Source organism: Mirounga angustirostris, unplaced genomic scaffold (genome assembly GCF_029215605.1).
Source record: "Mirounga angustirostris isolate CCGP_5_RB_7025 unplaced genomic scaffold, mMirAng1.0.hap1 SCAF_10, whole genome shotgun sequence".
NCBI lineage: Eukaryota > Metazoa > Chordata > Mammalia > Carnivora > Phocidae > Mirounga > Mirounga angustirostris.
Window position 1 is genome coordinate 50,510,960 of NW_026991718.1, and position 547,780 is coordinate 51,058,739.

At 45.9% G+C, this 547,780-nt stretch overlaps 6 protein-coding genes, 2 long non-coding RNA genes, 1 other non-coding gene and 2 pseudogenes across 44 annotated transcripts; 2 read left to right on the forward strand and 9 right to left on the reverse strand.

Moving 5' to 3' along the window:
* Positions 1-22,724: 22,724 nt before the first annotated feature.
* Positions 22,725-79,136, reverse strand: LOC123851183 (uncharacterized). The gene is made up of 4 exons (XR_008506879.2): positions 78,817-79,136; positions 77,804-77,888; positions 71,419-71,498; positions 22,725-22,900 (listed from the first exon to the last, which is right to left on the reverse strand). It is a non-coding gene; the product is annotated as an uncharacterized LOC123851183 (long non-coding RNA).
* Positions 79,137-89,989: 10,853 nt separating this feature from the next.
* On the reverse strand, positions 89,990-93,671 carry LOC123851184 (uncharacterized). Its single transcript, XR_006792496.3, has 3 exons — positions 93,524-93,671; positions 93,261-93,437; positions 89,990-90,683 (listed from the first exon to the last, which is right to left on the reverse strand). It is a non-coding gene; the product is annotated as an uncharacterized LOC123851184 (long non-coding RNA).
* A 4,421-nt stretch (positions 93,672-98,092) lies between these two features.
* On the reverse strand, positions 98,093-303,108 carry DYSF (dysferlin). Of its 23 annotated transcripts, none has more exons than XM_064572333.1 (58): positions 302,591-303,108; positions 280,578-280,633; positions 279,557-279,648; positions 265,492-265,597; positions 257,080-257,194; positions 255,766-255,858; positions 255,202-255,413; positions 253,241-253,369; positions 252,758-252,820; positions 251,925-251,975; positions 250,097-250,127; positions 249,403-249,518; positions 244,677-244,803; positions 242,098-242,201; positions 234,943-235,011; positions 234,769-234,812; positions 231,228-231,310; positions 223,861-223,902; positions 222,061-222,176; positions 221,421-221,534; positions 219,966-220,143; positions 219,249-219,373; positions 217,167-217,273; positions 211,888-212,080; positions 209,650-209,805; positions 206,044-206,175; positions 205,788-205,954; positions 204,842-204,956; positions 204,447-204,552; positions 204,037-204,179; positions 202,038-202,211; positions 187,374-187,467; positions 186,762-186,839; positions 178,467-178,648; positions 175,655-175,795; positions 174,774-174,803; positions 173,320-173,349; positions 164,514-164,615; positions 164,227-164,388; positions 163,010-163,175; positions 162,443-162,519; positions 156,155-156,217; positions 134,678-134,695; positions 133,998-134,096; positions 126,562-126,690; positions 126,108-126,263; positions 124,222-124,313; positions 121,546-121,716; positions 120,748-120,890; positions 118,860-118,999; positions 117,542-117,630; positions 117,181-117,276; positions 116,548-116,689; positions 112,338-112,437; positions 107,569-107,747; positions 106,048-106,157; positions 104,576-104,723; positions 98,093-100,931 (listed from the first exon to the last, which is right to left on the reverse strand). In XM_064572333.1, the coding sequence occupies exons 1-58, from the start codon at positions 302,676-302,678 to the stop codon at positions 100,893-100,895; spliced, it is 6,423 nt and encodes a 2,140-aa protein (XP_064428403.1). In that variant the 5' UTR covers positions 302,679-303,108; the 3' UTR covers positions 98,093-100,892. The 23 variants fall into 23 exon arrangements, 22 of the variants coding, with proteins under 22 accessions (XP_064428403.1, XP_064428402.1, XP_064428423.1 ...); XM_064572332.1 differs by lacking the exon at positions 302,591-303,108 and adding an exon at positions 294,127-294,358; XM_064572353.1 differs by lacking the exon at positions 302,591-303,108 and adding an exon at positions 293,884-294,050.
* Positions 303,109-316,834: 13,726 nt separating this feature from the next.
* Positions 316,835-317,368, forward strand: LOC123850487 (large ribosomal subunit protein uL18m-like). Its single transcript, XM_045883762.2, has one exon. The coding sequence runs from the start codon at positions 316,835-316,837 to the stop codon at positions 317,366-317,368; it is 534 nt and encodes a 177-aa protein (XP_045739718.1).
* Positions 317,369-325,866: 8,498 nt separating this feature from the next.
* On the reverse strand, positions 325,867-454,819 carry ZNF638 (zinc finger protein 638). Of its 9 annotated transcripts, XM_054509774.2 has the most exons (29): positions 402,747-402,857; positions 394,131-394,296; positions 386,601-388,116; positions 381,679-381,740; positions 375,028-375,066; positions 373,750-374,042; positions 372,381-372,658; positions 370,667-370,813; positions 369,674-369,796; positions 363,738-363,796; positions 363,385-363,437; positions 358,258-358,308; positions 356,309-356,380; positions 355,269-355,355; positions 354,930-354,998; positions 354,512-354,552; positions 352,663-352,794; positions 350,710-350,838; positions 349,191-349,232; positions 348,438-348,572; positions 346,306-346,431; positions 340,810-340,847; positions 335,186-336,407; positions 334,507-334,572; positions 332,219-333,170; positions 331,599-331,718; positions 328,522-328,623; positions 327,756-327,874; positions 325,867-326,186 (listed from the first exon to the last, which is right to left on the reverse strand). In XM_054509774.2, the coding sequence occupies exons 3-29, from the start codon at positions 387,912-387,914 to the stop codon at positions 326,121-326,123; spliced, it is 5,937 nt and encodes a 1,978-aa protein (XP_054365749.1). In that variant the 5' UTR covers positions 387,915-388,116; positions 394,131-394,296; positions 402,747-402,857; the 3' UTR covers positions 325,867-326,120. The 9 variants fall into 9 exon arrangements, with proteins under 9 accessions (XP_054365749.1, XP_054365742.1, XP_054365744.1 ...); XM_054509767.2 differs by lacking the exons at positions 394,131-394,296; positions 402,747-402,857 and adding an exon at positions 454,668-454,819 and having other exon boundaries at positions 354,512-354,549; XM_054509769.2 differs by lacking the exons at positions 394,131-394,296; positions 402,747-402,857 and adding an exon at positions 454,668-454,819 and having other exon boundaries at positions 335,186-336,332.
* On the reverse strand, positions 337,601-337,745 carry LOC123852252 (U2 spliceosomal RNA; annotated as a pseudogene).
* LOC123852152 (U6 spliceosomal RNA) lies at positions 384,561-384,667 on the reverse strand. Its single transcript, XR_006792775.1, has one exon. It is a non-coding gene; the product is annotated as a U6 spliceosomal RNA (small nuclear RNA).
* On the reverse strand, positions 410,189-411,029 carry LOC123851186 (ATP synthase F(0) complex subunit C3, mitochondrial-like; annotated as a pseudogene).
* On the reverse strand, positions 426,945-427,822 carry LOC123841384 (transcription factor BTF3-like). Its single transcript, XM_045870990.3, has one exon. It carries the CDS (start codon positions 427,811-427,813, stop codon positions 427,208-427,210), a length of 606 nt encoding a protein of 201 aa, XP_045726946.2. The 5' UTR covers positions 427,814-427,822; the 3' UTR covers positions 426,945-427,207.
* A 32,111-nt stretch (positions 454,820-486,930) lies between the features above and the next one.
* PAIP2B (poly(A) binding protein interacting protein 2B) lies at positions 486,931-521,394 on the forward strand. Its single transcript, XM_045884796.3, has 4 exons — positions 486,931-487,114; positions 513,238-513,386; positions 515,350-515,526; positions 516,430-521,394. Exons 2-4 carry the CDS (start codon positions 513,249-513,251, stop codon positions 516,484-516,486), a joined length of 372 nt encoding a protein of 123 aa, XP_045740752.1. The 5' UTR covers positions 486,931-487,114; positions 513,238-513,248; the 3' UTR covers positions 516,487-521,394.
* Positions 521,395-524,872: 3,478 nt separating this feature from the next.
* Positions 524,873-534,169, reverse strand: NAGK (N-acetylglucosamine kinase). 6 transcript variants are annotated; one of them, XM_064572355.1, is made up of 11 exons: positions 533,832-534,163; positions 533,475-533,528; positions 532,185-532,269; positions 531,932-532,030; positions 530,997-531,138; positions 530,114-530,224; positions 529,342-529,454; positions 527,393-527,480; positions 526,374-526,471; positions 525,833-525,911; positions 524,873-525,210 (listed from the first exon to the last, which is right to left on the reverse strand). In XM_064572355.1, exons 1-11 carry the CDS (start codon positions 533,858-533,860, stop codon positions 525,020-525,022), a joined length of 1,089 nt encoding a protein of 362 aa, XP_064428425.1. In that variant the 5' UTR covers positions 533,861-534,163; the 3' UTR covers positions 524,873-525,019. The 6 variants fall into 6 exon arrangements, with proteins under 6 accessions (XP_064428425.1, XP_045740753.1, XP_054365752.1 ...); XM_045884797.3 differs by lacking the exon at positions 533,475-533,528 and having other exon boundaries at positions 533,832-534,162; XM_054509777.2 differs by lacking the exons at positions 533,475-533,528; positions 533,832-534,163 and adding an exon at positions 532,485-533,459.
* Between the last annotated feature and the right edge of the window lie 13,611 nt (positions 534,170-547,780).

Genomic DNA, 547,780 nt, shown 5'->3' on the forward strand with positions numbered 1-547,780 from the left:
CAAGCCCACGCTGCCCGCTGTCTATGGTGGGACGGAACGCTGGGCAGTCTCGACACATTCCTGGGCTCCGGGGCCCGAGGGTGCTAGGACAGCTCCAGATGCCGGGCTGCAGTGCCCTAGTCGCATGGGGTTGGCCCAAAGGCTGACTGGAGCTCCGCTGGCCCCTCGCTTCCCTTCCATTCTCCCCATCTGTTCAGTGATTCTGATACAAAGTCTCAGCCTAGCCTCTACCATAGGGTAGAGTGTCCTCCTGTTCTCATACCAAGGCATGGCTTTGAAAGGCTTCAGTTGGAGAGAATGTGGATGTGGCTACGGTGGGGTGGCTGGTGGTGGGGAAGATGGATGGTCCTCCTTCAGAGACCCCATCCCTGGGGCTGCAGGCAGGTAGCCAAGTTCCAAGCCAGGACACTATGGGGGTTGTACCTCTTCTGGTCTCTCGGGCCTGATAAAGCCCTCCTCTCCTTTAGACCGATAATGACCAGGACATTTCAGTCCACGGCAGGCTGGCTCCGAGGCCGAGCTGTCTGGCTGGATGGTGCCAGGGGACCTGGCCCCCATGGCAAGCAAGGATGACATGGCCTTGCTTCCTGGCTTTTCCTGTCCACAGTCCCTTCCCCTTCCTCGCGATGAGTGCTCGCCCTCTGTGAAAAGGTGGGGGCCTTTCAGCACAGAGATCTCAGGTTCACCCTGAGGACGTGGTAGGGTAGGGTGAGAATGTTCACGAAGAGGTGCCCAAAGTGGGTCACTGCAGGGAGAGGGGATGGGCCTTGACCTAGACCTTGTGCCTCGTGCCACCTTATGCCTGGTGGGCCGCAAGGAAACTCTTAACTTAAGGGCCTCTGCCAGCCACAGGGCGAGCACAAGGAAGCCCCTGCAAAGGGAAGAAGCTCCCTTTGTGCACTTGAGGGCTGCCAGAGAACCCGGGGAAAAGCGGCACACCTGCACAGTGACCACCAGGGGGCTCCAGGGGACCCTGTGGGAGCTGCTTCTGGAGGAGAGCCTTCTGTGACCCCCTGGCCTGGCCTGCAGCCCTAGAACACAGGACAGAACTTAAAACCGACCAGCAGATGGTGAGCTCCCTGTCTCCACAGGTACGTGATGGAGGCTGAAGGAGTTATCTGCCAACAGGGGAATTTCTTTCTCATGCAAAAGGTCCACCCGGCGGGCCAACCCGCTCCAAGATCCTGTTGATATGGCCCGGACAAACCAACACAGTGTTCCCATTAGCTGATCTGTACACACAGCACTCTGTCACCAGCCATCCAGGGGACGGCGAAGGCTAAAACCAACCAAGACCGTGAGAGACAAACACAAGTTTCATTCATAGTCTCAATCTAACCAAATGGGAGTTGTTGGCAATTCCTTGCAGATAATTAAAGAGACAGCTCACATTTTGCCTAAAATAACGAAAGAATTGAAGGAATAAAACCATTAGTTCCAGGATCATGGAGAATTGCAGGTTATGATGTGTTAACCCGTCATTAGCTGCAGAAGGGCCTGATGGCAGGGGAAGCATGTCTCCCCCTTGGGAGGGAGGCTTTCCCAGGGCAGGGTCTCTGGCCCCTGCTGGGCCCCACCTACCCGCAGTGGGCCAGGAGATGCTCTGGCACCGTTTGAGAGGCCTGCTGGCTGGGGCTCCTGCAGTGGCCCAGGTGAAGGACAGCCCGCAGCAGGCCCCAGCTCTCAGCAGCAGCATCTGGTCCTCTCTGGGCAGCCCTGACCCTAAGGCCACAACAGAACGGTATCCCACCCAGAATGTCTGGCACCTAGTGCTACTACCAGCTTTCCTCTGGTCAGCATTTCCAAGAGCCAGATGCTTCCAGGACACAAGCCTCCTCTCCCTTGGGAGAGCTCACATCACCCGCCTCCAGTCTCTGCTTCCTTCCCAGAGCCAGCAGCTCTCCGCAACTCCCTAGGGTCCCCAATGCCACCTGTGGCCGTTTCTCCATGCTACTCTCTGCTTGACTCCTTCCAGCTGCTTGGACCACTCTTCAGCCTGGGTTACACCGTGTGCCAGGCCTGCCCTGGGCATGGGGGACACAAGCAGGCTGCTTCCTATTCGGGACTTCCCATTCAGGCTGATGACAGCCTCAAGAACCCTCTTGGGGCTTTGCTTTCCAGGGACCTGTCTTAGGTCACAGACCCTGGCAGAGCCCAAAGACTATGGCTGAGGGCAGGCTGTTAGGGCAAGAAGGGACAGTGAGAATCAAGCTCGTCTGGAATAGGGCTGTCAGGCTGTTTGCAGTGTGGGCCAGGAAGCTGGGAATCGGGGTGAGAAGAAAGAGGTTGCACCAGCTGCTAGGCTGGGCTCTGGGCTGGCTCTCAAAGTCTGGTTGGGTCCAGAGAGGAAGCACATTGATCAAATTCACACTGAACTGAGCGGGCCTCACATGTGGGTTCTAGCCCACAATCCAGCACTCACTCACTCACTCACTCACGTACTCACTCCCCATCCTCAGCTTCCTCCTCTGAAAGGGATGCCTCCTGTGCCTGTCCTCTTAGAGGAATATAGTGAGGATCACAGGAAATCTAAGAGATTTTATTCTCTGGCTCACACTTCCATACTTGCAGGACAGGGAGCTCACCACCTCTCAGGTGAAAGCTGAGTGCGTTGGGCTGGTGTCTTTGCTGAGCAGCTCACCTGAAGTGCACTGGGGAAGCCAGAGAAAGAAGCACTGATACAGCTCGGGGCTGCACTTGGAGACTGTGACTCCATTAAAATCAAGACCATGACTGGACAAAGGACAGACCCCAGAAATCCAGAAGGTGATGCCCTCTGCCTTTGGAGACCTCCCTGAACAACTTCCTCAGACCTACCCGAACACCCCTGGCCTTGACCTGCTTTCCCCTGGCCCTGTGGCATCTGCACGGATGCTCAGGCCTGGGGCCCCATCAATCACTCTGAAGCCACACATCTGAAAAGCGGAATGGATTCTGCTTGGTGAGCAATGGCTGTGCCGTGAGCTGCCCCAAGCAGGCTGAGGGACACGTCCCCCAGCCCCAGGAGACAAACCCCTGAGCATCTGAGGAGGAGCCCCCTAGGAGTGTGGGCATTTGGGGCAGCCCAGGGGCCTGGGATGGGAAGCAGGCGGCAAAGGCAGGCAGCTGGTTCAGACCCGTGGCAGGAAGTCCCAACCAAGATTCATCCTGGAAAAATGCAACTAATGCTGCACAGCTGGGGCCACTAATCAGAAACACAGGCCCAGAGGTGGCAGCAGGGACAGGCCCAGAGGGCAGGGCCGACAGCGAGGTGATAATTGGCAGCAAACTCTAGGTCCGTCTCCCCACCCTCTCCGGCTGGCTGCCGTTTGGAGACTGCAGTCTGAGGGGGCAGCTTCTCCCCTGCCCTGTCTGCCTGGGGCGGGGAGTGGGGGACGCATGGCTCGTTCAAAGCCCTCACATAGCTAAAACAATAGCTGAAGCCTTGGCCTAGTCTCCAGAGCTGGAGCCGGGAGTGGTCACCCTTACCTCTGGAATCCCCATGCCAGGGGACAGCCCTTCTCAAACCCTTGGGGCCCAAGTTCCTTCTCCCAGCACAGCCTGGCCTCAGGAGACGTTCTGAGACGAGCCTTTCAGCCCTCAGTGGGCTCCCTCTCAAACTGGGCACAGGCTCTGTCCCCTGGGAAAGGCATGAAAAGGGAGGGTTCTGGGGGTGAGGTTATGGGCAGAGAGGTGAAGGACTGGGCTGGCCCAGAAGCCCTGAGAGTGCCATTTGCTTGAGCTCAGGAAACACTTACTAAGCTCCTGCTGTTACCTGCCTCCCAGGCCCTGGGTTATAAGGTAATGTTTGCATTCTCTGTCCTCAGGGGGTCACAGTCTCATCGGAGAGAAACAAGGGAAGTGGAGATGATGTCAGTAGAGGTCAGGGCAGTGACAGGACAGTCTCTGAGAGCAGAGGGCTAGGGAGGGGCACTGCCCAGGAACAGGACACAGGGGCTGCCCGCTGGGCTTCTCTAGGACCCCACGGTGCTCTGTTGGATCTCATCCTCCCCACCCTTTCCCTAAGCTTTCCTTCTGCCCTCAGCTGGGTGAGCTGGGTGAGCCCCCAGGGCTACAGAGACGGAGGGCCATGCCTGGGAAGATGGAGAGTCCTCTGCAGGGGCAAGAAGCCAGGCCCTCACACTTCACAATTCCCTCACTCTGGCCCAGACAAATCCTCCGCCCGCAGCCCCAGGTCATGGAGCCCCCGTGTGTTGGCCCAGGTAACAGCAGAGTCTCCCCACCCCACCCCCCCGCCCCCATCCTCAGACTGAGCCTCAGGTCCTTCAGCTTGCCTCAGGCTATCACTGGCTTGAATTCGTGGGCAGTTCCTCCTGTGGGTAGGAGCCTTTCTTTCGCTACTCACACTGTCTAAAGAGGCATCCTGGGGAAGCGTAAGTCCTCTGAACCCCCTGAGGAAATCACCGGACCAGGAACCACCTGCCCCTCCCCAACCTTCCCACAAGCCCTACTTTCCTCCCATATCGCCCCACACTATACCTACAGATCTGACTCAGTCCTGGTGACCGGCCGCCCCTCCCAACTTGAAGAAAGCCTTGGGGGCGGGTAGTGAGGCAGGGGGTCTTTGGTGGAGGTTTGAGAAGTGGAAGTAGAAGGGATGGGAGGAAAGGAGGGTGATCCTGAGGCCATGCCCTGGGGAAGGGGGGTTGGGCATGGCCTCCGGAAGCTGAATGGAAGAAGCAGGGGTCAGAGGTGTGGGAGCAGGAGAGGAGAGGAAGAACCCAATGCAATGGCTGGAGCTGGGAGCTGCGGTGTTGGAGGGTTCCTTACAGCCTGAGTGTTTGCCATGGAATTTCCCGGCCTAATAAAGAAGAATTTAAATAGACCACAAGTTGCTTAATGTTGACTGTATAAATAATCCAAATCCCCAGCTCCCTTTGTTCCACAGGCTATTTGTGTCAAGAAAGAAAGGGGGGGGAGGGAATCCAACAGAAGCCACCGCCCCAGATCACAGGGTTTAGGGACTCTCTGTTCTCCTCCATCGGGGCCCCAGGGAACAGGGGCTGAGGCCTGGGAGGGGGAGATTTGGGTTTCCCAGCCAAGCCTTCCGTTCATGAGTGTGCACACACAGACACGTAAGCCCCACACAGACTCACACGCATCCATGTACGTACGTGCACGTGCCCCCACACGGCACATTACCCCCACACTCACTCAAGGGTATGCGTGCACACAGAGACACCCGCTCGCCCACTTGGGGAGGAACACATGCCCATGGGTGCACACCCAGACACACAAAGTGAGGTTCAGCCAAAAGCGCCGGGTCCTGTCACGGGTCGGGTCCCAGCCACTTCCCCACCCATTCTGTGGCTCAGCAACCCTAGGGCACATGGCTCGGGAACTGGGATCCTTGGAAGTCCCGTTGGGTGTGTAGCAGAGTAGCTTTGGTCATACTGAGTCACTTCCAAAGAAGATTCCTGTTGAAAATCAAGCATGAACACCAAGTTCAGAGTCCTCCAGACCCCACTGCTAGCCAGTGACTAAGGACTCCAGCCCCTCTGCCCACACGTGCCGAGTCCTACCAAGTCCACCTATACTGAGGCCTCAGAGGAGGAGGGAGACATAGCCGTTCCTCAAAGTCAGGTCCTGGACCAGCCTGGAAATTTCTAGCCCCTTAGCCATGGACATGGCAGTTGGAGGGCAATTGTAATCAAGCGCTGCTACCAATCAATCTGCAGTGCCCAAGAGAAAGAAGGAGGAGGAGGGAGAAAGAGCGGCAGGGGTTAGAGCAGGGGAGAAGCAAAAGGGCAACACAGCTGCTTCTGCCTGGTGTCCATTCTGACTGCTCCATCCCTATGCAGGCCAAAGTTCAATATTTCACATCTCATTCTTGTCTGTGCTCTTGAGCACACGTGCATGCACATCACACAGAGCAGGGGGGGAGTGGGGTCTTAGGGGGTATGGGGGCGGTGCCTGGCCTCACATGTATTTCCAGGTTAGCAGTCCCTGTCTCGGTCCTACTTCTACCTGCTCCTTAAGCCCTGGATCTATCCTAGCCAACTAAAGCATGCACCCCACCCACCTGACTGCTCACAGGGGCACAGCTCAGCCTGGAACAGTAACTGCCACTCTGTGTCTAACCCTGAACTCTGCAAGGCCTAACACATGTCCCAAGAAACCAATGGCAGGGACTGGCTGAAGCCCAAGACCGGCATGTAGGAACTTTATGGGGGTGAGATCAGGGATCTTACCCCAGGAACCACAATTTTCTTCCATGTTGAGAATTAGAGAGAGGCGTAAGCCCCCCAGACAACCCAGTATATATCACCAGGCAGGAATAAAGAATAAGGAATAAAGCCTCAAAAAATAAGGCTCTGAGTACAGAGGAAGAAAAGCCCCTGGGACTAGAACTATCAGGGATGTTCATCCACTAATTCATCCATCCATTTATCAAATACATATTGAGTACCTACTGTATTTGAGCAGTATGCTGGGCACTGTGGGTGTGTGTGTGTGTGTGTGTGTGTGTGCGCATGGATCTGGGTTTAGGAATTACCCCCCACACACACACCCACCACACACCCACACACACAGACAAGAGCAGGATCCCAGGGCCACTCTCGGTCTCAGCCCCAATCCTAACCCCACCTTCCAGGGCCAACAGGTCCTCTCACTCCTTCCCCTGAACCAGCGTTGGCCCCTGGCTTCACAGGGAAGTCAGGGTGGGGAGAGCTGCCTACAACTTTGCAGCTCCTGACCCACTATTCTTAGGTGCATTAAGCCTACTAACCGTCTTGCATAATGTCCGCTGTCTTATTCCTATGAAGCTCCCCCAGCCCAGGCCCCCCCTGCCCCAGCTCAGGGCTCCAGGAATGGCCCAGCAGATCCTGCCAGGGGCTCCTTTTCTGGGCTGGCTGGGAACCCGAGGTCTGGGGCTGCCAGCAGATGGTGTGCATCTCCCAGGCTGCCTGGGAGATGGACGAGAAGGGGAAGCGGGGCTGTCCGAATCTCTGGGCTGTCACCAGGTCCCCTTGATCCTCCTTCCAAGAAAGAAGGGGGGAAACATGTCTTTCCGGGCCCTAATCCTCTCCACATGGGCGGGCACCATGGAGAGCCAGGGCTCCCGAGGCAGGCGCGCAGGCGGGCAAGAGCACTGCTGTCACTCCACCCAAGGACCTGTCCCCCTGTCCTGCAGGCTTGTGACTGCAGAAGCTTCTGCCTGCCTGCCTTTCAGAGCCTCCACACTGCCTACCTCCAACCCTCTGCCCACCCTGTGCCTGGTATCCCCTCGCAGACTTCGGCTGAAGGGAAACCGAGGCAGCACCAGCTGACAGACATCTGGGTGGAAGGAGCCAGGCAAGAAGTGGTTTGCCCTGAGCTGAGCTAACTTCCGGAACCCGAAGCCTCCAAGAGCATCCCAGGCCACAGCGCCCAGGAACGCTTCCCTGGGGAGTGCGGGACCCTTACACATCTGCGTAGTGCATCACCAGGGGCTAATCTGCACCCTGGACACTCAGAGCAGAGCCCCAGGTGGCCCTCCTCTCAGCAGTGAATGACCCCTGGGGCTAGTTCCCTGAGGAGGCTCGGGACTGGTGGGAACAAGAGCAGAAAAACGGAAGACCTCCCAGAATGGAGACTTGGAGGTCAGTGGGGGAGTTAAGGGGTCCCCCTGAGGAAGGTCTGTGTAGGGGACTCTCCTCTAAACCAGCTCTGAATCCCTCCCAGCTGGGAGCCCGTGAAAGACCAGTTTGCGTGGCCAATGTTATAGCTCTTTCTTGCTCTAGCAAGATAGACCTTCTGTCTTCTCGGCAGGCTGGCTGCAGGCTCTGAGCCTTGGCTCTTGTCATCGATCTGGGCCATATGGGCCCCAACCCCCAGCCCCCCATGGCCTGGGGTTAGTGACCTCTGTGTCCAACCCTGGGTGTCTAAGACATGGAGCCAGGGTGATAAGCACAGGCATGCACCAGCAGATGTGAACCACACCCAGTTGCAGCTCTTGGCAGCCCCAGAGTGGGAAAAGGCCCACATCCCTGCCGCTCTAGCTCACTTGGGGCCTACCATGGATGCCAGGCTGGCCTGACCTGTCCATTCAGCCAGCACTACCACCTGGCCTGGACCCTGAGGGCAGGGAGGGGCTGCGGGGAGCCCAGTGGCCCGGAGGGCCTGGCCCTGCCTTAATGCTGGGCATCAAAGGCCAAGAAATGCAAGGACAAGTACTTGCTATCTGATGTCCCCAGGGGGCACAGGCCCAGACCACTCCTGTTCTCCTCAGACCAACCTGGGCCCTAGCTTCCAGGCCCAGGACCCTGGGCAGGGAACTGGAAAGGCCATCCCCATTTCCCAACCAAATCAATGGCAACTCTTTGAATAAGAGCTAATTCTGCTGACATGGCGTCTTCCTTTTATACCTCCCACCCTGTTTGTGTCTAGTTCCCCTCCAACCCCACCCCCACCCCCCACCCCAGCTGCCCTCCTGACTTTTATTGTCCCAGACATTTTCGCGAAAACAGGAACTTTGTGCTCTGGGCTCCATCTGCTCCTGCTTATTTCTCACTTGGAGCTGCAATCCTTGGTCACATATGCCCCCTCCCCACAAACTCACCCACTTCTAATTCAGCCTGCCCCTGGTGTCAGGGATAGTGGGGTCTCTGGTCCCTGGTGCAGGCCAGTGTAGCCTGAGAGAGTGGCCTCCTATTCAGACCCCTGTTCCCATCTCAGGGTCATGGACACAGTGGAACTGGAAAGTTCTGGAGCCTTGAGACTAGCCCTCACCCCTAGATAGTCCCTACCCCCACCTCATTCCACCTCCCTTTTGGCCCCAGAGCCCAGAGGAACTCCCCCACAACACTTGGAAGAATTCAGGGAGTCCGGAGGACCTTCCAGACACCAGCAGCATCTTGAGTGAGGAAGACGGAGTAAACACAACCCAGGCTGTCTCTCCAAGAGGCCCTGGCCCTCAGGCGCAGTATCCAGGAGTCACAAGCTTGAGTAAACGCCATCTTGTGTTGCTTATAGGAATTAAAATGAATAGTACAAAGAAAACCATATTGTTAAATATATGAATAAATACACAAGTGTCTCATGGGGCATTTAACTATGTGTCAGGCATGACTGTAAGAATTTTACCAATATTACCACACTTTTTACCGATATGGCCTTACCTATCTCAGATACATGCTATTATAATCCTCTTTATACAAATGAGGAATTGAGGCTCAGACAAGTTAAAGAATTTGTCCCGGGTCACACAGCTGGTAAGAGAGACAGAGCCTGGCCTCCTCTGTACTCAAAAACAGTCACTGCCCAATCAGCCCTCTGAATCTTTGCCCATGCTTTGCTCTAGAAGGTTCTCCTTGCTCCTGCCTATCCTTCAAAACCCATTTCCATCTTCCTCATGAAGCCTATGTGCTCTTATCCCCATTTTAAAGATGAGGAAACTGAGACCCAGCAGTCACTAACCTGATGGTGAGATCTTACAGGGACTGCGATGCCATCAAAAACTGAACTCTGGTTACCTAAAAGTTTAAAAACCTTTTCCTGTTGGAGATTTTTCTTTCCCAGTTGCCCTGAATCAAAAGCCCTCAGATGCCAAGTGAGCAGGTCAGGAGCTCCATCAACCAGTCAGTGTGCAGGCTAGGCCTTCAGAGTAGGGGTCAGCACTCATGGGCCCTAATTCCTTCCTCTGAAGACTACACCTCCCCCAACCAGCAGCCAGTCCTGCCCATGTCCCCGGGGTTCCTACCTTTCGGCTTCTGGCAGCACATTGGCTGTGCCAAAGCCCACATCAAGCCAGCACACCAGAACTTGGGGGCTCTCTCTGGCCTGTGCTGTCAGTCTGGGAAGAGAGGCACAACCCTGTGGACATGGTGGGAGGGGAGCTGATCCCTGGACTGGACAGGAGGGAAGCTAGAGTCCACTTCCTGCTCTGTCTGTATTGGTGCAAGTCCCTTGGCCTCTCTGAGCCTCAATTTTCCATTATGTAAAATAAAAGGAGGGCTCCCCAACCCCTACTCTTCCAACCCAGACCGGGGGAAGAGAGAAAACACCTGCACATAGACCACCAGACCTGGAACGGAATTGAGAGGACACATACAGGCTAGGTATGTGCGTTCACCAAGGAGGTAGAGGAGTTTCCGGAATGAAGAGAGGTGGCTCTGGAGGGCTTCCTGGGGGAGGCGAGCTGTGCACCCATATCTTGTTCCAGGGGACAGAAACCACCTCCACAGTACGTAACTAGCCTGGCTGAGCAGAGCCCAGGGAGCAGGTGAGGGCCTGATGTGCTGGGAGAGGCAGGGGAGGGGGCCGCCAGCCCCACAGGAAGCCCCAGCTTGTTGTTGGGTAACTTCTCCTCCTGTTTTCTGGGAACAAGCTATTTGGAGAAGAGGGGGAGGGAGACCTTAAAGGCTTCCAGATGGGGGGCCCTTCTGCTCAGGCCTGCTGCTGTGCCGCCACAAAGTCTGTGTAGTGCTTTCTAAGAACCCCAGCAACTGTGAGCTGGGGTGGCTCTGGGATGGCCTTCTGAGCCATCCCCCTGCCTCTGTGATTCCCACCCTCCCAGAGCTAATAGGGGGCCTTATCCCATCCTTTACAATTACTCTTTCTTATTAAAAGGCTACAGAGACAGAGTTGTGTATCATCTTTGCTGCTCTTTTCCACCCCCACTCCAAGGTGCTCTCTTGGTGTCCTGGCCTCCTGGCAGCCCCTCTATCCACTTCGTGGGGGCCCTTTGCCCTGAAGGCACAGGGCCGGAGAAAAGAGGCATCTCCCCAAGCTAGGGGAGGCCACTGGAAGCTCAAGAGAGAAGAGAAAACAGAACAGCCCCAAGATGGCCGTGGAGAGGTGGGGCAGGGGCTGGGGCGGGGTGAGGGGGAGCAGGGGAGCAGAAAGGAGCTGGGACTAGGGTCACTGAGGGCAGCTGCCCAACTGCCACTCCTGGCCCATCCCCGCTGTCAACCACTTCCTGAGCTGGGGTGTTGGGGACATGCAGCCCCATCTTGGGGCAGCTGGCCTCATCTGGGCTGCTCAGAACAGAGCCCTGGAGGGATCAGGGAAGGCTCGGCGCAGAGACATTGGTGTCAGGGCTCAGCCCCACAGAGTCTCTAACCCTTTCTGTGCTGTTTGGGATTTGTTCACCAGTCTTCTGATGGTGGGATGCGGTGAGGTGGCCTAGAGTGGAGAGGGGGACTGAGGCAGTGAAAGGAGACTTTGAGAGGAGGGCTCCACACCCGGGCCTCCAGGTGTGGGGGAGAGAAGAAGGGAGCCCCCAGGCCCGGCTATGGCAATAGATTGGAAGAACCCATCCCAATCCTGTCAGAATTCTGGATTTCAGAAGGAGCAGCAGGTTTCCCCCAAAGCCTGCTGTTCCCCACACTGTTGCAACATAAGCCTGTGATGAGAAGGCATTTTTTATGAGTCAGTCAGAAACATATGAAGCACACACCACAAGGGTGAAGGACAGAAGAGCAGGGATAAGAGCAGGGGCAGACATGTGGAGCCAGAGGCATCCTACCTGGGCAGAGCACCTCCCTGACTTGGTCTTCAGCTAGCTCTGGACCCGGCTGGGGACACTGGGTCCCCACCATGAGGCTTCTCCTTGGAAGACTGAGTGGGGCCTAGGGTCAAGGAGGGCAAGACTGCTGGCCTTGCCATGGCCCCACCTCGCCCTGAGAGCCTACAAAGATCTGAGCCTTAGCTCTAGGGCCCTACCCTGAGTGGAAAAGAGCATGAGGGAGGGGCTCAGTGAGCACTCAAAAGTTGCCCAGAGAAGCCATCCCAGAACAAATGAATGATGCTCTCAGGCACAGTAGGGGCTGGATTGATGTTGGAGGTGTGGGGCACAGGCTTCCACCAGGCCTGACCCTTCCCAACAGATGATTCATGTTCAGATAGGGGCCTGGTGGTGGCTGGCACCACCTTGAGGCAGAAGGAGCCGGGCGGGGGGGGGGGGCGGCCTGGTGTGTGTACATTCCTAGCCCCGGCCCTCAGTCTGCCTTGAGAGGCCTCCTGCCCTCAGTCTGCCTTGTGAGGCCTGCCTGGGCCACCACCACAGGCAGCACCTGCTCCCTCAACCATCCCCCTTCTGTAAAGAGGCCTCCCGGTGAGCCCACACCTGATGGTCCTTCCCTCAAGGGCCAGCCTTCGCGCCCTCTGCTGCCCCCACCACTGTGGAACCTTCCTGAGAGGCGTCTTCTGGCCTCCCTGGGGCTGGCCCTTCCACTGCCCTCACCCCTGCAGCTTCTGGCCTCTCAGCCTAGCCAGAGCCCGAACCTTGAATCTGCTCACTGTCCCTCACTCAGCTTCTGACTCCTATACCTACTTCTGGTTAAATCCCTCCTGCGCCAAGCCCCACTCTGCCCCTGCCTTCTACTGTGCCAGAGACAGGTCCCTGTCCCTCCACTGCCTCCGTTTCCCCTTCTCCAACCAGAGTTGGAGAAACTCCCAGTCCCAGCAGCCTCCACGATTCTGTGAGTTCCAACACAGGCAATTTGAGGGGCAAATGTATGCAGATGGATATGCAAATGGACACCTCCAGGATTTATGGGTGGCCTTAATTCCAAGGGGAGGAGGTGGGACGGGTGGAGGGGGCATTTCAATGAGGCGGCCTCAGTCTGGCTGGGCCCACTAAATCCTAGTCGGTGTCAGCGCCGTAAAGCACTGTGATGAAGGGCAGGCGGCCCGCGGGAGGGGACAAGTGATTTACAGCCACCAGAGCCTTCTCCCTGCAGCCTCGCAGGCAAGCGCCACGGGACAGGGACAGGGAAGGATTTATGGCACCCGCTTCCCCACCCCAGCGGCGGCGGGCGGTCGGGAGCGCGGGAGTGCCAAGGAAGGTGACTTTCACTTTCAGAGGAGGCACTGCACCCCCGAGAAGGGAGAGGAGCCAGAGAAGGGATGGCGGGAGGGGGTGGGAGCCGGGAGCACGGAGGCGCCCTTCCAGCCTGAGCCCTGCCCCGCCCTTAGCCACCAGGGTCCCTTCCAGGTGGCCTTTCTGCACTAAGGCGGCCAGCCTGCACCCCAGCCCACTGCCCGGGACAGTCACTTCTGCCCTGGGGCCCTAGCTGTATCTGGCCGACTCTCCTGGGCCTGGCAAGGTTGGGCCCTGAAAGACTGGAGGGAAGGATGGGGGTTCTAGTGAGTTTCCTTGGCTGAACAGAGCTCTCCTGAAGTCTAACTTCATTCTCTTATGCTGGAAAGAGAAAGAACAGTACACTTTGATCTATTTTCAGTGGCCAAAAAAAAAAGGAGGTTGATCTCCCCCAACTTCACCCGGCTGAAAGGTGCTCATTTGCTGTATTCTCTCCCTTCCAATCCCTCTTGTCTCCAGCAGGTGAATGCCCCAGGGTGGGGCACCCCTCACTACACACACAGTTCAAATCCTGAGGTCGCTGGTAAATTGAATTTTGGAAAAAATAACACTGTTTCTCCAGTGACTCACAAGAGTCTCAGAAGTGACTGATGCGCCACTCAACCAGGAAGTCCTACTGTGTGCTGGAGCTGAGGCATGGAAGACAGAAGGCTCAGAAGCAAACTTCTGGTTCTCAGGGCTGCCCCACCCCCAGCTCTGAGGGCCTCTGCCTCCTGGCCCACCCCAGCCTCTCCATAAACAAAGTTTACATGTCCTGTTCTCATAATTAAAGGAACTGGGCCAAAAGTCCCTCAGGTAAAGAAAGGCTCCTTTTGAGGATGTAAACACATAAATCAAAAGGCCTGGTTCCATTGAGTTGTTCATCTCCCAAGCTGCATGTTTTGAGCTAAGGCTGTCTCCCTTGAGTTCATTTTAGGGAAATATGTCCTGGCCTATTCCGTCTGTTTAGAGCAAAGCAGAGATGCTTCCCTGACCAAAGGCTTCACCTCAGAAACCCAGCGACATTTCAGACTCTGCTGGAGTCCTACGATTTTGTCTCTAGCTCCTCAGGACCTCTCTGCTCTGGCCATATTTCCTGAAGCCCCCAACTATTTTGTGCCTCTATCTGTCCCTCCCTAAACAAAGACCAAATCCAGTGACCATAAATGTTATTGTCTCAAGCACATCTCTGTGACACTGAAGTATTTCCAAGAACCAGACTATGAAAGTAAGCCGGGTTCTCTATGACTCCATACAGGTACCAAACTCCAAAGACATTTCCCCAAGTGGAATTTGACCTGGAGATTGGTGCTTAAAGTCTCAGAGATGCAAAGTTCAGGTGGTAGAAGGTAGGGAAGTCACCAGAACAAGTGAGAGGGCAGTGGGAGAGAGGTGAACATATACACAAGGCCCCACTGACAAATACGTTCACCTCTTACTTTCAATTTCATTCGTTCAGTGTTCTTTTGTTGAGAATTTATGGGACAAAGAGAATCACTGTGAATAACTGTGCAGTTTGCGTGCTGCCAAAGCCCCCCCATCTGGGGAACAATAGCATCAAAATGCAGTTCCCAGCACCCTGGCCCAGGGCCGAATCAACCCAGATAAAGGGGCACCTTTACCTAATTCTCACAAAGACGCTGTATAGACCAACAGCAGCTCTGGTGCCAGGCACTGTGAAAATATGTTTCCATATATTACCTCATTTAATCTCAACAAAGGTAGATGTGATACCCCTGTTTTTCAGGTGAAATACTGGAAGCGCAACAAGGTTCAAGTACTTTCCCAAGCTCACAGGGCTGATAAGCAATGGCAAGAGATGCAAACAGCACAGTGCATTTCCAAACCCAATCTCTTTCTTCTTGGTTTACTCTGTGCCTGTCCTCTCAACTCCAGCTCTGTCCCTTATCTCTTTTTTTTTTTTAAAGATTTTATTTATTCATTTGAGAGAGAATGAGATAGAGAGAGCATGAGAGGGAGGAGGGTCAGAGGGAGAAGCAGACTCCCCGCTGAGCAGGGAGCCCGATGCGGGACTCGATCCCGGGACTCCAGGATCATGACCTGAGCCGAAGGCAGTCGCTCAACCAACTGAGCCACCCAGGCGCCCCTCTGTCCCTTATCTCTTGCTGCTACAACCCACCTGCCCTCAGCCCTAATGGAAGATGATTAACAAGACCGAGTGTTGGCCAGTAGGTGGGACAGCTGGTGCTCTCACACACTGCTGGAGGGAACAGAAGATGGGACAAGTACTTCAGAAAACTGTATGTGAGTTTGTTCCAAAATTAAACATACACTGACTATATGATTCAGCCATTCCACTCCTAGATATATACCTAAGAGGAATGAAATATGTCTATATAAAGACTTGTGCCTGAGTGTGGCTGGACAGAAAGTTAGGGAAAGGCAAGCAGGAGCAGGAGGGGGCTGGTGAGATAGGCCTACCCCTGGGCTGCCTTACTTCACTCCGTTCCTCCTCAGTCCAAGTCAGAAGCTACTGGGGGCTCCAGACCAACACTGTGCGGGCCAGCTCGGGGGAAGCGGGAAGCCACCAAGGGTCTGCAAAGTGCTCAGGAGACCTGCTGGTGACTGTGCCCCAGCTCAGGCCTTTGCATCAGGAGGGAAGCAGGGTCCCTGCCAGCGGGAAGGGCTGGGCTGGCATGGGGCAGAAGGATGGGAGAGAGGGTGCAGTGGCCCAGGCCTAAGGGAAGAGGAGCAAAGCCAAGAATTGGGCAGACAGTGGAACTAAAGCCAACTGAGAGCAGAGCTTAGGAGCCCAAGTGCCTCTTAGCCAGAGGGCTGCAGTATGGCAGCTCTGCGGGAGCCCAGAGTTCACGCATGCACCTGAGATGAGATGCTTATTAAGGGCTCCAGGTGGGCAGAAGACCCATTTGCCCCTTGGCTTGGGTGGCACCAGCTCCTAGGCTGAAATTTTCAGGGAGTTGCTGCTGGGTGGGGACAGGCTAGAGTCTGACTCCCTTCCTAGCTAGGCTATACCCAACCACCCCAACTTCTGCCCCTGCACTGGCTCTGAGCCAGAAGACTGGCCGAGGAGAACACTGGAAGGCCTTTCCCCTGCTGGCAATGAAGGTCTGGAGGTCCTGCTCTGGTGGCCGGGAGTGGGCAGACCTGACATGCCCTCGAGCACCTCTGGAAGCAGCCCCTCTACACTCCTCCTTCTTTTGCCCATGCCCCTGGTTCCCCACTTTTAGGTCTGCTCCCTGCTGGGATGGAAGCCTCAAGTCTTCTGTACCCCCCTCCAGGACTCCACCCTGATTGCCCTTTAGCCCCCCCTTGACAGCAGCCAGGGTGGAAGTCCAGGCCATCCAGAGCCCAAAGAGAAAAGATGGTGCCACCAGGGCTAGTTCCATGCATCCTCAAAATGCTATTAGCTCAGTTGTGGGAGATTAGAAGCAGGGAGGGCACGCTGATTCCCCACTCCTAGGCCAATGCTCATGATCAGTTTGGAGTTACATCCAGGACCTTAGGCACCCCTCTGTCTGTCACTTAAGTATGAAAGTGCCCTCCAAAGTCAATCAGGATCGCTTACTTTTCCCACCCACCATTTTGGATGACTCAGGTCAGCACAGGGTGTCAAATACCTGCGGGCTTGGCTGTCCCACCAGGGGAGCACAGAGGAGTAGGACGCCTTGCTGTGGCCAGAGACTGCCCCACACCCACTCCACCCCACCCCAACTTGAAGCTATTCTCTTGTCATTCTGCCCTCGGACCTCCACGCCACTCATCACACTTCCCATGTGAAAGTGTAAAGTTCTCAGCTCCAGCTTACACACAGGACTTCCCCCTTGTTTTAAAAAGCAATTTCTCTCCTTGTCCCAAATCTCACTTCCACTGCCCAGTTCAGGCCTTCACAACTTCTGATCTGGACTCTTCCGGTCCTTCCCCCTGAGGTCTGCCAGCCTTCCCCTATACCCCACTCGTCCCTCTCACCAGTATAGCTGCTCAACAGAACAGTCCAGCTACCGTGTGCCAGTGGCCACCAGAAGTGGAAGCAAGGACAGGTCTGTCTTCCGGTGCAAAAGATGGATGGGAGCCAATCAGCGCATCGGCGTTATCCTGTAGCCCAGAGCATGCCCCAGGTGCAGTCTGGATCCCAGAGTCGGGGAGCACTTCTAAGGGGGGAGATTCCATTACACGGTACTGGAAGAGGACTAGAGAACACCACAACGGTGTTCTCAGTAGTGGAACACTCTGTGCAAAGGCTCAGAGGCTGGATTTCAAGGTCTTCTGTGCCCTGATCACACTTACTTATTGTACTGGTCAGGCTCTTATGTCTGTATGTGACACAAAGTCCACCTCAGACTGACTTAAACAACAAAGGGAATGTGTTGACTTTCAACTCAAACTCAACAGGTTGAGCCAGAGATGCTTGACCCAGAGGCTTAAAGGACATCACCAGAGATACCGTTTCTGTGTCTTTGCTCTAACCTCACCTTCACAAGGTATTACTCCAGCACCTTCCAGCTCTCCCCTCCATGCAGCAGTGCCCGACCTCCCGATACCACACTGCCCAAGAGAAGAAATTCTATGCCAGAAACATGCATACCTTCACTCCTCCTCCTTTTCTTGCTGGCGCTCTACTCTCTCAGAAATACAACAAATGTTTCCTTGAAGCTCATTGGCTCTGTCTGGGTCAAATCTCCATCTCTGAACCAATCACCGAGACTAGGAGAATATGATTCTCTCATTGGCTTAGGCCAAGTCATGCACTCCACTTTTGACTCTCCAGGTGGACTGTGGGTGTGAAGAACCTGGTAGCCAGGAGCACCGAGTATGAACCCAGGGCTGGAGAAGGCACCTGTCCTATGCGTGACTGTGGATGAGGAGGGTCACCTGGGATTTGCTTCAAACCAAATCATAAGTCTTGTAAAGGAAGATTGGGAGAAAATGCTGGGCCTCCAAGTCCTCCCAAGTTTCCTTTCTCCTGATTTATCAATTCCATATTACTTAAGCTAGGAAGAGAGCATCAGCTCTCAGCAGTGCAATTTTCATCCCTGTGTGTGTGTCTGTGTGTGTGTGTGTGTGTGGTAGGGGGAGGAAGGGAGGAAGGTAGAAGGAGAGAGAGAGAGAGGAGAGGGAGGGAGAGCAAGAGGGAGAGGGAGGGACTGTATATGTATGTTGGTGTCATCTTCCTTTGGAATACAGGGAAGTGTGGGGTTTGAAAGCCCTTCCTTCCAAATACTAAACAATCATAGCCAAGAAAAAAAGAACACACATAAAATATGATGCTGACCTTGAACCCAGTGAGTGTGGCCTTGGGAGGCTGAGCCATGTCCTGTGGTCCCACAGCCAATGTGCACCTGGAAGGGAATGGGGCTGCGACCTTGGGCACCTGTTTTGCCCAGGCCAAGGCTGCCCTTCTCTACCAGTCTTTGGCACTTCCCGGGACAGACTGAGGTGAGTGTGTAGTGTGCAAGGGTCTTGAGCCTCCAACTCCACAAATCATCCTGTTTTAATGTAAATGGCAATTGCCAAGAGTACAGCATGTTTTCCTGTGTCAGCAGCTCAGTGACTAATGTCCCAAGATAAATGGCTTTGCTTTGCCTTGTTTAGAGTGATTCTGTAATCTTTCCCTCCTTTCTGCAGAGGGGACTCCCCAGAACCTTCCCAAGTGCGCTCCAGGGCTGAGGAAGCCTGGGGGTCAGGCTGTGCCGGGGTTGCTCCTTGTGCAGTGAGAGGCAGGGGCAGGTGAGAACCTGGGCTGAACAAGTCTGAAGCAGACTGGCCCTCAGTCCACAGCAAATGACTAGAGAGAAGCTGAGAACAAGCCCTACCTTCCAGCCAGTCTGGAGCTGCGGCTGGAGGGAGGATCCAGAGTGCCCACGACTACTGGGGAGAAACATGGGACCTGGGATAGAAGGCAAAGAAGAATGGGCAGAGGGGTGGGAGAGAATCTCAGGCAGACTCCCTGCCCAGCGCAAAGCCTGACATGGGGCTTGGTCCCACAACCAGGAGATCAGGACCTGAGCTGAAACCAAGAGTCGGACACTTAACCGACTGAGCTGCCCAGGCGCCCCCCACTGCTGGCGGGGGGACATTTTTATTTATTTACTTTTTAACAATTGAAGACTTAGGGTTTGGAAAGAAGAACCGGCTGTGGACCCAGACCCGGATGGCTGGGAATCTCGGTCCTAGCACTTACTGGCTGTGGCATCTTGGATGGTAGTGCTCCCATTTTACAGATGAGAAAACTGAGGCTGAGAGTAGCTAAGCAATTTGCCCAAAGTCCCACGTCTAGCTCATGGCAGCATTCAGACTTAAACCAGGACAGTCTAGCTTCAAAATCAATAGTGTTGAATGAAGGGGCAATTGGGAGAATAGATCTCCCCGGGGCCCTGGTGACTTCTGACCACCCACCTGAAATCCCAGCTCTTCACCCTTCCAGAAATGTGTCCTTGCTTAACCACACTGCAAATGCTGTGATTTATATTTCCACCCTTCTACCTTCTGAACACATTTCCCCGTCCCTTGTGGTTGGTGGACCATGTGATGTGTGTCACTTCCAGGCTGGACTAGTTCACTGTCAGTGTCAAGCCCTCCAGGGCCCTCCCTTTGTCACAGCAGTGGGCGCTAGTCCAAAGAACTACTCCATCAGCCTGGGTCCCACATACGGATGTCATGGACAGGACCCCAACCAACCCACAGTGGACAATGGAGCATGAGTGAGAAATAAGTCTCCAAACTGCGGGAATTTGAGGTTTGTTACTGTGGTATAACTCAGCCCATCCTGACCGGCAGTCTTCTCTTTCTAGGAGGAGGAAGCCGGTGAATTCCTCTAGATGTACTCAGCAGTGTTTAGCGGCAGCAAAGGACAGGGAGCCCCTTTCTATCAGCCACACCATCCTGTTTCAGAGAAGCCAAATGGGGTAAGGAGAAATTAGCCTTAGGGGAGACAAGGATTCCAAAAGCCCTGAGCCAGAGAGCTGTCAGACGGCAGGGTCATCCGGCCCCTCTGAGGTCAGGACGGCTGGGTCAGGGAGGTCTAATTTCACACAACCCAGATCCAGGTGGCTGGAGCCTAGAGCTGTCCAGGCCTCATGCAAGAGAAGGAGCTGACTCACCCCTGGGTCAAGCATCAGCAGGGTCTCTCGAGTGGCAGATGGGCCCAGGGCACCTGTGCCCCATTTACCTGAGCACAGACTCCGTTGTCCAGGCGAGCCCCGTGGACAGTGCACAGGGCCCTCCGTGGGCTTGAGCCCTGGGACGCACACTGGAGCGGCAGGGACTGGGCTGCAGGACACAGGAAGGAGTCTCCTGGAAGTCTGAGCCCTGTGGAGAGCGTGGGCACTAACCCTTCCCTTGGGGTGTCTTCCCCCTCCTCCCACATAAGGCCCCCACCCCCTCTCCATCTCACATTTCTGAGAGACAGCTAGAGGGAAAGCAGTTGGACTATAAATTAGCCCCTCTCGATAACGTGGTTCTGAAGCTGGATTTAAACTGGGAGAGATGCTGGAACCTGGTGCTCAGAGGGGATCCCTGTAGAAGGCGGAGGGGTGGGGGTAGAGAGACTTTCCCCTAAGTAGCAGCTGCCTGACTGGTGTGAGTAGAAGACTGCTTCAGGGCTTAAGTGACCCCCAAACACCCTTCCACTACCTCCCCCTTTCCCTGTGGTCAGGGCTAGCCTTTACTCACTCTGCACCTGACACCTCCTGCCTCCCGGTTCCTCGAAACCACGTCCCTGCCTCCCAAAGCTGCCTGAAAGATCTCATCAGCCTTCTTTCACAATGTACAGAGTTCCTTCCAGAAGATCTCGGAAGTGCTGTGCTGCTTTCTGGAGAAGTGGTGAACAGTGGAGCCCCTTTCTCCCAGCCAAGATTGGCAATTTGGAAGCTGCCTTAGAAGCAAACATTGGTATTACAACCGTCTCTTATTGTATCCTCAGCAGAAATGCAGAGAGGAAACAGCCCAGCATTTGAGATGAGACAAATCTGGGTTTCATTCCCAACTGCCATGGGCCAGGTGTGTGAACGTGGGCCAGGGCCTTCAGTTCTGTAAGCCTCAGCGTCCTCATCTGTAAAATGGTGATAACATCAGCCCCCACACCATGATAGCGCTCATACAAGGGCCCAGCTGGGTGAGAAGACACCGCCCTTAGCACAGGGTCCATCTGCCCTGAAGCACATATAAGTGCTTAATAAGTGATATTTAGGATTTGCGTGCTCTCCTGAGTAGGCCAGAAGCAGAGAGGCTCTAAGAGCATCAGCAAGCAGGCAGCGAATTTGCTTGACTCAAGAGGGCAAGAAGAGGGTTGGGGAAAGGTGCAAGGGGCCTGGGCTACACCCTAGAGCCCTGGTCAGCTGCAGTGCCAAGCACTGAGCACCCTGAGGCCAGAGCCCACAGACAGAAAGGAGGCTCCAGAGCTTGGGTGTCCTCCCAGTCAGCAGCTCTAGAGCCAACCCAGTGCTACCTCGGGCAAGTGTCTGAACGCATTTGTTCAGTGTCCAGAACAGTCCAGAAACCACCCCTGGGAAAAGCTATTCCTTAGCCTTACCCCTAGCCCTCTGCATCAGCACTCTTCTGTTTCTGCTATTACATTTCTGGGTTGCTGTTTTTGACCTTCAAACTGCTTGTGGTTATTTGCAGAGAAGTTGTTGGGCTTCCCCGTCCAGGCCAGTTAGGTTGGTAGCAGGGGCAGTAAGGGTGGCTGGGTCCCATTTAAGAGCGCAGAGCCAACTGGGAAGACACAGGAGAAATGAAGAAGATGGAGCCTTAGGGCTGCTTGAGGAGGATAGGGCCTCTCTTTCCTGAATCTTCCCAAAGGGGAATTTTACCCAGAAGTGTTCCAACACGAACTGTCATTCAGCTTCAGTCTATTTATATATTAATAATTAATATGGGACTCTGGGGTCAAGAGGCCAGCCTCCCAGCTCCATCTCCACATAGAGGAATGACAGATATGTTTGTTTATTTAGTATATATGTATATAACCATGTTAAAGAGAATAAAGAAAGGAAGATATCCACAGGCAAATAATGGAGAAGGAAACCAAAGTGATAAGCAGAAACTGAAGTGCAGTGAAGAACTGGAACAGAGATGAGTAGCTGGTGACAGGCCTGCTGTGCCCAGATGGGGCTCCTGTGTGAGGAGGAGGCTCACCCCGGAGGCTGGATTGACTGCCCACATCGGATTGACTGCCCACAGGATAAACACACACTGTTTATCCCAGACCAGAAATTGAGATGTAGCCCAAGAAAGAAACTGAGCCCTGGTCATGTTCCCTATGTAGGTAGAAAGTTCAGAACTCTTCCATCCACATGGAGACGACACGCAGACAAAGTTGCTCCCAGGAATACCTTGTCCACAACTCCAAAGCACATGGGGCTGGAGCTGAGGCAACCACAAAACCACCCTGTAGGGAAGGGCATGTGACAGAACACCCCCAGGAGAGATGAACCCTCAAACGAGATTATCTACCCAAAGGAGAGAAGTGGGATGTGTCATTGCAAAACATGTAGAGAAAAAAATGAACAAAAAAATGAATTCAACAGAAAGTAGGAATGGAAGGGAAATAAGGAAGCAAAGTAAAACATGGTAAATAGAAACAAAAATGATATTGCAGAAGTAATTTCAAATATATTGATACTCGAAATAAATGAATTTGAGTGGGTGAAACCCTTATTAAAAGACAAATTTTTATGGGGATTCCCCAAGGGGCACATTCAGTTGGGTGTCCAACTCTTGGTTTTGGCTCAGGTTGTGATCTCAGGGTCATGAGGTCAAACCCTGCATCAGGCTCCACGCTCTGCAGAGTCCACTTGAGACTCTCTCTCTCCCCCCCGCACGTGCACACACACACTCTCTTTCTCTCTCAAATAAATGAATGAATCTTTTAAAAAAAGACAAAATTTTTTGTTTTTACCTTTAATTCATATATATGCTATTTATGAAAGAAATATCTAAAATTAAGACAGAAGTGGGCGCCTGGGTGGCTCAGTTGGTTGAGTGACTGCCTTCGGCTCAGGTCATGATCCTGGAGTCCCGGGATCGAGTCCCGTATCGGGCTCCCCCTGCTCGGCAGGGAGTCTGCTTCTCCCTCTGACCCTCTTCCCTCTCGTGCTCTCTCTCTCATTCACTCTCTCTCAAATAGATAAATAAAATCTAAAAAAATAAATAAAATAAAATTAAGACAGAAGTGTGAGCAGTAAGATTATGCAACACACACACCCAATGCTAATCGAAGGGGACTGATGAAATATTAATTAGTAGAAGAAAACCTTAATTTTATGGAAATGACATACGCTTCCCAGTCTTAAAAAGAAGTATCCATTAAAATGGCATAATGGTAATACCTTGTATACAACTAACAGTACAAACTCAAAGCATGTAAGTTGGCAGTACTGAAAGGAGACGTTGACAAATGCACAGAGTGGGCCACTCTCTCGGAAATGAATAGATCACGCAGTCAACAATTGCGCAGAATATAAAATATCTGAATACAAGTATTCGAACAATGAAATTATACATTTGATTAATAGAGCCATATAGTACTTGGCATCCAATAAACAGAAAACACGTATCATTCAAGCATGCATGGGTCATTTGTAATATTCGATCTGAACTGTATGGTAAAACTAGTCTCATCAAATCCCAAAGACTCAATATGAAAAAACCACGTGTCCTGACTGCCACACCATAAAACCCAAAAGAAATCATCAAAAGAGGGCACTCCCAAAAAACCCATATATTTGGAAATAAACAAGCAAAACAATTCCACTGCCAGATAATTTGTAAGTTAAAGGGAAATCATTTAAAAACTTATGAACATTTTAGAACCAAACAAGAATGAGAGCATGGCATATCAAAATTTCTGAAGCTGTCCCTTGAGAGAAATGTCTAAGTCTAAATACGTTTGTTAAAAACCAAGAAACATAAAATAAATAGACTGAGGATTCACTTCAAGAACTTGAAAATAGGATAATGGAGCAAACCAAAAGAGAAGAAAAAAAAAAGGAAATAATAAAGATGAAAGCCAAAAATAATAAAATAAAAATAAAAAAACAAAAATAGAAAGGAACCATGAAATAAATAGTGGTTGTTTGGGGAAAAAAAACCCTCTTATGTGACTGGGAAAAACATAATATGTTATGCTAATATTATTATATTATTATAAAACAATCAAGCAAACATAACTATAGATACAGTTATTTGGGGGTTTCTGGGAGCTACTTCTCTATTCTGATAGCTGGGGCCCTTTTATTGGGGGTTTCTGGGAGCTACTTCTCTATTCTGATAGCTGGGGCCCTGCCATCCCCAGAGACACTGCCTCTCCCCAGAGACACTCCCAGGGCTGGTCAGTGTCTGGAGACAGGAAAGGACTCACCTGCAAGCACCCTTCCTCAGCAAACCAACCAGTCCTGAGCCCATGCCCAACCACCTCCTTTATCCACCTGCCCTAACCACCCCAGGGCCAACTACAAGACAATCAATCAGAGACAGCCCTTTGGCCCCCGGAGTCTGCTGAAATTATCCAAACTAGGCAATCCTAAGCCTGCTTACTCTGCCCATTCCTTTTTACAGAAACCACAATGAAGCCTCTTGCCCATGCTTTCCTCTCACGCCCTCCGCCTCCTGACTGACCCTGGTGCTTCCCCACATGGCCCTGTGCGGTGTGGCAGGCCCCTTCCTCTTGGGAACTGTGAGTCACAAACTATCCTTTCAAAGCAAGTCATCTCCTGATCTGTGGCCTCCCCATACGGGAATAATAACAAAGCCTACATTTCTTTTTTTAAAATTTAAATTAAATTAATTAACATATAATGTATTGTTTGTTTCAGAGGTAGAGGTCAGCGATTCATCAGTCTTATATAATACCCAGTGCTCATTACATCACATGCCCTCCTTAATGTGCATCACCCCATCCCTCCACACCCCCTCCCCTCCAGCAACCCTCAGTTTGTTTCCTATGATTAAGAGTCTCTTATGGCTTGTCTCCCTCTCTGGTTTTGTCTTATTTTATTTTTTCCTCTCTTCCCCGATGATCCTCTGTTTTGTTTCTTAAATTCCATGTATGAGTGAGATCATATGATAATTGTCTTTCTCTGATTGATTTAGCTTAGCATAAATACCCTCTAGTTCCATCCATGTCATTGCAAATGGCAAGATAGTATTTTTTGATGACTCTGTAATATTCCATTGTATATATATATACACCACATCTTCTTTATCCATTCATTTGTCGATGGACATCTAGGCTCTTTCCATAGTTTGGCTATTGTGGACATTGCTGCTATAAACATTGGGGTGCACGTGCCCCTTTGGATCACTACATTTGTATCTTTGGGGTAAATACCCAGCAGTGAAATTGTGGGTTATAGGGTAGCTCTATTTTCATCTTTTTGAGGAACCTCCATACTGTTTTCCAGAGTGGCTGCACCAAAAGCCTACATTTCAAAACAACCTCCCCAGTGCTATTCCAGAAGGAGAAAGAGGAGAAGATGAATCACGTGGGAAATGTGAGAGATGAACAGTATCTTTAATCTTAGGGGTAGAAGGTCCCATGGAGGACCAAGCACTACAGATGTTAAGAGGAACCATGTATAAATCTCCCCTGGTAAAATTTCAGGATGTCAGGGATAAAGTTTCAAATCCTTTAAGTATCTGAGGGGAAAAAATTTACATGTCAGGGTAAAGAGGATTGAACTGGAATCAGTCTTCTCCTTGACAAACCTAAATACAAATGAAATAATGGTAAGTATAATAATATCAACAAAGTTCCAAGAGGAAAAGACTGCATTCAAGACAAGAAAGCTGTGATTTATTTGTGGGGTTAATTAAAAGATATTTTTCAAACATTTAAGCATTCAAATGTTAAATGTAAATGTAAACAAACAATACATTATATGTTAAGCATTCAAACATGCAGAAAAATTTGCTCAAAGTAATATTCCAGCTGAGCAAGAAATGAATAGGAAAATTGTTAGAACTCAAGGTTACTTTATAAAAAATCAATATTAGCACTACTGATGTCCAAATATAATGTCCAAAATATCCAAAATAATTACTGAAAGAGAAGGTACATAAATGTCCAAAGTAATTACTACAAGAGAAAGTATACATACATGTAAGAAATAAATTCATAATACTAATCTTAATGTTTTATGTCAAGAAAAATGGGAGATAAGTAGGGAGGAAATTTTACAAGCATGAAATCATCAGATACAGGGGAAATAAATACATACTATGTTCTTTTTGAGGTTGGTAGGGCGATAGTATATATATGGGATGTATGTGTGTGTGATTGAAGGAACCAGGAGTAGGCTAGAAATGGGGAGTGTGACTTTCTAAGTTCTAAATATAAAGAAACTTGCAAAGCAAACCTGAGCAAATGGCAAAATGAAAAAGGAAAACATAAGGAAGCAAAAAGAGGAGAAAATATTATCATCATATGAGACAAATGATTAAATATCCTGACTCCAGCCTCAGGACTAAAATAACACTGAGACCACCATGCTGGGGACTCCCCCATCTCTTATGGCTGGGTCCACTTTCTTTTCACCATTTGCAGTAATCCACTCCCTCTGTTTTCTAGTTTACCTATAGGAAGATGGCAGTTTACTTATAGGAAGATGGCAATCAAGTGTGTGTCCCCTTAGATCCAGAGAGTGACAAAACTGAGTGAAAATCCTTATCCCAGGTCCCAACATGCAGGGAGGGTTCTGCTTGGCCCCGCCTGCATCAGCTGCCCATCTCTGGAGCAAACACATGTGGTTGGGGACCAGATCTTCAGAACTCCCCACAAAGTGGACTACCTTCCAAGAGAAGGACAGACAATCTATTTGGTGTCCATTACCCAAGGACAAACAAAAAGAAAGCAATATTCGTATCAGACAATGCAGAAATCACAGCAAAAAAGCACTGAACGACCTTAAGGGGTGGGGGGAGTGTATCCTATATTGGCAAATTGTAGAAACTAATGAGAATATAAGAACCATGAATCTGTGCCCTGAATATTGCATTAAATATACAAGGCCAAAAGGGCTAGAAATTAAGGAGTAACTGAACAAAACCACAGTGATAACAGAAGGATTAATATGCCTTACCATTTCTGAGAGACCAAATAGAAATTTCGTGAGAATACAGAAGAGTTCAAACCTATTATTAAAATTTTGATTTAACAGATCTATATCAGAATGTGTTCTCTAGAAACAGAAAATACATATTCATTTCAAATGGCCAAAGAAGAGTTACAAATTTGATCATATCTTAGGCCGCAAAGAAGATCTCATTAAAACCTCAAAAGCAGAAATAGTACTATGCACAAATTCAAACCACAATGCAACAAAAGTAGAAGTTAATAGCAAAAGAGAAACAAAGAAACAAAATGAAGCCACTCTGGAGAGCTGGGAAACTTGTCTTAATAGCCAGAGAGTCAAAGAGAACATTCAAACCGTAATTAATGATTGTTTAAGAAACAATGAGGAGCTATACCAAAGAGAAAACACAAAGCTCTAAAGAACAGAATACACATAGTTTTGTTTTTCTCATTAAACAGAAGAAATTAAATGAAACAAGTATTCAAGACAAAAGCAAGTAAAAGAGCAAAAAAAGTGAAGCTATGAAAAGCTAGAGGAAGAATTTGAAGATAGTAAATAAGAAGGTGATAAATTAAAAATAATTTAAAAAACTATAGATCTGAGAAATTTAAGAGCTGGATCTTTGAAAAGACCATAATTAGGATAATAATAGTGACTAGTGATTGGGCATTCAGCTAATGGCTAAGGATCATGCTAAACACTTTAATATTCACACATTCATCTCAGGATGGCGCCATGTGGTAGGAAGTACAGATATCCCCATTTCATAGACAGGAAAACTGAGGTGTTGGGAGTTAAGTGTTGGGTCCCAGATTGGTCCATGCCCAGAACTCATGCTTTTAGTCATTACACATTTCCTCTAGCAGGACAAATCAAGGAGAAAAGACCTCATGGTCACAGACACACAATACAGTGGAGGAGAAAGGCATACAACCAGTACAGAGGAAAATTTCAAATTAGGAAAAAATACTACACACAAACGGATAGTAAGATAACTGATTTTTTTTCTCCCTCCTCTTTTTTCTATTGGTAAGTTTGTTTATTTGACATAGTTGGGATCATATGCTTTATCCAGTCAGGGCTCCTTTCTTTTTCTCTTTTTATGTAGAAATAATTTCAGACTTAAAGAAAGGCTGCTAGAACAACACCAAGAACTTTTTTTTGAGAATAATTTGCTCATCGGATGCTCCTGTACCCCCCAGTACTTGAGCGTACATTTCCTTAAAGTAAGGACATCTCCCACATAATCTCAGTACAACCATCCGAACCAGGACAACATCGTTACACTTCTACCGTCCAATCCACAGACCACGTTCAAGTTTTGCCAACTATCTCCACAATCTCCATAAACAAGCAGCTTCAATCTGGAATCACATGTTGCATTTAGTTATCACTTCCCTTCAATCTGGAACCATACCTTAGTCTTTTCTCTACTCTTGTTAAAAAGGAAACAACAAGCTCAATATGGAGTCATTTGCCCTCTATGACAGCAAACTGAGACTTACAGTTTCAACTTACCCTGGGAAATGTGACATTTTAACAGTCGTTCTGAAATTTCCTGTCCAACTAGTGAGGCCATCTGCAGGATAAAGACCCTATCATCCCCCTACCACCTCCCCCCCCACCACCTCCAAAAAAACATATGCTGGCTTGGAACAAATCTTTCTTCTCTTTTGCCAGTAACTTCTTTGCCCCACCCTCTTGACTCTAAAAACCTTCCATTTTGTACATCTCCTCAGATCATCTTTCTATTTGGTAAATGAGATGCTGCCCAATTCACGAATCACTTAATAAAACCAATTAGATCTTCAAATGTACTCATTGAATTTTTGTTCTGTAACACTCTCTTGACCTTGATACATTTGAGGATACAAGCCAGCTATTTTGTTGAATGGCCCTCAGTTTGGGTTTGTCTGGTATTTCCCCATGTTACCTTTTTTTTAAAGATTTTATTTATTTGAGAGAGAGAGAGAGAGCACAAGTGGGAGGAGAGGCAGAGGGAGAGGAAGAAGCAGGCTCCCCACTGAGCAGGGAGCCCAATGCTGGGCTCCATCCCAGGACCGCGGAATCATGACCTGAACCAAAGGCAGATGTTTAACTGACTGAGCCACCCAGGAGCCCCTCATGTTACATATTTTGAACGAGAACATTACACACCGTAGTTCTTCAATGCATCCTATCATGGGTCACATGATTTCATTTTGACTTTGGTTATTGAATTAAGGGAGTGTCTTCTATTAAGTGACTCTTCTTCCAAAGCCCTTTGTAATCAAGAATTATTTTATGGGAAAGTATTTGAGACTATGTAACTAGTTTCTCATCTACCCTTATAATATCCACTGATGGTTCTTGGCTGAATCACTTATTACTACGATGGTTGCCAAAGGGTGATTTTCAAATTCCATCATCCCTTCTACATTGGTTGACATTCTACTTTTAAGGAAAGGTTTTTCTCTCCTCTCCACTTATATATTCACTTATTTATTTTATCGCTGTGGACTCCCGATTCCTATTTCATTCCATGGTAAAAATCTGTTATTCTTCTCTTGTCTTTTGTCAGATTATCCCAGATTGGCTAGTATTACCTCTTCAATCTGGTCTCTATGTCCCTCTTGACCTGTACTCATTATTCCTTGAGCACTTCTTTACTTTCTTGAACAACAGAATGTTCCAGGCTCATCTTGTCCTTTTTCTACCCCTGTCCTGGAACCCACCATTTCTTCAAGTCCTTTTAGTGGAGAAAGGTACTTAAAAAACAAAGATCTGGACAGGAGATGAGTCCATTGCTATTAAGGTTTCCCAGGGCACAGAGGTGAAAAATGTCTATCCCTATCTATCTGTCAATCATCTATCTATCTATCTATCATCTATCTATCTATCTATCTATCTATCTATCTTCATCTATCTGTGGTAGGCAGCTCCAGGATTGCCCCCCAAATGATCCCCACCTCTGGTATTCAAATACTTATATAATCCTCTCCTCTCAAAAGTGAAGTGGACATTGGTGACTCACTTCTAACAACAATCTGACAGAAGTTCAAATTCGAGTTTAGATTTATGTCACATTGAAGTTGAGGTTACAAGAAGACTGTGACTTCTATCTTAGATATTCTCTCTTACTCACTGTGAAAGAAGCCAGCTACATGCTGTGAGATACCCTGCGGAGAGGTCCACCTAGCAAGGGACTGAGGGTGCCTCCAGCCAACAGCCAGTGAGGAAGTGAGCCCTGCAAACAACCACATGAGTGAGATTGGAAATGGGTCTTTCTCTAATAGAGCCTTCAAATGAGGCTACAACCCCAGCTGACAGTTTGATGGCAGCCTTGTGAGACCTTGAGGCAGAGGCCCTCAGCTAAGTCCCTCCTAGATTCCTGATATACAGAAATTATGAAATAATAAATATGTCCTGTTGTTTTAAGGCACTAAGTTTGAGGGTCCTTTATTACATAACAGTAGAAAACCAAACCACACACAGACACACAAAATACATGCATTTATTGCTATATCAGTGCTCTATATCGGAAACCATGAGTTCACCCATACCTCCAATTCCAATTCAATACCACAGGATTCACTCTAGTTTTCTTCTTTTCCCTAATTGTAACACCCTTTGCCAACAGTGAGGACCTGACTCTCATTATTCTTAATATACTTACTTATTGGATCACCCCCCACTCCCATAACCAGCCTCCTCTCCATGCAGGCTTCCTCCTCAACCTGCTCAAACCCTGACACCCCAAGTTACAGCCACGGGTACTGTCTACCCTATGTGAACCCCTGCCTTGTCCAGATCTACCCACTGGCTCCTGGTATTTAAGAAGGGAGGAAGGAAAAGTAGAAAGGAGGCTGGGAAGAAGGCAATATAGAATACCAAAACTGATTCCAAAAAGAGAGAAAAAGGATAGAAAAATAAGCTTGAAATAAATTGAGAAACCCTTAGAGATTTACCTGCCAAAAGCTGATGGGCCCAGAAGTATTTCAAACTCTCAGGGAATAGATCATTACTGCACTATATAAACTGTTCTAAGACCAGAAAAAATATAGGTAATATTTCAAATCGTTTTATAAATCTAGCAAAACTCTGATATCAAACCTAAAGAAATCAAAACTTCACGTAAGTAAATAAACTGAATTCAGCAATACATTTCAAGAGTAATGCATGATCAAGAAGATTATGATGTAATGTATGGTGATTAACATAATAAAATTAAAAAAAAAAAGAAGATTTAACTGCAGGAATGCAGGGGTGGGTCAACATTAGGAAATCTCTTCACTTTAAATGAGTAGATAAGGAGATAAATAAATACGTGGAGATCGCAGTTGGCATCAAATGGACTTTTTTTTAAAATTTAGTCTTTTCCAAGACATATTAGTCAGCACTCTTTTGGTTGCAAGTAACAGAATCCAAGTCAAGCTTATGCACATAGGGCTATTTCATGGACGTCAATAAACCACGACTAAAAAAAATAAATGCTGGAAAGGAAAAAGCAAAAATTTTCGTACCTGTCCATCGAGAATAAATACTCCAAAATCAATAACTTTCCCATAAATCAACAATATCCTGCTTGAAAAGCCAACGGGACAAAATTCCATTTACAATATCAATAAAAGACTACAAAGTACCTAGAGATTTGATGCTAGTGGTGCGCATCTATTGAGGAAATACAGAATATTTTCATAGGAGGACACAGAAGGAGACTTGAGTAAGACGAGAGACAGGGACTGTTCCTGGGTAAGAAGATACATATTGTAAAGATGTTCCTTTGCCTTGAATAAATCTATAAAGTCAATGCAATCTCAATGGGACTGTCTTTAAGATTTGACAATACAATTCTAAAATGGAGGTGAAAGACTTAACAGAAGCCAGGAAAGACTTCAGATGTCGCCTCCTAGACACTAAAAACTTAGCATCTATCAAGTGCTTATACTGTACTTAGCACTGAGCTAAGTGTTTCACATGCACTGTGGATTCTATTCACTCCTTCCAAAAATTCAGGGAAGTACAATTACCTACCCTGAGAGACATTAACAAAGTTTGCCATTATTACAGAAGTACTAAATATCAGGAGTCTGTATTTGAACCCTGGACTCATCACTTCAGAACTTAAAGTGTAACTACTATGCTAATTAAATATATTACAAAGCTAGAGAAATTAAAACAACCTGCTAGTGAGAGAGAACTCAACTGAACAAATTAATTTAAAAATATATATATACATATATTATTCCCAACATAAGAATAGAATTACAGAGGCGCCTGCATGGCTCAGTCAGTTAAGCATCTGCCTTCAGCTCAGGTCATGATCCCAGGGTTCTGGGATGGAGCCCAGCATCAGGCTCCCTGCTCAGCGGGGAGCCTGCTTCTCCCTCTCCCTCTTACTCTCCCCTGCTTGTGCTCTCTCTCTCTCTAATAAATAAATAAAATTAAAAAAAAAAAGAATAGAACTACAGATTTATTTTTTCTTACACTTTATTTCTTCCAGGATTTATTATGAGGAGCAGTATCGGGGAGAATATGTTTATTTTATTACTTTTTTCAAAGAAAGAGCTGTTGATTGTATTTATCGATTCTACTATTTTTCTTTGTGTAATTCATTGCTTTATTACTCTTTCCTTATTTCCTTTGTTTTTTTTTTTCTTTTTTTTTTTTACTTTCTTGCATTGAGTGTTTAATGTTTAGTGTAATAATGAAACATTTCTTCCCCATTTATTTTTCCAAATGAACTTTGTGTTCTCTTTAAGTTCTGAAAAACTTACACAGAGATGTTTATCAGAGTTTTATTAAAGGTATAAATTAAATTGTGGTGAAATGACATTTTTACATATTGAATCTTCCCAACAAGGAGCATGTCCTCCCATTTATTCAAGACCTCTTTTATGCCTTTCAGTAATGTTTTATGGTTTTATTCCTATGGGTCCTGCACAGTTTTCAATAGTTCATGCAAAGGAAATCTTCTTTTTGTTTGTTTTCTTAACTAGCTACTGCTAATTTATAAGACTTTGTTAACTGAGTCCAATTTGTGACTAGTTCCCTTATGAACTCTCTTCTATTGTTCCTAGGGTTTTCAAGGTAGAAAAAATTTGTTATATGCAAATTATGATAATTTCATTTCCTATTTCTTAGTTTCTTCTTTCAGTTTCCTAAATAACTGTATTAGCTAAAACTTCTAAAACAGTATCAACAAATAATGGTTACGGTAGGCATCTTTGTCTGGTTTCTGACTAATGTAAATGCCTATTTCATTTCTTTAATTACACTTTTTGAGATAATTATAGATTCACATGTAGTTGGAAGCCACAAAGAGACCTTATGTATTCTTTACCAAGTTTCCTGCAAAGTTAGGTTTTGCATAACTGTAGTTACAACCAGAATATTAACATTGATTCAACTCATCCATCTTATTCAGATTTCCCCAGTTCTACTTGTATTTGTGTGTGCGCCTGTGTGTGTTTTAATTCTGTAGAATTTTGGGCGCCTGGGTGGCTCAGATGGTTAAGCGTCTGCCTTCGGCTCAGGTCATGATCCCGGGGTCCTGGGATCGAGTCCCGCATCGGGCTCCCTGTTAGGCGGGGAGCCTGCTTCTCCTTCTGCCTCTCTCTCTCTGACTCTCATGAATAAATAAATAAAACATTTAAAAAAAATTTTTTTTAAAAATTCTGTAGAATTTTATCATACATGTGAGTCCTTGTATCCACATCCACAGTAAATAAAGAACAGTTCCTCCATCACAAGGATCCCTTGTGTTGCTCTTTTATAGCCACTCCTACTTCCACTCCCTCACCCCCACACCCCATCTCTGGCTCCTGGCAACCATTAATCTGCTCTCCATTCCTATAATTTTGTCATATCAAGAAAGTTAAATAAATGGACTCATATAATATGTACCCTTTTGAGGCTGGCTTTTTTCACCTTAATTTCCCCATAATTCTCTGGCAATTCATACAAGTTATTACATGTGTCAATAGCTGGTTCCTTTTTATTGCTGAGTATTCCATGGTATGGATATACCACAGTTGGTTTAACCAGTCACCTGCTGAAGAACATCTGGATTGTTTCCAATTTGGGGCTAGCTATGATGAATAAAGAAGCTAATAATGTTGAACATCTTTTCAGGTGCTTATTTGCCATCTGTCTATTCTCTTTATGTGAAATATCTGTTTATGTCTTTTCCCCATTTTCCAGTGGGACTTTTTTTTTTAACTATTGAGTTTTGAGAGTACTTTACATATTCTAGATACCAGTCATTGTTGAATATGTGACTTGCAAATATTATGGCTTATCTTAAACCCTTCATATGAACCCTCACAGGGAAAAAGCTTTCAATTTTGATAAGGTCCAATTTATCTTTATTTTATTTTATTTTATTTGGTATGGATCATAGTTTGATGTTGAATTTAAGAACTCGTTGCTTACATCTAGATCCCAAGATCTATTTTTTCTAAAAGTTTTATAGTTTTATGTCTTATATTTAAGTCCATGAAAAAGCATTTGACAAAATCCAATACCTACTCATAATAAAAACTCTTAGCAAATTAGGAATAGAGGAGAATTACCTCAACTTGAAAAAGAGCATCTATTTAAAAACCTATAGCTAACATCAGACTTAGTGGTAAAAGACTGGATGTTTTTTCTTAGGATCAGGAATAGTCAAGAATGTCTGCCCTCACTGCTTTTATTCACCATAGTACTAGAAGTCCTAGCCTCTGTAATAAGGCAAGAAAAAGGAATAAAAGGCATATAGTTTAAAAATAAAACTGTCTTTATTTTCAGATGACATGACTGTCTATATAGAAAATCACATGGAATCTATAAAAAAACTACAATATGTGAGTTTAGTAAGGGTATAGGACACAGGGTCAACACACACAAATCAATTGCATGTCAATACACTAACAATGAACATATGGAAACTGAAATGTAAAACATGATGCCACTTACAATAACTCCAAAGAAAATTAAATGCTTAGGTATACATATACCAAAACACATGTGTACAGGATCTATATGCTAAAATTTACAAAATGCTGATGAAATAAATCAAGGAAAATCTAAATAAAGGTAAAGACATACTGTGTTTATGGATTTGATGACTCAACATAATAAAGATTTCAGTCCTATTCAAACTGATTTATAGATTTAATGCAATTCTTATCAAAATCCCAGCAAGATTTTTTTGTATACATAGACAAGCTTATTCTGAAGTTTGTGTGGAAGGCAAAGGGCCTAGAATAGCTAAAACAATCTTGAGAAAGAAAAATGAAGTGTGAGAATCACTCACTCAGTTTCAGGCTAAACATCTTCAAGTAATTCTTTTTAAAGAAAAATGTGGATCACAGACTCTTACCCACAAAACTAAAAAAATGGAAACATTGCTATCTTTTCTTTTGGCAGTTAGCATTGCAGATGAAATGTTTGAAGTCATCCTAACTTGCAGATAATCTATTTTTTTTCACTTCTTGATTCCTATATATTTTTTCTTATTAAATATAATTATTTCCATGATATGTCCAGATGAGATCTCTTTTTATTATCTTGCCTAAAATACAGAAAAACACTTCTGGACACATACTTGGATTCCCTTTTGACTTCTACGAAGAAAAAGAAAATTTGTTTTGACTGATCATTGCCTCCTAGTTATCCTGGTTTTCCTCCCACAGCAACACCTGTTAGTCTTTGTTCATATCCTTATACAAGTCAGGGATCTTAATTTCAAGCAACCCAAATTAACTCTGGCTACTTTAGTAGTGAAAGAATTTATTAAACAGATACTGGGAATCTTACAAAAATATATCTTTATTAAAAAAAAAAAGACTCAGGCGCCTGGGTGGCTCAGTTGGTTAAGCAACTGCCTTCGGCTCAGGTCATGATCCTGGAGTCCCGGGATCGAGTCCCGCATCGGGCTCCCTGCTCAGCAGGGAGTCTGCTTCTCCCTTTGACCCTCCCCCCTCTCATGTGCTCTCTCTCTCTCTCTCTCTCATTCTCTCTCTCAAATAAATAAAATCTTAAAAAAAAAAAAAAAAGACTCAAGCTCAGAAACAGGGCAGTATAGAATGAGGCTCAGCAGCAACCAGAATGACAACCAAGTTGCACCACAGAACACATCCAACGAGGACTCCAGGATGCTACCACTAAACCCTGAGGGCTCCTCACAGCATTACCACTCTAGCCCTGGACCCTGGACACTGCAGCTTGTGCTGTCCTGAAGCCAGTGCTGCCACCCTCCAAGTAAATTCTCCTTAGTCCTTTCATCTGTGTGCTACAAGCTTCCTTTTCAAAGTCCCAGATGCATGTGCCTGACTGACTGGCACAAGTCACATGCTGGTACCTTAGCAATCAGCCTGAGAAAATGGAATTCTGGCCTTTTCAGATTCTATCTGTGGGACAGTTCTGCCACCAAGACACCTCACATGGGAAATTCCACAAACATAGAAAGGAGCTTTCATTAGGACCTTGCTTCTTTGCCCTGTGTCTCTCATTCGTTATTTTCATCTCTATATCCACTCATACCTTCTGGGACAACTACTCAAATTTGTGTTCCACATCACTATTCCAATTTTCCGTAGTGTCAATTCTGCTCCTCACCTCCTTTAGTGTGGATGTTAAATTTTTTTTTTAAGTTTCTTTTCCATCCTTCCTTTGAAACTACAATTCCTGGGCAGACTGACAGCGAAAATGACTGTCAATTATTCCTCCTAAAACTGTGCACACCCATCCCCTCCCATCAAGAGGTGGAGACTACTTCCCTCTCCTTTAATCTGGGCTGATCTTGTGACCTGATTTAACCAATAGAATGCATCAGAAGGGATATTCTTATGAGGATTGGCAGCTTCCACTTTCTCACTTTGGGGATCTAGCTGCCATATAAAGAAACTCAAGCCACATGAGAGAGAGAGGGTCCCACAATTCTCTAGCCACCACGTGCCAGATGTGAGAAGTGAAGTTATCTTGAACATTCCAGCTCTAGCCACTTCCCAACTAAATGCTACCATCTCATGGGGCAGACCCTACACCAGATGGAGCAGAAGAATTGATCAATTCGTTCTGCTCTAATTCCTTCCCATAGAATTGTGAAAAACAAAATGGTGTGATTTAGGTCACTAGGTTTTAGCATAGTTCATTTCTTAGCAGTAGGTAACTTGACACACTCCAACATCTTACCTAGTTCCCTTTTCGCCTCACTTTGGCATCTTTTCATTTCATCTTATTTCATCATGGTCCTCTCTCCCCTCATGATTTTCTTCAGCTGTTCAGAGGCCACATTTTTTTTTCAACTTAGTGAGGGCTCCAAACAATTTTCTAAAATTGAATTCTTGTTACTCTCTGCACATCTGAGTCATCAAGATAAAGTTTCCTTTCTCATGTTCCACAGTTCATCTTTTTTTAATAGATCAAGTTGAGTGTTTTCCCTTCTTGTTCATTTTCAAAATAAAAGAGACATATCAAGATTCCATTTAGCATCAAACAAAATGTGTAGATTTCCCTTGGTGCCCCCACTGTTTATTGGGAATCAGTTGAATCCCCTTCTCAAAACTATAGCATCAGGGCTTTTGAGGGCTCTCTGTTTATAGAGACCTCAGCCCAATATCCAAGGTCTGGTTCCCAGGTTTTCTTTTTTTTTTTTTTTTTTAAGATTTTATTTATTTATTCATAAGAGACAGAGACAGAGAGAGAGGCAGAGGGAGAAGCAGGCTTCCTGCCGAGCAGGGAGCCCGATGCGGGACTCGATCCCAGGACCCTGGGATCATGACCCGAGCCGAAGGCAGACGCTGAACCATCTGAGCCACCCAGGCGCCCCCAGGTTTTCTTTTAATATGGTACTGCCATGCTGTGGTAGAGTCTTGTCTTACCCCTACTTCGTGGCTTCCTGGAACTTTGAAACTATGATTCCCAGCATGCTTTGCTACCAGGTCTATTAAGGCTCTGTCCACCCACAGGTGTGGGGCGATGCATGAGGGCAGCGCACCTCCGTGAATGCAAAGCACTACCATCAAGATCACCTATATTGCCCTGCTGTTCTGCAGTAGTTTCAGTCTCCGAATGAATGTAGAAATGTTAGCGGGAAGGCAAAATAAGCTGCACTCACACAGCGCTGGGACAGTTTCATAGTTTTTTAATTCATTTGGTATCAGAGTGTCTTAGGGCAACCAGAGGAGGAGAAAAGAAATGTTCTGCTTTATATCAAAAGGGACACGGGTGTGCCATTTGTTTCTGTTTTTGTGATACAGCTTTATCAGTATTGTGTTAATAAGAATTCCTCTTATCTGATAATATGTTGTTCATCAGCCTTGGTTGTCAGTGATGTTACATATTTTCATCTCTTTCTAAGTTTTTCTTAAACTTCTAGAGGGAAAAGCATACAGGCCACATCAGGGCCTTCAAGCCCTGTCTCCATTAAAATCATTAGCAGTCAAGAACTAGTGTTGGATAGAGGTCTGTATTACATCTGCTGGAGGAACTGCACGAGTGGAAGTAATTCTAGGAAGACACCGTGCAGAAGGAATTTTAATTCCATTTTCTCAAAAGATGCAGGTGGATTATGAAGAAAAAGATTAGAAAGGAAATGTCCTAGATTAGGGAGAGGAGAGAGCTTGATGAAAAAGGTTTTTTAGCTACAGTCAGGATATTGGATCAAAAAATTATGAATCATCATAGTGCCAAATTTTAGGCTTGACCTAATATCAGAGTAGAGATCTTGAATGCTACAATTTGAATGTTGGAGCCAATATCAGTAGTTAAATTGGGGCCAATAAATGTCCAAACCATAGAAGCTCTTGAATCTAAGTGCAGAGAGAGTAGAGGTAAGGAGCCAGCTAGTATAGGGCATTGAATAAAAAATACGCAGATTGAATCATGCAGTATAGCCCTAAGCTCTCTCCTCCCACTATTCTGGTTATCTATTGCTACATAACAACCACTCCAAAATTTAGTGGCTTAAGCCTATGAGCATCTTATTGCTTACAATTCTCTAGGTTGACTGTCCCCAGCTAGATAGTTCTTCCATACCAGAATTAAAGATCATGTGTCTCCAGATTGAAATGCAATTTTTAAAAAAATCCACACCAATACCCAATGTCATGAAACTTTAGCATACCAGGGGTAAATACCTAAAAGCTTTTAAAGAAAAAAGATAGCCCAAACAAATGGCTGAGAATAAGAATGGCGTGGGCTCTTCAACAGCAACATTAGAAGATAGAAATTATGAGGGGAAATTATTTTCATCCAACAATTCTCCTCCTGTATTCAGTCTAGTTTGTGGGTGGAATAAAGGCATTTCAGACATTCAGAATCTCCTAACATTTATTTCTGTTGCACTGTTTCTTGGGAAGCTATTGGAGGATATGTACCCCCAAAGCCAAGGAAGTAAATCAAGAAACAGGCAGACATGACATGGAGTCAAAGCAACCAAGAATAAACGTAAGAGCAGGGCAAAGGCAATGCCAGGATGTTAGAGAGAGGAAGGGGCAGGATGAAGCTTTGCAGCAGCCAGAGAGAGAAGTGAGTCCAGATAGAGCCACAGATCTCAGAGTGCAAAACAGGACTCTGGAGGAGAGAAAATGAAAGCGGTAAATTATCTGGTAGGCTTGACCAATCAGAAAATTGCCCTGAGAGGTATTTTGCAGAGCTATGAAGGAGTGTGAAATTACTTAGCTGTTCAAAGAAAATAAAACAAATGAAAATCGGATGCAATTATTAACTCCAAGAAAAGCTAAAAGCTGTACAACAAATGAGATGTAATTAGACTATACCATTTATGTCAACAGTGAGCAAAATTTATAGCCATAATGATGAAAACTCTGAAAATGATTTTAACTAAGAATCTAGATATAATGATATTAGGAGAATAGGGGGTGTAGGAGAGTGTGTATACGGGAGTTTATATTTTCATCTATCATAATAGAAAGTCAATAATGCCTGAAGTTAATGGATAAAGAGAAAGCAATGCATTCATTTTAGTTAGAAATACAGATAGAAATACTAAAAGAAACACTAAAATAGTTTAAAATGCTCCCTTGTGAACAGTAGGATGGGAGTGGGGGTGCAATCTCGAGAGGTCTTAACAGGACTTCCTGCTATAGCATCTAAATAACCCACTCCTTACCTCATGCCCTCTTCCCTTTCCCAACCAGGCACTCCCTATTATAGTTCCTTGCAACCCATTTCTGCTCTGTCACAAAACCTCTTCCTTACTATCCTCTCTCCCAACCCAGGCTCAGACACTGCCCAGACTACCTGTACTCTTTACTCTGCACTTACAAGTCTTTGAGACAAGCGTATTTGTTGTCTGTAAGTTCCAGGAGAAAATGCAGATGAGAAACTATGAGAAACTGAAGACCTGGGACCAGTACGGTCAGAGGAAAGGTTTTTCAGCCTAAGGCTCAGAAAGCAAGTGGACAGTCACATTTGTGAAGTTGAAGAGATTGTTCTAGCATGGATAGCCATATTTACCAGTTTCCCCTCCTTCCTAAATTCATCCCTCAAGTCTCACCTCCTCCATAAGACTCCATCATCTCCTAATCTGCAAGGACATCACCTTTTTAGGACAGAAGTACCTTCAGACTTGACCAACTCCCAGCCCATGCAATCTCTAGGTGGTTCTCTAGCCAGTCTTGGAAGAGAAAGCACCATGCTACTATGGCTTCTCTATTTATTTATATCACAGCAGTGGGCAGTGAAGGCATTTATAAGCCTTCAACAGAGGCTGAATATATTGAATTCCTTGATTCAACTTAGCAAATGCCCAGAGTCTGCTCACATGTCCTTCTCTTCCCCGCTGAACTGGCTTTTCATATCTGTGTTTTTAATAGGTGTCAGTCAGTGTTTATTAAATGAATTAATTAATGAGTTTAATGACTGCATATTTTACTGATGGTTCCTGCCCTTATTAGTTGATGTTAGCATAACAAAGCTGGGTTAAATTACACTAAGGTAGTAGTTCTCAAGGTGTGATCCCTGGGTCAGCAGCATCAGCAACACTTGTTAGAAATGCCTCACTCGGGACCTCCTGATTTAGAAACACTGGGGGCAGGGCCCAGAAATCAGTGTTTTGATAACCCCTACAGGTGATTCTGATGCAAGCTCAAGTTCAAGAAGCTAACTGCACTAATGGTTCCTCTCATGCCCAAGGCTATGTCTTGCCCTGCATTTTCTCACACAGAGATATTACCGAGTGAGATAAAAGTAACCACAGCCAGAAGTAAGGCTAGCAGAGGCTCAGTCTGGATCTTGCTAACGGAGAACCCCGCTGCCTGATAGCAGGGCTTTCGGCAGATCATTTGTTCTAAAGAAATGTGATCTGATATTTTAAAGTCCTGTTAAGAACTGCCTCAGGCAGGAACCCTGGGCTTCAGCTACAGCAAAAAGTATCCAGGTTAGACAAGAGGAGGACTGTTGGACCAGCTTCACCAAAGGAAGACATAGAGTATCACCAATGAAATGCAAGGAAATGGACAAGATGACTGCCAGGGGTCATTACGTGCCAAACCAACAAGCAGGGGTCAGATGCCTGTTCAGAACTCTGAACCCCGCACTCTGATTACCTTGCTCCTCCTCCCCCACCCCTTCCCTCCTTCCTCATCTTCCAGGGCAGAGCTGGAGCCAGCTGCAGGGGCAGATTTACAGCTCTCCTCCATGAATAATGCAGCAGCCCAGCTCTCCAGGCAGAAGCTTCTGGGTAGCCCGTAAATCATTGCAGACATTGTGCCAACCTGCTTAATCAGCTGTCTCCAGGGCACCTCAGCAGAGGGAAGGAGGGCACCCTGGCCGCACTCAGTACTCCATTAATAAGGCCCCAGGCCACAGCTGCCAACCCCTCCATGCTAGCCCCACAGCCCCCACACTGTGGCCCCAGAGAGAGACTCCCCTAAAAGGGACAGCAGAAGGACATAGAGGGGAGAGGAAACACAGTCCTTGATCCAGAAAGCCCCGGCTTACACACACACAAGCACTTCTGTTCCTGGGCTCTGGGCCATAGCACAAAGGTTGTGCGGGTCATGCTTTCACTGCATAAGGGCCCGGCAGGAGGGGCATGAGGAAGGCTGAAATCCGGCCCAGCCACTGCCCACCAAGCCTGCACTCTGGCTCAGGGCTGTGCTCTGGCACCTTTTTCTGATTGTTCAAAGACGTGGTCTTGGCTCACAGCTGTAGTGCTGGGCATTTATCTGGGTCCCCTCTTCCTTCCGAGCCCCACCTCCTCTAGTTCACGGCATTGGCGCTGCCTCCTCCTAGAACCCCAGTCTCCCCAGGTACACTCCCTACTCCCTGTCCGTAGCCTGAAGCCCTGTCCCCCATGGCGAGCCATTTCTTGGTGCCTATTTTTCAGGGCTATCTAGCCCACATTCCCCACCTCTAAGTGACTAAGAATGGAAAGCCCAGAGCTGGCATGTGCCCACACATTACTGTGGTCCACAGATACACAGAGCTTTAACATGACTTTCCCTGAGACAGCCTAAGGCAAGGTTATTCCCAAGTTCCCTGATGGACAGGCCAGGGCAGCCCCTTGCTGTAAGTAAACAAACAATACATGATCCCCAACCCATAGCAGAGTGCTTGAGTTTCCTCCAGTGTCTCCGTATTCCAAAAACTGCATATTTCCCACCAGGACCCCTCAGGCAAGGCTTAACCATAGTCTAGCAGAAAGACCTTCTCAAATTAAGAGATGATTCTCAACCCACTGGAACTCTGATTCATGCATCTACAAATGTTTCTTATTCTCCACTGGAAAGGAGGATATTGCTCATAATAAAAGGGTATGCTTGGGGAGGGGTATGCACAGGGGAGCAGGCATCTGAAAATAGGGTCAGGAATTTTAGAAATGTACGAAGTTCCCAAACCATGTCTCCTATCACATGACCCATTTGGTGTCTCCGGAAATCCCACATGGAAAATTGGACCAAAGCAGGGAGACACAGCTTCCCCAGGGAGGCGGGAAGGCTGGAAGTCGGCGAGCCGAGCCTCCCTGGGAATGGTGGTGCCCTTGGACTTGCGGTTTAATGAATGAGCCAGGTCACTAACTCTGGGAAGAGCCCCGGAGGCCCAGGAGGTCGTCGGGGCAGCCCGCCTGGACACAGCAGCCCACTTCCTGCCTTGGCCATCCTCCCTTCCCCAGCCACCGCTAACTCCAAGAGTTACATGACTCAGCACCCAGAGCCACCAACCACTGAGTTCATCAGCACCCCTGGAGAGGCCTAGGCAGTTCATCAAAACCCACAGGCTCCACGTGAAATGATCTCCCTGTCCTGGTGGAAAAAAAATGCAGCTCCTGCCCTCAGGGGGGTGACTGTCCTATGGCCGCACCACTGGCCACCACAGCCAGGCATTCAGCAGACACTCATTGCATAATAACAGCAGACCAGGACTGGATGGAGGTCTATGGTCCTTTCTATAGCCATGAGTCAGATAGTCACGTAGTCATCCGACACATGCGACTGAGCCCTACCGTGTGCCAAGCGCTGGTAGTGCATGCTGTGCCAACCTAAATAATAAGACCTTCCTTGGAGGGCCCTGCTGGGCCTCAGCCTCTTCTAAGGGCTCCAGATGTGTCGGCCCATGTAAGCCCAACAGCAACCTCTCATGCCATCCTTATCTTACTGGAAACTGAGGAACAGAGCGGTTAAGTGACTTGCCTCAGGCCACATGGCAAAGTGATGCCTGGCTCCTGGTGATGTCCCTCTAGAACCCAAGGCAGGTGACGCTGAGGGCTCCAGGTGGCAGCCGGCCTTACTCCTCCACAAACAGGGCTCCTCTCTCAGTAGCTCACAGTCTATGAGAGAGCTGGGCAATGAACCAAATAATTAGAATATGGAGCCCCTCTAGGTAAAAACACTAACTCTAAACCCATGCCTAAATGGAGTGTCAAAGTAGGATTTTGCCAGGGCCTTCCCCAAAAGGGAGTAGTCTGTGAGAGAGCTCAGAGGGAGTAGTCTGTGAGAGAGCTCAGAGGAATAAGAGCTTGGCATTTCTGGAAAATGGCAAGATGCACTCCGAGGCTGTGGTCCATGACCAGGTGAGCCATCTGAGGGCCCTTCAGTGCCAGGCTGGGGCATGTAGGCTGTGTCCCATGGGCAGTGAGGAGCCGCTGCAGGTTTAGGCGGGGTGGTGACATAGCCCCCATCCAGCAAGAGGCCCTGGCACAGGGGTCAGGGGGCCATCTGTGGCCAGCCTGTGGCTAAGGACCCAGTGGCTGGCTCCCCCAGGGACTGGCCTGGCCTTTGCCTGCCCTGGGCCTGGGGCGGGGCTGGGGGAGCCGGCCGGCTGTCTCCAGATGATTAAGGAGCTGGCAGCTGCTCCTTGGTCCAGGGAGGCTCCAGCCAGCACAGCACAGTCTTCCCTCTTTCCCTTTTGGCACCGGGTGGGCCTATTGATGTTTATCAGCCCGTGTTTATTATTCTTAACGCTGTTCAGGATGTTCCTCCCAGCTGGGGAGGGTGAGGCAGGCCAGCGGGGAGAGCACGGGGCCGGGACCTTGGCCTCGCTGCCACCCAGTGTGTGTGTCAGGGCTGGAAGACTCACAGCTCAGCCAACTTAGCTGCCTCATTGACAGATAAAGAAGTTGAGGCCAGAGACCAGGAGAGATTTGCCCAAGCTCACAAGCAAATTAGATGCAGATTATCTGCAAAGAGAACCGAGCCTGAATTCAGATCTCTTGGTCCCTGCAGCCCCTGGAACAGGGCTTGGGGTTTTGTTTAACAAATGCTAATCACGTGTCTGGTATCTGAAGGGGCTCTGCAAGATGGAGTATGAATTATCCAGGGCAGGAAGGCTGAGACGGGGTTAGGAAGTTGGTAGGAAGAGTGCTCTGAGTAGAGAAAACAACTTGGGCAAGCACCTGGAATACGCAGATGATTCCAGAGCTGGGGAGGCAAAGGGTGGGGGCCAAGGGTGCGGGTGGGCAATGAAAGAGACCAATAGTACTGACTTCTCTCCAAGCTGGAGAGCTCCCCACGATGCCTTCTGCACACCAGCAGTGTGGCCAGCTGCCTTCATCTGTCCAGATAAAGCTCGAGCACACCCCTGCTGCCTCCAGGCCCTTTTGAAGCCCGTCTCTCTGTTATCATTCCCCCACACATGTAGTTGACTCTGACCGGGGTCAAGAGGGACTCCCGGAATTCAGCTCTCCCTGGTCATTGGGAGACTGTGTCTCTACAGAGATGTGGTTTGATGGGGCAAGGGCCTCCAGGTGGAAGGAGAGCTGGCTCGGAAGGGCACGGGAAAGCCTGTTGGCAGGGAGGTAACGTCTCCCCAGGGCCGAAGGCAGGCGAGGCTGAGGGCTCCAGCCCAGGGCACCAGCCTCAATGGCCCCTTTAGGCTCAATCGAACTCCGCCTCCCTTCCCATCCACCTGCCACAGGGCTGTGAGACATGGTGCTACTCCAGCCCCAGCGCTAACCAGGGTCCCCAGAGAAGAGGGCATCCTTCTGGCCCCTGTCCTTCCTCTTTTCCCAGGATGTCTCTGCCCTGAAACTTCCCAGAGTTTATCCCCCTCCAGAGAGCCCTCCCCAAGTGTCCCCTGACTCTGAGAACTCTTGGGTGGTAAGGACACGAGACTCAAGCCCAGGGGTTGCCGTGTGTTTATTCACACTTGTTTTTCTTGTCTGTGGCCTGTGGCTGGGCGTGTTCTCCCAATTAGCAAGTGCCCAGTGGCCCCACTGAGATGGATGGGCCTGTAGTAACTCCACAGCAGGCTCTTCTCAGCCCTGGCTGAGCCTGCCAGGCACTGGGACAGGATCAGGAAGGTGCTTTGATGGCCTTCTACCTTAAATCTATCCCCAGAACTTGATTCTAAGACCTGAGACCCAAATCCATCATCTGCAAGGCTGAAGTCTTCTCATGCCCCCAATAGAGCCTGAGCACCAGGTGCTTGATGGGAGGCAGAGGAGAAACAAGCAAACCTGGAAACCAGCAGGGCAGCCAAGAAATGCAGCAAGGGCCTGGGAGGCTGTGGAGGCATCGGCCAGCCCAAGGGTCTCAGGACCTGAGGAAGAGGGCAGTGGCAAGATGAGGGCTCCGAGTCAACTGCCCAGGGCAGTGGGCTCACCAACAACCCCTAGGGTTCCAGAGTCAATCCTTCCACCAGCGCTGAAGACTGTGGACCAAAGCCTTGTCTCCAAGGGCTTCACCTGCTTGGTGAAGGCATTGGTTGGTCCAGAAGATTCCTACAAGGCTTCTTAGATCCGACCGTTGAGATTCAGTTTGTTTTAATGCTCATGCTCTGATTGCAGTGCGCACAGAAATACAATAGGGGAATGCATTTCCAACTACAATAACCCAAAACCAGGGCCCTGGAAACCCACATTAAAAAAGCCTCATGGCCCTGATGCGCTGCCTGAAATGCCCAGCGTTGCTCAGAGTAGAAGAGTGCAGTCTCCCTAATAGCAGAGATCAAACAGCTAACCCACGCATGGAGCTTCTGTTAGTCATCTGTGCTCAAGGCCAGTTGTTAGTTAAGGCTCTTGGCTTTGGAGGCCAGAAGGCGGCAATGAAAATAGGGCACAGTTCAGAGAGGGGAAGCAGACTCAGCACACATTCCTGTGTGTGCCAAGGGCTGTCATAAAGGCAGGGTTGATTCACCACTCCATTCACCTCTTTGGCCATTCATCGTTCACTCCTTGAGTTCTCCCTGGTTGCAGTTGCACGGCAGGGGCTGTGCAGACAGGGAGGATTAGGTAAGACGGTCTCTGCCCAGAGGCGTGCATGGCCAGGCTGGTGACACGGATGGGTAGTGGCAGTTAAGGGCCACCAAGGCTTCAGGAGGCTGAGGTTGGTGTGTACCTGGCCAAGGTGGCCCTAAGGAAGCAGCATGTGGAAGGAGGTGCTGGCCCTGGGCTGTGGGGAGGGAGCAAGTAGTGGGCAGGTGAACAAGACCGAGGTCAGACAGCCTCAATGGCGCGGCAGCCCCAGGCCTGAGATCAACGCCGAAGGGAGTGGACGTTAGCCAGAAGATAGGAGGAGGCCATCAGGTGAGGGGTGGTGGTGCCCTTAGCAGGTGCAGGAAGGTGAAGGAAGTGGGCTATCATCCCAGACACCCAGTCTTCTGGTCTGCGCAGCTGGGGAGGTATGTCGAACACACAGGAGAGGGTTTGGGGGAAGACGACAAGTTCAGCTTTCCCGGAATCACACACGCCTGTATTTCCTTCAAGCATTAAAGGTTTCATCAACAGTCTGCAAATGATTTACTGTTCCTCCCCGTCTGCATCCATTACCCTTTGGGTTTTTAGTCCTATATACCCACAGACAGAGAGAAGCACAGAGACAGGAAGAGAGCCCCAGAGAGTGCATACCAGAGAGAAGCAAACCTTTCCTTCTCTTTCCCTTTGCCCCTAGACCATGCCCATCACACGTGTGAGCCAGTCCCGCAGCCCACACAGCACCTGCAACCCCCCCCACACACACATCATTCTGAGAGTGGTCCAGGAAGCCTTTGGAAATGGAGGCCCCAGGAGGAGCCGTACTTGCCAGAGGTCACACTTGAGGCAGTAAATGTTTCCTGATGCTCACGGTGTGATGGTCACCGGGGCATGTGGCTCTCCCTCCCCTCGTGGCTGTCAGGAGGCACCCAGCAGGGCCTGGGACATGGCAAAGCCTCGCCTTCATCCATGGGACTGGCGTGGCCAAGGGATGTCTCTGGTGTACGCACCACGCGTCTCCAGCCCAGAAGAAAGGTTGAGATTATGAAGAAAAAAAAAGGTCTGAATTCCTGTGGAAGTGCCTCCTGACCTTCTCTAACATGGTGCGGTTTGAATTTTCCGGAAACCAAGCCCCCCGACTAATGGTTCTACTCTCTTTTCTAATAAATACGTGGCCCTGGGCCTGGCTCCCTTCTCTGCTTTGTCATAAGGGACCCGTTATTTATGACTTAGGGATGAGTCACAGGCCTGGCAAGGAGCTCACGGCTCTAGGCCCAATGTATTTTTCCACTCAGTAGCAAGTGAAGGAGGACGGATGCTTGTAAATTCTTTGTTGAAACGACTGTGTAGGTATCTTCACAGGGATGCTCTTCCTCGCTCAGCTATCAATCCTGTTGGACATTTCTGGTGGTCTTTGGCTGCTGCCCAGGAGTACGGGTTCTATGGACTCTGGACTCAGCCCCCACCCCGGCTCCCAGGCCACACAAACAACCACGTGCCTCACAAAAGTGCCACGTATTCTGTGGGGATTTTTCCAAGGCACCTTGGACACAGTGAGCCGATTGGAAATGAAGGTGTCAGAACTATGAGTCCCAGAGAAGATAAGGGTGGCACATGGGAGACACAGACAGCAGGATATAAGGGCTTCCAGGGCTCCCCATTACCCTCAGAACTCAGTGTGCCTTCCTTAGCTGGACACTCCTGATTCTCTGTGCTGGGGCTGACCCTCACCTACACCAGGTGTACACTGTCCTGGCCTGCACTCCCAGCCTCCCTGCTTGGCTCTAGTGCTTCTCTCTCCCTCCAAACCCCCATCTACAAAGCCCCTACTCAGGCACTATGCTATTAGTGGTCAGACTATGTTGCAGATGATTTTTTACTTCCTATTCATTTGTCTTATTTGCCCAAAGAGATTTTGAGCTCCTGAGCAGGAGGTCTCATGTCTCTTTACAACACTTACATGATGAGATGACCAAGCACTTGATTTGGGGGACGTGTAGGAGAGGTGTTAAGAACTGCAGAAGGAGCTGAGATTTGTACCCTTCTTGCAAGCTAGAAAGCTTGCCTGCCACTATTCCATGGATGCTGGCAGAAGACATGAGACTCCTGGGTCAGAGACAAAGGACTCTATTACTCACAGTGATAACAGTATCTGGAGCATTAGAATTTGTGCCAGTCCCGGGAACCTTAATTTCTCCAGAGTTAGGCAAAGAGGCCAGGTGATACCTGCACTGTGGGTTGCATTACAGAAGATCTCTGAGCTTAGGGAGCCTGAATCTTTTATAATAGGCAGTAAGCATGCCTAAATTTTGACCCAGAAGTAGACATTCTCTTTACTGTTCTGGACAGCAGACAAAGCTGCTCTCTGCTCCACAGGGAGACACTTCCGTCTTCCTAGACTGTTAACTACACAAACAACCTTGAAGAGGCAGTCAAGAACAAAGGGAGCCCATGTTTGTGCTGGCAAGATGTGCAGAAAAATGACATACATGGAGCATTGTCTTCCAACAGGGGCTCAATAGATTTTTTTATTCATCTCATAATGACCAGCCATGGCATTGTCCCAAACTGTGTCATAGTGCACCAGCCTAGAGATCCCAAACTCTGAATTGCACATCAGAGTCTTGGTGAGGTTGAGGGCAAGAGTGAGGGATATACCTCATTTGTAAATGCATATTGCAGCAGGCTCTCTTGGTTTTCTGCCATAGTCTTCAGTTTCACCTCCAGACTGAAGACTATCTGCAATGTACCTGTCTCTGCCTGTGCATAGGACAGCCAGAGCTGATGGAAGTTTAGAACTCCTGCAGGCAGTCCTCAGCCAAAGATAGGGAGATGGTGCTTAGATACCTCAGCTTCCTTCCCCTCGCCTGGGACAACCCAGTGAGATTGTGCCCCAGTTTTCCACACCAATAGATACTCAATGGCACTCCCTTTATTGACTCCTTCCCTTCTCTTTCTCATTTCTGCACTCTCTCAGTGCTTTCTGAGATCACTTCCTTACTTGTATTCAAATCCTTTTCTTAGTACTACTTCTAGGGGATCCCAACCTCAGACACTGAATTGGCATCATAATACTCTATGTTTGAAAAATGAAATGTATATCGGGGTGCCTGGGTGGTTCAGTCGTTAAGCATCTGCCTTCGGCTCGGGTCATGATCCCAGGGTCCTGGGATCGAGCCCCGCATCGGGCTCCCTGCTCTGCCAGGAGCCTGCTTCTCCCTCTCCCACTCCCCCTGCTTGTGTTCCCTCTTTAGCTGTCTATCTCTCTGTCAAGTAAATAAAATGAAATCTTTAAAAAAAAAAAAAAGAAAGAAAAGAAAAATGAAATGTATATCATCCTCACAATACAAGGTATAGAAAATAAAGTTTAGCATACTATACTTGAGTCATGGAGATATGCAAAAAATATAACGATTCCTTCTAAGAGAGGGGCAGATCAATGGAGGGCAGGGAGGGAAATATGGGATTAAAGAGGCCAAGATACCCTAATCTAGACCCTGTGCTGGCTCTTGAGAACACAGCAGCTGAACGATCTCTGCCAGTACAAAAGGGAGACATGTAAGGTAAGAACCATTGGCCAAGGGAGCACTGGCATGCAGTCTTCCCTTCTGTGGAGCTCTCCCCTTATATTCCAACTCCAAGTCTACTGCCTTCTCAGCCCAGACTCTTCCCTTACAGGAAGAGATTGGGATCACACACAGGCATGAGTATCTGAGAATAGCTATGAATGGGATCCTTGGGGCACTGAATTTAAATAAGCCTCAAAGCCTTGAGCTAAAGTAAGGAATACCCAAGAAGGGGAACAGGGTGGGAGTCAAGAGCTTCAGAACCACTTGGAGAGCTTATCCAAACCACACACCTAATGGGCTGGAGATACCCCAGGATGGGCTGAATGTCTCCAATTCAGCCACATCCCTACATAATTTACATTCTGCCCAGAACCACTCTGCCAGGCTTCCTCCCCAGCACATACACTGGAATTTCTCCCCTCCAACCCTTTAGCAAGCAAATAAAAGTATATTAGGAAACTACTAGCATTAATTAGCACTTATCATTATTGCTCATTATCATTATTGTCTCTTGAATTAGAACAGTTCTTTATATTTCTCAAAGCTTTATCACATTGACTATATGTCATCTGAGCCTCTTTCTTTCCATCCCCCCCATTAGATAAATAAGAAAATATTATCCTCATATTTCACAGAGAGTGAAACTTTGGATTAGAAAAGGAAGGTTGATGGAAATACTTTCACTTTACAGATAAAGAAACTGAGACTCAGAAAAAGTGGCTTGTCTAAGATCACGCAGCACGTTAGTGTCACAGAGAGTAAGAGGAGCACCTTGTTATATAATACTGTAGTGGCTATCACTAGTTGGATGTTTACAATCTGCCAGGTCCTGTATGTGGATTACATTCAGCTCATCATCTTCATTAATGCTCATGACAAGCCTTCCAGGTAGATGTTATCATGATCCCCATTCCACATATGAGGACATCAAGGCTCCATGTGGTTAGTGCTCTGCCCCAAGAGGAAGGCAGATCCTGGTTGGGTGGGCATGGATATGTGTGGAGTTAGGCTTCCTGGCCCGCCAGCTCTCTCCAAGCATGAGCTCAATCAGATCTGACAGCCAGATGGCTGGGCTGTGACGTCAGGGCTTAAGGCAAGGGGCTGGGGGACAGCCAAGCTCTGGTTGGTAGCCCCCACCCAGACAGCTCCCCATGTGCTGGGCCACATGAGAGCCAGAGTGAAAGAGTATGTCTGTTCCTCCCAGCTGAAAACACCCCGCTGATGGGCCTGGGGCTGGCCTTTGTACCAAAACCAGACCAATATTTATGGGTTGCTGGTTGGAGTGGGCCCTTGAAGAGTCCTGGACTCCATTCCTACAGCTCCAGGTCCCCTGCAGGCAGATGCGCCAGGAGGGGCCAGTGACTGCTCATCCCAGGAACACCCAGCTGAGCAGAGGACTGTCCTCACCTCCCCCATCAAAGCCTCCTCTGTTCATCCACAACCATTTGGCCATTGGTTCTCCCACAGATCTGCTCCATGGTCTCTTCCCAGGGAGACATCTTGTTCCCCTCCCAGATGTGACCCACAGCTCAGAATGTACATCCAGGCTGACCTCACTACTTCGCTTCAGGAATGGTCTGGTGTGAGTGCCAGGCCAAGCCTCAGGTCACTGGCAATGAAAGTCTGCTGTCACGTCCCTTTCCCCCGGCCCTGACAATGTCCTTCAGCAGCAGCCCTTGAAGCCTTCTCAGTATCCAGATGTTTGGTGTCCTACAGCCTGGCTGATGTCCAGCCACACCACAGTGGCATTAATGGACCGTGCAGGCATGGAGCCTTCTGCTGGAGAAGATGGAGGTCAGTTTACTTAACTCAATTATAAACAAAAGCAATAATTAGCCTGGGTGAGGGAGGGAAGGAAAAAGGAATAAATTAAGCCCAGGCTGAAGAAACACCTGTGGAAAGGACTCCTCAGCCCAAGGGAAAGCGGCTGCAGTAAACAAACCACGAGTGACCTTGGCTCACAGACTATTAATTTGTTGATTGTTGATGGGTTTACACAGCCTAAAATGGGAAGAAAGCCATGGTCAGGCAGCAACCCAGTCACCCTGCGTGGGAGCATTTTGTCACGAATTAGCAATTCATTAGTCATGAGTTAGCAAAGATGGACCAGCCCTGATCTAGGGCCATAGGCCTGAGGGGACTCTGCCATCTTGCGGGGTGGGGGGCACCCAATGGGGTAGCTGCGCCCTCTACAAACTCAGAGACGGACTGGGGGAGGGGTCCCATTTGCACTCAGATAGCTGCAATACTACACAGAACCAAATAGGTATATGCATTAGGACTCTTGGCTGCAACTTGAACCAGATTAAGAAAAAAGATGGATATTATTTACTCAGAGAATCCAACCAAGTCATGGCAAAAGCAAGGATGCAAATGGGCTTCAGGAATCATTCAAGCTCCTCTAGGCCAGCTTCTATCTGCTTCTCTCTCCCTCTCTCTCTCTCTCTCTCCCCCCCCCCTCTGCCTCTCTCTTGCCATATATACAGATGTACACCATATATATATAGATCCTCTCTGTGTGTTAGTTTCCTTCTCTTACTGCACAATGGCTTCCATCATACAAAGACATGGCCTCTAACAACTTCTAAGTTTTACATCATACTACTTCTGCCTCATTCTCTTTCTCAGTTTTTATTTTTTAAAAGATTTATTTATTTATTTGGGAGAACAAGCGAGAGAGAGAGAGAGAGCATGAGATGGGGGGGGGGCAGAAGGAGAAGAAGAGGTAGAAGCTGACTCCCCGCTGAGCAGGGAGCCCGATACAGGGCTTAATCCCAGCACCCCAGGATCATGACCTGAGCCAAAGGCAGACACCTAACCAACTGGGCCACCCAGGTGTCCCATCTCAGTTTTTGTTTTAAAAAAAAACATATCAGGGAATGACTCTGAGTCGCCTGGATTGAGTGAGGGGGTTGGTCTTAAACCAATGAACTAGAACCAGAAAGGTAAGGAGTTACGATTGATCCAGCTTGGCAAAGACCCAACAGTGAACATAAAGGCAGGGCTGCCAAACACCAGGGCAGTCCCCTCCTTTCAACCATGTGGTTATGGGGACAGCAGAGAGAGGAGGAAACTCCAGATGGAAGGAGGGGTGCGGGATGTTAATAGCACAGCTGGACACAGCACTCTATTGACAGTAACAATACAAAAGCATCAGGCAGCATGTGCAGCAGAGTATGTGACTGAGTTGGGCAGACCAAAGAAGGTACCATGCAAGTGAGTTTTGAAGGATGGGTAGGTGTTCAACAGGTAAAGAGAGGAGAAAGGGCCCTCCAGGTTAGGAGAAGCAAGGGACAAAAGATATAGGAGCCTAAGGGTAAGTAGGTATGACAAGAAATGGTGTGTCTGGGTGATGGACTGGACGGTGAGCCTGAAAACCCTGACAGTCCCATCATGCAAGGCCTTGAATGTCTTGGAAAAGAGCTTAGACTTTATTATATAGTCAACGAGGAGCCACTGATGTTTTTTGAGCCAGGGTGACATGATCGATTATTTATTCAACAAACACTTTCTAAATGCTTGTTATTTTCTAGGCCTTGTCTGATGCTGGGACCGGGGAAAAGGAAAATGCATGCCCTCAGAGGGCCCTCAGGCAGGTGAGAGGGATGCAGAAATGGAGCATTACAGTTCTGTTCTGACCCAGACAGAGGCTGTGTCACAGAGGCCAAGGGCTAGAATTAGATCTCACAGCTCCCAAAGGGCATGGGAGTGGGTGAGAAGGGGCTTCCCAGAGGGATAAACACTTAGGCCAAGTTCTGAGGGCTGAGCAGGTATCTGCCACGTTGGGCAGATGGAGAGAAAGGGATGGGTGAGAAACACAGACCAAGAAACAGGACGTGCAGTTTTCAGAGCTCATGAAACCACTTGGAATGGGAAAGCAGGAATAGGAAGAAGCAGGGCACGGGCTGGAAAAAGGAGCAGGGCCAGCTGGGGTGCACTCTGTGGGCAGTGGGGAGCCATGGAAGGTGGATAAGCAGGGGGTACACATTTTAGACAGTCTGGCTGCTCCGTATACCTGGGGAGGCAGATGCAAACAGGAGGCACGGGGACAGGTAGCAGGCAGCTGCAAGGCCAGGAGGAAAGGGAAGACATCTGGGCCGAGGCGGGGGGTGGGGGGTAGGGATGAGGGTAAGGAAGGGATGGCTATGAGGGGGCTTGAGGGGTGGATTGCATGGGAACTGATGGAGAGAACCTGGAGCTGGAGGGGTGGTGTCACACACAGGAGCAACAGCCCCATGGGGAGAAGGAGATTTGGGAAGAAAATAATGAGTTAGGTTTGGGGGCCTATTGATTTTGAGGTATTAGTGGGACCTCCAAAAGGAATTACCCAGTTGTGGAGTGGAAGTGTGGGTGTAGGGTCAGGAGGTACTTCTATGCAAAGATACAGACTGCAGAACACTTTACTTCGGGAAGGTGGGGCTTGACTCTATAGGTGCTTTAAGTCCCCAATAGAGAACACATAGAGAGAGATGAGAGCAGGCCGTAAAAGGGAGTACCAACATTTCAGGGGCAGATAGAGGAAAACTGCCCCGGGGAAAATATTAACAAGGAACAATCAGAGATAGTTGTCCACCAATATCTGTTCTCTCCTCCTTACATGGCAACAGAATTTCTGCCTGGCTCAACATCACAGTCCCCAGCGAGGTGTGGCCATATGCTGCTTTCTGACCAGTGGGACATGAGTTGAAGGGACACTGCAGCTTCGGAGTCCTGCCTTTGAAGGGAAGCTGCGTGGCTTCCCCTCCCCATCACCCCTTTCCCACGGAAGACAGGATCAAGAGCAGCCAGCCAGGGCCAAGAAACCGAAGTGGCACACAGAAGATGGCAGAGCAAGAAGGAGCCAGACCCTGACGCCATTGAGCCACCACACCAGCCATGCCCCCAGCCTTCTTGAGAGAGAAGTGAATTTCCATCTTGCTTCAGCCACTGTGTCTTGGGGTGATTTGACTCAGAGGGTAGCAGAAAAGCCAGGGAGGATGGTCAGGATAATGGGCTACCATAGAGGTCAAAGGAGTGAGGTCAGAGAACAACTTGACAATGAGGTCACTGGTGACCCCGGTGAGCACAGACTCTGTGCAGCGGAAGGGTCTGAGTGGAGCAGGCTGAAGCTGCCAATGGAAGTGGAGCAGAGAAGCAAGTGTAACAGCTTCAGGAGGCAGGCTAAGGGTGGGAGCCAAGAGACGGGCTGTGGGCTGGATTACCAACAGCGTGTAGACAATGATAAAGGGCGTGCTGTGCTAGTAGGCGAGAGGGAGTGAGGGAAAGGGTATAGGGAAGCCCAATAGTTGTGGGAATGTTCTTGAATCCCAGGCTGGAGCACAGTGGCTGGGATGGACATGGGAGGTGTCATTTCTGGGTAGGGACACCCCAATCCACAGGCTCCCCCAAACACCCCAAGATCATGAAGGAGACCAGGAGAATGGAAAGAATTGCAAAGGCAATGTGGGGTGGGGTGGGGTGGGAGAATCAATGACTTCTTGGGGCTAGTCAGGAGATAGGTTTGGACAAGGGTTGGGTAGTGTTTCATGACAGGTTTGGGAAGGAGAAGGATAAGCCTTTGCTTATCCCACAAAGTACCATCAGCAGCAGGCATGGGCAGATCCAGAGACTGCCCACACCTGCTTCTTTGAGGTAGCTTTCATGGGGCCATCAATGTCCGGTGTTGGGGTCACTGGCTCTGTCGAAGCTGATGTCTGCTGGGCAAGCAGAACCAAGGGCTCAGGGGCAAACTGGGGACCTGCTGGAGAAAGGAGGAAGGCAGAAGGGAAAGCGTGGCCAGGGGGAAGAAGAAGGAGGGACCCATCTCTTGGTCCCGGGCTTTCCATCCCTGGAACAGGAAGAGTGGGGACTGGAAAGGTCTGGGTCAGGAGGAGGTGCCGAGTAGACGGCTGGGGACATGCTGGGCCTGAGACTCCCCTGGAGAGTAGCGGGGAGACAGAGGGTCGAGGGTTCTGGTTCTCACATCGCTGGGGCTGAGGGGAGCATGGCTGGAATGCACTACAAGCCAGCGTCCATCCCCCGGGGCAGCCAGCAGGGAATCTCCAGCCCTGAAGTCATCGCCACCCGAGGAGCCTGGACCCCGCCATGGAAAAAGGGTCCCGCAGGGGCACCCGGCGCCGGCCAGTGAGGATGAGCTCATCACCGCTTGCCGCCTCTTCCCCTCTTTTCCAGGCCTCTCAGATTTCTGGCTGTCAGGAGCATCTGACAGACAGGAGCGGAGGACGAGAATGGGGCTGGGACCCAAGGCGGGAGGTAGGGGGCCAGCAGTATTCCCCTCCACCCCAGCACTGCTCCTGCCTCCCCTGCTTCATCCTAGGCCAGATGCAGGGGTGTTCCCAGCCCTCCCATCAGAGGCCCTAATGACAAGGCACCTAAAAAAATGCATGTGTTACGCAGAGGGATGTCACTGCTGTCCTTTCCCATCAGCCCACGCTATTCACCATGCACTTGCTATGGAAATGAGGGTCCTGGACCCAAAAGAAATAGGAAACAGAGCAGAGGAGGTAGTCAGGGTGGCAGGAGTCTGATGAGGCTGGGGACATCGGGCAGGAGGCAAGGAGCTGCCACACGATGCTGCAGTCAGAGCACTGTGCTAAGAGTCTGAGCATAGGGCCGGGCCCAGGTTCCCGCTCCACCACTGCATAACTGTGTGAGCCTGGGGGAGCCACTGTCTGTCTTCCTCAGTTTGCCCTATGTGAAATGGAAAGGCCACCTGACCTTGAGGATCAACTGAAAGCACAGAATTGGGCTTTGGAAGCTTATAGCTCTTTACACTCAAGGAGAGCACATTACTGATGCAAATGCCGTGTGATTTACTTCGTGGCTGCTACACCTACAACCGCAGGCACCAGCGCTCACCCCGCAGCCTGTAAGGATGAGCGCTCCCGTGATGCGAGTGATGCTCTCGGCGGTGGTGCTCACCTGCGGACCTGACCCTATAGCTGGGAAAATGGCTGCCCAGAATTTTCCCTGCACAGGGAGTGCGGCTACCCTAGTCATCTGACCATTGGGTGGCTCTCTGGGAGCCAGGCTCCTGCAGAATAGTCCAGCGTGGGAGATTCTAATCTAACTGAGATCACGCTGCTTCCCTAGGGGAGGCAACAGGAGGAAGCCCGCCCATTGCACCTCACGAAGTCAGGATACGGTCAGACACACTACAGTTAATGAGACCATCAATGAGACACCCTGGCCAGGTCTGGCACCTGCGAGACTGGATCAGACATCCCTGGAGGACTACCCAGAACCCCTGTGAGGTTATCAACTGTAAAGACAGGTGACATCAGACTGTTAGGGCTATTGCCATTGTCAATCACAGATGCTATAGGCCAGAAGTGGCCTTGGAGGTTGAACACTCAGGTGTGACCCCTCTTTAGGTCACTGTCTCCACAGTGGGATCCTGAGGGACAGGGGGCCCTGCACTCAGGGGAAGCCAATCCCACAGCCATACAGCTCTCCCCAGCATCTAGAACTAGAGGCCTCTTGGCGGTGTCATTTCACCTGCAGGGAGAATTTTCTAAGGGGAGGGAGGAAATGAGCTACCAGTTATTGAGTCCTTGATCTGTGGTAGGCACTTTACCTATGTGCCCAGCACACAGTAGGTGATAAATAAATAAGGTGCTGAATGAATGGATGGATGGATGGTTGAACAGTGGGAGAAAAGAACCAAAGTCTTCTAACACCTGACTAACTTCAGTGATCCTGCCTCCTACGGGAATGATATAATGCCTCTTCTAAGTAGACACCTTCGTGCAAAGCGAAGTGCCCTGAAGAGGCATGGGGTTTTTAAAGCTGGCCTCAGGGAGGAGAGATGGGACACCAAGGGAAATCATTTTCTCAGCACAGGAAAACAATAATTTGACAGCTTCTGGAGAGAACGCAAGGGTACAGGAAATGGTGCCTGGGAATGGGGAGAGGGTTGGAACTTGGCAATATACGATAGCCAGGCTGGGCCCGCAGAGAAATACAGCCAATAGGATGAGCAGCAGAGGTGAGGGTGGACTTTTCAGAACAGCAAGGGCTAGAGGTCACTCTTTAAGCTCCCACCTGGGCTGCACTTGCAGAGATCCAACCTCTAAAATATTACCCCCAGAATATAAGTAAAAGCTGCCACATATGTGGCCCTGTACTTAGGAATATGAAGAAATTTGTGGGGGTAAGGTGTCCATCAAATAAAACTAAGGGCCAGCCAGGTGTTGAGAAAGGTACAGAGGTGGGGATTGACACAAGAAGTAAAAATACATGCCTTTGCTCATATGCTCCTGTTCACAGTTCTGTGTGAGTACAGTGGCCAACACTTGTAGCCATCAGAACTCTGGAAATGAAAGAGGCAACCTCAAATGTGGAGAGGGCTCCAACCCTAGGTTTCTAAACAAAGTTCTCCGAAGTGGGTCTTAAGCCCTGGAGTGGGGATTGGACCACACCAGGTCCCTCCCAATCCCAACAGTCCATGATTATGTTAAAATAGTCAAAGAAGTCCTTCATCTGCCTCCCTATCTCTTCCTCCCCACTGAAGCAATACTGAAAAGTTCTGGCCTTCATTCACTTTCAAGTCCTTTAAAGATTTGAGGAGAGCTGTTGTGAAGAGAACATTCACTGCCCTCCAAAACGTCATCTCTCCTGTTTGAGCAAACTTCTGGACTACACTTCCCAGCCTCCCTTGCAGTTATGTGCAACCACATGACTAAGTTATATCCAATGATACTTTAGCAGAAGCAATGTGTTCCATCTCCTGGCCTGGCCCATAAAATTCTCCCATGCCCCTACTCTCTGTTCTTTCCCCTCCTGCTGACCAGGATGTTAACACCCAGAGTACTGGAAGCCACGTGTTGAAGATGGCAGAGTTATCACCAGTGGGTTTCCCAGTGTGAAGAGAGTTAATGTACAAGAGCGTATTTGGCTATGTAGCATTTTACCTGTGGCTTATGTTGTAAAATATCTCAGCATGGCATTCAAAGCCCTCTATCCTATGGCTCTAGCTGACCTTTCCATCCTTGTCTTCTGCTGCTTCTGCCTATGAATCTTGTGCTCTGAACAAACTTTCCTAGAATCTGTTGGATTTCTGGGAAGCTAGAAATACCAAGGGAACTGAGGAGCAATGGCGAGCACATTTATGAACTTTGCCATAACTAGTCCTGCCTCTAGCTCCTGGTGTCTCCTCCCTCTAAATTGTTTTCCCCTTTCCACAAGCCCCTCCACATTGACCAAGTCTTTCTTCTATGACCATAGCAGCCTTCCATGATAGCTACATTGTCCCCACTCCCTCCTGTACCCAACAAGCAAACAGTGCCTGTCACTAAAGAGGACACAAACATTCCAGTTCTTCTCTTTCTAGGCACCTGAGAAGATTGCACTTCCTTGCTTCTTCTGAAATTAGTCTCACTTCAGCCAATAAAATGTAGACAGAAACGATATGTGTCACTTCTGAGCAATGTACATAGAATGTGAATGAGAAATTCTGTTGTTGAAAGCTACAGAAATTTGGGGGTTTTGCACTACCATCCCATACCCTAGCCCAAGCTGACCAATACAGAAATAATGCATGACTCATCACATTTTCTTCTTACTGCCACAGTGATCCTAAAAGCACACAGAATTGGATCCTCCATCAGCACAGCCCACAGGTGACTATGAGAGCAACATACAGCATGAGAATTAAACTTTGCCATATAAACTCCCAAAGGAGATGTTTGTTGCTACAGTATAACCCCGACTATTCAGACTGTTATCTTTAGATGCCCTACATATGTATCTGTCTTATGATTTTGATCAATATTCTCATATTTATAATATTGTGTTTGTCATTGCTAAGTCCAGTATCATTGCTTCCATTGCCAATACCACCATCCTCACCGTCATGAAAGCCACCATCTTGGCCATAATGAATACAGCATCCACACCACTATGAAATCCATCATCACTGCCCACATTCCCACAACTACCACTTCCAGCATCAAGGCCACAATCATTCCCATCATTCCCACCATTACCACCACCAAGCACTAGCACTATCACTTCCACCTTCATGGCTATAATTATCAATGCAATCCACATCACTATTACTTCCCCTTGTTGCCTCCCATTATTGCCATCAACTCCACTAATACCATGTCTCTCATCATGCCACTGTCACCACATCACCTCCACTACCATTGTTAATATCCCCTCCTCTAACATCTCATCTTCACAGCCACAATCACCTCTATCATCATGAAGACAATCACTTTCATCATCCCACTAGAATGTTTTGCACCATTACTTCCACTACCATTGTCCATATCACTTCCACTATCACTAGCACCATCTCTGCATCTATCACTTCTCCAGCCACTCTCTCTATTATGCTCATTATAAATTCCCATTATCATTGCCACTTCCTCACCTCTATCAGCTCTATCATCACACTATCACCCCCAGCTTCACTGCTACCATCACTGTTGGATTCTAGGAGTTATTCACAGCTTTCCCCCTCCCTCTTTGCTCTACCCTCGAGGAGCGTTGCAATAGTTACTCAGGTCTAAGAATATCCTATGGTGCACTGTGCTAGTTAGGGAGATAGAGTGCCAGACTGAATGTCTAGCCCACATGGGTGCAGTATGAGGGCTAGGGCCTGCTCCCCCAGGGAGAAGGCCCAATCATCTCTCCTCATTTTTGGCTTGAACCTTTTCTCCCCATTCCTCTCTCTTTCTTCCATGTGGCAGCCACATGGTCCTGGAAAGGCTTGAGAAATGGAGCAAATGCAAGATGTTTCTGTGTTTCTTGTGCTCCCTTTTGTGGCTTTCTGGTGAATGTGGACATATCCAAGACTTGGGTTTGGACCTAGAGGCAGTAGATGGAGCAGGTCTTTCAGCTGATTTTGGTTCTGAGCCATTTGGACTGACTTATTTGGTCAAGAAGTTCTCCACATAATCTAGCATGGCTCACTAGAGTTCTCATTTTTATATTCTATTTAAATCTTTATTTTTTTAATCAAAGTAATACATGTACATATTTTTGAAAGTCAAATGTTCTACAAGGTTTATAATGAAAACCATAAGACTTCTGCTCCAATCCTGCTCACTTTTGAGTCCTCCTTTCTTGAAGCAAGCACTCTGAATTATTTTAACTCTTTCCTCTAGTATTTATTTCTTTCTAATTGACATGGTAATACTGATATTTCTTATATTTTTCAGTATTAGGTTTTATCTATTGACCTTCTACTATGGAAGATGAGGATTCAGCTCTCTTACACCATATCTTTCTCTTTCTCTCTCTCTCTCTCTCTCACACACACACACACACACACAACATTGATACTGAATAGTCATATTCAGGTTTTGCATTACTATCATTCACAATTAAACCACTTTTCCTTTCTTGTACAACTGTTTGGTTTCCCTTGGAAATAATAATTACCTTGCTTTGCCATTTGCTTAATTTTCCATGATCATTTACTAATTCATCTCTGAACTTTTCAATGGAACTAAAAATTTCCTTTGAATGTACATTACCATCAGTTTCATTTTCTTCTTGGAGACCTCCCTCCTGGAGTCCTGCATCCTCATGGCTAATGTAGACTGGCTTTTCTCTACATATTTTACTTGACTGTCATCCTAACACTTTTCTTCACCATCATTCTCGAACTTTCCTTTGTCTCTATCCTGATCACAGTATCCTTTGTCTATTTCCTCTTCCTTGGTTTATTTCCTAAGTAAGGTGGATAATACTCCCCAAGATCCTCCTGGAAAATACCGCTTAGGAGGTAAATTTGTAAGACCATTCATGTCCAAACGTATCCTTATTTTTAGTGCCATACTCAATTGCTAGTTTGCCTGGGAATAGAACTCTGTGAAAATCATTTCCCTCAGGATTAGAAGCATTGTTCATTTTCTTCTACTTACATGGTAGTTGTAGAGATCTGTGATATAATTCAAATTCAAAATAATTTGTAAATAAACTTCTTTCCCCATGCTGGAACTTTTAAAGTTTTCATTTCAATGTTCTGAGATTTCACTGCAATGTGCCTTAGGGTGAGTTGTTTTTGTTTTTAAATTCAGTTTGCCATATATTCATAGAAAAATTTTGACCTGTAAATTGGTGTTTTGCAGTTCTAGGAAATTTTCCTCCTTTTTAAATTTTGTTTCTCGTAGGACTTACATTTTTATATGCTGCTCTGAGACTGATCATCTAACTGTTTCTGTCAATTTACATTTCTTTGTTATACTTTTTGGGACTTTGTCTCGACTTTATAGTCCAACTCTTCCTTTGACTTTTAATCAGATATGGATGTTATATTTGCATGTTCAAGAATTTTCTTTCTTCTGCTCCTTAAAAAAAAAAAAAGCACCCCCAGTTCTCACTTAAAGAAGGCATAACCTCTTTTATCATTCTAAAAATGTTAATTATAGTTTCTGGGCTTTTCTTCCTCACTGTTTTTTTCCATATTCCTTTTTCCTCTTAGTTTGGATGTCTGCCTTTATGTTGAAGGCCTTCTTGAAATATCAAGCAATTCTTAGCTGTCCATTCACATTGATGTATGAGGCACTGCAGTTCTGATTGGAAGCAGTGGAAGAAGAGAGAAAGTTGTTGACATGTGGGCTTCACCGAAGGGTAATTGATTGGGACTAGCAGTTTCATGAGGAGACCAAATACCAAACCTATAGGAGAAAACTTGGAAAAATAAGTTTCCCAGGAAACTTTCCTCCAATAGCTTGCCTATGTTGTATTACCCTGGCTTCCAGTGTTCTGGGGATTGATGAGGAAGAGAGCTGAGAGCTTCACCTTTCAGAAAACAGACTTATTTTTAATCCCTATTTTCAGAATGACTCTTCTCTCCCTCCTAGTTGTGCCTGGTGCTCCTACGTCCAGAACCTTTTAGATTCAACATCTCAGAGCATAAATCTTCTGTCTTCTGCCAGCATGGAAGGGGATGGTTACCTGGATGCATAGAGTAGAGGAGTAAATCTGGGATGGGGAGGTTTTTACTGCTTTTTAAAAAAAACTTATAACCAATCTTCCTATTTTCCACCCTCATTCTGAACCCTTGCCTTCGGAAGTTTAACTGGTGCCTCCAATTCCCAGGCTTTTCTGGGAATCTGTGGCTAAAAATATTTTACTACCTATCGGTTCCTGCCATCTACCCCCACAACCTTGTGGGCTTGAGTTTCAGCTTTCTGTGGTCTGCTAAGTCAGGTACCACTCATCCATACACCTTCTAATTTCCAAATTCTCAATTCTCTTGTCTGCGCCTGTTCCCTCTCCCATTCTCTTTTTCCCTGTGGGTTTATGATTTTAAAAAAATCTATTAATGACATGTTAGTGGGGTTTCCGGAAGTAGCCAAGATAAACGTGTGTTCAATCAGCAATGATTAAGAAGTCTAATGTTTTCTATTGGAGTTTAGGGCCAATGTAACAGTTAATCATAAAGCATTCTTCTACCTTGCTTTGCCTGCCCCCTCTGGGCCTTTCTTCTGGAGGAGACAACTGTTGAAGGTAGTCCTGATCACATATCTCACCATGACTCTAAATCAAGTGGAACAATCATCCCAAACAACACACACATCATCACCTCTAACATAGCCTTTATGACCACCGTCACTATCACTGTTAGTCTCATCCCTGTCACTTCCCTCACCCTACTTCAGTGCAGCCTGTACTACCATCTCCACCACTGCCCCCGCCATCACCTTAACCACCTTCTCCATCATCTACTCCTGGCGTCCATCAGTACCATCATTTTTGACATCACCACCCTTCCACCATCATCTCATCACCATGACTACCATCAGCTTCACTGTCACCACTTCCATAATCTTCACCAAGACTTCCACCATCTCCTCCAGCATTATCACCTCTAGAATGTTTTCTTAACTATATATTAAATATATTCTTCCATAAGAGTTGCACTAGTGATTTTCAGTTGTGTGGGGAAGGAGTGATTTCTATCTTTGAACACACATAATCCTTCTTTGGACAAAGAGAGGGGTAGCTGGTTTCTCCAGCTTAAGCCACCTACATGGGACGAGGGAGGGGGAAGGGAACATTCACTGAGCCCTTTCTAGGCAACAGGCATCCTACTAGGCACATTAGTTAGAGTATTTTCTCTGGTAAGAATCATTGCCCCAGTTTTACAAGGAGGAAACTGAGATTCCCAGATGCTAAATAACATACTCAAGGCCACACAATTAATAAGTGGTGGAGCCAAGATTCCAACCCTGTGTGACTTCAAAGTCCATATTCTTTCCATTACACTATGCTGGCAAGAAATCTCAGGAGCTTGGTTTAAGCACAATGGGTTATGACTCTGAGCAAAGAGAGCCATAGTCATGGTCCCTGATCCCAGGGTGACCTGATCTGATGAGGCAGAAAGAAGTTCCTCTCTCAAAAAGACTATTATCTAATGAAGAAGATTCTATTCCAGGCTCACAGAGCCTATGCCCTGCCTGAAGGCCTCACTCAAGCAACTCTTCACAGTGCCCAAGCCTGCCACCTCTCCCTGACCTTGAGTTCCCAGAGGGAGGGGGAGGGAGTGTGGACATCCAGTCCTGGGAATGCCTGGGGTTGAGAGAGCTGAGTTATTTTGGGATTGTTTACATTTGGAATCTTCCTGATCTTTGGTCCCAGAAAAACACCCACATGTTGGAAACTCTTCCGAGTTATTCACTGTTGGGGTTTTTCTTCATCTCCTTCAGCTTTTTCTTCTTCTTGGATGGAAAAAAAAATCTGCTAGTGATTAGTCACAACCTGTGAGGCTCAGCTTTTGACAGCCCCACTGAGAAGAGAGAGACAAAGAGGCTCAGAGAGGGGCCCATGGGCAGATGCTGCTGGGAAGGAAACGTGGTTCACAGCATTGACCTCCCGGGATGAGGGATGGTCCACTCGCCTCTCTCTGCCAAGGGACAATCACTCCCCAGACCATGGTTGTTCTACTCCAAGCCCTCATCCCAATTTCACTGGGAGCACAGGCCAGAGCATAACATTAGAAGAAGATGCAGGGGGTCAGGACCCGGAGAAGAAGGCTGAAAAGAGAGGAAAGAGGAGCAGGTGCCAGGCACAAATGATGCCTTTCCCTTAGGCTCTCTGGCCATGTTCTCCACTGACAACCCAGAGTGCCCCATTTCAGGATGGAAGTATAAACTGACAATCCCATACCTCTTTGGACAGCCATATGATCTCTGACAGGTTTTATTACATCTTCGGTCTCCTGCAAATCCCAGGGTGTTGAGAGGGCCTCCTGCTTTTTTGCAAGAAGGCTAAGGGTCGGGTGGGGCTGAGCACTGTCCACAGAGGCCAGGACAAAGGGAGATTGTTTGAGCTGAAGAATTAAGGCCTGGAAGTCAGATCTGGATCCAATTTTAAAATCTAAGGATTGTGAAACATGGTGGGGAGGGGGTAATAAAGGGAATTTGGGAAATCTCCCTTGGTGTACATCTTTTTAAAGAGGTTTCAAGGCAACAAAGGGAAAATCAATTAATACAATAAGCAATAATACAGCAGGATGGCTTAATGTCAGGGGAATGGCAGAGCCATCCCTAAGGTGTATGGGACCCCAGGAAAAAAATTTTTTTGCCAGGTTCCTGTCTATGTAAACAATTTGAGTCAGTCAAAATCAGTGTGTCAGCACCATTCTGAAAGCCCAGTCTTGTGTGATCCCACATAAAAAATACTTCACCAGCCAGGGGAACAATCCACTTGCCAGACTGCCTGCCTAGAACTGAGTATGTCCATGAGGCCTCAGGATGACTGCATAGGCATGAGTCTCATTGCTTCTGGAAGCATCTGGCTGACCCCACATATGGGATAGAGGGTTGGAAGGTACTTGAAGGAGGAGAAGGAGGGGCTGGGGATCATCTAAGGCTCAGTCCAAGCACAGGGTGCCCCAGTCAGAGAGCACTGCCAGCCCTGGTCAGTTCTAATCACAGAAGAGGACCTCAAAAATCTCAAGGAAAGAACTCCAAGGCACAGGGCCATTTGTGCCCAAGCCTCAGGATGGTACTGGGACTAGAGGCAATAATCTTTCAGCAGGCTACCTCATACCACTGCAATAAGAAGTGCTGAGGGGCAGGCGGCAACACCTGGTTTTTAGTCCTAGCTCTGTCTTTTACTGGCTGTGTGACGTCAGGTAACCCTCCTTTCTTCTCTGGGCCTCTGGTTCCTCATCCATACACCAGTGATACAATGTCCACCTCAGATTGCTGCTGTGAAGATTAATAGCCCAGTGCCCTGGTCCTGCCTCTGCCTGAAAGGGGTGGACTTGCCCACAGGCAATATGGTCCAGGTCTAGAATCATGGCCCTGCCTTCCAGAGTCTCCAGGCTGGCAATGTGCTGGCCACCACCACTTCTCCTTGCCCCCAGTGCTGGCCCTGGGGTCAGAGTCCTGCTTCTCTTGAGAAGATGGGCCTCTAGGCCAGGCCCCCTGGGGGAGGACAGAAGGCCTATTATCCAAAACAGGCCGTTGAAGCCAGCAGGGTTCCAGATGCAAGCCTGACAGGAAGGTCCAGTCTGGGTCACCTAAGTGAGGCTCTAGAGGATGTCATACCAACAGAAACACGGCCAGCTTGGACTGAAGGGGACAGAGAGAAGATGAAATGAGACAAGGGGTTATGACAATGAAAGCAAAGACTGAAGTGACGAAGCCATGAGCCAAGGAGCAAGGGCAGCATTCATCTTGGAAGAGGGAAGGAAATGGGTTCTTGCCTGTGGGGGCTACAGGGCCAGAGGCTGAGGAAGTTGCTGGTCTGGGAGTCATCCCGGCCTTGTCATAGAAAAACGAGGTGGCAGCTATGCCCTCAGATAAAACTATTCAAGCCTCCCTCTTGATTCAGTCCTAGGTGTGACTGGATCTTGGTGGTGGCCTAGTACAAGTCCATATTCCCATCCCCAAAGCTGTCACATGAGCCAGCTGAGGAGCAGCCAGGGGCTGGGGGCCAGCTGGGGCATGGGGACCAGGACTTGAATAAGCCAATCATGCCCCCTCTCCCTGACTCCCTCTTTATCTCCTGATTACCAGCCTCAATATACATGGGGGCCTCTTGGAAAATTCCTTCAGATGTCACCTACTCTTGCCTGTGGAGCTGGACTGAGGTCCCCTAGGACCCTCAGCATGGTCAAACCAAGCTAGAACAGTCCCCAGAAGTAAAGGCAAAGGAAGTCCTTGGCAACAACCCAGCAGGGGCTCCATAAGAGCCTGTCATGAAGAACCTCCATGTGATTGCCATCCAGAGCTCTATCCTGGCAGGTGGCTGGCCTGGCCGTTCGCCCACCCTCCTCACACTGCAGAGCCCTCTGAATCAGCCTGGGAGGCAGTCCCCTGCCCAAGCCCCACCTCCATTTGGAAACACCTCATTCCTCACCTATGGCTACTTTCTTTAAAAAACCAAAATGTAGTCTGCCAAAGGATTTTGTTTTCTCATTTGTGAACTTAAATGAAAGTCTTATCAAGATATAAAAAAATCAATTGCATTTATAGTGGATATTCAATGCACCAACATGATCAGAAAGAAGAGACTTTTGTGTATATCAATGACCTTAGAATGAGGGCTAAAGCTGCAGTTGCCATGCCATACCCACCAATGCAGCCCCAACCTGCTAACAAAATACGGGACAGGTACCGGCCCCACCCAAAGAGGAGAAAGAGCTAAGGGCCTGCTGGGTCCAGAAAGCTGAATGAGGGGGAGAAGGGGTCTCCAGGCCCCAGTGGGGAGAAGGGTGGGAAAGAGCACTGAGAAAGCAGGACAGATGAAAGAACTACACCCGAGGGGAAGATTGAGGCCCAAAGCATGGGGACCAGGAGGGTCGCCCCCTCAGGCCAGCCAGTGCACTTCTGCTCAGGATGTCATTACTGTCACAATATCCTTTTCGGTCTTTCTCATAACTAACGACTCCAAGGAGGGAGGTTGTGCATTATTTCTGTCATTTTACAGACGGAAAAGCTGAGATAAAGTGATGACATTTGTGTCCTTCCCTTGCTGACACCCTTCTTCACAGGCAGGAGCCTGATGAGGAACCCAGGGGAGCAGCATGGAGCCACTGGTCCTAGCCCCACATTTTGGTGGAGCCCTGTCTTTGTCCCTCATCTCTCTGGGTGGGGTGAAGTGGAGCCAAAGCTTCCTGAACCAGGTCATAGAGGATGGCTCTCCACAGGACAGGAGGGGCCACTGATCACCAGGAAGTAGCCCAGCCTTCTTGACCAGGTGCCTTCACCCACACACACCAGCCAAACTGCCTGGACCGTGGCCTCTGGCCTGGACCTGTTGTCTAAGAAAACTGGCATCTCAAGAATCAGCCCTCATTCTGTCAAAGACTTAGCCTCATCTCAAGTACCTGTGCTCAAATGTACCCACTCCGTTCTGCTTAGGCCACTCTGCTGGAACTGAGATCGGGCCCAGCCTCCACCATTAGACTGGGGGCTCCCTAACAGCAATTCTGGATCTCTCTCCCTTCCACTTTTACATGTTTACTCCCAAGACTATTTCTTGCTTATTCTTTTCTTTTTAATACCCTGTTATCTCCCCTGCCAAAAAAAAAAAAAAAAAAAACACTGGCATTAAAAGATTGATACTTTCCCCTCCCAGATACCCATCTGTCTAACTTGGATTTCCCTCCATAGACTGACAGAGATCCACTATGTATTTGCCATTCGACAAATGGGTCTGAGTCTCCTCATTTCTCAGATGGAGAAAGCAAGTCTCAAGAGGTTGGGTGACTTGCCTGTCAGGATGCAATCAGTCTTGGACCTCTGGCCTTCCAGCCTATCGTCCTTTCCCTAGACAACCTCACCACGGCCTCCTGGTGTTCACCCCAAGTAAAATCCAGGAGCCAGGACAGGAACTGGGACAAAGAGGAGGAGGACACAGGGGCCCAGGCCTTGACCCCAAGTTCCTATTTATAATCCTCGTTCCGGAGACGGCCACTTAAACACACATTCCTGATAACTGAATAATCTTTGGCACCAAGCAAAAAATAGCCTGTGGCCCAGACCACAATTGCACAGCTGGAGCAGGGTGAGCAGGGGCAACACAGGGCCCCAATGGTGCAGGACAGGCTTCTGGGGGGGGGGGGGGGGAGCGGCAGGCAGGGCTTGGGGTTGGGACAAGTGAGTGGAACTGCAAATATAGCAGTTAAATATAGCCTTGCCGACCTGGACATGGTGCCAGCCTCCTCTGCAGGGATCGTTTCCCAAATAGGCTTGGATCTCCTTTTACCAAAGGAAATGAGAGCCAGAGTCTTGAAGGGAGGAACTGGAGGGATCTTGATGGCAATGGAGCCCAAGGCTCTGAGAAGTCTGCAAACAAACTGGGGACCAAGAAAAATGGCTCTGATGACATCTTCTGGAATTGCCAGTCTGATCAGGGAGGCATGGCTGTTCCCTGAGGCAAATAACAGAGGATACCTCATTTCCCAATCAGCTGGTCAAGACCCCATGCATCTTCCAATTCCAGGAGAACTGATGCTGAGGCCTCTTCTCTAAGAAGGCTCAGACCAGGGTAGAGATGGAAGTGAGAGACATGGAAAATTCTGGAATCCAGAACCCTAAGGGATCTCTGAGGCAAGCAGTAGGCACCTGACCCCCTCCCCCAAGGCAGGGGCCCCAGAGAAAGCAGCCATGGGCCCTCCCTCCCTCAGGACCAGCTGGCCCCAAGATGAACCAAGGTGCTGCTTGAGCCAACACCCTTGACAAACTTTTCTGCTCTTAATGTTTCCTCTCAGGACCCTTCAGTTGCTCCTCTGGGGCACAAGCTTGGTTCTGAGTTCTAAATTTTGGAGAGTCTATGTGGCCCTTCTTCAGGATTTATAGACAGTAATAAATAAGGTGCATGACTCCAGGTCTCAGGTCCTCCTGCCTACACGGAGGCATCCCCTGCATTCCCAGGACATCTCAGGCAGGGGCTCACTCACAGCAGGGGATAGGTCTCCTCACCTGTCTGCTTACCATAAGCCATCTGAAGAAGTTTCACCCCACATCTGATGCCACTATCCCTTGAGAACCCCCTCCATGCCCAGGTGTCCCCAAGCTCCCAAGGTCACCAAGTCTGCAGAATATCAAAGTACTGCTTTCCTTCTGACCCTCCCTGGGCAAGGGTCTGATCCATCAAGGTCTCATGGAGAAATGAAGAGAACATCCCCATCTCCATTACTGTGCTACAGGTACTGAAGCGTCACTGCCTGGGCCCCAAAACCCACAATGTCCAGCAGCTTCTCTCTATCAAGAGTACGATCCACACTTAACACACTGTGTTTGCCCTCCCTTCAACAGCCTTCCAATTTGGAGGAATCCCTCTTGGGTGAGGTCTTGTGAGAAGCAATGCCCCACTCCCCACCTCAGAAGGTGAGAAAGCCCAGGCCTCCCCTCACTGTCCCTGACAGCCAGGGCCAGGTACTCAGCACAGCTCAGCAAAGAGTGTGCCAAGAGCCACCCCTCAGCCTCCCCAGGCTGTGGCTGTCAGGGGTTCTGCGATGTTGTGGGGGAAGGGGCTGGGCCACGCAGGTCCCAGTGTGGGGCCCTGGCCCCTCACTCCACGAAGATGCCCCAAGTGCCAACATGTGCCAGGTGGTAAGCTAGTTACTGAGGGCAGCAGAGGGAACGAGAGCCAGGAGGCCCCTGGCGGCTGCTCAAAACCAGGAACGCTGAGAGCATTGAGGGAGGGCAGTGGGAAGCCCAGCTGGTGGCAGACAGGGATTGGGAAGGCCTCTGGAGGCCAGGAAGGCAGAGGGGACAAGGGATTCTAGGCAGCGAGCCTACATGTAAAAGGCCTGAGTGAGGGGAAGGGAGGCCATCTGAAGATGTGGAAGAAGGGCAGCATAGCTGGTGCTCAAAAGGAGAGGGGGAGAGACAGGAGGTACAGGACAAGGTTAGAAGAGGGAGTGGGGGCCAGATCATGCCCTGGACTCCTCCTGAGGGCAACAGGGGGCCCTGAAGGGTTTTAAGCAGGGGTTGACCTGATTGATTTATATGTGAGAAGGGTCCTTTGATCACGGAAAGTAGATGGGAGGGGGCCCGGACAGGATGTGGGCAGACCAGTTAGGAGGCACTTGCTAATGTCCAGATGAGCAGTGATGGTAGCCTGAACTCAGGCACTAGAAGGAGGTAGAGAGAGGTGAGCAGTCCCAAGACATATTTAGGACAAACCATAAGACATGGTAAATACTTGATGTGAGAAGGAGAGACAGAGAGAAGTAAAACATTCACTCATTCATTCACTCAACAGTGATGCAGAGTTTCTAACACACGTGAAGTTCTTTGCTGGCCACTGGGGATACAACAAGCTCTCTGCTCGTGGAGGTTTACCTTCCAGTGGCATGGGGGCAATGTAAAATCAACATGAAATCAAACACAAGATTGTTTTAGGTAGTGATAAGTGTTATGAAGATAATAAAAAAGGATAAATAATAAAGAGTGATTTGGGAAAAGGGCCTACCTTAGGTTGGGTATTCTCTGAAGCCATTTCCAGAGGAGAGGATTGAACGCTAAGGCTCCAAGTGGGGAAGAACTTGCAGCCTGTAAGGAACAGAAGGAAAATCAGTGTGAGCAGGGTGTAGTGTGAGAAGCTTGGAAAGTATGAGGTCCAAGGATTAGGCATGTGCACATGCTCAACATGCACGCACGCACACACGCACACATGCACACGCACGTACACACACATGCCCCTTAGGATTGTGCGGAGTTGACTTGACACAGAACAGATTTGGGGAGAAGAGAAAGAAAGGAAGAAAAGAAGGAAAAAAAAGAGAAGACAAGAAAAGCCATCACTGAGAGGTCATAAAATAAACAGGCTCTCCACTGGAGCCACCAACCAAATTTGCATCACTAGGTCAGTTCAAGGCACCTTACACTGTGAAATTTTATGTAATTGAGATCATACTTTTAGTCTGGTTTTTTTTTCACTATTATACTATGTAAAAAGATAACTTTGTAATCCAATTAAATGTGTTTACATAAGATATCAAAAACCTAAGGCTATATGCCATGGAAGTCCTTACCAAAGAACAGCTAAAGTAGCTGTGTAATTTCAGATAAGAGATTTTAAGGAAAAAGCATTACTAAAGATAAGGTGATTCCTTCACAATCGTAACAGATTTAGTTCATCAGAAATGTGTAACTAATTTAAATTCTATGCACCCAATAACAGAGCCTCAAAAGTGCAAAACATAAAAATTAACAGAACTTCAAAAAAAAGCTCACAAATCCACAATCACAGTAGGAGATTTTAAGACATTCTGTTAGTAATTGATATAATAAAAAGAAAAAATATCGGTAAGGGCATAGAAATTTTGAAAAACAGGATTAACAAACTTTACCTAATGCACCTATGTAGGAAACAGGACTCAACAAGTGCAGAAGATACATTTTTTGTTCAAACACACTTAGAAGATTTCTATAAATAGATCATATACTTGGTTCCAAGGCCAATCTCAAAAAATGTGAAAGAATGAAATCATAGAGCATGCTCCCTAATCCCAGTGCAATCAAACAAGAAAAGTGTAACAAAAAAAGATAACAGAAAAATCCCCCTATGTTTGGAAACTAAGAAACACCCAAGTGTCAAAAATAAATCATACGGAAACTAGGAAATATTTTCAACTGTATAATAATGAAAATATTACATATGAAAGTTCGTGATGCAACCAAAGCAGGAGGGAAATTTACTGCCTTATAGTAGATGTATTTCAAAAGGCTGAAAAATAATGAGCTAAGCATCAATAAGCTAAGTTAGAACACCACCAAAATAAACCTGAATAAAAGGAAATATTAAAAATAAAGGCAGAGAATGATGAAATAGAAAACAAACATACAATAAAGAGGTTCAACAAAAAGAAAAATAGAGTCCTTGAAAGAACTAATACAATTAACAAACCACTAATGAGAATGATCGAGAGAAAGAGAGAGAGAGAGATGGAATGAGAGAAGACAATAACCAACATCAGGAGGAGAAAGTGGACATCTCTGCAGATGCTCTAAAGATTTAGAAGGTTAAGGGAATGCGATTTTTAAAAAAATGATGAGAATAAAGTTGTACGCTGCTGATATATCACGGAAAATAAGAACCAGGGTGACCTGTGGGGGCAGCAACCACCGAGGCAGCCGCTGCCCATCTGCCCTCCCCGCCAGATGCCCTCGTGGCCCAGGCTGCAGGGCGTCCCATTCCAGGTGGAAGCCTTTTGCCTCTCTAGTCCTCAGGGGCTGAAGGGTCTCGGTGAACTTGACACAGACTCGAATTAACGCAATTTACCCAAGCCAGAGTGTAAACCAGATGCCAATTTGTTCTTCTGCAGCAGGGACTATCCCTTTCTATCGCCTAGAACACACCCTCCACTCCAGGATACCCTTTCCCAAGGTCAGAGTGGAGAACAGAACAGCAGAGTATAGTTAAGTACATGAGGTCGGGAGCCAGGCTGAGTTCAAATCCTAGCCCTCTCGTTTCACTTAAGCTCTCTGAGCTTACGTTTTCTCACTACAAATTTGGGATAACAACAGATTATTGTGAAGATTTCATGAGTTAATACCTGCAAAGCAGTTAAAACAGTGTCTGGCATACACTAAGCACTCAATAAACGTTAATCATAACAACTGCTACTACCTGAGAAGGCAAAGTCTTACCCAGAACATGGCCTGGTCAATGTGGAACTCGAAAAGAGTTGTGGATTGGTTTAGAGGGAAATTTTACTTTGCTCTAGGGAAGCCCAATAAAATATCTCAACTCTGCAAGTGGACCCCCGCCCCACTTCCTGAGCCTCTCTTCCCTGAACATGGCTGGCAAGCAGCAAGCAACTCTGGGTTCTCTGATCCTTTTCATTCTAATCTCACCATTCCAACCCACCCGACCTCTTGTAAATGAGCTAAGCATCAATGAGCTAAGTTCACAGTTACTGTAGCTGTGAACCCAAAGGAGTTTCTTAATGCCCTGTACCTTGATTTCACATAAATTTCACAAAATCATCAACATGGCTGGGTTGTTGTTCCAGTTATCTATGGGTGCGTCACACACTACCTTGACCCTAACGACTTAAAACAGGGGTCAGCAAACTCCGGGCCACTTTGTGGTTTTATACAGACCACAGGCTTAGAATGGTTTCTTAGGTTTTTAAAGAGTTGCAAAAAAATATATCAAAAGAATACTATTTTGTGACACGTTTAAATTATACAAAATTCTAACTTCAGTGTATATAAAGTTTTATTGGAACACAGCCACACCCATTCATTTATGTGCTCCCTGGGGCTGCTTTTGCAGGACGACAGACGTGAGTCATTGCAACAGAGACCTAAGGGCCCACAGAGCCCAAAATGTTTACTATCTCATCCTTTACAGAGGAAGTTTTCTAGGCCCTGGCTTAACACATCAACTGTCATTTATTTTGCTCATAAATCAGCACTCAGAGGGGACGGGTTATCTCTGCTCCTTCCAGGGTCATGTGAGGTGGCTCGAGGCCGGGAGTGAGTCACGCAGGGGAAAAAACTGTCTGAAGCCCAGCTCAGTCACCTCTCTGGCAGTGGGCGGCAGCTGTCAGCCGGGACCCCCTCCACTGGAACAGCTGGTCAGGTCACCTATGTGTGACCTCTCCATGTGGCTGTCTGGCTCCCTCACTGCAGGCCTTCAAAAGCAAATGTCCCAAAGGTTAGGAAGTGAAAGCCACCAGTTCCCTAAGCCCTGGTCCCAGAAACTCACACAGCATTACTTCTACCACGTTCTGTTGGCCAAGCTGTCCTAGAGCCCGGGTGCAAGGGGAGCAGACAGAGACTCCACTTCTCATTGGAAAGGGTGTCAAAGAATGTGGTGGCCATGTTTTAAACCCAACACAGTTGTTGTGAGCATTTGGGGGCACGAGGCAGGGACCCAAAGAATAGCTGTTATTATTACTGCTCTTGCTTCTGCTGTTCATCCGCATCAGAGTCACCACCATTCCAATTCTCTTTAAGGAAGCCTCTGCTCATGGGGCCTAGGAGATACCCAGGCTCCTCCCTAGCTGTTGACTTACCTACATTCAGGCTACAACTCATCTACAGGAAAGTGCACACATCCCTCTATTTTAGAAGCTCCTCACATGATTCTAGTGTGCAGCCTGGGTTGAGGACCACTGAGCAGGGGAGCAAGTCTAGCATTTGCTGTCAGTCCACATACAGTAAATGAACCCATTTCTCTAGCCCTTTATGTGAAGACTTGAACAAGAGAATCTGGCTCACCTCTTAATTCCCTGCAGAGTCCAGGCCAGGGCCTAGAGCACAGCAGGGTCTCAAGTGATGTCACTGGGGTGACCTGCATCTGAGGGTCCCAGGATTCCAGCCCTCCCATCAGGCCACCCCATTCCCTGCAAGCTTGTTCTAACACTGAGCTGACCCAGAGCTGACCGAGAGAGAGCAGAGGTGCCTGTACTTTTCCCAGCCTTCCAAGCCCCTTCCTTTCCCTGCTTCTCCTTCTAGAACGAGCAGTTTCTGGGACAACACATTGAAAGAGGCATGAGCTCAGGGCAAAGGAACCATTCAATTGCCCTTTCTCTAGGGCAGAGGAGCAGTACACTGGTTGTTTTAGGGGATGAAGAATGGACCTGGATGGGATGAGGATTGTCACCCAGCCATGCTGAAGGCCCACACACAGCCATGCACATCTGAAGAGCCCTTGCCATGGGCCACATTCCATGCCAAAGCCTGGCCTCCAGATGCCAAGCTCCAGTCAGGGCCACCATCTGCCATGGTTCCCATAGGACCCCCCAGACTGAAGCGATGTGCAAGAGTCCCTTCAGTTGTGAGCTGGGGCCTTCCAGCTGTAGGAACACATGGCCTGGTAGATCCACTGCTCCCCCAACCCCAAGCCTCAGCAAGGACTTCAGAACTCAGAGCTGCAAATGTCAAGACATTGGAGGGGGGACTTTCATCATCTGGGGCTTTGTGAGGTCAGTCTCATCCACATCAGTTACATTGAAGATAAACTGCTTCCCAGTCACACTCAGCCCTAATTCTGGTCACATCAACGTAACCTCAGACTGACCACAACCGTGGCCACAGATCAACCCTGACACTGACTCAGACTGATTTCAACCCTAGCCAAGACCAACCTCTGACACTGGCCACAAAACTGACCCTATCCAAAGACTAATTCCGACCCTAGCTACAAAATTGACCCTGACCCTGACCACAGACTGACCTTGAAATAGGATTAGTGGAATGCACCAAACCATAGCATAGTCTCATGGGCCCAAAGGTGCACCAGTCTAGCTACACTTGAGTGACAGCCATGTGGGCCAGGAGCAGGAAGATCCGTCCTGTGCAAACCCAGGGCCACCTGCAGCAGGCAGGTCCTGAGTGACTGCTCCCAGACAGGATGACTCAGAAGCACCTTCCGGAATGTTTGAAAGGGCCAAACAGTTGCCAAACATACCAGCTTGCTTGGCCTCTGGACCTTTGCCCTGGAGTTCCCCACCAAGCCATCCTTCGTCTCTTCTGCTAACTCTAATCCTGCTACATCCAGTTCCACCTGCCGGAGGAGGCTGGTCTGAATGCTCCACTTAGGTTTTCACCCACATGATCCTGATGGGAAGTGTCCTCTAAGAGGATCACTGAAGAAATTTTCTCTCCAACCTTCCAACTCAACACTAGACACAGCACCTTCCCCTGTTTCCCCAAACACAATTCAATAAGAGACCAGTCTGGAATTATTTAAATAAGATTTTGTTGCTTTCTTGTGTACATCGTTGCCAGGGAGAAGTCTGGTGCCAATTTGATTTGGGTTTCTTTTTGTAAGTAATCTGTTCTCTTTCCTCCAATGAGTCAGGAGGAGAGGGCTAGGGGGCAGAAGGGGCAAGGAAAAGTTCATCCCTTGGGACACGGGGACTGTGGACAATGGGGTGGGAGCCTCCTTGAGGGTGCCTTGGTCATGCTATCCTCCCACGACAACTACTGCACCTAAGCTCCAACTGCCACCCACTCTTTCCCCCTGTATTCCTGAGCCTTGCTCCTTAAGAACCAGGGCAATCTCTAGTCACAGCCTCTGTTCTCAGAGCTCTGCACTTCCCCTCTCTCATGGCAGGAGGCCAGTCCCCATTCCTGCACACACATGTGAGTATCTGCTTTGCATATTTATCTTTATCTGCTATGCATATTTATCTGCATGCATGTGTGCATGAATGCGTGTGTGACTGTGTGTGTTTGCACCTGTGCACATGTATGTGTATACATGTACATAGATATGGATGAGTGAGCATGTGTGAGATATCTAGATGTGAGCGTGCCTGTGTTCGGTATGAATGTGGGTGTGCATGGGTTATGTGGGTATTGTGAATGTGGTACATAAGAGATGTGTCTACGTGTGTGTGTGCTTGAGAATATGTTGCTCTTCCATCCCTGACCAGCAGTTTGCTTCTTGGGAGAGGTACCCTGCAGTGTCCCCTCACCTGTGTTTCCTGCACAGCCCTTGGACTGGATATGGCAAATTCCCAGCAAAGCCTCAGGGCTTGGGTCCAGTGGGACAAATCCCAGGCCTCCTGAGTCCGTGGCCCGTAGCCTTGATAGAGCCAGAAACCTGTCAGCAGTTCAGTGCCTATAGGTGGCCTGGAGAAACAAGGATACCAGGAGACTTTGGGGGTGGCCTTTTGCCTCCAAGTTGTTATCCCAACACCAAGCGCAACTTCATGGGGCAGTTACTGCCAGCACACAGCACCTGCAGCTAATGCTGTCCTTCTCTCCCAAAATCCTGCCCCCAGGCCCCAGGCCCCAAGGCCCAAGCCCACCAGCATGCGAAGCACTAGCTCCTGCTTTCCCACTCCACCACTAACTCCCAGATCCACCTGCTTAGCTCCACATGCCATACGTACCCTTCCAGAGAACGGGAAGAGGGAGTCTGTGTGTCCTCCACTCCCAGGAAGTTCACATTTTCCACAGCCAGGATTCTGAGCAAGCCTGAGGGGGAAAACCAAAGAACACCCTGAGAAAAGATCCCACGGCCCTGGGTAAAACTTCAACCTCCGTCTCAGCCCTGCCACCCATGAACCAAAATCTGAGGCTTCAGAAACCTCTCCAGGTTCTGCTGCACCCTATAGTTGGGAAAGATTATTAGAGAGTGAAGTGACTTCACCTGTCTCTCAAGGCCTGTCAGGAGTTTAGGTGCCCAGCACACAGGTTCTCACTCTGACATGCGCTACCCACCCGCCCAGGTAGAGAGAGAAGCAGAAAGTGAGGCCCTCTGAGAGGGCCGTGAGGCATCCTGGGAGGGGGCATCGTAGAAGGCGCATGCGTCATCCTGGGAGGGGCGTGAGGCATCGTAGAAGGCGCATGCGTCATCCTGGGAGGGGCGTGAGGCATCGTGGGAGGCGCATGAGGCATCGTGGGAGGGGCGTGAGGCATCGTGGGAGGCGCATGCGGCATCGTGGGAGGGGCGTGAGGCATCGTGGGAGGGGCGTGAGGCATCGTGGGAGGGGATTATGATTTGGGTCAAGTCCTGGCTGAAGCGCTTATTAGCTTTATGACCTTTGGCAAGGTTTTCTTTAGTTTAGCTTCTTTATATATGGTGACGATTTAAAAGCCAAACTGAAACGCTCTTAAGAGTGAAAGGGGACACTATGAATAATTATACCCAGACAACAGGTATGAATCTCAACCATTGCAGGCCAATGGGGACATGGGATCACCCTATGTCATCTACAGTAGTGATACTGAGGAGCAGGAGGGAGGAATTCCAAAGGGAAGAGCCCCTGCTAGATGTTCCCGCGTTCCACTTGGCCACGGGCCAGGGGCTGAAGGCGAGGGGAGGAAGAAAGGGCCGCAGGCGGTCCCTCTGCCTCGCAGCCGCTCTGCTCGGGGCCTCTTGCCCTCTCCCCGCCCTGCTCACCTCCGCATGCCCCGGCTCTCCGACTGTAAGGCCGCGCTGATGCCTTTAGCAGCCGCCCAGGTTTATCTCCAGGGGAGTGCTAGGTTCAAAGATCAGATAAATTTTCTGGCAGACGTGGGGCTGGTGGCCGACTGCCAGAGGTAGGAATGGCCCTGCCGGGGCGGGGTCAGCCGGGTTATTTTGACTCCTCGGCATGGGGTGAGGAGCCTTGGGAAGGAGAAATCTACAGTGTAGACGCAGAGAGACTCCCGTCTCTGATGAGCTGGACTTGGCTTTGTCTTCCAGCTTGGAACAGGAGAGGGAGAAGGAGGAACCGGGGCAAGGAGCTGGAAAAGGAAGGGGGAGAAGGAGCTGAGGAAAAAGAAACCTGGAGAAGGACCTATTTTAAAAGTCACTCGTTTTTGGTTCCAGCTCTCCCCCACCACACCCCAAAGCCCAGGCATTGGGCCACAGGGTGTGGTGACAAGGTGTGTGTGGTTGGTGACGGGAAACCCTTAGGCATCCAGGACAGCTGGGTAGAGGCCAGGTAGGGGGTGGGCAGGGCCAGCCATAGGTCACCTCAGCCAGTCCCCTGTCTCATCACCTCGAGTGCCCCTAGACCAATGCCTTCAAACTTTTGATAGTGACACACTTTTATGCTACAACCCAGAACCCATAAAGGTTCTCCCAAAATACTTGCCCCTATTAAGTCAATGCATGCTGTATTTTCAATTCTAGTCTTATTTTTAAAATGCTGATTGCAACCCAGAGCATTGTTTTCACAATCTACTATGGGTCATATCCTGTGGTTCTGAACACCACTGCTCCAGACTAGCACTTCCCAAACTTTAATGAGCCTGCCTATACAGCACCTGGGAGCATGCTAAATGCAGATTCTGGTTCAATCGGTCTGCACTGGAACCTGAGACTCTGCATTTCTAATAAGCGCCCGAGGGATATAATGCTGCTGGTCCTCAGACCCTGGAGAAAAAGTCCCCGGATCACAACTTCCTGGTCAGCACCAATTTCAACGAAGGGGCTTAGGGGTCACGCATGCAAGGTGAACGGAAGATGAAGGGTAACTGCACTGAGGGCTGTCCGTCGCTCAGCCTCTAGGCAAAGCCGCAACTGAAATGTAGCAAAGATATGATGGCATAGGATGGCAAAGAGCTGCCCCCCAGGGCCCCTGGCTGAACCGCTGTGATCGGGGAGCCAAGTGAGGGCACAGCTGCCAGTCGGCATTCGCTAGGCCTCACACACACAAAAAGGAAGGAGGGAGGGAAAAGGAAAAAAGAAAAGAAATTGTAGATTTGGGGACCTCACTCAGCACACTAGCAGGCAAGGCTGACATGTCAAACCGGGATTACTCCTCAGAAATCTAGCATTAACCAGCAAGAGCTGCCTTGTTACTGTTCCATTCTGGAACAGTAATGCTGACCTTGCCTGTAGGCAATTGATTAGGGCAGTGGGTCCCAAATAGAGCTCTACCAAACACTAGCTCAAGAAGATCAACCAGAAATGAGCGTCAAGGTCAACCGTGTTTGGGAAACAGCATGTTATCTCCTCCAGCCTCAATTGGAGCATTTTTGCTCACATTGGAAGATGACAAGAAGACCAGCAGTCAAGAACCCTATTTAATTTGCTTGAACGCATCCTTTTTCACACTTACACAACCATGGAACTCTTTTTCTCTTTAACCTACTGGTATGGACTGAACTGTGTCCCTTCAAAATTCGCATGTTGAAGGCTCTGATATGACTGTATTAGGAGATAAGGTTATATGAGGTCCTCGGAGTGGAGCCTTAATCCGGTAGGACTGATATTTTTATAAGCGAAGGAAGAGACGCCAGAGCGCTCGCTCTCTCTCTCTCTCTCCCTCTCTCTCCCCCCATGCGCTTCCCCAGAGGAAAGGCCATTTGAGGTCACAGGGAGAAGGCAGCCATTTGCAAGCTGGGAAGAGAGGTCTCACCAAAAACCAACCGTGATAGCAACTTGATCTTCGACTTCTAGCCTCCAGAACCGGGAGAAAATCAATTTGTGTTGTTGTTGGTATTCTGTACCGGAGCCCAAACAGACTAATATTATCCACAAGCATGCTGTGGAACTCGCTTTAGGGAAGCAGGATTAAACCTGTGCTTTTCATACCCTTGATCTTCTAGGAGACTTAGAAGTTCCTGTAGACAGGAGAGGGACTATGATCCCTGTTTGGAGGTTAGGAAATGGAAGTCCACAAGCATGAAATGAGTGGCCACAGAGCTGGGCAGGACTGGGCACATGGAATTCAATCTCACTGTGACTGACTCAGAAGACAGGTCCCCTGCCATCCAGCAGCTGTAGTCGACTGAGCATGGCATGATACTCCCACTCACAATAAATACGGGGCTATCTCCCTAAGCACGGACTGTGTAGTAAGGAAAAGTGGTGTCAATCAAAGGTTTCCTGGAAAAGGTGATTCTAGAAGGGGGCACAGAGTAGCCATGTTGCAAGTAACCAGGATCAAAACTGGTGAGACCCTTTGATGGCAGGAACTCTAGTACTAGGCTGAGGACCAGATATCTTCCTGGCTGGGCAACAGGGAGCCGGTGTAGTTCTTGAGCAGCAGGGCATGACATGGTCTGAGTTGGTCTAGGTGTGTGGGATAACTGGGAAGGAACCTGGATGTGGGAGGCCCGGAGGCCAGACCAGCAGTGACCCTGCAGAGATGGAACATGGAAGGATGGCGGCGGGGGGGTGGTTCACTTTCTCATTCGCCTCCCATGCTTGCCCCCATGATCTTGCTGCCCTGGGGGATGGTTGGACTTTTCCAGGTCTTGGCATTTAGAGCTGGTCCTGGCAGCCAGGTCCTCCCAGGCTCCTGGGAAACTGACAATGAGGGGTAAAGGGTGGATGGAAAAACTATTTAAGGTACTAAACACACACACACACACACAGCATGGATGGCTGTTGGGCAGGGAGGCTCTCTCTCTGCTCCCCTTTTCTGTTTCCCACATGTAAGTGAACCCTAGCTCACTGCTCTGATTTCCATGTATCCTCCCAGACCAACTCATTCAGTCATTCAGCCTGGTTTTGTCACCACATGAGGGAGGGAGAGTCCTGCGGCGGATTCTAGAGGAACTGGCCAGGGACCGAACCAGGGCACCAGCTGGCTCCCCAAAACATGGACAGTTCACCCTTCAGGACAATGACTCTGAGGTCTGAGGAGGCCTAGGGCTCTTCAGTGTGCCTTGGAAGACAGAGGAGTGCTGGCGGTGGCCACCCCCCATCCGCCCATCATTCCCATCCAAACGGGACTTGAACCAGCTCAGCTCAGCTTTCACTGACTTTCACAAATTGGGGCCCTCATACATCCATTCAGAAAGGGATCTACGTCTTTAAAAAACCATTATCGTAGGGTTGAGGTGGGGGAGCAGAGATGCTGAGCTGCAGCTGACGCTCCTGGCAGCCGGGCAGGGATCACAGTGGTGACAGAGAAGCGTGGGAAAGCTCTGCAACCCCCTACTTAATACACAAGGCAGTTCTAAGAGCTAAGGATGCTTCTCCCAGTTTACACTATGGAAACTGAGTCTGGAAGACATAAACTAACTTGCCTGCCCCTGACCACACAGCCAGGATCTCCCATCTTCCGTGGGGTGGCAGCAATTCCAGCAGCTATGGGTTACTGGGAGGAAGTCTGAAACACGCCACCGCTGCCCCAGTCCAGGAAACATCCCTCATGGTACATTCTAGAGAGGCAGCAGGACATGAAGACTTAGAACAGAAGTAGGGATCAGAATCCTGTCGCCACCAGCCTCTTAGAGCCCGTGTGAGCTTGAGCAAGCTGTTTGACGGCTCTGGCTCTCATCTGTTAAGTGGGGACAGACAGGACCTCACCCCCAGGGTTCTGGTGAGACGCAGTGAGTGCATATCCACGGTGCCCGACTCCTCACAAGTATACGTGAACTCACTCATTTGATTCTGTGTGGTTGCCCCCCCGAGGTAGTACAAATCAGCGGACTGGGAAGGGGGATTGCTGCCAGAGCCAATCTAAGTTCAAGCCTGCGTCATTTTCCACGACCTTGGATGTGACCCTCTTTCTGCCACTCATTGAGTGATTATTTGGGCTGGCAAATCCCACAGGAAAGCCTGCTGAGATCAAAGCCCAGCTTCCCACAGCCCCCTTTCTGAGCTCTCTGCCTCCTTCATGCACCCTGTTTGGCCAGGACACACACCCAGAAGGCGAACTCTCTGGGACCCGAGCACTTAGGGTCTCAGCATGGTGAGGCAGAAGAGGATTGGCGACCTGGCTCCCCTTGGCCATGACAGACAAGAGGCAACATCCCCCACTTCCTCCTCTACTTCCCTGTCTCCTGTGCTGTGGCCACAACTCACTTCCCAGGCTTCCCTGCAGGAGCCCCTCCTGTGGCCGCCCCCATCCTCCCTCAGATGAACAGGCGGCTTCTCCTCTCCTGGTCCTGGCTGTTCAAGGCCACAAGGAGGGCCTGGAATTGGGGCCCTGGCTGGAGGCCTCAATGTCTTCCAGGTGTGGGGGAGGCCCAGCTGGACGGGCAGGTGTGGGGAGGGCCTGAGCAGCTGTGGGGTGTCTGGAAGGCATTTGGGCAGCTAATGAGCTCAGGATCTAATTAAAACATTGGAGGAAGAATCTGGGCCCAAGCCATGCGGCACAGGAAGTACAGTCCAGGGGCCTGCCTGGGCCTGGGTTAAGTGGGAGGAGTGCCTGGCTGAAGAGCGGGGTCCAAGCGGGGACTCAACTCTGGCCCTGACCCCACCCTTCCCGGCCCCACCTCTTCCCCCAGAACCCGAGTTGCTTGGATTCTGAAGTGACCGGGGACTTGGACACCACACCACTGCTCTCTGCAGAGAGAATCGGTCAGTCGGCAACCGGCTGAGGGTTGAGGACTGGGGGCGGGGGGCTCAGGGGCGAAGACCGGGACTCTGCCCAGCTAAGTCCAAGGTGTTTCTGCGGACCGGACGTGAGGAGCAGGATCCAGGTGAAGAGAAAGCCGGGGAAGATTCACCAACCTGATAGCCCACTGCACCCCAAAGACGTGGGCATCCCAGTGGAGCGAAGCTGAGGCCATCAGTCACCGCCATTGTAACGGCATCGCCACCCTCACACTGTCTCCGTCAGCCACAGCCACTGTCACTGTCGCCATCAACCCTATGGATGCCACTTATCGATCCGCACGTCCTTGACAGCCTCCCACCCCCAGGTTGAACACCCACCCCTCATTTCTGGTCTAGCAGATCCCAGCTCCCTTGTACCTCACCCACCCCTCGACACATGCCCGCACCCTTCACCCCACCCCTGCTAGTGCCCTGAGGGGCTCAAGAGAGGAGCAAGGTGGTGTGGGTCCCCAAGGTCCACATGCTGAGACTTCTGCTGGGACACTCCCTAGGTAGACATGGTTCTTGCCTCTGTTCTTCCTGAAGGCCTCTGTGTACCTTAAATCTGGAATTCCCCACGGTCTAGACCAAAGGACTTCCCATGGAGGAGATATTTCTAAAGAATTGGCTCAGGACCCCAGTAGTCTGGGTGAGGGTCTGCCCAGTCCTTTCCCACGAATAATCCCATCAACCCTCACGCCTAGGCTGACCCTCTTCCTCCTTCACGTCCCTGCCCCTCCCGCCATCCCTTCCCATCTGCTCCCAATAAGTTTGGCTAACATCTCCCAGCATGCCTTTCACCTCCTGGTCCCTGTGGGAGGACTGAGGAGGCAGGACACCCCCCATTCTGGTCCCAACTCAGGGTGTTAACAAGGAGCAGGTTTTCACCCCAGCTGTGGGCTCAGACGGGAGTTTCCTCCCTCCTGCCTTCTCCTTTATTCTTCAAATGGCCCAATTTCCCCAACAGATGCTGGAGGTTGAGAGGAGAGGGGCAGGTGGGGAAAGTGAAGGTTTCCTTCTGGAGTGGAGGTGATAGGGAGGGGAGGAGAAGGTGGGAGTCTGGGGAAATAAGGGGGACACTTCCTCTGGAGGCACCCGAGGAAGCAGCCGTCCAGAGGTGAGAGGGGAGGTCAAGCAGAGGTCAGGCCCACAGTCCTGGGCGCAGTCCTAGGGGAGAGCTGGATGCTGAGGTCCCCCTACCAACCCTAGTCTCCTCAGCCCTCAGCCTCAACTCCTGCCTCCCCCGTCCTCCCATCTCACAAGCCCTGGGGAGAAGCCTTGCCCCCTAAAGCCTTCCGAAAGAGTCCCCACCTTCCACAACACCTTGGCCCCCACTGGCCCAAAGCAGCCTTCTGGGGCACAGGGGCACCTGCCTGAGCAGATCTATCTGCTTCCCTGAAGGCCAAGGCAGAATCTGCCTCGCTTGTCTGCCCTCCTTACGCAAGCTTCTGAGCTCAGCACACCCTCTGGGGGCGCTTGCTAACCGAATGACCGAATGACGACAAGAATGCGGTGGTGGCGCTCAGACCAACCGGCAGCTGGGGGCCCGACGCATGAAGTCCTGTGTTCTCTCTCCCCCGCTTGGCTGTGCAGGTTTAGGCCACTTCCTTGCTGCCTCTGGCCTCGGGGGGTTGGCCTAGATGCACTGGGAGCGGGGTGCTGCTCTCTCCCCAGAAGGGTAGGGTCTGACGGGCTATGGCTGAGAAGCTTTGTAGCCCCAGTGGCCGCCCACGTGCCTTCCCCAGGAGGGCCTCTCACAGACTTCCCTGGGGAGCCGGCCGGCCGGTGGGCTGTCCAGGGGCAGAACAGCTCTACGGACACAGCCCCGGGTGGGATTCCATGTGCTCCCAGGATCCCGGGATCCTGCCTGGTGGGAACACCATGAGAAGCATCCCCCAGGTCTGGCTGCCCTGGCCAGGCCAAAGAAGCTGCGAGAGACAAGCCAGCACTCTCCAGCCAGGCTCTCAGTGAGGAGGGGTGCTCTCCAAGGCAAAGCACTGACCTCACACAGATACCACGGCTCACCCTCTCTGCCATCGGTCTCTGCCCATGAGCACGTCAGCAACTCAGGAGGTGAGGGGGACCGGAAAGACCTCTCCTCATGTGGGCTTCCCATGGGGGTCATGGTAAACCAGGAGCCTGGAGAGGGCAATGCACACCCACCCCTAAAGAAACAGAGCTCTGGGGGCAGGCAGAGGCATTCTCAGAGCTCCAAAAGTCCAACCCCCTGGGCCACCTCTGCCAGGAAGCCTCCCCCCTCCTAGGGATGCCTTCTTGTGTTCTGTGGTCATCACTTGGCCCTCAAGGGCCAGGGTAGAGCTCCTGCCATTTACTTGCTTTCCCTGGGACCTGCGAGGCAGGTAGCCCTGCTCCCAGTCACTAATTAGCATTCCTCCTCCTACAGTACCCCAGTGAGCCCCCTCACCCCTATGTGCCCCCAGGAAATTCAGTGGGTCCCAGGGCCTCTATGGTTCTAGCCCCCTGGGGCTTGCCATGCTCCCGGCCTCTGCTGACTTCTTCACCCCATCCCCAGCATGGAGAACACTGCTGTTCATGCTGTTCTGGGACTGCCATCCTCAGGAGCATCCAAGCTCTGCTGTTCTGCCGGAAGCCCTCAGAAAAATCCCTCCAACCCCTCCTGGGACGGCCCTGCTGCCCACCAGGCAGCTTGCACCATGCCCAGCATCAGCACCACTGCCTTCCTCTCCATCAGCTCCCCTCCTGTCCTGCCAGGACCCAAGCTCTCCCCCTCCCCAGCTCCCATAGGAATCAGCACCTGCCCCGGGGTCCCCTGCCCTGTTCTTGGTCGGATCCCGCATGCCCACCTGAATGCCCTTGAGTCTCAGCTGGGGCCGACCCTGCTGCTCACGTCTCTGTGATCTTTGCCAGAGGTTCTGAGGGTCTCCATGGAGGGGCTGTGCCTCCACCATTTGACTATGGAGTCTTCACCTCCCCCCTCGGAATACGTGTCCTCCAAAGGCACTGCCTTCTCCATTAATCTTAGGTCTCTTCAAGCTCAGGGGCTAGTGGCCTGAGGCTCCCTGAGAGCAAGTATTATGTCTCCCACATTGGCCTGGTCTGCCCTTTGGACAGTATATGCCTCTTCCTCCAATCTATTGGCTCCCTAAGGGAGAGGATGTGCCTCTCCCATTTGACCTGGGTCTCCCCCATCAGACTAGTGGCTCCTAAGGGAGCAGACCTGGCTACATAACTCACAGGACCTGGTACAAAATAAAAATGCAGGGCCCCTTATTCACAAAGTATTCAGAATTTCAGGCAGTGACAGGAGAGCATTAAGTCAAAGGCAGGGAGGGCCCTTCTCAGCACAGGGCCCTATGCACAGGTCACACGTCCATAGAGGAGGGGACCATGCCTTCTCATCGAGGTGGAGGGCAAGGAGCTGAGAGGCCGGACTGGCACAAAGCCAAAGGGAATGGGAAGCGACGGGGAGGTGAGTGGTGCAGGCCCCAGGCTTGGAGGAGGGACACACAGGGTCACCTCCAGGAACAATGGGGCATTCAGGAGCAGCTAGGCTTCTCAGCGGGGCCCTGACGCCAGGCTCAGCCCTGCAATTCATGCTCCACTCACTGAGCAAGCACTGGCAGGAGCTCAAGTAGGAGAAAGTTGAGGCTGCGGAGGTGGCCGTGGTAGAAACATCTATTTTTACACAGGCGGGGTGGGGAGGCAGGTCAGCAGTGGCTTTGAGTGAGTCCCAGAGCAGCCACCACAGGGGCCAGTGAGGGCCTGGGCTGGGACAGTCAGGAGGGAAGGGGGGAGGGCAGGCCATGGCAGCTGAGGGCCACCCAGGCAGCCCACCCGAGCAGCACTGGGTCAGGCCTGTGCTGGGCCAAGGAGCAAGATAGCCTCCCTAAGAGAGGCCCAGGGGGGCACCATATCTATCTCCAGTTCTGCTCTCCCAACACTAACTCAGGTCCTTGCGGTGTGACACGGTTGGGCTGGAACAGAGCCAGAGACTCGTGGAGCCCAGCCCCCACCCCCACACCGACTCCTAATTAAGGACCACCACCCACCTTCCCCCAGGTCCCTGGGGATGCTCTGGCCCATCGAAGCTCGTAAGGGTAGAGGAGGAAGAGAGAGCCTTGGCTAAGTTACCCTGCTGGGGACACCTGCTCAGTTACCCTCAGTTGGAAGTGGAGTGTGGGTTAACCTTTAAATAAGGAGCCAAGAGATGTGGTTGCTAAAGCCAGGGAGTGAAGCACTGCTGGGGGGATTTCAGACTCTGCACCAGCCTGGCACCCCACTTGGGTGGCCCCTACCCAGCCTCAAAGTGAGGCCAGCTCGTCCCCACCCCGTGCCTCCAGCAGCCAGCATACGACGCCCCCACCTGTCCTCCCCGCAAGGGAGATGCTGTGTGCTGGGGTGTTTACGTTACATAAACCTAACCACGCTCGTCAAGACAATTTGTGGCTCCCCCTGAGTAATGAAAACTCAAACTCCTTCTAGTGCAGGGCCAGGCTGGGCTCCCAGCCACAAGCCCTGGATCCACTTCTAACTCCTGGATTCCTCTGGGCCCCTGCCAGCATGGGAGAGGAGGACAGACACCCCCCAGCCCTACTCGGCTCACCTCTGCCTACCCTGCTGGGCTACCCTAAGGAAGGCAGGAACCGGCCCCTTGGGCAGCCTGCTGAGACTGCCGGGGGCGGGGGGGAGACCCCACAGCGCCCAGGAGCCCTGTACTGCACTCTGGGCAGGCTCCCTCTTCGTTTAAGGATAGTCTGCCACCACAGGCCGCCGGCCTCACTCCTCAGCCTCTCTTCCTGATCCATCCCCTCTTGGACATGGTAGCAAACACTTCTGTAGAGTTCCCTTCCTCCCTGTCAGCCCCTCCAGGTGAGAGGGCTGGGGGCAGAGGTCCCGAGGCAGGGACTACCCTGGAGGCTAGGGCAGGGGTGGGAAGGAGAGAAGTGAACAGAATGTGCACACATGACTGCACTGCTTATGTCCCACACAGCCCGGGGGGGGGGGGGGGGAGGGCGGGGGGCGCCATCTATGGCGTTGTCCTTAAGGATGGAGCCCTTGGAGGTGTGCAGCCTCCTCAGGCGTCCCTGTCAGCTTCTAAGGAATGAACGGCAGATCAGGGCTCCCCCGGGGGCACCGCTCACTCTTTATAGGTCTTCTGAGCAGACCCCAGCTTGTCCCCTAACAAGTCCTGCCTGTTCCAGGGGGCCCAGCAGATTCGAATCTAGCTCATAAACCACAGAGGTCTGAGTGCAGACAGCCGATGGGAGGAAAGAAGGCGCTGGCCCCAGCCACCAGCTGGGGGAGGAGGGGGAGCGGGGGCTGTAGACAAATGGTTTTTACACTTTGAGTTAATGAGGGTCAGGCAGGGGCACCCACTGGCAGGAGAGGATAAATGAGAGGAAAAGTTGGGGGAAGGGGCAGGAGGAGGAGGGGAGAGTACTCCAAATATGGGAGGTGAGCGGAACACTTACGCCGTCATAAAAACCTCTTAGAGACACACACACATGCACAAAGAACAGGTCAGCCCCACACAAGCTTCCAGAGCCCTGCTGCGTGCCAGGCCTGGTGCTGGAGGCTGTTGGGACAGCTGTCTCCGGGCCCTTTACTAGCAAAACCCTATCAGTGGAGAGCCTGCACTCCCAACAGATTTCTCTCTCCATGAATTACATCCAGTACGACTGCCATGAGTTCGTTTCTCAGGGCACATTCTGTGCTTACTTAGAACGGCTTTGGTACAGGTAGTAGGTGTAAATCCTAATTTCAATGTGTGCCATCTCCTAGTCCTTGTGACATCTCAGTTCGGATCCCTGACTTCTTGTCAGATCTAAGGAAGTGCTTGTTTTTCTACTTGTCCGAGGAGCCCTTGTGGGGCGGGGGTAGGAGATGCGTGTCAGCTCTGCCCGGCATTCCTGCTTTGCCTTGTTAGCTTACCCTCACTCTGCTGTCCTCTTCTGTTCGCATTGTTCGTTTATCTCCCATCAGTGTTTCAGGGCAGGAGTCTTTCCAAGCCCCGTGTCCATCTCTGTGAGGGCTGGTTTAGTGAAATCGCCATCATGTGATTGTAAATCCTCTTAACCAGGCTCACTCGGAAAGCTAATACACAGGAAGCTGATAAGCAAGGGTTATGCTCCTAAGACCCCTGCCCTCAGGACGCCTATTTACTTGGCATAAAACCTGTACCCATCTGTCACGTGGCCTAAGAAGAGTCCAGGATGGATCTGAACATGACATACTGGGAAATTTTTGTAAATTTTGTAAATATTCTCTCCTCATACACCGGTGAAGGGTTGTGCACCTCCTGAGGTCTCTGGAGACCCCCGTTGGTTCCAGCCCTCCCCACCCAACCCCACCCCAGGCCTTTGTGGGCAGCCTGGCAGCCCAGAAATTGCCTTCCTCCACGAGCAGCACTGTTTGTGGACAGCTGCCGGGAAAACCTAGTTCTCCTAGTGAGTCCTCTCTCCTCCGTGTTCCCAGTGATTCAGCCTTTGCCTGGGGGTCGCTGAGAGACCGAAGGGGCCCCTGCCCTAAACAAGGAAACAGGGACCCGGTCATTCAGCCCAGACCCCCGTCCTGATCTCTGACAACCAGAGGAGACTTCTCCCACCTCGTATGTCAAGGACTGCTTAGACACTTCAAAATAGCCTCCCAGAATGGCCAGTGAAAAGCCCTGTGGACAAGATGTTCCAAAAGAAAAGAGAAAAAAAAGAAAGGAAGGAGACTACCTTAAAGTCCATCGATACGGGCCTGGCTACATAAAGTGTGGCTTATCCACATGATAGACTGTCTTGGAACCATAAAACCATGTTGTAGCAGCACGCTCAGCGAGGTGGATGGAGAGTCACAGGATGGTGGCTGTAAGCCCCAGTGTGCAGTGAGATCATGTTCTTTAAAAATCCCAACATACATTGCGTACTCAGATGGAAAATTCTAGAGACACCTATGTGCCAACAGTGGTTCTTTCTGGGTGATGGGATTAGTGGCTCTTTTATTCTCTTCTTGCTGCTGGTCGTTCTCTCAAATTTCTGTAATGAACATAATACTTTTGTAATAAGACAAAAACCAATAAAAGCTATTTTTAAAAATAAAATAAATAGTCACCCTTGCCGATCTGGAAATAGCGTGTTGCCCGAATCCCCCCAGGGGTTAGAGTGGGCAGTGAGGAGTGTGAACACTGGAAGCATTCCCCCAAGTGGCCAATCATGGGAAAGAAGACAGCCAAGGAGGCTCTGTGCCACACTTAGCCTAGCCTAGAGTGGGTGAGGGCACCCACTTCATTCCTGGCAAGGGCAACACAGGGAGGGATAGGAATGAACTGGATGACACTTGCTGAGACACTGCTTTCCCTGGTCCGGAAGAGTTGAAAATGAGCTGTGTAAGAGATGATAGGCAACTCCCAGGCAGTGAACAGTATGACCAGACCGGAAAGCCAAACTCCTTCCTGCCTCAGGGCCTTTGCACTTGCTGTACCCTCTGCTTGGAACGCTCTCACTCGGGTTTTTCATGGCTCACTCACTTCGGCCAGGTTTTACTCTGATGTCATATTTTCAGAGGGTTTCTCCCCAGACCCTATGGAAAAAGGCCACTCCACACCCCACCCAACCCCCGCCACCCATAGACAGGTTTATCTCCTCCCCCTGCTTTATTTTTCCTCCTCACATTCCCTTCTTACTACCTGTAATTGTTTATTGTCTGGCCCCCTGACTGGGCACTTTTACAAGGGCAAGAGTTCTGAGCTTAGAGCAGAGCCTGCGCACACTTCAGAGTGCCCACGCTACCTCCACGCACAATCACACAACTGTCCCTCCTTGATTCATTCCCATGCCAACCACACCCAGCCGGGGCTCTGGGTCCAGCTGAAAGTCACCAGCTGTGAGACTGGGGTTTGGCAGGGGAGGGTCTGGGCCTGTGGCGGGGCAGGAAGGGAGCGCGGAAAGAGCAAGCACTCTGAGTCAACATGGCCAGACTTGCCTTTCTTTCATCAGCAGCCCTGTGGCCTGAGTCTTGGTTTTCTGGTCTCTAAAATGGGGCTCAAAATAGCTACTTCTCACAGGTGAGGATTAAAGGTGACAATGTGCCTTGTATCGCACCTGACTTGCAGTTGGCAATCAGTGGTCAAGGGCTCCCCCTCTGACCAGCCTCCAGCTTCATCCTCACCCCTGAACTGAGCCAACTCCAGAGGCCAAGGAAGAGCTGGGGCTCCCCCTCCCCCCTCCCCAAGCTTCCCTACCCCATTGGGAACAGGAGAGGAGAGCTGCTGGTAGGGATGGGCTCGTCCTGGGGGCGGCAGGCCTGAGAGCCTGGCCCGGTGGGAGGTGAGTCCCACGCATCTGAGACAGCCTGACTAATACAGAGTGCAGCATCCCCCACCCAGCAGTCCTCAGGGCAGGGACCCCGGCTCCCAAGGCTGGCACTGACCGACCAGGGGCTGACACAGACAGCCTCCCCTCTTCCTCTGTCTTTCTCTCTCTCTGTCTCTGTCTCACACACACACACACACACACACACACACACACATCACACATGCATACACACCATACACACACACCCACACACACACATCCCTGGCTGCCTGGCCTCCCTCCCTGGCCTCCTCCTCCTATTCTCTGTGGTGGAGGTGTCCCCTCAGGCCCATTTTTCTCATTCTTCTGGCAGCCTGAGCCGAACTGTGAAAATCCAGCTCTCCCTGGGCCAGGACTGGGTTATGTAAGAGGCCCCAGAAGCCCCGGGGGAGGGGCAGGAAGAGCCCCCACCTCCAGTCGGGGGGTGGAGGCAGCTCTCAGCTCAGGGTCCCAGGGCCATTCCTACCTACCTGCTCCCACCCAGCCTCAAACCCCCTAACTACCCCCTCACACACAACTCCCTCATGTAAAATCCGGTCTCCGCCAATTCACCCATCCTCTTTCAAAACCAGCCTCACCGGACCTTCAGGAATTCTCGCGGAATTGAACACACCCCACTCCCCCCCACGCCCGCAAGCCCCCTGAAAGTAGCTCAATTCCCCCACCTGCTGCTTGCCTCTAGAAGACTAAAAGGAGAGGACCAGCCCTCAGTCTGAGAGGGGATGCACTTCCTTCCTGGTGTGGGGCAGACAGGAAGAACCCAGGCTCCCACAACCCGCAAGAAGGGTATCACCAAGGAGAGGCTGTTCGCATTCCCCAGCCCCAGCGGACTGCTCCAGGGACAGTCTTGGGCCCCCACCTCCAGGTGCGCTCGCTAGCTAAGCCCCGCCTGGCGGTGTGGGCCTGAGGGGGGCCGGTGCAGCTCCAAGGAGCAGAGCCTGGTTAACGGAGCTCCGAAAGCGGCGTGGAAACCCACACGGCCGCGTGGAAGTGTTCCGTGCGGGGCGCAGCCAGCGCCGTCTCCGCACGCACTCCGGGCACGCAGGCCTGTGCTGGAAGCCGCGACAGCAGCAGAGGTTTGCCCACGGAGGGCAAGGGAGAGGGACAAGGTCAATGCTCCATAGCGCTGGCCTCGGGGCCCCCTCGCCAAGTCTCTCTCCCCCGGACGCAGTCGAGGCGTGCGTCTGGGACTCGCACTGTTCTCCCTAGATGGGCGAACCTGCGCTCCATGAGGGCTTGCCAGGCCCCAGGGCCGCTCACCTCATCGGGGAGCCTTTGCCCGCCTATGCTCTGGTCCCGCACGCAGTCACCTCCTCGTTCAGCTCTGAGCGCAGCCCGATTTCCGCCGGTTCTCCGTCCTCGGATGGCACCTGGCTGCTGCCCCAAGGTTCGATCCATGGGGGGGATCCAGGAATGACTGCAACTCTTTCCTGGATCCTGGACAGCAGGGAAGGGAAATGAGGGTGTGGATCAAGAAGGGTCGCCTGCCCTGCCCCATTTTCCAGGCTCAGCCACGTACTTACTTGTCCCCTCATTTCAGTAGCTGGCAGAGAGTCATAATTGAATTTGCAGTAGGGCTGAGAATGAAAAAAGAAAACCCTTTACATGTCTGGGATTAATTTATCCCTGATGATGGCCACATTCACACGCTCCTTTCTGCTTAGGTTTCCAGAGCATTCTGGCTGACAATGTGAAACACACACACACGGAGAGAAAGCATGTGTGCCCTGAGTGCACGCTGGGAGCGTGCGTGCGCCCGCATGCATGACTGTGTGTGAGAGCGCGGGGCTTCCTGGGAGGGTCTGAGCATGACGGACGCAGCCGTCTGCCAGAGGGGGTCTGTGTGGGGCAGAGGGAGTCCTCCTGCACGTGCATCTGTAGGCATGCCCAGGCTGGTCATTCGTGGGCAACTCTCCGCCGGCTCACCCAACGCCCCAGGGGAGTAACTGAGACCGTGCTGCTCTGCTACAAAAGGAAAGCCTGGACATGGTGGCCAAGACAGGCTGGTGTGATGGGCGCCACACGTCTTCTCCCACTCCCTGCCCTCATTCCAATAGCAGCAAGCCCAGTCCCCCCACCCTCCCGCCCCAGGCAAAGAAATGGGTTCACCATCACCCCCAGCCTGGAGGAGCCCCCCGGAGAGGGGAGCCATCTCTCACCTGCCCTGTCTTCTTCTTCAGTGCTCTCCCTCCTCCCCAACACCCAGGTCAGCCCAGAGCTCCTTTTCAAAATAAAGGGAGCACTCCCTCTGTGTCAGGTACTGTGCATCATCTCGGGTGGTCCCTGCCACACCCAGTGAGGGAAAGGCCACCATCATTCCATGTTTCAGATGAGAAAATAGAGGCCTAGGGGTAAAGCGATGTGTCCAAGGTCACAGAGCTAAGTGGGAGAGGCAGGGCTTGAACCGCTGGGCGCCTGATTCTAAAAGCCACGCTCTGGTGATGGGGATGAAGGAGTGCACTTGTGATGAGCACCAGGTGTTGTATGGAAGTGTTGAGTCACTATATTGTACACCTGAAACTAATATTACACTGTATGGTAACTAACTGGAAATTTAAATAAAAACTTAAAAAAATTTTTTAAATAATAAAAGCCACACTCTAGTAAAATCTCTTTTGACCAGGAATCTGTCAGGCTGGGAATCCTTTTACAGACGGAAGAAGCCTTTTGGTCCTCGAAGCTCTGCTCCCAGACATATGTCTTCCAGGTGAGTTTGGGTCTCCTCAGTGGGAGTGTTCACAGGACAGGCCTCTCTGCATTCCCACCCCCAGGGAGACCCAAGAGGGGTGCCCTCCTGGGGTTTCACACAGTATTATCCTTCTGCCTTCCCTGTCCTGAAGGGTCTCTTGACACCTTCTTCCTGGTCTCTGGATAGTTAGCCTGAGTAGTAAGAGTGCCCCAGGAAAAGGAGAGGAAAATGTAGATTACAAAGAAGTAAAGGTACCAGCATTACCCATTATAAGTGTGAGTGATTTCTTTGTGGATTTGGGTCTTTTGTCTCACCCTTGGTTCTTGGTCAAGTTCCTTTTGAAAAGATCCCAGAACATCTCTGCTGAAGCCAGAAGTAAAGGAGTTTCCTGCATAGGCCTGAGCCAGCAGAGGGATGGAGTGGGCCCAGGAGGCTGGGGGTAGGGGCACAGGTGAGCTCTCGGGGGGCCCCATGGTGATCCCCAGTGTCTGCCTGAGGAAGGGGCAGCCAGGCTCCAGCCCCAGGCTGATCGTGGAAATGTGGAAGACCAGCCACTGCCCCCAACTCCAACCCCCCAAACACACATAAGCCAGCCCTGCAGAGTGAAGGGACATGGAGCCGGGGTCATCGATGGAACCCACAATGAACTATTGGATTATGAGGGAAATGCGACGTGGGGCTTCCCCAACTTGATTGGGCAGGACCAGTGCAGGGGGTTTGTCTCTCTCTTCCTCCCTTCCTCTGTTTCCAGTTGAATAAGCCTGAGAGCCAGTGGGGAGGGCAGAAGGGAGCCGGCTCTGGCCCCTGGAGGAATGACGAGCCAGAGCCAGCGGAGGACATGCTCCAGCAGTTGGGTGAGGTGCTGGTCTCTTTCCTGTCCCCACTGCCACAGTCTTCCAGCTCGCCTGTCTCTGCCTCTGGCCCTCACCATGAATCTGTCTCTCCCTACATCTGTCTCATCTGTTGTCTCTCTTTTACACACACACATACATTATACACACACACACACACACACACCATGGAAAACCAAGACCAAAACGAAGGCAGAGAAACGGGATGAAACCCCCACCGGGCCAAGCCACAGGGAATAGGAGCTGCAGCCGGATGGCCCCGAGGAAGGCACAGCAGCGAATGGGAAAAGGGGGAGAGGGAAGCTCCGGATTGTCACGTCAGTAGCTCAGCCGCCATTTAAGGACAAGCACATCAGGCCGAACCCGGCCCTCCCCCGGTTCTCTTCGGCAAGCAGGAAACGTTTCCTGGGCTGTCCCTGTGTCCGTCAGGGGATGCCCACCTGGCTCCTCTGGAAATCCCATAATCCCACATTTATGAAACACGTGGAGAGAGGATTGAGACACATTTGAGTTCCCTGGAGGTGGAGGCCAATTGCGGAGGGGGGTGTGGGCCCAGGGGCAGGCCAGGGCTGTGCTTACAGCTCTTTCTGTCTGTCCACCCTCCCTGTCACCCTTCTGCCCTCCCCACTGGCTCTCAGGCTTATTCAACTGGAAACAGAGGAAGGGAGGAAGAGAGAGACAAACCCCCTGCACTGGTCCTGCCCAATCAAGTTGGGGAAGCCCCACGTCGCATTTCCCTCATAATCCAATAGTTCATTGTGGGTTCCATCGATGACCCCGGCTCCATGTCCCTTCACTCTGCAGGGCTGGCTTATGTGTGTTTGGGGGGTTGGAGTTGGGGGCAGTGGTTGGTCTTCCACATTTCCACGATCAGCCTGGGGCTGGAGCCTGGCTGCCCCTTCCTCAGGCAGACACTGGGGATCACTATGTGGAGAAATGGTGTGTCCATGTATGCGTGTGTGAGCACATGCGTGCACGCATGTACACAGAGCGCCTCTCTCAAAAACACCATCAGAGAAAAATAAAGGCAGGGAGCTGAGTATTCTGGATACAGAAGGCTTATCAAGTTTTACTGAACCATTTTTAACAGATGAGAGTTATTCTCCACCTTGCAGCAAGAAGGGATCTCAAACGTTGAGAACTATCTGAATGTCAGAACATAAAAACCCATTTTGAAATGACTCTAAGGCCCTGGCTATTTAAAGAGAACTTTCCATGAAATGCTCAGTAAAGTCCCTTCTGGGAAGGAAGCAGACATCTCATTAAGAACTGTGATGCGATTTCAGCCCTGGAGGCGCAGACTGAGGGTGGGGGGAGGCCGAGAGAATCAAGTCCCCCAGTTTTCTGCAGTGGCTGCTCGCACCAGCGCCCATCAGGGGAAACACCCCAGAAGAAGGGCCGGCGGTGACCTGAGTGATGGGCAGAGGCCGGGTCTGCCCAGGGTTCAGCTCCGCAGAGCACAGGGAGAGACCGCAAATGGCAAGAGAAAGGCAAGCAAGGCATGGCCTCTGGAGGAGCCCCGTGCCAGGATGGTTGACCTCCCACCTGAGGACGGTGGAGACGCAGGCCGGGTTCAGTTCCACTGCTTGTGGACAACGGGTCAGGGAGCGGAGAGGAGGAGGACTGAAAGAACGATACTTGGGTTTCCACGAGGCCGGTGCTGGTGGTCTGACTGCAAGGGCAAGTGATGGGAATGGGACGAGAAGGAGATGGGTTCAGGGAGATTCGAGAGCCAGAATCTGGCATCTGGTCGTGTCTTGGATAAGGGGGAAGAGGAAGTAAGGTTCATGGATGCCTCCCACACATCCAGTGCCAGGGACCGAGGGTACGGAGGGAAGAGCGGAGCAGGAGCTGTTTCCATGGGGTGGAGGACGGAGATGATGAGTGGGAGGGCCGTGTCGAGCTGGCGGCGCCTGTGAATTACCCCCGGGAGAGACCGCGGGGGGCAGACGGTGGATGACGTGGCTACAGCGCGGAGCGGAAAGGGGGCGAGATGTAATCGAGATGTGGCAATCGAAGCCACAGGGACACATGAGGTTGCCCAGGAGGCGTGCCGTGGAAGAAGAAGGGGGGCCCGGGGCGAGAGCTTGGGGAACACTGTAGACCGACAGAGGATGGCTGGAAAGAGAGGAGGAAAGGCGGACCGCTGCGAGCTCATGGAAGCCGACGACTGAAAGCGTATCACGAAGCAGAGGAACATCCGGTGCCACCGGCTGCTGCTGAGAGGCTGGAAGGGCAAGTGGTGAGAGCTTTAACAACCGGGGCAAGACGGGGCGCCGGTGTGAATGAGAAAAAGGAGCCCCTCCCTCAAGGTAGTTTACGTCTATGAGAAAACTATCGTAACACACTGATTTTATTGGAACAAAACACTTTACTGCCATCTGTAGGAAAATTGTTACAATAAATAATAAACGCATGACGTCTTAGATGTGGTGCTTGTACAGGGGAGCCCTGGCTATTGGCAGCGCAGTAGAAGAGTGCTCAGCAGAGCACAGAATTTACCAGTGAGCACAGTGCGAGCTGTGGGTAGCATACTAAACAATCAAAGATGGCTTAAACAGTAAGGACTTTATTTAAAAAATAATAATAATACTAAGGAATTTATGACCCCGTGTAACAAGACAACCAGAAGTTGGGACAGCTCCAGAGTGGGTTCTTTCTCGACAGCTTCATGGAGAACCAGGTCCTTGCCATCCTCTCTGTGTGCTGGCTTTCTTCCTCAGGCTTGTCCCCTCATGATCACAAGATGCCTGCCATAGCTCCGGTCATTACATGTTTCCACAAACAAGATTCAAAGGCAGAAGATGACGATGTGCTTCCTTGCGTGTCCTTTGTTATTGGACATAAAGTTTCCTAGCAACTTTCCCAGCTGCTTCCCAACCCCCTACCCCCCCACCCCCCGCCCATAACCACCACCACCACCTCCCCCTCAGGTCTCACTGATCATAAACGAGTCACCTGCGTCTCCCTAAACCAAATCACGGGCATCACCGTGATTGGTTTGATCTAAAAAGACATCCCCCCCGGGAGCGGGGGCGGGGCTTCTCTCTGGGCACTTGGCCGTCGTGAAAGCTGAACAGCCCCAGGATCCTTTCAGCAAGGAGGAAGAGAGAAGAGTCTGCCGCAGGCATAGAATCAGACCACAGTGGGTGGAGGAGTGAGGGTGAGGTAAAGACCAGATCTTTAAGCAGGGTAAGGAAGCAGAGTGACAGTGTGACGGAGTCACAAGAAATCCCAAAATTGTGGGGTGGGGGATAAGGTCACAGCCAAAGGTCCAGCAGCACAGGGAGACACAAATGCAGACGATGCTTTCTAGAACTTTGTGAAGGGAGGAGAGACACCATCACCAGGGAGCCATGGAGGACAGGAAGGGTATTGTGACTGTGCACTAAATCTGTCTGGACTCTCTTGTCTGAAACTGACTTCATGCATGGTACCAGCAGTCATAAAGCCAGACAACTGAGATTTATCCCAGTTGGAAGTATCTCCTATCGCACCCCACCCCATTCCCAGCCCTAGCCAATCGCTCCCCCGGGGCCCATCAAGTCTAATTTTCAGTATCTCTAGAATCCACTATCTCTACGCCAGAGTTTCTCAATAGCAACAGGAACAGTGTTTTGGACTAGATAGTTAATTGGGGAAGGCGGGGGCTGTTCTATGCCTTGAAGGATGTTTAGCAGCTGCTGGATGCCAGGAGCACCCTCACCAGCCGCCCCCCTCCAGCCAGGACAATCAACGACATCTCCGGGCACTGCCAAATAGGCCTTGAGGGGTACAGCTGCCCCTGGTTGAGAACCACTGCCCGGGGCCCACACAGAAATTCTTATAGATATTTGAACTCATTTCTGGCTTTGGCCAGTCTTCACATACTCTGTTCCATTTTCTTTCCCACTCTCTGCCCTTGACCCTGTAATCCCTGCTCATCCATCACTGCATTGTAATTGCCTATCTATCTATCTTCCTCTCCCACTCAGTGGTGAGATGTGGGAGGGCAGGAACCATCTTTAAAAACCAATGTTTATCTTGATCGACATTGTATCTCTAGAGCCTAGCACTTTGCCTGGTACACACACATACACACATTTCTTTAATGAATGAAGGAATGAAAAGCATGAATGAATTAATGAAGGAATGACTCCTGCCCTGCCTTTCAGATCTTCCCCAGCTGGATATTGAGGGCCACTTCCATCTTGAACCTCTCCCGAAGAGAAAATCACTCTGTGAAGCATAGTTCACCCGAAAGGGTCCAGGCCATCAGCCCTGTGCCATTCACCCCAGTCTGCCAATCAGGTGAGACAAGGCAAGGCCGTAGTCTGGGTCTCAGAGTGCAGGGAAGAGCCAAGTGCCCTGGAAGGATCACGCTGAGGCCTTGGGGCCTGGGCCAGGGGAGCAGGCTCACAGCGGGAAATAGGAGAAGCCCTCCTGGGGAACAGGAGAAGAGGCGGCCAGTGCTGCGCTCCAGAGTTCCAGCCCCTCAGGCGAGAGAAGCAGAGGCCTCTGTTTTGGAAACACGATGTTTTCACGCTCTTTGCTTTTTCTCTAAGTACGTTCCTGCTGCCCCCATAGATTAAGCCTGATTCCTGCAGGAGAAGACAGACCCGCAGCTAATGCTAAGCTTCAGACCACAAGAAAATGGTGTGTTTGTGCAGACCAGATCTTTAAGCAGGGTAAGGAAGCAGAGTGACAGAGTGACGGAGTCACAAGAAATCCCAAAATTGTGGGGTGGGGGATAAGGTCACAGCCAAAGGCCCAGCAGCCCTCCCTGCCTGGAGAGTTCCTGGCCCAATCCTTTCCATGGTGCTCCACTTGGATAAAGTGGACCGTCTTCCTGGGCGTGGTCAAAGAAAGCAGAAGGTACAGTAACCGCCCGCCTAATCAAAGCGCAGCCTGGGAAAGGAAGAGGAGAAGCCTCAGTGAGGAGGGAGAGGGAGGAGGGGAATGTTCTCCAGGACCAGACACCAAACCTCAAAGCCCACGCACACCGACCAGTCTTGTCAAAGGATAAAGTTCCACTCAGAATGCCGAGCCAGAGATGGCCCCCGCCCGACTCACAGCCCAGCGAGCCAGACACAGCTGTCCTCTACACAACCCCACCTCACTCAGGCACTACGGGGACACACACACCAACATGGCCCTGTGGTTCAAACTGTTTTATACTGAAATACATATGGGCTGATCCAAAAAGGGTTGGGTCGGGGGCAAAAGAAATGATGAAACGAGGGTGATCCCAGGACTCAATGTCACCAGCTCTTGGAGTGTGTACCAGTCTGTCTGCTGGCTGGTGAGGCCTGGAGGTCTGGAGGAGCTCGGCTAAGCTGGGTGGAGAAGGCAGCCAGTCATGGGCCAGAGTCCTCAGCTGAAGGGCTTCACCAGCTTCATGGCCGCATAGTTCTGGAGGGAGGGAAGAGGCAGGGACACATGATGACAGCTGCCAGGGGGCGAGAGCTAGGAAAGGAGGCTCACCTACTCAACCACCTGCCTCCACCTTACCCACACCACCCCCCACACCACACTCAGCTCAACACCCCACTTCCCGGGGCTCTCGCCAACCACACAAGCCCACACCCTCCTGAAACTCTGCTTGCACCCTCCAACCTGGGGCCACGGTGCTGAGTGGCTCAGTCTCCTCCCCTACCAACCCAAGGCCCACTTCCGTGCTCCAGCCACCTGCCAAGAGGACTCTGATCATCCAGGGCCTGGTCAGGGGCAGGCCTGTCCTGTCCTCTTCCATCAGACAGGTGGCCTGAAGGCATGGCCATGATTCTCCCCAGCCCCTCCCATATACCCCCACATGGGAACCCACATGGGTTCATTGGCCACCACACTCCCATCCAGCCAACAGACAGAGAAGGCTGAGGGGAGGGATGTATGGGGATGACCTACCATGCAGGTCAGCCCTGGAGATGGGTCACCCCTGATTAAGCCCTGCCTGCTGCAGGACTGACAGGAATCTCCCCTCCCCATTCCTCCCCCCCCCCAAAAAAAACCATGAAAACACATACAACACAACACAAGGCTCCTAATTGGGACAGTATGTTCCCCAGCGCCGGCCCGGGAAAGCCAACTCTGGAAACAAAGCCGCCGCTCCTTCCCCGCCAGATCGCCTCCTGCCTCCCCACGCTGGCCCTGCTCCCGGCTGGCTCTCGGGGGGAGCTGGGAGGAATCAGACAGGCTGCCCTCCATGTCCCCCTCCCAGGGCAATTTCCAAGAGGGTGGGAAGTTAGGCCAACTGGAGGGAAGCAGCCCTGGCTTTGGGCCCCTCTCTTTCAGACCCTCGGCCCCCAAGGCCTAAAAGCCAGGTGAGGGTCTAGGACCCACCAGGTGATCGGGCGACTTGGCTGGAGGGGAGCAGGATTTGCCTAGGTAGTAGCAAAGACCTATAAATAAACAAGGTCTGCAGCCTCAGGCCTGTGCTGCCCCTCTAGCCCTGGCCCCCCTCACCTAGGATCTGGCTCTCACAGCACCTCTGGGAGAGGGAAGGCAGAGTTGGTAGTTTAAAGAGGACAATTTCCAGCAGGACTCAAGGAGAGTAATGCCGCAGCTGGGGGACAAGAGAGGGGAGGGGCTCTGAGCAGGGCTATTGGTCTAAGTGCTCCTCTGTTCCTGCCCACAGGGCCTGGGGCTAAGGCTGCCCAGAGGGGAGGAAGGACAGCCAGCTGGCAGTGACTGGAAATCTTCCCCTCTCTCTCCTGGCCAGGGAGCAGGCCCTCCTTCCCCGGGCCCCTGAAGGCCTGGCCTGCTACCCCAGTGCCTGGCAGGGCAGGGCCCAGCTGGCCAGGAGCTGGAGCTAGTCACAGAATGGGCAGTGGTGACACTTGGGACCCGCCCCTGCCCTCTCCTTAGCTCTTCAGGAGAAGGCTGGTTTGATGTCCGGCACCTGCAGGGAAGGCAAAAGAGCTCCCCTAACCACAGTGCTAGTCCCAGCGGGTCCCAAACCCCTTCTCATGTGGGCGGGAGAGCCTCGCCAAGGTCACAGGGGAAGTCACTGGCAGAGCCCGAGCCTGGCCGACACCTGACTCCAAGCACAGAGCTCCGTCCTGCACAGCGGCGATTCGCAAACCTCAATGTGCCCAGTGCAGATTCTCCTCCACAGACCTAGGGCCAGACCAGGACTCTGCATTTCTTACCAGCCCCCTGCTGCTGCCCCGCAGACCACCTCCCTGAGGAGCAAGGGTCTGTGCCAGCTCTCCTCTCCCTAAACTCCCCCGGCCCGGGCCTCGGGATGGAGCACTGAGCAGTACCCTGGCCCTCGTTCACCCGCTTCGCTGTGTCTCCCGGGAACCACGCTCCCCAGTGGCACAGAGCTCATCACCCTCATCCCCGCCACACTGCCTCACCTCCCAGACACACACCCTGTGCTTAATGAAGCCCTCGCCTGAACTGAGTGGCAGCCAGATATACCCAAAATGAGAGGACGAGAGCCGGAGGACAGGCCGGCGAGGGGAACCATGCCTCCCCGACCAGGCAACCCAGGCCTGCCCCGGTGCGGGGAGACACGGAGCCCGAGTCTGGATGCCAGGGTGCCACATGGCACGTGCGCTCCGTGGGCCCGTATCGGTGATTTTGTGATTTTGTCTTGCTTTGCTTCAAGAGAGCCCCCAAGCTGCACATGTTGCAGGTAGGTCCCTACCACCTGGACCCTCCTTAGTCGGCAACCAGTTAGCCAATTAGCCGTGACTCCTCCCGGAACACGTTTCAGCATGGCGCTCCAAGTGACCACAGCCGGCTTAGAGGGCCTGGCTGCAGCCGGACACGTCAGCCATCCTGGCTCTAGACCCTCCTTTGTCACTTATGGTCCAGAGAGTAGCTGGGGCCTGGACGGCCCGGCCAGACAGTCTCCCTGCTATTCCTCACAGTCCATGATGTGAGGGACTGAAGGGGAGGGCTTTGGGGTTTTAACTGCAGGAGACGCGCGCTGCTCGTATAAGTCCTCGCCGGCCACAGTGGGAGAGAGCTCTCCATCCTCCTTCTCCTCCTCGAGGATTCACAAAGCAAGGAGCACACGGACCCGTAAAGGTAATTCCCAGAGCAGACTGCCTGCTGTGGGGACCGTGCTCTTGGCCGGCAGCCTGGTGCTGAGCAGGACTGAGGCCCACAGAGGCCAGAACCCAGGACCAGGAGCTGTGCAACCCTGAGCCAGCCCCTTCCCTTCACTGAGTGTCCGTTTCCTTGCCATTAGAAACCAGGTGACATGGGGTTGATCATGCCGTTCTCTCTACTTTTATATCAATTTGAAATTCGCATACGAGAAAGTTTTTTAAAAATTTAAAGAACGTTAAAAATCAGGAATCAGCCTGGGAACACCTCAAGGTCTGAAGTTCCAGAGACACGGTGGGGTGGGGGCTGGAGCATCGTTGGGGCTCCCTGATGAGCTGTGAGGGCCGGGGAAGCACAGACAGGGAACAGAGGCCCTGTTACTCCTCCTGGGAGGGGCCCAGTGGAGCGGGGAGGGGGGGGGTTGAAGCAACCCTCGATAGAGTGGCCCCCCGAGGCTCCTTCCCCGGGCATCAGCTGGCTTCCTACCAGCACCGCCAATGTGCCCTGGTGAGAGGCTCCCGGGCCCACCTCCTGCCCACCCACACCGTCCCCCATACCCACCCCACTGCAGGAGGCAGGACACACCCCATCAAGGTCCTCAGGCGATCACTGAGAGACCCTCTCCCAGCACCAGGACATCCCTTCCTCTGGACCTCAGCAGGTGCCATTCTTATAAACAGGGGGCCTTCCCCTCTGCTCTGCCATCCACACCTACCTTTCCCTTCCAGACCGACTTCCACATGCTCCTTCAAGAAGGTTCCCCTGCCCACCCCTGCCCAAGGGGCCTCACCTTCTGCCAATGTGGATTACAGAGTCTAGGGGCTTGCTGAGGACAGCTACGTCTCTCTGTTGAAGGCAAAAACTCAGCCGCCCCCCACCCCCTGGACGAGGAGTAGGACTTTGTCCCAAGGCCAGGGCTTTGTCTCTACCACACTGGGGACTCTCCAGAGTAGGGGCTCCATCTCCCTCATCAGACCAGGGGCTCCTCCAAGACTCACCGGGAAGGAATAGAGGAAGATGCCCAAGAACAGCAGTAGGATGAAGAGAATGATGAAGAGGATGATGACGCACCGGAACCGCCGCCACAGGATGAACTTCACAGTCTTGTACGGAGAGGTGAACCAGAGGAAGGAGGTGTCAGGGCGCCTGGAAGTGAGACCCCAGAGCTCAGCAGGGCACCCCCTACCCGCGCTGCCTTCTCCAAACCCTGCTCCCAAACCGCCCTGGCCCTCCACAGTTGGCCCCAGGAGCCCCAGCCCTTGTCCTCTGCGTTCCCTTGTTCTCTGAGCCTCTGCCGCAGCGAGAGCCTTGCCTGGGCTGCCCTCCTCCTCTCGGTGCCGCCAAGCCCTAGGCACCCTCCGAGACCTGGTTCTCAGCCACCAGCTCCCCTTCCTGACCCAGAACTTAATCACAGACTAGCGATGTGGGAGCGGGGCAGAGGCTCGAGAGGCTGCCATATGAGGTGAGCTACGGCCCCCTGAGCCCCAGCTAAGCCAAACCATCTGCCTAGATGCACAGGGCTGCTCCATGGTCAGGGAAGGATGGTGGGAAGTGAACCCGGCAAGCTGACTGTCTCTCACTCACAGCTGAGAACCTCAAAACCTTCCCCTAGCTCATCTGCCAACTCAAAGAGCGTGCAGGGCGTCGTGTCTCAATAATGGCTGTTTTAACACTGGAGTGCACGTCACTGGGTGTACTGGGTCTCTCTTGTCTTTGCACCCAGATCCCAACATCCTTGGGCAGGGACACCTCTCAGAGCCCCAGGCACTGGGGATCTCGCCGAGATAAACGGCCCGTCTGCGCCAAGTGTGACCCGAGCCGGGCTGTGGGGAGGGACCCAGCAAACGCAGCTCTCACTGCTGCCCCCACAGCCATCCTCCTGCCCCCAGTAACTGCCCTCAAGGCCTCAACATCCACTGGATTGGTCTATATCTTTTAGGGGCCTAGGACGTAGGGAAGACAGGGATTCATGGATGGCCAAATTACGGCTGGAAGGCCATTTGAAAGCCATATGGACACCACAGGTGAGCCACAGAAGGCAGCTTGGTCAAGGTAAAAACCTTCATTGGGCTCCAGAGCCAATCAGAACAGGTGTGAGAATTCCAGCTTCACTTTCCCAGTGGAATGACCTTATTTAACTTTGCTGACATTGTTTCCTCATCTGTAAAATGGGGATAATAACAACCCAGCGGGGAAGGATCCATACCATGACGTATATATGGCATGTGACCATGTGCTCAGCACACAACCAACACCAACCCAACAGCCCCTGCTTCTCAAATTTAGCTGAGGAGTGCTCCCCATCGTGATGCTTGTCATCTGACCCGAACTTACCATGTGGCTTTGGACAAGTCACGTCCCCCTCTGAGTCATGTGGGCCTTGTGACCTCTGCATGGCTATGCAATGGGTGCCTCCTGGACCACCCCTCCCAGCCCCCTGGGCATCAGGGGTCAAGGGCTGGGCACTAACCTTGGGTCCTCAAGCTTGGGGTTCATGTTGGGTTCATCCCGGCCCTGGCCAGCAGGCCGCTCCTCATGCTCACTCTCTGCTACGATCTCCAAGGTCATTTCCAGCTTGCCCTGAGGGGACAGAGGGGACCTGATCAGGTGCACAAAGGCTCTGCCCCGTGGCTTGGAGAGGAATCTGGCCAGAACAGACATGAGAGCCACTTTATTATTTTTTTTAAAGATATAGGGTTGTTCAATCACAAAAGCACTACTGCTCCTTGTAGACCATTTAGAAGCTACAGAAATGTCTAAGGGAGAACATCAGCCATACTTCTACTATGTAGAGATGAGCACCATTCATATTTTTATGTACTAGAGCTATTTTCCTCTGCAAGTATATGCAATATGTCACTGTGTCTGTATCATTCTAGAGCTTCCTTCTTTCACTTAGAAGTATTTTGTTTCACTATACAATTATATATTCTTTAAAGTTTGCTTTTTAATGGCTGTAAAATGTTCTATGGGATGGTTGACCATAATTTATTTAGTAAAACACTTATTTTGGTTCATTTAGATTGTTTCCAACTCTTTGATGTTATAAACAATGCTGCAAAAAAAACACCCCAGAGACTACATTTTTAATTGCGTCTGTTTATTTCTTTAGGAGAGATTTTTAAAAGTGGGATGACAGAGTCCAAGGGCAAAAATACTGTTAAATCCCTGGCTATATATTACCAAATTGCTTCCCTAAATGGTAAAACCATTAGCCCTCCCAGCAGAAGTAAACGAGGGGTCTGCCTCTGAGTCTTCACCAGCAATGAGCATTTAGGGTTTTTTTTTTTAATGTCTAATTTAATAGGCAAAAATGTTTCCACATTTAAAATGATTCCTTTAATTACTAGGGGGAATGAACCTTTTTAAATGTTTAACGGCCATTTGTACTTCTTTTGTGTATTATCTATGCATGTCCTTTGCTGGTTTTTCTTTTGAGGTGCTAGTATTTCTTAATAAGTGTTAAAATTCCTTCTACAACAAGGGTATTTTATTTCAAGGTCCACTTTAGGGGCTGGCCGGCCACCTGCGCGTTCTCAGTAAACTGTACAGGATTCACTTCCTCTCCAGAGGAAGGAAGGACAGTTCTCCACGGTGTCATGGTACCCCTGAGCAGACCTCTGGGCCAGGACAGCAGTAAAAGGATGGTCCCTGAAAAGATCCTGCTCCAATGGGAAAGGCACTCCCCGGTCCTCCATTGGAAGCCCTGCCCAGAGGGGAGCTCAGGACACAGATCTCTGGAGGTCAAGTAGGAGAGCATAAATTACACAGGGCCTGAGGGAGGTAAGGCTATCTTTCCATTTAAATAGGCTTCCTGGGATGCAAGCCTCAAGGAGCCAGAAGGCTGGGAACTGGAAGAGAACCATGACAGTACCTTGGAAGACAGGGAGAGGCAGGGCAGGAGAGAAGGAGGGCGCCAGATTTGTGCCCAGTGATTTCTAAGGAGGAAGCTAGTCTGGCGCCTGCACCAGGCTGGAGGGAGCCCACTTACCGCCAGGATCTTCTTCTCACCCTCTTCTGCCATGCAGGGCCACCAGCCTTTCATTGTTTTCTGTTCAAAAAGGGACACGAACCACTCCGGGTGGAGAGTGTCATCCAGCTGGTCCAAGGAGCACTTCTCGGCTGTCTTGGCAGGCTTGGGCATGCGGTTGAGATCCAACTGCAAGGAGCCTGCAGCAGAGAGGGGTTCTTTGGCTGAGGGTTTCTCGATTCCTGCCAGCCTGGGGCTACCCTGGGGCTGGACAGTTTCAAGAAAAACTGTCACCTCCTCCTCTTGGATCTATGCGCTTAGCCACGGGTCAAATTCCACAAACTCTTCATTTCCCCCACCCATCGCCTCTCGTTCCACACAGCTGCCCATCCAACTCCTCACGCATCCATATGCTCAATAATCTACTCTTACTCGTTCACCCTTCACAGAGCTTCCCACGTACTCAACTTCAGTTTACGTTGTACAAATCCATTCATTCACCCATTGTCTACATCCATCCTTCCATCCATCCATTTTTTAAATTGCTTTTATTGTGGTAAAATATATATAACATAAAATTTGTCACTTTAACCATTTTTAAATGCATAATCGAATGGCGTTAATTACATTCACAACATCATACAACCAATCACCACTACCTATTTCCAAAACTTTTCATCCCCCCAAACAGAAACTCTGTACCCATTAAGCAATAACTCCCCTTTCCCCCCTCCTCTCAGTCCCTGAGATACTCTAATCTCCTTTCTGTCTCTACAAATTTGCCTATTCTAGATATTCCATAGAGGTGGCATCATAAAATATTTGTCCTTTTGTGTCTGGCTTATTTCACGTAGCACGCTTCCCAGGTTCATCCATGTTGAAGTACATATTAGTGCTTCATTCCTTTTTATAGCTGAATGCTATTCCATGGGATGGATAGACCACATTTTGTTTATCCATTCGTCTGTCGATGGGACACTTGAGTTGTGTCCACCTTTTGACTAATGTGAATCATGCTGCAGTGAACACTGGTGTGCAAGTGTCTCAGTCTCAGTTTTCAATTCTTTTGGGTACAGGATTAGAATTGCTAGGTCATCTGGTAATTTCTGTATTGGTTTTTTTTTGAGGACCTGCCAAACTGTTTTCCACAGCAGCTGCACCATTTTACATTCACACCAGCATGTCTGAGGCTTCCAATTTCTCCACATCCTCTCTAACACTTGTTGTTTTCTGTTTTCTGCTTTTGTTTTTTTAGAGCCATCCTAATACATGTGAAGTTGTATCTCACTGTGATTCATCCGGCCATTTTTCCATCTGCCCGCCTAGTTCTCCAAGCAGCCATCTTTCTATACTATTTATCTACTCATCCATTTAATCCATCATATCCCTGTAATAGAGCTCCATCTACATGGTTGGACCATATGAAAATGGTATTCAACTGTCTTTGACCTATAAAAACAGCAATTTCATGTGGTTTCACCTAATCCAATCACAACAACATGATGAAATCAATGCGATTGGAGCATAACTTGCTGAAGGGATTACATGAGAGAGATAAATCTAAAAAATGTTTTCTGAGGCCAAATTAAAGAAATTCTTGAATACCATGAAAAAGAGATTAGATTTTTTTCAGTGTGGAATGCTCAGTTACTGTAAGTATCCACCAATGGGATCTATTTTTCTAGTTTTCTTTCTTTCCACTCATCCATTTATTCCTCTACTTACCCATCTGCTGTGATCTATCTCCGTCCCTCCATAGCTGCCATTTGTTGAGAACTACACCTATCCATTAATCAGGCTATTATTCTATCCATCCACTTGTTCAATTCTGTATGAGCGTTCATCTATCTATCCACCCGCCCACATGTCTCTCCATCCCTCAAGTGTAGATGAGTGTTTGTTTCCCATTTTAAATATGGTCCTAATATAACATTAAGAAAAATCAGGATATTAAACCATATATGTGTGTGTGTGGGTGTGTGTGTGTATACACAAAATTATCCCAGTATGATCTACATAAAAGACTGTAAGGAAACATTGTATAATCTCTGGATTGGCAAGATGATAGATCTTATTTATTACTTTTTTTTTAAAGTAATAAATATTTTAAAAAAGCAAAATATGTCATTAAAAACACATTATGAAGAAGAAAAAAGAAACCTTATGAAGTTAAAAGTAGTTTTAATGGTTTTATTTTTATTTTTAAAAACAAAAGATGAGCCCATTTTGCTGTTTTTTTGAACAGTTTTCTCATTCAGTAAAAATGCAGCTTTCTTCGTTTTTCTTTTTAAAATTAATTTTCTGAAGTCTCACCTCATAAAGAAAAGGTTGATAGAATGATGCCAAAAAAAAAAACCCGTTAAGTCTGTAAGCAAAAAAAGACTCCATAAAAAAATTAAAAAGCAGTTGAAAAAATTGGAGGAATTATTTGTAATGTGTCCTTACTAGGCAAAGCGCTCTGAAAATCAAAAATCAAAGACGAACAAGATGAACAAAACCATGAAAATAAAATCCCACCAATAATACGGAAATAAGTATATTTTCAAAGTTCCACCTCACAAGTAATGAAGAGATGCAAACAAAAATTAAAATGAGGGGCGCCTGGGTGGCTCAGTTGGTTAAGCGACTGCCTTCGGCTCAGGTCGTGATCCTGGAGTCCCGGGATCGAGTCCCGCATGGGGCTCCCTGCTCGGCGGGGAGTCTGCTTCTCCCTCTGACCCTCCTCCCTCTCGTGCTCTCTGTCTCTCATTCTCTCTCACAAATAAATAAATAAAATCTTAAAAAAAAAAAAATTAAAATGAGGTGTCAGATAGGCAATTAAAAAAAAAAAAAGTAACACTGGTAGCAAAAGTGATACAAAAAGGGCACAGGTGGGAATAAAATGTAAATGTAAAAATGCAAAACCTTTCTAGAGAGCAACTGAACAAAATATTTCCAAAACCACGAAAATGTACAAAGACTCTAAAAATCTACCTACAGTTCAGGAAAGATATACACAAAGGATTCAGAGATGTGTGCCTAAGGGTATCACTCACATTGGAAGATCCAAAGGTGAGCTGAGGACCCACCAAGAGAAGATTAGTTAGGCAGAATAGGGCCCAGCGACAGGCAGGAGTTAAGTATTATGATGCAGATATAAACATGGGCAGGTAACTAGCAACAGAAAGGATATGCTTGAAATATTAAGTTTTCCCCAAAAATCAGGATATAAAACATATGTGTGATAAAGTTCATTTTGCTATATACATGCCATATATGTAGGTATGATTATATATGTGTGTAAATACACATATAACATACATGTGTTTGCTTATATATGAAATTATACGTGTGAACATAGGAGTGGAGGTTATCTCTGAGTAGTGAAATTTTAACACATAAGCAAAGCGAGGCACTGTTGATCTGTATTTTCCAATTTTCTACAGGAATTATGTATTGCAGGAGAATCAGTAAAATAACAAAAGTCCAATTGGATGCCATGATTTTGACAGCCTGCATCTTTTCCAGTGCCGTCCTCTGAATGTGGGTGACCAGGCAGGGAGCTGCAGGGGCGGGCTGACCTCCTCCTCATCCCTGCTGGAGCGGCTCCTCTGAACGCCCCCTGCAGGGGCCCAAGGGCTCAGCAAAGACCAGCTCACCTTTCTGCAATCCAGGGCCAGCCAAGAAGGGCTCCAGTGTTCCATCCAGAGCCACCCTGCTCCCAAGTAGCAGAGTGGGCCAAGAATCAGGACTCCTGACGCCCCAGGCTGCCTTTCTCACGAGGTCCACTTTTTTTTTTAATTGAATTAAAACTCTCATCGCATAAAATGTACCAATTTAACCATTTCAAAGTGTAAAACTCAGTGGCTTTTAGTATATTGAGAGTTGTGCCAGCACCAGTTCTATCTAATTCCAGAACATTGTCATCACTCCCAAAAGAAGCCCCGTACCCATTAGCAGTCATTCTCACTCCCCTCCTCCCAACGCCTGGCAACCACCAGGCCACTTTCTGTCTCTGGATTTGCCTGCTGTGGACGATTCATGTAATGGAAGCATACAATCTTAGTCCTTTTGTGACTGGCTTCTTTCACTTAGCATGTTTCCAAGGTTCATCCACATTGTAGCATGGATCCGTATTTCCTTTCTTTCTGTGGCTGAATAATATCTAATCGTACAGCTAGACCACACTTTCTGGGGAACTCTCAGAGTTGTGACAGGGCTATTACTCACAGTCCCACCTGCTGGCCCCGTACAACCATCCTCCTCGCCCCACATCTCACCCTGTCTTTACCACATCCTCCAGCCCAGCACTCCCTGCTCCCAGCTCGGGTTTCTGCACACTTCTCCCCCACCAGAATCCTGCCTGGGGGCCTGGAGGATGGAGCCACAGTGGCTCGTTCACTCATCACTCAGACACAAGCATGAGGACTGACGAGAGCCCCTCACTTACTGGGCCCGGCTGCCAGTCTAGACAGGGGTGCAGGTGGGGGCATCCGGTCAAGGGTGAGGCCAGGCAGTCAGTGACATTGAGCTCATGCTTGCCCCGCCTTTGACCTGTGCCTTCCTTTCTTCTTGACCTGACTGCTACCATCCACGTAGCCTGGCGTTCCATACCACCTCCACTGACAGGCCCTCAGGCACCCCTCTGTGTCCCAGACCATACTCAGCACCAGGGAGCAGTGACCCTGAGCTCCCTGAGGACGGAGAGTAGGACCACTCCTCCTGCCAGCTTTCCTAAGAACGGCACATGCACACACGCACACAAGCGGGGGCTCTGGGTCAACCCCCAGTGCGCCGGAAACAGTGCTCACCCAGAAAGTCATCAAAGGAGAACTTGTCGTTGTCCCAGATCTGAAATACCACTCGGGCTGGGATTTTGCTCTCAGTCTTGTCCAGCCTCCAGAAAGCGTCCTGGCCCAGAGGAGGAAGCAGGGAAGCAAGATTAGAGAGGCTGGAGGGCTGCCCGGAGGAGGCAATGAATGGGACATCTCTTAGGGACTTGGCAGCACCAGGTCTTGGCAGGAAGATTGCTAAGATACCAGCAGACGGCGTTCGAGGACCCAGGAAGGAACCATGCAGGCTGACTTCACGTGGCATAGCTCCTTGAAGCCTCCAGTGCCATGGGCGGAGGTTTCATTCCCATTGTACAGATGATGAAGCAGAGACTTGGAGAAGTTAAGAATTTGCCCAAGATCTGGCAGCTAATAGTAATAATATTAATCTGCACTTCCTCTGTTCTAGCCCTTTGCCACTCCGAGCTCATTTATGCTTCCAACAACCTATAAGGGAGATGTTGTCCTTAGAGCTGAGGAAGCCAGAGCAAGGAACCTGTCTGAGTCAGGCTGCTGAGAAGTGGTGAGCTGGGGTTCAAACCCAGGCAGGCCGTCAGGTTCCCGAGTCCCGCTCTCACCTCTAAATCCTGCTTTGCCCCTGTGCTCTTGAGGAATGGGTAGGCTGGCTGGGAACCTGGGGGCCCCCACCCCACCCTAGCTGTCACCGGAAGGATCCCCCTGACACACTGCCGTAAGGGGCGACAGTGACCCCAGCTCCTTCCTTGCCACGGCCACCCACCCCATCTTTATCTCCAAGAGCTTGCCCTGGGGCAAATCAAAAGCCCCCAGTGCTGGGAAGTTCTCCACCCTCCTGCTCTCCCTACCCCGCCTCCCTGAGACCACTCAGCCTAGACCAGCATTATCATGGACCTCTTCCCACAGAAGCCTCCTAGAGCAGCTGAGGGATAAGGACAGGCATGCTGCGGCCTGGGTTCACCCCTGAATCCAGCCACGCTCAACTCAAAGGACTGTCTGTGAGGCTTTTCCGCTCATGCTTGTTCTCTGCCCTCAGCTGTAGCTTTTCCTGAGTGAGTAGTAAGGACAGGAACCATTATGACGATCCTGCAGACACTGAGGACCAGATCCTGAGTGTGCCAGGTCACAGCAGGGCCCAGAACCAGTCTCAGGGGACAGACTCTACCGGGAGTCTGGGAGAACTGCTGATCACAGAGGGTTTGCCTGCCCCTGGGTGTCCCGTACCCGCAGTCTTGCTGCCCAGCCAGGGCTGTGCCTCTTGTCTGGCCACCCCCGGTCACGCAGACCCACAGAGCTCCTGGACCAAAAACCATGCCCTGTGAGGAACGGTCACCTTGCAAAGCACACACCACTGCAGCCTGGACCGCTGCCTGATTTGGCGAGGGGCTCGGGCCCCCAGCTGGCCCCCATCTGGTGCCTCCCCTCTTCCGGGCCCCAGCCCTCCTGCAGGTGCCTCCCTTCTCTGGCGGGGCTTTTATGGCCAGCTCCGCAGGCCCGCCTGCACAGGCCGCCAGCATCCTCCATTCCTCTGGCCGGCCCGGTTTATGGGCTCAGTAATGAGCCAGAGGTTCAAACGGCCCCTGGTGGGAGCAGCTGCGCTGGGGCTCCAGCCTGGGGAATGGCCCCCCAGGTCCCAGGCGCTCATTACGCTCCCGGTCTGGGCCCTTTTACTAGCTGTTTATTTGCAGGGTGGGTGCCTGACGCGCAGGCAGGCCCCAGTGGGTGTGCTGGGCTCCAGGTGGGGAGCCAGGCCGGGGCAACCAGCGGTGGTTCAAAGCAGCTGGATGAAAGGAGACCCTTGTGCTTTATGACAGTCTCGTCTGGTTAATGGGGTCCCCGGAGGGCCTGCCTGCCAGAGGCCCCGAACCCCTCGGCAGAAGGCTGGCTCTGCGGGCAGGACTGGGGAGCCCAGAGGCTGTGCGGTACCCCCGCACCATCTCACTCCCAGACTCAGTCCTTTGGCCCAGACCAGCTCATTGGTGCCCCACTGTGGGCACAGCTTCACCTGCCTCCTAGGCTCCTTCTCCCACAGAGGGACCCACTGGCTCTTCCTGGCTCAAGCCAGATCCTCCCTCACTCCCCTGGTTGACTTCAGAGCCTCCTCTTCCTCTTCTGACCTCCTCCACCCCTCCCTTCAGCTACCTTCTCCTGGAGCATGGCACCCCACCGTATTCCACTGCCCCTGCCCCTCCCACGGGGCGCGGGGGGCCTTTCCTGGACTCCCTGACTCCTCTTCCTTCTCTCCCCTCCCCGCCCACCCCCCCCCCCCCAAGCCCTGCTGGGCTTCTCATTCTTCCCAGGCTAGTCCCAGCCTAGGGGCTATTCCACAGTGGGCCAGCCTGATTCTCTTCTTCCTTGCCAGTGCTTATGATGGAGAGAAGGAACTCCTCCATTGCTAGAATGGAACCACCTCAAATTGTTAACCAGCAGCTCCAGCTGGGTCCTCAGCACTTCCAGCATCTCAGCTGACCTCAGCATCACGATTGGCTCTCTCTCCCTCCCCCTGTGCCTTTTTCTCCCACTCTCTCCCCCTTCGCTCCCTCACTCAGCATAATGGCTTCTTCCAGCCTTTTCCATTTGTCTCAATTCACCTGCCACAGTGCCAGGAGATTCTCTCTTCCTACTTTGTAGAAAAAACAGAGCCTCTGCTTCCTGTGCCTCCTCGCCCACATCCCCACGTGTCACAGTGAAGGGGGTAGTCCCGCCTCCCATTTAAGCAGCCCCTCGGCACCTCTCAGTCTCGGTTTCCCATCCTTGTCCGGCACGCCAAGCACAGAAGACAGGATGCCTGAGCCCTCCCGGCCCCATTCCCGGCCCCTACTCCCCCTCTGCCCACAGCAAAGAGATGCAGTGTGTGTTTGATTTGGAGCTCTTCCCCAACAAATGCAACATTTGCTTTGTTATGGAAACAACTCGTGATAGACAAATGCACTGGGCAAATGCAAACAAGATTAAACCTACAAAGAGGCTAGGCTTTCCTTGACTGCACGGAACCCAAGGCTATTGCTAAATTCTGCCTTCTGGCAGGCACTATGCGGCAATGGGTGAGAGCATGCCTTTAACCCTGTTTAACCCTATTTTCTTTCATGTGATGGTTTCAGACTGTTCCCTGGAACATTCTGGTTTCTCTAAAATGCAGAGGATCCTGTGTGTTGGGCTGGGCAAGGGTCGCAAGGGAAGGATGAAATGAAGAGAGCCAAGAGGACGTCAGCAGCGCCCAGGAAGTACGTTCTGTATTTGCCTTCTTGAAGCTGCTCAACCATTCAAAAAAGAAGGCGTCGCAGAAGCTTGGCGGCTTTAAGCCTTGCGCCACCTCAGGAAGGAAATCGGAGCAGCGGAACCGAAATGCCAGAGAGGCGTCCACTTTGTCTGGGTGGGATGCAGGTGGACAGAAGCTCCAACAGAGGCGCACTCTGCCTCCAGCCAGCCCAGCTCTGAGGCCTCCCTGTGCTCTGGGGGCTCTCCCCAAGGGCAGGTGCAGCGCCACCAGGAAGGAGGCTGCCTGCCTCAGGCTCTGCCTACTGCAGGAGAAAAGAGTTTACCATCCAGATGAGACCTCAATGAGGAGCTGCTGAGACACAGAGAGCTGAGGTCCTGGGACCCGCCTCCAACCCCTGGCTGTTGCACCAGGTCCCTCAGGGGGGTCAGGGAGGGAGGAGGACAACGGCTTCCAGCCTGGAAGGCCTGAGCTGCGCCCAGTAAGTGTCCAGCTTGGACAGTGACCACAGGCACCAGACACAGAAATGTGGGGAATGATGTCACACGAGGGACTTAGCTAAGCAACCCCAATCCTGTGGACAACCCATCCACAGGTGAGGCCAGCCCTCTGGAGAAGCTCTCCCTATGGGGTGTGGCCCCACTGCCCCTTCCATAGCCACGCTGGGTGTCCCTACGAATGTTCTTCCCACTCTGACCCTGCGACCCTTCCTGCCGCTTGGTTTGTCTGGGGTTGGGAGGAAGGCACTAATTAGAATCTGGACCGAGCTACAGATGGGGGCTGTGGCACTGGTGGGGGGTGGTTGGGGGGGTAGCAATGCTAATGATGGCAGTAATGGGAGAGGTGGCAGACGTGGAGGCGGGGAGACAGGTCACAGGGCTATGGCCATGGGGATTCCAACATCCGGGGGCACTGGTGAGGTGTGACAATGGCAGGGCAGTGATACCCACAACAGAAAGCCCTGGGACTAGGCCACTGGGGATGGCCCGCGCTCACCTTTTTAGAGACAGTGCAGACTTGCTCAGCAGGCAGGTAGTCAAAGGGGAAAATGAACCTCCAATTAAAGTTGCCTTCGCCTCCCAGGGACCGATAATGCACATCCGTCTTTTGCTTGTGCTCTTCAAAGCCAACCATCCAACTAGACAACATTTTAGAGAACATGTCTAATTAAGGCTTCCACCACAATATGCACCCCCAACTTAGGCAAATGAGGAATTAAGAAGGTAAATGCACTTGGTAAAGGATAAAGCAAAAACAATCCCCGAGAAATCTCTGCAAAGTACCAATGTTTTAATTTTAAAACAATCTAACTTCTCTCTTGAGGGACATCCTCAAACCTTCTAAGTTCAACCCAAAGATTTGTGTAGAAGAAATTGGTGGGAGAAGGACTCACCAAAGGCAGGGACCAGCCCCATAAGGCCCTCCTTCCTTTCTCCCTCCCTCCCTTCCCTACGCTGGAGCTCCCCCATTCCACCACCCCAGAGGCGCTCTCTGCCTCCAGCCAGCCCAGCTCTGGGGCCTCCCTGTGCTCTGGGGGCTCTCCCCAAGGGCAGGTGTAGCGCCACCAGAAGGAGGGAGCAGGCCAACACCATGGGGCTGGAATAGGTGAGAAGGCAGATGCCTCCCTACCCTTTCACGTAAATATCACTCATCTTCTCCCCCGTGATGCTGAGGTCATCCAGGATCACGTCCTTTGTGTTCCAGATAATACCCCGCAGGAAAAACCTGTGGAGAAGAAGGGCTCAAGTCTACGTGGATTTCCCAGCAAAGGGTGGGCCATCTTTGACTGAGAAGCCAACAGGCTGGCTCACCCAACAAGACCCCGATGCTTGCCTGGCTGGGCACTTAGCCAGGCCCACACAAGAGCGATGCCCTCTGGCCCAAGTGGCCCAACAAGTGGCCCAAGAGTGACCTCCAGGTCCCACCCACAGCGAACTGCAACCATCCCGCCACTCTGCTCAGCTCCAAGCCTCTGACTGGGGTAAGTCACCTTCTGGCTCTCCGTGGGGTGATGTTGAAGGGAGGTCCAGGCCGCCCCAGGGCCTTGGGAAATAGGTCGATCCACATCTGCAGCTTCCCCTGGGGAGACATAACCCCGTTCTCTCCCCACCTTTTTCATTCCACCAACACCTATCAACTACCTGCTCTGTGCCACACAGGTGGGGCCCAGGAAGAAGAACACCCAGGCCCTGCCCCAGAGAGCGCCCCCCGCCCGCCACCGCCCCGAGAGCAGATGCCCTACAGGGGACTCCAGGGCCAACTGCAGCAGTGAGCCTGCTACCCCACAGGCTGATGACTTGAGCCCAGGCCTGGGGGGCGGGGGTCAGGGCAGGCTTCTCAGAGATGATGGTATTTGAGCTGAGTCTCAGTGTGCCAGATGGACAAGGGGAGAAGGGCTTTTCCAACTGAGGGAATGGCATGTACAAGATTTTGGAGGGTCGGAGAACACGGTTTATTCAGAGGAGCTTCAGAGGATTTCCACGAGGAAGCACTCCACCTGCTACCCCTCAGCTCCCTCCCTCTCCGTAAGCTCCATACTATTTCTGTCCCCATCTCACAGAGAAAGCAGGGACTGAAGTCACTTCTCCAGGGCACATAGCTGGAGACTGAAAGCTCACATCAACACCTGCTGTGCCACTTTGGGGTGCTGGCAGCCACCCACCAAGGGCAAGAGAGTTCAGTCCAAACAGCAGAGACCATGTCTCCTGCATGTCTATAAAGGCACCTTCATTGCTGCCTCAGCCCTTCTCTGCCTGTCGCCTTTTCTCTCCTCCTCCTCTAAAACCCAGTCCTGAGCTCATCTCCTCCAGGAAGCCTCCCGGTCTCAGTCCTGGGCCACCTGTCCCTCTGCTCACCCTCCCTCTGCATGGGGGATGCCCTTGGCCCTCCTGATGACCACTCTCAGTGATAGCTCTGCCATTCTGTCATAGGGTGCCAGTTGCCCTGTCTGGATTCCCCACAGCAGCCCAGCCCCACGCCAGCCACCTGGATGTCACTGGCTGGTAGTAGGGGAGGACATCCTGAGGCCAAGCTGAAACAGTGAGGCTTCTGAATGACTCATGGGAAGCCAGAGGTCTATCCATGGCTCAGGCTCATTCCCCAGGTCCCGAGGGCTGCAGGAAGCCAGGGGAGGCCAGGCCCAAGGGGTCCTCTTGTAGGCCAACAGTGGTCACCACTCAGACTGTGGGAAAACATGTCAAGGAGGGATTGGCTAAATCCTGAGCTCCCCACAGATGCCTCTGGGATATCCATGCCGTCCTTGGGGGGCGGGGCTGGCTGGGGATCAGGGCTCAGGGGCCCTGTCCTACCTGCTCAATGTCTGGCTGCAGGGGGCTGTAGAGGGGCCGGGACTCCACATGCTCGGGGACCAGGCCCAGCTGCCGGAGGACATGCAAGGCCAGGCGCTCTTCCACGGGGCCCAGGTGTGGGTTCAAGACACTGGCAGCTTCTGCTCCAGAGAAAAGACAAAAAAGTTGCCGGGGTTGAGTGAGCAAGGGATAGTGGGGCTGCCTGGAGGCCTCGGGAAGCCCCTCACCCCCACACCCTCACCCCCAGCCAAGACACACTTCTGACCCTCAGGTCTCACTTTGCAAGGGAAGCCTCACCATCCACTGGCTCCAGCTTTAAAATCCAGATTCCTCATCGCCATCATTGCTACCAAGCCTCTTCTATAAAGCTCTTTTTTTCCACCAAAAGCTCACCCCTTCCAGGAAGCCCTCCCTGACTGCTCCAAACTCTGAGCCTCAGCAACCTCTATTTCCAGATCAGGCATCTAAATGCTTTCAGTACTACTGTTCTCCTGTTCACACAATCTGCTCTACTAGGAGCAATAGCTAAAATAATAGCAATCACAGCAAACACTTATAAAGCAGAAACCAGGCACTGGTCTTCATAAATCTTAACAGGTTCTAGCCTCATAATAACCCTGGAAGGTAAGTGCTGTTATCATGCCTGTTTCACAGATGATAGAAGTGAAGCACAGAGCAGTGACACCGTTGGTCAGCAGGGCAGCTGAGATGACACCCTCATTTAGGAAAGGCACGGGACTGGCCGTGAGCACCCTTCCCTTCCACCTTGTGTTTTCCAGGGACAGCTCCTACGTGCTAGGGAGTAGGTCAAGGATTGGTGCTGTGGACGGGATGAGGACACAAGGGTGGTTCTGATCCAGACAAGCCTGGCCAACCAGCCGGCCACAGGAACCTGGAGCCTCCACTAAAAAAACTTTGACTGGGGGGGAGGAGAGTCCACGTGTGTCCAAACACACAAGGACATACGCAGGTATGTGCACTCAGGTGTATCTGTGTTCAAGAGCACAGATTTTCGTGCACACACACATGCACACACACACACAAGTTCATCTAACAAACCTGCTCTGCCCACTCTAACGGGTGCCACAAAGGAAGCGGCACAGCATTGCGGCAGGACCCCCGGGCCAGGGGTCTGGTTCTGCTCCTAACTGGCTGCGTGACTTTGGGCAGGTCGTTAGCTACTCTTGGCCTCCATGGCCTCATCTGCAAAAATAGGCCGATGTGGGACCTCACCATCAATAGCTTCTGGCTTTCCTTTCTCATGAATGTATGACCGTGAGCCCTGGTCCCCGTGCTACAGGGGCTCACAGACCAGCGGAAGGAGGAGGAGGAGGCGTTGGGGATGGGGAATCAGAGCCACCCTTCCCTTGTATAACCTCAGCACCAGCTCTGACATCAAACAGCTCTGAAACGACCAGGAAGTGAGACCCGCCCCCCGGGCCTATAAACAACTCCAGGGAGTCTGAGCAGCTCCTGGGGGGCAATGTAGGCCTGTGGACATCTCAGACACACAGGGGGGCATGCGGCAGAACTCTCAGGCGGGAGCACTGGGCAGATCCAGGGGCAAGGGTGGAGGCCGCAGGGCTTCCTGCCTGCCCTGTGGATGCTTTAGGTACAGGAGCTGGGAGTCAGGGGTGTGGGGAGGTGGGGCCGAGGGGGGGATGGCGGCTCAGAAGATACCCAGAAGGCCAAGCTGGCAAGTTAGTGCAATTCAAGTAGAGAATGGTCTCAGAGGTCATCTGGACCCCAAATTCCAATTAAAGTCTGAGCACCCAAAGCCAGAAGCAAACTGATCCTAACTGTGACCCAGACCCTGGCTTCACGCTCACCCCTGACCCCTGAGGTGACGGAGAGCCCGCCATGGTTCTGGGGTCACGTGGCAGCTCACCTATTTCTTCAATGGTATATTCTTTATCCTGAAAGAGCACACGGCCTGTGAGGTACACGGGAGCCTTGAGTCTGCGTTGCTGGCAGAAGAGGTGGAGAAGCTGGGAGGGACGGAGCTGGTCTCTCCACTGGTTGGGTCCAGAGCTGAGGCCCAAACACAAGGCAAAGAAGAGACCCTTCAGGGTGCTGCCGAGGGGTGCGCGGGAGCCTGTGCACCCACCTGCACAGCTCCCCACCCTTCACTTTTACAGTGGGCACCCTCACCCGCCATGACAGGGTGGGGGGCCACCTGACACACAGGGAAACTGAGGCCCAGAGACAACAGGACGTGTTTAAATGCATACTGAGATGGAACCTAGATATTTTCAATTTCCAGATTGAGAGAATCAGACCCAAATGAGACCCAAATTGGCAAGAACGGAGCAGGGGATGTCCACACATGAGTTCATCTGACACAGATCCCCAGACGCTCCACTGGGGCCCATGTGACCCATGGTTTGTCTCCCTTCTCCTTTCCCTCCTTCCTCATTCTTCCCTCTACAGGGGCTCGGTAGTATCTTAAGGAGAGCTGGGTTACAACCACATGATGACAAGCCAGTTTCTTAGAGTCAGACAAACAGGTTCAAATCTGAATCCCACCACTTACAAACCATAACATTTCTGGGCCTCAGGCTCCGTATAAGTACAGTGGGGACAAGATTGAGCGAGAGAGCACCTATCCAGTGCTAAACCCGGGGCTGGCACACAGTAAGTGCTCAGGATTCGGGGGGCAGAAGAGCAACCAGCCCCTTGCACCTACACACAGTAGGTCTGTGGGAGTCCACAGCGAGCCCCAAACTTGGACAGCAGCCTATTCTCCAGGTCGATGACTGTCTCCCCGATCTTTTCATCTTTGGAGAGGAGGTCATAGTCGTAGAGTGTGATCTTCAGGTCCTTCTCCAGAGGCAGAGTACAGGTCAGCTCGAACATCCTGCAGGGGGCCCAGGGCAGACGTCAGGGTGCTGCAGACTCCCTGATGTTGTTGGACACAGTGGGTGCTCAAGGGAGGGACAGCAGGACAAGAGCAGGGGTCTGAAAGCCTTCCCTGGCCCCCTCCTCCCCTTCCAAGAGTGGCCCTGGAGTCCACTTCCTCGGGCCTCTGTACATCTTAAAGTATTAATCCCAGCACTCTACTGGTACTGGACTTTTCTCTGTGTGTGTGTATGTGTGTGCACATACACACGTGTATGTCACATGTCCCCAAATAATCTGCGCTGAGCAGAGAGTAGCTACCTGCCTGTTGAACCACAGAATGAACAGATGAACTGGAACAGAAAGTCACAACTGAAGCTTCTACCAGGACACCAGGAGGCAAGAGATGTGAAGGTGCCAGAGCACTGGAATTGACCAAGGGGGTGACCTGGGACCCACTTTGGGGACACTTAGGGCTTTACACCTACTTGCAGAGTGGGAAAGAGGATTTGGGAAGAGATTTCTTTGGAGGGAGCTCCTGCTGTGCTCTGAGACCCCCCATCCCCCCTCTGAGGTCAAGTGTGGAGGGATAGCCCCCTTTCCCCTGAAAGAGTTCCCTGCAGGTGGGAGGCACAAGCCTGGCACCTGACTCGTACTCAAGGAAAAGAAAGCAGCTGGCCGCAGAGAGGCGGAGAGAGAGACGACACCGCTCCTATCCTGGCTGGGCCACCGTGAGGCCGAACGGGAGCCACTTGGAATCCGACCCCATGGGACCTGGGGCTCCAGCCGTGAGACTATGGAGAGGCCCATCTGAAAAGGGCCATCAGTAAAGGGCCGCGGCATCCACCACTTCCCTGGAGCTTCAGTGGGTGGGCTCAAAGGGGCTTTCTGGAAAGCACTCACAAGACAATAAATCAGCTTTCAACATTTGCCACCCAGAGAGTGCCCAGAAAACACAGAGGCAGTGAGCACATGGGGCTCTCCTCTCCTAGTCCCCTAGTCCTGGCCATGCACGACCCAGAACCTTCATGGCTAGTCGAGGGTTGGTGGGAGACATTAGACAGGAAAGGGAGAGAGGCAAAGCTCCCTCCTTCCCTGCACACACATCCACATGCCGCGCACAGCTACACCCAAAGTGGACCCAGCTGGGAAAGGGGGTGACTATCCTAGATGGAGCCTGTCAGGTTCATGAGTACACATGAACGGGCATTCTGGTTAGCACCTTGAGACTGGGTTTAGGATAAAGCAGACTGTCTAAAAGTAAGCAGAAAAGTCACCTGCCTGCCACAGTTTCCACCCAAGAAATGAGGGAGGTAACCCCCACGGAAGAAATGTCTACAGGATATAGGCAGACAAAAACAAAACAAAAACAAACTTGTGTTCTCATTACATTCCCTGAGCTGGGCTTGTTCAGCACACGAGTTCTACAAAGAAAGAGGTTCTGACCTCACTCCCCGCACCTTGCCCTGGGGCCGGACACACACACCCACTCCAAACAGGCCCAATCTACTGCCGGGTCACCATGAGCCTGGGGCCTCAGGCCGGCCACCGGCCACTGGAACTCACCAAAGGGAGCCCCTCCCCACCTACTTCCCTCCCATTCCAGCTTGCCGCGGGCTCATCACTGGCAGGACGGCAGGCAACTCTCCAGGCTGACCGGCTCCCTGACGCAGGCCTGAGTGCCCACAACCAACTCTACAGACACTGGTTTAAGAATTCAAGGGGTCACCTGACAGTATCGAAACAATACACCTTCTCCCACCGGTGCTAGAGAAAGAGCTACCAACTTCCCTCTGTGATTCTCCCTTCTCCAGCCTAAATAAGCTCACATCCAGACAGCAAGCAATTCAGGATGCCTGGGGGCTATGCCCATGCAAGGGGCCTGGATTCTTCCTCCCCTTGTTCTTAGATTTCAAGAAGCATTTTACTCTCTTCCTCTGTCTACCTGCGAAAGATGAACACGCAACAATGACAGACGACAATGACTAAACGCAACATGGTATCCTGGATGAGATTCTGGAACAGTAAAAAGACATCAGTGGGAAAAGTAGCCAAATCCTAATAAAGTCTAGAGTGTAAGAAATAGTAACGCACCACTATTGATGTTTTAGTTTTGACAAAATGAACCATGGGTAGGTAAGAGGGAAATGGAGTGTGAAGGATATACAAAAATTGCGCTTTCTCTGCAGCTGTTCTGTAAATCTAAAACTATTCTAAAGTAAAAGTTAATCTTAAAAAAAAAAAAAGAATAATTAGCAAATGCAGGCTCTGAGTTTCCATTTAGATTTCCACTCTTTGAGGTAACTGTTTATGAGATTAAGTAGGAGCTTCGGCCAGGACTCCAGCCTTCAGCACATGATGAAGAGCGAGCCGAGGTTACACCCCTACAGACGTGCAAGAGTAGGGACTACAGTTTTGCCTCAGGAACTGGGCACTTCCCAGTGGCAGCCACATCTCCCTGCCCAGGGCTGGGGGTTATCCAGATTGGTACCTCCCCGCCAGACCCAAGCTGTCACCAACTTACTTTCCAAACACAGGCTCCAGAGTACAGGGAATGTAGTTATCCTGGTCACTCACGGATTTCTTCCCTATGGAGATCTTGATGTAAGGATCACACTGAGGGAAGAGACAGGAAGACTTAAATGAATTCACTTTCCCAACACATCTCCGAGGCTTCTTCAGTCCTCTGCCTCCCCATGAGGCTAGGAGGCCAGCCATCAAGAAGCTGCCATCCTGCCCTGGTGCCAGGCCAAGGGCCCCATCTTGCACACCACCACACCAGTTGGCCCTGACACGGACTTCTGGTCATGATCCAGCAGTGGAAATGGGGAACCTGAGTCCTCCATACTCCCAAAGCACTGCCCCACTGGGGGAAGGTGGGTGAGGGCAAGGCTCATATCCTCAGAAACACTACAGCCTGTATTATATATGTGACTGAGCCAGCTAGGGTCCTCTCTGTGACCTCTGCTTCAACAGATCAAAGGGAGAGAGATGGCCAGACTTCATCAGCCTAACCCAGCCCAGGCTGGCCTTCCCCAGATGCCTCCAGGAACAGCTGGGATCAGAGAGTGCTCAGGGTCAGTCACGGCATAAAGAAATCCTGAAGTGCTTTAAAAAAAAAAAAAGAAAAAAAGAAATCCTGAAGTGCATGAACAGACCATTGGCCACACCACATCTTGGAGGCCATCATGGTGCCTGGGCTGGGGATGGCTCTTTTCTGCCCTTTGACTTCCCAGCAGGGCAAGGTCAGCTATGACTTCTCATGCTGAAAAGCAGGCTCCAGGGATAGGACAGTAGACCTTCACCCACAGCCTCAAGGACACATGCTAGGCCTGTACCCATCTCAGGGGATGAGAGAGGACCCAGCCCCGTACCTCTGAACTCCAGTCAACCCCGCCTGTCCCTCTTCTTTCCTCTTTCTCTCTTTCCAAGTTTTCTCTGCCCCTCCCCAGCCATCTCCCCAGAGCTCCAGACTCCGGCCCTCCAGCAAGTTCTTTCTTTGCCTCAGAGCCAGGACCAGAGTGAGGCAATGAGGTAGTTGCCTCAGGCACAAAATTTGAGGGAGTGCCCCCAAAACTCAGTAATGAAGATAAACAAATTTTAGGGGCGCCTGGGTGGCTCAGTTGGTTAAGCGACTGCCTTCGGCTCAGGTCATGATCCTGGAGTCCCGGGATCGAGTCCCGCATCGGGCTCCCTGCTCGGCAGGGAGTCTGCTTCTCCCTCTGACCCTCCCCCCTCTCATGTGCTTGCTCTCTCTCATTCTCTCTTTCTCAAATAAAATAAATAAAATCTTTAAAAAAAAAAAAAGATAAATTCTAATGTAATATTTAAAAAATTAAAGTCAATGCCAACAGGCCCTGATGAACAAAATGCTAAATTTTAAACAAGGACAGGATCAGAATTACTGCTTTTCCCTTCTGCCTCGGGCTCCAGCACGGCTAGGTACAGCACCATTACCGAGCCCCTTCTCTCCTGCCCGCACCCCCACCAGCTGAAGCCCAACGACGTCCAACCCTGGCCCACACCTTCCATGTCGCTTCCTCTTGTGTCTCATCCTCGTGCCTAACAGTCTTCTCACAAACTCTTGCCAAGTTTTTTGGCCCATCCTAAAATACTACTTTCTTCTCCCTCCTAGCCTACCAGAACTCCATCGATCCTTAAGAATCCTATTCCTTCTGCGAAGCCTTCCTCATGGTTGCCAAGTCTTGCACTGCCTGGCCTTCTCTGACCTCCTAGAGCACTTGGCCCCTGACCGAACTGCATCCAGTCTCCTCTCTCAGTGCTGGGTGTGTTTGGCTGGTTTCCGAGGCTTACTGTGAACTCCCTGGGGGAGAGCTGTGTCCAGATTCTGCAGCCCGTTTGTGCCCCAGCCTGCCATTCTGGGAGAGCTGAGAGCTCCAGGAATGTTACCTTCCCATTGGGGTCCTTGGGCTGCAGGCCAAATGCTCGGATGATGTAGATGCGGACCAGGCACTCCTGAGGCCCCTGGGCGGCCAGCTGGTGGAACTGTCTTGGGGGCATGGGGACGGCCGGGTCTTCTGGGAGGGGGTAGATTTTGAAGAGGCCCTGAAAAGAATGAGGGGCCAACACATTCACCATCATCATCACCAACACCACCACCATCATGACCATTACCGTCATCTCTGTCAGTCATCACACCTGAGACCACCAAGCCCACTGCCATCTCTTCACCACCATCAGATTCTGCATTGGCGGCATCACCCACACAGTCACCATGTGCCAACATCAACACCATGCTCATTACTATAGTTACTACAGGAGCCCTGCTCCCGCCCCCTTCACTTATGGCTGCCACTTCATAGTCTCAGGCCTCCCAGGTAGGGACACGTCCTCAAGGACGTACCTTAAACTCCCCAATAACAGATGGGTCCTCCGTTTCCTCCTGAGTCTTGCCCCGGTAGAGCTTGAAGGTGTTACAAAAGTCAGACAGACCCTCAAAGGCCTCCACGTTCTCCAGTTGCGTGTCGTAGACCTGCCACACGTGGGGACAAGAAAAGGGGAGGAGGGAAAGAGAGAAAGGAGAGGGCCAGCCAAGGAAGAGGAAACAAGACAGTATTCAAGTGAGGATGGACGAGGCACAGAGAAGAAAAGGAGGGGAAAGGCCGCATGCAAATTAGAGAGGCAAAGGCAGGTAGCAGAGGGGAAGGGGAGAGTGGCCAAGAACAGAGAGGACAGAGGGGGACAGGACCCAGGTGGAGATTAAAAGGACGCAAAGAGTGGAGAGGAAAGGGAGAGGAAGGTAGGGGACAGGAGGGGCAGGAGAGGGGGGAAGTGGGGAAGACATGTTTCAGCACCATTAGGGAACAGTTTTCTGGTGAATCCAACATTCTAGGTATCTAGGAGTCATCACGTACCCGGCTGGTGTATTTTTTTAAGAGAATAAAACCAAACAAACAAATGAAAAGTTAATTGACATTTTATTTGAAGATTGAGACAGAACTCTGGAAAATTTATAGGTCTGTGTTTCAAGCCACAAATGCTCCCTGTCCAGGACAGCCAGGCGACCCGTGGTACCAAACACCGGGCTGTGGCTGCCTTCTGAGCACTACTTTAAATTTGCGAACTCAATGTATCTATCCCATTCCTCTCAAAAACCCACTGACTTCTCTTTGTTAGAGGCATGCTTTGGAATTGCTTAGGCTTAACTAAAGCAGCAGTTTTCTATTATAGGTAATAAAATGTACCTAACAGTGATATTAAAAACTTAATATACATGCTAAGTTAGTTACACCTGAAACTGACAGCCAAGACGCTCCAGGTCAGTTCCCTTGTCGTACTGCTAAGTGTTATTCCTCATTTAGGCCTAGCCCCAGTTCTGTCCCTTCCAAGAAACAATTAATGATGCAAGTGAGGCAGGTTCATTATTAAAAATTAGAAAATATGAGTAAATATAAAGAAAATGTTATTATTGCCTTGCATTTTGAGTCTCAAAATAACAACTAGTTATTTGGTTTATATTTGATAGGTACCATTTTGAGTACGTTCTGTTTTGTTTTGTTTTGTTTTTTTGAGTATGTTCTTGATCTGTTTATATAGTTTAATCATTTCAAAGGACAGTTCCCTCATTTGTCAATTTGGCCATTTCCTCTGTTCCAGGTTCTTATTTCTGCTTTTATTTTTATTATTTTGTTCTTCCCACTGCGTCAAAGGGTTTTTTTTTTATTCTTTATAACTTCTTCAGTTGAAGCTTTATTTACTTTGCTCCCTCTATTCTGATAAGGAAAACGCTTATTGCTATGAAATTGTCCCGCTTACTACTGCCTTGGCACACGGTCCCATTTGTTTTGATTGTAATGTTATCATATTCATTCTCTTGGCATGCCACAATTACAGTTTTATTTTTATTCTTTGATCCAAGAGCTAGATGCTTGTTTTTCATTCTTTTGTTTTAATTAAGGTAAGCTTTTAAGGCTATAAACTTCCTCTGAATGCTGCTTTAGCTATAACTAGCGAGTTCTAATATGTAGCATTTTATCCTTGTTTCCCAGATATTCTGCAATTTGAGTTTGCGTTTTTTCTTTTGCCAAGAACTGTGAAAAGAGAGGTTTGTTGTCTTTTGTGGGTTTTTTTTTTTTTAATTTTCTAGATAGGAGAGAACTTTCGGGCTTTTGATTTTGTTATTAGGTTCTCACTTTATGGCATTATAATCAAAAAACATTGTCAGTAGTTGGCCACTTTTTGAATTGTATTAAAGTTCTCTACAGGGCCTGTTACATGGTCCATCTCTGGAACTGTGCCTCTGTTTTCAGGCTACAGGGTTCAGCCAGGTGAACAACTATGCTGCTTTTCTCTATCTTCTTAATGTTTGTGTTCCCTCGACCCTGACATGAACCAAGAGGACAGAAAAATAATCTCCCCCTACCTACTATTTCTTTCCTGTATCTCCTATAATTTCTGTTTTGTAAATATTGATGTTGTATTATTCAGCACATAGGTATTCTCATAACATAGGTATTCTCCTAACATATGTATTATCTTGTGGAATTGCACGGTTTAATGTGGTAAGCATCATTCTTTGTCTCATTTAAATAATTTGGGGGACCTGAATCCAGTCTCATCTAAAAAAAAAGACGGTGACTTCTACTTTCTTTTCATTTGCATTTGCCGGGCACACATTTTCACAATCTTTCATTTTCAACCTTCATGAATCTCTTTATTTTGGAGTTAGATTTTGCTTTGAGATCTGATTTAAGTTTTGTAATTAATGAGTGATTGATATGACATGCATTGATATGACAGATATGTTTGATCTGGGTTTATATTTATGTTATATTTACATAGTCATATAATATGTTTATGTTACATTTTCTAATTTTGATTTTTTTTTTTACATCTTTGCCTGCATGGTCTGTTTTCTGTGTGTGTGTGTTTCTGATAAGCTGAGTTCATATTCTAATGTTATTATAAATTTATATATACAAATAATTCTCTAAGTCCTGTATGTATCTAGGGACAGTATTTAAGAGTTCCCTACTATAGCAATGATAAAATGATGGAATTTTATCTCCCTCCCACTCCCTCTCCCTCACTCAGTTTTAGACAGCATTGTCTTCCTTAATATTTAATCTGTACTATTTACTTATAATTTGCTTATACTCCTCTTATTTGATTTGCCAATTTTAAATACTGTCAACTCTATCTATTCCATAATATGGCAATCCATGTTCTTACTCTGTATCCTATCATCTTTCCTCCTTCTGTGCCTAATTTTTTTAAAGATTTTATTTATTTATTTGAGAGAGAGAGAGAGAGAGAGAGAGAGAACAGGTGGGGGAAAGGGCAGAGGGAGAAGCAGCCTCCCAGTCCAGAAGGGAGCACGATGCAGGGCTCAATCCTAGGACCCTGGGATCATGACCTGAGCTGAAGGCAGCCGCTTAACCGACTGAGCCACCCAGGCACCCCTGTGCCTAATTTTTGCCAGTTTTGTCACTTCCATATTTTCACTGTATATATTTACATTCTGTCATGTTACCCTAATCCTTCCATTTATTTTCATTGGGAGTCTAAGGTAAAATATGATCACAATCAGTCCCTTCATTCTGGCCTTCCCAGTTACCTCCTAATTGACTAAGTTCATTCCCTCGGAGCTCCTCAAGATGGGGGCATGGGACCCGTATCCCCAGTTCCTGAATATGCACCCTGTGTGTTTATAGCTGTCGTGCCCGAGGGGCAGCTGGGCTGAACACAAATCCTGGGCCCCCTTTTCTCTCCTTGATGATCTTACACATGGTGCTTTACTGTCTTCAGGTATGAAATGTTGTTGTGGAGAAACTGAAGCCACCTTGTCTTATTTCCTACTTTAAAGGACTTAACGTTTTGGAGGAGAAGAAAGTATGACTACCACAAAAATTCTTTAGCTCTAAAGTCCAATAACATATACTAGGGTATGTCTCAGGGTTGACGAATCTGGGTCAATTTTCCCTGACACCCAGTGGACCTTGTAGTATGTATATTCAGGTATTTTTCTGACAATGCTGGTGACATTCCATTAAACTCTTCAATGTCTATTTGTTGTATTTCATCGTTTTGGTTGTCTTTCTCAGAGACTCCAATTATGCGAGTGTTGGATCTCCTTTCCCTGACTCCTAGGTCTGTCATTTTCTCTTTACTGTTTTATACCTCTGGTTTTTTATTTCCATAGCATTTTGCTGACTTTCATCATTTCTGTCCTCTGTCCCCTTTCTGTGTTTTCCAAAGTGGCCATTCTGCCCTGCGCTTCTTCCATTTCCATGTGATCCTCTTTTCCTGAATCCTACGAGTTCACAGTTCATCTCTTCTCATCTCATCATCCCTTGAGTTCTTTCATTTCTGCCTTGATTCTGACTGTTCCACCTCTGTAAAGCTCACAGCAAAGTATTTCATCTCATCTGCTCCTTGGCAAAATTTTTCTGGTGGGTATATATATCCTCTTCTTTTGGCTAAGTTTTGATTTACATTTTCTTTTTTTCATGGTATTTTTGAATTAATGCCCTGATAGTTCTTTTATGATTACTTGTCGCTAAATGGGCTGGATTATCCTAGCCCCATTACTTCCTTTGTTCTGACCACAGAGGCAGACTGCTTCCTGCAAATATGGCTCATCTATGTGATTCTTATGTGGCTTTACCTTCTCCGCTTCTCTGAACCAGACCAAGTCTGAGAAGCATTTGTCGCCAGCCTGAACCTGACTCCAAAGTTCCCATATCCACTGTTGTGAATGAGGCAGATCACTTCTATATTTTATGGTGAAACTCAACTTCAGGACTATTTTTTAACTACTTATTATGAAAGTTTCCAAGCACACACAAAGGAAAGGTAATAGATAATAAGCACCCATGTGCCTATAACCTGTTTTCAATAATTCTCAACATTCTTCTATTAGGAAGGATGGGGTTTTCTGAGATCAGCTACCACTATGACCTTTCATCATTTTCTCTTCATTTACTGCCGAGTGGCTTCTACCCAATCTTGGTTGCCTTTGGACAGCCCTTACATGTATTTTGGAGTCTGCGGGTTTTATTTGTTTCCAACTTTTACTGAAAATGGAGTTTGTGGGTTTGAATGATTTCCAGAAGAAAAGGGGAAATATGCTGACTTATGCAGCCATGTTCATACTGGAAGTCTCAATAAAATACTTTTTAAATTTCCAAGTGGTTGGTCTTTTTGTTTAAACTTTTGTTATTAATTTCTCATTTTATTGCATTTTAATCTGTCTTGTATGATTTCTGCTTTTTGTAATTTACTGCTAAACTAATATGTGATCAAATTTGGTAAATATTCTCTGAGTATTAGGAAAAAACATATTCTCTATTTTTTTTAATTATTTTTATTCTCTATTTTAAAGCTACTTTTGATGTAACTTAAAAAATATTTTACCTTTTTATTCAGACCTTTTCTTTCCTTATTTATTTACTTTCTGATTCATCGGCCTAGGAGAGAGGTAAATTAAAATCCCTACTGCAACTTTAATTTCTCTCATTTCTTGCTTTTATTTGGGTGAGGTATGAGTTTACATCTTCCTCCCATTTTTGCTTTAAATATTTCTAAGCTTTATTGTCCTGTACAGGAATATTTGGGCATTTTCTCATTGAGACATGGATCTTTTATTTATATAAAACATGCCATTTTGTTTCCTTTGCTTTTTAAATTATCTGTTTCTCTTTTATTGGCACTCACCTTATTTTGTGTGCCAAAATATTTATTTTTTAGATATTCTACGCTGTACTGTTTTAGACCTACCTCTTAAGGACAGTCTAATGAATTTTGAATTTTATATAGTCTAAGGGTCCTTATCACTCAATAGAGAAGCTTAATACATTTTCATTTTTTAGGAAAACAAATATATATATTCTCTTTCTGTTGTATTTTACTATGATTTCTGTTTTTTATGCTTTCTTGTTTGTATCTTTTGCTTTTCTATCTTTTGCTACTGACACTGTGAATTGTATATTTCCCCCAGGCTAGTAATTTCCAAATATGTTTTTTTCCTCTACCCATCATGTTCTCCGTGTTCTCCGTTCTCTCCATAATGCTACAGGCTATTTTTCAAAAACTCATGGTAGTGGTGGTGGTTTTCTTCTATTTACTTATCCTTAAAGGACTAGTGTTCCTTCCAGGTCTGGTTTTTTCCCCCAGAAACAGGTTGAATGCATCTTGTTTGGGATGGTCCATGTTCACTTGGACACTGTCAGAGATCTCCTCGGAGAGGTCAGGCTGGAGGGCAGGATGCCAGTTCCATGTCCGGCATCTGAGGGAGCAGCAAGGAGGGGGGCCAGGGCCATGGGCCTCACTGGCAGGAGTCCTCATTCTTGGTTTCTCTCATTTTCTGGCATAGCCACAGTACCACATGCCAGACCTAATGTGTCGGACCTTCTTCCTGGCACACAGATAGTTCAGTCTCTTTGCCCAGCCTCACACACCCAACTGCAAGTCAGCGAAGAACTTGCTGCCTAAGGAGGCCTGTGTCTTTGGGGCCATGGCTCCCCTTGTCTCTGCACATCCAGGCCTCCAGACACAACTCACCCAGAGGCCCCCAGTGCATCAGAGACAACTCTTAGCCACCTGGTAGAATCACCCTCCAGAGTGGCCAGCCAGGGCTTTCAGCCAGCAGAATGACCTGAAAGCCCAGACCACCCACCACTCCCACTGGCCTCAAATCCCACTCAGCCAGTCCCATTTGGGATGCTCCTTGGGCCCCTCCCCTGCATCCAACAGCCTTTGCATACTTTCTCTAAGCAGGCTTGCCAGATAAAGCAAGGCAAAATACAGGACACCCACTCAAATTTGAATTTCAAATAAGTAACAAACAATTTCATTAGGTAAGTCTCATGCAATATCTGAGGCCTAAGACATACTTATCTAACAATTATATAAGATCCTTCTACTAAAATATTATTCCTTGTTTATCTGCAATTCGATACATCCTGAATGTATTTGGCAACCTCTCCAGGACCTCTACAACTCCTTTGGGGTGTAACTTTGAGTCACCTCTGGTTATCTTTTTAAAAAGCAGTCTACTTTTAAAAAGCATAATTGTATTTGTGGAATTTCCTCAAAATACCAGAATTTGGCTGACTCATCCCTGGCTTTGTTTTTGTTTGTTTGGTTGGCCTTGGGGGGTTGGGGGGTTTCTTTTCTTTTCTTTTTTCACAGAAACAAAGCTTGCCATATTTTTATATTTGCTAGGCAATTTCTGTCCCAATTGTAGGGGTGAAGGAATCAGAGCTACATTCTCAAACTGACTTTCCTTTTTATTTTAACACAAATTTTTTATTATAGAAAAGTTCAAATAACTTTAAAAGAAACAGAATAATATAACAAATCCCTAAGTACCACCTCCAAGCTTTAACAATTTTCAATATTTTGCAATTCTCATAATTTTTAATATTTTGAAAATCTATCAGAGGGTCACTCACATCATCTATATTCCTGTTTATTTTTCTTTCCTTTCCTTCTTTTCTTTTTCTTTTTCTTTCTTTTTTTTTTAGCATTTTAAAACAACTCCCAGGCCAGGCATGATTTCACCCATAAATACTTCAGTATTTTTCAACATTCTTCCCAAAATACTTTCTTGGTTACCCCAGCCCACACTGACTTCTTGCTCTAAATCGGTGGGTAACCTTTCTCGCCTCAATTAGCTCATCAGGACTCATCAGCCCTCAGGCACCGAATGAGGAGATACACACATATATTCAAAGGTGACATATGTGTACACGTTTTGTCTTCCTGTGGCACCCCCGCTATCCTTCGTGCGTGCCCAGGGGCTGTTAGACTGAAGAGCACACTGTGAAAAGGCCTCACCTTTAGAGTGTCAAAGCCCTTCTCCAAGTATGAGCCGCACTTCTCCCTCTCCCCTGTGGAGGCGAAGAATTTGCTCCACCAGTCGATGAACTCCTCCTCCTGAGTGGGTAGAAAGAAATAGATCACCTCAGAAACAGAACTTACCAAGCAAGACCCTTCTGGATCAGGCACCTAGCAAGGCCAATGGGCCGGCCTGGACTTCAGAGCTCTCCTGTCGGGTGAGTTCAAGGGAGCAGACAGCTGGAACTCCCCACCGCTCAGGGGCAGGCTGCGCAGACCAGACCAGAAGAAAGGTTTGAACACCTGCTCGACGCTGCGAGGCAGAGGCTCCTCTGTATGAGAGGGTGTGCTAGGAGATCTCCCAAAATCTGCTCTGATACTATAAAGTCAACTGAATGTCTATCACTGAGTTTCTGGAAATGCTGGCGGCTCCTTTTAAACTAATGCTCAGTCCTTTGAGTTCGGGCTTATTAAGGGTGAGGAGCAGCTGGAACCAGGCCAAGGGTGCCTGAACAAACACAATGGGGAAAACATAGGATGAGGCTCTCAGAGTCTCCACCCATCCTGGTAGTGCAGCCCTAACACCCATTGTGTGGCCAGAATGTGATCCCCAGACACACAGCACAGAGCGTGGGTCCCAGAGTAAGGCTGAGTCTACAGTCATTGTCGGACCAACTTACCAGGAGGTTCTTCAGCAGCTAGAGGAGAGGAAAAGCCATTCAGATGGGTTAATAAACAGTGTAGCAGAGCTTCCTGGCTTGTAACCACTCTAGAAAAAGCCAGCATAGAGCAAGGCTGACCCTAGCCCTAATATTTTAAGATCAATTTAAAGAAAAAGATGCCATGGGTGAATAAACATATGCAGGCATATATATTAAACACATAACACAGAAAAATATATTTACACAGACATGCCCAAGAGAGATGTTTATACTGCAATGCACATATACCCCACAAAAGCACACACACTAACACGCAGGCACATATGTGCACACAGGTTGAAATGGTTAGACTGGAAACCAATTTAGCTAATCCCTCCTAAGTCTTTCTTCTCTTCCCCAGCCCAGATACTTAGAGATTTGAGTTTATGATTCAGGCTCAGAGTCAGGCACAAATAGGCAACCAACCAGTGTGTTCTGTCCAAAGAAATAACAGAAGCACACTGTTGTGGGACACTTGTTACACTTCCCACAATCTTGAAAAACCAAGTAAATTTAAAAAAAAATAAAAGGAGTATGAAGACAGAGAATCTGAATAGTACCACTAACAATGTCAGTTAAGTGGACAAACATGCTCTAACAACAGAAAATACACCTTCTTTTCCAGCACCATTGGAACACTTAGAAAAAATTAAAAGCCACAAGCAAATCTCAATAAATCCAAGATAAACCCATATCAGTCACATTCTCTGACCATAATGCAGTAAACTAGAAACTAATGAGAAATTTAAGAATTAAAAAATCTCAACCTTTTAGAAATTTAAACGCCCACTTTTTAAACCCTCCTGGGTCAAAGAGAAAACCAAACTAAAATCATAGATACTGAGCTAATACCAACAGTGAGAGGGTTCTGCCCCCAAATTTGTGGGTTAGAGCAAATCTGTCCTCAAGGAAAAAATCAGTCTTAAGTGCTCTTGCTTTTATACAAGAAGAATGAAAATATATCATCTGGTAGCTCAAGAAATTACAAAATGAAAAACAGGAAGACCAAAATTTGACAATGATAAGTAGAAATTAATATATTAGAAAGGAGAAGAGTATTCTAAATGATAATTAAATCTCAGAGCAAACTTTCAAAAGACCAATAAAATAAACATTTATCAAATCTAATGTCTAGAAGCAGATACACCATTAGGAATGAGAAAGATCAAATAGAAAGATATTACGGGGAGAATGAAAATATTAAGAGATTGGGGCTCCTGGATAGCTCAGTCGTTAAGCGTCTGCCTTTGGCTCAGGTCATGATCCCAGGGTCCTGGGATCGAGGCCAGCATCGGGCTCCCTACTCTGTGGGAAGCCTGCTTCTCCTTCTCCCACTCCCCCTGCTGGTATTCCCTCTCTCGCTATCTCTCTCTCTGTCAAATAAATAAATAAAATTAAAAAAAAAAAAAAGAAAATATTAAGAGATTTACTACCACCAAATCAGTGACAAAACAGAAAATGTAGATGAAGCGGGATATCTTCTAGAAGAGTACAAATTCCCAAAATCGATTCCAAAGTAATAGAAAACATGAAGAGATCAGTAACCCTGAAAGTGAAAGAGCGCTCGAAGAAAGTACCTCCAAAACAGACATCAGTCAAGATGGTTCCTTTGGAACAAAGTTCTATCAGTCTTTCAAAGAATAAATCATTCTTTATTACACACACACACACATACACACACATTAATCCCATTCCTGAATAGAGACATCAAGATACTAATAGATTACAGCAGTAGATGTGCCATGGTCAAGCTGGATTATTCCAGAATGCAGGAGTGGCTCAACATACTGATTAAGGAGAGAAAACCCACATGATCATCTATAACAGAAATCTGCAAACTATTGCTCACTGGCCGGCCACCTGCTTTTGTAATTTAAATACAGTGTGTGGTGTCTTCTCAGCTACAACAGCAGAGTTGAGTAATTGAGGCAGAGACCTTAGGTCCCCCAAACCTAATATATTTACTCTCTGGCCCTTTTTTAAAAAGATTCATTCATTCATTCATTCATTCATTCATTCATTCATTTATTTAAGGGTTGGGGAGACACCAGGACTCTATCTCATGACCCTGAGACCACAACCTGAGCCAAAACCAAGAGTCCGATGCTTTTGTACATAGGGCTGCCTCTGCCAATAATTTTCATGTGATGTGGATATAAAAAGGCAATAAATCAGGGTGGTTGGGAGCTACGACTTGGGAGCCAGACTAGCAGAGTTCAAATCCTGCCCCTCCTAGCTGTGTGACCTTGGATAACTACTTAACCTCACTGTGCCTTAGTAATCTATAAAATGAACAAATAATAGTACCAATTTGATAGAATTATGGTGAGAAATAAATGAGTCAATAGGAATAAAGAGCTTAGAACAGTGCCTAGCACATAAGTGCAATGTCAGTATTTACTGATATCAGTGATCATGATATTGTTGTTTCTTTGATACGGACCAGGTTAGCTTCTTGGCCAAGGGCTGGCTCTCTCACAAACTGCCAGTGGTTGCATAGCTGGCCATAGTCTTTTCCAGAAGGCCATTTGGCTGCATGTTTCCTCAGCCTTAAAAGTGTACACATACTTTGACCCATCAACCTGTCCTAGAAATCTATCTGAAGACAGTAATCGTAGATATGCATAGAGATTTAACTTCATTTATAATAGTAAAAAATTGGAAACAATTTAAGTATCCAACAATAATGAACTGTTTGGGTAAACTGAACATCCACGTGATTAAGTGTTATGCAACATAAAAAATGATGCAATTGAAATAGATTTATTGACACAGAAAGCTATTCACAACTGATGAGATTAATAAAAGGTTAATAAATGAATAGTGTGATTTCATTTTAAGTAAAAGGACCAAACCCCAAATATTCATAGCAATTACCTCTGAATGACAGCATTATAAATGTTTTGTTTATTCCTTTTATTTTTGAGCATCACTCAAAATTTTCTAATTTTTCTTGATGTGCATGTATTCCTTACATAATTTTAAAAATTAAAGATTTTTAAAATAAAGGACAATTGCAGGATGCTTTGAAGAAAAACATCACCAAGAAAATGAAAAGATAATTCACAGAATGGGAGAAAATATTTACAAATGATATATCTGAAAAGGGATTTGTAACCAGAATATATGGAGAATTCACACAACTCAATAATAAAAAGACAAATAACCCAACTAAAAAGGAGCAGTGCATTTAAATAGACATTCCTCTAAAGAAGATCAACAAATGGATAATAAGTACAGGAAAAGGTGCTCGTCGTTAGCCAACAGGGAAACGTAAATCAAAACCACTGTGAGAAAACACTGCATATCCACCGGGATGGCTATCATGAAAAGTCCGATAATAACAAGTGTTGGTGAAGACGTGGAGAAACTGGAACATTACTGATGAGAACGTAAAAGTATAGAGTCACTTTGGAAAACAATCTGGCAGTTCTTCAAAAGGTTCAACAGAGAGTTATCATGTGACCCAGCAATTCTACTCCTAGTTATATAACCAAGAGAAATGAAAACTTCCATCTACACCGAAACTTGTGCAGGAATGTTCAGGGCAGCATCATTCATAACAGCCAAGGCATAGAATCCAAATGTCCATCAATTGATGAATGGATAAAGAAAATGTGATATATCTATACATTTGGCAATAAAAGTGAAGAATTGATGCACATTACAACATGGATGAACCTTGAAAAACAGTAGCTGAGTGAAAGAAGTCAATCACAAAAGACCACATATTTTATGATTCCATTTACATGAAATGTCCAGAATAGGCAGCTCTGAGACCAAAAGTAAATGAATGGTTGCCTAGGAACTGGCAGGTGACTGCTCTTAGGTACAGAGTCTCTTTGGAGTGATAAAAACATTCTAAAATTGATTATGGTGATGGCTGCACAACTCTGTTAACATACTAAAGAACACTGAATTGTACACGAAATAGGTACTTGTATTATGTGGATTATCTCAATAGAGCTGTTAAAATAAAAAAGAACAAATGATCAAATACAAGCTTATGACCTCTAAAAGCAGGAATCTCAAGTATGTATTCTAAGGAAATAAGAGTTAAATTTTTTTTCATAAGAATAATCGAATGGTCACCAAAAAAGACCTAAATCTTAGCATATCCAATTTTCCTCGAGAACCTCTCTCAGCTGTAATTTCCTCATCCCTCAAAGTTCCAGGCAGGGTCCAGTGGCTGGTGAGGAGCACAGGCGGTGGGTGGCCTTCCTAACTCCAGGTTACACCAGATGGCCTGCCGCTCAGTGGTTCCTGTCCCTCTCTTCTTCCTGCATCCCTCAGGCTAACGTCTTCTAATTCCACCCCCTTGGCAGACATGATACATGTAGCAGAATCATAATTTGTATATTAACTAGTTTATTTTTTGCCTCTACACTCCTCTGCTTACCCCTTTGATCTTCCCTGCTTCTACTCCCTTGCTCCTCTCTGGAAACTGTCATACTTCTGGCCAAACCAACCTGGTTTTAACTCTACTGCACATGCTCCCCACACAACCAAATGTGGCCAGAGGGGACGAGCAAAGGAGTTGCTGTTCTCACTCCAAGTTCACATCACAGCCTCAAGTGGCTCCCAGTGCTGTCCACCCCCCCCCATCTCAATTTTCCAGTCCTCCCATCTCTTAACACCACCATCCCGTACCTTCTGCTTTCTCCCCAGACCTCCACCACCTCCTCCCTCTGCTCACTCTTGGCCAGTGACCCTGCTTCTTCCTTCTCTTGGAAAGCAGAAGCAATCAGAAGAGACCTTCCGCAAGCCCTCACCAGCATCTGCACCACATCCTGCCTTCCCTCCTGTCACCAGGTGTGCTCGGCTTGCACCCGACCCAAGGCCAACCCCTGCACTTCTGCCCTAGGTCCCGTGTCCCTGGATTACTCAAGGACACCACTCCATGATCCTTCTCACCCTCGCCCAGGCCATCCGACGTGCATCTTTACTGGGTCACTCCACCGGCATTCAAACAGGTGACACTAGTACTCTGTCACTTAAAGAAAACTCTCTTTCTCCTTTGGCTCCCAGCTAATTCCTTTCTCCCCTTTACAGAAAAACTTCTAGAAAGAGTTAGCTACACTTGCATCTAATTCTTGTTTTTCCATTGTCTCTGTTCAACCAAAGCTTGCCAAGATCACCAGTGACTTCAACGATCAATCTAGCAGCAGTATTTGATATGGGCAGTCGCTCCTCTCTCCTTCAAACATCCCCCTTGCCTTACAGAGGACCAGGGTGATGTCCTCCCCCATCACTGGCCAAGGCTTCTCCATCTCTGCTGATTCCTCCTGGTCACTCACCCTTTGGTCATCTGAGTGCCCCAGGGCTCTGGGCTCAGACCTCTTCTCCTCTTCATCCACTCTCACTCCCTGGGGTTCTCCTTGAGACTTACATCTTTAAATGGCACCAATGCTGATGAATCCCATGCTGAGCTCTCTCCAGCCTGGATGACTCCTCTGAACTCCAGCCCCCCATTTCACATCTCCCACTGGACATTTAGTAAGCATCCCAAATGTACTATGTCCAGAATCCAACTCCTGACCATCCTCCACCCACCTGCTCCTTCCAGGCTCCCTCGTGTAAATAAATGGTAATGCTTTCTTCCAGATGCTCAAGCCCAAAACCCTGCAGTCACCTTTGAGTCCTTTCCTCATGCCCCACGTTCAGCCCATCAGCAAATCCTGTTGGTGCCACCTTCAGTACATATTCAGAACCAGACCACTTCTCCCAAATCACTACCCCCTTGTTCCCCAACATCTGGAATATTGCACCAGTCTCCCAACTGGCCTCCCTGCTTTCAGCCTTGCCCCCAAATCTATCCTCAACACAACGGCCCCACAGGAGCACGTCAGCCCTTGGTGCAATCCCTCCAGTGATTTGCCAACTCAACTCAGGATAAAGCTAAAGCCTCTAGTGATGTGGTCCCCTCACCTCCCTGATCTCATGCCCTTTTTCTTTCCTCCTCATTCATGCTCATCAGCCACAATGGCCTGCATGGTCCTTGAGTACTTCCAGTACCCCCATGCTCTTGCCAGGAGCTCTATTCCTCCCATAGACCCATAGGTCACTTCTTCACCTCCTTCTAGTCTTGACTCAAATGCAATCTGCTTTACCCCCTTCTTTGCCAGATTTTAAATCATGACTCCTCCCCCCAGCAAATCCTATCCCCTCTTCCTTGCTTTTTCTCCCTAGCAATTATCACCATCTGACATGCCATGTATTTTATTTAGGTATTTGTTTGTTGTGTCTCCTTCCCCATGAGGGCAGAGAGCTCTATCTTTTTTAACAGTCTATCCCTAGTACTTTGAACACTGCCTGGCATGTATTTGGAGTTCAGTAAGTATTTGATGAATATATAAATGCCTAAACAGCGGGGATGAAGGGGGATATTTGGCTTTTAAATTTCCAAAGGCAGATAACATTGCTATTTTAAAAAATAGGTTTAAGAGGATGTTTTGTCCAGCCAGTTTTCCCACCCTTCCAGAGGAGGTGAAAGTGTAGAGGGGGAGAGGAAGAAAGAACTAGAGCTTTGTGATGGTTTTGATGAGGCACACCCACACCCTGGCCCCCAGGTTAGCTCCAAAGTTTATATGGAAAACACCCCTCCATAGCTCTGGGGATCTAGTAAACAATGGCCCAGAAGTTGCCAGAGGAATGGGGACATGGGGCACTTGGCAGAGATGGCTGCATGGGTATCATGGGAGAGAGAGCCATGGAGACTTCTGCATTTCCTATAGACCCCAGAGTGTCATGAAAGAGTGGCCAAATTGTACCATGTTTCCCAGAAGGGCTTGAAAATTAGTCGAGAGAGAGAGCCAGGGAACCTGAAAGGGTCTTGTGGCCGAGATAATAAGCTATTGTCTATGTGGTCCATGGGCCCAGAAATCAGCAGGCCAGACACATACTGGTGACCAGGGGTCTCTGCCTATGGAGGTCATGACATTCTGGAAGCCCAGCCCAGAATTTAGCTAGCCTTCCAGGGGTAAGGACAAGGAGGAAAAGCCCCAAAGTGACTCAGCTTAAACCTGAACTACTGAAGGATACCAGGGCTTCTCTGCCATCAGGAAAAATGTGAGCTCGAAAAGGAGATTAAGTTGAATTACAGGAAAATAAAGTTATGTTTTTAACACACTCACAGATGTGACTTGAAAATACCATTCCTGCTAGTTTACTAATTTGGCTTCTGATAGAGTTATTTCAAGCCCACTTCTTCCTTCTCTTCCTCAGGAAGTCCAAGAATAAGTTAGCACACCCAGAAGAATGAGCCCCACAGAAACAGGACAGCCCTTCCAGTCTTAACCCTGGTGTGTCAAAGCCAGCACCACCACTTGCCCCCCCTCAATGTCAGTGGAATCCCATCATCCAAAACTCTAGAAGAGTTATGGTCATATGTTCTCAAATTCCAAGTGTGCTCTTGACCTCATTTTGCAATAGCCAAGCATCTAGTCTTGGAACATAGCAAAGAGGAGAAACAAGCAAAAGGCTTGTTTGCTAAGTGTCATCTCAGGCTTTAGCAAGAATTCTGGCCATTAAAACTTTATATCCCCCTGCCCAAAGTTCAAGGCCCCTCATCGTTCAGCCAGCCAAGCAAGTAAGTCTGATCAAGGCACGGACTGGCAGCCTCTCCAATTTCAGCTAATAGCCAGCATTCAGTTCCTGAGCAACCAGAGCCATGTAACAAAGACAGGCTTCTCTGGGCTTGATCCAGTGTAATGGGCACCCTAATCCTTCTGAAGACCCAAATCAGCACAGCACACACTGAACAGTTAATCTCCCATTTTCATTCAATGGGCCTAACACATTTCATGAATATAGACAGAAAAACTGACAACAATAAATCTAAGCCTGACTTTCTGTGCAGTGAGGAAAGTTGAGAGTGGGGAGGAGGTCTCACTTGTGTTTTCTCCCAGGATGACCACTTGAATCAAAGAGAGAAGTTCCCAGTCAAATTCATTTGTCACCGAAGTTACAATGTTAAACTTTGCTTGGGTCACTTAGTAGTTCTTGGGAACTACTTAGTAGTTCCATATAAAAAGTCTATTTTTAAAAAATAATTTTAAGCAGGCCTTCATTACCTATGTCAACCCAGAGGTAGATATCCTAGACTGTGTTGAGAGTGATTTCTCTCATAGCACAAATCATTATCATCAGGATGGTAATAATATAACCCAACATTGGGTTTATGGTGAGGCTATGGGCTGATGTCTATAAAGAGACTTTATGACCTGTAAAGTTTACTGTGATAAATATCCTTGTTGATCTGCCAACATCATCAGTTTGATCCCTAGTACCAATGCCCTAAAACTCAATAGCTGTGTAACTAGAATAATGATACGATGCCTCTCATTCTTTAATTAATGCCCTCAGTTTTAAGCAATGGAGACTATTTGCTCATGCACGCACAAATACAAATGCAGACGTAACATACGAGTACTTATGCCTACATGTAGACCAGACAAACCCCCAAACACACAAGCACCCCAATTTCCAACCTGCCCCACCCCACTCATACAAAACCTCTCCTGCCCCCCAAATCCACACAAACATGTGCCCACAGCCAGCTACCATGTTGATTCAGCAGAACTCTACATACTCATAACAAAAATCACTTAATTATTTTCACAAGTGGAACACTGGGCTTTCATCCTTTTGTTGACACTCCCTATCGTCCTGCCTCTGTGTCTGCTGTAGAGATCATGACTCCACTTACTCTGACTTCAGCTGGACCAGCAGAGGTGGGAGGGAAGGCAAGACCTTTAACCAAAATGCTGAATTGCTTCCAAAAGGCCCAGTGAGTAAGTCTGCCTGAAATCTAGCAAAGTCAAGCAGATGGTGAGCAGAAAAAGGTCAAGACCTGATAATTTGACTACTGGCCTGTTCCAGACGGGAGACCCAAGTGGGGTGGGGAACATCTGGGGAATGCCAGCTTACTAGCCCTCTCCCAGCTCTGGAGCCTAAGGTAGGTAAGATGCATGAGCTCATGACTTGGTCCTCTGAGGACAGCATGACCACATACACCCATGCAGAAAGCCCAGAGGAATGGGATCTATCCAGTAGGGTGAATGAAAGAAGAGCCCATCAGAGTCTTCTCACTTATGAAGAAAGCAATGAGACATCACAAATTCAGAATTTGTGATGGTTCCAACAGGGCCTAGGCAAAAGCTTTCCTTACCTTCTTCATTCTGCTTATGTAGACAGTTTTGCTTAGCAAGAGTTCCAACAATCTACTTAAGAGAAAAACTATTTTTGAAGGCTTTCCCGGGACTGCTGAAGCATTCATCAAACTAGAGACACTCATCTTAGCTATCTTAAATTCAATTTAAAAAGTATTTTGGGGGAGCCTACTATGTGCCAAAGTCGACCTACTTTCTAGTTACTGCGTGCATTTTCATACATAAAATCACATTACTTTTCAAATATTTTCTATTTTGAATTTGCTGCTACTTCTGTCTGGCTTCCCCACCCTTCAGTTAATGTCAGAGAGGTGTTAAAGATACTGGTTTGGTTAATAAGCTTCAATGAGCATCCTCGGTGAGGGGAGGGGAAGGTGGTTACTCAGCCATGAGCACTGCACCAAGTTCCAAGCACTGTCCTGACCCAGACTAGAGGGAAGGGGCGACAGGGACAGGACAGTTAGGGGTAGGAAGGCACGCAATAAGACCTCAGAGAGAACTTCTTGTTCTGCAGATTTCCACAAAAAGCTGAGCATTTTTTCACTGAGAAGAGATGAACCTTTTCTCTCTGGATGGGAAAACAGGTCCCTCGCAGACCAGGGAAAGATCTTTTGGGAAGAGGGGAGTATATGGCGGGTGGAGGCAGACACAAGGAGGGCTGGTTGAAGGGGGCTGGGGCCTCCTCCTGCCTGATGAGGCCCTGGAGTTTGCCAGACAAGTTTCACCCCAGGCTGTCCCCCCTGCAGTGTGCATCGAGGGAGGAGGGGTGCACCCCCGAGGAGACCACAGGAATGCCAAGCAGGGGAAAGGAGCCCGGAGCCAAGGGCTCCGGCAACGAGGATCCAATATCGGCGGGTGACTCCAGCCCCCGTAACAGGAGAGACCGTAAAGTATGTGCTCTGCTTCCCAACCAGCAAACACAGCAAATAACCAATTACTCCAAATAGCTAACAGATTTCGGCTCTGATTTCCCTCCCCTTGCCTCCCCTGTGCCTTCACTTGTCATTTGATGGGCGATTTGTATTTGCTCGGAGAAAATGAGAGAAGGAATGACTCACAAAGGAAGGTCCAGATTACATGCAGTGACAGGCATCAAACCTCCCTCATCAGAACTAATGGGAGTGGGGGGAGGCCAGGCTGCATTGGCAACACATCTGAACCAGAGATATTTTTAAAGAAGTACAGTTTTGTACTTTCGAGCACATACAGTAATTCTTGCTAAACCAATATTGCCAAATATATGTCCTTAGGAAACCTACTTCAGGGAGAAGATAGGTATCTTCTTAATTAGCACATCTGCTAGATACCAAAGTACAAGTAAAACCCTTCGTGTTATTAAAGTTAAAATACTCCCCCTCAAACGCTCAAGTTCAGAGGTGCAACGGTGAAGTTCTGAGACAAACTACCTTGGATGCCTTCTGGAAATGCTTCCTCACTTGGGAGCCACACCCTGTAATTGATTCCTTTGCTCAAAAAACCTTTGCTTCAAAGTCTTGGGATAAACTGTTGTCAGTATTCATGAGCTGCATGAGGCATTCCCCCAAAACTTGGAATTAAGGGAAATAGGGCTGCCCTTGGAGAATTAGACCATGAAATCAATGCAGAGTGGTTCAGAGCAAGGACAGGCAAAATCACCTCAAACCAGAAGAGTGGCTCTTACACTAAGCCTTAACCCTAAATGGGTAGGTTGTATTAATACATCTAGAGAAAGAATATGTCAGTGAAAAAAGGAATTGACCAGTCCCACAAATACAAGAGAAGGGAGGGTTGGCTGTTGACAGTTGCGCACATCAGTACCCTCACGATGGTCCAGACCTTTGGAGTTGGATGGATCTGTCCATCTCAGTCAGCTGCCACTAAATTTCAAGTAACAGAACTATCTCTCCTAATTCCGATTTTTTACTCGTATACGATCACAACTGGGCTTCCCAATTGCTGAATCTGTAAGATACCATGGGCTGAGCCATAACCCAAGGTCATGTCCCCCGGGCAGAAGTATTTCTCACTGTAAACTCATGAACTGTCAACCTCAGTTTGACACTTGAATAATGAGTATCTAGCCCTAAACTCATCAGGTGTCTGAACCCACAAGGATGAGGATCCACCCACAATACTGTAGAAACTTCCCCCAAAGAACACCCCTGCCTGGTGGGCCTGGTGGGAGAGAGTCAGCTTTCCTTTACTTCAGAAACTCCTTACATAGGAGTCAATAGGCAAGGACCTTGGCCCTGACCTAGTTAGCTAACACCTAGCTGCCACAATAAACATAGAAAACAAGCCCTTCAGTCCCATGGAAAAGAACTCTGATCCTGCTTTCCTTCTTACTTCTCCTACCCTGCTGGATTCCTAACTGAGCAAGGTAAAGATATAGCAATCTCAGACTGTTTTCTTCTTCCTTTTATAAAAGTTTGAGATTAGAAGTGGTCCCCTGCACTAAATGGACAGAGCCCTCTGAGCTCTCAGTACTTGACAAGCAAGGACTTCCCTCTGTAAGGACAGATAGAAAGAAGAGAATAAGGTCTAAAAGAAGGGGAGCAATATGAGGACTAAGACAAGTGTTATGTTAAAGAATTGAGTAAAAGACAGAAGAAAACAAATGACTACTTTATGTTTGTAGAAAGTCTTAAGAGGATACAAGAAGTTAGCGTATGCAGTCCTGAAGGACATATAACCAGCATGAAGACAAATATGACTGTCAAATGAAAAACTATAATAAAGACATCGATTTCTAGCAAAATGACAAACAAGAGGGCCAGAGAAAGTCTCCAAGAACACCTAAATTAACAGATAAGATGTCTTTAAAATTCTTTCTAAATGCATGCTTGAGCTGATGGGAATGTAAAGAAAATCCTTGGGGGCAAATGAGAAAGCAAAAATCCAGAGAAATAAGGAGCCAAAATGCAAACTAACTGTGGGGCCCAAAAAGCCCAACCTGAACATTTAATTTTAGTGAATCTGGGTTTGTAGCATTTCCAGGCATCTGGTCAAGTAAACACATACCCTCTATGAAAGAATGTAACTTTCATCCGGGCCTCAAAGAACTCTCAGATAAATTTCCAAGGAACATGAGTTCACAATCAAAAATAGTATAAGACATAAGGAACAAGGCACCATGAGCAAGAGTCAGCTAGAAACACCAACTACATATCAGACTGTTAAGACAACAGGAAACAGAATTGTCAGAAATAGGACTTTTTAAAAAAACTGTTTAAAAATATAAAAGACATTAAAAATTACGGCAAAGGAGCAAGAGACTTTCAAAAATAAATAAGCTAATTGCAGGGGGTGGGGAGGGAAGAACTTTTCAAGATAAAAATATAATACTTAAGACAAAACTCAATAGATGGGGTCAAATAGCCTTTAGAAACAACGAAAGACTTAATGAACTAGGAGATCTATCTTCAGAAATTAGCCAGAGTGCAACACAAAGAAACAATAATATTAACAATAATATGAAAGAAAGTTGAACTAACATGGAGAACAGAGAAGGTCCATGATAGATCTAATCAGAGTTCCAGAAGGAAATGATAGAGAGAATGGGGAATATGTAATGCTTAAAGAGATAGTGGTTGAGAACTACCCAGAACTAATTAAAAGAAGAAAAAAGCCCAAAAAACAGTTCTCAGATTTAGGAAGACAACAGCACAATGGAAGCCAGAAGATAGTAAAATAGTCCCTTCAAAGTGCTGATAGAAAATAAGTACCAGCAAAACTAGTATTTCCAAAATAAGGGTGAAATAAAAATATTTTCAAGAAATAATTAAAAAGTGAGAAAGTTTACAATGAATTGATTCTAATCATAGGAATTTCTATAAGCTCTATTTCAGGAAGCAAGAAGATAACCCAGGAGGAAGAAGACTGGCATATAAAACAAAATAGTAAATGTTGGCATAGCTAAGGGAAAATGGATTACTTTAAAAAATGATATTGCTTTTTAAATGTCACTTATTTATAAAGGTACAACTAAAATATTGAACAGAAGTTTATAAATTGGTATGTGATTGGAATTGAAGTATTCTAATTTCCTTCTGGAACTTATTCTGGAGGAGGCTATAAATATTAATTAGACTTAGACTTTGCTAAGTTGAATATGCATGATAAAGTTTCTATACTAATCACTAAAGGAATAGAAACAATGTATAATTTTGAAACTGAAAAGGGAAGAAGGAATGAGGAGGGGGAGGTAATCTTTCAATCCGAAAAAAAAAAATAAGGGGAAAAAAGGGCAGGATGAATAAAGACAAAAAATAAGATAGAAGAAATAAATCCAAATATATCAGTAAACACAATTAATAACTGGACTCTTCAACTCTCTAGTTAAGAAAATAATATTGCCAGAACACATAAAAGAAAAAACAGAATCCATCTATTTGCTGTTCACCAAAGAGACACCTGAAACAAAGTCACAAAAAAGTTGAAAGTAAAACAATAGAAAAAGGTATACTAGGAAAATACTGGCCAAAGGAAGCTGGTGTAGCTATATTAACATGAGATAAAACAGTCTCATTAGATATTTTAAATTTAAAAGCAGATATTTTAAAAGGCAAAGGGGCAGAGGTTCACTACATATCATTAAAGGATTCAATTTTCTAGGAAGATAGGAGAATTCTAAAAGTGTTCGTGGCTAATAACACAGCATCAAATATGTAAAGGAAAAGTATCATAAGGAGAAAAATGACAAATATCAAATCAAAGCAGGATGTTCTAATACACCCTCTAGAAATTAATGAATGACACATATAAAAATCAGAATAAAAATAGATTTAAATAACACAATTAACAAGTCTGATCTAAATGGATATGTTATATGTAAAACCCATTTGGAGACTAGACATTCTTTCCAAGCAAACACAGGACAGTTGCAAAAATTCATCATATAATAGGTCATAAAGCAAGTGTCAAGAACCATAACATATAGACCACATTTTCTGAACCATAGCACAGTTAAGCTGAAACCAGTAGCAAAAAGATAACTTAAAACATAAGCTAGGAACTTCTAAAACCTATTTTTAAGCAATTCAGGTATAAAAAAAGAAATATAGCAAAAATCAGTAAGTACTTATAGAACTGGAAAATAACAACAACAACAACAACAAAACAGTCATCAAAACCTGTGGGATGAATAAAGCAGTACTTAGAGGGAATTTTATAGCCTTAAATGTTTATATGAGAAAAGAAGAAAGTTTGAAAATTAATGAACTAAGCATAGCCCTTAAAAGGTTAAAAATATAATAATCCTCCCCAAAAACAGAAGGAAGGAAATGATAAAGAAATTAATAAACTAGAAAACAAGGAAACAATAAAATATCAACAGAGCTAAAAACTGGTTCTTTGAAAAGACAAAAAAATCTGACAAATTCTGGCAAAAATAATAAAACATAATACCAGGAATTAAAAGGAACATAAATGAAAGAAGAAAAAATTGAAAAAGTAAGAGGTTATTGTGAGAAATGCTACATCCATAGTTTTTAGGAAGAAATTAAAATATAAATCACCAAAAGTGACTCACATAGAAAAAGAAAACCTCAAAGGTCCTATAGACATTTTTTCAAATTGTATCAGCAGTTTAAAATATCCCCAAGAAAAATACTAAGTCTAGATGGTTTTAGAAATGAATCTACCAAACATACAGGCAAGAGATAATGTAAAGCTTTTTTCATTCATTCAGAGATTAGAAAGAGTATATATGCCCCAAGTCATTTTATAAGATTAGTATTATCTAAATACCAAAACCTGAAGAAAACAGTATCAGAAAAAGAAACTTCAAGCGATCACCACTCACAGTAATTGATGCAAAAAAAAATTCCTAAACTGAATATTTGCAAACTGAATCTAGCAATGCAGAAAGAAAATAATAATAATAATATATCATGACCAGGATAGAGTGTTTCAGAAATGCAAAGTTGCTTTAGCATTTAAAAAAAAAAATCTCTTAATGTAATTCACCACATTAACAGATTAAACAAATTATATGATCACCTCAACAGATACATTAAAAACATTCAATAAAATTTCATATTATTCATGATAAAAACTCTTTGCTAACTAGTAATCATTCGCCCAATGCACCAGTGGTGTAACATAAAAATATTCACTTTTAAATTAGAGCAGATAAGAATACTCTTATCAGTTACATAGAACATTAAACTGAAGGTCCTAGGCAATGCAATAAGATAGGAAAAGGAAATAACAAAAAAGAAAAAGAAATTAGAAGTACACAGAAGAATCAAAACTGTGATTAATCACAAATTATATGATAGACTACACAGAAAAAAACCAGAAAAATCATCAAATCAGTGGAATTAATAAGAGTTTAGCAAATCTTCTGAGTATAATATCAGTATATGAGAATAAATTTCATTTACATACAAGCAAAAAATAATTAGAAAATGTACCTTTAAAAATCCAAGTAAAAATAACAATGAAGTACAAAATAGCTAGAACTAAATCTAATAAAAGTTGTACCAGACTTTTTTGGAGAAAATTATAAGTGTCTATTGAAAAACATTAAAGAATACCTAAATAAAAGGAGATATTTATCATGCCCATGTTTAAAAGGCAATATTATAAAAATGTTCTCCCCAGATTGATCCGGAAATTCAATCACAAATCACAACAGTTTTTCTAAAGAAGTTGACAAGCTAATTCTAAAATTGAGATGGAAAAGCAAAAGACAAGAATAGCAATGACACTTCTAAAGATGAACAAGGTAGGATATTTCCTTTATGAGATATGAAGGTTTATTATAAAGCTATAGTAAACTAGACAGTAGAGTATTAGTACAGGAAAGACCAATGGAACAGAAAAGAGAGCCACAAACCAACCCACACTTATATGGAAACCTAATATACGACACAACTGTCCTTATAGATCAAGAAAGGATAGGTCATTCTATGATGATAAGAATTCACTGGTTATCTACATGGGAAAAAATAAAAAGAAATCTAATCTCTATCTCACATTTTGCACACAACACAAATCAATTCCAGATGGAATAAGGATTTAAATATGAAAAAAGCAAGATTTTAGAATTTTAGAATTTTGAGGAAAAAATATAGATTAATATCCCCTTTAAAAAATTTTTTAATAGACACTGGGGAGGGTATGTGCTATGGTGAGTGCTGTGAATTGTGCAAGATTGTTGAATCACAGACCTGTACCTCTGAAACAAATAATACATTATATGTTAAGAAAAAAAAAAAAAAAAGAAGAAGAAGATAACAGGAGGGGAAGAATGAAGGGGGGGAAATCGGAGGGGGAGACGAACCATGAGAGACTATGGACTCTGAGAAACAAACTGAGGGTTCTAGAGGGGAGGGGGGGTGGGAGGATGGGTTAGCCTGATGATGGGTATTAAAGAGGGCACGTTCTGCATGGAGCACTGGGTGTTATGCACAAACAATGAATCATGGAACACTACATCAAAAACTAATAATGTAACGTATGGTGATTAACATAACAAAAATTTTTTAAAAAAATTTTTAAACAATGCAAAGATGGGGGGACAGAGAGAGAGAGATACAGCCTAAGAAATCCAAAATATATGTAACAGGAATTTCAAAGGAAAAGGGCTTAAAAATGACTAGAAATTAAGGAAACTAACCTAATAACAGAATTTTCGAAGAGTTGATTCCTTGGATGAAAAACCACCATAAAAGTAAAAATGATAACATAAATCACAAAATTAGGAATGAGGATAAAAACAGAACAGATACGGAAATGTTTTCTTTTATTGTAGTAATATATACAAATTCATACTAATGTAATAAGCAATATCTGGGAATATCTAAGCTACCAAATTGACAGAAGTAGAGAGTGAACAAAAAATCCCCTTCCAAAATAGATCCTGGGCCCACTTTTCACCAAAAAAAAGGACAGGGTAGATGTATCTTATACAATTATACAAGATATGCCTTCCTGAAAATCTAAAATTCAAAATTCATGTAACATAGCACCATTTTCTTTTGTTTTTAAGATTTATTTATTTGAGAGAGAGCGCGCGCGCGTGCGCTCAAGTGGGAAGAGGGAGAGAGAATTTCAAGCAGACTCCTGCTGAGCATGGAGCCTGATGGAGGGCTTGATCTCATGACCCTGAGATCATGACCTGAGTCTAAATCAAGAGTCTGACCCTTAACAGACCGACCCACCCAGGCACCCCACATAGCACCATTTTCAAAAATAATTGTAAGTATCCTATTTATCAGCTAAACCATAAATACAATTCACTTGGCCACCACCTTTTAAGTTACATGATTGTTAATCATTTTTCAAATTTAGGTTGATTCATATTACTATACATTTTATACATAAAGCAAGACTATTGATTTTTTTTTCTATAAACTGTTTATTTAGTGCAATTTCCAATGTGTGTAATTCAGATTCAGAATGGCTTTCGTGTATTTTCGAACGTCTAAGAAACAATCTCCGTAGAGATTGTTCAAGAGCACAGAAAAAGAGAGAATACCTCAAAAAAATATTTTATGAAACTATTATAATTCTGGTATCAAAACCTAACAGAGACAACTTAAAAGTGATACTTATTAATAGAGATACAAAAATCCTAGGTAAGTAAGAGCAACTCTAACTCATGATCTAGACTAGAAGTTCTCACAAACTTGCCGCCCACCAGAGTCAACAAATACTATTCATTTTCTCCACTCACAGTCTAAGGCACGGAGCCAGCTAAAAGCTGGTTTGCCACTAGAGCTCCCATGGAGGACCTGCCAGCTCACAAGAGTCACTGTGCTGGTTTCCAAACCCATTTATGCCAGCTGTACGAACACGGTAATTAGATCAATAAGCCAATATCACGAAAATATATACAAATTGAATTTAAAAAGGGCATCTAGAAAATGGATTCAATGATTTTTTTAACCGATGAAAATTAAGAAGGAGATTTTTAAGTTTTTATTCAAATTCCAGTTAGTGAACATACAGCATAATATTAGTTTCAGGTGAATCACAATACAGTGATTCAATAGGTGAATTCAAATAGATGATGGGGATTAAGGAGCGCACTTGTTTTGGGGCGCCTGGGTGGCTCAGTCGGTTAAGCGACTGCCTTTGGCTCAGGTCATGATCCTGGAGTCCCGGGATCGAGTCCCGCATCGGGCTCCCTGCTCGGCGGGGAGTCTGCTTCTCCCTCTGACCCTCCCCCCTCTCATGCTCTCTATCTCATTCTCTCTCTCTCAAATAAATAAATAAAATCTTAAAAAAAAAAAATCGGAACACGCTATTTCAAAACAAGCTAAAAGACATTTGAAGACGCCGTGCAAGAGATGAAAGAAGAGGGATGAGGGAGGGGAGGGGAGGTTAATATCTAACGGCTCCACAGTTTCTCTTTGGGGTGATGAAAAAGCTCTGGAGGGCGCCTGAGTTGAGTGGCTCAGTTGGTTGAGCGACTGCCTTCGGCTCAGGTCATGATCCTGGAGTCCCTGGATCGAGTCCTGCATCGGGCTCCCTGCTCAGCGGGGAGTCTGCTTCTCCCTCTGACCCTCCCCCCTCTCATGTACTCCCTCTCTCTCATTCTCTTTCTCTCAAATAAAAATAAATAAAATCTTAAAAAAAAAAAAAAAAGGAGCGCACTTGTTTTGAAGAGCACCGAGTGTTGTATGGAAATGTTGAATCATGAGTGAGATTTTTTTTTTTAAAGATTTTATTTATTTATTTGACAGAGAGAGACAGCGAGAGAGAGAACACCAGCAGGGGGAGGGGGAGAGGGAGAAGGCTTCCCACCGAGCAGGGAGCCCGAGGTGGGGCTCGATCCCAGGACCCTGGGATCATGACCTGAGCCGAAGGCAGTCGCTTAACCGACTGAGCCACCCAGGCACCCTGAGTGAGATTTTTTAAAGAAAGGGTATGGGAGGGAGGAATCGTAAATTTTTAAAAGGACTCCACAGTCTGATTTTTCTGCAGGTATCATTAAGATCTCATCAAACTTTAATAAACCTAAAGGAAAAATCATAGATAATTTTGGATGTGGCTTATACCAGAAGGATGACATGACACTCTAATAGCAGATCCAAATTTAAAGAGGCCTTGGCAACATCAAATAATTGGCAGAGGAAGATACATAGACAGGGTTAGAAATAAAATGTTTACAGTGTGTATGCATGGCTTTTAATCAGTCCCCATTCAATCAACGTTTTCAATTAGCCAACCAACTACCTGTCTGATTGCATTGGATAAGAGGACTTCAATTATAGTAAATTATAATACCATGACCAATTGACCAATTTGGATTTACCCCAGGAATGCAAGACAATTGTACATTGTATAAATAGAACAATAGAAAACAAAATAATCATCTTGAGAAATGCCAAATGGCAGTAGATAAAATTAAATTCCTATACCTTATTTTTAAGCTACTAATAAACTAATAATAAAGGACACAACCTTGACAAAATCAAGAATATCTATCTGAAACTACCAATAATTATCACAATTAATGGGAAAATGGTAGAAGCTTTTCATTAGAATCAGTAACTAAACATGTTTGCTCACTAGCAGCTCAATTATCAAATGTTATTCTGGAAAAAGGAATAAGGTATAATTATTAGAAAGATAGTGACATATATATTACTGTTTGAAGGAAACCATCTTACCTACCTGGAAAACCCAACAGAATCAATGAACAATTCTCAGAACTAATAAAGGAGCTTACTAAAGAGTCTGTTTCAAAGTAAATATACAAAATATTGTTTCCCTATATTCTAACAATAAACAATTAGACCAAATCACTAAAAAAAAAAAAAGATATTCCATGTAGATAGCAACAAAGGCTATAAAATGCCTAGGACTAAACATTAAATGGGCTGGACCTATTTAAGGTAAACAAAAATAACTCCTCTAAGAAACAAAATAAAAGACACTAGTGGAAATTAGTATCATTAATGTCCAATGATAGGGGAGTAGTTAAAACTTTATGGATGTTCATATAATGGAATGACATGCAACCATGTTTTTAAAGACTATAAAGATATGGAAAAACATCCACAATATACATTTAAATAAAGGAAAATACAGATTATAAAAAAGTACAATATGATTCCAATTTTGTTTTTAAACAAAAGGATGCACACAGCATAAAACATATCTAAAAATGTAAAGCACATCAAAATCTTAACAGTGTTTATCTCCAACTGGTAGGAATACAGGTGGGTTTTCACTTTCCGCTTTACCCTGTGTTGTGTTTTCTATATTTTCTACAATGGGTAAATCAGAAAAAATTAAAAATATACATTGCCTCTTCCTAGAAACCCATAAGACAGCAATGCCTCCCCCTGCACCATGAACAGAATGTAACTATTGGCAGGTGCTATCTCTTAGGGCTCCCCCAGCAGCTCAAGGGCTCTCAGCGTGGGACTTCACGAGGACGTGGTGAAGGCTAAACACCAAGTCATCTTCCCTGAGGGGCCCACTAAAGATAACACCAAGAAAATCAGCCCAGTTGCAGCCTGTGGGCCCCGGCAAACCTCTCAGAATCTGCTCAAGACTACCAAGGTTCCTCAGTCAACACACTTTTCATGCCTCTGGGAGGGACAGAGAAAATCAACCTGCCATTGCCCACAGAAGCTTCTTGGGTCCCACGTCCCAGCGGTCCAGATCTAATCTAGAGACTTCCCTGTTTCCACTGGCCCATGCAACCCCACCAACCCTCTTGGTCCTCATGCTGGTAAACAGGATTAAGGTAAATCCCAGGATTAGGTAAAACCCGCAAGATGCACTAAGAGGTAACTCAGTGTTGTCTATTTCTGAGAATCTTCCCCTAGCTGGCTCCCCACCCCTCCTCCAAGACACAGGACAGGTCACTGTTTTCTGCTGGATCTCAGGAAATACAGTTGATCCCAAACAACATGGGTTTGAGCAGCATGGGTCCACTAAGACACAGATTTTTCCAATAAATACAATAGTGTTGTAAATGTATTTTCTCTTCCTGATCATTTTCCTAACAGCATTTTCTTTTCTCTAGCTTATTTTATTGTAAGAATACAGTATGTAATACACAAAACATACAAAATATGTGTTTATTGACTATTTATGTTATCAGTAAGGCTTCCTGTCAACAGTAGGCTATTAGTAGTCAAGGTTTTAAGGAGTCATAAGTTATCTGTGAATTTACTATCGTGCGGGGGCTGGTGCCCCTAACCCCCATGTTCTAGGGTCAAATGTACTTCCTTTCTTCCCCTCCCACTCCCCTTCCTCCGTTCCCTTCCTTAACTCCCTACCCCCACCCCCAACCCCCCAGGGAAATCAAAGAGCCCACAAATAGGTAAACAATACATACATGAAGACTGGATGGAGAAGATGCCATGTTAGTGGGGGCAGGGCCCAACAGACCGTCTGCAAGCTACAAATTAAACACGCTGGTTAGCAACAGGACTAGAGAAACCACTTTAGGGAAGACTGGACAGCCCCGAGGAAGGAGAGCTCCAACCAGGGAGGCTGTAGAAGCTGTGGGAGGAACATGTGTTTTGGAGTTAGGTAAGACTGGTCTAAATCCTGGCCCCACTGCTTTATCAGCTGGCTGTGTGACCTTGGTCAAGCCCCCTGACCTCTCGGAGTCAGCATCCCCATCCAGGGAACAGGTACAAAGCCCGGTTCCCAGGGCAACAGTGAGTGTGGAGGAGATGAAGGCCATGCACAGCTAGCACGGCTGAGGCACGTGCAAGGGGCTCGGCCAGTGCTCCCTCTCGCCCGCTTTCTCACTGCCCTTGGCACCATTCACTCAATGCCATTCTCACATGCCCTCCCTACTCAGACCTCCCTGTCTCAGATGTACTCCAAGCTCCCCATCGTCCCTGGTGGTTTCTTCTAACAGCTGGGCCACACCAACCCCTGCTTGGGCATGGTTCCGAAGTCTGGTTTCTGAGCCTTTTCTCTTCAAAGACAAGAACCAGGGCATCCTACGGCTTCCCCCAAGCCTGTAAAAGGGGGGACTCTGAGAGTGCTATAGCCCAACACGCCTTTGCTATCCTAGAGAAAACTTCCTGCATCCTTCTCTGGCATCAGATCCTTGCCTGCCGTCTTCTGGTCCTGTGACTCAGTACTTTATAGGGTGAATCCCTGGGCTGCAGGGTCCAGAGAGCCTCAGGAGTCAGGACTGGAGACAGGTGACTTTTTCAGAGACCACTATAATGGTCCCAGAGAAGGTGACAGCGCTCTGGGTGGATGAGTACCTGTCTAGGCAGACAAAGCCAGGAGATGCATTCCAGGCAGAGGAGATAACAAGTGCAAAGGAGTAGAGGAATAAACTATGGCACAGCCGAGAAAGCAAATGGCTCGGGAAGGCAGGCACTGGGCAGCAAGCAAATAAGGCTGGAGGGCTGAGGACACTTGCCAGGACACAGACTCCCAGGGTTAGACCCTGTCTGCCTTTGAACCCCGAGCAGGGGGCTCTGAAAGACTCCACAGGTGGCTGTCCTCTCCTTGACAGGAAGAACCTGGGAGACACACTCACCCGGGGGTCAGAAAGGGCTCAGGAAGGGCAGGAGGCAGTCTGCTGGGACCCAGAGGGGAGTCTTGGAACCCACAGACCCATCCCTGCCCTGTGAAGGGGGAGTCACTGAGGAGATCCCAACCTCCCCCAGACCAGCCTTACGGCTGCTCAGAGCCAGAAGCGCAGGCAGTGGCCAGTGGGCAGCAGGCCAGGCCACTGGATGGTGCCGGGGGGGCTGTGGTGTGACCCCTGGCAGAGACTGGATGAACTCCACACAACCCCCGCGCCGGCCGCCTCTGCCCCTCCCACTCCCGTCCTGAACCTCACAGAAGCCTTCTTGTTATTTTGAATACAGTTTGTTTTTAGAAAGGTGAGAGGGAAACCGGCAGTTCACCAGAGCAAAAGGGAGAAAAAACAAAGCTAAACACAGCGCTCCAAAGATCTGGTCCGGCTTCAGAAATTACACGTTCCCCTTTGGGACTCGGGCATAATTTGCTGCTCCAGTTCTGGGAGCACGTTGCCACCTTCACGGCGTCCCAGAGACTAGAAGTGGGGCAGCGAGCTCCAAATGAGCCCCAGCCGGGGAGCCGGGGGGGCGGCCAGCCTCAGCACCCCACCCCACAGTGTAGGGAGCAGGCTTCACGCCCCCTGATGTCTTCTCCATGCCAGCCTGCATGTCCCCCAGTACCTGCCTACCTCATACACATGCACACATGCACACACACATACACACGCGCATGCACACCCCCTCACACACGCAGTCCCACTGCTAAGCCCATGCTCCCACTCCTTTGCCCACCAGGAAAACCCTCCTCTCCCCTCTGCTGTTCTGACCCCACCGGCCTTTGAGGCCAGCCAGCCTCTCCCCCGAAGCCTTCCTGATCACTTAGCCCATTCTGACCCACATGGGCCAACAGAGTCCATGATCTTTGTCCCTGGCAGATAAAGCATCTCATGTAAGATCAGCAACATCTCATGTAAGATCAGCAACATCTCTCCCAACCAGGGTGAAAATTTCCAGGTGTTCTCCTCTTTATCTCTCTTCACCATGCATATGGTCCCCAGCCCCAGCCCCAGAAATTCTCCTTCTCTGGAGACTTACAGGGGAGCCCCCCCCACTACCCAGGGTGGGCTCGCAGAATGATAGGCAAGAGTCACTCGTGACCGGGTGACTCCAGGGGCATCTCAGTGCCTGCACAGTGGGAGACGGGCGGGGTGGGCAGAGGCACTGCCTCTACTCTGAGCTTCTGGACCCTCAGTAGGAGATGAGGGGGAGTATGCTCTGTGTGTGTCCTGCACACTCTTTCTCTCCACCGCTTCATAATCAGAACATGAAGAACCAGCTCAATGAAGACGCAGATTAGTAAACAGAGACCCCCAACTGTATTTTAAAGAGAGAAATGGAGTCTGATTAGGGGTCAGAGACAGAAAGAGAAGCCCAGGAGGGGGGTGGAGGAAAAGATGGAGAAGGATATGTTGGCAGCCGTTCATTCCGACTGTGTCCTTGGTTGGAGGTGATGCCTATTTGTCATAATTATCCTACATCTTCCAAATTTTATATAATTAACATGTATTTAGAGCCAGAGAAAAATTAATATATCCTTTTTTAAAGCAGAGCATTAAATGGAATGAAATAAGCTCTGTGCCCCCTCTTTGAGGACATACCCAGGCCTGCCCTCAGAATGTTAAAAGTCAAGGCCATGATTCCTACAACACCACCTACTGAGTCTAGACACACCCTTGGGAGCTTGCCCACACACCTGCCCCCCAGCTCCCCCACCTCTCACACACACTCTGTACACGCATACACACCACCCCACCCCCAGGCTACGGGTCTAAAATCTACACAAAGGAGAGCCGCACAGACCAAGAATAAACTGTGGAGTTAATTCATGTCAGCCTATCTCCTCTAGGCCCTGATCACCAGAAAAGAGTTCAAGAAGCCAGGCACCCACCCCCATGGGGTCTCCTCACCCCAACATGGCTGCCTACCTAGAAGCTCAACAAGGCCGAGTGGACAGATCTGCTTATACATGCATTTTGGACCATCTCTAGAATTGGCTGCTCCTGAGAGAAACCAAACATTTCTAGAAACCTGAAAAACTCTCTGCCGTGTCAGCCCAATGACAACATCGGCAAAGAGTCTGAGATGACATTTCTAATGTGTGGCAGACTCCTCCCAGGAACTGAGCCAGTGATGGTAAGGAGGTTCATCAGCAGAGAGGAAGTACCACTGAGGAAGGAGACAGGAGGGACTAAGACCAAAGCCAGATCTGGCAAGAGCATGTTTGAGGCTAGGGAGGAGTCCTCAGCTGGGTCTGCAGCCAGGACCTAGTGAGCTCAGCAGGGGGGACCACATCACCATGAGCATGAAACAGGCTGCTGAGAAACACGGGGTGGACAAACAGGAGGCAGGCAAAATCCAGATTCTGCTAGACTTCCCGTCCCTCCAGTCCCCAGAGGGCAGGGACTTCTACTTTAACTGGGGGAGGGGAGAAGGGCTATGAGCCCAGCCAGAATTATCTGGCAAACCATTTGGAACTGGTGCCCATTGCCTCTGGGATCTGCCTCAGAATGCCTGGTCCTCCCAAGTGCCGAGTGGTGTGCAGGAGAGACGGAGGGAGCAAAAGATTTCCTGACCAACCAAATATGATCGCTGGATCTCAGAGGAAAACACAATACAAAATTGGTTTTCCCCAAGTCCCCCATCAGACACCATCAGGCCAGGGCTTCCCGGAGACCGGCCCAGGGCTCCCTCCTGGCCTCGGGGTTCCTTGGGAGAAGGGCTCTGCCTCCTCAATCAGACAGGGAGCTCCATGAGGGCAGGGTCCAAGCCTCCTCCACCAGAGCAGGCAGATCTCACTTCCTCCTTCTCCTGGCCCACCTCTGAGGCCCTGTGAGCCCAGCCCCTCCACATGTGGCCACACCGCCAGGAGCCCAGATCCCAGCTCCTCACCCTCTGGCTGGCCAGCAGCTCTAGCCAGAGTGGCCATGTGCTCCCACAAAGAGCTCAGAGCCCAGCCCCGGTTCACTCATGTCAGTGCCGGGAGGGTGTCCAGGCCGGGCCTCCTCACCGTCCGCCCCTGGCTGGGCTTGTAGCCGGCAGGATTCAAAATAGTCTCCCCCTCCAATCTGAGTCTGTAGACAGTTTGAGGGCGGCACACACAGAGAACAGAAATCCTGCTGGGCAAGCCCTGCACTTCCCTGCACAGACTCAGATAGCCCACTGAGGGGGTGGGAAACAGGAGCCAGGACTGGGCAGACTGGAGCTTGGGGCTAATTATCTGCCTAATTCAGTTACAAACAGCCACCAGGCCAGAAGGCACTAGTATTGAACATGGCTGAAGCCTGGGTAGGACCATCCAGAATTTCCACTTGGATTTTCCCAGTCTAGAGAAGCTCCTTCTTAGACCCATACAGAGAGTAGGCAGGTCATCCATCCATCCATCCATCCATCATCCATCCATCTGTCCACCCACCCACACATCCACCCATCCAGATAGACTTCACTGAACACCTCCTTAAACCAGTCCTGTGCTGGGCGTTGAAGACACAGAAGGAGTGTACCCAGTGACTGTCCTGAGCCTGGTCTGGGGAAGGTGGCTGACATTTGCAGACATTCAGGACCTAAAGCAAGGGCAGTGACCAAGATATAGACAGGGCTTGCAGGAGAAGGGAGGGAGCCAGGGACGAATCCCGGGAGGAGGTGACCACAGCTAAGTTGAGTCTTAAAGAATGACCAGGAATAGACCAGAAGGTGTCCCCAGCAGAAAGGATGGTGGACAGAACCCCAGAGAGTCACGGAGGTGGGAGAGATGGAGAGCGTGGGGCTTCTGAGGACTCTTAGCATCAGAGAAACTACAGAGCAAGCCTCTTGTCTCAGCAGCAGCTAGGCCCACACCAGAGATGTTCCCTTGGAAGTGGCACAAAGGTGAAAGATGCACAAGCAAAAAAAAACCAGAAATCAGTCTTAAATGTTAGAAGGAAGCCCTGTAAACACATCTCCAGGACAGCTTTGAGGATCCTGAGCCCGACTTAGCACCCCAGTGCGTTCTCTTGCTCCTGAGGCCGATATTTGTTTGGTGGTTTAAAGAAAACAGAACCTCCTGAAGTGGGACACCATCCCTGGGTCAATAAAGAGACCAAGAGCCTAAGGACACACGCATGGTCTACACTGGCTGGAGGCTCTGCCTCTGGGCAGCAGGGAAGGTCTGGGAGCCCCAGGTGCCAGGGGTGTGACCAGTGACCAGCATCATGCAAAGCCAAGAGGAGGGTGACAACTTAGAAGAGATAGCAGGTCAAGTCTGGTGCTCACTGTGAGGCCATCTCCACCGAGGGAAGGACTGGGTGATCTTGGCCCTACAGGAACTAGAGCAGCCCAGGACCCAAGGCGCGGAGAGTGCTCCCTGCTCACTAAGAGATGTCACAGACCCCCTGCCATGCTGTTCGGCATTGGAGTCTGGGTCAGCAGCTGGCCCTCGGTTGCCAAGTACATAGCAAAGGGATGCCTCTTACCTGTCTGCAGGGTTGGATTCCCTTGGAATAAGATCCCCCTCCTGCCCCTCACCCTTTCTTTTCCTGGAGGCGGAGGGAATGGGACAAGAGGGACTATTGGCTTGGACACAGCTCTCTCCTTTTCAGCTGCTTCCAAGGTGCCCCCACACATGAGCCTATAGATGAATCTACCCCTAAGCAGGGTTCTGGCTGGGGTAAGGCAACGGGACTAGAGCACCCCCAAGACTGCCTGCTCACTCTCTCCCCTGTCTTCCTTCTCTCTCATTTGCGGCCCCCACCATGATTTCCTGAGTAATTGTCAGGGGGAGCCTTCAACACGGCCCCCTAAGCAGAGGGCCCATTTTTTTTTCACATGCTTTGGGGAAAATGATTGGGTCTTGCCCAGGCACCACACACAGCCTTCCCCCAACCCCTCCACTCCACTCCTGACCAGACTGAAAGTTCCCATCTGGGTCCCTCCACCTATACGGTATCCAGCCCCCAGGGTACGAGGGAGATGTCTTATAGAGGCCCTGTGGTAAGAAAGGGAAGGGAGGAGGAGTGGGAGAGATGAGGAAGGGGGAGGGGCAGCCAAGGCCAGCAGAGCCCGAGTCTCTTTTGGGGACCCAGTGCTCGTCTTACCTGCACAGGGATGAGGGGTTCCTTGTCATCAATGTCAATGAGCACATCTTCCCCAGGACTGAGTAAACTCACATCATCTGTAGGGAAGAGCGGAATCCAGGCCCGAGAGGGGCTCCCTCAGGGGCCCTCGCCCCTCTCCAGCCACAAGACTCAGCAGGGATACTGAGACAAGAGGCCCTCAGCCTTCTACACTTCTCAATCTGTGTCCTTCTCTTCCCACCTAGTTCTTCCCTCTCCCGCCTCTGTCTCTCCCATCTTTTTCTCACATTCTCTATCTCCCCAGTTCTCTCTCTCCCTCCTCATCCCATGGAATCCCTGCCTTTCTCTCTCCCTCAAGTCTTCCCCCACATCCTCCCACAGCAGCCCTGGCCTCTCAGTAGCCCCAAGCGAGGTGATGCCCTGAGAAAGGCAAGATTCCCACCCTCCTGGTCCTGGTCAGTTGAGCAGAAACCACTTCTCGCTCAGGTTCTGGTAAGAGGAGGGCTTCCGGGCACATCTCACCTGGGAAGCCCCACCTGCCTCAGCCCCTCTGCCCTGGCCCTCTCCCTCAACAGCCCCACCCCCTACCTGGGCCGCCCTGTGGGGACGGACTCTCCTCGGAGTACAGGTCACACATGAATCTCTCCAGGGAGCGGATGGTACACTGGCCCACCATAGGCCGACGGCCAAACTGGCGGTTATCAATGACCTTGATCACGATGGGGGGACAGTAGAGGTCCTCCCTGGGCAGCATCTGGGCAGAGTGGGAGGGAAGCTCTGGGCGGTGGCCTGAACCCATCTCTGGGAGGCTTCAGGGTGGGGGGGGTGCTCTCCTTCACAGAACAAGTTCAAGAAGCGAAGAGTGACAATAAACCTGCACATAACCCTCAAGAGCCATAAATCCAAAGTGGTGGTTGGCTGAACCCAGGCACTGGCCAGGGGAGGAGAAGACACACACCTTTTCAGTCTGCCTCTTGAATGCTGTATGCAGAGGCTGACTTTTCCCCCACAGCTTTACCTTCCAAACATATCCAGCTCAGCCTGAAGCTAAAACAAGTCTACTTTCCCTGAACCCTCACTGGCTGGGGAGGGGAAGAAGGGAGAAGTTGGCCCAGGTCTCAACATTTCTTGCAGACAGTCCCCCCCAAGTGGATACTCAAGAGTTGGCTTACAGACCCAGATTCTTCTCCTCCCAACCCCAGCCCCAAAAGCACTTTGAACACAACTTGAAATAATTTATATGCTCTCCTTCGGTGGCGGCTTTGGCTCAGCCAAGAGGAGGCTCCTGTTGACAGCCACTGGGCCTGGAATTTCTATAGTGCTTTCATCTTGCAAACCATTTTCCTTTCCTCAGACTTGCCTTACTCCGGCCACTAGGCCCAGGCAGCCCAGGGAGCTGCAGAGGGCTGGGGGCCTGTGGGCCTTGGGGGTGAGCCCACAGCGAGGCTGGAGGAGGATCCAGTCAGGGAAGGTTTGGAGGAACTGCAGAAGGTCAGAGCCCTGGTGGGCCCCTGGGGAGAGCTCCAGGGGGCTGAGAACTGCCCTGGTAGGGAAGGGTGGGTCCTTGGGACTTCTGTGCACTCGGTATCTGGGTAGGAAGGAGCAAGCTGACCCCATTTGTGCTACTCACAGGCTTCCACTCTTCCAGCGAGGAGAAGGTGAGCACTGCTTCCCCACTTTCACAGACAAATGAGGTGGGAAAGATGCCGTGACCTAGCCAGGATCCCACAGGAAGCTGCCTGGAGCCCTGAGGACATTCTAGGCACCAGGAGCCTGGAAGGGGACAGCAGGGAGGTCAGGCTTACCACTTCCATGAAGAGGGTGCAGATGTCAAAGTTGGGGTTCTTCCGGAGGTTCTTGATGACACAGGACTGCACTGTCTGGCCCCCGCACTCCACCACGAGGCTGGGGGAGGAGATGCTGGCCAGCTGGTAACTCTTCATGTTCCGCAGGCCCCACGCCAGGATCTAGGGACACAGAGTGAGGCAAGCGGCTGGGAAAGCCCCAGGCCCCAGGAAAAGCCAGGGCCAGGAACGGGAAGGGCCAGGCCGCCTCCCTACCACCCCCCACCCCACCCCAGAGCCAGGCTCACCTCTATGGCAGTACGCTGGAGAACCGGCTTGATGTTCTGGGGAACCATGTAGATGTTGGCCTCCCTCTGAGGCGGTGGGTAGGGCAGGTCTGTGTCCTCCGACTGCAGGGGCATGACAGGCAGGACAGAGACAACGGTGGCAGGAAGACCAAGGCAGAGAGATGAAAAAAGGGCAAGACAGTTGGGGCAGAAAGAAGGACATGTGTGGAGAGAAGGAAACAGAGAGGCAAAGGCACAGGAGTGGGCAGGCAGGCAGGCAAAAATAAGAAAATGAAGTCAGTTTCTGCCAGGCACCATCTTGTCCGGCATCACCATCCGAGCACCTTGGCCTGGGACTCAGGTCACCTTGTTTCACATGAACCCCTCCTCCAAATACAGGCTCTGAGGCACCAGTGAGCTGCTCAGGGTCTCCCCGTCCCCCTCCCCACACAGACACATACACACACTGCCCACTTGCATCCTAGCACGCCCACTCCAGCCCCGCTTGGTCCCAGAGAAGACCTCATACCCTCCCCCTAGCCTGGTTCTCCTGCCTCCAGGCTCAGACCCTCCTGACCTACCATCCACTCTGGTGCCCCATTTCCATCCCCCACACCACGCCCAGGCACCTGCCAGCCCCAAACCCTCACCTCTCACATCTGTCCACCATGAAGACAGAACACCTGCTGTTAGCCAGAAAGAAAATGTACAAATAGGAGAAGAGGATGTAAGTGCCCATCGTCCGTAGGCACTAAAGGGAGCCACTGGGGAGGTTCCTTCACCACCACACACCGAAGATGAGAGCAGCGTGTATCAATTCTGCCTACTGAGGGTCTGCCAGAAAGACCAGGGCAAGAACCCCCAACGATCACAAGGAAACACGCAGGGAAGCAGCTGGGGCAAGGCAGGCAGGTGCCGCTGTGGCTTGAGCAACTACCAAGTCTCACAGTGGTTAGGAGCACAGGCTCTACTCCGCCAGCTGCTGAGTTAGATACGTTATTTCATCTCCCGGTGGCTCAGTTTTTTCACGTATAAAATGGTTATTCAAAGTTGCCAAGCTCTCAAGATTAGTGTGAGGCTGGAAGAAGTTGATACTAACACTCAGAAGAATGCCTGGTTCACGTGAAACCACAACAGCTCTACTAGCCCATGTGGCACCTTTGTGGCAATTAAAGAAAGACGTCCCTTCCTGAAGACTCTTTACTTCCACGTCAGAAAATCGTCATATTTTACTAGTTTATTAGAACAAGACACTTTACTGCCACCTACTGGAAAATTGTTATAATAAAAACAAATATATGATGTCTGCGCTGGTAATTGCCTCCCCTTAGACACAGAGCCCTTGTGCAGTGCACAACCCACACGTCCATACAAGCAGGCCCTGACACTCGGGAAATGTTGACTGTAAATAAAAGGGCTATGCTGGATACTTTACAGAGCTTGCCTTGTGTAATCTCATTTAATAAACACTGGAACATTTAATAATCCACTGGAATCAGTGGATTAATTCTCCAAGTGATTTGCTTTGGGCTCCTTCTCAAAGGATGGTGCATCCATGTACAAATGCTCTGACGTAGATGGCGGGAGCAGCTGGAGCACTGACACACATTGGCTTCCTCCTGCCTCCACGAATCACTTCACAACCAACCCCAGCTGTCACTCCTGCCCAGCGACACACTGATGACACTACACTTGCCTGACCTGCAGCGGTAAAAAGCTCATTTCTAGAATCAGACAGACCTCAGTTCTAGTTCCAGCCCTGCTGCTTTCTAGCTGTTTGACCTTGGGCAAATTATTCAACGTCTGTGACTCATTACCCTCATATGAAGATCCAGGATAACAATACCCTCACGAGCCCGCTCCAACAGTCAGTGAGAGAACAAACAGAAAGTGTCTGGCACCCAGGAGCTGCTTTAGGAAACTGTAGTGATGGCAGGGATGACCTGATTGTTGTCGGTCCCACTGCTTTTACCATTAGCGTTGTCGTTCTCCCAGAGTGACTTGAGGGGTACCCAGCCACCAGAAGCATCTCTCAGAACAACACTGGCTTTGTAATTAACTATCCCCATGTCCCGCGGGCACAAAGCAAAGGAATTCCTAATCTACCTCCACACCTTCAATGCAGGTGATGTGGGATAGGAAGCAGCTACATTTTCAGACTGGCTGGGAGACAGGTGCTGTCAGGAGGAGGGGCCATGTGCTGAGCTGCCCTAGGGCACAACTCCAGGGGGCGCTGTGTACATCACAGTTCCCATAAGCAGTGGCCTAGAGGGTGGAGACAGGGCTCTTTAAAAGAAGGGTTTTGCCTGAAGTTCATGGTCTGTTTGTGGCCTGCTTAAGGCTGATGCCCAGCCCAATGTGGGGGGGTGGGGCAGGGCCAAACATCCAGGACCAAAAGGAGCACAAAGAAGGGATCAGAGAGGCAGAAAGATCAAACCTTTCTCACATGCTTATACCGTTCTTCTGAACCACCAGGAAAACTCATTACTATAGCTCCCCCACCCAGAACATTTCTCTCCAGGCCCCCAAACTCTGGGCGGTATCCCTCTGATTCCTGTTTCTCCCTCATTTCCACGTTCCGTCTTTCCTCCCAGCTCTGTTGAGCTCCATGGTGATGACGTTCCTCTCTACAGGCTGAGGACCAGGCTCCCCATTTTCAGAAACCTGTTTATGAGGAGGACAGAAACAAGAACCTCGAGAAGGCTAGGCTCCAGTACCGTTTGGAGGAGGCCCTGGAGGAATAAGGCAGGTGCACACAGCTGTGGAACGCCAGGCCCAGCGGAAGCAGGAGGAAGAAACAAGCAGAGACAGTGGTTAGAGGTATGTCCGCCGGCAGCTTCCTTGGCACGGCGTGAGGCCACCATTCTCCATCCCAAAGCCATCTCTGTCCACCTCACTGTCCCCAGGGGTCCAGGCACACCTTTGCTCCCTGCTATTTGTCACCAGGATCCCTGCCTCTGCAGCCCACCCCCACCCCCCCCACCTGGCCCGTGGGCTGCCACCACAGTCCTCTGCCCCCCTCCCCACTGTGCACACCGCACTGCCCATCCAGCCCCGCGGAGTTATCGCTGCCTCTCTTGTTCCCCAACCCTGTCCCGTCCCGTCCTCCCCAATTCTTCACACTATCTGCTGGATCATTTCCTTCCCTATTTAAAGATGGTCTCTTGGATCCATCCCTGCCCTGCTCTCCCTGTCTTCCAGCAGTCTCCCTCCCCCTTCCCTCTCTCCCTAAAAAGGTCTGCCTCTATCCACTACCTCTCTTTCACTTCCGCGAGGCCCTCTGCCCAATGCACTCAGCTCTGCCCCCAGCACCCCTGCCCTGAAAACTCTGTCCAAAGTCAACAACTTGCTTGTAGCTCAGCCCAAAGGCCACTGGCAGGCTCGCATCTCTCCCACTCCCTCAGCAGCCTCCTGCCAACTAACCTCAGCCTCCTTCCTAAAACCATCCCTCTGGTTCCTCTCTGCTGCCCTTTCCCCCTCTCCACCCTCTGCTGGCTGAGTCTCCTCCTCTGCCCAGCCCTCTCCTGGGATTTCTGCCTCCAGGCATCTGCCCTAAGCCCCAGACCCACATTGCCAACCTCTTACTGCTCAGTTCACCCATGTGCCCTACTGGCCTCTAACACTGAACTGGTCCCAAACTGGATTCTCTAAGTTTCCCCTAAAAACCTGCTCTCTCCCAATGTCATCTCAGAAACCAGCCCCATCATCTACCTTGACGATCAAGCTAAAAAGCCCCATGCCACACTTGGCTCTCCTCCCCCTCATCACCGTGTCTGATGGACCACCTGGCCTTCATGATTCTGTCTCCTAAACTTCTCGCATGCCCATCCACCTGTCTCCTTCCCTCGGTTCGCGCTCTCACCCTCTCTCACCTGGATTCACCAGCATCCCCCTAAGTGTTCTCCTTGCATGTGGTTTTGCAAATCCCTTCCCAAGAGCCAATGCATGCTGTATTCTGCAGCCAAGGGGGAACCTTCTAGAATGTCATTCTGTTTAAAACCCATCAAACATTCCCCAGCCACTCAGGATGAAGTCCAAACTCCTTAACATGGCCTCCAAGGCCCCTCATCTTCCAGTTCCTTCCCTTGGGGAAAGGAAAGGGGGATGGGAGACCACTGGGTTTATTTTCCCTCAGCGTCCCCAGGTCCTCCCTTGCTCGCCCTCCCCACCCACCCTGAGTGCAGGGCAGACGCAGGGCTGCTCCATTGATGGGTCCTACATCCCAGATAAGTGATGAGCCACCTCCCCGCACACGCTGAACACTGGCCCTTCTGAACACTAGCAGGTTGCAAGAGGCAACACACTCTCTTTACCTTTGAGGCTTGGAGTGGCTGGTCCCTCTGTCTGAAATCCTCTTCTGCCCACTTCATCTGGCTACCTCCCACTCAGACTTCAGATCTCCATTGAAATCTTCCCTGGGGTCTTGAGCTTAAGCTAAGCACCCCCTGGCTTCTACAGCAAGTGGACTCACTCCCACTGAAGGACACGCCACCCCGTACCATCTGTGTGTGTTAAACCAGCAACTCTGCAGGCAGGGACCACAGCTGAAATCTCTGTCCGATAACTACAGGATGATGAATGGGTAATTGAGGGGAGGGAGAGATGGCGACGGGATGAATGAGTGGGTGGATGGTTGAATGAAGAACTGACTCCAGCATCCCCTCCCCTCCTTCCCAGCACTCCTGTCTGTGCCAGCCTGCTCCGTGCCTGCTCATCACTCCCTCGGTCTGAACGGTCTTCCCGTACACCTTCCGGAATCTAACACATCTCTCAGTGCCTCCTTCAAGCTCTCCATCTTCCAGAAAATCTCCCAACCACCCCCAGAAACTTCTTTTTGCCCTATTCTCTGGCTTCTTTGACCTCTAAGTGACCCTGTGGCCCCGTTTCCCAAGGTCCTGACTGGTCTCGGACACCTCACTGGGAGAGTCCTATGGCCCTGGCCAGATGGCTGGCTCCTGAGCCTGAGCTGTTCAACTTCTGGTCCAGTCAACCTGAGGGGCTCAACACCTCCTTCCAGGCCAGTGATTCTTGGTGGGGGTGGGCTGCAGCCTACCAGCATTGCCAGCCAGGGGGGAGGTATAGACTTGAAGTGTCACCAGGACATCCTAATTCACTGTCCTATGTGAGACGGGGACTCTGAGGACCACAGACCTCAAAGGCAGCCATACAATACAAGTCTAATTAGATGAAGCCACACTTGACCAATGCCTCCCTTGCTCGCCCTTCCCACCCACCCTGAGCACAGGGCAGATGCAGGGCTGCTCCATTGATGGGTCCTACAGGTGGGCAGGGCGTTTACCGAACTGCCTCCTCCGATCAAGAGGACAAGGACCGAAGGATAGATGAGGCTCTCTCCCCCAGCAGAGAGAAATCTACCCTTATGCCCCCTTCAGTCTATCTGTCCAGCAGGCCAGCTCAGTACAGAGAGCCGAGGACAAGCCATGAGGGAGACTTCCTCCCCTAGGTCCAGGGGCCACCACACCAGACAGATGTTCGTTCCCAGGGCAGAGCTGGGGGAAGGGTTGAGCTCCCCCGGCCACCTCAGTAGTCCTGTTACCAGTAGCCCCACGGACCCCCACCTCCCCCAGCAGGGTACAGTCGGAGGACCTCTGGACCTTCAGATCCTGGCTCCTCAAGGAGCTGCAGGCAGGGGCAGCCAGGCGTGCTGGGAGGGCTCCATTGTCTGCCTGCCCCACCCAGCTCGTTAGGAACAACATGTTGCTCTAATTACACTTCCCAGGAAAAACAGTGTTTTAAATTAAGGCCTTGGGGGAGGGAAAGGGGGATGGGGGACCACTGGGTTTATTTTCCTGATTGCAAAACACCAAAATTTTCCTTCTAGTGGATCTGGGGGTGCGGGAGAGTACCTTGTGTACATCTCAGACTAAAAGCCATACCCTGGAGATGGAAGGGGATAGAGTGACATCTGGTTGGCCCCCTGAGCCCTCCGCGAAAACAGCCACGGAGCCTGCAGTCCCTTCCACTAGGGCATCCCCTGCCTGCCCTGCAGCAAGACAGAAGCGGCAGAACCAAGGGTAATGCCCCGAACCACGCCCCCTTCAATGGTCAGGTCTGCAAGCCCCAGCTCCCGCCTACAGCGTCCCCAGGTCCCCAGGTGGGATCTCCTTCTGCACATGCTCCATATCCTCGGGGGCCCCCGGCTGTTAAGGAAACAGCCATCACCTCTTCTGCTGCCCTTGTGGGTGTGGGTGTGTGTTTGTGTGTGCGCGCACACGCGTGTGTGTGTGTTCTTGCGCGTGTGCACACTCGCACACACTCACACGTGCATGTGCACAATGTCCAATTCTCAGGAAATCTAAAATTGCAGTTTCTTTGAATTCATTCCCCTTGGCAGCATGGACCGCCTTTGTTCTCCAGACAAAAAGGAAAAGAAACGAGACAGAGGGCTCAGAAGAGGCGGGGAGAAGGAGGGAGAGAAGGAGCTGGAGGCCAAGGAGCAAACCGAGGAAGAGGGAAACAGGAAGGGAGAGCGGAAGAGGAGAAGGCGAACAAGGCTCAGGAAGGGGGGAGATTCTTACTCTACCCTGACAGAAAGACAGACTGGGCAGCTGGGGAAGGAAGTCCTCCCCTCATGCATGCTCTCTGCAAGGACCCAGGTCTCCCAGACGTCACCAAAGCCTCAAAGACACAGGGCAAGAGTCCCGATTCCCCCCACTGGAGCTCCCAGAGAGGACTGCTCCAGACGGGCATAAAGCCTGGGGGGAGGAGAAATCATGTCACCCAACAAAGTGGTCCCAGCCCAAGGCACTGCCACCTAGGCCCCCCCACTGCAGCCCCTTCTGCCAATCCCGCCTTCAGATGCTAGCTCAGTGTCACCTCTTCCAGGAAGCCATCCCCACAGTCCTCCATCCGCTCTGGGAGCCATCAGCACAGCATGGGCAGATGTCATTCCCGGACACTCTGTCTCCCACACAGGCATGGGATACACTGGCCAGAGGCACTCCCCACCAGAAAGGCCATCCCTAAACCATCCTTCAGAGTCACAGAAGCCTCTTACCTGGTCCTGCCCCTGGCTCCCCAACGCACACCCGCCGGTGGCCACACAGTTTCCTAACAAAGCCATCTGCCCTGTCTGCTCCCAGACTTTTGAAGGCTCCCGTGGCCAGCGGCCCAGAATCGAAGCTGCCAGCGTGCCTTCTCACAGCCCTCAGGGAGAGCTTGTGCACTCTTCACGGGGACCAGGCTGGGAGCCTGGAGGGGGCCTAGCGGGGGCATACAAGGCAGGAGCTTGGCCACAGCAAAGACGGGAGACTCTGCTAAGGCCTCGGGCTTCCTGCAGGCCCCGCAGCTGCAGCTGGACTGACCTGTCCCTGGGGATTCTGGAAACCACATAGGACCCAGGACCTCGGCATGAGGCTTAGCCTTCAAGTGCACGGAAAGTGGCCCAGCCATGGAGCCCCAGGTCTGGGGTCGGGGCCCCTGAGAATAAGGGGGTCCACAAGATCATCTTCTGGGGTCATTCCCTAGACCGGCTGTTACTCCATTCATCCTGCTGGGCCTCGGACGCTTTGAACCTGCTGACTCAGCCCCGCCCCGCCCCATGCCCAGCAGACCCCCAAGATGAGCTCTGCTCTGGCCCTGCAGACCCATACCCCACCTCAGTCTGTGGCTTGGCTGGCTCTGCAGCAGGACACTTGGCCCTCTCTGGGGTCTGCCCCAAAGCGGCAAATTTTGATTTGCTTCCTGACAATGAGACCACAGCCAGATCCCTGCTCTCGGAATCTGAGCCTTCACTGTTACATATTACAAATCCAGTTATTAAGGACTTTAGCTTTTTTTAATAACTCATCCCTGGGCTGGGTCTTCTTCAGAGCAGGCTGTGGGTTTTGGCCACAAAGTGCTCTCAATCAAGAGAAAGGGCTCCGTGCTGCTTCCCTGGACAGGACTCTGCTCCCCTTTCCAAATCAGCAGTCTTTCACAACTGTGGCCAGAAGCAGGAGGCTGCCTGTCAGGCACAATTATGGCCAGCTCACTTGGCAGACCCCACCTCGGTCTCGGAGCAAAAGGAAGTGAGGTAAGGGGCGCGGGGCCTGCGGATCCCACATCCTGACCCTGCACTTCAAGTCCAAATTGCACTGAAAATGTCAAATGGTGTCCGCTCCCAGCCTGGGGATTCCCTGATGGCAGGAAGTGGCTGCCCTTTTCCCAACCCATCTGACCAGGGTTCTCCTTCCTGTCTCCCTGCCCAGGCCTCAGCCCCTGCTCCCTCCTGAGGACCTGCTCACAGATGTGCAGGAGGCCATAGGGGAACGTGCTCCTCATCCCTCATGGCAAAGGATATAGCCTTACTTCCTCTGGAAGCAAACCCTAATCTTCTTCCAGAACCTAGGAATCCCCAACCCCACCGGCCCCTAAAGCAGCCAGGCCCTAAACTGGTGCTTGGCCCCCTCAGCCAAAGGCACGTTCCCCATTTTCCTGCAACAGTGTCTGGCTAATGCTACCTTCACCAGAAAGGCTTCCTTGACTACTCTGGCCCCTTATGAACATTTTATTCTTGAAAACACGCCACCTGGTACTCAGCCAGACGAGGCTCTATTTCTGCCAGGAGCTCTGGGTGAATCCGGCCTCCAACAGGGCAGCAAGCCGTCTGGGGCCAGAATCACGCCAGGATATACCCCAGGCAGCCCTGGGTCTGCACAGAGTGTGGGGAATGAAATCTAGTCAGGTCCCTAAATGGCAGATGCCCACTGGGGCACCAGGAACCCAGATGGCTCTGGGGCACTTGCCCAGAGGCGGGCCTTCTCCTTCCCTCTGTCCCTGCCCACGCACCCCAGCCACAGGTCACAGCTACAAGGGTCCAGCTCACCTCATCCAGGATTCCTGATGTATCCTGCACCTAGGGCGCACCATGGGATGTTCCATGTCCAGGAGATCGGCAGAAGGAAGAGAGGAGGGGGGGTGGGTAAAAGTTTAGCATTAGTGACAAGGAGCACTAGGCTGGGGCAGAGATCAGCACACCAGAGTGTCACCCTCAGAGAAGCCAACAGAAACCGCCTCCCATCAAGGGTCAGGGCGAGGTGTTCCAGCCAGGCCTTCCACGTGGCTCCTGAGAAGGAAGGTGTGATGGGGTGTCGATGCAGAGACTGGTGGGAGAGGCCAAAGCATAAACCTAGAGCCCAGGCGTCTCTGGAGGGGACGGGAGAAAGGGAAGTGACAGGTGGTGGGAAGGGTCCTAGACCCTGCGCAGCAGCCCCAGGAAGCAGCCAGGCCTGAACCCCCGCCCCCGCCCAAGCTGCTGTTTCTGCTGGAGCACGTGGACCTGGGAGAGGCAAGGAGAAACAACCCGGATCCCCAGAGGCTGGCAGGCCCGAGAGCAGGAGTTAGGACTGGACAGGAGAGAGAGGGGAAGACAAGCCAGGGCGGGGAGCGCGGGAGAAGCAGAGGGTGGAGTGGGGGGCCGGGGGCAAAGGAGGGCCTGCAGGGTAAGAACTGTCTGGAAATTGTGCAGGCTGCCTCGTAAGGGGGGAGGCATCCAAACACAGCCTGAATGACTGCTTCAAGCTGCAGCTGAGCCTGGCGGAGAAGAGTACTTCCCAAATCGAATTAGCAGGGGTGCCAGTAAAGGGTCTGTATTTTCTACCATGACCCCCACATGAGAAGAAAGGGGAGCAGGGAGCAGGGAATGGAGTCCCCACCACTAGCAGAGGGAGGAAAACCAGGTCATGGTGGAAACCAGGAGCTGGGGAAGAGCTTGGGGACTGAACATGCCTCGGAGCCCCTGGAGGGCTCGTGCATACCTGGGGGAGGGAGGGCTGCCCGGTGCCCTCAGGGTGCACTTCAGTCGGTTTGAAGTGGGGCCCAAGACTCAGCATTTCCTACCACACGCCAACGGTTTTCAGTCCCAGCTGCACCTTAAAATCCCCGGGGCAGCACCAAAGGCCACCAGGGCCTGGGTCACTCCCCCAAGAGGTGGCGTTTTGTTTGGTCTGTGGTGCAGCCTGAGCACTGGTGATTTCTCAAGCTGCCCAAGGGAGTCTAATAGGCCACCCTGCTGAGGGACACTGGTCTGGGTGGCCATGAGGTCATTTCATTCTGGGAGTCTGTGATTCTCGGACTTCTCAGGGAAGAAGGGCAGGAAAGGCCAGAGCTGTGCAGGGACCCCAGCCCCTATTCACTCTGCCCCATGGTCCTTCCTCTGCTTGAAGGCAGGATAGTGATGGTGAATGCCTGATCGCCCTTCCCAGCCCGGGGTGGGGTGGGGTGCTGCAAGCCAGAAGGATGGCAATCAGTTAAAGATTTAAAGGCAAGAGAAAGACTTACCTCAAAACCAGGAATATGGTGAATGGCCGGCTAGGGTGCAAAAAAAAGAGAGCTTCAGTCAGGTGCCTGTCACCCAAGGCCCCAGCATCCTGCTTTCTGCCCTGGCCAGGCAAACACATTTCCCACCATAAAATGACACTCATGGAATGTATCAGTGATCAGACAGTGCAGGGGTTTGCAGATTCTATTTCCTGGAGGCCTAGGGACTCTTCAGAGGAGGGTGGAGGTGGTGGGCGACTGCAAAGGGAAGCTGGGTTGGTGGTATGTGGTGCCCCCCTCCAGACACCTCACCCGGAGTAGCCCCATTTCTATCTGGCCTACCTATGGAGGTTCACACCACAGTAAGAGCAAGTTTGGAGAGATGGCTGTAAACCCAAATGCCCTATTTCAGAGCAGGGAAGTGGCTGGCCCTGGGTCACACAGCTAGGCCATGGCAGAGGCAGGACTAGAACAGAGGTCCTGCCTGTACCTGTCCGTGGAGATGCCCCCATCACACTTAAGCCCCCCCAAACCAGATCACAGAGGTCTAACTCCCAGAAACCACTTCAAGTTATGACCCAGGGAAAAATATAGCCAATGACCAATGACCAGAAGGATTCAGGCATTCTAGCACAGTCCAGATTCCAACACTCTCCTTAATAGTGAGAGCACATTGTGCTGGGGTTCAGAAAAGATGGGCAAAGCCAACCCTCAGCAGGAGGCCTGACAGCGGGTGGCTGTTCAGTGTTCCCCACTGACTGCAGGCCCACAGTCAGGGAAGAAGGATATATTGCAGTCCCCTCTCCTCCACTGGGGATCCCCTCCCTGTGCCCCCCATTTTCCCCCACTATGGATGTACTCCCTGCCTAGGCCTCCTGGATCTGGATATGAACCAGCCTCACCTTCTCTCTCTGGATGAGCTCAAAAGAGGCCAGCAGCTCGCCTGCCGGCTGGCTGCCCCTAATCAGCGGGAACCAGGCCAGCCGGGGCATCCGTTCCAGACTGGGCTGACACATGCAGCGTCCCATAAACTCATCTGCACCCTAGACCGGGCATGGAGAAAGAAGAGTCAGCATTTCCCAGTCCAGGGCTCCAAGTGGCCTCAGAGCAATCACCAGAACTATATCTGGCCTCCTGAACTAGAAAGGGACTCAGGAGTCAGGGCAGCCCCCTGGGGCAGAATGCTGCACTCTGCCCCCTGCTTAGAAGAATGTAGGGACAACATGCAAGTAACCTCCGACCACCATTGCTAGATTTGAATTCCCATCGTGGTCAAAAATCCCTCTGTATGTCTAACTAGCCTTCACCTTGATTGAATTTAATCAGGCTCTGAGCTTCTTTGAGACCACAGTAATAGCCCCCTAGCATTTCCCTAAACCCCCTCAGCACAGGAGGTGTTTGACATTTCCAAGGGTTTTGCGTCTCCTTTAAATCCCCCCACTTTCTAGCTGGGGAAACTGATCAAATTCAATGAGTCTTGTTAAAATGATGTTTGATCTTATCAATCATGCTCAGGCACCTTCCATGGCTCCCACTCCCTGGAGGATAGAGCCCACATCTCCTCTGGCATGGAAGGCCCCCCACTGGAGCCCGCTGGCCTCTCCTGCCCTGCCTCATTCTCTCCGCACAACCCCTACTCCAGTCGGCTGGCCTCTGCTGCCCTCTCAGCCCCTGGCCCTCACATGGGCCACTTCCCCCAGCCGCCCTGCCCTCTGCCCATCTCCGCCATCCCCCACAGCCCTGCCCAAGTGTGGCCCCCTGGCGTGGCCCCCATGACCTCACTGGCCTGTGACTCCAGCCTTGGGATTAGCTTCCCCAAGGGGGCAGCAGCAGGACCGGGGTCTCAGCCAGATGGTGCTGCAGGCCTTCCAAGCCCCGGTGCGTCGCCCAAGGCCCTCATCTGGAGAGATCCGAGCAGAACTGGGAGGGACCAGTGTCTGCAGTCATGCCACTGCTGGGGACGTCCCCAAGGGCCACTCCAGAGTGGCCAGCACCTCCTGCATGAATGCCTACGCGGCAGGTAATAGTCCAGCATCAACCACTCAGTGTGGACAGCAGCATGGTGGGGGGAGAGGTCCCGGATGCCCCTCTGGCCCGGTGTTGCCCCATTAGTTGCAGGTCATGGAGAGGTGGTGGGGAGGGGAGCCTGGGCAGCCAGGCCAGCAGGAGGAGCTCGAGACAATGGGTGTTTGCCAACAGGTACAGAGTCATCTGACTATGTTAACAATGCACACAGCCTCTGCTCTCCCCCAGGACCCTAGAGCTCAACCACCCAGAAGAAGCCATGGCTCTTCTCCCCCTGGGATCCTCTTAGACCCTGGCCTGCTGGAGAGAGACAGGGTCAGAGCAACACTTGCAAAAGAGGAGGTGGGATGCTACTGGAAGAAAGACGGTGTGCTTGCCAGCCTCCTGCCCCCTCCCCCCAGTATTAGCACTTACACCTGCTCCCCTGCCCAGTCCCCTGGCCCAGCACATCCTGGTCCTCCTGCCTCTCTCTTCTTCCTGCCCCAAAGGTGCCAGGCCCTGTGCTCTTCCCCAGACAGTCCCAAATAGACTCTTGCTCCAGGTGCTCATTCCCCTCCCAGAGCCAAGGGAAGAGCTCTTAGGTGGGCCTCCCCAGCTCAGGCCTGCCATTGCCTACCGCCAGCTGGCCCCCTCCACCCAGTGGGACACCCTAAATAGCATCACCTTGCCCCACCCCCTGGTTGCCACACCTTCCCAGGGCACCTGACATCCAGCCATGGCAACTCTTTCTGGAAACATCTTCCAAACCCTGTTCCTCCCCTTTTATCCACTGCCACCCTACCCAAACCAGGCCGGGCCCCTCTGCCAAACATCTGTCAGCCAACCCAGTCTCTGCCTTCTCTCTTCTTTTCAAAATGTTGCTCAACCCCCTCACTCCCTTCTCCCCTGGCCTTGTACTCCTTTCTCCTCCTTCCCAGCCTGCCCTCTGCTCTCCTCAGTCTCCCCTTGCCCCATGCTGTGCTGGAACGCCCCTCTGCCTGGCCCTAACACCCCAATCGTGTTTCCTTCAGGGCCTGGGTCTTCCCCACAGCCTTCCCTCAAGTGCCAGCCCCGGGCTATCTCTCCCTCCTGGCCATCTAGAGCTGCGCTGTCCAGTACCTGAGGCAATTCACATATAAAGTTTAATTAATCAAGACTAAAAATGAAAAGGGAGTTTCTCGGTTGCGCTAGCCACTTTTTAGCTGCTCAACGGCCACCTGTGGTGAGTGGCTCCCATTCTGAACAGCACAGCCACAGAGCTTGGCCGGCACGACCGGAGGTTCTGCTGGACAGCTCTGGACGAGGGCCCTGCCTGTGCCGCCGCAGGGGTCTCTGCTCGGCGGGGCCTTCTCGGCTCCCACCTGCACAGGGAACACCAAGTGCCGGCCACTCCGCCCAGCACAGGAGCGCTCCATAACTGTGGAGTCAACGCAGCTCTCAGATGGGGAGAGAGGGCTCCTGGCCTAGGGCCTCAGAAGCAAGTTAGAGGCAGAGAAACCCTCTCCCTGCCGTAAGCACAGCACACGTGTGAGCAATCCCTTTTTAATTGCTCTAGGATAGTTTTAAGGGCTCCGTAGCCTGTGGGGCCAGGGGAGAGGCCAGGCCCTCCTGTGGGGTCTCCTCCCCGTGGGGTCCTCCCCATCCCCCACGCCCCGGCTCCTGGAGGGCGTGGGCAGCGAGGGGCCGAGGGAGGAAGGCAGGCTGACTCACGTAGGTGTCATGGTCATACAGCTCCACCACAATACTAGGCGGACGCTCGGCGACGCTGGCCGGCTCCCCGAAGATCTCAATCTCATAGAAGATGAGCGTCTGGTCCCAGGTGGGGTTCAGAGTGTTCTTCACCACTGCCGTCTTCTGGCTCTGGTGCAGGAAGGACACTATGGCGTAGGGGTCTGGGGGGGCCAGGCACAGGGAAGGGGCGGGCAGGACACAGCACAGACCGTGAGAGTTGTCTGCTCAAGAGTCCTGTGGGCCACAGAGCTGGAGCAGAGCCGTGGCTCCTGCCCTGGAGCAACAATCTACAGGTCAGAGCCCATTTCCCCAGTGCCCCCCACCCCCACACCCAGCCCCAGCCCTCTCTAAGGCCAGCTGGTGGGCCACAGTGGAGAAATGGAGCCGAGGCCCAGGAGAGCGGGCTCTGGGCTACTTCCTGGGCTGGCCACCGGGGGCCAGGTCCTGCTAGACGAAGTGGATGCCCAGATGGTGCATTCCTTTATTCACCCAGCGAGCATTAATTGAGTGCCTTCTGCATGCCAGGCCAAGAGCTAGGTGCTAGGGGCTGAGAATATAATTGGAGCAACACCCTAGTCCACACAAGCAACCATCAAACTACAATTGGGATCAGCGCTTTGAAGAGTGACTCTAAGTCGCAGTGGCGTATGAGAGAGGGGGGTCTATCTTCCTAGAGGAAGGGTGAGTACAGCAGCTGTGCGCTCAGACCGGGGTGCCTAGGCCTGCCTTTCAGCAAGCCCACGCCGGCAGCCACATGGACAACAAACAGCCTGGAGGGGGCAGGACCAGTTCCGAGGCCTCTCCAGGGATTCAGGTGGAGATGGTGGTGCTCAGATGGGCGAGCGCACCAGAGGGAAGCCCATGGACTCCAGAGCTGTTCAGCAGTGGGTCATGTGACAGGATCCCTAAGGTCCCTACAGCTCCCTGCTGCCCCAAACCGTTGTGCAGCCTGTCTGCCCCAGCCACGCCTGGAGGGGGGGAGAAGCCCACCCACTAGTCATTCCCCCCGCCTGCTCCCAAAGGGAAGTTAGTGTCACTAGAGGAGATTCGATGGCCATGGCTCTCAAATGTGAGCATGCAGCCGAATCACCTAGAAGGCTTTACCCAGACTGCTGGGCCCCACCCCCAGAGACGTGTTCATCAGGTCTGGGATGGGGCCTGAGAATTTGCATTTCTAACAAGTTCCCAGACGGCACAGGTGCTGTCCTCCAGGGCCACACTTGGGGAACCAGTGCAGGAGAAAGGCCTATGGAACTGAGTGCACGTAATCTGGGACAGGGGCAAAGGGCTTGGAGGAGGGGCTCCTCCAACTTCTCCCACGAGGATATCAGAGCCGAGCAGGGTCCAGTTTGCTGCCATTTTGTAAGACTCAGAGTGCCAGATGCTGAAGGACAAGCAAGTCCAGAGACGCAGGAACCTGGCAGCTGGATGCTAGATGTCTGGGAGGGCTGAGCCCAACTGCCCTCACATGTACTCTCCACCCTTGGCCCCCGCTCCAGCCTGCAGCACCCTGCCTCCTCGAGCCTCCCAGTTTAGCCCCAGCTGTGTGACCCTAGACCCTAGACCCTCAGTGCTAGAGGTCCGGTGCTGGGATGTCCAACTGTAATCCTGGGACTGGGATGGGGAGACAGCAGTTCCTCAGAAAGGGAGGGCAGCAGGATGGTTCCTTGGCCTAAAGGAGACCAAATGGCACACTATGGCCATTGTACAGGAGGTGGCAGAGAGTGACCCTAGAAGAGGCGGGAAGGTTGGGGAGGACTCCCAGCAAGAGATGGGGGGAGTAGGGTCCAAGATTCTGATTGTTGGCCATTGGCTAATTTTAAGGGTGGGGGAGATCTAAGCTAGGAGGCAGATGCCATGGGCACTCAATGGCTGAATAATGTTGGGTTTGGCTAACAGGAGGTAGCCGCCAGCATGGAACCAGGCTTCAGGCACAAAAGCCACAGTAGAGTCAATCCTGGAGGGCTTCCTGAAGGAATCTGGTTTTGAACCTGATTCGGGGGGTAGAAGAGGGCAGTGCAAGGCCCTTGACAGGGAAAGGGGCAGAGGAGACATGCCCACCCGTCTTGCCACCCCCATCTGGTGGAAACCTCCCTGACACGGGGCTCCCCCTTCCATGCACCAGCCCTGCTAGGGCTGGCCCCAAGCACTTCCCCTCCTGCCCCTGGCAGGGCCCAACGGCGTCTGTGCATTTAATGAAACCGTCTGGCTGTGATACCATCAGCTCCAAGCTCGGCAGAGAACCTCTCCCTGGTTCCAGTAAGGGAAAGAGGGCGCGTTCCGATAAATAAAACCATATTAGAGAGCCGGCGAAAAAGCCCCTTTTGTTCCAACCCCCCATGCTTCCCAACGCTTTGTTTTTATAAGCGCCAGGGCCCCAGACCGAGCGCGTTTACACAAAGATCACAATTGCACATTGTAGCGGCTGTGAACGCTGTATTGGTGTTGGCAGCACCCCCCACGCTGCCCCCACCCCAAGCCGACTCCTTCCAGCAGCCCCAGCAGCCCAAGCAATGAGCTCAGCGCTGGGGGAACGGGGAGGGGGTGGCTTTCAAACAAAAATCACCCAGACCCACACACGCGCCCCGCCCGCCCAGGGGAGGAAAAAACACACAACAAAGGCATTGTAAAGAGCAGGCCTGGAGGCCTGGGGCCTCAGACACTGGGCTACTGTGTGCTGGGGCCCGGCTTCTCCCCCCACAGGGCCCAGCCCCTCCAAAAAAAAGAAACAAGGGGGGCGGTGGTGTTGCTGAAGCAAGGTGGTCAGATGAGGGAAAGCCAGACAGACGCACAGACACATCCCTCTTCCTGGAAAGCCCAGAGGAGGCGGCAGCCGATCCCAAGGAGAGGTGGAGGGGAAGGTAAGGGGCTGGTTCTTCTCTGTCCACTCCAGCCTAGCACTCTTCCCAGGGCCACTCCCATAGAAGAGGGGCAGCATTGGCCTTTGAGCCTCACCCACCAAGCCACACAGAGCTGAAGGGGAAAGTGGCTGGACTGGAGCTCTCTGGGGACCATTAGCGCCCTAGGCAGCTCCAGCGGTGAACACACATGGTTCTATGGGATGCCATCACCTCGAGAGGCCCCAGGCAGGTGGTTCTTTTGCTGGACCTGAGCTCTGCTGCTCAGACCTTCCTAGAGTTTTCCTAGACCTTAACAATACACTAAGCCCTCCTCCTAGGCCCTCCCACCTTCCCAGCTCAGACCACCGGGATAGGAGACAGGGCAGGCAGCATCATCCCACTCATCAGAAGAAAGAGCTGTGCCCCATGAAGACAAAGTTACTAGCCCATGCTCACATGTGACCAGGGCTAGACCCCCTGACTCCCAGTCTAGTGCTCTGTCCACCATGCCATGCTCTTTGGGAAAGAACCCTTAAGAGAGAGGGGAGTAGTGCAAATGAAAACTACAATATAGCAATTTTTCCTATTAAATTAAGAAAAATTGTTTGGAATTATAAAACCCAGTGTTGGCAAATATTTGATGAAATAGGTACTCTCCTTTATTGCTGGAAGCAATTCAGGAAAGCAACTGGGCAGTATGCCCTAAAAAAACATAAAAATGTTTATACCTTGCTTCCTATATTCCTGGGAATCATCCAAATTAGCCAAAAAGCTGTATGTACAGAGATGTTCACTCCAGCATTATTTGTAATCCAGCATTCATTCACTCTGTAATTATTGACTGACCAGCACGTGATGGGTAAGCACAGTACTAGGGATATGAAAATGAAGAAGACACAATCTAGGCTCTCAAGATCATGACCACTGGTTGGAAATGGTAACTATAGGGCAGTTATAATCCAAGGTGATGTGCAACTTACTCAGGGAATGAATACGGTGCTGGGGGCGGGGGATACCCCACAGAGCCTGGCAGTATCAAGTCAGTCATCCCAAAGGGGGTCTCCTACCCTGAGTCTCCAGAATAAGGAGTAACCAAGGCACACCAAGGGAAAGGGGGCATGCTAGACATCTAGCATGGCATGCACGAAGACACCAAAGAGCATGGGCTTTTGGGAAACAGCAAGTAGTTGGTCTGGCTGAGGGGAAGAAGGGAGCACCCAGGGCAGTGGGGATGAAAGAGGGAGGAGGACATAGGGCAGCTCACAAAGGTCCCAGATCCGAGCTGAGCAATCTGGACTGAATCCTACAGATCAGTGTTTCCCAAAATGTGTGCTTCATAAACGTGAGTTCTCTGGGGAGCTAGTGAGTGCTTAAACACGTCAAAGAGGCTCCTTTCCTGCAGCCATCCCAAAGCCTCTCAATGCCACTGTGCATTGTAAATCTGGAAGCATGCAGTGTTCCCCAGTCTCCCTTGCCCAGGAACCCTGTTTAAGTGGAGCATTTCACAAGCCTCCAATGCACTTTGGAAAACAGCTCCATGAGCTCAACAGGAGAATTCCCCCAGCCAGAGCCAACCTTAACAGAAAGCCATGCTTCAAGAGGGAGTGGGCCACAACTGGAGTCCAGACATAGTAAGCCCCAAAGCAAGAGGTCCCCAGCTCCACCCAAGACAGAGTCTGGATCGGGGTGAAAACTAAAGCACTCTCCCCACCGAGGTGACCTCACTGTGGCCTGCCCTGGAGTAACACCTCTCAGGACCACCTTCCTGGCACACATCTTTGATCTCCCAGGAACCATGAAGCCAACGAAGAGGGCACAGGACCTTCTGCTGTCTTTTTTTTTTTTTTTTTTTTTATTTGAGACAGAGAGAATGAGAGACAGAGAGCATGAGAGGGAGGAGGGTCAGAGGGAGAAGCAGACTCCCTGCCGAGCAGGGAGCCCGATGCGGAACTCGATCCTGGGACTCCAGGATCATGACCTGAGCCGAAGGCAGTCGCTTAACCAACTGAGCCACCCAGGCGCCCCGACCTTCTGCTGTCTTAACAGATACCCCACTCTGGTAAATTAGTAACTTGGCATCTAGTCTACTTACCACCTCTCATTTACTCGGTTAACCAAGGCAGGCCCCCTGAGCCCACTGACCTGTGAGACCCTCCAAGAGGAGTTTCTGACTCCCCCAGGCTAAGGGCCGTCTTCTGATACGTAGCAACCTCACAACAGAGCTGCCCATGGGTTGTCCGTCTTAATGGGAGCTCTGTAAGCAGAGCCTATGTTTCCCTCAAACCACAGCTCTGGCTCCCAGCTAGAGGAGGGAGCAAAGCAGAATGCCCTGGGGAACAGCTTGGCAAAGCAGACAGGTTCCTTCCTGATTTCCTTTAAGAAATATCAGTCTCCAATAAAGAGCAGCTCAGCTCAGACTGTGGTTTGAGGAATCGATGCTGCCCATTAGATACAATGTGGAGGACATACAGTGATTTCTAAGTCCTCCAGCATCATATCTTTTCCATTCAAATGGAATTCAGTGCATACTATGGATGCTCACCGAGTAGGGGCAACCCCAACCCAGTATCAAAGAGAAGTCATTTGAATTAAGCATCAATTTACATTTCTTAATGCCTAATTGCTACCCAGGCCACGCAGCCTCACAACCACAAGCCACACACATCCTTCCAGTGTCTGGAGAATTGAGGCTGGCTATATATTCAAACCCCACCTGAGGCAGAGCCCTCAGGCAGCCTGGACAGAACATCTCCACAAGCCTCCCTTTCCTGCCTGAGTTTAATATTATTCAACAAGTGTTTCCTAGGCAGGTCTTGTGTGTCCCATCCCCCCCCCCCAAACCCTTGGCCAGAGAGAAGGAAGCAGACATGGCCCCAGCCTTTGGGCAGCCCCAAGACCCACCCCTCAGGGGACAAGTGAGGAGCGCAGCTCGGGGCCATGGGAGCCCACTGCTGCAGGAAAGGCCCAGAGCACCACAGGTCAGAGTCAAAGGAGCACCTTCTGGAAGAAAGCCCTCCTCCCTGCCCCAGACACTCAGCAGGCAGGCTGGAGGATGATCCCAGCAACAGATGCTGCGCTAGACCCTCCCCTGGCCCCAGACATTCCGGATTCACACATGAGTTTCCTCTGAGAAGTGCCAGCCGGTGGCCACGCACAGACTCCGGCCGCCAGCCGCCCCAGGGTCAGTGCCAGCAGAGAAATTGCTTTGGTTTAGGGTTTGGGAGTGAAAATAAACACTCTGGGTTTTATAGGTTCACCCATGTTGGCAGCTGGTCAATCAGGCCTTTCATTCAGAAGCCAGCGGCCTCTGAGGAAGCCCTGGGCAGTGCCCTCAAAGCTCAAGGGATGTTTATCTGGGGGAGGGGGTGGGGCTGGGATGGAAAGTGTGACATCTCCCGCAGGCCAGCACCAGGCTGACCCTGCCTGTGGTCCCCGGGGGTGCGTGCCGCCTCCCAGCACGGGTTCCTTGGGACAAGGGGCTCCCTCCCTGCAGCGTCCTCAGCCAGCCCAGCCCAAGGAGGACAAAGGCCCCCCACTCCTCGCCACGTGCCCACACAAGCCCGCCGCCTGCACCCCTACCTCTCACACCCCACCAAGGAAGAAGCAAGGCTGTGGATGATGAGTCCACCTCTTGTCTCTCGGCATACATTCCAATGGTCAGCAAGCATTCTGACAGGTTCCCAGCAAGGGCCAGGTGCACATATCCACCCCTGGTCCACCAGTCCCTGCATGTGGGTTTTGCATATGCTTTTCAGAGGGTGCGTCAGGACCCGGGACCCAAAGCACAGAAGAGAAATTGCTCCATCTACCATGTGCCTGGCTGCCCAGGGCTGGAAAACAGGTCACTGAGAGGAGAGAGTGCGGGGGAAACACAGCTGCTGGGCGTGAGGCATGAGGGTGGTCCCCCACGTTGGGGAGGAGCAGGGCCCAGAGGAGGACAGGCAGGTGGCTATGAGCTACAGTGCCATCCTAGGAACAGAAGGTCACTGTCACAGAAGAATTCACTTCTACTCAAGTAAGTAGAAAGCACTTGGAGAGTGGTATGTCACTTGTCAGCTACTGGACCTCAAGCAATTTAGTTAAGCTATCTGCGTCTCTGTCTCCTCACCTGTAAAATGGGGACGTGAAACTCCTACCTCACAGGAGAGATATGAGGGTCACATGCACCAAGGCCAGTAAAATGCCCGGGCTCACAGTGAGAACTCAGTCAGTGTTCGTTCTTTAGACCAAGTGCAGGTTCAAGGACAAGACAAAGCCCCTTCCTGGAGGAGCTCACAGTCATAGTGGGAAAGACAGACAGCAATTGATCTGCGCAGGGGTCAGGGCTCTGAGAGAGGTGTTGGTGGGGCGCCGGCCAAGTGTCAAGGAAGGACCAACCATCTGGGCTTGGGGTGGAGTCAGAGCATCTGGGCTGGGTCTTAAAGAATGAGTAGGAGTTTGCTGGGTTAAAAGTAGGGAGGGAATGCATTCTAGGCAGAGAAAACACTGAGCACAAAGGCCAGGAAGAGCTCCACAAACATTGACAAAAGTTGGTGAGGCCAGAACTAATCGTTAGAGGTGAACTAGGGAAAGATGCACCTGGCAAGGTCCACGGGGGTCCGATCCACAAAGGAGCCGTCTGCCAGGCTGAGAGCTGGGGATTTCTCTCCCAGGGTCTACTTTGGAAATCAGAGTAGTGACATGACCAGATGTCTCTGAGGCAGTACGGAAGGTGAGGGGGGCCAGGACATGAGAAGGGGTGAGGCCAGTTCTCGGGAACATCTCCAAGAGAGATTCAGAAGCCAGAATCCACAGGACTGGATGACTGATGGTTTCCAAACTGAGAGACAATAGACATGTGCTAATGAGACGCCAGGACCAAGGTAGGCAAGGAGGGGAGGGCTGGATCGGGGGAGGGAGGCACAAGGAGTTCCGTTTGGACGGGAGAACTGAGGAGCCAGTGAGGCATCCAGGGGGAGATGCCTAAGACGTGGCTGGACTCAAGGGGCTCCCATGAACTAAAGGCCTGGAAGCTTCTCTGATATGGGTGGTCCATGGAGCCAGGGAAGGTGAGGGCACCCCAGTGCCTGGAGAAGGGGACACAGACAGACCGTCAGGACCATCAGACTTAGAGGGCTGGGGACCCCTGAGTTGGAGCAGGTAGAGCTGCAGCAGGAGGCTGCAGGAGACCCCAGAGAGAGAAGCATCCTGGGGGTCAAGGCCAGAGGGGCTTTCAGGAGATGATGGTCAACAAAGCCAGACCCTGCAGAAGGGTCAAGCAGGCCACCTGAGAACCAGAAAGCACAGTGACCCTGGCAACGCCAGCCACTTCCACAAATCCCACAAACACAGCCACAGCTCCCACGCACAGGAGAAGCCTGGGCCACGTTCTCGAAGGCCTGTTGGCTCAGCAACGAGCTCTCAATCCCTGGTCCCTGGATCCCCTCCCACCTACCAGAAAAAGAGTCCTTGTCCATCGAGGGCAGGTCCCGAGCCTGGTACATATAGCAGCGTAGGTGGTAACGGTTCCCATCTGCACCAAGGAAGAAACAGAGATGCCAAGTGAGGGGCTCGGGGTGGCTAAGAGCTGTGGCTGGGCCAAGGGGAGAATCTACCCTAGGGAGGGCAATAGATGAAGGGTCTGAGCCATAGAAAAGGCACATGTCACACTTTGCGGGAGTGAGCCGCTCACAGGATCAGAACAGACCGCAGCTCAAAGGTAGACACCTGAGTGTCGTGTCCTTGGGCCTGGTGAGAGCTGGGGAGAAGGGGATGGAGGAGAAGCCAAATAAATGATGGGGGCAGCCAGAATGCACAGGGCCTTGAACGCCTGATCAGAAGCAAAGAGTTGATGCACACACCTCACGTAGATGGATGTGCGCATGTGCACACAAATGCACGTGCACATATACATACCCCCACAAAAGACGCTGACCCACCACAAAGCACGTAGACTCAATTCTCCCTAGTCCCCCATAGACACCTGACCATATAACCCCATACAAACAAGCATAAGGTTATACACCCGTCCACATCACCCTTATAGACACCTCCAAGCGTCACTTACAATCAAAGATGCAGGAAATCGTGGGTCTGTTCACGCCAAAGTTCAAGGTGGACACGGACATGGAATCTTCACTCCTGTCATCTACCACGCCGCCCTAGAGACACAGAGCTGGTCATGACCAATCCTGACCTCAGAGCCGGGGGGTGGGGGGCGCCAGGGAGACGGGCGCAGAGAGTTAGGTGCCCGGGTCAGGAGACCTCTAGACAACACTCCTCGGCTGCTGAAAGCTGGGCCATCAGCCTCTCATTTTACTCTAGTGTGGCCCATCCCCCTACAGCATCCCCACACTCCACTGTCAAGTCCACAGGGAAATTGTTCTCCCTCTCTCGTGGAGACCAGACACACCAGAATGGAATTCTGAGTGATTCTGGTCCAAGAGGTTAGAGCCTGATAGAAGGAAGGACTCTAGGGGAGAGAATCCAATGCGGATTTTCCTGCTGGGATGAGTTAAGAGAAGCCAAATCTGGAGGCCCCAGGCCACCATCTCTGTCCAGGCCCTGCGTATCTGGACACTGGGTCCTAGCTCTGGGAAAAGCTACACTGTATCATCACCACCTCTCATCAGCCCCCACTGAGCTGAGGGTGGAAGAGGGTGCAGGCTGTGGCCAGGACAGGGACAGAAGCAAGAGGCAAGGCAGGTGTGCCCTCAGGCTCAGAAGCCCGTCTGTCAGTGTACTGCCCATCAAACTAGCCAGTAAGTCCCCTCACTTTGTCTTCATTCGCACTGGGTTCTAACCGCTGGGCCATACTCCAGCTTCCTTGGGCCAGATGCCTACCTCCCAGGTGTATCCAGCGCCACCTCTGCCCCTCATTGGCGTCCTGCATGGTTTGGGGAGGCTCAGGGACCCAGCAGGGATCAAGGCCCCCACAAGAACAGGAAATGTGCTGGTTACTTCACAGCCCAGCCTCCAGACTTGGCTTTCTTGGCAAGCCCACCAACATGCTATGGCCCAGAGCCCAGCAGAGGGACTGGGAGAGGTGGGCAGTGTTCCCATCCTGTCCATTCCCTCTGCAGCCAGTCTGAGAGATTTCTCCAGGTCCCTAGCCTCTCTCTCCCCGACTGTCACCTGCCCCACCCCCTTGCCCAGTTCCTGTTCCCAACACACAAGCACACACACCCTTGTATGTGAATGGAAACTCTGGCCTCACCACCAATGGCCTGTTCATCTGGCCCGGGCCCACCCAGGGTGGTCACTTGCCAGGACTTTCCACCCTGCCACCTGGCCACAACCATCTCCCAGGAATCTCAACCTCTCCTACAGGCCTAGTGCCTCCAAATAGAAGACGCATGGCCACTTCCGCATCCTCCTCTCCAAGCCACGCCCACCCTCAGGGCCCAGTCCCAGACCCCTGGTCAGAGAAGCCTCCCTGGGTGCCTGCCTTCCCACTGTTGATCTGCCCACACCCAGAGCCAGAACCAGCATCACTACCCAGAGCCCAAATCCTTTGCTGGCCCTCAATACCTGAGGGGTCCTGATCAGACCTCAGGTGACCTGCGCCATTTTCCCATTCAACACCAGGGCTTCCCTCCCACAAACCCAGCCCTCAGTTTTAGGCAGGCCATGCTCCTCGAAGCTGGCCAAGACTCACACCTGCTCCATCACAAGCTCTTGCTGTTCCCTAGTCAGAAGTGCCATTGATCATCCCAATCCCCCCCATCTTCAGGGTATCTTAGGACACCCAGGGAAAGCCTGCCCTGGTCACTCTGGGTTAACATAGAAATGCATCCTAAAGGTGGGCCAGGTCTTCCTCTGCTCCATTCCTGCAAAAGGGCTCATAAAACACGCATGCAGGAAAGATGTGTTTATCTGCTCTTCCAGCAGTCTCACCAAGGTCCAGCTTCAACCAGGTAGTCTCTGGCTCCCACCACAAGACACCCCCACAAGGACCCCCTTCCTCTGACAACAACTTCAACACAAGCTCTAGAACCAGATTGCTGGGGCTCCAATTCTGGTCCTGCCATTTATTGGCTGTGTGACTTTGGGCAGCTTGCTTAACCTCTCTGAACCAGTCTCTGTAAATTTGGAATAATTCTACAGTATCTATCTCAGAGAGTTGCTATGATTGTTAAGGAGATACATTACATGTTGTTCTTAGCACACCCCCTGGCACATAATAAATGCTCAATAAATGTTTGCTAGTAATGATCTTAATGAGAGAAATAAGGCACAGGTGGGGCAGGGGCAGGGTAGGTCATAAACTATAAAGCTTGCAATTATTCTCAGGGGTAGTATTCATATACCTCATATTTGTTCAAAATTATTCCAGAAGCTGGAAAAGTGGACATTTCAGGAGCCACAGCCCTGGGCAGAAATCAAAAGCAATCAATCAAGCAATCAGTCTCTCAAAACACACACACACACACACACACACGGGAAAGCAGGATAAGAGGGGTGCCATACTATAGACAGGGAAAGACCCAAAAGCCACCACACCTGAGCTGTCTCCTGAGCAGGTGTGGACCCTGGGCATCCTGGGTTCCCCCCAGAAAAGGCATTTGGCCCGGCCATGCTACACTGGCATCCCGCCAGAACATGCACCACGTCCAGCAGCTCACGGCTCCCAGTTTCAGGATCTGCAAGGCCGCACATAGGGCTGGACCTGGGGGGCCCAGCAGGCCACCCCAGGCGTGAGGTGTAGGACGCCAAGGAAAGCAGATCAGAACACTGGAAACAGGGCTTGGTCAGCCCTCTGTGCAACAACCCGTAGCACGTGCAGCCCAGGGCACCTTGGTTGGGGGGGAGGGGGTCCAGCCGGAGGCAGGGCGGAAGGCCTAGGACCCTGTGGCCCCTCCACCTCAGCTGACAACACACTCATGCCCCCATGAGTCGGGCGCTAAGGTGAGCGAAGGGAAGGAAGCTGCGCCCCATAATGCCTTTGCCCCCTCCCAGTACCTGCAGGGACCTCCGTGCTCGCTGCTGGCTGCCAGTGCACATTCCCACTCACCTCGCACCTCCTCCAGATGGCCTCCCCTAGCCGCCTCCCAGAAGCACCACTCCCACCAAAACGCCTCTGTCTGGGGCTTTGGCAGCAATTTCTGGGTCTCTGTCCAAGGGCAGTCTGCCCTCCTGTGATCAGAAAAGGTGTCCCCCTCCCTGGGATTTCCACGAAGGCAGGCGCCAGGTATCTCAGGCCTAGCTCAGTGCTTGGCCCACAGCAGGCCCTGGCCCTGAGAAATAATGTCCTTCCGAGGGAGGAACCAGTGTCCCCTTGGGGAAGGCCCCTCACACTGCCTGGGCTTTTCCACCTGTCCTGCCTCCAGAATGGGGGATCCACAGGGCTCTCCGCACCCCACAGCCCCCAACCTGCCCCCCAAGTATGGACCTGCCTCCTCCTTCCCTTCCCCCAGCTCAAAATGACAGATGGGGCTTACTGAGAAGAAGCTGGGAGAACCAGGAGCCCTGCTGAGGACACCCACTAAGTTCAGTCCCTCCCAGTGGAGCCCTGGCCCTGTAACCGCCCTGGTTCCCAGCCTGGGCAGAATTCTACCCACACCATTGGCCGATGTCTTCCTATCCTCCAGCCCACTGACCTTCGCAGGGGAGGCTGGGCTCTGCATGCTTCCTCTTCAGACCCTGGGAGCAGACGGGGAGGTCAGCTCTCCCTCCCAGCCCAGCTGTGGCCTCTGAATTGAGTCTCCAGCAGTCTGGACGCCCCCAAACACCCCCATCCCTGATGACTTTCATGCTCAACCCAGCTGAAACCCTCTGGGGACCCCTTTCTTGCCCCCCAGGCGTCTTGCACGTTGGTCTCTCTGCCCCTTTCTTTCCCTTCTTTTTCCTAGGTGTCTAGCCTCTTCCTCAAGATCTCTGTGCAAGGATGAGTAAGCCCCCCACCCAGGTGCTTCCACGGTGCCCTGAATCTCCTCTTACCACATCTAGCACCCACCCCCACCATTGACCCGTCTGTGCCCTCCCACTGAGAGCTCTGGGAGGTTTCTGTCATACGCCCAGCTCTGCCCACACACAGCAGGTGCTCAGTACACACCTGGAGAGCGGTGAACGAAAGAAGGTCACCTCAGGAGAGAGCAACAGTGTGAGCTAGGGGCATAGCTAGTGAAGAAGGCCAGCCTGTCACCCAGGTCCGGGGATCAGTCTGTACAATAACAGATAATCCCATGTCACACTTCCTTCACTCTGAGGTACATTTTGGTTTTCAAGTGTAGACATGCAAGGGTCACACTCTGGAACTTCTCTCAAAGCAAACAATGAAGCCCCATGAAAATCTGGTTTGGAAGCTTCTGGAAGGTCCCTGCTTCCTGTCAGTCCTTCCCTCTGTCTTGTGCATTGTTGGGTATTTAGCAGCATCCCTGGTCTTGACCCATTAGATCCCCATAGCTTCCTGACCCTTTAATTGTGACCACCAAAAATATCTTTAGACATTGTCAAATGTCCCCTGAGGGACGGGGTGGGGGATAGAAATTGCCCCCAGTGGAAACCCACTGGTGAAAACTGAATGCAGTTTTCACCCACTGGTGAAAACTGAATGGCAGGTTCCTATAGCACGTAAGCAGCACTCAGTAAGCGGTGCTGGTGGTGTCAGTTTCAATCTTTCAACTCTCCATTCTCGTGCTACAGCAACACCTTCCCCCTTTCATCTCTTTTTTCTTTAGATCTGGAACCCATCCTCTTCTTTCTGCCTCAGGGTCTTTGCACAGGCTGTTCTCGCCACCTTGAATGCCCTCCCAGGTGAGCTAACTTGAGCTCTTCCCTCAGTCACCACTGAGGCCTGGATACTGCTGTGGCAGCCATGCCTTCAGCAGCAGCCCCTGCTCAGCCTCTCCTAGCTCTCTCCTGCATCCATCTCTCCGTGTGTGTGGGCAAGGCACACATGCTCCTCTCTCCCCTGCGCCTAGCCCAGCATCAGGCACTTAGTAGTCATCCAATGAAGATTTGTCACAGAAAATGAATCACCAGCATTCCCTGCCCTCAGCCACGTGGGCAGCGTTCGGGCCTCGAGTCTCAGGGGAAGGGTCAGGAAAATGCACATCAAACAAGCACCCTCCTTCCCTCAGGGGGCTCAGAGTAAGATGTTACTACAGAAAGAGCAAGGGATATGGTTTCAGCACCCTGCCCCCCGCCCCCGTGGGGCCATCTCTGGGGTGGAACAGAATGGGGTGGACCCTCGGAAGGTCCCACTCAGGAAAGCTTCCTGGAGGAGGGGAAAGAGAGGAGTGTTGGCACAAGGGGAGCAGCAATGTGCTGGATCCTGCGCCCCTAGAGCTCAGGGGAAGACTCAGTGAAAGGGGCAAAGTTGGGGCAGGGCAAGCTAGGAGAGGAAGGCTGGCTTGTTTCTGCTCTCGCTCGGAGCCCTGGGCAGAGAGAGCCAGGCTGCAGCGGCAGCTGATGCCTTGCTTTCTGTCCCCCCTTTCCCCCCACCAACTCCACGCACTCGCTCTTCCCCAGCCCCACCAGGCCCCGGGCATTGGGTTTCCCACAGCCACATTCCTGCCTCCATAGCTCATGCCGATGCGACTCCCAGACTGTGGTCTGTGGCCACACACTCCATCTTGGGGCTAGCTGTGTAAGGGATCCTGCCGGTCGCCCAGGGGACTGGGCAGCATCCAACCCGCCACTGCCCGGCTGGCGGCCATGGCTCCCGGGAAGAGCCTGAGCTTAGGAGTGCAAGGAATTCTCTCCCTCCCAGATGGTGCAGGGCTGCCCCCAGGGGTCCCCAGAGCCAGTGGCCAAACCCACCTTATCTGCTGAGGACTCCTGCCCTGGGGCCTTGGTGTGGCCACCACACCAGGAGAAGGTGGGCAGGTTCTGGGAAAAGCAGCAGCCTACAAAGGGAAGGGAACCCCAAGGCCCACCTAAATTGGGTCCAAGACCAAGCACCAGACCGCTATCGTGTCTGAAATTCCCCCTGTCCCACTGGTTGTCTGTCACACACACACCTCCTCCCTTCGGCAATGGTGCGACACCTCATCCATACGGGGCCCAGAGATCTGGCTCAGGATCTATAACCCAGAGGCAGGACGGAGGATGAAGGGGCAAGACCAGCGGTGGATGCAGCAAGAAGACAGGCTGAGCAGAGGGTCCCCGGGGCTGAGCAGGCAGAGGACAGAGCCTCCGCAGCCAGACCATGATGGTCAGGAAGGAAACAACAGAGCCTCGGCAGTATCTCAGGGGGCTACTGGGACACCCTCCGTCCCATCAGAGTCAAGCAGGTGGGTCTCAGGGGCCAGTCGCCCTCCTGGCTTCCCGGGAAGGACTCAGTTCCAGTGCCTGATGGACCCAGAGAGCGCAGGGGACAGAGCTATTGGGAAGAATGCACTGTACCACTCTGCTGCTACTATCTCTTATGTAAACAGGACCAGGGCGCCCAGAGCAGTAAGGGCTGGAGCTGGCCCGCATGGCTCAGAAGAGCAGATTAGTAAGCTTTCAGGCATATTGCAAGCTTGCTGTTAAACACGGCCATTTGTAACAACTGAATCATATAAACTTATAATTATGGAAATTTTTTTAAAAAACAGAGGTGATAAGGGCACCTGGGTGGCTCAATCAGTTATGCATCTGACTCATGATTTCGGCTCAGGTTGTGATCTCGGGGTCATGGGATCAAGCCCCACTTTGGGCTCTGTGCTGGGCGTGGCGCCTGCTTGGGATTCCCTCTCTCCCTCTCCCTCCACCCCTCCTCCACCCTCTAAAATAAATAAATAAATCTTTTTTTAAAAAGGTGATAAATACTCAAACTCATCACTTCTTAATTATTTTACGACTTTTGACTATTGTTCCGCTCCTGAGGTTATTTACATCTAATATATCTGTGGTCTGGAAATACTATATAACCACCTGCCATTGCTCGTCTCCTCCCATCTCCACTCAGCGATGTCACATTGCTAGCTCGAAATCGGCCACAGCGGGGATATTTACACCACGGAAACCAGCAAGTACTACAAACCAGACTGGGTTTGTTTTTTGGATTTTTTTTTTTAATTTTCTGGAGAACCAGTTATTAAACACTGACCAGCATGCCCTAGGGTGAACTGCCAGGACCTCTTCTTCACTATTGGCTTTGCTGGGACAACCAAATAACCAACAGCCACGTAGGGTAGTATGCTATAAACTCTGAACCACCCCACCGTTATCCATAGAATTTTTCTTAATGCTCGTGTGAGGAAACACCCCTAGAATCACTATGACCTGCCTTCTCTGTACCTCCGTTTGCTCATCTGTGAACTGGGAGTAGTGATAAACCCTATCTCCTAGGACTGCGGGGGGCATGAAAGGAGATAATACACAAACAGGGCAGAGGTGATGCCTGGCCCAGGCACATGCTCTAGAACGGCTGGTAAACGCTGTTCAGAGAGAGCCAGGGAGTAAATCCATTCACCTTTGCAGGGCAGCTGCCCCTGTAGCAGGACAGTAGCCACAGAATGCAGACACGAATGAGCCCAGGCACTTGCCAATAAAGCCCTGTCTACGCAAAACGGCCAAGGACAGATTAGGCTTGTAGGCTAAGGCTTGCCGACCCCTGCTCTGGAAGGGGAGGTTATTATTTTTGCTGTGTTGTTATCAGCCCTATCCTGAAAGTGAAAAAACTGGGGCCCAGAGAGGTCAATGCCTTCCCTAGGGTTGCACAGCAAAATTAACTGACAGAGCCGGGGGGCCCCCCAACAGCCCCTCCGGGCTCTTCCCAGCTTCAGCTTCCCCATCAGAACTCAGCACCTGAGCAGGGCTCCAGGGCAGGACAGGGCTGAGCGCCAAGTCAGGGCCTTGGGGAGCCCAGGGCCCACGTCACTGCCCTGGCCTCCCAGCCTGAACTTCCAGGGAAAGCCCACACAGGCTAGCAGGCCAGGCCGAAGGAGGAGAACACTTTAAAAGAGGGAACTCGGGAACACAGATCTCCCTTCCTAATCAGGGCTGATTGCAACTTTAAGTAGAATAGCAGGCAGCGGTGCAACCCCATGTAATTTACAGCTGGAGCCGGGGCTTGGAAGCAGCTGCAAAAATCCTTGCAAAACTACCGGCCAGCCCCCCGGGGAGCTTGGGAATGGAATCAGGAAACCTGGAGAATCCGCGGTGCCACATGTGGGCTGGCGCGGGCGTCTGTGTGTATGCGAGTGCGTGCGTGCACACATGCCCCTCTTGACTTCCCGTGTGTCCAAATGTGGAGGTTGCAGAGAACGCTCAAGCAGGTTCTACCCCATGCCAGAGCACCTCCATAATCAGGACGACCGTACATCCCACTTTGTCTGGGACGGCCCCAGCTTACGCCTGTTTCCCAGCATGATTGGGACAATAAGTTATAGGGTCACCCTAGCAATTGTGGATGCAGACCCCAGTGCATTTACAATAACACACACGGGGCCCCCACCGCGTCTGCCCAGCTGTGACACACACACTCCTCGGCACCCGTGCATCCCGATGTGCTGGCATTTTGTCCCAGGTACACAGACACACAGTTGGACCCTCCAGACTTCAGCATCCAAGTCTGGAGTGAGGCAGATCCTGGGGTCCACCAATTTAAAGGAATTACCCAAATGGTCCTTCCATAGGGGGGGCAGCAAGAGGGGCAGGGAGGCCCCTGCTTGAGAGGCCAGCCAGCCTCCAATTAGCTCCTGCTTGCACAAAACCAGGTATAGAACAGGTGCTCAATTAGCATATTCAAGAAACAGAATCCAGGGAAACATGGAGTCACCTCCCCCACCTAAGCAGACCCAGCGGGGATTTGGTTTACTTAATGAGGCAAACCCCTCTCACCTCCCGGATGCTGCCCTTGGTCCAAGTGCCCACTCTAGGAACTAGGCCCGGGTACTCTGCGTACAGCAGGGCTTCATCCAGGTGCAGAGACGGCCCCTCCCCTCCTCACCCACATCTGACCTCCTTTTCAGGCAGCTCAAATCCCAAATTACTCCTCTCTGGCACCAGCCTTTCCCTGACCCCCCTCCCAGCACTTCCGACTCCTAGCTGCCCATCTCTGCCCTTAGGCTGGGGCTTGGCATCTCAGGCCTGTCTCCGTAGATCCTCTCCACTTCCGGTCAGGACTCAGACTTCAGACGACCAACCGGAGGCTTCTCAGGGTGGAGGTCGCGGTGCCAGCTCCCCTCTAGCAGCCCTACTGTTCCAGGGAAGCCAAGCCACATGGCTGCATGGGAAAAGTAATGCCAACAGCCGAGGGTTCCAGCCAGCTGCCCAGCACCCTCCCTAGGACCCCACTCGAGGGCCTTCTCTAGGAGGACATTATGCCCTAATGGGAGTGGGAATATGGGGAATATGAACTTGGGGACAGAGGACAGAAGAGCCCATTGTCTGGTCTTGGTTCTAAAACTGACTCATACTGTGCCAGTGGGCAAACCCCTTCTCAGGCCTCAGTTTCTTCTGGAGTAATATTTGGGGCTCAGAGTTGTTCTAGAACAGCACTGTCCAACAGAACTTTCTGCAATGATGAAACTGTTCTATAGCTTCACGGTCCAATATGGTAGCCATGAGCCTGGTGTGGCTCTCGAGCACCTGAAATGTGGCCGGTTGACTGAGGAACTAAACTGTCTTATTCTAATAACTTTAAATGTAAGTTGAAATACTCTCACGCAGCTAGTGGTTACTGTGTTAGACAGTGCAGTTATGGAACCTCAGTCTCCCCAACTGTAAAATGGGTATAATAATAGAATGCAGTCTTCTGCGGTCACTGTGAGGATAAAAAGAGACCATGCACAAAAGCTTTCAGCCTGATCTTTGGCACATGGTAAAATGGCTTTCAGTGATTCTTCTCCTCTTTGGGCTCCCAAATTCCCTTGAGAATTGGAGAAAAACCACAGACCTTAAGCCAGAATTTACACATCACAGATACACATGCCCACAGTGCACATACACACGTTATCACACGTGCACACACATCGTACTCATTCATACACACGTGCACATACATATCACACACACGGGCACGTTGCACACATATTGTGTGTGCGCACACAACAGCCATGTGCTTACACATCAGACACACTTGCATACACGGATCGCACCCACACACCCACAACTATGCATCCAATTTCAAGGGGATCCAAAGCCAGGTGGAGAGCACCTTTCGAACATGAAAGTTCCTTCCAGCTCTAAAAAGCTCCAAGGCTCTGAGCACATGTTGCCGAGTCTCTGTCTCCTTCCCTCCTGCCCAGGCTCAGGCATCTCAGAAAACCCTTCCTAACACTCAGGGCCAAGCACAGAGGCAGGGCTCTGGAAAAATCCTTGCGCATGAAGGGCAGGCCCAGGGCAAGGGCGACAGGATGGATTCTGTGAGCTCACCCCAGCAGCCGTCACCAGAGTTCCCAGAGAGGCCGGTGGCGTCGGGAAGGGGTGCCCGGGTGGGAGCCGGCGGTGGCGGCAGCAAGGGGTGTGGGGCGAGGAGAGGGAGGCTGGACGGAATGCGCTATAATAGCAGCTTTGTGCTCTGCTTCCCAGCTCCCTGGGAACGCCAGGAAGATTATGAAACCGGTGTCCTTGGGAATGCCAGGATATTAGCTGGAAAAAGAATAATACGAAAATAAAATAATGCTCGGGATGGAGACAGCAGACGATTAGCAGACGGAGCCAGGGCCTCCCGCTCCACAGAGGGAGCCAGGCTTGGCCCCAGCAGAAGGTTTCAGGGAAAGACTGCCCGTGCTAATGAGCAGACAGAGCCTGCCTTCCAGCAAGATGTCTTCAGGAGGGCAACTGGCAAGCAAGGCGCAGCCTGCTGGTGGACCAGAGGGCCAGGAGAGGGGTGGAAGGAGGCAAGGGAGCACCACAGGCTGGCCCTCGGGCCCAGGCATCCAGAAATGTCAGATTACCAGGAAGACCACCTGGTCACCACCCACGGTGCTTCCCTAGACTTCTTCAAGGTCTGCCTCCCAACATCCTTCTCCAAGAAGCCTCCCTCATTAGACACCGTCATTCTTGGCCAGAGCATTCATGGCAGATCCTTATTCTGCCCTCCAGCACCTCAAAGATGCAGATCCTACTGGGTTCATTTGTACTCACATGGGAATGCCTCTCTTCCTCATCAGACAACAGTTCCCCACAGGCCAGGCCTCCACCATCAGATCAGGGGATCGTTAGAAGCAAAGATCGCTGTTCTCTCACCAGGAAGCAAGGAGAACACGTCATTATTCCCTGCTCCCCTCTCTAGGACCCTGGCCACACACCTTCACCCAGTCATGGATATGCCCTGCCTCTCTCAGAAAGGCATCCAAGTGGGGGGGAGCAGGGCAATGTGACCACCTCCCTCATCTTCCTGATGCCCGACGTGCCTCACATCCTTGCCCCTCAAAGGTGGTCCTTGGACCAGCAGCACTGACATCACTGGAGTCCTCTTAGAAACGCAGACTCTCGGGTTCACCCAGACACGGAATCCTGAGTGCACATTTTAACAAGACCCCCACATCGCTCCTATGTTCACTCAGCCTGAGAAGCACTTCCTTACATGTGTCACGTGGGTCCCCCTTACAATGACTCTAGGATGCAGTGACTTTCACAGACGAGGTAACAGAATTGCTAAAAGGGTAAGTGACCTGTCCGCAGCTAGGAAAAAGAGGAAGCAGAATTCAGACCAAACCTGCTCCACTCTGAAGCCTCGCCTATCCCACCATGCTCCGGCCAAGAGAATCAGCAGACATCAGTGACCAGTGGACAAGGCCAGCAACCAAGACATTAGCGGGGTCTGGGCACCCAGAGAACCCTACCATCTGCTCCCATGATGCAGGCTGGACGTTAGCCCCAGTGCCATCAGTACCTCCCAGGACGAAGGACAGCAGATTTGGGGACAGGAGCACATCTAGGTGACCATGAAGGAGAGGGTGTGTGTGTGTGTGTGTGTTGGTGCTGATGGAGGTTCGAGTCACTGAAGTACAGAGTGGTCCAGACAGTTACTGTCAAATGGGCCAGTGGCCCTGTCCAAATGCTGGCCACACCTAAGGACTTTCCAAAACTGTGTCCTCCAATTCCAGGTCTGTGGGATCCAGCCTCTCCAACCACTGTCTGCCCCTGGTTCTCTGTGTCAGCCAAGCTCCCCCGGGACTCAGAGGGCTTCCCTATGTTGGTTTCTGCTGCATATCACAGGCAAGGCACATCTGCTTCACAATCAACCACCTCCCCACGTCTGTTGACTTGACATCTGATTTCAATGCTCCCTCACGACATTTTCTCCCACATAAAGAATAAACGGATTGGTTTCTGTTTCTGGGAAGTGCCCCCCTTCATTCTCCCAGTCACCGAGCCATGAAAGCTTGGCAGTGGAGCCCCAGCCTTGCTCATCTTCTTCCCCCAGATCCTGGCCAGCCCCAGAACCCATCCACACTGCTGCCCATGTGTCTCTGGCTACCTCTGGCCTCGCGTCCTCTCTCCCACGGCCCTGGCCTCCCTGCCCTGGGCGGCCTGGCAAGCAACTGCCAGATCCGCCTCCTTCACACAGCACTTAACCATGTGTGTCAGACTTGCCAGGGCCAACCATGAACTCATCATGGCCCCAGGCCCACCCCACCCACCCTGTGGCCCGGCGATGGGAGAAGCCCTACCATGCACCCAGCAGAGCCTCTGGGCCCATCTGACCCTCCCCAAACTCTGTACTTCCCTCTACTCCAGCCCCCAGCTCCCACCCCAGATGGTCACCTCATCCCAGATCACTAACCGAGACTCCTGATGGTCTCCTGATGGTTTCCACTCTTCCACCCTAACCAGCCTCCATGGCTACTTGACTAACGGCCCTGAAGCCCAGCTCTGACCAGAGCACTCCTCTGCTCAACAACCCACACCCGCTCCCTATTGCTCATTGAACAGAGTCCTGTGGCCATCAGCAGTAGCTCTTTGCCGAGCACTGTTTGCAGGGATTTTTTTTTTTTCCTTTCCAGACGCTCTTCTCTGCATCCTGATGGTGCTGTCAACTACAGAAAAGGGGCATGACCCGGCATGGCCAATCAGAACATTCCATTCCTGACCCTCAGGCTGGCATGGGCACATGGCCACGAGAGCCAGTCAGTCACACCCAAGACTGTCACGGCATTATAGAGAAAACAGCACTCTCCCCTCTGGTCTCCAGCTGTGAGGGAAACAGAGGATGCCAGGCGGGCTGTGCTCTTTCACCTAGCAGGGCTTTGCCGGCTGTAAAGTTGATGTCGGCGCCATCTTTGTTACCACCCAGAGTGAGCCAGTGTGAGAATGAGGCCAAGACAGAGGAACGAGTCAGAGACAGAGTCCCAGGGATACTTGGCGAACCCCCATTTCCTGCCAGACCTAATGCCTGCTTCGTCCCTTGGGCTCTCCTGTCCGTCTGAGCCCTTAAACTCCTTTTCTCTCTGTAACCCATTTCACTGAGTTTCTATTCCTTAGGGTACCTACCCAGGCTTCTCAGACCCTGACTCTGAGCTCTGCCAAGGCCTTGATCCCCCCACGCCTCAGCTGGAGCTACAAGCCCACCCCCAGGCCCTGCCCTGTGCCCAGGCCAGGCCCTTTCTGACAGGACAAAGGGGGTCAACACATACCAGCACTGCCCTATGAGACCTCCAGCTGGGGCTGCTCCAGCTGGGACAGCAACTTCCTCCCGCCCAGCCGAGCACGAGCCCAGCGGCCCAGAGCTCTGCCGTCTCCTTCCAGCCACCCCACAACTTGGCCCCAAGACATCATCAGACATCTGGCATTATCTGGCCCCCAGGGGGTTTCCTCTCCCATACTGCCACCGCTGGACCTGGCCCACCATCAAGGCCTGAGAGGGATGGAACCCCCTCAGACCATCGCCAGTCTCAATTCCCCTCCCCATATCCATCCTGTCAGATCCTGGGCCTGTCCTCTGTACTCCCTGGCTCAGGACAAAGCCCCAGTGGTCCTCCCTCCGACCAAATCCTCACATACATGCACACACACACACACACACACACACAAAACTGGTGCACATGGACACACTCAGATCCCATCAGCTTTCAAAGCTGGTAGAACCTGCTCTCTGAGTCACAGTCCAAAACCCCAGGGGCTGGGCAGTCCTGGCTGGATTTCAGAGGAAGGGCCTCATGCTGGGCATGTCCTCCCACCTCCAGGAATCCCCAGACCAAAACAGAGTGGAGAATGATCCTACTCAGACTGTCCAGGAAGGGCCTGCTCATCTTTTGGGGAAACACATCAGCCAGACCCTGGTAACCTGGAGCTGACCCCAATTTTACTGGCTCCAGAAAGTGTACTGTAAGTCAGGACCACCAGCCTGAGGTTCAGTTTCTGAGGTACATCTCTCCCCCAAAATCTCAGGGATGCCACAAGACAGCTTCGGTCCAACCAAGGAGGACTCGTGTCCAACCAAGGACATTCAGGGGTCGTCAGACCTCTCTGGCTACTCCCAGGGGCTAGGCCAAAGCCTCTCAGACCCACCCTGTGGCAGCCAGGCTCTTCGAGGAGAACCAGGTCCCTTGGCTCCAGTCAGAGGTCAGACCCGTGACCTCAGTCGGACCGAGACCCTCTCTGCCTGCTTCCCTCTTGACCACACAAAGAAGCAGCAGGTCTCCCAGTGCCAAGAAGGAGCTGTTTTATATTAGGAAGACACCCAGACTACCATCCACTTTCCCCACAGGCGACCCCAAAGGAACTAAAGCCAAGGTGACCAGCCGATGTTCCCTCCAAAGTCCTATCCTGGGGGCTCCCGCTTCAGCCGTCAAGAGCCCTGGGGAAGCAAGCTGCACCTCACTGACCCACCACAGGCCCAGGGACATACCAGAGCCCCCTCGAGGGCAAACACGGCGGCAGGCCCAGTCTTCTCCAGCGGCTCCATGCGGCGGCGCCAGCGGCGGCGGCGGAACGCATCCGTCTTGCGGTACTCCAGGTGGAATTTCCAGCCAAAGAGCGAGGCGTACTCCCAGCCCTCACCCTCGGCCTCCGCCTGCCTGTGCTGCATGGGGACAACAGGACGGACTCAGGCCCTGCTTGGCGGCCCCACGGGGAGACCCTGGGCTGGGCTCCTGTGGCACCTCTCCCCTCTCTGGCCTGCCCTCCACGATTCCCCACCCACTCCACACCAGCACCCTCCAGGTGGGAACAGCTGGGAAGGCCACCTGGAGGAGGGGGGCCCTGAGCCGCTTCTGCAATGACAGGAGTCCAGGTCGGAAAATCAGGGGGAGAAGAGGCTCCCTGGGCTGTGGGGATCTGAGGAGCCGGAGAGGGCAGGTAGGCTAAAGCAGCAATGAAAACCCTGGGCTTTGGGTCTGTTTGTTTACTTGGATTACGGGTGGATTTCATGAATCCGAGGTTTTCTTGTCATTTCCCTTTTCTTCTTCACATCCCAGCTTATAAAAATAGAAGTGGGTCAATGAAGATTCTGTTTCCTGACCCCAGGCTATTTCTCCCTGAGGCTAGGCCTAGGTCAGCTGTGGAGGGCCCCCCTGGCATTTCCTCGAGAGGACCCTTTCCCAGGCCTGGAGGGAGGCCTCGAAGCCCCTTCTTATCCAGCTGATGACCGGACGCTGTCCTCAGGTGCCCCTCAGGCTCCGGCCATGAACTAAGCAACAAGAGCCAGTCCTGGAGGGCAGCCACATCTCTCTCCGGGAGGGACGTCGGGGGTTACGGAGCGGGCGAGGCCCCCTGCCTGACAAGGTTCACCTCCATCCCCTGGGTGCCCTACAAGGAGAGTGGAGTCTGTCCGGTTCATGGCACCACGAACAGTCTGTTGCCCCAAAACCTTGCTTCTCCCTGGACCCAGTGACATCCCTCTCTAGATTCTCTGTGCCCAAAGAGAAAGGAAGAAATTTGGGTCATGCCAAAGGCTACTCCTGGATTGGGGGAGGCCTGGCTCTTGGGCCAAAATTCAAATGCCTACTTAGGAAGGAAGAACAGGGCACAAGAGGGACTGGGGAGGCAAGCACTGAGGCTGTGCAGGACATGGGCATCTGGGGGACTCCAAGAGCAGGTGCGTGCATTGTGTTCACTCATATGTACCCACTCCCCGCCTCTGTCCTGTGGGTATCTGGGCATGCCCGTGGGCATGTGTGCTCGCACTGCGGACACGTCCTCTGGTAAATGCTGACTGAGGCCACCGAGGCACCAGCTGGCAACATGGCGCATACATCCTCAGCAGCCTGGTGCCTACATCCTCTCCTGCTAGCTCCAGCAGGGACTTGCCCAGGCTGAAGGGAGCAGGCTCCATGGGGAGGAGACGGGCCTCAGCCCACTCCCAGTAACTGCAGCCAATGACACAACCAAGAGGGTACAAACCCCAGCCCCCTTGCCTCCAGGTGAGGATGATTCTTTGGTCTTCAGGGTGCGCCCCTCCCCAAGCCACAGCTCAGGCCGTAACTGACTTGGCCTGAGCCCAAATCCTGGCTCCCCGCACTCCCGAGCACCCTGCTTCAATAAGCTCCATGCAGCCAAACCCCTGTCTCGGACTCTGCCTCCAGGACCCCAGGCCACAGACTCGGTCATCCATGTGTCTTGGCACCTTCTGGGTCTGTATGAGATCCCAAGTACTGTCTCCTTGCACAGTCACGAGCATCTGGGTGTGAGCATCCGGGCTTGTACTGGTATGATCTGCATGGGTGCTGTGACCTGTGAGCAGCTGGGCATGCACTGGGTGTGATCTGTGAGCATCTCGAGGGAGCCCACATGCCTTACACATGTCCTGAGCACACATGCATGTGTCTGTGCACACAGGCGTGCACCTGTGCCCAGCTGGCCTCACCCAACCAGCGCCTGCCCCCCCCACCACCATCTGCTGGACTCACCCTCTTCAGGGCCTCCATCTGGCTAAGGTCCCTCCTGCGCAGGCGGACCCAGCGCCGCCGCCGGTGAGTGTAATACATCTTCTCAGCAGGAACCCAGTGCTTTGGCTTCCGATCCGGGGGGATGGTGATACTGTACTCCCAGCCTGGGGGAAGGGCACCTGTCGGTCACTGCCCAGCCGTCCCCCATCTCTCCAGAGGCTATCTCTCCCTCCCGGGCACAGTCACAGGCTCATGAGTGATAATGGACTTAATTTGTAGCTGTAAGTGAGGGCCAATCCAGGAAGTCCCCCAGAGGAGGAAGCCCAGTGAAGGCCAGTGCCCCAGGGCACGAGGCCTGCACTCAGCTGTCCCACCAGCACGCCTCTTGAGCTTGCTGGGGTATGTCTCACCGGGCTCCATGTGCTGCCCACCTTGCTCATCAACAGCCCGATTGAGGTCCGTGGACCACTCTTCATCTTCCCACTTCCAGCCCAGTGGGCACTCAATGTCATCCTTGGGAAGCACCTTCTCCCCATTCTAGGGCAACACAGGACAGGCAAGGGTTGAGAAGAGACAGATGTCATCAGGGAAGCAGAAAAGATGCAACTTGACAACCTACATCCTTGAAGCCCCAGGTGGGACTCCAGATCAGTGTCCTATCCGCCCTGGACCTCACACGTCCCTCTGGAAACCAGAGCATGAAGATGGGGACATGAGAGCAGGGGAGAAAACATCCCATCTTCTCTGAGCCACAGGCCCCTCCTGAGCCCCAAGGTCCAGGACCGCAGGAAAGCAAAGCCCACCTGTCGCTGGAGCACCCACTTACCACATCCGTGTAGTTGTCACTCATGTAGATCCACTGGCCTCCAGGAAGCCGGGTCTGGTTCTCAAACACCTCCTCCACAAAACTCAGGTGGCCCGCGTCAGTATCATGGAGCAGCCTGGGGGTGGAGGGGGTGGGGGGGTCAGAACCTCTGCTGAAGAGATCCCTCCCACACCCACCGCCTCCAGCAGAGCACCCCGCGGCCTCAGCCAAGCTTCCTGCATCAGCCTCACCCCACCAACAAGAAGAAGGTGGAGAGGAGAGGGAAAGGAGGGGCAGAGAGTCACAGGTGGAGAGTGAAAGGAGACCCAGGGGGACCTAGAGACACTCCCAGACAGAAGAATATACCAGCACCCAAGATAAAGAAAGAGAAAGACACCAAAAAGAGAAAGGAAGCCAAAGACACCAAAAGCCCGGTGGGTGTCACTGAAGCTCAACAGGTGGACAGTTGTTGAAATGTAAAATGTGATCAAAGCTTGTACACTTAAGATTTGCGTACGTACTTGATATATGTTATACCTCAATTTAAACAAAGAAAAGGAAAGAAACCCAGTTGAACATCAACCAAACAGGAAATGAGAGAGGAGAAAGGGGTAGGGACAGTGTTGCAGCCAGACGGCCTTGTTCTGAGAGGTACAGAGAGAGAGGAGAAGCTTCAGGCACGGGAAGGAGGAACCAGGCTGTGGCCTCTGGGAGAAGGTGGCAACGAAAGGATGCAAAGTCAAATGGAGGCCAACTTTAGTTTAATAGTAAAGGACTTTCCCATTGTTAGAGCCCTTCCAGAAACAATGCCGCCTAGCAAGCCCCTAGCCCTGGAAGAGTTCAAGTGGGAGCCCCTGTGACCAGCGTAGGGGCAGGAGGTGCAAGGACAGCGATTAATAGGACTGTGGTCTTCCAGAGAAAGGACCAGGGCAGAGGGGGCCCCCCAGCCTCCCTGCCCAGGACTCACGTCTTCTCTGGACACACGAACCAGTCTCCAGCCCAGGTCCAGCCGGCCGAGGGGCGGAAGCTATCCTTGGGGAGCTTGATCTTGCCCGTGACATCAGAAAACTTGGGGTAGGTGAGGCCTGTCGTGCCCCAGTTCCCAACAAGGGCCAGTTTGGTCTGGTTCTCATACTGGAGAGTAAGCAATAAAGAGAAGTGAGTAGGGCCCAGCGCAGTTTGGGGGACAGGGGGCAGGCAAGGGCAGGCTAGCAGGCACTCACAGTTTCAGCAAAGACGGACAGCTTTCCCTCAGCAAACTGGTTGAACTCCTTCTCATCCACAGAAAGCCCAAACCAGAGCTTCACCCGTAACTGCACTGGCATCCGGGCTCCGGGTACCCCCTCCATGGGATACTGGGTACCAGAGAAAGACAGAAACCCACAGTCCCCTTTAAGATCAGGATGTCCCCACTGAGGCGGGCTGGGGGGTCCTCCAGGGGCTAGGCATAGCAGCCTGACACCCTTAGATATTTGTCCTGTTGAGGGACGCCTGGGTGGCTCAGTCGGCTAAGATATTTGTCCTGTTGGAGGACTTACCAGAATTTCACAGAACAGGAATGTATAATTAAGAAGGCTTCTCCACACCTGCCAAGATTCCTTCTCTCCAAAGAAGACTGCATCATCCCCACCTAGGTGCTCTCTGTGAAGCCGAGCCAGGCCTAGACCAGGTCCCCCATTCTCCCCTCTCCCACCACATCTCCATTTCTGTTCTCTTCTAGAATGACCCTGCCCAGTGGAATTTTCTGCTACAAAACAGTTTAACATCGCACGGTCCAATCTGGTAGCGCTAGCCCCATGAGGTGATTGAGCACTTGAAATACAGCTAGAGCGACTAAGGACCTAAATTTTTAGTTTTATTTCATTTTAGTTAATTTAAATTTAAATAGCCCCTTACGGCGGCCATATTGGACAGTGCAGTTCTAGAACATATCTCTGAAGGAGATACAATGATCCAGGTCTGGAAGGGGAAGAGGTTAAGGCCTCCTCCTCAATTTTCAGTTTGGTTTGTTTTTGGGGGGGTAGGTGTTTTTGTTATTTTTGTCTTGGCTAGATGTTAGTGTGCCATCTGATATCGCTATCCTTTCAAGTGCTTATCAGCATGTTAACCACTAGTCACTGGTCCTCAATTGCTTATTACCTTGAAACTTTCAGAAGCTCTGCCAAAATGCAATAACCACAACAACCCAACATAAAACATTTATCCTCCACAACTACTTCACCGTTGGATTGAAATCAATGGTCGGATGTGGCCTGAGGAGCAGGAGCTCCTCACTCTCAGAACAACACACTGTCCCCTTGAGAAAGTAGCACATTAAGCCCCTAGGTTTCGTGAGCATGGGCCTAGAGGGGTACCTCCTCTGCAATAGGGCGCTGAATGAGAGGAGAAAGGGACTCTGATGGCTTCAGAAGCGTACAGGGGGGACAGAAGTAAGAGGTCACCAATAGGCTGGGGAGGCCCGGATCCCTGGAAGGAGAGCCCAGGCCAGGTAAGGGGAAAAGGAAGGGGTGTGGGGCCTACCAAGGCAATGACAGTCTCCCCCTTCACCCAGCCTCTCTGCTTTTGGTTCATCCTCGGTGAAGCCTGGAGGAGGCCCTGACCCTGCATGTCATCCCCTGGCCAACCTCCCATGACTGTTCACTTCAGATGTCCCCTCCCTGGGGTGGTGAGTGGCCTTTTCCCTCCAAACCACCAGCCCCAGGGAGATGGCAGGAATGCCTGACCCCCCCTTCCCCCTCCACCCCCAGTCTCTCCCCTGCCCTCCCCCAGACAGGGCCAGCCTGCCGGACCCAAAATAGCAACAGCAAATAAAGAAATGTCTAGTTTGGGGCTCCTCTCCCTCTCTACTGGTGCTCATTTTTTCCAACTTTGGTTTAAGTTAAGAAACACCAATGTTTTCTTGGTCTCTGCTTGCTGCCAACATTTTTGTAGAGCTTGCTCAGGAGCTACTGGCGGGGCTCATAAACTCAGTGGGGAAGACTTCGAGAAACAATTCTATATCTTTTTTTTTTTTTTTTTTTGCTTGGAATCGGGGAAAATTTTTCAGTCTGTGTTTCCCCAAGGATGCAGGGCCGAGGGGTCAGAGCCTGAAGCTCATCCTACTCAAGTGCATCCCCACCTGTGCTCTGGCCAGACAGCCTTCCCTGGTGAACCCCACTGCGATGTGGTAGCTCCTTGACTTCCTTTCCCTTCTGCCCTCCTTGGCGAGGAGCTGGCTGAGGAGATAGAAAGGCAGGATGCTAGGAGGTGAGGAAAGCACGGGGGACACGCCCCAGGTGGCATGTAGGCGGGGGGGGGGGCAGCCCACTGCCTGACACATCCCCACCCTCCTTCTAAGCAAAGCTGGCCTCTCCAATGACCCTGAGTCCGGGTATCTGCTCACCTCTGCCTCTAGTTGTGCTGGTGGAGCCTCCTCTCCCCGGGGAGCATGGGAGCACCCCAGAAGGAAAAGGGAACAAGAGGGGAGAGAAACTGATATTCATTGATCACCTCGTTTCGGCAAGACCCATGACCTGTGTCACCTAATTCAACCCTCAAAACCTGTGAAGTGGGCAGCCTGATGCTCATGTTACAGGTGAGAAGACAGCCAGCAGTTCAGAGAGGTTAGGCAACCTACCCAAAGCCACACAGGCTTCCAGCAAACCCTGCCACCTGTCCACACACACTGTACTATTGAAACCTGCCCTCTCCACCCAGCCCAGGGTACAACAAGAAAGACTGGCCAATATATGAATGGGTTGACCGACAGGCACTCAGAGGTTCGAGGCTAGGGCTAGCCAACAACGACTTCCTGGAAGAGGAGAGGCCGGCGCTGGTCCCTGGTGTGGATGGAAGGAGGGGCCGGGAAGGGAAGGCTGAGAGCAAGGGGCTGGGGCAGATGGGCCAGCTGGGCTGAAGGCCAGCGGCTTATAATGCCAACAGAGCCATCTGGAGTCAGCGGTGAGTGGCAAGGGGCCGGCCTGCCTCCCAGGGCCACTCCTCCCCCAGCAGGACAGCCTCAGTGACAGCCCTCCAAACAGGGACCCTCCCCTAGGGCCCCAGGCGGTCACAGCCCAGGAAGGGATTTTCCTGAATCGTGTCCTGGCCACCAGGCCACAGTACTCCCACCAAAACAGCCTTGGCTCTATGTCCCACATTAACCCAGAGAGGAGGAGAGGGGGTGCTCAGGCATCTGCTCACATCCCTGTCACCCGGCCCGAGGCTGGCCAGTACCATGAAAGAAGATGGACGGGGAGCAAGGGTGGGTTGGAGGAGAAAGGGGAGAAGAGATGTGGGCAGGACAACATGAGGGGCCCTGGATTATTTGCCCCCAGCTCCCGGATGGGCCAGAGCCACAGGCACCCTCAGTACCCAAACACCAGCCCTCCCACAGGGAAGAACCTGAACCTGAGCATGACTCCACATGGAGTCAAAGCCCTCGGGCAGGGCAAGGAGGTCTGTACCAGGGCTCTTAGAAGCTGGGGTGGGGGCTGAGGGCTGAACCCCCCCTACCAGAGACCTGGCTATGAGGTCAAAAACAGCCTCGGCAGTCAGCCCCTCCCAGACAGCCTGGGGAGTGGGAGGAGGTAGGGAGCAGGGGACACAGACCCTGCCTCATTCATTTCCAGCACCCCGTGATTCCAGCTCTCACCTGCCAACTTTCTAGCCCAGGTGTGTGGGCTCTAGGGACTTGGCAGGGGAGAGAGAAGGGAAATGGTTTTACACAAAGCCCGCCACCCCTTCTGAGAGCCTACAGACTCTCAGTGCGATGGAGACCAGGAGGAGACATGAAAGGGGGAGGGAACTACCTGGGAGAAAATATGACCATGACTTGAGAAAAAGGAACCCACTTTGAGAAAGATGGTCTGCAGCTTCCCACAATTCTTGCCACAATAGCTAGTGCCCCGGCGGGAGAAGAGGACCTCCTGTGCGGGCAGCCGCTGGTACGCCACTCGCTTGTCTCCCTGCAGCATCCAGATGATGATGTCGGGCAGGCTATTCTGGGGCTGGAGAGAGGGTGGCAGTCAGGGCGGAGAAGGCCCAGAGCCCCACCATGAGCCACCTCTCCTCCCACTTCCAGCTCCCCCGCCGCCCACCACCAAGAGCCTCCTTGAACCCCCCTACAGCTGGCTGGGCACCTCTGTCTTCCACGGCTAGGAGCCCCCAAGCACGGGGCATGAGGCTGCCTCCGCTCACATGAGGAGCCTGCCAAAAATTCACTGAGCTGAGTTCACATTTTCTGGGAAGAGACACTCCGGCCTGGAGACCAGAGCTTATCTTCTTAGATCCCCTCCACTGGGCAGAGAGATGCTCCCGGGGGCGCAGAGATTGGAGGATTTGATTTGATCTGAGAGATGACATCACACTTAAGATGCTACCCTTCTTCCTCACCCCTGAGAGTAGCAGCGAATCCCCAGATGTGCCCTTTCCCGAAGGACACTCCCCCCCCAATAGCAGGGACTTGTGGGGTCTGGTCCTTTTCCGGGCATCATGACATTGGACTCTGAAAATGGTGACCAGCCCAGAACAAAACCGCAAGGCCTGAGCCCCTCAGAGCCAGTAACTCTGAGTGACAACCGTTGGGTACAGCCCACCTGCTTCCAAGGCCGGTGAGCAAAGTGTGCTCAGTGAGGTGGCGCACTGGGTCTCAAATCAGGGCCACGGATGAGAGCATTTCACGGTTTCACTTACTCCCTGCAGCAAGGACAGGCAGCCCCATTTGCCAGTGAGGAAACTTAAGCTCAAAGAGGGTAGGAGCCAACCAGGTTTTTCTGCCTCCAAACAGTGGTTCCTAAGCATGATACCAGTGTGGTCCCCAGAGCAGCAGCTCCTGGGAACACGCTAGAAATGCAAATTCTCAGGCTCTCCCAGAGACACGCAGGGTCAGGCAGGGCTTGTAACCTATTTTAACAAGCCCTTCAGGGGATTCTGATGTGCATTCAAATTTGAGAAAGACTCTCTCTGGGGTCCCTTGCAGTCAGGAGCCCCCATTTGACCTTGACCCCTCCCAGCTGTGGCACAATCTGTGCGGAGAGTTCCAGGGGCCATCTGGGCCAAGATGATGGAAGGCAGCCCTTGACCAGCCCAAGAGGATGGTCTGTAGCCACTGCATGGGGTCAGCCTGTGGCTGGGCAACACAGTGTTTCCCCCAGGTAGCTGGCCACATGCCCAAAGCCCTGCTCAGGGACGAGTCCAAGGCTGACTCTCAGGGACCAACTTTTTGGACTGTGTTCCCCTTCTGAGCAGCCTCCCACCTCCCAGACCCCTCTCTCCTCTTCAACGATTCACTCCTCCAGAAGCCCCTCTCAGGCCCTGCCCTTTTCCACACTCTTTCTGGGGAAATCCTTCCTCACCGGCCCCACCGCCTCCGTAAGGGGACCACACACCTCTGGTTGGAGTGGGCAGCAGCTGGTCTGCCCATGACATATGAGCAGAACCTTGTCCTCGTTCTGGACAAACCTGTGGATGGCTTGCTTGCCCTGGGAACTGGGGTGAGGGTGGGGGTACATCTAACCTGGGGCAAGGAGGGGTGGTATGCAGGTGGGGACAAACAGCAGCCACTTCTCTCTGATTAGATACTACAAAGTTCACAGTTCCTGCAAATACAGCCTCCTCAGGCCTGGGGCTAGGAGGCAGCCAGGAGAGCAAGAAATACAGGGCCCCAGCAGAGGCAGGTTTGAGGCCAGGGGCGGACAGGTCCTGGTTGGTAGGGAGGAGTCAGGTCCCTGGGGAAGCAGGCCCCAGCACCGCACTCGGAGCCAGGTGCCTCGGGATGCTGGTCCGAGCTCCGTCTCTGACATACTTTGGGGACACTGATTGAGCACATGTCTTGAACATATTTGGGGGCATTGACTGAACACCCACTGCACACCAGGCTCTCAGCTAGGCCCCATAATACCCAGTGTCCAGTTGCATCCTGTCTCCTCCTGCTGCAAATAGGGGACACTGAGGCTCAGAAAAATTGAGTCACCTGTCCAAGCTCACCCAGCAATGAAGCCAGAGTCAGGTCATGGCCCAGACAGTCCCCGCATCCCTCCCAGTTCCGATGTCTGCAGGCAGGACGGAAGACACCTTCCAGGGTTTCCTACCTCCTCAGCCAGGGCACGGAGACGGAGGAGCCAGTCTTCAGCCTGCTCCAGGGCGGCTGGGAGCCCGCTGTGCCCAAGCTTCAGGGCCAGCGCTGCCTCAGTAATCTGGCTTAGGTGACGGCTGCGCAGCCTGTACAGGTACTGGTCCAGGTGGGTGGCAGAGGGTATCTCGTGGACGTTGCCTAGGGGCTGGCTGCGAGGGACGGACAGATGGGATGAGCCCAGCACTCACACACCCAGGTCCAGACACACACGCTGTTCACACGCCTGTGCACAGACCCCCCGCCTCCAACAAACCCTACACCCTCAGCCTGCCTGCCAGGTGCCCCATGTGCCCTAGGTGCCTTCTCCAGCCTGACCCATCTCCATGTGACCTGCTCCATCCCCACCTCCTCCGGGAAGCCTTCCCTAACTACACTGGTGCGTGTGCCTCCTGCTCGGAAGTCCCTCAGCCCTCTATTCTGGAGCTGCCTGTTTGGAACTTAGGAGTTCTTTTGCACGTGCGTCCCCTCTGCCCAAATGACCGCAAACCCTCCGAGGGCCCAACAGGTCCCTCTGTGCCCCCTGCATCCTCCTAGAGCAGAGGCCAGAGTGCTAAGTTGCCCTGGGCTGAAATGAATCCGTTCTGTTGTGCGCACACGTTCTTCAGGAAGGAAATTTATGGACCCCTGACAAGCCACTGCAGACGCTGTGGGGAGGCCAGCAGCCAGCAATACAGATATGTCGACCTGGGGCAGCCCCGGGACACCCCTCCCGGAACCCTCTGTTTGGGAAGCCTTTGGAGAGGAGGTAGGGGGCACATATAGCCCCAGAAATCCAGCCGTAGGCCCCACGTGGGGTTTGGTTTTAAACTCCATCCCGTTCCGGAGGCACAGAACTCTGACTACCCCCCCAGTCCCACGGGCTCCCCAGATGTCCTCCTTCATATGGCTCTTCCTCACCATACCGAGCCTCTGGGGTCAGTCAATACACATGCAAGGTCAGGCGGGGAAGTTGAAGGGGGGACGTCTGTGCTCTCCCTCACCATGCAGGAGCCCTCTAGATGATCCCTGCTGTGGGGGGGGGGGGGGCCGCTCCAGGCCCCACGCCCCACCCCCACTGAGCCCTTGACTCCCAAACAGGACATCAGTCAAACCCGCTCCACCAGTTCTGCCCCCACCACTTGCAGCCCCCCCACCTCACACTCCCCTCCCGGCAGTGTCTCGACTCCGGCTCCCGGCTGATTTATTTTTCTGCCAATTTCCCCGAGCTATGCAGAACCAATTACCGCCGGAGCGGAGCGGCACCGCCGCCGCCAGATACACCACTCTGGCAGGCCCTCGGCGCACTACATTTTTCCTGTTATTTTTTTTAATTGAATTTTTAGGGTGGGGGGAGCAGTACGCAAACTCCATCTCGGGAAACTTAAGCCCCGGGGCCTGTCTCAGGTCACGTACTGCACACCCTGTAGTAATATAATATTTACTGCCCCGAGGGTGCCGCGGATGGGGCTGCCCCAGGCCAGGAGAGGGGCGGCCTCCATCCCCAGCCCACTCGATTCGTGGCAGAGGGGCATGCCGGGTGGGTAAAGGGGGGCCTGGGCCAGAGTCCTGGGCTGGGGCCTGCCTGGGAAGGAGGCCTGAGTGGGCCTGAGGGCGGGGGCAGGCAGATCTGGAGTTGGATCTGCAGAGCTGAGCCAACCAGGGTGATTTATGTTCCCAGCCTGGGTCGGGAGCTGGGAGGGACTGCCATACAGACCACCAAAAGGAGATTTTCATGGAGGCCACCAGCCCAGCCAAGACTCCCCCAAAACAGCCGGGACCCGTGACTGCCACCAACAAGATGTCTTGGCCCTTTCCCGCCCCAGGAAAGCCCAAAGCAGCGGGGACTGAACGAAAGGGAGACTGGGAAGAGAAGGTCAGATGACATTGTGTCCCCACCCCAAACAAGGGCGGTCGCCCTGCCAACCCTGGCTGACTTGGAAAAGGTGGGCAGGCCCCGGGGCAGCTCAGCGCAGGCTGAGAGCGGAGCTGGATGGCTCACAAAGTTGCTGCCGACCCCTGTGGGGACACGGGTGTCTTTATCAGGAACAGCCGCCCAGAAGGCGCAGTGTCTAGCCTGAAAGAGGAACTGGGCCAGGGGTCACTCGTTTCATTCCTCATGAACAACAGCTCTGTGGGTCCCGACAGTGCTGGGTCCGGAGCACCCAGAACAGAGAGGCAAACAGGCTAGATCCCCACTGAGCAGCCTCAGAGTCAGCAGTACTTCCTGGAGGAAGCGAGTCAGGCCAAGAAGAGCCAGACGGTGTTCTGGCTGGAGGAACAGAATGTGCACAAGACAAAGGCTCAGAGGCAGGAGGGGTCCCGAGAGCTGGACAAGCCAGCACAGAGGCTCCAAAGGGCCGGAGGGCAGGACTGCTGGGGTCCGTGAGGCAACAAGGGAGTGGGGCCCAAGAGGCCCATCTACCTGGATGAGAGCTGGGACTTTTCCTTGAAGGCAGTGGGAGCCGCTGAGGGCTGAAGCCGAGGCGGCATGGCCCAATTTTAGGAAGACCCCAGAGAAGGAATGGGACGTGCTGGCAGACATCCAGGTAGAGAGGTGTAGTGGGCAGATGGGTGCGTGGGTCTAAGGATGAGAGGAGAAGGCTGGGCTGGAGGAGCAGAGGGGGCCCCCTGGCAGGGGGAGAGGGGCTAGGAGGGAGAGAAGCCAGGAAAAGAGAGGCTGTAGAAGGAAGGACACTGATTTGGGAGGTGGGACGGGGGCTGGCTGAAGGAATGGTGAACAGCTAGTGGTCAGCTGTGACCGACTGGCTTGGGGCCCCAGTGCCTGGCTGCCCTGCTTGACAGCCCAGAGCTGGAGGTGAAGGCAGCCCTCTCGCTGCTGCCCCAGGGCTACTGGGGGCCTCAAGTGGTGCCTGAAGGAATCGGTCCTGATGTTTGGTATTCCTCCCTGGAGAACCATTTGCGCATTCCAAGAAGATGGGAAGCTTCCCTCCCCCCACTCCTCTTGACCTGGGACCACCCCAGCCACCTTCTATCCCCAGCAGAGTGACTCAAAGGGGACCAGGCTTTAGCAGAAGTGTGTTTAGCTGAATCCTCTGAGAACAGAGCCCTGAGAGGGGCAGTGAGGGCAGCCCAGGACTTGGGTCCCACCCGTCTCAGATGCTTCATGCACCTGACTACCTGCCAAGGTCCACATAACACATGAGTCATGAGCGGTGCTGTGGGTATAACCCACCCTCCATACCCAGGCTGTCAGGCCAGGCCAGTGATACACGGCGAGTCACTCTGAGCCCCTCCCCACATTGACTGCACCCCTGTGTGCCCCTCCAGCCTCACTCTGTCCTCCAACCTCCAGACCACAGATGCCCTCAGGTACCTCCCACCAACACGGCCAGTCCTAAGCTCCTCGTCTTCCCCAAAAGCTGCTCTTCTCCCACTGATCCCCTGAGAATGGCCCTGCTAGCCACCCAGCTGCTCTGGCCAGAACTGGAGGATCATTCTGTACCTTCCTTGGGCGCCCCCATCCAACCCACCAGCCAGTCCTGTTCATTAGAAAGTGATACAGCCAACAGACTCAGCCACTTATAGAAAAGTGAATCTGAGCAAGTTAATTAACCTCTCCGTGCCTTAGTTTTCTCATCTATAAAATGTGGATCTCTCTATTTCCTAGCTCATAAGGTGCTTATGATTAGTTCATACATGTAAAGTGCTCATAAATAGCATCTCACATAGGAAGTGTTCGTTATGAGACTGTGATCATTATGATGCCCCCTAAAGAGTCCTGACTGCCCTCTGCCTCTCTCGGCCCCCAGCCCTCCCCATGTCCCTGGCTTAGGTAACACCTTTGTCTAAAATCCCCTCACCACCAGCACCACCAACCCATCCCTCCCTCTGCAACCAGGACAAGCATCTGAACCATGGGGATCCCCATACCCCCCCGCCAAGCCTCCCAGGGCTGAGCTCACCTTAGCAGACCCCTCAGGCCTATCTATCCCATTTGGGCTTCCTCTCCCCCTGCCAACCCACGGAGGCGGCAGGCATTTCAGGCTTCGCACCTCTGCCTGGGCAGTCCCCGCTGCAAAGGCTGGTTCCTACTCCTCCTTCAGAGTTCACATAAGGAGCATCCCCCACTCCAGGAAGCTCCCCTGAATTGAGTCTGAGCAGGATGGCATCTGCTCTGAGCTGTTGCAGCACAGGCCTCTAACTCCCCAACACACTCTGCTTCGTTTGCTCACTTTTGCATCTGTCACCTCTAGAGGGGTTGAAGCTGCAGCCTTGTCAACATGCTTTAATCTCCACGAAGGTTTGGGGAATGCGTGAATGACCTGTCTGGAATTCCACCCCTGAGGGTAGGGCTCTTTGGGGTAATGTTTTGTTTGATAAAGATGCACTTCCCAGCTGGGGTACAAAGGACAAGAAGGGGCTCTGCATCAGGCAGAGTGTGAAGGCACTTCTCGGACACTCAGCAGAAGGTGGGATGATAAGATTGAGGGGAGCCTAGAATACACTTTCATACATTTACCCTTAACCCACAGACAGTAGGAAAGCAACTATGTATCATTAAGTACATTTCACAGCTGAGAAAACTGAGATCCAGAGAAGTGAAGCTGCCCAAAGCCACAATGCTGGTTAAAGGGACAAGAACCTAAGTCCTTCTGACATTTCTTCCTAATAGTAACTGTAGTCCCCATCTATTACATACTCTTCCTAAAGAGCTAAGCATTTTGCTTATGTGCTATCATAAGCAGTTATTCTTAACGTGAAGTTGAAGATGAGGAAAGCAAGGCTCAGAGCAGGTGGGTGGTGAGCCCCAAATCGCCCAGCAGGGGAGGAGATGCCGAGATGCCTCCCCTTCCACTGGGCCTCTGAGCACCCCCATTCCCCATCACCCCCAGAGCCCTCTTTTCCTAAAGTCGATAGAAGGCTAAGTGGAAGCCATGGTCCCCGACATGGCCTTGGGGAGGAGGGGCACCGTCACCCCCGCCAGCCCCTCCTGGAGATTCCATCAGGGAACTAAGAGGTCGGGGATCAGAGACACAATGCTCCCCATTCAGGTGAGCCGGGCCGCCCCAGGCCCACAGCTGCCGCTGCTGCAGGGAGATTTATGACCTGCTCTAAATGTCACCTTTTCAACTCCCCTCACTGGCTCCACCACCTTTGGACTCAGCACGGGCTGGACTGCTGGCCAAGCGTGGCTGGGGAGACGTGCCGCCGTTCACTGCCACACACGAACACTCCCAGGGAAAGGGCCTCACTGAGCCAGGAGGGGAGGGCATGTGGGTGCCAGGCACCCCCTACCTGCAGTCTGAGATGAGCTCATCCATCAGCTGAGCCACCAGGGAGTCCACGTCCTCGGGGCTGCACTGTGCCTTCATGGCCAAGTGGACTTGCTCCAGGCCAGCTTCCTGTGGAACAGGCAGGCAAGGGTTGGACCATCCCCTGCGGGGTTGAAGGTATACACCAGACTCCCAACCCCCAGGCCCTGCCACCGAAATCTGGACCTGACGCCCTGAACCAAAGGAGAGAACAGTGAGAACAGAGAAGGCAGAGCCCAGATGCAACAGACCAAGCTCTGTCTCACCTTGAGAACCTTTCAAGGCTCCCCACTCCAAACAGATCCAAATTCCCAAGCCTGGGACTCCAACCGCAGGCCTGGTCACAAGGACGTGATGCTGTGTGCAGGCTCCCACACAACTCTGCTGCATTCCACACTCCTCCCAGAGCCCCTCCAACAGGTCTGCCATCTCCCAGGTGAGGGACCATCTGAGCCCACACCAGTCCCCACCTGAAATGTTCTATCCCTCCCAAATCATCCTGCCCAAGCAGGTTCGATCCCCTCCTTCCTTCAGGAACACTCAGACCACCTCCAATAACAGAGAGTTCCCTCTCCAAACTCATGGCCCAGTCACTCCCAGGTCACATCTGTCTCCTGCTGGAGCCCCTCAGCAGCCATCTCCTGAGCTCAGCCCTGAGCTGGGGGAGCCCTCACAGAAAACCTGTCCGGTCAAGGGCTTGCCACTCAGGCCCCTCAGGTCCCCTCCCCACCCATCGGCCTCCCTGCGCATGTGCCATTCTGATGACAGGCCTTGGGAAGAACACAGTTCCCGGCCCTCAGGGAGCATCCTGTCAGAGAATGGCGACCCCAGAAGCCTGAGTCTGGACTTGCACAGCAAGGACTCCAAGTCCTCCAGAACCTGGGTGCTGGCTGATATCCTCCCTCCCCAAGAGCTGCCAGTCTCAGGAAGGCTGTCCACCACGCCTTCGCATAGGCCGGCATCCCTTCCCCGCCCCTCCAAGACCACCATCCTCCCCTTCCGCTCCCCTGTGCTCCTGGCTGCGCTCACCTCCGCACCCACCAACACACACCTGAGCCTCTGCAACGCCTTCCCACCACCCCACTGCTCCTGGCTTGCTCCCACAGCGCAGCCACACCTGCCTCCCCCGGGTTCCGTGTCAGAAACACACAGACACAGCCCAGGGTCACCCCGAGGATCACCAGCTACCCACCCTTGGTCTATACACCTCTGTCCACTTCGTTCTCCTCCACTCTCTGGCCGAGCGCCGGGCCCCCAGGTCTCAGCATCCATGGGGAACCCCCACGGGACTCCCTGGTCACCTCCAAAGCACAATTCCCTGCCTGACCTCGTACACTGTGCTTCTCCCTGTCTTCCCAACTCCCCGGCCACCAAGTCCTTCTAGCCCCAGCCCTGCAGCTTTGTCCCTGAGGTCCCCTCCCGCCCAGGGCTTGTCACTGCTCCCAGACCACTGCCATGGCACCCTAACAGGGCTCCTGCCTCCCATCTCCTCGCTGCCTCCACAATGCCCTCCTGACGCTCCTTGGCCCTCTCCCTTCTCTGAGTGCCCATCCTTCCTCGTGGCACTCCAGGAGTGTCACCTGCACTTGGGTTTGGAACCCCTGCATGAGAGGTGTGGGTGAACCTGCACTTGCCTTCACTAGACTGACTCCTAAAGGCAGGGCAGCTCCTTGTCCAAGTCCCCCATGTGGCTATAAAGCTCCAGCACAAACCCTGGCGTGTGGCAGGAGGCAAAGGCATCTGATGCACGAACGCATGCATGCACGAATGGGTGCCAGGTTCTGCCCGTGGCTCCAGCTTGCTTCCTCTCAGCTCCTTCTCTGCACTGTCTCCTACCTCACTGGGCCCCCAGATCATTCGCACTCCCTCTCCTCCCTTCCCGCTAGCAGGACAAGATCGCCAACCCAGCAAGCCACAGTCAGGACACAAAGGACCCCAGGCGCCGTGAGAGTCTGCAGGCACAGCTATGTGTAAGTGCGTCACTCCTGGGGGCCTGGTCCACGGACACCTCTGGGGGCAGGGAGCAGCACAGGGGGTGTGCAGGGGTGAGGCAGCTTCCACTCACCAGCCGATCTGCGATCCTGAGCAGCTGGTTCTGAGCCTCAACTCTGTGGCTGATGTCCTCCCAGTAGGATGACAGTACCACCACGGGCTTCACGTTGCCCCAGGGCAAGTAATAGTAGTGGCACCCTGGAAGGACACGAAGGACCTGGTCCTGAGCCAGGAGTGCAGGGGTGGGTGGGAAGGGGCCCAAGGGCGGGACAGATTCAGACACCTGCTCCCTCCCGCTAAGAACCCCCTGGGACATACACGAACGGCCCATATTCCCCAGTGGCCAAACAGGGTGCCTGAGCTCCCTCCATCTGTTGAACGAACAGCTGGTGCTCTCATGAGGGCTCTTGAGCACATGCAAACAGAGGGATTGCTAGAAGGACCCTAGGAAACCCAACTCTCCAAAATCTCTACGCGACTCCAAATAGCCACCATGAAATCAGCTATGGCCCTAGGTCAGGATCTTTCCCGACCACAGCCTGTTTTGGCAGCCCAATCTGTGGTCCTGGCAGCAGAGACCCACCTGGAGGGGAGCGGGGAGTGGGGGGTGGCACAGGGGCGGGGGGGGGGGGGAGGACAGAGCAGGGAGTCAGCCCAAACAGGTTTTCCTGGGCCGGGAGGGCCTTCGGGTGGGCCTCCGGCAGCTAGCTCTGCAGGAGAAGCAGGATTCCGGGTCGGGGCCCTGCTCTGTGGTCCGGGTCCCAGCCAGGCACACAGCCCCCAGCCTCACCATCAAAGACTGCCCGGCTGTACTGGGTGGTGGAAGCCAGTGGCAGGCACGTCGTGTCAAACTTGTTGCCGTAGTTCCCAATGCTGACCTCGAACTGGATGGCATCGTCCACATCCTGGAGCATGGAGGCCGAGTAGAAGGCGGCAAAGAGGGAGTACTTGCGCCTCCGGAGATATTTCTGGGGGCAGAAAGGGCAGCTGCTGGGTCACGGGAGGAGGAAGGAAGACACTGGGATGGGGAGGGGTCACATGTCTGGCAGGCCCCAGCCGTGACTGGCGCCCAATAAATCCTGGCTGGACGGATGGGTGGTGAATGGTCCAGCGAAGCAACAGTGCCCAGATTTGGTTACTAACTGAACAAACTCATTCCAGGCCTGTGTGTTTGGCCATGTTCCTCTAATAAGGTCTGCTCCTCCAAGGTCATGCTGCTCCTTAATCCAAACCAGCAACCATGGCACCGCCCGCTCCCCTCCCCGCCCCCAGGGGAAGCCTGGTCTCCTGCATCTGCCATTCAAAAGGGGCCGAAGGCTCTAAACGGCCATGCCACTGCCCAGAGCTCCCACCCCGTGCCACTCGGGGTCCCCAGCACGCCACCCAGCTCTGCGGTAGACACAAGCTGCCACGTGCGGGGGGAGGAATGTCCCCTCTGGGCATCGGGCACACGGCTGAGGACATGGCAGGCTCTCCATCACACAGCCAGGTCTGAATCGAGATGACTTTGCGATCCCCTTCATGGAAGGCAGAGAGAAAAGGGTTAACACAACCGGGTTGTGGAATGATGTGAAATAGTAATAAGAGCTAACGCTTATTGACTGCTCGTTGCGTACAGCTTTGAATTAATGTAATTCTCACAACAATCTTAGGAGGTAAGTATACTTACTACCCCTGCTTCATTGATAAGGAAAATGCTAGAGCCGGTAAGTAGTCAAGCCAGGATTCAAACCAGCGCTTTCTGGCTAGAGTCTGAGAGCTTAACCCACCACACAGACCCCATCCAGCCACCTCCTGGGCACAAGGCTCGGCTCTCACACTTGCTGCTCTGGTACATTTGAGCCTCAGTGTCCTCATCTGTAAAACGGAGATACTAAAAGCAACCACCTCACAGGTGCTGGAAGGACTCCACGACATCAAGTGTCACTAGCAAAGCATCTGACATACGGTGAGTGATTGATAAGTGTGAGCTGTTCCTACGTTATTGTTATAAAATAGACCTCTCACTCTGCATCAAGTTCTAGGCTTGTCAAATAGTTTCATTTATTTTCTTTGAGCCTCTGAACATTCCTCAGGGAGACAGGGTAGCCATGGGGTTACTGGTATGTCACAGCCGAGGCACTAAGGCCCAGAAGGGTGAAGGCACAGACCGTGGGTGGAGCTGAGCCCTCCTCCACCATGACACTAGGAACCAGCCCCGTTTGGCTGCCACCTCCTTCACCCCTTCCAGAGCCACACCCCTCACCTCCACCCGAAGGATGTCATCCGCAGGGAGGTCCTCCACCTTTTGCTCGCTGTGCTCCACCAGCTTAGTCTCCAGGGAGAGCAGAAGCCGACCTCGGTAGGCCACGCCTTCTCCCTAAGAGGGGAGGTTGGGTCACCAGGAGCAGAGGGGATGGAGGGGAGGAGAAGAAGGAAAGGGACCTGATCTGGCCCTGAAGTTGCTCCTTCCTCAGGCAACCAGGAGGGCCCTGGTCTACCCCCATCACTCTGCAGATAAGGAAACAGTGGCCCAGAGAGTTCAGGGGACATGACAAGCCACCCAGATGATCAGTATCAGACTCCAACCCAACCAGAGAAGAGATGAAACCTGACACAGATGAGACCTGGGTCCCTCAGGGGCCAGGAAAATGAGGGAGCAAGGGGGTCAGGCTGGCCCTGAAGGAGAAGCAAAGGGGAGGGGAGTGAGAAGGAAGAAGGGGCCAGGAGAGGGCCAGGCAGAAGGAGGCTTTCTCTGAGGTGGGGGCTGTCTGGCCGTGGGCCCACTCAAGCTCCATCAGCTCCAAGCTCCTTGGAGTCTGGACCAGAGCAGATGCTACCCAGGCTGGAAGGGCCCTGCACACAGGCCCGGGGATCTGGGTGTGCGGGGATGCTGGTGGGCTCACCTTGCCTGTGTTGAGTTCCGCATAGGGGTCCGGAAAGCCGGTGAACTCCCTAGGGCTGCCGTAGAGGTTGACATAGCAGGGCCCGAAGGTGGGGAGGAAGCCCAGGTGGTCGTCCACTGGGAGACACAGGTGGGGGTCAGAGGAACCAGCTCCATGGAGCCTTCTAGTGCTCAACCCAGCCAGCTTCAGGCCTGAGCCCATCCCTGGCCCTCAGTTCCCTGAACACACATGGGATGCAGCGCCCACAAGTGCATAAAGAATGGTGACACTGACCATTGTCTCCCATAGGCCCCTTAATCCTCACCACTCTGCTGGGACATGGAGATGCTTATTATTTTTATTATCTCATTTTACAGATGAGAAAACTGAGGCTCAGAGATGCAAAGGAACACTTCACTACAAAGTGGCATCACCCAAAATGCTCTGACCTCAAAGCCCATGCACTTAGCCAGCATGCAAAGCTGGGGCTCAGGGCCCTCCACTGTCCTGCCCCTCTCAGGCTGCACCCTGTCCTGCATCCCCACTCCTCCTGCACAGGAGTGTGGGAGCGAACAAAGGAGGCCCCAGAGTTTGGTGACCAGAGAAGCCACCCCCCCCGGGGAGCCAGGGCAGGGACCTGTTTAGATGTCCCAACCCACAAGGCAAACCCCCCACCCCCGGGCACATGTCCCCCTTACCCCCATGTCATTACGAAGTCGAGACAGATTACCTAACAGCCCTGACTCATGCCAGCATTCTGACTCCCTCCCCACATTGTGCAAAGAACCACCTTTCAGTGGAACAGGTTGGAGGAGAGTGAAAAGGAGAATCCCACCAATGATGAGGGAAGTCTTCTCTCTACATCACTTCCCTCCTTTTCAAAGGTCCTCTGTTGTTACGTCATGATTTTCCAGCCAATGGCCAAGTTTCCTAGGACAGGACTTCACTGGACATACTCTGAGAACCCCAAAAAGCCAGGGTGTCTCTTCCAGAGGAAGTCAGGGGAAGAGGCTGTTTCCAGAATGCCACAAATAGGAAGGGGGCCCACAAGCAGGAATCATCTGGGATGATCCAATCCATAGGAGCAAGGATGGGGCAAGGTAGGCACAGAATAAATGGCCTCAGCAAGGAAATGCTTGAGCCAGACCTAAGGACAGGAGCTGTGAACTCCAAGTCCCGCCGCGTGCCAAGACCCTGGGGTGATGCGGGGCGCGCAGGGACAGGGCTGGATAAATAGATACTGCCGACCAGAGCATAGGAGCATGCCTCCCCACAGAGCCGGTCGCCCAGCCACCATCTAGGCTCTCCCCCTAGTCCCCAGCACACACAGGGCTCTGGCATTTGGGACAGAGGTGGGAGGCCCAGGCAGAGGAAACTAACATGGGCTTTACTAATTATTTGTACTAATCATCTCCATTATGATTTACCTTGTGAACTTCAAGAGTTTTCCACTCACCCTGGCCTCCTCCTGATTCCCAAGATGCCTTGCCCAGGCCCCCACCCCACCGCTCCCTGCCTGAGAGAGTGGACTCATTTGAGCCTGAGCTGGAGCCCAGCAGGTTCAGGAAAAGGTTGGGGGGAGGGAAGGGGCAGGGAGGGGGGTGCTGGGAGGGGAATTGTCTTTAAAGCATTCCAAGCGATTTTCATATTCAACCTGCATGGAGAGGTAACAGCCAAAGGTAAGCTCAGGGACCGAGGTGGTGAATCTCAGCCCCACCTCAGGCAAATCAAAAACTTCCCAGAAACCAGCTCCCTCTCCCCTCCAGCGAAAACCCCAAGGCCCACCCCCCTTGCCATCCCCGGGGCGGGGGAAGCACATACAGTCCATGGCGGGAGAAGGCTTGGCCACACCTGCAGGCTCCTCTGAAGCGTAAAGAAATGGAAAAGGGGTTAGGATGGACATGACTGAGAGGAGGACTGGTTACGTGAACAGGCGTGTGGATGGAGAACTGGCAGACAGACAGATGGAAAGACAGACAGCCCCCGTGGGGGAAACAGATGTGGCCCGAGGCCCCACCCCCAGCCCAGGTGTGAGTTTATCACAAATAAAGTCATCACCGCGCCACCTCCCTCCCCCAGCCAGACACAGCCCTTACTGCCAGGGTGAGCCCTGAGGTCCCTCCCCACTGCTGTCTGCCTACCTATGTCTGTGCTCTGCTTGCCAATTGAAAATGGGACCTGAAACTTGACTCAGTATATTCAGATAATAACACAGAAAAGAAATTGTGCTTTTTTTTCTATATTATAGCCAAATAAGTGAGGGAAACAGATACAAAGAAAGGGTGGGAGTTGAAACAGGAACAGGTAGCGAGGCACACCCAGCACTCCACCCAACAAGCAGGTTGACACTTGGGACCAAGTTCACGGAGCAAGGGCATTTCAAGGTACAACATCTCCATCTAGTGGCTACTTTCAGGATTGCCACTGAGGACACCATGTTGCATTTTCACAACGGCAGGCACTGGGATCTGGCTTCAGGCATCTTCCACTTCAAGGGAAGCATAGTGCCAGACACTGCCCATTAGCTGAAGATTCTACACACTTGGACGTGCCCCTAAATGCTGGTAAGGGGTGTCTGGAAATGAGAGAAGCAAGGAAGGAGAAGCAAAAAATGAGAGAAGCAAGGAAGGAGATGCTCTAGCACCCTTCTGGGCTCTTGGAATCCATCCCTCACTTTTAGGCAGATCTAAAACAGCCCGCAGGGAGTGGGCACCCTTCACTCTCCTTCCATGGTCCTCTCTGATTTCAGCCTCTTCCTGCATTCTGACCCTCCCTGTCTCCTCCTCCAACCAGCTGATCATTACCCAGCCTGTTGATATGGCTGGTAAAATCTTTGATTATTTTCATTCATTGGTCATCTTTATCTGCTTGTCTCCTCCCCAAAAATATATATCTATGACTATTTCCCCATAGCTCCATGACTATAATTAAGAGCCAAGAGCCAAGAGTTGAGCAAAACAGTGTGAAGGAAGACTGAGTAAGAGACACACAAGACAGAGAGTGAAGACGAGAGAGAAGGGGAACATGGAAGTCCAGATACAAGGCCAGGGCTGACCCCACTAGTGCAGAAGGCAGCAGGAGGGCAAGGTCCAGCTGCAGGGGCCCAGGCCTTGGGACCCAGCCCCACAGCTCTCAGTGGCCAGGCCTCAGCGAGGAATGCGGCTAGAGCTGCAGAAACCATAATTCATGGCCGTTTTCATATCCACAGGACTAGGTTTTCATCGGTGGGGGAGCCAGGCCTCTGGTCACAGGGGAGCTTTTAGCCACAGGGAGAGGACCGACCTGGGCACAGCTGCAGTGCCGAGGAGAGTAGCAACCAGGGCCCACCGGAAGGAAACAGATTCCATTTTAAGCTCCTTCCAAATGATTACAAACAGACCTGGCCAGTTATCGCAGGCTAATGAGGCCGAGGTCACAGCTCTGACCACCATGTGCTTCCTGCAGAGGCCAACTCCGAATCCTGGCTGTAAACCGGTGCCCAGCCTAGACACAGATGTCCCCAGAACCCCACCAGCCATCTGACCAACACATGCCTCTGGGGTCCAGGAGGACCGAGTGGGTGGCTGCCGACCAGCCTACTTCCCAGGGGCGCCTCTCATGAATTCCCTCATTTCTTCATTCATCCGTCCACTCATTCAACAAACCTAATCAGGCACAGTGCTGGGCACTGAGTAAGACATGGCCCTGCTGACAGCTTTGACCAATGATTCCTAATTTGGGGGCAGGGTCACAGGTCTCCGGGGTACTGAGGATCATCTCAGGTTCTCTCCTCTGTGTCTGCAGACAGCTCATAAAGTCAAGGGCAAAGTGACTGGTGAAGCTACCTCACGCAAAGCCACCATTCAGTCCTCATCACCCTCTGTCAAAACGCAAGTGTCCTGCTGTGTTTTCCCCAAGCCCAGAGAACCAGGGCTGTAGAAGCCCCAGAACATGGAGGAATATTCCCAGTTTTGTGGCCTGAGCCAACAAACCCAACTCCCTCCCCCGGGGGAAAGCCAGAGAAGACCAGGAGCAGGCTCTCCCGGCCCGTGAGCCACACATCACAGCTCTGCAGTGTCCACAGACACCCACGTCTCCTCCTGGAGAAGCTGAGGCCGTTACCTGCCATCAGCTCCACCAGCTCCCTCCCTCAGCACATCTCCCATGCTCACAGCTTGGCGGCCTGACACCAGCTGGTGCCAGGCAGGAGGAGAGGCCGAGAACTGCTGGGAAATCATCATCAATGCTCCAAAGACAAAAAAAAAAAAAACACCACACACACACAAAAACAAAAAACTCTGGGTTTCTTAGAAAAAACTGTAGGTTACCAGTGCCATCTTTGCAGTATGATTTCCATATGTATAGAGTTATAAAAGAATCTGTGTCATTTCATGGGTCTCATGTGCCCATTACCTTTTGAAAGAACTGCAGCTTCTAAGGAAATCACTCCTTTTTAGAAAACAAAATTTTTACTAAATGCTTTGGGGTACAGGGTCCAAGGAATACTTCAGTGTGCCCAGGCAAGCTTGTGGGCAGACGTGCTTAAGAGGCTACTGTTAGGTCCCGTCCTCGCTGGAAAGAAAAACAAAAACTCCTGGTTGGGCCAAATATTCTGGTGAACCAGGAGGTGGGGGAATATAGAGAAACAACTGGTTTTTACAGTTTGGTCGAGTTGGGGCTTTTGGGAGCTGTGGGAAAATAGTGTCGTGCGTTGCCCAGAGGGGCTGGATCCCCCTCATGTGAAGGAAAAATGCAAACAGTTGAAAAGAAAGTCAGAGTGACCCGTCCTGAGATGGCCTTGGGACAAGTGGGAGAAGCTGAGCAGGGAGCAAGGCAAACACTACCCTGCAGCATCTCAGAAGGGGATGCATGTCAGAGGCATCATGAGGCCCGGCTCTATTTTGAGCAAGAAGTTACATTCTTGTATTGTTTCAGAGATCAAGCTATTTAACAACACATTTAAAACTGACTGGCCATCGTTGCAAGAATATTCTCCTTTATTCCCAAAACAATCTGTGGGAGAGGAGGAACCCACCTTCCAAGGCCTCCCTGAACCACACGGGGTTGCCCATGACCTGAACGCCATCTAGTGGCCAAATAAACATCTTCCTCACATTCCCATTAAGACCTTCACAGGGACCCTGAAAAAGATGCAGGCCAACATCACCAACAGTAATGAAGACTGATGGGGAGACAGGGATCTAAACTCTCCCTCCGACAGCTGATGGCAGGCACAGCTGTAGCCTCATGAAATAGTAGCCGTCGGAGAACAGTCAGAAGGGCACTTTGTGCTTCTACCAGGGTCCGCCCCTGGATTCTAAGGATGGGGGACAGCACCAATGGGAAAACTGGAGAAGGTTCCTTCCATACCAGGAGTTTTGATCTGCAAGGGGTCCAGAATGTCCCCTCTCCCACCCCATCCTCATGACACACTGCCTCCCACCTCAAATCTTTCTACCTGTCCATCCAAAATAGCCATTCCCAGAAATTATCTGAACAGCACCAGAGACGGGGGACTGCATCCTGGGATAATTGTTCCCAGTTGGGAGGGGAAGGGGCAGGGGCAGGAGGGGCCTTCCTTAGCAGTGCCCTATGGAAGGTAGTTTCTGTGTATTCCACCGATTAAAAGTATCAACGATGAAGTCAGAACGGCCGAGCGCAGCGAGATATTAAAGCTGAGTGAGGACACCTGGAATTCCACTGCACAATTCTGTATTTTCATGTGTGTCTCAATTTTCTATAATTAAAAGGTGGGGTTTTTTAATGTTTCAGAGGACCTAGAAGAAGGGATTGCTCAACTTCAAGAGCACGAGGTGGAGTCTTCCAGAAACTGGGCACATTCCCCTGTGCTCCAGGTAAAGATTTGTCAAGATGGATGGACAGAGAACAATGCATCTGTCTGTAGAAAGAGACCAACACCAACCACGTCTTGCTAGAGAGTGAATAAAGGAGAAAGGAAGATTCACAGAGTGCCAACCAAGATGGTGTAGCAGCATCTGCACGATTCCAGAGAACATTTACCTGAAAGTCTCAGGAAGTGATTTGGAATTCTCAACAGAGTGAAAGAAGACATAACTTTTGTGGAACAAAGTAAAACTTCTGGGAGAGAACAGACAAGAAAGAAAATGGAAATATCAAAGGAATGACAGAGGGAAAAGAAGGCAGGACGAGAAACTAAAAATGCAAGGGCCAATTTTAAACCACATGGAAAGCAGGCAGGAGAACTAGTACAGGGGAAAAAATCAGATTAGTGATGCAGAAAGCCAATAATAATGATACTACACAGCAAACATTACTTTACTTTAGGGTTTCATGCGTACCAGACACTCTAAGAATGTTACATTTAAAATCTCCCTGGATCTTTACAACAACCTTATGAGGCCAGGACTGGTGAGAGGAGAGAAGTGACTCACTCAGCTACAAAAAAGCAGAATTGGGACCCAAGCTGCCTGCTTCCAGAGCTCCTCTTATCCCTACCCCACCCTGCCTTCAGCTGCTCATGTTCCCATGTTGGAATAAATTATTCCTCAACTCAGATTTAAAGAATTCTCCATGTCTCAAAATTCAATGAAAAGAGTCCTGCCCCTAGATACATCAGAGTAATTTAACCATAAGGAAAAAAAAATGCATTCCTACAAGCAGCATCTAGTTAGAAAAAGGTAGACTACCTACAAAGAAAATCAAATCTGCTTTCGGAAAGTGCACCTACATAAATTCAAAATAGACTAAATATTTAAATGTAAAGAAAATTAAAAAGAGAGTTAAATATAACCCTGGGGTTTGCTGAAGGCCAAAAGCATGACCTATATAGAGAGCAGAAACCATATCATTGTTTAGATAAGAGATTTTGAAAATAAGCACAAGAAGTTAATTAGAAAGTCTTAAAAGGAAACAACAAAATAAGTTGAAAAGAGTTAAAGATAAGAGTAAAAAGATGACAGAACAAAAAATAAGAAAAGAAAAAATTAGAAAATTAAGAAAAAAATATTAGAATTGATAAATAAATCCAAAAGTTGATTCTTTGAAAAGTCCAACAAAGTGTGTATGTGTGGCGGCGCTTGTAACAAGGCTAATCAAGAAAAAAAAAGAAAGAAAAGTCAAACACATATCATTAAAAATAAGAAATGGGGAAAATACCACAGGTAGAGAGAATTGTTTAAATTATAAAAGACAGCTCTCTACAACAACTATGTAAATAAATTAGAGGAGCTCAGCATAGTGAATACTCTTCTAGGAAGATATAAATTATTAAAAGTGACTATCATAAAAGTAACAAACTAAAAATAACAGTGCTCACAGGAAAACTGAAAAGTTTTTAAAGAGTTAGTGCTATACCCACTAAAAAGGGCACCCAGCCCATCTGGTTTTATGGGTGAATTCTTTCAAACCCTCAAAAGACTATGTTCTTATGTTATATAAACTGCTCCAGATGTTAGAAAAGACTTTAAATCTTTCCAATTAATTTTACAGAGCCAGCATTACCCAGATACCAAAACCTAAGAAACAGCAACCAGACATACCAATTAAAGCTAATAGAAAATCAAGAAACAGGCCCAAGAACATATTTAGGAATTCAGTAGGGGATAAAGGTGGCATTTCAAAATATAGGGGAAAGATTATTCAATATACACTGTTGGTGTTATTCACAAAGAACAACTGTGAATAAAGTAATGTTAGATCCTTGCCTTATTGACTAAGGAAAAGGTTAACAGATTTGGCTACATAAAAATTTTAAATTTCTATACACCAAATTCTATTAAATGGTAAAATAAAACAGACAAGAATTATTTACCACTTACATGACGGGGGAAAGTTAATATCCATATATATACAGAACTCTTACAAAACAATGAGAAAAAGACAAACATGATCAGAAATATGGGCCAAGACAATGAACAGGCAATTTATAACAGAATAAATATAAAGTATATAAACATATAATATGTAAATATAAATTAATTATTAAAATATTTTTTAAATTGCATTCATCAACTTTAGCAGCTACTAATGAAATGAAAATTAAGGCAACAATGAAATTCACCCATCAAATTAACAAAGTTCTTTTTAATATTATTTTACCCTGTGTTGGTGAAGGTACAGCAAAAGAAGCTCATGTGAGTGACCAGAGTGTACATTAGTCCAATCTTTTCAAAGGGCGATTTTGATATATACAAGTTGCTTTAAAATGTACAAATCCTTTGATACAGCAATTCCACTTCTAAGTATTCATTCCAAAAAAAATCATGAATTGCATAAAGATTCAGCTACAAAAATATTCCTTAAAATTTGTTCTTTATAATGTAGAAAAATTAGAAAGCACCCAAGTATTCATCATTAACTGGTTAACGTGGATTATGGTACATTCACACAATGGAATATGTGTAGTCATTTAAAATTATATTGTAGAAGAATATTTAATAACATGAATAAAATCTGTTGTATTGCCGAGGGACAAAAAGCAATTTTCAAAACAATTGTTTCAGAATACTTTTAAAGATTTTTTTTTTTATTTGATAGAGAGAGAATGAGAGAGAGAGCACATGAGAGGGGGGAGGGTCAGAGGGAGAAGCAGACTCCCCGCCGAGCAGGGAGCCCGATGCGGGACTCGATCCCGGGACTCCAGGATCACGACCTGAGCCGAAGGCAGTCGCTTAACCGACTGAGCCACCCAGGCGCCCCCAGAATACTTTTTAATGCACACACATGTGTATGTGTACATATACATACATACACACGAAGAACTCCCAGAATATTACTCATCAGCTCTTGTCTGGGGGGGTAAGCAGATGAGGAATTTTTATGGGTAAGTTTTATATTCTTCTTCAGTATCTTTAAAATTTTACAAAATGGTCATGGCCTCCTTTTTAACTGACCAATGAAAGCTATTTCAAAATAGAAGTTGCTGGAGCTCAGTCCACCATGGCACAGAACCTGGTATGGCCACTGATGTAATCCGCAGGACTGAATGATCCTCTCTATACCAGTCAGCGGTGTATACCCCCAGCCAAGGTGTAGAGAATCCGAAATGTCTGTAAGCCCATTTTTCAAATTGGCCATAGCCCTTCTTCACGGAAAATGGGCTGCGATGGCCTTATAATTAATATTCCCTTTTCTGAACTCTCAAAACTAGGGATGTAAGACAGGTAGGGGTGCGTCAGGGGAGAGCACGGCGGGGGGGAACCAGAGGACAGAACAAAGGGAGAACTTACCTTCTATTTCTCCTCCAGGGGCAGAGATTTTTGACATACTCAGGTGGGTGGTGGCCACGATGTCATTGTGGGTGAGGCGGTCCCTAGAATAAGGGGGCAAAGGGGGCCTGAACACAGGAGAAGGACTGCAGGCCACAGCCCACTCAGGGAGGAGAGGGCCTCAGTTATACATCTTTAGGGGTGCCAGTCTTCACACTGGGTATGTTACTGAGGGAAGAAGAGACTGGAAAGAAAGCATTGCCCAAGACTCCTCTGGAGGGAACTCGTCCATCTGGCCAACCACCAGCAACCCATCAGCCAACCAACACTGGGCTGCCAGCCTGGATGTCTGGGGAGACATCGGCAGGTTGAAAGGAAAGAGGCCAGAGGCAGGAGGCCGGGTGAGAGAACAGGAGGCTGCTCAGAGAGCCAGACTCCCAGACCCACGCAGAGCCAAGTTCCAGAACCTCAAGAAATATCCAGACCAGGAGAAAACCAGGCAACCGGGAAGAAACTATGTCTAAGGCCACAGTCTTAAATTAGCTTATATTAGCTAATGCACAATTACGCCTTGTATCTGACTTTATATGAGACGAAGCACTTGTAACCTCCTTTATCTCAAGGGACCCTCTCAGGAGCCTTGAGGAATGGCTACTTTTATTAACCTCTCCATTCCACAGATGAGCAAGTTGAGGCTCAGAAATGGAAGGTCCTTGCCCAAGGCAGAGCCAGAACTGAAACTCTGGTGTCCTGACTCCTGGTCCAGTGCTCCTGCCATGGCACATGCTGTTCCTGTATACGACACGGGGGCCTGTCCCGGTCAGGCTTCCCAGGAGGAAGGCTTCTCCCCTCCCCAACCAGCATAGGGGACTGTGGGTAGGAGTTCGAGCAGCCCGACTCTCATGGATGAGCCCATTAGCCAACAGTGTCCCACGCAGCCCCTCCCTCCGAGTCAATAATACAGAGAACAGCTGGCATTTACTGAGCGCCTACTGAAAGCCAAGCGATGTGCTAAGATCATCACATGAATTAGCTCTAAGCCTCCCTCGGCCCTATGAGGCAGGCACTACCATTAGCCTCATTTCAGATGATGAGATGGCAAAACCAGGGTTTGAGTCAGCTACGCCCGACACGGGAAACAGGGCTTCAGTCACTGCTTCCTGTCAGGCTAGTGCAAGAGTTCTCAATCCAGCGATTTCGACCCCCAGGGACTTTTGGCAATGTCTGGAGACAGTTTTGAATGGGGGTGGGGGGCAGTTGAGAGATGCCACGGTTGCTGTGCTAAACATCCTACAATGCACAGGACAGTCTCCCCCAGCAAAGAATTCTCTGGCCCAAAATATCATAGGGCTAAGCCGAGAAACGCTGGACTGGGCCAGACCCATCTCCTTCCTTGAAATTTCCCCAGCTCCATCTTCCTCGGAGCCCTGTAGGCTCTCTGTCCCTCCTGTGAGTACCTTGGTCACAGGCATGCTTCGGGCGACAACGCACCCAAGCCCCATTGTGAAAGACACACTTGGGCAAGGTTGCTTTGTTTTCCTCTTCAATCCTATACCCATTAGATGCCTGATCTCTGCCGCTTCTTCCCTTCCTCTCTGTACTTCCCAGGGAGGTGATTAAGCTCTGATTTTAAAGTGTTTCATCGGGGCAGGGACTAACTAGGAAGAGTGCATTGTCAGCAGAGATTTTCATCCATTTTCCTGATGAATGATGTTAAGAAGCTCTGGAAAATAAAAATTTCCTGAAACACTCAACAGTGAGCTCATCAACACCAGATAACTGGCAGCTGACGGCACTGGGAAGCTCCCTTCACGACCCACCCCCGGAAAAGAGTGGCACTTGGAGAAGAATGGGACTTCTCACCTCTGGTCTCATCTGAACCCTGTGAGAAAGGCAAGAAAAAGGGAGGAGAGAGATTCTGTTTGCATGAGGGTGGGAGTAGCTTTTTGGGTTTCTGTTTCTTAACAAAAAAGCAAATATTAAAGAATCGAAGGGAAGATTAAGTTACAGGGAAAAGGCCATGTGGACCATATCGTGTTTCCAGGATTCAGGTAATAACAAAAGTTTATCTGAGTTTTCTGGGCGGGGGGGCAGCACTTTTCTGGATGGGCAATTGCAGCAACAGAACGCTTTTTTGGCCAAGAGTTGGGTTTGGGGGCTTGGGGTTGCTTTTGGAAAATGCAGCAAGTCTGAAAATAGACTCACAATAAAAATGCCACTTCAACCCAAACCAGAGAGGCAACCACCAGATTCCGTAATGTGTTCGGATTGTACAGTATGCTCATGCCTTTGACACAGCTCACACGGCCCCGGGCAAGGCCCAGCCGCCACACGCAAGGCAGCCAGCCCCGTGTGCACGTGAGCACCCAGGAGCCCACACGCACGGACACAGACCCGCCGACAGCCCATCAGCCCCCATCCACACGGCGCACTCAGGGGTACACACACCCCGAGAGCTGAGATGCAGAGGGGGTTCTGGGGACGCAGGCTCTCCCCCAGCCCACTGGCCCACGGAACATACCTGCGGTCAGGGCCCTAGAGGCCTCTCCCTCCTGGCCCTCCTGGCTGCAGCTTTCCTCTCTAATTCCCACAATCTGTTTTCTCTCGGCCTGGGGAGCTGGCGCGCACTTTAATGGCTCTGTGGCCTGGGGGTTTTCCCTGGTCTCTCATTACCCTCCTGGCTGGGGGTGCCATGGCCAGAGACCAAAGGAGAACACGCTGGGAACCGCAAGGCCAAGACTTTTTGGGGGCAGAGAAAGGACAACTCTCTTTTTGGAAAGCCTGATGTATGGAAGGTCCTAGAGCTCATGCGTGGGAGCCCTAACAGCCCTCCAGGTGTGAGAGAGATCACACACCTTAACGTAGTGGGAAGCGGACAGCCCAGCGGTGAAGAGCACAGGCTCTGGGAGCAGCAGGCTTGGGTTCGATCCTGGCCTCAGCTGCTTCCCAGTTGTCCCTTCAGACAGATCACTCCCTCATCTATAAAGTAGCCAGGAGTCGAGCTGAGGATCACATGACATCATGCATGTGAAATACTTGCCGGGCACGGGGCCTGGCACACAGTAGGTGCTCAGCAAGTGTTAGAGCACTTTTCTAAGATGTCCATGTGGCTCTTGCCCTCACCTGTTCCAAGCCTGCAGTGGTCCCACACCATTTCATGCTAGCAACACAAGGGGCGGGCGGTGTGGGGGGGATCACAGCCCATTCTCCCAGAAGCTCTACTCCTTCCAGCTTCTTTGCCTTTGCTTATGATCCTCTCCTCACTGGAGTGGCCTCACCCTGGACTTATCAAAACCCCACCTCCTCCAGGAAGCCTTCCTGGCACCCCCCGCCCTAAGGTATCTCAGGTACCCAGCTGGAGGCCCTCCTGTGCCTTGGAGCAGGGCTGTGAGTAAGCTTCCCAAGAACGGCCCATGCCCTCTCCTTCTCTGGCCTCCCAGCAGAGGATACTCCCTCACCTGAAACAGACTCTCCCACTATATGCTCTGAACTGAGGATAACTGAAGAACCCAGTGACCCCTGAAGATAGCCGCCTCCAAAGACTCGGAGACTCAGCACTCACCAGTCCATGACGCGAATCCTCATTTTTTCACACATGGAGGGAAACTGAAGAGGGAAGAGAGACATGTTGGGGTAGGGTCTTTTCAAAGAAGGGGAAGCCCAGGAAATGGGCAGGATGCTGGGGAGGCCAGGAGCCCAGGGCCTCCTGGAATGGGCCCGAGGGGGCAAGGCTCACCATGGCAGGCAGCGTGATGCTCTGGTTCCACTGAGGGTTGGCTGTCTTCTCCAGGATCTTGCTGCAGAGCTAGAAGACACAAGGGACAGGTGGACAGGAGTGGACTATGGACTCCCTTGGGGACCACCTCACCAGCTGGAGGCTGTTCTCTGCCATGTTGGCCACCCTTCAGGCTGGGCAGAAGAGCCTGGGGGCCTTGAAGGCTCAGACACAGGGGATTGCAGAGACAAAGGTCAATGGTAAATCAGACCCAGAGCTGGAGGGTATGGGGTGGGGTAGCAAGGGAGTGGGGGGGGGGGGGCGGATAGACTGCCTGAATTCCACAGCCCTTCTACGCTTATCTCCTACCTCTGGCTGGAAATCCTCCCCCCTCACCTCCCATATGGACATAACTTTAGTGTGGGGGCCCTGAGTCCAGACTGGCTTTCCCAGGGGTCCTACAGCCTGAGGCACTAACCTCTACCAGTCAGCCCAGACCACCTGCCCCTTTGGAAGACTGTGAGCCCTAGGAGATTAGAGGTGGGGGAAGGAGAAAGGGAAATGGTAGCGGGAGGGCCAGGGCTTGGGGGCCAGCCACCAGCATCTGAGAATGAGAGGAGAATTCAGTGAATATACAAACCCCATAAACCACAGTCTGCCTCAGATCAGCCCTGCTCTTAAGACTGGGCTTTCCACAATCAAGAAACCCAGCAGAGGTGGAAACTAGATCTAAACCAGTGGCTTGTGTGCCCTACCTATGCTTGGAACCATGCCCCTTAGCCAGCTCCAGGGCATCGTGTACCCTCACACAGGAACTGCAGGTAAAGACTCTATTTCAGATTCATAGATGGTAGGTTTGCACGTCCTGCAGCCTTTTTCAGAGCATGTACTATGAGTCCTGCATTGTGCTCAGCATTTATGTGCATTATCTCATTTAATGAGCATCTGATCAGGGGCTTCAGTTACTCCATCAAATGAGGTTGCAGCCTCCATGGGGGGCCAGGACTTTGTCTCCATCCCTGATCCACCCAATGCCAGCCCCTGTCCCCACCCTTCACCTCCCTGTGAGAAGAGCCCAGGCAAAGGCTGGGGGCAAGGAAGGATGCCAGGATTTGCTCCTTGTGCCAGCAAAGAAAGGAGTAAGGACAGAAGAGAGGGACAATGGGCAGAGAGTGAATGAAAATTCAAAGGGTTGAAGGCACATAAAAAGATGCTCAACCTCCCTCATAAGAAAAGAAACACAAATAAAACGAAGATACCATTTCTCACCCATCAGATTCATAAAATTCTCTAAAATTTGACAGCCCTCTGCTGGCAAGACTAGAGTGAAACTGCATGCTCATATTTTGCTGGTGGGAGAAAAAAATAGCTCGACCCTCCAGACGGCAACTGGCCACTATCTCTCCAAATTGCAAATGCAAAAACCCTTTGACCCACCAGTTCCACCTCTAGACGTTTATCCTACAGAAATACTCTCATATGTGCAGAATGACATGTAACAAGGTTATTCACTGCAGCGTGGCTTGAACTATCAAGGATATGGAACAACCCACGTGTCCACCAATGGAGGACAGATTGAATAAATGATGGTCCAGCCACACAATGCAGCTCTAAAAAGAATGAGGACTGCTCTAGGATAGGAAACAGTTTCCAAGTTATATTATTAATTGAAGTCCTGGGATGTAATGTACACATGATGACTATATGGTAGAGTATGTATGGTATATTTGGAAGCTGTTAAGACAGTAGCTCCTAGTTCTCATCACAAGGAAAAAACATTTTTCTTCCTTTTTTTATCTATATGAGATGATGAATGTTAACTAAACTTATAATCATTTGGCAATCTGTAAGTCAAGTCATCATGCTATACCTCAAAAATTTATTTCAAAGGCTGCTCAATAACCTATGAAAATATGGGCCTATAAAAACAGTTTACCAAACTGAAGAGGTACAGTTGATTCTTGATGGTAGTTACACATTCTATAAATCACCAAGAACACTGAATTCCTGAATATTAAACCATTGCTCTGGGGAGATTTCAGGTTTAGGTTCCTACCAGTCTCTGTCACAACATTTTCATCAACTAATCAATACATAACCTTGTGTCATGTGTGTTTCTATTCAAGGATATCTTATTTAATATATACTGTTGATTCATTAACACTGAACTCTCGGTTAGCAGCACTATAACTCATGCCTGAATGAAGCTTATCTAACATATCTTCTCCTAAGGCACATCCCAGCCTTTTTGCACATAGAAACACCAGACAGCCCTTTGGCACCCTCTAGGGGGGCATTTTGAACAGCAATATCACATAAAAAGCACCAAAATGTGACGAACATGACACCAGGTAGACCAAGAAAAGGACGCTTCTTTACAGGATGACAACTGGAACAAAAAGGCAGACTCACGCTGTTCCAACTCAGTGGCAACGTGTGTCAGTCATTCCGCACAATCCGCAAATCATCATGAAAGCCCCATGGGCATTAATTTTAGGATTACAAATAAATTTTAGCGAGTAGGTGAATTTGCAAATATGGAATCCACGAATAATGAAAACCAACTTAATCTGAATCTAATTTTTTTTCCAGTAGGGGAGAAGGGAGGGTTGGGAATGAAAGCAGTAGAGAGAAAAACATACTACTAAGAAATATACACAAATGTTAACAGTGGTTATCTCCAGAGTGATGTGGGGTACAGAAATATGGTTAGTTTTTTTTTATTTTCCTTGATTTTCTCTTTTTTCTATTTTTTTTATAATTAATAGGTTTCCTTCTTGCATTCAGAAAGAAAGTTGTTTCAAAGTCTCTCACCCTGCTCCCCAAGTACCTCTCCTTTCCTTCTCACCAAGGTGGGTGGGTGGGTGTGTGTTTAATCAGGTATGGTTCACATCTTGGATAATAGTGCCACCAAGTGTCCATGGGAGGAAGTGCAATGAGGGCCAGGCTAGCGTGGATGGGAACACAGAGGACAAAACCCCAGGACTCCAGATTAGGTTATAATGAGAAAAAGTGACACGCGGGCAGGCTGAGGGAAAGGGACAGGCAAAATGAGACAGGCAGTAAGAGTAGCTGGAGGAGAGAGAGGGTGACACAAAGATCCGGGGACCATCAGGGAAGTCCAACAGGCTGAAGCTTTCAGAAGGGAAAGTAGGGGGGTGTAGCTTCTTGCAGAAGCCCAGTCACCAATCAGCTTTATATAGTCCTTTGCTTTGGCCAGGTCCCCTGACTCCATCACCTCCCACAGACATTTTGACCTACCTAGAAAAACCCCTGAGGCCAGCCAAGGGCATCTCAGAACAGAAGACCTTGGGAGATCAAGGTGCCTTCAAGGACCCAGGAGCAGCCAGGAGCGCTGGAGCTCTGAGACTCGGCTTCCAGAAAAGCCATTAAATTTGAAGGCAGGTCCATGTTGGTTCTCCCCACCATCAAAGTACCCTACCATTTTGGGGAATGTGAAACAAAAAATGAAAACAATCTTGAGACATGACTTTCCCTACCTGTCAAATTGGGAAATTAATCCCAATCTTTGGAAGAAGAGTCCCATAAGCCTGTCCAGCCACACCTTCCCACGTCCTTCTTGCCTTCATTCCTTCTGTTACAATCCCTCCTGAGGCTAGATACGGGGCACCAGACCCCAAGCCCAAGCCCAAACCAACACTGCACTTGGGTAAGGACCTCACATGTGGGTGAGGACCTGCACTTGGGTGAGGACCCACAGTGAGCATTTACACCTCAATGTGAGAGAGTTTAAGATCCAAGTTACCTCTACCACATACATTTTCACTGAGACCCTGCATTAGGCTTGGGAGGGAGGAGCCAGCTTGAAGGGGCTCCCAATGGCCAATGTCAGGACAGTTCATACATCCAACACAGTAATGACTGATTTTTAACACACAGAATTAATAAAAAGTATTGAGTTCCATAGTAATAGTCAAAGGCACTAAGGGAGAGGAAAGCTCTTCTTTCCAGAAAAACACCAACTTATGAAGACAGAAGGAATGATAATGAGAAAATCACCACTTTGCAATCCCAAGTAAATGACTTATTCAGGCAAGGAGGTCAATGGCTGCATAGATCATTAGGTAAGAAGTTGCTGATATACACGCAGTGTATATAACAGGATATACACACAGTGCCAAGATATCACCCACAGATGACTTGCAAAGTACAAAAGGGAGCATGTAGTTTGACCAGAGAGAGATCTGGAGACACCATCTTAAGCAAATGATCAGATAGTCATCACCAGTGATGGGACAATCTCACTCTGTTTCCTGTTGTGATGCAATATGGCGCACACAACATCACCTATGACACATTCTTGCTGAAATACTGAATCTGAAGGGAATCTAATCTCGAGAACTAATTTCCAGTTTATAGGAAATGCGGGGGCCAGAGAAGCAAGGTAAACAACACCAGAAGGAAACAACCCAACAAATCCAGAACGTGGACAAATGGTCTGGGCTCTTCAAAAGTCAAGGGGTGAGAATAATTGTTGGGGTGGGTGGGGAAGGTCAGGAGGGGCTGTTACAGAAGAGACTAAAGAGGCATAAGGACCAAATGCACAGCATGAATTCTAGTTGGGTCTTAGATCAGCACAAAATTAAGCCATCTCCAAAGGACATTTTGGGGATAATCAGAGAAAATTTATATGAGCCAGAATCTGCTAACATTAGGGAATGACTGTTAATCGCATAGATGTGATAATGTTACTGTAGTTACAAAGAATTTTCTTCTTCTTGGGATCTGTGCTGAAGCCTTTAGGAATAAAGTCTGCAACTAGGTTTCAAACGATTCAGGCAGGAAAAAAAAGTATCTATATACAGAAAGTAAATGCAATAAAACGTTAGCAGTTGCACTTCATCTAAGTGGAGGTCATTCCAGTGGGTGGGGTGTTCATTGAAAAACTCCGCTAACTTTTCTTGATATTTTAAAATATTCAAAATGAAGAGTCACAAAAAATGTCTATTATCTATACATAGGGGAAAAACTGGAAAGAATGGCACCAAAAAACAAACTTGGTATGATGCATTATGGGTAATTTTATTTACTTTTTTCTGTAATTTTCAAAATGGATTAGTAAACATGTTCATCAGTAATAAAAGAAGCAAAAAAAAACAAAAGGTGGGGAGTGAGTCTGGGCATCAGAGAGGACACCCCGCTCTCCCCCACCCCACCCCACCCCCACCTCAGGGCCTGCCTCTGTTGGTGGGATGGGCTGGTAGACGCCCCTCCTTTTCAAAATGAATCTAAGAAAAGATTAGGTGAAAGGAAAATTGCAAAGTGCTATATGAATGGGAACCCACACCACCTCCATCACACCCTCAGCTTTTAGTGTTTATTGCAAATTTTTAAAACTTCTCTCCAATTGTCCTGTAACACCTGTGGGGGAGCGAAGGGGGAGCCGGCCTGGGGTGCCCACCCTCCAGCCACCCAGCTCAGATTCTCAGCCCTTCTGCCCTGACCAGTTCCAATTTTCCTGTCAACCTCCAAGCCATCTGACTCAACTCTCCCAGCCCTGGTTCTGTGGCAGGTGGCACTCTCCGCAAGGTTGGCACAACCTCAGAGGGCCCTGATCCCACCTTTGGCAACTCCCTGCGGTCAGACACATCTCAGAGGCACCCCCGGGGGGGTTCTGGGAGCGGCGGGAAGAGCGGGAGGCAGTCTGCGCCCACCTGATCTGTCATTTTCCCACCATTTCCACCACAGTCTCTGCTTTGAGGTTATGGACTAACTAAGACGGGGTTCTTGCCCACAAGTCGGAGAAACAGATGCTAACAAGTACCGGAATGGAATGGAAAACCGGCTAAAAGAGGGCCTAGGGCACGGTGGAGCGCCGAGAACTGCACTAGTGCCTCAGACCCGAGGGGGGAGGCAAGCCGGACGCCGAACGATGCTGGACTTTTCGCGGAGGGGGCAGGAAGGGCACAGGCACGGGCAAAGGCCGGAGGGGTGACCGCGAAGGGAAGGAAGAGGCAGGGCAGACGAGAGGACACAAGGCCGCCCTGTGAGCTGTGCAGTTTGTACGCACACAGGGGTGCGGGGAGGGAGCCCCCGCGGCTGAAACCCCGCCCAACCCAGCGCTCCAAGCCGGGGCTGCAGAGCTGCGTGTTCCCGGCAGGGGGCGCCATTTTCTCACTCGCACAAATTCGGTAAGAGCTGACTTCGGCCGGATTATGCGGTTTGAACTTCACTGTACAGAGTTGTTTTAAGCTAATTATTCTGGGGCCTTTTATGGGGACAACCCAGAGAAGAGAATGAACCCAAGGCTGCTGTGTGGTCTTGGGAAGAGATGACAGTGGGCGGAGGGGAGGGGAGGCCTTGAGACATGTTTGAAATCAAAAGCAGGGGTGGCATGTTTGATGTAAGGAGGTCAAAAGAGTGGGAAGAATCGAGGCAGGCCCACGTTTTCTGCCTTTGACTGTGGCACCTGGTTAGGATGGAGGCTCCTGGAAGTGGGGCAGGTGGGGCAGATGAGTCTTCTACAGGACCCAAGGGACAGCAGACAGAGATGTGCGGAGGCGGGGGGAGGTCTGGGGCTGAAGGGGGTTCGGAGTGAAACAGCTGTGGGAGTCCTCTGCAGAGAGGTAAGGCTGAAGCCTGAAGCCAAGGAGAGCCTGTTGGGCAGGCAGAGGAGGCTGGGGAGGGCCTGCCTGCCTGGGGGGCTGGAGGGAGGGGGCCCACAGAAGCCACAGCAACAGCCCTCCCTCTGGGCAGAAAGGCGGGCTGCAAGGAAGAGAGGTATGAGTCATCCCCAGGGCTCCCACGGAGTGGACTTTCTCCACTCAATTCCTGCCACAACTTTTTAAAAATAATCATTATGTTTCTATCGCTTTTTTTAAGTTTCCCTATCTTTATGCCTTCACATCTGGTTTTCACGCTAGTGCTTAATTTTCCCCCAAACACTCTTCTTTCTATCCACTGTCTGTCCTCCCTGTGTCTCTCACCTATGTGTCTGTCCCAGATACCCCAAGCACATCCGAAGAGCCAGGCCTGGGTGAGTGTCTCACCATGCGTCCCCCAATCAGGCCCCACTCCAGGTGCACCTTCTGATAGGCCGCACCAAGGGCTGCCTGTGTGCGCCTCATATTGTCCTTTACTCTGCTCAGCACCCATCCACGGGGACACCCAGCAGTCACCCTCCTCAGAGAATCCTCCTGCTTCCTTACTCCTTACCATTTTCCCCGCAAAGCTGACTTCCATGAAGGGATCCACCAAGTTCTTCTTGTTACTGTCAAAGCCAAAGATCTGCTTCACATTGTCCATCACGGCATCATCCACTAGGGAGAACACACTGGTCAGTGCTTACCTGCTGTCCAACCTCCAAAACCTCACTTTCCACCTACCTGTCTCCAGAGAGTCTTAGGACTCCCTGAGAGAGACGTTGTGGCATCCCCTCAGCCTGGGGACTCCCAGAACAGAGCCCCTGAGGGCATGCCCTGCTCCTTTACCCTGCCCAAACAGCTTTGTTCACTGACCCCTGCTCTCAATGGGTTTCGGAACAGATCCACCAGATGACTGATGGATTGATGGATTTGATTAGCAATCTACATCACTAAGGGCAGTTAACAATCCAGAAAAGAACTGGAAGGTGTTATAATAATATCCCATTATTGATGCCCATTTGACATTTCCTTTATGTCCATTAGCACAGTGATTGACCTGATGTGAACCAATAAGTCAATTCTGGTTTGTTTGGGGTTTTGTTTTGTTTTGTTTTGTTTTTCTACAAAAAATATATATATTAGGATTAGATATTTGGAAATCTAGGAAAAAAAAACAATAGTCCAATATATCCCAGATGTATAATATTAGAGTAAAAAATATTATGATATAAATTTTGATTTGGCTTTTAAATATGATTTTACAGTTCTTTTGTGTTGCATTTAAGGTGGCATTTTACATAAATGTAAAATATATAGGTTTGGGGACACCTGGCTGGGTCAGTCAGTAGGGCACATGACTCATAGAGCTTACTTAAAAAAATTTTTAAAAAAATAAAATAATATATATATATATGTAGGATGTCAGTTACAGTTAGTACATTCATTAAAATCCCAAGATAAGTCAAAAATAAAATGAGAAACTTTGAGGAAAAAGTATATATATATATTTTTTAAATATTCTATTTTTAAGCAATCTCCACACCCAACATGGGACTCGAACTCACAACCCTAAGATCAAGAGTCACATGCTCTACTGACTAAGCCAGCCAGGTGCCCTGAGAAAAAAATTTTTTTAATTTTTTTATTAACATATAATGTATTATTTGTTTCAGGGACCCAGGTCTGTGATTCATCAGTCTTACACAATTCACAGCGCTCACCATAGTACATACCCTCCCCAATGTCCATCACCCAGCCACCCCATCCCTCCCACTCCCCTCCACTTGTTTTGTTTTGTTTTGTTTTGTTTTGTTTTAATTTTTAGGGGCAGCTGGATGACTCAGTTAAACGTCTGCCTTTGGCTCAGGTCATGATCCCAGAGTCCTGGGATCCAGCCCTGCATTGGGCTCCCTGTCCAGCAGGGAGCCTGCTTCTCCCTCTCCCAGTCCCCCTGCTTATGCTCTCTCTCTCTGTCAAATGAATAAATAAAATCTTTTTTAAAAAAAAGAATTTTTGTCTATGCTGCTCCATGAATATCTTACTGAATTAGTCATATTATGTATAAATGTATATACAGATAGATGGATATGTGCATATGTGTATTCATGGCATGTATAGATATCTATGTGTATATGAATGAGAGGAGGGAACAGTTACAGGTTATATACCAGCTGCTGTCTACATAAATACAAAGATAACAACAATTAGCAAATATTTATGTCCTATTTACCCACCTATTTCATTTATATTTAAACAAGATTGTAGAGAATTAAATATCAAGCACATTCACCTTGAACAAAGCAAACATTTCTATTTCCCCAGCCCCCTATGGGAGCTCACCAGCCTCCCTTCTGCATAGTTTCAACCAATAAATGAAGAATGTTATTAAGCATGTATTTTAATGTGCATTTAATAACCATTACTTTCTCAAGAGTTTTCCGCCATGGTTTGGGTACAATTACGCTTGTACAGAAGGAAGGTATTTCTTTTGAGTCATTAGTCAAAGGGGTGAGCAAAACCTCAAATAATTAGCCTTATGCAAAACTTATAAACAGGGACCTAAGTTGCAAACGCTCTCACTTACTCTGCTATGAACAGAAACACTTGATTAAGCTGATACATGCTTCAAAACAGGGGCTCAGCCTTTAGAAACGTGTATGAGCCCTACTCCAAACTCAGTCAAATGTGAAACACTGGGGGAGGGACCCCAGCATCTGTACACCTTTAAAGGTCCCCAGGTGGTTCTAATGTGCAGACTGGATTGAGACCCACGGCTCTAAAATATTCAGCATAATTCCCCCAGCATTTACTGAACCCACAGGATGGGGCCAGTGCAGGGCCAGTCACTGGGAGAAACCAGGCAGGGGCCACCCTGTCTCTCTTGGGAAAATGAGGACATAGCCACAGCAAGAGTGACCCACTGCCCCAGTTGGTCAGGGACGGAGGGGTCTCCCAGGATGGGGGTGCTTGTGGTGCTGAAACCGGGACAGTCCCAGGCAAACTGGCATGATGGCTCACCAAGCGGATGGATGTTTTTCATCTGTGGAGACACTGAGCCCTTCCACCATCTAGTGACTTCTTCCCCAGCCCAGGGGCCCCGCTCCCAAGCTCAATCTTGGGCCTCCAACCCAGGGAGGACACCAGACTCACTCTGCGGTAGGTCCTCAGCTCTGAAGACCTTCAGGCAGAAGTGGGCTCCCCGAAGTGCCACTCCAGTTGGCCTGAGCAGATTGTTTTCAATGTCCTCCTTGTCTTCAGAGGGGTCCTTTCTCTCCAGCTACAATGCAACCAAATATGATGCCTTAAAGAGTTCATTAGCACAATATCTTCTCTTCTTCAACCAACACCCCTTAAATGGTGCATTTTGAAGAAAGGTAGATCTCGCCCTGCTGCTTACTAACGTGTGACCTCAGGCAGGTTCCTCTCCCTGAGACTCTGCTTCCTGACCTGGACAGTAGAACGAGTAACACCAGCCTTGCAGACTGCTGGGCAAATCAACTTCAATAATGTACAAAAGCATATGGTGGGCATTCAAGAATCCTGATCTCCTCCCTGCTCCCCCCATTAACAAGAGTGCAGAAGTGACATGTCTTCAATAACATGTGTTCATTCACTCAACAAGTATTCAGTGTCAGTGAGTGATGACTGGGTTGTGCTGAAGGGGGAGGGATGCAGCAGTGAACAAGGTAGACAGACGTCCTGCCCCCACAGAGCTCACCGTCTCACAGCGAAAGCCCACCTTTAAGCAAGCTCCTATTCTGCCATTCCACTGACTGGAATACAGACCCGAAGGTAGTTACGGCAACAACCATCTTGAACCATGAGATGGAAGCCGCATGATGAAGACAGAGGGGCGAAGACCAGGAGCCTAGGTCTCTGGTCATTGTGGGAGCACCATGCGGGCTCTGGACTGCCTCCCCAGGGATTTATGAGGGAGAGAAATATACTTCTATCCTCCTTAATGCTTATTATTCAGGGCATCTTTGTTATAGCAGCTGAACCTATATCTTAATTCACACAGGGGCCCAGGGGAGATGTGAGGGGACCGTGACCTCGGGCTCTGATCTTGGGATGGGAGCGAGAAGCATGCTCTGAGGTGGTCATGCCAACAAGACTGACCAACCTTGTCAGTCAGTGGACTGACAGATGTGGGACTGAAGGATGAGGAATGAAATTAGGCCTCTTGCTCGGGAGACTGAGCAGATGACAGTGTCTTTTCCTAAGATGTCACCTGCCACAAGATGGGAGCAGCTGTGAGGAGTGGGCAGCGGATGATCCTAGGTTTTCATATGTTAAGTTAGAGGGGCCTAAGGGATATGTTAATGTGGCTTTATTACAAAGCAACTGAAACTGAGTGTCTGGAGCCCTGACAATCCAAGCTGGAGATGAGCAATTTAGGAGTCTCAAGTGGACAGAGATGGGCTCCTCGAAAGTGAGGGTCAAGGACGCAGCACAAAGGCAAGCAAGGGAATTTTATTGAGCCACTGAATTTGAAGGATCCATATTTTTTTTTAAAAAAAGAAAGAATCAGGAGACTCACCAATGCTAAGGGAGAAGAGAGTTTCAAATAAGCCATGGGCTCTGGAATCAAAAGCTGTGGAGGAACAGAGAGGATTGAGAGGAGAGAAGAGCCCCTGGAAGTTGGCAATGATGACCCTCCAGCACATGGTTTCAGGGAAGGAAGGTGGCAGGAATCCTCATGAAGAGGAGGAGGAATGAGCAGCCAGTAGAGGAGTAGAGAAGGGCAACCCAATGTGCTCCCTGATGAAGCTGGTCATGCCTGGAAGCAAGCTGCAAGCAGCTTGGAGAAGACGGGTGGGGAGAAATGAGTGAAGTGGGTGAGGGTATTTGAAGGTAGGGAAATCTTGAGCCTGGTACAAATCGAAGGGCAGAAGAGAAGACACCAGGAAGAACAGGGAGAACAAGATGGCGGAGGACTGGAGCACAAGGCAAAGGAGGCAGGAAGACGGGGAAGGGAGGGAAGACAGATGAAGTCAGGAATGAGGACCAAAGGAACTTCAGGAGCTCACATCGTTCACCATTGTGCAGCTCTGCCTCTCTCAGGAGGTGGAGGTTGAGGCTTAGGAAAGACAGCAAAGTCTGGAAACAGCCACTGTGGCAAATTGGAAAAGGAGTAAACCACACCCAAGTAAAAGAAGAGGTTGATAGCACCCATGTTCATCTAGCCAGCACCTCCAGGTGACTCCTGCCTCCGAAACTGACCAAGAAGTAGTGTAGACAGTGGCGGGTGGTGGGGTTATGAGGTGTGGCAGGAGACGCCTGCTATGGAACCAGTAAGCACATGGTGAGAGCTGTGATGGAGGATGGGGTCTAGGCTGGAGGAGGGAGAGGATGGCAGGAAGGCACTACTGGATTGGGAAAACCAACGGGGTGTGGGAGGGGGGCCTGTAACGCCAGGGAGGAAGGACTGTCATTCAGCAGGGGTGAGGGAGGAAAAAGGCAGAGAGTGGTAGAAAGAGGGATTTCTGAGCTCAGGGTCTCAAAAGAAATGAAATCAGATGTCAGTGGCTGATGTGTCACATCTCAAGACAATGGCAAAGATCAGAATCTGCAAGCAGGGATGCCCCTGGACCAGCTCCACCTGAGGCAGGGGTAGGTAACAACAGCCCAGAAGAGGGAGAAACAACCAGCAAAGCAGCCTTTAAAGGAGGCGGCGCTGAAGTTGGGAAGAGCTGATGGCCGGGAGGCTGCAGTGGGAAACCTGCAGTGGGAAACTGCTCCTCCCATTCCAGAACCCACGGGGAGTCGGGGAAGAAAGTAGGGGCTTCTGTCTCAGTTGGTTTCAAAAGAAGTGGCTTCATCAGGAAAAAGCAATGTTCCAATTAAGAGAAAGAAGAGGAAGAAATGTTTTAGAAAAGGGTAATAGACCCAGAGATGCCACGAGAAGGAGCAAGATGGCGCCATGTCTGGAAAGACATGCTACATAAGGACAGGACAGGACTACACGGGATGAGAGAGAGGGACAGGTGCCTTTGGGTGTGGCTTATCCACTGGAGCTCCATCAGCCCACTGCATAACACAGAACCCTGGGCTCTCCATCCCCTAACCCTCTCCACTGTGGCTTCCTGAGCCCTTGTCATCAGCCAACTCCTATTCCTGACACCATCGTGGAACTTGCCCTCCACCTCCCACTGCTCTTTTCCCCAGTTTCCCTACTTTTGCTTCTCCCTCTCCTCCTGGCCATCCCAGGCTGGGAAGAGAAGGCCACACTTTGCACCTGCACCCACCATCACTCCACCATGTCTTTTATCTGGAAGTCCCCATCACCCATATGTGCCACTCTCTCCCCTGGTTCTCACTGATACCATCCACCAAGCCAAGGACACGTGCTCACCTTTCCTTCATGACTTCAGCACCTGCCTCACCACTTGCCTATTTGATTTCCAATTCTCCCATAAGATAATCAACATCCATGTGGTCATTCGCCAACACGGTTCCCTTCCTCCACCAGCAGCTCCTTAATCTCCCCTCCCCTTCAGCTGCTAGAAGCATGGCCACATCTGGAACCTCCAGCCACTCAGAACCATTCCTCTAGCAAAACCTTGACCACTGAAACCCTTCTCCAAAGACAGCTTGCAATCTATCTGCCTCCTCCAACCTCCCACTCACACAGAGTGGGGCTCCCAACACAGCCTGGCACACAGCAGGAGCTCAATAAATGTGCGTTCCCTATTCTCCATCCCCTTCACCAGCTCTAAGCCTTGCACTCTCACACCCTCCCCACCCAGCACCACCAGCCATGTCCCGATGCCCAGGCTACCTCAGCCCTGTGCTTCCGCTAGTCCTGCCCTCCCCATGCCCAACGCCTCTGCCATCCACCAGTCTGCCACTGAGTATAATGAGACTCTACCACAAAGCTGCCAACCCAGAGTAGGCGCTCTTTCGTCTGCTCAGAAATCCTTCCGCTCACCTGGAATTAACCCTTCATTCCTCTCCCACGGCTATTCCCAACAAAGACGCTGATACCTCCCCATGTCTGCACGTCTTTCTCATTCTTCCCATCTCCAACTTGAACTTGACTTACTGGTGTGTAAAGATGATAATAGTATTTTCTCAGGTGATAAAATTCAGGTTGGAGTAGAATATAGAGAATGATCTCACTTTTGCAAAAAAAGAAAAATATACAACAGATCGGTGGTTGCCAGAGGTGGGGGAGAGGGAGGTGGAGGAAAGGGGTCAACATGTACAAACTTCCGGTTATCAGATAAGTAAGTCATGAGGATGTAATGCACAGCACGGAGACTCAAGTTAATAATACTCTATTGCATGTTTGAAAGTTACTGAGAGAAGAGATCTTAAACGTTTGAAACTACATAGGGTGATGGATGTTAACTAGACTTACTGTGATGATCATTTCACAATGTATACAAATAACGAATCGTTATGTTGTATGCCTGAAACTAATATAATGTTATATGTCAATTACATCTCAATTTTAAAAAGCAATAAAAAAAATAGATGGGGCGCCTGGGTGGCTCAGGTGGTTATGAGTCTGACTCTTGGTTTTGGCTCAGGTCGTGATCTCAGGGTTTTGAGATCGAACCCTGCATCGGGTTCCATGCTCACGCCGAGTCTACATGAGACCCTCTCTCCCTTCCCTCTGCCCCTCCCACTCGTGTGTGCTCTCTCTTCCTCTCTAAAATAAATAAATATTTTTTTAAAAAAATAGAAAAATGCACATGTACATCCTTCTGGGAGGATATGCAACAAGATCTGAATCACAGCTGTCTCTGAGTGGTAGAATTATGAGTGATTCACTTTTTATTAATACTTTTGCTCATGTTCCTCATTTCTTATACTTATCATGTGTTTTTTAAAATCAGAAAAACTACAGTTGTGTTTTTACTATACTCACGGGCGCTTCATCTCCAGGCCCCAGCACACAGAGGCTTGCTTTCAGGTAACCTCTGGCCCCAGCAGAGAAATCATCAGGGTCCGAGAGGAGCAACCACTTCCTCAGATAGGCATGTCCTAAGAGAGACAACATCCATAAGTGATGGCAGAACTGGAAGGACCCAAGTCTGCAACCAGGAGCCTGGGGCCGACATTTGGGTGAGAGATTTATTCACAGGGACAGGGGGGCCAGACTTTGAGTATTCATGTGGGTCTAAGTCAGAATGTCAACCGAAACACCTAGAAGAGACTGCCAAAGACAGACCCCAGGCCATGTGCCTCCCTCTCAAAAAGTGACCAGACCAGAACAGAAGCCAAGGTGTGGAGAAATCCTAGACTTGTTATCAAAATGGCCCGCCCCTGTCAGAGGGGACCTCGTCTCCAACAACCCTTGCTTGGGGCCTTCCAGATTTAGCATCCCTGACTGGGCCAGCCAAGACCCACATGAAGGTTTGATCTCCCTGAGGGCCTGGTTTACTTGGAAGATGGAAGCCAGCCTTCTCTTCATTCCTGCAGCAATCATCTCCACAATCAGACTCTACCTCTAAATTCTAAAACCCCCAAGGAAAAAAGGTGATTGTCCCAAATGGCTGTCCCCAACAGCCTCCAGAACCAAAATGCAAAGATATGGTCAAGGTGTTGAGGACGTGACTCACGGGGCTCTCTGTAGATGGTACCCACATCCATCTGAAACCAAACCAAGAAACACAAGTCAAACTCTTGCCCTTGGAGCATTAAGTGAAATATGGTACATTATGCCATCACATTAAAAATCATGCTTTGAAGATCATTTGGGGACATAGGGAAATGTTCATCAGCTGACATTACATGGAAAAAAGAGCAGAATACATGTTGATCAAAGTTTGGTAAGGTTTATCCATGCACAGGAAAGAAAGCAAAAGAAACACAACAACATGGTAACTGTGCTGTCTCTGGCTGGTAGATTTAGGTGGTAGATTTATTTTATTTTTTTATTTTTTCCTTTCCTATATTTTATAATTTTCTATAAAAATTCATAGATCAGAGGGACACTGATGGTCGGGCAGGCTGTGCATGGGGGCAGCCGGAGGGACATGAGAACTCTGTACTTTGCTCTCTAGTTGGCTATGAACCTAAAACTGCTCTAAAAATGTTTTTTGATCATGGATTACTTTTATAATTAGAAAAAAAAGAAAATACTTGTTTACCTTAAACTCTGGGTTCTCAGACCAAGAATATGCTTCAAAGATTAGAGACTCAGGACATAGAACCCCATTTATTACAGAATGACCCAGGTTCGATACTGTTCTTTTTAAAACTGCCTTCTCCAGGAAAATTGACTTCATTTTCTATCTTGTGACTACTTCCCAGAGAAGAGGCCATATTTTATTTGGACAGCAAGGGGAAGTTAAAATAAGTCTGTACGCCTTCTTTCCATTTGATAAACGCCTGAAGATTCGAAAATGAGAAAATCAGTGAGAATTGCCTTAAAACACCATTGGTGAAGGTCTCCATTGCTAGCTGCCTTTGCTTTCTGAGACCTGTTGATGCCTCCCTGTGAGCTGAGTCCTAGTCAGTCCTTGGTTCTCTGCAGTACACTCCTCACTTCTGCACTGTCTGGGACAAATGGGGTGGGGGGGCAGGCTCCCCCATCTCTCCTGTGTCCCACCCTGTTCCCACTGGACTCCACATCTGGACCCCGCTCCCAAGCCGGAGCGAGGGTGCACACGGGGCACAGAACACTGGTGTCACATTGGCCCAAGTCAAAATCAGGAGGAAGGCCGTCTAACCACCAATTTCAAGCTTCCTTCCCAGATGTAAAGACAAATATGAATCAGAAGCAAGAATCCGAAATCCTCCTGTTGGACATAAGGGAAGAGATTTCCCTCTCCGCCCTTTCTGTCAGATAATTTACCTTAGAAACCTTGTAAATATAAGTATTTTCTCCACTTTTTCTGTGGGAAGGGAGGGGCCTGCTTTCGACACAGGCCTGGGTCCAAGTTGTAAAACAACTTTCATCACAAAAATGCAAGTTTTTCTGTGTTTTTTCCTCTGAAGAAAGTCAATTAGCTAACGCAGATGGTCAACCCAATTACCAGGTGGTGAGGATGAACTGTGTGTGGCCGAGGGCACTGTCAGTCGTCTGCCTTGAGGACTAGTTATGCTGAGAACAAGTACCGGATGGGTTGTATCTGCTCAGCGTTGTAAAGGATTTCTTGCTGCCTTTACCATCTCCTAGTGGATTGCCTGTCATGTGCATCACCTTCTGGATTGATACTTATTCAATAATAAAAGTCTATTGTTTCTCTACGACCTTTGTGGAGAGGATTTCTGAGTTTGGAGAAGATTTTGTCTTGTCTTTTTTTTTTTTTTTAACTGTATTTCCCCAACACAGACTGAGAGGAACAGGACCCCTGAGGCACCAGCCTCTGCACATTACGTACAGAGCCTCCACTAACGTGAACTAGTGACAACTAACTGCTTTCAAAGAAAATACATAATTACCTGGAATTCCCCAATGAGAGCATCTGTCCGGAGAGAACGGGAATCTACCACCTGGGGGGGGGGGGGCAGAGATAAATTAAAACTCTTATTTACAAGTAAACGTTGGCTCAGACAGGACCCAACACAACAGCTCTTCCCTCCCAAACAGTAACAGCCAATTACGTAGAGCACTTGCTCTGTTCCAGAGACTGTTCTGAGCAATGTTTAACACTCACGTGAACCCCCTGAGTAGGTATTATTATTATGCCCATTTTACAGATGAAGGAACAGAGGCACAGAGAGACTACAGGACTTGTAGAGCATCACACAACCCCTAAACGGCAGAGTCAGGACCAGAGCCCCGACGGTGGTTCCAGAGCCCACACCTTCAACAACTAAACTACACTGCCTTTCAGAAGAAAGCCCCAAAAAAAGGAAAAAAAAAAAAAAAAGAGCTGAGACCCAAAGAAAGAAGATTCTGGCCAGAAACAGGCACATGGGCAAACAAAATAAAATGAGAATCAGGGTCCACTGCGAGAATGATATCAGAACCCTGACCTGCCGCCCCTGTGGGGGTGCTGGGCAGTGGGGGTGCTGGGCAGTGGGGGTTCCCCACTCGGCTGTTGCCTCCATCTGAGCTGCCGATGCCATTTCTGTGACCAGCAGAGCTTGGCGATGAGCCGCTCCCCTCACCCGTGCCCTGGGCCGCATGCTTCTTCCTCACACTAGCTCACACTCACACCAACAGGCACGCACACACATGCACGCTGATACACACACATACACACGTGCACGGTGGTGTGCCCGCGAGTGTACACGTAACCCACAGAGAAACACTGATTGCTGAGACGTACCGTGATAAAGATGGGCTCGTCAAACAGCTCCGAGGGAGAGTCAAACACATTGAAGAAGAGAGTCTGAGGTTCAGGGCAAAAGGAAAACAAATGAGTGCCTGCCGACCCCGGGGGCTGAGGAGAGGGTCGGCCGCTGCCCACAGCCTTCAGGTCTGGTCCACCCAGAAGTGTGGACTGAGCTCAGCTGAACAACGAGCTCTGGGGATTCCACAAGTTCTGGGGTATCCCACCCTTGCCCTCATAGAGGTTGTCATCTCAGGGACAGGGCGGGGGGCCGGCCCTACAGCGTGTCAGAGACGTGGAGCATTGGGAGCCCAAGGCGGGAATAAGAGCTAGAACCCTCCCTCCAGTTCATCGGATACCCTACTGGGGACCTGGCATATCTCTCGATACAAAAACCAAATGGATTGTCAGGTGTCTGCTGTGCATTCCCAATTCGGAAGGGCCCCTGTGGTTCTCATCCTGATATCCAGCATCTCCCACCTCGTTGAAGAGTGGGCTGTTTCCCTTGTGGATCCGTGTCCTCTTGGTCTGCCCGGCAGCCGTGACCTTGACCACAGGCTTGATATTCACCCCTGGCAGCTGGCGACCCTCGATCACTTGCACCCTGATCTGAAAGCCAAGAGGAGGCATGAGCGGGAGGAAGGCCGAAGTAGTCAGGCCCCAAGAGAGTCAGAAATCTCAGGGATCGTTCTCACTGCTGGCTTCTTGGCAATGGTATTAAAAAGGTATCAGGAAGAGCATTATAAGAACAGTCGTATTTTCCCGCCAAGGTCCCTTGCATCTATAAAATCCCATAGTTCTGCACAAGAGCTGCCAAGCTGCCCCAAGAAAGCTCCCAGCACTAAATTCCAGGGCTGGGCCGAGGACCCGGACCCCAGCTCATTTCACACAACCGTCGGCACAGCCCTTCCTCAGACCCCTTACGCCGGCACAGCTAAGTGGCCTGAATGTTCTTCACTAACAGCTCCCTCGGAGGCTGAGCTGACACAGTGAAGTGACCCCACTTTATTCTTTATAAGACACAACATTTTCTTGTGTTACTTAAGAGTTTTCTCCGTTGAATTTTAAGTAAAGAAAGGTTTCAGGAATATCTGTGCTTCCAAATTTAGGCAAAATATTTGAAAAGATGAAGTTTTAAAATACTAGAACAATTTTCATGGAAAAATAAGATGTTTACTTGTTTTGAGTTTTAATCAGCAGTTATTTATCATTGGATCGACCAATGCTTTTGGATTTTAAGCCGTACTATAGAAGAATATATTATTAATAACAATGGGAAGGTAGATCCATGATTTTTATTCTCTTCATTTTCCTGTGTTTTCTAAGTTTTCTACAATAAACACACATTAATTTTCGAAGGAGAAAAAGGCAATAAGTACATGACTTGGGAATAAAAATAATAATAATGTCAGAATTTTGTCTCTCAGGCAAAATACAGAGCAGTTACAGGTAGTACTTTTGCTTAAATTACCACGATTTAGAAGTAAAATGTATTTTTACAATTTGTTGCACTTAACAAAGAGCTAAGTTTCCTGTTTTTAACTTTAAAAGTAGTTCTGGAGAGCTCAATATCACTAAATGTAACTATATCAATATGGGAAATTTCATACAAAAGAAAAAGAATAAGCAAAGGACCAAAATTAAAATGCAATAAAATCGGGTGGATTTTTGGATTAAAATATGCCAGAGGGTTGGGGCACCTGGGTGGGCTAAGCATCTGACTGTCAGTTTGGGCTCAGGTCATGATCTCGGGGTCGTGCAATCGAGCCCCCAATTGAGCTCCACGCTTAGCATGACATCTGCTTGAGATTCTGTCTCTCCTCTCCCTCTGTCCCTCCCCCTGCTTGTGCGTGCTTGTGTGTGTGTGTGTGTGCACACTCTCTCTCAAATAAATACATAAATGTTTTTAAAAAATAAATAAAATTAAATATGCCCAAGAGTTAATATTAATAGTTTTATTCTGTGAAGAGCTTGAACAAGCTCAAATTCTGCTTGGCCTTCCGAAGAATCCATGGCTGTAAGGAAGGGCATGGATCAAGAGAGAAAACAGAGCACTAGACAGAGCTTCTTAGTTTGGGGGTCTTGTTAAAATGCAGATTCTGATTCAGCAGGGCTGGCTTCCACCTGCTGCCCCTGCTGCAGCCCAAGGACCACACTACGAGGAGCCAAAAGCTAGCTAGCCAGATGAACCCTGGTTGGAAAACACATAACAAATGTAAAGATAGGCTGAATCTCTGCAATGCTCCCCACCCTCTTTTTTAAAAGAACAAAACCAGGGGCTGTGTTCTGAGGCCACAACAACACATGAACTGCCCATTCCGCACCTGCCAGGGACCCGGGGAAACCAGAGACTCCTGCCTAGGAGAGCCCTTAGGACCTGCCCCAGGCTGGACAGACATTATCGAAAAGAGGAGACTGTGGTCAGAGAGTCAGCCCATTACCTGGAAGTCCTGCGGTTTGTCCGACAGCAGCTTTCTGGTCGTGGGAGCACTTCTTTTCCTCTTGCTCCCAGGGTGGTAGGGGGGCGGATGGGAAGGTGGCTTCTTCGGGGTGGTGGGGGCCCCGGGGCCTGGGGCACCGCTCTGATCCAGTAATGGCTCTGCCTCATCTCCCGTGAGCCCCTGGTCCTCGGTGTCCTCCTCTCCTCCTGTGTCTGGGCGGAGAGGGTGCTAATAAGGGCTGGTCCCTCTGACCCCATCCAGCCAATGGAGGAGCCAAAGGGCTTGGGCACGAAGACCCACCACCCACCTCCCCTCCTGTCAGTGAGCCAGGATGGTTGAGGGAGAAAGAAGAAGAGCTTTCAACAGCTGAGACAGGAGGGCAGTCAGTCCAGTTAGTCAACAGGAAGGAAACTGAATGGCCCTAGCCCTCCCCACCATGTCCTGCAGGATCAGCCCCTCTGACCACCTCATCCCACATCCCACTCTGGTGAGCTGACAGATGGCAGCAAAGAGCCGGTTACGGGTGGTAGGATCAGGATCGGGATAGCCTGACCCGTGTCTCACCCGTGGGGGCCAGCCACTTCTTTCCAGAGTATCTTGTGTCCACGGTGCTGTCACTGAGCAGGGACCAAGTCTCAGCCCGGCTCTGTCCCCCACCTGGCATAGGGGCAAGGCACAGCCCCAGGAGGTGAGGAGGGAGCTGGGTGAGGGGAGCCAACCTAGGGCACCCCCACCCCAAACCCGCTCTCCCTGGCTGCTCTAGCCTGGCACAAAGCTCAGAAACAGCTCCCATGTCTTCTGGACACTGTCCCTTCTCACCACCTTCCAGGCAGGACTGGAAATTTGTCACCTTTGGGAGCTTTCCCTGAGTGGCCCGAACCCTAACTCTGTCAGACCCACCTCCAAGGTGGTCCCAGAACACTCGAGCCCTTCACCCTCCCCACTCTGTCACCAGGAGCACCCCTTCTTTCTGCCCACCACCCACCCTATGCCCCAGTCCGGACTGATGTCCTATCTCCAAGCTCAGACGGTGTGGAGCTCCAACAACATGCCTGGGCAGGACAGGCCTAGGGCACACCCCCACCAGAGCTTGGGTTTTAATGCCGTGTTTGCCTCGAGCTCCCTTCACCAGGAGAGAAACTGCAGGCTCTTTCCCATGGCCAAGTCCCCACCTGGCCCATCGGTGTAGCTTCCTGCACATTCCAGCAGGCTGGGCCACATGGAGGCCTCACCAGCCCCGCGAGGGCAAGCCAAGCACCCTGGGCTGGATCCTCCTGTGACAAGGCCCACAGAGGCAAGTGAAGAGACCTGAGGCAACCTCGGAACTTGCCAACTCTGCTCGTTTCACAAATGATAAACCGTAGGCCCAGAGAGGGAGAGTGGCCAGCCCAAAGTCACACAGCTACTTGGTGCCAAAGTCAAGAAAGGAACTCATGTCCCCTGACATCGGCCCAGGGCTCTTTCAAGGAAACCCCAGCTCTGTCATTACGACGCCATCGCCAAAGGCCTATGAAGTTCCAGAGCAGGGAAGCATTCACCTCTGGGGAGCGGGTGCGGCCCCGGGTATCATCTGGGGCAGACCCCATCCCAGCACAGGCACGCCCTCCGAAGCTCCCACCCAGCTGAGAGCTGCCCAGGCACAGCCCCTCCCCAGGAGGCCTTCCTCACACTAATCCCAGTGGCACTTTCTCTGCGTGGCAGAAGGTAGCTCGCAGGACTCCCCACCCGCTGGTGTCCTCTCGTCTCTGGACCTGGGCTGCCCCCGACTTGGGGAAGGCTGCAGAGGCTGGCTGAAGCTTCACTCTGGCCTCCCACCCCCAGGCTCCACCACTGCTGTGGGGCTTCTTCCCAGGGGCCCTGTCAGGGTGGGCTCCTCACCAGCCACCATATCCACGTCAGGCAGAGTCGGGGAGGGTTCCAGAGACGCAGAGGGTGGGAACAGGGGCACGGCTCCAGGGAGTGGCGTGTAGGACACCTGCAGGACCAGCGAGGCCTGGAAGAGATGGGGGTAGGAGAGCAGCAGGTTAGTGCATTGGCCTCGGCCCACCACCAGCCAGCATCCTTCCTGTTCCTTCTACCCCTTCGCCAAGGATGATGGCTCTGACGGGGGCCAGGTTTGCAGGAGGCTGGGGCAAAGCCACCCCAGGGGCCCATCAGCATGGTCAAGTGGTCCCAAGCACAGAATCCAGAGTCAGCCTCTACCACTCAGAAGCTGTGCAGTCTTGGTCAAGATCTAGAACCTCACTGTACCTCACTTCCCTCATCTGTAAAATGAGGGTACTAACAACAATCGTACCTTCCTCGTAGGGTCAAATGGGGATGAAATGAGCTGACAGAGCACATCATAAGCGTCTATAAATGAATCAGCAATTCAACCTCTCCTGCAGGATTTTTCAACTCTCAGCCTGGCCCATCTTCAGGAAAAAGCCCCTTGGCCACTCTGCTTAACTGAGGGCCCTCCCCTGTTTCTCCACAAGCGGCTCAGCCTCGCTCTGCTCAGGCCCCAGCTAGCTCTGAGAGTCTCAAGGTGCTGCTCACCCTTCTGAGCCCTCTTCCTTCCCAGAAGTACCCCTGTCCCCCAACTCGAACTTAGCTGTTCCAGCTTTGACCAGCTGAGGGGAGAGGGACTAGTCACCCCATTCTCATGGGCCAGGAAAGCCTGCCCTGTGTTGTCACCCCACGGACACACTGCATCTCCCCTGCAACAAGACCTGCACTGTTCAAAGGGCCCTAGAACCTGAAGAAACAGCCTCAGCAGGGTCTCCAGCCTTATAGCTCCTAGGCCAGTGGGGGCCTGGCCCAGCCTTCCCTGGTACCATAGGTCCAGCAGGCCTCCTGGGGCAGCCTTTTTATGGATCAAAATAATAAATGCTCTATTGAAGAAAGTTTAGAGAGTACAGAAACCTTAAAGAAAAAAAAAAATAATGTGGGGCACCTGGGTGGCACAGTTGGTTGGTCAAGCATCCAACTCCTGGTTTCAGCTCAGGTCATGATCTCATGGGCCATGATCTCATGGGTCTTGAGATCAAGCCCCGCATTGCGGTGGGGGGGCGGTCAACGCTCAGTGGGGAGTCTACTTGAGATTCTCTCCCTCTTCCCTCCTCCCACTCATGCTCCCACTCTCCCCCTCTCTCTCTCAAATAAATAAATAAATCTTAAAAAAGAAAGAGAAAAAAGAAAAGAAAATGCAAGAGAAAATAAATTGCCTTAAGTCCACCTTTATTCACATTTTGATCTAATTCTCTCCAATCTTTTTAAACAAATACTGAACAGCCCTTCTGTATATAAAATGCTTTTCTATTTTCCTTATGTTAAACAGTAAGCATTTCCCAGGTTTTGACAAATCCTGTATAAACATAATTGTTAATAATGCATAATATCCCCTGAGCAGCTCAGCATAATTCACTAGACATCTCCACTGAGTAACATTAAGGATTCCAGAAACTCCTGGGGCGAATCCTGGTCCTGAGACAGAAAGGGCCATAGGTACTGGATGGCTCCAGGTCTGGGGCTTGAACCCCCAGACTGGGGCCTGGGCAGGGGCAGCCAGGCTAAGGGAGGGCAGGACCCGTGGAAGGGTGGGGCTCAGAGCACCAAGGAAGGAAGCCAGCGCCAGCTCAGCGTCCCAAGAGACCCAGGGAGAGGCCAGGAAGGCAATGAGACCCTTTCTGTCATGGAACCAAGGCTCTGCCCTTGCTGCCTGCTGTGCAGGTTTGAGAATCACCAGCAGGTGTCGCCACTTGAGCATGCCACAAGACATGCACCCTAAGCTCCTGCAGCCCAGAGAGGAAAGAACAGCTTCTGGGGCCCCACCTCCTTGCCCAGACACTCATCACCACCCCTGAACTCCTGGAGATTCCAGTCAGCAGGTCTGGGGTGGACCTGGGCATCTGTACTTTTAACAACCATCCTGGGGCTTTCCCCCACTTCATCAAAAGGCAAGTTGGGCTCTTTGGAAAAATAACTAATTCTAGGGCTAGTCCAGCAAAAGTAGATGACCCTGGAACCCTTTTGTGCCAGAAAGCAAGGCAATACCCAAAGAATGATAGAAACATGTCCAAAGGACGCAGAAACCTATTTTCACGGACTCCCACTGGCCAAATCTGGGACAATTTAAATATGAAAATAAATATAGTAAATTAAACCACTGAATAAAATAGGAATACATTAATCTACACATAAATAAATAGGACAGAAGAAAGCTTCTCCTTACAGTGAAATACCAACTGATGAAGGCAGAAAAAAATAATTGGCTTAGGACATCACCATTTGACAACCATCAAAACAAGAATTAATCCAACCAATGAAACAACAGTGGATATGAAAACTGCCGGGTAAAAGTTGGATGAGAATCAGAGTATTTAGAGTCACAAGGTACCTCCCCCCACAATTCCTACCTATTAGAAAAGGGGATGGATTGGTGATGGGTGGAGAAAGCCGGCAAAGGCGACATTCATCAAATGCTCAAGGTTAAGAGAACAGTCATCCGGATACAATGACAGCAGCACATGGTCGCTGTGTTCTCTTCCTGCCAAAGATGCTCAGCCTAAATCTAATCGCAAGGAAACCTCAGACAGACCCAAACTGGGAGACATTCTACAGGAAACTGGCCTGCATTCCCCAAAGCGTCAAGGTCCCAAGGTTGTAAAAGCCGAATAAAGACTGATGAGTTCTCCCAGACGGAAGGAGACTGAAGACAAACAACTAACACAACATATAATCCTGAATTGGATCTTTTTGCTACAAAGGACACTGCTGAAAAAACTGATAAACTTGAATGGGGGGGTCTGTGGTTTGGATGGCAGCGCTGTATCACACTCATTCCCTCAGTTTCTGAAGGTTGTAGGCTCCATAGGAAAAAGTCCTTAATCGGAGAAAACACACACTAAATTCAGCGTGATGGGCCAGGAGGTTGGTGACTTTTTTGTTCTAAACAGTACTTTGTACTATTCTCGAAACTTCTCTCTAAAACTTAAATTATTTTAAAATAAGAGGTTAAAAATCTGAGAAATCTGCTTCTGCTATAATCATAGGAATCTCACTCAGAGAGACAAATAAAGCCCTGCCCCGTTCATGCTGATTCCCACTCTTCAGAAGTAGCGTGAGGCTAAGTGCAAAATGAAAATATGGTCCCTTGTTAAAAAGGTATTAGGAATGTCAAGATGGCAACAGCAGAGAATTAAACCAAGTGCAGGGCCTAGCTGCCCATGAGGCCAGCCCTCTGTGGGCTGATTCCTTGGCTCAGCCTGAGCTTGGCAAGCATCTGAAAGGTCAGACAGCGTCCCACCTGCCATATCTGGCCGGACCCATTCACTCATTAATTTGCTTATTCATTTCCTGCACAAATATATATGGAGCACCTGCTAAGGGCCAAGCACTTCAAGATCGTGGGATACTTCCATGAACAAAGTGAAACCTCCCATCCCCATGGAGCTGACATCCTGGCAGAGGGGACAGACAATAAATAAAAAATGAAATAGATAACCTAACTTAATAAAGTACGTTAGAAAGAAAAGTCGACCAGAGCAAGGGGGAGCAGGAGGGGCGGCAGTGTTAAATCGAGTGGTCTGAGTGGACCCCACTAAGGTGAGGAGAGAGAAGCCAAACCTTGGAGGGGACACACCTTGGCTGCCTTTCACACACACACCCCCACCGTTCTTCTAACCCTTGGTGCCTGAGGTCCCCTGGCCCTAGGACCAGATCCCCTTGGAGAACACCCCTTCTTATTTCTCGGAGCGTGCCTTGCCCACCCAGGCCCTCCACAGCCTTGGGGACTTTGCACACCATCTCTGTGCTCAATGCAGACGTGGGCCCACAGGAGAATGACCGCTCCCCTCCATGGCCTGTGGACCAGCGCCTTAGCATGGGGGTTTGGGAGCAGCCCTGCAGGAGAAGCAGGAAGGAGCTACGGCCACAGAATCTGAAGACCACCCAGGCAGCCCTTCCCTAGGTTTCCTGAGTATCAGCTACCCACATACTGAGAGCCCCACACCAACCTCCTGAGGAAATGGAGACATCCTGGTGGGTCCAGGCACTTGAATGAGACTTCTGGCACAGAGCCAGCTCCATCTTTTATTTACCCATCAAGGAGCCACAGGGACATCCCTGGCAGCTTCAGAGGATCTAAAGCCCAGGGCCTAGAACAGGCTCTGGGGACCACTGCTTCGGGACCACAGGTGATTAATATTAGAGGCCTTTAGCTCTACCGGGGATCTCTAGGGGGGGCGTGTCTATGGTCCTGACCCCACCCAGGGTCAGGATCTGCCACCTTCACCATGATGTCATACCTCAGTGCCTGTCCCCTTCTCCAGACATAACGGTTACCAAAGCTGAGATTTTCTTCCTATGGGACATCTGTGAGCTCCATGCTCTCCCAAACCACATGACCTTGGCCTAGAGTCCCTCTGAGGCCAATCACATCAAGGTGCCCCACCTGATAGCCCCGTTTCTCAAGTCTCCAGCCCTGGCACCGCCATGCAGTCATCCTGTCCCATGACCATTATCAGTCAGTCATGTGTCCACCAGGACACGCTGCCCTGGAGCAGGGAACCTGTCACCTGTGTCTGCCATCTTGGGGCCCACAGTCAACAACAGTACAGAACTCTGGAGGGTCCTGTCTGGCCCCCAGGCTAGAAGGGCCTAGGAAACCAAAGACAGAGACAGAGGACAACCTCATCAGATCCTCCTACAGGTCATGTGGCTAAGCTCTGGGGTCCTTTGCCCACCCCACCATGCTCAGCCCCATTGCTTACTGCCTGCTTCCTTGGCCACAACTCTCTGACACTGAGCTTAGCACGACCAAACCCCAGACCAGCCCACTCCCCACTCCCCCGACAGACACCAGGTTCCCAAGCACAGAGTGTGGGAACAAAGAGCCAGAGGAGGAAAGGTGAGGCATTCAGGGATGGTCACCAACCTGGCTCAGCCCCGTGGACAGGGACCAGGTGTGAAAAGCTGTGTCTCAGGGGCTGGACAGGCATCTGAGCTTACAGGGGCCCAAGTGCAGGAGAACTTGCAAGAAACACCAGTCATGGATGCCCAGAGGGCAAGAGTGGAGAGATGTTTGAGCAGCTAAGCCAGAAGCTAGAAACCCTGGTTGAAGGCACTGGAGGCTGTGATTTAATGATTTATAAGAAACACGTATTTGGTCATTCAGGTGACCAAACTATATTTCTCAGAAATATTGGGTCTTCATCCACAGTTCCTGAAAACACTTCAGAGCTATAAAGGTAAAATGGGTGTCTTGTTATTAATGAAGGTGACTTTTGGACCCCATGGAAGGGTGGGAGCTGGTTGCCAGGAGGACCAACCATGCAATTAGAGGGTTGGAACTTTCAATCCCATCCCTCCCAACCTCTGGGGAGGAGAGAGGGGCTGAAGGTTGCATTATCCAATGGCCAATGACTTAGTCAATCATGACTATAATGAAGTCTCCATTAAAAACTCAAGTTTTTTGGTCTCTTTTTTCAGAGAGTTTCCATGCTGAGGGAACTCGAATGCTTCCATGTGCCACTGAACAGGGTCCCAAGCTCCACAAGGACAGAAGTTCCTTTGTTCAGGACTTTGCCCTATCTATCTCTTCCTCTGGCAGTTGATTCATATGCTTTATTATATCTTTTTAATAAACAGGTAAATGTTAGTGTTTCTCAGATCCCTGACAAAGTATCTCCCTCACCAGCTATCTACAGTTCCTCCATGAGTGCTCTACACCTTTACAGAAAGCTGTGGTCCTCTTCAGGATCCAGAAGTGCTTGGAGTCCTTCTTGACTCTAGGGTTGTGATACTGTGATTTATAATTACATATGTGGTGTCTATATGTATATTTAGTCATTATCCCTGTTTCTGGCATAGAGCCCCTTTTAGGAATTCCTTGGACTTTCCTAAGTAGTAAGAGCCATCAAGGTGTCTTTTGTTGTGCTAATGAGGTGACTTTGGAAATCACCTAAGGATGGCATCTGGTTGCTAGTGAAGCCAACCTTGAGGTTAGAGGGTTGTAGAACTTTCAGCCCCCACCACCTCCAGGGAGGAGATCCAGGCTGGAGATGGAGTTCAATTGCCAATGAAGCCTCCATAAAACCCCAAAGGACAGGGATTGGAGAGCTTCCAGGTTGGATAATAACCAGTAATCTGGTAAGTAGAATGTTTTTCTGAGTCCTGTGAGCCACTCTAGCAAGTTAATCAAACCCAAGGAGGAGGTCACAGGAACGTCCAATCTAGAGCCAGTTGGTCAGAAGCACGGGGGAACCTGGACTTGGGACTGGCATCGGAAGGGGAAGGGGAGGTCTTGTAGGACTGAGCCCTTAACCCAGAGCTGTTCCTGGATAGACAGTGTCAGAATTGAGTTGAGTTATAGGATGCCCAACTGGGGTCAGAGAATTCCTTGGTGGTGTCGGGGGCAAAACTGGAAATTGGCGCTGGAACCCTTCGATTGCATGAGTAGACTGGAGAACTCAGGGGGAGGACAAGGGGGATTCAGAAGGTGATGGAGACAGGCTCAGTGATGCTGGAGGTCACTGAGAGGATGTGCCCACCAGCTGACCCATGATAAACCCAGGCAATTAGAGGCTCTTCCCCCTCTCCACTCTCCATGGAATGTAAGTTCTGCTTGCCCTCCTTGCTCCCAGAGGTTGCTCCAGGCAGAGTCTTGAGCTAGTGACATGGTGTTGAGACTATCTGGATGGTATACATGACTGAACCCAGTTAAGAGCTCTATATAAACTTCTAAGATGTGGTAGATGGGTGCAGAGATCTACTCATCTTGCTGCCACCCCAGACATGCCTCATAGGTAAGTCCCCTAGCTTACTAACCCTGCCGCCTCCCAGTCTGGAGTGGCTTGCCTCTTTCTTGGGTCTCTTCCTGCCTTCCATGTAAGGGGACTGGTTCCAGATTTCACTTGGGAAGCCCCTGAAGAGCTTACAAACCTACAAGTGATCACTGCACTAAACCAGAATGTCCTGCCAGTGAGCACCGTCTGAGAAAGGGATGGATTCTCCTGGGAAGTAACCTCTCTCCATCAGGGAAGCATCCAGCCACCACTAGCCTAAGATGCCTCCGGAGGAAATTCCAGCATCAGAAAGGCAGTGGGCCAGGAGTCCAAGTCGCTACCACCCCTGAGAGTTTAGGAGATGTGCCACCCTCTGACTTGTCCCCATTTGGACATGGATTCACTGTGTGACTTCAGTCAGTCACTCTCTTTCTCTAGCTCTCAGTACCCAGTAGTGGTTCCTTTCAGAGCTCTGCCAGATTTGCCACTTCCTGATTTACTAAGCCAGCCAAGGTTCCCCACCCTCACACACACACACAGACACAAGGTAGCCCCACTCAAAGAGAATGCAGCCCAGAATCCCCAGGGCCCCACTGGGAGGAAGTATTTCCAAATGGATAGTCCCCCAGTGCCTCCTGGTAGGTGGCGCTGACCCAGAGGGAAGGTCAGGAGTTCTACTGACCAGGAAGAAAGAGCCCTGCAGGGTATATTTAGCTCCCTAAAAATAACGGGAAGCCAGAGATGAGGGCTGGGAATTGTCTGCAAGGACTGGAAGAGCACTGGAAAGGCTGGGGGAGGGGCAGGAAGGACAATGGAGCAAAGGAAGAGGGTCTAACACGTTCCGGTGGGCAGGGGAGGGGGATGTCTGTCTCCCTTCCCTTGTGATCTGCCACCCAGATGACTCAGATATTCCGGATCTGGAGATGGGGTGGGGAAGTGAGGGAGGGCTACCGAGGAGATTGGGGGAGCCATCACCAAAGCTGCCCAGGAAGCTTGGGGAGTCATCAGGTTTCTAGTAAAGAACCAATCCCTGGGGGTGCCTGGGTGGCTCAGTTGTTAAGTGTCTGCCTTCAGCTCAGGTCATGATCCCAGGATCCTGGGATCGAGCCCCACATCAGGCTCCCTGCTCTGCGGGAAGCCTGCTTCTCCCTCTCCCACTGCCCCTGCTTGTGTTCCATCTCTCGCTGTCTCTCTCTCTGTCAAATAAATAAATAAAATCTTTAAAAAAAAAAAAAAAAAAGAAGGAACCAATCCCTGGAGGTGACCATGCCTCCCTCCAGGGCAGGAGGAGACCGAGGGGCAGGCCAAGCTGGTGTGAGGCAAGGCTGACTTGAGCCCCACAGGAAGGGCCAGGGCTCCCTCCTGTCCCCTTCCTGTCCCTTCCATGCCAATTCCTCTCCCTGGCCAGAGCTCGGGGGGACCAGGGCTGGTTGCTGGTAGATGGGCCATGACACGCCACTGGTATCAGAAAGGCAAGGCCTCAGACCAGACACTAGCCTGATGCAAAGGCCCAGTGGGCACTTACCCCTGTGGGCTGCTTCTTGGTGTCCAGCAGGGGGGCGTTGAAGCTGGCAGACAGACTGGGGGTGGCGAGAACCTCCCGGAGTGGGACTTGGGCTTCCCCCAAGAACCTAAGTGGAGAGAAAAGTAGAATGTAGAGAACTAGCTTAATGTGCCTGGCTCTTCTTCCAACATACCACCCCCCGCCAGCATCTTACCACACAAACACCCTGCAGACAAAGCTGATCTGCCTCGAACACCACAGTCCCTTAGAACCCCTCAAGGCTCCCTAGCCCCCTGCCCCCAGTCACCCCATGCATCATCCCTGGAGGGTCAGGCTCCCCCTTCCCTGCACAAGGATGAGAGACACCTTCCCTTCTCCCAAGGTCAGATTTCTGCCTTTCCCCAGAGGGCCAGACCCACCATCCCTGTCCGCCTGGATACTCCCATAGAAGGGCTGCCTTGCCCATCAGACCTCAGCAATCCACCGGTCTCCTGAAAGCAGGGGACCCCTGCAGGGGGACCCCCACCACCACATCTGCTTGCTCCGCAGCCACATTGACACAGGCCGTCTATCCTGGGTTCCCAGGGCTCGGCCAGCAATGGTCATAAATGAAAAACAGTCTTTCTTGTCTTCAGGGACAGGGAGAAAAGCAAATTGGGGAAGGGCAGACATACCCCACTCCCAAGAGAGGCCAGGGACTATCACACCACATATACATAAGGCAGAATCTCCAAGTGAGGGGTGGGGGCCCCATAAACGAACGGGCTCTTAGGATAGAGTAGGTCACCGAGTGATGACCAGTTAAGGGACCCTTCCAAAGAGTGCCAAGGAAAAAATTTGTGTTCCCTGCTAAGAAATGGGCAAACTGCATCCGATGTGGAGCATGAGCTCTTGATCACTACCTGAGCCGAAACCAAGAGTCGAACGTTTAACCGACTAAGCCACCCAGATGCCCCTAAATAGCTGATTTTAACACTGGCTGCTCACAGTGAGAGATCACCTCACATTCATTAGGATGGCTACTATCCAAAAAACAGAAAACAACAAAAGTTGGTAAGGATGTGGAGAAATTGGAACCCTTGTGCTCTGCTGACGGGCATGGAAAAAAGGGAATGCAAAAATGGATCAAACCATATAATCTAGCAATTCTACTTCTGGGTATATACTCAAGAGAACTGGGGTGCCTGGGTGGCTCAGTCGTTAAGCATCTGCCTTCGGCTCAGGTCATGGTCCCGGGGTCCTGGGATCGAGCCCCACATCGGGCTTCCTGCTCGGCGGGAAGCCTGCTTCTCCTTCTCCCACTCTCCCTGCTTGTGTTCCCTCTCTCACTGTGTCTCTCTCTGTCAAATAAATAAATAAAACCTTAAAAAAAAAAAAAAGAATCTTGAAACCAGGGACTTGAAGAGATATTTGTACACCCCCATTCATAACAGCATTATTCACAATCACCAAAAAATAAAAGCAACACAAGTGTCTATCAACAGATGAATGGATAAATAAAATAAATAAAATGCAACAAAAATTAAAATAAAATTAATTAATTAAAATAAATTAAATAAAAACATGCATACGATGAAATATTACTTAGCCTTAAAAAAGAACGAAATTCTGACACATGCTACAACATGGATGAACCTTGGAGACATGATGCTGAGTGAAATAAGACAGACACAAAAGGACGAATACTGTATGATTCCATGTATATGAGGTTCCTAAAATAAGCAAGTTCATGAAGAAAGTAAAACAGAGGTTACCAGGGGCTGGGGGTAGGGGAAATGGGGAGTTATTATTTAGTAGGTACAGAGTTTCAGTTTGGGAAGATGAAAAAGTTGTGGGGTGGTGAAGGTTGCACAACAGTGTGAATGTGCTTAATGCCACTGAGCTGTGCATTTAGAATAGTTGAAATGGCAAGTTTTGTTACATATATTTTACCACGATAAAAACAATTAATTAATAGCTGCTTATTAACTATTAATGGCCGCTCAATAAAATCGCTTGAGCTCCATTCTTCTTGGAAACAGTGGACTCTTGGTCACCTTACAGGTTCCCTTGCTAGCAAGGCAGGAGCATGGTGTGTGCTGAATTTTGTAACATTTTTCTAACATTTCTTTAAAGAAAGGGCTAAAGCGAGAGACGTTCCCTCACATTCATTCCTCGTGATGCTAGAAAATTCCACATCTTCTAGAATTTGGACTGGTGTCTGCTATATTCCTTTGCGGCACGGAGCAGGCTCGTAGCACAGCTTACTAAGCAGGGGCTCCCGGAGGGTGTCCGCCCCAGGGCCAGCGTGGGGAAGGCACCTGCCACCAGGGTGTTGACTGAAGTGTCCTCAGTGTCACCAGCTAGCTCCCAAGACCTGACCTTTACCGCTCAGCTGCTTGTACCCACCGCCCTTTGTTCCACATTTTCCCATTAGCGCTTCTATCCGGCTCATCTCTTCACTCAGGAGAAAGAACCCACTAGCATAGCATCTCGAGCCAGAAACCGCAACTGCCCCTCAAACCCTAATGACTGCCCTGGTGAAGAGCTCCGGCCCCAGACCATCCAGACCAGTTCGGGCTTCACTCCCCATTGACACCTGCGCAGACAGACCACGGAGGGACCCATGGAGTGAGGGACAGTTACCTCTACCTCAGGCTAATAGTAAATCCCCGCCCAAGCTGGAGCACAAGCCTCATTTACATAACATACAATGTTAGGATAGGCGTGTCTCCCTAAGGCGCACGACCCGCCTCGTGCCCGTCTCCACACAGATGACAAGCCTCCCCTACCTAAATATTGTCAAGAAAAGCAACCCATTCACCCCTTGCTAGGGGAGTCACGGCTTCGGAAGCTATTCCCCGCGATCGTACTTGCGGCAAAGAAAGCTTCCTTTGAGCAACAGCTCCAGCTGGGCTCGTCTCTACCTGTGACTCGCCGAGGAGCAAACTCGTGTTAGTGAGCTGGGCTTACGTCAGGACCCAGGCATCGTCAAAATGACAAGACCGTCGGCGTAAAAGACCCGTGAATCCGGGCGACATGGGCAACCAGAGCCCCCCGTCCTTCACGGGGAAAGTGGGGCGGCAGAGCAGGGGGACTGGCTCCAGCAGGCGGATGACCGAGCCTGCCCTCGAACTCGGGTCCTCCGATTCCCCGAGGGATCCCCTGGGGAGGCGGGAGGCAGAACGGGCAGTGGGAGCGGCGAGGGGGGCAGGTCCCGCGGTGCAGTCATGCGGCCGGCGCTCCAGCTCCGGAGCCGGGGCCGCGGCGGCCAGAGCCGACCTGCCCTCTGCGGCCTCCCCTTCTGGCCCCGGGCCCGCCGGCCCCGCGCCCCCGGAGAATTCCCGGAAGTGGGGCGGGAACAATGGGAGGAAATGCAGCGGGAAGGCCGGCCCCACCCCTGTCAGCCCAGGCACCTCCGGAGGCTGGGAGACCTGGGCCGGGAGGGAGCGCTTGTTATTTCCTCCCTCAACGTCTTGCCGGACCTTGAGATGCCCCCACCTCCCACCCCTGCCACAGGCCTTGGGACCAGTCCTTTGGAGGAGCTGGGTGGCCGTCACAAGCCCCCACGCCCCTGGGAAGAGAGCCTGGAGGCGGCACAGCAGGCTGGCTGTCCCCAAGCCTAAGGAGCAGGCAGCCCCAGAGTGGGCCCACAGAATTGCTCTGGGAGGCCAGACCGGGTTGGCCGGGCTCCCTGGGGAGGTGGGATGGGCCTGAGGCTTGATCACAGGAAACCCCATGGCCACTCTTCATTCATTCCTGCACGGTGGATGGAGGAGAGGTGGCTTTATTCCGGCAGCCTCGGCGGAGGAGGGCCCAGACGTTCAGGGAGACCCACCGCATCCAAAGATCAAGACGAAGGCACAGACCCTAGGGCCCAGGGGCCTACACGAGCCGGCAATGCCCCACGCTCAGTGGCAGTGGGTGGCACCAACCAGTGGCCACTTGTGGCAGGCAGGATTCAGTAAGGGTCAAAGGAGGGGCCTGGGGGTCCTGCACAGGCAGCGTCAGCGCCAGCTCTTGAGTGTGGGCAGAGCCGGGCAGGTGGGAAGGAAACCCCCTTGGCCCCACCACCTGCAACCTACAGTAGGAAAATGTCACTGCTTCCCCAGTCTTCCCAGACCTGCCATCCCTCTCGGCAGCGTTGTGTTCTGGACCACTGGAACGTGGGCGCAGGAGAAATGTGAGGGCTGAAATCCCAGCTGCCATCCCACAGACTGAGAGGAAGTTCAGGAATTGGTGTGGAGGAGGGAGGAGAGGTCCAGTTCACACATTGACAAGGCACACATTTTTCCTCCATGGATAAAGATCTGGCCCCCGGACTCATCACCCAGTAGGGCTACTGTCCTGTCGGAGATGGGAGAAATGCTCTGGGGTAGCAGCCTCCCAATCTGAGCCGTAAGTGGGAGCTATAAAGTGGCCAAGTAAGTTTATTTTAATGAAGCCCAAAGAAATCTAAACAATTTTATTTCAAAACATTGGGCCTTTTTTACAATATTGTTTATAAGAACAAAATACAGGAGGCAACCCAAATGTCCATCCTAGAAGGTGCGTGAATAACGTACAGTACAGCCATATGATGGAATACTGCACAACTATACAAATAATGGGGAGTACACCATAGACTTATATATGGAAAATCTTCAAGATACGCTGTGAAATGATAAAACAGAGTACAAGAGTGTGTATAGGGGCATCTGGGTGGCTCAGTCGGTTAAGCGTCTGCCTTCGGCTCAGGTCATGATCCCAGGGTTCTGGGATCAAGCCCCGTGTCCAGCTCCATCCTCAGTGGGGAGTCTGCTTCTCCCTCTCCCTCTGCCTGCCACTCCCCCTGCTTGTGCTCTTTCCTCTTTCTCTCTCTCTCTTTCAAAAAAATAAATAAAATCTTAAGAAAAAAAAAAAAGAGTGCTCGCTTGCTCTCTAAATAAATAAATAAATAAAATCTTTTTAAAAAAGATACTATTTGGTCAACTGATAGGACAGAATACGAATGGTGAATTAGGTGGAAGTCTGGCAGCCATGTTAAGTTTACTGAAGTTGATAATGACACTGTGATTATGTAAAAGACTATCCCTATTCTTAGGAAATATTTAGGGATTTTTCCTAAATAAGTATTTAGGGGTAAAAGGCCATGACAACTATAACTTACCCTCAAATAGGAGAGACGGGGGAAGGAAGGAAGAAAAGGGGAAGGAGGGAGAGGAGAGGGACTAATATAAAGCAAATGTGGTAGAATGTTAATCAGTGATTCTGAGTAAAGAGTATAAGGAATGCTCTTTGTTCTATTTTGGTAACTGTTCTGTAAGTTCGAAATTATTTCTTTAAAAAGCTCCAGAAGTATTTCCATGTGTCAGTTTCTCCTTCTTTACCTTCTAAACTGAGACAAGGACATGTCAACTAAAAATACGTATATTACAACGCAAACCCATTCATCACTGACTCAGCAGTCCCTCCCCGTCACTAGAGTCAATGAATCAGGCATGATGGGAAAGTCAGCGAGTCCCTGGCTGGCAGGACACACACACACACATGCACACACACACACACGCAGACTTGTGTGCACTCAGGGAAGATTTAAGATCCCTGGGAGGAGACGGCCATGAGCTGTGGCTCCCCCCCAAGCCCTCAGCCATGTGTGCCTGGCAGTGAGGGGCAGGAAATGAGGGACAGCTGGACATTCCCACCCCCTGAGCCCGCCTGACCTCTGGCAGCCTTCCCGCCCGTATCTGATTCCCCAGGGGCTGCCCAAGGGTAACTAAACAGTTTTCCACTTCAATCCAGAGAAAAACAAAAGAAAAATTATTCTGAAACCTAGGGTGTCCTGGAGAGAATTCAGGACAAAATATAAAAATCCTTGGAAAATCAGGGTACGGTCAACACTTCCACTCATGCTGAGAACAATGAGATGGTGAACTGTAAATATTCCTGCCTCCCAAATATTCCAGAAAGGGGGGGCCTGCAAACCGGCCTACTGGAACCCAGAGGCTGAACTTAGGCCTACTTTCCCCAACTTCTAGCAATAGCAAACCATCACTCTGTCTTTTTAAAGATTTTATTTATTTTTTGACAGAGAAAGAGACAGCAAGAGAGGGAGCACAAGCAAGGGAAGTGGGAGAAGGAGAAGCAGGCTTCCCGCAGAGCAGGGAGCCCGATGTGGGGCTCGATTCCAGGATCCTGGGATCATGACCTGAGACAAAGGCAGATGCTTAACCAACTGAGCCACCCAGGTACTCCCACTCTGTCTTTTTAAATGTCTAAGTGCACACACACACAGCTGGGTGAGTGTCTATTCCTATGTGGGAATAACATTTGTCAGCAGAGAGAAAATATCCTCCACACATAAAACAGACCGAGAGTTCATATTCCTGATAGGATCCCAAACACACAAACTGCTATGAATTAGTAAGAAAAAAAACAAGCAACTCAAAATATAAGAATAGGCAATTGACAAAAGAAGAAATACAAATGGGCAATAAAACACATGAAAAGATGCCCAACTTCACAAGTAGTCAAGAAAACACAGTTTAGGGGTGCCTGGCTGGCCCAGTCAGTAGAGCATGCACTCTTGATCTCTGGGTTGTAAGTTTGAGCCCCACGTTGGGTGTAGAGATTACTTAAAAATAAAATCTTAAAGGGGCACCTGGGTGGCTCAGTGGGTTAAGCGTCTGCCTTCGGCTCAGGTCATGATCCCAGGGTCCTGGGATCGAGTCCCACATCAGGCTCCCTGCTCAGCGGGGAGCCTGCTTCTCCCTCTCCTCCCTGCTCGTACTCTCTCGCGCTCCCTCTCAAATAAAAAAATTAAATCATTAATTAATTACTTAATTTAAGGGAGCTGATCAATCCACACTAACCTCGGAAAGGGTCCATGATGGTATAGACTATGTACAGCGCGATTCCAGTTTTGCTTAAATGCACGCACACACATTTAGTAAGCAGATGCTGGCACAGGCTGAGGAAAAGTTGAGAAAGATACGCACCAAATTGTCAACAATGGATACACTGGAGGGAAAGGAAGCAGCAGATGGGGAAAGGGTGGGAAAACCTGCACTTCCCCCGTTATAACTTTTTAAGAATGGAGGTTACTTTTGCTTGTTAAAAAACACAATTTGTATATTCTTATGGCCTTTTTTTTTTAGTTTTTTTAAATAAAAGAATGTGTGTGCGCATAGACTCCGGTATGGTCATGTGCCCACGTGGGGCGTGTGGTGCTATGCTCACAGTTGGTGTGGTTTGTGTATGTGAGTCTCCATGGATCCACCAGGCCCTACGTACTAAACACCTTCAATGTGCCAAGCACCAAGTAGGCGTCTGACACCCACACATTATCTCACACAAGCTTCATGACAACCATGCAACGTAGGTCCTGTTATGGCCATTATCCAGATGGGGCAACGGGTTCAGAGAAATCCAGGTCGCAGCATCAGGATGAGGCTCACTTCTGAGAGGGGGATCCCTGAAAACAGCCTTTGACCCTCATTCCCGTGCCACCACCCCTGCCCTACTGGCTCTGTAGACAGCTGGAGAACTGAGGCCACCCGCTCCCGCTGGGATGGAACCCCTGGACCACACCAACACGCCCCCTGTGCGGCCCACGGACACCATCCGGCCAGGCCCCTCCCCTAGGCACCTCTGCCAGGGCCTGTGCATTCCTGCGCAGGGCTCCCCTTGTTCAGGACGAAGACTCTGGCTCAGCTCCTTCCGAGAAAACCCCACATTCCCCAATACATTAAGCCTGTTGTCCCAGGAGGCACCAGGATACCCCCACCCCCACCCTGAGGGCACCGAGGCCTACTCCCAGCTCAGAGGCAGCCCTACAAGCGATCGTCACCGAAGTCAAGAAGACCACCATCCCCAAAATATCTCCTCAAAGCCTATCATGGTGTCTGCCGCTCACCATTCACATTCCCTTGGTGGTCTAAATAGAGTCCGGCATCGACAGCATGGTCCCCCAGGCTCCTAGAAGGGCAAAACATTAAGCCATAGGCTGCCATCAACACTTCAGTATGAATTAGTCCCTTTTCAAACCATCGCTGGCTGAGAGCGGGCTGTGCTGGGAAAGGCTGAGTCAGTGGGAAATGAAGCAAGTGGCGCCGCAGGAGAGCAGCCCAGGAGAGATCTGGAAAGAGGATGTGCCAAAAGGAACGGCCATTCACGGAGCGGCCTCTCCATGGCAGTTCCCTGAGATGCACTTGTGCAACTGATGCAACGCCCCCCTGAGGAGAAAGAAACAGAGGCTCAGGGAGCCCCGCTGAGACTAGGCCCCGGTGCCCCCCGAAGTCCACACTCATTCCACAGGGCCAAGTTGTCAAGCCCTGTGCGCCAGCTGCAAGAGGGAGGAGGATGAGACACGTGGGTGGCTCAGTGGGATGAGCGTTCGGCTCGGGTCGTGATCTCCAGTCATGATCTCGGGGTTGTGGGATCGACCCCCCCCATCCATCTGCTTGAGATTCTCTCCCTCAACCCCTTCCCCCACTAGCATGGGCTCTCTCTCTTTAAAATAAATAAGTAAATTGGGGCACCTGGGTGGCCGGTTGGTTAAGCGACTGCCTTCGGCTCAGGTCATGATCCTGGAGTCCCGGGATCAAGTCTCGCATCGGGCTCCCTGCTCAGCGGGGAGTCTGCTTCTCCCTCTGACCCTCCCCCCTCTCATGCTCTCTCTCTCTCATTCTCTCTCTCAAATAAATAAATAAAATCTTTAAAAAAATAAAATAAGTAAAATAAAATAAAATAAATAAGTAAATAAAACTTAAAAAAAAAAAAAAAACAGGAAGAAGAAGGAGCAGGCATTCAGAGAGCTTCCCAAACTCCCTCCTGGGCCCCCAGCTAGTTGTAGGGACCATGACGGATGACCCATATCACAGGAAAGCAAGGGCAGGCAAGGCGCTGGGTGGGGGTGAGGGACTCCTTAATGTTGCACCTTATAGAGTCACCAGGTCACTAAGAGGTTCCGAGTATTCCAAAGAAATCACTACTACAAACATGAACTACTGTGAACAGGCTTTTTTAAAGCAACATGCCTCCTGACCAATTCCTGGTGTAAAGTTCGGGGTCCTTCTATACTGCTTGTTTAAAGAGAGATGGGGGGACGCCTGGGTGTCTCAGTCGGTTAAGCATCTGCCTTCAGCTCGGGTCATGATCCCAGGGTCCTGGGATCAAGTCCCAAATCGAGCTCCTTTCTCAGCAGGGAGCCTGCTTCTCCCTCTGTCTGCCGCTCCCCCTGCTTGTGCTCTCTCTCTCTCTGTCTCTGACAAATAAATAAAATAATTAATTAATTAATTAATTAATTAATTAAAGGGAGATGGGGTGCACGGTCACTCTTAGAGAGATCAAATACAGAATCCCCTATTAGGTTTATATTTCAGATAAACAATGAATAATTTTTTATTATAAGCATGTCCCATGCAATATTTGGGACAAACTTAACTGGGTGTCCCGAATGTTTCTTTGTTGAATCTGGCCACCCTACCCCAGGCCTGGCCTGGAGCAAGGGAGGAACATTTTGACCCTGGTGTTTTTTGGACAGGTAGATTTTTTGACCCGATGGAGACTTTTGCTTCCATGTGTATGTTTACCAAATATTTAAATAAAAAATACACCTACATTAATTAATTTCCATGGAAAAGGCATTCTCCGGAAAATTAAATTAAATTAAATTAACCACATTTGATTTGTTGACATATTTTCTATACAGTGCAATTAACTATTTCTTTTTTCCTCATTTGTATTTGACTGAAATTACTGTCATTGGTAACAACTATTTTCTGTTTAAATTTCCCAACACAGATTTGCCTCAAAGATTTTTTTTTCTCCCTGTTTTTGGTTCCTATCAGCACTAACAAATATAGCTCCTTTCGATTTTGAGTTTTCTCTTATGGAATTATTTCTATTAAGTCCAATTTTCCCTAGGTCAGTGTTTACAAATACCAACAAGATTCCTCATTCCCTTTTTCATTTCCTGCACGATTCTACCATGTGCGGTTTTAGCCATGATTATTTCATGGTGGTCATGTCCATGAGGAATCACACATGTGCACTATTACAAGAGTGACAGTTTATATTTATTTCCTAGCTAATCCATGAAAAAAACTGAGAGCACTTCCTTGCAGTGGGTGTGTTCGACCTTGGATGCACACTGGCCTCCCCCAGTGATGTCCGCACCCCACTCCAGAGTGTCTTGTTTAATCAATTTGCTGTGCAGCCCAGACACTGATCTCTTTTAAAGCTCCCACATCAGGGGGCGCCTGGGTGGTTCAGGCTCTTGGTTTCAGTTCAGGTCATGATCTCAGGGTCCTGGGAGGGAGCCCTTCATCGGGCTCCCTGCTCATCAAAGAGTCCGCTTGAGGATTCTCTCCCTTTCCCTCTGGCCCCCCCTGGCCCTCCCTGCTCACACTCTTTCTCTCTCTCTCTGTCTCTAAAATAAATAAATAAATCTTTAAATAAAAGTGGGGGGCGCCTGGGTGGCTCAGTCAGTTAAGCATCTGACTTCAGCTCAGGTCATGATCTCAGGGTCCTGGGATTGAGCCCTGTGTTGGGCTTCCTGCTCAGTGGAGAGTCTGCTTCTTTCTCTCCCTCTGCCCCTACACCCCACTCATGCTCTCTCCCTCTCTCTCAAGTAAATAAATAAAATCTTTAAAAAAGAGAGAGAGAAAACAGCTCCCACGTCATTCTAATATGCAGCCAGGGTTGGAACACTCTTGTAAAAATCTAGAGCTATGCTTTCCAACAGAGGAGCCACTAGGCATGTTAGCTATTTAAATTTAAATTGACTCTGAGCAGCCCAGAGTAAACAGGGAGCTGTTCTGTGCGGCCTGAGACAGGCGTCAGGACCTCCCGCTGGGCTTTCCACAGTGTCTCCTACCCACAGGAGTGGAGTTTCCTTTTCTGTGCATTTCAGACCTGGTTTTATCCACACAAAGTTGGCCCAGCTCTGCAGTTGGCTCTGGGGTCCCTGGGGCTCAGGGTGGGTGGGTGCTAAGCAGCCAGGAGGCAGTGCCCAGCCCCTGCTCCCCTCCTCCAGCATGGAGGGCTCCCCAAGCTCGCTTTCTGGGCCAGCAGACCAGTCTGGTATACTGAGGCCACTCCAAATTGCCAATGATCATCAGGGGAAACAGAGCAGCGTCAAATGCCACAGAGGCCTTGGGGACAGAGAGGAGAGTGGGGGTGGAGAAGAGCTGGAGGGGACAAAGGGAGAGAGGAGGGAGGAGAAGCGAAGTGCGAGACTTATGAGACAGAGGTGCTGAGGGAGGGGCTGTGAGGAATGAGGGAGCTCTGGGGGACCTCTAGAAACAGATGGAGGTAGAGCGAGGAGGTTAGGTGGAGGGAGAGGAGGCAAGACAGAGGGGGACCAAGAATTAACAGCAGTGGAGGCTCTGGTCCACCTCAGTTGGGAGAAGCCCAAGGAGGACGCTTTGTGAGCTCACAGCACACAGGCCCAGGAGGCCCAGAAATGACGGAGGTCCTCACTGAAATCCTGAGGTCAGATGACAACAGCCACTGTCACGCCTGTCATTTCCTTCCTGGCTTCCTGACCGGACAGTGACAATGTGAAGGCAGAAAGTAGGTGTTCTTCCCATTCTTTTTTTTTAAGATTTATTTATTTATTTGGGGGGGGAGGGACAGAGGGAGAGGGAGAGAGTCTTTTTTGTTGTTGTTGTTTTTAATTTATTTGACAGACAGAGAGAGACACAGCAAGAGAGGGAACACAAACAGGGGGAGTGGGAGAGGGAGAAGCAGGCTTCCTGCCAAGCAGGGAGTCTGATGCGGGGCTCGATCCCAGGACCCCGGGATCATGACCTGAGTGGAAGGCAGACGCTTAACTGACTGAGCCACCCAGGCACCCCACTAGAACTGCAAAATTAAGAAATGTTTGGAAAACTCAAAACCTACATGCAAGTAGTTATAAGAAAGAAGTTTCTAGTAAATTGGGAAGTTTTGAGAATTAGCAACTCTGGAAATTGAAGTTTGGGGAACTGATTTCCAGCACTGACCCTGCAGTGAACTTGTGTTCAGGGAGATGGCTTCCCCCCAGGAGCTAGAGGACACCCTCAGGGGCCAACGAGAAGGCCCCAAGGTGCAGGGCAGCCCAGCCCCCATGTGTGGCACTGGCCTGGTGTCACTCTGAGGACGAGCCTGGCCCTTGAATTGATCAAAAATATCTCCCCAGCACCTGCTCTCAAGTCTCCTTCATGATTTTAGAAATCTCCCCACAGGGCCTGTAAAATGCTGAATACGATCATGAAAATGAAACCCATGTGCCTTGCAGCAACCAGACTGTCCCACCTTTGCCTCCCTAAGCCCTCTCAAGTCCAGCATCATAAGGGAACAGAACTCTCCAGAAGGGTCCAGCACCCCCTGGGGCCTTCCAGGAGCCTCTGAGAGGCACAGGGACTCAGTGATTATGAGCGTGCTACAGACCTGCCTTCAAGGATAACTCTGCCATCATCAGCCTCTGAAAAAAGCACCCCATCTCTCAGAGCCCAAAATGATGACAACTGTAACAGCAGTACCCAGCTGATTAAAAAAGATCTTGTATTATAAAGACTCAGCACAGCGCCAGACACTCGGCTAAGCCCTTGGTCAACATCAGCTGTTGTGGTTTTGCTATTATTATCCTCAGCCTGTTATCAGAGAACCCCTCCCAATCTGGTCCCACGGCTCCCTCCTCACTGGGCTACATGTGTGAGTCCCACCCGTAAGGCCTTAGCCCGGCTCCACACCACACCCGAATGCTGGAATGCCCTTCCTTCCTCACCCTCCAAAGCCCTGGAGTCAGTCTGGGTGGCCCTCCTCCAGGAAGCCTTCCAGGACTGTCCAGTGCCCATCGTTTCTCCCTCCCTCACCTGCAGCTCCACCATTCATGCTTATTAGAGGCTGCCTTTTTTCCACAAAATGTCTGTGTTGGGGTAGATTAGTGTGAAGGGATTCCAGCCCCTGCCCCCTGTGCAGGTGGGGCGGAGGTCCCAATGAAAGTGCCCCCACCCTCCCCACACACAACCTGCCCTGCACCCGTGACCAGCAGAGTCACCAAGAGACCATGGCAGTTGGATTTTTCTTCCAAGCTTTTTAGGATCTCAAACTTTCCAGGTGTTCCACAGCCTGAGACCCTCGTTGGCCTTCCCTAGGCCTTTGACTCCTCCCTTCTTCCCTCTCTCTCCTCTCCCATTCCAGGGTAACACAGCCAGGCCTGCTGGTCCTCAGACACTGGCTGACCCAGTTCCCAGACAAAGGCACCCCTGTGAGCAGATCACAAAACAGCAAGCCCATGCCTCAGTAAATGGCACCAAGAGCGGGAACCCACCCCCAGCGGCACCTAACACAGCCCTACCCTGCCATGCCCAGCAGGGAGGCTGAACCCTGCCCCCACGTTCAAGGCCCCGGGGCCCCACAGGCTCTCCCAGACCACCTGACCCCACAACGAGCAGGGCCATCAATCTGCAAGCTTGGTTGGTCCTGCCCACCACCCCACACACTACATACATACACATACAAGGCCCGCAGCTCAATGACAGGAGAAAGGACCCACTGCCTGCCTATAAAGAGCCTGCTTTTGCCCCTGCCTGGAAACCCTCTGCACTTCGTACATGAAACAAGAGAAAGGCCTGCCACAGGGACGTGGGCAGTCACTGCAACCCTTGACCACCTTCCCACTGCTAAACCACGAATCTCGCCTCAAGTCCCTCCTCTCCCGTGAAGCCTTCCCCAAGAGCTCCCTGCTGATTGCAGCTTCATTTTGCCAGCCCGCTGCCAGAGCGTGCCACTGCCCTCACCAGCCTGGACCGGGCGGGGAGAGGTGGCCGCGCCCAGGCTCCCCTGGGCTGGAGCCTTTTCCTCCCTGCTCCCCGGGGCACAGTCTGTCCACGCAAATGCGTGCATACCTGATCCGAGCCCACCTCCCTTCCCTGCAGCCTGGACAGCTGTCAGATTTACCCGTGGCTGAGTTCCTGAAGCTGCTCCCCAACATCTACCACTAGGCCAGGCCCACGAGAGGCACGTCTCCGATAAACGCTGAGTTGAGACACCAGCTCTCCAGGGCCCAGATGCTGGAGTCTATGTCCACCACGACCCTCCCTATACCTTCAGGCCTCAGAGGCCCCCTTGTCCACCTCACCTGTTCCTCCCCATTGTCTCATGGTCTTTGACCACCACATGGAGCTCGGAGCTCTGGTCCAAGGGGATGCCCTTGAGGTCCCACTCAAAGCCCTGGAAGAAAAAGAAAACACATCTTAACTGGTGGCCCCCTAGGAGAAGAAACTGTGTCTGGGTCACCTTGGTCTACCCCAGGGCACTGAACAGCTATCCACGAACAATGCTGGTGGGTGGATGGATGAACGAGTGAGTGAATGAATGAATGAATGAATGAATACATGACTAGCAGGGTTCCAGAGCCTCAGAAGAGACAGCAAAAGCCAAAGGCAGCAGAAGAAAGAAGGAGGTCAGGCTCCCATGGCCCCCTCCCCCCAACTCAATTCCACCAATCACTGGGAAGCCAGGCCAGGAGCACAGCTGGGCAAAATGCATGGTGATCCCACAGGGTCCTCAGGGACTGAGATCAATGTGCTCATGCAGAAGCCAGGCCCATGGTGGGCAGCGTGAATCAGTGCCACACTAGGTATGCCTACCCAGAGGCCCTGGCACTCTCCTCAGAGCAAAGGTAACCCTGTGCATCCCAACCGTATCCGCACAAGGCATCCTGAGCTTCCACGGACCACCAGGGGGCCCATATGCGGGGAGCCGGCTGAGGATCTGGTTAATCAGGGAGGACTGAGCGGAGGAGGTGGGCTTTGGGCAGGCAGAACCCTGGGTAAGGGAGTCCGGGCAGGCCAGAGAGCCCCTAAACGACCTGGCTGGTAGTTCTACCTGGCTGAGGAGAGCTGAGAAGAGAACAATAGACATCTCACTCCTCCCCGAGCCACACCCACATCAGAAGAGATGCTTCCGTTTACCGGGCAGGCCAGGCCACCAACCCAGCTCCCAGGCTCCTAGCACCAGGCGGACTCAGCTGACACCCTGGACCAGCAGCCCCTCCGCCTCCTTGACAACGCCACTGAGAAAGCCACCTCCTGCTGACCTGTCACTGCAGAGACAGCGGCAGCAGAGCGAAAAGGAGGGAGAAAGGAAAGCTTGCCTACCTCATTCCACACGGGGTTCACGCTGTTCTTGATGACTTTGGTTCTCTTCTTCACTCCTGCGAGAGACACAAAGGGAGAGTGGAGAGACGTTTGTCACCCTGCACCTCCCACCGACTGAGGGTCGGCTTCTGAGAGCTGAGAGCCTCGCCAAAGCCCCTTGCCGGCCAGAGGACACCTCGCCAAACCAAGGGATTCCTGAGACTCCCACCGGGCGGCAAGGAGGGGCAGATGCCAGTCATGCGACTTCCCTCTCTCAGCTCTGCGACTGAGAAAGAGCAGCCCCGCCACAAGCATGTTTTTAAAGGAAAATCCCCAGCCTGTCTCTTCTTAATGACTTTGTTACTGTTATGATAATATGTTATTATACAACATAACAATAACAAATTCGGTTGTTAAGAAGTTAGGACTTTCTAAATAAAGTTGTTTAACTGTAAATTTTCTGACTCTAAGAATGAATGATCTTCTTGGAAAATGTTTTTCTTTTTAAAAACATCTACCTGCACCTTTCCTATGATTCCATTTCTCTGACACAGCCAGAAGAGGCAAATCCAGAGACAGGAAATAGATTGGTAGTTTCCAGCGGCTGGGGGGAAGATGGGAATGGCGAGCGATGCTTCATGGAGGTTTCTTTTTGAGATGATGAAGTGTTCTGGAATTAGAATGATGATGATGGCACATCCTGGTGAGTATACTAAAAACCATTAAAATTGTGTGCTTTTAAATGGTTAAAATGGGGCGCCTGGGTGGCTCAGTTGGTTAAGCGACTGCCTTCGGCTCAGGTCGTGATCCTGGAGTCCCGGGATCGAGTCCCACGTCGGGCTCCCTGCTCAGTGGGGAGTCTGCCTCTCTCTCTGACCCTCCCCCCTCTCATGCTCTCTATCTCATTCTCTCTCTCAAATAAATAAATAAAATCTTTAAAAAATAAAAAAATAAAAAATAAATGGTTGAAATGATGAATTTTAGGGTATGTGAATTTTACCTCAATTAAAAAACAGCCCCCCCCCCACACACACACACGCTTGCCTTGAAGGGGTCTGTCTGAAGCAGGCTGTCCCAAGCTCGCAATGGCTGGGCCAATGGAAGGCAGAATGGTTTGGGGTAGACAACAAGAACTGACAGAGTCATGGCTGAGGTGGGACCCCCCGTGCCCCAGACAACAGCCAACCAGAGCACCTCTTCTGGTGCCTTGGGCAATGGAGGAGTGGATGCGAGGCACAGAAAAGCCTAACCATGTCCCACCCTTCCGCTAAGCATCAGAACAGAAATGATTCAGTGTCCAGTGGATGATTAAAAGTGGTCAGTCAGACACAGAACTTACATTTGGCTTGGATCCTAAAGATCACCCGGTTCCACCCCACCTGTGCAAGACTCTCTAGTGAGAAGCCTCTGGTCTCACCTGGACCGCTCAACTTTTACAGAGTCTGGACCATGAAAGCCCCGCAAGCCCCTGGAAACATCTCCCAGGAGCCCCAAGTCCTCCTCCAAAGCTGAGCACTGCCAGGGACCTCCTGTGGGCTCAGCCCCCCTCTGGCCAGTTTCAGAGCAGGAAGAAAAGAAAAGCAGAGTGGGGTTAAGGATGCAAGCAGGACTTGGGGGAAGATTTGGAGGAGAAAAACAGGAGAGAAAGAGAAAGCAAAGGAAAATTGTGGAGAAAGAGACATCTGAGGGAGAGAGGCAGATCAGGGCTTGGTAGACGCCAAAGCAATTATGTTGAAACTGGTTGCCCAGCCCCCGGGGGCGGGGGGCGGGGGGGGGAATCCTTTCAGAGATTTGGATAAAACTTCCCCCACGTGGGGCAGGGTGAACTCCCACCCCCTCTCATGGCCGGCTGCAAATCACTGGTGTAGGAAAAGAATGTGGGCTTTAGAATGACACAGATCACCACAAAACACTTATTTTCAACAAAGCCTCAGGGCAGAGATTCTCAAACTTTTTGTTCACAGGACATAACTCTTCAAATTTACGAAGGAGCCCAAAGAGCCTTTATTTAGATGGCTTGTATCTAATGACCTTTACCAGATTGGAAATAACAACCGAGGCATTTAAAATTATTTATTTAGGGGCGTCTGGCTGGCTCAGTGGGCAGAGCCTGGGACTCTTGATCTCAGGGTCATGAGTTTAAGCCCCACATTGGGTGTGGAGCTTACTTAAAATAAGTAAATTTTTTTTAAAGTTAAAAATATTTATTTAGTAATTAATCTGAAATTAACAGTGAAAACCCCATCCGTGTTAACATAAGTGACATATTTTTCTGAAAAGTAACTATAACTTCCAAAACAAAGGAAAGAGAAAAGTGCCACTGTTTATATTTTGCAAGTCTCTTTCATGCCTAGCTGGATTATCACATCTACTTCTACATTCAGTCTATTGAGATGTCTTGTTCTGGGTGACTTCTAGGAAGAAAAATCCAATGAGATACATATCTGGAAAGAGAGGCATATTCTAATAAATTTGCAGGTAACTGTGGATATTCTTCTTTGACACCACCAAAAAACTCAACAAGTAGTATTTCCTGAAAGCAGGTGGATGAACGTTTTGTACTCTGTTACATTCAAGTCCATGGCTCTGTCTTGAACTTTGAATGAATATCTTACCCATGCATAATTCTTGTTACTGGGAAAGTTTTCACTAATTGAGTTATGTAGACCTTCCAAAGGTTGACACATTTGATTGCATAATGCGAAAAAATCACATCCATTAATATTACCATCAATCTTATCAGCAAAGTCATTAAATACGGAAAAGCTGAAAGATACAACTTTCTACAATTCCAATTCGGTTTGAAAGCTCAAATTTTATAATTGGCAACAAATAATAAATGTCTGCTTGAGGTGGAACGCTGAGCGTTCTTTCATTTCCAAGAAAATGTCAGTCAAATGCCCAAGTTTGAACAGGCTCAGTTTGTCAGTCATTCTTTCAAGTAAAAACAATATTCCATGAAAAAAAAAAAATTGGCTGGTTCAGCTTGCAACTCAAGCAGCCATACATGTGCTTCTTCTTGCAACCATCAGCATTTTTCGGTGTGGAGCAGACGTGCTCTATGCAAACTTCTGTCCCAACACTCAAAATATCACAAACACATGTACTTGAGGATCAAGATTAATAAAATTAGAGTGTCTGGGTGGCTCAGTGAGTTAGGCATCTGCCTTTGGCTCAGGTCATGATCCCAAGGTCCTGGGATTGAGTCCTGCATCAGGCTCCCTGCTCAGTGGGGAGCCTGCTTCTTCCTCGGCTCCTGCCCCCTGCTTGTGTGTGCTCTCTCTCTCTCAAGTAAATAAATAAAATCTTTTTTTGAAAAAAGATTAATAAAATTAATCATTGTACTGCTTTATCAAGGACATTCCTCAACTAAACTGGCTGGTTTTTTTAAACTGCAAATACATGAGTGTGAAGAATACGATGCCAAGTACAACTTGGCACCAAGGCCTTCACTAGTATTAAGATACCAGCAGTTTTACCTTCCATCACTGTTGTACCATCAGTGCAAATGTTGACACAATGAAAAGGCACATAGCATCTTGAGGTTATTTTGAAAATCGTTATAACCTTGCTGACCTGCTCAAAGAGTCTTGGGGATCCCCCCCAGGAGTCCCTGTAACACACTTGAAAAAACTCTCGAGAAATTCATTGCACATCTCAGCCTCTGGTTCCTCATCTATAAGGTCCTAACAATACCTCTCCATGGGGTTTTGTGAAAATTAAACAAGATAGTCTGACTCATTAAATATGAGTTCATTTCACTTCCCCTCCCCCCCTGCACCACTCAGATGCATCTAGTGAACTCCTACTGATTCTTCAATACCCGGCTCAATTGTCTCCACTCTGATAAGCCTCCCCTGACTCTCCCAGACAGAGGTGGTTGACCACATATCGGAACACAGGATAACTATGTGCTTCTGTGTCTTTCTCCACAACTGGACTATGGTCTTCAGAGGGCAGACACCATGCCTTACTCATATCAGTAACCCTAGTATATAGCAAGGTGCCCAGTAATGGAAGGCTCAATGAATGGGTCTTTCCTTTCCCAAGTTGGCTACAAGTTCACCAGGGGATAGAACCACTCTTCTCAAGGAATGCCATCACACTGCATTAACAGTAGGGGAGTGTGTCGGTGGACAGAGGGGATGAGAGGAGTCACAACGAGAAGGAGGTGTTCTGGGAGGGGCAAAAGTCATCTTCTCAAAGTTGGCCATGATGGTGTGTCTCCAGCAGTGGAGACAGACACAGTGTTGGAGTCATTCAAATAACGGCCCCTGCCATGTGACCTACGGCATATTATCTCTCTAGGCCTTAGCTCTCTTGGTGGTAAATGGATAATGAGAAAATTCTTATGTCATAGGGTTTTGAGGAGATAGGAGATTCAGTCTAAGTGTCGACTTCCCCCCCCCAGTCAACTCCCCATGACCTACAAGAGTAACATGGAAAATCCCATCTGCAGCTGCTCTTGAGTTGACCCCTGGGAAGCTTCCTGGTGCTCCTGGAGGGTATGAATTGAACAGGGTGTGCCAAGCCCTGTGTAAAGTGTCTTTCAAGCATTTCCCACTTGCTGCCTTTCCAAAAAATGAGGCGAACAAAGGCCTTCAGTGAGATTTCACTAAGTCTGGTGAGAAGGACCGACTCTGAGACCCTCTGAGTGATATTAAGGGAGGAGTCACTGAGGGGCGCTACAGCCCCAAAGAGGTGCAAGAAAGAAGTGAAACATTAACCTGGCACATCACATGACCTACAGACGCCAAGGAAAGGGAAGGCATGCTGCTAACTAGGGAACAGTTAAGAAAACAGTTCCTTCCTTATCATGCGTTTAGACCTGTCCTGTCCTTGATCATTAATTTTGGCCTTGAGAGATGTGGCTTGATGTGTATAATTTAACAGACTCAATAGTTGAAGATACAGGAGAGCCCACAGGTCGTGCTGGGGTTGGGGACAGTGGGCCACGTCCTCTGCCCAGATTGCTCTGAAGAATTGGGGGCCAGCAGGCCTCCATGAGAATCATGCTGTAGCCCCCAGGGTGTTCCTCCAGACTGAATGACTCAGGGAAGAAGAATGAACCTACCATGCAAGGACTCTTCTCTCCCCCGTAGAAATTCTTCACTTGTTTCCCCAGGCTGACCTACCCTGACTCTACCCCAGACCAGAGTCTCTCATTGCTGGATGGTGATGTTTTTCAAACTGCTCATTGGGACCCATTAGGAGGCCATGACATCAACTGAGTGAGATGACCAATATGTCTTTTTAAAGACAGAATAAAGAAGAAAGTATCGGAGTACATCTTTCACTGCAAAATTACTATTAGTTGAAACTTTAGGTTATATTTTCATATACATATTCATATGTGCACTATGTCTTGATATAGAATATACTTCTTGTGGTGGATAACAATCCAAAAAGTTTGACAATCATGCCTTAAATGAAGGTTGTCAGAGAAGAACTGAAGAACAAAGAAATCACCATCTTGGCCCTTGAGTGTCGAGAGCCAGGGGTTGTGACAAGAATGATGGAGCACACCATCCTGGTCCTGGTCCCCCACCAGGCCAACTCTGATAAAGACCACGGCTGTGGGAAGGAGGCTGAGGAGGGGCCTCAGAGACAGGAGCAGAGCAAAGGTAAGAAGACAGCCCATCCTGCCCCATCCAGCACCTGGGGCCACCTGGCTAATCAGTGTCCCCTGAGGGGAGCCCCACATCTGCCGACACCCCAGCATCAGACAGAGCCATAGCCTCACGTGAGGAGCTCCATCCCCACCCTTCATCACCTGGTGGAGCTCACCTGTCAATGGCCAGAGTGCTGTCTCTCCAGGGTGCTGTCTGGGCCCCAGGCCTCACGCATACCTCCAGCCCCTTCTTGTGGGGAGAGGCTCTTTTCCGTGGCCCAGGATGCGGGTTAGCCCCAGGGCTGTGGACACCCACAGCACTTACAGTGTGGAAGGGAGCACCCTCAGCTCTGGAGAGCCACCTGGCAACCCCCCAGTAGCCGCACGTCCCCACAACACAATTATAAGGTCACAGGAAGCAGACAGAAGGCTTGTTTTCATGACACTTGATGACAGTGGAATCTTTGGGGCTGGTAGGATCATAGAGAAGACAAACTGTAAAGCAGGGGTTTTCACTGAGGGGTGCACTCAGTCTGTAATGTGGGCCCTTTTTATGCCTGTCCAAGGAGGGTTCAAAGAAAAGCTGAGGGATGCGGATTCATTTCCCAACACACCTCACAGACACCAAGGCCCACATGTCCATCAACAGACGAATGGATAAACAAAATGTGGGATATACAAACAATGAGACATGACTCAGCCTTAAAAAGGAACGAAATTCTGACACGTGCTACAACAAAAAAGAACCTTGTAAACATTATGTTAAACGAAATAAGGCAGACACAAAAGGACAATATTATATGATACCACTTACATGAGGTACCTAGAATAGTCAAATTCATAGAGACAGAAAGTAGAATCGAGGTTTCCAGGTGCTGAGGGGAGGAGGAATGGGCAGGTACTGTTTAATGGGCAAGGAGTTTCAGTTTGGGGATGGATGGTGGTGATGGTTGCACAACAATGTGAATGTGTTAATGTCACTGAACTGTACCTCTAAAAATGGTTTAAATGGTAAATGTTACATTATATATATTTTACCAGAATAAAAAAAAAAATTAATCACAAAAAAGTGAAACATCTCAACGCTAAGAGTCAGTTGCTGTCCCTAATACACAGGGAACATTGACTCCCATGTAGGGGAATGATGGAAACAAAGGTGTACAGATATTTGCTGATACCGGTCATGTGCTTGGCATTGTGTTGGGAACAGGATTAATTAAAGGGGTTGCAGTAAACCACAGCCATACTGTTGTCATGGCCAAATGGAGAAAGAAGTAGTAACTGCTTCCTGGAGCTGAAGATGCAGGGAAGATGGCCTGGTATAGTAGCCTTCAAAGATGGCCCCATGAACCAGCGTCCTAGCATTCACGTCCTTGTATGGGGCCCCTCCACACTGATCTGAGCTGGCCCTGTGGCTCAAAGTAGGACCTGCAGTTTCTGCTTTCATGCCTTTGGGAGCCCTGAGTGGCCACGTAAGAAGTCCAGCTACTCTACGGGAGGGATCACACTAGAGGCTTTGTGAAGGGGGAAGGTCCCAAGGCTCCACAGAGAGAAAGAGAAGCCCAAGAGTTCCAGCACCCCAGCTGAAGGGTGGTAGGAGTAAAGACAGTGACAGTCACAAGCTCTCATAAAAGTTCAGGAGGGTCTCAGAGATATTTGTACACCCATGTGCATAGCAGCATGACTCATAGTAGTTAAAATGTGTAGGCAGCCCAAATGTCCACTGACAGATAAATGGGCAAGCAAAATGTGGGATACACATACAACGGAATACGATTCAGCCTTAAAAGGGAAGGGAATTCTGACAAGGCTACATCATGGATGAGCCTCGAGGACATTACACTAAGTGAAAGTGGCCAGTTACCAGAGACATGGGGAGTTATTTAACGGGTAGAGATTTCAGCTGGGGACGATGAAAGAGTTCTGGGGACGGATGGTGGTGATGGTTACACGATACTATGAATGTACTCAATACCACCGAAGTTACACTTAAAGATGACTAAGATGGCAAATTTCGTGTTATGTGTATTTTACCACGTTTTTGTTACAAGTCCAGGTGTGAGATGGTGAGGACACAGGCTGGGGGTCTAGGGCACGCCGACCAGCGCCTGGGTGGGGAAGAGGGAAGGGAGGAGAGAGCAGAACATGTCTCAGGTTCTGACAGGGATGCGGGCATGGCTGGTGGTGCCATTCACTTCGAGACGGAGCAGAGAGAAGGAGAGGAGATGGGGTGTTCCAGACTCCCAGAGAGAGAGAAAGGCTGTTTCTGCCCAAGAGTCAGGAGATAAGACCTACTGTAAGAAGTGTGCGGCACCTTAAGATCCTGCAGGCCTGGGACACCTGGGTGGCTCAGTCGTTAAGGGTCTGCCTTCGGCTCAGGTCATGATCCCAGGGTCCTGGGATCAAGCCCCGCATCGGGCTCCCTGCTCGGCAGGGAGTCGGCTTCTCCTCTCCCACTCCCCCTGCTTGTTCCCTCTCTCGCTGTGTCTCTCTCTGTCAAATAAATAAATAAAATCTTTAAAAAAAAAAAAAAAAGATCCTGCAGGCAGCCTTGATTACTCCACAAATATGTGCTGAGGGATTGCTCTGTTTGGGGCATTCTGTTGACACTTCATTAGAATAGCCATCGGACAAAGAACATGATAAAAAATCGAAGTATCAGCACAAAACCAAAAGGCAATGGCAACAGAAAGGAGAAAAATGGCCATGGTTTCTGCTAAAGGAAGGTCTGCTGTAATTCTCGGCACAGACACCCTCCAACAAAAAGGAGCGGGAGACTCTGATACTTGCCCACCATCTGCACCCTGACTCAAGTCTGCACACCTCAAGAACTGGGCAGCTGTATCTCCCCGGCCATCCCCAGCAGAGTCCTGCTCTTCTCACTTCAAGAACCTCACCCTCCTGTTCTTCTCACCCTCACCCTAATATCCATCTTTCTAAATCCTAACTGAAACCACCCTTTCCAGGAAACAGCTAGCCAGGAAGGGGTGGTGGTGGATGGATAGACCAGATGTGATGGAATGTACTCTGAGAAGGGTAGTCTTTTTATTTTTTTTTAAATAAGATTTTATTTATTTATTTGACAGACAGAGAGACAGCGAGAGAGGGAACACAAGCAGGGGAGTGGGAGAGGGAGAAGCAGGCTCCCCGCCGAGCCAGGAACCTGATGTGGGGCTCGATCCCAGGACGCTGGGATCATGACCTGAGCCGAAGGCAGACACTTAACGACTGAGCCACCCAGGCGCCCCGAGAGGGGTAGTCTTTGAACTCAAAAGGCCAATTAGAACTGGGGAAGAGATTTGAAATATCTATGACCAAATGTTAACATCCTTAATATATAAAGAGCACCTTACAACTAATTAATAAAAAGACAACCCCCCCAAAAAAACTGCACAAATTCAAAAGCAATTCAGTAAGAAATAAATGCAAGTAGGTAATCTGAAATATCACAAATATCACATTTGAAATATCACAAATACTACTTGAACCTAAGATATGGTTAAAGAAGACTGTTAAAGTATGATCATGTTTTATGTTAGCAGGATTATAGGAAAATAAACCTTCATACTCCGCAAATGAGAGGGTAAAGCTGGTACAGATTTTCAGGAAAGCAATTCGGGAAATGCAGCAAATCCTTACACACATCTTTAACCTGTGACACGGCAATGCCTCTTTCAGTATTTACCCAGAGAAAATCGTTAAATATGCAGACAAAGACCTCATCACCAGGATATTTCCTACGGTGAGAGTATCACCTGAGCACTGGCCATAAATATAAAAAAATTGATATAATCTAAATATACATTAGTAGGGGATTGGTCCACTGAATTTGGGTGCAGCCATATATTAAAATACTATGCAGTCATTTTAAAAGGTGTGTAAAAGAATATTCACCAATATAGAAAGATGCCCCTGGTTTATTGTTGAGTGAAAATGTAAATATTCAAACATTTGAAAAAAGGTATCTGGGATGGGATTATCTCTACGGAGGAAGGCAAGGAGTCCGGGACTTCTGGTGGAAGGGTGAGACTGGTCAGGTTCCATTCCTTGTCCTGGGTAACATACATGGACAGCCCCCTCTTCATTTACTCATTAGAGCTGGTGTCTCAACCCTGGCACTGTGAACATTTGAGGCTGGATAATTCTTTGTTGTGGGTGTTGCGGGGCAGTCCTGTTCGCTGTTGATGTTTAGCAGCATCTCTGGCCCCTACCCACTAGATGCCCATAACAGACCCCCATCCCCACCCCACCCAGTGGCAACACCCCAAAATGTCTGAGAGTCAGTGCACTAAAGCATACATTTAGATAGGGGGTCCTTTACTTGGGTGTTAAATTTCACAACTAAAATTGTTTTTTTGAAAAAGAGGGAAAAAGAGAAAAAAAGAATCTTGGAGGAAATATATCAAACCACTAAGTTAATTCGAAGTACCAGGATTTGGGGCCATTCTTTACTCTTTGGGTCATACCTTTCTGTAATAGACCCTTTTTCACAATGAGTACATATTATGTTCACAAAAAGAAAGTAGAATGTTATTTTCAATGCTTTAAAGTCACTTTCAATGTTTAAAAAGCCAGATTCAGAGGGTACAGGGCCCTGCAGCCCACCTTCCCTCTACAGATGAGTCACATCTGCCCCTCAGGAGTGTTTCCACCTTCCAAGGGTTCTGTAAGATCCCTCAGGCTCCTGCCTGGAGCCTAGAGATCCCCCAGGAGACAGAAGGGAGGGGAGGAGGGCTAAGGGGGAGGGGTCAGCTGGGGGTGGGGGGAAGACCCCGACAGGTTGAGGGAAGGGAAGGAGCAGTAATGAGTCCATTTTCTCACTGGTGAGTCTGGGTGAAGCAGGGTAGAAATTCACCAAGCCAGCTCACAGGAGATCGCACCCTCAAGGAAATAAGATGTCTGAGCTCTAAGGGAAGGAGGATCTGGTTTTACTCTTGGATGTATCCCCAGCACCTCAAACAGCATTCAGCACATAGTAGGTGCTCAATAAATATTTGTTCAGTGAACTAAATGCATGAATGGAGGGACATAAATAATCACATTAGCTGGTGGAAAACGGGCAGGGCAGAAGAGAGGTACAGATGGTTAAATGCTATAGGAAATGAAGCTGCTCGTTCACATAGATAATCAGTCAAAACTATCTGCCACAGGGCACCTGGGTGGCTCAGATGGTTAAGCGTCTGCCTTCAGCTCAGGTCATGATCCCAGGGTCCTGGGATCGAGTCCCGCATCGGGCTCAGTGCTCCTTGGGAGCCTGCTTCTCCCTCTGCCTCTCTCTCTCTCTCTCATGAATAAATAAATTTAAAAATCTTAAAAAAAAAAAAAAAAACTATCTGCCACAGCCCAGGTACTCATAGGAGTTCTAGTTAACTAGTTATTTAATTAATACAAGAACAGAGGAATGATAAGTATTCATTAATAGCCCCCACCCCGACCACTTGAGAGAGGGAATCCAGAAAGTGCCCTCAGAGTCCAGCCTCCCAGAGCTCATAGTCTATTTCGGGAGGTGGGTCCTGAAATTACATCCGCGTCTGGAATGCCCTGGGACCAACTGCAGGGAAAGTGAGGCCGGCCGGGCACATGCATTTCGGGCTGCAGGTGGGAGCCAAGCACACGGCGCAGGCTGGTTTCTCTGCAAGCAGGCCACAGCCCCTCCGTGCCAGGAGGGGATGGGGCTCAAGACTTCTCGCCCCTGACTGCACATCTGAAACGATGGAGAATTTTTAGAAACCCCTCCAGCGATTCAAGGTTGGCCATGGTCTTTTTTAAAGCTCTCCCCATGATTCTGATGTGCAGCCAGGGCTGAGGACCCCAGCTGAAATGATCTGTAAGTTCTGGGTCTGATTCTAATGGCCTCTCTCCCTAACCATCAGCTCAGCCCCAGACTGCAGCATGAACAGCCTCTAGGGTGGGAGTGGAGGAAGGAATGGCATTAATTTCACATTTCACCAACTCTCACGTCAATTTCTCTCAAGGTATGGTTCCAAAATGTTCTGCATGGAGTAGATGTTAAGTGCTGAGTCTCAGGTCACTTGGACCTGCTGGATCAGAAGCCGGGAATCTGTCTTGCAAGCACACTCTCCAGAGGATGCTCAGGCACAGGAACATATGAGGACTCTCACCCCAGACTGCATGAGGCTTCTAGGTACCTCTGAAAGATGGCCAGAGCCTGGGCCAGAAAGAAACGCAAACACTGCAGAGCACAGAGCTCATGCTGCTCCCGGGGAGTCAGGCGCCCTGAGCGGGGATCTGAGCGCTGAGCACAGGCTGGCTGTGATGAGTGCTCCAGCAGGCCGAGCGACGTGCTGTACATAGAGAGAGAAGAGACTAAGGAATGCCAGGGGAAGCCTGAGTGCCTTCTCGGAGAAGGTGGCATTGCAGCCCAGACTTGAAAAACAACAGACTTTGAATGGTTGGAGATGTTACATTCTATTATGTTTCAGTTTTGCTAGGAGCTTATCAATTACCAATAAATAATAAAGGGTGGGGAATACAGACACTGGGCGGACAGCAGCTACATGGGGTACCTGGGCCAAGGCAACAGCTAAGAGGGGCCTCAACAGATTTGGCCACCTTCCAGACTCAAGGGCATTGCCCATTCCAAGCACTTCCTGCCGTGACCACTGACCTGGACACATATAACTTGCCCAGGTTTCCATTTCCTTAATCTGCAGAATGGAGAGATTGGGAGCTACCGCAAGACTGTTCCAGAACCAGGGCGAGAGAGCTGTGAACAGATCCCAAAGCATCCAAGAGACCTAGGCTGCTGTAAGCCCCTGGTCTCAAGATCCTTACAGAACTTCTTTTCCCGCCAAGGGTGGACCCGCAGTTTCTATAAGGGAATGAATGGCTTAGGCAGATGAGCTAGCGACCTTGTCATGAAGTGGCATTTCATAATAGGCACCCAGGACTGTCACCAGTTAATGAAAATAGCAATGTTTTCTAAAATGTTTTGACTCACACTTTTCAAAAGAGAGATAAAATGTAAATTGTCCCGTTACAAAGAATAAAAGCAAGTAGTTCTCATTTTGCCAAATTGTGTCTACTATCTATGATCATTATTATCCTGGGGAGCTTGGGTACCAGATGGAGATCATGGGTCAGAGCTAAAGAGCCCCCTGGTGCCCTCCCTGTTTTCAAATCTCATGAAAACACCAGCCACTTTTCCCTCTACTTTTGACCATCTTTTGTGATGCACGTATTTTTTAATTCCACAAAACCACAGGATATGCCTCCTGGTAAGAGAGAAACCCCTTCTCCTCTCCTTATGTATCTTTCTTTGCAGCACTGGGCTCCTGACTCACAGCCATTGTTCCTTCTCTTAATTTTAACATATCCTTCCTCTTCCCTTTGCCCCTCCTGAGACACCTCCCCCCGTGGGAATGTCTGCCTCAAAGAGGGTGGGTTAGAGGTGCACGGTGAGAAGGGGAGTTTCGAGTCCTTTGTTGCTGCAGAGAGAGAGAGAGAGACCCTCTCTTGTCTAAGCACCTCATGTAGGTGCATAGGCTCTTCAAGACATGGCGGGCTCAATACGGTCAGTGTTCAATAAAGATGGGCGGATGAATGAGTGAATGAATGAAATCAAGACACAGTTTCAAAAACACACCATCTACACGCCCAGTTTCTAAGTGATCCTGATTCCTCCCTCTGTTGTGCACCCATCTTTCTTTTCCCACTCCTATCCCCACTGCCCGGTAAGGGCTCCAACTTGATTACCTCTCGGTATAGGTCTTAGAAAAGTAGTAACTGTTGGCAAACTATGGCCCTTTCCGTTTTCCAAAATTTCAGAGCACTGTGGTATTCATCATGCTCGGTTTCGTCCTCCTCGTGCTCCCAGCAGGGCTGAGATTTCTGTCGCCGCGCCGTGGGGCTAGGGTTAGTGCCGCAGCGGGGGCCGCAGACCCGGCCGTGCGCGCCAAGAGGCGGGTGGCGCGGGCGCCGCGGCCACGGGGCTCTCACCTCGGAAAGTCAGGCTGGCGACCGGGTCGCTGCGCCGGTCCTTCTTCACGCTGGGCAGGCTGCTGGCCCTCACCAGCAGGCAGCACAGCATGGTTCGGCCGCGCCGGGCGCGCAGGGGCGCGCGGGCAGGACGCGAGCGGCCGCGGGAGCAGAGGGCCCAGGAGCCAGCGAGCGAGCGCCCGCGCCCGAGGGGAGCTGTCGCGTTCGCTGCGCTTCCGCGGAGAAGTCCCCGCGCCTGGCCGCGGCCGCGGGGAGGACACCGGACACCCGCTGGGCGGACCCTCCCCCGCGCCGGCCCCCGCCCCGCCCCCGCCCTGCCCTGCCCTGCGGCTGGTGGGCAGGGCGGCGCCGGGGTCAGAAGCGCGCGGTGGGGGCGCCGGTCCCCCTCGGCGGCTCCCGGCCCCGGGCCGCGAACGGAAGCGCCGCTGACGCGGGGCGCACCGCTGGGCCAGGCCGCGGCGACTCGGCGCCCGCCGCCCCGCTCGCCCGAGCCCCGAGCGCACCGGTGCGGACCTGGCGGCGGCCGCGGCTCTGACCCCCGCGGCGCCCAGCCGGGTCCCGCACTCCCGGGGCGCTGCGACACTGGGGCGAAGGAGGAATGAGCGAAGGCGGGAGGAGGGGACATCCGGCCGCAGGAACGCGAGTGCCTGCGGCAAACGGCTAGTTGGAGCGAGCGCTGGAGGAGCGTGCGGAGCGGCGGGGCGACACGCGGCACCCTGAGCCCCAGTACCTGCCCTCGGTGCTCAGGCGGCAGTTCTGGAAAGACTCCCGGGCCCGAGCCCTCGCGAACCCGCCTCTCAACTTCCCCAAGCAGTCTGGGGTCGTTGTCGTTCGTTGTCGACAGAGACCGCGGAGGTCTCTGTCCAAAGGATACTGCGTTCCCTGGAGCACTCGGTCCCCTGTCACAGCCCCGACAGCACCCTCCAGGCCCCGCACACCCACAGGGGGAGGAATTGCGGTTAGCGTGAGCCTTGAGTGGAGACAGCCCGGAGCACGTTTTCCTTGTTCTGTCAGGCTCCTTTCCAGCTGATGGACTTCTGGACCACAGGAGCCCGGGCTTCTCCTCTCTATACCCCTACATTGCGGGCACCTAGCCCGGGACAGGGAGGGCCCTGTCCCTCCCCCACCTCCGCACTAGTCCTTAGCCTAAATTCAACGATTAGTCATCATTCTGCTTTGTAACCTTTCAACTCGCTGTCCCCTCCCTTATTTAGAGGATCCAGCATTTTCATGTGGCTAAACCATGACCTGGTGAAATCCTACTCTGCCTACTCCACCCTAATTACTAGAGGTGTTCCAGAATCACACCGCTAACCTGTCCCCGACACTTGATCTTCATGACCCGTGACTCAGGTGGACCCTTCCTGCTGCCCAGCAAGCAATCTTTCCACAGTCTCTTTAGAAACCACCGTTTCAGACGTTTCTCTCTCCAAACCTACAACACGCTATTGCCATCCTTACTCTGTTTGCTTCCTATTTAATGAGTAGAGAACTGCCCCAGGTTCCCAGCCTCCTAACCCCCATCAGCATCTGCGCCCAAAATCCTTTGCCTTCTCTCCCATTTTTATGAATGAAGCATCTGTACTCCTAAGACCAGCTGGCCATGTGGGCACTAGACCCTACCCTTCTCACTCCTTCAATGACAAGTCTGAGGCTGTCTTCTCCCCAGACTTAAAGGCTGTACCTTTTCTCGCTGGCTGGGGACCTCGTGCTCCTGACTCTCCCACTCTCTCTGGGTGACCCCACCTATCCTCACAATGAGGTAGACACTTGCTTCCTCTCCAACATTCGGACCTCCTTCCTACCTGCTCCAAGTAGATCCTGCTCTATCGGAGCCCATCTCCTTGCAATAGCTATTGCTAATGTCCTGAGTCTTCTCCAGGAGGGATGGGCTTATCCTCTGTGAATGGACAAGCCCAGCTCCCCCTCCTGATTCTTGAGAATAAGGAAGCATGTGGATCCAGTTGCTACGAGCTCTAGAATGGAGCAGATGCCAATGACAGCAGACCAGAGAGAAAAATGGGTCCCGGGTGACAGTGGAGCTGTATGCTGTATATGCTCAGAGCCCACCATGTCTCTGCATCACGTCTCTGGATCATGACGGGGCCTAGTACTCAATGGGGGTTCCTTCCCAAGGGGGCAAGTATTGGGAATGAAGATCACTTTAAGGCTGTTTATTATTAAAGTCTCCTTGAGGCAAGACTTCACTTACTAGCAGCCTCAATCTTGCAGCTGACAGCCCTGACTTTGGTAGCATCAGTGCACCCAGAGCATCCAGATGCCTCCCCTGAGGCATTTCCTCTACTGCCCTCTCCTGCCTGGGCCACTGCAGGGGCCTTCTAGCTGGTCACCGCTGCTCCATTATCGATCCTAAAACAAATACGATTAGGCTCAAAGGCCTCCCTTGTTCTTGGGATAGAGCCCAGACCCCTTACCTCCACCCTCTGGGAAAGGCCACTCCACCCCTCGCTCGGAGTCCCTGCGTCAGTGGCTTCTCAGTTTGGGGAACATGCTGAGCTCTCTTCCAACTTGGGAGCTCTGCTGTTCCCTCTGCGCACAAATGCCTTCCCCTCTCTCTTTCCAGGGCCACCCCCACTCATCCTTGGGCCTCAGCTTACAGATCACTTCCCTGGGGAAGGCGTCTCTGACATCCTGGTCTAGATTGGGTCTAGACTGGGTCCATCTGGCAAACAATCGGACAGCCGCACTTCTCCTTCTTGGCACTCACAGCGCTTGTAAGGAATCACTAGCTGTAATCACGTGTTTGAGGTCTAGCTAGATGGTGGAGTCAATGAGGGGAGAGACCAAGGCTGTTTCAGTCGGCCGGGTGCTCCCTGCGCACATTAAGCGCCAGCCTGGCGTAGCGGACCACGGACTTGGCTCCCCGGTGGCCCTTTGGTCCCATGATGAGGCTAAGCCGATGGTTCTCCAGGAGGGCAGTACTGCCCCCTGGGGGAATTTTGGATATGATGATTTGGGATATTTTTTTTGCTGTCACAGTGATTCCAGGCTGTGCCCCTTCCCCCCAGACCCCCCAGCCCTGCCACCACCTCTGACCCATCAGGGGCAGCACAGGAAATCTATAGGGAGCGTATCTAATATTTCCGGAGGAATATTCCAAGGGACGTGTACAAACATTTGGCTTGTGTCCAAGGAACAGGGGCTCCACACGTCTGCTCTGTAAACCAGAAAATTAGCAGCTGGTGGCCTGAGCCCGGGACACTTCCTGAGGCCTCTTTGCCATCCCCAACCTCCAGCCTCCCAGCCTGGCTGCCGTTCGCTTCTCCCTGATGAGATGGCTGACTGTTCCTTGGAGACGCCCTAGTGCAGCCAAGGCCTAAAGGGGGCTTCCTCCCAAGGGGACTTGTATCAGGAAAGCAGTTCTCATGGACAGTGTGCTGGGACCTCAACTTGTCCCCCTCCTTCTGTGTTCTCCCCTTCTCCCACGGAAATTTTGCATAGTTTTACCTGGACACATGGCCAGCCAAACAGAAAGGCTACATTTCCCAGCCTCCCTCACAGCTAGATACAGTCATGAGACCAAGTTAGGGTTAGGGTTAGGGTTTGCTGGTGAGCCTTCACCAACCATGTTGTCAAGGGGACCCTTGGGGATAGCAGAGCAATAAAACAGAAGGATCCAGGGTCCCGGACAGCCTTGTGGGTTAGAACCGTGCTGGCCAGGACTCCCCACACATCAACCGTTAGGTGAGTGAGAGAGACTCTCGTGTTCACAGCATCTTTACTTAAGATGTGTTAACTGCAACAACATTTCAGGGCTGATAGAGGTAAGGGGGCGCGCTCCCCGACTTGCCCCTCACCTCATCAGTGTAGTCAGGGATAAGTGCTTACTGAGAATCCCAAGTGAGAGGAGACTGGCCGTCTGTTGTCCCAAGAGCCCAGGACTAAATTCTCCAAGACAGGCTAAAACACTGCTTCAGATGCTGCCACTGGTGTCCCCTGGGGATGCATCCAGCCTACACTTAGTATCTTTGAGCAACACAACGTTTTATAACAAAATCGTACCTTAAGTCAATGTTAGGAGATTTCTCATGCAAATCTGGATGGATAACTGCTCTTGAAAAATCCAAGTACCTGGCACACGGGCCCCAAATCTCTGCCTGACACTGATTATCTGGCCCCTGTGACCGGGGCATGCACTCTCAGCTCACCCTACTCACCACCGCTCACTGACATGCGCGTGCTTTTCCCTCTGGCTTCCACTGGCAGGGGAGTGTTTGACCCCTGCCCTCTTCGCTCACCTATCAGGGATCCTACCTCCCTGCCCCCGTGGGAGAAGAGGCGCTTCTTACACGGCCTCTTCTGGCTGCTGGAGTTGGGCCAGCTGGCCTCCTCCAGCTCAGGGCTCTGTTTTTACCAAGGCCTGATAGGGGGTGACCAGGAAGCAAACAAACCTTGCCTCTCTGCTCAATGATGTCAACCTTGAGAGGAACACTCTGCCTGTGAGTTTATTGGACTCCTTTAGGGTCACATGTGCCAAAGCCCAAAAACTTCCAAGAGTATGACTGGTCCAAGGCATCATTGTGCCCCTTCCCCTCACCTTCATTGAAGACTCTGTGTTCCATGGGTATCCCAATCCAAAGCTGGGATCAAAGGGGCACGTGCGTGTCCACCAAGGGTGTAGAAAGCACAGGGAGTAGTGACTCTGGCTACAGCCATGATGATGGGACTGCCTGGGATGAACCATCCTGTACTGGGAAGAATCAGGCGGTCCTGGGCTTCCATCCCAGTCCCCCCTTTGCTAGCTGTGTGCCCTGAAGCATGTGACTTGACCTTTCAGCTCCGAAGGGGCTGCTCCAGGAGGGTCAGCCAGAGGAGACAAGACCAGGGTCCCTTGAGGCAGAGGGGATGGCCACTCGCCACTGAGCCCATTGTGCCCAGTCTGGAAGGACTATAGCTGGACAAACAACTGATGATTGGAATGACCAGGTAAAAAAGGTAGTGATAGTCTACTTGGGTGTGAGAAGTGATTTCTTAGTACCTCTACAATACGTATCAACTATAATAATAATTAGAACAAATATATGCATAATCATATATAATAACAGTTATATATAATTGAGTGCCAAGCAGTATTCAAAGAGACTGGGCTCCAGGGTGTGAGCAGACCTGGGTTCAAATCCTGCCCCTCCATTTTACTGCTTGTCTCTTGAAAATCAAAGCTAAGACCCAAAGGAGATCATGAAGTGGTTAAAGATGGGGCTCCGGAGCCAGATCACATGTAAGTCACAACTCCATGGCTCACAAGTGTATAACTTAACCTCTTTGTGCCACAGTTTTCTCGTCTATAAAGTGGGGGTGATAATAGTTGCTATTAGATATGGTTACGAGGAGGGTTAAATGTCTACATCCAAGTGCCTGGTACAAATTCTAGCTGGAACCTGATACAGCTCATGGGAAATGAGTTCTATGTAGAACTGTGCCCAGCACCTAGTAAGCTGGGTATCAGTTAAATATGTCTCTTTCAAAGGGTTGTTTTGGGGTTTTAAAGAAACAGCATCAGAAAATGGTACATTGTTTGTGCTTAATGAATGCCCATTCTCTCTCCTTGGGATGAATACACATTTTTAAAATCAGAATCCTCCACGTTTTGGTCATTTGTCATTATAGTGCGTTCCCTGCAGCCTTGTACTCCCCCCCACTTTGACTCAGTCCCATGCTGGATACCCCAAACACTGCCCCCCCACCCAGTGCTGGCTCAGGCCCAGGTTGCCCTGGCTGTGGGCGGCACATGGTATGCTTTCCAAAGCACTTTCTTCTTCATGTGCCATGGGTGCTGAGAACAACAGAGGGCAGCGAAGAGAGGGGTGGGGTGAGGATGGGAGGTACTTTGACCCCTGTGTGACCTTGGCCAGGCTCCTGCACTTCTCTGGGCCTTTTTGCTCATCTCTAAAGGGGAATACTATCCCTGCCCTTTGGCCTCACAAAGCTGCTGTGAGCATGGAATGAATTCGTGCATGCGCAGAGGGGGTGTCATTATGGGATATTATAATCAGGCAGCCAAAGGATCACAACCTGATCACAACCCCAAACCTAAAGGGCCTGGGAAGGCCAGAGCCAGGCTCCCTGGTGAGGAAATACTTCCCAGGAGGCTGTTTTGCTCTGAGTAGTGTGTCCCCGAGACCAGAGCCTTCTGTGTAATCATTCACCAATCTGGCCCTGGCTGAGAGAAGGAGGCTGAATGCTGTGGGGCGGCCAAATTTGGACATGGGTTAAGAGCTTGGCCAGTGCAGGAGGTGGAATGTGTCCAGGGCTGGGGAAGGGAGGGACTGCATTCCCCGTGACTGCCTGGCAGTGACAGCCACGACTGACTGGGAGTGGGGGCTCCAGCCAGCCCCCTCTGGGGAGCACTCACGGGCAGCACAGACGACCTACTTCCTTTCTCCCTGGGGAAGCAGGAGCCCACCCAGAGAAGCCAGGCAGCAGGCAAAGGGCAAGAGTGCAGACTGACATCAGGGAGATGGGGGCAGGGGCTGTCAGGGACTCGGAGGGAGGAGGAAGGATGGGGAATGGGGAAGACTGCCCCACACCAGCCACACTCCTGTGGGCAAAGCACTTCAGGGGTTAGAAAGTGCTTCCCCATACATTATTCATTCTTTCCTTTCTCCTGCTAGGGCTCAGAGCCTGGCCTGGGTAGAGGGACTTCATAGCATGAAGCAAATATGTGGGTATTGCGGGAAGGGCTTGTGATCAGGGAAGGAAAATCTGGTTCAGACTGAATGGGCACCAGAGGAGACAAGAGCCCTGAGAACACAGGCAGGGTTACACAGTGCCCCACCCTCCTTGAGGTTCTTTTATGCACTGGACAGGTCCAGAGGGTGCCATTCACAAAGCCCGCTCAGCCCTTGGGCTAGGGCAGTTCGCTGGGGAAGGGGTGCTTGGGCAAGAGGCAAATATTCAAAGCACAGGATTTTCCCCTCCCTCCCAGGTGACACGACCCTCCTTCCCCTCAGCCAGGGAGATATTCACAGTGGGAATGGTGCTCCCCGGAGTTGAGACGAGGAGCCCACGGCCCTCCGTGAGGCTGCTGGCCTGGCCTGCCCAATGCTGAGGATGCAGTGGAAGTATGGAGGCCCCCCATTGGTGCCTTTGTCTTCCCCCTGGAAACACCTGGATAAAGTTCATTTCCGGAGGCAACTATGGGAAACTGGTCGAGAACAGGTCAAAGCAGAATGTTCGCAGGAAAGCCCAGCTGGCGTGTCACCTCCCACTCCCCCCTCTGTCCCTCCTCTTGGCTCAGGCTGTTTCCCAGGCCACAGGCCCCTGAGAAACCCCAAATTTCACATCCAGGAGTGTGTGTGCCTATGTCCCTGGTAGGACACATCTGTATGTGCTGTTGTGGACACACGCCTTGGTTCTCTGAACCTCTACCCCTTGGAACACCGGGGATGGCCCATGCACTCCTGGGTGGATATGTGTCTGGGAGTACATGTGCACATGGGCGGCTGGGAACAGGAAGATCCAAGAGCTCGAAAACACAGCTCTGCTGAATGGCCAGGGACCAGTCGTTGCTACGATTTCTGGGGGCCTGGCATGAAGGCAGGTCTTTGAAGAGAAGGAAAGCGACAAGTCATGGAGACAAAGAGCAAACCCACCGGGCTGGTGGGGGGTGGACTCTCATACTCTGGTCCTTCTCCCCCAGTATGGCGCCAAGCCCAAAGACCCAGCTGGGTAGACCACAGCTCTGACTTGGCCCTGGGGGGGTTCCAGGTAAATAGACGGGTGCTGGCCCTCACCTCCTGGAGGAAAAGTCCACTCATGACCATAGGAAAACTGTACTGTGGGAGGTTCCAATCCGAAAGGGGAGCAGGCTCCTTTGCTCAAGGCTGATGAAGATAGCACTTCCCAGATACCACTCCCCTACAAGTTCCGCTCTGGTGGGAGGGGAGGGGAGAGGGGGACAGGTCCTAGAGGTTGGTGTTGGTGTCAGCTGTGGGGACTGCTCGATTTCTCCCACCCTATGCCCAAAGCAGGAGTAGGATCCGGGTGCCTCTGCCCCCAGTGGCCGGGGCCTGCCAACCCAGCGTGTGATAGAGAGCTGGGGCCTAGGAGAGCCTCCGGGCCCAGGCCAGGGAAGAGAGCTGGGCTATAAATAGGCCTGAGACCCAGCCCTCCGGGATCCCTGCAGTACAGCGCGGAGAGACCTCTCTTAAGAGATCCGGAAGAGTGAGAGGAGAGATGCTGGCCCTGTCCTACCCGCCCATAGCTCCAACCTGGACTCAGCTTCCAGGCCCCAGAGAAGTGCAGTTCAGCCACCTCTCTCGTTGCCTGTTTCCCTCTGGGTCGTCCCTTCCCGAGCATGTGGGTCTCTGCGACACCCAAAGTCAGTCTGGCCCGGGGCGTGGAGTCTCTTCTCGCCCATCCCGGAGCTCTCTGGGGGGAGGTCCAGGAGTCCCCTCTCCGACCCGCACCCTCCCCGCCCTGCGGAGATGCCGGCCCCTCCTACCTGCAAACACCGCAGAGCAGTAGGCATCGCTGATGTCGGTGTCCGGGGTGTGGACGTTCTCGGCATAGAGGATGAAGACCCTCAGCATGACTGGCACGAGTTAGGGCCCCGTGCGTCCAGGGCGCGCGGAGAGAGCCGGGGAAGGTCGGCGAGGAGCGGGTCTCCTCACTGGAGAAGGCTGGACGAGGGAAGCCTGTTGGGATCGCTGGCTCGTGGCTCAGATCTTCTGCTGTTGAAGAGAAACAGGCCAGCCCCGGGCTGCTCCAGTGGGCTACGCTCGGTCCCCGCCCCAGCCGCGTTTACCCCGCGTGTCAGCAGGCGCTCCGGACACAGGGGCTTCTGCTCATCTTCCACCCCCGCCGCCCTACCCGGGCTCGGCTGAGCTGTAATTCAATGCTCCGGACGCAGACTCTCCCAATGACAAGGCGTTTTGCACCTGGCCGGGGAACAGCCGACCGGGCGGCGGCCGCGATGGCGGGGGGCTGGCCCAGGGCTCCGGACGCCCAGCGCGGTCCAGATCTCGCTCCCGACAGGAGAAAGGCTCAGTCCCTCCCCCGACCTTCCACCCACCCCCGGCCGCGCGCCTCGCCAAGCCGGTCGCCTCCTCCGGCCGCGAGGATTCGAGCACTCTCGGTCGGACGCAGGAGTCAGCCGGCTGCTCTGAGGACCAGGTGGGGGGTGGGCGCACGGACCGCGCTTTCCCGAGAAGCCTGGAGCTGAGGAATCTCAGTGACCGGCCTCGTCTGGCTGCCTTAAAAACTCTGTCCCCCTTCTTTTCTGCTGTAAAAGCAGCACCTGTTACTTTTAACACAAAAGCATAAAGGAAAGAAATCTCAAGTCTGAAAAAAACAGTATTAACATTTGGATATTTACCAATCCAGGCTTTTTCCTCTGTGTGTGTGTGTGTGTGTGTGTAAATTACACTATTTATCACATTTCTGAGATCAATGTATATGCAGTTCTGTGTCCTGCGTTTTTATGTAATATTTTCTTGCATCATTATAAATTTTTCATAGACAATTTTTCAATAACTACATCATTTTGTATCATATGAATGTACTAGACTTACCAAGCTTTTTCCCGTTGTTAAACATCACTATTATAATAGTGAGACATACTTTTTTATATAAAAACTGGGATATAAGCCCATCTTGGGCCCCTTCTGCTAGTTCCTTAGGTTGGATTCTCAACCTTGGAATGGTAAAGTTGCAGGACATGCCTTTTTTTAGGTCCTAGTACCGATTGCTAAATTGCTTTCTGGGAACTGTGTAGATCCACACTCCCAGAAGTTGGGTGACTCACCTTCTAAAGAGGGCAACTTGGATGGGTGTGCAGTCATCAGCAAACCATCCCCTCCCCCAGCAACCCATGGAGGTAGAACACACACCCCCGGCCAGAACAGGAAGCTGTTTTGTCCATAGCCCCAACTAGGTGGGAACAAGACTCCCAGTCGTCCATTTAACAGGCATGTATCAAGTCCTACAACATGCCAATACTGTCCTGGGTGATGGGGACACAATGATGAGCAGAAGTGGCTTGGTTCCTGTTATGGGCTGAATTGTGTCCCATCCCCCCAAATCCATATGTTGAAAACCCATATGTTAATCCATATGCCCTAGCCCCCCAGTTAGGAATGTGACTGTATTTGGAGTTAGGGGCTTTACAGAGGTGATTAAGTTAAAACAAGACTGTGGGTGGGTTCTAATCCAATCTGACAAGAGGAAATCTGGATGCAGAGACACCAGGGATGTATGCACACAGAGGAAAGACCACACGAGCACCCGGTGAGAAGGTGGCCCTCTGAAAGCCAGGGAGAAAGGCCTCAGAAGAAACCAAATTTGCCAATCAATAACTTGATCTTGGATTTCTAGCCTCCAGAACTGTGAGAAAATAAATTTCTATTAAGACATCCAGTCTGGGACACTTGGGACACTTGGGTGGCTCAGTAGGTTAAGCGTCTGCCTTCTGCTCAGGTCATGATCCCGGGGTCCTGGGATCGAGCCCCACATCAGGCTCCCTGGGAGCCTGCTTCTCCCCCTGCCGGCCGGTTAGTCCCTGATTTCAGAGTTTCTTTCCATCGTAGTGGAGGAAACTGACACTTACGAAATAATCAAGCCAATCATATACCATTACAAATCTGTCAGTGCAAAAAAGGACAGAAAATGGGGCTCTCATGTAATCCTAGGGACAATGAGAGCTATCTGGGATGAGATCTGAAGGCCAATTAGGAGTTCACTGGACCAGACTGAGGTCGGGGAAGAGGAAAGGGGTGTTCTAGAGAGCAGTAAGGGATGCTCTTGGTCAAGGCCCTGGGGAGCGGGCGAAGGGGTGGGGAGAAAGATTACTGTGACTGGAGAGCAGACTGGGGATGGGGGGTGGGGAGGCATGGAGAAGGTGAGGCTAAGAGAACCACACAGGGCCTGAGGAAGTCCAGAGGAATGATAGGATCTGATTTACTTTTCAAAAGCCCCCTCTGATTGTTTTTTTGGAGAATGAAGTGCAAGGGGCCAGACTGAAGGCAAAGAGATCAGTTAGAAGCTTCAGCAGAGGGTCAAGGTGAGAGATGATGGTGACTTGGCCCAAGGTGGAGAAAGTGGGGTTGGAAAGGATTAAAGCGAACCTGGGAGGAAGTAGGAGGAGGCAAAGCAAGTGCTAACCTTGGCCATTATATGTTGCTGGAGAAAAAAAAAAAAAACCTTGGCTTGGATGAAGTAATTGACTCATTCATTCATTCCTTTAACCAACATTTATTTATAGGGTGCCTTGCATGCGGCAGGAGTTTGCCAGATTCAGGTTTTAGAGAAGGGTACCAAGTAGGGAATAAAATTTAATTTCAGTGGGAAGAAGGGCAAGAGGCCCCGTTGATATAGGGAAAGCCCAAGTTAGGATCTATTTCTAAAGAAGTACAGTTTAGCTCTATTCAGATGCATAAAGTAACATGAAGCTGCTCTAAGGCAGAGCTAAAATTGGCTCTCAGAAGCACCTAGCTGCTTGCAAATATGGTGTGACTAAAGTGATTTGACCAGAACCAGTTTTCTTTATGGGTTAAACATCGCCCTTGCAACTTCTCTACATTATTTATTCATGCAGCAGATTCTCTTCAAACTCTTTACGTAAACTCTCCCCCCAATGTGGGGCTCAAACTCATGACCCTGAGATCAAGACTTGAATGCTCTACTGACTGAGCCAGCCAGGCGCCCCTCTCTTCAAACTTGTCATGTACAGGCCAGTCTGTACAGAAAGAAATTCCTAGTAAGAATGCACCTCAGGAGTGCCTGGGTGGCTCAGTCGGTTAAGCCGCTGCCTTCGGCTCAGGTCATGATCCCAGGGTCCTGGGATCGAGCCCCTCACTGGGCTCCCTGCTCAGCGGGAAGCCTGCTTCTCCCTCTGCCTCTCTGCCTACTTGTTCTCTCTCTCTCTGTCAAATAAATGAATAAAATCTTTAAAAAAAAAAAAGAATGCACCTCAACTTTATTTTTCAATGTGTAGGACATGTTTGGGATATGTTCTGTATTTCAAAGAGCCATATTCTTTGAGACCATCCCCTGGCAAAGGGAAAGACACCTGATTCAAAGCTGAACCTATCGGATGATCTCTTCCCAAGAATTTGTAATTGAGACTGAGAAATGCTAGCCTCTGTGTGCGGCTGGAACCAAGCTGAATAAAACTGGAGGCTCAGAAGAAGCCACATGCATGGAAAAGTGGAGAAAAATCTGCAGTCAGGAAAAAAAGACAGAGCTTGAACTTGGACTTCTGGCCCCTAGAACTATGAAAGAATAAATTTGCTGTTGAAATCACCACAGTTGTGACAACTTGTAAGAGCAGCCACAGGACCCGAATACGTGGAGCCTCTGACAAGGCAATCCAATCATTGTTGAAAAGGACAGGCATTCAGAGCACTTCCACTGCTTATTGTTTTGGGGCAAATAAAGGAAGGTCAACTCCCAACCTCCCTGAGAAACCAAGGAGCAAGTTTGATATTATTTCCCAGTAGAGAATGGAACGAAAAAAAGCAGCAGATTTTTAACCAAAGAGGTAATTTGGAAAATGTACATGATTTCTATATTCTCTGCCACTCAGATCTTTGCAAAGCTATCTGAGAACCACAGACCCTGGTCACACTCTGGTCATTTTATCTGAGACGGAAAACTCATGGTAGTTTTAGAGCGTTTCAATCTCCCATGAGAGGGACCTTCCCGAGAATCTCCCATAAAAAACATTTAGTAAACACTCAATAAATAGAAACTATTATTATCCATTCAGGCGTGGGTGCTGGTCTAGCCTGAAAGGAGTGTATTCAGAATGGATGGTAGGGTTGTCTGGTCTGAAATTCCCCCTGAAAGCTCTTCCCTCGGGCAGGGAGTGGAAAGCAGCTTGTCTGCTGAAGTCTACAGAACACAGCTCTGGGACTGTGAGTAGGTCCATCTGTGTGCACAGCCCTCCTTTTGAATTTACTGCAGAGGGTGAGGAGTCTCTAAACTGGATGAAAGAAAGCCTACACACACACACACACACACACACACACACACACACACACTGGGAGAGAGGGAGGGAGGGAAAGGGTTAGGGAGGGAGAGACAGAGAGAGCTTCTGAGGAAGCAGAGTGTGGGATGGAATAGGAATTAAACTTTTTCTAGAGTGAGGTTATCTCCTCTTGTGGAAGAGGCCACAATGTCCCAGGAGGCCGCAGCCTCAGCAAATGTGAAGAAACTTGTTCCAGGCCCCAGCAGGGGGAAGAGTCAGGTGCTGGTGATGGCTGGTTCCCTGCTAAGGTGCAGAATGAGGGCACAGGCAGAGCTGATGTAGATGAGGGGGAGCAAGTGCAGAGGGCCCATGCTGTGTGTCTCGGGGCAGAGATTAGCCATTTCTGAAGCTCCACGCCAAAGAATTCCTATTCATTCATGGAGAGATACCACCACAAGGCCTGAAGAACACTCCTAGGAGTTAAGAGGGCAACAAACTGGTTGCATTTTCAGTGTTTCTTCCTTGGCTAAAGGTTGGGACTTTGGGGAAAGAAAGGACACCAAGAGAAGTGAATACGTGACTTGTTGGTGTTTCAAGTGTGGTCAATCTGAAGGTCTCCCATATCAGAATCTTCTTGTAAAAAACGGAGACACCTGGGTCCCTCCGTACTCCTAGATCTATTGAGTCAAAAGCTCTGCAAATGGCCAAGGATTTGGGCTTTTAAAAGCTCTCCACTTATTCTTTTGCAGACCAAAGGCCCGGAACCACTGACCTGGGTAGGATCAAAGAAAAGGCTTTGGCTCTTTGGATCATAACCTAAAATGCCAGATGAATGCCCTCTCGAATCCAGATTTTCACAAGCACTGAGAAGACTATGTTTGGAGATTGGCTTTAACTGGAAAAAAGAGAGCATTGGGAAGAGGAGGGAGGTGAGGGAGATAATATTCAGCTAAAAACTGCAAAACCAGTAGGACAAGAAGAAAACAATGGCAGCAGTGTCGAAGGAGGACTCTGGAGTCAGACTACCTGGATTCAAATATTAGCTCTCCTTACTAACTGACGGTCTTAGGCAAGTTACCTTACTTTCCTGAGCCTTGGTTTCTTTATCTATAACATGGGAACTATAAGAATATCTGCCTCATGGGGTAAGTGCTTGTGATGGTTAATTTTATGTGTCAGCTCGACTGGGCTGAGGGATGCCCAGAGAGCTGGTAAAACATTGTTTCTGGTTGTGTCTGTTGAGGCTGTTTCTGTAAGAGATTAGCATTTGAATCAGTAGACTGAGAAAAGATCATCCCCACCAATGTGGGGGGACATCATCCAATCCAGTAAGGGCCTGAATAGACCGAATAGAAGAAAGGCAAAGGAAGGGCAAATTTGCTCTCTACCTGAGCTGGGACATCCATCTTTTTCTGTCCTCAGACATCAGCTGGCCCTCCTGGTTCTCCCACCTTTGACTTGGTCTGGGACTTACACCATTGGCTCCCCTAGTTCTCAGGCCTTTGGGTTGGGAGCCATACTACACGACCGGCTTTCCTGGGCCTCCAGCTTATAGACAGCAGATCATGGGACTTCTCAGCCACCATAATCACAGGAACCAATCCTTCATAATAAATCTCTTTATATATGGATATACAAAATCTCTTTATATATATATTATTGGCTCTGTTTCTCTGGAGAATTCTAATACGGTGCTTTGCATTGCCTGGTGCATAATGAACATTCAGTAAATGTTAGCTCTTATTATTATTAGAATGTGTAACTAGTATTTCATAGGATTAAAACTTTAGAAATGTGGGGCGCCTGGCTGGCTCAGTTGATAGAGCACTTGACTCTTGAGGTCAAGGTTATAAGTTCGAGTCCTACCTTGGGTGTATAGAGATTACTTAAAGATAAGATCTTAAAAAGAAAACTTTGGAAATGAAGTCAATATTTATGGCCTCAGACATCTATAAAAATGTAAGCTCTCTTAGTCCATTTGGGCTGCTATAACAAAATACCATAGACTGGATGGTTTATAAACAACAGAAACATATTTCTCACAACCCTGGAGGCTGGAAGTAGAGATCAGGGTGCCAGCATGGTCAGGGGAGGACTCTCTTCCAGGGTGCAGACTTCTCATTGTATCTTCACATGGAGGCAGAGGGCTAGGCATCTCCCTGGGGCCTCTTTTTAGGCATTAATCCCATTCATGAGGGTTTCACATTCATGATTTAACTACTTCCCAAAGGCCCCTCCTACTAATCCCTAGCCTTTAGGGGTTAGGATTTCAACATATGAATTCTGGGGGCACAAACATTCAGACCATAGCAGAAGCATTTGCGGTTTTAAGAGTAGACATACTTACATAAACCCAACAAAGGCATGTAAGATACTCTTAGTTCAAAGAAGCATGAATACCAGAAGGCGAGAGAGAGAGAGTCCTGCAGATCAAGAAGATGTACCCCTGCATGGAAATCCTCACCAACATTCATGCAAGAAAGGCTCTAGGTGAGGATTAAAGGAGAGGGGAGAACATGATTAATAGAGATGATGATTCTAGTGCAAGGACAAGCTGAGGTGCTAAGGGAGAGACTTCCACTCTCTGAACATTTGGGGAAGTTACACTAACTCAGATATGCCTCTGGTAATGTCTTACCTTAGGGACAATTCCGTCTCTCAGGAGATGAACTGAGAAAGAAGGGACCTGCTACATGGAACCTAATCTTGACCAACAAGAAAGAACTGGTTGGAAAAGCAGGTGCAGAAACTATGCTTGGGGATGGATGCTGGCTGGAGTGATGACCAGTTTTCAAGGCCTAAACCCTGTCGTTTCTGCAGGGCTCTGCCTTTCTACAACATGCTCTACCACAGGCTCTCCCAAACCCAGGGCACCCACTTAATTCCTTGACCCTGGCAAATCCTCATCCTTACCAAGAGTTTTCTTTTTATAGAGTCAGCTGAGGAAGGTATTTTGAGGTTCTTCACATATTTGGCTTGAAAAAAACAGGACTGAGCCAAAGGTCCTGCTGAGAACAACAGGACAAAGCATGCTACAGTGTTTCCTACCCAGTCACAGTACTTCGTAGCTGCTCTTCTCTTTTGCCCAATCATTGTCCAGTGTCTGGTCCAGAAATCAGATTCTATTGACACCCCTAACATTTGAGAACACTTTTCCCTCCAAGGGGTCCCCATTAAGCCTAGGCTCTGAGGTCGATCTTTACTCATACTCAAGCCTCTTAGTGGCTTTAAAATTGGGTGCTTGTCAGAGCATCCTTAGTTTGTTACACCCAACATATATAATGGGAGAGTCCATATGATGGGAGAAAAGACTTGAAATAAAAGAATGCTATAACATGGTTGCTATAGTCTCTTCGTATCTGATAACAAAGCCTATGTTGATAATCACGGTTGAACGTTTCCACTACTCACTCCATTTTCCTCTTAACCTCTGCCAGCATGAAGGCTGGCCAGATTTGAGTCCTTTCTGGTCTTGCCATTATGAGATTGACGACGTTCTCCTTTGACCAGGACTATTGGGCCAAAGAGTCACAAGGAGCACTCCCATGAATCTGCTAGGTTCCAAACATAGTTATTCTTGCTCCTACTGTGTAGCAGCAACTGAATTTCCCCCTGGTAAACAAGACCAATCATCTTATCAGGTACAACAAACTCTTTCCCTTCCTGTGGTTCAGTGGCATGGGTAATCCCAAAAGGCGAAAGGGCAGTCTCAGCTTCAAATTCATTAGAATCACACCCTTATGTCTGGTGTATGCACTCTTCTCTTAGATACTTGCACTTCCAAAAAGATTGAGGCCATGGTCATAGAGAACTAACAATCCTGGATTTTATTGGGAAGTAGAAATCCTTCAAGTGGGTTAGTAGGTGTAATAGTGAGGGAAAGCAGTCTGACCTCTACTCCTTGGTTCCCAAACCCATACATTCCAACCATGGGTGAGATGGTTCCACATACTGGCCTCTAAGGTATCTAAGGCATCTGTGGGACAACACTCACACTTCCCAAGAGGTGGTCTCCAATTTGTGCCATAACTAGTCTTCAGGTCATTCTAACTATCAAGCCAGCTGCTTCTGGGTGATGAAGCACATGGGAAAACTTGTGAAGTCTGTGGGCAAGAGCCCATGGCCCACAAGTTCATTTACCAAAAAGTGTATCTCCCTGTCAAAGTGATGCTGGGTGTTCTTCCATGATAGAAAAGGTTCATCCATAAGTCCACAAATGGTGGTACTATTAGAAGCCCTGCGTTCAGGGAAGGCAAACCCATACCTGAAATGTGCACATTCCTAGTGAGGACAAAGCCCTGTACCCTCCATGATGGGAGGGGTTGGATATAGTCAATTGGCTACCAAGTGGTCAGCAGGTTCCCAAGGGGAATGTGTCCTATCAGGAGCTCCTCACCCTCACATGCCCTGTGACACCAGATGAAGAACTCCTTCAAAGCTGTCGTAGAGGTTTTCTGGTTCTCTGTGCCAGTTTTAATTGTATGGTCATAACTTTCTCTTTTTCCCTAAATTTGCTCACTGGGCCATAAGAACCAAATGGCACTAGAGTATTTATAAATCACTACTGTTGTCACTTAAGTGCCACAGATACTTGGTCATCCAATGCCTGCCTTCCACCTGCACTTTGTGCCTTGATGCCCATGGTGATAATTTGAATAACTGATGTGATGACACTGCACACCATAGACCACTGTGTCCTATTCACCTCTGGCAAAAAGGTTACCCATATACTCCTTGAATATATGATCAATGCAACCACAGAATCTAATTTTTAAAACTATTGATTTTGAAATAGTTATAGATCCACAGGATGTTGCAAAGAATGTATAGGGAAGTCCTGTACACCCTTCCCTTAATTCCCCCATGTTAGTATTTTAAACAACTATAGAACTGTATCAAAATCAACAAATAGCATTGGTATAACCTATAAAGCTTTTAAAGTTTCACCACTGATATGTGCATTCATTTATGAATGTATACACACTATGCAATGTTGTTGTGTAGCCTTGCACAACCACCACCGTGATCAAGATACTCAACCATGCTACCACAAGACTCCTTCCTGTTAACCCCTTTATACCTACACCCATCCTCCCGTTCTCAATCCGTCAATAACTAATTGGTTCTCCATCTTTGTAACTGTTATTTCATGAATGTTACATAAATGGAATCATGCGGCATGCATATCTTTTTGATTGGCTTTTTTTTTTTTTTGCTTAGCATAATTTCTTCAAGTTTCATCTCAATTATTGTGTGAATCAGTAGTTTTTTTATTGCTGAATAGTATTTCATAGTATTATGTACCACAGTTTGTTTAACCATTCACCCATTGAAGGATATTTGGGTAGTTTCCAGTTTGGGACTACTATAAATAAAGCTGCTATGAATATTCATGTACAATTCTTATTTAAAAATCAGTCTTCATTTCTCTGGGATAAATGTCCGAGTGCAAGTGTCAGGTCATATGGTTAAGTCCATTTTTACTTTTGAAAGGATCTGTCAACCAGTTTCCTAAAGTGGTTGTGCCATTTTACATTCCCATCAGCAACATATGAGTAACTCAGTTTCTCTGCACCCTTGCCAGCATTTGGTATTATCACTATTTTTCATTTTAGCCATTCTGATAATTGTGTAATGATATCTCATTGTGATTTTAATTTGCATTTCTCCAACAGCTAATGATGTTAAACATCTTTTCATGTGTTTGTGATCTGTATGTCTTCTTCCATGAAATGTTTTAGGTCTTCTGCTGATTTTCTAATTGGATTTTTTAAAAAGTTTTTGAGACTTCTTTATATATTCTAGGAATAAGACTTTTGTTGGGTAGGTGATTTGTAAATATATTCTGCCAGTCTATAATTTGTCCTTCCATCCTTTTAACTAGGTATTTTGCAGAACAAGTTTTCACTTTGATGAAATGCATTTAATCCATTTTTTCCTCTTGTGGATTGTGGTTTTGGTGTCAAGTCCAAGAACTTTTGCCAAGTGCTAGATTTTTAAGATTGTTCCTGATGCTCTTTTCTAAAAGTTTTATAATTTTACATTTTATGTAAGTTTTTCATTTAAATCCATGATCCCTTTTGAGTTTTTAATATGTGTAAAGTTTAGCTTGAGGTTCATTTTTTCTGATGAATGTTCTGCTGATGGTGCTCCAGTACCATTTATTGAAAAGGTTACTCCTATTGAATTGCCTTTGCTTCTTTGTAAATAATTAATTGGGTATATTTGTGTTGATCTATTTTCAGGTTTGTTCCATTCATCTATGTGTCTTTCCTCCTGCTAATATCACATTTTCTTGATTACTATACCTATATAGTAAGCCCTAACATTGGAAACTGACTCCTCTGACTTTATTCTTCTTTTTCAAAGTTGTTCCCGCTATTCTAGGGCTTTTTCTTTCCCATATAAACTTTAGAATAAGCTTGTCTATGTCTACAAAAATACTGCTGAAATTTTGATAGGATTGCATAAAACCTATAGGACAATTTAGTGGAGAATTAAGATCTTTACAATGTTGAATTTTTCAATCTATGAACATAATAAATCTCTCTACTTATTTAGGTCTCCCTTAATTTCTTTCATCAATATTTTTTAATTTTCATTACCTAAATCCTATACATGTATTTGTACATTTATACCTGATATTCTTTGGAGCCACTGTAAATGGTATTGCATTTTTAAAATTTTGGGATTTTGTTTGTCAGTATATAGAAAGTACAATTAACTTTTGTTGATCTTGTATCTTACTGAGCTCATTTGTTAGTTCTAGGAGTTCTGTTATAGATTCCTTGGAGTTTTCTCTGTAGACAATCATGTCATCTCCACGTTTTATTTCTACTTTCCAATCTGTGTGCCTTCTTTTCCTCTCGGGTGCTAGAACATGACGTACTATGTTGAATAGCAGCGGTGAGAATGGACATCCTTTTATTGTTCCCAATCTCAGAGGGAAAGCATTTGGTCTTTCAACATATGATGCTAGCTATAGATTTTTTTTTTTTTTTTTTGTAAACCCTCTTTATGAGATTGAGGAAGTTCCCCTCTATTTTTGGTGTACTGAAAGTTTTTACCATGATTAGGTGTTGAATCAATTGATATCAGTTTTTTCCTTCTTTAGCCTGATGATGATATGGTGGATTACACTGATTAAATTTCCAATATTGAACCAGCCTTGCATATCTGGAATAAATTATTCATAAAATGAGTTGGGAAGTATTTTTTTATTTTCCAGAAGAGACTGCGTTTTGTTACAAATTCCATTTTAGGATTATTCAGGTTCTCTACTTCATCTTGGCTTAGTTTTAATGGTTTTGATTTTCAAGAAATTTGTCCATTCTTAAAAAGTTGTCAAATTTGAGCATAGTTGTTCATAGTATTCTTTTAATAGCTGCAGGATCTGTTGTGATAGCTTCATTCCTGATATTAGTAGTTTTGTGTCTTCTTTTTGTTAATCTTGCTAGAGGTTTATCAATGTTTTGTTTTTAATTATGTATAATTTTCCCCTCATTTTACTCTTTTCAATTTCATTGATTTCTGCTCTTTATCATTTCCTGCTGATTGCTTTGGGCTTATTTTACTTTTTTGTTTCTTGAGCTATGAACTTACTTTGATTATTTCTTTATAATGTAAGCACACAGTGCTATAAATTTTTCTCAGTACTTTATTAGCTGTATCTCAAAGATTTTAACATTTTCATTTTCATTCATTTCTATATATATGAGACTTCTTTTACTCATGGATTATTTGTAAGTGTGCTGGTTACTTTCCAAATTTTTGGTGATTTTCCTATTGTCATTCTGTTGATTTCCAGCTTGATTCCATTATTGTCAGAAAACATGTTCTGTATGATTGCAATTCTTTTAAATGTGTCAATATTTGTTATTAAACAGCCCAGATTATGGCCTATAGTCATGTATGTTCTATGTGTACTTGATAAGAATGTATATTCTATTGCTTGATATTCTATAAATGTCAGTCTTATCCTAGATTTGATTATGTTGTTCAGTTCTTCTATATCCTTGCTGATTTTCTCTAGCAGCTCTATCAACCAATTGGTGAGAGTGGGGATTTGAAGTCCCCAACTATAACTGGATTTGTCTATTTCTCCTTTTAGCTCTATCAGATTTTGCTTCATGTATTTTGAAGCTTTGTGGTTTGATGCATACACCTTTAAGACTGCTTTATCTTCTTGGTGGATTGATCCTTTTATCATCATGTATTGTCCCTTATTGTCTCTAGTAATACACTTTGCTTTGAAGTCTAATTTATCGGATATTAATATAGCCAGTCCCCCTCCCCCTTTTTAAATTAGTGTTAGCCTGGTTTCAAAGGTCAGTTTCCTAGAGACACTCACAGTACCAATTATTCTAACAGTCTGGGTCCCAATAAGAAATAGATAGCACACTGATAGGTAAATTGAGGAATACTTAATTTTAATAAAGGGACTATTTATAAAGGTGTGGGCAGACTATAGGAGAATGACAACCAGTGGTTCAGCACACAAGGACTAGAAACAGTAGTTATTAGTTACTGGAACCCAGAAGGAGAGTCTTATAAAGAATGCAACCTTGATATAAACACTGATCTTTGGTTGAGGATCAAAGCCAAAATGAGGCGATTCTGCAGGGAACCAGGAGGAATACCTTGACCTCACTTCCTCTGCTCCATATCCTGCTCTGGCTCAACTGTTCAAATCCAATGAGAAGTGATGGGGTCCACATGGGTTAGCCTCCTGGCGCAGAAAGCAGGATGGAAAAGAGTGGAAAGTGAATCTGGTGGGACAAAGTATCTTGACAGTTTCTAACCAGAAGGACCCTGAGCTCTTAACTTTTCTCTTGGATTGGGTTTTTAAGACCCGAATTTTAGGGAGAGAACTTTAATAACTAAAATTATCTAAAAATGGAACTGGCCACAGAAGAAACCCCCAAGACCTGGAACTACTTCAGTGGACAGCCAGTAGTGGGAATGTCACAGAGAATCTTCAAACATTTAATGACTGGCCTTGGTAACCTCTGAAGTTCCCCCAAACACCAAGGTTCTACTGCTGAGAAAACAACAAAATAGAGTAAAATGTATGGAAACCCTAGTCAGTGTGGAGGTCCTAAGCAATCAGGTGGAAGTACAGAGGAAGCAGATTAGCGCTATCCCTGGGGCACGACAGAGGCATTCTGTGTGAGGATGTTTGGAGCATGGTTGGGAAGATTAGCAAGGGCAGGAGCCTATCGGACATTGGCCACAAATGAATAAGAAAAGCAGCAATATCACATTATATATAAACTGGAAATTAACCTGTTCTGTTCCATCAGCACTGAAGTGGATGACAGCATCTGTAAATGTGACTTTACTAAACAGGGGATTTCATCTCTAAAACTTCTGCAAATTTTCTGACAATGGAATAAAGTTCAAACTCCCTAACTCAACATCCAAAGCTGTATGAGTTCAAGAAAAACCCTGATGAAACTGACTTAAAAACATTAAGGAGAGGTGCCTGGGTGGCTCAATCAGTTAAGCATCTGCCTTTGGCTCAGGTCATGGTCCTGGGGTCCTGGGATCAAGTCCCGCATAAAGGCTCCCTGCTTAGTAAGGAGTCTGCTTCTCCCTCTCCCTCTGCACCCCCACCCCCACTCATGTTCGCTCTCAAATAAATAAATAAAATCTTAAAAAAAAAAAATTAAGGAAAAGGCTTTTCCCTGAGTTAACATGGCTGTGGCCGGCAAGCAGCTGGGACTCCGATGAGGAAAGGAGGCAAGGTTTTTCCGAGGCTTTGCCAACGATCCCTCAGTGATGGCGCTCCAGTCGGGGTTCTGGGAGTGGCTGTCAGTTTGCAGGAACCCCGGGTGTGGGGTCGCAGCACTCTCAACCAGTTCCAAGCCAGCAGCAAAGCCTGAAGTGAACCCTGTGGAAAATGCACCCCAGAGCTCACCAACCAGAACCCCCGCAATCTGGGAGCTCAGGTGTGGTCATGGAAGAGCGGACTTGGGGACAGCATGGCCCTGCCATGAGTTCTGGCACAGGTTGCGAGTTATGAGGACTCAGCATCATGTAGAAGCCTTTGTTGAGCATTGCAGTGGCCAGGTTGTGGTTTCAGCATCCACTCGGGAATGGGCTATTAAAAAGCACCTTTACAGCACCAAAAATGTGGTGGCCCGTGAGACTGTAGGATGGGTGCTGGCTGAGCGATGCTTAGAAGCAGGAATCAACATCATGGTCTACCAATCCACTCCTTGGGAGGCAGCCTCAGCCCCGATGACACGATTTCAGCGTGCCATGACAGAAGGTGGCTTAGTGCTGCAGGAGCCTGGGAGTATCTATGAATGAAACAGGAGCATTGTTCCAAAAATGTGAATATAAAGCCGTGAGCTATTGTTCCGTCCTTTAGAAGAGAGCTTCTGGTATAACAGCCAGCTTGGAAGTTTTGTACAATCATGTAACAGTGGAATGTTATTACTAGTTAAGGTCACCCCCTCCTCCCCCTCTGTGTATGCTGGCGGGGCGGTGGCTTAATCAAGGGCTAAATTCTTCCCCTCTCTTGGACAGGAGAGAAGTGTCTGAGAAAAGCTGTTGTTGCCAGTTATAATTAACTTTTGAAGGACAAAGTAAATGTTGTTTATAAGTTAAAGAATAAACATATTATCAACACTTTCTGGTTACACGAAATCTTCGCCTTTGAGCCCTCTCTGGCAAGAGTACACATAGTTTTGTGCAAACTACTTGCTACCATGTCCAGCTCATAGTGTTTGATCTCAATTAATGACAGCTGCTGCTGCTCAAAAAAAAAAAAAAAGGAAAGAAAGAAAACAGATCAGCTCTCAGGTCACGGTGGCTTCTGTGTTGGTAGATCCAGTAGTGTAAGGATGTCACCCGGGGCCCAGGTATATACTGTTCTCTGCTTTACTGGCTGCAGCATGTATCTCTTCCAAAGCCTGTAGACCCATATGGTTCAAGGATGGCAGCCAGTACTCAAGGCTACCAAAAACTAGAAATATGGCTGCTTCTGGGTTTCTACAAATGAGGCCCCTCCTTTCTCAAGAGTCTTGGGCAAACTTCTCCTTGACCTCACTGGCTCAAACTGGAAAATCACCTTGGCAAGGTAGATGGGATTACTCTTGAACTAGGAAAACCTGGCTGGGTGGCACTAAATTAAGACCCAACAGCTGAGAGCAAAATATGGGGCCATTTCTGTAAGTGTGGAGTAACTGTACCTCAGTGCCAAAGTTAGAGTTACCACCTTTGCAACCTCCCTGAAGTCTCTTGACCCCTGGCTGGGGCAACTCAATACAAGGGGTTGCCTCAAGGCGTCGGTGGCCAACAGGTCTAGAAGAGTTGGAGGACTAAAAATGAGGAAGTTCTAGACTCCAGGGCCATCAGAGGGCAGGTAACACAAGTGCAGCTTCCAGACAATCCTTGTGGGTGACTGTATGAGACCAGGCATCATTTCTCTGATCCTTAATACAGGACTAAGATCAACTCAGGGGCCTACACAAACCCAGGGCCATGGGGCCATGCTCACTGCAAATAAGCCTTGTGAGAGGTGGTGCCTTACATTCCCACCCAAGCCTCTGGCCAGTCTTTACAAAAAGGCACCAGAAAACTCCAAGTGCCCCTCCTGGCCACCCAGAAGCCTTTCCTGGTAAGTCAGGATAGGCTCAGAAGGCTCCAGCTGTTCTACACGGCTAAAGGAGACATCCCAGATGCAGCAAAGCTGCCATCTCTAGGGGAAGGCTGCCCCACTGGCAGGGGTACACTAAAGGCAGGGAAATGGGTACAGTCTATTCCATGAAAGCAAGTAAGGGATGCAGTCCATAGAGAAGTTAAAAATAACAAAACTTGACTACATCTACTTTTTATCCTTGCCACTTGCTATTGGCAATTCTAAACAGTATTAGTGATAAAATATGCCACTCCATCGGAGACTGGAGACCACTTCTACCAGTGAGCTACTTGGGTTTTCCAACTTATCTGCTAATACCTTTGCACGTAACAAAGTATTCCACACACATTCAAGGAAGACCATCTTTCCTCCCTCTCTGATCCCTTCTGCCAATTCAGCTACATTGCTATGTTTATCTATAAACTTCTCTTCCCTGTGACCCCACGAGGCCTGACCAGATATCCAGAATGCTGGGGGGAGGGAGGGGCTGGGCGAGGGGAGGGGAATGAGCATGGATCTGGGGTAAGATGCACTGGTTTCCAGCCCCAATTCTATTGCTTGCTAGCTGTGTGGCCCCGAGCAAGTAACCATCTCTTTGAGCTTGCTTCCTCATAAATAAAATGGGAATTATCACAGCATCTATTTCCTAGAATTATTATTTTAAAAGATTTTATTTATTCATTTAAGAGAGAAGGAGGGAGGGAGAGGGAGCAACAATCTGAAGCAGACTCTGCACCCAGTGCAAAGCCCAACGTGGTGCCTGATCCATGACCACAAAATCATGACCTGAGCCAAAACCAAGAGCCAGACACCCAACCAACCAAGCCATCCAGGCACCCTTATTTCCTAGAATTATTTTGCGGATTAAGCGAGAATGCTACTAAAACATGAAGGATACTGTCTGGCACACAAATAGGATTCACATTTTTACTTACTCCTAGGTTATGAGAATTGAAAGCACACACTCTACCGATCTTCTTTTCACCCCTAATTCCAGTTCGTGTCTAATTTGGGAAATGAGCTCATCTTACTTTAAGTGTGAATTTTTTTCTTCACACAAATTATTTTCATGCCTACAGTAACTAGAGTTGTTTTCTCACAGGTTATATGGTTATATAACTTTTTCTGTAAGAGACTTCAGTTTAAGAAAAGCAAATCCTTCACCTCCAAGGTATAGGGCCCAAGCAGAATGCAAAGATGCTGCTCAAGAGAGGATGTGCTAACCAATTAATTCCAGTTCATGCCTGAAGTATCCAACACTAAAATTTAATTGGAAATATAGTCTATTGACATTTAACAAAATTACTGATATGGTTGGGCACAAGTCTACCATCTTTCTGTTAGTTTTCTGTGTCTCTTCAATCCTTTATTCTCCCTTTCCTGTCTTTTTTTGGGTTAGACTAATTCTTAGTAATCCATTTTCATTTTTCAAGTGGTAGAGAACCTTAACTAATTACAGTCTCTCTTGAGTATTACAGCACTTTAGAAATAATGTAAAAACTTACAACAGTGTAATTCCATCTTAGTCTTTAATCCCAATTGTTGTCATTTATTTTACTTCTCCATATGTTAACTCTTGGTATCTGTATCACTCAGTAAGCATTTAGCATAGGCAAAATTGTCAAGCAACTTTTTATGCTCATGTTCTCATGTAAGCCCTTGGACAGGAACATGGTTTATATACATATACACACATTCATACACACTTTTTAAGTTCAGCACCTACCTCATAAGCCTGTAATGTTTTGCTGATGAAGGTTTATAGATGTCAAAGTAGAATAAAACAATAGGGAGTCAATCATAACACCTTACTCCTCTTTCTCATGGACTGTGGCATAGTTGATGTTACCCTTCTCCCCACCTTTCTTTTTAAATCTTTAGAAGTCGTCTTACAGAAACTACCCCTTAAAAAAAAAGATCCTAGGGGCGCCTGGGTGGCTCAGTCGTTAAGCGTCTGCCTTCGGCTCAGGTCATGATCCCAGGGTCCTGGGTTCGAGCTCCGCATCGGGCTCCCTGCTCAGCGGGGAGTCTGCTTCTCCCTCTCCCTCTCCCCCTGCTTGTGTTCCCTCTCTCGCTGTGTCTCTGTCAAATAAATAAATTAAAATCTTTAAAAAAAAAAAAAGATCCTAAAGTTTTATGAAAAGGTGTACTTCCCTTCAGCTCATGGAACTTACCGTAACTTACCGCCATCAGTTTTATGCCCTGTAAATTAAAAGGTTCAGCATCTGGCAAATTTCCTTCTAGATTTACAGAGAATTCAGGTATTTTCTGGTTCTCCTCTGCCTTCAACCCCTATTCTTGTTGTCATTGCTTCTCCTTACAGATTAACAATCATTATAAAGACACAGGTATTAAAAACTGCTTATCCCGTAGATGTGAATCTGCCTACATATATAAAAAATATATTATAAAATTAACAAGGAACAGTTACTTACATTAGGGAGGGAGGCAACAGGATGGAGTAAGAAAGGAGCTACACTTCTTTGAATATACCATGTTTTTACAAGTGTGACTTTAGAGCCATGTAAAATGCTTTTTGTAACATAAATTAAAAAATGTAACCCTTAAAAATCAAAGATAAAATTAAACACGTGAACCTCAAAGGTAATCTACAAGGTAGCATAACTACTAAAGAACTATTCCAAGGGGGGAGGGGGGTTTATGTTATAAACGCAAACAATGAATCATGGAACACTACATCAAAAACTAATGATGTAATGTATGGTGATTAACATAATAAAAAAAGAAAAATAAAAGAACTATTCCAAGTGACTTGAACGTTCTGGGATTTAAATATATATCCTTACTAGGATATAGCCTACAGACAAAAACAAAAGCAAAGCTAAAAAAGTATTTTTTTTTAAGACTTTATTTATTAATTTGACAGAGAGAGACACAGCAAGAGAGGGAACACAAGCAGGGGGAGTGGGAGAGGGAGAAGCAGGCTCCCCGCTGAGCAGGGAGCCCAATGTGGGGCTCGATCCCAGCATGCTGGGATCACGACCTGAGCCAAAGGCAGACGCTTAACGACTGAGCCACCCAGGCGCCCTGCTAAAAAAGTATTTTAAACTGTTTTTTAATAATCACATTGTTGGTTGTGGTCTTAGTATTGTTTTTTTTGATATACGTAAAGTGAGATACAGGTAAGCAATTTTGATAGTTGAATCCCATCAAGCTGATGTCCTTGAGAGATTTAAGAGAGAAAAGATAAAAACCTGAAAGTCCCAAATTTGAACCAGAAGTGTCAGTATGATAATAATGCACTTTATCATAAAAACAAAACATACATTTCAGTGCTGTCCACTGAAAAGCAACAACTGAAACAGAAGCAATGACCATCTAAGGAGCCACTGTTCCTTATAGAAATGGCTGACTTCAGGTCTAAGGCAGAAAGTGTACAAGATGAGCCTGCAAAATCTCTGTATGTGGAGAACAAAGAACCCATGAAAATCAGTAGTGTCATGTCAAAAAGAATGAGCAGTCATATGAAAAAGGCCAAAAATATGACCATTTGAGCATCAATAAGGCTACTGCTGTAAAGGTTTGCAACATCCAATGTTAAAATTCATGAGTACAAGTTAATACCTAAATAAAAAGAATTTACCATACTCCGTGGGTGCCAAAACAACTCATTTTGAAAAAATAGTAAGTAAAGGAAAAGTATCAAATACTTAAGCCTTTCTTAAACAAAGGATACCACTGAGTAACCAAAGAGCAGATGAAAGAAATTTCTCTTTTCAGTAAGTGTTCCAGCTTATACAAGGAGAAATATACAAATTAAAATACCACCATTTTACAACCCTCAATGAATAAATATACATCTAACCTTTAAGCATCAACTTCTACTAAAATCCCAAAGAAAACTATCAGATATTTTGTGCCTGCTGTTCAAGAAAACCACATCACCATCTAAAGTTTTTTTTTTTTTTAAAGATTTTATTTATTTGACAGAGAGAGACAAAGCGAGAGAAGGAACACAAGCAGGGGGAGTGGGAGAGGGAGAAGAAGGCTTCCCGCTGAGCAGGGAGCCCAATGCAGGGCTCCATCCGAGGACCCTGAGATCATGACCTGAGCCGAAGGCAGACGCTTAACGACTGAGCCACCCAGGTACCCCTAAAGCAGTCTTAACAAAAAGAAAAAGAACCAAATTCTGATCACATTTCCATATTCAACTACAAATTCAAAAGGTATCAGAGGACAGAGGAATATGCTAAAATTATACTACGGGGTTGCAATCAACAAATCCAAACTGTGAGGAATGCTTTCAGCAGTGCTTCTCAAACTATGTGATCAATCAGCTTAGTTTTCCTTTCCTTTTTCCCCCCTAATTTCCAATCCATCACAGATTATTATTTTGTAAACTACAAATAAGTACAGAAACTTAAAACCCCATTTTTAAATTAGCATAACCAACAAATAGATAAAAAGTCACTGTCAAACTGCAATAAGGTTTCTAGACACTCAATTTCTGTACTTAAGTCAACATGAAGTTGCATACTTTGTGGATCAGCATTAGATTCCAAGACCACATTTTGAGCAGCATGGGTTTGTAGAACCAAGTATCTCATTTCTTTATCTGAATTCCGAGAACAACCTTACATTAAAAATTTAAAAAACCTATCAAGCTAGTCAACAATATATAACTTTATTCAGATCTCTTCAGTAAAACAAAATAAAAGTCATTTATGAAACATGAGAAAATTTGAACTGGATTTAAATAAGAAATATTTTTAATGATGTTATTACATTAAAAGAATCCTTATCGGGGCACCTGGGTGGCTCAGTTGTTAAGCGTCTGCCTTCATCTTGGGTCATGATCCCAGGGTCCTGGGATCAAGCCCCCGCATCGGGCTCCCTGCTCAGCAGGAAGTCTGCTTCTCCCTCTCTCACTCCCCCTGCTTGTGTTCTTGCTCTTGCTGTCTCTCCCCTGTCAAATAAATAAAATCTTGTTATTAAAAAAAAAAAGAATCCTTATCTTTTAGAAACACATTATGAAATGTGTATGGGTAAAATGACATGCTGTGATTTCCTTTAAAATACAAGAGAAGTAAGGGTGGACATACATATATTTGGCTTTGAGTTGGTAACTGTTGAGACTACGTAATTAGCATATATGGGTAAGTTATCCTATTCTCTTCAATATGCTTGATATTTTCCACAACCGAATATTAAAATAAAAATTTAAGGTTTTTAAAACCTGGCTTTTTTTTTTTTTTTTAAGAATTCAAAAGGAGTTTTGGAGAGGCAGCCAATTTTCATAGCATTCTGTGCCAGAAAGGGTAGTAAAACCTAAAAACTTTTATTAGAGGTGATGTTGAATGCAATCTTTTATTGCTTTGGTGTCTAGATGATGAAATAATAGAAACTTTAAAAACTGTTACACCCTTAACCAACCAGTTATGTGTAGCATGAATAAAGGAGGGAGGTATTTCAAGGTTTTCTGAAAAAAGTGTACAATTCTAAAATTATATGCAAAGAGTCTATGTTTATTTTTAGAAAAACACAAAAATATTTTGTATTTGGAGCCTTAGGATAAAAATTCCCAGTCCTTCATACAGGAACATTATTTAATATGTATAGCTAACCATCAACACCTGTCACTAAAACAAAAATCACCCTTACCACTTTTAGGCTTTAGCAGTTCCTTTTATTCTAATATAGAATCCCAATTTTCACATAACTAATTTGGAAGAAATAAGAGTTTCCATTTTTTTTTAATTTTTAAAAAATTTATTTGAGAGAGCGAGAGCATGAGCTGGGGGGAGGGGCAGAGGGAGAGGGAGAAGCAGACTCCCCACTGAGTAGGGAGCCCTACGCAGGGCTGGATCCCCAGACCCCGAGATCATGACCTGAGCTAAAGGCAGACGCTTAACCAACTGAGCCACCCAGGTGCCCCTCACATTTAAATTTTTAAGATTAGATTCCAAGGTTGGTCCAGACAAGATTAAAGCTCATACGGTCTCTGGTTTTAAAAGCTTCCCCCTAAGGAAAAGATTCCTTAAAAAGTTAAGATTCTTACTTAGTCTGACTATGCTGCTTTACCTTGCTGGCACCTTATTCTCCAAACTTTTAATAGCTTTTCTCTCTCATTACCACACTCACCTATCAGGGATTTTTTATTTTTATTTTTAAGATTTATTTATTTGAAAGAGCACGCACAAGAGAGCAGGAGAAGGGGGTGAGGGTGGGCAGAGAGAGAGGGAGAGAGTCTTAAGGGTGCAACCTGAGCCAAAACCAAGAGCCGGATGCATAACCAACTGTGCCACCCAGGAGCCCCTCACCTATGTTTTAATTACAATAGACTCTTGGCATTCATAAGCCATCCCCCCCCCCCACCCACCCCACTCCGTAGTCTATGGCATGTAGCAGTTTGTCATTTTGCTCAGGCTGTAGCTAAGCCCCAACTGAGTGTGCAATGAGTTTGGGGGCCAACAACAAGGAAGTTGCTGCTTTTTGTTCTTCACTCCACTCCTGCTCACTGTAAGGTAATGTGCTGTGATAGGAGTAAGAAATCTAAGAAAGTAGTAGTTTTTCATTTCCTTCCATTCAGTCTCTGCTATTAACTGGTATACTCTCATCTTGGAAAAGCTGACAAATCTGGTATTAAAGCAATTCAAAGTCAGCAGGCCTACATCTGAAGCACGTCTAATCTAAAAATTTACAGTACAGGGCTGTGTCCTGCACCCAACAAGCCACTGAATTATTTTTTTACACCTTTACAACTTTTTACAAACATATTAAGTAATAATTTAAATGGTTTAAAAGCAACTGTAGGGGTCCACAGGAAGTAAAGGCTGCTTTGTCTTTGTAGTTTTTCAAGCTAATACTAAATGACTTGCTAGAAGCTACCTCAAATGGGTCCTGGCAGAAACAAATGTTACCGTGAGCAGGAAAAAAGATCTTCCTAACACACTGAAGACATCAAGCAGTTTTACTCAAACCAACCTGGGTCAATTATACATCATCTAATTTTATATCCAGAAATATTAGGAGATTTAAGAAATCTTTGATCTGTATATGAAGGGTTGGAGCAAGGTCAAACCCTGCTCTGCTATGACTTCCTGTAATACATGAAGAATCCCTAAACATCCCAAGTCACAGGAGTCTCCTTTCTGAAATCAGAGGCAAGCAAATCTTTAATAAATCAGCCACAAACACAAGAAAGTATTTTAAATATACAGTAGGAACATTTATTTTAACACTTCTAAAAGATATTTCTCCATGCCTGATGATTTGATATAAAAATCAAACCCATCATACTTTTCCCACCAGTCTTTCCACATCAAGGGCAATCAGAAATTTGTACAACATGAATATTTGCTTCTGAAACAAAAATTACAAATTAAGTGATAACAAAAATACACAAATCAAATGGACCCTAAACAAATTTCTAATGAAGTCTTTTCCCCTTTCCCCCCATCACCTAAAACTTCTTTCTTCAGCCTCATTCTGCTCCTTTTCCTTTCTTTGCTTGGCCATGAACTTCTGTTAAAAGCAATGTGCAATATAAAATATTTATTAGGTGTTGCTCTGCTGTGTATGAAAACATATCTATTATAGTTCACTGAATTTACAATTTAAAAGAGCCTGATCCTACAAAATAAAGATTAGAAACACAGTGCCTTACATTCTTTCCTTCCATTCACCAGTCATCTGATATTTATGCTAGACCAGGCATTATGCTTGGTGCTTGGGGATTCAGTGGTCAACAAGATAGGTAAGGCCCTTTACCTCATGGAGCTTACACTCTAGCGGGGTAAGAGAAACAATAAAAGAATAAATAAATAAGACAAATTTTGGTGCTGGTAAGCACTATAAAGGAAAGAAATACAATAAGGTAAGTGACTGAGGTTGACCCTTCTTGGGGGTGGGAGGGAGTTTTGTACTTTTAGTTAGGTCTTTCTTAAGCAAAAGCCTTTCTGGGAAGCTGATATTTGAGTCCAGACTTAGCTAAAAGTGGGAAAGAGGCAGCTATCCAAGTGGGACTGGGAGAGGGCAAAGGAACAGAGATATTGAGGTGCAAAAGCAGCAAAGGGGCCTTTTATATGTATGAAAAAAAAGAAACTGAGAGCACCAGAAAAACTGAAACATAGTGAGCAATAACAGACAGTGAGGCCAGAGAAACAGAAAGGAATCAGATCATGTAGGGCTTTATAGACCTACAAGAAGTTTGGGTATTATTCCAAGTGTAATATAAAGCCAGTGGAAAATATGATGGAAAAATGACACAAAGTTAAGAGCATAGTTAGTATAGTATAATGGTTAAGGGTTTGAGGCTAGAATAAAACAGAGCTGGGTTAAAATCCTAGGTCTACCACTAACCAGCTATGTGATCTTGGGATTAGATACTTGGGATTAGATACTCTTTAAGCCTGTTTTCCTCACCTTTAAAACTGGAATGATTAAAAAATAAATAAATAAATAAAACTGGAATGATAGCATCTACCTCATAATGTTGATGGCAGGAGGGGGTTAAATAAGCTTCCAGCAAATAACAACTCAATAAATGTTAGTTGAGTGTTGGTGCCACAAATTCAATTTAGAGGATATATAAAACAACTCTCAAACATTCGGAAGGAATCAGAACCACTGCTTCAACTATAGCTAATGATGATTCTCTAAAGTAGCACCTCCTAAAGATGAGTACAACTTAAAAGGGGGGGGTGAGGGGTTGTCATTAAATCAGTTTAGGAAATGGGTTAAGTAAAGTTAAGCAGATTCTGACTAGGTAATTCACAAATTTTAATATGCTATATGTCCGACGCTGCAAGAGGCCTCAGAATACATGGTTTCCCACACTTTAATGGAGAGTTATATGGGACTAGTGGTCTGTACAATCTACTCTGGGGGATGCTGCGAGAGGAAAAGGAATAAAGACTAGAAGTTCCTGGCAAGGTACAGTGAAGACTGTATTTCTGAATTGTAGAGGAATAAACTGGCACCAATCTTCAAAAGTTCTCCCGAAGGGAAAGAATATACATTCTAGGCAAACACTTAAGTAGTTTAATTATACCACCTGAAGAATTTTATGAGGTGTTAAGAAAAAAAATTTACCTCTGTATTTTGCTTATGACGTGTACTCTTGCAGTGATTTGTCATTGCTTTTTCACCTGAGTAGAAGAGGGAACAAATTGGACAGAAGAATCCAGCCTTCGGTACAAGAAAGTCTAAATCTACAGGACAGGAAGAAAGAGGGGAAAGAGAAAGGAGGAAAATTAATATCTATAGCTGTGTTAATCAATTTAGCTAAACATGACAAACATGCTAATCATAGTATATACTTATATACAAACATGCTATATACTGCTATGTATCTAGGGATCAAGAGCAATTAAGCCTTTAATCACAGAACCGAGGGCTTTATTTTTTAACAAATTCTGTAATATTCCAGAGCCTCCAGGATACCATGAAATTTCTTCAGAATAGCAATTCGTTTGAAAAAGAATCTAATGGTGTTTTTGAAATGAATGCCTTTGGAATCCCATTAAAATAAAAGAAGAAAAAAAGAGGCAGAACGATGGGCAACTGTTTGCCTGAGGATGCTGAGTAAACAGATATGGTGCTCCTTTAGCTCATTTTAGCTGGCCACAGTTTGCTAGCTAAGCTTTTCAGCATGTTTACTGAAATTTCTGCCTGGGCAAGTATAACTTAGTTCTTACCACAGGAGCAAAGAAAGTACCAGGAATAAAAGAAAAGACTTATCCCAGACTTTTAAGAATGGAAAAAAAAAAAAAAAATCCTTGCCAGGTCATCTAAACACTTACTATGGTACCAAATTTTTATTTCATATGGATAAGGAAAAATGCCATGTTTACTTTACCTTCAGGGACATCAGGTACCACTGATTTCCCTAAAGAAGAGTCCTCAATCTTCTTACGTTTTCTTTCTGGTTCTGAATCCTTTAATCCAGATTCGTCATCAACTAAAATCATTAAATTTTTCAAGGAAAAGAAATTATTCAAAATAGATTTACAGCCTGTAAAGCTAACATCAGATAATCCCTGCCTACAAAGTTTAATTTATGGCTCATCTCTCTAAGTAAACCTTCCTTGGCTAATCCCACTGGACCACTCTTCCAAGATTCTTGGATGTTAGGAATAAATGGACTAAAGCTAATAGCATATTTTATTTATATATTGTTCTCGAAAGAATTTCAAGAGTAATGGAAGAAGTTCAAGTTCTGTAATTACTGTCAAAGGTGTATGTAAAGGGCTGGGTAGGAAAGAGTGTGGACTGAGGAGGAAAGGACGTAGGCAGAAAATAATTCTCATGCCCTTGCACTGAGGCCCTCCCAATCAAGAAAAACTGAGCCTAAACTGACAGAGATCCCTGTCCAACAGAATCACAAGTGACATCACAAATGTTCAAGTCCAGCAAAGTAAATCACATGTGAGAAACATTCAGTGTTGGCAGACTCTGCATAATATGATCTTGGGGAAGACAAGAACGGAAACTGGTTCCAAGCAATCCTGGTTACCCTCAGGAGCTGTAACACCTTACTATTACATGGTAACTGACAAGTCCCTTTCACATATATACCCTTCATTTAGCTTTTATCTCGTGTGAGATAGGCAGGTCAAATCATCATTATCCTTATTTCTTCATAGATGGAGAAAGCAAAACCAAGACAACCAACCAAAATCAAAACTAAGAAACTGGTATGCCCAAGACTGCAAGGCTTTTAAGTAACAGAGGCTAGAACCAAAGTTTGTGACTTCAAGTTCAGTGCTCTCTTCATGCAACTGGGCCACTCTTCAACAAATCTGAGGGGATGGACAGGAACCATGAAATCATTATTTATTCCTCTCTTATTCCTTGTGTTTTACTGGTCCTAAAGAGTCGATTAAAAAAAGGCTATCTCCCTTTTCTTGACCTGATTAAAATAGCCTCTAGTCTCTTCCTACAAGTTTATTCCCTCATCAGAATAACTAATAAACCTTCTTAAACATATTTGCTCCTGCTACTCCAAAGGGATGTTTATGTTATAATAATAAATATGTGTTATATATAATCATATAATAATTATTTAAATAGGGGGACCTGGGTGGCTCAGTCATTAAGCGTCTGCCTTCGGCTCAGGTCATGATCCCAGGGTCCTGGGATCGAGCCCCAGGTCGGGCTCCCTGCTCGGTGGGAAGCCTGCTTCTCCCTCTCCCACTCCCCCTGCTTGTGTTCCCTCTCTTGCTGTGTCTCTCTGTCAAATGAATAAATAAAATCTTCAAAAAAAAAAAAAAAGGTCTTTCTTTAAAAAATAATTATTTAAATAGATTAGAACATTTATTTTTCATTTAACATTGTTTAGAAAATTACTTTTTCTTCAGCTATGTCCTTCTGTCAAACATATTGTCCATTAACAGAAATAAACTGTTATATAAGCAGTAAATAAGTCACTTGTCTCTATTTTTTAGTTGAGATGAGGCAGTTCTAAGAAAGCTGGTAGTTGCAAACAGAAATCCTGGAGGTAAAATACCCTCATGAAATTAGGAGCTAATCAGATTTACTGAAGTAATTTAGATTACTAAACCACTACCTATGGCTTGGTATCAAGGAGAGGTTAGGGAGAAGAAGAGACAAAGAAGGAAAGTACCCACTTGGCCATGGGAGACAGCTTCAAGAAAGAACACATGATCAAGTAACACATAATGCAGAGACGTCAAGTAAGACTGAATTAGGAAGAAAAAAACCTTAATAAATCAAGTTTGATAACAATCCAATGGGGGTCTCTTTATCAACATAAATTTCAGGAAGGTGAGAAAAAAAAATTTCAGGAAGGGGGTTTAGAAAGAAGCCAAAATACATTCAGTTCATTGAGATGAAGAAGTGAAAACAGGTGATTCCTTCCAGATACTTTGCCCTGAAAGGAAAAAGAAGAGTGGGAGCCAGAAGGATTCCAAGGTTAAGGGCATGGTTTTTTTAATGGGAAAGACCTGACCAAAATATTTTGTATGTGTGGTACCAAGGAAGATAAAACACAAGCTGGCAGAGAGTGGAGATGCTGTATTTGCCCTGGTAAATGGAAATAAAAGTAAGGTTATCCAGGGAGGAATGAGCTGGGTAAAGTAGTATATGATACAAAGGGGAAAAAGACTTACATTACACCTGGTTAGGAAATGGGAAAGAAAGAAGTGGGGCAGCACTGAGGGCCCAGCTGAAATCAGATTCAATGAACTTGGAATGAATCGCAGTTGGTAGTTTTTCCTTAGCGAGGACAGGATAGAAAAGCAAGAGGGCAAGGAGGGTGCATCAAGGACAATGTACAAAGGATCTCTTGTAGTGCTATTTAAGTCATCCTAGCTTGATTTTTCGCTTTAACTCTCTGAATCAATTAACTTGAGATCTGGAACTGTGTGCTTTTTTTCCTACCCTTTTATTAATTTTGCTATGAATATAATGGACACAATGACAAATATTTGCTGAGGGACTAAAGTACTGTCCCTTACTAGACACTGGTCCATATTGGTTTCAACATAAATTTTATCAATGTTAAGACATCTTGTTTCATTCATTGGCTGGCTGCATGGCAGCCTCCATAAAGCAAGGGAATCTGGGTCCACAAATAAGAGCTGGTTAAGCAATGATTTCTACTTGATGCTGCAACATGGTCAGAATAATCTTTCCCGAACATGACATGACAAATTTGTCATGTTCTATTATCACATTCTATCACAAAAGGGATTGCCTTATTCTGTTATTCCATTCCATCATGTTCCATTCTCTCTCAATTACAAAGACCAAAATCTTTATCCAGATAAGGCTGTTTCTCCCACCCCCACCCCTACTATAACTTCACTGTTTTTCTACTTTTCTTCTTAGATGGTAGACCTTTGGAACTTCAACCACTACCTTGTGTTGTGTTACTCTCTACTCTCCTCCCCACTTCCATCAACCCTGCTTTACCTTCACTAATTTGGAAGGCCTCTTCACCTTTCATTGGGTCTGTTGCAACAGCTTTTTCCGATGGTGGTGTTTTCCCAATTCTAACTCTCTTGGTTGGCGTTTTAGCTTTAAAGAGAAAGTCTAATTTATTGCTATAGTAATAGCATTCCATTCTTAGTTCAGAAGTTATTTTGATTTCCCCTAAAGTGAGCTAAACCTATTACTCTAATACAATCAAAATATTACTTAAAAGTGAAACGGCACCTTCACAAATTTTTCTAAATCCTAAATCTGAGGAAAAACTGGGAGGCAGTCCGATATAATATCGTTCTACTAATCAAAAGCTGTGTTTTCCAGTAACACAAATATACCATTTTCATTCTAATTTGGGCACTGTAGTTTGCTTTCCAGATTTGTCGTCTTTTTTTGAAGTATGGTAACTTGGGACAAAGTCTGCTCTGTAATTAAAAGAAATCTGTAAACTTGTACACATTCCTTTGGAAAATATCACAGGCCATCACTATTTGTTGACTTCTTTTATCAATACAGGGACAATTATGAGTAATGCTGCAACATAAATTTTTATAATTTTAAATGTAATCCCCTCATAAAGCAGAAAATTACCGCTTCTAAGTATCTACCTGCTAAGTGTCTTTGAATCATGGTTTTCAGATCTTCTTCCATAACATTCTCACTTATTGAACCAACTTGGGAAAAGGCTTCAAGTTTCATCTTCCTTGTGTCCACAGCTTTCTTTTTTCTATCCCCTCTTTTATCTGTGGGACGGTCATTTTTGCTTTGTGCTAACTCAACTTTTAAATCACTGTCTCCATCTTCCTCCTCTCCAACTTCATCAACAGTAACAAAATTAAGCTCTTCTTTAAGGTTGTTAAAATCTGCCAGAGAATCTTCATCCTCTTCAGTTACTTCATCCAAAGTCACTAAATGCAGATCACTGCTGTCATCCTGTATTTCATCTACAGTAACTAAAGTAGAAGGGTCTTCAGGCATCTGGGAAGAAATGAACCCAATGGGATCCCTTCCAGTATTTCCCTCATCTCCTTTAGTATTTAAAGTGGCAAAACTTAAGTCAGCCGACTCATTTAAAGGTAGCTCCTCAACTTCTCCAATTTCATCCACAGTTACCAAGCGTTCTTGTTTGAGATCTTGCTCTTCAGCCACTGACAGTACAGTAACATCTTTAGGTTCACTGTGGGAAATGCAATCATCTTGATCAATTAACTCATCTAAAGTAAGAAGTGAATTTGAATTTTTTACCATTTCTTCCATATTTATTTCTTCTTCATCAATTACTTCATCCACAGTGACTAGAGCTTGTGCTAGGTGCACAGCTCCATCTTCTTCTTCCCCAATCTCATCCAATGTTACAAAAGATAATTCCCCCTCAACAACACGAGGGGCAGGAGTTTTCCCCTTCTTCTTCTTTAAGTTAAGTTCAGAGGAAGAGGCATTTTTGAGAGCTTCTTTTCTTTTTCCCTTTAGTGGGTTTTGCTTGGTTTGAAAAGGATTTACTTCTTCTATAACCTCATCCACAGTGACAAATTCATCCAAATTAAATGGAAATAATGGTTCCTGTTGAAGAGATTAAAAAAAAAAATCACAGAACCGTGAACAGAAACAATTACTGATAACTGGTTAGGCTCCAAATGGTCCCAGCAAATGTGCATGAAATATCATCTGTGAGAATTTCAGTGCAAATAAGTTTCCTATAGGCTATAAATTATTTTTTAAGGCTCCACAAATGAATTAGCTCTAATTCACAAAGTAAACACCTCCAAAGGTAAAATCCTAACAATATCAAACTAATTCCACCTTTACTTAATTTCAATTAAGATTACATTTCCTAAATGATGTACAAGTTCTGAAATACAAAGCACAAAAATACTACATTTAAAGCATTTATCAAACTACAACGTAAAAAATTTATTGTTCCCTGTTAAATGATATCTAGTAAGTGTTCTAGGAGACTTAATGGACTATTAGAAGCATCTCAAATGTAGCTAGAAAGTCAACAGCTAAGACTACACCACTGACCAATTAAGATATACAACATTAACATAAAGTTTCTATTTAGAGAAATTTATATGGAAAAATCCTTACTAAGACTTAATGCCAAATATAACTGCACTTGGGAAAAAAAAACCCCACAGTATCTGTAATTTGAAAAATGGTGCCAATACTAAAGAACATAAATTCCCAGCAGGATTCTTACAAATTTAGTATGCTATCAATGATCAATTACTAGCATATATAATGACATTAGAACATACACCCAGTGATTTTGGGAGGGAAGAAACAAGTAAGCATTTATACTATCAACTTATTAAGCCAACAGAAACATTATCCATACTTTTGCTTCTTAAACTACTAACATCTCTCTTCCGTGCCCTGATAAAATGACCAAAAAAATATTCTATGAATGGAAAAACCTAAAATATCAAACAACAACAAAAATAACACATTTATTTGGCAAGAGAACTTAGTACCAGGAAAATAAATCTTAGAGCCCATCCAGTTAGGTTCAATTGAGCCATCTCAAAGAGGACCACCTATTCGGAAGTTTCACAAAACGGCAAGGACTTTAGCCAAACACCAGTCTCCTTTAACACGTATGATTCTATTGTGTTTATAACCTATTGCTGTAAATAGGAGATTGGAGGGATTTTTCTACTCTAATTCCCTTCCTGCCCCTGCATAACTTTTTGCCCTGCACCATGAACGCAAACAATTTAACCTAGCTCAAGGTCAAAAAACAAATTGGTGGTAGGGTCAAAAATAAAATATCTCATTCCTGTCCCTTGCTCTGTTATCAAATTATTATAGGAGAGACACTAATTATAAGATAGATGAACTCTTCTGTGGAAGGATAGGATAGAAGGCTTATTAGTGTTAGTGAACTGTTTCTTACCTCTTTAGATTTGGAACTTCTACCTGTGGTGCTTTTAGGATTCTTCGTGTTTTGCCCAGCCAAAGCCTGAAATATTAAGTAAAAAAATACAGAAAAATAGAATTTACAATTTTGTTATTAATGTTAGTTTTTAAAAAAGAATGCGAACACCAAACAATATCCAAACACATTCAATTATGCAAATAGTTAACAGGTATTCCACACTAAGTCAACAATCATTTTAACAACATAGGCATCATCTCTGTAAGTTGTAGATAAATTCAGTTTCACTAATCTTTTCTTCCCTATACCCATCAATGTCTAAGTTGGGCAATCAGTAAGCTGATAAAGGAAGCTTCAATTTAAACGAGAAAACGGTTTCCCATTCAGAAGCAGAGTGGTAAATCACCTCAGGAGAGTCACTGCAGACTTTTTTTTTTTCCTTTAAACCACACCTGTATTTCTGACCACATTTTATCCAAATAATGCTTTTCCAACCTGTTAATAAATTACAAACATGAGCTTATTTTTCTAAACGTCTATTGGCTTAAGTCAGTGGAATCATTAAGAGAAATGGGAGCTTGGGGGTGGAGTGAGGAGATGGAAGTACAAAACAAGATTACATCTCCTACTCCAAAGTTACAACAGCAGAGCTACTCATTTCAAAGATACACTGAGCCATTCTTCCTACCCTCCTCACCTTGTTGTTGCTGTCATGCCGTTTCATGACCGAAGGTCTAGCCTCTGTTTCCTGAGACTGTTTTGTAATAAAATTGTAATCCAGTTCAGAATCCTTGCCTTGCAGGGCTGAGATCCTTCCACTGCCTCCTCTGGTAACACCGCTCTGAGTGGGTTTCAATTTATTGCTTTCAGCCAAGCCTGACCTGGCACTTGTAGGTTTAAGGAGACCCGATTCCTTGGCTGAAAGTTTCTTTTCAGCATTTATTTGATCTCTGAGTACAGATTTCAGAAAACTTTTCTGGTTTTCGGATTTTGAAGCTGTCACTTTTGCCTTTGGAGAAGAGACCATACCAGCTTTGATGCTTGATTTAGTGCTAGATGTATTTGATACAGCCAACATACTAGTTTTACCAGTTTCATCAGGCTTATTGGCCTGACCCATTCCTTTACTGGGGTATGCCTTGGCCACAGCATTTTCTGCAGGCTTTTCTTTCATTGCTGCCATGATCTTTTCCAACTTCTCTGCAACCATCCTAGCATCATTCTTTTCAGCCTTCTCTGTTCCTATTTGCAGATCCATTCTGGTTTCCTTACTATTAAATTCATTTTCCTCCTTTTCATCCATGTTACTTTTCCCAGAAATTCCCTTTTTGCTCACTGCCTTCTCATCCCCAGTGGAAATTCCTGGTATCAGGGCCACAACACAAGTAGATGGTACTATTTCTGAAACAGTTTCATGTTTGTCCACTTCAGCTACAGCTTCTATCATAGACTGTGTAATCCCAGAAAAGAAATCTTCTGCCTCAGATGGAGATTCTTCTAGAATTCCTTTGATGTTCCTTTCTTCTATAAATGGAGTGTCAGATGTTGATAATTCTGTTTCAGGGTTAATAATTTCTGCCTCTTCCTTCTCAAAGTCACTGGTATACACCTGCTGATTTAAAACACACTCCTCTACATTTTCAGTGAATAATTCAATACTGATTGGAGTGGATGCTACAAGAGGAATTTCCACTTTGACCTCTTCTCCTTGAGTTTCAACTTCCAATGTTTCAATAGCAAAGTCAGAGTCACACAGTGCTTTTTCAGGTTCTTCCTCATAAGGTTCCTCCTGCTGTACAGAAGTTTCTGTTTCAACTTTGGGAACAGTTTCTTCTTCAACCTCACTAGGTTTAAGAGAGAGACTATCAGCTGCTGTTTGCACCTCACTTTCATCAACTGGACTGTTTTTCAAGTCAGGGCTAAAAGTATTTAAAAACAAACAAAAAAAGAACACAAACAAAACACAAACAAAAATCAAACTATGATGAGAATTCAACCATTATAAATAATCCTGCTGATGCCAATTGTTAAGACTTCCTGATGCATTAGTAATAAGCACTGGGAAATCCAGCCAATCGGCATTAAAATGGTTAAGATGTTTTGACATAAATAATGTAAGCAATATAAAATTTTAAGAGATCCTCCATTGCATTGAAGATTTTAGTTCAAAGGAAATAATGGCAAAAATGTGACCACTGATATAATTCTTATGACCAATTTTTCCTTCTGTGTTACATTTGCACTAGACATGAGGACGCTGAACATGAATCTGAGACATTTCAAATTATTAAGATCTCCCCAACAGTGGTTACTGAAATAATATGTGTATATAGTTCTACAATGTAACTAAAAGTCCATGCATTGAAATTTAAAATTTTAAGTGAATCTTACCTAAAATGAACAGAAACAGAAAATGGTAAGGAGAAAAGACTATACTCCTAACCATGTGAACTTTTTTTAAGATGTGAGACAATTTGTTTTTCCCAAGAACTGTATTTAATAACGACACCAAAAAAAACCTTTCTTTGGAGGTATCTTTTAAATACTCTATTGGATTTAAAGTTAGAGGCAAAACCGACAGAATCACCTTAACATAAAGTAGGTGCCTCTGGCTACCTGAGTGAGAAGGTATATATTAAAAAGAAATTGTTCCAGTTACAGAGAATAACTTAGACTTCCAATACATAATTTAAAGTTTTAAGTAAAATTATTCAGAAGAAATGAAGAAAATACATGGCAAGTACATGCAATTGATCTTATTTCATTGTGGTCTTCCCAAATCCAAGGTAAACAAAAGTGTGTATGATTCTATAATTCAACTTCTTTCATTGAGACAGAGACAGAGTAAACTGTTTTTACATTAATGTTCCATAGATCAGAGGTTATCTTTAAGAGTGACAAGGAAAATCTTAGCTTCCAAAACAATGTCCAGCATGCTGTCAATACAGATCAAATTTAACAAATATAGTCACTTATTACATTAGAAGCACCCGGTTAGAGGAAGACACCAGAAAGTGATGCATTTCAACACCTCATAGTAAAGAATACTGTTTTTTTTCCTCCTAGTTTTCAAGGAAGGAGGGGATGAGACATCCCCTTGATATGCTTGATATAAGAGTGGCCATAATATCCTTTAGTTAATGCAAGGGTATGTGTATCTGTGTCCCGAGGTGTTAATATTTCAAAACTTTGGAAAAAGTTAAGTGCTACCATATCAGGGTCTACACTTGATCTTAGCCAAAAGGCCGAGAAGCGATCCATATCAGGGTCTAATCATTTGAACCAGTAAACTGGTCTTCCCCGCAGAAGATGGTTAAGTTTAAACTTCCAAAGGAGATCTAAGGCATCAGAGAAACACCTCTTGATGAAAAGTTATAGAGGTAAAGAGTTTGAGGAATTTATTTAAGTTCAACAGTCAGAAACCATAAACCTTAATCAGTATGTATTCTACTCATTTGTATAAGCTTCCTTGGTATACTGAAAGGGTTTAAAACTTTTATTTGAAATTATTCACATCCCTTATATTCAAAAATACCAATGGCTGATTTTAAGTGTTCCAAATTCTTAGAACTAGTCAGAATAAAATTTGTGGCCAGGCACAAATATGACAAAGATAAGAAGTTCTGACATTCAGTTATAGCAGTTATGTAAGTAATACTTCTCAAATGTGAGCTTTTATTTTTAAATTATAAGACTTATTTCCAATAAGGAAGATTAAATTCAAATTCCTGCCTCATTACAGAACTGCACCATTAACCCTAAAGGCTTTATAAATTAGGGTTATACAAAAATACCAATCTACTCAGCTAGAAGGATAACTGGAGCTTTTGATTCCTGGCTCTAGCAAGTCCTTCCCCTTTACCATATTTAAGTTTGTCAGTAGAAAAAGCTATTGTCTTTTATACGAAATGAATCACTATGCAGTTCCATACTTCAAACAGAGTATGGACCTACTTGAAAAAATGGCTTAATACAATGGTTTTTTGTCTTTTAAAATTACAGTGCTGGGGCACCTGGGTGGCTCAGTCGGTTGAGTGTCTGCCTTCGGCTTGGGTCATGATCCCAGAGTCCAGGGATTGAGCCCCGCATGAGGCTCCCCGCTCAGCAGGGAGTCTGCTTCTCCCTCTGCCCTTCACCCTGCTTGTGCACTATCTTAAGTAAATAAGTAAAATCTTTAAAATAAATAAATCAAATAAAATTACAGTGCTTTCTTCACAGAATTCATTTACCAAAAATTAGTATCTATTTTTCTGGCAAATATGGGAAAAAGTCTCCGTGTTCCTCAGGTTAGCCTGGAAAGTCCATTTGAGATGTAAAATAAATGAAATTATTAACATCAGAGTCAAAAAAAAAAAAAGTCTTTTAGAGATCAAAGGAAAACACAGTCATATTTTGGGAAATGCACAAAAAAGAAATAAGGAAGGCATTCAGAATATAGGTATCTAATTTCCACCTCTGGCCCACTTCCATTCCCCCATAATACCAGGGTTTCAAAACTCAAAAAAAGCTGGTGTGAGAACAAAGATTAATACCATACCCTACACTTTCTGAGAAACTTTAGACTGCAACTTAACAATACTGAAGATTAGCATTTATTTAAGAGGGCCACTGGGTACTTCCCAACATTGTTCTGGGTTGCATCCTTATTTGGAACCTTAATCACATGATAAGTAAATACAGTTTACATGGAAGGGGATGAGAACAGGCAAAATGTAGATTATTATTAATATATCCATAGAAGATTTCCTTTAAGTAGGAAATATATTTAAAGACTTCACACTAATTATAAACAAAAGGATCACATTCATGATGAATCAGCACCTGCAAGTGCTTCAAAAACAAAAGCAACACAACAAGCACCAGTATTTTCCCAGGATCAGTTTACTCAATAAAGAAATGTGAAGTATTCAGGCCCCATCCCACGTATTTTTTTCTAACGTCATATAAGTCAGAAAAAACTGACTGCAAAATGGAAAGTATTAGTACTAGAATTTTTTTAATTAATTTTGTAAGATTACCATAAAGAATCTCTGATTGGAAAGTCAAGATAATGAGAGGAAAAAAAGACCAGAACACAGACAAGAGCTGTTCTTGCAGACCTAAAACTATGTCAAATGAAATCTATAAAATGAGATTCCTCTATAAAATGAATTTTTGAAAAAGCCTACTCACTTAGCCAGAGTTACCGTGGTCAAACCGTAGGTCCGTCTATATGACATGTAGCATTACCAGCCTATTGCCCTTTGTGGGCTTTTAGAGCCAACAGTGCTGTTGGTATTACTTTTAGACATGTGAACATAATTGATATGATGGTGTACAACTTCATAAAAAGTCTGTGCTGGCATTTACAGCAAACCTAATTGCTTAAAGTTACCACCATATTTTAAAGCACTCTTAATCATCTTTATCATTTAAAAGCCTCATATAAGAATTACTAAGAAAAATCCATAAGACATCCTGCTTTTCAGGCATCTTAAAATTAGTGCATCAAATAAAACAAACTTTCCATATTGAAACACTTTCAAAATGCTCTTTCAAACTGATAAGCTCTTACTACATTGACTCTAACAAATAAGAGCAAATCACTTAGTATCAAAGAGGGGAAAGAATTCTAAATCAGTGATTCCAATGAAAAGCAGTAAAAAGAAGGTTATTAATTGGTGGGGTGAAGGTGGTGATAAAGGTGGTATTCATCAGGATGAAAAAGTTACTAAGAAGAGGGTGCACTATATGTGGTCAGAACAAGACTGTGAGTCACTGTGTTTACACCGAAGAACAAGTTTTCATCTTTCATTCAAGTTTTCATCCATTATTTTGCTTCCTTTCCCCCACTCCAGTTGTCTTCAAAAAGTATCAGAATACATACTGAATACCTTCTTTTTGGTTTTAAGTCAATGAAATTTTAAAAGACTATACAAAATGATTAAAATTTTATTACTGTGTTTAACAATTTTGGAATAGAAAAATCTAACAAGAATTAATGCTGATAACGGAGTCGAGTTGTTCAAGAGTCCAGCAAAACATTTCATAAAGAAGTCATATTTATGTATTTAATTCAAACTGTGTTTACAAATTTAGTTTTTCTAAAAAATCAGTAAATAACTGAAAGAGACTAAAAAACAAAACAATGCTCAGTCAAAAAAAAAAACACAAAAAACCACACACACACACACACACACCCGTAACATTCATATATATACACAAAATGGACATGAGAGATACAAATATTTTGCTACAGGTGAACAATTATCGTAAAGTACAGGAACAAAATTCAGTAATTAAATACTATGCAAAAATGTCAGCAAACTTAAAGCAACATACCTTTCTTTTCCTAGTTCTGGGTCTTTGTCAGCTTGAGCCTGTAACACAATTCCACATTTCATTAGAGGCTATTCTACTGGATTTTAAATATTTAACCCATCAATGCAATGAGTTCAGTTCTTAAAATCTAAGCTAAAAAAACAGTATCACATCTTGTCCACATAACTATCAGGTGCTAGAATTATTTTCTTATTAAAGAGCCCTAAGTTAGGTGATAGGGAATAACTGACACACAGCAATTAATGAAAAGAAAGTCTCCTTAATATTGATATAAATAAGAAACTCTTTCGGATGCTTGGGTAGCACAGTTGGCTGAGCGTCCAACTCTTGGTTTTGGCTCAGGTCATGATCTCAACGTCCTGAAATCAAGCCCCGAGTCAGGTTCTGCACTCAGACGGGAGTCTGCTTGAGATTCTCGCAGCCCCTCTCCCTCTGGCCCTCCTCCCGTGCATGCATACTCACACTCTCTCTCTAATAAATAAATACAATCTCTTAAAAAAAAACTTTTTTAACTAAAAGCTTGGAAATGCTGCTTTTTTTGAAGAATAAAAACAATCAAACCAAAATATCAACATCTTCATTGTGCAATTTTTATTTAAAAAGACTTCTAGGAGCGCCTGGGTGGCTCAGTCGTTAAGCGTCTGCCTTCGGCTCAGGTCATGATGCCAGGGTCCTGGGATCGAGCCCCGCATCGGGCTCCCTGCTCAGCGGGAAGCCTACTTCTCCCTCCTCCACTCCCCCTGCTTGTGTTCCCTCTCTCGCTGTGTCTCTCTCTGTCAAATAAATAAAAAAGGGCGCCTGGGTGGCTCAGTTGGTTAAGCGACTGCCTTCGGCTCAGGTCATGATCCTGGAGTCCCGGGATCGAGTCCCGCATCGGGCTCCCTGCTCGGCAGGGAGTCTGCTTCTCCCTCTGACCCTCCTCCCCCTCATGCTCTCTGTCTCTCATTCTCTCTGTCTCAAATAAATAAATAAAATCTTTAAAAATAAATAAATAAAATAAATAAATAAATAAAATCTTTAAAAAAAATAAAATAAAAAATAAAAAGACTTCTATTTATAAGGGAGATTAGGTGACTTAAAAAGCTTTCTACTCACAACACTTAGAAGCGCTGAAGAAAATTTAACAATCCCTTTTTTTTTTTTTAAGTAGGCTCCATGCCCAGAGTGGAGCCCAATGTGGAGCTTGAACTCACAACCCTGAGATCAAGACCTGAGCTGAAATCACGAGTCGGATGCTTTAACTGACTGAGTCACCCAAGCAACCCTAACAATAATCCTTTTAAACATATACCTGAACCACCAAAAAATCAATGTCCTACGGCCCAAAATGGAAGCAGAATTAAAAATTCGATGCCTAACATACCACGCACCAGTCCAGGCACTGGACACATCAGTGAACAAAACAGCAAAAACTGTCTGTTCTTTAAAGCTTATATATACTACCTGTAGGCTTTTTCTCAGGGAATCGTGTGTGCTCTGAGTTGAGAATTATCTTTCTTTAGATATATTAAAAACTGAAAATTATACTTTAAAAAAATTGAATAATGTGCTTAGAGAGGATTTCTGGTGTGGGTGATGGGAGTCCCAGAGTAAACGCCTTCTTTACTGGGGCATTTTGCTGGGTATTCAGTCTACACTCTAATGACACATAACCAAAATTAAAGATGACAGTTGATAAGCCCCATCCATAATATTTACAAGCAGTCTTCCCATTCATGGGAAATGCTTATGCGGGGAGGGGTCCTCATGACAGCAGAGGAAATCTATACCAGATACCAGTACAAGCTAACTTGCTTCTTTATTCATAAAGAGAAAAACAAATGCACAACAGAGAGCAAGATAAGGATACAAAATCGAATGAAGACATTTCAGACAATGAAATACTCCACAAAATCAGTATAGGTGCTACTTCCAGAAAGACAGAACATTAAAATTTAAAGTTAAGAAGTAATCAAAGAAATAGTAAGAGGAAGATCTTCTTCAGGTGAAGGAACACACTAATCTTTATAAATTCACTGAGTGCTCTAAAGCAGGATATATGAGTAAGTCTCAAACCAAGATAAAACCTTGCTCACTGGGCTAGCCATACTGATCCTCCTTGGAGTTCCTGAATCATCAGATTTGTCCTTAAGGACTTAGCACTTGCCCTTCAGTTTAAAAACCTCCTCTCCTTGTTATTGTAGAGCTTGCTCTTTTACTTTGCTCAGGTCTCAAATAACTATTCCTCAGAGGGACTATCCCTGCCACTCTAAAATATACATTCCCCCCATCCATTACTCTCTATCCTTTTATCTTGATTGGTCTCCATAACACTTCATAGAATTTTTTAACCACCTAACATTGTGTGTGTGTGTGTGTATACACGTATAATCTTTTTATAGTCCATCTTCTCCACTAAAATATGAGCTCCTTGAGGACTAGGACATCAACTCCTCTATTTATCAATGTAGTCCAATGTCTAAAACAGTGCTGGCATAGAAAAGGAATTAGACAGGTATTTGTTTAATGAACCAATCAATAAATACTAAAAGTTTTCAAAGGAAAAAAAAAAAATACATAACGATATGACTAGAATCAGCTTTCTTGGGGCACCTAGGTGGCTCAGTCGGTTAAGCATCTGCCTTCAGCTCAGGTCATGATGCCAGGGTCCTGGGATCAAGTCCCGCATCAGGCTCCCTGCTCAGTGGGGAGCCTGCTTCTCCCTCTGCCTCTGCCACTCCCCCTGCTTGTGCTCACTCTCTCTCAAATAAATAAAATCTTAAAAAACAATCAGCCTTCTCCTTAACACTACAGGTTAAGGGGCACCTGACTGGCTCAGTAGGTAGAGCATGCAACTCTTAATCTTGGGGTTGTGAGTTCGAGCCCCATGTTGGGTGTAGAGATTTATTAAAAATAAAATCTGTTTTTAAAACAAACAAAAGAACTACTACAGGTTAAGAAAAACAATGAAAGGAAAAACAGTCTGAGCATAGAATTCTCCATCTAGACAAACTATCAATGAAATATGTAAGAGCAAAATAAAGTCAATTTCAAATATGCAGGGATTCAAAAAGTTTACTGTCCACACATACTTTCTGGGGGGAAATTATTTGATGATGTAATCTAACAAACAGAAAAGCGAACCAAGAGAGGAGGAGATAAGAGAATCTAAGAAATAACAGAAATAACTCAGAAGAGCAATAAAAAGAAAATAAAGGTGTGTAAGTTGCTTTATGGAAACAAATGGCCATAAATTTAGAACAGGGAGCTTTAACAATAGAGTAGATTCTATTCAACAAATAGTAATAAATGGCCTGAGTAACATGAAGACACTCTTCCCTTTTCCTCTCAGCATCAATTGCCCTGCCACAATTGTACAGGAAAGCCATAATCCAAACACTGAAGAAAACAAAAACAGCATCATTTTGAAAAATGAATGGGGATATAAGAAAGTGACCTCCAAGTGTACAAGTTATGGACAGATGTGTATTTCCTTCTTTACAGATCCACTCTCATGCTCTTCAATTCTGTAGTAAGTATCTAACTAATCAAGGTATCAAAAATACAGATATTAATTTTCAGTACTTAGAATTAAGCCTTCATGCTTCATATGCAGAGTAACTATAGTTATACAACTAAAAGTTGCAATGTGTACCTTATTCAACTTACTGTAATTTAGACAAATTTACACTGCTCCATAAACCACAAAAATTGAAGTAGTGATTGAAACACATTTTTAAAAGAAAGAATATCTAAACAGCATCATTTGTGCTCCTCTCCAACATTCTGGAGAACCAATGTTTGGCTACTCTCCAACATTACAGGTAAAAAAATGAATGGGGGGTGCCAAAGAATAACATAAGGATGTTAATTAATTAGCTCATTATAAACGTAAATTAAAAACTGTTATTTTAAAAATCAGGGGACAGGATTTATTTCCATTTCCTAGTCCAGCTTAGGCTTTCATTACTTCTCATATAGACCATTATAATACCTTGAAATTAGTCTACCTGCCTCAACCATCAATTTACCATTTGTTAGATGAATATAATGAACATGCTAAAGATTATGAGGCTAGCTAAGTCTACAGTAAAGATTATGAGGGGCTAAGTCTACAGTAAAACAATGTGTTTTTCAATTTAATAAGCCATAAGAACAAGGTTCTGAGTAAAAGCTTGGGAAGTAAAGTATCGTTCAGGCAGACATTTTCTATAATTATTTGTTTCATTTTCTTTAAGTCTAAAAATTCACGACTGTATTTTTTAGAAGAAAAATTTCTGTATCATCAGTGTTTACTATAATTCTGAACAAAGTAATAACTTCAAAATATCAAAAACACAAATTTTTAAAAATACCATGTACTGTTGAGAGAAAAAAAATGCTAAAAACTTCCGAATTTTTCCTGAAATTATCAGTTTAAACAAGCCACTCAAATCTGTGCTGAAATCAGTACCTCTCATGGGGCACCTGGGTGGCTCAGTCAGTTAAGCGTCCGACTCTTCTTTTCGGCTCAGGTCATAATCTCAGAGTCATGAGATAGAGCCCCGTGTTGGGCTCCGCACTCAAGAGGGAGTCTACCTGAGGATTTTCTCTCTTCCCCACCCTCAGCCCCTACCCCCGTTCTCTCTCTCTAAATCTTAAAAAACAAAACAGTACCTATCATTATGCATTTACTTAGAATTTTCTTTTTCTTGAGCTAGCACAAGATTTTTAGCATATTAATAAACAAAAAACATGCAGACACCAAATATAGGCCCCATTATTTACCTCCTGTTATGGAGATAAAATGAAACTATTAGAAAGAGAAAACATCTGGGGCGCCTTGGTGGCCCGAAGGCTCAGGTCATGATCCCAGCATCCTGGGATCGAGCCCCACATCGGGCTCCTGGCTCAGCAGGGAGCCTGCTTCTCCCTCTCTCTGCCTCTCTCCCTGCTCATGCTCTCTCTCTCTCTATCTCTGTGTCTCAAATGAATAAATAAAATCTTAAAAAAAAAGAGAGAGAGAAAATATCTGAGTCTGAATTTCATTCTTACAGATTACTTATAGTTTTCATACATGTATTATTACTGTGTAAGCCAATAATGTGTAAAATCTTATGTCTTATACAAGAGTTTATAATAAAGAAAAGACTAAGTAAACTTCTATCAGGAGGCAGCCAAAATGGACTCAAAGTAGATTCTGCACTCCGGAGAGAATCATGATCATGTTACATATGTGGAATCATTCTACACATATGTCCATAACAGGTATCAGAATGAATATGCTACATTTTTCAAAATTATTCAACTTATTGTAATTTAGACAAATTTACACTGCTCCATAAAGCATAAAAATGAAGTAGTGATTACAACACAAATTTTTAAAAGAAAGAATATCTAAACTCAGTACCAGTTTGGCTACTCTCCAAGAATAATTCTTGAAATTTCCTTCAGAGTACATCTTCTAGCTTTGGAAGAATGACCTTTACACTTTCTTCATTTTCTAAAAGCACAGAAGTTGATAGAAAATAATCTTACCTCTGATGAGTCCATTTTCGGAGATAATGTGCAGGTCAATACATGGTCACCTATATTCTGTGGATTTTGTTTCAGAAAGCTATACATTGACTGAGCAGATTCAGGACTATCTAACTGAAGAATTGCCTTTGGAGAAGATAAAAAAAAAATATTAAGTAGTTCATAAAAAAAATAAAGTAGAATTACCATATGATCCAGGAATCCCACTTTGTGGTATTACCCCAAAAAACTGCAAGCAGGAAATCAAACAGACATTTGTACACCCATGTTCATACCAGTGTTATTCACAATAGTCAAAGGGTGGAGCAAACTAAGTATCAACGGATGAATAGATAAACAATGGATTACTATTCAGCTTTAAAAAGGAAGGTAATTCTGACATATGTTATAATATATGCCGGAAGACATTAAGCTAAGTGCAATAAGCCAGTCACTAAAGATCAAATATTGTATGATTCCATTTATAGGAGATAGCTAGAGTAGTGAAATTCCTAGAACGGAAAGCAGAGTGGTAGAATGGTAGTTGTCAGGGGCTAGGAAGAGAGAGGCACGGAGGAATTACTGTTTAATGGACAGGGAGTTTCAGTTTGGGAAGATAAAAAAGTTCTGGAGATGGACTGTGGTGACGGTTGTGTAACAACGTGAATATACTTAATGCCACTGAATGGACACTTAAACATGGTTAAAATGGTAAATTTAGTTACATATATTTTAGTAAAATAAAAACATTTTTAAATTTTTCTAAAGAATAGATATGTTTTTCTTCCAGACTTCAAATGTGATTACAAAGGTAAAGTTAATCTTCATTTCAAAGGAAACAAGAGAAAACAATCCTTAAAATGTTGCAAAGTCCGGGCAAAATGGAAAAGTATGATAGGAATTTTTAGGAAATTAAAAAAATACCTACCAGAAGATTAAACATATCTAAGTTCAAAATTCCTTATACCATCTGTCATCTCCCTTCCCTCCTATGTCACACTACTTCTAAAGTATCAAACATGCTCTATGTATCAAGTTAGAAGCATGTCAAAGAAATTAGTATCTACCTTTGGTGAATCAGGTACTTTTTCTGAAGCAAACACTACCAACTTTGATATGAAATCCTACCTTTAGGTAATATATGGTTGCTCAAAATCTAATTTTACTAGACAAGTATCTGAATTAAATATTTAACACAGAGGGCATAGCAAATGTCAAGAGGTTAGCAATTTCTTTTAAGAAACCAAACCCCTAAGTAAGGGATGATCATTTTATACTTCTTTCTGTATAACTAAACAAAAAACTTTAGAAAATATCTGGTAACACCTTTTTTCATTTTACAAATAAACTATCTAAAAGTTTAAGTCAACTCAGCCAAGGTCATAAAGGTAGTTAAGGCTAGATGAACTCAAGTCTAAACTTCCCCATAAGATAATGCTCTTTTGCACATACTACCTTTCTCCCTTGTGCAAGTTTTATTTCCCATTAAAACTTGGGAGTTCTGGGGCGCCTGGGTGGCTCAGTTGGTTAAGCGACTGCCTTCGGCTCAGGTCATGATCCTGGAGTCCCTGGATCGAGTCCCGCATCGGGCTCCCTGCTCGGCGGGGGGTCTGCTTCTCCCTCTGACCCTCCCCCCTCTCATGTGCTCTCTCTCTCTCATTCTCTCTGTCTCAAATAAATAAATAAATAAATCTTTAAAAAAAAAAAAAAAAAAAAAAAACTTGGGAGTTCTGGGGCACCTGAGTAGCTCAGCTGGTTAAGTGTCTGATTCTTGACTTAGGCTCAGGTCATATCTCAGGGTCATGGGATCAAGCCTTATGTCAGGCTTCCCACTCAGTGGGGAGTCTGCTAGAGATTCTCCCTCTCCCTCTTCCCCTCCTTCTGCTCTCTCTCTCTCTCTCAACATAAATAAATAAATAAATCTTTAAACAAAACAAAAAAACACTAGGAGTTCTGAGGAGAAAGTCATCATCTCTTCCTTCTTCTTATAGCCCAGGAGAAAATATACTGATCTATCATAGTTTGGCTAAGAAATAATGTTTATAAGTGCTTCAGTTCAGAAGATGGATTAAAAGTTGCAAACCTGAAGAGTACAGGGTTCAGTCATATATTCTCTACAGAACATATAGCTAAAACAGGAGGGACCTCATTACCTTGTTTTTATTACTCATGAATACGTGGTGAGCCACTTTTCCAAACTGAAGTCCAACACAAAGCACACACTGAAGTCCATCTTCTGGTAAGTTATCAAGATGTACAAATCGATTGTAAATTTTATCTATATTTGCCTGGAGGTTTTTGTTTTTTTTTTAAGAGACAGCATAGAAAAAGAGAAACACAGCTGAAATATCAAACTATAAAACACAGACTAACAGTAATTTAATTTTTCAGAGGTCAGATGATATCCTCTCCCAGGAATAAGAAAATGACTATGTGAGTGAAGCCAGTGAGATCTTAGTTTTAGATTTGAGTGATCAATGCAATATACTAAAACAAGAAGTATAATCTTTCTTCTATCAACATAATATTTACCCAAAACACTTTATACCTAAGCCACTTAATATGGCTCCAGTATCTAGAAAATATTTCACAATAGGGATTACCATGTCCCTTTATTTCTTATTTTTACCAAGAGAAGATCCATCTGACACTTTCATCACCTCAATATTTAATTTTTTTAATTTAAAATCAATTAACTAACATATAGTGTATTATTAGTTTCAGAGGTAGAGTTCAGTGATTCAACAGCTGCATATAACATCCAGTGCTCATTACATCATGTGCCTTCACCATCACCTCAATATTTTAAAATTAGTAGTAAGGTTTTCTTTTATTTGTAACAGGTGAATAACCAATGTTTCCATCAATTAAACCAGTGTACAAAAGCATTTAACTGTAAAACCTACCTCTGGGTCATTTTCTTTAATCAAGGTTGTAAATATAGCTTCCTAGAAAGGCAGAACAGAGGGAAAGTGGAAGATATAAGTCTTCCTCATTCACATATTTATTTAGTCAGGATTTATAATAAAATAACCTATGTGAATAAACATTAAGCACTATTTCATAAAATGAGAAGTCAGCAAAAGTTTGTTCCTTCTAAAAATCTTTCCTTCTTCCTAAACAAATCATTCAAGTCCCACCTTAATACATTTTAATTCTTCCTATTCCCCTAAGTACATTAAAGATTAGTAAGGTGGCATCAGGGGAGAACATTCAAATTCATATACAAGGAATAAGAGATTTAATTTAGCAGACAATAAGAGAATTCAAATTGTAAAATAAAAAGTTAACTAAGCAAAGTAGGGGATGAGGAAGAATAGAAATGTAGGCTAGTAAAAAAAAAAAACATAATAGTGCAGAGTATTAAATGTGCAATTATTTAGTACTGTTGATTATAAAGAAGGCTGAGAGTAGCATGAGACAAAAATGTCAGAGCTGGGAAAGGCTAGCTAATGGACGGCTTACCAGTATAGCAAAGGAACTTTATTTTATGAGACTCTGGTTCTTGAACTTTTTTTTTTTTTCTTTTCAACACTACTGACACATATAAAACAATTCTACCAATTACATCAGAGTGATTCTCTCTGAAAGGCTTTCTCAAATAACTTGCATTTCCACCTTCCTCTAGAGATTCTAAAAACTGCTTCATGCCTCTTAGCAGTTGATAATAAATATTTGTATGCCACAAAAAAACAGTGAAGGGTTTCTAAATCAGTTGACTTTGAACAGATTTAATTTTATATCAGTCTAGGGGTGCCTGGGTGGCTCAGTCGGTTAAGCGTCTGCCTTCAGCTCAGGTCATGATCCCAGGGTCCTGGGATTGAGCCCCATATTGGGCTCCCTGCTCAGTGGGAAGCCTGCTTCTCCCTCTCCTACTCCCCCCTGCTTGTGTTCCCTCTCTCGCTGTGTCTCTCTTATTTTTATATCAGTCTCATTGCTTCGTGGAGAAAGATTTTAAGGAAGAAAAAAACTAAAGGTAGGAGACATGAAGAACTACTTTAGTTGGAGTTTTCAAGAAACAACGCAATGATGGATGGGATAAAGAGGAAACAAGCTACAGAAATATTTAGACCTAGTGATGGACCGGTTGTGAGAAAATAAGAGAAAAACTAAAGATAACATCTGGGATTCCAGTTTGGAGGACAGATAAAGGCAGTAAAATAAGAATACAGAGTTGTCTACAGATAGTAGTTTTCAACTTTTTTTCCATTCTGACATACATGAGGAATTACAGTCCCTCAATATGGAAGTAACTCTCAAACACTGGGATGGGAGACTGTGAAGAGACAGGAAGAAGCTTTCTCAATGACTCAGAGAAAACATGTAACCTGAAGAAGACACAAGCTAGAAAACATAACCAGCTATAATAAACCCGATCTAAAAATTTTATATTCTAGTAAAAATGACGGTAAGTCCATTATTTACCTCGTCTTTTATATTCATGTTTTCAGGAACCATACTTATTGAGAGTTGATTTCCATCCATTGATATTGGGAAGCAGGTATAAAATTTTACCATAGAGTCTGCAGATTTTCTATTTATTTCCATAAATATCTTTTAAAATAGAAAGCACAAGAACAAGAAAATAAATGTCTTTAAGTTCCTTTTTCTTGAAAAGATTTAATACTTAAGAGTCAACTGAATAACTTAGTAAACATTAAGATAAAAAAAAATGCATTCCTGAGAAAGTGAGGCCAATAGACCCAGAGTATTACAACAATAAGGAAGAAATAATGAATGACTGAACTCATAAGGCAATACTAAAGAGAGAAATAAGGGACATTCTAGTAAAGGACATTAAGGAAAATCTTATTTATCTTATTCATCATTTTACCCCTAGGACCTAGAGCAGTATCTAGCATACAGCAGATATTTAATAAATATTTAAATAAATTTAACGACTGATAAAATATGAGAATTGAAAGAACCAAAGAAATGTGTAATGATTACCAAGTTATTTTTAATTTTGTTGTTTTCCTAATTATAAAATTATAGTCCCATACATTTTGGTTTTAATTTTCATCACTGGGTAAATGAATAGTTGAACATTCTTCTGTGTCTGATAGTCAGTGAGGTAGAAATCTTCCATATATTTGTTCATAGTTGTAATTCTTGTTTACAAAGGAACTATCTCTGTGTCATTTGCCAATTTGTTTATTGAATTTTTACTATTTTATAGTGTAATGAGGATATGAATCTTTGTTTTTTTTTACAAATATTTTTAATTTACATCTTGCTTTATGTTAATTTTAATTCATAAATGTTTATATGATTGAATCTGGTATTTTTCACATATCTAGAAAAGTATTAAATCTCCAAAGAGTTAATAATTCTACTCAACTCTAATAAAAACTGGGCAGATAATAATCTATATTTTCTGTATTTGGATTTCAATGTATCTACTCATACTTTGGTATATGATGTAAAGTATGAATCTGAATTATTCATTTCCAGATTCCCATAATTTCCCCCTATTTCAATGTACTGTCACATAAAAAAAATTTTATTAAAAAATTCATTTTTATTCTTTTATTCTTGTCTCTAAAGAAAAACAGCTTTAATGAAATATAATTTACATATCATAAAGTTCACCAGTACAGGTGTAGAATTCACTGGTTTTTAGCAATTTATGAAGTCATGCAACCATTCAAATAACCTACTTTTAACATTATGTGAAACTGCATTTAACTCACTTGTATTCACTCTCTTCTACTCTGTTTTCTGAAGCACACTGGTTCTGACCACCAGTAAACGTATATATATATCCTACTCTCAAAGATCTCTAGTGATCACTAACTCCTTTCTAATGTAGGAACACTACTACTAACCACCAGAATGGTGTTTCCAGTATTTAAACTTTCCTGAAATCTCACTCCCTATAAGCTACCTTCCACAAGGTGTTTTTATTAATACATTTTGTTTTGTTTTAAAATTACAAAAGCAGTATGTACTTATTACTGAAAACGTAAAACACACAGATAAACTAAGGTTATTCCAAGTACTGATGACATATTTGAGAATGGTTACTTCCCATTTGAGTCTAATTGGTAAAACAGAAGGAATACTAGTAAAAAAGTGCAATAAAGTTTATGTTGTTATAAAACTCTGCGTTACATATTAAAGATATAAAACATTTTCTTTAGACTAAAATTTTGAGAATTTTGACACATTCAGTAAGCCATCCTCCCCATCATTAAAACTAGGTCAGATGAGAATAACATTAAAATATGGGATATCTGTTTTATATTTTAAAAATCCCTTAGCTTGAGTGGCTAAATTATTTTGAGGTGCTGCTTTTAAACCCTTTCTAAGTTTTGTGAACTTAGCGTTTTTCAAAATGTGCTTCAGACAATGTGAACAGCTATTATCAACGCTTACCTTTTTATGAGATGATAAAATCAAAATATCCTTTAAAGCACCAAATGGTTTTACTAGGTTGTAAACTTCTTCTATAGAATATCCTTTATTAGGCAAATTAGAAATAAGTACCACACACATTTCCTCTGTTTCCTTCAAAACAAATTTAAGAGTTGACATTCAAATTTCTTTAACTGTTTTTGTATTAAGTTTATGCTGCAGATCATGTTATGTTAGTATTTAAACTGCATTTAAGACTAAATCTTATCAATTAAGAAGGCCGGTCTGAACCTCAAAAACAAAACAAAATGCGAATTTCCTCTCTTCAAGTACACAGCATAATTTCAGTCATACCATCTGTCCTCTAGTCAAGGCTTTTAGTTCTTTTTCAACCCCGTTTAAAAATACAAGTTTAAGGGGCGCCTGGCTGGCTCAGTCAGGGGAGCATGCGACTGTTGATCTTGGGGTGTAAGTTCAAGCCCCACAACTGGGTATAGAGATTACTTTAAAAAATAAAATCTTAAAAAAAAGTAAAAATAATAAAAATGCAAATTTATTTTTTTTTGAAGTCCAAGTTTAAAAACACCAGTTCATCTCTGACAACAACTCCCTCATGCACTGCTGCCATTCCTGTGCCATGTGAGGCTCACATCCCCAAGCTCCAAATCAGAGCATATCCTTTTATCTTGCTGAATAATCTTAGGGGCAAAATTAAAAAGCTTCCCCGATGCCTTGGAAACCTTTCCCTATAACCCAATCCCCACTATGAAGTAAATACTTTCACTTCTGCCTTTTCTTCTTTCAGATCTTTCTTCAAGAGGACTCTCATCAATGCCAATTTTTCCTTTTAGTAAATTTTGAGAAAATCCCCAAAGGTGTACTGTAGTTAACTGGACAACTTGTAACTTTTCTTTTGGGAAAAAAAGGGGGGTGGAGTGGGTGGAGACAGGAAGTTATAATTTTCATAAATCAGTTGAGAATGATTTTTAACTAGCACATCAACTGTGTTCATAAATGGTTCCTTTGGAAGTGCTTTAGATCAATCTATTTGTGCTTTAAAATATTTTTCCTGAAACAAAATAGTTAAGACATACTACTTAGTTACTACTTGAAGAATCAATCTACCAGTCAAAAATAAACTTATTGTTTAGCATCTGAATGATCTCAAGATCTTAACCAGTAAAATCTAAATTAACAAGACATTAATACAGTCATGACAGATGAAACCACAGAAAAACAGTAATGTGAACTTTATGCCCTTCAAATAAAACTTCAAACTCTACTCGCTATTCTAAAAACAGAGAACTGGCTGGTATTCTAAATATTAACTTATCTTCCATTTGCCTCTAAGAAAAAAGAGAAACAGATTTCACAAAATTCTACTGGTTTTAATTTGACAACCTGTTTTTCTACTCAAAAACCCACTTTGGCCTAAACTTTTTTTTCTTGGTAAAAGGTAAACCTCAAAAACATGTACAATTTATTGATAATCTGCACTTAAAACTTTTATGACTTACTGCAACTCAAACCCTATCTAAAAAGCCACAAATGATAAGAGTGCCTGGGTGGCTCAATTGGTTAAGCATCCGACTATGGATTTAGGCTCAGGCCATGATCTCAGGGTCCTGAGACCCACCCTGGAGCCCACTTAAGATTCCTTCTCCCTCTCCCTCGGCCCCTCCCCCACCTCTCCATTTAAAAACAAAAACCTAAGGTGAAGCAATAAAACTTAAAAAAAAAAAAAAGTCACAAATGACAGATTTTTCACCATTCCAAAACCTGTACATTTTTTAGTGGGTTTAGAGTAAGAAAAATATATTGTGTCAAAATTTCCTAAGCTTTTAAATAATAAGTAAAAATAAAAACTGACCTTGTTAACTGGTTCTTTTTCTGTGGCCTCCACAGCAGCTACTTAAGATACAAAATAAGGTAAGAATTCATGCAGATGTATTTTATTTACCAACATCCCTCTTTCCCCACAATAGATTAAATAGCAGCTGCATGAAAATGTACACAACTGACAAAATACTAGAAAATTTAAGAAGGATATAGCTACAGAAGTAACAATGGCTTTTAAATGTTTCATTTTATTTCTTGTAAGAGGAAAATTCCAGAATAATCAAGAGACAGTGTGAAGATCTGAATATTTTAAATTTCACTTAGGTATAAGCCTGAGATTTTAAAAAATATACATGTATATATGCCACAAAATTAAAAATCTTATTTTCTTAAAATTTAATTTTCCATCTTTAAACATAAAAGAACAAAATAAAATTTTTTTGACCTACCTGAAATAGTTTCCTTAGCACTATTTTCAGTGGCTTTGACTTCCATACTGGTCTTTATTTCAGAGTTTTCTGCATGAAATAGTCTGCTTTAATAGTCTAGAAAAACACACTAATATAATTAAACTAATGAATCTAAACAGGAACTTAAATGAGTTTATTTTGTCATTTTAAGTCTCTTTAGACTGACCTGATTTAAGTCAAAGCTAATGCAGACTTTTCTTTGAAAATCAAAACAATCCCTTCGAAAATTTTAAAGCAGTAATTCCAAAATATACTTCAAATGTACACAAGGAGATCTAAAGAAAGCACTTAAACGAATAAAAAGCGTTTAAAGCTTACCTGGTACAACCACAGGTTTACTGGTGTCTCTGTTTTTGACAATGCCAGCCTTTTTGACTTCTAGAGACCTCTTTCCACCAGATTTTGCTTTTAAAAGTAGAAGTGAACAATTATTCTAAGGATACGTTCATTTAACATGTTTCATAATAATACATATAAGTAATGTGGTCCAACTTCATTATAAAGGCAGTTTTTTTCCATATAGTTATTATTTCCACTTATACCTGTTTACCAATAAGATTAAAAGCAAATTTAAAGGGGCAACTGGGTGGCTCAGTGGGTTAAGTATCTGCCTTTGGTTCAGATCAAGATCCCAGGACCCTGGGATTAAGCCTCAAACAGGGTGCCCTGCTAAGCAGGGCTCCCTGCTAAGCTTCTCCCTCTGCCTCCTGCTCGTGCGTTTTCTATCTCAAATAAATAAATTTTTTAAAAAAGCAAATTTAAAATGAGATACAATTCTTGTTGATGGCCATTAATGGGCCACAGGTTTATCTTCCATGTGGCAGAAGCATTATCATAATTACACAAAAATTTTTTTGTAATTTCTACAAAGGCTCTTTAAAATTACCCTATATATTAATAAACGGATCATGTTAGTTTCAACATGTTACATTTCTTTCTTTATAGAGGAAATATATTCTTTTAACAGGGAAAGAAAAATATTTTTTGGAGTAACAAACTGAAAAATTTACAAGCTGGGGAAGGTAATATGAAGTGACAGCTCTAAAAAATGAGGAAAATAAAGATTTGTAGGGGGAAGTGGCAGAACAGTCTGTAATTATACAGCTGTCAAAAATGTTTCACCCGCAAAAATATATCTGCAATGGCACACACTGTCAAAAACCAACATACCAAAAAAAGAAGTCCCATTATGTATCAGGTTTTAAATATCAGAGAAGTATCTACTAAACTTTCAAGATGTTATTAGATACTATAAATTATATGAATTTAAAACTTGCTTTTGGTATTATGTTTATTATATTCTTCAAGGCAGGATTAAGAACAAACTTAATAAATCCTCTGTCTCCGGAAAGTCTTACCTGTTTTGATTGAAGCTTTATTACCTTTAGCAGCTACTGTTACCACAGATTTTACAGAACCCGCTGATTTCCCTAAATCACAAAAGCTGTAGTCAAAATTGGTTTACTAGGATTAACAGATCAGTTTCTAAATCTAGCTATGATGACAATTTCTTCAGGGGGGAAAAAAAAAATCACTAAATTAAGAATTCACCTCCCCAGTGGGGTACTTAAAAATAGCATTCGGGCAAGTTAAATAAACCTCTGAATGTGTGGAGCAACTAAGAAGCAAAATTACTAACTGTAAAGATATAAAAACAGTCCCATAATGCTTTTAATGGTTTCATAAACAGTTATAATTAGGGTCTCCCAGCCCAAGCTTCCTTGGCTCCCAGCTGACTGAAAAGCATTCAAGAACACCTTCATCATGGTTAAGCCACATAAAGCCTGCTTTGACTCATTTGTAGTGGGCTCTATGTGAACAGGACTATTTAAATTGTTCTGACCCTTCTTTGTACGTACGCATCTTTATTTTCGAAGATAACGTATAAAGACTGTGATCATCAAAGTGTTACTGAAAAGATCACCAGAGAGTAAAATCCCTTTCTATTCAGAGAGCAACATGAGGTTTAGCTCTGAAAATGAGGACTCACTAACAACTAGCAAGGCTGCATTATGAGGAAAAAGCTCAGAATCAGAAGTCAGCAGATCAAGTTGAATTCCAAATTAAATTGTGAAGTCTTGGGGCATGAATCAATTTCTGTGCACATTTGCCCATTTGTAAACAAGGGTGGCGATTGCTATAATTACTTAAGAGGACCCCTGTAAGAATATGATTATGCTTTTGAAAAATTATCATACAAATAAAACTGACATGCACAAAAATCAACTGAAGCAGTTTACAAATCCACCCTTTATATCCAAAGATAGACCCTAACCTTTGCTCAAAAAGATTAATACCAATCCTTATAGAGTATCACCTAACCAGTCACTTCTTTGTCAATCCCAAGTTTGGACACAGTGCTTGAGTCACACTGAGCCCCAAATGGCTCTTAAGTATTTCTTTCACTATCCATATATTATTACAAATCAATTCACTTTACTACTTCTAGCTGGGCACCAGAACTTAAGGAAAAAATATGGAGAATTAATTTCCCAGCACAGTTAAGGGGTGGCTAAGCAGCTTTAACACCCATTTCCCCCAAATCTCTACCAGAATTCCCATAAACTATCAAACTGTTTACTAAATAAATGCATCCTCAAAACAGTATTTCTAGCTTCCCCTGACCCCCCCAGATTACTGCTTCGAAGAACCTACTATATAAAAATTCTGGATCTGCCACTAACAACGGTATTTACCAATGCAAAGCTTCCTTTCTACCATTACAGAGAAGATAATTTAATATATTGATCTCTATCCACTTAAAAAGATGACCCTAAACTAACCAGCATTTAGCAGAAATGAGAAGTAGGAAGGATAATGCTAGAGGAAGGAGAAAAAATAATTAGTTTAAACCCATGAAGGGCGACTGGGTGGCTCAGCTGGTTAAGCGTTTGACTCTTGGATCTCAGCTCAGGTCTTGATCTCAGGGTTGGGAGTTCAAGCCTGGCACTGGGCTCCATGCTAGGCGTGGAGCCTACTTAAAACAAACAAAAAAACCCCACTAAAGTCCATTAACAACTGAAAAGAAAATATAATTTTGCCGTTTGTTATCTGAACTATTTTATTAAAGAAAGTAAACCGAGAGACCTCAATAAAAGAGAAAGAAGGGGATTATCTTATTTTGATAATTACTACAAAGGAGTATTATCTACTAAGTCTCCTTTTTCAGAATTTCTAGATGGCTATAAATTAAAAAAATTAATATACACCCAGCACATACTTTGTCACATGAAATCCAAGACTACCGTTATATACTTAAGTAATTTAAAATTAACTAATATATCTAGAATTTTAGCAAAAAACATACCTGAAGACTTATTGACTTTGGCTCCAGATGTCTTGGCTTGTCCAGTTTTGGCTAATAAGAAAAACATATCAATGACACATTACAAATACTTTCATTTAGATTTAGGGACGAGCTAACCTGGCAATGACTGAGAAAAACACTGTAAAAAAACATCCTTATACTCATCTTTGTATGCTTGTGAAACTATACAGGTAAATTCTGAGACATGTAGTTGCTGAGACAGAAGGAAAAGATTTAAATTTTAACAATATTAAATTGTCCTGCATGAAGACCGTACCAATTGATATTCCCATCAATAGCACACGAGAGTGGGGCTTCCAATTTCCACACATAGTAGATAAGAAATGTTATTAATCACTCCAATCTGAGATGGACACCGGTACGGATTTTTATTTCTTTAATTAGGAGTAAAGTTGTGTTGATTTTCACATGTTTATTAATTCAACACTATATCTTTCTTATGTTTAATTCAACACTATGTCTTTCTCTGTGATCTGCTATTCTTAATATTTGCCAATTTATCTTCTGGGTTGTTGAGGTTTTTCTTACTTACTAAGAGGTCTTTATATATTAAGAAAATTCATCTGTATCACATAGGTAACAACTTTTTAAAAAGTTACACAAAATACTTATGTAAAAATACTTTTTATGTAATCAAGTATTTTCCTGATAGGGAAGGATGCCCTCACTCTGCAATTAAAACCAAACAAAAAAACTCTCCATATTTTCTTTCAATACTTTTAATTACCATTTTGTATATCACAATCTGTAATTTATTTTGCCATTAAAGTCCTTTACTTTTACAAAGTGACTAAGCAATTTAATGAATAATTGATCTTTTCCTTGCTAATTTAAAATATTGCCATAATTATTTACTGATGTTCCGTATGTCCTGGGAACTACCTCTGGAATCTCTCTGTCCTACTGATCTTTTGTCTATTTGTGCAACTACATGAAACTATAATGAATCTTTACCTCTGTAACATATTTTAATATCTGTTAGTGCTAGTCTGTCCTAATTATTCTTCCTCTGCAGAATTTTCCTGTCTATTCTATGTTCATTCTTTATGTATAAACTTTATAATCAGCTTATATGGTTTAAAAATCTTATTGTTAGTGCCAACTATATTCAAATTAAAAAAGAATCTTACTGGCAGTTTTATTGGGTTCCTAACATTTATCTTAATATAAGAAAAAAAAAGCACATTATAATGGTGAGAAGCTTTCAATCAAAGAATGAGCTGTTTTCCCACATAGCACTACTTTATGCCTTACAGTATTTTAAAATTCTTTTCATAGCTTTTACCCTTATTATTTTAAATGGAATATTTTTAGATTTCATTAAGTGGTTACTCTTTCTATATAATAAAGCAATTGAAACCCTATATTAATTTAGAAAATTAAGGTGACTAATTAGATTTAATAGCATTTCAGTAGACTCTCTTGGGTTTTCCGTCATACATACACATTTGCAAATAATAATGTTGAATCATACTTTCCAATTTTTATGCCTCTTGACTTGCACTGGCTAGTGGCTATTAGTTTTAGGACAATATTTATGTTAATTCACAGAACTGATGAGTATCCCTTCTTTTGCCCCTAACCTTAATGGGAACACTTCTACTAGTCTCACTATTAAGTATTAAGTAATCTGGGACAAAGGGTAAAGGGTCATTTATTCAATGCTAAAGAATTTGGACTTTCTCCTATGAGTCACTAAGAGTAGAATGATCAGATCTGCCTTAAAGAGATCTCAGGGCAACAGTATGAATAATGAAGCAGAGAGTGGAATAAAAATACCAGTCAGGAGGCTATCCTCAAAATTCAAATATGAATCAAAACAGTTACAGGTGTGATGAAGCAAAGGCAAAAGACAGCGTGAATGAAATAGATTTGAGAGAGAACCAGTTTGAATCAGCCACTGATTGTATGAAAAGAGGAAGATGTTATTTAAGTTTGAACTGAGTAGGACAGAAAAGAAAAGACAGAGAAAGGATTACTAACAATTTCTACACTGGATGATGAGTGATGACTGTTAGATAACAAATGAGAGGAGTAAACTTGAGGGGGTAGAGGTTTGTGTATGTATACAAGATGCCAGTGGTCCTTAATGCTGTACAAAGATAAAATCAGGAAGAAAAGTATGACATAAGAGGAACAGACATTTAGGGAAACCATTAAGGGAAGATAAAAGAGCAATCAAAGGAGATTAAGAACAAGTTTTCATTCTCAGAGAGGTAGTTTAATGTAAGTGAAAAGCTCTAAAATCATACAGTTTTAGATCTGAATCCTTACTCTTACCCCAAGTCATTTAACCTTGAGTAAGTTATTAATCACTCAATCTGTTTTCTCATCTATAAAATGAGAAGATGATTTGAAAGATTAAGGAAGAAAACATAAATTGCCTAGTATTAGTGTAACCAATGCTGAGTTTCTTTCCCTTGTTTTCTGTCTTCTGGCATAGATTATGCCCCTTAGTAGACTCTTCTGTTTAACAAATCATTACCTTATTCTAAAGTAAATTCAAACTCCAAACTAACCCTAGATCTCCTTTACCCTGTTACAACACTTTCCACTTTATAAAACACGTTATTTAGTATATATCATCTGTCACCTCAAGTTAGTATATAAGCCACTTGGAAATAGAGATCTTGCCTACTGGTTTACTGATGTATCCTAATACTTTAAAAAGTACATCCAATTATGAGCATATAGCAGGTGCTCAGTATTCTTTCTTTTTAACTAGTGATGGGTAACGGTTCTCAAGTTCTCTTTCTGATCAAATTATACTTTTGCTTCCTTCCTGTACTTCTCTTCATCCTTGTTGATTTGTGCTTATAACCAAAGTTCTCTTTAAAACTACCTTATTAGGGGAACCTAAGTGCCTCAGTCAGTTGAGCGTCTGACTCTTGGTTTCCACGCAGGTCATGATCTCAGCATCCTGAGATCCAGCCCCACATTGGGCTCCGCACTCTCAGTGTGGAGTATGCTTCAGACTCCCTCTCCCTCTGCCCCTCCTTGTTCTTGCTCAGTTGTGGGCACCCACGCGTGTGCACACTCTCTCCCTCTCTAAAAAATAAAAACTACCCTAATTAGCCTATCACTGTTCAATCTGACACTGCTAATCTCAAAAAAGATATCATGCACCTTTACTTCACCTGACACTTTCTCAATCCTATTTACCAGCTCCTGTCTTTCTACATTTCTATTAGAAGGCAGGATGTACTTGGTTTGAAGCACTTCTCCCTCTAATCATTACTTTTATTACGCTAGGACCACTCCCAAAATTTAGACCTTACACTTAACAAAAAATTTCTCAAGTATCCCACTTTCAACACCCTGTGACTGGCTGACCTAAGGGTATCTCCACTAGATAAGTGTTTGACAGCTGAAATTTATCAATGTTGAAATCTGAGTTCATGGTTTTTCTCAAAGAAATCACTACATCTAAGTTTTCCTGTTACATATATATATATAATCAGTATCACCACACTCTTCTAGTAAAATCTACCTAGCCTAAAACCTTGAAAATTTTACATTATTTTAATTTTATCCACTAGAAAATTTACAGAATAAACATTCAGATTTTACCATCACACACCATTTTAATTAACATTTTTTTATATCAGGTCCCTATTACCTTAAAGTGAATCCCAACAGTGTTTTCTCAACAGGATTTTTCTTTCCTTTTTTTTTTTTTTTTTTGGTGCAAAAAGGTGGTTTTATTAAAGCATGGGGAAACGACCCATAGGCAGAATGAGCTGCTTCAACAGGATTTTTCAATCTCTCCATTTATCCAATCTATATAAGAATCCTACACAACTAGTGGTTCTTTATTCTCTGTGGCAATTTCCCAGAGTCTGTAACCATTACTAGGTCTTACAGAGGAAAAACGGCAAGAATCTTAGCCAAGCTTCATGAACAGTGGGTTAAACAAAGCTAAATAGGTTTCTTTCCTGCAAGACTTCATAATGGGAATGTGTTCTGTGGAGTTTTTTTTTTTTTTTAGAAAAAAAAAAAAAAAGATACAAATCTGATCCAAAACATCTTCCAGGAATTAGTCTCTCACACTCTATTTTGAGAAATGCTATTAATGAAGTCAAATTCAAAAACTTCCCAGCACAACGCTTCAAGGACTTCTACAAAGTGATTCCCCAAATCTGTTACCTTTGTTGTATCATCTCCCTAACTAATCTTCTGCATCTCTCTATCCCTCCTTCCCCATATATATGTACACACATACATATATATATATGAATTTCTGAATAGAAATCCAGAACACACTATACACCTGTCTTTCTAAGAGAACATACAAAACAATCTAACTTTCTAAATATAGTTTATGTCGGGGCGCCTGGGTGGCTCAGTTGTTAAGCGTCTGCCTTCGGCTCAGGTCATGATCCCAGGGTCCTGGGATCGAGCCCCACATCGGGGTCCCTGCTCAGCGGGGAGCCTGCTTCTCCCTCTCCCACTCCCCCTGCTTGTGTTCCCTCTCTCACTGTCTCTGTCAAATAAATAAATAAAATATTAAAAAAATAAAAAAATAAAAATAAATAAATAAATAAAGTTTATGTCTACTTTATTTTAGCTTTTCTTTCTCATCCTTCACTATCAAGCCATTTATTCTTAATAAACTCAAGAGTGTTTGTTTTGGCAGTAAAAGAGAAAATTCAGTTTATTAAAATTGTATAGAAACTCACTTAGTTAGATTCATAACAAAGACCTGCAATGTTTTCCTGAGTATAAAGAAACAACTTTAACACATGAGTGTAGTAACATCGATTTCTGTTTGGTCTTTCTTGTTTACCTTTTGGCTCTCAGCAAACTTTCAAAATCAAAGGAGACTAAAGAGCAACTTTAACACGTTTTGTCTTATATGCTTTGTCTTATTGGTAGGGGATGGAAGGAGGTATTACAAAATTAACCTAAACAGCTATTACCTATGGAACTATGCATTATCTCATTGAGTCTTCATGTATTAACTCTTAACCACTAGAGCTTAGTATGGGGGCCAATATGGGTCCCCTCTACTAAAGCACAATAATGTTTTCCTAGCATCATCTTGCAAGAAGTTTCTAGTAAACTGACAAAATATACTTATTTGGAGTATTAAAAGTAACAACTTACTGGCAGAAGCTGAAGTCACAGTTTCAACAGCTTTGGAAGCGTCTATATCTTTTCTATTTGAAAGAAGAAAAAATTAGGCAAAGATTGAAATTCTAAGTTCTAAAGCTTCTAAAGATGCAAAGTTTAAATCTAAAAAAGTTTAGGGGCACCTGGCTGGCTCAGTAGGTAGGGCATGCGACTCATCTCAGGGTCATGAGTTCAAGCCCCACGTTGGGCATAGAGCTAACTTAACAATGTCCCATTTAAACTGGAGTCAGGATAATAAAATATATTAAAAATGCAGTTGTATAAAAATTTTTAAATTAATTCATATGCACATTCATTCTCGCATATGAAATCATGGAATTTCTTACTTTAAAGTAGCTGCAGATGCTTTCTTTGAATCTGCGGTCTTTTTCTTCATCTCTTTGTTCTATGAAAGAAAAAGATTTTGAAAAAAAAATCTTAGTTTCTTCCCCAATTATAAAGGGCACTTTAGAAAATACACACAAGCATAAAGAAATACAACAAAAAACATTATTATGAAATTCAGATCAATTTAACATATATTTACTGACTATTCACCAATTGTCAAGCACAATTTTGGGCATTGGAGAGGAGTAGTAAATAAAACAAAGTCCCTACTTACTCTCGAACAAGATTAACTTCAAGGGGTAAGGAAAGAAAAACCACAAGGAAATTAAAAATACATACATATTATGTCTGTTAGCAACAAGTGCTGTGGAAAAACGTAAGAGAGAAAGGAAACAGAAGTGCTCTTGCTGGGGAATGAGGAGCAACTTCCAGTAAGTTTGTTATACAACTCTCACCAAAAAGGTGATATATGAGCAAATACCTAGAGGAGGTTAAGAGAGCAAGCCACTACCTGTGTTGAGAGCATTCCAGACAGAAGGAACAGCAACTGTAAAAGGCTTTTGAGCCTACTAGCTTGTTTTAGAAGTATAAATGATGCTTGGGGTTGGAAATAGAGAAGGAGAGAAAGAGGTATGTAGTGGTTTGGGGGTAGAGTGTGGGTGGAATGTGTGGTGTAAACTCATAAGCCATTTTGAGTACTGGCTTTTCCTCTCAGTGTGATCAAAAGTTCTGAGTCTAGGAATGGCAAGATCTGGTTCCATGTTGAGAATAGAGTCAAGGTGAGTGAAAAGGCAAGAAGAGAAGGACAATCTCTATTGTCATAATGCTACTATAGTAACAAAGCAGAAGACGGTGGTAGACTGGACCAGGGTGATACCAATTAGATACTGAAATGTCACGGTATTATTTGAAATATTTTTTGTAAGACAGTGATAAGAAAATGTACATCAATAGTAAAAGGTAGAATTAATGAATTACAAAGAATTGACCTTTCTTCCATTCAACCTTGAGAATGTGTTGCTCTGCTATCTAAGACTAGACTATTCCTTTTCATATTTACACTGTTTCTGCCTGAATCACTAGAGGCTGCCCCTGCATAACTATAAAATTTAAAATCTTCCAACTGTATTAAAGTGGTGTCCTCTTTCTGGAATTTCAGTTATATGCAGATTGGGTCTCCCAAATATATCCACGTCTTTCCTCTTCATTACTAATAGACTGTAAGTTCCAAGAGTGAGAGCACATCTGTCTTGTTCATCACTCTATCTTCTGCAGATACCACAATGCCTGACATATAACAGATTTTTAAGAAAGTTTTTCAATTAAAATGAAATTAAACTCTCATCTGATGAATTCTCTCTTTGGTTTTGTTACTCATTTAGATTTTTCTATAATGTTCAAACCAGTGATAACTGTTTTCCAGCACTGTTTTCCATTTCCATGCAATCTTCTTGGATCTTAGCTGACTGCCTACTCTGGGTTTTCAATATAATGTTGCCATGAATCTTTCCGAAAATACTAAATTAAAATTTTTAAGTTTTGTTTTCGTTTTGTTTTTGTAGAGTTGAGCTGCAGCACTATTTCATAGTTGCAATGGAAAATCTGATACTTTTTTGTAGATCAAGTGTTCCTGCTCCATTAAAGAAAATTTTGAGAGTATGGACTACCGTCTAATTCTGTGGGGGGGGGGGGGGGGAAGCTTGCTTTCATCAGATTCTTGGTAGTGGTGGTGGTGAAGGTAGCTCAAAAATGGCTAAGAATCAGTATTAAGAACTGAGGTCTACACTGGCTTTTAATTAAAGACAAGGTAACTGAGTTTGTTAAGAGTTGTGCAGATTCATTCACCTAAATCCTTCAGGTTTAAATACAGGGATGAGGGCAATTTTCACCTTTTTTTTAACATTTCTTTATTGATTTGAAGAAGTAGCCAAATGAAGAGAATATTCTTTGAATCAAAGCCAGAGTCAAAGGCAGTCCTAACATGAAATATCAAACGTGGGCAGAAACCTTTTGTCTTGGTTTGACTATTCATGCCAAAATTAAGATCTGGGCCAAAAAAGCTATAGCACTGCCATTCTTCCTAGTTTGGGCTCCCAGCCTATTTTTGGCTTGCTCTAGCAAGGAAATTTGATGTCTTCCCCTGTAATAAGAAGCTAGGAAGGTTATCTATACACTTCCAATCTGAAACAGCCATGGCTGTTTCCTCCAGTCAGTCCCTAGGAAGGCTGCTTGATTACAACAGAGGAGTCATGAGTTAGCCCTATCCAAACTATATTTAGTTGAAGAATATCAGTATTTTTGACCCCGATGGCATGTTTTCTAGTTTATAGTGCTGACAGCTTCCCCTATTCATTACTATGAAAATCAGAATAGTAAATATGATTGGGCTCTTCTTGGACTTCTGTTGCTACCTTACCAACCTTATCAAAATGTTATCAAAGAGAATTATTTTAATCTTACTGAAATATTCTTGAAGCCTAAATGTAACCTTATTCACCTATTTTCCCAGATTAAACTTTTCAGTATTAAAGAAGACGGACTTTCTCCCCAGTTCACAAATTTAATGATCAGCCAGGTCTCACCAGCGAGTAACTGGTTTAAGCTGTTTCTCCTTCCTATCTCAAGTTTACTAATCTACCTGAAACCATTACTATCATTACAATAAGCTGGTTGGCTAGATGAGTCTTCTAAATGTACTTAGTGGTTTTTTCCTCGTCTCCCCTTTTAACACTCTTTTCTTTGCTTCTTCAGTCATTTGCCTAATTCATTCTGCAGATCACTCCCAAATCAATCTATCTAATCCATCCATTTTGTGTCAGTTCTGTTCAAAACCTTGAATAACACTTAACTGTCTACAGGATAAAGTTTATGTTCTTAAATTATACATTCAATTCTTGCTTCTCCCTAACCTCCTCTGCAACTAGAGAAGGTTATGTGTCACTGTTCTGGTAAATCAAATGTAGGTAAAAGTTGCTGAGAAACTCATTTTTCCATAAAAAAATAATTTTCTTAAAAAATCAAAACCCTTTTTTGCTTTTGATTTTCATTCCTTTATTCCTTTCTTTCTGCTTGGAAGATAAAAATGATGCCACAAGGTACAGCAACCATCTTACAACTGAGGGTGAAAAGTACACGCTAAAGGTGGTGAATCAGAAAAAAAAAGTCTGGGTTCCTGATGATATTATGGAGCTGCTGCAACAGCCATGGACCACCTACCTATAGATTTTCTGTTATGAGATAAATAAACCTCCTATTTCTTTCATAAACCACTGGTGAAGTTTTCTGTTAGTTGAAAATATAAGAAACCCTGAGTGATAAAATTGTTAATAACTAGGGTTACCATAAAATTCATTATTCAAATCAGGACAATGGAAATAAATAGATGGCTTGTAGCAGATGTAACCTAGGATCATGCGTTACTCTAGTAGTAACTAATCAGAAAACAAACGAAATAAAAAATATCGATTCTTTATGGAATAGCAATTTTAGTAGTATTTATGAAATATACACAAATAAATATGTAAGTAAGAAATAAACTTAACATCCCTTCCAAAACGTACACTATGGAAACATTACAAAAGAACATTATGAAAAGACACTAAATGAAGTCTAAATAAACGGAGACAAACCCTGTTTCTGAACAGAAAAAGTATTATAAATCATCAATACAAATTCAATATAATATTAAACTCCCAGTAAGATTTTTCAGAGGACATTTTTAAATGGATTCTAAAACCAATAGCAGGAGTAAATGTTCAAGATTAACCAAAATAAATTTTTGATTTTTATCTATTTATTTATTTGAGAGAGAGAGAGAATATATGCGTTTGCACACAGGAGCATGTAGGCGGAGGAGCAGAGGGGAAGGGAGAGGGAGGGGAAAAGAATTCCAAGCAGACTTCGTGCTGAACATGGAGCCCAATGTGGGGCTCAAACTCAGGACCCTGAGATTAGAACCTGAGCTAAAACCGAGAGTCGGACGCTTAACCTGAGCCACCCAGGTGCCCCAAATATAGTTTATTTTTTCAAAATAAATTTTAAATAAAGAACAAAGAAAAAGGATTCTACTAGAAAAACAGGCAATTACGTAAAATTACAGTAACTGTTGTAATGACTGAAATCACATAGTACTGTAACAGAAAGAAACAGACTAATCTGACAATAGTCTGATAGAGATCTGTGTGCGTAGGGTAATTTATACACATAAAGATAGCTTTTGAAATCAATAAGGAATAACCAGTTAGGTATAAATGGTGTTGGGCTAGTTGGTTATCCATTTTGGAAACAGTATTGATCCCAGTAACACATTAACCACAACTTATAGATCAATATAATAATGGAATCGTATCTTTTTGGCACTGGTATAGAGAAGGTCTTCTAAAACAAGACAAAAGAAAAAAAAAGCAGAAGCCATTAGGAGGAAAAAATCAACTTGAGTACACTAAAATTAAAAACTTTATATATGGATATACATATAAACAACATACTAGAAGAAAATACTTCTCATAAGTAATACAAAATTAGTATCTAAAATCATGAACACCTTCAAGTGAAGTTTTTTTAAAAAGGCAAACAATCCAATAGAAAGATGGGAAAAGGTATACACAACTCATTAAGACAGTAATAGCTACTATATTAAGATACTGAAGTTTAATAGTAATCAGGAAAATGCAAATTGAAGCTTGATACCTATTTTACATACTGGATTTTAAAACTGCAAATACTAAGACGTTGTGGATAATAAAACACTAGTACTCTCATTATTATCAGACTGTAAATTATTATAGCTACTTAACATGAGATCTGGTATTACTGTATACCCTATAACCCAGCAATTCCACTATAGGTATCACCTTATAAAAACAGTACCATAAATGTATAAGAAAGGCCTGTAAAAGCCATAATCGAGGAAGTTAACATAGTCCTGTTATAATAGTGAAAAATTAGAAATAATCTAAATATCAAATCCATAAGGAACTGGTAAAATAACTGTGGTATATTTATACAAAATGATACCACACAGAAGTTAGGAGGAATGAGGAAAACCTGTATGTACAACATGGTTAGATCTCCATATTAAACTGCTGATTGAAAAATGTGTACTACAAAGCCCCTTTGAAGTAGACATTCTTCAGCAAATATAATTACATGAAAAGAACACTCATACACAAAGTTAAATTTACTGAATATATTTGTAAGTACTTCTATAAACATTATCAGTATATAAACTAAGGCATAAAAAATGATCTAGAAAGACTAAATTCATAAACAGTAATATTTCTAAGGAAGCAAAAGGCCCAAAAGAATATATACACTCTGTAATTCTCTTTATTTAAAGTTCAAGACAGGCAAAACTCAACTATGGTATTAGAAATCAAGTTAGGGGTTACTTTTGGGCAGAAGGGAGGGTTTAAGGATTCGGAAGAAGTATGAAAGGGGCTTCCAGGATGTTGTCAATGTTAGTTTGTGACCTAGGTAGGTTTCAGAGATGTTTGCTAATTTTTTTTTTTTTAAGATTTTATTTATTTATTTGACAGAGAGAGAGAGAGACAGTGAAAGAGGGAACACAAGCAGGGGGAGTGGAGAGGGAGAAGCAGGCTTCCCACCGAGCAGGGAGCCCTATGCGGGGCTCAATCCCAGGACCCTGGGATCATGACCTGAGCCGAAGGCAGACGCTTAACGACTGAGCCACCCAGACGTCCCAATGTTTGCTAATTTTGTGAAGTATTTTCTCCTAGTCTATTGCTTGTCATTTAACACTGTTTATAGTGCTATTTATGTAGATATAAAGTTGTTAATTTCAATGTATTTCAATCCATACACAATCTATTGAGTGAACATAAATTTATGTTCCATGCATTTTTCTGTATGTACTATACTTTAAAAAGTCAAACTTCATCAACAACAAGACATGTTTGATCTAAATCCAGTTTACCTGTGATTTTTTCTTTCCTGGAACACATACTTTCACACTTTTCCCTTTTATCAGAAGAGGTGTTGTTTCAATGTACTTCATGACTGCAGTAACTGCCTCTCTAAATTCCATTTCCAAGTAAGCCTAAATAAAATGTATTAAATTTTTAGTCAAAAATCTAACTCAAAATTCTCTGCATGACTTAGTACTTTTTGTACTTTAGAACTTTTTGAACATAAAACTACGAAATTACAAGTCCTGGTTGCTTTTATCTCTTTTTGTTTTGCTAAAGTGTCATTTGATCTCTAGGGTGTTTTCACACATGAAATGGACATTTTACCTTATTACCAAGATAATAAGAGGGGAAACAGGTCCATGGCGCGCTCATGGAATAAATGGAGAAAAGGCAAGATCTGGCCTAGCTGCTGTTAAGTCTGACATTTTTAAGGCTTATTGCAATAAAGAACACTACCAACTATGTTCCCATTTGTCTCATAATTTTATGTTCTGCTTAGTACAGGGTTGTTCCTAATTTTGATGAACTTTACCGTGTGAGTTATAGGCCTATAACCCACATGTAAAAAATACTGTACAACAAAATCATTTTTTAGTATAATCTTACCAGTGTGCTAAAGAAATGAAAAAGCAAACTATAAGCTGCCACCTGTTTTTGCGTATGTTTTTTTCTAACACAGCCATACCCATTCATTTGTATATTATTTATGGCTGCCTTTGTACTACAATGGGAGAATTGAATAGCTGCAATCCTATGGCATACAAAGCCTAAAATATTTACTACCTGGCCCTTTACAGAAGAAGTATGCCAATCCCTATTCTAAAAGATAGAAAACAGTATTTGGGGACCTTGTTCACTGGAATCCAAGCATTTACATTAACTCTCAATTAACAATTATGTATGTAGTAAAAGCTGCTAAAAGATCTTTATAAAGTAATAACCAGACTTTATAACATAGTAACTTTGTATGTATTTTTAGAACAGAGTGAATGACTCACTTCTTTTCTGTAAGGAACAACGAGGACATCATTAACTTTTCCAAATGGTTGAAATATTTTTCTAATATCTTCTTCAGTACAGCCATCCTCTGGTAATTCAGATATAAGAAGAACTGAACCATAATGCGAAGACTGGTCTTTCCGAAGCTATTTTTGAATGAAAGAAAATAAAAAAAAAAAAAATTAAGCCATAAAGTACAATAATTCCCAATGTAATTTATTCTACCATTAACCTAAGTCTTTTAAACAGACTTTTCTAAATATTTTAGCACAATTAAAAAAAAATTTTTTTTTAAGATTTTATTTATTTGAGAGAGAGAGAAATGAGAGAGCGCACATGAGAGGGGGGAGGGTCAGAGGGAGAAGCAGACCCCCCGTCGAGCAGGGAGCCCGATGCGGGACTCGATCCAGGACTCCAGGATCACGACCTGAGCCAAAGGCAGTCGCTCAACCAACCGAGCCACCCAGGTGCCCAATTAAAAAAAATTTTTTAAATGCTAAAGTAGTAAAAGATATGTTTTATATTTTGCCACTCAACCCTTACAGTGATCAGAGCTTACAGGTAAACACAATCATAGATGCTCTTTTCTGTTTAGAAGCATTTTGTAACAAACAAGACCTATGGAATGGTCCAAAGTACTGAAGAATATTTTTCTACATGAATCTACATGGCCCATCACTAATAAAAATAAAACTATAGCTTTGTGCACTTTGTGTTTTAATAGTTGAAATATTTAAATAGGTATAACATTTTTAAAAGACTCATATATAATATGTATAAAACCTGTAATATCAAACTTATCACTTATATTAAAAATTGACTTAAAAAAAAAGTTCCACTGCCACCATCTAGAAGTCTTGAAACAAAATGAAAAGTGTTATAGATTAATTTAGCCTCTTCAAAATTTTCCCTATACTAAAATTTCTTCCTAACACTCTTCAAAATTGTGTAATTACAGGTCGATTATTTTAAGTGTATCTTTCTAAATATAAGCTCTTTAAAGGCAAGGATTTATAGTTGTTGAAAATATTTAGAAATGTATACCTAAATACCTGAAGACTTGTTAATATTACATTAAACATCTGATAATCTGCCCTAACCTTGGCAATTACTCTAATGTTCTCAGGATGCTTTATATACAATCTACTATAATAGTAATGTAATTAACATATACAATAAAACAATACCTCAGCATTTTAACTAGCAGGTTATAGTCAAAATACACCAATGAATCAGTACCAGAAAATAGGCTATTCTACATTGGAAAACAGAGTATTTGACTTGTGCACTGTACAGCAAAAAAGTAAAAAATAGATTAAAAATGATCAATTCTCAGTAGACTCACTTTTACAGCTTACTGACAAAGATTACAAAAATTCATTAATGTTGCTGGTGATTACATTCACTTCCCCCACCAGATAGCAAAACTCATCACAATGACCTGCCTGTGTGGTTAGCAAAAACACCAAACCATCAAAATGTTCTCACTTTTGATACATCAAATGCCAAACCTCTAGGATTTGTAAGCTACAAGATTTTAAATTAATGGACTTTTACTAAATTCATAAGCACAACCAATAAAACATTCCATTATCAACATAATTTAACAAGCCACCATTTCAAACTTTTAAAATATGAAAATAAAAAATTCAAACAACTTTTTTGTATCATAATGACACATGTATGTATACACTTACAAATTAAAGTACTGACCTTACGCTGGATAGAAACAGCTTTTTCAGACACTGGTTTACATTCTGGTAAGGTGTCATCTTCAATATTCTTGGCTTTGTAACGAGCAGAATGTCCCCCCAAATTTCCATCACCCTTTGTAGGGTTTGTAGATTTAACTGATGGCTTTGATCCACTGCCAATTTTAGGCTTTTGTGCTGGTGAGTGTCCTTTATCAACTATTTCAAGATGTTTCTGTTTACTGAATTCTGACCCAATGCCAGATCGTTGTACTACATCTTCTAATGCTTTTTTTCTATCTAGTAAAAAGGACATAAATGCAACTTCAACTGAAAAGAACGTTAGGTGAAAACCATCTCATCACATTATTAAAAAAAAAAAGAGTAACTCCTCAACTGCCCAAATATTTATCACACAGAGCCGCTGTCAGACCAGACAGGAATCAAATACACACAAAACAATTCTCAGTCTTTAATTCTTCATTCATGAGCTAATCTTACACCAGTGGTCCTCAAACTTTTGATTTCAGTATCCATCTTCACTTTTAAAAACTGAGGACTCCAAAGAGTTTTTGTGTTAAATTTATCAATATTAACCATAAGATACTTAAATCGAATTTTTAAAGTATTTACTAATTCATTTAATAAACTCCTGTGTTAGCATAAGTAACATTTTTATGAAGAACAACTTTAATTCCCAAAACAAACAAAAAATTAGTTAGATGAGTAGCACCACTGTGTATTTTCCCAAACACTTTCATGCTGGGCTTAAAAACCTGGATTCTCCTATCTGCTTCTGCAACCAATCTGATAGAGACATTGTTTTGGTTGAAATGTATAAAGGAAATTCAGCTTCACAGACATATAGTTGGAAAGTGAAAACCTTGGAGACCTCTAAAAAGATCTCAGAGGACACATATATGAGCTATTCTAGAAATGTCACTAAACCAGTATTAGGACACGGTTGAAAATATGAGAAATTTCAAAAAACTTTTAGACTAATTCATGGGCAAACTAAGATGTTGGCATATCCGCAGTTTTTAAATTTGATTTTGGGCAGATAGATACACTCTTCCACACTTCTTCTGTTAATAAAAGGAAGAAGAATGGACTAAGGTTGGGATGTGGGTCAATTTCACACAGAAATTCTAAAATAAAATAAAACAGAGTATTATATATCTATCGTATTAAAAGAACTAAGGCAAATAGTTCAAAATGTCAACTGTTGTTAAATCTTGACAGTAGCATGTAAGTCATGATTTCAAACTTATTAAAAATATAGAATTTAAAAATGCAAACAAAAAACTTAAAAAATTTAGTCAAAATAAGTAAATTTATTATGTTATATTATATATTATAGTATATATTATTATTCATAACCGTAAATGTACCTGATGATCTCACTGATCTCCGTGATGTCCTTTCAGGGCTAACTGAGCGAAAGCATTTTGGACTACCTCTAAATGGATTTCTCATTCGATATGGTGAACGGGATCTGGATCTGTATCTAGAAATGAAACGATGGCAAATTTTTGGACTTCGGCTTCTTGGTCTGTATATATAGCGTACTGGGCTTCGAGATCGATGGAATCTATGACTTGAGCTTGATCTCCTAGAACGTCTAGGACTGGGAGAATGAGAACGTCTTCTTGGAGTTTCATTTTCTTTTCTATTGCCTTCATTTCTATAAAGTATGGGGGAGAATCACAAGATTCAGGGATTTAATGTAAATTTAAGTCATATTAAGTTATAGGACAGAAGTTCCTTCTTAACAACAGTCTATAAGGAATACCAAACTCTGATACCATATATTTATTTAAAACAAAAACCTATTTGTTATGACACAATTCACCCTCACAGATAAATAAGAAACAATCAGAACAGATGCTCTGTCCTCTAATCGCTTGGATCCCTCTTTTGCTAATATACAGAAGAATATCCTCCACCAATTTCTTGGGCTTTTCCTGTACCATTTTATAGCCAACTATATATTGAAAGTATTAAGTTATATAAAGAATTTAAGAAGTGATTTACATAAACAAATGTTTTTCAACTTTTTCCTGAGATTATGCCACCTACAAATATTTCTTTTTTTTTTTTAAGATTTTATTTATTTATTTGAGAGAGAGAGAGAGAGAGACAGACAGTGAGAGGGAACACAAGCAGAGGGAGAAGGAGGCCTCCCGCTGAGCAGGGAGCCCCGACGCGGGGCTTGATCCCAGCACCATGGGATCATGACCTGAGCTGAAGGCAGACGCTTAACAACTGAGCCACCCAGGCGCCCCTCTACAGATATTTCTTTGACTACTGTACTTGTATATACAAACATTAAATAGGGACCTCCTAGGGAATACAAAGCTTAATAAAACCATTCCCAGCCTTGAAGGCATTTATAACATAAGACCCCACAAACATAAACAATAACAAAAACATTAAGTATTTTCATAAGACTAAAAAAAAAAAAGACGTTCAACAGAGGCAAGCTGTCACATTTAAGCTGGGATAATTAAAGAAAGATTCATAGAGATTGTTGCATTTGTCTGCTGTTTAAAAGTAAAAATGATCAAAACAGGAACTCAATGAAAAACAGTACCTTTAAAAAAAAAAAAGTACCTGTTTACTTTTAAAAGAAAATCAAGTCTCAACAATACCACTATTCAAAAAATTACCTTCTTGATGGGAGGATCTCAGGATTCCAATCGGGATACCTATTTTGAGAATAAATAGTATTAATGAACAGTTAAAATGGGACTGTATGTCTCAATCTTTCCCTGCAATGTATCAGGAGGACTGTTCAAAACCTAAGTTTACATAGTTTACACAGTAATTTATTAGTATACTAAAATATGAAAATTTCTGGAGAGTATGATATTTTCAGTGTCTAATTCAATAAATAATCAAAGCATTATTCTAGTAGGCAATTCAAGGAATAGAAACACATTCCTAATACATTAAAGACTTCAAAGTGGGGCGCCTGGGTGGCTCAGTCGTTAAGCGGCTGCCTTCAGCTCAGGTCATGATCCCAGAGTCCTAGGATCGAGTCCCACATCGGGCTCCCTGCTCAGCGGGAAGCCTGCTTCTCCCTCTCCCACTCCCCCTGCTTGTGTTCCTGCTCTCGCTGTCTCTGTCAAATAAATAAATAAAATCTTAAAAAAAAAAAAAAAAAGACTTCAAAGTGTAAGTAAAATAGGCAATACACATACAAGTGTTAAGATGTACAGAATAGGTACATGACACAAGTTTAGGTAGGGGTTAAAAGACAAAAACCACTTTGCAGAACTCCAGGGGACCCCATTCTACAGAATACAACATGTATGGTGCCCTTTATGCTGTACCAAGCGGTCCTTGAAGAGATATATCTGGTGGAAGAATCGGGAAAATTTGCAGGAAAGGCTGCTTTTCAGGTGGCCCTTAAAAAGGTCTACTAATAGGCATGGATCAATGTAGGTTTCATGCAGTGGCTATACATACAAGAATTCAGAGGCAAAACAAGTGTTCTATTCCAGGAACTGGTCTGGCTGCAGCATGGCAATGATGAAAAGGAATTATGAGGGGGGAAAACCTGGAAAGGTAGCTCCGAGTTAGAAATTGTGAAGGTCCTTGAAATCAGGTAAGGAGGTTGCACATAAGTAAAAGGCAACGGGGAACCAATAAACATTTCTGAAGTGAACACAAGAATGTTTTCAGGTCAACTGGAAATAAATATCTGGAATTATGGGGAAAGATGAGGACTGAGATATTTAAAAATTAGGCATGCAGAAGCCACAGGTATAGTACAAAGACGGTGTGAGACTAACACAGGGTATAGTTTGTAGGAGAAAGGGCTGAGGACAGAATTTTATGCACACTAACACTGAAGAGTAAAGCAGACAAACACAAACCAGTAAGAGATTAAGTAGTAATCACAGAAAGAAAAAAGTATAAGGAACAGTAACATCACAGAAGCCTAAGAAAAAGACATCTTCCTCCTCAACTTTTTAGAGATTCTGAACTCTAAAGGTTAACTGGGGGGCGCCTGGGTGGCTTAGCTGGTTAAGTGTTTGACTCTTGATCTCAGCTCAGGTCATGATCTCAGGGTCGTGAGATCAAGCCCTGTGGTGATTCTCCTCCTCCCTCTGCCCCATCCCCCCAACCCCGGCTCATACACACCCTCTCTTTTTAATAAAAAAATAAAGGTTAACTGGAAATTTTGGAAACATTATTAAATTGGAAATTAAATCATTAAATCAGCTAATATTCAAAAACAATTTTAATAACCAAGAGGAGAGCCAGGTAAGGAAATGGAGGCAGCCAACTCTTACAGCAAGTCACCTGGCAGGAAAATAAAGTCGGGTCAAAACCATAGTAAAGGTGGGGTGCCTGAGTGGCTCAGTCGTTAAGCGTCTGCCTTTGGCTCAGGTCATGAACTCAGGGTCCTGGGATCGAGCCCTGCAATAGGCTCCTTGCTCAGCGGGAAGCCTGCTTTTCCCTCTCCCACTCCCCCTGCTTTTCCCTCTCCCACTCCCCCTGCTTGTGTTCCCTCTCTCGCTGTGTCTCTTTCAATTAAATAAATAAAATCTCAAAAAAAAAAAGTATTAAAGGTAAAGTGGTTTTTATTTGTTGCTATTTGTCTAAGACACTGTTACAGCAGGTTAACTCAACAACAATTCTCAACTCCCTTTTCCCTTGTCTGCCTTTACTACAGTAAAGGCTAAAAAAGCTAAGTATTTGCTTTCCTAACCTCCTTAGAATATATAGCCAGTGATAGGTTCAAAACAATGAGACATAGATGCAAAACCGCGGGCAAAATTCTTCCTGCCTCTTGCCCCCTTCTTCCTTCTGAGAGCAGCCATGATGCCTGAAGCATCTTGTTGTAACTATAAGGTGACAAACTATGAAGAACAAAAAAAAGTTAACTTTAATCCAGTGTATCTATCATCTGGCATCAGCAACTGTCAAAACATGGATAATTTTGTTTCATTTACACTTACGCTTTTAAAAACTTTCCTTACACTGTTACCATCTAAGAAGATAAATTTCTAATCTAACAGTATGGTGTTTAAAAGCAAGACTTCTGGAATCAAGCTATGCTAGGGTCTGAGTGTAGGTGCTGACACTTAATGGCCATGTATCTGAAAGCCAGTTAGTTAATGTAAGTAAGCCTTAGCTTTCTCATATGTACAATGCTAGAAATATGCTGGTTGTCAACACAAAGATGTTATTACATTTCTGGAGCTCTCCAGTTTATGGATTCACAAGAGCTTGAGGACTATTATTCAAGAGTCCGTAATTATGTTCTGGATCCTCACTAGGTTGACTGCTAGAATAAATGTTCTTGTCTCTGGTGCCCAAGGCAGAAAGATAATGCATGTATACTATTCTGCAAGTTGAGGTTGGACTGCCTGCACATGCCTAACTCACTAGTTTAAAATGTGCTTCAGGGGCACCTGGGTGGCTCAGTTGGTTAAGCGACTGCCTTCGGCTCAGGTCATGATCCCAGGGTCCTGAGATCAAGTCCCGCATCGGGCTCCCTGCTCGGCAGGAAGCCTGCTTCTCCCTCTCCCACTCCCCCTGCTTGTGTTCCTGCTCTCGCTGTCTCTGTCTCTGTCAAATAAATAAATAAAATCTTTAAAAAAAATGAAATAAAATAAAATAAAAAATAAAAAAAAATAAAATGTGCTTCAGAAGCATGACACCCCTCGCTCAGGCAGTATAGCATAATGGTTAAGAACAAGGACCTAAGTGACAGTATCTGTGTCCCAATGTGGGAAGTATACACATCACCTATAGTTTCTGTGACAAAAATTTTCAATGTGTACTTAATGATAAGGAAACAAACAGGAAAGTACAAAATGTACTTTGGGACATTCTACAAGACAACTCCTTTCCTGGTCATTTCAAAAGAAGTCAACATTGTGAAAGCATCCAAGAAAGAAGGAAAGAAGGAAAGAAGGAAAGAAGGAAGGAAGGAAGGAAGGAAGGAAGGAAGGAAGGAAGGAAGGAAGGAAGGAAAGAAAGAAAGAAAGAAAAGAAAGAGAGAGAGAGAGAGTGAAAGAAAGAAAGAAGAAAGAAAGAAAGAAAGAAAGAAAGAAAGAAAGAAAGAAAGAAAGAAAGAAAGAAAGAAAGAAAAGCAAGCAAGAAAAGGTAAGGTAAAAAGAGAAAGAAGAAACAGGCAGAGTGGACTGTTCTAGCTTAAGAGACTGCAGTGCATGAATCTTGATTGACTCCCGGTTTGGGAGTGTGGTTGGAGGGTAGGCAGGGATTCAATGTGTTTACAACAGACAACTACTGTAGAAAAATTTCCTTATTCTTAGGAGATAGATGCTGAATTGAGGAGTGAAGTTATCATGTTTGCAATTTATTTTCAAATAGTTCAAAAAAGTTTAATAAAAATATAAAATATATGTGGCAAATGATAATAATTGGTGAATGAAGACGAATATATGAATGTTTACTATCCCTTCAACTTTTGCAGCTTAGAAACTTTTCAGAATAATCTGTTGAACAGAAAAAGGGGGAAAAGGAGTAAAGATCCATGGGCTAGACAGACTAGTTACACCAACTATTTGCTGTGGGACAGCAGGGAAGTTGACTCTCTATGCCTCAGTTTCCTCACTGATAAAATCACAAATAATCATTATACATACATTTCACAAGGTTGTTTTGAAAATTATGTAAAGGACTTAGAATTATGCCCAGCATACAAGAATATAGCTATTATTACTTATTTTTAATACTAAAATTCTGATGCACTGTATCTTCTCACAGGTTAACCAACTACTCCTGTATCATAATCCAGAAAGATCCAACAAAGACAAAGAGAGGGAAGAGATAATCAGCCTGAAGAAAAGGAGTAAGAGCCTAAATATACATCAGCAGGTGAATAACTAAATACATTAAGGTATAGAAACAAAAGGAACACAATGTAGCTTAAAAAAACAAAGAATGGAATAGCATATATTTTGCCATGGAATGATCCCAAGCACCTAATCAAATCTATTTTTTTGTCATTATTTTTTGCAGTGCAGAGAAAGCCAAGAAAGAATTATTCAAGAGCACACAACCTGAAAAAAAGGTAAATATGTAGGCAGGCACAGAAAGCACTTTAAAATCAGGGCCTAAGTGCATGGCAAAAAAAAAAAAAGGCTATCTACACAGAAGGCTTTAATAGGTGTATGTGCCATTTGTTCTAGGAAATTAATGGCAGTGTATGAGCTAGAATCTTATTAACATTAATGCCTACCTATAGCAAATGACTCACTACCACTTAAATTTCTCATCTTCATAAAAATTAGACATTCAAATTTGTGCCTTAGGAGAGATTTTCCATTTACAGTGATAGCTAAGCCTATCTAATTCAGGTAACAAATTATCTCCATATAATAACCTATGTCTGCACAGCATCTATGTAGGGAAAAAACTCTATCTCTATTCATAGTCTGTATGATTCAGGTAGGGCTTATTATCACACTCCACAGCAGGAGCAGGCACATGACACCAACACAAGTCGAGTACCCAATTCTCACAACTATTGTAACTGATTTCAAGATGGACCAAAGAAAAGAGTCAAACCTCGGACTTATACAGGAGTTATGAGGAAAGAGGGTTTTTTATTGTGTGTTTATTTTGAACTCGTAGAATTACTAACTACACGGTTCATTTAAGTCCAGAATTACGGGGGTCATTTTGCTTTATGGAGGAAGTGCACCTGGGATCTCACGCGGCCAAAGCAGAAGAGAACAAAGAGCCAAGAAACAATTTCTGACTACTCTGATTTTTGTTTCAGAATCCAATTCAGCTGTTCCTGACACTAGAATCACTTCTTATGCTTCCCAGTTAAATAAACTAATAAATTCCCTTACTTTAAAAATGACTTTGGGGCACCTGGGTGGCTCAGTCGTTAAGCATCTGCCTTCGGCTCAGGTCATGATCCCAGGGTCTTGGGATCGAGCCCCACATCGGGCTCCCTCCTCGGCAGGAAGCCTGCTCTCCCTCTCCCACTCCCCCTGCTTGTGTTCCTGCTCTCGCTGTCTCTCTCTCTGTCAAATAAATAAATAAAATCTTTAAAAAAAAAAGACGACTTTGGGGTGCCTGGGTGGTGCAGCCACTTAAGCGTCAGACTCAGTTTCAGCTCAGGTCATGATCTCAGGGTCGTAAGATGGAGCCCTGCATCGAGCTCCGTGCTCAGTATAAAGTCTGGTCAAGATTCTTTCCCTTCTCCCTCCCTCTCTGCTCCCCCATCTGCTCCTCCCCTGCTCAAGGTCCTGCCCGCCCTTGCTGGCTCTAAAATAAATAAATCAAATCTTAAAAAAATTAAAGTAAAAACTAAAAACTCCTTTGAATTAAGTTTATCACTTATGACTGAAGAGTCCTGAATAATCTCAAAAATTTTGGCGATGTTTTCATAAAGAACCAAACCAAAACCCAAAACAGCTGTGACAAAATCATTTGCCCCCAAACACGTTACTATCATCAGTCTAGTGACCAGTAACTTGACATACAACTGTATCATGTTTAATGAGTAGGGGGAATAAAATTTAATTTTGTTACTCCAAGGATATATGAGATTCCCGTTAAAGTCACACTTTTCACTTTCATAGGTGTGTCTGTCTTAAAAAAGCAAAAGGTTGAAAAACTGAAGAACCAATATTGAGGAACCAACACATCTAGCTTGTTTATCTCCCACTTAAGGTTTATTCTTTTTTTTTTTTTTTTAAAGATTTATCTATTTATTTGAAAGAAAGAGAGAGCATACATGTGTGAGCAAGCAAGCAGGGGAAGGAGCTGGTGGGGAGGGAAAAGAAGGGGGAAAGAATCCCAAGCAGACTCCGCAATGAGCTGCCACGGGGCTCAATCTCACAACCTGAGCCGAAACCAAGAGGCACTTAACTGACTGAACCACCCAGGTGCCCCAAAGGTTTATTCTTAAAATAGGTTCTAAACCAGAGGAGAGCTTTACACCTGAAATTAAATACTGGTGTTTGGTTTGGGGTGGTTTTTAGTTATTTATCCTTTGGAAAAGTGGGGCAGATAGGAGAAAGGAAGACTACTCTAAAATAGATAAACCATTGCAAGGAAGGCAAGCCAGCAAGGAAATGAACCCATGACATTAAAAGTCCACCTACTGGAAATAATTAGGAGAGAGTCAGAAGAAAAGATCATATTTAATTCTCTCCTTTTGGAAAAAGATTAAATATACTTCATAAAATATTTCAAATAGGCAATAGCTTTCTAAAAATATTTTTCCCTGAAGTACCACACTAAAAGTATTTAACAATCATATGTGAACATTAACTATTTTGTAAATTTGCTACCTATAAAAAAGAAAAACTTGTTCTTACTGTTGACGTAACTGGCGGCAACTCTCAATATGAGTAGATGTATTTTGATGCTGAATCCAATCCTATTGTGAAAGGAGAAAAGTGCTGAAATTAGAATATTCCTCACACTGACTAATGAAATTAGGCTTTTAAAAATGACACAGGTGATTCTTTTTTCAAAAATTAACAAATTTAGTTATAAGTAACATTTGACTACTCAATAATATTTCACAAAAATAAAGCACCTCTCCAAAGGTACTTAATACCAGACCTTACTGATGCCATTTTGAAACATTTTAGTATAAAGACATTTAAAAAATCATACCCCTATCATACCCGTGGATACTCATTTTGAAATCAAATATGTATTTAAACTTGGAAAAAATAAAAGCACTGATCAGAAATAATTCACCTTACATATAAAAATACTCCAGAGAACACCAAAAATTCTATAAATAAAACGGTATCTGCAATGGCATCTTCAAAATAGTGTCAATGACTTTTATCTCTAAATTCAAGCTAACAACATCAACAACAAAAAGTCCTACCTCTTAGGCCAGTACCATTCCAAACAAGGTACCCACTATATTGACAAAGGATAAGATTAGTAAAAATATGAAAAACTGCTGCTGATTTAATCTAATTTATTTTCAGGATTTAAGGGAAAGTAACACCATTTCAAAGACATTTACAATGAACAAAATGCTTTTTTAATACATTACTTCATTTACAAATCTGCCCTAAAATTACAATCTGTACCCATAAATAGCTCCTAGAAGATACATCTGATTAAAATTTTTAAAAAAGACAATGTTCAGTTTTCAAAAATACAGTCACCCCAGTGAAACAGTTAAAAGCAGTGTATATTATTACTCAATGTTTTATTGTTTCTCCAGCATTTGGATAGGTAAAAAACTTACTCAACAGTTCTTTATTTTAAAATGTTCCTTGACGAAAATGTTAATTCATTTCCATTTCAAAAATATTTTCAGTATGTCACTGCTACAAACTAGAAGTTTCCATAGTTAAAAACCACGGCTGACACGGATTTTGGAATCTGCCTTGTCAAGAACTATCTCAAGACAGGTGCATGCTACTGGCAATACTCAGCAACAGGTTATGAAAAACCCTAAACTATTTCATTAAGCCATGGAAGTGACTGTGGATTGCAAAAAAGAAATGTCTGCATATCCCGCTCAATGCTACAAATAGAAAGCTAGAAGAGATTGGCAGTTAAAGAGTCTCTAGTACTGCTGAACCCATGTCTTTGACATTAACTGGACATTGTTTACATCAAACAGACACACTGGCAAATAGTGGGTTGGGCATGATTTATTTAGACCATAAAGCATTTTACTCAAATAAGTTGCCATCATTTAAAAATCCAGTGATTTTACCCCCAAATCCAGACTTCCAGCTTTTCTTGAAAAAACAATACTGCACATGTATTCTGTATAGCAACTATCAACTGATGCTGATAGCTGCCCTATTTAAGGCATACACTCCAGTTCTACACATACATTCATATACATACATACATATGTATGTGTGTGTGTATATGTATATACACACACACATACGTATATATATATATGTATACACACACACTGTACTATTTAACAGGCCCACTTCACTCAATGGTATCACTTGCTTTAAGCTCAGTAAATATACCCATGCCACCCCGATTTCTGGACTCTCTAGTAACAGTACCCAGATTAGATAATAGGGGTCCAAAAGCAGTACTGCCTCTCCAGAGAAAAAGTGATAATTACCCCTACTAAGCAGGAAATGCTGTAAGACTGTAGAGTTGAGTAGGCCCAGAATCAAACTGTGAAAATACCTACCTATATAAGAGCTCACTCTATCCTCCATCTACCTCCAAAATCTTTTATGTCAGTTAGTATTTTCTCAAACTGAATTATTTCAGTCAGAAAGACAGCTTCTAAACTGAGGACAGCCAAAAAGACATAACTTCTAAACCAAGCACAGCTCCTCTGACATCTGAACCCCAATTTGGAAAAGAAATACATTTCACATTCTACTATTGCCTTTTTCAGGCTATAGTTTTAAAAGATTCAGCGGTGGGGAACATATTTATCAACTGTCATTTAGCAAAAAAAAAAAAAAACTGTAATTGGTAATTTACATTTATTGGCTACATTGTTTACAAGGTCATATATATGCACATTTACAAGGCAGTAAGATGTATCACACAGAAACAAGAGAGGTAGTTTGTACCATCTAAGTCCATGTTCACAAATCCCTATTGTGTGGTCATCCAGTAGTGAAGAATTCATTAGTTATATCCATCATGCTGTTCTGTTAAAAGAGGTGTTTTCTGTTTTAAACGGCAATCTCTGTGAACTCTAATGAATCACTGATGATTTCTTTTCCTTTTACTTTATCATATTAACCCAGACTTTCACCATCTTACACTTGAAGGAACTAGGGAAGCCTCATATTCAGTACCCTACTGTATCTCTTCTCATGCCTATTCACCCTGCATACATCTGCCAGATTTATCTCCCTAAAATACACTTTGAACATGTCACTTCACATATCAAAAACCTTAATTAGCTTCCTAATGCCTCTCACCTCAATCTAAACTCCTTAAGCTAAGCTTTTGAAGACCCTTGGTACCTATTGTTACTGCTGACATCTGAAATGTCATCCCTCCTCCCCTAGGTATATCTGAAGCCTACTCATTATTCAAGACCCATATTTAACCGACTCCATGAAGTCTTCCCTCCCAAATCCTTCCAGGCCAGACTCAATACAGTAAGTTACTGTCACTCAATCTTATCCAACTAGTCTTTTGATGTCAGAACGTACATTTATACTTTTTCTTTTTTGCTTTCCCTTTTTATCTGTATGAGATGATGGTGGTAACTACACTTATTATAAAAAATATGGAACATATCACAAATTCACATGTCATCCTTGCACACGGGCCATGCTAATCTTCTCTGTATTGATTCAGTTTTAGTGTAAGTGCTGCCAAAGCGAGCATTATTTATACTTCTTTTTAATTATATGCTGATAAATACACAATAGGTGTTGATAAGTTGATAAAGCTGGCCTGAACGGATTTAAGACTGAAGTCAAGATAGAAATATTAAAACTCTCTCCCCTACAGCATACCAAAACAAGTTAAATGCAATCACTGAACCATTTGATGCCCTCTAATTTTTTAAATTCCTTAGGTGTGTAATTTTTCTTTTCAATGAGACTGTTTAAACTGCTTAAGACCAACGTCTTCATTTATATAGCACTCATTTCTGCCCAGCATCTAATATAGCCATGTATGAAACTGGTAATCAGTAAATACCTACTGAATAAACATATAAACATATGCCTTTCCATTCTACAAAATAAAAACTTTTAAGTTCTTTATTTTAAGATACCTTTCTTGGATTCATCATGACTAATTAAAAGTTCAAATGGAATACAGAGAGCCTATTACTCAATTCAGAACTTAGGCCAGCGATACTTAAAGACTAAGTGCTACGAATTATTCTGAGACTTTTCAAGACTTGGCTATCTCCCTTGATAGGGAAGGCAACTATTACTTTATTAGAACTCAGCAAATTTGGCTAAAATGAGGAAGAATGCTGCTTTCCTATGCTAGAGTTAAGAAAAGCATCAGCTGAAATCTGGTGAGTGGGTAATACAAAGACAATAAAAGGGCAGCACTCAAAGGAGGAAAAAAAGAGAATTAAACACCTATAGGTTTTAAGCCTATTCAAAGTATACATACAACCAATGATATGGCCTTGAATCGAAGCTTATTCCATGGGAAGTACATTCCTTCCTGACCATTTATAATGTAAATCTACAAATCACATTAGTGAACAAAAGAAACAGTAGTTTCCAGATATATGTAAGTAAATAAAACATACTGGAAAAATTCCTACACAAATCCACCAACGATTACAGTTGACCCTTGAACAACATAGGTTTGAAGTGCACGGGTCCACTTAGACAAAGATTTTTACAGTACACGTAAGTGTATTTTCTCATGATTTTCTTAACATTTTCTTTTCTCTAGCTTACTTTATTTTAAGAATACAGTATACAATACTATTAACATACAAAATGTATTAACCAACTATTTATGTTGTCGGTAAGGCTTCCAGTCAACAGGCTATTAGTTTTTAAGGAGTCAATTTGGACGTTCAACTGTGCAGGAGTTGGCACCCTCAAGCCCCAACCTGTTCAAGAGTCAACTGTACTATCAAACAGTATATTCTACATTACTCTTCAGCACCTCTATACAATACTTTCTTCTAATTATACTGACCACAGAGGTACACCTAGGCCTTTTTTATTTTTTTAAGATTTTTCTCTCTAAATTTCTACCATCTTACACTATTCTCTGAGCTGACAGCTGACCCCAAAATAATTACTCTTGACTCAACTTGGCTATGGATTAAGTTATTTTAGGAAGCTCCTTCTCATGAAACACTAAAAATCCTAGTCTAGCCAATCAAAAAATACTTAAATCAACATTAACTGTCTTTTAGCCTAAGAAGGTAGATACATGCAAGGCTACGATATGCTATCTCTTAAAAGTGTGCAGTACAAATATTTTATTCCAACTTTTTATATTTTTATAACAGATTCTATTTAAAGTTGACTCATCTGATATTGTTTTATAAGTCCACAGTTTGTTATACAAATTTTATGTTGCATGAATTTTCTGAGAGAACTAATCAAAAGTTCAAAGTACATGGACAAACTATGTTATGTGGCCAGTCACAGGAATAAAGGAAGCCTAACACTCAAGTCAGTAGCCAGGGCTACTTAGATTTTAACTAAGCGGTGATGTTGCAATCACAAATAATTTCTGCCATTTCCTCAATGCCTAGTTAACACCAGCACAATATGAAAATTTAGAGGAAATTTGGGCGCTGAATTATACAGTGATCTTTAAAAACACTCACCTTCAAATGACTACATTCTACGTTACACAGAGAACACAAATGTGGAAATATTCTTGGAGACGCTGCATAATAATCATTCATCATAGAGGGAGTTGGAAGTCTCTTCATCTTCTGGGCATCAGCATGTGAAAACTTTGGTAACCATGATGCTTTCACAATCCCAAAGGGCGACTGAATGGGAATGTCAGCTTCTGACTGGTAATTCTTTTTACTTCCTCCTGATCCGTGTACATTAGATGAATTAATCACAGGTTCGTGTGGGATCCGCTCTTGCTGGCTTACAGCTGAAATTAATTCTGATGAAAAAGGTTGCTGGTTCATAGATGGAGGAATAAGAGACTGATTCATTGTCTGGTTAACTGTTTGGCTAATGGACTGACTGACAGGTTTTACAGGTTCAAGGACTGACTGTCCTCCTGAAATGTGTAAGCCTGACATCTTAGTTCCACTCTCAACTGGAAAAAAGGACTGATTATTAGAGGACTCACTGGGGAAGTCCATCTGTCGAAACACATCTTCAACAGGAAACATAGAATTACATATCACATTTGGAGTGGGAACAGATGCAGAAATGCTCTGCTGCGACCGAAATTCATTCTTGACCTCATCTGTTGGAATTTCAGGATCATAAATACGTACTTCAAGTGGATCTTCTGTGTAGCCATATTTGCTTGCATGCCCATAATCAATCACATTACTTGAAACTGCCTCATTACCAAGTGTTTCTTTATTTCTGCTCTGAGAAGGTAAACTGGGTAATCGGCGCCCCATTTTTCTCATTCTTATATCCCTCAAAATTAATGGCATATTTTCAGGAGTTAGCTGTTCATCAGGATAGCGACTGAGTTCTTCTAAGTCTTCATTAGATAATCCAAAACTTGCTAAGATACTTGAGGCACTCTCTTTTGTATAGCGGCTCTGAACTTGAGGACTCTGCTCTGTAACCTGTGTTATAGAACTCTGTTTCACTCCCACTGATGCAGATATATGAGGCTCATCATCCCACCGGCTACCATGAGGCTTCCCCTTCTTTTGTTGTGCTTCATGAAAATCCAATTTTTCTTTGGTCAATCTTGGATCAGTTCGGTGTTGAGTTACCTGAACATTCATTCTCTGTGGTCCCATGTTCTGATAAGATTCATGGCCAGCAAATCTGTGTGGAATTCCACGGGCTCTCCCTGCTGGGTAAAATCTTGGAAGACCCATGGATCCAGGCCTCATAAATGGTCCTGGAGGCCTCATCCCAGAAGGGTTAGGTGCTCGTGGCCTCTGAAGTGGAAAGTTTCCTCGAGGATTAAACCTGGGTCTCGACATGGCTATTTTCAAGAAAGCCTGATTTAATAAAGTATAAGGTGGTGTTGAACTATGTGAGGCAACGGCATTCAGCTGCTGAAGCGCCAACTGAGTCTTAATCTGAGCAAAGTGCAAAGGAGATGGGCCCAACAGAAGTGGGTTTGCAATGCCCAGGTTCAAGGAATTCACAAGTGGTGCGAAATTTTCCAAGAATAACACAAAGCTGAAAGTTAAAACACAAATATTAGATCATTTTAACTCAAACTACTTCATGAAGTGGGTTCTACAGCCAGTGTAAAACATTTTGAAATAAAGCCATGAAATCATCCTCCATTTCATATACTTTTAGAGCGTTTATGAGAATTGATAACTTTCCCAAAAATGTTCTCTTCTTTTCTTTCCCAAATCCAGAACACAAACCCCAAACCTCAAGCCAGAGTTCATGTACAAATTGTTGCACTGGGTGCTGTCCTAGGTGCTGAGCGGTAATTACAAATCCTTTTAAATAATCTTGAAAAACATTGGGGATTTCTTTCACGCTTTGTTACTGGAAAAAAAGATGAAGGCATTAAAATACTTAGAAACACACATACACTTAATATGTATGTTATGTACAAACCATTAGAACAGAAACTGTAAGCCTAAAATTTTACAAGACTCATTTCTCCAAGACAGTCTCCTTGGAATCACATCTCACAAATTCCATATAATAATTAGACTATGCCTAAGTTTCTGTTGTTAAATAAAATGTTTAAGATGAAAACTGATCATCAATAACTTGACTAGAGTCTGACAAAAGAGTATGCAGCAGCATGGAACTGATTGTAACATACAACATAATATGTAGTACAACCACCAGTCACCTTTCTCTTGGATTCCCTCCACAGTGTATAGGCAAATATATATCAGTAATAACAATGACTAAGTTTATACTGTTTGTTCATGTGCCAGTGACTGTTCCAAGCACTTTACATGGATTGATTCATTTAATTCTCACAACCACCCCTTGAAATATGTAAGTTCTACAGACAGGGACACTAAGGCACAGAAGTAACTTGCACAGATAATAAATGACTGGGCCAAGATTTGCACTCAAGGTAATTTAGCCCCATAACGCATACTCTTAACCATAACGCATACTCTTAACCACTAACAGATGTGAGCAAGAACATTCTGCAGCTCCCACAGTATTAAACTGGTTGCTGTCCAGCCATCAGAGCACAGCACAATTCATTCCAATCTGAGTCTCAGAAAAATAGTTTAGCTATCATTCAGGACCAAGGTCAGCAACCACCAAACTTGACTTCCCTCTCCCAGTTTCAAAAAACAAAAAACAAAATAAAACAGACTATGCCTGTTTTCCATCAGGTCCCTACTTTTATACCTGATAGAAATGCAAGGTGGGAAACATAAGGTCTTGAGACATCTACACCTACTATGAAAATCCACACTACAGATCATATTTGATGATCACTTTCTGGTTCAAGCTACAACTTCATCCATAACTCCACTATATCCTTTTTTAATTTATACATAATGTTAGTGAAATGTTAATTTGGCTGAGAAATGGGCTTTATCTGGTTAACACACTCCCTTCTAACTATCTCTTCCAATCAAAACAAACAAAATAACTTTGCCCTGGACTTGACTTACTTGATTTTACTCAATGGTCAGCCTCCATTAAACCTTTCTTGACCACCAACACCCAGTGAGTCTTTCAACAAACTTTATTTGTTGCTTGTACCATTTGGGATTCATACCTTTTATTATGCTTTTGTGTTCATATGTGTGGTCTTTTTTTAAACTATCTACTGGCAATTAAAAGAATGTGTTTATTGCTGTCTTATCTTCCAAGCATAAACTCTACTCCTACTTAAAATACCCTCAAATATTTGTTAAGCTATTTGATCACATCCAAAGTCGTCATTAATATACATAATTAATTTTCAAATCAGAATGAAACACAACACTACAACAAAAATTACACAAGTTTCTAATTCAACAGATACAAGCAGCAGACACAAGCTTAGTAAACAATGATATGATATCCAAATTCTCTGTCAATAATGTTCATTTATAACAAACTCCAGGTCTTTTTAGACAACAGTCATATGAAACTGTGCCTATTTTCTACAAAATAAAAATATTTCCAAGAACAACTTTGTCTTACATAAGCAGTTTGTCATCTAGTTACTCAAACTCTTTCAGCACCATTTTCCTTAACTGGTGAAGACTCCCACAACATCAGGAACACGAACTCTCCCAAATACTGTTTCTCCCCCCATAAGGAAATCAAAAAGAACAGATTTCGGGGCGCCTGGGTGGCTCAGTCGTTAAGCGTCTGCCTTCGGCTCAGGTCATGATCCCAGGGCCCTGGGATCGAGCCCCGCATCAGGCTCCCTGCTCCGCGGGAAGCCTGCTTCTCCTTCTCCCACTCCCCCCGCTTGTGTTCCTGCTCTCGCTGTGTCTCTCTCTGTCAAATAAATAAATAAAATCTTTAAACAAAACAAAACAAAACAAAAAAACAGATTTCAACCAGTCATCTGATTACCGCATGGAACTGTGAACAAGTATCATTTAGAAGTATCTACATCTTAAGTTCTTTAAAGGCAAAAACTTATCTACATATTTCCTAATGTGTCTAGCACACCCTTACACTGATGTATGTATACATTCATAGAATGTAAGAGAGCAGCCCTTCACAAACTGTATTCTGCAGAAATTAGTATCCTATAAGACTGTAGGTCTTCCACAAACAAGATCCCTGGTCAAGAAAGTCTGAAATGCATGCACTAGCTATCCTTCTTAGAGAGACATGATGCCTACCGTATATTAAAGGCTCTATGATGCCGTTGTTTATCAAAAAGCTTTTTTCATTTTGTGCTTCCTAAACTTGAGTTTTCTTCATGATTATACTCTCAGAGGTGTTATTTGAAATAGTAATTGGTAAAGCACAAACAATGAACAATTAAAACAGTAACTCATGACTTACAGTGTGCAACCAGGGTCCTGAGCCCTTCCTTCCTCTAGCCCCCTTAAGCTTTTAGTTGCTGTAGCACAAGGTGGTGGGTGGGGAAGAGGGAGACAGTCCTTGGAGATACTAAAAGAGTGGGGGAACTGGAGGTCCACCCTTGGGGAGAAAGTTTCTTACTAATCAGGGCAGAATTATTTCCACGTTTCAACAACTGCCATATCCATATCAGTGTTGTAGTCGCAAATATCAGTCCTGAAAGATTCAATATTCATAGAACAGTGTGGAATATAAATGAAGAGAAGTAAAAGGCCTTTCCCTAACTTAAATTTCAACTCTCAGTAAGCAGAGATTTGGCTTGTTTGCATTTTTTTTAGGAGACTTAAAATACACACGTGTGCACACACACTAGATGTCCCATGTGGTTAGTCCCAATGTGAAATCTAATATAATGAGGACATAGTAACAAGTTAACAGCAGTCCTGGCTCTCCCAAAGAGATTGTTCTCCCTTCTCCCTTGGTAAGACAAGTTTGGGGCTTGTTTAGTCATAGTTATTTATGAAGCATTCTGATTCCAGGACCTGCTGCTGGCTAGAGGTAAGAAAGTTTCTCTCCAGATATGCATATCCTGGAAAATCCATCATTATAAGCAACTGTCACTCTTTCAATAGGTCTCTTCAACTAACCTCCCTTCTAAGAACAAGTTTAATCCCTCTGAACTTTAAGCCAACACTTCTTTTATCCCAAGACTCCTTCTGAATTTAAGACCTATTCTAAGTATAGTGTATTTTCACATTAGATTGCACTTAGTAACATTTTCAGACACTGATCCACTAATGTAAAATCATCACTTTCTTATGCTACCATTATCACTTTTAATCCTGGCAGAAAAGTTTCTGACAAAGGAGTTCTTCAAAACATCACTAAAAGAGGAATTACGATAAATTACTTTACTATACATGTGCTCAGCTGACTCCAGTTCTATTCCCACTACAATGATGTGAATGTTAAATTAGAAGCATGAAACACAATGTTGAGCATTGGTAAGAACTGACACAGACTATTTTAAAAAATATAATAAAAAGTCTGCCCACAATCCATATGCCAAGTAAGAGATCTTCAATGGTTAAGAAAATGTTAAGTAACCTTTGTGGGGTTTTTTGTAAATGAAATTTAAGGAGTATACCCATAGTTCATTTGCATAACTGTCTTTTTATTTTGAAAGGGTAAGCACATTTCCTAAATGATTAAGAAATCATTTAGGAAAGTTATGGTTTAATCTCTCTTAAAACTATCATTCACATTCACTGCGAACAAAAGATGCTGGTATTTATAGTTCAAGCTTTCTATTTATAAGGTATTACAAATTTCCCTTTTGCAATTAGATAATTTTCAAGCCTCATTTCTTCAACTCTAATTTAAAGACAGGCAAGCCCCACCAATCAGCATCCTTTTCTTTGCTGCTTAACTTTTCTCCCCCTTTTTAAACTTCAGCCCTACCAATAATGCTTCAGGGTACAATTACTCAATGCAAATGCTAACCCCTAAATGAAGCACAGAAATTTATCACCTTCTCAACAGATTCAGAAGAATAAAATTCCAAAATCAACTATCAGATCTTTCAAGATACCTAAAAAAAAAAAAAAAAAAAAAAAAAAAGTGCTAGGTACACCTAAAAACGTAGAGAAACTGTCTTCTTAAGCCATATGTCAGAATAACTTCAAACCCAACTCTTACTCATCCACTTAACAAACACTTTAATAGTGCTGGTCTACATGGGGAAGTATATTAAGCCAGAACAGATCCCTTCCTTTATAAAACTAACATTCCACTTTTTAAGATGGAGTTAGTGTCTCATAAGAAATCAGAGAAACCAAAATGATAAAATATAGTTAAAAATCTGGATGTTTCCCTTTTCACACCTCTCCAATTAAGAGGGTTTGCAGAGACTGGAGATTGGCTGAATAAGCTATGGTATACCATTATTTTGCAGCTGTAAAAAGGAATATTAAATATCCTTGGTAGGATATACCCTAAGGATAATAACTAGTACATAAAACCCTTCAAGTTGTTCTCATTTTTTTTTAATTGGCATATGGACAAAACACAAAATGCTGATTAAAGATAAAATATCCATAATACTATTGTATTACATATATAAATATGTAGTACTACCATCACATGTCTAAAGTCAAGCTAGCTTCTAAACCAAAAATAGCAAATATAAGAGAATCCTTATTCTCCAAATCTGCTACTACAAGAAACCCAAGAGGTTTCACCAACAATGGCATTCAGTGATATGACAGTAATTTGTAAATTTTGGTAATATCATAGAATTTATACAAAGTAACAAGTGATAGCCAAAACTCAGAACAAATGCCTGACAGCAAATATAATCTTCATTAACCATAACTATTAAAGAATATGCCATTTCCTGGATAACTGAGCTCTAGCCATAAAGAGGATGGTTCCCCTAGAGTGATTTATGAAATCACTAAACTCACTTCGAAAAACCTGAGTTAAGATCTCAGTTTTTCATTATTAACACTGCTCTGAAAACAACTGCAACTAAATATTAATACTTTACAATAAATTTTATTCCTGATTATATAAGTAACATATGCTTTTTATAGAAAATAAAAAATAGTAAATTAAATCCTTACCATTAAAACCATGATCCTAGAATAAACTAGTATTTTGATATAATTTCTTTCAGGTTTGTGTATGTGAATACACACATGGATGAAAGGGGAGGAAAATACACCAAACTTTACTGTATGAAATTAGAAATATACTATTTTCAGTTAACATTTTATTTTCCTACATTTAATATTTTCCAAAACCAGGATATTTATTGGTCACGAAACATTCTGAACTCCTGAAAAAATTCTACTATTGTGACAAGTAGCAGTTAACGCTTTTCTATGCCCTTTTAAGAACTGAAACATGCTACTCTGAAACAACAATTATTCAATAAAATGTCAAACATAAAAATTCTTTTAGAAACACTTAATAGGGGTGCCTGGGTGGCTCAGTCGTTAAGCGTCTGCCTTGGGCTCAGGTCATGATCTCAGGGTCCTGGGATGGAGCCCTGCATCGGACTCCCTGATCGGCGGGAAGCCTGCTTCTCCCTCTCCCACTCCCCCTCTTGTGTTCCCTCTCTCGCTGTGTCTCGCTCTGTCAAATAAATAAATAAATCTTAAAAAAAAAAAAAAAAAAAAAGGAAAGAAAGAAAGAAAGAAAAGAAACACTTAATAGAAACTGACCTCTTGAGGCCGGCATGCAGAAATGGCTTGATGGATTAAAAAAATATTGACACTAGATCCCATGAGGTCTTTCTGAGATGTCCACTACCATGGAATATCAAAAACTGCCTGTTATTCTAATGTAATCTTTCAGAAGAAAGGTAATCCTTTATTTTCTTTATAGATTCTGCAAAAGAAAAAGGAAATCTAAAAGCATCATCAAAAATTCGCCTGATCATAATAGCTCCATTAGATTCATAGTGAAAAAATTTATATCAAACCCCAAAGGTGAACTTTATAGTACTTCACAGTTTACAAAGCACTTTAATATTCACTATCTCATTGGAACTTCACAACAACACCGTGAGCAAGGGAATCCCAGCTCTTACAGATTAAGTGAAGCCTCAGAACTAAGTTGCAAGATCATAACTAGAACCTCTAATTCCTCTCTGTATTTTTCCATGCAATATTCTAGATATATAAAATATACATCTTATAGCTTTGCTTTTTCTCATTATAAAAAATAATAAATGTTCATTATCACCCCCCCAAATAAAGAAAAATCACCCTCATGACACACAGAAGAGTTGTTTTCTATAATCTTAACATAAAAGGAAAACAACCATTGATTTTTCTAGATATATACCCACATGCCTCATTTGGTATTATCTTGTTAGAGTGACTGACAACATATAAATACACTTTTGTACCTAAGAATACGGTATTACACTGGTCAGTTAATATAAGAGGGAGTACATATCTTTCTAGGCTTTCCTCAGTTTAAATGTCACTCAATCTGCTATTTCTTCTAGTATACCGATGGATCCACTTAGCCAACTTTTTCTACCATTAGTTGTGTCCCTTCATGTCTCACGAAAGATAAGTCATAACTCTGAAGGTGCCACAAGTGTGGCTGGACAGTATCACTAGAAGTTAAAAATGCCAAAATGTGGTACACCTCAAGGAAATTGTCAAAAAAACAAAGAAAAAAGCAGACAATTAGAAACATTATTTGGTATCATGGAGGGCATCACAAACTTCACTGTCACTTGAGATTGATAAACATCACGATTCCATATATGAAAAAAAAATGGAAGCTCAACTTGCTAATGCACAACACCAGGAACAGAGCACCATGAGAACTATGCATTAACCATCTCATATAGCAATGATTTAATAGTTAACCCAGGAAAACAACTTTTTGATAAACAGGATGAATATAATTATATGTACTTTTTTTTTAAAGCAGTGCATACATAAATCGGTCTTGAGAGACCACACTGTATTCATAGTAAATGATGCCTCCCTGAGAAGTGCTTTGGTGGGCATGCTTACCTCGCCTACCCTCAATAAATGTAATGCATTAATCAAAGAGAAAACACCTGACCCAAGCTGGAATAAAGAAATCTTTCCTGGGATTTTAAAACTAGAAATGAGAAAAGCAGAAGATGCTGATAAAACTCAAATGCTTACTGATAGCATATTTACTGCCTTAGTGAGAAAGCACAAGCACGGAAATAAAATAAAGCCAATGTAAAAGAGGTCAGCAGGACCAAGAAGTAAATACAGTATTGAAGACATTCACTACCCAGATGAAACTGTTCTGAGGCATAACTGTATTCTTGCCTTCCCTGCCATTAGGTTGTTCACCTTCATGAAGCATACAGGCCAAAACGTCTGTCTCTGCCTAAAATAAGTTTCCAAAATCTTTGATTAAGCATATCTGAACTATCTGGTCAAATGCCTTAAAAATGCCAAATTCCTTAAAGTCTTCACAAAGCATAAAAAAGCATATATAGCATGTTACTTTTTTTTTTTTTTTGAAGCTTTTATTTTTTTATTTGACGAGAGAGAGAGCATAAGCAGGGCCAACAGCAGAGGGAGAGGGAGAGGCAGGCTCCCCGCTGAGCAGGGAACCTGACTTGGGGCTCAACCCCAGGACCTGAGGGGATCATGACCTGAGCCAAAGACAGATGCTTAATGGACTGAGCCACCCAGGCGCCCCTAGCATGTTACATTTTGTATAAAAAAATGAAAATAAGAAAACACGTATCTGCTTACCGTTACAAAAAGAAACACAGGTAGGATAACATACAAAACAAGTTGATTACGTGTATGGGATACTGGATAGAAAGGACTTAAAGAAAATGGGAATGATATTTCATGGATTACATATTATACACTTTTGAAGCATGTTAACAAGCAATACTTTAAAACAAGGATGGAAGAAGGTAAAAAATCTAAAACTGAAAGCAAATTAATTCAATCATTTTTCAAATGCATACTATAACCCACTTAAAAAAATTAATGCAAATAATTTAAGAACCCACTATTTGATTTATACATCCTCAGTTTTAGAGGAGCCAGGAAAAAGGGGAGAACTACACATAAATTCTTACTCTTTTTAGTAGTTTGTTTTGGGGAGTTTTTTTCTAATAATATGGGTGAAGCAATTCTTTTTTTTTTTTAAGATTTTATTTATTCACTTGAGAGCAAGAATGAGAGAGAGAGAGAGAGCACATGAGAGGAGGGAGGGTCAGAGGGAGAAGCAGACTCCCCGCCGAGCCCGGAGCCCGATGCGGGACTCGATCCCGGGACTCCGGGATCATGACCTGAGCCGAAGGCAGTCGCCCAACCAACTGAGCCACCCAGGTGCCCCATGGGTGAAGCCATTCTTAAATTACTTTAGATACGTTACAGGATTAAGCAAGTAAGTACATGTTTTGATAGTGTTGGGAACCAGGGCTTTCACTGTGCAAGACAAGATATATAAATATGAAATGAGAAAAAGAAAAAACTGGACAATAAATTATAAACCACTGAAAAACCAAGAGTCTGTAATTGCACAGCAATCAATCACTGCAAATGTAGAGGGACTCCTGACTTGAAAAATCATCATTTTGTAACCATAATAGTAAAGATTGGTTCAGACAAAAAATCATCCATGCATGTTAAATCTAGAGGGAAATTTTATTAAGTAGGACATTTGCATAGTCTTAAAATGTCTCTTCACAAATCAGTTAGTTCTAGGGGCGGTGGGGGGGAATCAAACATTTTGACCAAATATGTTATCACACATAGTATTTATGGCAGACAGATGGACATCATGCACCTCCAAATTTGATACCATGGGGACCCAGCATCACTTACGTGATTTTTCTGGCCAGGGATACATAATCTGAATCTAATGAAGAGGAAACATCAGACAAATCCAAAATGAGAAATGTTCTATTACCAAAAAAAAGAAAGTAAAAAGAAAGAAAGCAGACTGTATTTTTCAGAAATGTCAACTTCACATAAGATAAAAGAAAGGCTATAGGAAATGTTCCAGAATAAAAAAGACTAGAGGAGGGGCGCCTGGGTGGCTCAGTTGGTTAAGCGACTGCCTTCGGCTCGGGTCATGATCCTGGAGTCCCGGGATCGAGTCCCGCATCGGACTCCCTGCTCGGCGGGGAGTCTGCTTCTCCCTCTGACCCTCTCCCTCTCATGCTCTCTGTCTCCCATTCTCTCTCTCAGATAAATAAATAAAAAATCTTAAAAAAAAAAAAAAAAAGACTAGAGGACATAACAATTAAAAATACAATTATCTGACCCTAGACTGATCCTGTACTGGAAAAAAGAAAAACCACCAAAAACCATAAAATGCTATAAAGAACACTACTGGGTCAATTGAAAATGGTAGATTAAAGAAGTCTGTCAATGTTAAATTTATTGAGGTTGTTTACTATGACTACAAAAGAAAATACCCTGTTCTGGGGGCCTGGGTGGCTCAGGTCATGATGTCCTGGGATCGAGCCCTGCATCGGGCTCCCTGATCGGCGGGAAGCCTGCTTTTCCCTCTCCCACTCCCCCTGCTTGTGTTCCCTCTCTCGCTGTGTCTCTGTCAAATAAATAAATAAAATCTTAAAAAAAAAAAATACCCTGTTCTTAGGAAATAGTAAACTAGGATTAAGCAGTATAAATATATGCAATTTACTGTCAAACAGTTCAGAAAAAAATCATGTGTGTATGCATACAAGAATAGAAGAGGGGAGGCAGGGAGAGACAGGATATTCCTGTCAGATTTAATTCATTCAAAAGTTAAATGACCCAACCTTTTCAGTCCAACACAAGACTAACTCCTTAATTATATAATAAGTCAAAAAAAAAAAAAAAAAAAAGACTAGAAGTATGGCAACAGGCAGAAAACATGCAACACGATAAAAGAGCATCAGCCCTAAACACATTTTTGTTTTTCTTTTTCCGCATCCTGTTCACTCCCTATTGACTATTAGTCAGCCCATTATGCAATTCATAATAATCTCATCTTTGGGGACATTTCAACTAATCTGATGATATCCACCCTGCTAGGAGGGGTGCCAGTGAATTACTTCACGCAAAATTGGTTAACTCCCGTAAATAAAATTTAACACTAATGTAGCATAGTGGTTTTTTTTTTTAAGAACTTAGACCTTAGATTCAGTGTATTAATTCTGGTCTTGCTGAATGCTAAGAATGTGACCCTCAGCAAGCTGGTTAACTCAAGCCTCAGCGTCATCATGTGAAAAATGGGAATAAAAACAACACCCACTTCAGAATGTTGATGTGACAATTAAAATTATACCTCCCGGGGCACCTGGGTGGCTCAGTCGGTTAAGTGGCTGGTTCTCGGCTGGCTCTTGATTTCGGCTCAGGTCAGCGTGGAGTCTGCCTGAGATTCTCTCTCTCCCCCTCTGCCCCCCCTAAAATAAATAGATCTTTTTTTTTTAAAGATTTTTATTTATTTATTTGACAGAGACACAGTGAGACAGGGAACACAAGCAGGGGGAGTGGGAGAGGGAGAAGCAGGCTCTCCGTGGAGCAGTGAGCCCAATGTGGGGCTCGACCCCAGGACCCTGGGATCATGACCTGAGCCAAAGGCAGACACTTAACGACTGAGCCACCCAGGCGCCCCAATAAATAAATCTTTTTAAAAAATTACACCTCCTGACTCACAGTAGGTGCTCAGAAAGTGTTAAGATAGTAAACAAAATGCTTTAGTTAAGAAGTAGGTAGATACTTGCTTCTTTTATTAAGACTTGGGTAATTTCTGAAAATTTCAATATAGTAGTTGAGATAGAAATTAATACATGTATATACACACTTTGTGGTATATGAGGCACAATTGGAGAAATTGGAACACTAGCGTTGAGGAATTATTATTTTAGGAGTGATAAGCATGTTTTTCTCTATTGTAGAGAAAAATTCTGAACTATAAATTGAATGATATGGGATTTGCTTAAAAATAATAGGGTGGAAGGTAGAGATCTGACTGACCATTAGCTTGCAATTACTGAAGTTGGGTGATAGGTACACAGGGGAATCATTACATAACGCTCTCTACTTTTATGTTTAAATTTTTCCATAATAAGAAGTTTTCTAAAGAAATGAAGACATTCAAAAGAAAATAAGGTTGGCAACATTCGCTCAACAGGGCAACAGGGAGATTAGTTGAAAGTTTAATGAAGACTGTAGAAATAAGGTAGGGAAAAAAGTGTAAAACCTTAAAAGACTGAACAAAAATTATTTTGGTATTTAAGAGACTCAAGAGTTGAAAATAATCCAAAATATATATGTGCCCAAGGTAACCATGAAGAAAATAACGAAATATGTGTACCTTAAAACTCTCCTGTACTCCCTGAACTCTTCTCTCAGGACAAAACCCTTGCTCTTGACCCTCACTGACCATTATTACAGCTGTTTTATTTCTACGCCTCACCTTCTTCCTTTCCATTATTCTTTTATCTTCCAAATAGCTATTTTCATTCTCAGCCACAAATTTCAGACTACTACTACTATATAAAGTTGAAGTAATAAAAGAGTAGTAAGTAATGCTGAATACAAACAGGGGCTTATTGGCTTTAGACACAAATACAATTACTTTCAAAATCTGGAGGCGGTCTAAATCACCACATGCCAACATTCAGTAGCTCCTCTTTCCTTGTAAAACAGCCCAATGTTACTGGGTACCCACACTGGAAACACTGATTTTTAGTATATAAAGCATTTTATGAAGAATTTGGACAGATTTATTCAAACTTTGACCAGTACACATTAAGTCATGGTAGAAAGAGCACAATTTGGACTCCAAGGGCTAGGTTCTTACCCAGGCTCTGGCAACTACCAGCTGAGTTCATTCACTCAACACAGGAGCATGGAATATATACCAGGCACTGGGACAGATACAAAGATGAACACAACAATCATATAAATAAATGGTTACAATATATTTTGGTAAGTGCTACAAGAGAGGCACATATAAAATTTATAGATACACCAAACATTTTAATGAAATATTAGATGATTTTTCAGCTCCAAAATTCTATCAATTTAATCTGAATTCCTTTAAGCTTCTTTTTAACTAAAAGGGAATATCCACAAGAGATAATCTTCTATCAAAAGATGCTGCCTGAAACTTAAGCATTTGTAATAAAAGTATCAGCTAATATTTATTAAGCACCTAGTATGTGCCAAAGGATAGGGGCTTTCCATTCATTATCTTCTCAATTCTCACAATCCCAAGCAGGAAGTAGTAGTATCACCATTTTACAGATAAGGAAACAAAAGTTCAGAAAGACTAAAATAACTTACCCAAAATCTTAGACACACGGTAAGAAAAAAACAGATATTTGAATCCAGATCTTTTGATTCCAAAACCTATTATTCTCTTTTCACTAAACTATTTGTCTTGCATTTTCTTTCACTACATAAAAATTTCCAGAGATCACCTTAAGAGCACCCAAGAGAAAATCTTTATGACAGCCATGAAGTACAAAGTGATCTCTGATTGTAATAAGCGTTTTTTAAACAAGAGTATCTGCTATATACACCCTCTAAGACAAAAAAAGATTACAACACTAAAATATAACCAATATTCAGGGTAATTAATATGTGACATGAATAAATACATTCTGAAAACTGGTTAATAGAAACCAATGAGATTTTGTGACTTCTGTTTTATCTTTCCCCTTACCAGATAGCAACAAGGAAGCAGGGACTGGCCCAGCATATTTTACCGTATCAACATGTTGGATTCCACATAACTATTAAAAGTGCGTATTACAGAGTATGCGGATACAAAATAAAGTATATGAATGTTGTCAAATAAAAAATGCAATATAAGCTAAGTCTAGAATGCCTAATAAAGCTATGTTGAAATAATGAAATTATGCATTTATTTTTCTGTATAAACCTCAATCATTTTTTGAAAATTAATTTTTCCAATTTATCAATACTAGTTGCAAATCTGAATCAGCAAATACCCCCAATAAATAAGTCAACCCTTTACAACAAATGAGGGGGAAAAAAGAAAAATTTTTTTGTGCACAATTCCAAAGCCGGTTAGAAAAAGAATTTGAATCAACATCAGTTGCCGGATCCTGGTAACAAGTTTTTCTTCAAAAAGCCTTCATATTAAAATAGGGGCTTGTGGGGGCGCCTGGGTGGTTCAGTCCTTAAGTGTCTGCCTTCCGCTCAGGTCACGATCCCAGAGTCCTGGGATAGAGCCCTACATCGGACTCCCGGCTCCGCGGGGAGCCTACTTCTCCCTCTCCCACTCCCCCTGCTTGTATTCCCTCTCTCGCTGTCTCTGTGTCAAATAAATAAATAAAACCTTAAAAAATAAATAAAGATAAAGGGGTCTCCCCCCCAAATTTGTCCTTAGAGTAAATCTTAAGAAAAATCAGCTAGAGGCAGCCGTCACTGTCTAGTTCAATTAAACATTTTGTACTAACAGAAGTCTCCCTCATTCGCAATTATCTCGAATAACAAAAGATCTGTTTCAAACGTCCTCAAGGATTGAGCTGGGCGGTATACATTGTGTCCCCCCCCCCCCCCACACACACACCTTTAACAGAACGGGGGTCAGCCTAGGAATCACACACAAACCACTAACGATCCGTATTCGCGATTCCTCCGAGGAATTTGTAAATAAATTATCAGTACCGTTTAGGAGCCCTCCGTATCCTGCACAGAGGTGACATTTTCTTTGCTTTAAGGCTGCAAAAGGCAGGCACAGGAGACAGCGACCAGCAAAAGCCGCTGGATCTAACATCCCCCCTTCACCCCAACTCCCCCTTCCCCAGCCCCAAACACAAACATGCTCTTGTCTCCACGCTTCTTGCACAACGTCGCTCGCCACAGGACTCGGCTCAAGCTCCACCGCCTCGCTTCAAGGCCAGACGGGAATGGTTACTCCCTCCTCGGTGCTCCCGCACCACCGCTTCCTCTGGCTGTCAGGCCTGGCGCGGCCTCGGCAGGCCCTGCGCCGATGGGGAAGGGGCCGCCACGGCGTTGCCCAAGGGCTGTTCTCATTCCTCCGCCCAATGCAACGGCGTCGGGCAGCTCTTCCTGAAGCAAGGTCCCAGCGCGGTTGCCCGACCCGGCCCTCCAGGGCAGCAAAGTGAACCGACGCGGTAGCGGGGCAGGCAAGCTTCCCTTCCCATCCGGGGGGTCCCCCAACCTCCTCCCGCCCCCGCCGCCTGCCCGCCGCCATTTTGTGCGCAGCCGCTGCGACACAGATACAATAGTCGGCCCGGACCGCACAGGAAAGGCTCAGGACCCCCACACTACGGGCTCCCGCCTTCCAGCCCCCTACTCCCCACAAGGCAGCGATCCTACCTATGCCTACGCGACTAACAGCCGGATCCCATTTGCGCCCCACACAGTTTAGCACTCAGCCTCCAGTCTCGACGCCGAAGAAGCTACCGCCTCCAGAGGGCTGCACGCATGCGCACCTATCGAGCCCTTGCGAGCCCTCATCTGCTCCCGGCGCCTGCGTACCGCCGGCACCGCGCTCGCCGGGAGGCACGAGAAAGAAGCCAGAGGCGCTTGGTTCCGAAAGGGGGCGCTCTTGCGCGTAGCGTTCTCGGAGCCCACTGTGTCCTCAGGCACCGTTGTCAATGCCTCTGCCTGCTCTGTACCTGTCCCGTCCAAATCACGCGCAACCTTTAAGACCTGTGGTGTCTCGCCTCCGTGAAGTCTTCTGACCATTTTTGCCTTCGGTAATATCTCGCACTGTATAGCATAAGTCTTCATATGGTTAAGATTTTGCCTGCCTTTAAGCTCTCGCCTTATATCTATTTTTGCATCCCTATAGCAATGATATGATGCATATCACAGCCACTGAAAATGTCAGGAAATTAGAAGTCAGTTGAAGCTTATTAAGCTAAAAGCTTAACACTAAAAATCTTTTCATGTGTCATTTCACAATCAAAATACCTATGTGGTAGATATTCATAGCCTTCATTTTACTGATGAAAAACTTTGGGTTGAGAGAACTCGAGTAACTTAAGGTTATTCTACTATACCAACATAAAAGCTCAATCATTGGGCAAAATCTGGTAAAACTCCCAAGTCTCGCCTATGGATACCACACAAATCACACCACCTACCCTAAGTCTCATGCATCGGTTTTACCTAGCATCCAAGCAGATGTATATCTATCTATCTATCTTTCTTTCTTTCTTTCTTTCTTTCTTTCTTTCTTTCTTTCTTTCTTTCTTTTTCTTTCTTTCTTTCTTTCTGTCTCTCGCAGAAATGTATTTCTTTTATTCACGTTAAAATAAACATAGAAAAAGAAAAGTCTTTTTATAAAATATATCTTACCAGATTTTCATTTCAAACTAAAAATCCTGCAGAGGCAACAAACCAAAAACAACAAAGAAAAGGCCAACAAGCCAACTCCACATAACCAATGTTAAAGCTTGAAGTGTTTCCTTCCATACATTTCTATATATTCATACTAACATACACAAATATGTTATTTGCATGCAACAGGAAAGGCTCTTTTTCTTTTTTGCCAAAAACTTGGACATTAGCCTGCTGTTCCCTTTTCTGACTACTGACATTTCTCCAAGTAAAGTAAACCATATCGATCCCCTTTCTTAAATAGTTGTGCAATATTCATAGGATGGCTCCATCATCAATTATTCAACCTGTTGACACTGAAGTTCTTTTTAGTCTTTTTGATACCACAAACATTGCTCATATATAAACAGCCTTACCAACTGATATTTTTATTTCTAAAGGCTAGAATTCCAAGAGTTAGACTTCTACATTAAAGATATATATGTATATATGTATATGTAGATAGATTTAATTCTACTAGATATTGTCAGAATCCTTTTCAAAAACTTAATCCAAATTCCCACTTCCACTAAATGTATAGGAGAATGATCATTTCTCCACAACCTCACTTCTTTCTCTAAACTCTAAAATGACTTAAATATCACTGGACATGTCTGTTCCTTAAAAGTTGGTATAATTACGGGCACCTGGCTGACTCAGTCAGTAGAGCATGTGACTCTTGATCTCAAGGTCATGAGTTTGAGCCCCACATTGAGGGCAGAGTTTACTTAATTAAAAAAAAAACAAAAAACTGGGTGCCTGGGTGACTCAGTCGGTTAAGTGTCTGCCTTCAGCTCAGATCATGGTCCCAGGGTCCTGGGATCGAGTCCCACATTGGGCTCCCTGCTCCTTGGTAGTCTGCTTCTCCTTCTACCCCTCACCCCTTGCTTGTGCTCTCTCACTTTCTCTCACTCTCTTTCACATAAATAAATAGAATCTTTTTTAAATTAAAAAAAATAATAAAAATAAAAAATAATTTAAGTTGGTATAATTAACCTTTGAAATATCTTACCTGTGCTTTTTCTTTCTTTTTTTTTTTTAAAGATTTTATTTATTTATTTGACAGAGAGAGATAGCGAGAGCAGGAACACAAGCAGGGGCTGGGGCGGGGAGAGGGAGAAGCAGGCTCCCCACTGAGCAGGGAGCCGGATGTGGGCCTCGATCCCAGGACCCTGGGATCATGAACTGAGCCGAAGGCAGACGCTTAACAACTGAGCCACCCAGGAGCCACTCACCTGTGCTTTTTCTAGGTGTGGCTCTTGAACAACTTTCTCTAGATGTTTTTATAATATATAATTTGATTAGAATTTCTCTCTCTTCCATGCAATCATATTTGCAATTTAATTCTCCTCAAAAAACATCCATTTCTAGAGGGGAGGGGGGTGGGGGGATGGGTTAGCCTGGTGATGGGTATTAAAGAGGGCACGTACTGCATGGAGCACTGGGTGTTATACGCAAACAACGAATCATGGAACAATACATCAAAAACTAACGATGTAGGGGCGCCTGGGTGGCTCAGTTGGTTAAGCGACTGCCTTCGGCTCAGGTCATGATCCTGGAGTCCTGGGATCGAGTCCCACATCGGGCTCCCTGCTCAGCAGGGAGTCTGCTCCTCCCTTTGGCCCTCCCCCCTCTCATGCTCTCTCTATCTCAGTCTCTCTCTCAAATAAATAAATAAAATCTTTAAAAAAAAAAAAGATCTAACTTTGTTTTCTTCCAAATATATTAAATCAATCATGAAGTTTCCATGTACTATAAAAACCATGCTCCCCCCCCCCCGCTTCATTGAAAAGGCCCTTCCCTTTAAAAAACAAACAACAAAGAAATAAGTTCCCATACATAAAATGGATTTATGGACCTTCTAGTCTGTCTTACTAATCTATTTGTCTACCTATGGGCCAGTACCATTTGTTCATTCATTAACGGACCCACTAAATATTATCTGAGGGCCTACTTTGTTCCAGGAACTCCTCTGGCACGGAAGAGTCAGTGGCAAATCAGACGGCAACACTGAGTTGTGCCCTCCCGGCACATACAGCCTTGATGGGGGGAGACAGACAATAAACAAGGCAATATATAGTATGTCGGATGGTAAGTGCTATGGAAAACAACCAAGCAAGATCAAGACATAGGGAATAAGGAGGTAACAGAGGTTGCTATTTAAACAGGATGGTGGTCAAGAAAGGCATGACTAAGGGGTGTCTGACTGGCTCAGTCGGTAGAACATCTAACTCTTGATCTCAGGGTCATGAGTTCGAGCCCCATGTTGGGTGCAGAGATTACTTTAAAAATATATAGATAAACCTCTTAAAAAAGAGAGGCATGACTAAGAAGGCAGCATGTGAGCAGAAACCTGACTGAAGTATATGAATAAACTAGAGAAATCTGGGAGGAAGAATATTGCAGGAGGAGTGAACATAAAATACAAAAACTCTGAGAAGAAAGCCAGCTTGTCATACTTGAGAAACTGCAAGGCCAAAGAAGCTGCAACAGCATGAGTAAGAGGGGACACAGCAGATGAGGTGGAGGAGAAGCAGGCTATGGTTGCCATTAGCAAAATATCACTGGCTGGGTGACTTAACCAACAGGGATTTATTTTCTCACAGTTTTGAAGGCTAGAAGTCTAGATCAGGGTATAGTCACGTTTGGTTTCTCCTCAGGCTTCTCTCCTTGGCTTGTAGTTGGCCACCTTCTTTCTGTGTCCTCACGTGGGCTTTTCTCTATGCTCACACACCCCTATTGTCTCTAACCTCTTCTTATAAGGACACTAGTCATATTGGATTAGGGCCCACTCACCTGATTCCACTTAACTGTAATCACCCTTTAAGGCCCTACCTCCAAATACAGTCCTATTCTGAGGTATACTGGCGGTGAAGACTTCAACATAGGAATTTGGGAGGAACAATTCAGTCCATAACAAAGGCCATTTTAAGGCCTTTTGGTTTTTCCTGTGAATGAGACGGGAAGGTTTTGAACAAAGGAGTGACATAAATGGACTTTCATTACATTGAATACTTACTCTGTGCCATTATTCTAAATACTAGAGGATACAGTGGTCGACAAAAATCAAGAATCTGCTTTCATAGAATTTACATTTTAGTGGAAAGAAACAATCAACAATTGGGGCATCTGAGTGGCTCAGTCGTTAAGCATCTGCCTTCGGCTCAGGTCATGATCCCAGGGTCCTGGGATAGAGCCCCACATCAGGCTCCCCACTCTGCAGGAAGCCTGCTTCTCCCTCTCCTACTCCCCCTGCTTGTGTTCCCTCTCTCACTGTGTCTCTCTCTGTCAAATAAATAAATAAAATCTTAAAAAAAAAAAAGGAAAAAAAATTATCCTTACTCTGCAAAAGAAATAAATTATTCACTTTAAATAAATAAATAACAAATTATGCATAAGGAAGTCTCTGAATCATCAATTACAAATCAGAAAAGGAAATAGGCAATAGGTGAAGATATCAGGTAGATGAGATAGTCCATAAGAAAGGTAACTGAAAGGGGCGCCTGGGCGGCTCAGTCGTTAAGCATCTGCCTTCAGCTCAGGTCATGATCCCAGGGTCCTGGGATTGAGCCCCGCATCGGGCTCCCTGTTCTGCGGGAAGCCTGCTTCTCCCTCTCCCACTCCTCCTGCTTGTGTTCCCTCTCTTGCTGCATCTCTCTCTCTGTCAAATAAATAAATAAATAAATCTTTAAAAAAAAAGAGAGAGAGAGACAATAAAGGAATATATAATGTAGTAAAATAAAATAAGGGAAATAAAGCAAGTAAGGGGAAAATGATGAAGCAGGGGCTGGGTAATGCCTTAGATAGGATAATCAGGGAAGTCCTCTCTGGTAAAGTGACAGTGAAGCAGAGATATAAAGGAAGAGAGAGGGAAAGTCTTGCAGATACCTGGAAGAGCTTTCCAACAGAGGATACTTCAACTACAAAGACTCTGGGACAGGAGCACATTGGGTATGTTTAAGAATAACTAGAAGGCCAGCACAACTGAGGTGGAATGATATGGAGGAAGGACAAGATAAGGATGGAGAAGTACAAGGGATCAGATCTGCAAATCTTCATAAGCCACTTAGAAGAACCAAGCGGCACTGGGAGATATTGGAGGATGGGAGGTTTATTTAATGCCGGTGGGCTCAGAGGAGAATGATCTCCAAAGGTCTGAGTCCCAAGCATAAACAAAGGGGGTAATTTATACACTACTACTTCCGCATACTTGGTACTTTTGGCGGGAGCAGGAAGCAGAGCAAAGAGAAGAACCTAGAAGAGCCCCAGGGCAGGGGCTGGGATTCCCTTGCTGGCTTGGTTGGCCATTTTAGGACACAGATTTTTGCTTATCAGCTATACAGAACATTGAATACATACTGGTATAGGAACCACAAGAGTTCCCTTTCTAGCTCCTGCTCTGATACTAACCTCACTGGATTTCAGTTTTCATACTGTAAAAAGGTGGAAGGGAAGGGACTAGTTTATCTTGCCCATAAGATATAAGTCTGGAAATCTCCTGTAAACTGAAAGATGCTCATGAATAGTTATGGCATTCCTAAGAATTTTTTTTTTTAATTTTAGAATCTACTATATCAACACTACTCCACATTTTTATATCTTCTCACCACCTTGGGCCACTTGCAGAAATTTGCACTCCCACCTAAAAATGTCAATATTCTTGACAGGAAAAAAAATGTCATCTTACTCCACCTACTCTTCTGACCGTCACTTTTGTCCACAATCCTCCTCCCCTTTTTTTTACCCACTCTGTTTTCTGATTGGTCAGACAAGTACTGAGCAGCTCTGTCCACAGCCCAGCTCCTCCTGCTTGCTCAGCACAGCTCAATGCCTGAAAGGATTAGAAAAAAAGAAGAGTCATCACGAACCTTTTCCTGTGATTTAACATCCATGGGGCTTTGTCTCAATGACACAAAGGATCTCAGCACCATTTCATCTCAAGTACAAAAGTAGTAAAAAATTGGATTTGGGGGTAGTAATTGCCCTCCATATGTCTTTAGAATCCAAATCTAATGATTGGGATAGACACAGGGCCATGATGAAAGTTTGAGAATTCCCAGAGCCGTATCATGCCCTGCTAATGAGTATTATCAACAAAACTTGGTTCTTACTGATCCTTGAATTTTGCCTCATTGGTGACAGACTATAAGGTGTACCCATGTATCATTTAGAGAGGAGTTCAGAAACTAACTCAAAAGAAGAAGCAGTTATTTTTCTGAGATTTTATCAAAGCCTTGTGCAGTGGTAACTAGAAATCAGTTTGTCTCTTCTTGTTAAGGTAGTTTCTAAATATGTCTACCGATTATTTGATAGGATTCACTTCACAGGGTAGAGCCTAATTCCACACTCACTGAATGCAGGTGGGACTTAGCCTATTGTTTCTTTTTTTTTTTTTTAAAGATTTTATTTATTTATTTGAGACAGAGAGAATGAGAGAGAGAGAGAGCACATGAGAGGGGGGAGGGTCAGAGGGAGAAGCAGGCTCCCTGCCGAGCAGGGAGCCCGATGCGGGACTCGATCCAGGGACTCCAGGATCATGACCTGAGCCAAAGGTAGTCGCTTAACCAACTGAGCCACCCAGGTGCCCTAGCCTATTGTTTCTAATGAATGGAATGTGGTGGAAGGGATGCTATGTGACTTTTAAGGCTAAGTCATAACAAGGATAGCTTCCACCTGACTTTCCCTTCTTTTTTTTTTTTTTGGTGACTTACACTAGGAAAAGTCAGGTTCATGAGAACATCCAAACAGCCTATTGTGAAGCCCCAAAAGGAAGGAATTTTAAGTACTAATAGAAGCAGACAGCATAACAGAGAGATCAGGAAAAGAGACTGTCAAAGAGAGTCCTGCTAAAACACTGTCATCCAAGAGTAACCTGTGTGCATCCAAGGCTGCAGTCTCTAAGGAGCAAGAACAGTCTCTAAGGAGCAAGAACCCTGCACATTGAAGGGGCAATAGACTTCACTAAAATAGTTCAGTTAAGTTACTAAACAAATAAATAAGCAAACAACAACAAAAACAAGTCCCAGGAGAAAGGGATAATCAGGATCTAGATTTGCTACCATATAGTACCTAAAATGTCCAGTTTTCAACAACAAAAAAATTATAACACAAAGAAACAAGAAGGTGTTACTCATACACAAGAAAAAAAGATAGACAACAGAAACTGGCTGTGATAAGGCCCAGATATTAGATTTAACATACAAAGATTTCATAACAATTATTAGAAATATATTGGAAGAAGTAAATAAAGGGAACCATGCTCAAAGACGTAAGTAAACATATGACATGTTGCAACAAATAAAGAATGTCAATAAAGATAGAGGAATAATTTTTTTAAAGAACCACATGGACATTATGGAAGTAAAAAATACAGTAACTGAAATGACAACTTCACTAGTAGGGTTTAACAATAGATTTGAACTAGCAGAAGAAAAAAATCAGCTAAAACAGGGACTAATATAGGTCTTTTGTAAAAACAAAGTGGTGTAACACAATTTGCAGAAAATGGGAGATACTCTTCACATTATACCATGTTAGCTTAAGAAATCTTTCATAGGACTGTTCTACTTTCAGATAGTGGAAGAAACTTGTAATGTGTATTTCCATGACACCAACACTATATGTTTCCGAGGCACAGTAAAATACACAGAATTACATCCATAATGAATTTAAATAACAACATTTCAAGCAGTAATTTCTGTTACGTAGAAAACAAAATTAAGAAAGCATACCATCAGAGTGATGGGCATTAAGGAGGGCACGTGATGTGATGAGCACTGGGTGTTATAAGCAACTGTTAAATTATTAAACACTACATCTGAAGCCAATGATGTACTGTATGTTGGCTAATTGAATTTAAAAAAGAAAAAAAGGAAAAAGAACGCAACCATCAAACAAAAGCTTCAGACAAGGCAAGTCCAAGGATAGCATATGAGAACAGCTGCTGATTCAGTGAAGGGGTTCTGGCCTAACCAATGAGAAGGCTGCCAAAGACTAGTCCAATACCAGTGCCAGAAACTTCCACTGCTATTGTTGCAACACATGTACCAATAAAATAGGCAGCAGTATCAATGTCTCTGCTGATTGCACTGGTCTGAAACTCCCACTGGATTAGCTAAATCACTCCATGCTCTGCCCCCATTAAATACTATAGAGCCCTCTTCTATCACGATAGCACTGATGCAGCAATGGGTCTGGATGCAATTCTGGATCCAGCTTGGATCAGAGCAGGGGTGCAGGCAAGCTTGGCACAGATAAACATCTTACACTCTTTGGGGGCAGCACAGCTAGAAGACTTGGGTGACAGACAACATAAGCTCCTCTCCCCCTTCCTCTCTTCCAGGAAGGTGGTGGCCATGGCTACAACAGAGGTCAAAGGAGTGGGGTTCTCTTTCATTTTTGAAGGATAGTTTTACCAGATATAGAATTTTTGGTTGACACTTTTTTTTTTCTTTTAGCACTTTAAATATGTCATTCCATTGCCTTCTGGTCAACATGATTTCTGGAGAGAAATCAGTTGTCACTGTTATTGGGGCTCTCTTGTACAAGATAAGCTCCTTCTCTCTTTCCACCTTCAAGATTCTTTGTCTTCTAACAATTTGACTATATTGTGTCTGCATGTGGATCTCTTTTTTTTTTTCTAAACATTTTATTTATTCATTTGAGAGAGAAAGAGAGCACAAGCACGGAGAGAGGCAGAGGGAGAGGGAGAAGCAGACTCCCTGCTGAGCTGGGAGCCCAATGTGGGGCTTGATCCCAGGACCCCAGGATCATGGCCTGAGCCAAAGGCAGACACTTAATGGACTGAGCCACCCAATTGCCCCTCAATTAACTATTTACAAGTGTGTTGATTCTTTCTTCTGCTGCTCAAATCTGCTATTAAATACCTTGTTTTAGTTTCTTCCTAATCACCCCATTAGTGAGTGTGGGACTCCCACTCTAGGATTATTGGCATGGATGAACACATGACACCCAACAATGAAAATATGAGATTGCTAGCAGTTTGTTGTCACATATACTTACAACCTGGGGGAGGAGGACATCACACATCACATAGGGCCCTATGAGAGTCATACTCAGAAACAGAGTGAACAGTCACATGTGGGAGGCTTTGTAATTTCAATAGAGTGGGTTGATACCTGGCTCCTGCAGTAAGTTGTGATTATTTTGTTTGAATACTTTCATGGACTTGCAGGGAATGGAAACCTGTTAGGAATAATCAGGAACTGTACCTGGTCCCCATGATAAGAAAGTTTGTTTGACAGAAGGGTATGGAGTTTCTTTTTAGATTGATGAAAATGTTTCTAATATTAATTGTGGTGATGGCTGCATAGAACTCTGTGAATATACTATAAACCACCGAATGGTACACTTTCAATGGATGAACTGTATGATATGTGAATTATATCTCAATAAAGCTTTTATATTAAAGGTTCTTTCCAGGGATGCCTGGGTGGCTCAGTTGGTTAAGCGTCTGCCTTCAGCTCAGGTCATGATCCCAGGGTCCTGGGATCGAGCCCCGCATCGGGCTCCCTGCTCTGCGGGAAGCCTGCTTCTCCCTCTCCCATTCCCCCTGCTTGTGCTCCCTCTCTCACTGTGTCTCTCTCTGTCAAATAAATAAATAAAATCTTTCAAAAAATAAAAAAATAAAGGTTCCTTCCATAACTTATGATAGTTTATTTTAAAGCTACACAGAAAAAAAAAAAAAAAAGGTAGAGTCTCCAGCTCAGCTTCTGGAAAGCCAGGTCGCAAAGAGCAATAGAATATGAACTTTTCATCATTCATGACCCAACAGCAGTACTGCTGACTTTGTCATATCTTCATTCCCTCAAATAGGCAAGTGTTGTACCCTATTTAAATAAGTCTACCATACAGATGATTTCTAGGTTTCTGCTTCTCCTCTAATCTTGGCTTCTGCTTTCTTTTTTCTTTCTTATTTTATTTTATTTTATTTTATTTTATTTTATTTTATTTTATTTTATTTATTTGACAGAGGGAGACACAGAGAGAGAGGGAACACAAGCAGAGGGAGTGGGAGAGGGAGAAGAAGGCTTCCCGTGGAGCAGGGAGCCCGATGTGGGGCTTGATCCCAGGACCCTGGGATCGAGACCTGAGCCGAAGGCAGACGCATAACGACTGTGCCACCCAGGCGCCCCTCTGCCTCTCTTTTTTCTGAGAATCTCGAATTCAGGTTTGCTTGGGTCCCCTGGTCCACTTTTTGGCAGAGCTCTCACACTAGTTCATTCATAAGTCACTGGTCTGGCTAATAGAATGTACCTTTTAGCTAAGACACTTATCCTAATTTAATTAGCTGTGGCAAAGGCAGTAAGGTAATATGATATATTGCTGGTGGAAATCTAAAATGGTACAGCCATTCTAGAAAATGGTTTGGCACTTTCTTATAAAGTTAAACAAGCATTTTCTATATAAACCTACAATCCCACTTCTGAGAATCTACCCTAGAGTAACAAAAACTTATACTGACACAAAAACCTATACACAGATGTCATAGCAGGTTTATTCGTAATAGCCCCAAACTGGACACAACCAAATGTCCTTGGAATGGTAAATGGATAAACAAATTTTGTTACATCCATACAAGGAACACTAGTCGGCAATAAAAAGGAACATATTTTTTAAAAAGGAACACGTTACTGATACATGCTACAACTTGGATGCATCTCAAAACATGCTGGGTGAAAGAATCTGGTCTCAAGAGGTTACATTCCATGTGATTTCACTTATATAACATTCTCAAAACCACAAAACTGTAGTGATGGAGAGTAGATCAGTAGTTGTCAGGAGTTATAGTTGAAGGGCAAGTGTGACTATAAAGGGTTAACACAGGGAGTGTTTTGGAAATATAAAACTAGTCTTTATTCTGATTATGGCAGTGGTTATACAAATCTATAAATGAGTTAAAATACAAAGAACTGGGGCGCCTGGGTGGCTCAGTTGGTTAGGTGTCTGCCTTCAGCTGGAGTCATGATCCCGGGATCCTGGGATTGAGCCCCACATTGGGCTCCCTGCTCCTTGGGGAACCTGCTTCTCCTCTCCCTCTACCTGCCGCTCTGCCTACTTGTGCTCACTCTCTTGCTCTCTCTCTATCAGATAAATGAAATTCTTTAAAAATCTAAAAAAAAAAAAAATACAAAGAACTGTAAACCAAACGAAAAAAAAAAAGAAAGAATAAGCTTCAAGTCAAAATGGTCCATCTGAAAACAAATAAAAAATACCCTAGAGCCTTGCAAAGAAATCTCTTTATTGCCCAGGGCGCCTGGGTGGCTCAGTTGCTTAAACGACTGCCTTCGGCTCAGGTCATGATCCTGGAGTCCCTGGATCGAGTCCCACATCGGGCTCCCTGCTCGGCAGGGAGTCTGCTTCTCCCTCTGACCCTTCCGACCCTCCCCCCTCTCATGTGCTCTCTCTCTCTCAAATAAATAAATAAAATCTTTAAAAAAAAAAAAGAAAGAAAGAAAAGAAATCTCTTTATTGCCCAGAGATAGTGATCTCAAAATGGGCGTGGGTCAGATAATTACTAACCTTAGTAGGTTACAAAAGCTGGAAGTTCTGCCTCAAGCTAATGTAAAGGAGACACAAACGGGAGATCTGATCCGGGGCCAGGAAGACCCAAAGAATTGGGATAGTCTGAAGGGCCAATGTCCCTCATGCCTCCTCCTGCTTCACCCCAACCGATTCTAGGTTGGACAGAGGTGAATACCACATCATAATGAGCCAGCTGAAATGCACACGGGGGACAAGGGGAAGATAAGCAATGCTTCCCCACCTCAGAAATGCCCCAAGACAGAGGCGAAGACTAAAACAGTTAAATTGCGTGAAGGAGCTTAACAAAGAGGCCTATTTAAAACTTTATCTGAAACTTAGGATGTATATTGATTTCTTTCTTTTGCTTATAAATATCTTCACTTTATAAAGCCATAGATCATTCTGTAAAGTGGTTTTTTTTCCCCCCACACTTATAAAAAAGATGTTGATCACTGTTAGAGAAAAAAAGGTGAAAATGTTTCTTATTAAGTCAGGGTTACACAAAGATTATATTAACAGCCCTCAGATTTTGACTAAACATTGCCAAATTAAGGATTCTTTGAAAATATAATCCTTGGGCATACTGAATTTGTATTTTTTTCTGGCCTGGTACCCCTGGCACTTATCACAACTACATACAAGCACCAAGAAAAGAAATGATTTACCAAAAAAAAAAAAACAACACAAAATCATAAAGTGTCAAAAACATTATTAAAGAAATTTTAAAATACTTTAAAAGTACATTATTATTAAAGTTAATTTTTCTAGGAAATATTTATAACTCATATTACAAAGAACTTGTTCCCCTATCTAGGACCTGTAAATCAATAAGAAAAAAGACCTGGGACGCCTGGGTGGCTCAGTCGGTTAAGCTAAGCGTCTGCCTTCAGCTCAGGTCATGATCCCAGTGTCCTGGGATCGAGTCCCACATGGGGCTCCCTGCTCAGCGGGGAGCCTGCTTCTCCCTCTCCCGCTCCCCCTGCTTGTGTTCCCTCTCTCGCTGTCTCTCTCTCTCTGTCAAATAAATAAATCTAAAATCTTTAAAATAAAATAAGATAAAAGAACTCAATAGTAAAATGGGCAAAAGATATGACAATGAAAGAAGTATGAAGGGCTATTAAACATGCAACAATGTTCAACTTAACTCATAAGAAAATGTAAATTGAAACTACAGAGATACTATATCCCCCCCATCAGATTCGCATAGATCAAAAAGTGTGACTATGTTAGTTAGAGTGTGGGTAATCAGCATATTTTCTTTCTTTTTTTTTTTTTTTAAGATTTCATTTATTTATTTGACAAGAGACACAGCGAGAGAGGGAACACAAGAGGGGGAGTGGGAGAGGGAGAAGCAGGCTTCCCGCCGATCAGGGAGTCCGATGCAGGGCTCCATCCCAGGACCCTGGGATCATGACCTGAGCCGAAGGCAGACGCTTAACGACTGAGCCACCCAGGTGCCCCGTAATCAGCATATTTCTATGTGGAATGTAAATTGTTGTGATCTCTATGGAAGGCAATTTGACAAATATCTGTCAAATTTACAAAAACACATGCTCTTTGAAACAGCAATTCCACTACTAGGGATTTATCCTATAGATGTACTCATAATTATACAAACATACCAGATTATTCACTGAACACTATTTGTAATTACAAAACATTGCAACATCCTACATTATCCACCAATAAGGAAGGATTAGTTAAACAAACTATGGTACATCCAACCAATAAAAATACTACCAAGTAAATAAAATCTTAAAAAAAAAAAAAAGGGGGCCGCCTGGGTGGCTCAGTCAATTAAGTGTCTGCCTTTGGCTCAGGTCATGATCCCAGGGTCCTGGGATAGAGTCCCGCATTCGGCTTCCTGCTCAGCAGGGAGCCTGCTTCTCCCTCTGCCTCTGCCTCTGCCTCTTGGTTTGTAGATGCATAACTACAGTCTCCTCCTCTACCTTCACATCCCCTTCTTTTTGTGTTGGTCTGTGTCCTTTTCTGCCTCTTCTCAGAAGGCCTTCATTATATTTAGGGTCCACCCTAATCCAGTCCAATCTCATCTCCTTTCTTAGTTACGGCTGGAAAGACCCAATTTCCAAATAAGGTCACATTCTAAAGTTACCAGTGGCCATGAATTTTGAGGGACACTATTCAACCCACTATACCCATTACTCCTGCTTTTTCTTGGCATTACACTGGAGCTCCTAGCTAATGAGTTAAGACCAACAAAAATGGTATAAAGCTTAAAAAGAAATAGAATTATCATTCTTTGGGGCGCCTGGGTGGCTCAGTCGTTAAGCGTCTGCCTTCGGCTCAGGTCATGATCCCAGGGTCCTGGGATCGAGTTCCACATCGGGCTCCCTGCTTGGCAAGAAGCCTGCTTCTCCCTCTCCCACTCCCCCTGCTTGTGTTCCTGCTCTTGCTATCTCTCTCTCTGTCAAATAAATAAATAAAAATCTTTAAAAAAAAAAAAAGAATTATCACTCTTTGAAGATGATATGACTATGTACACAGAAACTCCAAGGAATCTGCAGATAAATAACTAGAATTAATAAGATCGTTTAACAGGGGTGCCTGGTTGGCTCAGTTGGTAGAGCATGGGACTCTAGATCTCAAGATTCCATGTGGACAAAATAATAAAACTTTACTGAAAGATACAAAAGAACATCTAAATAAATGTGAGCTATATACTATGTTCATAGATAGTAACATTCAATACCATATATATAGCAATTCTGCCCTAAAGACATGTATAAATTCAACTGAATTTCAATCAAAACCTCAACTGCACATTTTTTTACAATCTGATAAGCTAATTCTAAAATCTGTATGGAAGAATGAGGAGCCAAGCATAGTTAAGACTCTCCTAAGGAAGAAGAATAAGAAGGGGAGAACTGCCCCACCAGGTATCAAGAGGCATTAAAAGTTAATAATATGTTAAAAAAAAAAAAAAGTGTGGCATTATGCAGAAATAAACAAAAAACTAATAGGACAAAAAAAGAGAGTTCAGAAAAAGACCTAAGCATTTACAGAAACTATAGAAATATAGACAGAAAGTATATATAGATCTATATATCAATTTATATTTATATAAAACAGAGGTGGCATACAGACCAGCAGGGGAAAGGATGGCTTTCCAAATGGAAAAAACAAATGGACTCCCACCTCACAACATACCCCCAAATCCATTCAGGTACATTAGATACTTGAAAGTGAAAAGCAGGGGCACCTGGTTAAGCATCTGCCTTCCGCTCAGGTCATGATCCCGGGGTCCTGGGATCGAGCCCCGCATCAGGCTCCCTGCTTGGCGGGAAGCCTGCTTCTCCCTCTCCCACTCCCCCTGCTTGTGTTCCCTCTCTCGCTGTCTCTCTCTCTCTCTGTCAAATAAATAAATAAATAAAATCTTAAAAAAAAAAAAAAGAAAGTGAAAAGCAAAGCGTTAAAACTTTTACAAAAAACATAGGTAAATGCTTCTACACCCTCAGGATAGGAAAGAATTCCTTACACAACAAACAACACAAACCATAAAAGGAAGTATCAATGAACTTCCCTACTTAGAATTAAAACTGTTTATTAAAAGATATCAATATTTTTTAAAAAGTTAAAAATTAAGTAACAAAGTGGAAGAATATTTATTTTACAAGTAATTAACAAAGGCTTACAATCTGGATTTATAAAGAATTCCTGAAAATCAAAGAAATGTTAAACGACCCAATTGAAAAATGAGCAAAAGAGGGGCGCCTGGGTGGCTCAGTCAGTTGAGTGGCTGCCTTCGGCTCAGGTCATGATTCCAGGGTCCTGGGATCAAGCCCCACGTCGGGCTCACTGCTCAGCGGGGAGCCTGCTTCTCTCTCTCTCTCTCCCTCTGCCTGCCTCTTTGCCTACTTGTGCTCTCTATCAAATAAATAAATAAATAAATAAATAAATAAATAAATAAAATCTTAAAAAAAAATAAGCAAAAGATATGGTGAGGGATTTCACAGATGGGGAAGTATAAATAGCCAATAGAAACCTACTCAATCTGAGGGGAAGAATGAAGCAGGGGAAATCGGAGGGGTAGACGAACCATGAGAGACGATGGACTCTGAAAAACAAACAGGGTTCTAGAGGGGAGGGGGGTGGGAGGATGGGTTAGCCTGGTGGTGGGTATTGAGGAGGGCACATTCTGCATGGAGCACTGGGTGTTATGCACAAACAATGAATCATGGAACACTTCATCTAAAAATAATGATGTAATGTATGGGGATTAACATAAGAATAAAAAAAATACATAAAAATTGAAAAAAAAAAAAAGAAACCTACTCAATCTCATTAATAATCAAGAAAATGAAAATGAAACCTCAGTGAGATTCATTCATTCCATTCAGTCAATGAATATTTATTAAAGTCTAGTGCACACCAGTTATCCTCTAAGCTCTACGGATGCAACAGTGAACAAGACATACAAAATCCCTGTCCTTGTGGAGTTAGCTTCCGCTGGAGAAAGGCAGTGCTAATAAGGGCTCTGGAGAAAAATGAAGCAGTGAAAGGGGAGAGGGAGTGGGAGAAAGGCACATCAAATTTTAAAGGGGATGGACTCGGGGGCTCCTGGCTAGCTCAGTCAGTACAGCGTGCAACTCTTGATCTTGGGATTGTAAACTGGAGCCCCATGTTGAATGTAGAGATTACTTAAAAATAAAAAAATTTAATAAATAAATAAACAAACAAACAAAGGGATGGACTAGGAAGGCCTCACAATTCAGTAAAAGCCTGAAGGAGGTGAAGCAGCTTACCATGCAGATATCAGGGGGCAAGGACAGAATTTTATGCACACCAACACTGAAGAGTAAAGCAGACAAAGACAAACCAATAAGAGATTAAGTAGTAATCACAGAAAGAAAAAAGTACAAGGAACAGTAACATCGCAGAAGCCTAAGAAAAAGACATCTTCCTGCTCAACTTTTCTAGAGAATCTGAACTCTAGAGGTTAATTTGGGACGCCTGGGCAGCTTAGTCAGTTAAGTGTTCCACTCTAGATCTCAGCTCAGGTCATGATCTCAGGGTTGTAAGTTGAAACTCCATGTTATAGTAAAATAAATTTTATATTAAAAAATATATGAATATGTACAATATCTTTTGGATAGTTTAAGTATTTTACCTAAAAAGTTTTGTTTTCTTTTTTTTTTTTTAAGATTTTATTTATTTATTTGACAGAGAGAGAGAGCTTGCACAAGCAGGCAGAGGGAGAGGGAGAAGCAGGCTCCCCACTGAGCAAGAGCCAAACCTGGGGCTTGATCCCAGGACTCTGGGATCATGACCTGGGGTGATCCCAAGACTCTGGGATCATGAGCTGAGCCAAAGGCAGACGCTTAACCGACTGAGCCATCCAGGAGCCCCAAAAGTTTTGTTTTCTGAACAGTGAATGTACAAGGGTCAAATTTCCTTGGTAGGTAGTTTTAATATGATCCTGAAATGGTTAGGTAAGTAAAACACAGTATCCTTTAAAATAAAAGCTTCTGGATTATTGAAAAGGTCTTTCTTCTATTCAGACAGAAAATATCTAAAAAATAAAAATCTTTCCTACTTGAATCTGGGTTTTTTTTTTTTTCTTATTTCATTTTCTGGGAATATAACAACCCTACATCCTTTAATAAAAATCCACTGTATAAATAAATACAATTCCTGTCATCTTCTTTTCAGTGACTAATCTAAGGGTGGGAAATAGGAAAACATGACTGACAGAAAAAAAAGTTTATAAAATACCATCTCCACCAAAGCACCTAAATTTGATTTGGATGTTTTTGTTTTTGTTTTTTAACAAGAGAAAATCCTCAAACAGTTCACTAATCTGCTTAACGAGTTAAAACAAGGTAATTCTGTAAATTAATAGAAAAAAATTTAAACTTTAATTCCATAAAAATTTAACAGTTTTATCTGTCAGGCATTGTTCTGAGAGATTTTACACACATTATTCATTTAATCCTGAGAATAATTCAATGAAGTGGACAATGTTATAATCCCCATTCCATGGAAAAAGGAACCAAAGCCCAGAGTTAAGTAATTTGCTGAATGTCACATAGTTAATAACTGGTGGCCTCTATGTGAACTCAAGCAGTAGGGCTCCATAACCCACACCCTTAATCACATTATATTGCTTTCCTCATATTAGAATGTCTTGGTGGGAGGAGACAGAAGGACAGAGGTCAGAAAAAAGAAAAAAAAAGGCAGAAAGCTAAGAGGCAATATTGGTATCTGTTAAGTATCTGATAAATCTGAGAAATCTTTTTTTTTTTTTAAAGATTTTATTTATTTATTTGACAGAGAGAGAGATAGCGAGAGCAGGAACACAAGCAGAGGGGGTGGGAGAGAGAGAAGCAGGCTTCCTGCCGAGCAGGGAGCCTGATGTGGGGCTCGATCCCAGGACCCTGGGATCATGACCTGAGCCGAAGGCAGATGCTTAACGACTGAACCACCCAGGTGCCCCTGACTGAGAAATCTTTAACTCATCTACCAGTATTGCTCTTTTTTTACAGCTTTATTTTTTTAGCTTTTTTCCTTTTCAGATTTTTATTTAAATTCTAGTGAGAGCTTTATTTTTATTATGAATAAAATTGTAAGATATTTATACATCATGATGATCTGATATACATATAAATTGTGAAAGGATTTCTTCCATCTGGTTATCTGTCACTATCTATGTATCTTTTTTTTTAGATTAACACAACAGAGGTTTATTTTTTGCTTGTGCTGGATGACCAGCGCAGTTTGGTAAATGGGTTCTGTTCCAAGTAGTTACACAGTGTCCCTGGCTGAGTCCATATGCTTGTGATACTGACATCTTAACATATAGCTTTATAGATATATATGTGTGATGGATGTGTTAATTAACTATACACACACGATACACATACACATATATACACTTTTTTACATATATACATTTTTTGATGAGAACATTTATTTTTTATTTTTTTAAAGATTTTATTTATTTATTTATTTGAGAGAGAGAGAATGAGAGACAGAGAGCAGGAGAGGGAGGAGGGTCAGAGGGAGGAGCAGGCAGCCCGATGCGGGACTCGATCCCGGGACTCCAGGACCATGACCTGAGCCGAAGGCAGTCGCTTAACCAACTGAGCCACCCAGGCGCCCCGATGAGAACATTTATTAAGTATTCTCTTGGCAAGTTTCAATTATACAATACAGTGTTATCAACTATAGGCACCATGTTTTACATTAGATCCTCAGACCTTATTCATCTTATAAGTAAGTGTTGCAAAAACTTGCCAGAGCAAGTATTTTGATCATATAACCTTTGAAATATAGACATTCTTGGGGCACCTGGGTGGCTCAGTCGTTAAGCGTCTGCCTTCGGCTCAGGTCATGATCCCAGGGTCCTGGGATCGAGCCCCACATCGGGCTCCCTGCTCGGCGGGAAGCCTGCTTCTCCCTCTCCCACTCCCCCTGCTTGTGCTCCCTCTCTCGCTGTCTCTCTCTCTGTGTTAAATAAATAAATAAAATCTTTTTAAAAAAAAAGAAATATAGACATTCTTAAACTTTCTTGTCCTTGTTTTCATCAGGAAGAACCGCCTCTCCCAAATCTACCTTTAAAAAAAAAAAAAAGGCATTTTAGAGCTCTTTTGCCATCTTGTGGTCTTTTGCAGTATTGCTACTGAAAACTTCAAACGCCCCTGGGCTGGGCTCCAGAGAAAATGTCAATGCCCATCTTAGGGCTGAGAGTTTGCCTGCTTTTGATCATTTTGATCACCTTCTGTGGGCTCCTAAACTTAGCTCCATCTTTTTAAAAATGCGGTAACCAAAACTGGGCACAATCCAGTCTATCTATGAAGTCCCAGACCAATGCTGGCTATGCACAAAACCTTTCTGAGGAACGCTATCCCAGAAAGCCCCTGCAGGGGGGGGAAGTCTGTGTGACTTTTCACAGTTGTAACAGTTGCAAGACAGTTCATGCTGAATTCATTCTGGGTCTCCTTAGTCTAATCCAGTAACACATTGCATCAAATCAGAATTCTTAAATTAGTACCCTATTTCCTCCTCAGGGCTGGTCTCCCCCTCAAGGCTTCCTTCCCCTTTTCTGGAAGGGACGAGGGACAGGCTGGCACTGGGGACACGGGGCAAGTGCCAGGGGAACACTTCAGGGTGAGGCTCACAGGAGAAGACTGATGAATCCTATAGGCACATGGACATTTCCTGGCAGCTCCTTGGTGTTGGCAACTGAGAGCCTAACTTAACACCCAGATAAAGCTCGAGTGCCCCCACCCTAGGGGGGGTCAAACCGCTTTTCTGCCTTGCTTAGGGTCAAACTCATCTTTGAAAAGTCCTTGAATTCTTTAATCAAATACAGCATACACACTTCTGTATAATCAATCCCAAAGACCTCTACTTGTCCACTCAGCTTTCTTGTGACCTTATATTATTTCTTCTTTTTTTCCTCTGTTGCCAACTTGAGACAGCAATGATCCCAACCCCTGCCCCACCTGTCTCTCTCTCTGTCAAATAAATAAATAAATAAAATCTTTAAAAAAAAAAAAAAAAGAAAGTGAAAAGCAAAGTGTTAAAACTTTTACAAAAAACATAGGTAAATGCTTCTACACCCTCAGGATAGGAAAGAATTCCTTACACAACAAACAACACAAACCATAAAAGGAAATATTAATGAACTTCACTACTTAGAATTAGAACTGTTTATTAAAAAATATCAATTTTTTTTAAGATTTTATTTATTTATTTGACAGAGAGAGACTCAGAGAGAGAGAGGGAACACAAGCAGGGGGAGTGGGAGAGGGAGAAGCAGGCTTCCCGCCGAGCAGGGAGCCTGATGTGGGGCTCAATCCCAGGACCGTGGGACCATGACCTGAGCAGACGCTTAACGACTGAGCCACCCAGGTGCCCCAAAAGATATCAATATTTTTTAAAAAGTTAAAAATTAAGTCACAAAGTGGAAGAATATTTATTTTACAAGTAATTAACAAAGGCTTACAATCATACATTTAATCATATAGTATTTTCTTCTGTTTGAAGATCTGTAAGGGTGGTTCTTTGCTTGACCCAATAACTCAGGAACTTCTGGCATGTCATGGGTGAGGACCAAATATATTAAAAATCCTGCAATTTGTGTGACACTCTCTTAAAACAAATAATCCTACACAACAGTTAAGAAAACCACTACTGTTCATTTGGCTGGTCTCCTGTATTATGCATAATTCTTCTTTATAAATGGTCAATAAAACCCTTAAAATTATTTGGACACTATTTCCATAGACTGTTACAGGATGGCATATATACCCACAATATGGGAAAAATGGCTTTTTACCTATATGCTTTAGTTGATTTTGAGTAACTTAAGTGAATATGTGATGACATTTCACTGTATCTATTCCTCTACCCATTTTTACTTTTATTTTATTTTATTTTATTTTATTTTATTTTATTTTATTTTTAGAGAGGGCGGCGGGGGGGGGGGGGAGGGCAGAGGGAGAGGGAGGGAAACTTAATGTTAAATCTTAAGAGATCATGACCTGAGCCGAAATCAAGAGTTAGACATTTAACTGACTGACTGAGCCACCCAAGAACGCCTTACCCATTTTTAAACATGCTGTTCTGCACATTGTTTGTGACTTAACAATAATTCTTTGAGGTTATTTTGTATTAGTACAGAGAGCTCTACCTCATTCTTTTTTTTTTTTTTAAGATTTTGTTTATTTATTTGACAGAGAGAGAGACAGCACAAGTAGGCAGAGTGGCAGGCAGAGGGAGAGGGAGAAGCAGACTCCCTGCTGAGCAGGAGCCTGATGTGGGGCTCCATCCCAGGATCCTGGGATCATGACCTGAGCTGAAGGCAGACACTTAACCGACTGAGCCACCCAGGCGCCCTCTACCTCATTCTCTTTAGTGACCGCAGAATACTTCATTTTATGGAGATAGCCTACAATTTACTTAACCAGTCTTTGTGGAAGGATTTAAGCCAAAGAGTATCATAATGAAATGTATGTTTTGAAAAGGTCATTCCAGCTAGTAATTGCCAGGTATCATTCACTGTGGAAAAGGGCTTGAAGATTTGCAATAGTTGATGTGAGGATACCAGCAAGAGGATACTACCACAGTATTCCTGGTGAGGAGTAATCTCTTTTTATTGTTGCTCTGTAATAATTCCTTAGCAGGTCTGAATCTGGGAAGGAAGGGAGGGAGGAAGGGAGGAAGGGAGGGAGGGAGGGAAAAAGAAAGGTAGGTTTACTTTGCATTTCCCTAGTCACTAAAGACACTAAGCACCTTTGTATATGTGTGCTGGCTATTTGGGTAGCTGCTTTTGTGAAGTCCTATTTAAGTCTCTTGCCTATTTTTCTTTTGGATTGTTTACCTTTTTCTTATTGACTTGTAAGCATTCTTTCTATATTCTGTATATATATTGTTTAGTACTCTCCATTAGAGTTTTCCAAATACTAACATCTCCCTCACTGTGACTTGTCTTTTTACGTCTTTAATGGTGCCTTCTGATGAACAGAATACTTTGATTTTAATGTAGTCCAATTTATTTTTCTCTTTACAATTAGTGTTATTTGCATCCTATTTGGGAAAAAAAAAGTCTTTTACTGTAAAAAGGTTATGAAGATTTCCCCTATATTATCACCCAGGAACTTTATTGTTTTGCTGTTGACATTTAAAACTACCATCTACTTTGAGGCACCTGGGTGGCTCAGTTGGTTAAGCATCTGCTTTCGGCTCAGGTCATGATCCCAGGGTCCTGGGATCCAGTCCCGCGTCGGGCTCCCTGTTTCTCCCTCTCCCTCTGCTGCTCCCCCTGCTTGTGCTCTCTTCTCTCTCTCTCTGTCAGTAAATAAATAAAATCTTTAAAAAAAATAAAACTACCGTCCACTGGAATTATTATTTTTTTAATAGTGTGAACTTGGGTCAAGTTTTGGTTTGGTTTTTAATTTTGTATCTTTATTTCTTTCTTTAAAAAATAATATGATTGTCTCAGCACGATTTACTGAAAAAATTAGTCGTTTTTCCTCTTCTCTCTTTTTTTTTTTTTTTAAGATTTTATTTATTCGCGAGAGAGACAATGAGAGACAGAGAGCATGAGAGGGAGGAGGGTCAGAGGGAGAAGCAGACTCCCTGCTGAGCAGGGAGCCCGATGCGGGACTCGATCCCGGGACTCCAGGATCATGACCTGAGCTGAAGGCAGTCGCTTAACCAACTGAGCCACCCAGGCGCCCCTCCTCTTCTCTTTAGAGTCAACTTTGTCATGTATCAAGTGTCTGGATATATGGGCGTCTGTTTCTGGGCTCTCTATTCAATTCTATTGATTAATTTTTCTGTCTTTCCATTAATATTTCACTTTCATAACTGCAGCTTTATATAAGTCTTGACAGCCAGCACGGCTAGTCTTTCCTCTATTGAAGATTGTTGGGGCTCCTTTTAGGCCCTTTGCATTTTCATGTACAGTTTTTTGTTTTATCTTTGGGTGGGTTTTTTTCTTTAAGATTTATTTATTTATTTTAGAGAAAGAGAGAGAGAATGTGCATGCATGAGACAGAGCAGGGGGAGGTGCAGAGGGAGAGAGAGAATCCTCAAGCAGACTCCTTGCTGACTGCAGAGCCCAATGCAGGGCTTGATCCCAGGACCCCAAGATCATGACCTGAGCAGAAATCAAGAGCTGGCTGCTTAACCAACTGAGCCATCCAGGCGCCCCTCCATGTACATTTTAGAATCAGCTTGTCAAGTTCTCAAAAAAACTTATTGACTTTGGGTTGGGATTGCATTGACTCAATAGATCAGTTTGATAAGTGAAATCTTTACAATACCGAGGCTTCCAATCCATAAACATGGTATATCCTTCCATTTAATCAGAAGTTCTTTAATTTTGGGGCACCTGGCTGGCTCAGTAGGTAGAGGATGCAACTCTTAATCTCAGGGTTGTGAGTTCGAGCCCCATGTTGGAGGTGGAGCCTACTTAAAATTTTTAAAAAAGGTCTTTAATTTCTCACAATAATATTTTATGGCTTTATGTATTCATATAGTATATACACATTATGATAGATGTATTTAATATTCCTGATGCTTTTTTTTAAAGGAGATATTAGTTTACTGAGTACACTGAAAGTGAGCGGCAGGCAGGACAAAAAAGGGGAGGCTGTCTGCTATTCCTGATGCTTTTGAAAATACTATATTTTTATTTATTTATTTATTTTTAAAGATTTTATTTCTTTATTTGACAGAAAGAGACACAGCAAGAAAGGGAACACAAGCAGGGGGAGTGGGAGAGGGAGAAACAGGCTCCCTGCAGAGCAGGGAGCCTGATGCAGGACTCGATCCCAGGACCCCAGGATCATGACCTGAGTCGAAGGCAGACGCTTAACCGACTGAGCCACCCAGGCGCCCCTTTTCTTTTTTTTATTGTGGTGAAATACACGTAACATAAACTTTACCGTCTTAACCATTTTTTTAAAGTAGGTCCCACGCCCAGCATGGAGCCCAAAATGGGGCCTGAACTCACAATCCTAAGATCAACACCTGAGCTGAGATCAAGAGTCAGATGCTTAACTGACTGAGCCACCCAGGTGTCCCCCTCCATCTTAACCATTTTTAAGGGTACAGTTCAGTGGTACTAATGCATTCATATTGTGTGCAACCATCACCACCATCCATCTCCATAACTCTTTTTTTTTTTCCCTAGGGAAAGAACTTTATTAACCTTGTTTCAAACTTTATTCCCAGGCTTCTTCAGCTTAATTAGCTGCAAAGAATGAATTGTGTATAAGCAAAAACTGAAAAGAGCTGCAGTGTCCAAGGGGCTTGGGCTTATTAGAGATCTACATTTTATCAGATCAATGAACAAAATTTTAAAAAGCAGTCATAATATAAAATAGGAGCTCCCAGTAACTTCTTCAAGTTTTACCTTCTTCAGAAGTTGACTCAATTCAGTTTGCTTCATTCTTGGAAGCTTCATCAAAATTCTCCGTAAGATCTGGAACTTCATCATCATCATCCTCTCCAGTAGCAAGTGGTGCTTTTCCATCCACAGATTGTTTGGGCAGAGCTTCAGCCAGTCTTCTTAAACTAGTCAGACTGTCTGCACCAAGTTGGTTTAAGATACTGGGTAGCATTTCTGTCAGCTGCTTTGTCTCAGCATGGCCTGGAATGGTGAAAGTGTTCGCTGCCAGCGATGCCTGAACTTTGGGGTTGTTAAAGTGGATCACTGTTCCTTGGTTTGTGAACACATTCACTTCTTCAATACCAGAGATATTGTTTACCCCTAACTTCTTTAAGGAGAACTGAAGTTTTTTATCATCTGCTGTAGCCGTTCTATGAACCATCTTCTTTCGGCGAGCAGTTCCTTTCCCACCGATGCGCACTTGTGCTTGCAGTTTGGCGAGTTTCTCCTGGTTCATGATAGTTTCTTTCATCTTGTTGGAGTGGAAATGGGACCGCACGGGGGAATAGGGTTGGCGCTCAGGGGTCTCAGGCAGACCAGCTGAGATTAGGTACACACACGTGGGGACACAAGATGGCAGCTCCATCTCCATAACTCTTTTCATCTTGTAGAACGGAAACTCTCTACTTATTAAACAATAATTCCCCTTCTCCCCTCCCCCTAATCCTTGGCAACCACCATTATACTTTCCGTCTTTGTGATTTTGACTACTCTAAATATCTAGTATAAGTGGAATCATACAGTTTTTGTCATTTTGTGATTGGCTTATTTCACTTATATAATGCCCTCAAGGTTTGTCCAGGTTGTAGCATATGCAGAATGTCTTTCCTTTTTAAGGCTGAGTAATATTCCATTGTATATATCTATCACTTTTTGCTTATCCCTTCATCTGTTGATGGACACTTGGGTTGTTTCCATGTTTTAGCTACCGTGAGTAATGTTGCTATGAACATCGGTTTACAAATATCTCTTCAAGACCTTGCTTTCAATTCAATTGGGTATATACCCAGAAGCAGAATTGCTCAGCCGTATGGTAATTAAAAATTTTTTTTGAAAAACGACCATACTGTTTTCTACAGCAGCCATATCGGTTTACATTCCCACCAACTCTGCACAAATGTTCCAATTTCTCCACATTCTTGTCACTATTTGTTGTTTTCTTTTTTTTTTTTTTAAGATTTTATTTATTTATTTGGGAGAGAGAGAGTGCACACACGAACGGGGGAGGGTAGAGGGAGAAGCAGACTCCCTGTGGAGCAGGCAGCCCGATGCAGGACTCGATCCCAGGACCCTGGGATCACGACCTGAGCTGAAGGCAGATGTTTAACTGACTGAGCCACCCAGGCGTCCCTATTTGTTGTTTCCTCTCTCTCTTTTTTTTATTGTAGCCATCCTAATGGGTGTGAAGTAGAATCTCCATGCATTTTGACTTGTTTCCCTAATGCTTAGTGCTGTTGAGTATCTTTTCATGTGTTTATTGGCCATTCACATATCTTCTTTGAAAAAATTTCTAAGTCCTTTGCCCATTTTTGAATCAGGTTGTTTGTTTTCTGCTGTTGAGTTTTAGTTTTATATATATTCTGGGTATTAATCCTTTATCAGACATATGATTTGTATATATTTTCTCCCATTCTGCGGGTTGCTTTTTTACTCTGTTGATAGTGTCTTCGGATGCACAAAATTTTTTCATCTTTATGAAATCCAATTTGTCTATTTTTCTCTTGTTACCTGTGCTTTTGGGGTCATATCCAAGAAATCATTGCCAAATCCAATGTCTTAAAGCTTTGTCATATGTTTTCTTCTAAAAGTTTTATTACTTTAGGTCTTACATTTAGGTCCTTGATCCACTCTGATTTAATTTTTGTATATGGTGTTAGGTAAGGGCCCAACTTCATCCTTTTGCATTGTGGATATCCAGTTTTCACAGAATCATTTGTTGAAGAGACTGTCCTTGCCCCATTGAATGATCTTGGCACCGTTGTCAAAAATCATTTGACCACATAGAGGAAGGTTTATTTCTAGACCTTCTATTATATTCCATTGGTCTATATGTTTGTGTATATGCCAATTTCACACTGTTTTGATTACTGTAGCTTTGCAGTAAATTTTGAAATCAGTAAGTGAGTCCTCCAGATTCTTATTCTTTTTTAAAATTATTTTGGCTCTTTGGGATCCCTTAAGATTTCATATGAATTTTAGGATGTGTTTTTCTGTTTGTGCAAAAAACATCATTGGCATTTTGATTGCACTGATGTGTAGATCATTTTGGGTAGCATGACATTTTAACAATATGATGTCTTCCAATCCATGAACATGAAAAATTTATTTATTTGAGTCTTCTTTTAATTTCTTTCAGTAATGTTTCATAGTTCTCATTATACAAATCTTTCACCTCCTTGGTTAAGTGAATTCCTAAGTATTTTGTTGTTTTTGATGCTATTGTAAATGGAACTGTTTTTTTTTTAATTTTTATTGTTATGTTAATCACCATACATTACATCATTAGTTTTAGATGTAGTGAGTGTTCCATGATTCATTGTTTGTGCATAACACCCAGTGCTCCATGCAGAACGTGCCCTCCTTAATACCCATCACCAGGCTAACCCATCCTCCCACCCCCTTCCCCTCTAGAACCCTCAGTTTGTTTTTCAGAGTCCATCATCTCTCGTGGTTTGTCTCCCCCTCCGATTTCCCCCCCTTCATTCTTTCCCTCCTGCTATCTTCTTCTTCTTCTTTTTTTCTTAACATATATTGCATTATTTGTTTCAGAGGTACAGATCTGAGATTCAACAGTCACAGCACAATTCACAGCGCTTACCAGAGCACATACCCTCCCCAGTGTCTATCACCCAGTCACCCCATCCCTCCCAACCCACCCCCCACTCCAGCAACCCTCAGTTTGTTTCCTGAGATTAAGAATTCCTCATATCAGTGAGGTCATATGATACATGTCTTTCTCTGATTGACTTATTTCACTCAGCATAACACCCTCCAGTTCCATCCACGTCGTTGCAAATGGCAAGATCTCATTCCTTTTGATGGCTGCATAATATTCCATTGTATATATATACCACATCTTCTTTATCCATTCATCTGTCGATGGACATCTTGGCTCTTTCCACAGTTTGGCTACTGTGGACATTGCTGCTATAAACATCGGGGTGCACGTACCCCTTCGGATCCCTACTTTTGTATCTTTGGGGTAAATACCCAGTAGTGCAATTGTTGGATCGTATGGCAGCTCTATTTTCAACTTTTTGAGGAACCTCCATACTGTTTTCCAGAGTGGCTGCACCAGCTTGCATTCCCACCAACAGTGTAGGAGGGGTAAATGGAACTGTTTTTTATAATTTCCTTTACAGTTCGTTTGTTGTTCATATATAGAAACGCAGTTGATTTTTGTGTGTTGACTTTATATCCTGCTACTTTGCTGAATTCATTTATAGAAGAAAAATTTTTTTTATTTTTTAAAGATTTATTTATTTTAGAAAGAGAGAGAGAGAGTGCACATGAGTCAGGGGAGGGGCAGAGGGAGAGAATCTTTCAAGCAGACTCTCCACTGAGCCAGAAGCCCCATGTGGGGCTCAATCCCATTACCCATGAGACAATGACCTGAGCTGAAATCAAGAGTCAGACACTCAACCAACTGCACCACCTAGGCGCCCCTAGAAAAATCTTAAGTTAAACTTTTCATAATTGTAGATTCATATGTAGTTGTAAGAAATAATACTGAGAGGTCCCCTGTGTTCCTTATCTAGTTTTTCCTAATGGTGACATCTTGTAGAACTATTGTACAACATCACAACCAGGATATTGACATTGATACAATCTAGACCCAGAGCATTTCCATCACTACAAGGATCCCTCCTATTACACTTTTATACCCACATCTGTCTTGCATTCAGCTCCTTCCATAACCTGGGGTAATCACTAATTTGCTCAATATTTCTATATTTTGTCAGTTCAAGAACGTTATATAAATGGAATCAGATGGTATGTTATCTTTTGGAATTGGCTTTTTTCATTTAGCTTAAGTGTCTGGAGATCCCCCTAGATTGTTACATGTACCAATAATTCAGTCCTTTTTATTGCTGAAGAGTGTTCCATAGTATGGATGTACCACAGTTTAACATTTTTTTAAAAAATAATCTCTACAACCAACATGGGACTTGAATTCAGGACCCTGAGATCAAGAGTCATATGCTCTACCAATTGAGCCAGCTAGGCGCCCCTGGACATACTACAGTTTAAATATTCACCCTTTGAAGAACATATAGGCTGATTCCAGTCTTTGGTTATTACAAATACAGCTTCGTGGAACATTGGTGCATATGTTTTTGTGTGAACAAAAGCTTTCATTTCTCTAGGACAAATAAATGTCCAAGTGCTATTGGGGTCGTATGGTAAATGCATGGTTAAATTTATAAGAAACTGCCAAATTGTTTTCCATAGTGCCTATGCCATTTTACATTCCTACCAGCAAAATATGAGTGATCCAGCTTCTCAGCATCCTTGCCAGTAATTGGAGTTTTCACTATTTTTTAATTTTAACCATTCTGATAATTGTATAGTGATAATTCACTGTGGTTTTAATTTGCACTTCTTTTATGGCTAATGAGGCCAAACATTTATTTCATGTGCTTACTTGCTATCTGTATTATCCTATTTGTTGAAATGCTTCAGGGTGTCTTTTGCCTTCTTTCTTTCTTTCTTTCGAGAGAGAGACACAGAGAGAGAGAGATCAGTTTGGGGGGGAGAGGTAGAGGAAGAGGGAGAATCTTAAGCAGGCTCCCTGCTCAGTGTGGAGCTTGATGTGGGACTCAATCTCACGACCCTGTGATCATGACCCGAGCCGAAATCAAGAGTCAGATGCTTAACCAACTGAGTAATCCAGGTATTCCTCTTTTGCCCATTTTCTAATTTGATTGGTTTTTCTTTATTAATTATTTGTTAACTGTTGTTTAACTCATTTATTTTTAATACTTTATTTATTTGACAGAGAGATAGAGAGCACAAGCAGGGAGTGAGGCAGGCAGAGGGCGAGGGAGAAACAGGCTCTCCGCTGAGCAGGGAGCCCTATACAGGACTCCATCCCAGAACCCTGGGATCACGACCTGAGCCAAAGGCAGCAGCTTAACCAACTGAGCCACCAGGTGCCCCATTAACTCATATTTTTGCCAGTGGGTATGCAATTTCTTTAACACCATTTGTTGAAACAGCTATCTTTCCTCCATTGAATTGCTTTTGTGATTTTGTAAAAAATCAGTTGGGCATATTTGTGTAGGTATCTATCTGGGTTCTCTATTCTGTGCCATTAATCTATGTGTCTATCCTTCTACCAACACCACAGTCTCGATTACTATGGCTATATACAGTAACTCCTAAAATCAGATAGCCTGACTTCCCCCATTGTATTCTTCTTCAAAATTGTTCTAGCTCTTCTAGTTACTTTGTTTTTCCATATAAACTTTAGAATAATGCTGTTTATATCTACAAAAATATTATGGAGATTTTGATAACAATTACATTAAACCTATATTTCAATTTGGGGAGAATCAACATCTTCACTACGTAGAATCTTCTAATCACAGAATTTCTCTCCAAAGAAGTATTTAGATCATCCTTGATTTCTTTCATCAGTGTTGTAGTTTTCAGCATACAAGTTCTGTATCTTTTTTTTGTTAGAAGCACACACAAGTGTTTCATATTTTTGGAGCAAACTTAAACGGTATTGTATTTTAAGTTGTGGTATCCATGTGTTCACTGATAGCATTCAGAAATACAATTAATTTTTGTATGTTTTTCCTTTATACTGCAACCTTGCCGAACTTTTGTATTAGTTCTAGTTTTTCTGTTGATTCCTTGAGATTTTCTATGAAGACAATTATGTCATATGCAAACAGGGACAGTTTTATTTCTTCTTCGTTGATCTGTATGCCTTTATTTTCTGCAATAATTTCCAGCACTGTTCTTGTTCCCAATCTTAGAGAGAAAGCATTCGGTTTTTCACCATTAAGTATGATTTTATCTGTAGGCTCTTATAGATGCTCTTTACCACGTTGAGAAAGTTCTCTTCTCTTCCTATTTTTTGAGAGTTTTTATTTATGAATGGATGTTAAATTTTGTCAAATGCTTTTTCTACATTGATTAATATGACCATGTGATTTTTCTTCTTTACCTTGTTAATATGGTGAATTAGTCTGATTAATTTTCAGATGCTAAACCAGCCTTACATCCCTAGAATAAGCCCCATTTGGTTAAGGTATATAATTCTTTTTATGTCTTGCTTAATTCTATTTTCTTTTTTTTTTTTAAGATTTTATTTATTTATTTGATAGAGAGAGACACAGTGAGAGAGGGAACACAAGCAGGGGGAGTGTCAGAGGGGGAAGCAGTCTTCCTGCCAAGCAGGGAACCCCCGATGTGGGGCTCGATCCCAGGACCCTGGGACCATGACCTGAGCCGAAGGCAGACGCTTAATGACTGAGCCACTCAGGCACTCCTTAATTCTATTTTCTAATATTTTGTTAAGGATTTTGTATCTATACTTTTGAGAGTTACCAGTCTATACTTTTTTTATATTTGTCTAGTTTTGGTATCAGTAATATTAGCTTCATAAAATGAATTAGAGGGGAAATAAAACACATGATAATCTCAACTGATGCAGAAAAAATACTTGACAAAATTCAACATCCTTTCCTGATAAAAAACACTCAACAACTAAATAGACTGGAAGAGTTAAAATTGTTAAAATGTTAATAATTCTCCCCTCCCCCATTCTCTCTCTCTCAAAATAACTAAGTAAAATGTCAATAATTCCCAAAGTGATCTACACATTCAGTGCACAGGCAACAAAAGAAAAAACATATAGATTGGACTTTATCAAAATTAAAAACTTTTGTGCATCAAAGGACAGTATGAACAAAGTAAAAAGGTAACCCACAGAAGGGGAGAAAATATTTGCAAATTGTGTATCTGATAAGGTATTAATACCCAGAATATATAAAGAGCTCCTACAACTCAAAAACAAAACACCTAATTAAAACAATGGGCTAAAGACATAAATAGACATTTCTTCAAAGAAGAATATAGGTGACCAATAAGCACCGGACATTAGGAAAACAGAAACCAAGTAAGATACACTTTTTATGCATTAGGATAGCCATTATAAAAAAACAAAACAAAAACACCCTGAAAATAAGAAGTGTTGGTGAGGATATGGAAAAATTGGAACATTTGTGCATTGCTGGTAGGAATGGTACAGTCACTGTGGAAAATAATATGGCATTTCCTCAAGAAAGTAAACAGAATTGCCATATGATCTAGCAATCCCAATTCTAGGTACATACCCAAAAGAACTGAAAACAAAGACTTGAACAGGTATTTGTACACTATGGTTCATAGCAGCATTGTTCACAATAGCCAAATGGTAAAAACCCAAACATTACCCTCAGGTAAATGGATAAGCAAAATACGGTATATACATACAGTGGAATTTCATTCAGCCTTTAAAAAGCATGAAATTCTGATATATGCTACAACATAGATGAATCTTGAAGACATTATGCTAAGCGAAATAAGCCAGCCACGAAAGGGCAAAAATTGTATGATTCCACTTACATGAGGAAACTAAAGTAGTCAATTCATAGAGAAGGAAAGTCAGAAGAGTGGTTATCTGGGGCTATGGAGAATGAGGAATGGGTAGTTATTGCTTAATAGGTACTGAATTTCAGTTTGGGAGATGGAAAAGTTCTGGGAATGGATGGTGGTGATGGTTGCACAATAATGTGAATGTGCTTGATGCCACTGAACTGTACACTTAAAAATGTTTAAAATGGTAAATTTCGGGGCTCCTAAGTGGCTCAGTTGTTAAGTGTCTGCCTTTGGCTCAGGTCATGATCCCGGGGTCCTGGGATCGAGCCCCCGCATCGGGCTCCCTGCTCAGCGGGAAGCCTGCTTCTCCCTCTCCCACTCCCGCTGCTTGTGTTCCCTCTCTCACTGTCTCTCTCGCTGTCAAATAAATAAATAAAATCTTTAAAAAAAATAAAATGGTAAATTTCATGTTATGTATATATAATAAAAAAGTTGAACACACAATTTCTCATACAAAGTCATATACTCAAAGATATTTTTTTTCCCTTTAGTGGATTACTTAACATGAAGTAACCAGACGAGAATAATTGCTTGGCCATGTCTCAAAACTAGCTTTCCCTCTGATCAACAGTTCTTGGGACGCCCGCTCTGACTTCCTGCCCAAGGATCCATCTCACCCGTGACCTCAACAATTAGTAGTTGTCATTCAAGGCAGTCAGCTGACGGCAGCCACCACGAAGTCCACAAGGCTGGCATAAAAGTCTGCAGTTCACCACAATATATACTCTATCCAGACTCCCAAAGCAATGAAGGGAAAGGAGGAAGACCCTACAGGAGTTTAAAAACTTACTTCGGTCTCTACATCCAACTCTAACACAGGCATAATCCAAGCTAGATAAAGCAGAGGCTCTCAAACTTCAGCGTACACCTGAGTCATCTGAAAGGTCTGTTAAAACACAGGTTGCTGCCCATCCTACTCCCCAAAAGTAGGTTCTCATCCTGTAGGTCTGGCATGGGGCCCCCAAATTTGTAATTCCAGTAAGTTCCCAGGCAATGCTGCCAACTGCTGGGGACCACGCGTAAGAACCACTGAAGGGCATATTCAGAAGCATAATTCTGTCTGACCCCAAAGAAGGATCAAAGGGAGCAAGGAGAAATGTGAAGGGTGCTAAGCTGCCATTCTCCCCACCCCTCGCCCCTGTATTGTCATTTCTTAAATAAATACATTTTTTTCTAAACATTCAGCAAAATTGAAATGTAAACACCCAACTAGACACTGAACTTTATGGATGAAAAAAGTATCTATTCATAGTGACAGTTCAGTACCACCCATTACTTAGGATTTAGAAAGACATTTTCCATTGTCCTCTTTTTCTCTGTTTTCCTTGAGCTGGTTTGGGAACTTTAGAAAAAAAAAAAATTTGTGTGTGTGGTCAAAAGCTTTACTAGAGTCTTTAAGGTCTGTGATTCTATGAAAAAGCAACAAACAGCAAGCAATTGAGAGGGCAGAACCATAGTTGCATCCGAGCCAGGGGGAGGGTAGCACTGCCAGGGAGAGGAGAGGACCAGGGAGCTTCTCACAGGCAGCAGTCATCTGGTCCCCAATGAAAGAATTTCAATGAGGCAACAAAGAAACTCAGGACTTATTACAAAACACAGCACAGCCTCTGATTCCTCACCTGAACACAATTACTTGTCTAAACAGAGTCTGGCTGGACCCTCTGATCCTATCAAAGCTCATGGGTGTTATTTTTTTAAATGATTTGCCTTGAAGCTTTCATAAGAAATTCTCAGGGAATATTCTGCAGGGGTAAGAGAAGGGTGAAGGGGAAAGTCTTGTTACGTGTTGCTGGGCTGGCTAATATGGACTTATGATGCTGAAATGAATAGGCAGTAATTTTTCATGTTTACTCTCTAAAACTGCCACCATGAAACAAACCACCCTGAAAATATGTTTAGTGCCTCGGTTAAGGAAAAGTGGTAACAGTGTAAAATTAATTAGAATGATGTGATCCCCATATTTTCATAGGCATCTTCCCCAAGAACATAGCTAAGATTTTACTTTCCACCGATGGCAAGCGTCACAAACTCAGATAACTGTAGGGAACCAGCCAGTAACTTACAATAGTTGAAGAATATATATTGATAATTGAATATAACAAATTGAAAATAACTGACTATATAATAATTGAATAATAATAAATTGGAGTGATAAAAATCAAAGAAAATTCAAATGCCAGAAAGAAAATCAAACGTTATTTTTAACAAACTATGATTTAGGCATGTAACATAATACAAGCATTTATGACAGGAGAGATTATCAATTTGAAACTGACAAAATACAAATAAAAAAATAGGAACACTTAATTATTAAGGTTTTCGTGTAGCTCACAACATCTTAAACCTAAAACCAAGAATCTGACGCCATTTCCCTTGTACCAAGATGTCAATGTAGTTAGAGTTGCACACAATGTGTAATATGGAATTCTTCCCTGAATCTTTGAACCAAGAGCAGTATTTTTTTTAAGATCTTATTTATTTATCTGAGAGACAGAGAGAGAGAGATAGGGCACAAGTTGGGGGGGCCAGAGGCAGAGGGAGAAGCAGACTCACCGCTGATCCCAGGACCCCAGGATCATGACCTGAGCCGAAGGCAGACGCTTAATCCACTGAACCACCCAGGAGCTCCAATAGCAGTATTTTTTTAAATTGAGTTTCATAAGAGAAAACAACTCCTCTTAAACACAAACACTTTCAAACAAAAATAAAATTTTTGCATAGTGAGTTTTGAATTTAGGGTAATTCAAAGGTATTTGTGGAATTCTGTTCCTCCAATGTTATAATATTTAGCTTTTATACTTTCATTTGTAGCTATCCATTCACAGTATTGCTCTTAATTGAGAAATGTTAGCTTATTTTATTTTATTTTATTTTTTAAAGATTTTATTTATTTATTTATTTATTTATTTGAGACAGAGAGAACGAGAGAGAGAGCACATGAGAGGGGGGAGGGTCAGAGGGAGAAGCAGGCTCCTTGCTGAGCAGGGAGCCCGATGCGGGACTCGATCCAGGGACTCCAGGATCATGACCTGAGCCAAAGGCAGTCGCTTAACCAACTGAGCCACCCAGGCGCCCGAGAAATGTTAGCTTATTTTAATAAAGTATAAAATCAAAGAGCCTGTCTTAGAATTCAGTCTTAAATTCCATCATTTGGGGAATTAAGTTAAGACCTTAATTTTCATTGTTGGAAACTTCAGCATATGAAAATGATCCAGATTATTCCTTGCCAAATGTTTGCCAAAAAACATGTATTTACTAAAATGGGAGAACTGAATCATATAAATGTGGTACTCCCTGTGAATACCCCTGTAAAGAAATATTTGCAGTATCTACTTGAGCTGTAATTTAACCAGAAAAGCCAAATCTTTCAGCCATTCTTCACTGGTAAACTGAGGCAAAGATTTTCTCTTGGATGACAAGTACAAATTGATTTCTCTTAACAACTGAAAAAACATTTTCAGTCCTAAACTGCATATAGGATACTAGAGTTGTACAAACCATGAATCCTGCAAAGCCTTGAAATACCTAAAGTTCAAGAATCAGTATTCAGTTTATGGTGATAATTACTATACGCATTGCATTTTTAAGCCTTTGGACTAAAATTATTCATAGTGAAATCTGCAATAAACAGATTATTTTTTTAATTTTTTAAAGATTTTATTTATTTATTTATTTGAGAGAGAGAGCGCATGAGCAGGGGGGAGAGGTAGAGGGAGAAGCAGACTCCCTGCTGAGCAGGGAGCCTGATGTGGGACTTGATCCCAGGACCCTGAGATCATGACCTGAGCTGAAGGCAGACATTTAACCGAATGAGCCACCCAGGCACCCTACAATAAACAAATTATTAAATTCATGTCTTGTCCTTTCACCATGTCACAAAAATGCCCAATGTTAACCTAAACTATTTATTATTCCAGGAGCATTATCTATCATCAAGCTAATATATTTTTAACCTATTTTCATTAAATTTTGACAGACTTTTCTAACACACATAAATGAGTCATTTGATACTGGCCTTTTCCTGGGTGACAAATCCAAAAGTTCTTCGACCCCATTAAAATTTTCAGACACCACAGATATTTCTGTGTGATATTATCTATATATAGGTTTTCATGAGCTTAAATTGAAAATGCCATAAATACTTTAAATTTGAAATGTAATCTGCCTCTAAGTTCTCAGTCATATATTCAAGATGCTATGAGATAGTATTTCCAATAATATTGACATTTTTTTACATTTCTTTCCATTTGAGGTACATAATTTCTGCTCTACTCAAAAGGCATTGCTTTAGGAACTTACCATCTATATAAGGTATTGATACCAGGAATTTTTTTTTTTTTTTTTACCAAATAAATAAATACATATCATAGTGGCATCCTTATTGAATTCCCATCAAAAACAAACCTTATTATATCTTTTCTAAATACTAGTCACGGTGCTATGTGGAGTTGGTTTTAAAATGACATCTTAGGGATGCCTTAGGGTGGCTCAGTCAGTTAACTGTGTGCCTTCAGCTCAGGTCATGATCTCAGGGTCCTGGGATTGAGTCCTGGATCCAGAGTCCTGCTCAGCGGGGAGTCTGCTTCTCCCTCTACCCCTCCTCCCTGCTCCTGTGTGTTCCCACTCTCAAATAAATAAATAAAATCTTAAAAAAAAAAAAATGGCATCTTAATTTGCATTCTTTTTTTTTTTTTTTTTTAAGATTTTATCCATTTATTTGAGAGAGAGAGACACACAAGGCGGAGGAGGGAACACAAGCCGGGGGAGTGGGAGAGGGAGAAGCAGGCTTCCCGCCTAGCAGGGAGCCGATGCGGGGCTTGATCCCAGGCTCGATCCCAGGACCCGGGGACCAGGACCCCGGGATCAGGACCTGAGCCAAAGGCAGACGCTTAACGACTGAGCCGCTCAGGCGCCCCTAATTTGCATTCTTTTGACACAAACACACTTTGTTTGCATACTAAAACATGGGAATATTCTTTACTTACACACACACACACACACAAAAATCTCTTTCCTTTTTTTTTTTTAATAATAAAAAGGCCTTCTTTCCCCACTTTTGATAGGCAAGTGGATCTAAAATATACAGTCTTCCCTTCTTAAAGCTACAGGGGACAAACAGCAGCACAAGTAAAATCGAAAAATGACTATGGATACTTTGCCTAGATTTGGGAGTAAGAGGGAATGGTGGGGATGGTCTAAGTGGAGAGAACATGTCTCTCTAAAAGTGACAGGTACTCCCCAACTCCAGCCTCTTGCAGCCATGTGCTAATGTAATCTCAGTGTTTTCAGAGCTTCCAAGTCTTTAAACACGGGAAATGCAGATCTGTGAATGCTTGCGGGTTTACATGAAGCTGCTTTATTTCAAAGTGTTGGCAACTAATTAAAAAATATATAAAACACTGTGAGGGTCCAACAAATGTCCACAGCCCATTAATTTGGGACATTCCCTTCAATCCATCCTCCCCTAACCCATCATGAGATTTAAATCCTACCAACATCAATCTATATTCTTAGTAAAACTAGTAAAGTAAGCAATAGTCTTTTCACACAAAAAGGCCTCCCGTCCTTGGCTGTAGCTTCACAGTGTTCTACCCAGTGTTCTACCAAACCTTGGTTAACTGCCCAGAACTCCCAGTTGCATCTAAAAAGCCTAACTTTTTTGTTTTTGCTTTTTTAATGTCCTTACCTCCTTTTTGTTATCCAAACTGCTCTTGTTCTAAGAAAACTGAGCTCAAAATGGAGCTGTTTAGCTCTTTTAAACTATGCCTATAGAGATAAACAAACAAGAAAACTCCTGGGATGAGAAATTCCTATTCTGTTTCTATAGCCTGTTCATGTCAAAAATCTTAAATACATGGCACATATTCTAGTTCTTTACCTGAGAAGCAATTAGCCATTCCGTCTCCATAAAAAGTGAAAAAATCAATAGAACAAAAATGTTGAAGCAACTATGTCATTTATTTTTTTATTTAAAATTTTTTTTTAAGATTTTATTTATTTATTTGACAGAGAGAAAGAAAGCACAAGCAGGTGGAGCGGCAGGCAGATGGAGAGGGAGAAGCAGACTCCCCACTGAGCGTGGAGCCCCAGTTGGGGTTAGATCCCACAACCCTGAAATCCTGACCTGAGCCAAATCAAGAGTTGGACGCTTAACCGACTGAACCACCAGGCATCCTGCAACTATGTCATTCAAAATAAAGAATGGATGAAAACATTTTTAAGGAAGTAGGGATTTTGCATGTCATATTCTCTAATCATTCAATAAAATTCCAAATAATAAAAAGAGTTTTAAAAAATCACAAATACTTGGAAATTAACATACTACTAAATAATCTTTGTATCAAAGAAGTCATAAGTGAAATTACAAACCATTTAAAAGATGATGAAAAGGAGAAAATTTTAGAGGAATGAACTATACCATTTTAGGAGCTAAAATAGTCCTCGGGGGAAATTTTAAAGCCTTAAGTGCCTTCCTCATTAAATAGGGTTTTTTTTTTTAAATGTAAAGGAATTATTTATTCAAAATAAGGGAAAAGGATAAAAAGGAAAAAACATTAGGAAGCGGGAATTAATACAGATAAACTTAAGAATAACTTTAAAAGATAATAGCAAGGATATATAAATACAAAAGCTTGTTCTCTGAAAGAACAAGAGAACAAAACTAATTTTGGCAGAGTGGAGAAGGATGAAGAGGGTTGAATAAAATGCATAGGATCAGAAATAAGCAAAGGAATATCAAAGAGCTTTAGTAAACTGCAAGAGAATATCACATGCAACTCCACGGCAAGAAATTTAAAAACCAAAAGAAAATGAATAACTTCTTAGCAAGGTATAAATTACAAATTATAAAAATTGACTCCAGAAGTAGAATAGAAAATTTGAATAGATGAATCACTATAAAAGAGAAAAACTCATGTGTGTTGTATCTATATATGATACATATATGTGAGCATGAAGAAAAGAATAGCAACATATATTGCTACACACTCACACTGCTAAGATTGTATACATTACATTGCTAATATAAAGTTACATTGCTAAGATGTGGAATATAAAAAGGGAAAGATTAATCAAAACATAACTATTAAAAAGTATCAGTATCTAGGGCACCTGGGTGGCTCAGTCAGTTAAGCACCCAACACTTACTTTTGGCTCATGTCATGATCTCAGGGTTGTGAGATCTAGCCCCATGTCAGGCTCTGTTGCTGGGTGTGGAGCCTACTTAAGATTTTCTCTCTGCCTCTTCTTTCTCTCCCTCTCTCCTTTAAAAACAATTGCTTGGTCTCCTATTCCATTCTCTTTTTTTTTTTTTTTTAAGATTTTATTTATTTGACAGAGAGAGACACAGCAAGAGAGGGAACACAAGCAGAGGGAGTGGGAGAGGGAGAAGCAGGCTTCCCGTTGAGCAAAGAGCCTGATGTGGGGCTTGATCCCAGGACCCTGGGATCATGACCTGAGCCAAAGGCAGACGCCCAATGACTCAGCCACCCAGGCGCCCCTATTCCATTCTCTTTTGTCATTTTAATTTTTATACTATCATTTTATTGAAGTGTTGAGAACTCTTAAATATTGTCTTTTCAAGTTTCTGAAATCTACCTAAGTGTTCGTTGTAATAACAGTAATTACCATCTGACACTTAGCACGAAGCAGACAATATGCTCAATAATTTAATTATCTCATTTAATCCTCAAACCCTGTGAGGTAGGTACTATTATTAGACCAATTTTACAGATGAGGGAACTGAATTTAGAGGAGTCTGTGCTCTTAGTACGCTCTATTGCTATAAAACTAATGGTTAAAAACCCCAACGAAACAAAACTACAGCAAACTGGCAATATATGCAATGAAATAAAGCATGGTAACACCTTCATTCAATGATTATGAGATATCAAGTAGAGGTGCCCAAATTTTGGATCAAATAATGTTAATGTTTATACAATTTATAGTACTGGTAATCATAAGGTGTTTGCAGATGGCAAAGGGTAAATAACATTTGTATAGTCATGGCTAAACAGACCTGGGTGACATGTAGTAAATAAGAGAAATTTTTTAAATTTCTAAGCAGTTTTGAAAAAAATGGGATGCATATTTGTTAGAATACAGGCTGAGCTGGTATAACAATGGCCCCAAAATAAGATGGCTCAAATAAGATCAGTGTATGTTTCTTTCTCAATTAATTGTCTAGACACAGGCTTAGCTTTGTTCTGTGATGCTAAGCCCCCAGGTTCCTCCCACCTTGTTGCTTGCATTCTCTTTGTCTGCATAGTTGAAGTTAGCAGTCTGCCTTCCAGTCCACGTGCAGAAAGAAAGAGGAGGGGAGAGCAAACCCAATCTTCTCAAAGCATGCTTTCTCAACAAAGACAATATCACCTTCAAGGGGGCAAAAGCTGGTGCGTGAGGAATAGAAGGGCAAAAAAAAAAATTAGTGTTTTCGTAGATAAAGCACATATATTCATATAAAGTGAATAAACAGATATACAGTGTATCTGTAGTATTAAAATTTTATGGAGGAAATTGGTGGGGGGAAGCCTAAAAAGGCTCCTCATGGCAGTGATAATAAAAAAAGGTTGAGAAACTGTGTTAAAGGCAAGTACCAGGGGCACCTGGGTGACTCAGTCGGTTTAGCATCTGCCTTCGGCTTGGGTCATGATCTCAGGGTCCTGGGATGGAGCCCTGCGTTGGGCTCCTGCTCAGTCAGGAGCCTGCTTCTCCCTCTTGCTCTGCATCTCCCCTCCATTTGTTCTCGCTCTCAAATAAATAAATAAATTTCTTAAAAAAAAAAAAAAAAGGCAAGGGCGCCTGGGTGGCTCAGTTGGTTAAGCGACTGCCTTCGGCTCAGGTCATGATCCTGGAGTCCCGGGATCGAGTTCCGCATCGGGATCGAGTTCCGCATCGGGCTCCTTGCTTGGCAGGGAGTCTGCTTCTCCCTCTGACCTTCCTCCCTCTCATGCTCTCTGTCTCTCATTCTCTCTCTCTCAAATAAATAAATAAAATCTTTAAAAAAATAAAATAATAAATAATAAAAAAAGGGCAAGTACCAAAAGTTGCACACATCTCTTCTGCTCCAAGAACTTAATCACAAAGGTAAACCAGCTGCTAGGGAAGCTAGGAAACAGACACTAATACACTGGCTACTGACCCAGAGTAAACTCTTCCCATTTGAGCCTCTTCATAAGGCTACGTGAGTGTTCTCATGACATGACAGTTGATTTCTCTCACAGAATCCAAGAGACTACAGTGGAAACAGCAATGTCTTTATGACCAAGCCTTGGAATCCACACACAACCACTTCGCCACTTATACATAGGTATACAGACCAATCCTGATATAAGGTGGGAGGAACCTATATAAGGATGTGACTACCAGGAGGCTGGGTCTGGGGATCATCTAGGAGATTGGCTTTTTATTTGGAGTATAATCAGAAGTTCCCGTATTTGTATAACTGGAAAAGTCATTCAGGTTAAATTCTAGTTTTCCTTCAAGGCCCTGATGAAATGTTAACTTCCTAGCCAGAATTCATTGCTTCCTACTTTGTGATTCTACATCACATTTTTCTCACCTCTGGTGCAATACCTATTACACTGTATGATGGCTCACTATGTACCAGGCTGTCTCTCCAATGAGAATACAAAACTGAGGTTTACTTATTTTGATGCCCTCCAAGCTCAGTGTTGAACTTAAAAAAAAATTTCAGCCACTGTCAGTTTCTGGTAGGGAAACCAGTCTGGGACCAAGGTAAGAAGCCTTCTAAGTTATCTATTTAGCTCATCAATGATTTGCCTTATATACCTAAACAACTTGCTTAAAACAAGCCAGTAACCTAGCAAATAAAACAAACCCAGAATACAAATTTATTCATTTCAATTATCTTCTCTGTCCACCAGAATTTTCATATAGATAACTTTACAGGAGCAGGCAAATTAAAAATCTCAACATCGCTAGGTGAGTTTTATAGGAGAAAATGTGTGATCCAATGGAAAGCCATCTTTGTGTAGATCATGCCTTTCCATATTATCTAATTTCAGCCTTTCATTGCTGTTGAACTATTATACTTTATTAGTTTGTACTGAAGAAAAGTTAGAGTGATGTAAAATAACTCTTGCCTCTAGGCATATAAATTCTGTCTGGTGGAGCTTCAAGTGACTCCCCTCTACCCTGAAAGAGGCCAATTCTGCTTTCATTTGCATTTTCCTCATCTATAAATATGTCTGTTCTTTGGCTTCTCCCTTTGAACTGGCTGTAACATCTTCCTGGTTCTCTCATTTAATTAATGAGTTAAATAAAATCTTCAACATTTGTAAACTTTATATTTTTTTTTTAAGATTTTATTTATTCATTTATTTGAGAGAGTGAGAGAGAGAGAGAGAGAGCACATGAGAGGGGGGAGGGTCAGAGGGAGAAGCAGACTCCCCGCTGAGCAGGGAGCCCGATGCGGGACTCGATCCTGGGACTCCAGGATCATGACCTGAGCCGAAGGCAGTCGCTTAACCAACTGAGCCACCCAGGCGCCCCGTAAACTTTATATTTGTATGAGAATCATGATTTTTACCTATTCTTTTAAAATTGTCCTTCAACAGCCCATATATACAGGACAAGAGGGATTGGTTGGGTGATCTTAACCAAAATGAAAAAGCACAGACCAGAATTACACAAACGTGGACTCAAATCCCAGCTCTCTGATGCACTTGGGACCACGGCACTTCGCACCTGCAGAAACACCCCATTCACACTGCAGTATCTACGAACGGGGCTTCCCTGCACGGCACTCCGCACAGGTCTACACTGCCCATGTGGCATTGCCACTTCCTCCACGAGAGCAATTTGTGTGCATCATGTGTGTCCCAGCGGAGAGCCTGTCCCTTGTCTTTGCCTTGGTGATGGATGAGATGTTTTATGAACCAATAAAACATCTATATGTGCTTCACTGTCATAATTAAGCAAACAGCATGGGAGTAGAAATGAATAAGGGAAAGCGATAAGAAGGGCCTTTAAGTGTTAACAGCTTTGGTCAGCACTGTCCAACAGAATGTTTTGTAATGATGGAAATGTTCTAGATCTGTGCTGTCCAGTATGGTAGCCACTACCCCCCACAGGTGGTTATTGAGCACTTGAAATGTCGTTAGTGTGACTGAGGAACTGAATTTTTAATTTTAATCTAATTTTAATCAACTTACATTTAAATACATGTGGCTAGTGGCTACCACATTGGACAACACAGGTATTGCTACTAGTAGAAAGAAAAATTTCTAGACTCAGAAAAATGGGAGATGTAGGCTTCTCAAGCTTTTTGGTGCAAGGACCTACATATTTAAAAAGCACTGACAAGATCTCATTCTTTTTTTACAGCTGAGTAATATTTCATTATATATATGTACTACCTCTTCTTTAGCCATTCATCTATCAATGGACACTTGGGTTGCTTCCATATCTCGGCTATTGTAAATAATGTTGCAAGAGGGGGTGCCTGGGTGGCTCAGTCACTAAGCGTCTGCCTTCGGCTCAGGTTATGATCCCAGGGTCCTGGGATCACCCCTGCATCGGGCTCCCTGCTCCGCGGGAAGCCTGCTTCTCCCTCTCCCACTCCCCCTGCTTGTGTTCCCTCTCTCACTGTGTCTCTCTCTATCAAATAAATAAATAAAATCTTTAAAAAAAAAAATGCTGCAATAGGAGGGATGGGTGAAATAGATAAAGGAGATTAAGAGGTATAAACTTCCAGTTATAGAATAAATAAGTCACAGAGATGAAAAATACATCATAGGGAATATAGTCAATAATATTGTAATGACATTGTATGGTGATAGATGATGACAACACATATGGTGAGCAAGGAATAATGTATAAAATTGTCAAATCAATATGCTGTACACCTGAAACTAATATAATATTGTGTCAATTATATTTCAATAATAAAAAAATTGCAACACACACAAAAGTAATAGAAAAATAAATAAAAACCACTGAAACTCCAAAGAACTTTTATTTATGTGGGTTATATCTACCAGCAATCATTATCTTAAGAGAAATAGAAGTTTAAAAATATTTATTAGTCCATTTAGAAATGATAATAAACCCATTATTTTAGGGAAAAATGTATTTTCCAAAACAAAAAATAAATTAGTGAAAAGAGTGGCACTGCTTTATATTTCTGCCTTTAGGCTATTGCAATATCACATAACCTCTGGAAAACTCCACTGTATGCTCATAAGAAAAAAGGCAAATATCACATCAATATTATTATGGAAAAGGTCTCAGGAACTCCCTGAGACTGCACTTTGAGAACAATTCATCTAGCTATAGGGTAAGTAACAGCAATGGTTTACTGATACAAAATGTTGCACTTTGAGAACCATTCATCTAGCTATAGGATAAGTAACAGCAATGGTTTACTGATACAAATGTTTAGATACTCCCTTTCCTAGGGCCACTCTCCAACCCTGTTGCAGACAGCCCCATAGCAGCAGGTTACCATTCAAGGGCAAGGATACAGCAGGAGGCAGAAGATAAGGAAGTTAAGTGAAAGCCTATAGAGTAAACTGTGGGATCTTAGTCCCTGTGCAGAAAAGAATTCTCATAGCAGGCCTGAGACCTCTATCCTTTGAAAGGTCTGCTTGCAAAGTTAATTCTTGGCTGGAATCTAGGAACTTTGATTTCAGAAAGGATCCCACCATTCCCTGATAAGAGTTGTTTAATATACCTAATCATAGTTGGCACAAACAGTGTAGTTTATGCTGAACACCTGCTTTCCCTGGGAGTCCAGAATTTTGGTTGGTACGTGCTAGGCAGAGGGTGCCTATGTGAACAGTCCCCAATAAAAATCTTGGGTGTGGAGTCTCTAATGAGCTCCCTTGTTAGATAACACTTCACACATGTAGTCACAATTCAGTAATGAAGGGATTAAGCATCTCCTGTGTGACTCTACTGCAAGAAGATTCTGGAAGTTTCTGCCTTGTTTCCTCTGGACTTCACTCCATGTTCCTTTTCTTTTTGCTGATTTTGCTTTGAAGCCTTTCACGAAAATAAATTATAACTGTGAGTATGACCACATGGTGAGTCCTGTGAAACTTCCTAGTGAATCACTGAACCTGGAGGTGATCTTGGGGACTCTTGACACAGTCCCTTTCATTGGCCCTGCTCCCAGCATGTCAACACCCAGGATTATATCCCACACTGCAGAGGACTGGAGGCTTCTCTCTGAAGAAACTGAAAAATGAAGAGAAAAAAAGGACTACAAAGGGTAGAAACAACGCAAAAAGCAAAGGGAAGTCCCAAAATAAAACTACAATGAATATCTTTAAAAAGATAAGAAAATATACAGCATTGATAAAGAGTAGAATGCTATAAAAAGAAGCAATTGGAACAAGAAACAGCAATATGAAATTGAAAATATAATAAATTGAAATTCTGAGTAAAATGGCTAGGAGATAGTGTTGAAAACTTGCCCAGAGAAGTTGGGGGGTAAAAACAGAGAGAAAGAGATGAAAAACAAAAGAGAAAAGATAGGAAAATTGAAGGATCAATCCAGGAGGTCCAAAATTCCAACTAAGAAAAAAAGAGAACAGAATAAATGGAAGGAAGAAATTTTTAAAGCAAATTTCAGCACACTACAAAAAACACAAGAGGCATCAGGCTGTGAGAGCTCACCAAGTGCAGAGCACAATGAATGAAAAAAAGAATCACATCAAGGTCACCAAATCATCAAATTTCAGAATACCAAAGAGAAGATTCTAAAAAGCTTTCAGAAAGGAAAAACAACCCATAAAGGGATATGAGACTTAATGATACCAGATTTCTACACAGTAATACTGACAACAGACACTCTAAAATTAAATCTTAATCATTCTGAGGAAAAACCTAGAATGTCATATTCAGCCAAACTATAATTCAACACCCCAGCCATGAAGAAAAACATTTTAAGACATACAAGGACTTTGAAAATTTCTTTTCTTAGAGTGTAACTGTACTAAGTGCTTGAGCAAAATGATTGAGTCAACCAATAGGATCTAGGTAACAAGATCCAAAACAGGAAAGAGGTAAACCAGGACTAGAGCTATGCACCAAACCTAGAGGACTTTATCTTTTAGTCCTTCTATTCAGAATTCCATTTTGGCTATCACATGTTTAATTTCATTGAACACTTTCTTGTTCTCTGATTGTTTCTTTCCATAGCATCCAAATCCTATTTTATGGGTACAGTCTCTTTTCTTAACTCTTTAAAGATACTAATCTCTAGGTTGGTTGCAAACCTAGAAACAGACCAGATGTACGTGAAGAATGACACCTATAGGAAGGAAGTCTTATGGAAAAAATGAAGTTGATAAGATTCTTGTAATTGTTTGAGCATTTGACAGCATTTGAGTACTTGGAAAAAGCCATAGATTTGACAGAAAATTAGGTAAGTGGAAAAAAAAAAAAACAATCTTTATCTTTTGGCTCAAAGGCTAGTCATATTTACCTAATCATAATAATATAAAACCTAACTATTGATTTAACTAAATATTGAGATAAAATCTCAATTGAGAGGATGGAGGAAGTGGAAATAGAACAGAGAGAGAGAGTAAAGGCATTAAATCCTCACCATAAAGTATCAATTCTCAATTTACAAAAAAATAAAATAAATAATATCTAAATCATTTAAGTCAAGAAATAGTTATAAAGTATACTTTTACTTTAAGACTTTAGGAGGTAAATACTAGAAGAAAAAATTACCAGTTGAAAGTGGTTGCCGTAACAGGGAGAAACAAGGACTTAAGACAAATGAACATGTGTCTCATATTTTTGTGGCAAGTTGTAAAGAACTGCTTTATTTTGTTCAACTATATGTGTGTGTGTGTGTGTGTGTGTGTGTATATATATATGTATATTTGATTTTAAAGTAAAATTTAAAAAAAAATTGGGGCACCTGGGTGGCTCAGTTGGTTAAGCAATGGACTTTGGATTTCATTTCTGATCAGGTCATGATCTCAGGGTGGTGAGATTGAGCCCCAAGTTGGGCTCTGTGCTCAACATGGAGTCTGCTTGTCCCTCTCCTTCAGCCCGTTTGCGCTCTCTCTTTCTCTTGCAAATAAATAAATAAAATATTTTTTAAAAATAATTTAATGATATTTAAACTGGAAGCTTTTACAATTCCATACGCCATGTTCAAGTACACTAAGTGGTTTCCTCTTCATTCAGCAAAAGCGCCTGTATTCAACACCCCAACCATGAAGAAGACTCTTCCTTTAATTGTTTTGATTAAGGTCCATCTCCTTTCTTTATACTCTCTCTATGTTCTAACCACTTTTTAAAAAAAAACCTTTTATTGAGGCACCTGGGTGGCTCAGTCAGTTAAGTATCTGTCTTTGGCTCAGATCATTATTTCAGAGTCCAGAGATGGAGCAGGGAGCCTGCTTCTCCCTCTCCCTCTGGCTGCCACTCCCCCGGCTTGTGCTCTCTCTCTCTCTCTCTGTCAAATAAATACATAAAATCTTAAAAAAAAAAAAAAAACAACCTTTTCTTGAGGATGCTCCCTATGTACTGATATGAAAAAAATCTCCATGATACACTGTTGAATGGAAAAAGCAAAGGAAATAAATGGCAAATATATCCAAGAAGGGAAAAATGTAGATCTGTTTTGACTCGGATATGCATAAAATATCTCTGGAATGATAAGCAGTAAACTAGTAATAATGCTTACCCAGGGTAGGTGAATTGGAGAAATGGGAATTGAGGAGATGAGGAACAGGGGAAAGAGGGAAACTTCATTGTATAACATTATTTTTTACGTTTTGATCTTTAACCCTGTAAAATCACTGACTACTCAAAAAATATATTTTTTTAATTAAAAAAAATACACCTTTTTATACTCTTTATCTTGGTACAAAATTACACACAAAATTAAAATATCACACATTGAACTTGCACACTTACATGCCAACTTCAGAACTTAATTACCAGGCTTTTAATCACTACATAAATAAATCTATTAACCTGTATTAAAATTACAAAGGCTCAGATAAAATAGAAAGAGTAAACCTTGGGGATAAGCAGGGACATATGGATAATCCCCATTTATCTCTAGGGATTTGATGATTATTTGAAAGACAGAATGGTTTCAATGCCTACATATGTAAATATAGTCTTTGCTTTTTTCCTTCTTTAAACCTAGCTCCTTCTTTAAACCTAGCTCCTTCTTTAAACCTAGAGTTTTTAAACTTTACTAAGCAGAATTTCTCTCCAAGTGACAAGGCTGAATATTAAATCAAGCATAGTCTTTACTATACTTCAGAATCTTCTTATACTTCTTTTAACCAAAATGGAAAACTCTTCATACTTTTTAAGTATTCTTTTTTTTACCCTGATATTATATTATGACCATCTTTTGATTTTGTCAATTTTTTCTACAGCATGATTAGTAATGGCTGCATATGTTTACATTACATTAATATATCAACCATAATATATTAATCAACATATTAACATATTATATATTATGTTATAATACAATGTCATATAATACAATATATATTAACATATTATAATACAATATCAATATTACATTGTATTAATATATTAATTAATATATTACATTGTATAGATATTCTCTGACTTAAATTATTTTACCATTTCCCTATTTTGGGACCTTGAGTGTTTTCAAAGTTTCACCATCATAAGCAACATTGCAACAAATATCCAAGTAACTAACCCTATGTACATATCCATTATTATTTCCTTAGAGTAAATTCTTAGAGGTAGAATTGCTGGGTCAAAACGTATCTAAAAATTCAAGAATTTTAACAACAATGGCCAAAATGCCCTCCAAAAACCTACTTAACTGTTAATGGGAAACTAAATATACTTAAGGGAAATGACAGGATGCTTTACTGATTCAGTGTGTGAGTCTTCAGGTACCCCAATGAATCCCCAAATCTCAAACTGTGAAATGTTGTACACGTAACATGTCAAAAAGTCAAAAAAGAGGCTATTGAACCTTGACATTAAAACCATAGCTCTTGGGCGCCTGGGTGGCTCAGTTGGTTAAGCGACTGCCTTTGGCTCAGGTCATGATCCTGGAGTCCCGGGATCGAGTCCCATATCGGGCTCCCTGCTCGGCGGGGAGTCTGCTTCTCCCTCTGACCCTCCCCACTCTCATGCTCTCTCTATCTCATTCTCTCCCTCAAATAAATGAATAAAATCTTAAAAAAAAAAAAAAACCATAGCTCTTACATGAATGCTGCAAGAAATGTAGGCTTCAGAGAAAGGGGAAAAAGAACTCTTAGCAATGACATATCACTGAAAAATGGCAGACTCGAGTTCTCAAAGCCTTCCAATTTAATGTCATTCTAAAAGTCACAGTATTTCCTGTTAGTTATAATATTCAAAATTATTAAAGCATTTTTTGTCATCACATCCATATCTTAAAGGAGAAAATGCCATAAAAGTTTCTGCTGGTGCTGACATTTCAATGGAGAAAAATAAAATTTTTAACACAACCAATAAGCCCCACACTCCCTGAAGTTGCATACTCAACACCATAATTTAACACCGTTCAAAATTTGGAACCTGAATATGTAGTTGTGGGTCAAAGCAGGCCTAAGTAAACTGGGATAAAATAATCTTTCAAAATTGATGACTCAAACACTGTGCATGGGTTTTTCTTTTATTTTTCTGTATTTTGTAGAATTTCCTTAATAAAAGAAAGTGCATAAACATAAATTAAGAAAGCTCAAACTTATTATTTAGGAATCAAAGTGTGGGTGTTGCATTCAAACGATTACCCTGACATTAAAAACTATTTTTGGATGAGATACAGCATATTATAAAATTGTAGAAATCATGAGAAACATAATGTAACTTTCTTAAAAAAGAGCAATCCCAACAAATTCTTTAAACCATACTCTTCTCATAGAACAAAAAACTAAGTTTTCCTCACCACCACAAAACGTCCCCAGAGGCAAAAGGTAAAGAATCACTGCACGTGATAGCTCACTCATCTCCCCTCTCTAAAGTACACTTAAAGTTCAAAAAATATATATATTTGATTGCAATTAAAAAGGCACCTTTGTTTCAAAAAAAACTTGAGGTTCAAATAAGAAGTTACTAAGAATCATGGTTACTAGGGACAGCAAAACACTACCCAAGTCCTTTAAGCATATGCAAAAAAAAAAAAAAAGGATATACAGAAAAGATGAATTAAGGGTGCCTTTTGATTTTACAAGACAATTCACAGCAACATTCACAACTGTAAAAGGATGTATTTCAAGTACTTACACTTTTCCTAATTACTAAATAAAAGAGAGCAACATTTTTATTTTCCAACGCCCTAATAAGAACAATAATTACAGTATTCTCCAATCTCCAATATGCTCTCATTTTAAAAAAATCCATAATCTTCTGATCCTTGGTAGGCAGCAAACTAAATTCCAGCACCTTTTTCTCAAGCCAGGAATTCCTTTCCCTAATCCTTAAGGAATAAGAAATAGACACTGCTTTTCAACTCAAACCAATAAACGGGGTCTTGGGAAAGAGCAGAGCAAGCTGAAACAATGTCACCAGAGCTTAGATCTAGAAAGGAGCGCCAAGAATGCATGACAGAACACTGGACGTTGCGTTCTGCAAAATGTCTATCATTCTCCTCTCTCGGCTCGCACAAAGGCCACAAAGATTGGGAGAGGGCAGTACAGTACCGATACGGGGTTGTCAGAGCAATTCACTTAACAACTCTAAGCGTCGTTTGAGTCTGCTCCAGCGAGAGGACCGGACGTAGACTCGGGCCACCGGGGGAAAAGAGCTGATGCTGCTACGGAGAGCAGCCCGGCCCCCCGCCCCCTCCCCCCGGCTGGGATGTGACCAGTATCCTAACAGGTATGCAGCTCGCCTTTCTGGGGACTCTTGGAATGTACAAATCGCTGCAATAAACAGCCGGGCCGGGCTAGTGTCCGCAGGCAGCGCTGGGAGCCGGGGCGTGACAAATTCCCCGCGGCTGTCAAGTGGACTGGGGGCGGGGCCGCACGCGCTATTTACACCATTCCAAAGTCTGGAACCTGGGTATGTAGTTGTGGGTGAAAGCAAACCTAAGCAAACTGGAAAAGCAAAATCCCTCAAAACTGATGACTCAAAAAAAAATTTTTTTGATGACTCAAAACACTATCCATGGTTTTTCTTTTCTGTACTTTGAGAAATTCCTTTCATTAAGAAATCTATTACTCTAAAATAAGAAAGCTCAAACTTATTATTTAAGGAACAAAAGTGTCAATGTTGCATTCAAAGAACTACTTCCCTGAGATCAAAAACTACTTTTGGATGAGATACAGCGTATTATGCAATGCTACAAAGTGATTTTTTTAAAGGGCAATCTTTAAAAAGAGCTCCAGCTCGTGGGATCTGTTTCTCTGATTTTGAAGACGCCTCATCACCACTGCGCCGTGTCCCTGCAGTGTAAAGGATCGTTTACTTAATCGTGCTCTCCCAAGACCCGCCCGCACAGCGCCCCGTCCACAGAGCCTGTCCAGACCCGGGAAAGAGCTGCTGGGACCGCGAAGCCGAGCGACAAGTGCCCGTGAGGCGTCCCACGGCTGTTCGCTGACCGTCTGGAGTCTCCGCACACACAACTTGCGCAGCGCTTAAGACCGGCCTACTCGGGGAGTGACAGTAAAGGGGGGGAGGAGGGGAAGCGGAATTTGGACCCGAACCCCGTGACACGAGGATGCCTTGGCACGGACCCTGTCGGCCCGCCGGCCCTCGCCAGCCCAACCACTGCCAATAGCCCCAGAGGACGCAGCAGGGCAGGGAGCCCAGGGGGCAAAGGAAGCGCTCACCGCTTCAGATGGTCCGAAGCCCGCCGAGCTGCGGTGGTCGCGGAGACCAAACTAGGCGCCGTAGCCGCTGCTGCAGCCCGGGTTGTAGCCCCGGCAGGAACCGGATCCCGGGGCATCGCCGGCGGCTCCCACAGCACTCGCGCGGCTCCCAGAGCTAGGCGCACGCCGCCTCTTCCGCCACCCGGCACAAGGCTCCCCGGAGCGGCCCGCCCACCCCCGAGGAGGGCCAATGGGCGTGGAGCGCGGGAAGCCGGGGGCGGGGCGCGAGAGGCCTGGCTGCCCAGCGACGCTGTCAGGCTGAGAGGTCCTAGCCCACCCGCCGGGAGCAGTCCAGGTTTCTGAGTCCCCCGCCTTGGACTCGTGTGGAGAGGGCAGGGGACGCACATTCCGCAGATAAAAGATCTATGAGAGTCTGAGATGTTCGGGACACACTTCTGATTTTGCAGGGTCTCTTTCTTTCTCTTTTTAGACTTCTTCGTCCGCTGTTTACGGAAAACCAGCCAGTGTTTGGAGACGCACTGGAATGAGAAACAGTGCCTACTTTCAGGGATCTCCCAATCAGTCGGGTGGAGGAGCAGATAAGGAAACAGGTAACTAGGAGAGCCCTCATGAGATGCATTCCAAAATCAAAAGTCATGTTTTGCAATGGGGGGATGTGGGGAGGAGATAGGGGGGATTCTGCTAGGAGAGAACTAAAAGGCTTGTTACTCTGCAATACTTGTAGCCATGATTCACAGTGCGGAACAGTGCGTACATCTTTCTCGTTTTCTTTTTTTCTTAATGACATCCAGATAATATGCACGACAGTTAAATATTTCAACAGCATCAAAAATACATGATATACAATGAAAAGAGAATTCCATTATCCACTGCTCCCTCCCCCAATTTTCTTTCCTGTTAGAATATCACTGCTAACTAATTTGTTGTATGTCCTTTCAAAGTCACTGTGCAGTAAATATATATGTAATATATATGCTGTGTATGTTATATATATACATACTCTTCGCCCAATCTCCTCTCTCCTCCCTTCCCCCCCCCCCCCCCCCCGGCCCGGTACTCTACACAGTTTTGCCACCTTGGTTTTCTTCACTTAACACTATATTTTGGACAACTTTTATTATTTGTGCTGATTACATAGTATTTCATCAAATTATTGTTTCAAGTTTTTCCCATTCTTTTGCTTTTACAAACAGTGCTATGGTCAGTAGTTATATTCTTATTTATAGCCATTTGGCATGTGAACAAATGTCTGTCTAGGCTAAATAACTAGGTGTTGAAGGCTAGATCCTAAGGTATGGACTTTAAAAATTCTGATAAATGTTGCCACACTGCTCTCCATACAGTTTGTGTCAGTTTATGCTCCCACAGCAATTTATCGGGGTTTCTGTTTCCTCACATCTCTCTATACAGTATGTTATCAAACTTAATTTTTAAAAATTGCCATTCTGTGAACTGTCTGCTCATATCCTTTGCCCATTTTTCTGTTCAACTGTTGGTCTTTTTTTTCCTTTATTGTTGGGGATATATGTATATAAAATATATATATAATATATATGTAAATAAACTTATTTATTTATCTATCCCTCTCTACATATAAATAAAATTAGTCCATTGTGAATAAATTGTTTATCTTCCCCCCCTTGTCTTTGGTTTTGTTTATTGTATTTTTTGCAATGAATTGTTTATTTTCATATAGTCACATTAATTGATTTTTATTTATGTTTCTAGGTTTTTTTAATCTTAGAAAGGCTGTAACTACCCCCAAATTAAGAAAGATTCTTCCACGTTTCCTTCTAGTATGTTTGATATCTATACAATTAATCCATAATGTAGATAATCTACAATAAAAATAATATATTATAATAAAGAAATAAATCAGAGCAAAGGATATGATCTGATAATTCTCCAAAGAGGATATCCAAATGCCGAATAAACACATGCAAAGATGTTTCTAGCATCAGTAGCCATCAACAAAACGAAAATCAATACCACAATGAGATACCACCTCACATCCACCAGAATGGCTATAATCAAAAAGACAGATAATAACAAATGTTGGTGTCTTAGTCTATTTGAGTTACTATAACAAAAATATCATAGCCTGGATGGCTTAAACAACAAACATTTCTTTCTTACAGTACTGAAGGCTGGGAAGTCCAAATTCAAGGCACTGGGCAGATTCTGTGTCTGGTGAAGACCTGCTTCCTGGTTCAAAACTGTTTTCTCACCACATGGCAGACGGGGTGAGGAGACTCTCTGGGGTCTCTTTTAAAGGGCACTAATACCATGCATGAAGGCTCCACCTTTATGACCTGAATATCTCCCAAAAGTCCCACCTCCAAATACCATCACATTGGGGATTAGGTTTCAACATATGAATTTTTGGAAGATGTAGACCTTTCGGTCTGTAGCAGCTGGCAGGTGTTACGAACTGACTTATGTCCCCCCAAATTCATACATTGAGGCCGTAACCCCCAATGTGACTGTATTTGGAGATAAGATCTTTAGAGAGGTAATTAAGATGAAATGAGGTCATAAGGTTGGGACCCTAATCTAATGTGACTGGTAGGCTTAAAAAAAAAAGGAAGAGACACTAGAGACATGCATGGCTACATACAGAAAAGGCTATGTGAGCACACAACAATAATGTGACTATCTGTAAGCCAAGGAGAGAAACCTCAGGAAAAACCAAACTTGTTGACATCTTGATCCAGAACTTGCAGCCTCCAGAACTATGAGAAAATAAATTTCTGTTGTTTAAGACGCCCAGCCTGTGGTATTTTGTTTTGGCAGCCCTAGAAAACTAATGCAGCAAAAATGTGAAGAAATCAGAGCCCTCATACACTACTGGTGGGAATGTAAAATGATGCAGTCACTTGGAAAACACTCTGGGTAGTTCCTCAGTGAAACATAGAGTTACCAACCATATGACCCAGCAATTGCCCTCCTACATATATACCCCAAAACATATCCACACAAAAACTTGTACATGAATGTTTGTAGCAAAATTATTCATAATAGGCAAAAAGTGGAGACAACCCACATGCCCATCAACTGATGAATGGATAAAGAAATGTGATATAACTATATAATGGGATGTTATTTGGCAATAAAAAGGAGTGAATGACTGATACATGCTATAAGATGGGTGAACCTTGAAATTGTTATGCTAAGTGAAAGAAGCCAGTCATTAAGGACCATGTATTATGTGATTCCATTTATATGAAATGTCCAGAACAGGCAAATCTATAGAAACAGAAAGATTCGTGTTTGTCTAGGTGTGGGGTGGGATGGAGGGATTATGGGGTAAAGGCTAGAGGTATAGGGTTTCTTTTTAGGGTAATGAAATGTTCTAAAATTTATTGTGGAGATGATTGCATAGCTCTCTGAATATACTAAAATTCATTGAATTGTACACTTTCAATGGATCAATAGTATGGTATGTGAATTATATCTCAATAAATGTGTTAAAACAAAATCAGTACCCAGACTTAACTGGACAAGAGGTCAAAGTATATGATCAAATATCCCATACATGGAAAAACTCAGAGAAGTAAATTTTGGGGAAATGACTAGCTTTGCTGCGAGGTTAATTGAAAATCACAAAGGAGAATGTTGGCAGAGCTAAACAAAATGGATAAACTCATAAGTTGATAAAATTACTTATTAGGACAACTGTTGATGAACATACTGAGGCAAACACAAAATCTATGAGATTTTTCATGTTTGTCCCATAATCTACATTTGGGAATATATTCCCTCAAAACAATCCAAGCGAGAAAACCAATTTCCACTAAATGTTTATAGCACCACTCTTTATAATGAAAAATGAAACTGGAAATACCTCAAGTACCTGATAATTTGGAGGGTGTTTATTAAAGTGGGAAGCCTGGGCTGCATTCGTAAATGGGAAAGTACATCCAAAATAATGAGGAAAGTAGAATTCAAATGAGTTTGGGAATGCTGATAAGTGTACATAAATAAACATACACTGTTGAGTATAATAAGGAGGAAATGTAGTATTAATTGGCACCAGGATTCCTCTTAGAAAGAAACTGTCTTGGGGCGACTAGGTGGCTCAGTTGTTAAGCGTCTGCCTTTGGCTCCGGTCAGGATCCCGGAGTTCTGGGATGGAGCCCCGCATTGGGCTCCCTGCTCAGCGGGAAGCCTTGCTTCTCCTTCTCCCTCTGCCATTCCCCCTGCTCATGCTCTCTCTGTCTCTCTCAAATAAATTAATAAAATCTTTAAAAATAATAATAATAAATAAATAACAAAATTCTCATTTGTTCTAAAAGTATTGATCCCCATCCACAGACTAAAACAGAATGGATGGATCCTGGCTAAGGCCCTGTCATGGCAAAATCCAGTGGAAGTGATGTTCAGGTACACCCTGGCTAATGGCTGGGGAATGGAAATAAATGTGTAAGATGGAAAAATTTATACCCATTCTCTCTTAGCAGTAAGGCCTGAAAGGACGTAGTTAGGCTGTCCCATTATGGAAACATTGTTCTATGTGTTCTGCATTAAAGTGTTATTAGAGCAAAAATATGATCAAATATTCAAGAAGGCTGGTCTGTGGAAAAAGTTCAAAAGAACCAATGTGTAAATGACTCTCAGTGAGCGCGTTGAAGTTCTTAATTGCCCAACTCCAGAATTCATGACTTCCACTGACATAGCCAGAGGAAGGTTACTAACCAGGCCTAATTTACAGATGACAGGTCTGTGACAGAAGGCCTAGAAGTGATTTTCCCAAGGTTATAGAGCAAGCCAGAGGGTGAGCCGAAAATAGAACCGTACCTCACACTCCCATGCAGGCTATATGATAACTTGTGTACTGTCAGCAAAAAGTTGAGGAATGACTGTCCTGGAGAGGTTAGCATAGTTTTATGGCTAAAAGAGCCTTGCTCAACAATTGCAAATGCTACTTGACAACAGGAAATGACCTATTTAATCCTATAAATAGTAACAATGTAGACAATTAAGCAAAAGTTTCAGGAAAAAAAATTACTTTTTGACAATAGCAAAATTTTAAAAATGCACAGCTCCATGATCATGAAGCCACTACTTAGGTAATGCATACACTTTAGTGAGAGTCGGTCTCTTCCTCTAAAGACTAGACTTTTGGACGATAACTCTCAACACTGTAGTACCAGCAAGTTTATGGGATCTGGCAGAACTGCCTAAACATTTTCAGAAGTGTAGGATTTTTTCTGGATTTCTGGAAGGGTAGGACTTTAGGCCTCAGTGATAATGTTCTGTAAGTTTCTTTACTGAATTAACAGAACTGGAAAGTACAATGGGATAGTCAGGTAGTTAGAGCCCCAGGGCTTAGCCACTCAATTTATGTTTCTTGGGTACCCAGGCTGTGGAGGGATTGCTTAGCCAGCTACTATGCTATACTTGAGCTACTGTTACCATATTTTTAGGAAAGACACCAAAAGCTAGTATCACTGTTAGGTGACCCTTCTCTAGAGTAGATTTTTACATTGCACTGACCTAGTCAACAAAAAGCTTTACAAATTTATGTTTTCAGGATTGTTGCTAATCCCATTCCCACTTTTCAGAAAGATTCTTCTTGATGAATGCTGTGCCGGGTTAATACGTTTGGGCCAGCTCTAAGAGAATATCACACTCACAGACTATGGACTTCTTGACTGCAAGTTTCCATCCCTTCACATAAGAGGCTGCACTATTACTGTTTAGCTCAGTGCTTCGGTGGTTCCTTCTACAAGACCCTGACCAAAAAGATAAAATCTAAATGTACAGTAGAAGAAACAAAGTGATACGTCCAGCAACTATTTCTCAGAGAACTCTCACTTAACTGGCAAGAGTGGTGGAAGCCAGTCCCCTTTCCATGGCATAACATCATCTCTGAAACCATCTTACAGATCAAAGTGTCCGCTGATAAAATCAGGATTATTAGAAGTGTTACCTTTTGCAGGCAATATTTTATTAATATATTAATAAGCCAATTATTGTGAGGTGCAGGAAAAATCCAAACATCCAAATTTGCATGAAATTTTTTGGCTCTTTCAGTCTCTTTTAGCATAAATATTTTGGCTGCTACCAGTTTTTGTTTTTTTTTCCTTTTAAGCAGCACAGTGATATAGGTTAGGACTTTCTGGGTTAAATACACATAAATACATAGATTAAATACATTTGGGATGGAAAGTCAATCTAGTGTTATTCAGAATATTTTTTGAGCATTTATGCCCATTCTGTCTAAATTCTGGCTATACACAGGATTTGTCTCTGCTCACCAAAACAGGTAGCCTATGTTTCACACAAAAGGAAGAGAAATCTGAAAAGCTCCAAAGAGTCAACAGTGTATCCTAGTCACCCCTTTGCTTACTTCTACTCCTCCCTTCTCAGTTGGACCCATGCTCTGTTGTCTAGTTCTGTTTTATTATGAACCTTCTGTATGCACAGTTCCAACATATGGACTATTTTATTTTTATTTTTTTTATTTTTAAAGATTTTGTTTATTTATTTGACACACAGAGAGATAGAGAACACAAGCAGGGGGGAGCGGCAGGCAGAGGGAGAAGCAGGCTCCCCGCTGAGCAGGGAGCCTGATGCAGGACTCGATCCCAGGACCCTGGAATCATGACCTGAGCCGAAGGCAGACGCTTAACCGACTGAGCCACCCAGGCGTCCCTCAACATATGGACTATTTTAATTGATTTCACATATTCATCCATTTATTCACCAAGATTTTTGTCACTCCAGGGGACATAAGCATCCTCTACGCTTTTTTTTAAAGATTTTATTTATTTGTCAGAGAAAGAGCACGAGCAAGGGGAGCAGCAGGCAGAGGGAGAAGCAGACTCCCCGTTGAGCAAGGAGCCCAATGCAGGACTCGACCCCAGGAACCCAGGATGATGACTTGAGCTGAATGCAGATGCTTAACTGACTGAGCCACCCAAGCATCCCAAGCATCCTCTACCCTTAATAAGGCTGCAGTTGTATGAGAGAGATAGCCACCATGACAAACACAACATAAGAATATATGAAATAAGGGGCACCTGGGTGGCTCAGTCGTTAAGCGTCCTGGGATCAAGCCCCACGTTGGGCTCCCTACTCTGCAGGAAGCCTACTTCTCACTCTCCCACTCCCCCTGCTTGTGTTCCCTCTCTCGCTGTCTCTCTCTCTCTGTCAAATAAAATCTTTAAAAAAAAGAAAAGAATATATGAAATAAGTGCTAGAAGTAAGCTTTGGGGTCAGAAAGACTTAAGTTCAAATCCAGCTCTGCTATTCACTAACCAAGTGACCTTGATTGAATTATTGAACCTCACTGAGTTTCAGTGTCACCCTCCAGGAAAATGAGTTTGGCAGTTCTCTTTCAAGATGGCCCTCAGGGATCCTGATATTCATGTGTCTGTATAATCCCCCTGCCTCAAATGTGGGCTTGACCTAGTGACTTGCTTCCAAAAAGAGAACACTACAAAAGTGATAAGATGTGACTTCCATGATGAGGATTCAAAAGACTGACTTCTGTCCTCCTGGCTTTTCTCTCTTGCCTTCTTAGCTTATGTACTTTAATGAAGCAAGCTGCCATGTTGGAGACCCCACATGGCAAAGAATGGAGAGAGGCCTCCAGCCAACAGCCAGCAAGGAACTGAATCCTGCCAGCATGCATGTAAGTGAGCCTGGAAGCAAATCCTTTCCCAGAAGGAAATCCTTTCCCGGTAGGGGATTGCCATGACCATAGCCCAGTGTGATCCTTGGTTATAGCCTATGTAGCCGGGGACCCGGCTAAGCGAGCCTGAGCTCTTGACCTTACAGAAATGAAGAGATAATAAATGTTGAAAGCCACTAAATTTTGGGGGTAGTGTGTTACAAAGCTATAGATAGCTAGTACAATGGGATAACACGTTCCTTGAAGAATTACCATGAGGATCAGAATGTATATGAGGATTAGAAGAATGACAATAATGATAATGACCAGGACAACAGGGGATCCCAGGGGATCTAAGCTTAAATTAAGATTCAGAACCTGGTGAAATGCTGCTATTGTGAAGTTATTTTTAGTGCTTGAACCCCCTGAGGAGTACAAGAGAGAAGAAAATATGAAGAACAGGGTATCATATTTTCTCAATCAGGCCCAGACTATGTCTGACTCTGTTAGAAAGGGGCTTGTGAGCAGAGCTAAAGTAGCAGGTTTGTGAGAGCCAGTGAACAAGAAACGGTGCGCGGGGGCCCAGGTGACAAAGTTTCACCAAGAATTGGGGAGAGGGTCATTCTCCCACTTCTGCTCAGATTGGAGTATGGCTAAGGCTATAACCTGAAGTCAAGGGATAATGCAGTTGTTCAACTCAAGATTCCTGCCTTGGGAGCATGGAGCGTAGGCCCAGGGAGGAAGGGTTTTCATGAGGGACACTGGCCCCAGTGGAGGTGACAAGGCCCTCCTTCTTCTACTGAGATTGGCCCATAGCTATTTCTATGTCTGTGGTTGGTGAACAGTAATACAGACTATGGGAAAGGAACATAAGCACACTTGGTGCTGGGCAGCCTCTGAGGAGGGAAGTTGACCATATGCCAGTGCAATTGGGTTATAGGTGTCTTAAAGGACATGCAGAGTTCTGACAGGCAAAGAAAGATAAACAGACATTCCAAACTAAGGGAACAGCACATGTAAAGATTCAGAGCTGTGAACAGAAATCATTTCCTTACAGAAAAACAAGTAGTCCTGGGTGATCAGAGAAAGGAGTACAAACTAGTTAACATCTCCCATTCTGATTCTGATTTAGTTTCTAGACAAGTGATTTCAGACTTTGGGTGTTGGTTTCCCTTTACATTCTTAAAAATTAATGGTGACCTCAAAGAGCTTTTGTTTATGTGGATAATATTTTTTGAATGTTTACTGTATTAGAAATTAAAACAGATAACTTTTTCAAATATTTAGTTTGAAAACATCTAAAATAATGATAATAAACCTATTAATATAAATAACATATTTTTAGGAGAATTAACTATATTTCCTAAAACACAACAGAAATAAGTGAGAAGAATGGCATTCTTTTACATTTTTGAAGATCTTTTTCACGTCTGGTTTGATAGAAGGCAGCTGAATTTTCGTATCTATTTCTGCATCGATCTCTTGCAATCTCACACATCACATCACCTCTGGAAAAGGGTACTCGATGTTTGTGAGAGAAGCACAAAGTAGGTTTTCATTCATGAAAACACTTTGATCTCCCAGGCCCCCCAGAAGATTTCGGGGGACCCACAGAAGTCCCTGGGCCACACGTTGAAAATCATTGCCCTAGAGCAAGAGCAGTAGATGTTCCTGAGAGAAAAAGCCAGAATTTACAAATGTAGTCATTGGTGATGAGAATACAATTAATATCGGTAGCTCACATTTCTTGAGCCCTTACTGTGTGCTCTTCTTAAGCACTCACCAGAACCAAAGAAGCGGTTATAATTATATTGTCCAGATGAGGACAAAGAAGTGAGGTCATTTGCCCAAGTTTCCATAGGTTGTGAGCAGTGGTGAAGCTGGGCTATGGACGCAGGCAGGCTGGCTCCAGAGCCTGTGCTCACCACTGTACTGTCCTGCCTCTCTCGGGGACAAAGACCTGCAGTAAAAATCACAAAGGATTGAGTCATCCCACTCAGCCACCCCTTCTCCCCTCCTTTCCCTGCCATTTTAGATTTCAATGCTCTTTTCTCTTTCCCTGCGTGTTTCGGGAACTCATATTCCTTTTCGCTCTGCAGTAAGTCCTTGTACGTTGCCCGTTGTTCATTTTTCCCCCCACTCCACAGAAGCTGCTCTCTCTAAAGGCACCAATGACCTTATAATGACCAGATTCAGTGGCTGCTTTTCAGGCCTCATCCTCCTTGCTCTTTGAGACATGGGATATTATTATTATTATTTTTCAAAGATTTTATTTATTTTTCAACAGAGAGAGAGAGACAGCGAGAGAGGGAACACAAGCAGGGGACAGTGGGAGAGGGAGAAGCAGGCTTCCCGCTGAGCAGGGAGCCCGATGTGGGACTCCATCCCAGGACCCTGGGATCAGGACCTGAGCCGAAGGCAGACGCTTAACGACTGAGCCACCCAGGCGCTCAAGACATGGGATATTATTAGCCATTTTCTTTTTTATTAAGATTCTTGCCTCTATTGGTTATTCTGACACCAGGCACTTCTATTTCTGTCAACCGCTTCTCTACTAAGTTCTTTTCAGAAAATTCTTGATGAGATCCTTTTCCTTGGCCTGTCCCTTAAACGTCTTCCTTCTTCAGTGTTAGGTCCTAGGCTCCTCTTTCTTCTCATTCTATAACTTCTCCAACTGCCACATCATTTATCTCCATGGCTTTAATTACTAAATATATACTATTGACACCCAAAGACATTACTTACAGCCCAGCCCTCTGTCATATGTCCAAATGATGCCTGGACATTTCTCAGGCACCTTAAAACGTCCAAATCCATTAGGATGGATCATCTCTCCCTTCAAAGTGATCACTCCTCCCTCCTGTGGTCTCTGACCCAGGGAATTACACCACCATCCTGTGAGCCAGATGCTTGGGAGTCATTCTAAACTTCTCCTACCTCACCCCTACCTAGGATCTGCCCCGTGGTTCTTCTGGATCTACCTCTGGAACATTACTGAAATGTCCCTGACCCTAGCTCGGACCTTCCTCTTCTCCTACCTGGATCATTACACAAGCCTCATTGGTAGCGCACTTTCTTCTGGTTGTGGCTGCTGACAATTCATCCACAGCAGCAGGAGTTGCTCCTCTGCGCGACTGTAGGAACTGTCATTACATCAGATCCTATATTATTGGTACTCCCTGGCCTTGTGCAGCGCTCAGGCTTTGTACACACTGCTGTTGAAATATGCCTTCTAAGTCCTGTGCGTGACTAGGTCACTCCATAGCCTGAAACCACTCTCATGATTCCCTGTTGCCTTCAGGATAAAGCCCAAACCCCAACACACTGTTCCAGTTGTTATGGCTATGTAATAAACTACTCTAAACGTAGCAGGGTAAGACACTAACCACTTCGTTAGACTTGTGGATTCTGTGGGTCAGAGATTTGGAGAGGGCACAGGAGGAATGATTTGTCTCTGCTCCTTGATGTTTAGGGCCTTATCTGGGGGTGTCTCCATAGCTGGTGACTGGGACCATCTGAAGGCTCATTCCCTCCCACATCTGGAATCTGGGCTATGTGGAGATTAGGCCTGATGACTAGAGCACCTACATGTAGCCTCTCTTTCATGGTTTCCTCATAGCTTGGTGGCCTCCTGCCTTACATGACATTTCAGAGTTCCAAGTACAAGTGCTCTAGCAAATAAGGTGGAAGCTACATAACCTTTTTAGGGTTCACACAGGGTCATGTCTAAGTTCTGTTGGTTATAGGCAAATGTGTCCAGATTCAAGGTGAGGGGACATAGACTTTACCTCTCCATTGAAAGAGTATCAGGTCATACTGTAGATGAGCATATGAGATGGGAGGCATTGTGGTCATCTATGGAAAATACAATCTGTGACACAAACTATACCAAACCTTGACAACAAGCCCAGTCTCCCCACTTGCCATCTCTCCTTGACTGCTGTACTCTGGTCACACAAACTTCTGGCTGCTCCCTTCTGCACCTGTTGCTTCCTCTACCTGCAAACTCCTACACCTCCTTTAAGAGTTAGCTCAAGGGTCACTTACTAAAGGCAGACTTAGGCAGACATAAATTAAAAAGAAATAATCCTGTAAGGTTTCAAGCAAGAAAAAAACCCAGGTGGCTTTAGAGAGTTAAATCACATTTCGGGAATGGCAAAAGAATAGAGATAAGGAACCCTCAAACAAAATAGAATCCAGGAATAGACACAAGGATACACTAGAATTTCTTATTTGACATATGGGTGGGAGGGAAGAGATAGATGCCCAAACACTCATGAAAGAAAGCCTCATCTTGTAGGCATTGGAAAAGTAGACATTTGTCAGACATCCCTCTTATTTCCCCTTGAGTTATCTGCTGTGGGTATGCTCCTCCCAGCTTGCCCCATCTCTACCTGGGGCTCCTGGACACATCCCCCACAGATTCTGCCCCTTCGATATACACACCACCACCGCACAAGGCCGTCTAAGTGCATTCCACTCTACTGAAGAATTGGGGGAAATGACAGGAAATCACAGTGTAGGGAGGGGAACTTAGGAGCAGAGTGCAAAATAAGATTTTTTTTTTTCCAGAAAACATCTATGATGTTTATTTAACATGTGAACAGTATTTATTTAACATGTATTTATTGAGTATCTTCTATGTATCAGGTGCAGTTCTAGGTACTGGGGATAGAATGATGTAGCAGATGGTGTTATGGTTCCACTCTGATACCTTGGGCCTTAGAGTGCACCCTATCCCACTTCTAATCATCAGGGTCTGCATCTTTTTGCCTGTTGACTTTCTTCAGCAGCCAGAACATGGCATGGCCATGGGCGAATGGGTTCCTCAGGCCAAGAGTACAGAAGAATTAACATACCCTAGAAACAGCCATTATTTGGTGACCAACAGGAGTTGGTGTGTGAATATCTCAGCAACCACACCCCCCAGGGTGTATTGTTGGAGGCCCAGTTTCCTCTGCAGGATGCAGCTGGAGTTACACAGAGTGAGGACCTGTGGATAATGCATCCTTTATTGATGGCCTTCTCATCCCTGCCTCACTTCTCCACACTCCTGCTGGTATTCCTTGGCAGCGTGGCTCATGGAAGCAATCACACTCAAACTACCTCAGGTCTACCTCTAGGGAAACCCAAACTAAGGTAAATAATTAAAAAATACTTTAAAAAGGCCAAGTCCTGACCTTGTGAAAATAAACAATAAATAAGTGAACAAATGAATATATGAGTTTAAGAAAGGAGCAATGCTATGAAGAAAAACAAAGCAAGGTAAAGGATAGAGAGAGTGATTAGTGGGTGCAAGAGGAAGGGATACGATTTAGATAGAATGATCAAGGAGGGGCGCCTGGGTGGCTCAGATGGTTAAGCGTCTGCCTTCGGCTCAGGTCATGATCCCAGGGTCCTGGGATCGAGTCCCGCATCGGGCTCCCTGCTAGGCGGGGAGCCTGCTTCTCCCTCTGCCTCTCTCTCTCTGTCTCTAATGAATAAATAAATAAAATCTTTAAAAAAAAAAAAAGAATGATCAAGGAAAGAGCTTCTGAGGAGGTAACATTTGGGAGAGGCTTAAATGAAGCCAGGGAGGGAGCATTGTAAATGTTTAGTAGAAGAACATTCTTGGCAAAGGGCAAAGAAACAAGAATGGTTCCAGTGTTTGAAATACAGCAAGAAGGCCAGTGGGGGGCCCTTTCCTCTTCTCCATCTACACTTATTCCTTTGGTGATGCCAACCAGTCTTGTGGGTTTGAACACTGTCTTTCAACTCTCATAGTCATATCTCAGCTGGACCTCTTTCCTGGAATCCACACTCATAAATCTAACTACTTGTCTCCATTTGGATGTCTAACAGACATCTCAAACTTAACATGTCCAAAGCCAAAATCCTAGTCTTCTCCCCAAACTTTCTCCTGCCACTGAGATGTCTTCCCCCATCTCAGTAAATGGGCAAATTCATCCCTCCAGTCTCCCATGTCATGACCATGGGGTCACCTTTGACTCTTCTCATTCACCTCTCTCATCTAAGCTAGCAGCAAATCCTGTCAGTTCTGCCTTGAAAATATATCCAGAATCCAGTTACTTCTCACAACCTTCACTGCTGCCATCTCGGTCCAGGCCCCCATCATCCCTGCCTTACTGGTCTCCCTCTTGGGCCCCTTGCTTCTCCTATAGTTTATTCCCACCCAGCAACAGAAGAAATCCTTTTTTTTCTTTTTTTAAAGATTTTATTTATGTATTTGACGGAGAGAGACACAGTGAGAGAGGGAACACAAGCAGGGGGAGCGGGAGAGGGAGAAGTAGGCTTCCCACCGAGCAGGGAGCCCGATGCGGGGCTTGATCCCAGGACCCTGGGATCATGACCTGAGCCGAAGGCAGACGCTTAATGACTGAGCCACCCAGGCGCCCCCAGAAGAAATCCTTTTAAAATGAAGTCAGATCATCTAACTCAGAGTAAAAGCCAAAATTCTTACAATGAGGGGCGCCTGGGTGGCTCAGTCGGTTAAGCGACTGCCTTCGACTCAGGTCATGATTCTGGAGTCCCGGGGTCGAGTCCCGCATCGGGCTCCCTGCTCAGCAGGGAGTCTGCTTCTCCCTCTGACCCTCCTCCCTCTCGTGCTCTCTGTCTCTCATTCTCTCTCGCAAATAAATAAATAAAATCTTTAAAAAAAAAAAATTCTTACAATGACCTACCAGATGCTACACTTATGTACACTCCCACTTACCTCAGTGCTTACTCCCTGCCTTTTGCTTACTTCATTCCAGCCACGTGAGCCTTTCTTGCTTTTCCTTAGATATGCCAGGCTCATTTCCATTTCAGGACCTTTGCACTTGCTATTCTCTCTACTTAGAATGCTCTTCCCCCAGTTATCTTTCACCTCCTTCAGCTCAAGTGTCTCCTTCTAAGGGATATCCTCCCTGCCCAAGGCCATTGGCCAGAGGGACAAATGGGGCCTTGAAATCCAGCCTCAGTACATGACACACAGTATGCACTCAATCAGTATTTGTTGAATAAATGAAAGAATGGACAAAAGAAGGAACTATTAAATCGGACACACAGGACTCCTGATTCGGTATAAATCCTTAAAAAGGAAAGGCATTTTTTGACTTGTGTATCTAGAGCACTCTCACACTGGTGTCAGAGTCTCGCACTATTATGTAGAGTGCTGCTAGTTCCTCTCCCCTTTCTTGGCTCACAGGTTGTGCTCATTCTGGCTTGCTGAGAAAAAGAAACCCAGTGGCTCTTTATGGTCTTTCGTCAGCTGCACAAAGACTTGGCCAAGGCTGTGGAGATTACTATAATGTTCTTTGTGACTGGATTACATTCTTAGCCTAGAACCACCTCTTCCTTGGTTTGTATAAAGGAACAGGAAAGGGGGTTGTATTATCCTTCTCTCTTTTTTTTTTTTTTAATTTTATTTGACAGAGAGAGAGAGACAGCAAGAGAGGGAACACAAGCAGAGGGAGTGGGAGAGGGAGAAGCAGGCTGGGGCTCCATCCCAGGACCCTGGGATCATGACCTGAGCTGGAGGCAGACACTTAACAACTGAGCCACCCAGGCGCCCCTGTATTATCCTTCTTAAGAAACAGATTCTTCTAACTGATGCTATTGGGACAACTGGGTAACCAGCTGGAAAAAAAAAATTATAGTTGGATTTTCTACCTCAATTTCTAAATCAAATAGATAAATTTCAGATGTTTTTGCACTTAAATGTAAAAAAATGAAACTGGTCCTAAAAGAAAATACAGTGAATATATGGATGAGAGAGACATTTCTAAGCACAAAACAAAAGTCATAAATCATAAAGGAGAATAGGTAAGTTTGACCTATACAAGAATTTAAAAAGCTTCTATGTGGTCATTTAGGAGTCATTACAGATGAGGTAGATTATAAAGAAAAAGAAGAAACGTTTAGCACAAAATTCTGTGTAATGGTAATCTTTGGGGAGAAAGTTACTCAGGATTTTACCTCTATAGATTATCCTATGGAGTGAATAATACAAATTTCTAAAGATCTATTTGCAAAAGTGTTAATACCAGTATTATATATTATATACGTAAATGAAATATATATATTATATATATAAATGAAACAGAAGTTCATTAATAGGGATCTGGTTAAATAAATTATGACATACATACAAACAATGGAATTCTACACACACATTAAAAGTTATGTTAGTCTAGATATATTAACATGAAAAGATATCCACAATATTTTTTCACATGAAAAAGACTAGAGAACATCATATGTACAATGGTCCTGTCTGTGTGTATGGTTAAATAAAGAGAGAGGTATGTGGGAGGAACTATTAATAGCTGTTATCTCTGGATAATGTTATTTGTGGACATATTTGCCTTCCTCTTCATATTTTTTGAATCATTGGATGTTTATTAATACAACATCCATTTTATCCATAAAATAGTTTTTAGTTTTTAAAAACTGAAATATTAAAACAGTGTTTTCATGAATTAAAAATAATTAAACATGTCCTATTGGCCCAGGATTTTCATATAGCTCTAGAATTGTGGCATCCCCTTCCCTTCTCTCACTCTGTACCTCAAGCCCATGCTGATCCCCACCCCCACACATAGGTTTGGGCCCCTGCGTTGTATCTTCTTTCTTTTGGTAGAACTGCATAATCTTCTGTCTCATTACTAGAGCCATTCTAGAAACCCTGGTTGACTGGACTCTTGGCATACCACCTAACTTTTATCAGTAAGAATAATTATGTGAAAGAAACAGACTATCCTAAAACATAAAGCATAGCACAGAAGGGAATCTCACCCTCTTAGATGTTAAAATGTACAACAGTGGGACTATGATGAATGGCACAAAAGTATGTCAGAATTTAGTACATGATGAAAAGAGACACCACTGAAATAAGTGAGTGAGGATTACTTAATAAATGTTATTGCAGTAAGTGGTTTATAGTCCAAAGTAACCTTCAGATGTATAAAAGAGTGAAATATTAAAACGTAGTAAAATATATTAAAAGTAATGAAATAAAACAGAATTTATTATCAGATCCTGGAAGGAAAATCATTCTAAGCATTCATGCAGTAGGATAAATCTAGTCAGCAAATGAACTCTATGAAAATTTGAATTTTGTACTCAATCCAAAATGGTATCACTAAATTGCTATACTTGAAATATTAAGTAACAAATATGACTAACAAGGAGTTAATATATTCCTAACTCATATAATTGATGTGAAAACCTAATACCTCTGTAGATAAATCTTCAAAAACTATACACAGTGAAAAAGATGGAGGACAGGATTTTATGATATTAAGATAGGGAAGGCCTTCCCAAGGAGTATGTGAAACCCAGAATACCTGAAGGGAAACACTGATAGATTTGACTACATAGCATTTTTTTTTTAAATTTTTTTTTTTTTAAGATTTTATTTATTTGAGAGAGAGAGAATGAGAGACAGAGAGCATGAGAGGGAGGAGGGTCAGAGGGAGAAGCAGACTCCCCGCCGAGCAGGGAGCCCGATGCGGGACTCGATCCCGGGACTCCAGGATCATGACCTGAGCCGAAGGCAGTCGCTTAACCGACTGAGCCACCCAGGCGCCCCACTACATAGCATTTTTGAAATTTCAAATAGCACAATGAATAAACTTAAAAGACAAATGTGAAGAAAATATTTGCCACAAACATCAAAGGATTAATATTCATGACATATAAATGGCTCCTATATATCAGTAAGATATCATAGGGAGAAAATGGGCAAAGTTATGAAGACACTTCCTAGAAAAAAATTTAAATGGCTATATATATATATGTGTGTGTATATATATATATATATATATATATATATGGGTTTGAACTTCAAAGATTCATTTATACATGGATTTTTCAATAAATATAGTACAGTATTATAAATATATTTTCTCTTATGTTTTTAATAACATTTTATTTTCTCTAGCTTTATTGTAAAAATACAGTATATAATACATATAATATACAAAATATGTGTCAATTGACTGTTTATGTTACTGGTAAGGCTTCCAGTCAACAATAGGCTGTTAGTAGTTAAGTTTTGGGGGAGTTAAAAGTTATATATGGATTTTTTTACTGCATGGGGTGTGGGTGCTCCTTACCCCCAGCATTATTCAAGGGTCAACTGTATATCTGAGTGTGTATATACATATAATTTCATAACCTCACTAGTAATTAAGGATATGCAAATTTAAATAAGATAGTACTGTTTGACTATCAAGTGGGAAATATTTTAAAAGATTAAAAATGTGCAACATTATTGTGTAAGAGTAAAGCCCAAACTGTGGTAGCTAGTCTCCAAAGAGGGCCTCCAACAACAACATTCTTCCTTTCGCTCTATGTGTATGCTGCTTCTCACATCAAGAGGTGAAGTTTATTTCTCCTCTTATTGAATCCAGCCTGGCCCTGTGACTGCTTTTACCAATAGATTGAAATGGATATGTTGTTCTGAGACTTCTGAATCCAGGCCTAAGAGAACTGGTTACTCGCTCCTTTTTTCTTGGAATACTTCTTAGAACCCAGTTGCTATGGTGGAAGAAGCCCAAGCCACATGGAGAAGTCATGTGAATTAGAACTAAGACACTTCAGTTGACAGCCCCAACTGAGCCTGCGTCCACTACCACCGATGTAAGTGAAACCTCCAACCACAAATGATTTTGATTACTAATGAACAGGACCCAATTAGCATTTTACAATAGGGGCACCTGGGTGGCTCAGATGGTTGGGCATCTGCCTTCAGCTCTGGTCATAGTCTCCAGGTCCTGGGATTGAGCCCCATGTCGGGCTCCCAGCTCATCGGGGAGTCTGCTTCTCTCTCTGCCTCTCCGCCTGCTTGTGCTCTCTCTCTCTCTCAAGGAGCAGGGGGAGGGGCAGAGGGAGAAGCAGGCTTCCCGTGGAGCAGGGAGCCCAACGAGGGGCTGGATCCCAGCACCCCGGGATCATGACCTGAGCTGAAGGCAGATGCTTAATGACTGAGCCACCCAGGCACCCCAATAAATAAAAATCTTTAAAAAAATATTTTACAATCTAATCAAACATATCAGAAATTTCTCTTTCCTAGGGAAGAGATGGAGGAGTTGGAAGGGCTGGGAAAATTATTAGTAACCCCCAGTCTACCAGTAGTTGGTGTGGGGCATTTATTTTGCTCATAGGCTTGGTCTCTGATAAGCCCCTGAGCGGAGCCCATCAGATTGCATCCCTGATGGGTGCAGTCTGTAATTGAGCTCTGAGGCAGGCACTGGACATTACAGCTCCCATCTAGGCTTGGAGCCTGCAATCTGTTTCATACTTGGCCGTTTGTTCTTTACTCTGAGGTGACCTGGCCATGTAGCATGCCTTGACCCACCTATAAAATTAACCACAACTTCCCACAAGTTATGACAAGGAATACAACCTGCTTAGAGCCCACTTATTTCATCTATGAGTAGGAGAGGAGAACTAGTAAGGAAACAAATTAAAGCAGTTACCTTACTTCCTACTAGTTAGAAGCCACCAGCGTCTGGAAAGGGAAGTCAAGATGCGGTCATCCACCAAAGGATAAATAATGGTCCCTCAGTAGGTTCCACTGCCCATATATGCACTTGAACTCTCCCTGTTTCTGGATTAGGTAAGAATAATTGAGGAACCTGTGGAAATCTGTTGTCTGCCCACTATCCCTTTTTCCACAGGGAACGTTCCCTTCCCTGTCCTTAGCAGTTCTGGTAGTATTATCAATCACAGTGCTGTACCTACATTATGGGGCAGGGGTGGGAAAGTGCCCTAGGGCTAGACAGTTGTGACGCTTCCTCCTACTGGCCACAGTAGTGAAAGGAAGGGTCATGTGACACAATTATAGACAATCAGTCACTACATGAGATGTGCTGGAACCATGGGTGGAGAGCAAGGCTCTGTCTTTTTCTGGAACTGAAAGTTGTCAGAATCATAAGGTCAAAAGCTGTGTGTGTTTTTTTTTTCCTACCACAGAAGAGAGCTAAGAGAGGGAATAAGAAATAGGGCCCAATGACATTGTTTGAACACCTAGATCAAGCCATGCTTGAAGCTAATACTAATCCTAGGGCTTTTCCGTTAATTGAACCAACAAATTCCCTTTCTGCTAAAGGGAATTTGGAGTTGGGTTTCTGTCAGCTGACTTAAAGAGTCTTGACTAGCAAAGGGCACTACCCTTGATCCTCCCCTGATGCATGTATCTTGAATTATGTGAGAGGGAGAACACTAATTATTCACCTTTATCCAGCCAGAATATATTCATTCTTCAGAGCCCTTGATCATCAGTTCTAGGAGGGGGTAAGGAGGACAGGAAAATTCTCTTCATTTTTCATATGTAGCATCTGAGAGATAGAAAGATGAAGGGCCTTCTAATAACTCAGTAGCTATTCAATTAAAAATGTATATTGAGTAGCTATTATAAAATTAGCACTATGTTTACCACTATGTGAAAGTACAGGATAATCATGATCATCAAGTAAGGGATCTCAGGGAGACAAGATTTATATACATGTAACACCTAAATAGCTATCACAGGCTCAATACATTTTAGAGGCCAAAATAAAATGTGCAAATAGCATGTACCATAAAAATTTGAGAAATTTCAGTTTCCTGGTCAGATGATGGAAAGCCCCAAAGGAGAACTTGGAAAGTTATTAGTATGCTGAAACAACTAGCAAATTTGGCTTCTTGGGGCAAAGGGGCAGGTGGAAACTCTGGAGACCCACAGTTTATTCCATTCCTATTTGTATGTCCTCTCTATGCTCCATGAAGTCCAAAACCTGTTGTTGCTCTTATTTACATTTTGGTTTTTTCCACTCCCTGTGTGTCCCTCAAAGACAAGAACCATGTCACATTCATCAGTGAGTCCCTGACACTAAGCTCAGCTGTTGTAGCGTAGATGGTCAGTAGGTGGGTGTCGGATGGAGGGATGAGTGAATGAGGCAGTGTCATCTAGACCCAAGCCATCGGAGACCCACAGACCATTCCTGTTCTTCCTTCCTACACTGCCTGTCTAACTGTCCTTTCTGCCATACAGGTACAATTAAAACATATGTCATTTGCCAGGATACAAGATGCAAATAAGTAAGTGCTGGGGAAGTAACAAATTAGAGTCACTGTCCCACCTATTTCCCTAGCCCTGAAGTCTGGGCTCTGCCAACGGCTCCCTGCCCAGGGACAGAAGCTGCTCTCTCTCTTGCCAGCTTGCTGTGCTGACAGCTCTAATTGCTAAATGAACAATCTGTGTTTCTAGTGAGAGAGAGGTTCTCAAAAGAGTGTTTGCTCCTGCAGCCCTGGGAAGGGAACACAATATTGTGCAATCAGAAACTACCACCTCAGCAGGAGAGGTCAGCGCTGGATTTTCCATTACAGGAGGGGTAAATTTGGAATCTGGAGGCATTCTTGGAATTTTGGCTCCCATAGTATAGTGGGACCCTTCTGGTCTTTGGGAATGTGGATGAGCTTTGCTTTCAGAGTGCAAGCTACTATATAAAAATAATGGTTTGCAAAACAGAAATTGTGTCGTAGTAGAGTTTTATGGGTTCTGCAAACATATTCACAACAGGAATCTTTAAAGCCCATCCATAAATAAATATTTGGGGGATATGTGCATGTGGGGTAGAGAAATCAAGAATTCTAAAATGTGACTCTTGAAGAGGTGGCAGTTTTATTGAGGAATAAATTAGGCAGTCACAACGACATAATTAAAAATGCTAGGCAAAAAATGAGAAGGATCACAGATACAAGCACTCAGAAGAAGAAAGAAATCATTATTCCCAATGTCCTTGAGATAGATCAATTTGCAAATGAATATTTAGATTACTGAAATCAGAAAACACCTAGGAAACTGCTGGAGAACTTAAACTATTTTATCAGCCAGCTCTGATTCAGATTTAATCTGCAAAGTCCACGTCAAAGACTTCTCGCTAAAAGTTTCTGGTCAAACCTGATAATTGATAACATTTTCACCCACATAGTCTTGATTTCTCATTAGTATAATCAATAATTTATTACATAGCAGTGTTTTAGTTTCTGATTCACCTATTTATAAAAGCTAATACCTTAGCTTTCTTATTTTTAAGTTTTATTAAGAAAAATATTTAGGGTGCCTGGGTGTCTCAGTTGTTAAGCGTCTGCCTTCAGCTCAGGTCATGGTCCCAGGGTCCTGGGATCGAGCCCCGCATCGGGCTCCCTGCTTGGCGGGAAGCCTGCTTCCCTCTCCCACTCCCTCTGCTTGTGTCCCCCTCTCGCTATCTCTTTTTCTCTGTCAAATAAATAAATAAAATCTTAAAAAAGAAAAAAAGAAAAATATTTAAACAAACAGAAAATTGGAAAGAATAGTACACCAAACAGCCATATACCCATTACTTGATTCCAAAACTAGTTAACATTTTGTCATATTGACTTTATCTAGGTGTATGTATGTGTGCATTGTTAAACAATTTCAAAGTTAATTTCAGGTATCATGACAGTTCATCCTTAAATATTTTATCTTACAGCTCTAAAAAATTAAGAATATTCTCCTTATTAACCACAATACTACCAATTATACCAACAAAATGAACAATAATTCCCTTGTGCTAATATCCAGTACACATTTATATTTTCCCAACTATTCCAAATATATTTTATAGCTGTTTTACCTTGTTACTTAAAAGCTCACTGAAATCACCATTACCATTAAATAATTACTGTTAGTATCACTTATATTCTTAATTACCTAATAACACCTCCTATCCTGTGTTAGGTTGAAACCTAACACAAAGGAAGTGTGGATATCTCAGTCCTTTTTACAAGCCCTGGCTAGACCCTTTTTCCCATCTTTTGCCTTTGTTCCTCATCTTTCTTTCACCCGGCTCCCAATTTTTTGGTTTTATCTGTTTTTTGCCATCCTTCCGACCTGACACCATTGACCTCTACAATCTTGGCCTCGGTCTCTCCTTTTTTTTTTTTTTTTTTTTAAGATTTTATTTATTTATTTATCAGAGAGAGAGAGCACAAGCAGGGGGAGCAGCAGGCAGAGGGAGAAGCAGGCTCCGTGCTGAGCAGGGAGCCCGATGCGGGACCCCTGGGATCATGACCCGAGCCAAAGGCAGACGCTTAACGGACTGAGCCACCCAGGTGTCCCAGCCTCAGCTCTCTCCTGGACAGTTTTTGGACCCTCCTCTGGATCTCTTTTCCTCAGCTGTTTCTACCCTACTTGACCAAACTTGTGCCAACATTGGCCAAGCTATGCCTTGGAAATCTTCTGAGGTCCCCGTCTAGGGGGATGGGATATTTTTGCATTTAGCCCATAGTGAGTGGGGTAGAAGGGGATTCTAAGCACCATGTAGATTTATCTTGCTCTGTCTTTGCTGTGGCTGACCACTCTTTCATGTCCTCATTGCTGCTCTTATCTCTCCATATGGCATCTTCAGATTGATGCTTCATTGAACTGTAGGTTTGGTGTGCTCCAGACCTCAACTACAAGAAGAGTTTTTCTGCATTCCAGTTGTACTTGCATAGAGTCTTCCTTCTTAGGGTAGGTAGAGAAGGTCCAGTTCAGGACACACAGGTGTCCAGGGAAGCTAATGATTTGATGCACCATTAAATCAATGCTTAAAGAATATTTATTCAATGTTTCTTTTTTAAATTTTTATTTATTTATCTGGGGGGGGGAGAGAGAGAGAGATGGATCACGAGCAGGGGGGAGGGGTAGAAGGAGAAGCAGACTCCCCGCTGAGCGGAGAACCCAATGTGGGACTCTAGCCCAAGCCGAAGGCAGACGCTTAGCCGACTGGGCCACCCAGGTGCCCTGTTCAATGTTTCTTTAGAGGAAAAGTTACACACTACGTGGAGAGGCATGGAGAAGGACAGAAGATGATCACATACCACTTGCATACTTGACTGAGGAAAACAAAGACTTTCAGTTAACTGGACCCACTCTTCTTTAAATAGTTGGAAGGAAGAAAGGAAGCAATGTTGCTGAGGTTGAAATGGAGGGAGTGGCAGTGACCCAGAAGACCACTTCATTCTAGCTATTCTTGGGGGCAAAATGTCCAGAGCCAGCTGCTAGTAGTCCCACACCACCCACACTGTCTGAGTTCCTTGGCCTCTCCAGGCTGAGGGCCAATAAGCAAAGCATTCCCCGAAGGACTCATGCCTGCCACCCACCAGCATTGCTTGGGGCCCTAGAGCCAGATGCACACCACCTACAGAGAGGCTGAGGAGCTACCCTGTTATCACTCCCCTCTCCCTAGTACAAGTGTTCCTATGAACAGGTGCTCAGCTTGAGTTCTTGCCAAGCAGCTGCAATCCCTCTTCTAACCTGAAGCTTAAGCTCTTCTCACTAACCACAGCACCAATTCCCCAGTGAGACCCCAGTGACCTTTGTAAAGAACTCCTACCAGGGTTACTGAGGTCTCAACATAGCTCAGCACCATGTCCAGGGGCACTGGATATTACGAATGCTCATTTACTCCTTTCATACTCTGAAAGCACCATGTTTGACTCATTCAGAAGGCAAGGTGATTTGGTAGGTCCCTGGAAATTGCTTTACAATCCAGAGGCTGTAGGCTTTGTCTATCTAACCTTCTCTGAGCCAGTCTGGCATTTTATAGTCTCTAGACTCATAGCTTATAACAGTTATAGAGGCAACTATATCCCAGAGGAACGTCGGGTCTGGTACCTTAACCCTGTGCCATTTCTCATGGAAGATGATCCCAGTGCAGGTCAAATGTTATCCCAGGGAATGGGAATTCCAGCCTAAAATCAGCTTTTAGGCACTGTTTCCATCTGAGGGTAGGGCACCCATTCTGTCACAGCCTGTGGGTAGCTGCCACAATGAGGGAATGTTCTGTTCACACCAGGCAGGCTGTCTCTTTTAATGTTTGGAGTTTTCAGCCTCATTCACTCCAGACAGCCAAAACTGCCAGCTAGACACTCTTTCCCTGAAGTTCAGGGAGCATGTGCTCAGGTTGATGCTCTGTCACCATGCTCCCTGACTAGCTTTAACTAGTCCTGAACATGGTCTCCAAAGTACGGAATCAAAGTTGACATCCTACGCATTACTGCTATATGAGACTCACCCTGATGTCAAGAAGTGCCTGGGAATCCCGAAGACTTAATGCATGCTCCCAGTGCTTCCTTATGTGTTTCTGACCCAAACTCCTATTGGACATTTTCCATATTAGCCTCTCTCTATACCTCCACAGCCCATGTGTTCGTCAGTGAGGACCCACTTGTTATGGCCCATTTGCTTGTCACCCCTAGTCAGGGCCCACTCCAGTGCCTCAGTTCCCTCTGTCACTCCTTGTTGTTGGAAGAAACTTCCATTCCTTCACCCATGTTCACTCATTCCACATTGTTTCTACCACCTGGCTCCTATTCTGCATTGTCCCTAGGATGAACTCCCTGGTGTATGATGTCTACTTTTGCCCCTGATTTTGGTCTCTACTTTCTGGCTCCAGGCCACATAAACGTGGGAAGGAGGTGCTCTGCCCACATGCTATTCCTGGGACCCACCAAAGCCTATCTGACCAATCTGGTGTTAGTCCTTGTCTGGTTTAGACACCTTCTGACAGCAGAGGTTTAGACACCCAGAGTCGCAGACTTGCAGCTGGAGGACAAATACCAAAGCTGTGTCCAAGGACGGGGGCCAACACTGAGGGACTCAACCAGTCTAGTCATCATGCGAGGAGCCAGAGGCAAGTAACAAGATCCCGAGACAAGGTCAGGGAGGTGGGGAACATGAGAGCAGAGACCAGTAGGGAGGATACTGCAAATAGAAACTCCACCAACAGGGTTCCCATATTCGCACCTTAGGGCTTTCTAATTAAATGTCTGTAATCAAAACTATGCCTACACATGTTTTACAAAATCAGCTGGTTTTATCAGGCTTTTTAAAAAAACCAAGCTTTTAACAAAAATCACCAGTCCCCTCCTCGACCCTTGCGGCAAACTTTTTCAACATTTTTACCGATTGTGTGTGTGTGTGTGTACCTATTTCTTTTATATATATCCTCATATATTAATAATTTGTCTATATGTTTATTCTTAGAACTTTTTTAGTTTCAGACTACTTAGTCTATCACTTTTCTGATGTGAAATATGAGGAATTAGCTCGATTATGCTACTCCCTACATACTTTCTTGCTCCCTGTCCTCCCAATTTGTTTAGGTCCCAAATTTTATTAAATCTGTTATTTAGTGTTACCATGATTATGACTATGTAAATATTGTCATAGAGGCAGCAGAGCACAATGCTTAAGAGTAAGAACTCGGAAATAGATGACCTAAATCTGAATCCTGGCTTCGCTGCTAGCTGTGTGTAATAGGCTGAATAATGTCTCCTCAAATGATGCCCACACCCTAATCTCTAGAACCTATGGGTATGTGACTTATATGGTAAAGGGGACTTTGTAGAAGTGACTAAGTTAAGGATTTTGAAGTGGAGAGATTATCTTGGACTAGCAGGTGGGCCCAGTGTAATCACCAGAGATCTCTTAAGAGGAAGGCAGGAGAATCAGAGTCAGAGAGAGGCAATGGAAGGATGGAAGCAGAAGTCAGAGGGCAAGAAGATGCTCAGTTGGGCGCCTGGGTGGCTCAGTTGGTTAAGCGACTGCCTTCGGCTCAGGTCATGATCCTGGAGTCCCGGGATCGAGTCCCGCATTGGGCTCCTTGCTCAGCGAGGAGTCTGCTTCTCCCTCTGACCCTCCTCCCCTCATGCTCTCTCTCTCTCTCATTCTCTCTCTCTCAAATAAATAAATAAAATCTTTAAAAAAAAAGAAGAAGAAGATGCTCGGTTGCTTGCTTTGAAGATGGAGGAGGGCCACAAGCCAAAGAATGTGAGCGGCCTCTAGAAAGACAAGGAAGTAGATTCTCCCTGAGAGCCTCTAGAGGGATGCAGGCCTGCAGACAGACACCTTGCCTTTAGTTCATTGAAACTCATTTTGGAACTTCTGGCCTCCAGGACTGTAAGAGAATAAGTTTGTGTTGTTTTAGGCAATTAGGTTTGTGGTATTTGTTGAAGTAACAAGAGGAAACAAATACACTGTGTGACATCTTTGCCAAAGATTTCTTATCTACAATATAAGTTGCTGTGAGGATTAAATGAGTTAATAGATGTAAAACATTTAGAACAGTGCCTAGCATATAGTGCTATATGTATATTTGCTCTTACTGTTTGGAGCTAATCCAAGAGTAGTATGATCATGTGCCTTTTCTTTTGTCTTTTCCTGGTGCTTATAATTCCCTCTGAGTCTTTTGTGATTTATCACTAACTCTCCCAGCTGTGAAATTGCCTGTCAATATGGCCACACTCCTATTTTTTCTGGGGGACATCACTTCTAGAGCCCGGAGTTCTCCTCTCCACTGCAAGCAGTTTGCCCTCTAGGTCTGCTGCACATTGCTCCTTCATTGTGATTCTGGGGATTCCCTTCATTCTTCTCTTCTCTTAGGCCTGCTTTCCTTAATTCTGTGTCTTCCTCCTTCATTCTTTTTTTACCCCCAGCTTACCTGGGAAAGAATTGTGTCCCCTTCTTTCTTGATTTACTTTCTAATTGTGATGGTGCACATCCTCCAATAGCCCCTGATAAGGGATACCTGAGAGGTAAATTTGTTGAGAACTTGATTGTGTGAAAATGTTTTTATTCCACCCTCACACTTAATTGATGGTATGGCTGGGTCCAGTTTCTGGTGCCATAGACTTGTGTCCCCCCAAAATTCTTGTTGAAACTTAGTCCCCAATGTGATGGTACTTGAGGTGGGGCATTTGGGAGGTCGTGAGGGTGAAGACCTCATGAATAAAAGTAGTGCCATTATGAAAAAGGCCCTAAGAGAGATCCCTCATCCCCTCTGCCATGTGAGGTTATAGTGGAAAGACTGCCATCTATGAACCAGGAAGATGGTTTTCACCAGATACTGAGTCTGCCCACACCTTGATCTTGGACTTCCCAGCCATCAGAGCTGCAAACAACAGATTTCTGCTGTTTTTAAACCATCCAGTCTATTTGGTTATAGTAGCCCAAACAGACTAAGACATCTAGGTTAGAAATAGTTTCTCTCAAATTTTGAAGGTATTGCTCCATTGGCTCTGTCCTCCTGTGTTACTTATGGAAAATCTGATTTTCTTAATTCCTAATTTTATGTGTGTGACCTATTTCTGTCTGGAAACTTTTAGGATCATCTCCTTATCCTTACTACTTTGCAAATGGTTTGACTTGAATTTGACTGGTAATAGAGAATCTGTCTCCATTTCTTACATTTGACTGCTGATAGTTTTTGATCCCCACGCCTCCTTCGTCTCCTCTTGCCCCACATGTAAGCAAAGCAATAAGCCCAGTGCTTCCTCCTTTGGGAAGCTCAGGTCATGCGAGCCCGCAGCCTGTATGTGAAAACCCTTACCACAGCACTACTCACTAACCACAATTAAAGCCAAAGTCAGTTGCCCCTCCCGACTCTCTCAAGACATATTCTGCCCTGTGTGGGAGCCTGAGGCATGAGAGACCTCATTATATGCATAATAAATCTTTTTTTTTAAAGATTTTATTTATTTTTTTTAACAGAGAGAGACACAGCGAGAGAGGGAACACAAGCAGGGGGAGTGGGAGAGGGAGAAGCAGGCTTCCCACTGAGCAGGGAGCCCGATGCGGTGTTTGATCCCAGGACCCTGGGATCATGACCTGAGCCGAAGGCAGACGCTTAACCATCTGAGCCACCCAGGCGCCCCTATGCATAATAAATCTCTTAATGCCCTCTTGGTACGTGTGTGGTATCATCAGTATTGACATCCAAATCGGTTCCTCATCTGCAGAGGGACCACAGTTCAGCTCCACCACTAACTAGCTGAATGATTTGGATAAATTACATAATCTTTTTTACTTCAGTTTATCTGTTTGTAAAATGGGGATAATAACAGTACTCATGTTTTGAAGATTAAATGGCTTAATCCATGTTGAGAACTTAAAGCAGTTCCCGGCACATAGTAAAAATTTAACAAGTGTTCCTACTGATGTGAACATTTTTAATTTAAAGTTTGGGGCACTTGTTGAGTTCTTTCAATTAAAGGACTCAGGTTAATTCAGTTATGACAGATATTTTTGGCATCATTTAATTCATATCCTTGCCTCTATTCTCTACTTCTGGAAACTTTCTCACACTTTGGCTCCTATTTTCTATCAAATTTGCTTTTTGTTTTGCTTTATGGGACATTTCCTCAAGTTTATCATACAGCTTTATTTTCTGTGGCCTTTATATCCATTCTCCCTTTAAAAAAAAAAAGATTTGTTTTTTTTTTTTTTAAGATTTTATTTATTTATTTGACAGAGAGAGATACAGCGAGAGAGGGAACACAAGCAGGGAGAGTGGGAGAGGGAGAAGCAGGCTTCCCGCAGAGCAGGGAGCCCAATGTGGGGCTCGATCCCAGGACCCTGAGATCATGACCTGAGCCGAAGGCAGACGCTTAATGACTGAGCCACCCAGGAGCCCCTAAAAAAAAGATTTTATGTTTAAGTCATCTCTACACCCAACATGGGGCTCAAACTTACAACCCCAAGATCAAGGGTCGCATGTTCTACTGACTGAGCCAGCCAGATGCCCCTCCGTTCTACTCTTTTTAATTAATAGTAGATCCCTGGTTTTTAACTAGCCACTTGGTCATCCAGACCTGGCACAATGAGAAATACTTTCTGAGCATCAAATGACACTATCAACAGAGAAAAAAATGTAACCTGCAGGATGGAAGAAAATGTTTACAAACCGTATATCTAATAAGGGATTAATATCCAGAATATGTACAGAACTTCTAAAACTCAAAAACAATAAAACAACTCCATTAAAAAATGTGCAAAGGACTTGTATAGATATTTCTCCAATGAGTCTGAAAAGCATATGAAAATATGTTCAACATCACCAATAATTGGGACAGTGCAAACCAAAAATACAAGATACCACTTCACACTCATTAGAATAGGTCTTACCAAAAAAAAAAAAAAAAAAGCAGAAAATAACAAGTGTTGGATGTGGAGAAATTGGAACCTTTTTGTACTGTTGATGGGAATATAAAATAATACAGCTGCTGTGGAAAATAGTATGGAAGTTCCTCAAAAAATTAAACCTAGAATTACCATATGATCCAGCAATTCTGCTTCTGAGTATATACCCCAAAGAATTAAAAGCAGGGACTTGAATAGATACTTGTACACCAATGTTCATAGCAGCATTAGTCACAAAAGTCAAATTTCATTGATGGATGAATGGACAAACAAAAGATGTTATGTATATACAGTGGAATACTATTCAGCTTTAAAAGAGAATGAAATTCTGTTATATGCTACAACATGGATGAACCTTAAAGACATTATGCCTAATGAAATAAGCCATACACAAAAGCACAAATATTATATGATTCTGCTTATATGAGGTACTTATAATCATCAAATTCATAGAGACACAAAGTAGAATGGTGATTTCCAGAGGATAGGGGAAGGGAGGATAGGAAGTTATTGTTTACTGGGTATAGAATTTCAGTTTGGGATGATAAAAACATTCTGGAGATGGATAGTGGTGATAGTTGCACAACAACGAATGTACTTCTAAACTGTAATTAACTGTATACTTAAAAAGGGTAAAAATAATAAAATTTATGTTATGTGTATTTTACCACAATAAAAGTAAAAGAGATATTCTTTGAGGCTGAAGATTTATCACCATGACAGAAATGGGATGTGCGGGAAGGATTGGTGGACTCCTCTTGTTTTCCTCTCTCCAACTGACACCATCCCCTATAACTTTGTGACTGGTTATTGTCTACTGTCTCCCATTTTGGACGCCTATTTATTCTGCATACCATTATCAGATATCCACCTGGCTACCTCCCTCCTTCATTGTCTTTTGGCTTCCATAGTTTCCAATAGGAAGTCTGCTGTAATTCTTATCTTCCTACCTCCCACCTCTGAATGTAATGTACGTTTTTTCTCTACTTTTAAGGTTTTCTCTTTGTTATTGGTGATATCCAGTCATGAAGTTGTGAGACAGTGTCCATGGTAGGGAGAGAAACAGCTGGAGCCCCCCAACACCTCCCCACATCCCATTGCTATCCTGTAGTATATCTTCATCCTTGAAGAGTATTTCTGATTGGGCAAGAGCACGATATGGACCTGAGGACCCTGTTTTTCAAAGCTTTGAGATTATATAAGCACCTCTCTCACCAAATAGCTGAAGGTCACCTTAGGAAAAGAAGCAATGGAGGGTGGGGAAGTTATTTTGTAGTCAGATTTTTTCCCTAAAGAAGGTATTTCTTGTAGGATCCACTTACATTATTTAACCAGATCAAATTAAAACCAGAGCAGGTGATCCTAAAATTATAACCTAATAATACAAATGGGAAGTACATGAAGCAGTGTGACTAGTGATCCTGGTGCTGTGGAATGTAGTGGCCCTGCTTACAAGCCTCCTTCCTGCTCTTCACATTATTCATATCTCTTTGCAATGCTGTTCCCTCAAACAGATCTTAAACTGACATTCTACCTAAAATAGCCATTCCTTCAACCATTCTTTAACCCTTGCTTTATTTTTCTTTGTAGTACTCAATCACAACATGACATTTTATTATTTATCTGTTACTTGTTTATTGTCACTCTCCTCCACTAGAGAAAAAACACCATGGTTGCATTTTCATTGTCTTATTCCTATCATATACCCACAGCCTAGATGAGAGCTTGGAATGTCATATCATATGCTCAATAAAATTTGTTGAATGAATGACTTTATTTATGTATTAACTTTATTATATTATTTATATTAAATATATATTTAACATTTATTGTTATTTAATCTGACTTTATTTCACTGTCCTTTTCATTTTTATCATTTATCCACTCATTGTGTAATCACGTACTAAGCCTCTACTTTGTGTTACATGTACAGTTAGCATGAGAGGTGGGGAGAGACAAAGATGTATAAAGACTTCCAAAAGGAAATCCCCACTTCCTGAGGGATACAATTCAAAGTCCTTAGCAAACAAAAATGGGACACCCTAAATTTAAGGGGGAAATTTAAAAACCCTCGAGAAGTTAGGTTTGTTTCGAGAAGTGTGAGAGAGTCCCTCTGCTTCTTTCCAGCCCCTTGCAGGAGCCCAACTCCCCAACTTCCCGATTGTGAAGCACAGCGCCAGCTCCTATCCAGCCTAGCTCAAAGCTCCTCCCTTGGTAATGGACAGTTAGGGAAATCCCACTGAGGCCCGCCCCCATGCCCCTCCTTGCTAGATTGAATGGCGCAATCCGGTGGGAGGAGCCGCCGGCTCAGCCAATAGAAGGAAGCGCTAGCAAGAGCCTGTGTAAACAAACCCAGAGATGCGGCGCCTTGGGCTCCTCCCCCACGTAGGGGCTGGACGCATCCTTGGCTCAACGCCTATCCAGGACTAGCGTAATATCCTTTCAGCCAATCAGAGCCGGTGTCTCCCGAAAGGAGGTGCTCCACCCTGAGAGAAAGAACGAAGGGAGCGAAAAGACAGATGTTAATGCCAATCGGAAGCTAGAACTTCTGAGGGAGTGGGTGGGAACTGCTTCACATTTAGACCAATAAGCAACAAACATGCCCTTCTAGGTGACTGAGAGGCATCATCTTCGGTCCAATAGGCGAATGGGGCGGTGCCCAGCAACCAATGGCTTGGGTTCGGGGGCGGAGTAAGGAGCCAGTGTGCTGTAAGAGGTAACCTGGCGAGTGGCCCCGACGCTTCTCCCTTGCTGTGGCTCACGCTTTGGTACTGGAGGCCGAGACTGTTCTGGCGACGGCGACCTCTGCGGCGACGGCTGAGGCTCTCGGAGAAGTGGCGGAGTACGAGCTGGAGGAAGGGCTTCTGGTCAGCCCAGGTGGGCTCGGGCACCCGGGCTGCCGGGGAGGGGACCCACGGGAAGCGCCGCTCTCCTGGCTCTGGGGGCGCCCTGCGCCTCCCTTTCCGCAGCCGTCGGGGCTGTGAGGGGCGACGCGCGCCTGTCCGAGCTCCTGCGGTGAGGGTAAGCCGGCGGGTCCCACGTCGTGGCCGTCGGCGAGCAGGGGCATCCGCCGGGGTTACCCTCTGCCTCTCGCGGGCTTTAGGGGGTCTTAGTCCTTTTCTCCCGGCACAGGCGCGCTATTCCTCCCCCGCCCCTCAACTTCCCTGAGCCCCCTCAGGCTCCTTCGGACTGAAACCTTGGCTTGATACTACCCGGGCGCAACCCCGCGAGGGAAATTGACGGGTGTTGCATCCCCCGGTCCCCTCCCCAGGCGGGTAGGCGGAGGAGTTGCGCGTTTTCACCCCTCCCCCATTCGCGGGCCCGGGTGCGTTATCTGCGTTTCTTCTACTCCCTCCACCTCCCACTTTGCTCCAGCTTTCGTTCTTGATACCTAATTTGAGTTAGGAGCCCCGGCCACTTCTCTGCTGCCTTCCGTTCTGCTCGTGAGTCCCTTAGCCTTCCCACCCCCTAAATTTCATCCACATCTCTCATGGAAACTAACATTTTCCACTTGCTCCTTCCAAGCAGCTGGAAGGTGAATGCAAGAGACGCAGAATACACAGTACAGGGAGCTTTGCAAGATTGGGAACTTTAATCGGTTTTGTTAATGGTAAACTATTCTTGCCTTCCTTAAAATGGCATTTGATCATAATATCCTCTCTGAAATCTTTTTCCCAGTACAGTTGTTTTGGTGATAGTTTCTGAAAATGCAGGTGAGAAGGCTTTACTGGCCACAAGAAATTTAAAATGTATTTTTATTTTAAGTAGGCAGTTTTCATTATACTTTTTTTTTCTTTTTTTCTTCATTATACTTTAAATAGCTTAACTGGAGTGGCACAGAGTTTGTAGTGTAAGGGCCTGTCCACCCTAGTTTATCATAAAATATACGACATACTTTAGCTGTGTAGCACAGTGCGATTTGATCATACCAAGACTATGGATAATATGGCATTGAATCTGTTTAAAAACAATATTCTCTTTTCCCCATTCACAGAGGATTTGTACTCACATTTATAGTATGTCAGTTTGTGTTTTAATGATGTTGGTTCTAGATAATAGTGCAGACTATGTTGTGCCTAAATAAAATTATGCCAAGAAATTTATGGGGAAAAGTCACTTTGGGGTTTTGAAAATATTAATTTAGATATTGGACTGTAAGAGTTTTGTTTTGAGGAAATAGAAGTATTGGATTAAGTGTGATGGGCCCCTTAGGCTATGTGTGTATGAGAAAGAGTGTGCAAGAGAAAATACACGTGTACAAAACCTTGTAGGTTCTAAAAGTACTTAGTTTTGTGACTTCATATAAATTGGAATTGTTTTTCTTAGTTCACAGAGTTGAAATGTAAGCGGTGAGTTTAATATGTACACTTTATTTTGGCCAGAATTTTGCAAGTTTTTGTGAAAAATGTTCATTGTTTTCTTTATTTTACTTGTAATATATATATACATATATATTTCCTTGTATTTTACTATGGTAAGACTGTACCTTTAAGACTGTACCTTGTATATAGAGAAATAAATCTAGTGGAGTGAATTAAGAGGAATCTTTACTCTGAAGAGGCAGCATTGCATTGTCTAGTAGACCATATGTTTGAACCCTGTTAATAAATCACACGAAAAAGAGGAAGATCTTTTTTTTTTTAAGATTTTTATTTATTTATTGAGAGAGAGAATGATAGAGAGAGAGCATGAGAGGGTGGAGGGTCAGAGGGAGAAGCAGACTCCCTGCTGAGCAGGGAGCCCGATGCGGGACTCCATGCGGGACTCGATGCGGGACTGGATCCCGGGACTCCATGCGGGACTGGATCCCGGGACTCCAGGATCATGACCTGAGCCAAAGGCAGTTGCTTAACCAACTGAGCCACCCAGGCGCCCGAAAAAGAGGAAGATCTTAAAGCTATTCTAACAAATGCCCAGGTATTGAGAACAATAAAATATTAATTACAGAGTTATTAACAGTCATCAAAGTCCTGGAAAAACTATAAATCTATGAGTTGGTATAGGCTGTGGTTGAAAACCAGAGTTGTTTTTTTTTTTTTTTAACAGTCTTTTCAGGTGTATTTGTGCTTAGTAATTACTCATTTGCAGATTTAAAAGATTATAACTATGATTTCTTCCTAGAGATCTTGTCTTTAAGGAGTCCACAGTTTAATGGGAGAAAAACCTGTAAACCAAGAATTAAATGCAGAGGGAGAGGTTCTGCAGTACAGGATAGTATGCAGGGCACAGAGAAGCACTGTGACTCCATGTTCTGGCCTCATCTCCTGCTCTAGACTTTCTGAAGTGCCATTTCCTAAACCTACCTGTTCATTTACACACTTGGGTCTCTCTCTGTAGGTGCTGTTCTCTCTCCTTGAAAGCCTTTTCCACACCTTATATGCCTAGTGAGGTTCTATTTCAAAATCTCTTGAAGCCTGACACTGGCCTGCACTCCATCCAAATAATTGTTTTCTATATCTTTCTGTTATTTCATTATAAATAATTACTTTGATTCTCATTATTTACAGTAATTTTGGTCGATAAAGTCACCTAGGGCACTATATTAGCAAATACTGAATCACTGCTCCTAGGGAAAATACGTCCATATAAACATCTTATATAGATTATAATCTTATGTAAATACAGTTTATCCTGGTAAATTCTATTTTCTTTATTTTACAAAAGAGAAAATGAGGTTCAGAAGTGTTAAGTGACTTCCCTGAGGCCACCTTCTAACAAGTGCCAGAGTTAGGCTTCAAACGCTGTCTGATTGGCCTCTGAGCCGGAGCTTCTTGCTCTACATTGCACTGCCCCCTACAATCTGTGTCCCCTAGTCATCCCTGTATGAGACTGGAAACACAAATGCAGAGCACTGCCTTATTCTACCTTAGCTGGGAATGTTTTGGAGGGGTGACTCAGTTTTCGCACTTTGTGCATGTCTGTGGATGGCTGAAAAAGCACGGTGAGTGTTGGTTTTGTGGTTACAAAGACATTTTAGCAAGTAGGAGAACTCAGAAATACAGGATCCATGAAAATGTAAGTGACCTCTGGAGTCTATTTTGTGATAACCCTTCTTGGAGTCCACTGTAGAATGTTCCTTTAGCTTCTTTGAGAATTTGTTCACTTATTCAACAAATACTTATTAAGCACTTACTGTAAGCTAGGCTTTGTTTTAGACTCTGGTGAACAAACAGATTAAGATCTTGCCCTTACTGATACTATATTTGAGTAAGAGAAACAGGCAGCTAACAGCTCAGGGGAGAGGTCCAGGTTGGAAAGAAATTAACTTGACCAAAGTAACACCTGGTATGGCCCCTCCCACTTCACATCTCCTAGCATATTGACTTCCAGAACATTTCTATTTTATTCTGTGCATAAACTCTTACTTCTAAGCCTCGCTCCATTAACCTGTGTAAACTTGTGTCATCAATTGATTTTGAGGCCATTTACCTAGCAGGATTTTCTAGAAGAATCAGGCTGATTTGTTCTTTGATTTCTGGCTTTGCCACTTACCAACTGAGGGATTTTGGTCAAGTTGTAGAACTCTTAAGCCTGTTCTCTAATTTCAAAAGTGGTGATATGATGTGTTAGGCCCTTGTCAATTGAAAGGAAGAGGCACACACATTATCTTTGCTGATGAGGGTTTAATGTAAATTTAAATAGGAAATCATCTCAGCAGCCATATTGTCCCTTGGCTCTACTGCTTTCAAAACCTTAAAAAACAATAACTGAGCAGTATTTAGAATAGGATTTGGGCTCTGGAAACCTGCCTTCTTTTACTTTGCTCACTCAACATTTGTATTTCCCAAGAGAGAACCTGATTGGATTGGTTTGTCACCTAAAATAGAGGACCCCTATTGGGCAGAATTTTGAGCCAAGATATGTCCTAGGTGATCACTCTCAAGTTCAGCTTGTAGATTGTCTTTACTTAGGGCTCTGAGTGCTAGTCCAGTTACTTGTGTCCCAAGAAGTAGGGTTGGTTTCATGCATTATCTGTTGTACAGATCTTAGCATAAAATAAAAGAACCACTTGGAGACAGTTTCTTCAGAAGACAATTGAGGGTAGAGCTTTAGTGTCTAATAAAGAGTGTAACAAAGTAAACATATGTCAAATATTCCATAAGTCTTCCTTTTGGTATTACATTTAATATTATTATAAGGGCACCTGGGTGGCTCAGTCGTTAAGCGTCTGCCTTCGGCTCAGGTCATGATCCCAGGGTCCTGGGATCGAGCCCCACATCAGGCTCTCTACTCTGCGGGAAAGCCTGTTTCTCCCTCCCCCCGCCCCCTGCTTGTGTTCCCTCTCTCACTGTGTCTCTCTCTGTCAAATAAATAAATAAAATCTTTAAAAATATATTATTATAGTGTGGTTATTTATTTATATGGCTGTCTTCCTTACTAGACTGTGAGCTCATGAATGTGGGGTCCACATCTTCATTTTTCTTTGTTTTTTTTTTTTTAAGATTCTATTTATTTGTTTATTTGAGAAAGAGAGAGAGCAAGGGCACAAACAAGGAGAGGAGCAGAGGGAGAGGGATAAGCAGACTCCATGCTGAGGGCAGAGCTCAACATGGGGCTCGATCCCAGAACCCTGAGATTATGAGCTGAAATCAAGAGTTGGACGCTTAGCTGACTGAGCCATCTAGGTGCCCCTCCACATCTTCATCTTTCTGTCCTTGGTGCTTATGTAGTAATTTGCATAAATGTCTGACTTGAGAAATTCCTAACTCTTTCTGAAAGGATGGGAAGATATGAAGGCTTCCCAAAGAAGGTATTGTTTAACCTGATTCTTAAAGGATGAGTAAGAATGTTTTCCAGGTGCATAAAACTTTGAGACAGCATTCCAAGCAGGGACCAGCAGGTGCAAATGCACAGAGATATAAACAAACAAAAATCACCTAAGGAAAAAATTGTGAATGGGCTTGGCTAGAGGACATGTCACAGAGTTAACTGACTACTGCTCAGTAATACATGCAGGTTTTAGGGAGAGAACATAATATTCTCAGGCTGTTGGCAAGGTCTCACTAACAGTTTAGAAATACAAGAATTGAATTCTGGGAATTGTTATACCTGAAGAAGTGACTCTGTTTACTTCTTCATCATGCAGCTCATATGTGCCCTACAGTGTTCAAGGTGCTGAAAATATAATCACACTTATTCTCAAGGAACTCACCATCTAGCAAGGAGACAGATAGATGAACTGATTTATCATGTGTTAAGTGAGATAATAGAGATATAAATAAATGCTGTGTAAACCAGGAGAAAGGAGCAGTTAGTAATATAGAGAGCACTGGGGAAGATTTCTCAAATGAGAAATCTGAGCAAGGCTTTGGTGGGTAAGGAGGAAGGAGTTCACTAGATTGAACATAGGAACTTTTTAAAGAATTAATACTTTCATGTTAGGAAACATTTAAGAACTATCCATTTTTGCCATATCTGTTGGGGGTGTTCAATTAATAACTACTTTTATTCAGGCAGTTAGTCTAAACACGAGATGTAAATAGTTATGCCACAGTAGAAGAATTTTATATCAAAATAAACTGGATTAAACAAAGGTTTCTGTGATGCAGGAATTCTCTAGAGCCTTTATTATATTAATGTCCACTGTGAATTGTGGATCTCCAAAAGGGGGTACATTGTATTTAACCATGGTCTTTCCTTTCCACCCCTCTGAAACATATCTAATCATATTTTGGAACAGAATTATATGAGACATAGTTTGAGGAATGATGAATTAAATATACTTTGCGGTGCCTGGGTGGCTCAGTCACTTAGGCATCTGACTTTTGATTTTGGCTCAGGTCATGATCTCAGGGTTGTGAGATTGAGCCCTGCATCGGGCTGTGTGCTGGGCATGGAGCCTGCTTAAGATTCTTTCTCTCCCTATCCCTTTGTCCCTCCCCCACCCCCTCTGTAAAAATAAATGTAAAATAAAAAAATAAAATCTTTTTATTTTTTTATTTTTTTGAAGATTTTATTTATTTATTTGACAGAGAGAGACACAGTGAGAGAGGGAACACAAGCAGGGGGAGTGGGAGAGGGAGAAGCAGGCTTCCTGCCCAGCAGGGAGTGCGATGGGGGCTTGATCCCAGGACCCTGGGACCATGACCTGAGCCAAAGGGAGACACTTAACGACTGAGCCATCCAGGCGCCCCCAAAATAAAATCTTTTTAAAATATACTTTAACAAACCAAGATTTATCAGTGGTCTCCATGTGTATTATAAAATAACCTGTATAATTTTTTTTAAAGATTTTATTTATTTATTTGACAGAGAAAGCACAAGCAGGGGGAGTGGGAGAGGGAGAAGCAGACTCCCGCTGAGCAGGGAGCCCAACGTGGGGCCTCCATCCCAGGACTCTGGGATCATGACCTGGGACACTTAACTGACTGAGCCAGCGCCCCTAACCTGTAGGATTTTATAGGAAAGAAGGAGAGACATTGGGGAGAAAGAATACATCCTTACTTATTATCACTTGGTCAGTAAGTCCCAAACTTAAAAAAATACGTATTTTATAATCACCCCCTTGAAAGTATGGCTTATTCATATTTTGAAATTCCATGAGGTGTTTGGAGATCAGACTAGAGCAGGAGTCAAAGACAAAGGTTGTCTTGAAGGTGAGAATCTTCCAACTTAAGGGGATGTTACTTTCATTATGCATTCATTTTGGGCCATATTAGACATATATTTTGCCAGTTAGGTAATTTATTTAGAAGCATCCAGACCCTCTCCTAACTCTGGAGTTTTGGTTATTATACACTAGCATTCTCCTTTCAATAAGATCTGATTATATGAGCTTTAGGGACTGAGGCCTCATACTATATAATTTTAATTCATCTGTCAAATTCTGATTATGTGAGTAACTCCTGAAGTATTATTAAAATTAAGGAAGCAACAGTTATGTTTTTGAAAGTGCACTGAATTTGCAGTCAGAAGATCTAGGTTTGAAATTTGTCTCTGCCAAGCTTTCTGTTTGAATGACCTTGAGCTCAACTGCCTAACCATCTGTTGCCTCCTTTTCCGTTTTGATAGAATAAAAATACATAGGGTTAGTATAAGAATTAAATAATGCACATAAACATACTTTAGGAACTCTGAAGCATTCATTGTACAAATATAAGACAGACCAAAGGAATGTATCCAGCTTAATTTGAATTAACATTTTATTTATCGTTTTTAATTTTATATTACAGAAATAGTACATTACTTTTGTAAAATTAGAAAGCATTGATCGGCAAAAAGGTGGGGGTGGGGAGCTACAAAATACTCCATAGATCCACCATACTAAGGCAGTGGTTCACATTTTGATGGGTATATTATGCTTTTTATTCACATTCATCATTTTTTATAGAAATGCATTCATTTGCATGTTTTAGTCATTTTATTTTTATGAGATGAATCCCCTAAGAGTACAATTGCTTGATTCATGGAATCGTTCCATCTTTTGCTACATAATGTTGTATATAATGAGAACTAGAAAAGGGACTAACTTCTCAGCCTGGTGAACAGGTGACCTTGTAATCATCTAATATCTTGAACCATTCCAGAAGCTTCATCAAAGGCACATTCAGAAGCGAATTTGATGTATGCATGTGGTTACGCTTGGCATTGTTTGTAATAGCATGATAGGGATGATCCCATTGTTTGTCAGCAGGGAACTGGTTAAACTGTGGTACATGCCAAATATGGAATATTGGATAGTTGTAGAAAAGAATGAGGAAGACTGTGGACTGACCAGATGGAAAAGAGCTCTAAGATATATTGTGATTTTTTTTAAAAAGGGGCACAGTATGCAACCATGTATTTGGTATGCTACTTTTTGTGCTGAGAGAGAAAGAAGGGTGGAATAAGAACGTACATTTATTTATATTTGCTTATAATTGCAAAAAAATTCTGAAATGATAATATAAGAAACCAATGGAAGAAATAGGAGTGGAGATAGGATTTTGCCATATGCCTTTATATATATTTAAAACATTTTTTGAATCACGTGTTTGTGTTTGTTACCTTTTCAAGAAATGTGTGAATGAATGAATGAAATGGGGTTATGAGAAAGAAGAAAGGGTCTGAGGGGCTGCCCATCTTTTTGATGTCAGGTGAATGAATACATAGCAACAGTAACAAAGATTGGAAGAGTGGCCCCAGTAGCAAGGGTTTGGCAGGGTTTCTTTTTTTCTTCCTTTACTCAATTTTGTATATTTAAAAAATACTTTGAGGGCGCCTGGGTGGCTCAGTTGGTTAAGCGACTGCCTTCGGCTCAGGTCATGATCCTGGAATCCCAGGATCGAGTCCCGCATCGGGCTCCCTGCTCAGTGGGGAGCCTGCTTCTCCCTCTGACCCTATCCCCTCTCATGTGTTCTCTCTCATTCTCTCTCTCTCAAAATAAATAAATAAAATCTTTAAAAAATACTTTGAACACAATAAAACAACTGAAAACAACGTTTCCAGATGTCGCCCCATGGCTTCAGTAGCTGCTTTCTTTTTCATTTTCTTTTTTTTTTTTTTTAAAGATTTATTTACTTATTTGAGAGAGCGAGAATGAGAGAGAGTACATGAGAGGGGGAGGGTCAGAGGGAGAAGCAGGCTCCTCGCCGAGCAGGGAGCCCGATGCGGGACTCGATCCCGGGACTCCGGGATCATGACCTGAGCCGAAGGCAGTCGCTTAACCAACTGAGCCACTCAGGCGCCCCTCTTTTTCATTTTCACTTGTATATTTTTTAATGCATACATATTCTTTGCCATTGTAATCATACTTTTCATATTTTTTAACTTACCTAATTATGTTTTTTCTGTGTTGCTACTAGAGGACCTTTAAAAATAATGAAGATAAGGGTGCCTGGGTGGGCCAGGCGGTTAAGCATCTGCCTTCAGTTTAGGTCATGATTCCAGAGTCCCAGGGCTCCCTGTTCAGCGGGGAGTCTGCTTCTCCCTCTCACTCTGCCCCTCCCCCTGCTCCTTCTCTCTCTGCCTCTCGCCTGCAAATAAATAAATAAATAAATAAATAAATAAATAAATAAATAAATAAATAAATAAAAATGATGAAGATAGGGCAGCTTTGTCCAGTGCACATCCCAGAAGTGGGCTGATCGACCTCAAGAGGCAGGAATTCAAGCCCTGTAGTCTATGTGTGACACATATCCATGAGGAAAATAAGAAAGAGATTTAAATATGTATAAATGTAAACATTTCTCCCTAATTATAAAAGAAGTCACACTCTTCTTTATAATAATTAGAAAACAAAATATAAAAAAAAAAAAAAGATCTGTCATTTTGCTATCCAAACCATTCTGGTTTTTTGCTTTTTAGACCTTTTTTTATGCATAGAAACATTTTTTAAGGTAGAATCATGATATATATATTTCTGGCAACTACTGAGATGCTCATGTAGGGTTTTTTTCCTTTGCCTGCTAATGTGAAAAAATACATTTTTAATTTCGTAATTTTAGACTGTCCTTACATTTCTGGGCTGAATCCTATTGATCAGTGTTATTGTTTTGTTTTTAAATAAGTTACTTGACTTTATTTGTTCATGTTTTATTTGAAAGTGTATGTCTATAGCATGGAAATTGGTCTGTGGTTTATCTTTTGTGCTATTTTTGTTCTGTTTAATGTATTGAGGTACCTGTAAACTAATCATTAGAACGGTCTCTTCATTTGTGCTCTGAAACAGTTGCATGGGAACTATCTGCTTTTTGAAAGTCGGTGCTTTCTGGACTGCAGACTGGTCTTGCCCCCTTCTTTAAAATGCAATAATATTAGGGCAAGTGAAGTTTTAACATAGTGATTTTAGTATAAACAAGAGCACAGTATGTAATTGCTTTTGTGTGATAGTGGTGTTCTTGGTGTCTTTTTATGACCTAGGCGAGTGCCGAGGTATTACACCCACCATCTGAGGTTTTTTTTTTTTTTTTAAAGATGTTTACTTATTTATTTGACAGAGAAAGAGACAGCGAGAGAGGGAACACAAGCAGGGGGAGCGGGAGAGGGAGAAGCAGGCTTCCCGCCGAGCAGGGAGCCTGATGCAGGGCTCGATCCCAGGACTCCGGGATCATGACCTGAGCCGAAGGCAGACGCTCAACGACTGAGCCACCCAGGCGCCCCACCATCTGAGGTTTTACGGGACCTTTGTTTCAGTATTGAACAGATGTGACTATTTTATTCTGCAGCCTTGCAGATATACAAAATGGGCCTCCCAAGACTCTGCTTTATCCCCACTGAAAGCAAGAAGTAATGCAGTGAAACTTTGCCAAGCTAGAACCTTTTAAAGAATGGGGTGTTCTGGTTTAATTGTGTTCACTTGGAAGTATAAAAGTGAAAAGAATTCCCTAATTCCCTGTTGAATACAGTTCTGAGATGTAGCAAATAATTCCACTTTTCTTCTCTAATAAGCTTGATATATTCAGACCTAGTTGATGTTTTATTATATAATTCCTGAAGTGTCCGAGGCTTACATTATGAAGATCCTTTTTTGAAACTTTAGATGTAAGAAGATGTAAAGGGCAATGTGTGAAATCAAGCTGCAAGGGAACTGATGCCCATTAAGTATACATTTTTGACTAAATCTCAGATTGCAGCTTGTTTTCTTACTTAGCTCACAAAAATAAAACCCACTTGGAGATTATGCCTTTTAACTGGATGTCTTTATTTCCTATCAAGATAGAATATACGGCACCCCTGGCTTTGGACCAACAGAAGGAATCACATTTTTTTTTTTTTACTTGTTGTCTATCAGTGGTTCCCAAACTTGAGCATGCTTCAGAATCACCTGGAGGGCTTATTACAACACAGATGGCTGGGCCCCACCCAGAGTTTCTGATTCAACAGGTCTGGGGTGGGGCCTGAGAATTTGCATTTCTAGCAAGTTCCCCTGTGGTACTGATGCTGCTGGGCCTGGGACTAAATTTTGAGAACCACTGCTGTATATTAACTAAATATTCAAATTCTGGCTCTAGAAGAAAGCTGAATTTGGTCTGGGAGTATAAGAAGTAAACTGGTTAGGGCAAATCATGAAAGATTCACCCCTCTTGTTGCCAGCATAGTGTTGAATTCAGGTAATCAGCAATACACAGTGACATAAAACAATTCTTGTTTCATGATTCGAAGTCCTAGATGAATTTCTAGTGAGAGATTGCTGTTTCATTTGCAAAGCTTAGAGGCCAAGGGATTCTGGTCAAATAGGATTTAGTGATTAATCCCATGAGAATAGGCGTTATTTTTATGTCCTTTTCATCTCCCCTGTCACTGACCATTTAGCCTTGCTTTAGAAGGTTCCGCTAATTTTTTTTAGCTGGGACAGAAGTTTGATAGCTTGTTGAAAGTTTTGTGTGCTTTTAAAGTTACTAGCTATGTGCATTCTTAAGAGTTTTTGAAAACAATAGCAAGGGAATAAGAGAAACTTTTTGCCAGAAAAAAAAATTATTGGAATTAATTTTTATCTTTTGGAATGTTGGAGAATGTAGTCTGCTGCATCAAACATCAAGCATGCTGTGGATTTTCTATTGTTTTTATGATTTGTCATTATATTGTTTGAGATAATATTAGCGATTTTTGTAATCCCTCCAAAGATGAAAAATGAAAGTCAAAATCATAGACCTGGCGTAGCAGCTGGACACAGAAGATGGCTATGAAGGATTAGATAGATACACACACACACACGTATAAATACATATTCATACACACATATATTTTTTAAATTACTTTTTTTTTTCCATCAAAGACAAATATTACCTGTGCTGAATTTAGGCATCATTATAGAATCTTTGAGTTGAAGAGAAAGAAACTCTGGAACCCACAGCTTTTCATAGAGGAGTTTTGCTTCAGCAGGCTTTTCTCGCTTGTCTACTACCTAATTTCTGTTGTTCCACTGCTAACAACCTCAGTTTGCAAGTTGACGAGCTGGTCCAGCATTGACTATTGGAGGAATAACTGGTATTATAAAAAATGGGTTGGGCAGGGGCGCCTGGGTGGCTCAGTTAGTTAAGCATCTGCCTTTGGCTCAGGTCATGATCCCAGGGTCCTGGGATCAAGTCCCATATCGGGCTCCTTGCTCAGCAGGGAGTCTGCTCCTCCCTCTGCCCCTCACCCTGCTCTCATGCTCTCTCTAACTCTCTCTCTCAAATAAATAAACTCTTAAAAAAAAGAAAAATGGGTTGGGCAGATTCCCTACTTGGAAACATTTCTGTTTTGCTCTCCTTACTCCCTCAGAAAAGAATTGAGGAGAGGGAAAAAAAGGTGGAACTAGATCCTACAGACTAGACCAGTGGTTCTGAAGCTTGGCTGCATATCAAAGACAACCCACAAGCTTTCTAAAACATAATATAGATGTGGCCTAGACCTTCTCCTAGGATGGAGCTTCAGGGACTGCATTTTGGACCATTTCCTGAAGCAATTTTATTTTGTAGCCAGCTGGGCTATATGCCTCTGACCAGAATGGTGCTGGTCTCCAGTGAATTTTCACCAGCCTGTGGTGAAATAAGAAAAATTAGGACCACAGAGTGTTTTCCATAAAGGTAAATTTATTCAATTTAAATAATTGTCTTTTGTATTGAATTAAGGCCTCCCTGTGTTTTTTGGTGTTGAAAATATCCTTTTATAAAATGACGTTGATAGGATATTTTTATCATCCTTACTTAGTTTTTAAAAATTGTAACTCTATGTTTTCTTCAAAATATTTTTGAAAATTTACTGGCCAGTGAGATCCTGAAGATTAAGTACCTCCGATCTCATCATTCTTAGAAATTGTTTTTAAAATACTTTGGAGGGGCACCTGGGTGGCTCAGTCATTAAGTGTCTGCCTTTGGCTCATGTCATAATCCCAGAGTCCTGGGATCGAGCCCTGCATCAGGCTCCCTGCTTCTCCCTCTCCCCCTGCTTGTGTTCCCTCTCTCGCTGTCTCTCTCTCTGTCAAAAAATAAATAAAAATCTTAAAAACAAAATAAAATAAAATAAAATACTTTGGAATACAAGCCCATAGAGGGTCTAAAACCTTTGGCTATATGAGTTAAAGAATTCAGAATTTTTCAATTTTTAGAGAGCTGCTTTCTCTGTGTGTTATGCCCCCATGGTCTGTTGCAGCACCCTTAGTCACACACATTAGTATTTCTGAGCAAAACAGGAGTATTCACACTAAGTGGGATAAATGCAGGCTATATATAGCTTCACATCAATGCAAGTTTTAATGTCATCTGAGTTTTGACGTAAAGCATATGGAAAATTTTTAGTTTTTAGAGCTTTTTGGATGTTGGAATTATGCATAAGGGATTATATACATGTTTGGGGGTCTGCTTTCTCATCCTAAAAGGACTTGCAAGCTTCAAATTAAATGGAGTTTTGTTTGTTTATGGTAGAGAACACAATTTATTTTTATTTAAATGCACCAGCATGTGATATGACCTTGCTCCTATTTTCCTTCCAAAGACCTAGTTAGTCCTTGTGTTGAATAGCATTTTTCTTCAGCCTGGTTCCCCCACTCCCATTAGCAATATTTGAGAAAATTTAGAGTTTTATATCATAAGCATTCTGGAGCTAAAGTGGGAAGTGTAGGAGGATAAGGTAGTAGCTAAGAGCATGAGCTTTAGGGACAGAAGACCTAAACTTAAGCCCCAATTCTGGCTCTTACTACATTATCCCTTAGGCAAGGTGTTTAATAAATTTCTGAATGGTGGAGAATTCATTTGAAAAGCAGGGATAATGTCAGCACCTACCTCATAGAATCCTTGTGAACGTTAAAGAGAGAATGTTAGTGAAGTACTTAGAAGAGCTGTTATTTTATTCTTGTCTTTTCCCCTTGTATTGGGTAGATTACTTGTTTCCTTTTTGTAACATAAGTGTCCTATGGTGCCCTCTTTTTCCCTTAGACATCTGGGTAAACTTGCTTCAAGTACTTTCCCATATCACAACTGACTTCTGGTCTGCCTCTATAATTTAGACATCAAATCCTGCCTTTCAGTGGTTTCCACACCAAAAAATCCATCAGCTCCTAAGCTTTATATGGCCCTAGTAGTTAGCTGAACATTGAGTCTTAGAGTGGAGACTACATTACGTGGTGTAAAGCCTCCCACTATCTGAAATGTACCACTCCTGACTCATTTTTTCTTGTTGTGTTCCAGCACTGTGTCCCCCTTATCCCCCTAGGGAAACATTCCCCTCTCTCCTGTGGAGCATTTCTCTTACTCTGGTCCTTCAAGTACTCTCCTTCTACCCCAAATTAATTTTCAAGGAGTTTCTCCACCCAAAATGGTACCTTTCCTGAAAAAACTTGTAGTGAAAAGTTTTCTCGACCTCATTACATATGTATTTAGAGTGGTTGGCTACTTTCTTCCCATTTTGCTGTTGCAGACAATCCTTTTTTCCAAAAATATATCAGATAAAATGAGCATGTGGTCCCTTTTGGTGATATCTATTGAGAATCCGTGGTATGAATTTCCTCCAGTTTAGATAACTGCACTGTGGCAAGCTTTTATGCCTAGGCTACAACTCATGAGGAGACTATTATAGCCACCTAGTGTTATTAAATGCTAAAATAGTAAACAAGATATATAAAAAATATTTTCTAGAATAGAAATAAGAATTTTTTCCTCCTCAAGAGTAATTTAACCTGTCAAAAACAGATTCCTGAGTTATGTTGTCCCTCGCTGTGGGGAATATCTCTTAATACTCAGTGAAGAATGCTTAACCACAGAACATAGCCCCTAAGGGCATGGGCTTCCTTCCTAGGAAATGAGATTTAGAATACAGCATTCTGAAAATGGCACTTAATCAACAAATTATTGAGGACCTGGTGGGCACACAGAGGCACACTAAAAGCTGTAAAGATTTGATTCTTGCCCTCAAGAAACTTCTAAGGTTATAAATAGACTGGCCCCAAAACAAATGAATAATAATCACTAAAGTATAGGTGTAATCAAATGTGAAATGGTGGAGGTATGGGAGACCGTAGGCAGAGATTATATTCAGGTTTCTACAGTGGCATTTCTGATATTGCTGTGCATTTAAAAAACAAGTTAAAGTGGCATCAGATTAGTCTAAGACATTTAGAGGCCTTTATTTTGTGATTGGGAAAAGTTACACCTATTTCATATGTAATAATTTGCCCATAACAATGTTTTTGATTAGTGTAATCTGCTAAAGACTTCAGTTCAGAATGTTTCCCCTGTTAATAGCATATATCCATCTGGGTATGGAGAAGTCAGGGTCCCTGTAATGACCACCATTTGATGTTATCCTGGGAGGACAATTGATGGCCTTTACCTGGGGAAGTAGAACTTGAGGGCAGACCTCTGGGGTACAGAGAGCTTACCCCTGATGTAGGCAAGTAGGTAGGCAAGTCTGTTGATTCTATCTTAGAAGTGGCTTTAAATATTTTATGGAGTGTATTTTATGTCTGTTTTGTACATTTCCAATAGGATAATATCACAGGCATTCTTGAGGCATTGTTTCTAAAAGTTTGTGGGTTGTTAATAGGTGCTAGATTAAAAGTGTAATAAATGAATAATAAAGGCAATTAATTGATTAGGGAAATGCTTGGTAGTTAAAGTTAAATAGGTCTTCTCAGAGAAATGAATTTACTTGACTGTGTTTTGGGGTTTTTTGTTTTTTGCAAAGAGCATTCACTAATTTGGGAGCTCCTGATGTAGGAATTAGGATAATTGGGATTTGGATTATTCCATATAGAATTTGCCACTTCCTTGGAGGAATTGTTCTTAGTGTTTAGTCTTTCTATACTTGTAATAACCTATGGCAGTTAACAAGCAAAAACACAAATGTTGGCTTGGGCCTAACAAATTATAATGTATGAAAGGTATGATGTGGAAAAGCTTCCAGGTGAGTCTAATGTACTCTAGAGACTGAGAACTACTGAATAAGAATATGCCTTCTGGACATTTGCTAACTGCATTCTTAATACTATTTGAGTATGCTAATAAGCTTTTGAAAGTGTCTTGTCAGCTTCTAATTACAGGTAAGTTAAGTTTTCTGTGTGTTTAACAAGCACATTGACATTCTATTTGCAAGCCTTTTTCTTGCATCAAAGGGAAGATAACTATTGGAGCATTTGTGTATTGAGGTCAGCATAGGAAAGCTTAGCAAGGTGATCACTTATTTATTTTTTGTTAAAGTTCATGCAGCTTCTCCAAGAACAAATGAAATGGAAATAGAAGGGACAATATCATTCTAATTAGAGGTTGACCTGGAACCTGTTTTTTAATCACCACGTACATATTCTACATGTTCTTCCCACCTCACTCCCCAAAAAAGCCGAACTACTCATCCTGCTTCTTTCCACCCGGATCTGCTACCAAATGATGGAGAAAAGTTGGTGGGTTTATTTACTTAGTAAAAGAATACTTTGTCGAACAAGGAAACAGAGAAATTACTTTAGTGCAAAGTATAACGTGGTATACAAAAATATGTTCTACATGAATTTAAAAGGCTTTATGAAATTCTTTCTTGTATTGCTTATATAGCTTTAAAATAAAATACACATTCACATGCACACACAACCCTACAAAAAATTGGAAGAAAACAAAAAGAAACCCAGAAAGTTGGAGATTGGTAGGTTTATCCAGCAACTGTCCAAGCAGGGAGACTTATACTTGGGGGATGAAAGGGAGCAAATTTAGCCACCCCGGGGTGCCTGGGTGGCTCAGTCGGTTAAGTGGCTGCCTTCAGCTCAGGTCGTGATCCCGGGGTCCTGGGATTGAGCCCCACATCTGGCTCTTTGCTCAGCAGGGAGCCTGCTTCTCCCTCTTCCTCTGCCTGCAGCTCCCCCTGCTTGTGCTCTCTTTCTCGCTATCTCTATCCCTCTCTGTCAATAAATAAATAAAATCTTTTAAAAAAATTTTTAGCCACCCCAAGATATGCCCCTTTGACATCTTGGTTATTTCAAGCTGTTTATTTATTTATTTTTTTACTCTTTTTTTAGTTTTTATTTTTTTAAAGATTTTTATTTATTTATTTGAGAGATAGAATGAGAGAGAGCATGAGAGGGGGGAGGGTCAGAGGGAGAAGCAGACTCCCCGCCAAGCAGGGAGCCCGATGGTGGGACTCAATCCTGGGACTTCAGGATCATGACCTGAGCCGAAGGCAGTCGCTTAACCAACTGAGACACCCAGGCGCCCTTCAAGCTGTTTATTTTTAAGAAACTGCAGATCCAAAAGAAGCTCTGAAAACTGAGTAGAGACATTTACTTTTTTTTTTTTTAAAGATTTTATTTATTTATTCATGAGAGACAGAGAGAGAGAGAGAGAAGCAGAGGGAGAAGCAGGCTCCCAAGGAGCAGGGAGCCCGATGCGGGACTCGATCCCAGGACCCTGGGATCATGACCTGAGCCGAAGGCAGACGCTTAACCATCTGAGCCACCCAGGCGCCCGAGACATTTACTTTTATAAGGGAAATTTCTATTTGTTGTAGTCTCCCTCAGTACCAGGAAGAAGGGAATGACTCTAAATCTCTAGGAACTTTTATTAATGGAGAAGGGATGGACTTAAATCTTAAGGCAGATTTAAATCTGTGTAACAACCTTACTCTTGTTTACTGTGCTTTTCTTGTAAACTTCCATAACTGACTTCCCACCGCCAACATTTTCTTTTGTCTTTAGCTGGAGGTGGTATTTAAGGTGATGCCTTTAACCATTTTGGTGAGTTACTGAGTTTTCCTGGGTCTCTCCCATATCTACATGAGGTGTACATGTTAAACTTTTGATTTTTCTCCTGCTGATCTGTCTCATGTCTGTTTCTTAGACCAGCTAGAAGAATCTTGAAAGGTGGATAAAAATTGTTTCCTCCCCAACAAGGGCCTAAGCATTCTTGCCGCCAGGGAAGTAAAATATCCTGCTATGGAGTAAGGATGTTTCATATGGCTTTGTGATGGATAAAATCTCTCTCTTGATGCTCTTCTTCTCTCAGCTCTGACTACATGCTCATCTTGCAACTATCTGTTACTAATTAAGAATCCCTGGCATTTAGATTTTGAATCAGGGAATGAATGAGCTTTTAAAAAAATGAACAATTAAGTATCCCTTCCTGCCTTCCCATGGTCCACACAATCAGTCATTCCTTCTTTCTCAGGTTTCTGTAGCCTCTCCCTTTCCACTAGACCATTTCTATGAACATTTAAATAAGCTCTAGACTCTCCAGTCATTAAAAATAGTTTCCAGGGGCGCCTGGGTGGCTCAGTCATCAAGCGTCTGCCTTGGGCTCAGGTCATGACCCCAGGGTCCTGAGATCAAACCCCACATCGGGCTCCCTGCTCCGCGGGAAGCCTACTTCTCCCTCTCCCATTCCCCCGCTTGTATTTCCTCGCTCGTTGTCTCTCTCTCTCTCTGTCAAATAAATAAAATTAAAAAAAAAAAAAAGTTTCCAGGGACCTCTCACCCCTCTAGTTTCTGTCCATTTCTGTCCCTTTCCTTGGCAGCTAGACTCCTTGAAGGAGTTATCTAATACTTCCTGTCACATACAACTCACACACCCTCCATTTGGCTTTCTTCCTCATTTCTCTTCATGGAGACTGCTCTCATTAAGGTCATCAGAGACCTCTATGGTCCTAAATTCTGTGGATATTCCTCGGCCTTCCTCTTGACCTTTCAGAAGCCTTCAACACACCTACCTTACTGGATTTATTAGTTTCCTGTGGTTGTTGTAACAAATTACCACAAACTGGTAGTTTAAACCAACATAAATGTATTCTCTTGCAGTTCTGGAGGTCAGAAGTAAAAAATCAAGGTGTCATCCAGACTGTACTCCTTCTGGAGGCTTTAGGAGAGGGAAAATCTGTTCTTTGCCTCTTTAGCTTCTGGTGGCTGTAGGCATTCCTTAACTTGTGACCACATCACTCCAATCTCCACCTCCATGGTCATATTGCCTCCTTCTCTTCTCTGCTTTTCTTCTATAAGGACACTTGTCGTTAGATTTAGGGCCTACTGGGATAATCCAGGATGATCTTCTTGTCTCAGTGTTCTTAATTTAGTCACATCTGCAAAGACCCTATTTCTTTTTTTTTTTTTTTTAAAGATTTCATTTATTTATTTGACAGACAGAGACACAACGAGAGAGGGAACACAAGCAGGGGGAGTGAGAGGGGGAGAAGCAGGCTCCCCTCTGGGCAGGGAGCCTGATGCGGGGCTCGATCCCAGGACCCTGGGATCGTGACCCAAGCTGAAGGCAGACGCTTAACGACTGAGCCACCCAGGCACCCTGCAAAGACCCTATTTCAAATAAGGTGGCCTCACAGGTTCTAGGGATAAGGATGTGGACATCTTTTGGGGGGCTACCATTCAACTCACTATATGGAGTTCTATCTTCCCTTGATTTCTGTGATGCCATACTCTTTTTCTGGTTTCCTTCTTGACTCTATGGCGTCTTCTCACTTTCCTTTTCTGTATTCTCCTCCTTCTCTACCTGACTTTTGAAAATGTTCACATGTATCAGATCTTGGATCCTCTTCTCATCTCACTTTGTCCTTTCTCTCTTGGTAATATCTTCTAGCCCCATGATTTCTATGACCATTTATATAAACGACCACTCCAAATTGCTTTATTTAGCCAGACCTTTCCTATTCTTGATGCATATAGATAACCTACTTAACATAGTCATTTGAGTGTTTCAGTGGCTTCACAAATTTAACATATCCAAAATAGAACACATCACCCCTTTTACCCCCACTCCTCATCACCACCCAAGAAAAGTTTGCCCTTCCCACAGAATTCCTTAGTTCAGTGAATGACATTACCATCCACCTAGTTGCTTGTTCCAAAGTTATCCTTGATATTTCCCTCACTCTTATCTCCCCACGTCCATCACCAAAAACAACCTAAAATAGTTTCAGAATCTGCCTACTCTCTTCTTACTGCCATTACCTTAGTCTTAAGCAGCCACCATTTTTCCATCTGGATTAGTGCATTAGCTCCCATTATCCACTGTCAGTCTCTCCAGTCCATTTCCTATATGGCAGCTGGAGTAATTTCAAAATATAAATTGAATCATATCACTGTGCTGCTGGACACCCTTTTTGAAGGCTTTCATTGCTTTTAGGATAAAATTTCAAATCTTTCACGTAGCCTCTAATGTTCTGCATGATCTGGCCCCATCTGTCTCTGTAACTTCATCTCTCTTCCTAGCCATTCTCCTTTGACCCTCCAATTATATGCATCCCTACCTTCTTATATTTCCTGAGAGTTCCTTCCTGCCTCTGAATCTATGCACATGTGTTTCCCTCATTGGGAAGGAAGAAATTTTCCTTGGTCCAAGGTTCTTCTGGCTGAACTAAGAATTAAATTCACATGATGCAACAGGTGCAATCAAATTTAGTTTCATATGTAATGGAATCCACACAGACATAATTTCCAAAGATGGGTGACTTGAAGCTTACATGACATCCTGTGTTAAGGAGAGGGGTAGTAGTCTGAGGATGCAAAGGGGAGGAAGGCCTTTAGCAGGATAATGAGAGGAGATGTTTTGGAAACAAAGGTTGCCCTGTTATACAAATAAATTTCTTAGGTAAAGAGGAATCTTTGTTAGTAGCTCTCTTCCTGGTACAGGCTCTTCTTTCCAATGTAAATTTAGGCAATTGAGGGGGAGGTAAAGAGCTTTTCCTGAATCTGCTGGGTTTCAGCTGCTTTTATCTCAAAATAATCTTTATGCCAAAGTGGCCCATCTTGGGGCTCTTACACTTGGCCCATACACCCTCTTTTCCCTATTGCTAGTTAACTTATATTCTTCAGGTATCAAAGAAAGTGTTGTTTGCTCAGGGAAACCTTTCCTAACCATCCCTCACTCTTAGACTTGATTAGGTCCCTCCCACTGTCCCCATTGTTTTCTAGTTCTACTTTGCCTTTTATAACATGGATCATAATTATCCTTAATTTGTTTGTCTCTCTCCTGACAGAATGTAAATACCACCAGGGCAAGGACTGTATACCCTGTCAAAGCACAAGTCAAGCACAGTGTCTAGGGTAAATAGGCACCCGATATTAATGAGTAAGTGCATCTAATGACCTAAGTTGCTAAGACATAATTGAGAATGGACCAAACCCAAATCTAGTGCCACATATTTGAACTAAAATAACATTTAAACTGCTATTCACAATATTTAACTTAAAAATGGTATTAACCAGACTGAAAGAAGTTCACAAAACTGTAGGAGACAGAATAGTAGAGACTAGTTTTTATAGCAATTGCTCAATAGACTTTTTCCATATAATTCAGCCAAAAGTCCCAAGTATTCTTCAGAGTCAAGCTGTTATCATGGGCACAATCCAGGTTTATAGCTTCTGAAAAAACCTCAGGTTCAAAGAACAGCTAGTTACTGGTATGAGCGCATTGGATCTGAAAGTTGTGGTTGTTCAAAGTGTTGAACTGATGAAGCATTGTAGAAATGTCCTAGGCACTTTAAAAGTCCTGAAGTTCTTTATGGTTGGGAACTGAGGGCCCTATTTCAAGCCCAATATTTTAGACATGAACCCTTGACCATGGTAAAGTGCTAAATCAAATGCCTAGCGGACCTTAGCACCCCTATTTTGACTCTGTGCTGGCTATGTGCTTTCCCATCTTAATCCAAAATGACAACTCTTATTTTCCATTTTCAGGATGTTTGCATGTGTATAAGAGAAAATGAGGTAGAGGGGGAATAAGTTTCAAATAGTTCTCAGATTTCATAATGCAATATAGAGGCAGGCCAGACATAAACTCTTTTTATCTACTGTTGAGGTTTAATTCTTAAAGAACTTCTCAAGCCGTGACCTACTTCAAACTGCATGCCTGTTCTCTAGATAGATAAGAGGAAAGATGTGGCAACTGATGGTTTGTATGGCAGAACTAGTTGTCATTGTTTATTGAATACCTGTATTATCTATTGCCATGTGACAACTTACTGCAAAGTTTAGCAGGTTAAAACAGCAAACATTTATTATCTCACAGTTTCTGTGGGTCAGGAATCTGGGAGCAGCTTAGCTGGGTATGCTTCTACTTCACAGTCTCTTATGAAGTTACAGTCAAGTTATCACTTGGGATGGCTGTCTCATCTGAAGCCTTGACTGGGGAAAGATGAACTAAGCTCACTCACATGGTTGTTAGCAGGATTCAATTCCTTGTCACATGGGCCTCTCTACCATAACATAGCTGACAACATGGCAGCCATTCTGATTTGTGATCCTACTTATGTACCCAAGCATTTCCCCCATCTCTGGAAGCTTTGGGGGTATTTTCTTTGTCCCCACTACACTAGGATGACACATAATGTACCTTGATGTGGGTGAGGATCAAGTGAAATAATGAACATCAAAGGACAAAATAGGATAGTTAGGAAAATACTGGATACTTAGAGGGCAAGCATAGTGGATGGTGAACTAGAGAGGAGCTGGGAACAGGAAGAGAATGTTACATGAAACTCTGGAGGCAGGAAAGTCAGGGAAGTTATGGGCAGTGGTCCTGTCTTACCTGGTGTCTTCCCCGAGTTGGAAGGCATTCCTCAAATGCCTTACCTAGGATTTACCAGTATCCAGCAAAATCTCCCCCTTCCCACTCCACTACTAAAGTCTAGGGGCACATTAAGCACCAGTGCATTGTCACCCAGTAGGCCCACAAACCAGTGTTATTCTTGAGCTAACCCAGCAACTCAAGTTGCTTAACCCTTGAATCTGGTACCTTCTTTGGTCTTACGTATAGCACTATCTGGATGTTTTTGTTTTGTTTTGTTTTGTTTTGTTTTAGAATGAAGTTGGACAGATTATGTGCCTGAAGTCAGAGCATAGATATGAAAGTACTTTATAAATTGTTAAAACATTAGGGACACCTGGGTGGCTCAGTCAGTTAAGCGTCTGCCTTTGGCTCAGGTCATACTCCCATGGTCCTGGGATTGAGCCCCACATCAGGCTTCTTGCTCATCAGGGAGTCTGCTTCTCCCTCTACTTGCTGCTCCCCCTGCTTGTGCTCTCTCTCTCTCTGTCTTTGACAAGTAAATAAATAAAATATTTTAAAAAATAAATTGTTAAACATTATACAAAATAAGTTGTTGGATTGCTTCTATTTAGGGAAACCTAAGCTTTCCAATTGTGTGGAAAATTGTGTGGAAAACACAGAATGGTATAGACTACAAATCAACACTGTATAGCCTCCTGAGAACCACTTTCCTAGTATTAACTGTCCCATATCACAGTGTTTTCAGCTTCTCCAAAGTGTTTGCATTAAGTTGGGTAACATCCCCAATTTGGGATTATGGTACATTTCCGTTCCCTTTCTCATGAACCACAGCATCCTGCGGTTTGCTCTCTGCGCTCCACCTCACTCTGGAGTTAGATGGGTTATTCTATTCTTTGTTTATCTGTCTTCTCTTTTTCCTTACGGTCATGTGCACTTAGGATCTATTTTTTAGGCAAAGGCAGATATTTTAGAAAACTGAATGCTGGTTCTCTCTGGGTGATTTCCATACTGATGGGGAGAAATCACTGTGCTGGTTGTAACCAATTGCCAAATGAGTCTTTGGAAATATAATACTGTTTAACCTGCTACCCAGCAAGGGTCAGGTCCTTGAAGAGTCTCTGTGCTTAGGGATACCCTACTTAGTCATGGAGTTGCCCTGGCAGTTAGAGCAGACTTGCTTCTGTCATTGTTATGTTGCAAATGGAGGTGGTAAAATTAAAGAACTGGTTTCCTACCTTCTTTAGGCTTATAGAATTATTATTATAAGCAGTGTTTGGAATAATCATTGATTTCTTTTGTCTCTATTTAAAATGTGTTAAACCAATATGTTTTATACTAGGTGCCCTACTTAAAACAGCAGTGAATTAAATGGTTTCTGCCATAAATGAAATTCTTTTTGAAATATCAATGAGTTGATTTTTCATCTAATTTTTTACTCATCACAATTCTCCCTTGTCTTTTAAGAAGATTAGATTTTCTAATGTTCATAACAGGTTAGAAAATTGCAAGAACTTTAAAGGGGAGTAAGCAATAATTTTTTAGTGTACCCAGAAGCAGAGAAAGACTTTTTCATGAATGTTGCCACGATGGAAATGAGTGAGGAAAAAAATTTTTAAAGAAAACTTAAAGAGGGGCGCCTGGGTGACTCAGTTGGTTAAGCAACTGCCTTCGGCTCAGGTCATGATCCTGGAGTCCCTGGATCGAGTCCCGCATCGGGCTCCCTGCTCAGCGAGGAGCCTGCTTCTCCCTCTAACCCTCCCCCCTCTCATGTACTCTCTCTCTCTCATTCTCGCTCTCTCAAATAAATAAATAAATCTTTAAAAAAAAAAAAAAGAAAGAAAACTTAAAGATGCCTCAAGGAGGATGGGGGAGGAGATAGATTTGAGATTGAGATTATAAACCTCCATCTTGATTTTCACAAATTGAGAATCTAATTGGAAAGAGAAAAATTATGTATATGAAAGAGAATAGTTAAGTAGTATGAACTCCGAGCTCACAAGGTACAGGAAGGTAGAGGAGGGAAGCAATGAGTAAAGACTACAATGATTTCTGAAGAATGGTTAAGATTTAAGTAAAGAACAGAAAAAAGACACATTCCAGATGACAGCAAACACATCAGTGTGGATTTGGAAGCCCAAGTGTAAGCAATTAAAAAAATATGTATGTACTTTAAAAAGCCATAGACAGGCAAACACTCACACAAGATGTAGACAAAAATTAAGGCCAGCAAAAACTGCCACCAAAAAATTAAGCAAACAAACAAATATAGTATTTTTAATTTATAAATTCTTTAATGAAAAATAAAAATTATGACAAATATAATAAAAGTCCTTATAGCAGATAAAAGATACATACCCTGATAGAAAAATGGTGAAAATACTTGAGCAGAAAAATGACAAAATAAGAACTCAGGTGACCGGTAAGTATATCTCACAATATTCAGTCTCAGTAAAAAATCACAGAAATGTAAATGTAAACCATAAATGACAATTTTTCTCTTAAGAGATTGGCAGTGGCTTAAAAAATAATAATACTCAGTGCAGAGGAATAGGCACTGATATCTTACTGGTGGGAATTTAAATTCTCATGGCAGTGTGGCAATAAATCAAGAGCCTTAAAAAAAGCAAACATAGTTTCCAATATAGCAGTTCAGTTTCTAGGAGTTATCCTAAGGAAAACATTGAAAAAGATGAACACAAGAAGTTCATCTGATCTTTATAACATGGAAACATTGGAAATACCCCAAAAGACAGTTTGGTAATATTAACACAGAAATGAGAAAAGGCAAATGATAGAGCATCATGCTGTTACTCTAAGGATGGATGCTTGGGGGATGTGTGTGTGTGTCTATGTGTCTGCATACACCTAGGGGAAGTCAGAAAGGTTATATGCACTACCTTGTTAACAGTTTTTAACTCTGGATAGTTGGTTAACTCTGGTAACCTTAATTTTCTCCTTTTTGTTTATCAATACAATGAGCATGTATTATTTTTTGAAATATGTTTTATAGAAAAACAGCCTGAGAATCAGAATAAGGCATAGTCATTCACAGTGTTCATTAAGAATGCATTTTCTCAGGGCACCTGGGTGGCTCAGATGGTTAAGCATCTGCCTTCGGCTCAGGTCATGATCTCAGCGTCCTGGGATCCAGTCCCATGTTGGGCTCCCTGCTCAGTGGGAAGCCTCTTCTCCCTCTCCCACTCCCCCTGCTTGTGTTCCCTCTCTCACTGTGTCTCTCTGTCAAATAAATAAAATCTTAAAAAAAAAAAACAAAAAACGCATTTCCTCTACCTATTTAAACATTAAGGAAGCTGTGTGACCTTGATTAGGTTCTAGAACCTGCAAAAAATGGACTTGAAAAGATCTCCCCCTCCCACTTGCCTAGAAAGACTAACTGAGCCTAGACATTTTTTTTCTTTTAACTCTTTAAGAATTCTACATCTGTATAGTTGATAACTGCAGAATATGGTTAGTTTTCTAACAGTCACAGACTAATAGTTTCTGTTCATCTATAGGTAATAACTTTGACTTAGAACTTTAGAAGCTTCTGGAAGAATCTGGTTGTTCTAGGTTTTCATTCCCTTGATCCTTTCTTTTGCTTCTGTTTAGGTTCTGTCATAATGAATGGACCCAGTGTAGCAAATACATCACCTAATGTAAAATCCAAGGAAGATCAGGGATTAAATGGGCACGATGAGAAGGAAAACCCATTTGCAGAGTACATGTGGATGGAGAACGAAGAAGATTTCAACAGACAGGTAAAAAAAGAAGTGGAAGGCTAAGATGCGTGTAACTCAACAGCTATAATATTTTACCATCCATCTATAACAAAAGAAATGGGTTTATCAGCTTGAGAATAATTCAAAAATGCATGGAGGCCTGGTCTGGGCTCACCCAAGAAGCCTCTTCAGCTGGTAAGACACCAGAGTAGGGTACTTCGGAGGAAGGTACTGACACTTCGCCACACATTGATTGCAAGAGGATCTCATGCCATGGCGATGTGGTATAGACTTCAAGGGTATAAACAGCAGCTGTGTGCAGACGGGCCAGCCTGGCATGCTCCCCACGTGGGGACGCAGGCACTGGCAGAACGTACGTCTGAGATGGAGAAGTGTGTTAGGTGGGGAAAGGCTAGACCTTTTGAACAAAGACTCAGCAATAATCCATTGTCTTGTATCCCCGTGACATTAATAGCTCAAGGTAGGCATTCTAGGTAGACAGTGATTCTGCGACCATACGCTTCTCCGATGGTGTTGTTCCAGCCCGGCCAGGGCATTGATCAGCTGAGTAGCTGAAGGATAACTGGAAGTCCAGCCACTGGGAAAGGGGGAGAGGTAAAAGCCAAGGAAGGGACTCCTTTTGACCAAGTGATGCCAAAGTGTTCACATCCCTTCGGGAAGACATTACATGATGAATAGTTACGTGGCCATCGCCAGCATGGGAGACAGGAAATGCGGTTTTAACTGAACAGCCTGGTGCTCTGGGAACAAGGAAACAAGTTTAGTGGGGCAGCCGGCAGTCCCCCCTCCCCCCAGTCAGCTCACTGTGTCATGATTTGTGGGACTAGCACATAGATCATGCTTGCAGTCACATCCCTGTACCCGGGTAACCATTTCTGTGTACCTGTGAATGAGGGTAGATTTACTAAGGAGGAGCACACTGTCATGCTCTCGGGTAGAGGCAAGGCAGATCTTGAGCAGTCATGTTAAATCTTACGGCTTGGAAATATTTTGTGGTGGTTGTTACTTTAAGTACTTCGTAACTATCTAATTTACTTGAGATCGGTGTGGCTAATTGTAATGTTGAAGACTATTTTTACGTCTTGTGCTGCTGGTGACTTTTGAATTCATGAATAAGTGTATGAGCTAGTTTGGGTGATTATTTTTGCTTGACTTCCCCTCGATGGTGGTGCTAGTAAGCTATGAATCGGTCGCCACTAGCCCGCAGGGAAGGGATGGCCAAATGTGAGGCCCAGGGCCGGTTAAAACCACACTTAATCTGCAGACTGGACCGTTCTCTTTACTAAGAGTTAATGATGTCTGCAAAGAGGTGTAAAATATCCTAGATACATAGTGCGTTAGTTTAGGGCCATCTTTAAGAAATACAAAATTGTTTAAATATTCCTATTTTTCCTTGTTTTGAAAGGATACCTACATTGATGACATCATTTTCTATTGGTTTGCCAAAAAGTGTTCTTTATATCTTTCTAAGGTTCTGAAAGTATTTTTCTCCTTTAGGGGCCTCATTACCAGAAAAGAGGGCCAGAAGCTGAGAGTTGGTTTTGATTTAATCTCCACTATCCAGGTAGTGGTCTAGTTATGTAATTCCTGTACCTTTTTCATACTTGTAAAATGGGAAATTTAAGAAGAGTTGCTTAACAAGACTGAGAAAAGAGTCTCAAGCTTTAAAATGATTTTCTGTAAGTGCCATCTGGATGGATGGAACATGTCTGTGTCACGCAGAGATGTCGGAAGAGATGTGAAGGCCTGGACTTTCTGCTCTTCTGAATAACTGTTTCCTCAGTCTTATTGTTGATGGAATTTGGTTGAAAAAACTAAAACTTGTATTTTCTCTAGCCAGTCATCCGAAGCGTCTTAATTCTTAGTAGACAAGATGGTTCTCAACTGCTGACTGATACCCTCCAAAAGAGAGAGGTAGAAAACTGGGAGGGGTGAGTCGTACTGGGACGGTAAGTGTGAGCTCCTCACCTTGGCTTGCTAGGTGGAGGAGGAGCTGCAGGAGCAAGACTTCTTAGACCGCTGCTTCCAGGAGATGCTGGATGAAGAAGACCAGGACTGGTTCATCCCCTCCCGGGACCTGCCTCAGGCCATGGGACAGTTGCAGCAGCAGTTAAATGGACTGTCCGTCAGCGGTGGTCACGAGTCTGAAGATATTTTGGTAAGAGCCGTACGTAGTTGCACAGGAGACATAGTGAAAAGAATGAGGGATTTGGAGTGACAGACTTTTTTTCTGGCCCTGCCACCTTGGGCAAGCCTCTGGCCCCTGTCTCTTCACCCATCATCCCATGGGCTTTGATAAGAGGGTGCTTTGGAGACACGTTGCACACAGCATCGTGAAAACATTCTTGTGGCCGCATCTCTGGCTTTCATTTCCCCCAGGGGGCCTTTCAGAGTAGAACTGGGATTAGGGATAAGAATTTGAACGCAGAAGAGGTTTGGTTTCAAATGATCACTTGCTGTTGTTCTTTCCTTTTACTATTCCTCAAATCTGTATTTATAGTTTTGAATGATGCAGTTTTGGAAGGAACATACTCCTAAGAGGCCATTTTCCACTTAAAGTTAAAAGACTGGATAAACCAATTTCCTGCCTTTCGTGTTTACTTACAGTCAGAACTCTGTGAGTGACTTAGTTCTCACAGAACTCATGTTCCAAATGACTGTGCCCTGCGGTTTGCTCAGGTTTTGGACGTTCACAAGAGGGTAGATAACCAAAGAGACTACAGCGAGGTGGAAAATAAAGGGATGGTGGTCACCAAACCGCTTTGGTGGAATACTCGGATTTTCATCGAGTTAAGGTACTCAGTGAACTGAAAAATTATTTTTGCAGTCAAACTTGCAAGTCTCTAATGAAAGCATCATGAAGAGAACAGGAGTCCAAAGCAGGAGGAGAAAATGAGGTTGGCCAAGGCTTAGTATGTCAGGAGCCATTGAGAGCAGCCCAGCAATAGCAGCTGGAGCTTTTTTCCTTCTTGGTGGCTGAGAGGAAGGTACTGGTAATAGTGGAAGCAGGGAGAAAACAACTTTTAAAGTGGGATTTATTATCTCTTGGTTCTTATTTCAGAGCAAAAGTAATCTGAACCCGGATGCCAAGGAATTTATTCCAGGAGTGAAGTACTGAGCTGACAGAAAGCTTTGAGGAGAACTTGTATGTCCCCACACCTGGGGACAGTGCTGCACAAAGAGGCGGAGCTGAAGAAGGGGGTGGGGCGGGCTAGGGGTGCACAGTGGGGAAGGGGATAGTGGTTTAACTTGACACTGTGACTGGAGTAACTAATGAGCTCAGTCTTACTCTACAAGCCTCTGAGTCTCTGAGTATTTCTCTTTTGTTCTACTGACTTTGGTTTGGAGCAGTTTCCTATTATTATTATTATTATTATTATTATTATTATTATTATTATTAGTTTTTTGAGTTAAGGAAATTGCAGTCTTTTTTCCCCTTCATCAGGAATGTTCTGCTGTGTGTGTTTAAACAAAATAAGCTGACCAAGAAAATCTGGGTGTTTAAGAATGCCCTTCTCACCCTACTGTACACTTACCAAGGGCAGTGAACACTTGGAGAACTATTTATCGAGTCTGTTAAGCTGGATGACAAGAGGGACGAATGGAAGAAGGAGGTGTTGCAAATCAGGGTTCACAGCCCAGCTCCCCTGACCCCTCGGGGCTTTCCTGTGATGAAGCAGATTACCATGGCCCGCCAAGCCCACGTGTCCTTGCCTGGAACCCCATTCAAGAAAACACAGACTTCAGGACTGGTTTATGGTAATTCTTCTGATGGTTAATGAAGGTTGTAAACCAGCAGGGGAGGACTGTGCCAGTGATTGTCATTTGGGTCACTCAGTCACTGCTGCTCTTTTCTTAAGTCTCTGCTTACAGCTACCATCAAACTCATTTTTCATTATTTACGAGGTAAAAGAGCTCTAGGGTGGGTTTGTCACTTTGTCCCTCATGGCATCTAGTCCCCTATCTCCTTTCCACCCCAACCCTACTGTTGGTAAGAAGAGATATTGTTACCAGAGGGGAAGGAGAGGTATGCTGTGCTGGCCCTCAGCTTCAGTCTGGAGTAGTCAAACTTGAATCCTGTTAATTGTGTCTTAAGAGTATTTTGGCAATTTTTTGCCAGCCCCATGAAGACTTGGTCCTCCTGGTATCTTCCCTTAGTAAATTATTCCCAATAATTTTTCTCACATAAACATATTTTTCAGGACACCAGCGAGAAGCTCAGCTCACAATTTGGATGCTTCTCCCCACCTTACAGATTTATGCAAAAGAACTCAAAAAAAAAAAAAAAAGCCTGGGAGAGTGAGTCTTGCTTGACCCATGTGACCATGTGACCCAGCGGGATAGTTTCAGCATATAAAATTTTGCTGTTCCCACATACCCAGCTTTACGAGTTTTCTAGGTTGGGCTCTTTGGGTATATTCCTTTTGTTTTTCCTGACTATAAATCACAGGGGTTTTTTTGTTGATACTCATAAGGGATTAAACTGGGCACCAGAAGCGCCTTTGTGTGATAAAGATGTAGGTGGCAGAGTCAGGTCTAAAGGAGAACGTGTGTAGTCCCGGCCATCCTCCTAGGATGAGGACTTGCAGAGGCCTGAGGGGGACACAGCGGCTTCTGTATGACTGCTACTGTGTTGTGTGACAGGCCTATCAGGAAAAGGCCACGTAATGAAATAAAGTCTGTGTAAATTCAGTATGTGGATATGGGACAGAGGTTGGAAGGAAAGGACCGTTGTCTAGAAAGCTTAGTAATTTCTACCTTTTCTTAGGTGCTCCCCTTGTTGACTTTCTGAACAGCAACAGGCTAATGTCAGATTTAAAATACGAACCCACATCTTTTCCTCATTTGAGTCTATAGGATGGCATCATTTAAAGAATGGCCTTCCCCGTTAGGTCACGTGTCAGGAGAGTAGCGTAAGGAGCTTGTATTGCCAGGCGTGCACATTAATACCCAAAGGCCCAAAGCCTCTACCTCAAGAGAATGGAACACTTAACTCGTTTCCAGGGACGGCTGTGAATAAAGAACCCTCTTTATTGCAGCTTCAGCTTTCAACTGGGGTCGTTGCCTCTAATAGGGAGAGGGCCTTGGAAGTGCAGGAAAAGAGAGGTCTGTGTGCCCCAGGGCTCCGTTTCCTCCTTCAGTCTCCATTACCTTGTCCAAGCGCAGAGTCCTGAAGGCTGCCGGCAATATATTGAGACTGCAGAAAGAGCCATTTTCTAGAGCGTGGGCTTCTCCCTCAGAAAGAAACAATGGATTCTAGTGTGGCTCCCAGTCTGGAAAGTCCTGTAGGGATCCGGATGGAGCCGTTTCTTCATCCTGAAGAAGCTTGCTGTCCTGACCAGGATGGCTGAGATGTTGGGAGCAGTGCAAAGGGCTTGTCTGTCTGCTGTGGGGTTCCGTTTTGGATGTCGGACTTCAGCACCGTTTCACAAGGCAGATTTGGTCGGGAGTAAGAGAGCTTCCTGCCAGATGAGCAGTGGAACCTGAGGGCTGGACTTTCCAGTCCCATTCAGACACGAGAGTCTGCGGACTCCCGGAGCAGGAAGCGGCTAGCAGCACGACCCTGTTCTTAGCGAGTCGGCTTGTGCTGCAGTTTCTCTCCGTAGCCCAGCTCTTTTCTCCGTCTTTTCCCCACTTTCCTTTCCTCGTAGGAACCGATCTGGGCGCATGCCCGCCTGCACCTTGACCGGCGAGGCAGGTATTTATAAGTTGGTATTTTGACGTTGAATTTGAGCCACTAACTCTGTTGAAACTTGTTCCATCGGCAGCTGGAAGCTTGAGAATGTGTAGAGCAGTGATGGAGTGTGTGTTTGCAGCGAGTGCCAGTTCTGGCTGGGCCCGGTGTGAGCTCATCCGTGACTGGTTTCTGAGTTTTGTGATTGTTGGACTCTAAAACTCCGAGGTGAAAATTATTTTATCTCTTGGCTCTTCAAGAAAAAAAAACAAGTCAAGGAAATGCCTTTTCAGTTTCTCCAGGTCTTTGAACGACAGCAGAGAACTTGACAGCTACCGCGCAGGCCTGAGCACCTGCAGCCGTGGGGCTCTGCGTGTTCCGACTGCGGCAGCAGACTCCTGGGGTCGAGTATGGTCAAACCAAAACAGATTGTAAGGCAGGGGCTGGACTTTTGCAGCACCTTTAGTTTTCAAAGTCAAAACAGCTGGAGTCTCTAAGGTTATAATGCTAACTATGGCTTTAAAAAAATGCTTTTAGTAAACTACTAAGCAGGATTTTTTAGATTGTGTATTGTCCTAGTGTCAGTTTTGTCTTGATTTTGGAGAGGCTAGGGAGTAAAGAGGTCCATTACAATACTCTGGCAATTATACGTCAGAGAGGAAAGTTGTGTGAAGGCGCTAAAGGAAACCGTGGACTGAATCCTCTCGTTAGTGCGGCTGCAGACCCCGTGTAGAAACATCAGGTGCCCCAGAATCGACCCTGATGTGATCAGAGAGGACAGGTGTTCTTCGATAAGGGTCCCAGCATCAAGGTTAATAATGGTTCTTGGTTTAGGTGACGTTTAGGTATGGGGACGAGCACATACCTCATAAATTTGACCAAGATTTGGGGATGGCCACCTACTGGGGAAGACTGTGTATTCCAGCCCCTCTCCCGGGACATGATGCATTCGTTTGGGAAATGAGTGGAGAAAACAGGAGGACTGACCCAGTTCTGGTGGGCATTGGGAAACTCTAAGCTATTTACTAGAAAATAGTACAGTGTTTTCCTGTGTAACTCGACAGTAAGTGATAATCCTGCCCTATTGATTGAGCCTTCAGAAATGTTTAATGCAGGGATTTTTTTTTTTAAACAACTTTATTGAGGCATATTTTACATATAAAATTCACCCATTTCAAGTGTACATTTCAGTTATTTTAGTAAGTTTCCTGAATGGTGAGGCCATAACCATACTCAGTTTTAGGCGTTTTCCATCCCACCCCATGAGATCCTTCGTGTCCATTTACATGATAATCCTGTTCCCAGCTCTGGGCAACCACTTATCTTTCTGTCTCTACAAATTTGCCTTTTCTGGGCATCATATCAATGGAATCCTACAAACTGTGGTCTCTTGTAGCTAGCTTTTTCCCTTAGCATATTTTTGAGTTTCATCCATGAGGCCTAACTTGTGTTGGTAGTTTGTTCTTTTAGAGCACCCAGTAGTATTCCATTGATGGATATGCCACATTTTGTCAGCAGGGAATCTTGTAAACTTAGATTTCAGCCTCCTGTGGTCTAAATAGAACCCTCGGAGCACAGGACTCCTGGGCAAGCTGCTGCGCGTAGCACGTGAACTGCTTATCAGAACCAGCTTTGCCATCAGGACCTCCACACGAGGAGCCTAAACTGCTGCAGAAATTTTTATAACTTTGCAACTTTTTTATAAGGAACTTTTGTGCTGTCTACACATCAGGACTTTTGAAGCATCTGATAATTTAATGAATGTGTTTTGAGTGGACACAAAAGCAAAACCATCTGTACTCTGTTGGATATTTTATCCTCCCGAACTGGATGGAGGGGAATCGCCGAACTTTGAATACAGTATTGTCTCCGTTACAAAGCTGAATGTGTATTAAAGATTGTGCTGCCTTTGTTGGATGGATCTGGAGCGAACGACAGCCAGCAGAGGCGGTCGAGAGGAGAAAAGGAGTGCAGCCTGAGGAACGAGAAGCCCCCGGGGGTCTGTGCGTGGCTTACCCGTTCGCTGGTGTGGATAGCAGAGTGCGGATGGGTGCCCCGCAGCAGCTTCGCACCTCCAGCGGGCCTACGTCTTGACTTTCGCCTTTGATCCCTGTTTCACAAGTGTTTAAGAGCTGTTTTTGTTCCTTTTCTCTCCTCTAAGTACACATTATGTGGTAGTTATTAATATGTCTTTGGGGGAGGGGCAGGGCTTTAAAATCGAAGAAAATGATTTTCATAAAAATATCAAAAATGGGGAAAAAGTTACTTTTTAAAAATTTTGCTATACAAACCAAATGGCAGCTGTGGAAAAATCTCAATAAAACGAGAATAAAATGCATTTACTTGCCGGCAGTCATACTGTTTTTCCTAAGGCTGGGTGATTATATATCATCGTACAGGGAATGTATGTGTGGTGTGTATTTGTGAGAGAGAAAAAAAAATGATTTATTTATTTGGGGGGGGCAGAGGGAGAGAGGGAGAGAGAATCTCAAGCAGACTCCCTGCTGAGCGCAGAGCCCAACACAGGGCTTGATCTCACAACCCAGAGATCATGACCTGAGCCAAAAGCAAGAGACACTTAACCAACTGGGCCACCCAGGTGCCCCTTGTGAGATTTCTGTCTTAAGATGGACCATGGTTTCAGCTGCATCATCTTGCATTCTAAATACTGTTACAAAGTAGCAAAAGCATTGGATTTGGAAGTCGCAGACCTGAGTGAATCCCACCTCCAGCACTTTTAGTGCCTCCAGCCTGCGCATCACTTTATAAAGACGCGACACCTCCCTCCTAGGACTGCTGTGAAAATTAGACTGAATTTAATTTCAAAATACTGCCTGGCACAGGGAAGGTGCTTAATACATAGAGGCAGAAATGTGCACAGTAATGTGTATAGCTTTGAACAAAGGTGGTTAACAGGAAATCCTTGGACTGAAAAGGAAATTGGATAGCTGTTATCTTCCTGCCTCAGGGGAAAGCTGACTCCGATCTAGAAAACAAGTAAAGGTTCTGAATCTGCCTTTCAACTACTCAAGTTTGAGAGCCTGCTAGGGACCAGTCTGTTCTAGGTACCCGGGCTAGTGGGTTAACAAGCAGACATCGTCCGTTCTGTTGTGGGGGTGTTTGGTAATTCACAGTTATTCAGTTTACACCTAGCTTGAACCTCCCAGTGATTCTCCGAGGGGCTGTATCATGTGGCAAAAGATCATGGGACCAGACCATGGCCTCTGGGTTTTGAGTGCAGTTATTTCTTTGTTGCCTTCCTAAAACTGGGGTGGGGGTGGGGGGGTGGGAAGAAGATCTGAGCAGACTTGCCTGTGTATAGCTTCCTGAGATACTATAGTTATGTATATACAGGGCCTGAGCTATTCACATCCTTGAAGACGTGAATGTTATATTCATTCATTTAAAACATTTCATTAAACTTACTTGAAGTAGAATACATTACAGAAAAGCAGATACTGTAAACATGCAGTTCCATAAATTCTTAACAACTTCTCAGTTGGTATAAGGGGTAAGGGTGTACTCATTTTTAATCCTCAGAGCACCCATCAGCCAGCCATAAGACATTCAGGGTTTGCTGAATGAACGTGACAGAGGAGGCTGTGCCGGTCATGAAATCGCACAGGTAGGTTAAAGCAGCATTGGCTTCATTTGAGTCCAGTTCTTGTTCTAAGCTCTTGCCTTGTCACAAGGCTGTTACAGGCTCATCTCCAAGGCCTTGATAGTATGGAATCCTATTAATTGCTCCTGTTATTAAGGAAGGAGATTGCAAGTTTAAATGAAAGGGGGGGAAACTCATCAAAAATGATTTATGACTTTCTGCCCTGCAACCTCTGGTAACAGAGCCTTACTAACTGGAAAATAAGGCACTTCGTCACATCTCTGGCTAAAGGATCTAGGAACACATTGGACCTTGTATACACTTTAATACTGTCTTTTTTTTTTTTAAGATTATGAGAGAGAAAGAGCGTGCATACAATATGGGGGAGGGGCAGAGGGAGAGAGAGAATCCCAGGCTGACTCCCAGCTGAGCGTGAAGCCCGGATGCAGGGCTCACTCCCATAACCCTGGGATCATGACCTGAACCGAAATCACAAGTTGGGACTCCCAACCGAGTCACCCAGACGCCCACTGGCTTTATTTTTTTCAACTAACATTTATTCAATATTTATGTACTAAGACTAACAAAATTAGTCAAGATGTGCTCCTTGCTTGGCTCTCCCACTGGAATAGTAGAGCCTAGACAACGGTTTAACGAAGAGAGATGGCCATATTCTTGAAGAATATAAACTCTCCACCAGTGAGAGTCTAGATTCTAAATCCAAAATACTGCTTGTTCCTGGTCCCAAGAGCATGTAAAAAACTTCTCCAGGGGTGCCTGGGTGGCACAGTCGTGTTAGGTGCCCAACTCTTGGTTTTGGCTCAGGTTGTGATCTCAGGGTCATGAGACCAAGCCCCACATCGGGCCCTGAGCTCAGCATGAAGTCTGCTTGAGATTCTCTCTCCCTCTGCCCCTCCTGCTCGTGCGCTAAAATAAATCAATCTTAAAAACACACATATACACACAACTCCAAAGCTCCCTGCACATTAGTAAGTGTTCTTTGAACTGTGAGATATAGCAAAGACACCTCCTCTCTTTCTCCTCTTTGCAAGCTTTTTATCAGATGTATGGGACTTGCTGAAAGCTGGCTCCTAGTGGTTTAGACCACAGGAGATGTGAAGATGGCTGCCTGTCTCCTCAGAAGGAATTTGGCTTGAGTTCTTATTGCTCAAAACCCCGGCTTGTGTTGGGCTAGGGCGATGGGAGGAGAGCCACTGCCACTCTGTTCTACACTGTGAAAGCAGTGTCACTTGACCTGAGAAACAAGTATCCAAGACCTCTTCAAGGGCTTAATCAGCACTCAAAAGCTATAGGGTAGAGCTCTCTCAAGTGCAGATCCTGGACCTCTGCAGCACAAATCACCCAAGGTATTTGGTAGGAATGAACATTCCCACCTCTTCCTTGACCTACTGAATCAGACACCTCATGGAGGAGGAAGACAAAAATCTTAGTTGAAAACAAGATCTCGAATGACTGACGCACATGTTCCATGCCTTCTAACAGCTTTCACTCTGAACGCCCGTAGAGGCAGCCACTGGGGATCAAGATCTGTCTTCAGTTCACCAAGCACCATGCGCCGCCCAACAGGAAGCTTTGGGCTTGATTAAACTAACAGTATCCAGAGGACAGGAATCATGTTTGCTCTTCACTGATGTTCATCATTCGTGTCACACAACAAATGCAAAATGTCATATTATAACCAGAGCCAGGCTAGAAGTCACGAGGAGTAAGTAGGCCACCTTGTGTCTAATTGGCCTTCTTAGATCTCAGCCATCTTCATAACCTCTCAAGAACTCTTTCATAGGGGAAAAACTGCAAAATGTGCTGTTTACCTCTAAGTACCAAATCCAGTGAGGTAGTTCTCCCAGACCAGAATGGTACCATCTCCTAAATCCTACTGGGACTATCAGGAGAGGGTGTTAAGTGTCTGAGGTTACGGCCACAGAGAACACTTAGTTCCAGCACAAATGGCTGGGTAGGAATCATTACTCACTTGGACAGGAGAAACGGAGATCACAGTTACCTGGCAGAGCACGGCATTTAAGTATGCTAATGTTGGGGGGCATGGGGAGGGATAGCACACATGAATTATCTGCCAAACTGTATGGTGAGCAGATTGCAAACCACAGGCCAAGCACCTGGGCACGGGGCTTTAAATCCTAGACTACAGCCATTCCTGAGCTCTCTGGGATACCTGCTGGCAGGTGCACTGAGGATCTACACAGCAAGTGTGCTTGGTAACACGATCTAATTGGGGAGTGGGTAAAGTGCATTTATTCTCTTTTAGATGTGTTTTTCTTTAAAAAAAGGAAAAAAGCCTCCTTTCCGGCACCCAGTGTCCACTGGGCTTGGAGGGGTGGAGCCAGGGCCAGCCCCTTAGGAGAAGGTGTAGGAGTAGAAGGCAACGGCATTGGCAGAGTAGTCCATGGGGAGGAGGTGCCCGATGTGCCTGGCCCCGAGGCTGGCCCCACCCAGGGCAGAGGAGTGTCGCAGCTTCATCAGGGTGAAGCTGGAGAAGGAGTTCTGGGCCTGCAGCTCTCGGCCCTGGGTCAGCGCCAGAAGGAAACCTGAAGGGAAAGAGGGCAGAGGGCGGAGGTGAGAGTAGACCAGCACCCTGTGGTCGAGACCAGGAGAAGGTGGACAAAGACAGGGAGGTAAAGGAGAGGCCCAAGCCCTGAGGCATTCCTGTGCAGGTCCTGCCAACTCCCTAACAGGAAGGGCACCGGGACATGAGCCCAGAAAGGGCTGTGGGGTACTGGAGCCTGCAGCCACCGGGCACCCAATGCCAGGACCTCCAAGGAAGCAGTGGGGCCCTCCAACTACTTTAGGATGGCTAATGATAGCACACAGCTACCTGAACCAACGCTGCAAGGGCAAAGAAGACACCTTTTCTCCTTCTGGCTGCAACTGTGTTGACTAGAGATGTCACCACATGCAGGTGAGAAGCTCTCATTTCAACGGAGTTCTTTCTCCAATTTTTAAGAAGTGGTGCATAGCTAATAAATTCTTGAAAAAGAGTATCTTTTTAAGAGTTCAAGGAAGCTGAGTGAGACACAGTAAAAGGGTTCCCTGGCAGACTGAAGGCAGAGGGCTGTGGCCTGTCTAGGCCTCAGGGCCCAGGTCCCAAGTCTTCCCCGGGGCAGGCAGCTTTCCCGGGTACCCCCCCTCCACCGCCCACCCCAGGCTCACCTTCCCTCAGCAGCTCCCAGCTCTTCCACACAGAGCCCACACACAGGATGGGGAGGCCCATCTTCCCCTGGAACAAGACCTGGCGGAGAGCAGAAGTGGACACTGGGGGCGACCAAACCTCTCCAGCGCTGGAGTAGGTACTTTCTTAAGACCAGCCCACCCGATCCCTGTTACTCTCCCTCTAGCCAAGGTAGATTGAAGAAAAGGGAGAATCATAAAGCCAAGGGAGAGAACGGAAAGGAAAAAGGGTGAAGCAACAATACAGAGGAAGGAAAGAGAAGGGAGGAAGTGGACGGAAACATGTACAATGTTAAAGCAATTTACTCTATATAAATACAGGCTGCGGGCCAGCCACAGAGGCGAGGCACTGGACCCAAGAACTTTTCTGTGTTAGAGACTTTATACAGAGTTTTTCTCACACCCTAAGTTCATTTAAAACTGTGCCCCCTTTACAGAGTTTGATGGGAGAGTCTCATCCCTGAGGGGAAAGAGCCAAATCTGGCCCAGCAGCATCCAGGTTTCCTTTCCCACCTCGACTCACCGGGTCAATCTCAGGCAACACTGCCACCACGTGTCTGCCCAGCATCTCCCCAGCCTTCCTGAAGATAAACCGGGAGAGGGCATCTCCCTGCTGGGCACCTGTGGGGTGGGGGGAGGGTAGTTGGTGAGTACCTAGGGAGCTGCCTGTCCTCTGTTGCAGAGTAGAAACAGGAGGAGCACCTATAGCTAGGAAAGGTCCAAATTAGGAATGGATGCCCACCTCAAGCCCCCAAAGCGGTCTCTCATCCTTACTGCCCCACTCCCACCAGGTACTCCCGGCTGAGGAGGGATGTCCTGTGCCGAGGTGGCTCACTCCAGGCGCAGGAGAGCGGCCGTCCCCACTAGAGAAGCACAGTGGCATCTGGTCTGTACTCCAGCTTACACGGGGTGACCGAGTCTGTTCCTGAAGGTCTCCCAACTCTGGGGACCCTACTTGAGCAGCTGGCGGGTGCTCCTGCCCCACCCCCCAACCAACAGTCTGCTGTCCGTCCGCCCCTCCCTAGCTCTGCTCTGAAAGGGCCTCAGTCCAGCAAGATCTAAGAGGGGCCTCCAAACGAAGGGAGTATGAACCTTATAGTGGAGAAACAGCACTGTGCAGACAAGCAAGCCCTACGGTTTAGCTTCTCCTGACCCCCAACCCACCATGCCGAACCTCTCTATGATCTCCTAGCTCTTCCGGTATCATTAGTTTGTTTTTTTATCTTTTTTAATTACAGATTTGCCCAAAGGACAATTGCTTCAGAAATTTCTCAGAAACAGACATATAGCCTGCACGAGCCACGACAACTGTCAAGAAGAGAAACATAGATAATAGGAAGCAATTGTCAATACAACTCACATGTCCTTCTGGCCCCTGCCCAAGGCCTACCAGTCCCAAGGTACAAAGAACTGAAGTCACTTGGTCAAAGGGAAATTAGCTTCCAGTTCCCATATGAACCCCACTCCATCCCCCAATCAGGGAAGTCTTTGGGGGGAACAAAACCAAATAAAACCCTGCCCTCTCCCCCCGCCCCGCCGTACCTTCTGCAATTTTCTGGCAAAACCCAGCAAACTGGCATTTATCAAAGTCCCTATACAGGTGGGTGAGGATTCCTAGCCGATCGGGCACCTGAGAGACAGAAAGTGCACAGTTATCAGAAGCAAAGGAAAATGTGCAGTCTGCCCACCCAAGTTGATCTTCCTGATGTCTCTGTTTGAAAAGCTGGAATAATGTTTGTTTTTTTAAGTTCTAGAGAACACAAGGATTTGAGACTTCTCATTTGAGGGAAGTTCTTTATTTTCCCCACATGGATTCCATCACTCCTTACAGATTAGCTTGGATACACACAGCACAGAGCACAGATCTATATGCACCAAAGTGCGTTCTGCAGTTCTTTTTTTTTTAAAGATTTTATTTATTTATTTGAGAGAGAGAGAATGAGATACAGAGAGCATGAGAGGGAGGAGGGTCAGAGGGAGAAGCAGACTCCCTGCCAAGCAGGGAGCCCGATGCGGGACTCGATCCCGGGACTCCAGGATCATGACCTGAGCCGAAGGCAGTCGCTTAACCAACTGAGCCACCCAGGCGCCCCGTTCTGCAGTTCTTTGAGGTGCTCCTGAAAAGATTTCTTTGGCAAAAAGAATCTAAGGACTACTGCACATTGCGGCTCTCAGGGTCACAGTGTGAACTAGCAAATTAAAGGCCCTGTGTAAATTTATTTCAGAAATCTATTCATTTCTCCCAAACTCCTCTGACCATAGAAGTTCCTTCTCTCACCCTAACAAACGGCCTCTGCAGGAACTGAGGGATGGGCGCTTCCCCAGAGTACACACTAAAATGGGAGAAGGGAGGCTACAATGTGAGCACCTACAGCCATACAGTAAGCATGTTCCACACACGATCGCATTTAATCCTTGTAGTGACTTTGTGAGAATGACTAAAGGCTAAAAGAGGGTGTGGTAGACCTACTAGCGGGGTTTAGAACCAATCTGTTGGGTCAGGGTAGCTTAACTGCACCTTCCACAGCAGCCGCTATCGAAAGTGATTTCTCTTCCTGGTCCCTCCCGCTTCCTCACCTTGGCCCTGGCCAGAGTTTCTCTGTAATCAATTAATCCCCGAACCTTGAAAATACAGGTCCTACCTTCCAGCATCTCTAATCTCCTTCCTTGAGCCCGTCCCCAGCTCATGTCAGTGGCTCCCATGCAGAGAGGTCTATCGAATAGACTTATCTTCCTTCTCCTCTCCCCTTTTACCTCGGGTTCAGCTAAAAACAGCTGCTTCCTAGTCCACTACAAATAAGCATGGCCCAGACAGAGGACAACCCTGGGTAGGAGGTTATACCTCCCCCAAGAACTCTCCCTGCCCACCTCTTTTTTTTTTAATTAAAAGATTTTATTTATTTCAGACAGAGAGAGAGAGAGCACGAGTGGGGGAAAGGGGCAGAGAGAGAAGCAGGCTTCCCGCGGAGCAGGGAGCCCGATGCAGGGGCTCGATCCCAGAACCCTGGGATCATGACCTGAGCCAAAGGCAGACACTTAACTGAGCCACCCAGGCGCCCACCGTCCCCACCTCTGTCACAGGCTCTCCTCCCTGACCCATGCAGGCCAGAAGCAGCTCATTGACACACCTGTTCAACCTTCCCCTGCTGTCTCTGAGTACACCACCTCCTGATCTCACCCCGCACTTCTCACTCCAGCCTGAAATGGCATCTACCTTCATCTCCCAGCAGGGCCTAGCTGCCCAAGAATGAATTCTAGCTAACCACCTGTCCCCAGCCTGCCCACTCCTCACGCCTGACATCCTCTTGGTATGTATCACCCCCATCATTACGAATCCTATCCTCACCTGGAACTTCTCCATCCTCCAGCTCTGACCCACATTCACCCTGCCTTCCCTTCGGCTCACCCAGTTCTTCTCCTACATTCACTGCTGCTCAGTATCCCACTGCCCCATCCCAGGTGGGCATGTTTACCAGAGGCAGGGGAAGTACCTGGAAGTAGCTGAACATCGCCTGTTTGATGTAGCCAATGTCATGAGGAGCCGCCTCTAGGTTGTCAATAGAGTCGAACACTGTTTTCACTGCTCGGTGTGCGATCCAGTAGGCTGTGGAGGGCAGAGGGGGCTAAGAAGATGGGGTAGTCTCCCTGAGTTCACAGGTTAATGACCAGCTTCGGTATTACAGCAAATTAGGTGCCCCGATTTCGACTGTATCTGACAACCCACAGAGGGAAAGCTAGGGGGGAGACAAGAGGTGAGGCTGGGTCACGCCAGCTCCTACCTACAAATAAAGACAAGGTCAGTCAGCTGTGACAAAGACCACTGTGGTCACTGCCATGAGCTGGCCCCCAAGGCCCCTATGAAAAGGTGTACCTGCTACCTATAAAGAGGTCACGCAGGAGGAGTTTCTATACCCCTTTCCTATTAGCAGACTGGCATCTACGGCCGTAACCTTCACAGTGTCAATTCCTCCCCAAGGACTCCAAAAGTCAACACAGGTGGGCAACAACTATTACGCTGAGGCGTGAGTCTGAAGCTGGATCCGAATCACTGCTGCAGAGACCAAGGGCAGCCACTAGTCCGTCATCTGCACCCTGTGTTCTCTAAGCCATTATCCTGGACGCAGAGCAACTTTTCAGGAGCTGTCCCAGAGAGCCCCAAGGGGTTGGTGGCCAAGGGCAGCGGAGAGGAAGATGGGGAGCGGCAGGAAGGGAAGGGTCCAGGGCCCTAAGCCTCAGAGCCAGGCCCAGCTGCCATGAACTCACCTGAGCCCTCGTCCCCCATCATGTGGCCCCAGCCGCCACAGCCGCTCTCAGAGCCGTCGGGGTTGATGAGCCTGCAGTTGGAACCTGTCCCAGAGATGAGCACGATCCCACCTGGGGAAAGGGCACAGAGGCTCAGTGTGGCCAAGGCCCTGCACGGAGCACACAGCTTCTGACTGAGTAAAGAGGATGGAAACCAGCCCCGGGATCACCACCCCATCTTGTAGAGAAAACTGAGCCTAGCTAGTTTCCCGCCTGAAAGTGGAGGGCCTGCGTCTCAAAGAAGCTCCAATCTACACAGAGCCCTTCTCTAGGAGACGAAGAGGAACACAAGCCTGCCTCCTTGCCCACCTAAGTGACTACCTGCCTTACTGCGTACCTATTATGAGCCAGGGATTGTGCTAGACCCTGTTCACACAGTGATACTCATTCAACATCCTAAACCACCTTTGTGACTATGACTGCCTCCATTTTATAGAGGAGAGAATTGAAACTCAAGAGTTCCATAACTTCTCCAAGACGGTACTGCTGACAAAATAGGAGCGGAGATTCAAATGCCAATCTCAGGATACGAAGGCCTTTTCCACTAGCACAGAGCTCTACCCGTCTTCTTCTTAGCCCTCAACTGCTCTCCCAGGCAGCCTCCTCACTGCATGGCCTCTGGAGTGGAGGCTCAGGTCTGACCGAGATACCGTTCTGCCCTCGCACCTTCTGTCTGGTCCTTGCTCTGGCAGGGACTTAAGCCAATAAAAAGAGCAGGGAGAAGGGGGCGGGGTATGCTGGAGGCTGCCTTCCAGATATTTCGAGACAAGTTCTGCCAGCTGTAACTAAAGGGCTTTCCCAAGAAAACCAGTTCTCAACCACACCCTGCCCTCCTCCTCCTCACCATCCTGTGTTGCTGTGGCGATGGAGCCCACGGCGTCGGTGGTGATTAAGTAGCTTTCACTCAGGTGGGGAAATCGGTCCCTCAGCAACTCCGTCAGGATCCTCAGTGTGTCCTCCTGCACCCCACCGCTCAGGGACAGGCCCTAGGCCGCGTGGGATGTGAGCGAGTGGGCAGGGCCCCAGACCCAGCTCCTTTCTCCAGCCCTTCCCTCCACATCTGGGCATAGCCTGCTTATCCAGCCCCAGTCCTCCTTCCGCGCCACCCAATGACCCACCAGGAGGCTGCTGGCTGCGAGAAGAACCTGGTCTGGGAATGAACCCAGAGAGGGGATTCAATAATGCCAGGTTTGGAGGGTGGGAGGGTCAGCAGTGCCCTCAACGGAAAAGTCAGGCAGAAGAGCAAGCGGAGGAGGTGGGCTTGGTGTGGAATACAGGGGGCTTCCCTGTGCCTGCAGAACCTCTCACTGAGGCTACGGCCAGGGGTAGTCGGAGCTACAGCAGCTTGAGAGAAACGTCTGAGCAGAGACTCACAGCTGACGTTTAACAAGTGCTTATAGGTCAGGCTCTACGCTACGCACTTTGGGATGTACCACGTCATTATTCTTTCCCAACAATTGAGGTAGCTACCGTTACTTGCATTTCCCAAATGAGACAGAGGCTTAGAGGAGTTAAGTAGCCTGCTAAGGGTCTCGCAGATGTTGAGTGACAAAACTGGGATTCAAACCAGGGTCTCAAGGGCTCTCCAAAGCCCTGGGCTCTTCCCATCCTTGTGGCTTGTAGGTGACAACTGAAGCCATTAGAATCGGTGAGAATATATGTTTCTAGACCAGAGACTAAGCCCCCAAGGCCTTTCACTCTGCAGTCATCAGACTCCTCTAGTCAAAATGGCTGTCTGTGTTTCTGCGCCTTAATTCCCAGGCTCTACCCCAGACTCACCAAGCTTCGTAGAGGGATCAGAGGATCCACCCCTGCTTCCAGTTTGGCCCTGTTCACCATCTCGTTGATCCTCTCCACACACTTGTCTGTCCCGATTAGCTGGCCCCAATCAAGGGAAGGAGGAATTACACAGGCTTGCATGACCTGTGTTGCCCCAAAAGGCTGCTATACTCGGACCCAGCCACCATCTTAATGGGAGTTACAGAGAATAAAACCACAACCAAACCCACTGGTCCCTCAGTGGGGTCTTTACCCAGTGGTTTGTGCTGAGTCCATCTGCTTCTGCCAGGATCTGCCCATCCTCTGAGAGTAAAAGGACCTTGGACCGTGAGCCTCCCCTACAGAACACAAGGGGGCACTCAGCCTTGCTCAGACAAACCTGCAGGGACAGCTAAGCTTGTGCAGTCCTTGTCACAAGCAGAGCCCAGGGCCATGGTGACAGCTCTGGCAAACCCAATTCCCATTCCCAAGCCCACTTCTGCGGTCTGGTTTGATGTGCTACCGGACTGAAATGTTGCTACTGCTCAGCTTCCCTCGGGGATGTCCTACTTACCTTGCAAGACCCTACTTCTCTATCACCTAGCCCTTGAAACCCCTGACGCATGGCCTACCGCCACAGCTCCATTAGTTAAACCACATCAGTGCCCCCACAACTCGGAAAGATTCTGGTAAGAGTGTTTGTTTTTCTGTCTGCCTCTCACTGCACTACAAGCTCCCGATCCTTTATCCATCCTCATGCCTGGCACGGGCCAACACGCAGTAAATGTGACTAAAGGGAGTGGCACATGTCTCTGCTTCTTTCGCAATAGCTAAAGGCTGCCTTTCAAGATCCAGCTCCAGCTACCAAGTTCTTCAAGACACCCTTGGGAGAAACACTGACCAGAGGGCAGACAGAGTTTATACCTACTTAAGCAACCAAATGGTGAAATGCTTATTAGTGGGGGAAATGGTAGTTTGGAGGGAGGTCTGTGGTGTGTGATGTATGTTTCTTCATTGATCAGAACTCTTGGGAATATCAAAAGAGGACACTAAAGACCTGCTGATCAAACTCAAAGATGACAAGACGTTTCAAGGGGTAGTTAATGCACGAGGCAACAGATTCAATGTCCGTAAGCATCTCGACAACCTAGAAAAATAGGTCATATCTTACACATGAATATAACAGGGATGAGCGCAAGCTCCTGTACTGATTTTTAAAAAGTGCAATAGACACAGGATGGGGGAGATCAACCTTAACAAAAGAAAAAAGACATGGGGGTCTGTGAGTCAGCGCAGCACACAAGTAATCCCAATCTCAGATTCAAAAGTAAGTGCCTGGGCTGTGACAAAAGCCACCCTCTCTTATGGCCAGATGTGACAGAGAATGACAGAGGGTTCGATCTGGAATGCTGACAAGAACGGGGGTGTCCAGGCATCAGCACAGGCTAGCACTTTGGCTGGCAGCTATTCTAGCTACCAGATCCTCTCTGGCAAAGGTCTTTGTCCCCGGCTTCCACCACACTCCCACTCCCCACCCCGAGTCCAGCAACTTCACACCCGACACCTGTTCAGCTGAACTCTCTCCGGGATCCGGAATGAGGAAGAGGAGCTTCTTGATCTAGCGGGGGACGGTGGAGTGGGTCGTTCGTGGGAGAGAGGGGTGTGGTTCCGCCGTGAAACATAAAAGACCCCCCGCCCCGGGTGTGGCCGTGCACACGCAGAGTCCCCGCAAGCGCTAGGGCACTGCCGCGCGTGCACACACCCCTCCTCCGCAAGACCCTGCAGCTCAGAAGCCCAAAGCGGCCGGCCCCTAAGGTGGGAGGTCACCAGCCTGCCAGCCTGGCCATAGGCTTCCTTGCTTTCGCCCTCCTGCCGCTTCCAAGCCGCCCCTCCCTGGTTCCCTCCGCTGAGCCACACTCACCCCTCCACACCCCCGTACAGTGCGGCCATGGCCGTGCTGCCGCCGCCGCAGATCCCGCAGTTTCCTTTTCTCCCGCCCGCTCGGCACCGCCCCCCCCGGTCACGTGAACGCCCGCGCCGTCCAGCTGACTCGCGACAGCGTGTGCGCGGGGCGGGGCGCCGCTAGCCCCAGGCCCGGGCTGGGCGAGACTCCCGGGCTGGGCGAGCGCGGTCCGCAGCGGCTCCTGCGGACTCCGGCCGGACGCCTATCCGCCTCCTGGACCCTTCCTCCGGAGACGGATACCGGAGCCCAAGCGGAGCAGCCAGAAACAGGTGTCGGCTCCCACCCACTGGACAATTTCCTGCCCTGCCCACACCCCCCAGCGCCCGGAAGTGGCTGACAGCTCCGCCCCCCGCGTGCGCACTGCTTATGAGCCACGTAGACTGAGGGTGACCGGCGCGGAGAGGCGGCCCCGGGCAGCCGGTGCAAGGGTATTGGGGGGGCACCTCAAAAATGAGGCTGTGCCGGCCGCCTGGGCGGCTCCATAGGTTAAGCGTCTGCCTTCGCCTCAGGTCATGCTCCCCGGGTTCCTTGCTCGGTGGGGAGCTAGCTTCTCCCTCTCCCTCCCGCTTCTCCTGCTTGTGCTCTGTCAAATAAAATCTTTTTAAAAAATTAGACTGCCCAACCCAGCAGCTGCCTGGCCATAGCAAAAGTCATACTTCTGTGTACACAAACACACGCAGACTTCGCGCTGCACTTGTGCCGAGTATGGGTAATCAGCAGTAACTAGAATTGGGCAGGGAAAGGAGAAAAGCCCTGGAGGCTGTCCTTGCAACCAGAGAAGGGGGCGGTCAGCTTTTAGCACCCGCTCAGTTCAATTCTTTGTGCGGGGTATCCGCGGGGACATAGACTAGAAACCTTTTGTTGCCCTCCAGCCACCATTCCCACTCTGCTTACTTCCATGGGATTGGGAAAAGGGAAAGGGAGCGAGAAGGGGGGTAAATACTAGCCACGGTCCGGAACCAGGCGGGGGCTCCTGTGAGCCTCCGTGGGTTGCTCCAGGCTGTTCCGGGCCCACGGTGGGGCAGCTTGTCAGGCCAGGAGTGAGGTCAGCTGCCCTTGGCATCTCTTCAGGAACTTCAGCCTTAGGGACGAGTCCTTCACAGGGCAGTTCTCAAACTGGCCTGGTCCCTGCTCTGCCCGCTCCCCATCCCTGGAGGTACCTTCTGTCTTACTTTAGAGACACCCTGCACTAGTACCTTCTTTCCCTGATAGCCAGTTGGGTCTGGTTATGTTTTGGTGTGAACCTTTGGCATATATGTGCTCTTTTAGACTGGAAGAGAGGAGTCTTTATCACATGACTTACTTATTTGGGACGCTGAAACACTACAATGTAACCCTCAGGAGTAGTTGAAAAGTAAATCACTACAGTCATAGAAAATATCAGAGAGAGAGGCAGGATTTTTTTTTTTTTTTAATGCCCACCTGTGTCATTTACATCTGCAAAACATCTGAGCTGGAAGGCGCTTAATCCAACACACGTTTTTAGAATAATGGGACTTATAAATTCTGGTGGGCTTAAACTGGGCAGGATTTTTAGAGAGACGATTGTAGGTGGATTTTGAAAGGACTGTGCCTTTTTGCACACTAGGGCAGTGAGCCCTGGGACCTGTATGTATGATAGGTTCCCTTTGTACTGCTTGTTTAGAAAAGGAAGCAAAAGAGAAAGTGCCCAGATTCAAAGACAAGGACTGAGTGCACCATTTACTAGCTTTACTAGCCGAGGACCTTGGGTGAATTATACACAGTCGCTGCTGTGGCTGCTTCTCATCTACAAAATGGAAACGATAAACGTCCACCTACCCAGACTAACACAAGATTTAAATATCATAAGAATTTTGGAAACCTTAAAGTACTACACAGATGGTAACTAATTTTTACTTACGTTACTAAAGACCGTGTGCTCTCCAGCACAGTAGCCACATGGGACTACTAAACACTTGAAATGTGGCTAGCACACTTGAGATTGTAAAATACAGGATTGCAAAATAAGGTAACAGAGCAGCCTTGAAAACTCCCTGAATGGACAAAATCAGTCTAGTCATACACACAAGGCTTAATTTAGCTTCTTTTGCAAGACTAACGACCTGGGTTATTTGCCGCTTAGGCCTCTAGAAATCATAAGCACAACTTGAACTGCTTCCCAAGGTTCATTAGAGGTAACCACTGACCAATTCCCTATCATTTAAGAAAATTTTAAATCTGTAACTGTACAGGCTGCTTTTAGGCAAACGGGCTTGAGCAATGGTATGAAGAAAGGGCCCATAGCAACCACTTGGCTGAATACAGACAGGCTGACCGTAGGCCCTAACTGACCGATGAGCTACTTAAAACCAGGCACAGTTACCAAAAAGGGGAGAATTCCATATGTTGCTATACCTCTTCACCTTCCCTCTTTAAAAACAGCCCCAACTCACTGCCTCATTGCAGACAGCCTCTCCTCTGCTGTCCTGCCACCTCTCCCTTGCGGTGTATTCAATATCTGCCACGGGTGAATTCCTTCACGTCCCTCCCAACCAGCTTCCACCGGATCCTCGCCCGCCATCTGATTGAGAGATACCCCATTTAGACACCACAATAACCAATCGCAGTAAAGAATAAACAGTCACGGTCTTGTCACTAAATAAGCTGTTTTATAACGATATTATCTCTGAGCCTCATTCCATGTTTTGGCTTGAGTGCTCCTGATTTGCAAACCGTCCTTTTCGTGTGCGCGCAGTAAACTTGTATTAATTACTACTTCAGTGATTCATTGGTTTTACTTCTGTTATTTCTGAACTGTTAACAGTGCTGTCCATTATAGTTCTCTAAAGCTCTTCCGTGTACTTTTATCTTGTTTGATTATTTTTTTAAAGATTTCATTTATTTATTTTTGAAAGGGGTGGGAGGGGCAGAGGGAGAGAGAGAATCCCAAGCCAACTCCCCAAGCACAGAGCCCGAGGAGGGGCTCTATCTCACAGCCCTGAGATCATGACCTGAGCCGAAACCAAGAGTTGGGGGCACTCAACCAACCAAGCCACCCAGGTGCTCCTTGTTTGATTATTTTAACAACCCCATGAAAATATCAGAGATTTTTCACCACCTATTACAAGTGAGGAAACTGAGGCTCTGAAACCAAAGCAGTTAGCCTGGGCTCACACATGTACATGCTCCTCACTGTGGCTGTGTTAGTTACAGGAAGGAAATAAAGATGTTGCAATACATACAAGTGTTAACTTCTGCTTAGCTTTGTAGAAGTTTAATGGCCCCTTTTATTGGGCTTGCAACATCCCAACAGCTGCCCCTGTGATGCTCATGTGGTTGGCAAAGTCCTCTTCTGCAAGACACAGTCTTATTCTTTGTCCCCGTGGCTCCAGGGAGGCCAGATTTCCACTGGGGGTGGGGCAGGCAAAAGGAACAGCAGGAAAATATCTTCCCTCCCAAATTCACTTGATTGTGGGTCAGAGAACTTTGGGACCAAGGTCTTCAACAGGTTATGTTGACTTGGTTTATGAAAGCACAGCCACATCTGTTTTTACTCATTGTATTTCCAGGGCTAACCTCGGTCCAGGCACATGAGAGGAGGTCCGTAAATAGTTTTTGAGAGTGCTTATAAATGATAAAGCACTGTATCACAGTCATGAGAGGTAGTAAATGCCCCGCTGTGAACTAAAGAGGGGAGCAAGCAGATTCTGTACAGAGAAAATTTGCAGAACAGATTTGGAGAAAACAGTAGGGAAACTGGCCTGAGGAAGGAAGAGTTGGAGAAGTAATCAAGGGGCCTCCAAAGGATCCAGCCCTACTCTGTCCTGAATTGGGAAGTTGCCAGCACAAGGGTGACCTCAGCACTGTGCTTAGGATCATTAATCTGGGAAGTTCCTTATAGCAGGACAAATGGGAGGGAAGAGCCTGGAGCAGGGAGACGTTCAGAAGGCTGGGGCAATGGCCCAGGCAAGAATGAAATGAACAAGGAAGTGATGAAGGATAGGGCATAGCAGAAGTCAGGAGGACGGATCCAAGTCGGAGGTCATGCTGACCTCCCCCTCTATTGATCTGGGATGAGGGCAGAGACAGAAGCTGGAGCTGACTTTCCCACAGTGAAAGGAGAGGGGTAAGGAACTGCCTTACTAAAGGTGGAGGTGGGACTCCTGAGCTGGTAGCTGGAAGGCAAGAGAAGGGCTCTTCCAGACCTGCAGGACAGCCAGGAATCAGCCAGGAGATGCGAGGAGGGGTGTGGGGGACAGATTGCAGAAACAAGTATAGATGGCTGACTATAAATATAAAAAGTCTGATCTTCTAGTCTCCTGCCCCTCGATCTGAAAGTGTGAGGTCTTAGGCCAGTGCAGCAACCCCAGAAAATCAGGTTGGTTTATTCCCCTTTCCTGAGTGTGTGGGTATCTATGTGTGGTTTCTTTGCATGTTTTGGCTTATGTGTATCTATAGGTAGATGTGTATATACTTGTTTATATATTTGAACTTGTATAGGTTTCTGAGTGACTAATGTGTTTACAAGCACACGTATTTGAGATAATATCTTTATGCATTTTTCTGTGCTTAGTGTATGTACAGAACTGGAATTAGAATTTCAATTCTTAAAGGAACCTAAGCAGTCCTGGATATTTAGGCACCTGTGAGCAGATGCACAGATGTGTAAATGTAACTTGACAATGGGATGCTGGAACAGGCTCGCCCTAGCTCACAAAGAACTAGCTGTGCACATCTTTCTAACTCTCATTAGGTGACAGCGCGTTGTAGCTCAAAATTGCCATGGTGGGAATATTTACAACACAGAAATCAGTAACTGCTCTAAATCAGGTGGTTGTTGTCTTCCAGAAAGTTGGCTGTTAAACGTTTACCAGCACACACTGGGCACATATGTTTTATGTGTGTGAGACGTCCGTGCTTCGGGTATATCAGTATACAAGTACATATATGAAAATGTGCACCCGTGTCGTGGGTCCACTCTTTTATAGATCACAAACTCAGGGGTGCAAACCTCCAACTATTTTCCTACAGCTGAGCTGAATTTCTCTCTCAATCCTCTGCTCCTAATCGAATCATGTACAGGTGAGCTCAGTCATTCCAGGGTTCAGTCTAGACCTAACACTCAGCCTGCTCGTGGCTCCCACGTTTGCATCTGAGGGCCAGGGTTACATGGCAGGAAGCAGTGCCAGGAGGGGCGGCCACGGCCGCTGCCGAGATGCCCAGTCTCCCTGTCTGGGCCTCCAACCAGTCTCCATCTCTTGCGGTTTTTAGAACCTGTCTGCTTGTTAGGTTCAAAGGTTTTATGTTTCCTTCCTTCTGGGCTCCTGGACTCTCCCTCCAGGCTACTGCCTCCAGGATTAACGGGTTGGAGGGGGGAGTATCATGTCACCTAACTACACAATGCCCATGAGCTAAACTGCAAGCCCATCCTATACACACCAACACGTCCCCAGGTCAAGGGCCTCATAGAAGGCCAAGCTGGGATTTGAACCCGGTTCTTTCTGACTCTAAAGCTTTTTCACTCTACCAGACTGCCCCAATTCCCAGTGGATTAGGGGCACCTGGTACATTCTTTTGGTCATGATGGGTTAGGCCACTGATGCTCAAAGAAATCATAGAATTCCAAATTCCATTATCTGACCCTGCACCAACTTTTACCTACCCTGTCACTGAGGTACACCAGGAAACGGAGAAATAAGTGTGTGTGGAGGGTGGGCTGGGAGGCTGACCCTCCTCTAGGGAATCTGTGACGCGTACAGCCAGGGGGATAAGTCTCACCAGCTTCCACTCCCAACCTGTCCCATTCCTTTATCAGGATTGTTCTTTTGCACCTAGCTGGAGCCCTGGACACAGGACTTTCTGAGCTACGGACATTCTAAGTCGCGGGAGAGAAGGGTAAAGGGTTCAGGGTAGGGTGGGTTACGCAGGTTGGTCAAGGCTTAGTATGTCAGGAGCCACTGAGAGCAGCCGGGCAATAGCAGCCGGAGCTTTTTTGTCTCTTGGAGGCGAAGACGAAGGTACTGGTAATAATGGAAGCCAGGAGGGAAAGCAGCCCCTCTGCCCAGTGGAGGGACCGCTTCCAGAGGAGGCCTGTTCTGGGAGCATCTGACCTCAGGGCTGGTCTGACCTCTGCCAACCACTGATGTGTTCATTTCCAAAATCCTGTCATTTCGAGAATGTGATCTACACAGAGGCTTTTTTCACCTAGCGCAGTTCCCTGGGGGTCCATCCCAGTTGTGGTACGTCTCGAGAGCTCCTTCCCATTGCTGAGCAGGGTTCCACCCTGTAGATGTAGTGTATTTCTTTCTAGTAAAATATTTCACACATACAAGAATCGATATAATGGCCAAAAAGTTCTAAAGTTGTGGCTCCTTATCTGCAAACTCTTGAGCCTCACAGAAGAACCTGAAAAATCAGGAGAAACGCCATGTTTTGGCACCCACCCTCGAGCCCTTATGGCTGAGTATCCCTCCCCAGGCTGGGAGGAACTGTCTGCTGGGAAAGGGGCTGACGAGAGCCCAACCTCCCGAGCCTGCGGGGGTCAGGACCTCAGGAGGGAGAAGAGATAAACGGACCTCTGCCAGACTAGCACCTGTCTCGACTAGGGCCTCCCTTTCCGCTCAGACTTCTGGTGGACAGAAACTGGAGCAGGCAGCTGCCCATAGAGGCTGGGCAGGGTCCTCTCTCAGGGCAAGTCCCCACCTGTTCCAGCCCCAGCTGCTACCCAAGGATGAGACAAGTGCAAGGGCAGTCCCAGGATCAGACAGGCCTCTGCCAGCAGGGCTCCTGGAAGGAGGTAGGAGTTCAAGACAGATACCTCTGGGGCTCTGTCTCCTGGAGGTGAGCCTGGCTAGGACCCCCTTAGCAGGCACCGAGTGTCTGCCTTTGGGCGTATGGTAAGCAGCTCAAGCCTTGGACTGGGTCACGGCCTCCAGGAAGAGCCCATGCAAGAGAAGGGACAGTCCCTGGAGTCAGGTAGAAGAGAGAAGTGAGGAAAACAGAGGCTGCGAAATTGCTGCAGGGCAGGAAGCTGTCCTGACCGGCTCTGCCCCTCCCTACCAGGTGCCCCAAAGACTCCCCTCCTCCCAGAATCCTGAAGGTTTGCAACCCCCTCCCCAATGTATCCTTTCCATAGGCCAGGCCAGAGCTGTGTCTCTGGGTGAGAGGGAGCCTGCTCCTATGTAACCCGACCCCTTAGGACTCTCCCAAGGCTGGGCCCCTCCCTGAAAATCTGAGGTGCAGAGCTGAGGGAAAGGGGCTCCAGCAGCAAGCAACCAGGGCACCGCTTCTGAGCACCTCCACACACCTGGCCCCAGGGTTGGGCCAGGCTGCAGGTGGGCAGACACGGTCTCACAGATTAGCTGGGAAGGCAAGGAAGGCGTCAACTTCTGGGAAGTTCACTAAGAAGCCCAGAGGTCACGAGGAGGCTGTAGATGAATCTGATGAGGACCGTGGACTCAGTACAAACAGGAGGTCAGAGGAGAAAGGGGTTCGAATGGGCTAGAGCACTCAGGAAGGCTTCCTGGAGGAGGGGCACTGCCCGGGTCTTGAAAGCCTGGTAGGAACTGATGAGAGAGAAGGGTGAGGAAGAGCACTGTGAGTGAAGTAAGAGGGGCGGGTAGGAGAGTCTGTGCAGGGCAGGGGCCAGGATGAGCAGGATTCTTTAGGGTTCCAGTGCCATGACACAGAGTGTCTTGTGAGGGCCGGGCAACTTTCCTCCCCTTCTCCACCAGCCCAGGAGACCTAGGCAGTGTGACCCACAGGGCAGGAGGCTAGACAGAAGGAAGAGGAAATGCTTGCCAGTAGCCTTATCAGTTGAAACAGGCGCCCTGCTGGGCTCACAGAGCTCCTTGAGCTCCTTGGAACCAACCTCTGCTGTTGAAATATGTAGAAATACTTGCGGAGAAGCAGTGAGACTGGTGGTCTGGTTTGCTCAGGACTGAGCGAGTTCCTGGGATGCGAGACTTTCAGTTGCAAAAATGGGTTGAGTTGGTCACCCTTAAAAAAAAAATCCCTTCTGGAGAGGAGTCCTAGAGCAAGTCTGAGGGGGTCACCCCAATGATTCAAGACAGATTATATGACTCAAGTGTTTCTTAGGAGGAGAAATGTTCAGTTTTCAGTTCTTTAGAATTGTCTTCCCATAATTTAGGAGAGCAGGATTGACATGTGACGGCAAATAACAGATTGAGGTATTACCCACAGAGCAATTCTGTGGTGTTTCCCAAATGCTGGTTTCCTTGGGAGATGTTAACTGGTAATTCCAGAACAAAGGGTTCCTGTGATCCTTGGGAACACTGAGTGCTCTACCATCCAACCACCTGCCCTATGTCAGGGAATCCTGCTGCCCATCAGGACATTAAGGCTCCAAAAAGCCCCAAGGGAGAGACACCTGTTTGATCCTGTTTAATGACTCAATAAACAAGGTTATTTGCACAGACGGAGCCTTCTCTTTACCCGCCTGCACACTCTCTCACCCAACACACACAAATTTTCTCGTGATTCCAATTTGGAAAACTCTGGAAAAAGAACATATGTCTCTAGGATCACCCACTTCATGGTCCTGGAGGGTGTATGCCAATTCAATAATCCCAAAGGCAGACTTTAAGGATAACCCAGCTGGAAGTATAATTTCCATTCTTGTTCAATTCAAAATTTCCCTCTTTTTTTTTTCTTTAATAATCCACTGGCTTTAATTTTTTTTTAAAGATTTTATTTATTTATTTGAGAGAGAGAGAATGAGAGAGAGCACATGAGAGGGGGGAGGGGCAGAGGGAGAAGCAGACTCCCTGCCGAGCAGGGAGCCCGATGCGGGACTCGATCCCGGGACTCCAGGATCATGACCTGAGCCGAAGGCAGTCGCTTAACCAACTGAGCCACCCAGGCGCCCCACTGGCTTTAATTTTTATTTATTTATTTTTAAGTAATCTCCACACCCAATATGGAATTGAACTCACAACCCTGAGATCAAGAGTCGCATGCTGTACCGACTGAGCCAGCCGGGGGCCCCAATCCACTGGCTTTTATTTTTTTTTTTTTTGAGATTGGTAATGCACTTTTATTTTTTTTATGATTTTTTTTATTCTTATGTTAATCCCCATACATTACATCATTAGTTTTAGATGTAGTGTTCCATGATTCATTGTTTGTGCATAACACCAGTGCTCCATGCAGAATGTGCCCTCAATACCCACCACCAGGCTAACCCATCCTCCCACCCCCCTCCCCTCTAGAACCCTCAGTTTGTTTTTCAGAGTCCATCATCTCTCATGGTTCGTCTACCCCTCCAATTTCCCCCGCTTCATTCTTCCCCTCCTGCTACCTTCTTCTTCTTCTTTTTTTTTTCTTAACATATATTGCATTGTTTGTTTCAGAGGTACAGATCTGAGATTCAACAGTCTTGCACAATTCACAGCGCTTACCAGAGCACATACCCTCCCCAGTGTCTATCACCCAGTCACCCCATCCCTCCCACCCCACCCCCCACTCCAGCAACCCTCAGTTTGTTTCCTGCGATTAAGAATTCCTCATATCAGGGGCGCCTGGGTGGCTCAGTTGGTTAAGCGACTGCCTTCGGCTCAGGTCATGATCCTGGAGTCCCGGGATCGAGTCCCGCATCGGGCTCCCTGCTCGGCAGGGAGTCTGCTTCTCCCTCTGACCCTCCCCCTCTCATGCTCTCTCTCTCTCATTCTCGCTCTCAAATAAAAAAAAAAAAAAAAGAATTCCTCATATCAGTGAGGTCATATGATACATGTCTTTCTCTGTTTGACTTATTTCGCTCAACATAATACCCTCCAGTTCCATCCACGTCGTTGCAAATGGCAAGATCTCATTCCTTTTGATGGCTGCATAACACTCCATTGTATATATATACCACATCTTCTTTATCCATTCACCTGTCGATGGACATCTTGGCTCTTTCCATAGTTTGGCTGTTGTGGACATTGCTGCTATAAACATCGGGGTGCACGTACCCTTTCGGATCCCTACTTTTGTATCTTTGGGGTAAATACCTAGTTCCACTGGCTTTTAAATGCTGGACTTTTCAGTTCTTCCAGGGGCTTTACCCTAAGGCCTCAGGCTTGGGCTTTGTTTTCCCCTGGGCTGGAACCACCAGCAGCCTCAGGTCATTCTCTTGCCATGCCTTGCCGGGTGGGAAGACAGGGCTGGAACTCCTCCACTCCTCCTTCCCTGTGGCAGCCCAGAATTCTCTCCCAGATTCTGGGTCAGTAAGACGTTGGCCTGCCCTAGCCTTTTCTTCCAAAGGAGGAAGGGCAAGGTGGGTTTCAGCTCTCCAGACCCGGAGCAGGGGTCAGAGCTGGCCTCAGAGGTGTTGCCCAAAGCCTCTGTGGGCCTTCGCTAGCATTCTGCCTCTCCCTGAGTGATGGACTGTATCAGAGGAGGCCGCTGGAGTTGTTGGACAGATGGGATTTGTGCAGTCATGAACCCCCAGCTGGGGCACTGGGGAAAGAAAGGTAGGAGAGGCATGGTATGGCCCAAATCTTCCCTGAGCTCCACAGTTCCCCACGTGGGGCAGATGGGGCAAGGACATAGGCACTGGTTGCAAAACCTGGCCAGAACAGCAGTCGAGGCACCTCCCTGGAGGAGTCAAGCATCTGAGCTGAGAGTGAGAGCTATTCTAGTCCCAAACTGGAAGGAAGCTTGGGCCCTGGCAAAATTGTGAAACGATATAAGGTAGGCTCTGGAAGAATGAAAAGTGGGAGCTAGGTGGGCACCTCCATAGAGGAAGCCGGGTCTGGAGCTTTCTCAAGGCCCAGGCACTGCCCCACGGTCTACCCTCAAGCCCCACTGGGAAGAAAGTCAGGTAAACTAGCACCCACTGAGGATCCCAGACATGGCTGAGGAAAGGCCCCTCCACCTTCCCCCGAACCCTAATATCCCAGAGATGAAGAGTGGTGGTAGTAAGCTAGGGCAGCCGCTTCTACTCTAAAAACAATCCACTGGGGGCGCCTGGGTGGCTCAGTTGGTTAAGCGTCTGCCTTCGGCTCAGGTCATGATCCCAGGGTCCTGTGATCAAGTCCCACATCGGGCTCCCTGCTCCAAAGGAAGCCTGCTTCTCCCTCTCCCACTCCCCCTGCTTGTGTTCCTGCTCTCGCTGTCTCTGTCTCTGTCAAATAAATAAATAAAATCTTAAAAAAAAAAAAAAAACAATCCACTGAAAATCCCTGGAAATGGGGTGTTGAGAGCGTAACAGTATCAAGCTTAGAGCCCTGACAGATATCGGTAAGGATCGGTGGTAATATTTGAGTCAGTAGTGTTTCTTCTTCCCACCTTTCAGGACCCCCCTCCCCCCATTAGGGGATGTGCGCTCTAACAGAAAGCCTGGGGGAGAGCAAGGCTTGACCTAGAGGACCCAATTTCCGACGGTGGCATTTCAGACACCGTAACAGAGATACCTGGCCTTGGGTCTTCCTCCTACCCTTATTATCACACCACACCCCTCGGGCAAATGCCCACCCCGGGCCGATCCTGTTTGCCGAGCTCTCTCCGCTCCCCGTCAGGAGCCAGTGGGGTGGGGGCCGCAGGCAGAGGCGCCCCCTGGCCCGGCCGGTCCCACGTGGCCGGGCATGTGCGGTTCAGTGGCCAGCTGAGGCCTAAGCAGAGGGGACAGTAGTGCCTTTTCTGAGACAAGTGGGAAGAAGGTATCAGCCATGGCTGACCGAGCGGTGACCCAAGGCCCAACACAGAGCCGTTCGCAGCCACCACAATGGCGGCGGGCTTGGCGCGGCTTCCACGGGGAGCCCCACGTGCCGCCGGCGTGTCGGGCTGAGTTAGCTCCGGGAGGGCTGAGTGGAGTCCTGCTGGAGGGGGGCTGGGCGGGGCGGGGGGGGGACGTGGGTGATAACCCTCCCCCCCGGCTCTGGGGAGCAGGGCCAAGCGAGACACGTGAGCGTGCCCACCTCTGCCTGCGCCCGAGGCCGTGTGCGTGCGGCGGGAGCTCGCGTGCACCTTCGCGGCGCAGGACGCGTGTGTCCGTGCGCACGCGCGTGCCTGCTCGTGTCCGTTTAGCATGGGTCGTTCCTTTAGCGTACTTTGTGTATCTGCTTCAGGCCCACTTGGTGTGTGCACTTGGAACTCGGGGACCAAACAGGCTCTCCACAAACAGGGCGGGCCCCAGCCTCCAGCAAAGAGGCCAAAAGCCGGCTCCAGACTCTGCCTTCTCGCTCCTGAACCCCACAGCCCCGGGACGGAGCCTCGTTGGCTCAGGAGGGGAGGCTGAGCTGGACGCCTCTCGGGCGAGGCCTCCGGGAGAGGGCAGGTGAATGGAAGGAAAGGGAGGTGGATGCGGAGCGGGTGGGAAACTGCTATTACTGCCTTGACAGACCAGCCAGAGGCTTCCTTCCCCTGTGGAAGACTGACTGGCGCGTCTCAGGGTGACATGACATCAGGCGTGAGAACCTGTGTGTCTACTCGTACCTGGGTGTACTTGATACCTAGGTCCGACTGGGACCGTCCTGATCGTTCCCGTGTCTGTGCGTGGGTCCCATGGGCCCTGCGCCTGTGTGTCTGCCTGGGGGCCCTCTGTGGCCCCTGCCTATGCCGGCTGTGGGGAGCCTCTCTGTGGCTGAGGTGTCTTGAGGTTTGTCACCTGTCAGCCTCTGAGGTCCGCACCACCCTGCTCCTGAGCCTGGCCTGGACCTGAGGCTCTGGGGAGAAGCTGCCTGCTCCACTCTGTCAAGGCTGTAGGCGGGGTGGCAAGGAGACCCGCAGTTCCTGGGAAATGGGATTCTGCTGCTGTCGACTGGCCAGGATTTGCACTTAGCTTTGTCTACATGTCACCACCTACCCCACCCCCTCCCCTGCTGCCACACAGCTAGCCAGAGGCGGTGGCCCTAAGACCAGTCCCACGCGGGATTCTGGCCTCTTACTGACCTCCGGCTGTGGCTTCAGGCTCTCATCACCTGCGCTGCCCACCCGGAGGGCTATGGCTGCTGGGGGTGAGGTGAGGCAGGCAGGCTGGCTGGGACGGCAGTTCATCTGGTGTGTTGGGCTCAGAGATTTCAGATTTGGGAGGAAATTAAGAGGTAATCTTGTCCCCCTCCCCAATGTATCCTTTCCATAGGCCAGGCCAGAGCTGTGTCTCTGGGTGAGAGGGAGCCTGCTCCTATGTAACCCGACCCCTTAGGACTCTCCCAAGGCTGGGCCCCTCCCTGAAAATCTGAGGTGCAGAGCTGAGGGAAAGGGGCTCCAGCAGCAAGCAACCAGGGCACCGCTTCTGAGCACCTCCACACACCTGGCCCCGGGTTTGGGCCAGGCTGCAGGTGGGCAGACACGGTCTCACAGATTAGCTGGGAAGGCAAGGAAGGCGTCAACTCCTGGGAAGTTCACTAAGAAGCCCAGAGGTCACGAGGAGGCTGTAGATGAATCTGATGAGGACCGTGGACTCAGTACAAACAGGAGGTCAGAGGAGAAAGGGGTTCGAATGGGCTAGAGCACTCAGGAAGGCTTCCTGTAGGAGGGGCACTGCCCGGGTCTTGAAAGCCTGGTAGGAACTGATGAGAGAGAAGGGTGAGGAAGAGCACTGTGAGTGAAGTAAGAGGGGCGGGTAGGAGAGTCTGTGCAGGGCAGGGGCCAGGATGAGCAGAATTCTTTAGGGATCCAGAGCCATCACTCAAGAGTGTCTTATGTGGGGATTGGGGGGAGGGCCAGGAAGGCTCCAGGGGGCTGTCCTTCCTGGGTAGGGGCTGGAAGGAAGGGGAGGAAGAAGAAAGGCAGGCTGGGCAGTCTGGGCGGGGCAGCTCTAGCTGGGAGGAAGAGAAGGGTGTGAGTACTCGGGACTCTCATCCTCCCATGGTCTCCTGTGTTCTTTCTCTCTCAGGCACCTTCCCAGTTCTGGGAAAGAGAATGTGTTTGGCTAGCTTAGGTAACAAGAATCAGTTTGGCTCTCTTGGGTTAAGGCTCTCCCTCTCCAAGGGGTACAGTATCAC

Coding starts and splice junctions, on each gene's coding strand:
- LOC123850487 (XM_045883762.2), top strand. CDS start 316,835: ATGGCGCTCCAGTCGGGGTTCTGGGAGTGGCTGTCAGTTTGCAGGAAC.
- ZNF638 (XM_054509766.2), bottom strand. CDS start 454,783: ATGCCCCGGGATCCGGTTCCTGCCGGGGCTACAACCCGGGCTGCAGCA. Junction 388,117..454,667: donor GCTTCGGACCATCTGAAGCG/GTGAGCGCTTCC, acceptor TTTAACTTTCAG/CTTTGTGTTATTCTTGGAAA. Junction 372,659..373,749: donor GAGATCAGTGAGATCATCAG/GTACATTTACGG, acceptor CCTTTTTACTAG/ATAGAAAAAAAGCATTAGAA.
- PAIP2B (XM_045884796.3), top strand. CDS start 513,249: ATGAATGGACCCAGTGTAGCAAATACATCACCTAATGTAAAATCCAAG. Junction 513,387..515,349: donor AAGAAGATTTCAACAGACAG/GTAAAAAAAGAA, acceptor TTGGCTTGCTAG/GTGGAGGAGGAGCTGCAGGA. Junction 515,527..516,429: donor ACGAGTCTGAAGATATTTTG/GTAAGAGCCGTA, acceptor TTCTTATTTCAG/AGCAAAAGTAATCTGAACCC.
- NAGK (XM_064572355.1), bottom strand. CDS start 533,860: ATGGCCGCACTGTACGGGGGTGTGGAGGG. Junction 529,455..530,113: donor GATGGGGGACGAGGGCTCAG/GTGAGTTCATGG, acceptor TGCCCTCCACAG/CCTACTGGATCGCACACCGA. Junction 525,211..525,832: donor CTGGGAGCTGCTGAGGGAAG/GTGAGCCTGGGG, acceptor CTTTCCCTTCAG/GTTTCCTTCTGGCGCTGACC.
- LOC123841384 (XM_045870990.3), bottom strand. CDS start 427,813: ATGGAGATGGAGCTGCCATCTTGTGTCCCCACGTGTGTGTACCTAATC.
- DYSF (XM_064572332.1), bottom strand. CDS start 294,217: ATGCTGTGCTGCCTGCTGGTGAGGGCCAGCAGCCTGCCCAGCGTGAAG. Junction 162,520..163,009: donor GTCCCCACAGGGCGGCCCAG/GTAGGGGGTGGG, acceptor TCTTCCCTACAG/ATGATGTGAGTTTACTCAGT. Junction 107,748..112,337: donor CTCCTTTGATGACTTTCTGG/GTGAGCACTGTT, acceptor TCTCTGCTGCAG/GCTCCTTGCAGTTGGATCTC.